Here is a 576,716-nt window from a genome sequence, read left to right on the forward strand (position 1 = left end):
TTGACAAAGAATCACAGACTGCGCATTAGCCCCATTGTTAGCACTGCTTGATCTAGCCTTTCCCTTTGCCTCTGCAAACACTGCTTGCAGGCTTAAAATCTGAACCATCATGAATCTGTGTGTGTGTGAATATTTACAGCTCTTGAAGATGCGTGCACTGAAGCAGGCTGATGTTAATGTAAATATGATAATTATTCCTGGGGAGAGTGGATGCTGAAATATATATCAGCAATATAGTCATTGAAAGAAATTCTAAAGTCAAATCGTTCTGACACCTCCAATGCTGAACTATAATCCCTCACAATATTCTGCTCCCAAACCGGTTGTGTCAGGAAACATTCAATGCTGCCACTGGAACTATCATGACCACGAGCTATCAGAATGCCGAAGCAGCCCACGAAAGCGATTCAGTGGGGCCAAGGTTTGGCTCGGCAGTTTAAGCTCTCCACCTGTGGTCCTGACATGCTATACCCACTCTGGTGCCAGTCATGGTTGTCCTACCTTCAATCTAGCTCCCTCCTAATATGCCTGGGAAAGAGGGTCTCTGTATCCACATGGAAAAACTCCTAGCACTTTACTTTGGACAAGTCCAGCTTTGTGGCAATTTTAGAGAGTGAGAAACAGTGCTCAAAAGAACTCTCTCTCGCTCTTTGCGTCTCCTCCTTTCTCTGTAACTTTTTCAAATAATAAACAAATAAATAAACAAATTAATAAATAAGTGATTTAGTGGCCAGTTTGAGAGTTGTCAAGGAAGAACGTATATATATATATAGTAAATGCCAACTTCACACTGGTATCTCTTCGGTAATACTAAGTTGAAAATCAGAAGGCAACGTGACATTTATGAATATGTGTGACTAATCAGGGCAGCACTGAACGGTGGAACCAGCAGGTCCAGGCTCCTGGGCAGGCTCCGCACACCAAGGTTTCAGTGATGCCAGAAGAAGACTCGAGGGTTTTACAGCTGCATTGTCTGGGATGATTTAAAGAACAGAGTAAACCCCTCTTAATGTCAGGAAGTCCACCAAGGCTTGGGGGTCCAAACAGACCTAGTGTGACCTGGAAGGCAAGCGTCCAGTATTCACACAGCCGAAAGAGAAGGGCAGGATTTGGAAGGCTGGTCCTCCTAGAAGCTGAGGGTCGTCCAGCAGACTTAATTCAGAGTGGAAAGTCCTCATGTTTTACTTTCTCTGCATGTGTTCCTGGCCTCCGCAGACCTTGTGACTGTCTGCTCGTGGCATTTTACAACTAGTCATCAAAGGACTCAAGAAAGAACTCACATAGCTTCCCTTTGGAAGTTGCAGAAGGGGGCATTAGCTTCTGCTAGCGGCTCTAAAACTCAGGCGTGGCATTCTTCCACTGAGCCTGCAATCTGGCTAAGCAAAATCATCATTAAAAAAAATAATAACTTGTGTTTTTTTTTTCTTAACATTGGGTAAATTTCCTGGGTGTATATCACAGCGTGGTAACTGTGCAGTTCATATGACTAGACTTCAGACAGCTCCAGTACCCACTCCTGCACTGTGTGATCCGGTTACGTAATAGCTCTGACTTACTGCATGGCTTAATTTTGCAAGGCATCACAGGCTGCCCCCCAGAGAGTGGTGTGTTTGATCACAACGATGGTGGTGAAGAAACCTGAGGCAGTGTAGATACAGTCAGCCTAGTAGAACATTCTATCAGAAAGAAGCTCTGCCTCCCGCTCCAATGCCCGCAGTAGAAATGTCCCCTCTCACTCATCTCCCACCTGCTTTTGCCCTCTGTCTTGGACTGGAGCACACCTGCTCTCTCCGTGTGCCGTCAGGTGGGTTAGTAGATTACAGAGCTCTAGGTGAGCCACTGAAGGGAAGTTTTGTAAACTAACAACACGGATGCAAGTTACAAGAACCAGGTTCCTGGTGTTCCTGACCTTCTCGATCATGTGCAGAGAACTAGGAATAGCTGGAGTTTAACCTTGAATCAGCACTTTCACTGGACAAGGTCATTCATTATTCTCATACAGATCTGAAGAGTCTTGACCCTGAACCATCCAGGACATCAGATGCGGGAATCAAGGGTATCCAGGGAGATAACCATGACAGTGATTCTTAGGAACCTTCCCTTTCAGAATCTAAAAAGAAAACAACAAAACAAAAAAAATTCCTTCCTCCTATGTAATAATAACAAAAATGTATTTCAGCAATAAATTGATATCAAAAGTAACCACATAATTTGATGATCTTTTCTATTTTTCGATTTCAGTCCTACTCCGAGTCTATATGATAAGTATGTTTAACAGAAAACGGCAAGTATTTAAACTTCGAGAGTATACTAAATTTATTCCCAAATTAAAATTTCATGTAAGGAAACTGGAATCCCTTTCTAATGTATTCTCTAAGGAGCTAGACTTTAACTCAGTTCATCAAAATGTACTTGAAAATATGTGTCTGAAACTCTTAGACGAATGCTCTAGGTCCTGAAGCTTTTATTTTCCTCATTCTGTCATGTCTCCTGCAAAGCCCGACTCCTAGCCACCGGAGATGCAGCTGAAGCTGACAGAGAAAGTGAAAATTCTCTTGCTTCTTGCCCAGAGGAAATGTTTCAGGAGAGATTTCCAAGCTATGCTATCCTCAAAGCTAAATTTAACCTTGTTCTGAAAAAAAAAAAAGGAAAAAAAGCAGCCAGCTCCTTGTCAGGACCAATCATTTTGCAAAATAAAATCCTAGGGAAACAAAAAAAAAGGAAATACAAGGCAGGAGATATGCTTCATTTTGCACTAATAGAGACTTAAAACGATGGCTTCTCGTGTTTTACAGTGATGTTAAAGCTAAATGTCTTGGTTCATGGTCACTCACCTCTCTCTTCATCTCCATTAATATTTGTTCAGTTTTGAAGTACACCTCTTTCCGTCTTTTGCACTGAAATGTAACTGTCATGGAGTTCTAATTGCTTTCTAGTGTGTCGCCCCTGTCGTTATCCGGGTGCTAGATCTAGTCTCTCCAAAACTGGAGACGTTTAAAACAATGCAACGTCTTTTCCTGCTGTTCTTATTTTGTTCATGCACAATTTGAAGGATTGGGTAAAGAAAAAAATGGAAACTGAGCTCAACTGATCATGACAGATTCTCAAACTCTAAACATAACCTATGCTTTATTGATGGTTTTAAATTACAGCACCAAAAATACTTCCAATGAAAGAACCTCAACTGAATTTGAACTGTGGTAATGCAACAAGGTGGAGAAATCCACCATGGGGAGAGGGTTCGGGGAGGGGTGGGGGGAATCCCAGTGCCTATAACACTGTGTCACATAATGCAATGCAATTCATAAAATAAATAAATAAAAATTACAGCACCAAAAATCTGAACGTGTTCATAGAACATTGATACCATTTTATGTCTTCTTAGCTACCATTAGCATTTGCTTAAGAGTTCTATTGCAATTAAGGCTGAGCAAGAAGAGCATTTTACAAAGAAAAGTAGAACATGCTGGATTCTGCCCTGAATAAGCTTTTATTTTTAGCCTGTCCCCCCAAAAAATCATTATCTAGAGGCCTGACATACCTTACACATCATTATATTTGAGTGTGTGGAGGGTCATTTCACAGAGGTCTGCAGGACACTCTTTGATAGCTGATGGGTCAGCTGTCGGAATCACAAAGAAGTTGGTAGGCCAGATTGTCTGTGTCATCTCCTCTCTTCCTTTGTCTTCGAGTGGGCAAGCTGTCTCCGGCAACATGGGCTTTCAACAAATAGCCCTGTACAGTTTTGTCCAGGAAATCACACCCAGGCTTTTCATTGCATTATTATAAAATGTAGTTTCCAAAACTGAAATCTAATCAGGAAGAACAATGTATAGTTCATATTTTTTTTATCTCCATGTGATATATAGTGCCTTGGCTTGAGTATATGTATTCTGAAGGCACTATAGCATGTGAAAAAATACCAAAAGCGAAAGAAAGAGCTAGACATAGATTTTGACTTTGAGATCTGTTCATCTCTTCCCTTTTGGTAAGAATAGGTATTTTCAGAAGAAAATAAATGCATAAGAAAGAACTATCCACTGTGGATCCAAATGGTGGATGTGGTCCATGCACAGTGCTACGCTGTCCAACAAATAACCTGCTTTAATCTGCAAAAATTCCGTACCAAGAGAGAATTCATGATGAGTCATGGATGAGTGAGGGAGTCAGATGTGGCTAATTTTTGATCATTTCCACTTCACAATTTTAGTATCTAAGTGTATGCTATCTCAAAAGTCTGGGATGATGCCAACAGAATACTGTGTTTCGCAGCTGCCACTAAGCCATTTCTCTGTGCCAACGTATGAACAATGTTGAGTGTTCATGACATTCCTAATAATGACCCCCACCATATGTACATCATACTGACACTTCTTCATTCTTTCCCAGTGGGCTGTTGTAGCACAGAAAAAGGGGTGGGTTGGCTTAAATCTACCAACCTCACCAGCAAGAACATCCAAACACACAAGCAATTTGGTAGAAGCTGTTGTCGCAAAGTTTCTGTCCCACTTCACAGGATCATATCCACTATGGCTTGCATGCTCATAGAACCTGAAGATCCTGTATGTCAGACAGTCCTTCTCCTTACTCCCAGGGGCACCCTTATGTCTCTCAGGGCTCTGATTTCATAAATGGGAAATAGATAACACTATCTGACTTTGACCTCTGTGCCCCCTCATCTGCCATGCAGTCATCATTATGGCTGTTCTACCACCCAGAGCTGATCTTTGTGAAAATGACATAAGGATGGTATCAAAATCACACGTTTAGAGAATGGCAATGATAATATTCACAATGTTTTATTCCAGAGCCCACAGTGTTTGTTTTAATAGGCCTCTTTCATGTTTCCCAGCTCTTTCCCATTTTATACACCTGCCCAGTTTCTGCCCACAATTTGTATTTCCTGTTTCAGGCTGTGTTCAACTTACCCAAAGTTCTATTTGACCAATCATTATTGAGCAAGTACTCTGTGCTCATCACTGTGAAAGACAATGACGGCAGGAGAATGAAGAACATACAATCCCTCCTCTCAAAGAGAGGGATGTTCAAGTTTCGTGGGATGTTGTCTTCCAAACACCTGTCACTGAGTCAATCTTCCTGTGAGAGCTGGAGTCCAGACCCACAAAGCAGCAAAGGAGGATGGGGTTCTCTTGCCCAGGGAGACTGATGTATGCTGCTAAGAGAGTGTTTTCATCTGGGAAGGGATTATGAGCTCATGGATGGGTGAAGGGAAAGTGACACGGAGATGTAAAAAGAATCAAATATGACGATGCACATGGATGCGGCACAGCACTTCACAACACTGTGTCAGTATGGAGTACTGTGTAGCATCTCATGGTGTTGTATTATATTACATTTGCTCCCATGATATTATTTGCTATACTTCTATACATAAGGAGCTGGAGTCATGATTTGGAAATCATTTTAATGGATGGTCATTTGTCACTTCCATTTTGATTTTAAAATTTGCTAATTTTAGCCAACTAAGCTTGCCAATTTTCCGGAGTTGTAAATTAGATACTTGATGAATCTAGAGGTCTTAAAGCAACCCTTACCCTTCAATCTCCCTTTCAACTCAGCCTGTTATATGAGGATTCTGATGCAATGTCCTTATTTTGCCTGCATTTCGACTGTCGTTTTCAGGCTCAGCTATCTCTGTCTTCCGCAAGTGGATCTTCTTATCACCCATGCTTGTCCCAGATTCTTGCTCTCTCCTTCGCTCTCTCTCACACAGACACACACACACACACACAGAGATACTGCAAATAATGTTGCAGTCTTCTGTGGTACAAGTGAAGTTTGTAATCCATGAACAGGGCTTCTGCATTATATCCATCTCTCATAAGCCTCTGCAAGGCTCCTTCCCTATGCGTGTTCTAGTCTCCGTTGTAAAATCCGAGCAGACCTTCCACAATGCAAATTCATGTGACAGCTCTGGTCACAATAGTATTTGCTTTAATTTGAAGCTTGTGATCTAAAACCTCAAAAGAGCTATGTTTTTATGTCTGTATGTTGAGGACCAATTACGTGAGAGCAGAAAATCCTAACATTTTCCGAGGCCTGTCATCACACTTTGCTGCATCTCATGGGATTTTATGTGAAATTCACACTGTCAGTTTTTCATAACATTTACCAGACTGCGTGCCAAGTACGATGATGCCTGGAATACTGTGCTTACGAAGTGTTTGTTGAACATAAGGCAAAAACTATGAGAGCACTGAGGGAGTGTACTGTGTTTGGCCTAAGAACAAAGCATTGCATGCACAAAGCTGATCATGGTACAGAATGGTGCTAAGATCCTGTAAGAGTTTAAAGTTTGAAAGCCACCTATTCTGGTAAATTCTAAAGGTGCAGTAAAGTGTATAAGAAGTGTCATTTTCAAAGCCAACGGTTAGAACTGAAAATGATGAACTCCGATTTACAGCGCAGAAAATAATAGGAAATAAAGGTCATGGATGCGGATCTCATCATGTGACCATCACTGGAATAGGTATTTTCTATCACTGTTCTCTTTTTTGCTACTAAAAGGTAGTCCATGATGATAGTAACCACGACCCAAAGCTAAATAACTTCCCCCAAACGTTGAGTGGACAAAAAAGGAGCTGAATTCAGCTTCAAGTAGATTGCAACGTACAGCTGCTTTATAAACATTGCGTTATACACACCCACGTGCACACACACAAAAAGCTGGATTATGCATCCGAAGAACCCATCTTTATATTGCCGGATTCTCATTATTTTCCCATCTACGAAGCTCAATGAAGGTCAATATTTATTGAAATGATCAGCTCACGTCTAACCCATCCACTCCCAGGGGTAGCATGCACTGCCAGCATCGACTCCCCGCCAGCAAGGTGACAGACTCAGGTGAAGCTTATCTTTTCTAATCAGGCATTTTTCTCAAATTGCAATCAGCAAACAGATAGGTCAGTGTGTCTTTCACAAACACTATACTGGGGCCCGGCACAAGAGCCTGATGGCTAAATACTCACCTTGTATGTACCACGATCCCATATGGGTGCCAGATTATATCCTGGCTGTTCCACTTCCCATCCAGGTCCCTGCTTGTGGCCTGGGAAAGCAGTCGAGGATGACTCAAAGCCTCGGGACCCTGCACCCACATGGGAGACCTGGAAGAAGTTTCAGATTGGCTCAGCTCCGGCTCTTGGAATATCTCTCTTTCTGCATCACCTTTTCTCTGCATATCTGCCTTTCCAATACAAATAAATAAATATTAACAAAAGAAAAAGTATGCTGAGACTTAGGCACAATGAGGATGGTTTTACTAATGTGTAGGGTATGATTGAGCTGTACTTAAAGACTGTTTTCATGGGGCCCAGGGCAGTAACCTAGTGCCTAAAGTCCTCGCCTTGAATTTGCCGGGATCCCATTTGGGTGCCGGTTCTAATCCCAGAAGCCCCACTTCCCATCCAGCTCCCTGCTTGTGGCCTGGGAAAGCAGTCGAGGACAGCCCAAAGCCTTGGGACCCTGCACCCGCGTGGGAGATTCAGAAGAGGTTTTGGACTCCTGGGTTCGGATCGGCATAGCATCGGCCGTTGCACTCACTTGGGGAGTGAATCATCTGACAGAATATTTTTCTTTTTGTCTCTCCTCCTGTCTATATATCTGACTTTGCAATAATAATCAACGAATCTTTTTAAAAAAATATTGTTTTCCCAAGTGATCAGAATTTTCAGAATAATTTAGATTGATTGCAGGTAGCATAGGATAGTTATTGAATGTCTGTTCCCATTGTCATAAAGAAAAAAATAGAAATTTCCTGAGGAAAACACATCTCTCAAACTACCAACTCAGATAACGGCTAAACTGACAGGAACAGAACCTTCACAATACACCAGCTGTCACCTTGCCCTAATTTTAATACTTGATGCATAATACTTTGGGTATCATTTCTATTTCTAATTTTAAAACTTTCCTCTTCTCCATTTTTCTCATGTTTCTATCTTACGCTTATACCATCCCACTGTTTTCATACATTTTGCTCTGATGGGAATTGTAATAGATTCTGAAGCCGATTAGCTCTGTACCCTGGTAGAGAGTGTGTATATTTGTGTGTTTGTGGTTGTGGTGTGGGGTGTTGCCATGGAGGGAAGAAGGATAGGCATCGCAACTGTAGGGGAGCTTTTTAAGTAGGCAATATATTTTTCTAAAATGGGAATTTTTCTGTTCAGTCTTTCCTGTTTCCAAGATGTATGTCTTTCCTTGAAGGGGAGAATGACAGAAAGCAAGAGTTAGCTAACGACATCTTCTGTCTGCTAGTCCCCAAACGGTTGTGACAGCTGGGGACGCTCCACGCCAAAGCCAGGACACCTGTGCTCCATCCGGATTTCCTGTAAGAGTGGTAACTCTGCTGGTTACCCGGGAACATGAACAGAGCGCTGGATCAGAAAGGCAGCAGCCAGGAATTGAACTTGCGCCCTGATATCGATGGCGGTTTCTCAGGTGCCATCTTAATCTACTGCACCACAGCAGCCCCCTATTGAAGGTCTTTCATAAATCTCTCTAAAAGCGGTATAGCCATCGCTCCCAACTTCTCATATTGCAGAAATTTCTATATCATTCGTCCGTGAGGTTTACCTTCTCTGTCCTCTGTGATAAACATTGGCATCTTCTCTGACGTTTCCATATCCCAAACCACCATCGGTAGTCCTAAGGAATTGACAATTCACCTTGTTTGGATGGGTAGCTTCTTAGCGTGATGCACGAAAGAGCATTGTCCCCTCAGCTTTCTGATCAAAACTGACACCAGTGGCAGGTTCAAGTCCACTGACCTCTGCCTTTGGTCCTCACTTTTTTTTCACCCTGACCGTCCCATAACATCCAGGCTTAGCTGGGGCCTAACATGTAAAACTAGCTTCCTCTGTTGTCTCACCTCCACAAACCTACTTCCCCAGACCAAGTTTGAAGAAGACATCATTAAAATGTCTTTTTGTAGAAAACACATGGAAAGGTCTTGGGGGGGAAAATGAGTTCATGGGAGTAAGAGCACTGTTATAAATCAACTGGAAAAATTGGCAAAAATTATTATCTAGCATTTTAAAAACCTGAAGTAGACTCAAACTGCAAAAGAGAGGAGAGAAGAACGAAGGCAAATCTGAGGATTTTTAAAGGTAAAATAAATAAATAAAAATAAACAAGATTTTGATTTGCAATCAAAGAATCAGAGGCGGGATGAGAAAGACAGAATCCCATGCACTGAATTAATCTCTCCCCCAGACTCTATCACAATGAGTCAGGCTACAGACCTGCACAGCGGTGGCGAGGTTCCAATGACTGAGTTATCACTGTTGCCTCCCCGGATCCACATTAGCAAGAATGTGTAGCCCAGACAGACCTGGAAGCAGGCATCAAACCCAGGTATTCCTCTAAGGGATGCAGGGACTTCCTTAGCAGGTATCTTAATGAGTAAGGTAAACACCTGCTCGTTTTATGTTTGCTATGGTCCTCTGGTTAGGAACACTTTCCCTCAAGGGCTGACATGGTAGTGTCACCACATGCAACAGCCACATGCCAGACGCTGCTCGTCCGCGTCCTGCCTGCTTGGGAGAAGCAATGGGGAACGGTCCCCATGTTTGGGCCCTTGCCACTCATCTGCTCTCAGGTGAGGCTGGATGAAGCTTCCGGCTTCTGCTCAGCCGTCTCAGCGAAAGTCCTGGCTGTGGCAACCCTTTTTGAAAAAAGGCCCATCCAATCAGACTGCTTGCTTCCATCTCCATTTCAAGTTATAAATGCCTTGCTCTAGTTCCACTACCTGAGACATGATGGTGTGCTAATCATGTGGAGAAAATGAGGGGCCGTGGCAAACAAGGGGGTTGTTCTTCTCACGGTTTTACCCAAGCACCGAGTGTCATGTGTATCACTTCAGCCAATCTAGATCACTCCGCAGTTGCCATCTTGTTGTTGTCCTTTATTCGCTAAATGACAACAGTCCCAGCAAGCCACTTGGAAGCAAAGTTAGTAACCGCAAATCTGTCCTTCAAGCTTGGAACACTTTCAAAATCCTGAGAGAATCCCTTGGTGGAACTGGCCCCTCTCCTGCATTCCTGCAGCCTACTGCCACCTCATCATGACTTCGTTGCCCGCAATGCCATGGGGCCTTGAGTCGCCTGTGGTCATCTGCGCCACTTCTGAGCAACTCCCTGGCATCGCTTAAACTCTAGAGCCTTAGCAGGAAGGTTGACAGGAGGTTCTCAACTAAAGTATGTTGGCGAAACCAATAACGAAGAAGCCTTCCCTTTGGCAGTTGAAATCTGCAACAGTAAGAAAATTCAATCATGGTGCAGGCACAAACACCAGGTCAAGGATTTGCTGCATGTCATAGTACACAAAACGTAAGGAACTTTAAACTACACGCAATTCTATTTTATTATAGACACGCATACATAGGGAGACCCAGATGGAGTTCAAGAATTTTGGCTTTAGCTTGGCACAGCCCCAACCACTGAGATCATGTTGGGATTAAACCAGGAGATGGAAGATTTCTTTGTCCTGTGTCTCTACTTCCGTTTTTGGACCACTGTCTTTCAAATAAATAAATAAATGACAATCTTTTGAAACGCATCAAGTGGTACTTGAGTTTGGAGACAGACCTGAGGTTAGAGTTTTGGCCTTTTCATCTCTTCTTTTGCAGAGTCACTCTTTCAGGATCTGCTCATTATCAAGTGATTTCTTCTCTAGGGTTTCTTCTTTTAGGAGAAGGAAGTTCCGGTCAGATTCCATAGCTACAACATAGTATTTATTTTTTGTTTTTTGGTGGGTGAAATCATAGATAACAAGGTGAAAAACAAATGAAGCTAAAAGCATGAGTTGTCACTTTTACTCGCCACTTTAGACACTTGACAAATGCGTGCTTTACCTACATGCACAAAGCAGGCCATTAAGCGTGCAGTGTTTAAAGGAATTTTATCTCATCTCTAAATACAAGTGAATCTTTTAAGCTCCAAATCCCATCTATAGACAATTTACAGCGGTAATTAAGGCCATGTGCACAAGTTAACTTAAGTACCATCTGTAATTCTCTTGGTATTTTAATAATAATAAATAAAGATATATGCCGGCAACAAAAAAATGTTATTTGAAATACAATCACCTCAAGAGTCAGCAAGAATTTGCAAGAAGCTGCACAAATACCCTATTTCCTGCAAACCTCTTTTGTGTTTTTGCCTTTTTTATTAATGTGAAAGAGGACCTTGAGTACGTAGCTATATAGCTATCCTTAAAGGAAAAATTATCTCCAGTTCTCAGATGGAAAATATCAGGCAAGATGTTTAAACGTTCATGCAAATATTGAGAAAAGGGTGAATGTAGTACTTTTAGTTTTCCTCTTTTACCCTAAAAAGGATTATTTTAGCATCAAAGTGACAAGGAGAGTGAGAGCAAAAGTGAACGAGAGAGAGAGAGAGAAAGATTTTCCATTTTTCATCATCTAGTTGATGCTTCCAAATTCTAGCAAGAAATGTGCTGGGCGAGGCCCAAGCTAGCAACTTGGAATGCCATGCCAACCTCTCATCTGGCTGCCAGGGACCCCGTTACATGAGCCATCATTTGCTGTCCTTGTAGGCACTTTAACAGGAAGCTGCTGTCAAATTGAAGAACCAAACATACGAACTACGTACTCAGACATGGGATGCCAGCCCCTTTTTTCTATCTATTTTTCTTTTCTTGTCTTTTCTTCTTCTTCTTCTTTTGTCTGTTTGACTTCTTATGAAGGCAGAAAGTTGGTAGAAAAGTGTTGAAGGAAGAGATAAGGGAGGCAAGAAGAGTAGAGAAATACAAGTTCTTGGGCCCAGCGCAGTGGCCTAGCAGCTAAGGTCCTCGCCTTGCACATGCCTGGATCCCATATACATGCCTGTTCTAATTGCAGCAGCTCCACTGCCCATCCAGCTCCCTGCTTGTGGCCTGGGAAAGCAGTGAAGGACAGCCCAAAACCTTGGGATTCTGCACTTGCATGGGCGACCCAGATGAAGCTCCAGGCTCCTGGTTTTGGATTGGCTCAGCTCCAGCCGTTGTGTCACTTGGGGAATGAATCAACAGACGGAAGATCTTCCTCTCTGCCTCTCCTCCTCTCTGTATATCTGCCTTTCCAATAAAAAATAAATAAACCTTCAGAAAAAGAAATACAAGTTATTTTAAAGGCCATATATCATTCTTTATTAATATTCTTCAGTTGACAAGCAAATGAAACTAAAGTTCATTGCTGCAGAAAAATAATTCATCAAAGATATTGCCATGAAAAAAAATAAATAAAAACATCTGGCTATCGCCAGCATTATGCAGAGGTGGAAAGCTCCAGCATAGGGCTTGGCAGGGAACAGAAAACAATCCTTGGCTTCGTCAGGCTGCTCCACTAACTGGGCGAATCATTCTGGGGGTTCTTGCCAGGCCCAATCTTCAGGGCCCTCGCTGGTAAAGTGAGAGGCTCAGGTAGGCTGTGGTATATGGCTAAGTCCTTCACAAGCAATACTGAGGCTCTAGGAACAGCTGGTGACTCAAAAAACCCGAGACTGGCCCTACCCAGTGCTATGACATTTTGTGTTTATGGAGTTAAGATGGCATTGGCAATGGCTTTCGGGCCGTCACAGACAACAGTACAAATGGCAGTAAAGTGAAGTGTTGATGACATAAGTAAATCTTTAAAAAAAGAATATAAATAAATCTATGTTCTCCAAAGCTACTTTTAAATGTAAGGGGCTATAAATCACATGTGCATAAGGCATTGCATTGAATAAATACTCTAATTTGTTCTGATTTTTTTTTGCAACTTGTTTTGTAAAAGAACAACAACAAAAAAAAGGCTTGTTAAAACTATATTTTGAAAATATCTCTCCCTACCAAAGCTGCAAAGTTGGCATCGTTCTTAGAAACCGACTTGTAGGGACATGAATGTGGCCTAAGTCAGTTGGGAGTGACTGTGATGGAGCCTTTATTATTCGTGCGTACCCCTCAAACACCTCTGGATGAACCCCGATTCCTCCACTGCTCCTTCCTTCTGCATGAAACACAGATGAACAAACATATACATGTTTGCCAGGACTGAATGATGAACCTGGGGTTCTTACACAACCGGCCAGAGAGCAGATGCTGTAGGTGTCTGAAACACACCAAACGCTCCTGAAGGCCTGTGCGAGCAGGTGCAGCAGCTGCTGCATCCCAGCCTGCCTTCCCAGCGACGCTTGCTACCCAGAGAGAGAGGACTTTTCCCTGCCATCCTCCTTGTTCAGCACGTCTTCTTTCCTACTAAGATCCCCTCTCTTGGTCATCCTGAAGTTCAGGTGGATGGGTGTTGGACTTCAGTGCCAAAGAGCTCTCCAGGACACAGTGTTTGGGCAGGGTTTGAGGCTGAGACGTAAGATCCGCAGAAGTAAAGTTGTTCATTGTGGCGGCGCTCGGTGCTAGCAGCAATAAGCAGCCATTCACATGCTGCTTCCTGTTCTCACGCTGGACTTTATATTTTAAACAGCAAGCTTTTAACAGCTTTTCTCATGCTCTCTTTTAGAGGATTCCATGGATAAATGCTGCAAAGATGGCTTTTTATTCTGCAGACAATGGAAATAGAGTTTAGTACACTTGAATGAATCACCTGAAGTCATTGTGTGAAGAAAAGAAATTAATCTAACATGAGGATCTCCTAGCTCAAGCCCTCTGCATAATTTCCACTCTTCCTGGCTACCCTAAGTTATAAAACAAAGAAGAATAAAGCCAGCTCATATCTTCTCTTCTTAAAGTATCAATGTCATGCCTAAAACATGATGCAGATTGGAGTTTAGAATGGCCAATTTAGCAAAATTGCCCATGACCAGGACAGTGTCCTAAGATTACTTTTAATTGACTTTTAATTTAGGCAGGCTATTCATTTTACAGAGAGATGAGAGTGATCTAATTATCTCTCAAGAGCCTGAGCCATCATTCCTCCTCTCTGATTTGATATCTTCCCATTCTTGCGAGTTGTAGGAACAAGAGAAAGAGGTCAGATGGGTTTTCCAAAGTCACTGTTAAATGCACGGGATCTATAGATGAGACATCTCCAAAGACATCCTCTACCCCTCTCCCAACTTTTTCCCATAAGCATAGGCTGTCCTCAATGGATGTGCGAAGTTCCAAAGTTGAACCACACAGACTGAATTACAAGGCAGGCACTTTCAAGACCTGGGAGCACGCACAACATTTGTGATTCAAGACAAAGGTCATGTGTTCCATCTGCTCCATAAGCTTAGCTTTCACCAAGGCTGGGGCTTAACAGAGGAAGGCAGTACATGGAGCTGGAGAAAACAAAACAATGCAATGATTGACTCATCTGGAAGTCTGGAGGGCTAGGAGCCAGTTTCTGGTTTCAGTGTTGACCTTGGTGGAGAAAAACCTAGTGAAACCACATGCCATATATTTTGTACATTTGGTTGCATTTCCTTCATGGTCTAGGAGTTCCTTGGGATCCTGGAGATCCCAGTCCCCTGTGACTCTTCAAAGCCAAACACAACACAGAGCTTTGTGAATATTTGTTTGAAGGGCCAGCATCGTTGTGCACCACTAGGTTAAGTCTCCATCTGTGTTGTTGGCATTCCACAAGGGTTCAAGTCACAGCTGCTCCGCTGCTATTGAACCTCAGAAAGCAGCAAGCAATGAATCAACTGCTTGGGCCCCTGCATCCATCTGAGGCACCCAGATGAAGCTCCTGGTTTCCACCCACCAAGCTCTTGTTCTTGTGTCCTTTGGGAAGTGAACCAGTGGGTACATTATCTATCTATCTATCTATCTATCTATCTATCTATCTATCTATCTATCTCTCTCTCTATCTATCTGTCTATCTATCTATCTATCTATCTATCTATCTCTCTCAATCTCTCTTTTCCTCTCTCTTTGTAAAACTGCCATACATATATATATTAAAACTATATATATATATACATGTATATATAATTTTCAATTTTTCTCATCAATGGAATTGAAATGTTGAGCTCCCTTCTATTTCGGCTACCCCACAACCATTTTAGTGACTGATATTTTTACCCAGGACTACTATAATCAAAAGATAATAATTTCATCTCAATACTTAAATGATTGACTTGACTTGAAATATCATGTAACAAAACAGCATACATGTCTGGAAAAATAAATTGCTAGCTGCATAATGTGCAGGTTAAGGGGAGAAGACTGGGTGTAATACTCAGAAATATCATCGGTGACACGCAACATAGCTGTCAGGGTGTGATGGGAACGGCCGTGTATTACAGAAGCACCTGGGCAGACCCATGTGGGGCCGTGGAGGGTAAAGTGGTGTGAAGAAGGTTCTATGTCAGGAGTGACCATCACGACCCCTGTGGTTAAAGAGGACCTGGACCTGAGGTCCAGAGGACCTGATAGTCAATGACTGTATGTGTGCTTCGGAGCCTTCTGTGTCCTCCTGAGGGATCCATCCCGGAACAGTCATCAGATGCTCCTTGATAACACAAGAAACATACACAAATGCTAAGCCTGTATTCTGTCTAAATCATCTACCTCCCTCACCCCCCTGCACCAGTAGAGAAGCAAGCCTTTAGAGCACTGCTGTGGAGTGTGGCCAGCCGTCCTTGCACTTGTCTCTGATGTCAGGGCTGAGGTGCCGCTGAGTTCCATTTTGCCATTTGTACCATCACCCTAATTCAGGGTTGCCACTGTTGTGACTGCAGTGGTAGTCCTGTTTTTCTTTTAAGATTTGTTCATTTGTTTTATGAAAGTCAGATTAACAGAGATAGGGAGAGGCAGAGAGAAAGATCTTCCACCCCAAATGGCCACAACAGTTAGAGCTGGAATCAGTCCAAAGCCAAGTGGACAGAGCTCCTTTCCAATCACCCATGTGGGTGCCCGGTCCTAAGTGGGTCAGTCTCCATTGCTTTCCCAGGCCATCAACAAGGAACCGAATCGGAAGAGAGCATCCAGGACAAGAACCAATGTCCATACAGAATGCTGGCATATGCACATGGAGGATTAGTCCATTAAGCCACCACACCAGCCCATGTGCCATTCTTCTTTCACTGAGGGTCTGACTGTGTTACCTGATTGTCAAATACATTAAAATAATTTTTCAAACATTTGCCTTTGGGGAAAACACAAGCTTTACTTTTTCAGTTGACTTTTTAAAAAACGACACTTAGGAAAAAAGAATTTAATCCGGGTCCTTCCTGTGCAGTAACCTAGTGGCTAAAATCCTCATCTTACATGCGCTGGGATCCTATATCGAAACTGGTTCATGTTCGGCTGCTCCGCTTCCCTGCCAGGGCCGAGTATGGTGACCTAGTGGCTGGGGTCTGCACCTTGAACATGCCAGGATCTTATATGGGTGCCTATTTCTGAAGCTCTGTGTCAATTCTGGACGTTAGTACCCTACCAGTTGTGTAGTGTCCAATGATTTCCTCCCATTCTGTTTGTTGCTTCCTCACTTTGCTGACGATTTCCTTTGCTCCAGAGGAGCATTTTAGCTTGATGTAGTCCTACTTATTTATTTTGGCTTTGTCCATGTGTGCTGTTGGTGCCTTTTTCAAGAAGTCTTTCCCCATTTCTATATCACAGAAAATGCTTGCTATGTTTTCCTCTAATAGTTAAATGGATTCTGGGTGTAGATTGAGTCCTGTCATTAGAGCTGATTGTTACAACCTTTTCATAAATAAACTGTTGTAAAAAAATATAGCTGTGTGTTTTACAAACACTTTTCATATAAATATAATATGTTTGTAAAAAAAATAAGGATGACTTGAAAATAGTCCATTTTCCTTTTTTCTTTTTTAAATGTAATTTTTTAAGCATTTTTTTCTTCTTGATGTTTACACAGTTGATTCGTGTGAGGAGGGCTGAGGCCTAGGGGAATATGGATGAAACCATCGTTTTCACATTTAACAGAGCATTATTGATTTATTTTCCTGGAATCTGCAAAGTGTCGCACGTAGGTGCCAATCTGGTAACTTCTTGTGACTTTCTTATTTGTCAAAACGTGAGCAGATGAAGAAGCGACAGAGAGAGGAGGCTCATTCACCAATTTTTTTTTTTTAATTATTAGAGTATAAAAGAACACCTAGAAGACTTCATTCTAACAGCTACTCTCACAGAATCTTGTTATTCTTATTATTTTTAAAGATTTATTTATTTTTATTACAAAGTCGATATACAGAGAGGAGGAGAGATAGAGAGGAAGATCTTCCGTCTGATGATTCACTCCCCAAGTGAGCGCAACGGCCGGTGCTGCGCCAATCCAAAGCCGGGAACCAGGAACCTCCTCCAGGTCTCTCACACAGGTGCAGGGTCCCAAGGCTTTGGGCCGTCCTCGACTGCTTTCCCAGGCCACAGGCAGGGAGCTGGATGCAAAGTGGAGCTGCCGGGATCAGAACTGGCACCCATATGGGATCTTGGAGTGTTCAAGGCGAGGACTTTAGCCACTAGGCCACGCCACCAGGCCCTCACAGAATCTTAGAATCCCTTCCTCCTCATACCATCATAATGGCAAAGCAATTCAGGGTGAGTTTTCAAGAGGTAAAACATTGAATTGCCAGCACAAAAAAAAAAAAAATGTGCAGGATTTCATCCATTTGGAAATGGATCACTCTTGCTTCTTTGTCAAGAATGGCCAGAATCTCTGTCCATATTACCATCCTTCCTCAAATTTAGACCTCATCACAGAAGCCTATGGGACTCATCACATCTAAGGAAGTAGTTAGTAGTTAGTGACAAGAATGCTACATTGACGATTTTTTTTAAAGATTTCTTTTATTTTTATTGGAAAGGAGGATACACAGAGAGAAGGAGAGACAGAGAGGAAGATCTTTTGTCCAATGATTCACTCTCCAGGCGGCCGCAACGGCTGGAGCTGAGCCAATCCAAAGCCAGGAGCCTCTTCTGGGTCTCCCACGCGGGTGCAGGGTCCCAAAGCTTTGGGCCGTCCTCAACTGCTTTCCCAGGCCACAGGCAGGGAGCTGGATGGGAAGCGGGGCTGTCAGGATTAGAACCGGCACCCATATGGGATCCCGGGCATGCAAGGCGAGGACCTTATCCACTGCGCCATTGCACTGGGCCCTACATTGACGATTACACACATTCTGGTACTATTCTCTTGTTTCGTAGAATAGAAATGAGCTACTAGAATAAGTAACATCTTTAAATCCTTTCATACAATTAGGAGTACAATATTATAAACTTTATTATTTGCTAGGCGCAATTATCATGGGAGTCCTTGGGACTGAAGATAGGGGAGTGATTAAACAATGTCCCTCCCTCAGTAACAGTATCCCTTCTCCTAGAGTAAGTTCAATGGCAGTAATTCAGAGCTTTGTTTACACAGTTGGAAAGGAATGAAATGGGTAGCTCTTTTCATTTGAATTAGCAAGCCTGGCAAGAATTCTGGATATGCTGTTCTGTAGTGCTGTTACCTTGGGCAACCAGGTTAGCATTTCTGAGACTCATCTTATCTGTGAAAAGACACTGAATCTGTCCTTCGGGCCACTGTGAAGAGCAAGTGCAATGACACTTGCTCCTTCGTGTTCATATCTGGTGGAGAATGAATGAGACTAGTAGATGTTGTGACTTCTCTTCATTGCTAACACAAGCGGGCCTCTCTTTCTCCCCCTTTGCGTTTTAGACAACTGCGATGACCCTTTAGCAACTCTGCTCTCTCCAATGGCTTTTTCCAGTTCCTCAGATCTCACTGGTACTCCCAGCACAGCACAGCTCAACCGGAGAGTTGGTAAGTAGGGCCATGCAAATCCCTAAGCCAACTGCTGAGAAGTACAGATATTGGCATGTGGAAGAAACAAAGCATTGCCATTGGTCCCTCCAAAACACAGAATTCTTATTTTTAAAAAGTATCTGCTTATTTATTGATGTGTATGAAAGGCAGAAGGATAGCAATGCAAACAGATGAAGAGAGAGAAGAGATATTTTCGTCAGCTGGTTCTTGTACATCAGTTGGTTTGCTCCCCAGATGTATGTAATCTCCAGGATTGAGCTGCATCCAGAGCTTCCCCTCGGGTGAGAGGAATACATTTGATGCAGCCGTTACCTGCTGCCTCTTAGGATGTGCGTTAGCAGGAGTCAGACCTGAGATCCCTGGGTGGGACACAGGCATTCTAATGGATGTCCCAAACACCAGGCAAAATGCCTGCCCTGCCAAACCCTTTTTCCAATATATTAAAGAGACCTTTGTGATCATTACAAATCATTGTTTCCAAATTTTCTATTTCTTCTTGTCTTTTGGGGAAAGGGAGGGATAAAGGAAGAAGCCACACCCAGCTTCCCAAATGTCCCACTACCCAGGAATAGGGAGCAAACACCCAGGATCAACGCAAGGTCCTGATGTGTGTATGTTCCGAGGGTTCTGACCAAATGGTTTGGATAGTTTTTGAAATGTTATCGCTTTTGCCAATCCAAGGATGAGGCAACCCTCCCAATGTCCATTGGCTGACATAGACGACCTCAGGTTTCCATTCATCTAGATTCCGTTGCTGTCCTTGTTTGCTGGGGTAGTTGTCCAATTTGTTCTATTCTCCTTCCTCTGCTACCAAATGGGCTTCCATATTCTCCACATGCATCATAGACTGTGCCCGCCACTCCACCTTTGTCACTCATAGGCAGGCCCAAGTGTCAAGGCCAACACCAGAGCCAAGTGACCCAAGTCCCACCAGATCCCCCACCCCCAGGATCACAAACCCTCCACCCATTTCACAGGCAGGCCAGGAGACTCGGGCCAGGTGACCCAAGCCTCACCAGATTCCCCACACATGGGGGCCCATGAACCTGGCACCCACCTAGCCAGTGTGCTCCAGGACCTGAGCCAAGCAATCCGAGCCCCACTGAAGGGGATGGTTAATATTATAAATACACTTTTCCAGTTTGAGAGACAATGGTATGTGATTTCAGACAATCTATGCACCAGTTAGAGTTTTTCCTAATTACACTTAACCACACCTCCCATTGGTACATTAATCCAGACACATCAGTAGATTTCTCAAAAGTTCTAATTGGTGGTTGTGTTATTCTATTACATTTTTCAAGTACAGACTGAGCTAATTGGGTGGCAATTTATTTTATAATTATGAATCTCTCTTAATAGTAAGATCAATTTGTGATTCTTTGAGATTTTCTTGTTTGCTGTACTGCATCTCACATATTTTCCAGGATAATTCAGTCAGTAGTTTAAAAGTTAACCAAGTGTCCAAGTTTGGTTGCAAATATTGCTTCATTATGTCATTTAAAAGAAAAAGAGCCAATCAAAGACCCAGCAGGAAATTAATAACAATTTTGTATTTCTCATGCCCGTTGCTTAGTAATCTCCTTCAAAGTTGATGCACTTATTCGCAAAGCACAGAAACAGAGCAAGATCTTTGATGTGGGCTATTGCCCGCGAAGTGTCCACAACAGCCAGGAATGGGCTACAGGGACACTGGGATCCGGGGTCTCCATCTAGATCTCCAAACTGGAGCAGGGACTCCAGTGTTTGGGCCATTATCCTCTGCCGCCTGTAGTGCACATTAGCATGAAACTGATCAGAAATACCATCAGGGCTCACTTCCAGGGACTCTCTGGGAAAAGTGACTTCCAAGCAGAAGCTCAACGTAATGAGCCCCAGCTTCTGTGCCACTTTTGCTAAATATTTTACCCCCCCCGCATTTTTATTGGACTTTCACCTTTAGTGCAGCGCTTTGAACTCACAGAACCGTGCTTCCGTAAACATTATCACCTTTCGCCTTCAGATAAGGTCCCTGAAGCATGGAGAAGTTGCAAAATGTGCTGAATAACTAGGAAAAGAAAGTGCTTGGCTTCAACATTAAGTCAGCTGAGTCTAAACGTCATGCTTATAATCAGTGCATTATCAAATATTTTTTTTTTCGCTAGTACAGGCCGAAGAGGGGTAGAGGAAGAGAAGCAACTTGGAATTAATAAAGCAGAGGTAAAATGCCGACTGTAATATTTAGAAGCTCTCTGAGCATTCCACTTGCTTGAACTCAATTTCAGTTTTTCATCAGCAAGGAGTTCAATAACGCCTGCCTTGCAGCATTTGAGACCTCAGCGCACTGAGATCAGGTTTGCATATTTGAGGGATCATTTTCAGTGCCTGCTGGAGAACTGGACTGTAGCTGGCACATTCACCTTGTATTTCAGGGAGAAATGCAGAAATGTTGGCAACATGTTAGTATTACCTGTGCTAGGGCTTCCTTCAATGCAGCTTGAGCTAATGTCATCAAATTGTGTGACTGTAAAAAAGCCACGTGGACCTAGTCACTGCTCAGCTGTGGGTCTAGCCACAGGATAGCTCCTTGCTGTGCGTGGACAGGTGTGGACTGGCGCAATGTCTCTGTTCCAATTTGTGGTTACTGTCCTGCTCATCGGTGTCTGGCCCCCTGAGTTCAAGGTTGGTGAGTTCCCTCCAAGCTTGAGAAAAGCATCCTTAACTGAGTTTCAGCGACGCTCATCTTGCTGAGCGGTGACACACAGACTGAGAAAGAGCTGCTGAACGGAACTGTTGTTGTACCAGTCAAGTTCAGGGCTACCCACCCCACGGGGGAGAGGAAGCACATGGCTAAAGCTCAAGGATCCCACTCCTAACACTGTTATCTCATCTACGCAAGGGATTTGTCAAAGGATGTGTATTCTTCTGCCTCCACACACCATTACGTCTCCCTCCCGTCACAAGCAAAGAAAAAGAAAGAGAACTAATTTCTTTTGGAGAAAAAAAAATAAAATGACAAAATACGTTAAGCCAGGGGTCAGATGGCTATTAACTTGGGCTGCTAAATCAATCTGTAAAATTGTGGCTTAAGAGGGATCTGTCTTTGTCAACTGCGAATTGTTTTTTGTGGCAAGAAAGCTTTAGATCTGGGTATTAGCTTAGCTGGGCTTCGAAGCACTTACCGTCAGCAGGAAGTATAGGAGTTGGTGGCACAGAGTGAAGCCGCTGAGCTGTGGGTTAGACGTTCTGGAAAATGAGGGGAAGGATTTAAATTACTTCCTATGATTAAAAGGCAACTAGGAGAAGATAGTGTTGGTCCCCTGGGAAGAGTGGTTTGTTCTTTTATTTTTCATCCTTTTTTCTTTCACAAGCAATTTGCAGACAATAACATTAACCATTTGCTCCTTGGAATTTTAATTCTTCTCCCTCACTCAATGCATCTTCTTTTTAAGTGGTGAACTGTGGAAGTTGAGATGGTGTGTTTCTGGTATAATGCTGTAGCCCGGGAAGTTTCATTTGTTCTGTCAAGGCACTTCAGCTTCATGAGCTCATGAATGGTCCAAGGGGCTTGAAGTTCCTGCCTCCCCGTTGGCACAGAAATGCCACACATCCCCCACATCATCACACCTTTGGAAACCAAACAGCTTTGGGGGAAGTGGCTTTTCCAGTTCTGTGCCATTGGGCCTTCCATGAGGAGTTGGAAATTGGAAACAGTGCAGGAATCAGAGCTCATGCAATCAGCATGATATCGGCTGTCTACGGATACAACCTAAGAAGCAGTACTCTAATATCGCTCACTAACACAGTACAGTGTCAGAGCAGAGCGACTCATCCAGACATGCTATGAACACTTAATGCTTAAGACAGGGAGACACACAGAAATGATCTCTCCTTGATCACCTTTTGCCTTCTTCCGTCCTTAGTTGCCCCAGGCAGGGCTGATGGCAAGGACTGTTGCTTTTTGCTTTGATGCGCCTCAGAACTCCAGATATGGACACAGGGGACCATTTGAACATCACCCAGGATCTGGCTTCGGTGCAGAGCCGTTGTATCAGAACCTGTGTTTGTACAACTTTGGTGCTTACACATGTGAGATGCTCCGTCCTGGAGCCTCCCAGGTCTCTGATTCTTCTGATTTCAACAGTGAGTCGTTGTCAGTCTGTTTCTCGAGGCTAGGGCAGGTGAGAAGGATATTAAAGGTGTCTGAATCATAATGTGTAAGAAACCATGCTAGAAATTCCAGATGTATATTTTTATCCATATACCAGTACTCTAACCTACTTAAGTGTTTTACCTCTTAAATAAGTGGAGCTAAATACACAGCTCATCTGTGTTGCGTTTGACTCCAAGTCTGCTTAGTCCATGCGTACTGATGTTGTTATTCATGTTGATCTGTGATTCTCATACGAATAAATATGTATTTGGTATAATAGTCACGTTTCCTAAGTACTATCGGCATTTCAAAACGAATTGTTGCTGTCTTCACTATAAAAGACTGGATTTTCAAATCTTATGAGAGAGTGGTTTGCTATCCTCAATATTCCCTAAGTTATACTGCATCTTAATATACCTGTGGCAAAACTGTCTTGACCTCAATCTCAAAATACCCTAACCAAAACTTCGCTTACTAGGACAGTTAGTTACCACCGCACCCTGAGAGATACAGAACGGAATAGCCTCTGCCTTTTAGTAGGAGCTTTGGGGACCTGTTTTAAATGAAGACAAATCCAATGTATTGGTTCCCTCTTCAACTAGACTCACTGCGAAAGAGAGGTGGCGGGGGGTGGGGAGGGATGCGGCAAAATCGCACAGGTGCTTTGGCTTGCTCGGTAATGATATGATGCTCCACAGATCTCAATCATCACCACAGAGCACAACACAGATGCTAAAGCATGCCATGAACTTCAAGCTTTCCTGTTGTTCCTGGGGGCGGGCACCCTTTCAACAGCAAAGCTGAGAACATTTCTTGGTGTCACCCAATAAAACACCAGCTCAGCGCCTCCCCAACAAAATCTCCGTAGAACTTTATAAAAAGACAAGAATTCCTTCAGCTCATCATTCTTGTGGTTAACTTTTAAACCGGCATAGCGTAAGAATGAAATGATGAAACTAAGGGCGGCATTAGCCATGATTGCTATTTGGTTAGTATCTAGCAAGCTACTGAAGTTCTTACCCTGTAAGTCCCATCCAGGAGGAAATAAGACATAGGTGTGCATTGCCTAATAACCGGGATAGGTTCTAAAAAGTGTACGATGAGCCAATTTTTTTCCTGCACACTTCTAGTTCTAGTATACGTGCTGCTGAGATGGGAATCAGACACACTTTCTAGCGTAGACTTAAACACACACTTACATAGTCACTGCACAGTGGCTGCCTGACACAATCAAGGTACACAGTAAACACGAGGTGTGTGAGGCCGCAGTAGGCAGAACGGAGGGCACAAAGCTCACAAGGAACCTTTGAAAGAGTGAAAGGAATATATTCCACAGCAGCAAATTGTTACTGAAGTACAGTGGGGTGCTATATGCTATAACCAGCAGTAATGTATGCATTTGTTACTATGATCAAGCATTATAGCATGTGTCCAAGCATACCTGTGATAGTTATAAACCTTTAATATCGCAGCTTTGCTTAAACCGGTGAATGCGAGGAATGTATTAGTTTACAACCTTTGTACTCCTGGAAATCGAAATTACTTAATTCCACTGTAACGTTATTGGGCCATTGTCCTATATGTGGCCTGTCATTGACTAAAATGTTTCATCTAATTTCACTGTATGGAAATGGTGTGCAGCTTAAATTTTAGTCTCTCTTGAGCCATGCCACCTGTCCTATTGCCATTTTCTTTTCTTTTTTCTTTCTTCTCTCTCTCTCTTTTTTTTTTTTTTTTTTTTTTGGATTATACTGCTCATATTCCTGCCAGAAGAATAACTTCCTATTGTCACAGTGTCCGGATAAGAATACATCTAAAATGAAAGCTTTGGGATAACAAAATTGAACACACTCATCTTCTTCCTTTTTTTTTTTTAGATTTATTTCTTCTTATTTGAAAGCCAGATTTACAGAGAAAAGGAGAGGCAGCGAGAAAGATCTTCTGTCCACTGGTTCGCTCCCCAAGTGGTCAGGAGCCAGGAGTTTCTGCTGGGTCTCCGGTGCGGGTGCAGGATCTCCTTCAGCTTAAATATTCTTTCTTTTAAAGATTTATTTATTTTCTATCGGGAAGTCAGCTTCACAGAGAGAAGCATAGAGAGAGAGAGAGAAAGGACTTCTATTTCCTAGTTCAATCCCCAAATGGCCACCAGAGCTGAGCTGATCTGAATCCAGAAGCCAGGAGCTTCTTCCACGTCTCCCACGTGGGTGCAGGATCCTAAGGCTCTGGCTGTTCAATTGCTTTCCCAGGCCACGAACAGGGAGCTTGATGGGAAGTAGAGTAGCCACGATATAAACTGATGCCCATATAGGATCCCAGCACACGCAAGGCTAGGACATTAGCCACTAGGCTGTTGAACCAGGCTCAAAACACACTCATCTTTGATAATTTGTCTTCTGTAGGTTACATACGGGAGTCTTCAAGTCATTCATGGGAAATGCAGTTGATGTTAAAGTCTACAAATAGATGATATTTTTTACATCAAAATAAGGTCCTGATAACTTATTCTGAAATCATTTTATTTTATTTATTTTTTTTACTGTCACTTTATTTGTAGATGATAGGAATGATAAGGCAAGGATTTGCCAAGAATTTCTAAAGCTACATGAGTTCTGCTGAAATTTTGTTCAATAAACAATCATGATATCTATGGTAAAGCTAGGGTGGAAGAATGGTGAAATCATTAGAGCATTCCCCCCCCAAAAAAATCCATGGATACATTATTCCCAAGAAGGCAGCAGCTTACTAACGGATGTCTCCATTCGACAAGGAGTGAGATGATTCTGAAGATGAGGTCCACAGACCCATACTTTACACATCACTCCTGAGGAATATTAAAGTTCATGCATGGCAGTTGAAGAGTACCAAGAATCAGCATCGCAAACACTGCCAACATTCTAGGCGGATCAATTTGCTGAGCTTACATGGTTCTTGCTGAAAACGTAAAGAGGAGCAAAGATGTTCTTTTTTTTTTTTTAAGATTTATTTATTTATTTGAAAGTCAGATATACAGAGAAGAGGAAAGACAGAGAGGAAAATCTTCTGTCCGATGATTCACTCCCCAAGTGAGCGCAACGGCCGATGCTGTGCCGCTCCAAAGCCAGGAGCCAGGAATTTCTTCCAGGTCTCCTACACGGGTGCAGGGTCCCAAAGCTTTGGGCTGTCTTTGACTGCTTTCCCAGGCCACAAGCAGGGAGCTGGATGGGAAGTGGAGCTGCTGGGATTAGAACCGGTACCCCTATGGCATCCCGGTGCGTTCAAGGTGAGGACTTTAGCTGCTAGGCCACTGCGCCGGGCCCAAAGATGTTTTTTTTGATGGATACCAAAGAACTGCTGGCACACCAGCCACAGACAAAAACAAAGCTTTAAATGGAAACTGTCAACTAGGGGGATCAAGATCCTGCAGCAATTTCCTGAAGAGTTGAAACAGGAGATGTGACACAGGTTTAACCAGTACAGTCCTGAAGATGAAGCCCCAATCTTGAGCTACAAACAGGTGGCTGCAGTCCAATCCAGTCAAAATCAGACAGGTCAACAACCAAGATCGTAAGGAAGACAAGCCACAAGCAAGCTCAGGATTTGCAGGCACTTTGCTTTCCAGAGGGTTAATTCATCCACTTGTTCTAACAGTATTTTAAATAAAGTCAACCAAAGATCTAACAGAAAAACACACTGGGATGCTTCTCCAGAGTCCTCTGCCCAAACGGTACTGATCATCATTCCTTTTGCAAACAAGAAAATCGTTGTGAGGACTTTGATGGGAAAAAGATGGACATCCACCTTACAGTGTTGATTTTGCTCTTTTTGTCTTCTTTGTGTCCACCAACCTTAAAAGATTTAAAGGGCATACTTGTTCCTACAGTTAACTATATAGAAATGACTGTATTGACGTGGATACATTGCCAAGATCCTCTGGCCTTTAGGGATTGACTATTGCAAAAAGTGTTTTATCAGAAACTAGGGTTCTTGCGAGAGAAAAAAAAAAATGAAGTGGTAATATCAACAATATGAGAGAGAGCTTCAAAGGACTTTCAATACTACTTCTTCCATTTTTTCTTTGAAAATCTTGGGAGAGTAAATTTTTTTTTTAAAGATTTATTGGGCCCGGCGCGGTGGCGCAAGTGGTTAAAGGTCCTCGCCTTGCACGCCCGGGATCCCATATGGGCGCCGGTTCTAATCCCGGCAGCCCCGCTTCCCTTCCAGCTCCCTGCCTGTGGCCTGGGAAAGCAGTCGAGGACGGCCCAAAGCTTTGGGACCCTGCAACTTGGACCTGCACTGCTGGGAGACCCGGAAGAGGCTCCTGGCTTCGGATCGGCATAGTATCGGCCCGTTGCGCTCACTTGGGGAGTGAATCATCGGACGGAAGACCTTCCTCTCTGTCTCTCCTCTCTGTATATCCGCCTTTCCAATGAAAAAATAATAAAAATAAATCTTTAAAAAAAAAGATTTATTTTATTTATTTATTTATTTATTTTATTTTATTGGAAAGGCAGATACACAGAGAGGAGGAGAGACAGAGGAAGATCCTCCATCCGATGATTCACTCCCCAAGAGGCCACAACAGCTGGGGCTGAGCCCATCCGAAGCCAGGAGCTTCTTCCGGGTCTTCCATGCAGGTGCAGGGTCCCAAAGCTTTGGGCCGCCCTCAACTGCTTTCCCAGGCCACAGGCAGGGAGCTGGATGGGAAGTGGGGCCGCCGGGATTAGAACCGGCGTCCATATAGGATCCTGGGTGTGCAAGGCGAGGACCTTAACCACTGCGCCATCGTCCTGGGCCTGGGAGAGTAAAAAGCCATCAGATTTGTTGTGTCTCCTCATTTACTTATGATTGGAAGTCCGTAGTTCTATTTCAGTTGCATAAAGAATAATGAATCCATTCTGGTGAATGTTATCATGAAGTAGGTTAACTACACGGGGTTAACTCCGCTGCCTGTGACACCAGTATCTCATATGGATGCCAGTTCATGGCCCAGCAGCTTCACCTTCGGGGCAGCTCCCTGCTACCATGCCTGCACATGGGAGACTCATATGAAGCCCCTGGGTTAGTCTCAACTGCTGTGGCCTTCTTGGGAACGCGCCAGTGGATGGAATAACTCTGTCTTTCCTTCTCTCTCTCTCCAGAATGTTTACAAAGCAAAAGAACAAATCACTAATTCACTGAAGTTCACTGAAAATGTCCTAAGATGGAGCAGCAGGTGGACAGAGTTAGAAACACTGTACATAGAGTATTGCTAAATACGAATCTACAACGTTAAACTAGGGCTGAGTCTTCATCAATTACATAAGACAAAGTCTAGGTCAGTGCTGCCCAATCATTTTGTGGGGAACTGTTGTATAACTGTGCCAGCTGTGGTCGATGTGACTGAATAATAACTCTACATTTAATTTAAGTGTATTTTAGGTTCATTTAAATTCAGATATTCACTACCGTGTTGAACGATCTAAAGGCATCAAGATTTATAGACATGTCTGTTGCACCTAAGTTTCTAAAGATGCCGAAGTGCCGTTGTGCGTACGTGAAGGAACCATCGCTTTGCAGGTGTCAGAACCTCAGGACATCTTGCTTGACACTGAATTTCAAGTCTTCAAGGTGACACCAGCTTTTACTCCATACCCTCCAGTGTGAATCAGGCAAAGCCTTTGCATCAGAGTCTTCACGGCTTCATCCTTTAAAACAGAAGTTACTGGGCCCGGCGCAGTGGCCTAGCGGCTAACGTCCTCGCCTTCAGCACGCCAGGATCCCATAAGGGCACCGGTTCTAATCCCGGCAGCTCCACTTCCCATCCAGCTCCCTGCTTGTGGCCTGGGAAAGCAGTCGAGGACAGCCCAAAGCTTTGGGACCCTGCACCTGCATGGAAGACCTGGAAGAAGCTCCTGGCTCCTGGCTTTGGATCGGCGCAGCTCCAGCCATTGTGGTCACTTGGGGAATGAATCATCGGATGGAAGATCTCCCTCTCTGCCTCTCCTCCTCTCTGTATATCTGACTTTGCAGTAAAAATAAACAAATTAAAAAAAAAAGAGAGGTTACTTAGTAGTACGTATCACAGCAGCACCGAGTAAGGAGCAGTTTTCAAGTGAATCAGGCAGATGGGTGAGTGTCCAGCACACACCATCAAGGGCGACAATGCCTGTATTTCCTATGTCTCATGCCTTCAGTACAGGGCTGACATCTCAGGAGCTGAACTGGGGGCTCTATTGAACCTGAGCTGAGATAGATTCAACTAGGTCTTGTAGTTGAAGTGACTGTTGTCCATGAACTCTGGCGATGCCTGTGGAGAAAGCAAGGTGAAACACGGAAAAGCAGCAAAGGTATGGTTTCTGCTGGTGCCAAGATTCCTTCTGACACACAAGATGTTCCAAATTCTAGATCACAATGCGGTCAAGCATGCCTGGAGACAGTGGAATCTGTCTTAGCAGATTGGAATTTGTTTTAGCAGACCTGGGATGAGATGAGGGTGGGGAGCGGGGATGTGGAGATAGGTTCCCAGGCAAGGCAGCTTCTTCTTGGTCCAGGACGTGTCTCTGGAGGGGGCGGAGTTCTAGTTGTTAGGAGGCACTGGCATCATCTGGGATGTGTATGCACCTGCTGCAAGGGAGCCTTGGGAATATCCCCAGCAGAACCAGACCGAAGCCCAGTGGGAGCCTCACCGGCTCCCTTCCACTACAGTGAGATTCCCTTACGGTGTATCTGACGCTGGTAGAGTTAAGTCTTGTCACAGAAGTCAGAGTTGATAGCGTGCCACGGATTGGCCTTCCACTTCAGCTCCTGAACCTCACTTGCACTAACTGGGGAGCTTGGCTGATGGACCATTGCACTTCAATCTTGACTTTAAAAATAATCTTCAAGTGCCAGCATCCTATAGGGACACCAGCTTGTATCCTGACTGCTGTGCTTCTGATCCAAGCTCTCTGATTGTAGCCTGGGAATGTAGAGGACAAAGGCCTGAAACCTTGGGTCCCTGCTCGCACACGATAGACCCAGAGGAAACTCCTGGCTTCTGATTGGGCCACTGCTGCCATTTGGAAAGTAAGCGAGTGATGAAGATCTTTGTCTCTCCTTTTCTCTGTAGAGTTAGCTTTCCAATAAAATAAAATCTTCAATTAAAAATACATATGTAAATTATCTTCGGGAAACCCAAGCCAATGAAACATATTAGTCTCTGTCATAATTACTGGGTGTGCCTCAGATCCAAACTCTTCCTCCTTACCTAGCAGCCCTGTTCAGTGTCAGGTCAAAGCATTTTCTGCTTTAGCATCTGCTCAAGAGAAACACAAAGATGCCTGAGGCTTCACTCGGCAGCTTCTCTGCTCCAACTTCCCTGCTCGGATACACATCTCCCTAAGCACGGATGCTGGGGACCTAAGGGAGGAGTGGACGTCCCCCTCAGTGCTCCAAACACGTGGTGGCTGTCCTTACTGCTCTTCTGTCCCTTGTGTAATGGAAAATATTTATAACACGTCCTCTCTTGCCTCACTTATTACCATTAGTAGGTAGCTTCGTCCCAGAAAATCTAGAACTTTAGCCTCCAGAGGCATCAACCGTGAAATGAATAAAGATGCCATGAGTCATTCCAGCTGGTGTCCCAGTCATTTTCAAGACTATGCTATGGGTTTATAGGTCCTTATATAAGATGGGGAGCAGGCTGAGTCTAGGGAGTTCACTGCTCATGGGGTTTATTTTTGGTTTGTTGCTATTTTACTGGACAGGCTGTGAGCTTAAAAGGGATTAGGCAGGAGCCCAGCATGATAGCCTAGCGGCTAAAGTCTTTACCTCGAACACGCCAGGATCCCATATGGGCTCTGGTTTGTGTCCTGGTTGCCCCACATCCCATCCAACTCCCTGCTTGTGGCCTGGGAAAGCAGTTGAGGATGGTCCAAAGCCTTGGGACCCTGCACCCGTGTGAGAGACCTGGAAAAGGCTCCTGGCTCCTGGCTTCAGATCGGCTCAGCTCCAGCCATTGCAGCCATTTGGGGAGTGAATCAGTGGACGAAAGATCTTCTCTGTCTCTCCTCTTCTCTGTATATGACTTTCCAATAATAAAAAAAAATCTTCAAAAGTAAGAAAGAAATCAGGTGGGAATGTGCCGTGTATATGCATGTGGGGCTATTTCATCTCTAATAAGTCTTCTTCTAAATGGACTTCTTCTACGTATTTGTTTTGTACGTATTTGAGAGAGGAAAGGTAGAAATTGCCTATCTGCTAATTCAATGGCAAAATGGCCGCCATGACAAGGACTGGGCCAGTTCGAACCCAGGAGCCAGCGGTTTCATTTGTGTCTCCTAGGTGCATGGCAGGGGCCTAGGCACCTGGGCCATCTTCTGCTACCTTGGCAGGTACATTAGCGTAAATCTGGATTGTGGTTCTGGGAGTGGAGCTGCAGTACATGAACTAACGTCTGTTAGGGATACCAGCGATGGACAGCAGTCTAACCTATCACGTTTCTGCATCTGTTAATTAACTCATTAATTCATCACAAACGAATCATAAAACATTCAGTTTATTAACAAAAAGGTATGCTCATTACAGAAGATAAAAATCACAAAAGGATAAAATTACATTTTTACCACACAGGATATCATCGTGTGTATTTACTTTCTAATCACATTTTAATATTAACAAAAGTGACCTTAAACAACCTTGCTTTTAAAAATCATTTACTATTTTTAAAGATTAATTTATTTTTTATTGGAAAGGCAGATTTACAGAGAGAAGAAGGGACAGAAAGATGTTCTGTCTATGGGCTCACTTCCCAGATAACTGCAATGGCTGTAGATGAGTTGATCTGAAGCCAGGAACCAGGAGCTTCCTCTGCGTCCCCTAAGTAGCTGCAGGATCTCCCAGCCTTGGGCCATCCTCTACTGCTATTCTAGGTCAAAAACAGGCAGCAGGATGAAAAATGGAGCCACTGGGACACAAATCGGTACCCAAATGAGATCTGAGCATTTACAAGGCAAGAATTCAGCCACGAGGCTGTCATGCTGGACTCACACTTACACTGTTTTCTTTTTACAGTGAAGGGAGAGTCAGAGAGAGAGAGAAATCGTCCATTTGCTGGTTTCCTTTACAGATGTCCAGGGCTGGGCCTGGCCCAAGCAAGATGCATCAATTCCACTGGGATCTTCCATGTGGGTCACAGAGGCCAAGCGCTTGGACCATCTTCCACTGCTTTCCCAGGGAGGTGGATGGAAAATGGCAGCAGCTGGATGCTAACCTAATAGAAAATGGCTTAACTCACTTTAGCCTCACAATTCTGCCTGTTGTTCAATGCCATAATGTTGTAAATTGTTGTTGATGCTATGTTGGGGCTTTTAATTGATTGGGATGATACTCTGCTGGCTTTACCTTCAGACCAAAGATGGTCTCACCAAGAAATCGTTGAACTCACTGGGATAATAAGATGCTGTATTTTATGCTTGTCAAATACTTCCAATGAAAGAACCTCAACTGAATTTGAACTGTGGTAATGCAACAAGGTGGAGAAATCCACCATGGGGAGAGGGTTCGGGGAGGGGTGGGGGGAATCCCAGTGCCCATAACACTGTGTCACATAATGCAATGCAATCAAAAAAAAAAAAAAAAGAAGAAGAAGAAGAAGAAGTAGAAGAAGAAGTCAGAGTTGGTGTTTGGCACAGTGGTTCAGTTGCTACTTGGGACACCCAAGCACCTGGGTTGAGTCTCTGCTCTCCTGCTCTTGGTAGTAGGCACCCTGCCATACGTGGAGGAGTACCAAACAGAATATAGAAGTTTCATCCATGGAGAACAGGAGAAGTGGAAATGATGAGCAAGTTCAGAACAGCTTTGAATTTCTTGGCATATAGAATCTTCTTAGAGTTAATTCTGAGAAGCCGCTGTGCTGGAGGAGAGTGGGAAGCCTGTTGCATAGGACAGAGCTGATGCAAATAAAACATGGGAATGCACTTCCAGGTCTAATACCTCCGGATTCCTGTTCCAGTGCCTCCTCTCTGTGAGTGCCCCACCCTAACAGCTGGACTTTCAGAAGCTTTATTTTCTATTACATAGTAATTTTAATAGGAAGGAATTGATCTTCAAGTGGTCTACACCTGCTGGTTCTTAGTTCATTCAAGAAAGTAGTGGGGTTAATATTTCCATTGTAAGATATCGCATATGTATTAAACTTAGGCTAGGCGGGAATAACAAATAGGTTGTTGGTTTTATTGACTTAAATAGGATAGGTGTATGGCTCTGAATGATTTCATATGTTAGGGTAGCTACCCCTAAGCAGGGATCCAGAGAATCTTTCCATGCCAAGATTCTGACATCTTCCAGGCTTTGTCATCAGTTCACGGGCTTGGGCAGAACACGTTGATTTGGGCATGGCTCACTGGCTTGGCCATGGCACACTGATTGGGTACAGCACACTGCCTTGGACATGGCTCAGTGGCATGAACATGGCTCACTGGCTTGGGCATAGGGCACTGACTCGGGCATGGCTCACTGGCTTGGGCATGGCTCAGTAGCATGAGCATGGCTCACTGACTTGGGCATAGTGCACTGACTTGGGCAAGGCTCACTGACTTGGGCACAGTGCACTGACTTGAGCCTGGCTCACTGACTTAGGCATGCCTCACTGCCTTGGGCATAGTGCACTGACTTGGGTATAGCACACTGCCTTGGGCATGGCTCAGCGGGTTGAGCATAGTGCACTGACTTGGGCATGGCTCACCGACTTGGGCACAGTGCACTGCCTTGGGCATGGCTCACCGACTTGGGCATGGCTCACTGATGTGGGCATGGCTCACTGCCTTGGGCATGGCTCACTGCCTTAGGCATGGCCCACTAGCTTGGGTATAGGACACTAGCTTGGGCATGGCTCACTGACTTGGGCCCAGTGCACTGGTTTGTGCATGGCTCATTAGCATGGGCATGGTGCACTTCACTCACTCTCAATTCTTGCTGCAGAGCACTTGGCCCTATGGCCACACATAAACCATCGTGGAAAGCTAGGAAATACGCTGAAGCCACAAAGCCACTGCTATCCAATCACCACAGAAGGGATAGAGAAGTGTACTAGAAAGCAACAACAGTATCTCTCACTGAATTCCTGTGTCACAAAAACACTTTAAAAAAAGCCCATTCCCCAGTAGATGCTGAGCTGTTCCCTTTTCCTCCTTTTGTCGAATTTGAATCATTTCAGAGGGAGGAGGAAAGCCTTTATCAAACTGAAGCTGCTAAGGAGCAACTACAGACCAGGGGGAAATCAGCCACTCTGTAGGGTGTGCCTTAGGTCCTCCTCCTCCTCCTGTGTCTACCTTCCCTGCATGGTACAAGATAGACTAAGGTGGGAATAACAACTTAGAAATGGACTCAGTTACCCAGGACCAGCTCCAATGACCCTTTCCAGGAAAGTGAGAAAGTAGACAGGGATATCACCAACGTGACCTGCAATGACACATCTCGGAAGAAAAAAGGAGCTAATTGATTTGCTCTCTAAAGGAAATGTTCAATCCACCCCCAAACTGAAGTCCCAGGCAAGATAGTTCATAAAGGAGCTGCTCTCCCTCTATCTTCATCCGCTGTATAAGACAGTCTGCAACAACCCCAGTTGAAATTCAGTTAACTCTAGGGTCAGAAGCAAACCTTGACCTCTTTATTCTTACATGCAAGTTAAAAAGGAACATCTGGGCCTCAAGTCTTTCGGATAGGCAAGAGTAACATTAACCTTCTGCAAAGTTCAAATCTAACAATGAAATCCTGGAGCAGAGGCCAATTTACATGTTAGGAGGCCGCTGCTGTATGTCAAGGACCCTGAACCACACAGGAGCCAGCATGTCAGTCTGTTTGCTGCAATTTTTAAAATCTTGTTCTCCTCTGCCCCCCTCTGTTTCTTGCTGACTCTCTGGAGTTCTGGAAAGGGCTGTATTTGCTCAGGTGGCCACCCACTATCCTTGCATTTAACAGGCTTCTCAACCACTTTTTGTGATGCTGTGTACACTGTGCTTCCATGGTCACCCATCATTTCCTTTGGCGAAGGTCCCTCAACATCTCGCTACCCATGTGTCTCCCTCTGACGGATACACTTTGTTTCTGGTGCCCAATGTTGAAAGAATGAATGTATGAACAAATGCTATCCCCTAGTTACAGAGTCAGTCTTCTCTCCTTTGTGTGCACAATAAATGCCTGGCCTATGATAGCTCCACAGTACTTATTTGGAGAGACAAGAAAAGCAAAGAAGGGAGAGAGAGATAAGAGAAAACTAAAGAATGAAAGGAAGGGGATAATAGAGAGAAAACATAAGTTTGGTTTTTGTATATGCAATCAAAGCTCAAGTTGTAAAAAAGGAAAAAATAGAAGATGGCCGAAAGGAAGGAAATCAACCCCACTATGAATTTATATGATAGAAGTCAGAGTGGCTAAGGGAGCAAAGAAGAGGTATTATGAGTCTTAAGTTATGGCGGGCATTCCAGTGGATGGAGGAAGAAAAATGAGCAGGAAACTAGCAAGGGCTTAAAGGGTGGGGTGACTGTTTTATTCTCCGACAACTTGAGCCTTTGGTGATGTAAGGCATAACTACCCTTCTCTCTCTGTCTCTGCTCTCACTCAGGACCTGGTGGTTGGTCCCCAGCAGATTCTAATGCCCAACAGTGGCTCCAGATAGACCTGGGCAACCGAGTGGAGATTACAGCAGTGGCCACACAGGGGAGATATGGAAGCTCCGACTGGGTGACAAGCTACAGCCTGATGTTCAGCGACACGGGACATAACTGGATGCAGTACAGGCAAGAAGGCGGCCTCTGGGTAAGACGTCTTCTCTCTCTCTCTGTCAATGCACAAACTGGAGTTGCTCATGGTAACCAGTGAACATTCATGTCATTTGAGGTTGTGCACATTGTCAGTAACATAGCCACTTGTGGAGTGCACCTGCAGAAATAAGCAGACATGGCAAATGCTATCTCCAGCCATGCTCACTCCCCAGGATTCTGGGATGTCTCCTGAGAAATCTGCCTTTTCTTTCCTGGAAATGGGGGTAATTCACAGACCGAGTCTCAGTTCTCTCATCCACACATGGAGGAGTACGCACTTCTATGATACTTTCGGAAGCATGATTGTACACCACTAAGTCTGTTCAAGAGATTGTGTTGCTCTCGGTTGATTTGCTTGTCTGTTTAATTACATGCTGGGTGCTTTAAATACTTTCCTGCAACCCAATCGGCTCGGTTATGTCACTTGCTCAAAGTTTTTCTACTTGGGAAACCTGGGAAGGGAAAGAAAATAATTGAAACGGTTAAAATATTCTGACTCTGTGATGTGGCTTGAAGTCTGGCGTTGCGGTGTCTCCTGCCTTTTATGCTGTTGTTTTTGTTGAAGATTGATTATGTTGTTCATGGTCCTTTGTGTTTCCTTATGAGAAAAATATTGTTATTTTATTGAAATTTTGATTGCCATATTTGGACGGATCTTGCATTGAGTCTCTAAATCCTTTTTGGCAACATGGAGAACTTGATGATATTAATAATTCTAATTCAGGAACAGGGAAGATATTTTTCTATTTCTTTTGTGTCTTCGTCTTTTCCTTTCATTAATGCTTTCCTACTTACAACTTCTTTCTTCGCCGTGATATTGTGTATACAAAATCTCTTGGCTTTCCTTTGGTTGATTTTATATCCTAAAAACTTAGCAAACTCTTAGGAGTTTCAATAGCCTCTTAGAGGAGTCTGGCTTCCCTGTTACCTGAAGGGATCATTTGAGTTCCTCCTTTTCAGTGTGTAATCCTACTGTCTCTTCTGGCTACAGCTTCCAGAATCCTGTTGAGTAACAACGGTAAAAGTGAAAAGTGAAAGTACAAAAATGTGAAATTAATCTGTTCCTGTAAACCATCTTCAGTTTGGGGGTGAAGGACAGGTTTGTTCGTTTGTTACGTTAGACAATAAAACTTTTCTTCTCTAATCCCAAGCCCCCACATTACTAAGGCAGCCTTCTATTTCCGATTAATTTCTATTTGGCCATTGTCTGCCTGCCTGCCTGCTGGGTTTCTAAGAGAACATAAAACTAAACAGAAAGTGAAGAATAATCCGGGCAGACCTATTCGATCTTTAGAACGCAGCACTGTCATCTTTATTCTGTGTTGCTTGTAATATCAGGTCACACTATTCCTTAATTTTCTTCATTGTAAAAATAGACTTTGGAGGGCTGTTCTGGGTTTCTCTCCATCTCAAAGTCCCGTAGAATTGTGGCGGATTTTGGTTTTGGTTTGGTTTTGAGTTTGACATGGGAACTATTTACACCTTCCATTTCGAAGAACAATCTCCAGGTTTTTGTCTCTTTTTAGAGGGTCCAGGTAAAGGTGGGGTTATCTATTTCCCCTGTCACTTTCAGTCTTAGCTGGCGGAGGTCAGCACGTGCTGCGGTTTTGAGTGATTTTGTCTCCAGTCTTTAAGAACCTGCAGTTGCATTTTCTTCAGAGCCAGGTGCCCTGCTTGCAGCCAGCCCTGCGTGCGGGGCTGTGTCTCAGGGCTGCTGCTTCTTTGAGTTCGTAATCAGCTGGCAGAAGATGCTTCCATCCTTGTCCTTGCTACTGCTTTACTTGTCTTCCCCTAGAAATCCCCAACCTCCTAACCAGGGGGTCTCTTACACATTCAGGCAGCCCCTGGGCCTTCTGTAACGCAGCTAATGTGGAAATGGTTATTGAAAGAGCCAATCAAACACCATGGTTCCTGTAAGAATACCCTCCCCTGCTCCTTGCGCTTCCTGTGATCTTGGTTGCCAGGGAGGTGAAAGTTGCACAGAGCCAAAGTTACCAGCCACTGTAGGCAGGTGGACTGGAAGCTGATGAGGTCTACAGGGCTCAGAGGTAGCTTCAGCAGGAGACTGGAGGAGAAGCGAACTGGGGAAGGATCATCAGAACTCTCATTTTGAATGCTAAAATGAGGTGATGTCTTGTGGGAGCATCACGGTGAGTCACGTGTGACCACCCTTTCGGGCAGAGTGATGCTGGGGGCAAACTTACAGCAAATGGACATGTGTCATGTACCACATATGTATGCAAATATCCTTCTAAGTATGTGGGAGAGAGAGACTCTGTAACTCTAAGGATTTGATTGTAACATCATGATTGCGAGATTCAGGTCCACACAGCCCAAAGCAAGTGCCATAATTCAAAGGTATAGTGATTCCAAACTAGGTTTTATTGCAAAGCATCATTTTTCAAATCCTTTGATGCTATTATTTTAAATGTTCAAAGCATGAATTGTTTTTAAGATCTACTCTGTTTTTATTGGAAAGTTAGATATACAGAGAGGAGGAGCAACAAAGAGGAAGATCTTCTGTCTGTTGATTCACTCTCCAAGTGGCCGCAACAGTCAGAACTGTGCCGATCTGAAGCCAAGAGACAGAAGCCCCTTCTGGGTCTCCCAAGTAGGTCCAGGGTCCCAAGGCTTTGGGCCATCGTCAGCTGCTCTCCCAGGCCACAAGCTGGAGGGAAACGGGGCTGCCAGGATTAGAACCGGCGTCCACCTGGGATCCTGGCGTGTTCCAGGTGAGGATTTTAGCCACTAGGCTATCGTGCCAGGCCCCACATTACAAATTTTCACATACACTTCGTCAGATTCAGCTTGTAAAAATATTATTCCCTACTGTTGAACTCCCATGTTATTAAATATAAAAGAAAAAAATAGCAGTAATATCAACGGAACGCATCAGTGTTGTGAAAACACCTAAACACTTTCCAGTTGTGTGGGAGTATTGTCAACGATTCAGGATGTCGTAAAAATATATCAGAGAAAATGTGTAAAAGACGCTTCGCTCCTGTTGCCAGACTTGGCGTTCGATGAGCTCGAACACCTGAGATTTCCTTGTTCATTTTTCTTTTGTATTTCATTTACCTGTAACAATATAAGTTTACTGAGCTTTGAACCTTGTAAGCAAGACGAAGTCGGGGCCAGCATGGTGGCATTTCAGATAAAGCCGCCAGTTGCAGTGCCAACTTTCCATGTGTGCACCGATTCACATCCCAGCTCTTCCACTTCCTGTCTAGCTTCTTGTCGGTATGACCGTGGAAGCAGCAGAGGATGGCCCAAGTGCCCGTGTTGGAGATCTGGAGGAAAGGCAGCGCTCCTGGCCTCAGATCAGCTTTGGGCCCAGCACGGTGGCCTAGCAGCTAAAGTGTTCGTCTCGCATGTGCCAAGCTACCATATGGGCATCAGTCCTAATCCTGGCAGCTCCATCCCACTTCCCATCCAGCTCCATGCTTGTGGCTTGGGAAAGCAGTCGAAATCGACCCAAAGCTTTGGGATCCTGCACAGGAGTGGGAAACCTGAAGGAAGTTCCTGGCTCCTGGCTTCAGATTGGCACAGCTCTGGCTATTGCGCTCACTTGGGGGGGTGAATCATCGGACGGAAGATCTTCCTCTCTGTCTCTCCTCTGTGTATATCTAACTTCCCAATAAAAAATACATATTTAAATAAATAAATATGTCTTGTCAATAGGATGCTGGACATTCTGCCATTGTCTGTTCGTGCAATGACAGGATGCAATTAAATAGCAGAATGATGGACTTATGATAGCTTATGAAGTGCTATATTATCTTAATAATATATGGGAAATCGTGACTATGGGGAGAGAATCTTGGAAAGGGGTAAGGGAAATCCCAGAGCCTATGGAATTGTATCATAAAATTTAAAATAGGTTGAAAACATCTCTTCCTCTACTCTTCCAAATAAAACAAATTTTTTTTCTAATTACTGTATCAAAAGGAATTGGGATTCTCCTGAAAGCATAGTTTCACGCGAGTTATGGATCTTGTGGCAGTTGGGAAGCATCTGAAAATTGCCTTGCCAAGTAAGACACCCCCTTGCTGGGGGTAGAGCATCATTATTTATGCTACTTCAGATTTGTCCTATTTCACTTCTGAAGTATAACCCTATGAGGCCACGTTTCTAATGTATGTTTGCGAATGTTCACGCCCCGTGACGCCAATTTGGAGAGTCTGTGATCTGACACAGAAAGGAATGTTCGTGAACGAGGCCCCTGAGCAGCCACGGGGTGGTGAGCCATGTGTTATGAACAAACCAGGGCTTCACTCAGCCATCAGACAGGAAGGTGCCTCAGCAAGACAGAGCAATGATGTTTGCAATCAAAGCTGATGCAGGTTCGCTTCCTGGGGGTGTGAACACCTGTCAAAACAGGACAGAATTTATGGGGTTCCAACTCGGCATCCAGGGTGGAGTCCGTGCGTGAACAAAGAGGCTCTTGATTCCCACAAGCAGGTGCTCTTCTTAATCACTTATTTGGCGAGATGCAGAGCCACTCAGCAGCCTGTAACCCAGTCCTGCATTGCCTGCATGGTCTCTCTCGTCCTCCTCCAACCACGTCTGCCATAGGAAAGGTGGCGTTCTGCCTCTCTTTCAAGTTCACCAGCACTTCTCCGCTTCCTAGCATTTATCACTTCTAAGTATCAGGGATAACATCCCCGCCCTTTTTTTTTTAACTGCCTGGTATCTTATTTTTTAAATAGCTATGGATTTTTATATTTTGTGAGGGCCCTTCTCCTGTCACTGAAAGGCTTCAGTGTGTTTATATCTGTTTGTTTGTTGTTTTGAGAAACAGCATATGAGAGAGAGAGAGAAGTTCCACACTCTTGTTTATTTACAGGTTTCCCTCAATAGTGAAGGCTTGGCCAGGTTAAAGCTGTAAACATCCATTTCTTTCACTTGTGGCAGGGATTCAAGCATTCAGATCATCACCTGCTACCTTCAAGTGCACAAGCAGAGGGCTGGATGAGAAGCAGGGCAGCCAAGACTTGAGTGCAAGTTCCAGGACCAGGGGGGCTGCATCCCAAACTGTAACTTACTCTCCCAGCTTTCAACCTGGCCCCATCTCTAGCAGCTTTAATGTAAACATCTTCTCTTCCCAAGCTTGCAGTTCTCGTGAACCCATTGTGGTTTTTAAAATCAACTCCTATGTAATGATGAACTGGCCAGCCTAGGGGACAAATGAATGGGCGGGGGTTAGACCTGGTGGGCTCTGTAAGGCAGGCCTTGGAAATCAGCGTCACTCCAACCCTAACATCCTAGGATGGAGCTCTGAGATACTTTTTTTAGGAATTCAAACCTGATCAAAACAAAACCACACTCTGTCCCATAGACTCTAAATTGAATCCACTTGTGTCATCAATATTTCAGATAAGGGCTTGGTGAGACAGCCTAGTGGCTAAAGTCCTCGCCTTGCACTCGCTAGGATCCAATATGGGCGCCAGTTTGTGCCTCTGCGGCCCTGCATCCCATCCAGCTCCCTGCCTCAAGTATTCAAGCGTGGTCCAAAGCCTTGGGACCCTGTCCCTGCATGGGAGACTGGAAGAAGCTCTCGGCTCTTGGTTTTGGATCGGCACAGCTCCAGCCATGGCAGCCACTTGGGGAGTGAATCATCAGATGGAAGATCTTCCTCTCTGTCTCTGCTCCTCTCTGTAGATCTGACTTTTCAATAAAAATAAATAAATCTTTAAAACAATTCTCAGATGACATGCTGGCTCCCACTGCAGCCAATTAGAGGAGTACTATATCACCAAGAAAGTCTCACTAGATCTGAGCATGAACTTTTCTCTTAAAGGTTTATGTACTTATTTGAAAGTGAGAGTTACAGAGAGGAGATGCTGAGAGAGAAACACACACACACACACACACACACAGAGTGAGTGCAAGAGAGTGAGAAAGAGAGAGAGTGCTTTCATCCTCTGGTTCTCTCCCCAGGAGACTGAAGTAGCTGGCACTGGGCCAGACTCAAGTCAGGATCCAGAAGCTTCTTATAGATCTCCTATGTGAATGACAAGGGTCCAAGCTGTTAAATCCTTTTCATTGCCTTCCCATGCCATTAGCAGGGAGCTGGATCACAAGTAGAGCGGACAGGACTCAAACCAGCACCCATATGGGGAGCTGGATTTGCAAGTAATTGCTTTGTTTGTTATGCCGCAATGCCAGCCCCAGTCTTCTCCAATTTAACCAGTGTGTGCCATTGCCTTTAATTTTTCTGGGACTTGGAATCGAGTGCTGGCTGTTGGGCTCCTTGTTTTATGCGTAGCAAGAAGTCACTTTTTTCTTCTACTCCAAAAGTCAGTGATCGGTTTACTAGGAGAATGGATCCAGTTTGGCAACTCTATAGAAATGATGTCAACCAGTTGTCTGAGAAATTCTATATTAAGCCCAGCATTTTCAATCAGTTGGCCTAAGCACCTGCTCTACTGTAATATCTTCGCCATTGTAGTTGGTGTGAGGATTGAGAGAGATGGGTCTTGGTAAAGTGCTAATGACTGTTCCAATGAGGAAGTGGTCTCTGAGCCAAATCCAATATGGAAATTTGGGTCCCATTTGGATGAGGCGACATTGTGAATATCCTGGAGAAAGTGTGACAATCAGATGCCCAGAACCTGTCGGTACCCGTTGAATCCTGGCCAGATCATTTCAGACTTGCTGTAAGTGGCGTGAAGCCAGCGGCATGATCATTAGCATTTCAGAAATAGGTCAGAATTTGTTTCCTGTCCTGTGATGATGGTGCAAAACCAATCATTAAGATGACTTAGGAAATACTAGTGCTGGGAAGCTAAAACCCTGTTTCCAGCATCTAAATATGGATGTTAAAACCATGTATTTCTCTTTAAGAATGATCTTTTAGATCCTGCATGTACTTCATATATTAATCGCTTCCTATAAAGCTGTTTGCCCCTAACAGCGATGTCTCAACATACTTGATGTCTTCATCTGTGTTGAGTTGTTATAATAAAAGTTCAATACCTTACTCTCGCATAGTTTGGAGGATCCAGGGACACAGTGCCTGCCTCTGAGCGACTCTGCGAGGGTCTCATGTCCGATGGCATCACAGCGGTGGAGGCATGTGCAGGAGATGTCTCAAGACTGGAAATCGGGGTTCGCAGATGAGTCAGGGTCGCCCTTGAGAACAGTCCCCTCCTGCAGGAACCGATCCATTCTGCAAGAGCATCATTAATCCTTCAGAGAGCAGAGCTCCCGGGAAATGCTACCTTATAGAGGAGTGTACCACCTCATCATCACACATACCGAGCTCCCAGCATGAGATCCTCTGAAAGACAAACTGCATATACACCACAGCGTACGGCTGTTCCTCCAGGGCCAATGTCCAGCCCTTCTTGCTGTTCATTCCCGTTGAAGAGTTTGTTGTTATTACTATCCAGTATATCATCCTTTTATAAACATCATCTTGGTGCTTCCAAAACCCAGGCACCATTCATTCAGAACCTTTTAGCCTGTGAGATGCAATGTGCCTTATCTTCCTACAGCTTTATGGGGACTCTATTTAATTTTTTAAGTATTTATGCTCATTGGAAAAACAGATTTACAGAGAGAAAAAGAGAAATCTTTTCCACCTATTGGTTCACTCCTTAAATGGCCGCCAAGGCCCAGATCTGATGCGATCAACTCTTTTGTGTCTCCCATGTGGATGCGGAGTCCCAAGGCCTTGGATCATCTTCAGCTGCTTTTCCAGGTCATAAGGAAGCTGGATGGGAATTGGAGTAGCTGGGATGTGAACAGGCACCCATGGAATGCTGGTGCAGGATTAGTCAGTTGAGCTGTTTTGCTGGCCTATGGGAGCTACATTCACACAAGGGACCCTCATTCATTACACGGTGCTTGTTTTGCCAAGAGCTCACTTGAAACAATGAATTGTACATGTTGGTCATCAGTTCCCTGATTTCATCCTTGTGTGACTTCTAACTTTTCTGGAGATGCATTCCTATCCTATCATTTAGACACATTTATTCTGCCAATTTTCCCTCAAAAAAAAAAAAAGCTGGGTATTGATCACTGTTTGACAAATTATATAAGCCTTATAATTTCAGAAACTAATTGGAATCACATTGCCATCAGCATGTATCTTTTAAGACGTTACCATATGCCAGAGCAATGGACTTGCTGCTGGGCATACACAAGGACATCTGCTATGGTCTCCACCTTCCCTTGTGCAAAACCGTGAGGGAGGCAAGCACATGTGTGCGTGTAACCCGGGACACGTACACAGGAGCAGCACTGATGGAAAGGCAGGCACGTGAACCTGTCAGAGAGACCGTGCCAGCAAGTGTATGAGCGGGAGGGACAAGGTGTGCCCAACTGGCAGGGACTATGTTGGAATAACTTTGGCTTGCCATCGGCTACAGAGTGATGGGTGCTTAACACGAACTCAGTAAGCGCAAGAAGGTGGAAGATGGAGCTGGTGTTGTGGCACAGTTTTATATATATTTATAATGATGGCATCTTATGGAGGGGGGCACTCTTTGAGTCATGGCTGCTCTACTTCCTATCCAATTGCTTGCTAATGCACTTGAAACATCCACACAATGTGCCCTGAGTGCTCGGTTGGTCCATGCCTGGCTGTGCTAATCATTAGGAAAGCGAAGCAGGAGATGAAAGCCACCTGTCCCTCTCTTATGCTATCATTCGGCCTCTCAAATATATAAATTTTAAAAAAAACCCTGAAAACAAAGTCTTATTGGGAGATGCATTCCACTGTATTTGGGTACAGATCATTGATAAGTTTGCACACAAGAATTCCTTAATCAGTTGCACAAGAGAAATCAGAAGCGAGAAGCTGACTGGAGAGTAGACAGCCAGCACCCGCACTCCATACCTTCAGCTACAGGATGAAGCGTGCCCATTGGCCTTGGTAGTCACATTGCTTCAACGTTGTATTACTGTTGTTAAATAGCAAAGACTGCATATAGATGCACGTCGGCTATGTTTGCTAGGATTTTGTTACTCGTTCTAAAATTTACTCTCTCACACACATATAATTACAAGCTTTTAATACGTCAATTTTAGTTTCATGGTTGGCTGTGGTTAAAACTCAGTGAAGAACTTAGTATACCCCGGATCTTGCTGGTAATTTAAAAGCAGGATGTTATTATCACAAAAACAAGTGGTTACTTTGGAATTTCGTAGCCGAGGCAAAGTCTAGAAGGTTTTTCAAATAGGGCCACGTTCCAGTTACACTGTTGGTTCCTCATATGGTCTAGATCATGTCACTTAGCCCATTGTGGCAGGCCTTGCTGCCCACCCATGCAATACTCATATGGATATAGAGTTCCCCTTGCTTCTCAAATCAATTACTCCTCATTCTCTGACTCAGAATCTTTGGGTTATAAATTACTGTGTGTAACAGGGGGCAATGCAAAGAAAGAAAGGACAGGCTTCACTGTAAACCCAGCTTAGGACAGTCAAGCTAAAGTCAATCAGAGCTCAACATTCCCCCTGGATCCATCCCAGTGAAGCCGGGCACAGTTCTCCTCCTGACCAGAGATGCTCTACCCTCCAAACTTCTGTAGCAAAGCGGAGAGGGAACAACTGATCGACCAGCTTTGTTGACAGCTGCCTTCCTCCCAGCGTCAGCAGGCTTCGCTGCGGCTCGCTCCACAAAGTTCCTCCCTACTGCCCATCTGCTTTTCCTGATTCACACTAGAATTCCCATTATCACTTCTAGGTCTTCCGGCTAAGATCAAGTGTAGAAATTCCCATTGTGGGGTCTGTTATCTTCAAGGAGTAAACGCTCTTACACATTTGCACATGTGGCATTAAACACATCACAGTCAGTGTGCCGCCTTCAGGACTAATATTCCTAGGATGCTTTCCAGGAGAGAGAGCAGATGTTAGCCCTGCCCCTCGCCGCACTTGCTGTGCTCATAATGGGATAGAATCCAGCAGCTAATATCAAAGTAAGAAGGATGAGCTGCTTAAAATTTAATTCCCATAATCCACTGCTATTAAATTAATCTTATTGTTAAGGTACTTAGTGTTTCTCCAGAAGCTCAACTTGCGATTGTGTTTTCAATATGCATGAACCTGTTGGGTTGGAGAGTCACGCATCTAAGGTTAGGAGTCACCAGAGTTAGCATCTCCACTTAGCCAAGTTCTAGGAGATCTATTGAGCTGTGTTAGCTAAGCATAGTGGCTAAGAAAAGGAGTTGTCTTTCAGTAACCTTTTTTCACTGGATTTGTATCTGCCAAGTACCACTTCTTTGTGTTTCTTTGCTACTGTTGGTTTTTTTTTTTTTTTTTTTTACATAGATGATCAACCTTGATGCCAGACAAACCCTGTGACTCTGATTATTGGCTAAAACCGAAGGAGGTTCAGTCTCCTCCTCTGTACAGTGGGCACAATGAGGGTCCAAAGGGAGAGATGGTCAAAAAATTAGAAGCATACAGCAGATTGCCCCTTGTGGAGGCACTGCACTGCTTGCTTCCTGCAGTGTTTCTGACCCATTTAGCCTAGGTAGATCATACTGGCATTCATTCCCAACAAAATTTCAAGGACTCCTGGGGACGTGCCTTTGAGAAGCATCGCCTCAACTTGGATGGGCCTCATGCGTGGGGGAGCTGAGGTTACCACCCAGGGGCAATGCAGAGGACCCACCTGGTGACAGATCCATGGGACGGTGGCTCTCGTGGATGACAAAGACTTCATTTTGAGCTTCTTGGGAGGCAAACATGAAAGACAAAACAATGCTAACTTGTTTTTAATAAACTGCATGCTAAGCGTAAATAGTGAAGTTTCCTTGTGATTCTAAGTGCAGATAATTTAACTCCAGTGGAAAGGGAGTCATCTTAGGGTCCCTTGAGCAAACCAGCAAAGCTGGAGGAAGATTCTGGGCAGAAAGGGAGAGCTGCAGCCAGAAGTGTTTGCTTGGCTGTAGTTGGGCTATAGGTGGTCCAGCTGCAAGGCAACGAGTTTCTCAAGTATTAACACAGTGGAAGCAGAGCTCCAAGGCAGTCTTCAGGAAGTATGTTTAGCTTACTATTAAGTTATTGCAATTGATATTAAGGAGTGTAACATAACAGCAACCTCAAGCTTCGGTCACTGTTCGTTAGGTCTCCTGGTGGTGTTTGCTGTATGTACTATGAGTTGTAAATAAAGGTAACGGATGCATAGCCAGGTGTCATGCTCATGAAACTGCAGGAATAACCTTGTATTTCACATAACAGACTAATTGCTTTCTCCAAGTGGGAGCCCTCTGCCCCTGAAGTCCAGTGGGGAGTTGAAGGCTGCCACTCCATTTGTCTGGCACTCTAGACTTGACTTGAAAATGAGTCTCAGGCCCAGTGTGATAGCGTAATGGTTAAGGATCCCTGTGAGCACTGGGACTAATAGTGTAAGCTCATGCTTCTTAGACTTGTATGAACATTAAATGGATTTGCAAATTTCAACTTCCTACACACAAAACCGTGTTACATCTCTTGTTAAGAAAATTTGAGTTGGTAGGTTACAAAGGAAAAGTTGGATCAAATGAAAGAACCTTTCACATTCAGTAGCTTAACTAAAGAATTTATATAATGCCCCTCAATAAATAAACTCTTTTTTAAAAAAATTTACTTATTTTTATTGCAAAGGCAGGTATACAGAGAGGAGGAGAGACAGAGAGGAAGATCTTCCATCCCCTGATTCACTCCTCAAGTGAATGGCAATGGCCAAAGCTGAGCCGATCCGAAGCCAGGATCCAGGAGCCTCAACCAGGTATCCCACACGGGTGCAGGGTCCCAAGGCTTTGGGCTGTCCTCGACTGCTTTCCCAGGCCACTTGCAGGGAGCTGGAAGGGATGCAGGGGCTACCGGGATTAGAACTGGCATCCATATGGGATCCTGGGACATTCAACGTAAAGACTTTAGCCACTAGGCTACAGCACAAGTCCCAATAAATAAACTTAAGGGGGGACTTGTACTTTTCTAAAGCCTTAGAAAACAACCTTCAGATGTAATTTCAACCAGCTAATCTAGTTGTTCTATACTTCTTCGTTTCCTGGTTTAGAAACCTTTTATGGAGTTCACTTTTCCTGTACACAACCTGTATACTTCCTTGTGTAACATAATGCAGATGGTTCTTCGAAAAATTTTAGTTCCCCTTTCAAATTTAAATTATTCAAATAGTAGGCATCACAAAAATTAGTATATTTACATTTTTATTAAATCTCTGCAAATTTTCAAGTGGAGATTTTTTTTCATTAGAAAAGTCAATCTTATGCTTAAAATGTAGTTTTTTTTTTTTCATTAATTGCATATGGTAAGAATAACATCAAACCCTTAGTGGTTTACTTCAGGCAGATGACCAGACTACTACCATTTATAAAATGGTTTCATGACCTAGAAAAATATCTTGAAGGCCTTTCACTGCAGAACTGAGTCTACCTCCTAACTAAATGTCTGCTATATCCTGTTCCACCTTTTCCTTTGGGATTACCATCTAAGATTTGAGCAACCAGCAAACTCCACTGCATCACATTGTGAATAAGAATTCATACGAACACTGCTCATCCGTGCAATGGTACTTTGCAAATTTCTGCTTTGTCCGCGAGCAGCAATGTGGCGTTTCCCCACACGTGGTTTTTCATGGTTGTGACGTTAGCGATGCTACGCTTCCGTCTGCATCCTTACGTTACGCTTCAGTCTGCATCCTTCCGTCTGCATCCTTACGTCACAGGACGCTCACTTGTTTCATGCTGGGTTCCAAATAAGCAAATCTCATTGCTGCAGGATCCTTCTTCCACCTCCAGAATTTAAGTCATTTGCACTTTAATTTTTACTAGTGGCAAAATCACGCTTAATGTAATTAATAAGCTGTGAAAAAGAACTTAGCTTCTGTCATCAAGTGACCATATCACACGAGGTCATCAAGGAAACTGACTTTTTACACCTGTGTCATTAAACCCTTTCTGTGGAACTTATGATATTACATTACTCATGATGGCAAATCTTACTGATTTTTGTTTTCTTGATACGTTTTTAAAAGGAAGTGGTAATTAAACCTATACTTTGTGACTATTAGTTGGTGTCATTTTCCAAATATTTTTCCTTTATTGGTCTCCAAATTCATACATAAAGCTGTGCTTGGGCCTGGCGCAATAGCCTGGTGACTTGTTCCTCGACTTGTATGTGCTAGAAGTTTGTATGGGTACAGGTTTCTGTCCCGGCTGTTCCACTTCTGATATGACACCCTGCTTGTGACCTGGAAAAGCAGGGGAGGATGGCCCAGAGCCTTGGGACCCTGAATCCACATGGGAGACCTAGAAGAAGCTCCTGGTTCCTGGCTTCAGCTCAGCTCAGCTCTGGCCATTGAAACCACTTAGGGAGCAAAGCAGCAGATGGAAGTTCTTTCGGTCTCTTTTTGTAAATCTGATTTTCCAATAGGAATAATAAATCATAAAGTTATGCTTTCGCTAATGTATTTTAAATATGGATTTTGTTAAAGGCACAATAAATTATACTAATTGTACTCTGAAGATGCACTTTTAAGACAATTTCAAACAACATGGTGATTACACATGAATAGACATTCGAATGCTCAGTCACGTACATAGTTCAGATCACAAGATGCCGTAAGTTATGACCCTAAAAAACCCAGCAGTGTGTGCAAGATCTGCCTCTGGGAGAACATCTAGGTGAGGTGCTTGGGGAACTCCTTTATCAGGATGCAGTCCCTGTAGGTGAGTGCAAGAATCAAGTCTGAACGCAACCCAGACCAGGCCAGGTTAGGGGACCTACCAGCATCCATGTGGGTCAGGACTGGGGCCAGGCAAGACTTGGACAGGTCATAGCACCCAGCGGCAGATCTGAGAATCCTGGATGCAGAGTAGGCCAAGTCAGGCGACACCATCATGGGCAGGTGTTTGTTGGGGATGGCTTAGTGGTTCTACCTGAAAAGAGATCTGCCCCATTGAATCAGACACCCCTGACATGCTGACTCCTTTGGTTGTGATTTAGAGTTCCCAGCATCTGTGACGCTGGCATGCAGTGAATCAGGAGACCTCACTGCATCGGAAAGTGTGTGGAAAGGCGCACACACTGCAGAAGGTGCGCACATGGACAACGGCAGAGCATGGAGATCCTGACTTGTCCATTGAATGGCTGCTAGGAACTGTATTCCCCGAAGCCATTTTGATTCAGTTTCCTCTTTGTCCTACGTGTCCCCTTAGCACAGGTGACAGCAGGCAATCCATAAGGGGGAGAACGGATGTGCGTGTAGGAAGAATCTGAGTGTAAGTGAGGGACAGGTGCACTGTTCGGCCGTCAACCTATGTTTTTAGGCCAGGCCTTTGGTCCTCTTCCCATCCACGGGCTGTGTGTGCGTAACTCATAGGTGGGAATACTGAAGCTGCTTCTTGCTTTGTCACCTACACATGTACCTGTGGTGAAACACAGGTGGAACTCAGCTCCCTCTGTCTCGCTGAGCCGGACCAGCTTCTCCCTGTGTCATATGAGGAGACACATCTGCCCAACAAGACTCTTAGAGTCATGAAGGTTCCACTCGCAATCCAGGTCCCTTGTCTGGGAAAACAGCAGGAAATGGCTTACCTACTTGGGTCCCTGCACCCAAGAGGGAGATTGGGATGAAGCTTGTATATACGTGCCATATATGAAGCTTATATATACATGTATGCCACATATATATACACACACATATGGTATACATTACATGTATACATGTGTATGTGTGTGATATGAATACATATACATATATATGCATACCACATATATGCTTTGTGTATATGTGTATGTATTTAAATTTCAACCTAAACATATTTCATCATGATCTATTAGTCGATACCAATTTTGATATTTCTTTTTATAACCTTTCTGATTGTAATTAAAGGACCTGTCATATTTTTGTTTCATTCATTCTGTAGTTCAGGGTTGCTATTGCTACAAGTTGCTACACTAATAACGACATATACATTATTTGAAGTCACTCTGAGGCGGCGTTGTTGTTGTCAAAACCCCCCTGGAGTACACAGCAAGCAATGACAGAAGGCAAGGCTTTCTGTGTGTCGTCACGGACGCTAACTGCCTTTGGAGCCCAATGATGCCAGAGCATCGCATAAAGACACAGCCAGATTCAAACATTTGCCCAGGAAGGGACCTCGACCTGATCAGGAAAGGCCAGAAAACTTCATGAGACAATTGCAGCCCACAAAATAATTGCTGTCCAGAAAGGCATGTGGAGTTTGGTCTACCTAATGAATCGCTACCACTGTTTGGCAACATTGCAAACAGATTTTTTATGCTTTGGCTTGCTTTATTTGTTGGAGTTTTTATTTTTGCCCAAATCTCCCTTTGTCACTTTTGAAGTAATAGTACCAGCAATGTTTTTTTTTTTTTTTTTTGAGTGTCTGCTTTAAGCACCCTTTGTGTTGACCCATTCATGAACTCGGTCCTACAAAGGAGAGATTGTCACCATTGAAACAGCAGACAAATAAAGGACCCTTGCAATTAATCACGAATCCAGTTCCACGATGAGAATTGGGTCTGGGATTTAAATGAGAGGCACTGGATCTAAGCCGGTGCTCCCACCACACAAGGTGCATTCATGACCAGCGAAACACAAGCTACTTACAAAGAGTCCAGCTGCTGTAGTTGAAATCCGAGCAGTTGCAATTCTTTGAGGCAAATCTAATTCGTTCCCTGAGCCATATGACCCCTGAGGAAGGGGCACATTAAAGGCTTGCGGAGTGTCCTCAAGTTTGTATCCTTATTTAAAAGAGAAAAAAAAGATGCCAAAAAAATAAAATAATGCATTAAAAAATATCGTTAGCTGTGACTACTTAGAGTGTCTGGTGAATTAACAGTGTTTTATTTGGAACAACCTTTGCTTATCCAGCAATAGCTGCCATTCTGCCCATCAGGCTGTAACTTGAATACCACCCCTTTGAGAAGACGATAGGGGTAGGAGGATTTTTTAATTTAAACTGGATCAGGATTACATTCTTTCATTTAAATATCCTTTAATTTAAATGTACTTAATCAAACTCTCCAGCCGGATTTGGAGCGTGAACTTCGGATTCAGGCAAATCTGAGCTTAAATCCCCGCTGCTTAATGTGTCACCCTCAACAGCATTTTATATCGCTGTGCTCTAGGGTTCACATCTATAAAATATTTAGTAGACCTCCATCAGAGTGAGGTAAGAACTTACTGAGGTGAGCTATGCAGAGTCCCAATGTTCCTGACTGAAATTTCAAACATCTGAGTCATTTTTTTTTTTGAAGAAAATGTAGATGCTGACAAGACTTTGTTAGAATCCCAAAAAGGTGCTTTTCTGCATTTTTTTTCAAGTACCCAGGCACCCAGATGCATTTTCCTAGTCCAGGGGCCATTGCAAGTTCCACAGATCCTGGCATTCAGGTGCCTGTGTAGGAGGAGCGGTCGGGGCCTCGGGCTCTTGAAATCAGCATTTCCCACACTAGGCGATGCTGCTCCCTTTACTCCCAGCACGGATGCAGCACCTGCGCTTCCATCATTGTCTGAGATGACTAAGGGGCATGATGGAGAACACAAGTGGGCCCGGGCACAGTCACCAGCAAGGCTAGAGTCTTAGCTGCAAGCCTATTTTCCGATTCATATATATTATCTCTGTTCCCAGGAAATCTTTGGCATTGGTGTAAAATAAAATCTGGGAATTGGCTGGAGGCTAGAATGCTGGCTTGGGATCTTGCCGGAGGTCCATGCCCTCAGTGACTGCTTATCAACATTTCTCTTTCTTTCAGCAACACTAGGTCACATCAGAGCCATCGGGCCCTTGTTTCAGAATGGACTGGCTACCAGCTCTTACAAGGCAGCCCAGGAAGTGGCAGGGTCTGATTTCCACAGGCATATGCTGGTACCACAATTTGTTTTGCTACTGACATAGATGTGTCAACATCCTTCCGTGAAGAACAGAAATAATCTAGCAAAGCCCCCATGCAAGTTGCTGCTGGATTTGACAAACAGAAGCAGCAGAGAGGTCCCCAAGAAAGGAGCAAAGGTCACCAGCAAAGGGCAGAGGAGTGACCAAGTATAAGATCAGAAAGGACAGCAGAAAAGAGTGAAAGAAAGATTTGGGATGCCTACACACTTACTTCTGAATCGGGCAGAGGTGCTGAGTCTTCCAGGATATTTTGAATAGCAGTACTCCATTGAGTTTAAGTCAGGACTTAGGGCAGGGGATCTATGCCCCAATCTTGATCCTATCCCAAACTATTTGGGAGAGTTTAAAGCCATCATTTCTTTGCGGTGAATGAGCAATCAGTAGATTATAATTTTAGTTCATTGTGATGTCATTCCTAACAAACATGAGCTGAGTATCTGGTGCAAAGAGTCACAAGACTGAGTGCAAACAAAAATCCGTTATGACATCCTGACCTATCCAGAAGATAATAGAAGCACCATGACTTTGACTTAAACACAGAACTTGTGGTGGCTCACAGGTGGTGATACTCAGCTTGTTGATGCTTGTCCTGGATTTTCTCTGGAAAAGTGTTGTACACTTGTTCTGCTGATCTAAATGACATATTAAGATGTCTCTGCTTGGGCCTGGCATAGTAGCCTGGTAACAAAAGTACTCAACCTCGCATGCACAGGAATCCCATAAGGGCTCTGGATCTAATCCCAGCAGCCCTCCTTCCCATCCAGCTCCCTGCTTGTGGCCTGGGAAAACAGTCAAGGATGGCCCAAAGTCTTGGAACCCTGCACTTGCGTGGGAGACCCGGAAGAGGCTCCTGGCTTCAGATTGGCTCAGATCTAGCCATCGAAGCCATTTGGGTAGTAAACCAGCAGACAGAATATCTTTCTCTCTGTCTTTCTCTCTGTATATATAACTTTCCAATAAAAAACAAATAAGTCTTGTTTAAAAAAAAAACAAAGATGTCTCTGCTTAGAGAATAAATTATACGGTCAATGTCTTTCTAAAGGCCACCTCTTCAAAGTCCTCTCATGCTGAGAGGACAACTGAAGAATCAGCATCTTTGAAGCACGTGTGGCTACAGCATCGTGATGGAATGAGTCAATGTTAGACGAACCTCACCAATTCCCAAGAACACGGCCACTGTTTCCCTAGATTTGAAACTGAAGCTTGTTGTGAAGATCTCCACCAGATGTTACAAAGTTAGATTCCCTATCTCTCAGCTGTTTCAGTAAAGAGCTTGTGCAGATCACCAACGAGGTCTTACCGGACTCAATCCATCTTGATTAGATACAGTTATTGTCTGTTTAGGAGAAAGGCGCTCCAGCCAATGTATATGAGCAAATGAATAAAGCACGGTTTCAAACATCAGAGAGACAAAGCCAGTTTTCTGATCTATAGAAGTTTATCAAAGAGGCGGTAAGATTAGGTTCTCCTCTGCTGGGGTCTGGGCTTCTTAACTATACAGGGCAATGTGATCATGTCAGCACACACAGCACATGCTGCCTGAGCAGGTTCAAGCTTCTCTGCCATCACTAGCCTTTGCTCATCATAGACAACTCTTTCACCTTGATTGTTTGCGCAATTCTTCTGGGTCCTTTCATACTCCGTCCTCACGGGTGGAATAACTTCCTCATTTTTTAAATCCAGGTTGACTCTAACCACAGGCTCCATTGAAAGTTTCCCAGAATAAATTTTTTCAGGTGTTTTTTCTTGCACATCTGGGCTCCCTTTGTACCACATTGGGTCACACCTCACAACTCAGATCAATTCTTCCTTATAGGGCATATCATAAAGGGGATGCGGTTTATTTCATTGGAGTTCTCTTTTTATTTGTCTCTTTTCCCAAAACAGAGTGGGCTTTAAAAAGAGCCAGAAACCGTAACTCATGTGAAAACATCCCTAGTTGGTTGCCACTAGTGAGAAGAAGCGAACGCTTAGCCCAATGGCATTTCCATATCCCCTCACCCTGGACCCACACGCCAAGTACATCCGAGCTCTCAGCACCCAGGTGGGAGGCTGTCGGAAGCCTCCTCCCCAAATGATGGCCACCTGATTGCTTCCTGCCACTGCGTGTGCCTCATCATGGAGTGCCTCTGTGTGGGAGGACGAGACAAGATGTTATTTCTGCAGTGACGTTTCCTTCCTTCTCGGCTGCCACCGAGACTGTGTAGGTACCAGTGCTCCCTTAGGCTCTGATAGAAGAGGAAAATGGCTGTTTGTGTAGTTGCAGGGGAGCAGGTTTCATCCAAGCAGGTGCTCCTACTGAATAGGGTCAGGGAGGCAGTGACAGAATGCATAGGTACAGCTTTCAAATTCCCCGTGCTCCTCGGGACAGCTGGGAGTTATTTAAAACCCAGCCTAAAGTGAAATAGCATATCCTTCTAAAGCAACGGGATAGAAAATAACAAAGCAATACAATAGAAAAGTATAAAGTAGATCAAAGTGTGACTAGTATAAAAGGAGAAGCAGCTGTCTACAAATACTATAAATATTATGGGATGCTAATAGAATAGAATGCACTGAAAGCATAGCAGGTTTTCCAAGGACGAGCACCATCTTTGCTAATGTTGATGTTATTTGTAGAATACCAGCATTATTCTGAAAGCAAACCGATACAAAGACCAGTGGTTGTTTATTCTCCAGTCACCATTACTTCGAAGTACAGCTATCAAACTGGATAGATACATTTCAGGTCACTAAGAAGAATCTAGCTTTTTTCTTGTGTTTGTTGCTTTTGACAAGGATAGCTTTAAATCTTCCCAAAGCATTTTGCAAAGCAGCAACAGATGGGGAAATAAATTCTTGAGTTCAGTGAGAGCCTAGAACAAATATTTGGGGAGTTGCAGGTGGATTGCTGTGGGCCATGAAGGATTAAGCCCTGTAACAAGACATTCCAAGCATATAGAAGCTCTTGTTTTAAAAATGCACAGAACGGGACCCAGCGCGGTGGCGCAAGTGGTTAAGTCCTCGCCTTGCACGCAACAGGATCCCATATGGGTGCCGGTTCTAATCCCGGCAGCCCTGCTTCCCTTCCAGCTCCCTGCCCGTGGCCCGGGAAAGCAGCAGAGGACAGCCCAAGGCTTTGGGACCCTGCACCCGTGTGGGAGACCCGAAAGAGTCTCCTGGCTTCGGATCGGCATAGCATCGGCCATTGCGCTCACTTGGGGAGTGAATCATCGGACGGAAGATCTTCCTCTCTGTCTCTCCTCTCTGTATATCTGCCTTTCCAATAAAAAAATAATAAAAATAAATCTTTAACAAAAAATGCACAGAACATGAGCCATATATTTATTTCATTCCCTGTTAGGAGATGTGTGCTTGTCCAAGGGTCTCTATAATAACTGTGCATCAGCCAACTCTATGAAATAGTGAATGAAGCCACCAGCATCCCATATGTGTGTCAGTTTGAGCCCCTGCTGCTTCATTTTTGATCAGCTCCCTGATGCTGTGCCTGGGAAAGCAGCAGAGAACAGTCCTGGGACTTGACTCCTACATCCAAATAGGCTACCAAGAAGAAGCTCGTAGCTGCTATTCCAACTGGTCCAGCTCTGGATGTTGTAATCATTTAGTGAGTGAACCAGTAGATGAAGGACTGCTCTTTGACTTTCTGCCTCCTCCATGTGACCCTGGCTTTTAAACAAATAAACCTTAGAAAAAATGCAAACACTGTCCTTTGTCCACTTACAAAAAAAAAACCCACGAGTGTTGCTGTCTTGTACATGAAGTGCACAGTAATGCCAGAAAGAGCTTGGGAGATTCACGCATGAAACCTTGGCCTTGGGAATCTTGACTTGGAATCAACAACTCCCAATGCCCACCACTGAATTCCCTGTGTCCTTCAGCCAAAATTCTTTCTACGATTTAATAAAAATAGCAAAAAACAAAAACAAAAAAACACCCAGCAGGATCTTTCATGTTGAATTATCAGGCGATTAGAGGCAGAAACAGAATGTTTGTCCTAAAGTAAGTGGTCAACAATGAGACATCTGTGTCTTACACTGACTTAACTTGTGATACACAGGGAGACAATGTTTGCAGTCCTGAGATACCAAACAGCCACTCGCCCTGGGGACTATCTCTAAACTCATCCAAACATGCTGATTAAAAAAAAAATACTGAGTGGCTTAACAAACTGACATTATTCTAATAACATATGCACTTGCACTTGAGCCTGTTCCGATAAATGATGAGGAGTTTATATCTTCCTTTAGAAACAATATGCCCCCCCCCAAAAAAAGTAATATGGCAATACTCTTGTGGCTGCAAATCTTTGACTCAACAAAGTTATGCCCAAATTTCTGTGCGTGACATGAATTTCAAATTCAGAAAACTGGAAGCCTGAGTACCTTTGAGTATAGGCTTAATGATATTCCTCAAATTAGCATGTTGCCCCCTGAGTACAGTTGAATTGAGCCTTATTTTTTGAGGTGGTAAGGATCCAATCAATTGGTTGCCACTGATAGTACTTTTATTTATAATTGAAGAGTCTTGAGGTGTCTTACACTGAGACAGTCCCCACCCCATGCTTGCTACTCTGTTTTCCAGTCTACCCAAATCGAAATGGACATATTTAGAATCCGGACAGACTGTGTAGATGAATTCAAGCACTTGTCACTCATGGATGCACCATCAATTGCCTTGGAGACTTTAAGATTTACTTATTTTTATTGGAATATCAGATTTACAGAGAGGAGGAGAGACTGAGAGAAAGATCTTCTGTCTGGTGATTGATTCCCTAAGTGGGCCAATGGCTGGAGCTAAGCCATTCTGAAGCCAGAAGTTTCTTTCCAGGTCTTCCACCTGAGTGCAGGGTCCTAAGACTTTGGACCATCCTCTAATGCTTTCCCAGGCTACAAGCAGGAAGCTGGATGGGAAGCGGGGCCACAGGGACACGAACTGTTGCCTATGTTGGATCCTGGCTCATGCCAGCTGAGGACTTTAGCCACTAAGCAACCCTACCAGGCCCTGCTTTGCAGACTTTAGAAAGTGATTTGTTCAACTTTGGCATTGAAAGTTAATTTTTACCTCTCCTCCCCTCCTCCACCACCAAAATAGTAGTAGTAGTAATAATAATAATGATGATGATGATGATGTTGGGCAGCCCTTAGAAGCATTTATAAATAGATCTGTGCTGCATACCTTCTCATTTTCTTTGATGTGTTTGTCAAAAAGTTTCCTAACGTGCAACTTGTGTAGGATTTCGTTATCATAACGCTCAAGATGAATATTTTCCCCACGACTTCATCTTGACAAGTCCGGGGATGATCATTTGTGACTGATGTGGTGGCGTTCTTCTTTCTAACTCCTACACTATGAACTGTACAGTATATTTCACTCCCCTACACAGTAATGTTCAAGTCTTCAAGTGCGGATGAAGTGACACCACGAAACTCTGTCAGCCAATCAGGGTTCAGCTGACAAACAGCACTTTTGTCTTTTGTGTGCCAGCCCAGGAATGGTCGAATGACAGCAGCTCATTGGCCTCTCCCTACAGAATAGAAATTGCATCCACTTTTGCCAGCTTAAACAGAATATGGATTTATTATATCGGGAGGATATATGACCATGTTGTGAAGGCTGTAACATTATTTAGGGTTCTCATTGTTTTTTTTTTAAAGATTTATTTTTTATTATTTTTTCATTGGAAAGGTGGATATACAGAGAGGAGAGACAGAGAGGAAGATCTTCCATCCGATGATTCACTCCCCAAGTGAGCGCAACGGGCCGATACTATGCCGATCCGAAGCCAGGAGCCTCTTCCGGGTCTCCCACACGGGTGCAGGGTCCCAAAGCTTTGGGCCGTCCTCGACTGCTTTCCCGGGCCACAGGCAGGGAGCTGGATGGGAAGAAGGGTTGCCGGGATTAGAACCGGCGCCCATCTGGGATCCCAGGCGTGCAAGGCGAGGACCTTAACCACTTGCGCCATCGCGCCGGGCCCACGCTGATTAATTTTCAATCCAAATGGATAACTCATGGGAAACAAATTCAGTAAACACACCCATGTGACCAACAACCCCATGACCTGTTGGCAAAATGAATCAAGCTGTCAGGATTTCTTTGGGACATTGTGGTTCTTCGCATGTATCATTTAATTATGAAGAGTAAATATGCATGTGGTACAACAGGAAGACTGGTTATATTCATCTTCAGGGCTCCAGCTCTTGTTTCTGTATTCATTTATCAACCCTGATGGGATTCAAAGAGAGCATTTTCATGTCAAATAATATCTACAAAGTACCTTTCTAGGAAAATGACTTGCATTGTTTATACAACATAAGTGTGAAGAGAGAAATCTACGTATTTTAACATTTAATATGTTTAATATATATTTTAATGTACAGCTTTGGATAATATAAAATGTTCTGTATACAAGATTATGTCCACAGCTTCATAGAATTTGGAGACACTGCTTTTGGCAAGTTAACAGCTTTTAAGGTTAAAAAAAAAGTAGAAAGCCAGGGACAGGGGGAAAATAAAAAACCATGATGTAACTTCAATTGCTGGAGCTTTAAGTCCTGCACCTGCTAAGCCTGACTTCCTAAGTGGGTGCTCCTGCCAGCCTGTGAAGGGAAGGCGTGCGGATGGCAGTGCAAAGTTCACGGTCCTTTGCAGAGATGGCTGAGCTCGTCACAGCGTGATGTCCATGCGAAGGAATACGCTGAGAAGGGGGCCAGCCTGAGTGTAAGAAAATACACTGAGAAGGGGACCAACTTGCCCTCTCCTGCGTGAGCTGGGAACCCAGGGCACAGCCTGCTGGAAGTTCTCTGCCTTTTGAACCTGGTAGAGATGAACAAACAGAAGAAGAGCCCTGTGTTTTGAGATGGTCCGTGCCGTTTGCCAAACTGTCAAGGCAACGCACTGTGATTTTGTTTTATCTTAAAAAAAAAAAAGTAACATTTTCAAAGTAAATTATATTGACAGGTTTGATGAACCTAATAAATAAAGACTCAACAAAATAAAACATAAAAAGCACATGTATCTCTTTCACTCTGTCATTTTGCCTTTCAAATAAATCAATACATCTTGAACAATAAAAAAAAGAGAGACTAAAAAAAACTTTAAAAATTAAAAATAAAAATAACATATTTTAGCAGGAAAAGCCAGGCAAGGGTTTTAAACAAAATCAAATAAAAATCTGTTTAATTTCCCTCTTCTAAGTAATTTATAAAAGCCACAAAATCACGAATGCTATGGCAACATACAATTCCCATTAATTTATTGGACAGATACAGTTTAACAAAGCAGTGTGCTTTCAAGTGAACAGCTAGGCATGAGATCTGCTTGCCTCCTGCCTTTCAGTTTAGATCACATACATGATGCAGTATTTTTTATATAGGCATGTATGAATTGTACATATTTATGAGGTGCACAATAATGATTTCATGATGATGTCATGGGATAATGACCAAATCAGGGTAAGAAATACATCCATCCACGTAATCTTTTCTCATTCTTTATGGGGAGAGCGTTTCTTAGTCCTCCCTGCTCATTGCTTCGAGACAGTTGGGAATTGCGCAGACCAGGGAGATGCAGAGAGAGGGTTCAAGGTTAGACAGACGGACAGAAGGACCAAGTGTGAGTGTTCTGAGATCTCCTTCAATCAGTGTGAGAACGCGTTAAGGCATTGCCTACGTCAGAACCGCGAGAGTATCATCTTTTCCAAAAGTTCATGAAGAAATGTGTAGCGATTCTAATTGAGACGTGTCACAAGCTGAGTGGCTGGTTTTGTGCATCTTCGTTCGTGCTTTTCTTTCCCTCTAAGTATCAGTCCACAGTGGAAGGTTTGTAATCTTTATTTAGACTCTGTATTTTATGGGTGTGATAGAATTAAAGTCAGATAAAGCATGCTATTAGTTGCATTTTGTACATCAAAGGACTGTGGCTCATAGAGATTAAGGAATCTTCCAGTCACTCAGTAAGACTCTGTGACAATGGTGGAGCCCAGAGAATCGTTCTAAAAGGACAGTGACAATACGGCTGCGCCGAAGAACACGATGTGAAGTGAAATGAGCCGGACAAAGGAAGACAAGCACTCTATGACCCCATCCACCTCTGGGTTCCACTGGAGTTGATCTCACCGGAGAACACTGCGCTGATTAGCAGGTGTTACCAAGACGTGGGGGGCAAAGAGAGGAGAGCCAACACGTGCAAAGTGACAAGGAAAGAGGAAAAAAAAATCAACACTGGGATTTCCTTACACACTGGGGTGATGATGGTTAACGACAGTGTTTCACGTATTCCAAAATAGCTAGAAGCCAGGCTCTTGATGGCTCTAACCACAAGGAAATGCAAAGTGCCTGAGGTTAAACCTAAGACATAATTACCTGATTTGATGATTATGTGTACATATATAGAACCATCGCATTTTAGTCCATGAGGAAGTACAATTATCATGTCAGTTGTGGAAAAAAAAAAAAAACAGCAATAGTTTGAAAATTCTAAGTGGAGACCAGCTAATCCTAAGCCTTCACGGTGTAAATTCTAGCCATCACTCAAACAAAGGGCTAACTAGCTCCTGGTTTTTTTTTTTTTTCTCCTTGATTCTTGATTGACTGATAGACCTTTGCACGCTGTGATGGGCATACGGGCTAGCAAGTAAGATGCCAGTTAAGACACTTGCCTCTCATGTTGCAAAACCTGAGTTTCAGGTCCCATCTCCATTCTCCTGACTCTAGATCCCTGCACATGCCAACCTTGGGAGCCAGTGGTGATACCCTTTGGCACCTGTGGGCCTCCTCCCACACGGTGGAAGACCACATGAAACCTGAGGTTCCTGGCTGCAGGCTGCCCCAGCCCAAGGCCCACAAGGGGCATTTGAGGAGTTGAGTGAGGGATGACAGTGACCTATTCCCTCTATTTCTATCATTCTCCCTCTGAAATTGTATATATATATATGCATATACATTTATATGAGCACACCTATTATGTTGTAAATATGTTATATATTTATTATGTACACAATGTATACACATTATACATACGTAAGAGTACAATATGTATTTTATATATAATATATAACTTAAAAACACATCTATAATGTATGCATGTACATAAATAATATGTATATATTATATAGATGTTACATGCTGTGTATTATATACTATGTATTATATGCACTTATTATACATATGCCCTAGTATAATATTAATCTTTTTATTTCATATAATATTATACTGCACTACACTATACATTTCCTAGATACTATATATCATATTGTGTATTTATAGTCATAATACATAATGTGTCTGTGCATACAATTTTTACAGCAACGTAGATCTAGGATCTAATACATACATTATCTGTGCCCGAACCTCTTCTGGAACCCTAAGCTTTAGCCGTTGACCTGGATCCTCAAGGTCTCAGCTGAGATTTGCCAATTCGACCCACCCCACCCAATGTGCTTGTGCCTTAACCTTACGGTGCCCAACACCGGCCATATGGCCTGGCTCATCTTTCTGGATAGACGTATTCCCAGACGCAGGAAGCACGCTGGGGGCCATCTGGTCGGGATATTCTGAGACGAGGATGCCTGAAACACAGTCTAGACAGGAAGGAGAGGCTACAAGAGCAGACTCCCCTAAGCTGGCCAGCTGCCTGGCCCCACAGAGTGCCCATGGCCAGGAGGTCACTGCTGAGAACAAGGAGTAGGAGCAGGGGCTCTTCCGAGCCAAGAACCCAGGACAGGGGCCGCTTCTTCCCAAAGCTCAGCGAGCAGGAGTCGTCACCCAAGGGAACTGAATTCAAGTCTTTGAAACTCAGGGTCTCCTTCACTTGGCTTATTTTTGCCAGTAAATGCAATGACAACTGCAAATCCACAAGGTCAATCTGACTACCAACTGGTCTCAGTTATCACAGATACAAAACACAAGTTTCCAAGTGTCAGAGTGTAGAGAGCTCAGACTCCCCCTTGCTTTGTGCCCTTCAGGTCCTGAATCAGAATCGAGTTTCCTCCGTTGGCCTGTCCCTGAAGGAGGCCTCATGAGCAACCTGCAGGTGGCATCAGAGAAGGGAGCAGGGTGCTCCGGATTTCCCTGCTGTGCCATCAGCGAGTGACAAAAGCTTTGGGACGCTCCCTGTCCCCTGTTGGAAAGCCCAGGGAAATAGAGGCCTGTTAAACACCAGGGAGAGGATTTTGCTTGACAGGAGTCTGAATACAGACAGCCGTGAGGATGGAAGGCCTCTGCAGGGTCACCCCAAAGCAAATACTAGCTCAAGAAAAGAAAGTCCTCCTGTAGAAAGATAAGGCAGGTGCACAACTGGTAGCTGGTTTGAAGTGTTCACCTCTTCAAGTCATGGACTTTTCCTGTAGCGGACAGTGGAGTCAAGAGAAATAGTTAGTATAGATAATAATTTAAAAGCCTCAAAGTTTCCTCATTAAAATAGGTCCAAATCATTGGCATCGTTTCTAGTCTACTGCCTGAAGTCCTGTCCGTGCCTGAGGACAGGCTAGCGCTGGAGCAGACGAAGTGTTCATTGTTGTTACAGTTTGTAAAAACTTACCCAGGAAACGGTGTGAGTCAGACAACTCCAAAGAATAGTTGCAAAGATTAATGTGTTTGAAGAGCAGTGTGACAGAGATGGGAGGAGAGAAAGAGAGCAAGAGACGGAGAGAGAGGGAGGGACTGAGAGAGAGAGAAAGAGATCTTCCATCTGCTGGTTCACTCTTCAAAAGATCAAAATGGCCAGAACTCAACCAGGTCAAAGCCAGGATCCTGGAGCTCCATCCTGGTCTCCTGTATGAGATGAAGGAGCCCACATGCTTGGACCATCTACTGCTGCTGTCCCAGAGAAATTAGCAGGCAGCTGGATCGGGAGCCCACAGCTGAAATTTGAACTGGCAATCGAACACGGGATGCTGCCATCTCAAGCAGCAGCTTAATCCCACTGGGCTGCGACACTGGCCCCAAAGGGATTTTCAGTGTCTGATTTTGGTCACTCAGTGAGAAGCACGATGGTGGTTCTCTTTGAAGAGCAGACATCCTAGGTCACGGCTACCCACTGTTTGTGAGAATATGGTTGAGCAATGTGTGTAAGACACCATCTGTTTTCCACACAAACCTGGAGCCAGTCCCAAGTCCTGCTGTCCCATCATGCTTCATAGGAGTTCTGTGTTTTGAGGGAAGGAATGGGGCTAGCTAATGGAAGTATGATGCACTCAATCTGAAGCATATAAATTAAATGACTTTAAAACAGTTGAAGTAAAATGCCACCTCATGATAACTCCTTGTCAAAAACAAAACAAGAACAACGTGTAAGTGGTCATGTCAAAACCGCTAAATCATACTGCGATTTCTTCTCTCATCTTCGGATTTCTCTCTGTTGGACTATGTCTATTTATCACACATCAGATCTTCAGCTTTTGGTTCCAGAAGGAAGGTTTTTCAGCCTCATGGAACAACAGCTCCTGAATGTAGGACTGAGACAGGGATTAGATTAGATTTGCACAGAGCCGTTGAATCTGCCATCTCCTGGAGCTGCTGGCCAGGGCCTGACAAGAGTGCATAGTCCTTGCAAATACGGGCAATGCCCTTCTCCAATGTACACAGAGAATCGTTGAGTGTTACCGCTTGAAAACAGCAGAGAAACAGCACCTGGTAGCCTAAGAAAGACGATGAACAGTGCAGGTGTATTGCATTAGAAATCATGTATGGAGGGCCCGGCGCAATGGCGCAGTGGTCAATGTCCTTGCCTTGCACGCCCGGGATCCATATGGGCTCGGTTCTAATCCTGGCAGCCCCGCTTCCCATCCAGCTCCCTGCCTGTGGCCCGGGAAAGCAGTCGAGGATGGCCCAAGGCTTTGGGACCCTGCACCCGTGTGGGAGACCCGGAAGAGGCTCCTGGCTTCGGATTGGCATAGCATGGGCCATTGCGCTCACTTGGGGAGTGAATCATCAGATGGAAGATCTTCCTCTCTGTCTCTCCTCCTCTCTGTATATCTGCCTTTCCAATAAAAATAAAATAAATCTTTTAAAAAAATAAGAAATCATGTGTGGAAAAAGTAGTTTCTGTGTAAGTCTTCTTGAAAGCAATACAGAATCTTAAACTAAGAGGAAGAGGACAGGGTTTCCCAGGATGAGGAAAGATACAGTGAGGACGAGGTAACTAGGAGGGGAGGAGGAAATAGCAGAGGAATTGATGGCTGGAGGGGCACGATCTCACCCTGCGGAGGTAGCGGGAGGGCTCAGTCTGTGGTCTCAGAGGTCCGGGGTTGGGGTGCGGTGCAGGATGAGAGGAGAAGCCAGGAGCAGAGCTGTGACACTCAGGAGACTGAGCTTAGGGACATGCCTCGGTCCACCTCCAACAGGGCTCTCCAAGGAAGTCTCACAGTCAGGGAAACAGATTAAGATCTCTCTAAAGCTGTTGCTTTTCATTTTGGCTTAAAACTCAGCCACGGGAGAAGCCACATCGTTCTTTCCTTCATTTCAAACGGATGTTACGGAGTGCTAACTAATACTGGTGGGTCTCCTGCTTGAAAACCCGGACATTGCTTTTTGTTTTCGGGTTTTAACCGGGTGTGCCAAGGACGTGATTTTTTTTTTTTTTCTTTTCGTCCTCTGTGTCAGAGACCGGGCTATCAATAACTATCATCAAAAATTAAGCAGAGAAGGAACCGATTTCTGAGATATTTTTAGTTTTCCCCAGCCTTGATCTATGCTTGCAGTTTTCATTTATTTTCTTCAGGTCAGATAGGATGAATCGCTTGAGTTTGTGAAGGTGAAATTCCTTTTTGGGCAATAAACTTTACCATTAAATGTTCTACGAATACAAGTTCAAGTGGTATTCTGTAAGAGACGTATATATGGATGCAAGTACAAACATATACCAGGTCCTCTTTTTTTCGCACTGTGCCCATGGAGGAAGGGCTCTACTGCCATGAGAAGTATTCAGTAGCCATCTGCTCTCTTACCCAACCCCCTGGCTCTGCAGCGAAGGCAGAAAAGGAGCAGAGAAACCCTTCCAATGCCGCCACTTTCGAATCAGGAAAGTGCGGCTGTGGCGTTATATTCGCACGTAAGAGGGAGAAGGAGTGAGCGAACGAAGTGCCTTTTAATGCGGTTTTCCCACATTCATGAGCTGGTGGATGGGAGAAGTGGTGGAAAATGGCACAGTTCTCTGGGTGGACATTTCTTCCTCTGTGACCTTCAAGAGCAGTGTTGACTGCCAGAGCGATTCCATGGCGTCTGTCACAGAGAGGCAAAGAGCAGTGCCGGCACAATGGCACAACTGGCTAATCCTGCACCTTCAAGTGCCAGCATCCCTTACGGGCACTGGTTCATGTCCTGGCTGCTCCACTCCCAATCCAGTTTCATGCTTATGGCCTGGGAAAGCACTTTAGGATGGCACCAAGCCTTGGGACTCTATGGCCGCACGCAGTGGAAGAAGCTCCTGGCTTTGAATGGGTTCACTCCAGTCATTGGGGGGGAGGGGGGAAGCAGTTGAGGGGCGGGGGAGTTCTTCTCTCCCTCTCTGCTTCTATCAGTAAATCCACCCTTCTGATAAAAATAAATATTTTTTTAAAAAATCAGTCAAAATGCACTTGTTCAATAAAACGTATCCAGGCACTACAATTTCATGAGCATCCCTATAGACATGAACTTGCACTAGAGCAGAAAAGATGAGTAGGGTCTATGCGGGGACCATAAGGACTTTCATGTGTTAATCTTCTCAAATCCATCTTCCAGGATTAGTGGAGTTAATGCATGGCCTGGTCATTTCCTCACAAATCTTAGCAGAGATGCTCAGCAGAGAGAAGCGCCAAAAAGCAGTGACAGCCTCGGTTCTGATGCTGACCCCCTGCTGAGCCTCAAGGACATCATTTACATGTGGCACCCAGGGAGATCTTTGCGCAGTAAATGATACACAGCCACGTGGCCCAACACAAAACCTCCCACAGTTATGCGCTCAGTGCACCGTCTTGCGCATCTCAGCAGTCATGTCAGAATGCCACCCGGACACGTGTTCTTCCTCCATTCACTTGGGGCCCTGAAGATATAAAGAGTCTTCAATAAAGATCCTGAGAAATGCATTGCTATTTTTTTTTTTATTTGTTTGTTTGGATCGCAATGAGCTCATCTTTGCTTTTTCATGCACTCTCTGAAATACTCTGGTATTCACAGCATGGGCTTAGGTCGTCAGTTCCACAGCACAGAATGGAGCATCTCTCCACACACCTTTGTTGATTTCAACTTGTTAACCATCAAGCTATCCTCTGCCATCCACAACCCCTTCCTCTGGTGAGCATGTCTCTACACTTAACTGCGGACTTTGTATCTGAGGACATTGTCTTTCCCTTGTTTTTTTTTTTTCTCATATGCCATCAGATGACTCAGCCTCGCCCACAGCCTTGACGGGGAGCCCTTGAACTCGTGGCAGTTGCTGCCTGTTCTCTGAGCTTCAGACCCCTGCACCCAGCATCATACAACACTCAGCAGGTGCCTCCTCCACAGCCTCCGAGGGAGACCATCCTTGCACCTGCTCCTGGGGTCTTCTCCTCACTCATACTCACAGCAGCTTTGCCCTGCTTTGCTTCCAATGGAGCTATCTGAAGTCCACCATGTGCCTGTTGTTTTCTTGATCCAAATGATATGAGGTTTCTCGGAAATAATCCTACTGCCTTCCCTTGGCAAATTTCACATCGAAACTTTCTGTACTCCTGGGAAATACTGTGAGAGTGATAAAAGCCACAGGTAAAGAACGGTTTCTTTGACAAGATTTCCCCCATGAATTGGGATCCATCCCATGGAAGAGACTACAGATCTGATATTATTAAGGCCAGAGCAACAGGGAAAGGGGAGAGAAACCGACTCTTCCATGCCGGAGGCAATTCGGAAATGCTTCTGATAGAAAATCGTTTAAGGGTCCGGCGCGATAGCGTAGTGGTTAAAGTCCTCACCTTGAATTCGCCCAGTACCCCATATGGTCGCCGATTCTAATCCCGGCAGCTCCACTTCCCATCCAGGTCCCTGCTTGTGACCTGGGAAAGCAGTGGAGGATGGCCCAAAGCCTTGGGATCCTGCACCCATGTGGGAAACCTGGAAGAAGCTCCTGGCTCCTGGGTTCATATTGGCTCATCTTTGGTCATTGCAGCCACTTGGAGAGTGAACCAGCGGACAAAATATCTTTCTCTCTGTATCTCCTTGTCTCTGTAGACCTGCCTTTCCAGTAAAAATAAATCTTTAAAAAGTAAAACAAAAACAAAACAACAACAACAAAAAAACCTCAGTCAAGAAAAAGTAAATGCGTGAGTCTATCCCTCAGTTTTGACATTTATGTAAAATGCTATTTTGCTTATTTCAATTGTTGCTCCTTACAGTAGATCTCAAAATATCAACCCCCATGTATCAGAAATGTTTGGCTGGCTGACCCAATGTCAGAAAAGAACAGAGGAAGCTCCAAAGCTTCCTCCTGCATTTAGCTGGAAGCTGCCTTTCTTTCTTTCTTTCTTTCTTTTTTAAAGATTTATTTATTTTTATTACAAAGTCAGATATACAGAGAGGAGGAGAGACAGAGAGGAAAATCCTCCGTCCGATGATTCACTCCCCCCCAAGTGGCTGCAATGGCTGGAGCCGAGCCAATCCAAAGCCAGGAGCCTGGAGCCTCCTCCAGATCCCCCACACAGGCACAGGGTCCCAAGGCTTTGGCCATCCTCGACTGCTTTCCCAGGCCACAAGCAGGGAGCTGGATGGGAAGTGGAGCTGCCAGGATTAGAACCGGCGCCCATATGGGATCCCGGGGCGTTCAAGGCGAGGACTTTAGCCGCTAGGCCACGCCACCGGGCCCAGGGAAGCTGCCTTTCTTTTAGGAGAACCTGAATGTTGTCATGAACTCCGAGCCTGATCTTAGGTATGTAAGATGCTGTTTGTATTAGAGTTCATCCAGGAGAGGGCTTTCCCTCTTCTTCCTCTCTGGGTTGGTTAGAGGATGACGTGAATGTAGGCTGTCCCTTTAGGGCATGACGTATTGAAAACATCCTGCGAGTGGGCGTGCACCCAGCAAAAAAAGTGTTGTGGCGATCATCACATACAAACTACAACCACGTGAAAGATGGCGAAGAACACTGCCACGATCAGTCTTCAGGCTGCTGTTTGGGCAGGGCTGGCCGGTGAAGCAGTGCAGATCCCAGGACAAGAGCAAGCAGCCCCCCTAAGAAAGGGGGACTCGGGACTCTGCACCAGGAGATGGTGCCAATGTCAGGTGGGGATTATGGTGGACCTGCCACTCGGGTCTTGATGGCCCAAACAATCCTCCTCACTCACAACTTGTGACATGTGGCTGCAACCCGAGCTTACGGTTTTGAAACATGCCAGAAAATGGGATGTGCCTGTGGGAGTGCATGTGGACCTGGAGGTTTTTTCTGTGTACAACCAGCAGTGCCTCTCACTGTATAAAGGTGTATTCAGCCTCAGTGTGTTAGCAAGCCAGTCTTCCATCTGTAGGGTGGAACGCTCAGGCTCTGCTGGACGTTCAGCTGGGAACTCTGCACTGATTGAGCTTGTTAGGAGTGACCTGCAGCCAAAAGAGAGACATTGTGGGAGTCCTACAAACTGCATATCCTGGTACTACACTTGACATATTTTCAAAGTGAATTCAACAGGCAGGAGATCTGCAGAAACTTAATCAGCCTACGTGTCCATTTCTATCTCAAAAAGAAAAAAAAAAAAAATCCAGCAGGTGTCTTACATATAAATGCTGGATCTGGGACAGGCCAAAACCAGGAAGGAACTGGGTGCTTCATCTGGGTCTCCCACATGGGTTTAGAGGCCTAAGGATTTGGACTAGGTGCGTGTGCTTTCCCATGTGCGTTATTGGGGAGCTGAATAGACAGTGGGGCAGCCAGAACTCAAAATGGAGCCCACATATGATAACAACATTGAAGGTAGCATCCACTTAACCATTACGCCACAAGGTCAGCCCCTCTGAGCCTGGTCTATGAAACACAAAGGTGTCACAAAAATACACGCAAAATAGGACTCAAAGTTTATTGCGATACATTTTTTTTTCTAATTCCTGTTTGTGAGGGGATCTCAATATGTGTTCATGGAGTACAGGCAGGTTGATCACAAGCATTTCAGACCAAAATAAATGTCCTCATGTTCCGCTTTTCAGAGAGTTGTGAATTCATTATTGATTTTCCATATTAGATTGTGTTTATTCAAAAGGCGGCGATCTCCCACCTGCAGCTGTTGAACTTTTTAAATGCCACAACAGCAATGGCTGGGCCAGATCCAAGTCAGGCGTTGGGAACTGAACCTGGGTCTCCCGCAAATACTTCCTGAAGTATTCCCAAGTGTCTCTTTAGCATTGGGCAAAGTAGAAACATAGGAAAGTTTGAGAACCATTCTTTACCCAAAGAGAACCGTTTCTGTTTTGTTGGGTACGTGGAGGCCTTTTACAGATCACCCTTCTTAACAAAGCTAGAATCATCCTACAAATCATCCCCAAGAAAAAACGCGGCTGATTGAAGACCATCATACCGCAAGGGTTCTCCTGGGATCAATTAGGCAAGTGCAGGCAAAGCGAGTTTTGGCTTGCTTTCTACAGCCATGGTTTCGCAAACATTCTGCAGGTTTGCTGCTGGCAAGGTATGGAAGCCAATTGGGGCTTTCTGAGAAACAAAGTGACAGGAGACTTGGCGCTGTCCTTCCCTGGGATCAGGGAAGCTAGCCGCTGTTTCTTCCCTGCTAGTGGCAGGTTCTTCCCTGCTAGTGGCAGGGGATGCCCAGCAGCTCAGAGGCACTATCTGCAGTCAGGTACCATCTCTCCCTCCTGCTTATCCTTTCGTATGTTCCCATGATGAATTGGAAGTCCCCGCCCCACCCCCGCACCCCCCCACGTCGTGCTAACATGCAGAGACCCAAGCCAGTGTGGTTTCGGGATATCAAGACAGATTTGCTTCGACCATGAGCTGTTGAATAGCCAGCAGCGAGGGACCTTATGCATACAACTGATAATCCTACACGTGAACTGTTGACTTGTGGGTAATAGCCAAAATTTGTTAATAGCAAGGACTTCTAAAGACTGGAGTTCGCAGAGGTATCAGAAAGGAGGGTTTGCAACAGATGTAGCTTAGCTCCCAGCAGCAAAAGAGTTGGGTTTCAATCAGTGAAAGATGTGGTCCTCTAGCAGGTACCTCTCCTGGATATATAATCTAAATTTGAGGATTAGGCAGTTTTTGCACCCATTGGCATTCCCAGTTCAACTGCTTCAGTGCCTTTGCCTCGAGTTCCTGAAGCATCTTCACAGGATTCTAGCTGGCTATGGTTTTACATTGGCAGGGTTTCCTATTCATTTTCCTATCTTGCCACACACGGTAGCATGGACACAAGGATGTGTTGGCCACCCGGCTACATTGTCAGGAAGCCAGATTGGATGGGGATGCGACTCTATCCGGGCACTTTGCTGTGAGGTGCAGGTGTCCCAGGCAGCAGCCCTCGCCTGTCCGATCGCTTCTGTAATGTCCCATTCAGGGCCATTTCCAAGAGTTCTCTGGGCAATGACTTCCATGAGTTATGGCTGCGTTGGCAGCCTTCCTTCTTCTTGGACCTCCTGGGAGTTTCTGGAAGACAGCTGAGTTGTCTTTTCCTGTAGTCTTCTAAAGGAATGAAATGAACTGTGTACTTTGTGAAGCATATGTTAAACGGTGGGAAATCCAATTATAGCGTCACTGAAAATTGTTGGCTTTCCTCTCAGCTACCTTCTGTCCTTCCCAGAGGTCACAGGTCAAGTCCAGGGTCTACAGAGCTCATTGAAATTCTCTCAGTGATGCGTGTTTTCAGAACACCGTTTATTGCAGTGGAATTGATTCCTATTCAGACTTCACATTGATACCCTCCTAGGAAGAATAGTATATCATACTCATATTAATGATGAGGAAGAGTAGGATTGAAAGTAACATTATGTTCTTAAAAAATATGTGTATATAATATATATAAAATTGATTCCCTTTTTATAAATAAAATATTGTAAAAATATGATTTATTTCGTCATTCACTGATTCACTTATCATTCACCGATGGGCCCAATCATGCCACAAGGTGATTTAAATGCATAGTTTTTTTTTATTTTATCCACTGCACTGCCAACAGGCATTTGTGTCTTGCTTTTATCCTATAGGGAAACCAAAACCTAAGGGGCCATAGTGTGGTTCTGGGGTGCATCTCAGGTCTGTGCAGCATCATTCAAGGCTTGTTCCCGATAGCAACATCGCTGTCATTCCCCACCCTCCCTTGCCTTCTTGGGGAAGCCTGCTCATGCCAGATCACCCTGATCTTGGAAGCAGGTGTAATGTCATCACAACAGTTCTCCAGTGCTGCGGAGAAATCACAGAGGCAGGGATCCTCTTGCAGATACCCTGATTTAATTGGCCTGGGCTGGAATGTCCAGCAGGATTGTTCATTGTTTTTCCGTAAGTGTATCTGTTAGATGCTTTAGAGCAGTACTCTCAAATGTGATGCGCACGTGAAGTCTTGAGAGTTTGGTCCAGCAGATCCCTACAGCAGTGGAACTGGGATTAGCCTGAATTTGTGCATTTGTCCCCAAGGACACAAATTATTTTATGGGTCCACAAGCCATCCTGTTGCTTAACAAGGCCCTAGAACTCTCCCTTCTCTCCTCATAGCCATCCTCATCTCTTCTAACCTGTAGCTCACTTTTCTTTGCAAAGAAATTCTCCATGCCAAGGGATTGTGTTTCGCTCATCATTTATCTGTTCCCCTTTCTGCAAGTCCCGGGAGTGATGGGAAGTTTGTGTGCTTCATCAAAACCTCTGTTAGCCAGGAGAAATAACAGTGGCTTGCTGTGAATTCTGGGTCACAAGTTCAGAACATGAGTTCAAGGCCCACAGGGACCAGTTAGCTTTTCCCAGCTCAGTGCCCTGCCAACATCTCCAGGCCAGCAGTTGCCCAGAAACACAAGATCGGCTACCTCAAGGGGACACTGCCACTTTATCTATAACACACGGAATACTCACCAGGAAAGAAGTTCAACATCTGAATCACATCCACATAGAGGTATGTTGATAGAAAACAAAAATCCAGAGACTAGCATGGTGGCAAAATGAGTTCTCATGTTGCCTGCAATGTTGTCATCCAATACAGGTGCCAGTTCGAGTCTCAGAGGCTCCATTTCCAATCCAGCTTCTTGATAACGAGTCTGGGAAGGCAGTAGATCATAGCCCAAACCCCTGGGATCCTTCACGCACACGGGGAGCTGGATGAAGCTCCTGTCCCCCGGCTTTGGCCTGGCACAGCCCAGGCTGTCATGGCCACTGGGAAAATGCACCAGTAGGTGAAAGATTTCTCTCTCTCCAGTAATCTCTTCTTTTCTCTCTCTTTCTCTTTCTCCCTTCCCCACGTCTCCTGTCTGTGTACTTTGACTTTCAAAAGGTCTTCTGCAAATAGATTCACTCCCCAAATATCCTCACCAGGCAGGGTTGGGCCATTTCAAAGCCAGAAGCCCAGAATTCATTCCAGGTCTTCCACAGAGGTGAAACACACCGACCTGAGCCACAAACAGCTGTTTTCCAGTCAAGCTGTAAATACGGAAGAGTTACTGGATCTCATCCCAGGTACCTGCTCCATAGCAGCAGCTTAACTCCTGTCCCTACTACTGCCATTTAAAAATATTTGCAAAAGCTTAGTGACCATCTTTTCATTTTTGCTAAATCTGTAAGTACTTTTACTATATTATCATATTCAAGCTTTATGTTCACCAACCCAGTAACAAACCCTAAACACCTAACTTTTATATGCAGACTTAAGAATTTAATTTAATCATGTGCCAGTGCTCTAAGACCTCCCACTATTCCAAAGAACAAAGAAAAAAAATTGCTACCAAACACTGATATAACACTTCCTCATCCCTTAAACTGTTGTCTTGAAATTGATCTCTTAATAAAGGAGGCTTCAATCCCAACCCTGGAGACTCCCGTATCCTCACCAAGGACTATCAGTATGGGCACCAAGGACTACATCCCAACTGCCAAGGAGACCACAGGGAATTGGAGTGCCTTCGGAGGCCAAGTACTCCGAGGTCATACACTCCCAATTGAATCTACCACATGGGATAGAAGAAGCCCAAATCCCTCCTCAGAGGGTCCAATGTCACTGGAACAACAGCCAGGAGCCCTGAGCAGTCCATAGAAACAGAACAATAAACTCCCTCTGGGACTAGGGAGAGGAGCTTTCTCTGGTCCTTATTTAGTTCCAACCATGGATCCCCACCCTCTCTTGCAATGACCATCAGGATCGCTCCGGAGGCCCCCAAAACAAAACAAAACAAACAAACAACAACAACAAAAAATTAGAATAGACACAGAACAACAAGGAAAGCTTAGAACTAGACAGGAAATGACCAGGGGCCTCACACATACCTTACTAGGTAGGACACGAAAATAAATTACTCCTAACTAGGGTATGGAGGATTTCTCTGCACACCCCTCCCAACAGTGTTCTGTGCCTCAATTGGTGACATATGCCTTGTTAAAGCTATAAGCCAGTTTATACTATCCTAAAATCTGCCAAGTTCAATAAAAGTTATGCTTCAACATAATAAACTGCTAAATACTAAAATGAAAATAGACACGAGACAGCTAAATAGTATCCTATAGCCATTTTAAGGTAGACAGAAGCCAGTTGTATACAAACTGAAATTGAAATGTTAATGAAGTAGTCACAGGATGTGGTTAAGAACCTGCATTTTCTAACATATCAGTCACTCAATACAATGTCAATTAACTCCACAATGTTGTAAACTGCTGTTGAGGCTATGTTATGGCTTTTAATTGATCAGAACAATATTCTGCCAGCTATGTCTCCAGACCAGAGTTGGTCTCCCCAAGAAACTGTTGAATTGAGCTGGACAATAAGATGCTGGACTCACTGAAAGAAACAAGACTGGATTTGAACTATAATACTGCAATAAGGTGGAGCAATCCACCATGGGGGGAGGGTATAAGGAGGGGTTGGCGGAACATCAGAGCCTATGAAATGATGTTATAAAATGAAATACAATAAAAAAATGAGCAATAAAAAATAGGCTTAAACAGTGTCATTGTTGTGGGGGTTGTTTATTTTTTGTTGCAAAGTCAGATTTACAAAGACAAGGAGAGACAAAGATTTTCCGTCTGCTGATTCAATCCCAAGTGGCCACAAAGGCCAGAGCTGAGCACATCCAAAAGCAGGAGCCAGGAGCCAGGAGCTTCTTTTTGCCTCTCCCATGCAGGTGCAGGGTCCCAAGGCTTTGGGTCATCCTCTACTGCTTTCCTAGGTCACACACAGGGAGCTGGATAGGAAGTGGAGGAGCCAGGACATGAACCAGCACCCATATGGGATCCTGGTACATGCAAAGCGAGAACTTTAACCACGAGGCTACAGCACTGAGCCCCTACAGAATTCTTAAAATTCCTCTTTTGCAGGCTGTCAGTTTCCAGCACCCTCTTGGGCCTGCTCGTTTGTAAAAGTGCAAAATATGCTTCTGCGAATAAAGAATTTTCCATGCTGAGTCAGAGGAATCGGGGCTAAAGCTGCAGCCCAGCCGATTAAGCCACTACCTGCAATGCCTGCCTATTGATTCGGAGCACTGCTTTGAGATCCAGATGCTCCGTTGCCTATCTAGCTCACTGTTGATGTTCCTGAAAAAGGAGCAGAAAGTGGCCCAGGACCTTTGCCTTGTCGTTGCCTTGGGAAACCAAGATGGAATTCTGGGTCCCTGACTCTGGCCTGGCAGAGTCCCAATCCCTGTGGTCACCTAAGCAATGAACCAGTAGATGAAAGGTCTCTCCTCCTCCTCTTCCTCCTCTTTCTCCTCCTCCTCCTCCTCCTTCTTCTCAACTCCAGTTGCTGAATAAATAAGAACCAAATCAACATATATTTTGAAACATCTTAATGCATTCTAAATAGTAAATGGCATACACAGGTGTTCCCAGCAATGCTCTTAACCCACACTGTGACAAAGATACGCTCAACTGTGTCCGAGTCTGCGCAGTTTTCACAGAGCCAAGCAGGAGTGCCTCAGGGAGCTAGTGATGGATCCAGCCCTGCTGCAGTGCAAAATACACACAGGCTGGAACTCGTGGAAATGAAGTATTTTGTAGATTTTGTCTTCCTTCATTTAAAAAATTCACATTAAAAGTTAAATTGGACACATTTCCCAGCAGCTCTAAAATCCTTCCAAAATGATTCCTTTCATGATATTTAATAAATGTGCGGCCAAAATGTTAGTGTTAGATGCATTAAGACAATTATGATTATTTCAGAAAAAGCTTATACAAAGAGAGATATGTTGAAATTATTTCAGAAATAACAAAATGGTGACGGAACAGATTAAACCATGAAAACATGAGTGTGTAGAAAATTTAATTTTAAAGTCCATAATTGAATGCTGCAAACATATGAATTCTGGGAAGAATGTTTTTATGGGACTTCTGCTTTTAAATAGAAAGAATAGTGGTCCATATTAGAAGTAAATGAAGTTGAGAATGCCCATACTCTCATACAATTCTGAATCTAATGCAACATTCACAAGAGAACTATAGAAGCTATTTGACAAGGTTTATTGTGTTGTAATTTTTTACAGAAAAAAGTTAAAATACTGCACATGTAGAATATTTTGGATAAAAAATGTTTTTTAAACACTATTTACTGAAATACTAGGATTCTGAGTATCTTCCATTTTGACGGTTTGTACTGAATTTTCCAGACACTTCCAGATATATATCAAAGTATATTCAGTATTATAAAAATGTGGCCTAAGGGACTGGCTATTGTGGCATAGCAAGTAAATCTACCACCTATGGCACTAACAGTCCACGTTCTTATCCTCCCCGATCACGTGCCTGGGAGAGCAGCAGAAGATGGTCTAAGTACTTGGGCCCCTGCTATTCACATGTTAGACCATAATGACACTCTCGGCTCCTGGTTTGATCTGCCCTCCTGGCCATTACAACCATTTAAGCAGTGAACCAGCAAATGGAAGAGACTCTCGCTATCTCGCTGCCTCTCTCTTTGTAACTCTTACTTTCCTAAATAAATTTGGGGGCTGGCGTGGTGGCATATCAGGCTAATTCTCTGAGTGTAGTCCCAGCATCCCACTTGGGTATCGGTTTGAGTTCCAGCTGCTCCCCTTCCAATCCAACTCTCTGTTTATGACCTGGGGAAGCAACAGAGAATGCTCTAAGTCCCTGGGCTCCTGCACCCCTGTGGGAGATCTGGAAGAAGTTCTTGGTTCTGGGTTTCAATCCAGCAAAGCCCTGGCAGTAATGGTCATTTGAAGAGTGAGCCAGAAGATGTAAGACCTGTCCCTGTGTGTTGTCCCTCTTTCTTTTTGTAATTCTGACTTTTGCATAAACATAAAGCAATCAGAAACCAGAAAGGATGGAAGGAAAGAAGGAAGGGAGGAAGGAAAGCTCAGCAACTTTATGTTGCACAGATTTATTCCTCAAATTCCCTAGAATGTAATAATATCTTGTGTCATTTATTTGCTTTTTTCTTGCTTCTTTTTTATTCAGAAAGCAGAATGACAGAAAAAATAAGAAAAAGAGACAGAGAAAAAGATAAGTTTATGTGATGGGTTATTCCCTAAATGGGTTCAATATCCAGAACTGGGTGAGGCCAAAGATAAGATCCTGGAACTCCATCCAATCTCCCTTTGCTATGGCAGGGGCCCAAGCACTCGGGCTGTCTCCCATGCTTTCCCAGGCACAAAGCATGAGGTGGGGTTGGAAGTAGAGCAGCTGGACTCAAATAGGCACTGTGCAATGGAATACCAGGATCACAGGCAGAAGATTTGCCACAATGCACGTCTCCATTTGTTTATTTAGAGGCATTTTATGTATTGATTCAATCCTCCAATATGCACAAGGGTTGAGGCTGACCTGGAACCAGAAATGTAAGGCAGTTTCTTATGTTGGAGACAAAACCTCAGTTATTTGAGCCCTGATTTCTGCTTCCTTGCATCTTCATCAGCAGAGAGTTGAGATTGAGATTGTAGGAATCCAGGCCAGGGTGTTGATTTACTCCCCAGGAGAAACACCTGTGTCACGTCATGCCGTTTGGAATGAATTCTCAGTAAAGCCACAGTGAGATAGAACTTGACAGTGTTCTGGGCAGGTGTGCTGTCATCATTGATTCAAGCTGCCCATCACTCTCCTTCAGACCTAAGTGTTCTGTGCGTGATCACGTCCTGCCTTCCACAGAAATCATCTCATTAAGGTCTCACCATTGCTGAGTGCGTATCTCCATCTTCCCACATTCCAATATCGGACTGCAGTTAACACACCCAAGAACCACTAGGCCAAAGCACCACATCCAAGTACCGATTCTTCTTTATTCCTCGCCCTGCTTTTCTTTTTCACAAAAGCACTTCAGTTCAACCTACCAAGTTCTTAGTTCATGATAGCGCTTCTCATGAAAAGCTCGCATCTCAAGTCTGAATGCCGGGTGCATTGCTCAAATCATAGCTGGATGTAACAACTCCTTCCTACTAAAGCTTTTTCTACCTGGAATACTTGGCCGTTAAGATTTCAAAAAGCAGGGTGAAGGGGAAGGCAGTTGGATGTGGCATCTTGGTCCATGAGTAAAACACACCACTTCCTCTGCTTGTTATAACTTAGTGGATCCGTTGTTGGAGAATTTAACCTAACAGGTGCAACATTTTGTGAAGGTTTGGCTTCTGTACCAATATCATAAACAAGTTATCATTTGGAACACCAATTTCACATTCATAATTTAATATTAATCTTTTCTTTAGAAATATTTTTTATTGGGAAGGCAGATTTACAGAGACAGAAAGATCTTCCTTTTGCTGCAACAGCCGAAACTGAGATGATACAAAGCCAGGAGCCAGGAGCTTTATGTGGGTCTCCCATGTGTGTGTAGATTCGCAAGGCTATAGGTCATCTTCCACTGCTTTCCCAGGCCACAAGCAGAGAGCTGAACAGGAAGTGGGGCAGTTGGGGTAAAAACTGGCACCCCTATGGTACCCTGGTACCATACATGGTGCATACAAGGTAAGGATTAAGCACCAGCCTCAATTTAATATTCATTCTGAATGTTTTTACACGTTAGGTAGCAAAATGATGATGATGTATTCCAGCTTTGTGTATGAGAAACACTGGAGTGTGTACACACGCAGATATATGCCTGATGAACAGTGTTGGTGGCTGCCACCCAAGGCAGAATCAGCTCAGCAAGATTAACACAGCATGTCCTTGGGTGGGCGGGGTGCAAGCCACTGAGTCACTTGAATGCAGAAAAGGATGCATGTGGTGGTGAGGATAGAGCAGAAAGGCCTGTACACTCAGAGAAAGAAAGGAACGTGAACACTTAGTGTAATGGAGGGTCATTAGGGCTGCCATGCTGAGTGTCCAGGAGACAGGCAGCAGAGGTAGGGAAAGGGCTAGCAGACTGCAACAAATGTAGAGTTCTTCCTGAACACCTGCAGGCATTGTGCCATGGGTTCACCTTCTTTCAATGTCCTGAAGGTCCCTCGAAGACTTGGACCCAAGGCTTGGCCAAGGACCAACCAGCAGACAGGCTCTCTAGCTGGTTCCTGAGAGGTGACCAGAGGAATAGATGATGTGACTCTCCTGAATTCTCTCTTGGGAAAGCTAGAGGGATGTGCTTACCCAAGAGAAGATGGACTGGCAGGAGCTACAAAATCTAGCCACTCCATGTGTCTCTGCCTTCGAGACAAATATATCCACAATTCCTTTGTATAAGGAACCCGTGAAAAGCAAGTGCGTGAGAGAGAGAAGAAAGCATTGCATCCTCTTAAAATAAGCAGGATAAAGAAAGTGCAGTATTTAAAGGCACAATTGTTATGTAAAGCATTGCATGTTTCCCATAAGGACTCTGGTCTATAGTTAAAACGGCTAACTTTTTACTTTGATGATTGACAATATAACATGTACAAGTAATAATCTTTGGAGCTTCCATCTCAGAGGTGCTGGGCACCCTTGAATCCTGACAGCTGTGCTTCCAAATGAAGTGGAGCATCAGCCTGATTCTTTCACCCCCATGCCTTGGGCAGTTAGTGAGCTTACGTTGCCTTCACATTTTGTCCTTATCCTCCACACTAAGCTCTTGTCATTTCCACACCCTGTCAATTTATGGAAGAAAATCATTGTGGAAGGACTTAATGCCTAATGTGGTATGTGGGATCACCTAGTATTTTCAAATATTATTGGTGTGATTTGACACATGAGCTTGCGTTTATTATGTATGTAAACTACAGTGCTTGCCTTGGCTTTCCACATTTGCTTTTGCCGGGCACTGATACACGCATTGCTCCGAGCACGTACGTCAGTGTTGTGGGATGTGTGAAGTAACAAATGAGAATCCAAGGCCTTTGCTGATGATGATGATGGTGATGATAATGCTGGCCTACAACTTAAGTTTATTTGTATCCAAGAGGATGGAAACCCAAATAAAAGTGGACATTGGCTTATCCATTACCCATGCATTTGTAACTTCTCTGTCTCCCATTCACGGTTGCACACCTCTTTGTTCGGATGTCTTAATGCCACGTGGTGGCTATAGGGATTGATAGAACACTGCACATGCATATGTAGTTACTGATAAGGTTTAACTAACTTCTGTTAATACCGCTAATAGTTCTTCCACACATACACTGAGCTGTACACCATTCAGCAAAGACAAACACCATTGCTCTTTGCTGTCAAGTAGAAACTGAAACTATTACCGACAATGAGGAGAGATAATGGCCTTATTTCAACCCTAGGGTAAATACTGTTTTTTTTTTTTTCTCATTGTAGGAAGGCTCCTGCAGGATCCCCACTCAGCCGATTTTTCCTGGGCTCTCTCACATTTTGCTCATAAGACTTTTCATAAGGGCCCTTTTCCATCTTGCCCCAGATCTCAGTTCCACCTGTGGTCTACTGTGACACTCCTGACTCCTTTGGCTTCTCTTTTATCTTTGGTCTTGTAATGAGTGGATCTACCTGGAGAGTTCTACATGATTAGGAGAAGATCCTCAATGATTGTGGCCAGTAAAGCAGCAATGCCACTGATGTAGACTATTACCAATTGTCCCCTCACCATCCCCAGGATGAAGCTATAATGCCAAGTGGGATTCTGTTTGGAAACAGGATGCTTAAGGACAGGCTAACCTGAGTCATACAGTGAGGCTGGAATCCAATAGGATTGGCATCTGCCTGAGCAGGGAGAGGCACCCCATGGATGCACACACAGAGGAAAGCTCATGGAGGACCCAGCAAGAAGCCTGCCGTCCACAAGCCAGAGAGAGGGAGGCCTCATTTGAGGCTAACACTTCTGGGGCTTTAGTCTTAGACATCTGGCTTGTGGACTGTGATAAAAACAAGTGTGCATTGCTTACACACTGCTTAATGTTGTTGTGGTAGCCTTAGCTGATGGTTACATAAACTATTTGTTATGAAAAATAAGTAAGATAACACACATTTTTTCTGTGGCTTTCTGTTCTAATTACCATAGAAATAGCATTTTCTGTATCTGCAGGTCTGCTTCCGCCTAGTGTCAGCTGGTTCTGGACCTCTGAAGATGAGTGTATTGTCAGGAACATTTGGTTGAGAAAATGCCTAGTGCCATGTCCTGTTCCATTGTCTGGCGTGACTTGTCTCCCAGCTTTGGCCTGGCTCTTGTCTTGCCCTTGCGTAGAGCTTCTTGGTAGAATTCTTGGAATCTTTTCTTGTTCTTTGTCCTGTGTTTTCTTGGGTCAGAGACTGAATCTTCCCTCCTGCAAATCTGCTAATGTCTCGGTGTTCATAGTTTGCTTTCAGCGAATCTGTCTTCTGTTTAAACACAAGTCACCAGGAACTGTTTCCCACGGCTATGAAAAGGCACTCAGATCTCATGAGCATTTGGATGAACAGTATTCCCTTTTCCCTGAGATCTATGGCTTATCTCTATGTGAGGATGAGGGAGGCAGGAACTGAGTATTATGCCTTCAAATTGACTCAGGTAGGACAGGGTTTGTTTGGAAATCTCGCCGGACTCCATTGATGCTATGCATGCCGTTTTATGTCATGACACCGGTTTTCCAAGTGGCAATTTTCAAAGGCACGTGATTCCACCTTGCAAAGTGAGGTGCAGAGGTGTGTAACAAACAGGTGAACCCTTAGCAGCCCACCCATTGCAACACCTGTAGAACTGCCCGACCCTTCTTCAGAGGCTGGAAACGGCTGCCATTGGTATTCACAACTGCAACAGGTGTAAGCTTTACAAAAAACTGTTGTCAAATTACCTGCTTCTTTTCACCATCAATACATTGCTGTAGATTGTAGCTTCCAGCTGGTTTTGAGTAGAAAAAGATCCAAAAACTCTGAAGATGTTTGAAAGAACATCTTCTTTGGGTGCAACAATTTTAATGCAGTGAAGCACAGGGTATCATCTTCATCCTCCTCCCTCTCAATCAACTTCTCCTCATCAAATATATTTGCATCAGTTAATGTTGGGTATGAGCTATAATCAGTGAATGAGATATGTAAGAAAAGCAGACTCTAGTTGTATAAATTTTAAGCTCACAAAAGAGAAATGATTAGGAAACTTCTATGCAAATCTCTGGAAACATAAATAATTGCAGTTCTATGCTAATAGGGTGTGACACTTTGTAATGGGAAGATCCATGACTATAGCACTTGCCCTAGACTCAGGAGCCAAAACAAGGGTTTTTGGTGACAGTGACACGGCATCCATGCCAGCAACTGACATTTCACAAGGAAACTATGCAGGAAGAAATAGAGGAGGGCCAGACTATGTGAGAACATGGAGCAGAGAAGAGCTCATCAGATAGCAGAAGAGGAAGGAGGATGGGCAGAAAGGGGACATGGCCTTCAGATAATGGATAACAGTGGCAACGCCTCGTTTCCTTAGTGTCTCTGGTCACATTGGGTATCTATGAATGGACTGAAAATACAGTGGTCTGCTCAGATCCTCTGGTTAAGGTAGCAATCTGTTGTAGTGTCAGGAACATACTAGAGAGAGACAGAAGCAGTGAGGAGATAACCGGGCATCACTCGGGCCAACCTTCTGCGTGAGACTGGTCAGAGGTTCCCTACCTCGACTTCCCTATTTTCCACGGAAGATGCTCTCAATTGTCTACTTGTTCATTCAGTCTCCATTTCACGCACAGTGAGAAGCTGGAGACACTGGTGACCAGGGAGGAAAGACAAGCCTGGCCTGAGAGAATGGCTCTTATTAACGGTGGGCAATCGTTATCATGCCACGATGGGTATTACTGCAACCCAAGGTCATGATGCACAGGGCATTCAGCCAGAGCCTTGGGAATCCAGAGGTAGTACCATAGTAACATTAAAAAAAATCCACAAAATTGAAGGAATCCTTTTCTGTAAGTGTCACTTTGAAACCTGCAAGAGTTACAGCCTCAAACACTGTTTTTTTTTTAATTATATATTTTTGGGGTGGAAAAAAGACGTGGCTTAAAAAAAAAAGCTATTTACTGATTTTGAAAATCAGAGAGAGAAAGAGAGATCTGTTACTTCACTCGCCAGATAGTCACAGTAGCCAGTGCTGGACTGGATCAGTCTGATGCCAGAATTCAGGAGCTTCATCAAAGTCCCCTAAGTGACAGGGTATCTAACCACTCCCCACATCCCTGCTGTGCCAGTTCACTGGCAGGGAGCTGCATCAAACATGGAGAAGCCAGAACATGAATTTGCACCGGTATGGGCTGCCAGCATTGCAAGTGGTGACACTACCAAGTATGCCACAATGCCAACCAGACCCCCTCCCCAGACAGGTGTAGGCCTAGGTATTGATGCTAGATTCACTATTGCATACCTTGTTAGTTGTGCATATATATCTCTCTGAGTTTTCAAACATCATTTTTGGTCAGCCTTCAGTGATGCTTCCAGAAAGCCATTGCCAATCCTTTCCACCTTTTCCATTTCTTAAACACCCATCTTCTTGGTGCCTTGGTGTGAGATTAAAACTGAGCCAATCTCTACTCAAACGGCTTGGTAAAGAGGGGTTACAGCTGTGTTCTTTGCTTGATGACAACTCTGGGCACAGAATTGAGATATAGATGCTGCTCAGCTTGTGGTGAATTTATGTCACCATAAACCCAATGCATCCTCATAATGGCATCATAAAGATGTAAATAACATCAACTGAAAACAACATTAATACGAATAACCTAGTGAACATCTTAGTTTAGTGGCACAGCACATTGTGGGATATTGTCAAACGGAGTGTGTCAGCGATGACTTATCACTGAGTCTCTCCCTGTCTCCCCGAGTTGTTCTTCCTCTTCAACCTCATCCTCAGTCTCTCTGGTTCCATGTCTGTTTCACTGCTGGGTAGATCTTACCTCATGACGGCAAGCTAGTCCATGCAGTTCTAGGATTACAGCTTAAGCAGCTGTCGAAACGAGGGAAAGCGGTCTTTGCTTTCCCAGCGACTGCACTAAAGTCCAGAATTGAGTTGTGCCTGGTCCCAGCCCTCATCAGAGGGTTAATGAGTGCAGCTGGGTCCAGTCCTCAGCCACACGTGTGCCCCAGCATGGGATGAGGGTGGCACCTGCTACAGAGAGAGGTCATGAAGCTCATGGCAGACGTGGTGCAGCATCTCGAGAGAGGTCTGAAGCAATATGATGAGAATGGGAACAGTGCAGGACACCCCCCACACACACACATCCCAACAGTACACCCGCTCACTCACATCACTGTGTTTGCAAACTTGCTTTTGTTCTTGAGCGAGATATACCTCGTACCTAAAGTCTGTGGGCTCAAGGAGGCTGAGATTTTATTCTGGCTCTTGTTTGTGTGTTGGTTATGTTCTGATACAACATGGGAAGTTCACTATATCCCTGGAGAGCGTAGCTATTTCCTTTTGGATTATTTTAGCGACCCTGGGAAGAGTAACTTGAGGTCCCAGAGGTTAGGAAGACACAGTCTTGCTCTTTGGGCTGAAATCACAAAGACAGAAGGTGCCTAGGTACCTATTGCTGGACCCTGAGTGTATATTTGATGTCTCATACATCTTCAGCAAAGAAGAGTCACTGCTGGAGAAGCCAAATGACTCCTTAGTATCCAAGTTACAGGATTTTTCGTACTTGCTGCTTCATGTCCCAGTTTATCCTTCCTAACTTTGGTAGAGTTTACACTAAATTTCGTGGGAAAACTAGTTGCACAAATGCAAGTATCTGCCTCCTTTCCTACCTTCCAGTGCCAGCTCCCACCCAAAGCCTACTGAATCAGAAACTGCAATGTATAAGAGGCTGTCGGGTGTTGCACAAGACAGTCACTGTTGAAGAAATACCACTATGAAAAATTCAAGTGTGCTGTGCTTCAGCTTATGGACAGAGGCTGAGAGTCAACACATTGTGCTGTACCGTTAATGGAGCATAACTCTTTAGCCAGGCCTTCACACAAGTTATTTCAAGGAAGACATGTCCGGCTCACCTGAATACTCCTTCTCTGTGAAATATCTTGTCCACTGTTAATCTCTTTCTTTTTTTTTTTCTTTAAAGATTTATTTATTTATTTATTGGAAAATCAGATATACAGAGTGGAGAGACAGAGAGGAAGATCTTCCATACCATGATTCACTCCCCAAGTGAGCGCAACAGCCGATGCTATGCCGATCTAAAGCCGGGATCCAGGAACTTCTTCCAGGTCTCCCACGTGGGTGCAGGGTCCCAAGGTGTTGGGCCGTCCTTGACTTCTTTCCCAGGCCACAAGCAGGGAGCTGGATGGGAAGTGGAGCTGCCGGGATTAGAACCGGCGCCCATATGGGATCCTGGGGCGTTCAAGGTGAGGACTTTAGCTGCTAGGTCACGCCACCGGGCCCTGTTAATTTTTTTCTGAGAAAGCCACACTGGTCACTGTTGCCTATGTTCTCTTGCATCTCAGTGTCCAGCCTCGACTGTTTAGCTCTGGCTGTATTTGATGCTTTAAAACCTTTCCCTCCTTTCACCCTGGTTTTTAACTTGATCATTCATCATCTGCTCAGCTAACACATTCATTTATTTCACTTCCATTGCCTTTGGCCCTGAGAAACGATTCCAACATTGCCAATGATAATCAATTCAGATATGCTGAGAATTCCATTGACTATTTTTATGTAACAAGCCAAATTATCACAAGGCTCAAACCAAACTCATCAAAGATTAAAGTATTGGAAATTCAAGCCAGAAACTATTTAAACGGGCTTAAAAGGTTACCAGAGGAAAAGAACTGGATATGTCTGAGCAATACGCATGGAGTTAAGCTGAATCAAAGAGAGAACTCACCACTTGACCTATAGAATCACCTTCTAAATGAAGCGTCAACTGTTCCTCTGGTTTGCAATTAAAAGTGAACTTCTACAGAGATATGTCTAAAAGCTGTGAATTGGCAAACTCTTGTGTGTCATACTGAATAATTATCTTGGAGATCTGTAAAATGTGGAAACAAAGGCTTTTCATAATAGAGGGAGCTCTCTCCTCTGGTGTCTTGCTTCGGTCCCCAGGAATCGTGCGTCTGTTATGACGTATAAAGTTGGGATGCTCCTTGGATAAAAAATGGGGACAGAAGGGCAACAACGAAGGACTTTGGTGCAGATGAAATGAAGCCATTTGTTTAAAGAGTGGACAGCTACAAACATTTTGGTTAAAAATCATTTACAACATGGGGGGGCGGGGAGATGATAAATTGTGTTTGGAACGAGAGCTTGTTAAATGCTAGGGAACAAATATTTATCAAATCCTTTTGAATTGAAAAAAAAAATCGCCACTTAGTTCATAGTTAAGGTTCAGCGCAAGACTCTGGAGTAGGAAAAATCAGATATTGTTCCAGAGCAAGAGATGGAGAGACATGAAGCAAGCACTCTTCATCTGTAGTGGATACTGATTTCTTATATGCTTAAGATGTATTTATTGGAAATATAGAGTGACAGAGAAAAGGGAGAAGTAAGAATGAAAACAAAGAGAGAGAGAGAGAGAGAGAGAGAGAGAGAAATGTCTATCCACTTCTACACACTCCTCAAATAGTCACAACAGCTGGGCTGAGTCAGACTACAGCCTGGACAGTGGAATTCCATCCTTATCACCCACTTGGGTATCAGGGTCCCAAATATCTGTACCATGATTTGCTGTTTTTCCAGATGCATAGACAGGGAGCTGGGTCAGAAGTGGAGCAGCCAGAGACTTGACTAAGCCCTCAGGTGATGCCCAAGTCGCAAGTGGCTGCTCCTTAATGTCACCCCCAAATTTCTTCCTTTTCATAAGCATGAAGTTTAGGTCCTTAAGCAGTTGGTAGATGTTACCGAAATCTAACAAACCCCTAAAGGTGAGTTCATGAATGTGTAGAGCTTCGTTTGCTTTGGAAGCCTCCACATCACCGAGTCCAGGTGGTATCCAAGACACTATGTTGGTGTTAACACTACATGCAGTGGGCCCTGGGCAAGATTCTGTGTGCAAGTGTGGGCTGTGTATGTACATGCCCAAGTGTATGCACACTTGTGTTGTGTATCTGAGCTTGAGTGGGAGGCAGACTTCAAAAGAGGAAGGCACAAAACAAGGAGGAAAAGAAACAAGTGCACGGACATCCCGCCCTGCACCGTTGGGAATTCTTTTCCCATGAGTCAAGGTCAGCAGAGCCCTAACTTCCGTTATAACTGAAGCTCTTCTTCCTGTTGCTGTCCCCTTTTCAGGGCCCAATGCCTCCCTTAATGAGCCCTGGGAGGAACCGAGGAAAGAAAAGAGGCTTCATCAATTTCCCTAATGACTTTTTCTAAAAGCTTTTTTTCTTTCCCCCTCTCATATTTTTAGATCTTTTCAAATAATGTCCCTATTAGAAAGGTGTCAGGAACCCATGGGATTTATGGAAACTTTCATTAAGAAAAATAGGGAGTGATTTCAAGGACAATGTCAAGCATATAAAAAAAAAAGCTACTTTAAAGCTCCCTGGCTAAATAGACAGGCTTGCATTATGTAATTCACCACACTCACACTGTAGGTTAGCCAGGATGTGCTATCAACCGTCATCTTGGTTTTGAATCCTGACACCTGCTCAACCCAAACCCAAATGCTCCTGCGTTGGTGCTCCGGGGCAAGGCCACTCCTGGGCAATTTCTTTGTTGCTCTTTCAACTGTCTTGGTTTAAAACAAGCAGGGTCTCTTTAAGTTGCGCATGCCCATAGTGGTCAAAAAGGTTTTCAATGGCCACTGGATTCCTTTCTGCTGTGACAATGTGAGTGAACTCCCTGTCTGTTCCGTGGCTTTCCTGAACGCCCCTTCAGATCAGCAGGCCCGTTATCTTCAGGTGAGAGGATGAACTTCGATTTCTTCTTGTTCTTTTGTAGCAGGTATCTAGTAACGGTCTGTTTGTTGGTTTGTTTTTGGATGCCTGCATTAGTTAGCTTGAGGCTGTTACAGCAGCACACCACAGATGGGGACTTAAAGAATTGTTTTTGAGTAACCGACATGTTAAAACTAAATGCAAGTTCTTAACCACATGTTATAAATTGTTGCTGATGTCATGTTGGAGCTTTTAACTGATCGGGATGATACTCTGCCATCTCTACCTTCAGACCAGAGAAGGTCTCCCCAAGAGGCCACTGAACTTATCTGGACAATAAGATGCTGGACTCTATGCTTGGTATATGTTTGCAATGAAGGAATCTCAACTGAACTTGCACTGTGGTTATGCAACAAGGTGGAGGAATCCATCATGGGGGGAGGGTTAGGGGAAGGGTGGGGGGTATCCCAGTGCCTATAAAACTGTGTCACATAATGCCATATGTAATTAATTAAATAAAAAAAAAGAATTGTTTCTTCGGGGTTCTGGAGGCTCTGGAATTCTGACATCAAAGTGCTCTTTGCTCCGATTCCTGGTGAGGACCTATTTTTCCAGCTAATAGGTGGTTGTCTCCTCACTCTGTCCTCGCATGCCCTTTTCTAGTCCCTGCCAAGGAGGAGGGGGAAGGAGAAGGAATGGTAGAGGGAGAGAGAGAGAGGAAATCTGTCTCTTCTAATAAGATACCCAGTCCAGCCACAGCCCCATCTATCTGATCCCCAGGGTCAACAGAGATTGTCCCAGTCTATAACATTTCCACAGAAAGAATCAAACCATTCGTGTCAATCAGCTGACTGTCACATGTCAACTCATGCTCTAAAACTGGGTTACTAAACTGCAGTCTGAAGGACTCTGCGTACGACAAGTTTATGGTCTCTGCTCTTTCATAATGTCATCGGGAGGGACAGGCATTTGAAGTGACAACAGGAAAAATGCTACAGATATGATCATAGAGATAGGTTCATGGTACTATGGGGTTCAAAGAGAAAGCCTTTTGTTGGAACTGGAAGTCCAGTAGTCTCCAAGTCATCTCACAAGCGAGGACATGGAAGAAAAGAAACAGCACAGTGCGTGGCAGAGAGCAACCAAATGTCTGAGGTCTCTGGACCGGAAGTAGTTGACCTAGAGAACCAAGACACCAGTTTCAGGTTGGATCATACCTCACTGCATGTGTATTACCAAAGAGAAACTTCTGGAAAATAACCAAATTAATATCTATCAGCAAAGTAAAGGTACCATGTTTGAAAGGACCAAAGTGGATTCTGAAACAGAGTAGCATTTGGCACTAGGGTGGCTGCAGGTCAGGTCTGTAGCTAGCAGCCTATTGGATGACTAGAATTCAAGGATCTGAAGGGGTTGGAAACTAAAATGAGTGGACTTGGAACAATAAGCCAAGCACAGTTTTCGCTGTGTTTCAATTAATCCTGTGTCGTGATCCACACTCAAGAGTCACTCAGAATTGTTCATTCTATTCATGCCTAAAATAGTGTTTGGGTTAACCATTCTCAATTATTATGTAATTAGTCACCAGGTAGGGGTTAGGAGAAAAATTATGTGAAGATATATTCGAATTAAAATCAAGCCCACAAACATGTTTGAAACAGAAGAGACGAAAAGTCTAGAACCTCCTTCACAACTATCTAAAACTATTCAAGGATGCTTTGCCACTTCTAAGGTTATTTAACCTCAGGTTGCTGTATCACCCCAGAGGTCCTTGAAGCAAAGTAGAGAAAAACATATAAAAGGAACCTGGCTTTACAGCGTCAGGGTACAGGGGATGAGGGGAAGGACAAGTGTTGAAGTGTGCTGATATTTTGTGTGGAAGCTTAACCCAGTACAGCACATCAAATCCCAGTTCAAGTACAAGCTGCTCCCAGTTAACATACCTGGAAGATCCGCGGCAGATGGGCCAAACACTTGGGGTCCCACTACCCATGTGGGAGAGTTAGGGGGAGTTCCAGGTATCTGGCTTCAACCTGCCCCCAACCCAGACATTGTGAACATTTGTACAGTAAACTGACAGATGGAATAGCTCTTCCTCCCTGTCACTCTGCCTTTCACACACACACACATATATCTAATATATATATTAGATTTACCTATATATCCAACATATGCATATATATACATATACACTATATATGCATGTATAATAAAAACAAAATCAGCCTTTACAAACTCTATGTTCCCAGAATGACCTTATAACCCAGTGTTCTCTCACACATTTCTTTATGCTTCCATAGGCATTTAATTTTGTCTCTTGACCTGATAAAAACGTAGTGGCAGCCATCTGGCTCCGTTCCCATGACCCTGTGACCTTTGCCCAGTGGTCATGTCTTTGCGCCTGTCTTGCTGTCCGGATCAGTCCACTTGTTGGGAACTCTACACACACCCCATGCAGGCTGACCCTGATGAGAGCTTTCTGAGATCACACAAATCTATGGGGCAGGCAGAGGAAGGGGCACCCATGGGAGGGGAGCCAGAATCCCAAATCCAGATGTCTCCTGTCCTCTATTCAACTGTGAGATACCTGGACACTGAAGTTGCATCTCTGGATGGGCTCACTCACTCCCCACATAATGTCATTTTCTGGGTTAGCGCTGAAATGCAGATTTCAATAGCTTTGCTTAATAACTGAAAACACACCATGCTATTATGTTCCTTGTCCTTCAGTCATTTTTTGATTTGCTGCCCCGATGGATCTTGTCAGCAATCCCGTGCATGGATGACTCTCAGGAACAGTGGTGATGCTGTAATATTTTCTAAGTGGCGGAGTCACCGGGAGCGATGTGATAATGACGCCTTGTTTCTCAAGCTCTCAGCGTTGGAGGCTGGCACTGGCAGCAAGCACTCTCTCTTACTGCTTCATCTGAGTGACGGAAGTGGGGAAGCTCCGTCTGCCCGCGACTCCTGACTTCCATGTTTCACAACCTGTCGTTTCCTGTTTCGAGGCTAAAGGATGCACAGCTCAAGTTAGAAAGGACCTTGCCAAAGCCAATGAGGAAAGCCATTTCTCCTTGGTTTGCAGTGACTCTGAGTTTCTGCAGCGGGCCCTGAGAGACCCCTATTTCGTTAGTGGGAGCGGGTGCAGCACGGACTTGATTCGTGGTTTTCGTTGAGGAGACACCGTGAGGCACCAGAGGAGTAAGTCGTTTTCATGTAGATAACGTACTTAGAGACCTCCACTCAGTCACATTCAATGTCTCCCGCCCTAAGCCCAGGATGTCCGATTCGATTTTTAAGTTCTTAACCTTAGTGAGTTTCCATTTTCACTTACAAAGTAAGGCATGCTCACTTTATAAAACACCGTGTGTGTATACATATATAATACATTTTTATCATTTGAAAAAGAGAGAGCTCTTCCATTCACTAGTTCACTCCCCAAATCACTGCACTGCCTAGTGCCAGGCCAGGCAGAAGGCAGGAAGCAGGATCTTGCTTCAGGTCTTCCTTGTGGATGGCAGGGGCTCAAGCATCTGGGCTATCTTCCACTTCTAGCAGGGAACTAGACAGGATGTGGAAAAGCCAAGACTCAAACCAGCACCGTAGTGCAATTATGCAGTGCCAGTGCCATAGGCAGCAGCTTTACCTACTATGCCACAGAACTGGCCCCAACATAGAACGTATTAAGGAACAGAGAGAGGAAGAAAGAGACAGAGACAGAGAGAGAGAGAGAGAGAGAGAGAGAGCTTTAATTCGGACAGAAATTCTTTTTCTAAGATTTTTTTTTTTTTTTTACTGGAAAGACAGGTTTTCAAAGAGAAGGAGAGACAAAGATCTTCTATCCGTTGGTTTGCTCCCCAAGTGACCACAATAGCCAGAGCTGAGCCAACCCAAAGCCAGGAGGAGCCAGGAGCTTCTTCTAGGTCTCCCACGCAAGTGCAGGGTCCCAAGGCTTCAGGCTGGCCTGGATTGCTTTCCTAGGCTAGCAGCAGGGAGCTGGATGGGAAGTGGGCAGTTGGGATAAGAATTAACGCCCATATGGAATTCCAGTGGATGCAAGGCAAGGATTTTAGGCACTAGGCTGGCATGCTGGGTCTAGTGCGAAGAGCTGTATTAGTCAGGGGAAGGAGGCTGAGGAACCTGGCCCAGGTAAGCACATGAGGCAGATGGCTGCCCGGGATATACAGCCCTGGACTTTCACGCATCTTGGGCAATGGGAGAAGAGAGCAGCTTCTGGGGTTGGGACACTAGTGACCCGGAGCACAGGGTTCTAGTGGTGAGCCAAGACAAGGCCTTGAGTGGTTCCTGTAGGGAATTCCAAACATTCTTGGGGAGAGAAGGCCAGGAGGCTCCCTGGTGGACTCCCTCCTACTCTGCCTTCACCAGCATTCAGCTCTCTGTCTCTCCAGTTGCCATCTTAGTCAGTTGATTATGGATGTCCACAATACCTAACTGACAGCATTGCTAACGCATTTCCACATGTATTATACACTATCTAGAAGGATGCCTTCTCCCCCTTCAAATACATTTTAACATCAAGTGGATGGAGGGGTGGGGAGGTGAGAGGCATGGCTGACTCTTTTACAACCAAAGACGAGTGGACTAGAGTAAAGCTGAACACACTTACACCACCACAATTTTACATGGCCTGAGAGGCTTCAGGAACAAAGAATGAAAATCCAGGAGAAGCAGCAGTGTAAGCAAGTTGAGTGGAGAGACAGCTGAACTGTCTCCTCTGTTTGGTCTCAGGCAGCTTTCCTTGTGCTAGTTTTGGGGCGCAACCTCCGTGGGATGAGGGTCCTCCAGGGAGAAATGTGGTATGCTCTCATGCCTGTAGACCCACCTGGGGACAAAACAGTCTTGTTATCTGTGGCTGACCTTTAGGCTGGGAGAGAAACCAGCTGGAGACAGGAGGCTGTCAGGCCAGAAAAAACATCTTCAGGTCAAACCGTGCAGCTTCTCAAGCATCATGCTTTTGGGTATTGTGTTTGAACCCTGGCTGGCTAAGCCATCACTAATAGTAAGCCAAAACTCATGGCGAAAACATACCATCAGCTGCAAAGAACATCCGTTTAGGGCATCCATTTCCGCCCCAGGCTGTGTGCTAAAATCCTGGCTTTCCTACTCAGTTCTCTCCCCTGCATCAGGACAGGTGCACCTCGCATTCCAGGAAGGGTGCGCAGACTCACGATCGGGAAGTAATGAGATCATTACATTACTCTATGCTCCACTGTCACACCTTATCATTTCTGAAGAATGCCTGAAATCCTGTTCTGTTTATTGGTTGAAGCTATTCATAAACGCAGGGAAGGGTTTGCCCGGCGGTGCTCATCATTTTTGCATTAGTGATTCAGAACCTTCCCCAAGATGAAACAGTTGAAGGATCTTTCTAAAATCCTGGGGCAGAGTATTTGGTGGTGGCTTCCTCCAGTGCTAACTGCTGGCTTCGCCCTGTTCCCTAAACTGACAACCGGGGAGTCAACTTCAGCATTTCCTCCCTCCCCTTCCACTGCCAGTCAGTCTGCTTTCTAACTGTGTCTACCTCCCACTGCCTGCTACTTCTCTGCCATCACTTACAGCACCTGCTGGGCCCTCACTGTGCAACGAGGACCGATGGCTCCCAACTGGGCTTTCTCCTCCAGCAGGGTATGGCAGATGGCTCCACAGCAAAACACCTGCCGGTACTCACCAAGGGAGTGACTAGGTATCCATAGAGGGTTCCTTGCTCAGTTCTTTCATTCCCTAATCTCCATAAGTACTTTTCCCTATTAATTAAAATGCTCATTAATACATGAGGCCAAGGCCAATGGAAATTCTTTGCTCTTATAAATTTTAGCACGTTGATGAAGTAAATGACATCACTGTAAACAGCTTATTTTTTTCATGGTACACCAGGAAGATGGGGACTTTTCTGAACTGATGTGAAAGGCTGTCTTACCAGGATCCTGTCTTCAGGCTGTGTGATGAACATGCAGAGTTGTACAAAGGGGCCTGATGACACACTCCGGTTTGGACCCTTGTCTGAACTTCTTGCATTCATTTAGGTAGTGTTCCAGTGTGGGGCCGACAGAGACCTTGAAAATGACATAGCTGTTTTTGTTTTCCACTCTATTCTTATGTCTCTCGGATATCGCTTTGCTTCCCATCTGGGCACTCTCAGCATTTCTACCAGACAAGTCTTTGCTGTGGCAGTTGGTTGTGTCTTGTAACGTATGCAGAACCTCCCAGGCCTCCAGCCCCCCAAAGTTGGCAGCACCTCCTGCAACAATCACCAGACATCACAACTAGAAATGCTTCCAAAGGCACAAAATGTTCCCCCTGGAGGCCGAGGGGGTTGCATTCATTGGAAAATCACCAACCCAGGGGACTCTTGTCAAAGACCCAATCAACGGCCTTTTCTAACTCATTCCACATTCCTGTGTCCATGTATTGAAATGTGTGCATGGGATTTTAGTCTCTTTTTTGTTTTTAAATTTAAGATCCTAATATAGGCTTTTGTATCCCTTCTGAATCAATGGATTCAACACCAGCTTTTTTGTGTGATTTCCAGAAAGTCTTCTATGGGATCAACAGTAACAGTTGCTGTAGACCCTCCTCCTGCTGTGAACATCCTACTTAGGTCTACTTAGTGTGACCTAAGTATTCATACCTGCCACCCCTTTCATTCTTGCCATCTTCCTTTCCTTAAGCAAGACATCTACACCATTTAAAAGAATAACACATTTATCATAGGCTTTGTTGAAAAATGTAGTGAGATGTATTTTCTTCCAGTAAAATACAAGCGGTCCATCTGTCTTCCTACCCGGCCACCAACGCTAATGATCAAGCCTTTACTGTTTACTAGCCTAGAGGGATGTCCCACGGTCACTGTAATTTGCATTTTTCTGATGGACTTGGAGATGGATGCACTAGTTGAATGGGGTGTCTGAGCAGAAGTGTATGACATTAGGCCCTTGTGGGACCTGCAGCACCCCTCCACCGCTCCCCTGAATGTTAGGGTAACTGTCTTGGGCCCATCTACTTACACACAGACTCACCTCCTCTTTGTTTAGGACGATGTTCTGGGCTATCAAGCATCAACCTGTTCCTCAGGTAAGCTTCTCAGGTGTCCAAGATTTTGAAAGCATTTGGTCACTGTAATTACCCAGAGAGAAAAAAAAAGAACAATACCATGCCCCTAATTAAAATGTTTTGTATGTCGCTGCATTTTATATTGTAAGTCTAGCGGGTATGCATCGCGAGGCCAGAATGCCTGAGACATGCTCGGAGGTACCAAACGAAGGAAGTTCGAGTTTCAGAAATGATTCACACTGCAAAATGAGATCTGTGCTTGAATAAATGGTCCCTAGGTTCAGCTTGATGGGAAATACGATACTCAGTGGGAGCGATGAAACCACTGGTGTCCAGGGCCCAGATGAGAAGGCCTCCTGCAGCTCCTGGGCAGTCTGTCAAGCTGTGATGACCTTAGAACTCCAGTGAGGATGGGCAGGAGAGACAGGCTCACCACGTGGAGAGAATGCAAGGGTAAGCTCCATGATAGAGTCAAAATTAAGGACAGGGTGAGGGTTTCTTTTACCCGCTACCTTTGTCATCTCACAATAGTAATAATAAAAAAAAAGGTGAATTCCCGTTTGAAGTTTTGCAAGATATTTGTTTTTTTTTCCGGTCATTAAAAGAGCATGTGCTCAACGGAGAAAATTTGGAACATGATTTTCAACAAACGTCTCGCAACAGTGGCTTAGTCATTTTGATTTCCACGCAAGGTGATGGGATGTGAAAATATCCCCCTGGGTGCTGGTGCTCAATTGATTGGAAGTCCCGAAACTCAGAATGGGCTTTTGCTGTGTTTCACATCTGTGAAGGTGTAAGCCAGGAGGAAGTTTGCACAGGTTCTATTGCAGCAGCCTAAATTCAAGTCTTTAAATTGGAATCCACGTGCTTTTGTAGTTTATAAGGAATCTTCCCGTTGATCTAATTTCTGAAACGAGTCTGTAAAGAGAAAGAATATTTTCATTGGATACGTGGGAAACTCAGAATTAACCTGGAGCTGGCTTGTACCGTGTGCATGAGTTGTGCACGTTAAATTCTCAGCTCTGTAAAAAGTCAAGCCAAGGCATTCACTACCAAGAATTCCTGTGTTAGAGCCTCAGGAGTCTCTCCCATGCAGATTACATTCCAAGACATTTCATTACCTCCAAAAAGCAGCTAGGATAAGCAAGTCATACAAAGGAATGAAAGAGTAAGAGGGTGAGATTCAAGTTTTGAGAACCTGTGCAAAACAAAATTAACGATCCTCAATCAGGGCCATAAGCATATGCATAGAAGTGTCATTTTTTTTTTTACAGCAAGTTTGACCTTGATTAGGGATTCTGACAAACCGACCAGTAGGTACAGTATGAGAGGAGTTGCCTGTGCAGTCAGATTTTTCCGTGCCATCCATGTCCTCAGAGCAGCCCATAAGTTACCCAAAATTGTTTTGTGATCTAAGACGCACCCCCCTTCACCAAGCCTTGAACGGTAACCCTGAAGTCTAGTCATTTCCCTGTGTTAATTATCGGATGGCAGAAAGTCAGCACTGACCAAGAATCTAACAGGTTTCAGCATTGTGGAAGTAGTGTGGTGCGTTGATATGACACTAAGAGGAAGGAGGCTTCCTGCTGTCTGTGGAGTGGCTCCTGAGCATATGCATATGGATGAAACAGCCCATTTGTGAAGGTTAAGGCAGGTGCAAGGGACAGAAGAGCCAGTTAGCACATATGTCCAGATGGGTGAGGGACACCTTTCCAGAGGAGACACTTAATCTGGGGATGGGGAGCTGCCGGAAATAAGGAATCTGTACAACACAGATCTGGAGTCCTTCCCCTTCAGCGTGGTTTGCTTGCTGACTTGATCCTAAGGCTATCAAGAAGCCTCAATCAAATTTCCACCTTCAATGACTGCAATTGGGAACTGAAGAAAAGAGGGAAAATGGTGTGTGTGTGTGCAAAAGGAGACACAGAGAAAATGGATAACAGATATAATAAGAGAGCTTAGGGTCAGAGAAAGAAGGAAAACATATTTATGTCAAGATCTGGAAGTCCTGTTTTGGAAAAGGGGACAAAATCAGGAAAATAAAATGACAGAGCCAGAAATGAGGACATTCATTAACCTTCAGTCACCTGCTCGCCTCTTATTTTCTTCATCATGGACCATCAACTCCTGAAATGGGCAGTAAAGCTGGAGAAAGGCCCACCTCTCTGATGCACTTCGTCTCCAGGCAACCATAGATTCACAACGAGCTCACAGTCCCTGGGAATCCTGTCGCAGTTCCAGTTCATGCTCGGGGCTTGAGCTAACCTGGACAGGGCTGGAAGGCCAGGACTGTGACTCAGAGAGAGCTCCTTAGACAGGAACGGTTGTGAGGCACAGGACACTAGTAATCGTATCTGCTGTCCCGTAAGTATCCATATGAGACACAACTGGGCCTATGGGAGGCCACATCAAGGCCAGAACATAAAGGATTGGTACAAGGATGACAAAAGAAATTGAGCTGGTTGGAACAGGTGCAAGGAGGCATCAACAAGAATGGCTGGAGTGCTTGCGCTTGGCGGATAATGAGTCTCTGGGAGGTACGGGAGGACAGCACAGCAGGTGGTGAGCCAGTGGACTGTGACCTTGAGCATTTTGACAGTTTAGTAATTTGATATCCCTGATGCAATGTGGTCAGTGTGATGGGGCCGACACTTTGCAATTTGGAACACTGAGTGAACCAAGGGGGCTGACTTAAGGACTTCCTGGAAAGACCCCAGGAGAGAAAAGGGAACCACTCTCGCTTTCACACCAGGGGAAGGCAGTGTTTTGAACATGAAGGATTTTGATAATCTCATGACATAAAAGATTCATTGAAAGATTTTAAGGGAAAATGATAGAAGCACATGATTGGTGAGATACTGTGTTATCCCAGACATACGCAGAGGAATTGAAAGGAAAGGAATGTAACAGAGCCAGCCCTTCAATGAGGTCAGGGCTCTGAATCAAATGCTTGAACAGTCCTCAAGCTTGCAAGTTGAAGTCCTAACCCCTTAAGGAATGCCATTGGGTATAGAAGGAACAGGTCTCAGGCATGGCTACAGTGTCCTGATCAGGTGCTGTGGAACCTACTGTACCTCTGCCTGTGGTGCCAGCATCCATATGGGTGCCAGTTTGAGTAGTAGTAGCTCTGCTTCCACTCGAGCTCTTTCTAATGGTTTGGGAAGGCAGGAGAGGAGGGTCCAAAGCTTTGGACCCCTGTACCAATGCAGGGGACCTGGAACAATCTCTGGCTCCTGGCTTGAGACCAGCCCGACTCCCATTGTCACTAGGGGAATGAATCAGTGGATAGAAGACCTCTCTCTCCCTCTGTCTCTTCTTACTCATCCACCTTTCAATAAAAATACATAAATATTTTTAATGAAAAAATAGAAAACAAATTGATCATTGTAGAAACATCTGAAATTCATTAATAGGTTGCTTCCTATCAAATATATTTTATAAATCTTTTGATTCCTCATATATGTATGGGCTGCAAAACTTTTTGATTCAAAATAAATGTATCTATTAATTCCATGTCCACAAACTCTTTGAAGCATTCTCACGTATATTTCAAAACATAACTGAAATATGTAAATGCAGGTTCAGAGTGTCACTTCTTTCATTCCAATTGCACGCTTTCTATTTTATTTCTTGCTTATTACTCTGGCTGAAATTTCCAGCACGATGTTGAGGACACATGATGAAGATGGATCTCTTTTCTTAATCATGAACTTAGAAAGTCTTCGGTTCCCTTAGGTTTCCACACAAGTGTGTTGTTAGCTGTAGGCCTTTGATAAATGAGCTTCAGTAATTTGAGAAGTTATGAGAAACTTTGAAGGGGTTATTGTGTTAAATTTAGAAAAGGCAGACTAATGCAAAAGTAGTTGAAATCATTCATACTTTTTCTGCCTAAATGAAAATCACCATTAATATGTAGTCTTGTGTAAAACAGGAAGAATATAGGAGATTTCAAAATCTGTACACACATTTCTATTTCTGGATCTGAAGATGCAATTAAAATATTGACGCTAACTGATTTTCCACCAATATGAATTAAGTCTTGGAAAAATATTTCTAGAAATGTTGTTGCAGACTCACAAGAAATAATGTGTGTGTGTGATTGCAATTCATAGAATTTCATTCTTTTTAGTGTCTCAGTAGCATTCCATAGAGTAGATGTACCACAGTTTCTTTATCCAATCCTCTTTCAATTGGGCGTCTATGTTGTTTTTATGATTTTATCATTGTTGGTTGTGCTGCAATGAGTATAGGGATGCAGGCTCCTCTCTCATATGTATGTATCCATTCTTTTGGATCTACTCCCAGGAGTGGGATTGCTGGTTCATATTGTACATGAATTTTTTGTTGCCTGAGTATCTCCATACTGACTTCCATAGTGACTGCAACAGTCCACAATCTTATCAACAGTGAAGTAGGCTTCCTTTTCCCCCACATCCTGGCCAGCAGGTGTTGTTACTAGTTTTCTAGAAGGTAGGCCACTCTCTGTGGAATTGGGTGGAACTTCAATGTATTTTTTATTTATATTTCTCTTATTGCTAGTGAGGTTGGGCATTTTTTTTCCCCATATACCTGCTAGGCGTTTGAATGTATTCCTTTGAAAGATGCTCATTTCCTTTTCTCATTTCTTAACTGGTTTGCTTGTTTTTGTTGTGTCTTTGGAGCTCTTTGTATATCATGGATATTGGTCCCATGTCCATTGTATAGTATGCAAAGATTTTCTCCCACTGTCTTGGTTGCTTCTTCCCTTTGCTGTGCAGAAGCTTCTTAGTTTAATGTAGTCTCACTTGTTTATTTTGGTCTTAACTGCTTGTTGCTTAATGACTATTTTAGGAAGTGCTTACCTATGCCTGTGTCTTGTAGAGCGCTTGCTATATTTTCTTCTGATAGTTTGATGGTTTCTGGGTGTAGAGTTAAGTCCTTTCTTTCATCTTGGTACACAATGAAAGGTAGCAGTCTTGTTTCTTACTGCTGCAGGCTGCTATCCAATTGTTGCAACATTTGTTGAAGGGACCACACTTTTTACCTGGGTTGCTTTCTGTTCTCTTGTTGAAGATTAGTTGGATGTGCATGTGTGGATTCTCTTCTGGAGTTTCTATTCCTGCTGGATTTGCAGAGAGGAGTAAATGGCTCTGTTGTTTAATGCAACCACTCCAAAGACAGAATCAAAAAGAAAACAGAAAGGACATCAAATTGAACCCAGGGAGCATGAGAAATATTCTCAGAAGAGGTGACAGCAGCTGTGATGGTAGATAAATCTCACTCCTCACTTTCGGAAAACACTCCAAGGGTCACCAGGGCCCTTTCATCTTGGATGCACAAGACGGAGAGTTGTACAAGAAAATCATCTAGCACAACAGCCTTGCCTCATTGTCTGAAGCAAACATTGCTGTGAAAATTCATTTGTCTGGGGTCCAAGAAATGATATAATGATCACCATGTTGAGGAAAGCATTACCGAAGACGAAGGAAGGTATCCAGGACAGGTGTTTTGTTAATCCAGTACTGCCTTGCTCCTCCTAGAAAGTCTTCACCCTATGCCAGGGACAACACTGGAGCCCTCTCACACAGGAGGAGCTGAGCCTTAAGAGACTGGCATCTCTGAGGTTCCTAAAGAGGATGAGAGCTGGAGAACTGTGTGGATAAAGTGTTGGTTAGGGCACAGAAAAGTGCCACTCCTGGGCAAGGAGTTCTCCACTTCATGACAGCTGCCACACAGAGCCTTTACCGCACTGAGGAAGCTCCAGGACTCCTCAGGGAGCGTGCATGGTTCCAGGAAGGCAAGGAGAGCAACTCAAAGATGCCACAACCACAATGCTGAGAAGACGTTATTTTCAAAAATAATCTGTGGCAAAAACTGAGATTAGGGAACTGAATTTGTATCTGGAAGTCTAGGCTGTAGAACCAAAATCTGGAGACAAAAAAATACAGAAAAAATGATTGAATTTTGCTTCAAAGTGCGAGAAAGTACAAAGAAAGATGCACATGAGATGTCATTCCATAGTGATCCAGTTCCAGTACTTTCTAAAAGCCTCTTGTGGGGACTGGTTACTAAGGATCCATTCCAGCAGTCCAAGGACCTCCCACTAAGTCACCTGCTGGATGCCCAGTACCTCCCACTAGCACAGTGTTGTGTACCAAGCTTTAAGAGGTGGGCTTTGAGGAACACTGGGCACTCACACAGCTCAGATCTAAGACAGAAGGGAAGAACTGAGACGCCGGTGTTGTGGCACTGTTGGCACCTCGTATCAAGATACTGGTTCAAGTCCCAGCTGCTCTGCTTTTCCACCCAGCTTCCTGGTGATGTACCTGAAAAGATAGCTCGAAGCCCAAAGTACATAGGCACTGGCCAGCCATGCGTGATGCCCAGAGCAAGTTTCAGGCTCTTGACTTTAGCTTGTCCCAGACCTGACCTTTCTTAGCCAGGTATGGAGTGAATCTGTGGGTAGAAGATACCTCTCTGCCTCTTCCTCTCTCCCTGATGCTCTCTCTTTCAAATGAGTGAATGAATGCATGACATCTCCTTAAAGTGGGGGCAAGCGGGGAGTCGCAGGCAGCAGGTCAGACAGAGAGCCCTGGCTGACATCTCACAGTTCTATACGGATTACAGCAGGAAGCTGATGGGGAAGGCACATTTTCAAGGCAGGAGCGCTCCAGTATATGCGGAGGCAGGGAGTGAGAAAGCGCACCCTTCATTCTCAGGTGTCCAGGCTACTGCTGTGACTCTGAACTCAATCTTTGAACTCTTCTGGTTTCTCCCAGCAACAGAGACAGAAAATAAGATCTGAAACTCCTCTAGCATCACAAGCAGAGAGTGTGGCTTCCAGTTGAATGGGATAACCCTGGAGATAGGCTCAAAGACTGCGGCTGAGTCATCAGGGTGTGAAGTGGAACTGTAGATGCACGTGTAATCCTCAATCAACCAATTCAGATGAAGATGAATGGAGACGGGCATGGGTCAGGAACGCAACGTGCCTCTGTGTGAGCTGGTTGCTACGATGGCAACATCCAATATTGCAATACTTGGATTTGATTCAAGTTCTGACTCCTGCTTGCAAACACTCTGCTAACACAGGCCAGGCCTGGGAAGCAACACTGATGACTCAGGTGTTTTTCTCTTCCTTGCGTGGGATATCCAGGCTGAGTTCTCAGCTCCCAGACCACATTATCATAGGCATTTTGATAAGCCAACAAATGGTAGCTTTCTAACTATCTGTCCCTACTTCCTGCGTCACGCTGCCTCTATGAAAAATACGTAGTGGGTTTTGTGGTAATGGAGGTTAAGCCAAAATTTGTGACAGACACAACCCTTATTGAAGTTCCTGGGAAGGAGGCCGCCTCAAATTCAGACTTAAGGTGGCTCTGATACACTTTGGAGGCAGAGGGGCTATGGCCTAAGTATCTAAGGTTCCGCCACCCACATAGGAGACCCAGATGGAATGTCTGCCTCCCAATTGTGGTCTGTTCTTGTCCTGGCCTCTGTGAATCAATATAATATGAGCCTTCTTTTGGCCTGCTCATCCATCACTCATTCTTTCTAATAAACAAGTAGATCTTTAAAAGAAAATAAACATATGAAAGCAAATGCAATGCATATCTAACTGGAAGCCTATCTCTTGTCCTACCGTAAATCTGCTGTCAGGCGTCAGTTGCAGGATTTTAGCGTCTTCCATTTCTGCATCTCCAGAACCTGATGTTTTAAAATTTTTATCTGAATTTATTCACTCCTGAACAATACAGGACAAAACACAGATATTTGTGCAAACTTAGAAAGACAAAAAAGATTCCAGAAATAGCATCAGCAATAGAGGAGCCTACGATTCAGCCTGCAGCTAAGGCTGGGGACCGGAAACCCAGAGCAGGCCCTTCTCAGCAGCTCAGTTTTGCTTGTTCTCCAACTGTGTGTCCCACACAGAGGGGATGACTACAGGGAAATCACTGCACCCGGAGACATGGCGTTGTTGATAGTTTATAGGCCTCAACTCAAACCAGGCTGCCCACTGGGTAGATGAAAATTATCTGCAAATTGAATAGTGGTTCAACAAGGATCCAGAAATACAGCCACATGCAAACACAGTATATGGGGAGAAATACAGGAGTGAAGAGACACTATGTTGACATGAAGTCAGCGTGGCTTTATTACAAGAGATGGAAAAAGACAGTTAAAGAAAACCTAGGCACAATACGTGGTCTCCTGGGCTTAAAGCAACAAAGGATGTAAGTAATCCTCTGGTGTTTCGATGGAAGATGACCTAAGCAAACCAGTTAGAAAGAAAACACCTGTCACTCAAAGAAACCCAAAGGAATCGCATCTTCTAATAGGTGTTTCAGGCTTCTATACACAGTCTTTTTTTTATTATATAAACACATTTCCTATCTACAGTTTTCAGAACATCCTTATTCTTGCCACCCTACTCTGTCTCCCCACTTCGGTCCCACTCTTTCTCCTCCCACTTTTCATAAATATGGACGAATATATAGATACATGTAACGTTTGTGATGATATACTCGCTATGCATTTTGTAGTCGCAAGCTGAATCTTGCTGTGAATAAGAAAACAATTCAACTGGTAGTGAAGTAGAGCAAGTGTTATTCCCCAAAAGTAAGGCTACCTGGACACATGCCCCTTGTTTTTTCTAATTTAAAAGTAAGAATAAATCTTGCCCTTTAGGAGATTTTTCTAGTCATCTTAAGTCATGTAGGCACCTCTTTGATAACCACAATAAGATGAATCTTGAAGTGATGCTATTCCCTGTTATTGTAGCTCAGAAATGGCTTTGCTGTGATTTCTTCCTTCTTAGGAATATTCTTTTTTCTTTAAAGATTTAATTATTTATTGGAAAGTCAGATATACAGAGAGGAGGAGAGACAGAGAGGAAGATCTTCCATCCGATGATTCACTCCCCAAGTGGCCACAACAGCTGGTGCTGAGCCAATCCGGAGCCAGGAGCAAGGAACTTCCTCCAGGCGTCCCACATGAGTGCAGGGTCCCAAAGCTTTGTGCCATCCTCGACTGCTTTCCCAGGCCACAAGCAGGGAGCTGGATGGGAAGTGGAGCTGCCGGGATCAGAACCAGTGCCCATATGGGATCCCATCCCAGCACATTCAAGGCGAGGACTTTAGCCTCTAGGCCACGCCACTGGGCCCGGGACCTTAAATTTCCAGTAACTTCCCAAATATAGATAAAACCTGCTTTCTTACTTTCTCCCAAACCTTAGCACAATCCACCAGCTCTGCCTTCCAAGTGCTATAACCCTTCTATTATGCAAGAGGACTAACTTCCAGAGCTCTGTCCTTTCATGCTTGAGGAAGAATGATGATAGGACCAAGGTACAGTGGTGAGCAAAAACATGTGAAACATCCCAAATCAAAACAAAAACAGCAAGGGGAACTTTGGGAACTGGCAAACATACCCATTGCCCTGATTGTGGTCCTGTTTTTATGGATGCATACACATATCTAACTGTGGCAGATGGTGTACCTTAAAACACGCAGTTTTGCAAGTTTTGTGTGTGTGAATTGTACCTCAATAAAGATGCATACAGAAAGTGGGTCTCCAGGAACCTCATGGAAAAGGTTATGGTGAAAAAAAAATTGCATGAATTTCTAAAGCAATTTTAACCAAACTCAGTGGATCTTCTAGTTCCATTTTTGAAAACTTTTGGATTTCTTTTTACGTATTTTTAAAATTATTCTCATACATACATAGGATTCTTCTAATTTTGATCATCTCCATAATGATCTATTTCGATCCAAGCCATAATCCTTTTCCCATGTGAAGGCTCTGTGTCTCTCACATTCCTAGTGTGAATTCTTAACATGGAAACCAGAGACATAGTCATGCTGTTGAAAGGGGGGTATTTAGTGCAGTGGTTAAGACACGGGTGCCCGAAATGCCATGTTGGTACGCTGAGGTTGAGTTTTGTCTTTGTGTCTGAAGCCAAGGTACTGATGACATGTGCCCTGGGAAGAAGTAGGCAATGGCTTCAGTAGTTGAGTTCATGTCATTCAGTTAGGGGACCTTCACTGAATTCCAGATTTCTGGCTTAGGTTTGGCCCAGGCCTGGCTCTTGTAGACATCTGGGGGTGTGAGTCAGTGGGTGGTTCTCTGACTTTCAAATAATGAATTAACTAGTAAGTGTAAGCAACACCAAAGATCTCTTACTAGGAGCAAGGCAGTGGCTCCCTACTGAATTCAGGGTTCCAAATGGCAGAGCTCTTATTGTGGCCTCAACCTTGGACCTGATGCAGACAGCTTGCCAGGAACTCTCAGACCTCACCTCCCATTGTTCCTTCTCTTTCTTCAAAGAGTCAACTGGTCATTGAATATTTACCCATTCGCCCTTCCTCCTGTCGATTTGTAGTGGGAATCGGAACTCAAGTTTTCAGCATCTTGAGGGAAGTTCTGCATTTCACACGTTCTCTACAAGTTATCTAAACTAAGTGAAGCTGGAGGAGTTCGGTGTTGGGTTTTTGTGCATTTAGACAAAGACTGACATTGGCTAAGGAGGGTCTCTGTTGCCGAGAACAGTGCCCAGAAAGACTCACCAGAAGGCTGTCAGTTGCCATCACCATCACCTGCTGAGCAAAGGGCAACTTCAGTCCTGAAAAGGGGTCAAGGTCACACAGCATGGCACCCACCCAGGTGGAGCTCGTAACCATGTCAGGGCAGAGGAAACTGTCACTGCCAATTCAGTTCAGTTTACACTTCATCCCCATGGAAAATTAGTTCCAGTGAGGGTCTTGTTGCTCAAATAAGTGTATATAACTTAGAAAATGCACAGTGCTCTCGAGGTGGGAGGTCTGTTTTCCTGCTCTAACTGGCTGTGCACGCTGTGACACTATGCAAGTTACCGGTACCTCTGGCCTTCATTTCACCTGTCAAAGCCTCTGTTGGCATAAATTGATTTCCGAGAGCCTGGAGCTTTAAAGTGTATTCTGTCTGAACCACAGAAGTGATTTGGTTCCCTGATGTGATGGAAATTATAAAATTCTCCTACCTTTTTGAAAATGGTAACTCTTTTATTGCGGCTGTTTAATGACCTTCATTGAAAATGCAATTATTTAAGGAAATAAATCAATTTTGGAAGAAATTAACATAATTTCTGAATGTACTAGCTGTTCAGTACGATGTATCTCAACAGATATTTTCTTCCAATGCACTATAATGCACATGAATTATGTGGCACATAGAGGGGCTCCAAGCTAGATACCACATGTTTTCCAGCTGTGTATTTGTTCTTCCATTGAATGGGATGGTGCTTGCCTATTTTCCTTCTAAATCATTTTATTCTTAGTAGCCAAATTCCTAGGCTAGCTCATGTATTAGGTTTTGAATTTGATAGTGTAAGTCTCAGAATTGGTATAAAAGAAATACTTGGAGGGGGTAGCATGGTGGCACAGAGACTTTAGCCACCTCCTGTAGTGCACACATCCCACATTAGCCTGCTGGCTTGAGCCTTAGATACTCCATTTTCAACCCCGTTGCCTCCTCGTGCACCAGAGGAAGCAGAAGGGTGTGGATCAAGGGGCTAGGCCTCTGTCATCCATCAGGGAGACGTTAGTTGAGGGTCCAGTCCCTGTGTGCTCCTTGAAGCAGCCACGGATGTGACATCCATCCGAGGATGAGCCAGAAAATGGAGGATTTCTCTAACTCTTCTCCTCTTTCTCTTTCTTGTCCATCTGCTTTTCAAACAAATGAAAAAAATTTTTTTAAATACAAAAAAAAGGATCTTTAAAATTAGCCTCTAAAATTTGATTATAAAAGAGAATACATAAAATAAAACTACGCTAGAATGATGTGTCTGCTTGTCTGATTGACACGGAGATCATCAAAATAATTTTGGCACACAGGATGAGAGAGTGGATGAGGACAGCCATACGCCCAGATACAAAATTCAGAGTGCAAATAGGTTCAAACTTGAAAGAAATCAGTTAGGCAACTTCTACCAATGACAGTGATGCATACTCTGACCCATGTGGCAATTTAATTTCTAGAAATATATCTTAGAAATATACTTCATATACACAAACTCATGAGCTAGTTTAGGTTACACCCTTGTGTGAGGTATCAAAAGATGGGACACAAATCAAACCTCTCTGTCGATGAGTGAGATGTGGTTGATTACACAAAGACAAAAAGTAGAATGAGGAAATATTACTCATACCAATATAGACAGAATTATGGAATGTTGTGTACCATTGGTTCTGTAGGAAACACCCATATATTTAAGTGGGTATAAAATAGAGGGCACTAAATATTGTGATTTATGGGGAAAGAAATGAATATTTAATGAACATTTAATCTTGCCAGGGAAACCTTTCTGAGTATCCATTTAACATGTTAGACCTGTGAATGCTGTTAGCAAGTTATTTAAAACAAATACTTATCCCCCAAATGGCTTGCCAAACAACAGCTTGAAGGAGGAGTAAAGGAATCAGAATAGAGAAAAGAGCACAGAAAGAAATGAGGATGCAGGGATGCTGCTGGGCCCCTGATTGGACGTGCCCACTGTTGAGCAAGGTGTCCGGACGCTCCCAGTACTGGGAGAACAGTGGAAATGAGAGTGTGTTCTTCATCCGCTCAACTAACTCCTTAGAGCCTCAGACTCAAAACCACCGAGTCTGAAATGCTTTGTGATATTCACAAGGACAAAACCACAGTGCCCGCAGGTCCTAGAGGAGCAGTAGCTTGGGTCATGATCGGAAGACCCGAGAACTAACTTCATAGAATAGTGATGTGGCTTTAGTTGAGTTGTCTAACCTCGTGGTGCTTAACTGGGAGTGCCCATTGGATTCAGCAAGGGAGCATTTCAAATCTATGCCCATGTGATGGTGGGAGGATCACACCCAGCTTCCAACAGCTTCCTAAGGAGACATCTAGGCAATGGCTTCATTGCCTTCCAGTTTCTCAGCTGATTTCCAATCAGACTCACAGTTAAAAGCATTTCCTTGGGCTGGCACGATAGCCTAGAAACTAAAGTCCTCACCTTGAACACACAGGGATCCCGTATAGTTGCCAGTTCTGATCCCAGCAGCCCCACTTCCCATCCAGCTCCCTGCTTGTGGCATGGGAAGGAAGGTGAGGACAGCCCAAAGTCTTGGCACCATGTACCCATGTGAGAGACCCGGAAGAAGCTCTGGGCTCCTGTATTGGGATCGGCATAGCTCCAACTGTTGAGGGAGTGAACCATCAGACAGAAGATCTTCCTCTCGGTCTCTCCTCCTCTCTGCATATCTGCCTTTCCGATAAAAATAAATTTCTTTTTTTTTAAAAGTATTTTCTTTTGGTTTGGTTTCACTTTTATAATGTGTGAGCTTGTGATTTATAAGCCCGTAAAATGGAAAATGACATGTTTTAGCTTCATAAGCTGTTCTACAAATAAAGAGAAAGGCTTTAAGAAACAGGTGCAGTGTCCAAGACCTAAAAAGTGCTGAAACATAGCAAGTGTGTGTGTTTAAGATTGCCACAGAACAACTGTGAAGGAGGACCAACTACACCCCTGGTGATGCTAACGCTGGCATATCAAAACCCAGAAAAAGGGACTGCTTGGACTTATTGGAAAGGCCACAAAACATTTAGGAAGGTATCCATTTAGTTGTTTGAGAGGCAGAGAGAGAGGGAGAAAGAGAGAGAGAGAGAGAATGACATTATGTGGCCCTATCTGTTGGTTTACTTCTAATGGGTCATTCGGCTGGAATTTTGAAGTGTCAACACAGCCCAGTCCTCTCTTACGGATAAATCCAACAATTTGAGCTGTTATCTCCAGCAAACTGGAGTCAGAAAGAGGAGCCAAGTGAATTGCCCACTCCACTTGGAAATGTAAAATTAGTCTTCCTAGCGCCTCACCATGTGTCCCTGAGGACAGTTGTTAAGAATAGGGACAACTCGGGCTCAGGCGTGGTGGTGCAAGAGGTTAAGGTCCTCGCCTTACACGCCCTGGGATCCCCCACTTCCCTTTCAGCTCCCTGCCTGTGGCCTGGGAAAGCATCGAGGACGGCCCAAAGCCTTGGGACCCTGCACCCGCGTGGGAGACCCGGAAGAGGCTCCTGGCTTCGGACCGGCATAGCATCGGCCCGTTGCGCTCACTTGGGGAGTGAATCATCGGACGGAAGATCTTCCTCTCTGTCTCTCCTCTCTGTATATCCGCCTTTCCAATAAAAAAATAATAAAAATAAATCTTTAAAAAAAAAAAGAATAGGGACAACTCAGTTACCCCAGAAAACTTTTGAAATCATCAGTATTCGCCATGCATAAAGATGTTTCATGAATATGTAAACAGTCCTAGAGAGGCTAAAAGAAATGCTCTCCAAACAGCACGTGGAGGATTGAGAAGCAATGGGAGCCAAGCAACTTTGAAGTGGGAACATATTCCAGAAAAAAGGAGAAATTGCATCAAGGAGAAACTGCATCACTCCAGCTGTAGATGCGACTGTGGGGTTCCTGCTGTGTAGGCTGTGCTCTGTGGACAATGAGGGTAGAACTGTTTCGAAATGTTGTGGAGACCTCATTGTCGTGTAACAGATCAAGCTGCTGCCTGCAGAGCCAGCATCCTATTTGGTCTTTGATGTGAGTCCAGCTCTTCCCTCTTTCTAACCGGTTCCTGTCTAATGCACCTGGGAAAACGGAGTAAGATCAACTCCGCGCGCCTTTGGGCTCCTGCACCCATGTGGGAAACCTGGCAAAGGCTCCTGGTTTCTGGCTATAATCAGACACAGTTTAGACATTGCGGTCATTTAGGGAATGGATCTGTGGTTGGAAAATCTTTATCTCTGTTTTTCCTCTCTCTATTTCTGTCTTTCAAATACATAATAAGACACATCTTAAAGAGTTAGGAATGGGAGCGACCTGGGAGGGAAATAGTGGGCTCCTCCCTCGTGGGTCATTACCTTCCACGGGAGGGCATGGGAACTAGGACAGGGGCTGGGGTGGCTAGACAGACACCCAACAATATCCGTTAGGGACGGTAGGAGGAGATGGTTGGATGGAAGTAGGTTGCAACACCTGTTGGCAAGAATATGAACAGAAGGGTATTTGGGACAGACTGGGCTAGTATGCCATACATACTGGCAAGCCAGGGTAGGGGGTGGGCCTGGTCGAGGTTACTGTGGGCCGCCCTGACTGGGCTGCAACTCCTACTGGTATGTGCGAGGGACAAGTGCGTCCAGGGCGGAACCAGGCCGGACTGCAAGAGGACACGGGTGGAGACAGAACCGACCCAGCAACTGCAACCACCAGCTGATCGGGGCAATGGACTGTGCCGGGCCCTATGCTACTAGAACAGCAGGAATCTGGACTGGGAATACCTCAAAATTTCTTCGAGGATCTCCCCATTCGAGACACCGGACTCAGAGTCCTAACCAAGGAAAGACAGGACAAGTCAAGCAACAACCTCAGCCATCTGTTGGCAGCAAAAACTGGGCAAATGGAGACTCTAGAAGGGACTGTGTCAATCAATGGACTCTTCAATGACCACATCATGCTTGGAGTGGCGAGACTGGCAGCGACCCATGAATGGTGAACTATTGGAACCACTTGATCGAGTATCTCAGAGCATGCCCCACATCCGGGACTTAGGGTGGGCGGGAAACTGGGTGGGGCTTCTTCCTCTATATCCCCCTTTAGACCTTGAACCTTTTTTACCCCAATTAAATATGTAAGGATTGTCAAAATTAAATAAAAAAAAAAAAGAGTTAGAAGGGGACCACAGTGAGTGTGGTAGGATAGCTGAGTGGAGGGGGGGCGGTTTGACGCAAGACAAGGCAGCAGCCTCGTTTCTTACCTCACACGCAAGAAGCCTTTTCATCAGGACAATTCCAGTTTGCAAAGCAGGATTTATTTAGGAAAAAAAAACCAGGGAAAAGGGGCTGCTGACACAGCGGCAAGTGGGCGATGGCCCCAGGCTGCCTGGCCGGCCAGACCTAAAGCTATCCCCGCCATGGCCTGAGGCGCATCTTTCAGACCTGCAACAGCGCTAGAAGGTCAAGTGGAGCACAAGCGGATCATGACCTCTGTCGTGACTGGGAGATCTAGGGAAACAGACGTGTCCTACAGCCAATGACAGTGTCCTTGGTGGGCGTGGCGTCTGCCGGAAGCTCCCTCCTGCCCTCCCCTTCCCACCGTAGAGGGGACATTCGTCACCAGCTTGTCACTGGTGCTTCTGGGGGTTGCCAAGGAGGACCGTCTGTCCCCTCACCCTCGGGGACCTCGGGACTCGCTGGCTCCAAAAACAGGGACTCCAAGACCTCAGGACTGCAAAACTTCAGGTAAAATTGGGTGAGGCCCCAGACTTTTGCCTGCTTTAGGGATTTCGCCCCAGTTTGTGGGCCCCGGATTTTCGCCTGGTTTAGGGCTCTCTTTCTCTTTCTCTCTCTCTCTCTCTCTCTCTTTCTGGTCTGTGGGCTCAGGAACCGCAAGGTGTCAGCGAGCCCTGGCTTGCGGGCTCTGGCTTCGTCCGGTGGTGGGCACCCCCAGTTTGGGCTCCTAGATATTCACCCTATGGCTTGGTCTGTGTGTTGGAGGATGTCTGGGTTTTTTTTGTTTTTTTTTTTTTTGTGTTTTGTTTTTTTGTTTTTTTGGTGGAGCTGTTGGCTCAGATACTGTTTACTTGAGGCACAGGAATTCCAGGGTCTTAGAATCCAAAATGCACAGTCCAGCCGCCCATTTTGAATTTGAATGGGAGGAAGGCGAGACCCCAGCCATTGAAGCTCTGCTGGCAATTCTAGGGGTGCTGATTTTTGTCAGCCCGGCTTTCTGTTGCCAACAGCTGGCCGCTTTTAGTCAATCCAGACCTCCATTACCTGACCCGAAAATTTCTGTTGCCCAGCCATTAACTTTTTAAATGGCTTTATAAAATGATTTAAAAAAAAAAAGAAAAGAAAAGAAAAAGTCGGGCTCGGTGGCGTGGCCTAGCACCTAAAGTCCTCACCTTGAATGCTCCCTGGGATCCCATATGGGCGCTGGTTCTAATCCTGGCAGCTCCAATTCCTATCCAGCTCCCTGCTTGTGGCCTGGGAAAGCAGTCGAGGACGGCCCAAAGCCTTGGGACCCTGCACCTGTGTGGGAGACCTGGAGGAAGTTCCTGGCTCCTGGCTTCAGATTGGCGCAGCACTGTCTGTTTTGGTTGCATGAGGAGTGAATCAACAGACAAAGGATCTTCCTCTCTGTATATCTGACTTTCCATTAAAAATAAAAATAAATCTTATTAAAAAAGTCAAGGAAAATTAGAACTATTTGGCAGAATTTGTTCTCTAGGCTTGCAAATTCTACCTTGGAAGGTCTTTTGTTGTTATAAATGTTTAGCAAGTTGGCTTCATATGCATTTCCAGGTCAACTTATGGGAACTTAGAATTCAAAGAAGATATTAGGCTCTTGTAAATCTCGAGGTTTCATTTGTGACATTTCCAAAAATGTGAAATTGATCGGAAATAATCTTATGTAGAACTGAATAAATTCTATATTGATTAAATAAATTGGTATAGAATTGAACTCTACTGCGCTTTATTTCAAGGTATAAGTTCATGTGCTCTTCACTGTCAACAAAGAATTTTCATATTTTTTTTTAAAGATTCATTTATTTATTGGAAAGTCAGATATACAGAGAGGAGGAGAGACAGAGAGGAAGATCTTCCAACCGATGATTCACTCCCCAAGTGAGCGCAACGGCCGATGCTATGCCGATCCAAAGCCAGGATCCAGGAGCTTCTTCCTGGTCTCCCACACGGGTGCAGGGTCCCAAGGCTTTGGTCCATCCTTGACTACTTTCCCAGGCTACAAGCAGGAAGCTTGATGGGAAGTGGAGCTGCTGGGATTAGAACCAGTGCCCATGTGGGATCTCGGGGCGTTCCAGGCGAGGACTTTAGCTGCTAGGCCACGCCACCGCCGGGCCCAGAATTTTCATATATTAAAGTTATTCTTGTGTTTGTGGCTGGTTATCAGATTTCTCACTGCTTTGAATCGGTACAGGTTTTATGTTTGTTTTAGAGGTATCTGAGTGATGATTTCGTGTCAATAACTGAATAATCTATAATGTGTTTTGCTCACAACAGCAAAAAAAAAAAAATCTCGTTTCAGATATTTTTAGCTAACCTTTAAAAAAAAGCATGCAAGAATTCAGAGGTTTCCAATTCTGGGGCTTCCTTTGGTATTCTTCACGAGGGTGGTGGGAGGGGACTCCATGTTTCCGGAGGAAAAAACCCGAGGTGATGGGGTTGGGGGCGGTGTTTTGCATGCACCCTCTCAGGAGAGTTACTCTAAAACAGAAAGAAAGCAAGGAAAAAAAAAATAATGATTCGCAATGACACCTGGTCCAGAGTCAGAGGATCTCAGGTGGGACAGGTGGACCTCCTCCTCGTGGACCTCTTCCTCCCACTCTTAGGACAAGCTGATCACCCAGGCACCCCCTCTTTGACATTGACCCAGAGGTGAGATTAGTGTGGGCCACTTCGGCTTGCAACTGCGTATTTTTGAATATTTCACCAGGGACCAGAAACCCTACCTCCCTACTGTCCTGTCTGCTCACACATGTGCGTGGTCCATGTATGTATTACACGTTTCTCCATAAGGATGTACTCCCTGCATCCGATGACTTGTCACCTTCTTCTCAGAGTCTCCAGGGGACAAAAGACCCATTGAAGGAATCCTGGAGACTTGGGTAGCATACGGTGAGCAAGGGAGACCAATGACCCCCTCGGAGACTCGAGATGGCTCTTTCCTACCTCACCCATCCTGTTGAGAGAGGGAGAATTTCAAAGATTAAATTTGGATCTGAAGTGAAAACTGTCGATCACGCATTTGGTATTTGACGGTGCGGTTTGATTTTCTGCAATTGTGTGGTTTGATTTTCTGCAATTGTGTTCTATGTGCGTAGAGAATGCTTGTTTTCTGGGGTCTGAGTCATCCAAGGTTCAAGATTGACTTCCCCAAGAGGAAAGAGCAAAGTATAGGACAAAAGCATTCTCATCCTATGGTACAGGTGACTCCCTAAGGACCTAAAGACCGGGAGAAGTGGCTGAATCTGGGTGTTTTCATTGTCTAAGCAGTGTCAGAAGTGATGGGCAGCCGTGCACAGATAGCACACGGTGGGAATAGAAACACCCAGTGGTTATAAACTTAGGACTCTGCGTGGCCATAGAACATCCCTTCCTCCAGGCTCCGGCAATGCTATTCTCACACACGAGGTCTTGGTACCCAATTCAGATAAGAATCATGCAGAAAGGAGACAGTGAGCACTCTGTTTCTCTTTCCTTCTCAAACTCCTTCAACTTAAAAATATCCTGGGGCACAGTGTCCTGAAAGCCACCAGCTGCCGTAGCAACACGTTGGCTTGGAAGCCCTCAGTCCTACCTCTGTTTAGTGGTGCTCGCTCTACTTTTCTCTCTAAAGTCTTGCTCAAGCAACATAAAACGCTGTGCTCCACACTGATTCAGGCCCGTTATTGCCACTTCCCTCTTTGTGTAGGGGTCTCCGTAGCACTTGCTATCTGCTTTCCAATTCCTGTTCAGGGGTGCCGCTTGTTCACTGTATGAAAGCAAAAATCATACACGTGGGTGGCTGTATGACTAGTTAGGACCGGAAGTTTATTAACAACATCAGACTTTTAAAGACTGAGCCACAGGTGGGCGTAAGGGAGGAGGGTTTGAAGCAAGGTGTAATTTCCATAGTAACAGCAAGTGCAGGTGGATTTGAGGCTGTGGGAGTCCCCGCCCCCTTACCTAGAAGTTCCTTGGTATTTTGTACTCCAGGCCAGAGGACTGAGCAATTCCTGGCCTGTGCAGTTCCATATCAACTGCTCCTTGAATTTTTTTTTTCTCCACTGGCTTGCAGCTTCGGAATGTCCTCTCTTAACCATTTGTCTTTCTACACAAAAGTGTCAGGCTACAAAACTGGGAATGAGTGATTGGATGGGAGATAATCATTGTCCACCACACAGCTGCTTTTCCATGGGCGGGACTATCACGTCACTGCTCAAGGAGACATTGTGCAAAATGAGACTTCCATAAGCTTGAAAAATGGGATTATATGTATATATAATATGTGTGTATATATATATATAATAGAAGGACATTTGCTTTCAATCAGGATTTTTTTTAAAGATTTTACAAAAGTCAATGTATTTGATTAATACCATCACCCAAGGATTTTGTAGATTTGGGACTTTTGCAACCAAAACAATCTTTGAAAAATGAGGTAGTGGCAGTTCAGAATCAAGTTGAGTAATAGGGTGTGTGGAGGAAGACATGGAAAGTGTTAGGGATTCATATACACAGCATTGTCCTATTACATGCCATTTCTAAGCATAGGGATAAAGAAAGATGATACTGTGTTCATTCAAACATGGATAACTGGGCCCAACATGGTAGCCTAATGGCTAAGGTTCTCGCCTTGCATGGGCCAGGATCCTATATGGGCACCAGTTCATGTCCCAGCGGCCACGCTTCCCATTCCAGCTCCCTGCTTGTGGCCTGGGAAAGCAGTCGAGGACGGCCCAAAGCCTTGGGACCCTGCAGCCGTGTGAGAGACCTAGAAGAAGCTTCTGGCTCCTGACTTCAGGTTGGCTCAGCTCTGGCCATTGCGCTCACTTGGGGAGTAAATCAGTAAATGAAAGATCTTCCTCTCTGTCTCTCCTCCTCTCTGTATATCTGACTTTCTAATGAAAATAAATAAATCTTTAAAATAAGAAGGGGGAATAACTGAATAGTCACAGTTGAAAGGCATTGCTGTGATGAAAGAGCCACGGTGTGCCTTGCATTAGGTCGAAGTCTCAGCCGAGAGGGAAACATCCGATACATATTTTATTTGCCTTTGGGGCAAATTCAAACCCTTGGATGACAAAAGCAAGGAAGAAGAGAACCATGCCTTCTGATCCACACAGGAAATGTTACTTTCTGAGATTGAAGTAACAGAAGGCTCATGTGCGTTGGCTCCCATCTCTATAAAGAATTCTAGTGCACTCATTCAAAGATGACCCAAATCATGAATTTCTTGAAAGCATAAATAGAACGGGAAATATCAAGAACATGAAGAGATGGCTCAGAATAAACCTGTGGATTTAGAAATGACCAGCGGTGAGCGTTTCTCAGGGATCAGTCACTACCACGTGACAGAACTGGAGAAATCCACATGGCAGCAAAGGTCATCCCTTGATACATGTATCTATTAAAAAGATATCTACCCGAAATACAAAACAGGTGTCATTAAAAGTAGATATACAAGGCATGGCACGAGATTTATTTATTTATGAAGTGCGGCTATACAGAGAGGAGAAACAAGAGAGAAAGATCTTCCATCCACTGTTCACTCTCCATGGCTGGAGCTGAGCTGATCTGAAGCCAGGAACCAGGAGCCTGTTCCAGGTCTCCTGCATGGGTGCAGGGTCCCAAGGCCTTGGGTCATCCTCTGCTGCTTTCCCAGGCCACAAGCAAGAAGCTGGATGGTAAGAGGAACAGTCGCTACATGAACCAGCAACCTCATGGGATCCCAGCACAGACAAGGCAAGGATTTAGCTACTAGGTGATTTTACCGGGCCTAGATGACACAGGATTATCAATATTCTATAGATGTCCAACATTTAGAATCATTGAATTTTTAAATATAGTACCAAAACAAGTTAAATAAACTTGAATGATATAAAAATAAGTACAGTTGATTTTTAATTAGAAGCAATATACTTTACAGCTTTTAAAAACTATTTTATGATACAATTCTATAGGCTCTGTGATTTTTCTTCTTCCCTCCCCAATCCCTGCCACACAACTGATTTCCCTTATATTATTACAATAAAATAGTTCTTCATAGACATTCGTAAGTTCATCATTCTGCTATTGAAGTGCATCCCGACATTATGAGCATGGACAGTGGTAGAGAATCCAGCATCCCTTTGTCAAGATAGATTTCACGCTTTCATTGGGAGTCCATTTTGAAAGTAGAGATGCATACTGCATTGTATCCTCACATCTGGATATGCTAGTCTCCATTACACAGTTACTATACATCCCCTTAAATGAAAAGTCACAATGCAAAATCAACAAGAGGAAGAAAAAGAGAAATTTACAACACCACGAAGTTAAATAACATTCTATTACTTGAACCGGAAATGGGAGAAACATTGTACAGAGAATCCAAGGATGAGGGAAACACCAGGTGTCCTAAATAACTTGGTTGCTGGTGGTGCTGATCTTGCCAGAAACTGCTGGCCATCGGGTCTTGCGGGCCACCCAGAGCTATTCTGGGTGGGACCCATAGGATGCCAGAGTCGGTACTGTTTTCCCTGTGGGATTAGGACAAAGCACTGAGCTGGAAGTGGGTTTGCTCCCCGCTTAGCACACGCACTGCTAATCGATGTCCCTCTAGTCCTACAGGCTTTGTCATATTGTACAAAATGGTGCATGATGTGGCACAGGTGGGGGTCTGGATTGTGAAATCCCACCCTGCTCCTGCACTACCTGCATGGGGTCTGCAGCTCTGTCTCTGCTGCTAGTCAGATCGGACAAATCAGCAGGATGGGCAGTTCTTTGCCTGGGTTCACTTCCAGAGTTCCCGGTGAACTCTCCTTCCCAACCAACTGCCGGTGGCACTCTGGCCAACATTGGAGCTCAGATCACCACTCGCTGACTGCCACTGGGGTCTCTGATCATCGCAACACCACTCTGTTTCCACTGCGCTCCCTATGCATCGGTCCCCAGGTGCTCCTCTGCCGTGGGCCTGTCCCATGCTATTTCCTGAAATCTATACTCTGCGTCACCCTGGCTAATGAGTTTCCATTTGTTTAAATGTGTCCTTGCCTGATTCTTTCATCTACACTCTCGAAATTTACTTCAAAAGTTCTCATGTAGCAAATATGCAATTATTTTTCACCATACTATGTATTATAATACATCTTTGAAGGAAGACAGTTAATGAACAATGGAATGATCTGCTATGCCATGATTACAATTATATTGATGAGTACGTTTCTTTATTTGATTTTGTAGAAGATTTGTTTTTATTGGAGAAGTTAGATTTACAGAGAGAAGAGGAGGCAAAGAGAAAGCTCTCCATTGCTGGTTCACTCCCCAAGTGGCTGCAATGGCCAGAGCTGAGCTGATTCAAGGCCAAGAGCCTAGATCCTCCTTCAGGTCTCTCATGCCAATGTGTTGGGCATCCTTTCCTGCTTTCCTAGGGAATGGGACTGTAAGTGGAGCTGCAAAGCAGAACCTGACATGCATGTGGGATCCTTGCAATGCAAGGATTTTTTGCCACTGAGCCATTTTCAACCTATCCCCAAAATACTTTTACATATGAGCTTCTGTTTTGGGAAATATCAAGTGAATATACAAAAGAAACCTCCGTTCTTGTCTCACATTTTCATGAAGATCAAGCAAAGCAAGGTTTATTAAAGGTACCGAAGATGGAAAATTCCTGCCACAGCAGAAGAGGGGTATCTTGAAGAGAGAAAAATCCATGAAAATGTTAAGAGTGGTGTCTTTTGAGGACAATTCTGAGAAAGAAAATGCGAGAACAGCAGCTAGCCATCATAACATAGTTATGATTCTGTCCTGCTAGGTTTTAACAACAACAACAACAACAAATTAGGAAATTGTGACTGGCGGCTTCCTTCTCTTCTCATGATAAGCTGAAGTTGCAGGCACCGTCTTGCTCCCTCATGGTAAAGATTCAGAGAGATGGGTGTTGACACTTTGAATTTGACAAAGATAATTTTCTGGGAGACAGGCCCTTTATAATCCTTGAAAAAGACTTGCTGACCTATTTTTGTTGTTTTGAGACAAAACTGGAAATGCAAGCAAGGGGATTCACATTTCAATAGGATCTGTATCTGGCTATCCAGGTGATTTTAATCAGAGAACCAAAGCAGGAGCCAGGAGGAATTTGTGCGGGTAAAGGATAATTACAGAAAATCAAGATTCTATATTTACAAAGGAAAATCCCACCGGGGATCATGACCCTAAACATCTGTACACTTCTGCTAAGATTCTGCATTAGGGAATCTTCCCTAATATATTACACACTGAGAAGCATGTGGTACAATTTCAATTTTGCATGTAAAGAAACATATGTGCCTGTGGGCCCCGTACAAAGTCATGTTGGGCCAGCCTAGTGACAAAATCCTTGCCTTGTATGTGCCAGGATCCCATATGGGTGCTGATTAGAGTCCCAGCTTCTCCACTTCCATCCAGCTCTCTGTTTGTGGTTTGGGAAAGTAGCAGAGGATAGCCCAAGAGCTTGGGATCCTGCACCTGTATGGGAGACCTGGAAGAAACTCCTGGCTCCTGGCTTCAGATTGTCTCAGCTCTGGCCACTGCAGCCATGTGGAAAGTAAATGGGCACATGGCGGATTTTTCCCTGTGTGTTTTCTTCTCTCTGTAAATCTGACTTTCCAATAAAAATAGGTCTTTTTTTAAGAAATCAAAGTGGCGTTGATCTTTGGTGGTGACATTGTAATGTTTTTCTATTTAGAAGAAAATAGGCTTTGTAAATATAGATAAATAAATAACCTTAAATACATAATAATGTTAGATTCATTAAGAAATAATCATGTCAGAAATAGATTATGTATTCATTTGATGGATAATTTGTTGTGTTTTAAGCTTATTTAGCATGAGAAGTATGTTCCAATGAATGCACAAAGGAAAATAAAAGTTCTGTAGTTTTCTTTTTTTTTTAAAGATTTATTTTTATTATTTTTTTTATTGGAAAGGTGGATATACAGAGAGGAGAGACAGAGAGGAAGATCTTCCGTCCCATGATTCACTCCCCAAGTGAGCGCAACGGACGATGCTATGCCGATCTGAAGCCAGGAGCCTCTTCTGGGTCTCCCACGCGGGTGCAGGGTCCCAAAGCTTTGGGCCGTCCTCAACTGCTTTCCCAGGCCACAGGCAGGGAGCTGGAAGGGAAGTGGGGCTGCCGGGATTAGAACCGGTGCCCATCTGGGATCCCGGGCGTGCAAGGCGAGGACTTAACCACTTGCGCCACCGCGCCGGACCCAAGTTCTGTAGTTTTCTACCAACATCTCTTTCTTCAGTGTGAAAAAGATTGAACCAGCATGTCCAATAGGACATTGAGTTCATTCCAAAAACAGGAAGGTCATAAAAGAGATCCTAGTTGAACTCCATATTTTCTCCTGGTCCTTTTCCCCCAGATAAGTCATCTCTCTTGGATCAGAATATTGTATTAGAAAAAAATCAATCATACATATATTTTTTTTGAAGTTGAAACAAACTCTGCAACCAGTCCAAAACACAAAGATAGTGGAATCCATGGAGCGTGCTCTGTGTAATCAGTGTTTATGCCAGACAAAACTGCAGCATGACTTCAGTTAGTGGACAGTCACATGCACCTGGCCAATGAATAGTACTACTAAGAGGACATCTGAACACATATAGCCCATTGCATTGGGAACGAGCACACCTGGCAGCAAGATCTTGGCTTCTAAACACCATTCTCCAAGGAACAGAGCCGGGGGGATTGGAGAGATGTTGACAGCAGAGCTGGAGCTGGTGCACCCCATGACATCCAGCAGAAAAAAGAATAGTGTGGGGGCTCATCACTAGGACACGGGTGTCAATCTATAGGAGTGCTCAAAGCTGGAACAATTTGGGTCATTTTCCGTTATGATCCACAGAATGTAGTAAATCCTAATGGATCAATGTAATGCAAACAATGAAATAGATAAGCAAATGAAAAGGCAAAGGGAATAGCACTTCAGAACAAAAATAATAATAAGATTAGAGTTAGCAAAATAGAATACTAACAAGAGAGCTCCATGACAATAGAGAGAACCATAAGACTGGTAAATGAGAAAGACAAGGGTGCCCATGCCTGAAAAAAACTGGAAGTAGAAATTGGAGGAGAGATGAGATAATTGCATGAGCTACAAATGTACTTAGTGACCACAAAGTGGGAAATATTATGCAAACCCGTGGACTCTACCACAACAAGTGATGGACATGAACTTCAATCATTTGGAAGACCGTTAACATTCTGAACTCCCAGGATGAGGCACCCTTGAACCAAGGAAACCTCCCCAGCACTCTTGTTTCAATTGCAAAACCTCACTTTCGCCATTGAAAAGTAGAGGCCCCCAAACTTTTGACCAATAGATAAACCTCTGAGGATAATGAAGGATCAAGAACAATGAATAGTCTATCATAGAGACAGGAGGGCATGTGATATTATTACAACGTGGGTTCCTAGTTGAGAAGCTGAAAGAGAAAAGGGCAAATCTCATGGAGAAACAGTTATTTTTTAATAACAACTTTTATTTTTGATGATATTTACATAATCGAGAGGAGGACTGCGGGTCCTTGTGGACCACCAATTAGGATGCGGAAGACGGAGGAAATGGGGAAGTGGATGAAACAGCTGCCTCCAATCTGGGAAAAGTGGAGAGAGCAGGGGAGAGGGCCACCACCAGTTCCCCAACCACATCAATACCCAGGAATGGGGGAAGGGCACCCAGTGTCATCCCAGGATTCCCAGTGTGGGACATTTTCTGAGGATACTGCTTAAGTGATTTGGATAGTCTTGGGATGTTATTGATTTCCTTGCTCCAAGGTTGAGGAAATCTTTCCAAGGTCCATTGACTGACATAGTCCACCTGAGAGTCTCGATTTGCCCAGACACGTGTCTGCCAGAGCTGTGCCATTTGTTTTGCTCTCCATGGTACTAGATGTCCTCTGCAGGCCTGAATGACCTGTTTGTCATGTCCCCATGAGTATCAGAGCATGCTGTCCACTCAACAGGCCTCAGTAACTGTGAAGACTCGGTTGTGACACATGCACTCCATGGTCAGACCACATAGTCTGTGATTTTCACTGTGGTTGGGGCTCTGAGTCCAGTGATCCAGTTGGGGATGGGAGTTCCGTAAAGACATCTTTCCAGAAGTGACCTGAGATTTGCATCTTGTGTGTTCCAGCCAGTGTGGGGTCCTGCTCAGTCCATCACCTATATCAACCTATACATGGTAGTTGCAGCCGCTTTTTTTTTTTTTTTTTTTTTGCTTGTGTTGTATTCTTTTTCTTTTTTTTTTTTCATGCGTTACATTTTTTTTGTTGTTGTTGTTGTTAACATTGTATTATGTGATACAGTTTTATAGGCAGTGGGGATTCCCCCCACCCCTCCCATACCCCTCCCCCCATGGTGGATTCCTCCACCTTGTTGCATAACCACAGTTCAAGTTCAGTTGAGATTCGTTCCTTGCAAACACATATCTAGCATAAAGTCCAGCGTCTTATTGTCCAGATAAGTTCAGTGGCCTCTTGGGGAGACCTTCTCTAGTCTGAAGATAGGGCTAACAGAGTAAAGATCCGGTCAGTTAAAAGCCCCAACAAAACCTTAGTATCAATATACAACATTATGGAATTAATTGACATAGTATTGGGTAAACAATATGTTAAAAATAATGCAGCCGCTTATTAATTCTGTCCCCAGCCCCATCTCATACACAAAGTAATGGATGCTGTAACGCTTTCTACTTCCCATCTCTGCCCACCACAGCCTTGGCCTTCACACACACCAGTAGGAACTGCGCCCCAGTCAAAGAGACCTTCCCATAGGCCTCATTAGACCTGGCCCCAACCCCATGGTTCCTGTGTATGTCAGTATGTTCAGCAGACTGGTTCAATCTGGTCCATATATTTTTTTTTTTTTAGGATTTTCTTATTTTTATTGCAAAGTCAGATATACATAGAGGAGGAGAGACAGAGAAGATCCTTCATCTGATGATTCACTCCCCAAGTGACCACAACAGCCGGTGCTGTGCCAATGCGAAGCCAGGAGCCAGGAACTTCCTCTGGGTCTCCTGCATGGGTGCAGGCTCCCAAGGCTTTGGGCCATCCTTGGCTGCTTTCCCAGGCCACAAGCAGGGAGTTGCATGAGAAGTGAAACTGCTGGGATTAGAGCCAATGCCCATATGGAATCCCAGTGCATCCAAGAAGAGGACTTGAGCCGCTAGGCCACTGTGCCAGGTCCCCATATTGGTTTTTAAAAAATAAATGAAGATTGTAGCAGAATTTATACTATTATGCCAGTCTATTTGCATGATTTTAGTATTTGTATTGTTATGATGAAAGTTTTAACATTATAGGAAGTATAGTGAATATTTCTTTTAAAATGTATTTTATTTTTATTGGAAAATCATATGTAGAGAGAAGGAGAGGCAGAGAGGAAGCTCTTCTGTCTGCTGATTCACCCAAACAGCCACAATGTCCTGAACTGAGTCAGTCCTAAGCCAGGAGCAGGAGCCTCCTCCGGGTCTCCCATACGGGTTTAGGGCCCCAAAGTTTTGGACCTTCTTTGACTGCTTTTCCAGGCCACAAGCAGGGGGCTGGATGGGAAGCAGGTCTGCCAGGATTAGAACCTGCGCCCATATGGGATCCTGGCATGTGCAAGGTGAGGATCTTAGTTGCTAGGTTACCACGTTGGTCTCGGAAAGTGGATTGAATATTACAGAATTCCTTCTCTTCTTTTCTTGTAGTTGGTTTTATAAGCCAAAAATTCCTTGAACATAAATTTTTTAAAAAGTTTTGAAAACATAAGTGATCAGAGTGGGTTCATATTGTATTGGCCACTTCTTTCTTTGCCCTGCTGCTCCACATCCGATCCATGTCATGATGGGTGAAAAACGTGCTCAGCATTCATGGAAAATGAGGTGGAGAAGGAAGAATAATTGGCCCAAGACTGGGAAGGAGGAACCTAGGTGCAAAAACTCACTAGAAGATTTAGGTTGAAAAATTCCCGTTAGGAAATGTAAGGATGTTTGCCTTAAGCTTGAGAGCAGCCGTCACTCCGTAATGGAAGTGGAAAGACACTGCCTGTCATGAATGCAATGTGAGTGATGGGTTGTCATGCATTTAATGTAATTGTACACTCTTATTGAAAATCTTGATGTGCAAATGGAGCTTTGCATATTATTCCCAAGGGCAGAGCAGGCAGAAAAATAGAAGTACTCAGGAGTTAAGTGCATTCTCAGATAAGGAAATGCTTGTAATGAGCCATCTTGACACGAGTATACTAAAGGGGAAGCCTTAATGGGGACTGATTGAGTCTAGATCTACTGCATTTGGGTGTTTTTTTTGGCTTTTTTTTTTTTTAATCCCTATGAGTCTGTCTGAACTAAAACACATAATATTGTGGCTGTAGAGTATGCCTTCTCTCTCTCTTTCTCTCTCCCTCTCCCCCCCTCCTCTCTCTCTCATTACGAAGTTGAATGCTCAAGAAATAAACTGCATTTTTGTGTGCATGGCATTCTATGCTACTCTACAATTTCTCTTATTTTTTAACAAGAAGTTTGTTCTACTGTGAACATCAATACAAGCTTCAGGTGGCCTAACTTTTTTTTTTTTCCCTCCTTGGCTTAGCTGAGTAATGAGGAATGAGTTAGAGTTCTTTGATGAGTCAGGTGTAAGCCCCCAGGGAAGTGCCAGGGAAGGTGTTATTGATCTGTTTCCTTCAACTCATTCCCTGCGTTGAAATGAAAGTAGTACTCCCCGTGAGCAGGTGCCTGTAGAGTTTCTGGAAAGATTTAAGGCTGTGTCTCATGTTTGCATCAAGCTAATATTTGGATTCGATGACATGAAAGTAAGTTGTGTGACGAATGAAAATCAAAGTCCCCAAGGACAGAGAAAGTGGCAAAATCTTTGCTACTAGCCTTCAGGTTGCCTCCGAGGCAGCGACTGCCAAGGTTCGATGAATAAAGTGGCCAAGGGATGATAAAGTGGAAAGTGAAACCCAAGCTCACGAAGAGATAAGTAAACGCATGGTTATTTACGTGATGAATTCCTTCATCCTCTTGAGGAATACACACTTGTTTCAGAGCGAAGATCTCAGCTTTAAGCAATATCCTTCCATGAACCGGAAATGGACGTGTGAGTTCCTCTTGAGAGAAAGAATGAGAAGTGGAGACTAAGTAATAGCTTAATTAGGAGGCAAAAATTGGCAACGAGAAAACGACATAGTCCATCATTGGCCATGTAATGGAATTCACGGCAAAGAAAGAAGAAGCTGACTTAAGGGAATTTTGTAGTTACTTGGCACTGTAGAACCTACAAATTAAGCATTTTTTTTATAGTTCCAGGAAACACTCAAGCTTCTAAGTTTGACTGATGGAAGAAAAAATACTCATATCCACTTTAGGGGTAAATCATAAGTACCAACTTCATTCAAGTGGGTCTCTTGGCTGAACCAATAGACAGACAGCCTTGGGATCAAGCATGCCATTCATAGCAAGTCTAAAAACCATTGATAATTTCTGTACACACCATTTCAGGATTCTTTTTAAGCATGCATCCCCGTTTAACATCACCACATCCCACAACTACCAAGATTTTGTTAAAGAGAAGCAAAGCCTTCTTAGAACATCCACCTCATTCTGGCATGTATATAACAAAACTTTTCCAATCCTTTGAATCAAGGTATAGAACAAAAAGACTTAGAAAGGCCAGATTCACTCTGTGGAATCTATCATACATTGTTTACATAATGAAAAATCGTTCTTGATAAAGATAGCATATAGCATTAGAGAAGAATAGAACAAAATAAGGTTTCTCTTTTCTCCTCCCCTTTCCCTACTTCAACAGCTGGAATTTGTGGGTGATTATATTACTTATTCATGCAGTTGTTTATCCAGAATCTCCTCTAAAAGCCCCAGCATAACCATATACACACCAGTATATATGGATGTATATTTTAAGTAAACCACTGACCTCCACATGTACATGTGCTGGATGGTTTTTCAAGAAGTGACCTTTCCAATCCCATTCGATAGCCTTACTGCTATTTTTTTTTTTTAACAGCCCTTGATTGGCGATATGTTGATCTCATTAGATTTTCATGCTGCAGAACTGGCGCACAGATGGAGTATTGAATTTCACCTGCTGTCCTTGTTGGAGACTCACTGTAGGATCTGTCTGTGGATGTGAGCCCGTGCATTTGTCTCTCCTTGTTGGGGGTGTTCTGTCTTGAGGTATCAATTGCTTCAGCTTTTAGTCACATTTGTAGACATTGTTTTTTTTCTTTTTGCCTCTTAGTACTTGAACAAGGGAAATCACTCTCCATCACCGAATGGCAATGAAACAAGTTTTATTTACATACAAATTTCGTGTAGGATATTAGCTTTCCTTGCTATCCCATGAGGAGTGAGCCAAGCTGATTTTTTCAAATAGACTTTTTCTTAGAACCATTTTCTCACCACAAGAAAAGTAAACAGAACTTAAGGTGGATTGCTGTGTACTCCCAATGCATCCATAGCATCGTATGTCACCATCATTTACCACCAGGGAGGTACATTTGTACAATGGATTGCACTGATACAGTTTCATCACGCGGAATAGTTTGTTTTGCAGTCACTCTTACTGCTGTAGATTTTGTAGATTCAAACACACGAGCAAGTAGGCTGTAAAAACGTAATGGGAAGTTTAGCGTCGTGTCCCGTTTTGTTGTTTCATGAACTATGGGGATGCTGTCCTATACCAACACGCACGCACCTCTTTTGAGTTATGCAAAATAGAATCACTGACTCGATTCCCTGGGATTCACCTTAGTATCTCTCCGTTCCCCGCCCCCTGTCTACCTCTGATCTGTACACGTTGTTCTTTTCCGTACACTTGGGCTCTTGCACTACACTTGTTCTTTTCTAGCAGGTCTTTATTACTTATAAGGATGCATGTATATTTCCTCCACATCTTCTCATGACTTGTGAGCCCATGTGTTGGATGGTACTCCACTGTCTCAGCCAGCCATTCACCACTTACTGAAGGAAGCCTTTAGCGTTTTACAAGTCCTTCCAGTTATGAATAAAGCTGTTCTAAGTTTTACGTGTGTAGGTTTCTTTTTAAAAAGATTCCACTTGCAGTGGTGAAAAGGAGAGAAAGAAAGAGGTCTTTTCCTCTGTTGGTTCATTCCCAATGTAATGCTCTCGTCATCGCCCAATCTTTCATTTGTTGGTACATCCTCCAAATGGCAACGATGGTGAAAAGTTGAGCAAGGCGAAAGCCAGGAGAAAGAGCTCCACTTGAGTCTCCCTTACTGGTGGGAGGGACCCAAGCAGTTGAGGCACCTTCGCAGGAAATTGGACTGGAAGCAGAGAGCAATCAAGTCCTGATGCTAGGTTGCTCTGTGGGATGCAGACATTATTAGGCATCAGTTCAACGCAATATTATGTGTGAATGTGTAACTGCTTTGGGATGATGCTATCTTCAGTTGATGTGGTTAGGTCCTCTTTGCTGAGGTCTGGCTGTGTCTTGGTGCAGATTTTTCCAAGCATGGTGTGCTCCTATTCGAGTCCTACACACAGGCTTGGGATTCTGCTCCTGTTACGGTAACTGTGATTTCCTGAGTAGAGGAGATTTTGAGGGCTAATGGAAATGTATCTTACAGAGCAAAATAACACTTTTCAGCAGCAGATATTGACAGGAACTACAATTTATACACATTATTCTTGACGCCTTGGTTATGGAAACTCCTTTCCCCTCAAGGCCACATGCAAATCGGTGTTCCGCCATCCTGAATACTGCTTTTTCATTTGCTTTGTGGGTCCAGAACTCTTGTCCTATTTACTGATTCCCTATTGGAATTAATGTTGATTGTGTATAACTTTCAATATTTCAAGATGTTCTTCCTGATTTTAATAGCAATCACTAAGTTTAGCCAAGTGGCAAAGGAAGGCGTTTTGGGAAACATTGAATTTGACACTAAATACAACGCTGTTTGCTAAGAAAGCTCCGGAAGGAGAAGGTGAAGAGAAATTGCCAGAGGTGCCACATGGCTGCACTGATTTAAAGCCAGGTTTCTCTCCCAGTGAGGTGTATACTTTGACACAGTAATGTTTGCTGAATTTTTCCTTGGGGAAAACTCTGGGAGATCATGCTTTCGTGTGACAGGAGAGAAAGAGACATAGAATTGCTGCAAGTCTCCAAGATCACAATGGTTGAGACTTGGTCCATTTCTATCACTAGCAGATACACAGATTTCTTGCCGCACCTGCCATTTCCACCATGTACTTCAGCACTGAATTGCATACTCATGACTTCCTCCAACTACAGGTTGATGCCATCTCAGCCCATAATTGTAATAAAGCCGATATCTAAATCACCTGGCCCTATGCGGCAGGTGTAGGAACAGAGTCCATGCCTTCAGGATGTCCCACGTTCTGCTGGAAAGATAAAGAAGGAGCTCAAACTGTGATCAACATGATGGAGAGCCACTTGGGGTGTGGAGGAAGTTTCTGTAGGGAAGAGAGGGCTGCAAGCCCTGTGGAGGTGGCATTTGAAAGGAGACTTGGCTCTTGAGAAACTGAGGAGGGCAGAAGGCACATGGAGAAGGTGAATCTTTTTGTGTGGGAAATAGCTGGGTGTGTTAAGCAGCAGACAAGAGTCTGATGTGACTGGGTGGCTGCAGGTTAAGTGGCACAAGAGGGATAGACAGTAAGGAAGAGGAAGCAGGTCACAAAGCTACCTTGGGCGACCAGGAGTGTCTTTGGAGGTTCTTGTTTGCAGTTTGCTTTTTTTTTTTTAAAAGTGTGTTTTTTTTTTTTTTGATACAGTTTTGTTGGCCCTGGGCTCTCCCTTTCCCCTCCCCCAAGCTCCCTCCCCTCCCCACTCCCCTCCAGTGTCACGTGTGTCTCTCTTGAATCTTGCCAAGTCCATCATGCTGCCGCCGCAGTGTCTCCCACCCATGTAGGAGAGTGTCTGTCATTGCGTTGTGAGTTCATTCTTGTATCCTGGGGCCCAAATGTGGGTACAATGCAGATTAGGTCTTTATTATATATGGGCAGTAACAGGAACAGTGATAAATGGGACGTTGACCATCTTAAGTGATGATGTGTTTTTGTTTTTAGCACTTCTACATGTATCTATATATGTATATTTGCATCTATATTATCTATATCTGTATCTGTATCCACAGATTGTGGCTGGACCAGCATGAAATCAGTAGCCTCTCTGGTCTTCTGTATGTGATTGGGAGGGGGCAAGCACGTGTGTCATCTTCTGTTGACTTGTTTAGGTCCTTAGCCAGGAGCTGGGTCACAAGTGCGATGGGCTGAGGTCAAACTGGTACAGTGATGGGATGCTGCTGTTGCAGGTGATGGCTTTACCCACCACGCTGCAACACTGGCCCTGGTGTGATTGACTTTAAACATGTTTTTAATGTTTCATTGGCTTCTGCCTCTTCTTCTCTGTGTGTGTGTGTGTGACACAACATCTTCCACCTGTTAGTTCACTCCCCAAATGCTCACACCAGAACCTTTGAGACAGAAGCTGAAACTGAAACTGGGAGACAAAACACCATCTGAATCCCTTCCATCAAGGCCAGGGGTCGTGATATGAGGATGCTCAACAGGAAGCTGAATCAGGAGTAGATTAGCCAGGACTTGAACAGGCACTGCTACATCTTCTGATTACTCTAGTCAGCCACAGCTGTCACTATAAAATATGGAATTTATAAGTGATTTTTCAGTTAATGTATTGTCATTCTTCTTATTTTCTTTTTAAAAAGATTTATTTATTTATTTATTTATTTATTTATTTATTTATTTATTTGGTAAATTCAGATATATAGAGAGGAGGAGAGACAGAGAGGAAGATCTTCCATCCATTGGTTCGCTCCACAAGCAGCCGCAACGGCTGGACTGAGCCGATCTGAAGCCAGGAGCCTGGAGCCTCTTCCAGATCTCCCACATGGGTGCAAGGTCCCAAGGCTTTGGTCGGTCCTCATCTGCTTTCCCAGGCCACAAGCAAGGAGCTGGATGTGAAACGGGGTTGTCAGGATTAGAACCAGTGCCCAAGGGACCCTGGTGCATTCAAGGCGAGGACTTTAGTCACTAGGCTACCATGCTGGGCCATATTTTCTTTTTAAATAATAAATTCATTTTATTTTTGATGATGTTTATATACTTGAGAGCATGTCCATGTGGACCACCAATTAGGATTGGGAGGGTAGAAGAATGGAAGGAAATAGATGAAACAGCTGCCTCCAATTTTCATCTTTCTTCTGTTATCTGGGGAAATTGAAGAGGGAAGGGGAGAGGGCTGCTCCCAGTTACCCAGCCATATCAATACCCAGGAATGGGGGAAGGCCCCCAGTGTCATCCCAGGATTCCCAGTGTGGGACATTTCCTGAGGATACTGCTTAAGTGTTTTGGATAGTCTTGGGATGTTATTGATTTCCTTGTTCCAAGGTTGAGGAACTCTTTCCAAGGTCCATTGACTGACATAGTCCACCTGAGAGTCTCGATTTGCCCAGACATGTGTCTGGCAGAGCTGTGCCATTTGTTTTGTTCTCCATGGTACTAGATGTCCTCTGCAGGCCTGAATGACCTGTTTGTCATGTCCCCATGAGTATCAGAGCATGCTGTCCACTCAACAGGCCTCAGTAACTGTGAAGACTCAGTTGTGACACATGCACTCCATGGTCAGACCACATAGTCTGTGATTTTCACTGTGGTTGGGGCACTGAGTCCAGTGATCCAGTTGGGGATGGGGGTCCGTAAAGACATCTTGCCAGAAGTGACCTGAGATTTGCATCTTGTGTGTTCCAGCCAGTGTGGGGTCCTGCTCAGTCCATCACCTATATCAGAGTACACACAAACACTGGTGGTTGCAGCCACTTGTTAATTCTGTCCCCAGCTCCATCTCATACACAAGGTAATGGATGCTGTGGCCCATCCTAACTCTTTCTACCACAGCCTCGGCCTTCACCCACCCGGGGGAGCTGTATTCCAGTTGGGGTGACTCCAATAGCTCCTCTTCCTGTAACAAATTGGTCCAGCCTGTCTCTCGTCCCATTCTGCTCCTGTATACATCAATGGGCATTGGAAACTGGCTGAACCCAACTGATCCCACTAACCATTCCATATTCATGCTGGTGGGTGCCACCTCTCTAGCCAGGCCCGTTCCCACCCCTGCTTTTCAGTGGGATCAGAGGCAATCAGAGGGGTTCCCACAGTTTCCCTAGTAGGCCCATTCCCAGCTCTGGATCTTGCACTTTCCAGCTGGTTCTATTGTCCAGTATGACAGGACTTGTCCCTATTCCTTGCACTTGCCAACTGATGCTGTGGCAGAGCCCAACCAGCCTGTACTTACACTGGCTCATGAATGCAACAGTGGATGTGGTTACCTTACCCAGCATGTCTCTCTGTCTTAACCCAGCTCACATGCATGCATATTGTACTCTGCCTGGTCTGGAATAACCCAGTCTCAGCCCTCATGCTCACCAGCAGAAGCAGTGGCCCAGCTGGGAGTCCAGCAGCTCCCCTACTGGGCTTGCTCCCCATTCTGTGGTATTTTGTGTGTTGGTGGGAGCTGTGACCCAGACTGGCATGGCTCACCTCACCTTGGCATTTAATGGCATGTAGTACAGCCTGGCTCAGCCCAGTCTGTAACCAGTTCCAGCTCATCCCAGTGGGTGCCTATTGTTACATACATTCACTTCCCTCTGTGTTAGTCTCCATGATACAGTTAAGCTTTGAGAATATATGTGTGGCCTTATTCAGCTACCTATCTCTTTTTTTGCATTTTATATGCATGTAGCCTTATATCAGAGAGACCACACACACAGTATCTGTCCTTTTGTGATTGGCTTATTAGATTGAACCTTTCTTATTACTGGGATTGATTTATTATCAAAAGGGAAGATTGCATCCACGTCTATTTTTTTTAAAGGTGAGGAAATGCAAATGAGATGATAATTAAATGTCTTAACACCACCAATCTATTTCTTAGCCATGCTGGAATTTCGGGTGGAATAAAAAACACGCATACTCCTGAACGGAAGTAGGAACATGAATAGGAAGCTCCTGTTAGACTGTGGATTCTTGTCCATCAGCTCTTTACCTGCCAGTCTTGTAATCCCAAGACGGACAGGGAGAGGGGTGATCTCAGAGGCAGGCCCATCCCATCCTTCCAAATCTCCCAGGTTGCTTCCTCTCTCCAACAGCATCTGCACTCCTGACAGGTGAGCTGGCGGACAGCATGAGGAAGTCAGAAGACACAGGTGCCATATGGTCTCAGAGACAGTCCCTGGGTCCTGCTGGCTTGAGCCTTCCCACCAGAGCAAACAGCACTTAGCAGGTGCTCAGAAGTCACTTTGCAAGTGGCAGCTATCCAGCAATGAGCAGGCATCCCTCCGGCTTCACGATCTCTGTTTTGCTTTGCTGTTGCTGTTGTCCTGAGAAACATTTCATCTCAACATCATTGGAAATGTTAATTTGTTTCGTATGGGTCCAAGGGAAGTTTGAAAGGCAGCATGATGGTGGTTATTGTGTTTGCTCTTATGATAGGTGTATTAATTGGAGAATATTATCATAGTTATGAAGAGTCAATAAACCAGTGTATGTATATATCTGTCCATTACTGTCTGGCCAGTGTTCCAGCAATGCGACATCCTTCATTGATCTGGATCCCTGCATCAATCTTGGGGAGCTGTTCTGATCATCCTTGCCACGTGTGGCCCAGAGACACCCCTATATCGCCTGTGCAGATGCAGGCGATGTGTTTTGAATATAGAGAACTGCAATACCAGGATCGAGTCCATCTACATTTAAGGACCTCACGGTTACCTATTCTGTGGATGGAGTCTGTATCTTTCTTTTCATAGCTCCGTCATCTCTGCTTTGCTTCTGACCTGTGCCCATGAGTAAACCCTTCCAACCTATCCTTTACTTTTGGGTAAATGAATCTACCCTTACAGGTGCTGAAGTCAGCTGGAAAGAGGAACAAAGAATACATAGTTGATCACTCACCTGACCACCTTAACAAAACGGAATGCCCTAGTTAAGGAGAGTAAAATGTTCTTTCCCCACAGAGTGTCCTTCAGGGGCACCATGTTCCATATGGGGGCCACAGTGCCCGCCCAATCTCAATTTCCCTCTGCGTCAGACTCTGTGAGAATGGAGTCTTTCTCTCCCATAGTGACAGATCCCTGCTGAGTGTGTCACTCGCCTTGTGTCTCCCAGTGACTGGCACTGACAGCATTGGTGCTTGTTGAATGACTGAATGAGCAAGGGAGGAGTGGATGAGTAAGCCGCTTGGGGTGCCCTTACCAGAGGTGTGCTGTCTGTCGCCTTTGGGCATTGAGTTGTGAATCTTACAGAGTGGCAGATTGCACTGGTCTGTGCTCTTATTCATGTTCTCCTAGAACCCAAGAGCTTGCGTTTGTCCGATAGCTGCTCAGAGCTACCTAAAGCTGAAGAATGGTGTTGCAACTCCTCTCCACTATGTGAAGGTCCCTGGCCAGTAAGGGGAGGAAACCTGGAAGTGGTTGACAGTGCAGGTGTTCTTGAAATGAGCTACTAAATAATTTGGTCAGAAATGGAGAGTTGCACATTCTTACCATTATCAGGGACCCTCAACACTGCCCAACCCGACTCTCTTCCTCTGCTGGCGTTTCCTCGTCCGTCACAGTGCAGTCTCTTCCACTGTTGGACACCCCTCCTCCCCAGAAACACTCTCCTGACAAACCTATTGCACGGAGGCATCTTCCAATTTGTAGAACTTACAATTGTGCAAAAGAAGTTAGTCTCTTCGTAACTGTTGGTGACTCTGACCTTTGTGTTTCTCATCCTGTTTTCCATGTGTGTATGCATCCATATGGGTGCCTTCTTACTTGCACATTTCATGTGCAATTGCTTCAGATTTTCTCCCTGGGCCAGCGTTCTCTCCTGAGTCTCTTTTACGGGCACTTCCCTAAAAATGTGCCACTCCCTTGCAGTAGATCGGGCAGTTGTGCCATCTCCTCGTAACATCATATATTGAAACGCTAATCCCTTGCAGCATTATTTGGACAGAGAATCTATGAGAGATGATTAGGTCAAGGTGGTGGCCCACCAGCTGTCTTGGGATGAGAGATAGGAAAGCAAACTTGTCCCCCGCCCCCATGTGAGTAGAAACGTGTCTGTAAGTTAGGGAGATGCTACCTTCAAGAACTTGATACCATGGACTGCCTCAACTGTGGAACATTAAACGTTGATTCTATTTGGTCACAACAACATGAACTTGTAGTACTGCCCCTGACCCATACCCATCATGTGCATGCAATGAGCCTCACTGTGTCTGCTGAAGAGCAGCACAGAGCCCAGGCTGCACATCTCCTCTGCTCCTGAGACAACACACGTTGAGTGGACTCTCATGGATACTTTTAAAAATAGAATCCACTGTGTTTTTCATTAACTTTTATTTATTTTTGTCATGTTTGAGGGATAGAAGAGCAGACAGATATCCATTGTCTGCTGGCTTATTCCCCTAATGTTTATAAGAGTCAGCACTGGGCCGGGTTCAAACCAGGAGCCAGCAACTGCATTGGGATTCCAGAATGTGGATGGCAGAAATTCAAGTATTGGAGCTGCCTTTCAGAGAGTTTATTTGCAAGAAGCTGGGATTGGGAATAGAATCAAGACTCAATCATACATATTCCAGTATGGGAAGTGAATGTCCTAAACAATGTCATAAACTGAATCCATTATTTCTAATCTCTGAGTTTGTACCCTGATATAGAAACAAGCACAATGGAAAGTGATTTGGAATTCTTCGCCCACATTCCTTCCATTTGAATGGGGATATCCTAGAAAAATCAAGCTTGAGACCAAAGCCTTCCTGGAGAGTGCAATCCCAAGGGAGCAGGTGGAGGCAGAAGGGTAGTGGAATGGGATAGAAAGAGAAAACCATCATAAAGGATGGGATTTAAAGCTGGCTGCAGGTCCTGGAATGCTGCAGAGTTGCCTTTGGAAGCTTCTGTGTCTGCAGAGTGTGGGGCAGGTGGAAAGGGAAGAATTCATCCACTAACTCCACCTTTCACCCCTGCGTGAACTTCCCACACTCTCACTGGAGATCCTGATGCCATGGCTAAAGTCCAGGCAGCTTGCAGGAGTCGAGAGATGCACCTTGCAGAAACCCAGGCAGCTTGGAGGAGTCAGGAGACACACCTTGAGTGTGAGTCAAGGGAATACCAGGTGAATTGGGTGTGAGGGCTCCTGAGGGACAGGTGCTGGGAAAGCACTCTGCTATACAGTGGCAGCAGCCAGAATGGGGGGGGGTCTGGGGGTGCAAAGGGCTGCTGGGTCCCTCTGGCAAGGCAGGCATGCAGGAATCCTTAAATGCGCCATTTATACCTCGTAAGAAGTATTTCCTTTCCAGACGTGACAAAATGTGTGATTTTTAGGAAGCTGAGGAAGCCAGCCCCAGGCGTGCCTCAACTCCTTGAACTTCCACTATAGGCTGGCTTCCAGGACTGTTGAGTTCTCAGAGAGTATATCTGCTACTCCTCCCTCCTTTGCACAGGGATGCACTAATTTAGGGGAATATTGGCCAACATCTGTCCCCAGCCTAAGTTCAAGCTCCAGACATGGGTCTTTATTTGGGGCTTGGAAATCATCCTAGGTATGCACAGAACCCTGGACACAAAAGAAAAGCCCAGAACTCATTCAGTCCTGATCCAAATTCCCTGATCTAAGTGATGGTACCTAGGAGCCAGGAGAAATCCCATACATCATTCCCCTCTCACACACAAACCACTTTATTCAGAACCTGCTAGGTAGATCAAAGGAAATGGAACTAAAAAAAAAAAAAATTACCGGTTCTAACCTGTAATGTTTAGGTCCAGATAAGAGGAACAAATAGAGTTTGAAAATCTAATGGGTTGCTTTACTTAAAAAGAAAGCTATTGCTTCAACTTGCCAGAAAGACGTGTACGGAAAGCTTTAATACAATGCACTATTCTCTTTTCCAAATTCTGCTTTAAAAAATCTGCAAGGTTTTTTTTAAAATATGTTTTTTATGCTGAACAGAAATGAAAATTTAACACATTGTATTTTTACTCTTTGGCACTTCATATGTCTCCTGCTGTGACTAGTTTGCTCATAGATTTTGCCTCCTGCCTTAAAGAAGAACACAGATTCGTTTACTTATTTATTTGATGCAGTGACAGAGGGAGCAATAGATGATGGAAAATAGAAGAAACGAAGAAAGAAAACAGAAAAAAAGAAAAGAAGGAAGGAAGGAGCGAGCCTGGCACAGTAGCCTAGTGGCCAAAGTGCTAACCTTGTATGCTCCGGATCCCATATGGGTGTCAGTCCCTGTCTCCACAGCTCCACTTCCCATCCAGCTCCCATCGAATGCTTGTAGCCTGAAAAGCAGTCGAAGACTGCTGGAAAGCCTTGAGACCCTGCAAGACCTGAAGGAGGCTCCTGGCTTCGGATTGGCTCAGCTCCTGCCTCTGCGGCCACTTGGGGAGTGAACCAGCAGATGGAAGATCTTCCTCTCTGTCTCTCCTCCTCTGTATATCTGACTTTGCAATAAAAATAATTAAATCTTTTTTTTTTTAAAGGAATTCTTTCATCCATCTGATGAGTCACTCCAAATTGCTGCACTAGATAGGGCTGAGCCAGGCTGAAACCTAGAACCTGGAGTTCCATCTGGGTAGCCTACATGGATGATAAAGTAGCAGACACCAAGGTCAGTGGCTGCTGCTTTCCCAGTCGCCTTGACAGGGAGCTGGGCCAGTTGTAAGTGGCCTATAACCCGCAGCAGCCCAACGACAGCCCTCTCTGGTTCTTATCTTTTCCTTGTTTGTCATTGTCATCTTTATTCTGTGCTTACAGAGGACAAAAGGCATATGGATGCATTTGACAATGGACTTCATTATTCACGTAATGAAGCTTTGTCTGTCAGTCCCTTTGAAGTAAGAAAGCCTTCTTGACATTTACAAGTAGACACACAAATCCATTCAGAGAAGGCACTGCCCGTCCTTGGATAAGAGAAGAAAGAGCAGAAACTAAGACATCAAACCGGATTTTGCTATTTTACAAATGTGAAGGTCAATGCAGTCTTGGCCAGCTAAGAATTCAGAGGTAAAAGTGCCTCTGGAGTGTGACTCATCATCATGGCCAAGGGCAGTGGACTCTGCTGCATTTATTCACATCCCACGTTTACTCTCCTTCCCCGAGGGAGGAAGCATCTAGACCCTTCCCAGACTTCCAGTTCCCTTGTGGTTGGGCTTACCATCCTCTTCCTGATCATTCAATGTCTACCCAAGAGCTTCATACTCAACCTTGATGAGTGACTTCTGCCTTTGTACATTTGGTTACATCTGTTCCTCCTGTGCAGAAAGGCTTGCCTTTTAGCACAAAATTATCCACTCACAGCCCTCATAGACCCACATGTTGTTGCTTCCCTTTGATGGGCCACCAGTTGTTGGCCCCAATCATCCTAGGAAGAACATCTACAGAAGAGAAAAAGGTCATTGGGGACAAACTGATGGATGTAGAAGCAGCATCTCACTCGGTGGCAGGTGCCTGTCTGAGCAGTCTAGAACCTTGGGAAAGGCTTGGTCTTCTAGCAAAAGTGGCAACACGATAGATTGCAACAGAATAGATAGGTCATGAACCAATTACTTTTTATAGGGTTACATTCAAAAGGAAAATACTGAAAGTCACAATGAATAATGTCTTAGGCAACGGTTGGTTTCACATGGGGTGCCGTACATTGATGTGACATGAAAATATAGAAATGAGGTTCAACAATATTGTTGCACAGGACTTGAGAAGGCATCTCTGTTCTCTCGAGGACTGGGTTAACACAATTCTACTGAGGCATTTCTGAAGGAGACTTAATAGATGCTTGTGCTGGACACCAGAGAACCATGGCTTCCCATGCTTTTCTTGGTGGTGTAATAGCAGAGACAGACTGAGATTCAAGTTTTGAGGATTCAAACCCTACTTGTGCACATGATCAGTGATATGTCACTGGACATGCTGGCTTTATTACATAAGTGTAAGATTTTACTTTTCTAAAACAATTACATCTGCTTCAAAGAGTATGGCTAAGAAATTATCTAGAGTGATCCATTTTGGCATGTATTTTTAAAATCTGTTACATAACAACATATGTTAAATAAGAAAAATGGCGTGGTGTGAGATATAGATACCAGAACTATTTTTTATTTTAAGTTATTAACCAGTTTCTATACACGAATTGGAATAGAAAAAAATAGCTCAGTTCCAAAAAATTAGGGGAAGTTGAAGTTGAGTGTGGTTTAGCATTGTGACAAATAAGAAAAATGAGGAGAATATATGGAAACTTTGTATTAGTGCCTCGCAACTTTTGCTTTACCAACTTGCAAATATTCTGAAATGGAATGTTAGGAAATAACCATACACATCAAGAAGACAGAGATTGCTCCTGAATGGAACCAGAAGGTCTCCTTGGCAAGTTGGTTCATGACCTGCTCATATCTCTTCTTAGCTGACATAATGTAGGGGATAAAAGTAACAGAAGTCAGCCCCCTTAACCCCCTGTCTTCAGGACACTGCACTTACACTGAGCAGGTGCATAGCTGGGAGTCCATTTCTTTTGTGTCTGGTGTCTTTTGCTTCAACCCCTGTGGAGAAAACTCAGAGGGGCTAGCTATCAGTTCTGGCAATCTAGAATACACTATGTTACAAAATAAATAAATAAATAGATAAAAAGAAGAAGAAGAAAAGAAGGAAAAAGGTGAGAAGGCCAAGGATGACGGATACACAAGACAGACAGCACGTGTCGGATGTCGCTGGGCGAAAGCAAGGTGACCTAAGAGTGTCAATGTGGATGAAGGACTGTGCAAAATGACTTCTCTCCTCTTTGCTCTCTGCTCAAGGCATTTAAATGGAGGCATAAAGATATTTATCATGGGAACCTTCTAAAGGACCAATTAGCATTTACTGTGTACCACGATATGCCAAAATTGCTTACTGTGAAGAAATGTTAGCAGGAATGAAGAACTATAAAAGCAGACGGGGAAAAGGTCAAGCAATCTAAACAGGATAAAATGGTATATACTCAGCAATTACCCTCGATAATGAAAGAAATTATGTAGTTGGCCTGAACAGGGGGAAAGAGTTACAAGATCGCTAATCCTGTAAATCAATTGCCTTTAGAAGTCTCTAGAAACAGGTTGGAGAAATGAATGTCTAAGTAACGGGGTAGCATTGAATTGCTAAGGAGACTGTGTGTTTTACCCAACTGTCAAGGAGAACAGGCACAAGTATGGAAGAGAGAACTGAAGCTTTGCCCCTGCCACCAGTTGCATGGGTACAGCTCCTGGTGGAGTGATGCTGGCTCCATGGGCAGTGTGATCCCACCTCACCGTGTCCTGACACATGGTGTATCAACTGCAGGAGGGAGGAGGTCAAGGCTGACCTTGACAGGTGCATCCATATACAGGGCATACTACATACTATATATGACCACTACCTCTCATCCCTGTTTGGCTTGAGCAGGAAGTTAAGGCACAGAGAGGGAAAATTTTTTTTTTCCTTGTCCCCGGAATGGAAATAGAATAAAGGCTCTCTGGTGTATCTGCAGCCTCTGAGACGAAGCAATTCTGCATGCATAGGAAAGAAAGATCAACAAACTCAAACTGAGATAAAAATGCCATGACACTCTTACCATCTCTTGTTGTCACAGTGGTCTTTTAGAAACTCTTCATGTGTTTTTTGTTGTTGTTGTTGCTGTTACTTCTTAGTTTAATTCATTATTATTTTTTAGTTTTAGTTTTTACTTTTTAAAAAGATTTATGCATTTTTATTGGAAAGGCAGATTTACAGAGAGGAGAAATAAAGATCTTCCGTCTGTTGGCTCACTCCCCAAGTGGCCAGAACAGTCGGAGATGAGCCAATCTAAAGGCAGGAGCCAGGAGCCTCTTCCAGGTCTCCCATGTCGGTACAGGGTCCCAAGGCTGTGAGTCATCCTTGACTGCCTTTCCAGGCCACAAGCAGAGAGCTGGAAGGGAAGTGGAGCAGCCAGCATACAAACCTGCGCCTGTATTGAAATCCCGGTACATGTAAAGTGAGTACTTTAGCCAATAGGCTACCGTGCCATGACCTTGATTTTTTTTTAATTTTATGACACAATTCCATAAGTTCTGGGATTTCCCTTACCCCATCCCAAAACTTTCTCCTTATTTTAACAGTAGTACAGCCCTTCATAAGCAGTCATAAGTCCATGATGGTGTTGTTTAAGTGTATAGTGACGTGGTAGGTGTTGACAGTGGCAGACAGTCCCACATTGTCTATGTACTTTTAATTCAGTGAAATAAGAAATAAAATACTATGGATTTTAGCCTTTGGTGCATCATGGGGAGAAAGAGTCTTTCAATAATTGAATTCACTCGAAGAACAGAGATTCTTACAGAGAAAAGCAAACATGGCAAGTAATGAAGCAAAGGAATGAACAAAGATGGAGGAAGAAGTGCTGGGCTTTAAACAGGTGTTCTACATGGAATTCTAGGCAGAGGCTGCAGGTGGAACAATGGGTGTGTGTCTATAGGTAGATGACAGGTGAGATGAATTGATGAAGGATGGATGGATGGATGGATAGATGATAGATACAATTTCTGCTCTGAAAACTGGTGAAGACTCCAGTCAGTCGTGGGCAGACCTGGGTAATCTGCATGCTCACCCTGGACTTTGAAGTCAGTTTACTGCCTTCTGAAACTCCCAGACACACAGGGCATAATGAGGCGTGATGTGAGAACAGGCATCTAGAGCATTCTCTGCACCCAATCAGTGACCTCCTCTTTTACTTCCCTGAAAAATGGCACTCACTCATTTAAAAGCTCAGCGTTTGACCTAGTTCTAAAGCATAACCGGATTGTCATTCAACCTGTAGAGGGAGCTAACCGTGATGGTAGTTGTCATTCCTACAGATGTTACGCGATGGCAGAGCTTCGTACCTCTGGCTAGAGCCGCTCTAAGCATGACGAACGCAGTGGATGTCACCCTGCATAATTTTTGGGTGATTCTGGTGTAATTCACTAGAATGCTCATTAGTCATCACACCTGCACAGAGTCTTCTCCACCGTCCCTTAAAAAACACACTCTTCTCACCATTGTAAACCGAATCAAGTGTCAGGATGGGAAAAGCTAGATACTTCCCCAGGTTCTCACAGGCAGCCAGGAGTAGGGCAGGAGGGTAAACTGAGACCGCATGCTCCAGTGTCCATCCTCGGCACCGTCTTAGCATGCTGCAAGACACAGCACAAAGATACTCAAGTAAGATTAGAGAACCACATCTTGCCCGTGAGTGCCCTGATTTTTTGAGTTTGTAGTACACGCAGGGACTCTGAGACATAAGACTCATCAAACACACCAGGCTCAGCTTCAGAGACCTAGCACATCAAGGGGAGGCTCAGAACGCCTGGTTAGCTTGACTGAGCCATTATCAACCACGGAGTGTGACCAAGAGTAGGTCTAGTAAGCCGGAGAGCCTGCCAATCACTATTTAAAATTGGAAATGATGTGAAATATGTCTGGAGCCTGAACATCACTCTTCGGCACAGCAGGGAGCACACCCATTTATCTAGCGCTAATCCTCTGTATTCAAAGTGGAACTTGCAGGCCCTGCCGCCATCCGTGCAGAGGGAGCAGCTGGAAGCAGGATTAATGTCGGACAGAGAAGGGTTGCTGCAGACTATTGGAGAAGTCCAATCAATTTACAATCCTCAGGAACCATTTTCTGATATGAAATGCTTTCATAAATATGTTTTTAAAGAAGTGGAGTGAAAGGAGGGCCATACTCAGCAATATTTTCTTTTTAAACAACTTGTCAATTCAAAAACAGCTTACAACCTTAAACATCACGAAAGTCAACGAAATGAATAGAATACACCACATTTCTGAGCTCATTTGATTCACTGGGAATGTGAATTGGGGCTGTTGACAGATCTCTGTATATACAAACTCAGTAAACACGAGGAACTAATGCGTGGAGGTGATTTTTTTTTCGTTATCTCTCTTCCAAGCCCTTGTCCTGTGTCATATAGCCAATGACCTGGTGACATTTGTCAAGGAGATTGAGGAATATAAAGTGAAATGATAAGGCAGGCAGCGTGTTAAAATCCAAAGCATTGTGATGCGATGGGTTAAGTCACCACTTGTGACATCAGCATTCCATATTAGAGTGCAGGTTCTGGCTTCGTTTTGTCCTTCTTCGATCCAACTTTCTGTTAGTGTATCTGGGAAGGCAGCAGATTATGGCCTAAGCACCTGAACCACTGCCCCCCACATTGGAGAACAAACAGGTGCCTGACTCCTAACTTCAACTGTTAGAGTGTGGGTAAAATGTTATTGTTGGGCAGTGTGAGGTTCCTTTGTGTAGAGAAAACTGCTACTTTGTGCTAGGCCAGGAGGCCCTGGACTTTGGGAGGATTCCGCTTTAGTGATAAATCTGTTCTTTGCTGTCCTGCAACTTTGTGAACCCAGGTGTAGGTGGGGCAAGGGCACAATTCTTCTCTGGTCCCAGGAACAGGAAGAAGATAAGGGTGTGAGAATGGGATGAGCCATACAGATAATGGGTATGGGAACAGAACAGGCTGCCTGTGCCTGAAAGCCATAAAAATGAACATGTCTAAAGTTGTTACTTTTGATGTATTTCCCGGCCCCAAAGGGCCTGTATTAGCTTCTGTCTTGGGCTGTTCGGGATCCTACCTGTCTTGGGCTGTTCTGGATCCGACCGCCCCGCTTGGCTGGCCTGCGTGCCCCAAGTGTGATCTGACCCCCCAGCATGCTGGCGCAATAAACCCTGTTTGCTGTTTGCATTACCAGTGAGACTCTTTGTCTTTCTCTGGGGGGTTGACTAGCTTGCACGCTGACATCCGGGGGCTTTAGCCGGACTCTAACACAACTTGGTTCAGTCTAGCTCCAGCGGCTGTCTGTGGAGTGAATCAATAGATTTCCATCTTTCTTTCTCACTTTATAGCTACAACCATAAAATAAATGAATATAAAGAAAGACTTGATTCCCTACGTGGGAATGTGGAAGTCGCAGAATCTTTAAGCGGTGGGGCCTATGCGAGTGTTTGGGTTATTGGAGGTATTGCCCTTGTATAAGACAATCAGTTTGTGTGGGACTCTTTGGTTGATTTTTCCGAAATCACTGTGTGAAATAACAAGAGCTCATGTTGCCTTCCTGAATTGTCCTTTGATTTGCGCCAAGAGTCCATCCATTATGATGCCACATGGCTACCATGTCAGATCTGGCCACCAGAGCCAGATCTGTGTGTTTGGGACTTAAGCCTCTCCAACTCTGAACTGGACCAGCATGTTTTCTTTATAAATCGGCAACCTTCCGTTCAGAAAGTGGACTGACACAGTGCCTGCGACAGAAGAGACTGTGTGGACGAGCAAACGGTGTCCTCAACTTCAGGTGAGCTGCAGTGTTTGAGGGAGCCTCAGGCAGGGGAGACAGCAGAAGGCCACTGTGAGAAGCAGAACCTAGCCGTGTAGAAAGCCATCCAGACAACACTGAACTTGACCCTAACGGTGAAAAATCTCTCCCTTCACATATGGTGATGAGAGACAGAAATTTTGTCTGGAAACTCTTCCATTAACCTAAGAAGGAGATGGTGATGTTGGAGATGGTATCGCTAGAGATGGAGCGAAAGGGATCATGGGCAAGTGCTTAGGTGCTCATTTTCTTAGCGAGGTCATAGGGCGTACAGCAAGTGCATAGATGCACCCGCAATTCATGCCACAGACCTTGATTTGTTTAACAGATGCATTTTCTCTATCTGTTCTTTGTCCCTCCCCTTCCTGTGCATTTCTTCTGATGTCCACCTAAAAGTGTGAATTCCATTTTTCCCATGGAAAGAGAGTTACTCAAGCTGCCTACAATTTGACAGCAAAAAAAAAAAAAAAAAAAAGAAATGAAGTTAGGTCAAAGTTGAAGTGGAGCAAATGAACAAAGAGGAAGAGAGTACCTTGGTGAGCTTGGTCAGATCGGTGGTGTTGCCAAAGGCTTGCTCTACGTTAACCCCTCTTCTGCAGGGAGCTCGCTTGAGATCCAAAACTCAGCAGAATGAATGGAAAAGATCAGGTAGGCAAACCATCTGTTTCTTCCTGCTTCTCTTCCTGGTGAGAATCTGTGTCCCTAAGCTGTTCATTCAGGGAAGATCAATTACTGTTGGAAAATACTGGCAGGTGAGTTGGGGTTCATCTGGTGGTGCAGACATTGACATGTCGATGGGAGATGGAGCTGTTCCAGAGAGGACATAGTGTGACAGGATCAGAGAACCCTAAAGTCATCATTTTGTCTTCCCAAAACCAGGACAAGGCTTAGCTGTTCTCTGAGGAATTAACCAGAAACAACAGCAAGATCCAGACACCATCATCTGTGGGGAGTTTGCGGAGTTAACTAGTCCATCTCTTGAAAAACATAATGTTATTAAGGAAGAAACGTGGATACCATATGTTGTCCACTAAATGTAAAAATAGACATCTATTTATTTTCTTGGTATTTGAGTGAGAGACAGAGTGTCGGGAGCACGGGTGGAGGATGTTAACATTTGCAGATTTCCTCTGCAAATGCCAGCAATAGTCAAGGCTGGGCCAGGACAGGGCCAGGAGCCAATTCCATCACTGATGCCTCCAAGAGTGAAGAGGCGGCAAAGGTACGGATCCCACGAGTGCTGTCTCCCACAGGACACATTAACAGGAGCCGGGATCAGAAGCAGAGAAGTTTGGACTCTGGGATGTGACTATAGCAAGCAGTGAATTCCTCTGTGCCAACCACCTGCCCTCTAATCTTTTTCTTGAAATAATTTTAATTGTTGATTTCCGTCATAGTTGAAGTCCAGAAAAATTAAATCAGAGAGAGAGATCTTCCACCTGCTGCTGGATTTCCCAAATACCTGCGAAAACCATGGCTGAGCCAGGCCAGAAGTTTGGAATTAAATCTGGCACGATGCCAACAACCTGAGCTACCATCGAAGCTAAAATTGAAACTGGAGCCGGAATTGGAAAGCAGGTGCTCCGAGAAAGGATGCATGTGTCCCAAATCTTGGCTGCACCTCACTTCAGCCCCTGTTAACTCACTTGATTACTTCTGCTTCAGATAGATTGTAGCGCTGAGTCTGTGGATCCCTGAACATTGGAACTGCATTTGCATCTTTAAAGTCCTCTAGCCTGGGAACAAAGAGCCCGAAAGTGCATTTAGCAGCTAAATGTGAGAGGGAAATTTAAACTCTAGCATCGTGCTGTTTGTCCCTTGCATAGCACCTTCCGACTGAGAAAATTTCTTAGTGCTGTCATCCTCAGCAAGCGCTGTGAGCAGAAACTTCTCCCTCAAAGTGCTTCCCATGCCCAGCAGGATTTTCTAAGGAAATAAAGGCCATGTGTCATTCCTGAATGGGGGCGGTTGTTTTGTGGACCCCCTCTTCCCCACTATTTCCAATTTCAGGAGCCTGCGCCCTCACACAGCTTTCGGCATGCTGGTGAACAGATCAGTGTGCACATATGTGCTGGCCTTCCAAACTCGTGTGATGCAAAAATTCTTCATGTGTCAAAAGTGTTCTTACAACCAAGTAAAAACTGTTTTCAAAGGTGCATGTTCCATGAAGTTTTGCTTCTGCAGAATGGTCGTCCAGGGTGCAGGCAGTGCAGTGTTAATGAAATCATTTTATATGGCCCTGCCAGGACAGCTGCAGTGGAATCCAGATCCCATCAGGCTACAGAAATATTTCTTCTTAGATTGATATATATATATATATATATAAATCAGCATATATATATATTATATTTACATTTTTATTAGCATAATGAGAACATGTTTCACATATTTTATACAATATTCAGAGGATAACCATACTTTTTCCTGCCTCTTGAGTCTTCCCTTCTTTCTTCCTTTCTTTATAGTTTTTTTTTTAAATTTTGCAAAGATATATTTTCATTGCACTCTGTAACCATTGGCTTCATTCAGTACTGTCCATGAAACTGAACATGTGAACATGAGGAAGACCTCAGTTCCCCGGGAGTGGAAACAAGAATTAAGAATGGTTTCACAAACATGCCTAATGGTCCTTGAGAAGAAAAAGAAATTTTCCTGATCCTGAATAAACTGCGTACCAAGTAAAACTATAAATCTCCAGTCACATAAAACATTAAGGCCTTGTGTGTGGTTTATCTGTTAGTAATATGTAGGAAGAAGCCTGAGGTAGGGAGGAAAAAGCATTCACGTTGACTTGCAAAAGATACAACACACATTGTCGTGTGATGGGATTGCCGTTCATCAGCCTTGAGCTCTTGCTTTTGCATTTTCCTTCTGCACAATGGCCTAGCCTCATGGGCTGAATATCTTAGCAAGGATGGATGTTGCTGTAAAATCCTGCTTTCCCTTCAGGGCCTGCAACAGAACCCCAAGGCTTCCATCCAGTCAACTCCAATATCCCTTTTCCTTATTTCCTTGGAGAGCGAGTTGGATAAGCTTTCTGTTTAGTTTTCAGAAGGACAGGAACACTGTTTCTTTTTGCTGAAGCATGGTGTGAAAAGTCTGATTTGCTAAGATTCTCTCCCAGGCATGCACCAGATGGCCGAGTTTCTGCATGTATTGGTGTTGCAGCTCTCAAAGCAGAGAGGGAAGTGCAGATGTATGGCGCTATTGAGAACAGTCACTTTGTTACTTCTCAAACTTCATACAGCAGAAATCAAACAAAATCCAGAACTTGGCAATGAGTGGCCGAGGAGCTTCGTGTCGTCTCTCTGTACTCGTTTCTCTAGTGGGTATTTCTCGTGACATTCATAAGACCTTCAACTACTGGTCTGGATTTGCATCCCACACGGTGAGCTTCAAAGACTTGTTTCCATTTGCTTTTGAGTTGGTAGATTTGATCACTAGATTATTTGGTCATGCATTTTTTTTTTCATCAATAAGTGACCTATTTATAGTAATGGTCTCAGAGAAGCCAATAGACTGTGTATGCTGAATCTTGCTGGTTCAGGGAGGGTTTTGAGTACCTGTTCCTATGTGTTGACAAGTACATGTGCCTTCTGTGCATTCCGGTGGACATAATGGACACCCCATCACAAAGCAGAAAATGTAGTGAAAAAGGAAGGAAGGAAGGAAGGAAGGGAGAGAGAAAGAAAGAAAGAACGAGAGAAAGAAAGAAAAAGAAAGAAAGAAAGGAAGGAAGGAAGGAAGGAAGGAAGGAAGGAAGAAAGAAAGAAAGAAAGAAAGAAAGAAAGAAAGAAAGAAAGAAAGAAAGAAAGAAAGAAAGAAAGAAAGAAAGAAAGAAAGGAAAAATAAATTCAGGAGGTTAATGCTAATTTCACCAGCTAAGTTCCATCTTTTCAGAACTTTGCTGAGTCATCTTAGTGCCCAGTACGTGACAGCTTCCTCCTCTTCACTCCTGTGAGCACCTTTCTGGAAACCATTTCTTCCTTTACACCAGAATATCCATTTAGGACAATGAACACTGCATGGGTTTATCAGTTTTGGCCGTAACTCTGTGGATTGCATGTTAATTACCCTTCACTAAATGTCTTATCAAGTCAAAAACATGCATCTGTAATGAGCTCTGGGCTTCTAGCCTCTCGGTGGCTTTAGACTGCATTCATTTGGGGGAGAAAGTACTTTGAACATCATTCAGAAATGTATGTTTGGCAAATGTCTTGCTTGGGGATTGAGGGCATTGATAGGTCATTGCTTTGAGATTACTGTCACACGAACATTTTCCTAGGGATTTTCCAGTAGAACTTGCCTTGCCAACCACTCCCTCTACAAATGTGTGGTTCATACTGGTGACATTTCATTAAATGCAATGTCATTCATGTAGGTATCAGATTAAAAAACTTTCCCGAGCATGGTACTTTTTCGTTTTCTAGATGAATCGAATTCGCAACAGTTATCCATGCTTCTTTTTCACTCTTTCACTTAATCCTTCAGCAAGTCTCCAATAGCAATGGGAGCTGTGTGACAGCTTTGTAAATTCACCGATTGTAAAAGAACTCGGCCAATTTGCTCTGGGTGCCTGGGATTCCACAAACTTATAATACAGACTGTTCTGTGTGTATGCACTGGGGCAAACCTCACAGTTTAGAATCCGTTTTAATCTTCATCATGAAGGAAATTCCAGTCCAAGTACCTTTTCGAGGATGGATGAACAAGTCAGCAGGGATGTTACGATTGGCATTGGATGGAAGATCTTCCCCTCTGTCTCTCCTCTCTGTATATCTAACTTTCCAATAAAAATAAATTAAAAAAAATAATTGTAGCTGAATAATGGCTATAACTGAGGAAATGAGTCTCTCCTTTCTTTGTAAGTCATTCTGTGGAGAATGATCCCATTGAAGGCTTAATATCAGACCGAGAGCTAATGTGCATTTTCTGCATTGTTCCAATATCTCAGAGATTGTTCAATATTCCCCAAAATCCACAAGTGTTGTGAAAATGCAAACAAGGCCAAGGCTGGGTTTTGCAAATAAATCCTACCAATGTACAATATCCTTATATTCAGCGTTTCCTTTGCCCGTTGGAGGAAGTGATGGGTCCTCTTTTGACTGCTCTGTGCTGACTGCACATCAGCAACTAGGCTTTCCCTCGGAATAGTCGAGCACGGAAAGAAGGCAAACAATGGCTGTGAATGAAGCCAACCCCCACCTTGAAGATGAGCTATGATTGAGAAGAAGAATACATTTCTTTAAGGTGGAGAGTGACCAGTGGCTGCACAGCATGGAGAATGCGCTTAATGCTATCAGAATACACATTAAAATCTCTCTCAGTAGTAAATCATATTGTATGTGTTTGTTACTCCCATCTAATAAAAAAAGGAAAGATGAGGTGTGGCACTTGGGATTTGATCTGCAAGAAAAATATCCCCCAGTAGTCATTCGTCAAGAGGAGAGACGTAAGGTGGAACATCTTTGGAGCAGATGGTTTAATTCCTGTGTCCCTTTGCTTACTACACCTCCCAAGGGAATGTGCAATCAATATGTTGCTGTTGGGTTCTGCTGTCTGCCCCTAGCAACGAACCATGGGGTGATGGAAGAGTGTAGAACCGTAGAAGGCATGATTTGGGGGCTATGCCAACCTTGGAGTTGAACCTCAGACCAGTTACTAACCAATGGGGTGATTTGTAGACTTTTTGCCCCTTTCATTTTTCAGCATACAGTTCAGTAACAGTACGTTTTTTTTGTTTGTTTGTTTGTTTTCCTTTTAATCTGTGAAATGGTGGTAATGGTAAAAGTGTTTAGCATAGTAACTGGCCTTAATGAATGATAACAATTGCTCCAATTAAATCTTTTCCTTATCAGAAGAAATGTTAGAATTTTGTGGCGTTTACCTTCTTGTGTGCTTTGACGTAGCTTTTTTTTTTTTTTTTTTGACTTCTTAGGATTGCCTTACACATAAAATTTTGGAATGAGATGAGGATCCTTTTAAGAATACTGTATAGTACTTTTGAAAAAAAAAAATGACACGTTTTTAGCCAAGACTTGTTTGGATTTGGAAGCAGTTGGAGAACCAAAAAATCTCTCTTGAAAAAAAAAAAATGAACTTGTTGCTCTAGCGCCCTGGGATTTTCTCCAACGTGCGTTGCTGTCACAGGTCTCAGCTGCCCTCCTTCTCCCTGCAGACCTTTGCCGGGAACGCGAATGCTGACGGCGTGGTGCACCACAAGCTCCTGCACTCCGTGAGAGCCCGCTTCATCCGCTTCGTGCCCTGGCAGTGGAATCCGAGCGGGAAGATCGGCCTGAGAGTGGAGGTCTACGGATGTTCCTACAGTGAGTATTGAACCTGCCCCCTGCGTGCCCGAGTGGCACAGACCGCAGCATGTCAGTAATGTCGTTGAAAGGGACCACTATTGCAAAGTTCTTTCTAGATGTGGATGAACTAGACACGTCCTCTGACAGGTGCAGATCAACAGAGGAGCAGGGCAAAAACAAACCAAAAAAAAAAAAAGCCTGTATCTTTTAGAGCTGAAAGACTTGGATGTGATCATGTGATATATACTCTATAAAAATCTGTATTAAGAGTTTTTGCCATTGAAAAAAGCATTGTGTCCTTTGGAAAGACAGATTTTGAAGCTCAGTTCTTTCTCAGAGGTGGAAATGAGATAGTATGAAATCTGCCCCTCCTGTGGGAACAAATCATATCTTCTGTTCTGGAGAAGGAATATTTCAAATCAGAACTCTCAGAGTTTGTGTCTTAGAATTATGTGTTCTGCTTGCTCATCTGGACCTTGTTTCTTTTGAATGAGAAAGTAGGGCTCTCATGTTGATTGACAACAGGGATAGCATCAGGGATTACGGTAGAATCAGGTCAACATGAGGTAAGAAATCTTCCATCTCTACAGTTCGTTCTCCTGTACTCCAATCTAAAGATCTATCATGAGAGAATTTCTGCCGTAAGTAGTACATTTGTGCTACCTGTATACTAAGACCAGCACTCATGAATAAACACAGATCATCAATACTGATGCCAAGATGAGTTCCTTAGGTCCCTGTGCAGAAATGGTTGCAGAAATGCAGACTGAGGGATGCACCATTTTCTGCAGAGACTAACTGCGTGCCGGCATCAGAAAGAAGAAGTCTCCGTACATATACATTGCGCTAGCTCCATCCCTCATACACACGATGGTGAATTGTGGAAACACAGAGACCCAAGCAACGACTGTTAAGAAGTTCTTCCAATGCACTATGGGCATAGGGTGGCTGCTAAAAATGAGTTTTGCATGGAGATTCATGGGTAAGATGCCTATATTAAGTTTCACAAGGCCTTTTTTGAAAGAATGCATTTTGGAATGCAGTCATCTTCAAAGCACTAGGCCAAGGAAGGCCTGCCCGCTGCTTGCACCCCTGCATCATGAGGCTCACTGCTCACTGCCTGCACCCTTGCATCATGACGCATAGGGCATTTAAAGGGCTTCCTGTCCTTTGACCTGAGCACCCAGCATCTCTTATAACCCTTCCTTGACAGTATGTGACAAGGCCAGTGCCCAGTCTCCTTCTCTTGGCAACCCCAGCTAGGACCCTGCAGGCCTCAGTCCCTCCCCTGGTGCTTTAGTGTTTTGTTCATTGTGGAGGGGGAAGACCCATCCCTCAGATTCAATCTGAAATCATTGTGGTGAAATCACGTTATCATTTTTTTTAAAGTATGTGTTTCCTGTAAAAAAAAAATCTCATTCTAACTGTATCATGACATCGGTAGATGGACAGTGCTTGAAAGTCCAGCATCCCATTGTCAAGATATGAGAATGATGGAGTTTGTTGCCAAAGAACTATACTATTGTAATAATACAGGGGGAAATAGTGGGTAGTGCATAAATGGGAGGGTGGAAGTCAAAATCCCTGCATTTATGAGATTGTACCATGAACAACGAAAAAAAAAGTCTCATTTCTTGCCTCACTGAACAGAATAGCAGTATAACAGAATAACAGTCCCAGCAGAGGTTCATGGGTAATGTGTAGGCTCTAGAGCTTCATGGGAAATACATACTCTGATAAGAACTATACATGGGTTTTAAACTGCTTTGCACCTACTCTATTGCTAATTTCATTTTCTAAGAGCTGTTTGAAGATTCCTCACAGTCCACAGATATTCAACCACACACTAATTAAGAGGGTACTGTGATGTGGCTGATTCTTGCAATCAGCAGATTTTAATGAAAGAAGCTGACCCTGATCTGAGGCTGCCAGATTCAATGGGCGCTAAGGTTTCCAGCGCGAGCTGAAATTTCACAGAGCAAGAAAAAAAGTACGTCTAGGGAGTACAGCTTCCCTGCTTCCCCCTGTGGGCTGCACAACAGATTTCCCACTTGCTTGGCCAGTCCCAGAATTCATGAGGCAACCATGCACGGTAAACCTTTCCATACTTGCAGGGGTCCCACTGGCTCTGTTTTCCATGCAGGAATCTTGGTTTGCAGAGTGCCCCAAATAGAACTGACTTCAGTCACAATGACCTGTATGTAGGCCGATCTCCTCCTCACTACACTGTCCTCATCGCATTTAACCTCTCAGTGGTATTAGTTTCAGATACGTTTTTTTCCATTTATCAAGGATTGCGTTTCTCCTGGTTTGTGGATTAACCTTACTGCTTCCTAAGCCCCGGTCTCAAACCATCTACCACATTCTCTTTATATCCGATACCTTGCTGAATTAGCAGATTTCCATGAACACCACTCCATCCACATGCTGTCTCCAAACCTCCTTATTTTGGCCTGTCCTCTGTAACGGTGCCATTATCCACTAAGTGTCTGAAGTTGAGAGCGTAGTTCGTATTGCAAATCTCACGTAGCAAGAATGAAAGTCTAGTGTTCCTCTATCTTCAACAACCTGTTTATTTTCACATCCCCCCCGACCCTGTCTTGGTAAACAGCCTTACTACTCACGCACTTGCTTCAGCAAATCTCTAGGAAGCAGTCTCGTTCCCTTTTGCACCGCAGCTTCTAATTCTACGTTAACTTACCTCTAAGTCCTGGTAACTCCTAAACCCATGGCCTTGCAGCTTTGGAAATATATGCCCTTGTCAGCATTCACCTGCATGTCAGAGCTTTGGTAATCTACTGGAGCTCCCATCTACATAGCATGGACTTCAAGTAAATTTGTCACACACATCACAGTGAGGTTTTTTTTTTTTAATTAATTATGTTGCATTATGTGACACAGTTTCATAGGCTCTGGGATTCCCCCAACCCCTTTCTGTGCCCTCCCCCCATGGTGGATTCCTCCACCTTGTTGCAGTATTACAGTTCAAGTTCAGTTAGGATTCTTTCATTGCAAGCATAGAGTCCAGAATCTTATTGTCCAGATAAACTCAGTGGTTTCTTGGGGAGACCATCTCTGATCTGAAGGTAGAGCTGGCAGAATATCATCCTGATCAATTGAAAGCCCCAACACAACATCAACAACAATTTACAACATGATGGAATGAATTGACATGGTATTGAGTAACCAATATGTTAAAAAAATGCGGGTTCTTAACCACATCCTGTGACTGACTACTTCATTGACATTTCAATTTTAGTTTATACATAGAACCTGCTGCTATACACCTTAAAATGGCTATAGGGTACTGTTCAGCTGTCTCGTGTCTATTTTCATTTTAGTATTTAGCAGTTTAGAGTGTAGAAGCATAACTTTGCTGAACCTCGCAGATTTTAGGGTAGTCTCAACTGGCTTATAACTCTAACAAGGCGTATGTCAACAGTGAGTTTTGCAACTAAGAAATAGGATTTTGGAGCTGACACCCTGCTTTAGCAGGCGAATCTATTGTCCACAATGCTGATATCCTATACGGGCACCAGATAATGTTCCAGCTGCTCCTCTTCCTATTCAGCTCCCTGCTAATGGTTTAGGAAAGCAGCAGAAGATGGGCCAAGCATTTTAAGGCCTTGCCACCCACGTGAGAGACCCTGATGGAGCTCCGAGGTTTGACCTGTGGTCAGCCTGACTGGTGTGGCCATCCGGGGAATGAACCAGTGGATGGAAGATATCTCCCACCCCTCCTTGGTTTCAAACAAATGAATGGATCATTAGCAAAGGAAAAGAAATAAAATCTCTATCATTCCTTTGCCTTCTTGCCTCAATAAGAAACGTGTGGTTCTTTATGAAAATGAAGATTCCTCATGCAACTCTTCTAGTGCCTTTTACTTCTCTACAACCAAACAGTCTCTCTTTCTATTTCGGAACTTGCCCAAAATCTTTACGCCTCACGGCCTTTGCATATTCTCTCATGTAGGAACATAGTAATCAGTGCTGAAATTCACCTGGTCTGTCCCTCTGCCAATGTCATTCTTATTTCCAACGACACTTGTTCACAGAGGCTCTCTCTGGCCACCTGCCTTGCTTCCGGTGCACCTGCGATTAATCCATGGTTATATGATATGCTTTGATCAGCTCTGTAATGTCTATTGCAAACAGAAATCGTATGCTTTTGTCTACTTGTATTTTGGGTACTTCCAAAAATCTTCGCATTCGAATGTAAGTTCAGTTTTGCTACAGGCATTTGGCACCAAGGCTAAGACAACGCTTGGAAATCCACACACCCCATTGAAATGTTTGGGTTTCAGTCCCAGCTCTGCTTCTGGTTCTGATATCCTGAACATTCACACTCTGGGACACATCAGAGGATGGTTCGAATATTGGAGTCTCTGTTGCCCGCATGGGAAGTACAGATTGGAACACCTGTTCCTGACTTCAGCCTCGGCAAGCTCTGACTCTTGTAGGTCTCTCTTTCTCCCTCTCTCTGTGTATGTTTCATGTCTCAACATCTCCCCAAAATGAAACGAGAAAGCCTGAAATGCTGTAGCATCAGATACCTCTTGTGCTGAGTGACACTTGCAATAGGCAAGTGGAGATGTTCGGTAGAAGTTTGCTGAGTCATGCATGTGCCTGTCACTCCAGCTTCATTCTTTGTGTAGGTGAACAATGTCAGCAGTTGCTCGCTGTCCGCATGTCCACCGTGATGTTCAGGTTACTGGTTTCATGTCAATGTACTTACAAACCTTTCTCTGCAAATTCCATTTCAATATATTGCTAAGGATTGGTAGAAATCTTATATGCGTACAGTTTCTTAAGACATACAGCTTGGCCATTTGGGGAAAGTCATGAGATTCATTTGTTCATTTATTTACTCATGTATTCACTAATTCGCTCGTTCACAGCATTCATTTAGCACTTAAGATACACCAAGCGTCATGCAATGTTCTAGGAATATGAGCTTTGGTTAGTTATGGCAACCTCTCTTTTGTGATCGCATTGCGGCATGCTGGCTCCCTTAGTGAACTCTAGGCTTCCTAATGGTGATAACTCTGCCTGCCCAGATGTGAGGCTCCTGTCAGGGAGCAGAGTATGTGGTGTAAGTGCACTGTGAACTTGTTGCGTGACTGGTATCACTGATAAACTTCAAAGCAGGGAGGTAGTATGCCAAAAAATCCAGAAATCAGAACTCTAGAAAGAGGGGGAAAAAGAAGAGTCGATAAGGCAAGCTGGTTAACACAAGATAACATCATCATCTTCAGCCGAATCTCCAAATACGAATGATCCCTTGGGTGGCATGAAAGTACCCCAGGCAGCAGAAGACGGGCATGCTGGTAAACGGGTGTCAGCCAGGAGGTGATATCATGTTTTTCGTTCAGGAATCCGGAAGGTCCTGAACGTGTGAGATGAAGAAAACTTCTCTCTGCTCAACATATCCCATGTTACCTGTACTCTTCTTTCAGTTGCTTAAAAGTAGTGTTCATCTGGCTGGCTGGAGGAAGACCACTGATGGTAGGAGAGCCTTTACCATTGCCTGCAGTGGGCAGTCCGTGGTCGGTAGGCGATCTCACTGACTCCTTTCTCTTGGGTATCAGTGTCCTGCCGATGCAATCCAGCCCCTTCAGTCTGAAAGGATTCTCTGTTGCTGGAGAAGGCAATGCAAACTGGGAACTTGGGAAGCTTCGATCTCTCTCTCATCTGTCAGCAGTTTGTGGTCAGCTATAAATGCGGGCTTTTGTTTGCTATGTTTTGATTTTTTTTTCTCCCCTCTCTCTCTGACTAATCTGGGTTGTCTTCAGATGACTCTTGCAGTCCCCAGCCATTATTGGGCCCTGCCAATTTCATTCATGTATCCCAGAATCTTCTTTATGCTCGGTGTCTTTAACTTGGGCGTGAGCGCCTTTCTCATTAAATATTGAGTGTATCTGGGATCCCAAAAGGTGACTGGTTGAAGCTTCAGACACTGCTTGACTCCCAAAATTATAGACTATTTTAAAAATAAGATGTACTTGCTTTCCCTAAGTATTATAGCTGAAAATTCATTTTGTCTTCAAAAATCTGCAGACGCCCTGATAGCCAGTTCTGAGGCTTGCTCTTGCTTTGTGACCGAGGGCCATTTGTTGGGGAGTAGATTTCATCAAGTTCAGAGGGAGAAATCCTTTTTGTGAGCTCAGAGGTATTCACTTGATCAGAGGCGTTTGCTCCTACAGAAATAAACCTTCCAGAAAACACGCTTAGCTTCTTTGCTTTATTCTCAACTGTAAATAGCAACGCTCATTACTGAAAGGCAACTCTAGCAATTTAAATTATCGCTCATAAGACATTTAGCATAGTATCTAATAGTGTGTACTCTTTGATAGGCAAGTCTGTGTATTGGTACGTTTTCAGGATATGGGCTTCAAAATCCTCAACCGGCCAGCTTCCTCTCGGACTCATATCTGGGCATGCTCTAGTTCTTACTTCCTTTGTTGTGGGCTCAGAATTCTTAGCTTCCTGCCCCATCTGTGGCTATCCTACACTCGAGAAGGGGACAGAATTCCATCTCCCCTTACATTTTCTAAGCACTTCCTACACAGAGGTGACAAATGCTATGTAAATCAGGAAGATGATGGCTCCATTCTTGCATACAATTATTTGAAAGCAGTCAGGCCCTTCGACTGCTGGATGTCAAGACCATTTTGATTATCACGCATTTTCCATCTGTGACTCTCTGACCTTCATGTTTGCTTGCTACGTATTATTGTTTTTTTCTCATAGGAATCATGGAAGATCACGCCATTCATTTTGTTTATTCATCTGCTGTATCATATTGACTAGTCTTTTTTTTCCCAAACATTTTCAATTGAGTCCAAAAAAATAAATGGAGCGGATATTGATACATCATCTTAATGGGGACAGAATTATGAATATGTGGAATAAAGAAGCCAGTATGTTAATATAGAATACAAGATCTACCTTTCTATCTATGAATCCACTCATGTATGTATATTCCTCTAGAGAAACTGTATGATGTGTGTGATGCATACTGGCAAAACAGGAAGTGAAGAGACATTGCATATGTATCTCTACTCCTGAACAACTCTACTCTTGATAAAAGATGGACTCCCAACAAACCTTAAATATATCTTGACGATAGAATCCTGGGCTTTCTACCATCGTCTATACCTACAGTGTCAGGATACATTTAAATAGCAGAATGATGGACTTATGACTGCTGTTGAAGGGCTACAATATTGTAAGAAGATAGGGAAAGTCCGAGTTGGGGAGAAGGAATGAGGAAGGGATGTGGAAATCTCGAGCCTATCGAACTATATTATTAAATATGTTAGCGCACAGACACACAAAGGAGCAATGCATAATTCTGTAAAGTGATATACTTCTTATGGAGACCCCAAGACAATAGATGGGTTTTGGGGTGGATCATTCTGAATTCTAATTGATGGCATGCTTTCTTGGGGAGAGAACCAGCATCCCTTACATTTTGTTCATTAAATTAGCTACTACCATTGGGAGTGCAGCCATCAGCAACAGCATCCAGCCACTTCCTGTCATTTCCCATGTGTAACTCTGGACCACACACTGTTCATCTGAAACAGGAAGGGGTTATCATTCCTATGAGTTACAGGAACAGAAACTGGAATCTATAAAGGTGACATGGTTTTTTAGCAAATTTAAATATGTTTTAGCCTCAGAGCAAATGTATTTTCTGAGTCCTCTGTGTGTGTGTTCTGTCGCCTGATTGCTAACTCAATTTGGTTATGCTACAAATAGCTCAAATTAAATATATTCCAAAGATGACTATGTCAACTTCTACCATCCACCTGCACCTGGTGCATCTTCCCTTTGCTCTTCACCTTATAAACACTCCCAGCCGCCATGCTGAACTTGAGAGAGGCCTTGATGGAAATGCCCCTCTCCCTTACTTTCCACAGTAAATTCATCAACGCACCCCATTAATATCATTTCCCAATACCAGGACAAATAATACATACACTTCTGTCTTCAGATACATCTTATATTACCTCAAGCTCAACTTCAAGATACATCCTATATTACCTCAGATACGTTTTATATTTTCTCATCTTGTGACCTCATATTGCTTTCTATCTTATAGTAGCTCATCTTATATGACCTCAGACACATCTTAAGCCACCTCAAGTTCAACTTCACCATTTGCTTTCTCTTGTCTCTTTTTTCAGTCCATCATTCAGTTGCAGTCTGCAGAATTGTCATAAAATGGAGTTGAGTCATTGCCTACTAAAACCCTTTCATAGACTTTTGACTACACAGATGGGGGACAGGCAGAACAATCTAGAGTCTTCTATGTGAAACACAGGACCTATAGCATCTATTCTCTTTTCCACTGGCCTCATACAATAAGTTCCAGTCACTACCTGAACTCTAAATGTACCAACTGTCTTCTTTGCCCTCCTGCCTGCCTTTGTATCCAGGTCTTTGTGCAGGTTGCTCTCTTCGTTTGAAATGCATCCTTCCAATCTTCTCGGGATCAGAGATACAGATTGGCAGAGAAGATCTTGTATTTGTTGTTTCACTCCCCAAATACCACAGCAGGATCCTTAGGGCTGATTTGGGCAGAAGCCAGGAGGCAGGAGCGCAATGCATTTCTTTCAAATGGTGGGCAAGGACCAACATACCCAAGCATCATGTGTTCCTTCCCAAGGTGTACATGAACAGGGACATGGAAACAGAAGCAGAGCCAAGATGCAAACCTAAGCACTCCTATTAGGAGACATAGATGTCATAAGCTATCTTCTCCTTTTTTAAAAGATATTTTCATTTGAAGGATAGTTAGAGAGAGAGAGAGTCTTCCAGCAGCTAGTTAAGTTCCCAAATGGCTAGGGCTGGGTCAGGTTGACATGGGCAAGTCTGGGCTTCTCTCCAGAATCCCCATGTGAATGTCATGGGCTCAGACATGTGGGCTACTTTCTGCTGCTTTCCAAGACAGCTGGGATGGAAGCAGAACAGCCAGGACCCAAACCCATATGCTCGCGGAATGTCGGGACCGTGAGTGGTAGCTCAACTTCACAGTTCCAGACTCCAGCACTCTCTCACTTGCTCTGCCACAATCCCCATTCTCAGATCTACTCTTCATCAGCCACATCATCAATGTCATTTTATCAGAGAGGAAAAAAAAAATTCTCAGTGTAGATAAGGCTACCTTGTTTATTTGGCTTGTTGATTTTTCTAGCTTTAAAATACCGTCATTTTATCTCATGGCATTGATGACCAAATATAGATTATTTATCTACCTAAAATATTCATTTCCAAGTGAGTATTCACTATTTCATTGTGAATTATGTGTCTCACCTGCCAGGTTTCATCAGGCAAAGGCAAACACCTACTTAGATACTCAGGAATCAGCACAGAGCAAGGCTTGCTGCAGTCAGTTGTAACTGAAGTCATTGAATGAGTCTCTTCTAAAAAGTCACCCATCAGTGGGTATCTTCAGATTTGGGATTTCAACCAGGTCTGCATGGCTTCCTCGTTTTTACACTCTTTGGTTTCTCATGACAGTGCATTCTGCAGAGCTGTCACCTGACCTTCCTGAGTCACGTGACCTGGAGAGATTTTGCTGGAGCGAAAATATAACCAGCATTGACACTGAAGTGTCCCCCCTGCCCTCCTCTTCTTGCAAAACCAAAATCAGTAATCTACAAACCCCCAGCATACACAGCTAAAGGACTTCTAGAATAAAATTTAGCTACTATTTGGACATAGAGCCCCTGGATTAATACCTCAACTCACATACTTCATCTGTCTTCCCAGACCTAATTCTGCACAAAAACTCCCTGGAGATGTAGCCGTAACAGATCTATTGCATGAGAAGTGTTGTGGTTCTTCTGCCTGTGAAGCCACTGTCTGGGATGCTGGCATCCCAGATGGGTGCAGATTCCACTCCCTACTGCTAGACCTCCAAACCAGTTCCTGTTAATGTGTCCGAAAAGGTAGTGGAAGATCACCAAAATGCTGGCTCCACTGTCGCTTAGATGGGAGGCCAAACCAGAATTCCAGGATCCTGACTTCAGCCTCGTTTAGCCCTGGCTGATTTTGGCATTTGGGAAATAAGCCAGCAAGTGGAAGATCTTTCAGTGTCTCTCCCTTCCTGTCACATTGCCTTTCAAACAAACAAATAGATAAATGTAAAAATAATAATAATAATAAATAATAAATAAATAAAAAAAGACCTACTATGGGACACAATAACACATATGTTACCCTAGGCATAAACATTTTCCTTTTTGTAGCTTGCACATGATAACAGACCAGAACTTAAAACTATTGTTTCAAACTTCCCTTGCTACCTGAATCGGAACATCAGATCATTCCTTGTGATGTTATCTTGCTGATTATTGATCATAAGGGTTTTGAATAAGCCTGATTTTTTTCCTAAGCTGATTAGTACAGTGTTACACACACTGAATCTGTACTCAACTTCAGTTTGTCCTCTACTCTTTGTGTAACTTTGAATAGTCTTAGGTTTTCTGTGGACATCCATTTCTTTTTCTTTCTTTCTTTTTTTCTTTTTTTTTTTAATAAGAAGGGAGAGAGCAAAAGGTAGATGATACGCTGCCTCACGTGTGCGACTGCTTGGGAACGTGCTGGTGGCATGTTCTAACTGTTCAGTGACAGTTCTGTTGATGAAGATATTCATTAGGTAATCTCTGTACTTAGCACCACATCTCTGGTACCTTCAATGAAAGGAGTCAACTTTCTATATATCAAATCCCAAAGGGGTTTCAACACTTTCATCAGGCCACCTGGAGACTTTATGTTATGCAGAATTTTGTTTTGAGTACCTGGATGGATGGGTAGCTGATTATTTTTCAAAAAGCATCCCTAAGTGCTCATCAGGTGGAAGGGTCTTTCAGCCTTCCCTGCCTCATCAAGGATCACACACACCGTTTTCTACCTTGGATTGCCTCCTTTCCACGTGAGGCATTGCACCTGTACTGCCTATCACATGCAATAGCATCGTCCAGAATTTACGAGCCTCAGAGCTGAGACCACGTGCCTTTGCCCAAAGTAACTCGTGAACTCTCAGCTCAGGTGCCCTGTTTGGTGTTATCATCGGGAGTCATTTGTCGTATGTCCTGGAGGCCATCAAGTTGTAACTTTCCACTCTGACTTGTGGCAACTGTCATGCCATGCCAATGTTGTGGAGCTGTTGTGGGTCCCCAGGCCAGCCCTCCAAAGTGAGGCACAGTGGTTAGTGGGAGCTCTGAATCCCACACGGGAGAGCACAGCACTTAAGACCTGGGAAATCCTCCAGGATTACTCATTGTGATATCTTCATAGAACAGATGAGAAAACTAGGTCCCAGAAATGTCTTCAAGCTAAAAAATTAGGTAAATGAGGCCTGTTGATCCTTCTTCTTTTCAAGCTTGAAAAAAAAAATCTCTTATGGAAAGAAAAAAATGGGCATACCTTAGGGTACTGCAAAATGTCTGCAGAAAACTCAATTTTTTTTTTCAGATTTTTCATGAGCTTTTAAAACTTTGTATAAGAAGAACCAAGTTCAAGTACTTCAAAAGTACAATTCTAAGATAGCATGACCATCTTTGCTTCTGTTCCTCAAACCCCCTTATTTCTTCATTTCTGTTTTTTCCTTAATTTTTGTAAAAACATAATGTCAGCTACTTTGCAACAATGGACTTAATACGCCACTAACTACAATAGTCAACAAGTAAAAAGACTACAATTCCATAGCAGTATAAACAAAGCTCAAAAGGAACAGCCGAATCGAAGCATATCTATATTATTTCTATACGTTATTTTTTGTATTCTATACGAGCCACTGATCATAGAAAACACGATCTTTGTCTTTTGTGGATTGTGTTATTTAACAAAATATCTCACACATGTATGATAAAAACTCACAATTTTTATTAAAGAAAAAAAAATGCTCTGTGCTATTCTGTCTCAAATCAATGACTTCTTTATAGAGTTCCTGGCTTGTTGAGTCAAGACATTCCTTGAGCGCTCCGTCAGCCATCTCTGCTAAGCTTTGCAGTTGAAGAAGCGAGTAAGAATTCTTGAACTTTAGGAGCTCCCCTATTTTGGCCACACAAAGCCTTGTGCATGGGGGAAGTTAAATGACCAGGTCTCTTGGGTAACAAATTTTTCCAAATGAATCGATGCCACAGCCCTGGGTGTGATTTAACGGACTATTGCTCGGATGATTTCCATGCTAATGGTGGTGATGTGAAAGCCAGGCATAAAAGGTGAAATGGCCTAATAGCTCAATCAGCCCCTTTATGCAGCCAGTCCATTTACGCACAAATCCCAGGCTCGCTGCCTGACCACTAGCTTTCAATTTGCTGCTTGTTCAAGTGGCCACAGCAAAGGTTCCCTGGTATTCTTGCCGCCTCCTTGCTCCAAGGCCTTGCCTTGCCTGAGAACATGCCCAGGCAGAATCATGAGCAAACACTGTTTGATTTTCTTCGATGCCTAAAATCATGGAAAATCTCTGTATAGAACCCCATGCCATCTACTATCCATGAAAAAAAAAAATAGCATCTCTCTCCTCTGCATCGGACAGTGACTTTTAAACTTTTCGTAGGACACAAACGCCCTTGTAGGCAAAAGTCAGGTGCTGGTGGCAGAAGACCACGATGATCCCGAGGAGTAAAGGGTTAGATGATGATGTTGTTGTATTCTTTTCAAGGGCAACGTTGGCAATTTAACCTGCCTGCCCCTTCCTGGTGGTGACCAATGATTTCTTACTTACTGCCTACTCTGTGGCTTTTACAACGGGTGACCCTACATCCCAGTTGGATATGTACAGATGGGTCCCATGCTTGTTACAGCAATTAAGATATGAACAACATCTCTTTTCATGACCAAGAGCCTTCGTTGTGTAGTAAGCTAACACCTCCCTTTATTCTCTGCCTCTTTCACTCGCTATCTTGTATGTCAGTGCCTGGATTCCGTGAAGAGACTAGTACATTGCCAGGATCTGACAATAAACTTGGAAGTAAAGAGTTAATGGAATAGCTCTTATGAAAGCTTCTTGAAATAAACACATCATTTCGATCTCATAGTCACACTTAGAGTATTTAGCACTCTTTTCATCATCACAACTGAAATCCTGAGTCAGTTAAGTTTGCCAAAAGAAAAGAAAAACGATTGATTGACTCACACTTTGAAAGCTTCAAAGGCACAACACAGTGGCTTCACTGCTCATGGGAGTTGTGGAGAGCAGTGGGGAGGCATGTGGAGAGAGAAAGAGAGAGAGAGAGAGAGAGAGAGAGAGATTGGTGTTTGATTCAGGCTTTCATAGAGATCCTCTTGCAAGAATTACTCTTGGATCTTATATCTACAAAAAACCAAAGACCTGTTTTGGGCCCACCTAATAAGCACTATAATTGGATTAAGTTTTCCAGTCCCTCAGTCATTTTAACATCTGACTTTGGAGTTTAAATATCTATAGCCAAATCATATGCAACCACAGCAGTTAACAACTTATTCAGTGCAGTTACTGATTCTAAGTGTACTCGGAGATGTCTGTGCAGTGAAAACAGCCCAGCAGTGTAGGCATCAGAAGGCTCAGCTGATGGAGTGAGAAGGACACCTGCTGAGGTTAGTGCTGGGATTCAGAATCTCGATCTGGTTTTTGCGCTTTGATTGTTCTTTTTTTCTCGCTGTTTTGCGATTGTCCCCATATTTCACCCGTCATCTTGCACGCGCATGTCAAACTTTGTGTGAACAGCTGTTCTTAGAAGTTATGCTCCGTTGTGGAGAGCCATTCTTGCAGTGTATCTGAGGTCATCAGAGTTTTAGATAAGGCCTGGAAATGTCACCGAACTGTTGAGAGATTCTGTAAATTTGAGCTGACAGTGGAGACCCTTGTGGTTTGTGGATTGCCAGCTGAAAATGACACAGTCTCCAAGGCAAGCACACGGTCTGAATATTTATCATTTTTCTTGTATAATACAGCAGAGTAACCTTCAAGATACAGTTGTATTGGAAATCATGTTTACTTTGAACAGAGGGTCTGAGAGGGACTAATTGCCTCCTAGAGCCCCAGCTTGCCAGGCTGAGGGACAGCCGACTCCTTGCAAGGAGCCCAGCCCTGAGCCCTTGCCAACTTCCTCCAGCATTGGAGCTTGCAATCTTTCATGCACTAGAACCCTTTTTCAAAATGGTTTGTTGACAAGCTAACTGCATCCATCACATATGCCAGAATGCTCCTGCGGAATGCTGTCTTCCTCAGAAAACAAGCTTGGACAGTCAATGAGCAATTGCCAGCCCAGTGGGAAGACAGCATACGCTGGCATCTCAGTAACTCTGGGACTGAGGGCAGCACATGCTGGATTTATCTTGACCTGAAAGAAGTTGTGGGATGACTTGTATTTATCCCGAGGAATCCTGTGTGTATTGGCCTATTTTTCATAGTATCAGGAATTCCGGCAATGCATCATTATCTTAACAAAGCACAGATTGAATTGAAATCAGTTTGCTGTAATAAGATTCTAAAGATCATTTTTCTGTTTTTTTTTAAAGATTCATTTTATTAATTTTTTTTCTATTGGAAAGCCAGATATACAGAGAGGAGGAGAGACAGAGAGAAAGTTCTTCCATCGTTGATTCATTTAACAAGTGGCCACAACGCCTGGAAGTTGAGCCAACTCAAAGCCAGGAGCCTGGAGCCTCTCCTAGGTCTCCTGTGCGGGCGCAGGGTCCCAAGGTTTTGGGCCATCCTCTGCTGCTTTTTCAGGCCACAAGCAGGGAGGTGGATGGGACGCAGGGCCGCCTGGATTAGAACTGACGGCCATATAGGATCTCGGCGTGTGCAAGTCTAGGACTTTAGTCACTAGGCAACACACTGAGCCCAGGAGTAGTGGTTTAATCACTGTGCCATACACCCATCTCCCATTGGCTGTGCTGAAGTTTAATGCTGCATGACATCATTGGGAGGTGGGGCCTCTGTGGGTTGATTTGTTTTCTCACAGCACTGGGCTATTTCTCAAGGAAGGACTAACTGCTCATCCCTGCAAATCTGACCAGGTTGTTATCAGCATGAGTTGTTATAATAAAGCCAAGAGATCTCTCATTCTCTTCCCTTCCACATGCATCCTGCCACTTTATTCCAGGAACTGAAGTAGCAGAGATGCACACTTGCTGACACCTTGGCTTTCAGAACCTTGGGCAAGTTTAGCTTCTCTCCTTTATACATTCCCAGTCTGAGATACTCTGTTATAGCAATGGAAAGCAGCTCTAGTGCAGTGCCTGCACAATCTTTCCTCTTCTTTAATGAGGAGGAGTGTATGACTTTAAGGCCTAGAAATGTATTCTCTTGTGTGTGCCTCTAGCAATATTCATCATTTTGTGTGAGCTTTCTTTTTTCATTTTTCAGCAAATGGGAGAAAACACAGACCTCTCTCAGGGTTGGAAAGTCATTAAATTGGGGAATATGTGTTCATTATTCTATTTTCCCCACCCTAGGGATTGGTTTACTTTACCCAGAGGAAGAAATCTCCTAGAGTCTTGGGGAAATTGTCATGGGTAATATATGGAGAGCACATGAGTTTTGTTGGTTATTTTCTTGGTGCCTTGCAACTCCTTTTGGAGAATCCCGTGCCTCCACATTTGCCATGGCAAACCCAACTCTTATCTTCCGTGCACTTTATAGCACACTTTGTTTCCTTTACTCCTTTTTTGTTTATTTTTTGTTATTTTTTTAAAGAGATTTATTCACTTAAAGTCAGAGTTACAGAAAAAAAAAATGGGAGAGAGAGCCATCTTCCATCTGCTGTGTCACTCCCCATAAGGCTGCAAATGTTCGCAAGAGCTAAGTTGGACATCATCCACGTCTCCCACAAGGTACACAGGACCCAAGTACCCAGGTCATCTCCCACTGCTTTTTCAGGTGCTTCAGCAGGGAGCTGTTTCCAACATGGAATATCTGGGATCCAGGATACTTAGTATCCAGGATACTTAGTATACTTTGCACTTTTCATTCTAAACACACTTTATCTAAGTGCAGTTTGGAGTGCTGTTTCCTTGCATTGGGAGAGGTATTGAGTATTCAGTGGTGGAAGCCTTGAATCCATCCTAAAGCTCCGTCTTTCCATCTGTGAAATGGCTGATACATTCCATGTGTAACTCCATCAGCATCGCAAAGGTTCAGTGTGATTGACTGAGTTTTCTTGCCTGGGCAAACTGCTGTTGTTAAATATCGGGGTATGAAATAAAAGCTTGCACCTGCCCACTAGGCTGTTTCGTGCTCCACAAAGCATCACTCTGCTCTCTGCCCTGTAAGCTAGCATGTGGTTACATGGCCGGGGGCTGAGCTGAGCCTTTGGGGGACACTCGGCCTCATGAAGAGGAGGGCATGTGTCAGAGGGAGCAGCAGAAGTTAAATACAGGAGTCGTGGAAGGTGTCGTTGCTGATTGAACTGCTGCTGCGGAAGCCTACATCACATATCGGAGTGCAGGTTTGAGTTCTGGCTGCCTTGAGTTTCTGATCCTGCAGGAGCAGATCATTGTCCGTGCCAGGCTCCTGGGACATCTGGATGGAATTTTCTCTGTTCTTGCTTCAGCCTGTTGGGGGCATTTGGAGAGTGACTTAGTGGATGGAAAATCTCTCTCTCTCTCTCTCTCTCTGTCTCTCTCTCTCTCCTTCCCTCTTCCACCTCCTGTCTATCATTCTGCTTCTGAGCTAAATATTTTAAAAATTGAACAGGCTAATTTTGAGGCTGTTTTCAGAATATGGAAGGTAGATGATGACTTTGACAATGGAGCTTTGTGTGCCTGATCAACATGACAGGAAGAACACTGAACCAGAAACCCAAACACCGCGTTTTCATGCTGTTTTTGAGCCAGCTTCAGTCCAGCTTTAGAATCTTCACCACTTACTGCTGAATGAAGGGCAATTACTTAATGTCATTTTGTTTCCAAATGGGAAATAATGTGATTCTCCCATCAGCCCTGTAGGGTGGGTTTCTTTGGGCCCCATAATACAGGCAGAAGAGCCAAACTCAAGAGAAATTCAGTGCTATTCATATCTATCTATCTATCTATCTATCTACTAATATGTGTGCATACATGCATATATGAGCTTGAAGCATATGTATGCATGTGTGTGTGTCCTGCATTATCATTTTTTTTTTGTTAATTTACCCCAACTATCTGAGATAAATATCAGGGGAGGGGTACAGTAATTTTGCTTTACACTTCAGAGGTTCATAGTACAAGGTCAGATGGCTCCACTATTCTCACATTGATTATAGTTTGCCAAGACACAGCAGGTACACAGGAAAGATTCAAGATGAGGCAGGAAGCAGAGAGACAAATGAAAATGAGACCATAAGCCAAACTCAAATAATCAACCTTCTCTTCAGAACTGCCTTGGGAGAGCAGCCCTCAATGACCAAGGACTTCCTGTACCCACCGCTCTGATGCCATCATTAAATCAAGTCTCCACACTTCACATTTAAATATCTGCCTGTGTTTGGGGAGCCATGTTCTCTTCTATCCAGTGGCTCAGTTTCCCAACGTGCCAGGGAGCTGAGGTTTCTCGCCTGCAGCAGAGGTCATCCACAGTGAGGTCACTGATGAAGTTGTTCAACTGACCAGACTTTTGAGGGGTTCAAGTGTGGATGATACTTTTGACGGATGAAGAAAGAGGGGATGTGTTTCAGTTACAGCCAAAAGAAATATGTCAACCCAGTACTTGAATGCAAAGAAACCCACCTTTGTGAAGGTGTCCTTGTGGCCAAACCCCACCAAAAGATGAAATCATAAAAGTACTAGAAGAAATAATATCAAAATAAGAAATAGTATTTTTGTGTGTGTTTGTGTGTGTCTATAATATATATATATATATATATAAATCGATGCAATTTTGAGCACAAGCTTTCTTATCACATCTTTCAAAGAGATGTTGCCATGAGTAGAACAGCATGAACCATTTTTCAAGAAAGATTGTAGAGCCCATAGACATGCCTGGTTTAGAGCAGTGGGGGACCTTCTCATGTAGGCTAGCTTTTCCCTTTGCTAAGTGTTACTTCCAAGGAGCTCACAGATGTGTGTATCCTTGTTGTCTCCCATCCGAGGGCCCTGTCTGCCCCACCTCACACACTCATCTGATGCTGGCACCATCTTGCTGTGTCAAGGTGGTAGGGAGAGGTGAATGCGAGGGAGCAAGTTATGCACAGTGACCCCCATCAGGCCACATGATGTGCGAACATGCAGAGATGTGCTCTGTGCTATGGAGCACCAATCTTAAACACTGTCTGCCTAGCGTGCAGGGGCAGATGTGACATGGGATACGTGTAAAATTCAGATTACTATGAAAATGGCAGCTCTTGCACTGTGACTCCAGTCCAAAAGGAAGAACAGCCTTCTGTCCATTCCTTGCTCTATCTTGTTGGCCTTGCTGCCACCTTGCTGTATACCACATCCTCTTGTACTCATGCCATGGGGACATTTAAGACCTGTTTAGCCCTTGCCTCCTCTGCATTCCTCTTTCTAAGCTCTGAGCGACACAGTGTGACCTTGCTGCTCATCGCTGGGTGTGAACTCTCCTTAAAGACACCTACATTGCCGTCCTACATTACTGTCTCAGAGCGAGGCATAGTGGCAGTCGGGTAACCAAGCAAAGAAAACCTGAAAACACATTTCATCCACCCTGCACATGTGGCCCATTTCAGCCCAGATGCAGAATCCAGAATGTAGCCGGGCAGAATATTCAGGGTCAGGTTGGCATCTCCTGTGCGGGAAGCTGTTGGCTCAAAAGTTGAAAAGGCATCCTTTGTTGGAGGCAGGTGGGGGGGCAGAATGACAACCACTGCCTAACTGGTCCGCAAGAGGCTCTGTTTTTTCATCCTAGTCATTGCTGCAACTCCTACTACGTACTGCTGAAGTCATTAGCATAACGTGTCAAGCGCAGCATGATTGTTGTATGTGCTCTTCATTTATCAGCACAGTCTTCCCTAATGCACATAATGATCACCATTTTGTAGTCAAGGGAAACAGCCTTAGTGAGCTAAAGTTGCCCTGGGTGATGAAGGTAGGCTAGTTTAATACTTATGCTCTAATCTACACAACGGTCCTCATTACCACCTGACTAATGGCTGCTGGCTGTCCGTAGCATCCTTAACTCTGATGAAAAAGCCTACGTCAGACAACAAAAGCAGGTGTATGAATGATGTGAGCTGGGGAGTTTCTAAGAAGGGTGAAAATCCTAGTTAGAGAAAAATCTCTCTTTATCCGTAGTTTCTTCTTAGAGCCCAGGCAGTCCTCAGCCCCCTTTATTATTTGAAGTCAGGCTAGTTTGTAGGAATTAGTTGAGAAATTGCCTAACTGCAGGAACGTGTGGTCTCGTGATTCTTTTTGGTTTCAGAAAGAAATTTACAAAAGAGGCTTTTAGATCTTCAGTTTAAAAGGCACTTAGTTATTGTGTATGCTCAAGCTGAGGGCTTTTCGTCGCTTTTTAAATAATACAAAAAAATGTGTTTTCCCAACCACCCCACATACCCATTTACCATCATCACTCCACCGCGGTGAGACACAAAAACACCGATTCTGTTTCAATTTACGGTTCAAGATACAATTAAATAGGCTTAGAATTTAAAAATAAGAAAATGTCATGAAAATAATCTGCAATAGCAGTTCTTACAAAAAGTCCTTTTTGGCTTTTTGGTACAGGATTGTCAAAAATATTTATACCCATCAACACTGTGACCATCTGCCCTTCTCTTTTAATGAATAGACGCCTTAGCACATGAACAATAAAGTGACACATAACACAAACGCAGGGTAAGACAAAGATCAAAGGACACAAGGATATATTGAAAGTCCATAGAAAAATTTAAATTTTTAACTTGAAATTAAGCTGGTTTGGGTGTGAGAAATTTTAATATCATGCTACTTTTTTTTTTTTAACACTATACATCACCCATGAAGGTGATGAAGTTTCTTTGTGTTTTCCCAGTCTGTTCAAACTTTCCTTGCTTAGTTAAAGGAATCTTGCTGGTCCTCAAGTGTCTGGAAGACGGTGCTGTTTGCCAGATAAGGTGTAACAAATATTTTCTAATGATGAGCCTGAGCTGGTAAATGGAGCAGGGCCCAGTTCTCGGATGCAAATGACCAGGATAGCTAAGTGGTGAGCAGGTACTACAAGCGGGCAAGTGACACAGGGAGGCTGGATGGGATCCCTGTGGCATTCTCAGCCTGTGCCCTGCAGCAAAAGCTGGCACAGCACTAACTGGAGCTTTTACCTCTAGGCTATGCTCCGTTGTCTTTGACACAGTATGTGGCGTTGCTTGTCAATAATCCCCCTGAGCCTAATTAGGGTTGGCCGAGCCTCCGCACTTCCAAGTTCAGAGAGGAGGTCCTAGACCTTGGGAACATTCCTGTGAACAGGAGAGCAGCGGGGATGGGAGACAGGAGCAGCGACTGAATGTTCTCTCTCCCCCCACCTGTCTCCACGCGCAGAGTCTGATGTGGCCGACTTTGATGGCCGGAGCTCGCTGCTGTACCGGTTCAGTCAGAAGTTGATGAGCACTCTCAAAGACGTCATCTCCCTCAAGTTCAAGAGCCTGCAAGGAGATGGGGTCCTGTTCCACGGAGAGGGTCAGCGCGGAGACCACATCACCCTGGAGCTGCGGAAGGGAAGGCTGTCCCTGCATCTCAATTTGGGTATGGCTGCTTTCCATCTTCCTATCAATCCGAGGGCATACTTTGCTAGACATACTCCCCTCATCATCACAGGGATAGAGAAGTATCTTGTTTTAATGTGTTTGATCCAGAGATAGTACTCGTTGACACAAGGTAATATAGCTACTTAGGAAGAGCTGCAAGCTAATTGTTCGGTGATAAATTCTCTATCCTAGTTATCCATTCCTCATAGTATCTCAAGCTCTAAAGTACACTTAGGAAATGTATTTATTTTCAGAATTTTCTTTAGTTTTGATACAGAGAGCCAGTATAAATAGACACAGATAGACAAAGAGGGAGAGAGAGAACTAGAACTCCCACCCATTGATTCTCTCCACTAGATGCCTGCAGTGGACAAGGTAGCTGAAGCCGAGAGCTGGGAGCATATCCACGTGTTTCAGATAGATAACAGCAATCCAGTTGCCTAAACTATCATCTGCATCCTCCCATGGTCTTTATTGGTGTGAAGATACAGTCAGGAGTGGAGTCAAGTGCTGAAACCAAGCCCAGAAGAGGTCCTTCTTCATGGGTGCAAGGTCCCAAAGCTCTAGGTTGTCTTCCATTGCTTGCCCAGCCATGTGCAGGGAGCTGGATTGGAAGTGGAGCAGCCGGGACACAAACAGACATTCATAGATTACGCTGACCCTTGAATGTAGAGGATTAGCCGGTTAAGACATCGTACACAGCCAAGATATGGTCGCAATAAGAAAAATGATTAAACTAAAGAAAAAAAAATGTCAGTTTTAGAGAGCTTGGGAAAATAGCAGAAAAATAAATATTGTTTAAAATTCTATACGCTGGTAATCTCCTAACAACTGTGTCACATAATGCAATGTAATAAAATAAATTCACACTACAAGGCCTTGAATGCCAAATGGTACCCCTAGTAAAGACAGAGTCTGGAAAAAAATAACATTTTACATTTCAGACACTCAGCTTGTTTGTTGTAATACCTATTCTCCAAACTGCTTTTTAAAATTAAACAAGAATATGCTTTAAAAAAAAAAAGAATTTTACACATGTGATCTGTGTTACTATAAAAAATAATGACTTAACTTTGAATGATAAACAAACACCTCCCATCAACTCGTTCTGTCCCCAGATGGGCACAACATGCCATGCTAAAGTTAGGAGCTTGTCTGTCCATCCAGGTCTCCTACTGCCTTCCTCCTAGGGTTACATGAACAAGAAGTCATGTCAGAAGCAGGGGTGCTGAACAAACACATTTCAAGCACTGTCTCAACTGATGGGCCAAATGCCTAACCCTATGTAAGCTTAACATGTTATTTTGGATTCATTTTATTTATTATTTATTATTTATTTAATCGCAAAGTCAGATACACATAGAGGAGGAGAGACAGAGAAGATCTTCCATCCATTGATTCACTGCCCAAGTCGGTGCTATGGATGGAGATGAGCTGAGCTGATCTGAAGAGAGGAGCCAGGAGTCTCCTCCAGGTCTCCCAAGTGGTGCAGGGCCCCAAGGCTTTGGGCTGTTCTTGACTTTGGGCTTTCCCAGGCCACAAGCAGAGAGCTGGATGGGAAATGGGCTGCCATGGTAAGAACTGGCACCCATATGGGATTCCGGAGCATTCAAAGCAAGGACTTCAGCCACTAGACTACTGCACTGGGCGACCCAAATGACAGTTTTATGACTCTGATTTCTTATTACCTGGTCACCCTCACTGTGTCTGACTTTGGGCCAATCAATGTTATAATAAGCTTTAACTAAGTGGTTCCTCTGTGCCCATTTTCCTCGGGATATTTTTCTAGCACTGCTAAACAGGAAAATAATTTCTCCTTCCAATCCATAAGGGGTTTAGACAGATTCCATTCTACTTGTTACAAGTCATTCAGATCACCTGTGGCTGTTTATCCTCTGTAGAATTCTGATAGCCTGAACCTACATAGAAGAGTGTACGTTATGCAACCAGGTAGAGTTGTAAGAGCTAAAATGCAGCATTGAGACACCAATAGTAGTACATGCGGGTCACTTATTTTTACGAGAGTTCAGTGCCTTTGAGCAGAGAGAGTGCTTGCATGAGCCGCTGTACGCACAGTTGCAGTGAAGTCAGACTCCTGGAACTCAGACCTCTTCAAAGAAGGATGCTCCTTGCTCAAGGACACAGTGCCGAGTTCGAAGCTCTTGACTGCACCATGAGCTCACCCATCAATGAAACTCCTTTACATTATTCAGTGAAGTGAAAGTTCATTTCAGTTTATTTGATCTTTGGGTATTTTAATAAGTCAATTCATATATTAATGGAATGCCTGCCGTGTTCCCGGAAAGGTGCTAAATATAGAAGTGTGGTGTTTTTGTTTTTTTTTTCTAAATTTCTATCTTTTCAATTTTTATTTATGAGTGTAAGAGGAAAAGGGATTCAAAATGCTGCTTCACCCCTCAAACACCGGAAACCACTGAAACTTGGCTGCAATGGCTGCAGCTAATCCAATGCGAAGCCAGGAGTCAGGAGCTTCTTCCAGGTCTCCCAAGCAGGTGCAGGGTCCCAAGGCTTTGGGCCATCCTCTACTGCTTTTCAAGGCCACAGACAGGGAGCTAAAGGCAAGTGATACATGTGAGACATGACCCAGTGCCCATATGTGATCCCAGCACATGCAAGGTGAGGACTTTAGCCAATAGGCTATCGTCCTAGGCTCAGTGTTACTTCTTACAACTGGAGGTGACACACCAAGTTTACTTTAAAAAAACTCTCATCCAGTTTTTAAAATAGTGAGCTTCTAGCAACTTAGATGCCACTTCAAAATATAAAACAAAAAGAACATACAATTGCTCATTCTAATAATATGAAAAAAGTTTCAAATGAGAGGAAATACAAATAAACTTGGCAGGATCTTTTCATGAACCTTGTGTAGGGAGACACTTTGAAACTCTTATAAAAATCTAGCAGCCTCATTGAAGGTGAAAAAAACTCTTAAGCCTTTGGAAACAAAAATATATGAAGAATGAATTAGAAATTAGAGAAACACAGAAAAGCAACTTCAAAAATTGCTTAATTTATATCAAATTGGACTAAATATAAATTGGCAAGAAAATTGATAGAAAGAAAGCAACAGATGATAAAGCGGTCCACAGCAAAAGAATGGCAAATGAAAAAGCTTTCAACTTCATTCCTAGTAAAAGAATCGCATTAAAAACCCACATTAACACTATATTGAAATTGATTATTTATCCATCAAATAGGCAAAATTACCGCGTTAGATCACATTATGTAGGCTAGCCCGTGATACAAAGCACTCTTGTAATTTGCTAGAGATTCAAAGATTCAGCTCCTATAGATAATTTGGCATTTTCTGCTAAAATTGCCAATGTTTTGAAAATTGCCAAAACTGCAAAAATTGTATCTTTGAATGCCAATTCCTCATCCAAGAGTACATGCTATGAAAATGCACTCTTGCACTCACACAACACATCCACCCTATGCAAGGCATGGCTGTAGTCAAGGAGCTAGACCGTGAAAACGATTGACACCAAATTTCACATATTTCATGAAAGGGAATATGGTGCAGCTATGAAGTCAGTGGTAAAGCTTTTCATATTTTGATGAAGAAATATTCCCAAAATAGCTTCCGTGTAAAGGGAGAAGCTGGGATACATGTGTATTTTGCAATTAAAACTTAAATAAAGAGAACTAAAGGGAAACTTTCTTTGCTGTCCTGTATATCCCTAACAACGTTTTCTGAAAGCATGAGTAAGATCCTAGCACGTGGTTGAACATATGAAGGGAAGATTTTCTATTGTATCCAGAAGTTCAAAAGAAAACATCATCCATTGGATCAACTCACAAATTAGATTTTGGAAGCAGGAGTTCTTATTGTTGGCAAACATGAAACTGTTTAATCATTGTTTGTGTTGACATCAGATCGGTAGACCCTTCAAGCTCGTAATAGCAGGACTTGGAACTAACAAGTGAAGCAAGAAGCTATAGTTTATTTCCTTGATGCTTCTGTCAGTGACATGAAGGGACTTGAGATTTTCAAATGGTTCACCTTTGGGATATATGAATCGGTCAGTGTTCATCTTTTCAGGTGGAAAAAAAATGAGATTCAAATATACAAAGAAAACTCCGATGTTAAATCTTATCTGATTTGCTGCCTGGAACTAACCACACATGAGGCCCATTCAGTTTCCTTGAGGCAGTGTTAACCCCTGGACAAGTTTTCATTTTGTAAATAAAGGCATGTATGCAAGGAGACAGGGATTTCCATTCTCTTTCATCTCAGCTCCAGGTTCTTGGCAATGAATTCTGGTCATTCCAGGGGAAGGAATCCTGAGAGTGAATAAGAGAAAGAAAGTGGTAAAAGAGGAGGAGATGGGTAAAATAAAATTAAAAAAAAAAACCCGACAAACCAAACCAACAAAAGAAAAATGCTGGAATGTAGAGAGGAAAGAAGAAAAACATGTGTTCATTCATTAGCGTAATCCGTCAGAAGTTCAGAAAGCAGTATCTGTGGAATAAATTCACAAACATACAAACAGTCAGCCACTAAATCCTCCAGTTTTGCTTGATGCTCACTCCTGCATCCCCTTGTGAAGCTACAGGTGGCAGGTGGCAGGTGTCAAGCCTGAGTGCCAAGAGAAGGTGGAAGTGGTGGCTGTTGCATCTGCAGCTGCTGTGTGGCACAGGCTGCTGACCCTGTGCTGGGGAGAGGAGAGAAGCCTCCCACCTCAGTCACTTAGGGAACTGAACAAAACTATCCCATAATCAACTCCTCTCCAATGATGGGGAAAGAGCTGACTGTTTACGATTGTACCTAACTGTCCACTTGGCTGATCGCAAGAAGGGAGAGAAAGCTGTGATTTTTATGGGTGGAGGGAGCCCCTGAAGGACTTCCATAAAATTGGAAGTTGGGAGAGAGGCAGAGAGCCAGGAAGGCCTCTTTCAGATCCTGCGGAGGGAGATTTCCAAGCTCTAGTAAGTGTGCGTCTTCAATACCCATGCTGCAATCAGAGGAGAAGGTAATTTGATGGTGGCATGTGTGTGTATCAGTTGCCTTATTTGTAAAATGTACACCATTTTCCCTTAGAGTATTGAAGACGAAGGTTATAAAATCCCTGTCTCAGTTCCACTCATATGTACAAAAGCAGGTGTAGTGGTATCTCCCAACTCCACCTTCATCTGTAATCTTCCATTGCCATCATCTTTTCAACCTTGCTTCCTGTTTGCACGCTTTCCAAGTCAGCTCTCTTTTCTCAAACTCAAAAACTGAGTGCTGCTGCTACAAAGGAAAATTATCTTTGTCCGCTTTTTCACTTATGGCCAGTAGGATATTGTTCTCTATTTCACTGTTCAACTCTTGGAGCAATCATTGGGGCTAGAGGTTTAAACACCACTTGAGATGCCTACAGCCCTCATCAAAGTACCGGGTTTGGGTAATAGTTCCTGACTCCAGTCTCCTCCTCAGCAGACTGTGGGAGGTACTAGGTGATGAGTCCCTGATTGGGTTGTAAACTCAACCTGGCTGTGTAGGCATCTAGGGTGTGGACCGACAGATGCACTAACTCTTGCTCATCTGCCTATTTAATTCATCCTGTTTCTTTCGGTCACTCAAACGAATGTATTTTCATTTATTATTTAAGTGCTGAAAACACACCATTTTTTCTCAAGAAGCAAGTGTAAGCATCAATTAAACTAGGTTGGGGTCCTGGCCACGTGTGCTATACCTCCCAGTGCTTCAAATCTACCAATGCTGTGGACCCAAGTAGATGGTCCTTCATTGTCTACCTTTGGGATAGAGAATGGTGGCATGGAGTGTGTAAACTTCTCCATGTTGGATTTGTTAGAACGTTGTAATATTCACACATATATTTAAGGGTGCAAGTTTCTCAAAAAAAAAAAAAAAAACAAGATCCATTCATCTTTTCTAGACACCTTGTGCCCTTACCCAGAAGGCAATTGGATATAGCATGCCTGCATTTTGAAGGCAACTCAATACATGAGGTCAGATCATGGGTAATTTTCCCCTAGCAGGATTCACATTTGCTTTTGGGGAAAAGAAAAAAAAAAAAAACTCCAATCACTGAAATATTTTGTTTGTGATGTTTCCGATTAAAGGCGGTCTTCCGGCAGCACTCAAACTTTCCCTCTGCCTCTCTCCTCCCCCGCTCACAGATGACAGCAAGGCTCGGCTCAGCAACAGTCTACCCTCAGCCACCCTGGGCAGCTTCCTCGACGACCAACACTGGCACTCGGTCCTGATTGAGCGGGTGGGCAAGCAAGTGAACTTCACCGTGGACAGGTACACTCAGCACTTCCGGTCCGAGGGTGCAGCGGATGCCCTGGACATTGACTATGAGGTGAGTGGATGCTCCCTGCACGTGCCCAGGCTGCTCGCTGGAGAGCTTGTAATGAGTGAGCTCGTACATACCTAAGTCAATAAGTGGTAAACAGATCAGTGGAAGGCAGAGTGGGAGGCCTTGAGGATCTTTGCCCTGGGTCTCATCTCCTCACCCTTAATGCCTCGTAGTCAATCAGGGGTGTGGAGTCCGGCCAGAAACCCAGTAGTGAGGTGGGGGAACAACACAGGAGGTATCAGTCCAGCGACGCTCATGTAACAGTAGCTGGCAGGTCTCCTTTTCATGCCTTGATTCTTTGCTATGTTCTACCTGTGTGCACGCCCAGTCCTTGCCTCCTTAAACAACTATAGTTAGCTGCAATGGGAGATCTCCAGGAATCTAGAATCTGGAGTATGAGCTCTTGTCACGGATTCCCACTCCCAGGCGGTTGTTTGACTCACAGAGACAGAGCTGTTTCTTCCCTGCTCTGCTGTCAAAGTGGCTCCAAGGAAAGCAACAGTGTCCATGCCAAAGCTCTGCAAACAGACAGCCAAGAGTTGCCCAATACTGTGGACATACACAAGTATATATAGTCTGTCCCTACCGTGCGCTGAGCTCTGGGCTAAGACACACTCCACAGAGCTCACTGAGGCCCTCTCCTAGACTCGAGGGAACTTGCAGTTCAGTAGCTGAGGGCAGGCCACAGAGAAGGAAGCTTGCATGCAGGGAACAGGACCTCGGCCCACAAAGATGGCAGAAAGTTTCTAGTAGGCCGTACTGCTACTCTTAATCAGAATATGGATTATCTGGGATCATGATTGCATGCCAGGACATGGACTTAGTCTGGGGTTTAGGGTGTTCAAAAGAGAATTTAGGGGAAAAAAAATCAAAAGCTCTCCGTAAGACTCAATTTGTTACACGGAACATGCAAATAAAGGGATTTTGTGCATGTGGAATTATTATTTGCAAATTGTACAAGATGCACTATCTATATCAGAAAGTGATTCGTATATGTGTGTGTGATCCTGAACAGACTGCTTTTACACATTTACATCATACCGTGCGATGCAGTTAGCAATAGAACAAAATTAGGATGGGGAGACATAGAAACATGTTACAGAACTTGGAATGTGAAGTCAATAGACCACTCAGGAGCTCTTTTTCAGGGTGGTGATGAGGTTGGTTTGATGGTTTAGACCATTGGTTCTAAATGTCTGCTCAGGACCAGTTCAGTGGATATTCTTGGGAAACAAACGAAAGCTTTCTGGTGAGTCAAAGTGGGACAGGGCTCAGCAGTCTGGTCTCTCTCAGAAGACCCCAGGGGACTCAGCTGCTCCCCAGCGTCTGAGAAGCAGGATGGGGAGCAAGAGGCTTGGCAGGTCATGCACAACTGGATTTGAAGGTATATGGAAAGAAGAAAAGAAGGGGTTGCTGAAAGAAAAAAGAAAGAAGACATCTGCCAAGAGAAAAATGTAGTCCCTTGTGTGATAGCTAGCGGGACAATGGTGACGAGTAAGGAATAATGGAAAAATCAGGACTCTGCAGGTTTTGATCACCATTGACGTAAGGAGGATCTGCTCTCTTGAGCTGATCCTTAGTTTAGGATTCTCTAAGACACACGTCGTTCATTAACTTCAAGGGGGCATTTGTCACTCTTTGAGTCAGAGCCCAAGAGAGCAGGTAGCTTTTTTTTTTTTTTTAGCTTCTGAAAACTAGAAGCCTGTGACTACCACTTTGCTCTAGCAACCTCTTGACTTGACTAAAAATAAAATAAAGAGCACATGAAGCATTAGGATGATTTTTAAAACAAAGATTTCTTTGACGAACATGAAGACAGCAAAAAGCATAGAATCATCTTTAAGTCCCCACGTTTCCCCCAAAATATTTTGTAATGACCCGAGGCATGATTCTAAAATTTACCTGCTTGTCTGCTTGTCTGATTTAATACTTACTTCTAAGTTGCCTCTCTGCGGTCTCTTACCTATATAGAATCTATCTGAGATCACAGTTAAGTGACATAAAATGGAATGTCAGCATCAAGGGAAATAGACTCCGGTGATGTCCCAACGGGTGACATTGGAGCTGATGTCTTGAGGGCACATGTCTTGGCGTCTATGAAAGCGTTCCCTTTGAAACAGCCAGCTTGGAGCTTGCCTCTGAGCAACTCTGCTTTAGAGACGTCAAGACTTTGCCATATGGTGTGACCAGCCCTCTCTGATGATCACAGAAGAAGGCAGGTTAACTGTAAAAGCAGCAAGGTAGGTTGGCTGTGCTAGGAGACATGACTTATAGATCAAGAGAAGTCTCCAGCGTGGGAGATCTGCTTTAAAGGATATGTGGGGAGGAAAGAACTTTAGGAGTTGCTGTCCTCGGTTCTACTCACTGCTTTAACATGAATGTTTCATGAATCAACCTGGAAAAAGAAAACCACCCTTACCTTCATCTCACAAGCATACTAGAACCCTTGTTTAGAAATGATGAAACGAAAGCAATTGTGTGAGCCCAAAGCCAACTTTTTCAAAATGGTGCCCATGGATCAGAATCTAGGTTATTGGTTTGCTTTCTGCCATGAACCCATTTGTGCATATAGCCCACCCAGATTCCAGCTCCCAGGAGGGTTCCTGAGGTCACATCCTCGAGTCCTGGGTACCAGCTCCCAGGAGGGTTCCTGAGATCAGACACTTGAGTCCTGGGTACCAGGGGTGATTTCTGAGATCATATCCTTGAGTCCAGGATGGTTTCTGAGGTTAGACACTTGAGTCCTGGGTGCCAGCTCCCAGGAGGGTTCCTGAGGTCAGACACTTGAGTCCTGGGTACCAGCTCCCAGGAGGAGTCCTGAGGTCAGACACTTGAGTCCTGGGTACCAGCTCCCAGGAGGGTTCTTGAGGTCAGACACTTGAGTCCTGGGTACCAGCTCCCAGAGGAGTCCTGAGGTCAGACACTTGAGTCCTGGGTACCAGTTCCCAGGAGGGTTCTTGAGGTCAGACACTTGAGTCCTGTGTACCAGCTCCCAGGGCGATTCCTGAGATCATATCCTTGAGTCCAGGATGGTTTCTGAGGTTACATCTTTGGTGTTCAGTGGCCCAGTCAGAGCATGTCCTACTGCCCTATGCCATACATTAGCCAGTTTTACATCAAGCCTAACTATATTTTGTAAACCTTTAGAAAAAAAAATTAAGGATTTATTTTTATTGGAAAGGCAGATACAGAGAAGGAGATATATAAAGAAAGATCTTCTGTCCACTGGTTCACTCCACGAGTGGCCATAATGGCAGAAGCTGAGCTGATCTGAAGGCGGAAGACAAGAACTCCTCCTAGGTCTCCCGTGTAGTTACAGGGTCGCAAGGCTTTGGGCCGTCCTCGACTGCTTTCCCAGGCCCTAAGCAGGGACCTGAACGGGAAGTGAAGTAGGTGGGACTCTAACTGGCACCCATATGGAATCCCAGTACTTGCAAGTCGAGGATTTGAGCAATTGAAATATTGCACTGGGCCCGCATCGTTTTTTTTTTTTTTAAGTTTGTATTATTTATATGGAGAAAACAGATTAGTGTATATAATCATATACACAATATTGAGGACATAATCATAATTTTTGCCTTCTCTTTTTCCCTCCCATCTTCACCCCCACCCTTCCTTCCTGCTTCTTTTTCTTTCTCTCTTTCTCTTTCTTTCTTTCTTTCTTCCTTCCTTCCTTCCTTTCTTTCTTTCTTTTCTTTTCCTTTCCTTTCTTTCTTTCTTTCGTTCTTTCTTTCCCTTCCTTCTTTCCTTCCTCCCTTCCTTCCTTCCTTCTTCTTTGTAAAAATTGTAATGAACACCTTTAATTCACTTCATAATCACAATCTTACCTCTCCACACATAAAGAATTTGGCAAGCAGTAGTAGAAAAAAAAAAAAAAAACATACTGTTCCTCAGGAGTGCAGGGAAAGGCTTTCAACAAAGTGTTAATTTACCGTCCCTTTCCTTCACCTCACACCGCGTTAGGGACATCGATCCAGCAGAGGGCTGATTCCTATGGTGCAGCTAGTGGACTAGTCACACTGAGGCAGGAGCAGTTGTCAGCTTCTCCTCCCGCCATCCAGGAGGCAGATGCAGGCGACGGCTTCTAGAAACGTCTATCGAAAACACTAGAAGAGTAACCATGCAGATCCTAGACTTCTCATCGGACTCTCTTTTCCAGTGTACATCTCTGCACATCACTGCACATCTGAGCCCTCAGTGCAACAAGGAAGGCTGTTACGAGCCACGCCAGGTTCAGCTCACACCATAGAGCCCCAGGAAAGGGATCGTTTTCATATCCCTGTAATCCCAGGAGTCCTTGCTCTCCATCAACACCCATTGCTTCTGCTCTACCTGGCCCCCGATAAGGATCCCAGTTGCCGAAATGGTGTACATCAAGAACAAAATTTTTAATTTCATTATTCCACAGATGCTGAAAAGGCATGATTTTCAAAATAGAATAAAATAAAATAGTTCAAATAAGTACATTCACATAAAATGATCTATGAAGTAAAATTCAAAGTGTTTGACTAGTAAAAAAAAACTATGTCTATCCAAATATCTGCCAAAACAAATGTTACACGTTTTAATAAATGAGGCATCAGTTTTCCAGCAGAAAAACTCTTAACAAATTATAGAAGCCGTGAAATAAAAGATTCTGTGTGCAGAAAACAGTTCTAAAAACCCACACGATCATCCACATAAAACACGTACATAATAATGTCAACTTTCTGCCAAATTTGAAAGACAGTTTCCCAATGGTGAAAAAAAAAAAAAAACCTGTCCTACACATAACAGGTAGCGCAGTGGAAAAATAGAATGTCAACACTTAGAATGTCTTTTCAGGAGCCTGCATTGTGATGTTGCAGTTTAAGCCTCTGTCTGCAGTTCCAGCACCCTATATGGGTAACGAGTTGAATCCCAGCTGCTCCACCCCTGCCCCAGCTCCCCGCTGGCTTGCAGAAACTGAATTATGTGTTTGCGCCCCTTTACCCATGTGCAAGAAATGAATAAAGCTCTTGGTTGCTGAAATAATCCTGGCCCATACTCAGACTTCGTGGCCGTCTGGGAGGTAATTAGTGGGCCAGAGTTTCTCTCTCTCTCTCTTCCCCTCTCTGTCTCTTTCAAATAAATAAAGCATTGCTTAAGAATAATAAGAATAGGGCCTGGCAGCATGGCCTAGCGGCTAAGGTCCTTGCCTTGAACGCGCCAGGATCCCATATGGGCACCGGTTCTGATCCCAGCGGCTCCACTTCCCATCCAGCTCCCTGCCTGTGGCCTGGGAAAGCAGTCAAGGACAGCCCAAAGCTTTGGGATCCTGCACCCATGTGGGATGCCTGGAAGAAGTTCCTGGCTCCTGGCTTCGGATCAGCATAGCATCGGCCGTTGCGCTCACATGGGGAGTGAATCATCGGACAGAAGATCTTCCTCTCTGTCTCTCCTCCTCTCTGTATATCTGACTTTCCAATAAATAAATCTTTAAAAAAAGAATAATAAGAATAACCGTTCTTATATGTGGATGAAAAGAGTGCCAATATTATTCATTAAGAAAATAATAAGTCATGCTACAGTGAGCTTTAATTCAGCTTTCGTGGGTTTTAGCTCAGGTGGCAAGTACTTTATGATGTTTCTTAAAATATAAAGACAATTATGAAGGAAACAGAACTATTTCTCACCTAGATAGTGGTACTACTTTACAGTATTACAGCTACTGTAGTTTCATTCAAAATTAAAAACAGCTCAGGAGTTATTTCCAGGAGTTTATTCTGTAATTATAAGCAAAGGTATATAATGCAATACACACTAGGGATAATAAAAGAAAAAAAAGTATTGAAAAGTTCATCAAATAAGGCTGATTGAAAAACTTTGGAGAGCCCCACATGGTAGCAGCTCAGCTGCTGTACCCTGGGAACCCTTTATGTATCCACACAGGCCACGGAGCCCAAGGCTGGCACCACAGCTGATCCGAGTCTTGGCTGGTACCTTGAGAGCCCCTGGAGCACAGCAGGGCAGAGGGCTCTGGGGAGCTCTGAGGCTGCACCCCAAGGCAGTCAGCTCCCATCTCCTCCCAGAGGCTGCTGAGGCTTGAGATCATCATGCTCTCTGCAGCCTGCTTACAGCCCGGAGTCGGGCTCTGCTTGATGGCAACAGCAGAGCTCATGTTGCAGTCATCTGACTCCTTTGGATCAAGTGGCATCTCTCTTGGTGTGGGGAGCAGTGCCCATGGGCAGCCGCAGTGTTCGGCTTCTCCTTCCTTGGCCTTCTGTGTCTGAACCTGAAGAGGATTCCTTTATACTTACCAGTCAATGAATCAGCGTTCACTTCGCCTGGGGATATTTGATCACTCCCTAAGTGGGTGAAATGAGCTTATGTAAGAGAATGGCATTTGAGTAAAATGGGCATGAAAAATATGCAACCTCGCTCATCAAGAAAACGCAAATCAAAACCATGACCTCCCTCTAGAAAAATGGTTATTCAAAAGGCGGAAAACAACAACTGTTGGTGAGGATGCAGAAAAAGAAAGCTCTTGCACTCAGTGGGAAAGCAGATGTGTTAGTTCTTTGCCAGTAACAGTTGGGGGGTTTCAGAAACTACAGAACTAACATGTTATTCAGCAATATCTACCACTGGGTATATATCCCGGGGAAATCGGGTCCATCTCTCAAACAGACATTGGCATTGCCGTGGTTATCACAATAAATTCAAGAAAGGGAGACAGCCTGACGTATGCTCATCTATGAAAAGCCAAAGTTGTGTGACAAAAGTGGAACTGGCGGGGTGGTCATTACACTGACTAGTACACGTCAGAACGCAAAAGACAAATATCACACACTCTCATGTGTGCAGATGAAACGTAGATGATTCTGTAGGAATTGAAAATACAGTGCAGATTACCAGAATTTGGGCAGGGAATTGGGGCAGGGGAGAGATGGGAAAAACTTGATGGATGACTACTACATAGTGTTGCCAAATAACACCCCAAAACTTGATGGAGGCATTACTGTAGAAAACCCCAAGCTGGGTCCATTCTCCCAAGGCACAGGAAATTAATCACTGACATCTGGGTGGTGGAAAAATCCAAAGTATTTATTGCAAAAGGCAGAGCAAGGAGTCGGGCATCTATTGTTGCATTCCCAGGCTCCCAGAGGAGCCGTAGTGAAGGGTCCTACAGACAGAAAAATGGACGAGAGGGGCGTGTCCGCAAGGTTCTTGATTGGTCAGTGATACCATGGTCTTTAGGGAATTTTCCATGATCTGGTGGGCTCCAGTGCCTGCCAGGATGCAGGGAAGGGAAAGAGTTTACTGAATGTAAATGTAGAATTTCCTTCTAGACGATACTGCCATCTGACTGTCTACTGGAGAAGCAAGTGACTCCTCAGATCACTCCTTGAAGTCAGTGAACTCCTTTTGATAAAAGGCAGGGTGCTAAGGAAGACAGACAGGGACACCTGAGGTTAGGGAAAGAACATGAGTGTGGGCCGTGCTTTTGTATTAGAAGGGTTTGGTGTCAGTTATACAGTAGTAAAAAATTCTATTACTCTATGGCATAGTCGCGCGATGACAATTTGTTAATATACTGTGTGTTTTTTCTATTTTAAAAACTAGAAAATAGAATTTAAATGTTCTTCCTATTTTAAAAAAAATAAATTTTCTAAAAATGGACATGTAATTACCTTGATTGGTCATCATGTAATTTATACACATACAAAACCATCACATACTGTCAAAAACATACAACCTCATGTCTGTTAAGATTTAAAAGCAAATAACGAAATTTAAAAGATTTTTTTTAAAAAAAGGTGCAAGGATGAGAAAGTGTTTTTGTATTCTGTTATGGAACTATCTCCAATATAAATTGTACACTAAACTACAATGGCAAATAATACCATTTAAAAGAACAGAAAGGAATATATAAATTGGAAAGGAAATAAAAGACATAAACATTTCTGAGAAGACACTAACTTTCTCTGCAAGTAGTTTAGATTTCTGAGCATGGGATTAAAGAAGAAAGGGGTGGGCCTTTAGCTGTATATTCTTTAACCTTTTTGTGCTATAAGCAGAAGTATATTTGTAGAAGAAATGAGTGGACCTGGCACAGTGGCCTAGCACCTAAAGTCCTCGCCTTGAACATGCCAGGATCCCATATGGGCACCGGTCCTAATCTCGACAGCCCTGTTTCCCATCCAGCTCCTTGCTTGTGGCCCGGGAAAGCAGTCGAGGGTGGCCCAAAGCCTTGGGACCCTGCACCTGTGTGTGAGACCTGGAAGAGCTCCTGGCTCCTGGCTTCGGAATGGCTCAGCTCTGTCCATTGCGGTCACTTGGGGAGTGAATTATCGGACGAAAGATCTTCCTCTCTGTCTCTCCTCCTCTCTGTATATCTGACTTTGCAATTTAAAAAGTCTTTAAACAGTGGGCCCGGCGCGGTGGCGCAAGTGGTTAAAGTCCTCGCCTTGCACGCCCGGGATCCCATATGGGCGCCGGTTCTAATTCCGGCAGCCCCGCTTCCCTTCCAGCTTCCTGCCTGTGGCCTGGGAAGGCAGTCAGGACAGCCCAAAGCTTTGGGACCCTGCACCCATGTGGGAGACCCGGAAGAGGCTCCTGGCTTCGGATCGGCATAGCATCGACCGTTGCGTTCACTTGGGGAGTGAATCATCAGACGGAAGATCTTCCTCTCTGTCTCTCCTCTCTGTATATCCGCCTTTCCAATGAAAAAATAATAAAAATAAATCTTTAAAAAAAAAAAGTCTTTAAAAAGAACTGAGCAACAAAAAGAACCTATGATGTGAAAAGCTTCATATTTGTTTATTAAATTGAAAGTTTGTTTTTCTGTTACTCATAGTTTTTAAAGAAAACTCTTATAACTTTATAATTTGTAACTAAATGTGTTCACTTATTTCTTTTTCCCTACTCATTTTAGAACTTAAGTACATGATAAAGGTTGAGACATTTTATCGTTATTTTTGGTTATTTCCGTAGCATCGTATCTGATAAAGCATTGAGAACGAATGTTTATTGTTTAAATGAATTAATTTTCTTTCTGTAAGGTAGAAAAAAATATAGATCAACCCTTGTGTTTCTCCCAATATGAACTAACTGGTTCCCCATGCTCAGAAACCATTCTTTGCCACAGCCTTACTGCTGCCAGTTCTCATCTCATGGCCAGAGTTCTTGCAACTCAGACAGGTTTAAAGAATTGCCCAGGCATCATCCAACTATTTATTAGATGATCTAAATAGCTACAGGTCAGTAGGGAAGCTTGCCTCCCTCCTGTGTTATTGCCACAGATTATTTAAAATAATAATCACTTTTCTCCCATCTTTGGATTCTCAGTAGCAAAGTTAAAGTAGAAGGCTGAGATAGACGAGAATTAATGGAATAAGACAAGGATTTGAAGATGAGTTGATGTAAATATGAAGAACGAAGGAAAAACAGATGAAAAACGAAAGGCTTTCCGTTGTGTGAGGCCTTTTGTGTGACCTATAAAAGTTCCCTCTTGTATGACTTTATCATTTTCTGTATTATGAACACAACCCGCCACACAGAGTGGGTGAGGAACTCCAGGTCTGCATAGCCAGTGGACCAAGGGGCCCTCTGGGGACCAAGCTTTCTCTTGCTGGGAGGAGTCAGTCCCTTGAGGTCTCTGCAGGATCCAGTACTCATCTTGAGCGCTGAGCTCTGGAACTGCTCTGCTTGCACTCTGTGCTTCTCATTTCTGAAGTGGTGACTTTATATTTCCTCAATGTTTAAACAGAGAACTAGGCTACAAATTCTCTTACCTGTGAGTTAAAAGAATGCATTGAACACGATGGAAAGCATCCCCGTGTCATACACAACCAGCTATTGTTTTCCTTAATGTGCACTAAAGGAACAAATGATAATGCATCTTCTTAGTTTATGTAAGTGTTTATGAACAAATGAAAGAGAAGATTACTTTGGTGATGACTAGGCAGGGGTGTTCCCGAAAATCTGTGCGAAATGTATAGTATGAAAAATGTGTTCATGGATTTTTAAAGTTCATTTTGAACAAAACTAAGTCATTGTTTAATTCCACAAATTTTTTGGAGGTACATTCATATTAGCTCTGTGCGGCAGGTGGTGATAGATTTTAATTAGCTTGCTACTTCTCGTGGAAGCCACTAATCAGGAATTTGGGGGAAATTTCAATTGGAGCTACATTTCTGTGACTCTCATTTAAATAATATAGTCACGCACTCTCGAATGGGATATTTGTAGGGCTTGAGACATAAATACAAATGTAGAAGCACATACTGTAAATCCAAATATGTAAAGCGTTGCAAATCAAGCTAAGGAAGGCTTGTATAAAATATGCTCTATTTCCCTAGCTTGATAAATATACTTATAGAAACATACCCTATACATGCAGGCCCTATTCATACTGCAGATAAAGACCACCATCCACTTCTCGGCAAGAAAGGAGAGCTAGAGAACAATGACATTGATCAAGAAAGACCCAGGGCTGTTGAGGCAGCAGACCCTGAAGTGATGTGTGGTATGCTCATGGTCTAATAGCTGGTCACAGTTTTGGTTGTCACGTCACCTCCTCGGAGCTCACGGGTGCCTCTCCCTGCAAGATTCGCAAGCAAGCCATCTGGAACATCTGGAATCAGGCCCAAGGCAGGCAAACACTCTTCTGACTGGTTTCAGTTGAACTCATGGTTTGAGCAGCAAAATAAATGCACATTAAATAAAGTGTTGGCCAAGGTGGCTAAGGTTAAGGGAACACACACACACACACACACTTGATGACTTGGGCCATGCCTTCTCTTGACGGAGAAGAGTTGAAACTGAATCATGATGATAGCTGGTTGATGCCTGTTTACAATTAAGTACATAATGGTGCAGCACAGGTGTCATTGGGGCTGTTTCTTTCTTCCTGGGCAGACTGTCAAAAGAGTGATTCCTGTTCTGTATTGGGAGGTATGTCATTCTCTTGTTTCATGAGACAACATCATATTTGCTGGTTGATCCGGATTTGGGGCAGGGCAATGAAGTGCCAGCTTCTTCAGCCATTGTCTTGAGTGTCTGGCGTAGCCAAAAGCTGTGCAGTGTGGACACCTGGACCCACCTGGGCCTTCAGACACAGCCACCAGTCCTTGGCACGTGTGTGAGAGCTTCAGACCACCACATTTGTGCCTCTGACCTTATGGGTCCAGAATCCCTAAGCACACTGCCCCACACTGTACCCTCAGACCTGCCTCTGTTGCCTCCCTCCAGACACTGCCGATCCATCTCCGCTGTGGCTGCCTTGCTCTGGACTATGTGGAACTTAAGACAGCTCTAATACAGGAATCAGGGTGATAGCGAGTTACCCATGATCGTTTTGTGACTTCTGTCTCCATGCTTCCCACCTTCAGCAAAACACTTGCAGTGAAAAGGGAAATGAATGTGATACAGAACAGTTTGCTTATGAGTTACTATTGGTTGCAAATTGTGTCAGCAGTGTTGACAGGCTGGGTGGGAGCAAACACGGAAAGTTACTTAGAAGTTATGGGATAATAGTTTGTTATCACTTTTGCTGACACTGATTATGATTTTTAATGGGAATACTATTTTAAAAACAAACACGATTAGGAAGGCTCTCCCTACCACCTAGAGAAGCAGGAGTACTTGCATAGTTATATTGGTGTTAACCCTGTTTCCTTCCGTTGCTTTGAAATGTCACTTTCAGCTTGAACTTCAACTATACTCAACTATATGCTCTTTCTCTGTCTCTCTCTCACACACACACACGCACACACATCTACACACTTGAATAAATAGCCTTGTTGAGACGTCCGTAAGATCCCATGATATTGATTTTTTTACTTGTCTTATAAAAATATCATACCAATTCAGATTCTTTCCTGGTTTTTATTTTTATTGATAGTAATTTGTGAGTAATCTTTTGCATTAGTCATTTTGCATCTAATTAGGCTTTATCTGGGTCTCGGCGTCAATGAATAGAATTATGTTTTGTCATCTGCTTGGGATGGCTATACTCTCTCTAGGATGCTTGCAAAGATGTTAAATACAAAGGCATTGATTTTCTTTTCTCTTTCCCCTCCATCTCTAAATTATTATTTTGCCTAGTATCAAGTGGTTAGAAAAGGAAGTAAAAATAGTTTCATAAAATAAGCCCTTAAGGATTATGCAATTACAGATATTTTTTACATACGCTAATCAGTATCCTTTTCAATGCGTAATCAAGTGTCATCTGTAATTATTTGGGTCACTTGGCTCATGCACATGTTTTAATCTATCACATTTGTTTACTTTTCCTGTCTATTTCTTTATGATTAATAACCAAGAACTTTTTTTTTTTTAATTTTCTCCCATAAAGCTTAGTTTTGGAGGAATTCCAGTACCAGGCAAACCTGGGACCTTTCTAAAGAAAAATTTCCATGGATGTATTGAAAACCTTTACTACAATGGCGTAAACATAATTGACCTGGCTAAGAGACGGAAGCATCAGATCTCGACCGTGGTAAGTAGATCTCCCCTTTTTTTTTTACAACTTGATTTCTACCACTTCGGGGTAAGCTTTGTCTCTCGTATTTCCATGTCTGTCTCTCTGGCTCTCTGAGTCTCTGAGAGCGTTCGAGCTGACACAGGGCGGCATGGGCTCCATCTGGGTGCACTCCTGGGAGAAGCCAGCCAACTGGAGAAGCACAGGGAGAATCCAGCTGTTCCAGTTGTGGGTTGTTGCAGCTGTGGCTAGGACCGGCTGTGCACACTGGGGGAACACGGATTTTTGCTTTATCTCTAGGAAACAGCAAGTTATGTTTATTATTGATTTTTAAATAGTTACACAAATGGAATAAATTTCATGTGTGGTTTTACAAGTAAAATGAGGCTTCTGTCCTTCTCCTGTTTCTTCCAACTCATTTCTCATTTTTCTTTCAATTTTTGCAATGAACTACTCTCCGTTTACTTTATAATCAAAAACTGAACTCTCAGTGAAATAAAGAAGTCATAAGAATAAAATGTACTGTTCCTCCGGAGTATTAGAATCAAATCGCCAAATGTCCATTTTACTCATGTTATTACAATAATCAGATTTTAAATTGTCATAGTAACTAATACACAGAGTACCAAAAAAATGTAGTCAAAATGAGCAAAACTTCTCATCTGGGGATTTCATTCTTCTTTATGGCTGAGTGATATTCTCTCATATCTATGTCACAATTTTATCATGCAGTCATCAATTGGTGGGCATCGGTGTTGACTTAAAATCTTAACTATTATTAGTTGAAAAGTAATAAACAATGCCTATACAAATAGCACTTTTATATGCTGTGTTTTGTTTATGTAAAATCCTAGGAGGCTGGATGATATGGTGGACCTGTTCTCAGATTTCTGGCTCCACCATGATTGTATTTGTCTATAATCCCACTAACATTCTTTTATATATTTATATATATATATATTCGCATTATTTATTATGATGATGATGATGATTTTGTGATACAGTTCCATAGGCTCTGGGATTTCCCTTATCCCCTCCCCAATTACCTCCCCCATGACTCAGTTCCCCTGTATCATTACTATAACATAGTTCTTCATACACAGTCATATGTCCATCCTTGCGGGCATGGACAATGGCAGAGTCCAGCATCCTATTGTCAAGATACAGTAAACAGTTTTATGGGAGTCCATCATTATCTGGAAGTAGAGATGCAGACTGCATTGTATCCTCACATCTGGGTATGAGAGTGTCCATTACACAGTTACCATACATCCCGTTAAACGAAAAGCCACAATGCAAGAATACAAGATCAACAACAAGAAGAAAAATAGAAATTTACCATGCCGTGAAGTTAAATAAAATGCTGCTAACATACTAGGAGGATTCCCCTTGCCCCACATTCTCACCAGCTTTGGTTATTGTCCTGATTTCTGATTGGTAACCGTTCTAACAAGGGTGAGGTACAATCCCATTCTGCTTGTATTAGCATTCCCCTAATGCTCACAGACTTTTGGAGTTTCTTTTTAACTTGCATCCTAGATAACTTTTCTATCCCTCTGCAGTTTGCCCCATGGTGTTTAAGTGTTCCCCCACTATTGTGAATACGATTGACCTTACACAATTGTTCATCAGCTAGGACAGTGCTTGTGTACACAAACGTGTTGATTTCTGTGTGTCGGTTTTGGATTCTGCACCTTTGCCTCACTCTCGTAGGAGTTCCAACGATAATTTCTTAGTGGAGTCTTTTAATGCTGCTATGTGAAGGATCATGTTACCTGCGATTTTTCCTTCCTCCTCTCCAATTCGTGTTTCTTTGGTTTCTTTCTTGTGCAAAGCCCTGGCTAAAATTTCCAGCACCATAATGAGTAGCGATGTGGAGTGGGTATCCTTGTCTGCTTCCCGATCTTTGCGAAAATGTCCAGCTGTCTCATTGTTTCGTATGATACTAACTGTAGGTTAGTCATACGTTGATATTCTTGAGCAGTTCCCTTCTATACAAGATTTACTTAAGGGTTTGTTTGTTGTTGTTTATCATGACAGGATGTTGTATTGTATCAAATCGTTCTTCTGTTTTCATTAGGATAATCGTTATCAGTTTTATTATCCAATTATTAATGTTATTTAGCAAATTCCTTATTTTACGTTTTTTATGAACCCTGTCTGTATAACAGAGTGTATCCCACTTGAGTCAGATGCTGTTGGACTTGAGTCGCTAGCATCTTGTTAAGAATTTATCGTCTGCGTTCATCTGGATCGTTGGTCTATAGTTCTTCTTGGGGAGCTGTACCCTTTTTCCTGGCTTTGGATTAAGGTGCTGCTGCCTCGGGGAAAGTGGTTGAAATGACTTTCTCCCTTGCAGTAGCTTTGAATACATTATGGGTAATTAGAATCTGTTCTTTAAAAGCGTAGTAGAATTCAACAGTGGAGTCATCTATCCCTGGAATTTTCTTTGTTGAGAGAGTTCTTATTAGAGTTAATCTCTGCTATAATTATGGGTCTTTTTTTTTTTTTTTACTAGGTCTTCATGACTTTATTTTGGCAACTCTTTTGTGTCAAAAAATCTAGCCTTTCTTTATGGATTTCGCTGTGTCTGGCATATAGCTATTTGTTGTAAGTCTGGATGATTTTTCAAAATTTATTCCTGTAGTATTGGTTGTGACATCTCCTTTTTCATGTATGATTTCGTAATTTTGAATCCCCTCCATTTTTTTTTTTAATTTTGTATTTGGGCCAAGGATGTGCCACTTTGCCCATATTTTTGAGAAACCAGATCTTAATTTCTTTTGCCTTTTGCATATTTCTTTTTTTGTTTCATGTTTGTTGATTTTGTCTGTAACCTTAATTATTTCTTTCCTTAGTACTAAATAGGGGTAGGCTTTGGGGAAACTTAACTGCTGCTAAATGTCTTGCTTTTCTAGGCCATTGAGCTGCCTTGTTCAATCATCCGTTTGATGTTTTTCTGATTTGATGTCAGGGTTAATTTCTATAAATGTCCCTTTTGGGTCCTGGCGTGGTGGCCTAGAGGCTAAAGTCCTCGCCTTGAACGTGCCAGGATCCCATATGGTCGCCAGTTCTAATCCCGGCAGCTCCACTTCCCTTCCAGTTCCCTGCCTGTGGTCTGGGAAAGCAGGAGGGCCCAAGGCCTTGGGACCCTGTACCTGTGTGGGATACCCAGAAGAAGTTCCTGGATCCTAGCTTCGGATTGGCACAGCACTGGCCGTTGTACTCACTTGGGGAGTGAATCATCAGAGGGAAGATCTTCCTCTCTTTCCTTCTTAATCCCATACTCCACAATGCTGTGCCCCATACGTTTTGACATTTCGTTTTATCATCTTCATTAATTTCAAAGGATTGTTTTGTTTCCACTCTGATTTACCCTGAGACCCACCATTCAGTTGGGAGTCTGTTACTCTGTTTCTACGTGTTCACACATTTTTGAGCTTTTTTTGTGGTTTTAAATTGCATCTTTATTCTCTTTTAGAAAAGATGCACAGCTGTTTATGTATGTATATAGGTGTGTGTGTATGTATGTATGTAGGTATGCATGTATGTATGTAGGTGTGTATGTATGTATGTGTATGTATTTATGTAGGCATGTATGTATGTAGGTGTGTATGTAGGTAGGTAGGTAGGTGTGTGTATGCATGTATGTAGGTGTGTAGCTATGTGTGTAGGTGTGTATGTATGTAGGTAGGTGTGTATATGCATGCATGTAGGTGTGTATGTATGTATGTGTGTATGTATGTATGTAGGTGTGTATGTATGTAGCTAGGTGTGTATGTATGTATGTAGGTAGGTAGGTGTGTATGTATGTGTGTAGGTGTGTATGTATTTATGTAGGCGTGTATGTATGTATGTGTGTATGTATGTATGTATGTGTGTATGTATGTATGTATTGTGTAGGTGTGTATGTATGTGTGTAGGTGTGTATATATGTAGCTAGGTGTGTATGTATGTATGTATTGTGTAGGTGTGTATGTATGTGTGTAGGTGTGTATGTATGTGTGTAGGTGTGTATGTATGTGTGTAGGTGTGTATGTATTTATGTAGGTGTGTATGTATGTAGGTGTGTATGTATGTGTGTAGGTGTGTATGTATGTGTGTATGTGTGTATGTGTGTGTGTGTGTAGGTGTGTATGTATGTAGGTGTGTGTATGTAGGTATTGAGTGTTACTGTGTGGACTAGCATGTGGTTCATTTTAGGGAACGTTATCTACTAATCAAATGTATGTGTGTTCTGCAGCTGTGGGAGGAAATGTTCTCTAGACATTAATTAGGTCCATTTGGTAAATAGTGTAGATTTGTTCTGTTGTTTCCTTGTTGGTTTTTGTCTTGCTAATGTATACGGTGTAAAAGTGGGATATGGAAATCATTTATTTTTAGCCTGTTGGAGCTTATGTCAACCTTAAGATCCATTAGCATTTGTTTTGCATAGCTGGGCACCCCACATTGAGTGCATACCCATGTAGAATAGCCACATCTTCCTGGTGAATGGACCCCTTGAATCACTACATCATGTTCTTTCTTGTTTCTTGGCCCAGCAATTCTGTCAAAGAGTGTATTTTTCTCTGATATTAGGATTGCTACTGCTACTTGATTTTGCTTTTTCTTGCCATGGAATATCCTTTGCCATACATTAATTTTTAGTCTTTGTGTATCCTTTTTGGTTCTGGTGTATAGTAAATAAAAGGATCTTTTTTCCTTAATTTATCGCGCTAGGCTGTATCTTTAATTAGCAATGTAGTTCACCTAGATTCAAGGTTATTTTTGATAAGTAATGATTTATTCTTTTTTTTAAGATTTTTTTTTTTTTTGGAAAGTCAGATATACAGAGAGGAGGAGAGGCATAGAGGAAGATCTTCCGTCCAATGATTCACTCCCCAAGTCAGTGCAACGGCCGGTGCTGTGCTGATCTGAAGCCAGGATCCAGGAATTCTTCCAGATCTTCCACACATGGGTGCAGGGTCCCAAAGCTTTGGGCCGTCCTCGACTGCTTTCCCAGGCCACAAGCAGGGAGCTGGATGGGAAGTGGAGCTGCCGGGATTAGAACCGGTGGCCATATGGGATCCCGGCATGCTCAAGGCAAGGACTTTAGGCGCTAGGCCACGGCCCCTGGGCCCATGACTTGTTCTTGATAAATACTCTCAGTGTCCATATTTGTATCCTTTGGGTTCTTACTGTGAGAGGGTTTGTCTTCACATTGTTTCATGATTAGCCCTTTGTCTGCTTCTGCATGGAACACACCCTCAGTTTATTTGTAAAGACCAATGGTTTTGTACTGTTTCTCATCTCCTCCGAATGTCATCAAACCGCGTAGGAGACGCTTCCCTAGTTTTTTGTTTGTTTGTTTGTTTTTCCCATGTTTTATTGTTTCAGTCCAAGCTTCTCAGTGTTGACAACTCCCATCATCTTTTCCGAGAGAATCACCAACCAAAACTTACACAAATCTCTTTGCGGGTTTGACACGTGGGCAGCACTTACCTGGTTGCATAAGACATTGCTACTATCTTGTATTCCTCAGCATTGAATTGACAGGGTTATTAAGGCAAGCACCAAGAATCCGTTTCACCCTAAGACACTTAGAAGATACCCGCCACCCAGAAGATGTTTTACATGTGCCGGTGGATAGCTTTGAGTTTTCAACTTCGGAAGTGAAAAGAAGAAATGCATGTAACCTTTCTTCCTCCTTTTGGCTTTTGTCAAACATCATGTGAGAATGTATGTTAGTAAAGACATACTCTCACATACACACACGTTTGCATGCCAGGCCTATTTGCTAGAAATCTCTTGTGGGAAGGAATGGTTTGCACTGTTCATGACTCAAGTACAGACTCTTTAGGATTGTGGTCCAATTGAGAGGTTCTTCCAAAGATACAGATTCAGCTTAGCTCTGCTTCACTAATCCAGAATAGCAGTAAGTGAGAACTCTGGGGAAGCATGACTTCTGGTCTCTCCTCGGTGCTCAAACTCTCTAGGTTATTGTGTGTTATGAAACTCAAGAGTTTCAAGGTCAAGGGATCAGCTAACCAGGCAACGGGGACGTGATGATGCCCCTAAGAGGCGCAGTGTCATTGCAGGCTCAAGCAAGGAGCATCTCCCGATTTGTGTTAGCAGGCAGCAACAGGCCACATCCTCATTGCAATCTGTCTTCCCTTCCTCATGGGACCCGCATGCCTCCCTGGAGATCCGCATTCCATTTAGTCTTTATAGTTCATTTTGACTACAAGACAGTTCTCTACAACTCAAAATGCTGTAGAACTAACAGCTTAAAGTAGACGTAAAAATACCTTAGTGTTCTTCCTTAAATTCTCCATCCTCTGCTAATAGAGCCCCATATAAGAATCAGAAACCAAACGATCCATGGACGAGTGTGAACAGTCCCTGCAATGTGTATTATTATATGCCCAGAATAAGAAATGAACTGCCCCGGTTGGTTCTTGAATGTGATTAGTTCCATCATTGTAACTCACAAGAAATGATGCCCTTTTTTTTGGGGGGGGGGATGTCTTGGTTGAGTGCTATATCCCCTTTTGCAGAGGCAATAAGAATAACCTGATTTTCTGTGGTCTGCGAGAAACCTCACTCATTTTACTGCAGGTCTTAAAACTATTTTCTTAGAGTGAGAGCGTATTAGAAATGTTCATACCACTTTGCTTTGTCTTCTGCAGAATGAGAGGGAAAAAGCAAATGAGTAAGAACAAAACCCAAGGGGACAGAAATGGCCTTGGTGCTAACAGAGCTTGTCCACTGACTTTGTTACCTTCTTGGCTGAATAACTGAAATCAAGGGATTGAATAGCTGATGGTCCACGTGAGGCATGGGTAATGATCATCCCGGCATTGTGGCTGAAGCTGCCCAACAACCAGAGAATTCTTTTCTGCTCGCTCTGGGCCAGCTGGGTGGACCGGTCCTCTCTTCCCAGCAGCACAAGGCAGCATTATACTGACAGATTGCTTGAGTTTGCAGCCCTAACAGTCACTGCGTTTCAGGAAAGTGGACAGGTTATCAAACATTGGCACCCTCAGTCATACAGTGTGGACGACTCTAGTGCCTTCTGCAAAGGGTTCTTACGCAGCATAAACCTAACTATAACATGTTGATCGCAGTGTGGGAAGCACCCGATACACTGGAGCTATGACTAATGAAATCATCAATTCACTCAGCTGAAACTGATGGACTAGTCAACACTATTTACAGTTTTATATAAATAATGAATAGAGTGACACCTGATTTTTTTAAAAAAATATATATATTTCTTTATTTTTTTATTGGAAAGTCAGCTATACAGAGAAAGGAAAAGAGACAGAAAGGAAGATCATTCGTCTGCTAGTTCAGTCCCCAAATGGTCACCACTGGCAAAGCTGAACTGATCCAAAGCCAGGAGCCAGAAAACTTCTCCGGGTCTCCCACATGAACATGGGATCCCAAGGCTTTGGGCAGTCCTGTACTGCTTTCCCAGGCTACAGACAGGGAGCTGCATGAAAAGTGGAGTAGCTGAGTTAGGAACCAGCACCTATATGGGATCCCAGCTTAAGCAAAGCTGCAAGGCGAGGACATTAGCCACTAAGCTACTCCGCTGGGCTCAAAACCTAGTTTTGTTTATTTGTCTATTTGTTTTTGTTTATTTGTTTTTGTTTATTTGTTTTTAGCAGCCAAAGCAGATTGATGGTAGCTCTGTTTCTGTTGCTATTTCTCTGTTGATAGTAGCCTTAGTTCATGAGTCTGAACTTTATTCTCTAACTGTAAGTCAAGAAGTGGGTTGGGAATAAACGTACCTGTTTTGATTCTTTGTGCATTTCAGTGGCACTCGCTAGTCCAGATTCGATCAAGTAGAATACTTCTTTATTTATATTTTTTAAAAGATTTATTTATTTATTGGAAAGTCAGATATACAGAGAGGAGGAGACACAGAGAGGAAGATCTTCCATCCGGTGATTCACTCCCCAAGTGAGCGCAACGGTCGATGCTATGCCGATCTGAAGCCAGGATCCAGGAACCTCTTCCAGGTCTCACACATGGGTGAGGGTCCCAATGCATTGGGCCGTCCTCGACTGCTTTCCCAGGCCACAGGCAGGGAGCTGGATGGGAAGTGGGGCTGCCGGGATTAGAACCGGTGCCCATATGGGATCCTGGTGTGTTCAAGGCGAGGACTTTAGCCACTAGGTTACCATGCCATTGGGCCCCTTCTTTATATTTAAATGCGACTCTTCGTTCCCTTCCCAGGGAACTTGAATAAAACAGCCATGAAGATAAGCAGTGGGACCCAAGGATGCTCACCATCTTTGTGTGCAAGTCACGGGTGCAGGGTTGCTTAGTCCTTGCAACTCCAGAGGTAAGAATGTGACTCAGAGATGAGGGAATGGGCAGTCGTGAGCGCGCACACACACACACACACACACACACACACACACACACATCTGTGCACACCCACGACAGACTGATCTTTGCCTTACCTTCTTGTGACCTAGAAACTTGTGCAAGGTGCTCGGAGAAAGCTCACCACTGTCTAGTGAAGCCTGTCATCTCTCCAGCCTGTCGTGGGCATTGTGTTTCATCTCTCCGTGTATGCTCAGTGATAAATGATACCCTCACTTGATGGAAGGAATCGCTTGGAAAAGCAGTTAACGGCACATCCCTGCTGTCTTTCACTGCCATCCGACCAATCTGACTTTCACATCACCTGCATCTGAGCCCTGTGCTCCTCTGGCTCTGGGGAAAACAAAATAATAATAAATTTCCCAATTATTAACTTCCGAAGCCGTCATCTTTTTACTTTCTCTAGGAGACCTGAAACTAAGTAGCTTCAAGGTCACATGAAGAATGATCTGACTTAAAGGAAAATGAAAATAAGTAAGAGGGAGGTGGCTGCTGACTCATCCCATTAGAGCTGCCACAACAAAATATCGGTAGCTCCTAAACAGCAGCATGGCCGCCCCTACCCACAGCCTGCTCCACACAGTCCCAGGGTCTGGGGAGTCAGGGACAAGAGTGGCCGCACTTTGAGCCCCAGTGTTGACACTTTATGCAAGGTTGTGGGTGGGAGACTGTTCTCAGAGTCCTCACTTGTTGGGGACAGATCAGCTCCCCTGGGCCTGAGAGCTCGTTTCCTAAGAAACGAGATTCTAAGACCGCATCTCATCACAACATCAGGGATTGGATTTCGGTAGGAATTTGGGGGAGACACAAATATTCAGACTTTAGCCATCATCTTTGCTGAAGTTTTTTTTTTTCCCCTTTAGTTAGGGTGTTAATGTGCCTTTCTATGGTTGACCAGCTTAGGGGGTCATTCACTGGTTTGATAAAATCATTACCTGATTTTTTTTCTTTTTACAAATGTATCAGAATGCGTGAAAATAAGTCTGTGTGGCTCAGGATGAACCTTTAGAATTTACAACATAGAGGACTCACATGTCTGTGGATTTCATTTTCACATTGAATGTATATTTTAAGAAAAAAAATTTTTTTAAGATTTGTTTTATTTTTATTGGAAAGGCGGATATACAGAGAGGAGAGACAGAGAAGAAGATCTTCCGTCCCATGATTCACTCCCCAGGTGAGCGCAATGGCCAATGCTATGCCGATCCGAAGCCAGGAGCCTCTTCCAGGTCTCCCACGCGAGTACAGGGTCCCCGCAGGGAGCTGGAAGGGAAGCGGGGCTGCCGGGATTAGAACCGGCACCCATATGGGATCCCGGGCGTGCAAGGCGAGGACCTTAACCACTGCACCACCACGCCGGGCCCGAAGAAAATGTTATTGATAATGCCGTGCCTTGCATTTTGTGGTAAACATTTTCCTAAAGATTTATTCAATGTGCTTAACTCTTTTATTAGAAGTGTTCTGTCTCTTTATTTACAAAGGTCGTCTAAATATTAATTCACCACTGGCCATTTAAAAGTGTACTATGTTAAAATTTGAAATTTCATGAGGATGGTACGATAGCCTAGTGGATAAAGTACTCTCCTTGCAAGTGCCAGATTCCATCTGGATGTCAGTTCATTTCCTGGCCACCCCACTTCCCATCCAGCTCCCAGCTTGTGGCCTGGGAAAGCAGTCGAGGAGGGCCCAAAGCCTTGGGACCCTGCACCAGCATGGGAGACCCAGAAGAGGCTCTTGGCTCCTCCTGGCTTTGGATTGGCTCAGTCCCTGCTTTTGGGGAGGGGACTTGCAGCCTCTTGGGGAGTGAACCAGCCAATGGAAGATCTTCCTCTTTGTTTCTATTCCTCTCTTGAGTTTCCAGCAGAAATAAATAATAAATCTCTCGTTTAAATTTTTTGATATTTCATTACAAAGAATCATTGAAATTATAGCATGATGCAAATATAACTTTTTGAAATATAAGGTAGCTGACTTGAACTGAAAGGCTCAGGGGCCAAGATCATATATTTTTAACCCGTTCCCCATTTATTGAGGTTGTGCTTAATCCCAAATCTAATACTAAATGTTAATCGATTAGGATTTACATTTACAAATTAGGATTAGCTAATTTGTAATTCCAACGCTTTCCTCACCCTAACCTTAATCAGCATGCCGATGGAGCCTGTCTGTCTTGCTAATTACACCTGTTGCACTGTGGTCATTTCACTGTTTAACCGCTTTCGAAGCAAGCGGAAGTTCACTCTTTAACTGTCTTCTAGACCAATGGAAGTTAAGTGACATCAACTCAGATGCTCTTCTACACAAAAGCCCTGACCAAGGGGAATAGGGTGATGATCTCTTGATGTCCTTCTTGGCAGCTCTGGTAGTGCTTTAATTTCAGGACATCTGTATTTGGTTCATCAACTTCTCCCCAGTGCCCAAGACCCATGGCATGCCCAACCGAGCTGTGGTCAGTTAACGTCCCATCTCCTGAGTCTGGAGACTTGGGGCACCCATCCTTAGCCTGTGCTTACACTGAAAAGACTGCAACCCATCAGTGATTTGCAGTTGGTGACTGTGACACCAACAGGCTTCTTCCCCCTCTCCTAGAACATGCTATTCCCTTGGCTTCATCCATATTTGTTGCGCATGTCCTGTTTCTTGGATCGGTGAATCATTTCCACATCAGGGTGAACAAACATGTCACACCCAGCCAAGCACATCTGTGCCCAGCGCTGCTTCTCTGAGGGTTAAAGCTGGAGAAGCGCTTTAGAAAGTAGCCTTAGGTGGACGTCTTTCTCTCGGGGCAGAATCTTAGCCCTCCATGAGAGAAAAAAGTGACAGCAAAGAGTGGCACATCGACCCCACTCATGCCAGTCTCTGCCTCCACATGGAGTGGTCTTCCTCGTGGGTTTAAGGATGCTTTTGACGCTGCTGCTCGGGAACTGGGGACTGGTTCCAAAATCCACCCTGTATTTCCTGTGTGTCCCCCAGCATGTCCATTTCAGGCTGTATTAACTGGCTCTTCCATTGTGTAGTTCGTTTCTCCTCATTTTCTCACCGGTGCCTCTTCCCTTGCTGCTAGGCTCGGGCTGATGACTGTTCCCAAAATTCACCCTGTATATTTCCTTTAAGCCTTTTATCTTTTGTCCTTCAGACCAGCTGAGCTGACCACTCTTGTTCTGCCCTAACTCAGCCCCAGTTAGCCATCTCTCTCCCAACTTCCCAGTCGGGTCCATGTGCTGAGTCATCAATACCCAAAATATCTACGTCATTGTCAGAAGTAAAGCAGAACGACAGAAACTTGAGGCGGGGTTAACTCTGAGGCACAGTGCAGAGGCCCAAGGAGACTGTAATACAGGCAGGGATCAGGTTCCAGGGAGCCACTTGGGAGTTTGGACCAGTGACCCCATAGCAAATAATATGGGAGTTGGAAATCCTAACTTGAGCCATAATTACAGTGTGTTCCGATGTCGACTTCAGTAGTCCTGTTCTGCCTTGTTAACTCTGGTGGGTGGTCAGCAGCATCCTGAAGCCCAATGCTGAGAATCACCAAGCTGTATCCAGACTCAGTAGGCAACAGTGCTGTGATCCATAAACAGAATTAGCCGGTTCTGAGCACAGGAACTCACGGTAGCTGTGCTGTGTCCACTGACCGTGCCCGTGGACATCCCAACCTCACCTTCCTCTAAGAATCTCCTGCAAACTCCCAGCTCCTCAATGCTTTCCTACCCTGAATCTTACACATGCACAGCATGTCACATCATGGCACTTGAGTGGTTGTCCTCAATCATGAGTTACAGGTGATCGTCTGTGCTTCCAGCCAACAAAACAGCAGCTGCTCCTTGCCCTCAACCACCACACACTGGCACCAAGTCACAAGTTCAGAATGCCAAGTTCAAAGCTGGTTCACTTACCTGGCCTGTCCTGTCACAGCCTTTCATGCTTTGCTGGACAATGTTTAGAGAGCCACTCCTGTTTTCTCATCTAATTTGTCTTTTTTTGATTTCATAAATGCACTTTCTGCCTGTTTCCCATACTGGAGGTCTCTCACTGGATCCCAGTTTGAGGATCTGCTTCTTTATTTTCATCTTACCAAAGCTGCCAACCACATCCCTTGTCACTGTATCCTTTCGGCACATTCAAGGGCATCTTATAAAGTCTGCAGAAAATCGTATCAAAATGCAAGTGTAGAGACAAGGGTTTGGGATAATGATCAGGATGTCACTTGAGGCATGCGCATCCCATCTGGAACTTTCTGGGTTCAGGTACCTGCTGAATTTAGACTCTCCTGTCTGATATTCTGTACCTTCTGGGAAGCTCCAGGGTCAAGGAGTTGGGTCCCTGCCACCTATGCGGGAGACCTGGATTGAGTTCCTAGCTCTGGACTCAAGTAGGCTCCATAGTAGGCATTTGAGGAGTGAACTAAGGTAAGAAGATCTCTCTGCCTGCCTCTCTCTTTCTCTCCTTGCCTCTTACTACAAAGTTTGCTAGTGCCAAAAAAAAAAAAAAAGCCAAGCTTATGCACGGAAAAAGATTCAAGCAGTTCATGCAAACATGAATTTCCATTTTAACAGCAAAATATACAGCTTTTAACACTTACTTTTTTTTCACAATTTTTTTGAAGTGTTTTATAGCTCTCCAGCATGTTTCTCCATAGGCTTTCAATATACTACATCAAGCTTTTAACTTTGTCTGATGGCTGACAAACAAACAGAAACGAGCAAATGAGCAAACGAGCAACCACCCAATCAGTCTGGGTTTCTGCTTATGATTGTCCTCCCAGAGCATAAGGTGGTCATTCCAGGGTTTGGCAGTCAGTGGCGTGTGTGCAGAGTTTTTCTTTCACGACCCAGCTTTCCCTGCTGGGAGGGCTGTGTTTCCCAGGAGAGATCGCACGCAGGCTTAAAGGTCCACGCCCTAGTGTGACTGGCCGGTCAAAATGAGAACCAGCACATCTCTAGAAAACACAACTTGAGTTCCATTAACCAGGGAATTTGGAAAACACGGAAAGTAAGTACAGAGCAAAGCGAGCTGCCTTCTCATAGGAGAGCCATCCTCAGAGTTAGGGAGATGTGGAATCCTCAGTGTGCTTCTTCAAAAGATTGCTTTTTGATGCGATTCCTTTTTTTTTTCTTTGCTAGCTTTATGCACTGTAATGGAAAGAACTTATTAAACATTTAGTGCGTCCCACATGTTCTGCCAACTGATTCCATATTTATCTACTTAATCTTTGAAATGACCCTGTGATGTGAATGACTGTGACTTTACTTAGCGGTTGGGAAAAAATTAAGGCTCACCAATAAGTTTTATTCCATTTGTGGATTTCTATTTTATTTATTTATTTTTTTAAAATTTGACTGCTTTTTATTATTATCATTTTATGATACAGTTCCACAGGCCCTGGGATTTCCCTTATCCCCTCCCCAATTCCCTCCTCCCTCACTCAGTTCCCCTATATCATTACTATAACATAGTTCTTCATGCACAGTCATATGTCCATCCTTGCGGGCATGGACAATGGCAGAGTCCAGCATCCCATTGTCAAGATACAGTAAACAGTTTCATTGGGAGTCCATCTTTGTCTGGAAGTAGAGATGCAGACTGCATTGTATCCTCACATCTGGATATGATACTCTCCGTCTGCTGATTCACTTCCAAATACCTACAACAGCTGCGACTGGGCTAAATGAAAGCCTGAGCTAAACTCTACTTAGGTCTCCAGTATAGGGGACAGGAATCACTCAATCACCATTACATACTAGCAGGAAGCTGAAATTGCCAGCAGAACTGACACATGAAACCAGACACACTGAGAGGGGATGTAGATGCCCTAACCACATCTTTACCATTACCCCGTCTGCCAATGAATTCAACAAAATTCATGTGACTTGCCCAAGATTCCTAACTAACGTATCCTGGCATTTTTTTTTTCTGATCTTTCTGATGCAAATCCGTACTTAATTGTTATGGTATGTTTCTTCGTGTATTTTATATCGTTTTCCAATCACCAAGCTTCTACATTGCAACTAAATAAAACTGCTATGAAGCATTGAAAGTGGAATACACACACACACACACACTGATGTTTGCCTCAAGTCATGAACAGATCCTTGGCCTCCTGAGACTCTGCCCCGCCAGCAAGCAGAGCAGGAAGATGACCCTGGGGGCTTCCATCCATGAGGTACTGCCTCGTTCCTCTGAGTCGTGGAGGCCTTGTTAGAAAGAACGCCTGAGTGACGAGAGGTGGTTCTTCATTCAAGTGGATCGCTAGAAGCCTGGAAAAGTTAACTGTGCCCATTTCACAATCAACTTCTTTATAGGGTGTCTGTGAGTAAGAAACGTGCTCATAGGGGGTCTCTGAAACCTCCCAGGCAGCCATGTCAAAGCATGAAATCCACATGATTGGCTTCATTCATATTCATTTTCTCTGAAAGTTCAAGATGAAGTCATTAGCAGGGTGGCTTCTTTAAAAAAAATATATCTATATTGGAAAGTCAAATTTCTATAGAGAAGGAGAGACAGAAGGAAAGACCATCTGCTGGTTCACTCTCAAAATGGTTGCAATGCTTGAGCTGAGCTGAGCTGAAGCCAGGAGCCAGGAACATCTTCCAGATCTCCTATGTGGGTACAGGGTCCCAAGACCTTGCGGAGGCTGTGCTCAACTGCTTTCCCAGGCCGCAAGCAGGGAGCTGGATGGGAATCAGGGCTGCAGGGATTAAAATAAGCAACCATAGAGGATTCCGGCAGGTGCGAGGTGAGGACTTTAGCTGCTAGGCCACTGCGCTGGATCCCCCAACTATCTTTAATTTCCTAAAACATTAATATGTATAGTTAAAGACGATCAATGTATGTAATCTGTTAGATGTGATCATTCACTGAATAATAATGACCGCAATCAAATTAATTGACACATCCCTCACCATCTGTGGTGTATCAGAACTTGCTCATGTTCAAATGACAAGCTTGAAACCTTTGGTCAACATCCCGTTTTCCCCACAGTGTAATGCGGGCCGACCACTGTTCTACACTTGGTTTCGATGCACTTGAACTTTTTGGGTTTCACATGATTGTCCTTGTGTATGTGACTTTTTATTTCCACTTAGTGTCATGGCTTCCAGATTCATCCGTACTGTCACAAATGGTGTGATTTCCCTTTTTTTTTTCTTTTTCTTTTTCTCCATGGCCTGAGAAACATGCATCCTTAACATTTCTTTACCCATTCATCTGCTGAGGGGTCCGTAGGTAGTTTCGTTTTTTTTTTTTCCTCTTAAGATTTATTTTATTGGACAATTAGATATGCAGAGAGGAGGGGAGACAGAGAAGGAGATCTTCCATCCGATGATTCACTTCTCAAGCAGCTGCAGTGGCCGGAGCTGCAGCAGTTCAAAGCCAGGACCTAGCAGCCTCTTCCAGGTCTCCCACACGGGTACAGGGTCCCAAGGCTTTGGGCTGTCCTCGACTGCTTTCCCAGGCCACAAGCAGGGAGCTGCATGGGAAGTGGGGCTGCTGAAATCAGAACTGGCACCATATGGGATCCTGGCACTTGTAAGCAAGCACTTTAGCCTCTAGGCTACCGTGCCGAGCCCCCTAGCTAGTTTCTATGTGTAGGTTGCTGTGCTAATGTGCAATGAACATAGGTATACACACGTCTCTTTGAGCTACTGACATTCTTTCCTTCTCATATATCTATATCATCTATATCTATATCTATATCTATCTTCAGAAATGCAATTGTGGGATCACATGACCTGCCTATTTTTGAGTACTTTGAGGAACATCTGTTTTCTATCAACTATGTATCAATTTGCATTTTCACTCTTAGGGCTCAGGAACTTCCTTTTTCTACATTTTTCTCAATATTTACCCTCTCTTTTTCTGTTACTCTAGCCTAACAGACCTGGAATGATATTTTATTGTGTTCTTTGAATTCCCCTAATGTTTAACTGTATCAAGTGGCTTTGTTGTTGTTGTTGTTGTTGTTGTTGTTGTAACTTCTGAACATTGAATGGATTCTTTGGAAGAATGTCTTGATCATTTGATAACTTGTGATGCAATTACTTGTTCATTTATTTATTTATTTTGCTTTTGTGTTGATTTCAGCATAGCTTTTTGGTTTTGCTTGGCTACTAGCCTCTTACGAGAAACGCAGTTTGCAAATGTTTTATTTGGTGTCAGCTTGAGAAACGATTCAGATGGGTAGCATTCTGCTTTGTCCATTTTGTTTACTTGTGTTTAATGTCACATGCAAAATCACCGAAAAGACCAGGATTAGGGATCATTTCCCCTGTTCACACCTTACATTTGAGTGTTTTATCTGGTGTGAGTTCATGCTTGTGGTGTATAAAATGAGGGGCCAGCTGCATCTTTTGGCCTGCGGATTTCCTCTTTTTCCTTTGAATTTATTGGAGAGACCACTCCGTGCCCAGGAGGATGCTTATCCCCTGCCTCAAGTATTTGTTCCCCATGGGCACTTGGGTTTACACTGGAGCTGCGGAGTCTAAATGGTTGATCTGTTTGTATATCCGTGCTGTAGTGGTGATGCTGTGTCCATTACATCCTTTCAAAGCAGAAGTGCCTTACTTTCTCGTATTACTTTGATATTTTTATTCTCTTTTGCTTCCATATGCATTTTAGGACTCTCTATCTCTACTTGTATATTTGATAAGGATTGCGTTGAATATCAGGATTTGATAATGTATCAACATTATTTTTTCTGATCCTTCAATGTAGGGTATACTTCCACTTACATGTATCTCTCCCATTTCCTTCATTGATATCTTCTGATTTCATTCATTCATTCCTTTCTTCCTCCCTCTCTTCCTCCCTTCCTTCCTTCACTCCTCTCTTCCTTCCTTCCTTTCTTCCTTCTTCCCTCGCTCCCTCCCTTCCTTTCTTCCCTCCTTTCTTCATTCCATTATTTTCATACCTTATGATTTTCCAGTTAAGGATTTTTCCCCTCTTTGGTTAAACTTATTCCCAATCATGTTACAATAGATGATTTTTTCAGAGTTTACTGTATGAAAATGCCAATGCTTGTTTGCATATTCTTCTTTTTTGCAAGGTGGTGAGTATATGTATCTGCTCTAATACCTTTTTGTGTGTGTGTGTGGATTCTTAGTTTCTCTTTATAAAATGATGTCATCTGGAAACACATTTTACCATTTTCCTTTCTGATTTGGGTACCTTTGCTTTGTTTCTTCTGAGTAATTCATTGTGCTAGGACATAAAATACTACATCAAGTAGAAACAGTGAGAGCGTACCCCTTGCCTTGCGTGTGATCTTAGGGGAGAAGAATTCGCCTTTTCCTGACTGGGTATCTTAGCTATGGGGTGGTCATAGGTGATCTTTGCTGTGTTAAGGTGTAATGTTTCTAAACTGAACACATTCAGGGCTCTTGTCACAAAATGGACTTGACATTTAATACATCCTTTTTCTGCAATTATGTACATGAATATACAGTTTTTGTCCATTCTTTAAGTGCCCCAGACTCACATCATTTAATATAGAAAAAAAAAACAGGAAAATTTGAAAGACATGTTTAGAGAGGATTGGGTGTGTTTCTGCCCATTCCATAAATGCTATGGATCCCACTGAAAAGTTGGCACCTATAGTCATTATGGAGCTGGAAACTCACTTTTTTTCCAGGTCAGATGACAGTAATTCACCACTCTCAAACATCAGCTATTCTTCTTGCCTTTGCTAGAGAACCTAGAAGCCTGCATTGTATTTTCAAAACTACCAGCATGCATGACTTATTAAAATGTCAGACAACTGTGAGTGGAGTGGGAAGCTGTTTTGTTTGTGGTCTGAGAAACATAGAGGAAAGGTACTCCACCACTACAACCCTCCCTGTCACGATGTGCCTTAAACTTACTAAAATGCTTACGGTTCCTTTTAGTCACTTTAGTAGAAGCTTTGTTGACAAGTGCAGTAAAAGAACAAAGCAATTCTAAAATTATACAGAGAATAAACCCAGTTTTTTTTTTTTTTTAAAAAAGTGATCCTTTGGCTTCAGACAAAGCAATTTCTATTTCTTTCTGGATTAACTGCACTTATTGCAGTGTCCTGCCATTCTACACAGTTGCTTTAACTATTACCAACTTTGAATTCTTTTACCCTGAAATCTAGGAAATCAAATCACATTTGGAAAATTTATTCACTAAGGTTTTAATATATTAAATGCATGTGACTTCATTTGAAACCCATTGAAAATGTAAAGTTTTAGCTGCATTGGGGAAAAAAAATCACTATTTCAACACCCAAAGAAGACCACTACCAAGAAAATTAGTCACATTTTACACTTACTTTATTTTATATAGAAGATGTATTTATCTAATTCTTAACGGCTGATCTATATTCAGTCCATCTAAGTTGGTATTATTTTATTTAAATAATCTTCACCCTTTACTATAAACAGTGCTACAGTGTTTAAAGTGGAAAAACAGTATGTTGTATATACTACAATTTAGTTAACTATTCCCATAATTTCAATCTCAGTTTTAATTACTTAGCAAAACTCTCATAATTTTAGACTCAGTTTTCTATTATTACAAATGATGGTACGCAGGATATAAATCTTCGTCAAACATGTGATTAATTCCTGAGAATTTCAATTCTCTGAGTGTCAAAAAGGATTAATATTTTAATAATTAATAACATTGAATAATTCATATTTGTAGCGTCTGATGCATTTTCCAAACAGCTTTACACCAATATACAGTAATAGAAATTGAACAGTGCCTGGGCGAGAGGCGCACTGCTTCCTTCCAGCGTAAAACAAAAAGATTTTCAGTTTAATAATAGGTCTTGTTTTCATTCCCTCCCACTCACCAACTCCCAGGACGGCTCTCTTGAGTTTTTCCTCCAAGTGAAAAGCCATCCTCATTTGCAAAAGCCAGTAACCTGGATAAGAGTGTGTTATTTTAGGGCATGGGGAATAAGCTAAAACCCAGAGACAACAAGAGGCAGGGAACCCAAACTGAATAGAACCCAAAGCTGAAATGAAGAGCTGGTGGTCTTAAGAGAGCAAGAAAAAAAGCAAGTCTACATGGATTCTCTCAGTGAAAAAGCCGTGGGGAAATCCCAGCAGGCTCCTCTCCTCTGGAAGCTTTGGTGGGCACCTGCTGGGAAGCCAGAGGAAGTGGGCCCATGGGAGAACTATCTTTGGGCCTGCCCACATGCTTTGTGCATCAGCAAAGCCTACCTTCCATAGCAACAAAGCCTCTCCCTTGGCTGTCCCTCAAATGAAACTCCAGGGAGCACAGATGCTCTGCAGGAAGGCTTCCTTTAGTAGAAACAAAGTGTTTGTTACCCGCACTGAATGTCAGGTATCTTATTTCCCTAACTTCTCCAAATGCACCCTGGCTTTCTTCCCAGTGTTTGCTTCCTCTCCCTCTACCCAAACTCTTCCTCCAGCTCTATCCCTCCTGCACAACCCACAAGGTCAAATAGATCCTTCATGCATCCCTGGTGCAATGCTACTTCCCACATTCTCCCGACACTGGACTCTGACGCACGACTTCCATCTCACTCTTCAGCCAACCCCCTCCTTAGCTGTGTCCTTGGCTATGGGACCAAGCCTGGCTTACATGGATTCATTAATAGACCTCCATGGATGAAATGCATTAAAAAGCGAAGCTAAAGCAACCTATATCCTCCCCCCCCACACCCTTGGTTTGACACATCCCACTGGCACTGAGTTTGAGAGTTGAGATTAAAAAGCTTCCACAAACAGGACAGTCTTTCCTCTAAGTTGACTAGTTACTTCTGAGAGTTCTCAGACATATCAAATTAGAAATCATTATACTCAACTGAAGAAATCAAGAGCTGGCTTTGGCTTTTTTTTTTCCCTCCTACCCATTAGATTAAATCAAGATTGTTTTCCCAGCTCATAGATACCTGATTGCCTTTGTCTGCCGTCTTGTGATTTAACTCAGTCCTGCACTGTTGGCTGTATGTTAGTCACCAGGGTGTTGTGATGTTTGGATGATGATTAAAATCAAAATCAACACCCACAACGAACATTTTAATAAACAACAGCTCAACGCAGTCAAATAACCCTTGGAAGTGGCACACTGGGGGAATTCCAAAAGCAGTCGGTGTAAGCAGAATTTCAAAGCCGAGTGTTCCATATCCCCAAGGTGATCTGAAAAATGGGATTTGGGGTGTAGGAACTTAACAAAAGGGTGTTGCAGAATTGCCCTGTGACTGGGTTTGAGGTGTCCCAAGAGAGATCATTCTGCTCCTCTTCCTTGCTGACCGATGCCATCCTTTAGTCAGCAGACTCACCATATCTTGCGTCAGCACCTCATCATAGCATGCCCTGGCATAGAACTTCAGGTCATTTTTTTTTTCTCCAACACACTTAGAATTTTCCATTATGGTCATTTTATTCTTCACAGCAGGCTTGAGCCCAGATCTGGGCCTTTGCCAAGCCTTTGTGCAGTAAATAAGGATCATAACCAATCCCACGAGAAGAAACTCAGGAAATGGTGGCCAACAGCCTGATACAGAATGAGCTGAGGACCAGAGGGCATTGACCTAACATGCCCGTCCTACGGATTTTATTTATAGCTTCTTTATTTTCGGATTATGATTTTAAATAGAGCAGATGATAACTTTCTGGAGTGTTCCACAAAATAGCTAAGTGGCTAGCATCCACAATAGAAGGAAATCATGGGTGTCCTTGGGTAGGAACGTGTGTGAATTAGCATGCACATACAGAAGAAGTACCTAAAGTTTGAGTGTAAAGAAAATGCCCACAAATGAAGACTACGCATGAGTGGTTCATCAGGGATGGCTCCTGGGTAGACATGTTCTCCACAGCTAGTGCAAGGTTAGCCAGCACGCGAAATCAGGAAAGTGGGTTCCTGTAAGTGAGACAAGGTGGAAGCAGGAACCCAAGCAGGGAACTCAGACATAGCTAGCTGCCTTTTGCTGCCAGGGTCTGACATTTGTCACTATGCATCAGTGACCTGAAGTGAGATGTGCAAAGGATTGTGTTCAGTTGGGAAGTGTGAGTGGGTTTGAAGCGATCACTTCCTTAAGCAGCCCCCTTCTCATTTGCACGATCCTAGTCAGTGTTGGCATTTCCGCCATGTACTGAGACCTCTGTATCCAGTGAGCATTTAACACATTCTAAGCTCGTGTGACTACTCCTAGGATTTGTAACACGTTCGATAAATTGTAATTGTGTAAAATATCACTTGGATATCACCTGCTTGGATTAAAAACAAAACAAAAAACTGCTTTGTTTTCAAAATTCAAGTACTGATATGTAACAGCGGGCTAAAACCGTTGATATTTCTGTAGCATGGGCTCATCTTTCCAATGAAAGAATTTCTGTTTTTGACTAAATGCTCTGCAACTCAGAGAAGGTACATGGGTGTTCCTTTGCTTTCATTAAGTTCAGTTACTTAAAAAAAAAAATTGCAGTCCATTGTTTTGGATAAATGCTTATGTTTTTTTACTTTGACAGCGGTTTAAACCTCTGACGGTTCTCTTGCATCTAACACTCTAAAACTGAATCCCGAACACTGAGGCCTCCAGCTAAACCCCTGAATCCCACGCAATTGCAAGAGATGGTAACAGCCTCCCGCTCTGCGTTACCTAGGACTAAATCATAAGAAAGCTTCAGGCTGCAGGTGGTACTTCGGACAGTCTCCTCGAGGAAATCGACACTCTACTAGAAATCCTTAGGTCAGCCCTTGCAAGAGTGCCCTGCTGACATCCCCTTTCAACACACAGCAGCCGGAGTGGTCAGAACCACCCCCACCCCACCCTCATATCCATAACAGCATTTCGAGTCCATTCTTCCAGAGGGCAGAGGTGGACGTGATGGAGGGGCTAACAGGTACATGGGGTCATGTCGTTCCTGGAACATGTAAGGTTGTAGAAGTATCTTTTGAGGGCCCGGCAGAGTGGCCTAGCGCCTAAAGTCCTCACCTTGAATGCGCCAGGATCCCATATGGGCACCGGTTCTCAACCCCGGCAGCTCCACTTCCCATCCAGCTCCCTGCTTGTGGCCTGGGAAAGCAGTCGAGGACGGTCCAAAGCTTTGGGACCCTGCACCCGTGTGGGATGCCCGGAAGAAGTTCCTGCATCCTGGCTTCAGATCGGCATAGCACTGGCCGTTGCACTCACTTGGGGTGTGAATCATTGGACGGAAGATCTTCCACTCTGTCTCTCCTCCTCTCTGTATATCTGACTTTCCAATAAGTAAATAAATCTTTAAAAAAATAAAGATGTATTTTTTTAAATATATAGTATGGTTGCTTCTGCCCAGAAGGTGCTGTTAGCCAGATACAAAGTGGCATTTCACTCTTCTGTGTTTCCAGTTTTATCCTGAGAATAGAAGGAAGAAAGATTTCTGCTCACACCCTTTGGATGGCTTTGCATTTCATCCAGGGCGAGTTAGACAGTGTTCGATTTTTGGCTTCTTTCTATGTGTTTTGTCAACACACACTTGTTGATCTCCAACTGCTCATCCAAACCGTACTTAAAAGACACCACATAGAGCGTTTTCTCAGATCTTTGGAAAACTCCCTCCTGGGCACTTAGCTTTGAGATTTCCGATGTAGCCAATCTGGTATGGCTCATTGAAAACAAAGCAAAGCAAACTAAGAATGTCTGACAAACACAGACAACCGACAGCTTTCACATCCTCTCTGTCCTCGACTCCATTCCAGCTCACTATGACGTTTCTTTTCACCCAGTCTGCCAGCAGAGCGACGTCTTTGAAATTTGGTCTTAGTGTACCGGACAAGGGCTAATCCATCCAATTGTGTCTGTCGTCTCGTGCCTAGGGAGGAAGTGTCCCATCATGCCACTCCCAGCCATCAGCCACTAGGGGATCGCAGTTAGCCGTGCTGCCAGTGTAGGATCCTTGCTTCAAAAGACCCTTCCATAGAGGAAAGCTTTGAGCTGCAGGCTTCTACTTGGATTTCGATCAGAGATTGGCACACTTCAGCTGGTGGCAGAATGACCCCGATACATGAAGCAGCCTGCAGCTCAACACCTGCGCTGTCTCTGCTTTCTCCTTGCGTCCGTGGTGTGACCCCTGAACCAGTTACGTGGCTGCACAGAATCCCTTCCATCTTTTCATTGCCAAGAGTTTTACCTACTGTAATGCCAAGCACACTTCATTGTGAAGCTGGTGCTCTGTGAATATTCTATTAGCTATTTTCTGGGAAGTGGCGAGTCAGAAGAAAGGTCATCCCTTGATTGGTTGTTATTCCCTAAAAACTCTAGAGACAACGAGCTGATTGTTTGTATCTCATAGGGTTTCGTCTTCAGCTTACGTATCATTATTTTTTTAAGATGTGTTTATTTTCTCTTGGAAAGTCAGATTTACAGAGTGAAGGAGAGACAGAAAATATTTTGTCTGTTGGTTCAGTCCCAAAGTGTCAGCCAGAGCTGAGCTGATCTGAAGCCAGGAGCTAGGAGTTTTTTCTGGGTCTGCCACACAGATGCAGCATCCCAAGGCTCTGGGGCATTCTCAACCCGGGAAAGCAGTCAAGGATGGCCCAAAGTCTCGGGACCTGCACCCACGTGGGAGACCTGTAGGAACATATTCCTGGCTCCTGACTTCAGATCAGCATAGCACCGGCTGTTGCACTCACTTGGGGATTGAATCATCAGACTGAAGATCTTCCTCTCTGTCTCTCCTCCTCTCTGTATATCTGACTTTCCAGTAAATATATATATTTTCCTGGATAAATATATATATATTACTGGAAATATATATAAATGAGACGGGGGGAAATCAAGCTCAACTGTTCCTTCAAAGTATTTTTTTTTTTTGGAAATCTATGGAGTTAAGGTAAATGTGAAACAGTCTTTTGAGCATGCGCTTGTTCAGATCACGCCTTTACATGACTGAAATTTAGCACTATGGTGAGCCGTAGCGTAACTCTTTGGCTACCTGAATCTCTGGTGAGCAAGTCCAGCATGCACTTTTGTCTCTGAGTAGCTCTTTCTACTTTCATTAAATCCTCTCCTACACGATAGCTCCAACAAAGTGTAGGGCAAGGGACTCAGGACAGAAAGTTCTGCAGCAGACTGTGTAATTCCCATGGGCTACTAAGATGTCAGAGGGCTAATGGAGATATTTTGTTAAGCAAGAAGAGGGATCTTTTATGGTCTCTGGTTTAGGGTGATTGATCTTTTGTCATGCAGAAAAGTGACTGAGTAGGGGAAAAAAAAAGAGAGGAGACAAAAAGCCAGGAACAGTGCCAGCATGTACATCTGTCGTTTGTTCCCAGATTAATCCCACCAGTTCCTCGAACATGGGAAGAAGCAATACGGAGCCGAGAGAAGATTTGGTTTTACCAGAAAATTCATACTAAGAATTTGATTCTGCTTGTGTTTGTTTCGGAGCTTCAGAAAGCAAAGCAAATGAAGTATAGTCACAAATATACCATTACGCAAAAGCTTATGCTCTTTTCAAAAAGTAGCAGCGATTACAAGGCACTTAGAAAAAAAAAAAAAGGAAAAAAACAGCCAATTTTATAGTTGGCTTACACCACTGACAGTCATTGGAGAAAACCATGACATTGTGGAAAATGAAGAGGCACCAGACACCAGTCACTGATCCAGGCTAAGGGAGTATGAGAGTGGAGTACACGGGCCAGCAGAAGAGGTCACTCCTGTTGGAGAGAAGAAGGTAGGCCGTTTTTATTGGGGAACATGCTGCCAAGAACCATTACAAACAATAGGCTGGGGGAGCTTCAGAGTTCTCATTTGTTGCCTGTGATCTTGGTGTGGGTGGTCAGGGAACACTGCTGGGATAAGGAATGTTCTTTGGGCAGCTAGGGCCATCTGTTCCTTCCTGGGTGAAGTCCACTCTGCAAGCAGAGGGCAGTGGGAGCCTTTCTTGACCTGCCTGGGCATTGCTGGATCTGCGCCTCCTTTCTACTGTACCTGCACGTGTCTCTTGGCATCAGCTTACTCGTCTCCCGCTCCCTTTGTTGATCGTTTGCAGCAAGCTTCTCAAGGGGAAACACAACCAGGTGATGCAGGGAACAGTCATACATCATCATGACCCACGTGGGTTTGGAGAGATGGGTCATAACTGTGTGAACGTGTGAAGCCTGTGATGGGTATGGTGGTACTAGGTGGTACACCTTAGGAAACCTCAGTGGCAGATTGGGTTTGACCTTGGCAGAGCCACCTGACTACACACACACACACACACACACACACACACACACACACACACACTTCGTGAGAATAATGAGTGTTGCAGTTGGAAAATTCCAGGCTGAAGCTTGTTTAACTCTCCAAACTAGACACGACCAAGCATTTTCTTAAGTTGGTTGGTTAGGAAAAGTTAGGTTTTTGTTAACACTTCCTAACAGGGAAGATACAAGACAGATTTACATGTGGTTATCAATCCCACACCTTCAGGGTCGGAATGAGTGTAGGGATTATTACCTAGTCTCCCATTTTTGATGCATCTTCTTCCATTTTCAATACGATTGCTGAATGTGTGGTATTTGCAGGCAAGAAAAAGAAGGGGCCCCTTATCACTCTTAGTGCAATGGCCCCAGCAGGTAAAGCTCATTCCTTCATGGGGCATAGGAAGGTCTCTCCTTGGGCTTGATTTGCATATATTGAAATGTCCTGTGACCCAGAAACCTGCTGCAGGATAGTATCTCAGCTGGGCTACACCTTCTCCCTCACTTGCCTCCCATCTCTGTCCTTTGTTTTTTTCCCCCAAGACAAGATGTGGGATAAGAACTCTATGTTTTGAAGATAGTGAAGGAAAGACCAGGGAAGCTGCCCAAAGAATTAATAAAGTTAAAAAGTATGCATGGGAAATATTAACAACAGAAAAGGGACTACAACAATGAAGTGAATAGTAAAAAAAAAAAAAAAAGAGAGAGAGAGAGAGAGAGAGAGAGAGAGAGAGATTGTACACAGCTCTGAACACAACAAAGGTAGGGAGGGATCAAAGCCAGGGGGCTGGCTGGGGATCAGTGGAAGGATGGGAAACTATGTGGAGAAAGGGTAATTCTTTGCCGTGCTAGCCTAGCAGGTGCTTTGCTGAAGGCCATCCCAGGGGATAAGAGACAGGGTGGCCAGACTAAGATGAGGGATTTTTTTCCCCTGTATTGACTCAGCAGAACTTTTGCTAAAACTGGAAAAAAAAGTAGGTCAATATCAGATGTAATCTAAAAGAGGATTTGTAGGTGTCTGGCTGTAGATACTATCTGGGGACTCCCAAGGGACAAATGGCTTCTCCATCTTTTCCAGAATCACCAGTCATCATGTTTTGAGAGAAGAATGGACTTGTATAGGCAAGAAAGAGCAGGCACAAAGAGCTTCCATCGTGGATGGGAACAAGAGAAGCAGAAATAGCGACCCCTGGCAGCTTCAGGCAAAGAGCAGATGCCACCTTCCAACCAGGAAGCAGTGGGTGAGTCAGGAAGTGATACCAGGCAGATACCAGGGAATGAGCCCAAGTTTATTTGCCTGCTGTATTGAAAAGCCAGTAAGTGGAGAGTAAGGCATTGGAAGAACTAAAGCAGGTTCATTCAGAAGTTGGCAAACAGGAGGATAGAGGCAAGTGTGCTAAGGAAGCCATTATAGCTCATGCTTTTTGGTGCTTTTACATGCAAGTGGCAGGAAGAAGGAAGGCTGCAAGTTTATACCACTGCAAGGACCTGGGTATGAGCAAGCAATGAACAAGGCTTGGGAACATCTTCCTTGCCATCTGACTATGCAGATAGGATCCAGTCAAGCAGCTCCCAACAATCCTTAATAAAATAAATACTATCTCTATGGCCATCCCTTTATATCGTCAGAGCAGGCAAGTTCCGGATAAGGGCCCATTTGCAGAAACCTCAACAGCAGACAGAATCCTGCTCCTGACTTCCACGTCCATGAGCAAGGTTGAGCAGAAATGCCTTGATCTGGAAGTAAAGGAAGCAAAGGAGGCAGAAAAAATGTGAAGACAGAAATGCTGAGCTATTTACAACGGTTGTCCTCCAAGGTAGAGTGTCTTTTCTTTTTTAGAGATTTGTTTATCAATTCATTTGAAAGAGAGAGAGAGAGCGATCTCTTGCATCCACTGGGCCAGGTAAAAGGAAGGAATCAGAAATTCCATCCAGATCTTCCACATGGGTGCCACATGCACATCACTTGGGCCACTATTTCCTGCTTTTCCAGATCTAATAGCATGGAGCTAAGTTGGAGGTAGAGCAGCTGGAACTGGAATCAGATACCACACAGGATGCTGACAAGGCCCTATGCGCACTAAGATATGGAGCAAAGGAACCATATCGGACCCTGGCTTTCCTTTATCCACTCTTCCATCCATGAAGCAGCATCAATGACTCTGCCTCTGTGATTCGGCCACAGTGTATCATCCCTTGCCATGGGAAGCTGTGGATTTGTTATGACCTTGACATACGTATGGTGACCACAGAAAGTAGAGAATAGCACTCACATTTGGGCAACTGACTTACCGTCTTTGGCCTAGGACACAGTTACGCGATGTTCGAGAAAAGAAGTGTTGAGACCTTCATGAATCGTATCCAGAGACGAATGGAAGGGCTCTGCAGCAAGGGGCTCTCTCTTGTGGGTGTGAGGGATGAACATTGGAGAAATTGAGGAAAGAAGCACATAACAAGGAAATCTGTAGAATGTGGGCCAAGTCTATGTTGACATAATTTTGAACTTGACTGTCTCCCCAGGTGCTTTTTCTAAATGACAGGGATATTCCATCCAATTGCCATTTGAGAAGAGCTCAGAAGCCACAGGTGGCATAGTTAAAAACAGTCACCTGTCGACTTTTACACAAAGCTGGTATTTTTTCGTCCCCCCCCCCATGGATGGATGGGGTAGGTATTAATGATCTTAACCACCAGGCAACTCATCTGTGGCAAGGAGCACAGCCAGGAATGGAAGGACAAGCTGAACCAACACGCAGCCACCGTGGCACGGGAACTAAGCTGGGAACACATATTCTCCTGGTATGCTGAGTCTGACTTGGAGTGCAAGCAACTTCTCATCCACTCACTCCCCTTCTGCACTGTTCACACTTTTCCTCTTCAGACTTTGGACATAGCTGTACTTCTATCATCATCATACTTGACGATGAACTCTGAAACTAAAAAACAATAACGGTGGGCCTGGTGTCGTAGCTTAGTGGCTGAAGTCCTCACCTTGCATATGCCGGGATCCCCTAGCAGCACCAGTTCTAATCCCAGCTGCTCCACTTCCCATCCAGTTTCTGCTTGTGGCCTGGAAAGGCAGTGGAGGATGACCCAGAGTCTTGGGACCCTGCACCTGCGTGGGAGAGACGGAAGCAACTCTTGGTTCCTGGCTTCAGATGGGCTTGGCTCTGACCACTGTCACCACTTGGGAAGTGAAGTGGATGGAAGATCTTCCTCTCTGTATCTTCTTCTCTCTTCGAATCTAACCTTCCAATAAAAATAAATAAATCTTAAAAAAAAATAATGGTTTCTGCAGTCCCTTTTTGTAGGATCTTGCTCTTCTTTCAAATGGCATGAGTGCCACAATTGATAAGCTGTGAAATTTCATATCATCTGCTAAACATGTAGGGACTTTTGGGGGGCCTTAGAATTGTAATTCATGGAACACAGAGTCCAGGGGGGGTGATCCTTGTGTCATCAAGGATAGATGAAAAGCATTTATATAAATGTCAAAAAGAAGACGGGTGAGTAGGTTACACAGGTTGTTTGTCAAGAAATTTTGAATGGAGGATGAATTTACTATATGACTTGAACCACATCATTGTTATAGGAAAAAAAGAGCTTGGATGTCAAGTTTTGGCAAATAACCTTTGTGGACTGGTTACACGTGGAAGCGTTGATTGGTGATTAAACATGATGGCACACAGGGCGGAGGAGGGAGGTATCAGAGGTGGGTAATGAAACTTGAAAGTTTCTGAGCCAGGCAACTGAGAGGCTGTCTTCGCTCATCACTGTGAGGAAGACCTATGGCTTTTTTAGTCCCCTGCTTTCTCTAAACTCAATTTCTGCACTCTTGAATTGGAACCTTGTACTGGCTGTGCACAATTCATGACATGGAAATGCTGAGCCTGCTGCCTGGCATGGTGGACGGTGTCAATTGTAAGGGATTGCTTCACAGATAGGCAGACACTTCGTGGCATTATTCTCTGATCGATGAGACTTATGCTGCATTCCATGGCCTTCATTTGGCTTCTGTTGCACTCGTATTTGATACCCCCCAGGTCCAGGCTTTTTATCCACTCTCCGCCCCTTCAGTCAATTGCAAGCGTGGTCCGTGATCCTTTAACAGGTCCTAACGTTGAAGGAAAACTGTGTAGTAAGAATCAGAATTTCCATTCACCTTTTTAGCCTTTCCTCTTCCCACGCCCTTCGGGGCCCAATTACAACTTGCAAATAGAAAGGTGCCTTCATTCCTCCAGGAATGCCACTGCGCTAGTTTCCCCAAGCCCTTGTTTGTCCCTTGACCCTTGCTGAACATGGCCGCTGCAGCCTACTCACATCCTTTTCCCTCGGTCAACCTTCCTTGCCAACCTCTTCTCCCAGTTTAGCCTCATCTTCTTCCAGTTTAGCCTCATCTTGTCTGCTTATTGCTTCTGCCAGGCTCCCGTGGGTGCTGTGCTCTAGCTTTCTTGTAGCACATTTCACCATCTAATAAAGTTGTTCCCCATACATCTTTTTTAATAAAAACCATCCCAAGCACTTAGCACATGGCTGACTTGCCATGCACGAATATGCAACAAGTGAGTCCAATAATTGTTGTTACCACTTAAGGTTCCAAAAAAGTGTTCCTGCTCTGTCCTCCCCCCTTGCGGCCGTCTCAGACTACCTTCTTTGTTGTGATCCTTCTACACAGGAAAAGGAAACCCATGTGTATCTCTGAGCAAGGCTAACCATTTTTTTTTCTCCTGTAAGATCTTACAGCCAAATGTGGAATAACCCTGAAATTAAGGTCACCTCAGGCTGTTGTTTATATCGGTTGTCAGAACACAGAATAAAAAATGGCTTTTCTATGTTTGATTTTTTGTTGTTTTCCAGGGCAATGTCACTTTTTCCTGCTCTGAACCACCCATCATTCCCATCACATTTGTCAACTCCAGCGGCAGTTACCTGCTGCTACCCGGCACCCCGCGGATCGACGGGCTCTCCGTAAGCTTCCAGTTCCGGACCTGGAACAAGGATGGGGTGCTTCTGTCCACGGAGCTGTCGGAGGGCTCGGGGACCCTGCTGCTGAGCCTGGAAGGTGGAGTCCTGAGGCTTCTCATCCAGAAGATGAGTGAACGCATCACAGAAGTCCTCACAGGTACCGCATGCTGATGCCTGCCAAGGTGGCTCCTTGTTCACCCAGGTTAAGAAAGAACGCTCTGACCATTACAGGGACCAGTGCTGAGGCCATGGAATGGTCCAGCATCCGTACATGTACTTCCAGTGTGTAGACTCGGCATTTTTATTGTGTATAAGTAAAGAAGTGGATTTCAAATGAGCTGCATAAACTTTAGGTAGTGCCTTAATTTCCTTACCCTTGAGCATCCTCATTATACATAGGGGGAGAAGAATTCCTAGAGAGGAGGAGTTAGTGTCGGCTGAGCCACTGGCAGGGCACCCTGCCACGTGTACCCTCAGCAGACTGCATCCGTATAGGCTGGAACCCTTGGCCTATCACTCCAAGTGTTTTCCACTCTGTCAATGAGGAAGAGAAGATGGGATTGCAATGTGACTATGACCCACTGGCACGTCTGTATTTTCCTGTTGAGTCACTTTACCATTTTTTTTTTAATGTTCAATTCAATTTCAGGGAAAAATTAATGCATTTCAAGAAACATATTTTAGGAGTCTACAAGGAGTTACCCATATGAGCTGTTGAAATCCCAGCAGTTCCACTTCAGCTCTAGCTCTGTGCTGCTGAGTCTGGGAGAGTGGCAAAAGATGGAGAGCTTATATCCCTGCCTCCCACAGAGGATTCAACTCGGTCCTGCCCTGTCCATGGTGGCCATTTGGGGTATAAACAAGCAATTGAAATCTCTTTCCCCCCACCTTGCTGTAATATCAACTTTCAAGTAAGTCCATATATCTTTAAAGAAACATTTAAAAACATACACATTCAAATATATATTTAATAGGTGTGCTTGAGAGAATTAAATAATACCTTATATGAAATCTGAATACAGCAACACCTTTGAAGAAGATGTGCTCATTTGTTAACTTGTTTATTTAAAGAGAGAATGATGGAGGTCTCACATCTGCTGGTTCACTCCCCAAATGGCCACAGGAATCAGGGATGGGTTAGCTGGAATTCAGAAGCAGGACTCCCATGCAAGTTTCCCACATGGATGACATGGACCCAAGCACCGAGGCCTTTTATCAGCCCACAAATCCTTTGAGAACTCTGAGGAATGAGTGTTCCTTGGATCCCCTTCTACTGTGCACCCTGAGCCAACATCCACCACGGGTGACGTGACTGCATGGTCTACCTTTCATCTAAGTACCTCTCCTTGCCTCCTGAAATGTGAGCTTTGTTAAGAAGCAGATGAAAGGAAATTGACATAATAGTGAAGCATGAAACATGGCCTGATACTGAAAGTCTGTTCAGATCCTAGAAGAACCCCAGATATAAATAAAGGAACCTACACAGCGAGCTAGACCCTTGACTCAGACAAGTTTGAAGGTAGACCTGCTTTAACCTTCCAGTTACGATTCATGCAAATAGAAATGTGTTAGTTACCTGTAGCCATGAAGTATGTGACATGAATATTCGTGATTGGAGACCCTTTGCCCCAGTTTCTGCAGGTAGGAATTGCAGTGGCCACTCGGTTGTGTGATTATAGTTTGGAACCTCTAATGAGACCCTTGAGAAGTTGTCCATGAAGCTTCCTGTGGGGGAGATCTGTCTCTGAGATGATTGAGATGACCATGACCCAAGGGTCGTAACTCACTCTTGTGGCCTATCCAAAAGGCAGCCTGGACAAGGTGACGGAGTGCACCTGACTGCCAAACTGCCACATCTTCAATCCATGCAGTTGGAAGAGAGAACCTTGCTGTCAGTTTCCTCATTCTCTGTGCATGATGCAGTCCAGTCTGTATTCATGGGGCCAGGATTTCTACAGGTGTGAACATTCTCAGATGTGGCTCATCAGCTCATCTGAGAGAGTGCCTAGCAGGCAATGAAGCTCAGCTGCGGATAGATGTTTGCTGCTGTGGTTGAGGCTTCATTGGAGGTGCCCACATCCCCTGCTGGCATGCCTGGGTTTGAGGCTGACTCTGCTTCTACCCCTAGATCCCTCTCTCAACATACCTTGGGAGGCAGCAGGTGAAGTCGAAGGAGTTACACCTCTGGCACCCACTTTGGGACATGGATCATCAGTCTGTCTCTCCATCTCCGTGATTCAAATAAGCAGGACAGTGATGGCCTTTAGAAGAGGTTGGAGGTCTGTAAATCTCAATGGTGTCAAACAGCTATTTAGCAAATTCTTTTCCTTCTATGCTGACTTGAGACCTAGAGGTAGAAGCCACTTCAGTCTAAGTCATAAAATCTAGACAGAGAAGTTTTACAAAATTTATTAGGTTTGCAATAATGGAGATGAGTTAATCTCTTAGATTTATAATATCTTTCATGTTTGCAGTTCCAGAAGTTAAACTGAAATCCTCCTTATTTAAAGAAAAATGTGAGCTGGCAATGGGATTTTTTTTTTTTTTCTAATTAGTGGGATATTTGAGCAGAGAACTGTGGGCCTCAGGTTAAAAAAAAAATGCAATTTTAGTATAACACAGTGCCTGGTGGCTCTTTGCTATAAAGACTCCAGGTGCTGCCTGTATCATTAAGCACATGTCAGTTCATTAAAATGCATTTATGACTGAGAGAGAGAGAGAGAGGTTGGTAAGTGCTGCCTCATTTCCCAGCCACAGAAGGGAAAAGAAGTTATCAGTTATTTCATATCTGTCTCTCAAAAACAGGAACTAGCAAATGCAAGATTGAAAAAAAAATGTGTGGCCTGAGTTCTTGACATCAGTCTCGGGGAGTTATCACGTCATTTTCTCCTTCAGGAGAATTTCCTGCATTTTAGGAAGTTGGAAATTTCTTATTTTTTTTTTCACACAAATTAGACAGGGTTTGGCTTCCTTTAGTTAGCAGAAGAAAAGAAAGCAAAAAAAGAAGTGAGGTGATGCCTGTTTTTGTATTTGACAGGCCGAGTGGCAGAGACAGAGCAGGAAAGAGAGAGAGAGAGAGAGAGATTGGGAGAGCTTCCAACCACTGGGTCATTCTCCAAATTATACAACAGCCAGGTCATGGAGTCAGGAACTCTAGCCACGCTGCCCACGGGAAAGGCAGAGGCCCAAGTACTAGGCAGTCTTCTGTTCTTTCCCCAGATGCTGCAGTAGGGAGTTAGACCAGAGACAAAACAACCGTGATTGGAACTGCTGCTTCAGCAATGGATGCCAGGATTTGCATCATAAGGCTAGCTTCAAAGCAAAAACTTTTTTTTTCCTCCTTTACATTTATAAGTGAACATATTTTTAAGACACTTGAAATTGTATTGGCTTTATAAAAGATGGGCTCCCCACGTGAACAATGAGGAAATAATGGCAATACTTAATATGTTTTCACAGTCACTGGGGCTCTTCTGGGTTCACGGTACATCACACAAAATCGAATGGCATTTCATTTTATTCATGGATCAGGGAATGCACATTTTCTAACATACACGTGGGACCAGCTCAGGTATTTCCGACACCTTGGATCCCCAAATTAAGTCAATTCCCGGGGCACGACTTGGTGGCCTAGAGGCTAAAGTCCTTGCTTGCAAGTGTCAGTATCCCAGATGGGCTCAGGTTCTAATCCTGATGGCCCCGCTTCCCATCCAACTTCCTGGGAAAGCAGTCGAGGATGGTCCAAAGCTTTGGGACCCTGCTCCCACGTGGGAGACCTGAAAGAAGCTCCTGGCTCCTGACTTCTGATCAGCTCAGTTCCAGTCGGTGCTGGACATTCAATGGATGGAAGATCTTCCTCTCTGTCTCTCCTCCTCTCTGTATATCTGACTTTGCAATAAAAAGAAATAGATCTTTTAGAAAAAAAGAAAAGTCGATTCCCATGGAAGAGACAGCACGCAGAACCTCCTTCCTTCCCTCTAGATCTTCATACTGTGTGTGTGATGTTTTACAGGTTAGCAAGAGGATATTTAGGGCTTTGTGAGTTGGAGAGCTGAGACATACACAAGCAGTCTTAAAATAGAAGCTATCGGAACCACTTGTTCTAGAGCTGGCATTTCAGAAAAATAAAGAGTTTTTGAACCAAAGGGTGTTCAACCGCATGTTACCCGTTTGAAACTCTCAAATTCTTGAACTTTCCTTTATATCCTGCTGCTACTCTGGCTCATTTTGTATACTGTCAGTTGCTTAAATACCCAGACTTCTCAATAAATATAGGTATAATGCATACCAAAAAGTGAAGATCTACTGCAGTATGCATCTCTACTTCAGAATCGAAGATGGACTCCCAATGAAACTGGTAGATATATTTGGGCTTTGTATCATTGCCTTTACCTACAGTGTCAGGATACACTTAGATAACAGAGTGATGGACTTATAAGTGTTGTTGAGGGACTAAGCCATCACTGTACTATAGGGAAAAACTGGGGGAGGGGAAGTAAAAAGGAGGAGGGGAAGAAAGGAGAATGCCTGCACCTGTCGAGCTATATCATGAAAAAATAATTTCTTAACAAAATGAAAAGAATTTAAAAAAAAATTTAAGGAAACTGTACTTAAGAAGAAAACTCTACAGACAAATGTATAATAGGTTATTAAGGAAAAGAGGCTATGCGAGATCTAAAGTTGAGCATTTTACCTGGAACCTTACCCTCGGATGAGTTCGTTTTTCATCATGGTAGCTGGGTCTCAGACACAGCTGATCAGGAAGCAGGATACTTCAGTTCACGGATATGGAGACCCAGCCCAAGACTGAGCAGTGCCATCAGCTCTGGTGTCTGATGGGCACAGCGCACGGGGAAGCACCTGCAGGGGGAAGTATCTCCTGGAAACCCAGGAAGCCGAGCACTTTGCTGAAAACCTTTCAGCTACGTGTGCACAGTCTCTGTTTAGAAGCCCCCCAAAATCTAACCTTGGTTATACATCATGACAATCTCACTGCTCTACTTGCCTCACCTCCACACACCGTATAATTTCTCTTCCACCATCTCTGAGTCATGTATGACTCTGAGGACTTAACGTGTATATGAGCGAAATCATGTGGACATCACAACATTGGGGGGCATGGTCAGTTTCAGCCAGCATTGTCTTTATCCATCAGTGACTAACATCAGTGTTATAAACACAGAGGTGCCTTGTCTGTGCATATACACCCATAGACTTCAGTCAACTGCAAGTCAGTTTTTTTTTAAAAAAAAATTTCATCTGTATCGAAAACGTACAGGCTTTTTTTGTTGCTACTTTTCCAGAAAGACACACTTTAATGACCGCTTATATATGTTTTGTAATGAATCTGCATTATCAGCAACTATGATACTATTTTGCATAAAGAACTTAAGCATCCATAAAATGTTAGCCTAGGAGTCTGTCAGCATCCTGGAATTATCTCCAAAGAGGGTACGAACAGCTGTGTTTATTGACTGTATTAGCGACTGGTGGAATGAATAAACCAGTGGTGCAGACCTCCAAATCTCTCTGAAGAGCATAATTTTTGACAGTGGAAGTAAAATTTTAAGTTATTTTTGGCAAATGTTGATTTTTTTGACCATCAGGAGCCTTGCGTGTTGCAGAACGTGTCCCAGAGGAAGTCCTCGTCATTTAGAAAGAGCTCTCTCGCATTCATCCTTGCAGTGAGATCTGTATAGGCGCAGCCCTTCAGTTAACGGAGCCGTTCCCCGAGCGCTGGCCTTTCAGTGCAAGTCGCTTGCAGCGACCTGTCATCTTTGCATCCAGGAAACACAATGATTCTTCAGACTCCGTCCTCTGCTTCGATTGGGTTGTCGGTGATGCCTCTGCGGTTCAGCTAATACGATGCTGATGAGAAAATCCCATTACTGAGGACAGATAAATACATTGCCAAGGGGCTATGGCTCTCACTGGCTTTCTGAGCAGGGAGTTTGAGAAGTCAACACTTTGAGGAGGTTTTTCCATTGCCTTCTATTTCATGAGAAACTGAGAAAAGAATGTCCACAAGCTTCACAGTACCGACAACAATTGCAAGTTTAACAAAATGATGTCTTGGGTATCTGGATAATGACAGTGGAGGTATCGCATTTGTTAGGTCACTCTTCTTTCCTTACTCTATACTCCGAAAAAAGGAACTGAGAGAGCTAGGTTTTATTATTATTATTATATTGTTAAAGATTTGATTATTTTTATTGGGAAATCAGATATACAGAGAGGAGGAGAGACAGAGAGGAAGATCTTCCGTCCGATGATTCACTCCCCAAGTGAGTGCAATGGCAGGAGCTGAGCCATTCTGAAGCCAGGAGCTAGGAGCTCTTCCGGGTCTCTCACGTGGGTGCAGAGTCCCGAGGCTTTGGGCCATCCTTGACTGCTTTCCCAGGCCACAAGCAGGGAGCTGGATGGGAAGTGGAGCTCTCAGGATTAGAACCAGTGCCCATCTGAGATCCCGGCACGTACAAGGTGAGAACTTTAGCCTTTAGGCCACCACACCAGGCCCTATTAGTATTAATGTTAGTATTAGTATTAGTATTCGTATTAGTATTACTGTTACTGAATAACCTGCCAGTCATATAATTCATTATTTCTCTTTCTCTTACAATTTCTATTTCACAGCTCTGTTGTGTAACTCACTTTCCTTCTGTTTAGTTCAGGAAGCTTATGAGCCAGCTTCTGTGCCACCCATGTTGTGCTTCATCCCAGGGCTGGGATTACTATCCCCAGGAATTCAGAGGTCCCCTTGAGAGGGACAGTGGAGATTTTAAGGCAGGGGGACATGGTTTCTGAGTGGGAGAGCTTAAAGCAGTATCTGTCCAGTTTGGCTTTGAAAACCAAATAGATTTAGCCAAAGGCAAAGGAAAGAATGTTCCAAGAAGGGAGGAGAAAGAAACGTAAAACAGACTCAGAGCATAAGGCTCCATGGGAGCGTCTGACACCTGGGACACAGGAATCCATAAGGGCTGGGGAAGAACACGTGGCAGCATTTTTATCAGAGACCCTGAGTTCAGAGATGAAGAAATTCAGGCAGCATCTCTCTGAAGCTCTGGGCTCAATTTCAGCACGTGGATGATTGAGACAAGCTTCGAGATTAGAACAGAAAACCATTTCTTTCAGCACCACCTGCACGCATTGCCTATTAGAATTTCATAGATGCCAAAGCCAGATGTGGTTCTGTTTACATGTTGACCGGGTGTCTTCAGAATCCATCCAGGTAACCTTGAACTTGGAGTCCGGCCTTAGCAAGTAGGAAAGGCTTAGCCTGTGATTTATGGCCAAGGCACATGAGAGGGCCTTGAGTTGGCACTTCACAGTGGTGACTCAGCTGATCTGATCCATAAACATCTAGAGAGGTCAAGTTGTTGCCCTGTCAAAGCCAAGGGGAACACCAAAACATGGCACAGACTTGACCCCCAGCAGCTTGTCATCCCACTGGGGAGCGGTGATATAAATGGATAAATTGGTAATTAGTACCATGCACGCCACAGTAAATAATATGACCTAAGTGAATATGTTGGACACAGTTTGCTACAAGAATTTAGAGAAAAGGTTAAAGTGTAGTCTGGTTGAGGAAATTCTGTCTCATTCATTTCCTAATTTATCAACTCATTCACTTGTTCCTTTATTCAATCATTCATCACTTTGACTATGCCATACACTGTGCTAGGGGATTGTGGTAGGGAATATTCATTTCCTGGCCATACAGATTTAGAGAGAATATATTAGGACACAAATTAGGCTTGGAGCGTTGGGAGTGGGGTTTGTGATCTGCGTAAGTGAGGGAACTGGAAGAACAGGCTATACGGAAGCTATAATAAAAGTGCATGTATTTAATGTTTATTCCAGAATCATACATCCAAGGGTTAATGGAACTTAATCTAGTTATGGTCTCCGAAGGTGGAGACTTTGAATGTGACCTCATTGATTGGGTTGCTAGAGCTGCTCTGCTGACTGGATTATGGTAGCCTAATCGGGAGAGACCACACAGAGGCTGGAAGTTGGTGGTGTTCTGCCTCTCTGTTTCCTAGTTTACCACGCAGTCATGTTGCTTCTCATGTTCTTCCCTTGCCAGCCTCTACGCTCAACAGACGACAGAGCCAGAACAACAGGGCTCCTCGGTGTTGGGCAGTGAGCTTCCAAAACTATAAGGTGCAATTAACCTGCCTCGTTGCTGAGTAGTTCCTTTCAGGTGCTACAGTGATGAAAGCTGACTGAGTTAGTTTCAGAGGTTGGGAGTAGGAAACGTGTGAGTTCCTTGGACTTGCTTAGAGCCTGCTGAACAGGGCAGTCTGGTTGGGTGGGAGCCCCGTGTGGGGGCATGGGTTACAGAGAGCAGACAGAGGCTGGACTGAAAGGGATGGATTTTCATGCTAAGTGGTGTGAGTTCTCGATGCTTCACCACCCCCTGGGGGGTGGTATTTGCTGTGAACTTGACAACAGAATTTCTGTTGAGATGCTCTAATGTAACCATGGGTGCTGTATCCGAGAAACATGGAACATTCCGTTTAGTCAGAATTGTTCATTTGTTAAGATATGAGCGCATAGGGTATCATGATTCCATCCTGTTGGGAAGACAGAGACACACAGACAGAGATGGATAGAGAGAAACAGCCTCCATCCCCACTCCCAGGTTCCTCCCCCAAAGCGCGGAATATCAGGTACAATCCAGGTGTCCCCATGGGTGGTAGGGACCCCACCAACACTGCTTTCCAAGGTGTGCATCAGTAAGAAACTAGAATTAGGAGTTGGAGCTGGATATCAGATCCAGGTCGTCCAGTAAGGAATGTGGGCATCTTAATTGATTGATGGCCAAACATGTGGTTAAATATTCATTCCTATCATTTTTAAAAGCTGTATTATATTCCTCTAAATGACTATACTATCTTGATGTGGTAAGCCTGCTATTATTAGAATTAATGATAGTTGTGAATTTTTGCTATTGTACATGCTCTAATGTGTATGTCTTCATTATGAATCTTAGCTGCAACTGTGTTACTGTTTTAGGATTAATTCATTAGAATACAATTCATAGCAACTGACGTGTGGCTGTGTTATGATTCCATACTTACTGATATTGTCATACTGACAGAAAATGACCTGTCTTCTTTGATAGCCAGTTACACTCAGGATGTAAGAGTGGAAAAGCATGACTCCTTCCCATCATACGGGTCACAGCTTGACTTTCTATATCAGAAGACAGGTTAATGAGAGAAAAGCTTAACAAACATCCTTGCCCCAGCTCTTACATGGCATGAGAAAGGTCAAAAATGACGTTCCAAGGATTGAGGGAAAATCGCCTATTGTCGCACTTAAGTTGGGTGAAGAACGGACAGCCATGTAGAATGCGATGGGACAAAGGTTGTAATTTAGTAGTGATAGTGGAAACCCAGCCAGATCTGTAGATCCAGCTGGATTCCCCTTGGCCTCCCTGTGTAGTATCCCTTCTCCCTGCTCTCGGGTCCTAATTCTCCTGGGACTTTAAGGGAGAAGCAAGGACGTGATCCCTGCCGGCATTGGAGAAGGTTTCTCAGGAGAACAGCTCTCATTTCTGTAACTCACTTTGCTGGATGCGTGACTCACCAGGGTAGGAAGAAGGCAGGAAGGCAGCAGAAGGCCACAGTGGTCTTGCTTCCAGGCCCTGCAGTTCCAAGGACTCAGCGCATCGTGGGCCTTGCTTTAGGATCTTGTGTTCTGAGCCTGGATAGATACAATGGGATTCTGTTCTTTGTTGAGCCAAGAATTCACACATCCTCTCTCTTCACCCAGTTCTCTCAGGAGTCCAATCCCACCTTCTGAGCCTCAGTCCCTGAACTCTGCATGTGTGGTCACTTCCCGCTCTTCTGCCCCCTGCAGCTTTTCCTAGGTGTTCCTCATCCCAAAGGTTTCACTTTCCTGTGCTCGGTGCAGAAAAGCTCTGTTCTTTCCCAGCTGTCCATGTGAGAGGAAGCTTGGGAGGAACCAGTCTGGTGCTGTTGGGGTTCCATCATTTGTGAATCTTCAGTAGCATTTGCACCTTGGGTCTTCCTTGTGATCACATTGGGGAGATTCTCTAGGGTTGTTATCCTGGATCCTGCAGAGTAAAGTGGAAGAGAATGGACCCATTGAAAAGACATCATTTTTAGAGGAGTCAGTGCCATTGCCACTTTGTTGACTGTGGAATTCATTCTGGGACCAATTCCTTTAAACTACCAGTATTGTTCCCAGCCACTGCTATTTCTTTTTTTTTTTTTAACTTCTCAACCCTGGCTGCCCATCTCCATCTCTGAGGACCTTGGGACCTTCCAAGGATAAAGGCTAGCCCTCGGAATCTGAGTTAATGATTCTGGCGTAGAACTCAAGGACCTGTGCTGTCAGAATTTCCCTTGGGAGTTTCTGCAGCGAGAAGAGTCTTGAAGTGTCTTCTCTGAAGATCTAAGGTTTGCACTCAATCTACCCTGGTGAACTGGGAGCAGTGCAAGAAAGGGTGCGGGGTCTCCCCCGACAGATTCTTCCAGGTACCTGGTTGTCAAAGGGGGTGAGCCTGCTGCCCACTGTCCAGCTCCTTGCAGTGAGAGACAAACAGATGCCACAGAGGTTCCATTTAACCAGTTCCGGTTTCTTTGGGAAACACACACTCTTTTATGGAAGAGTGAGCAGCCTCAGGCTAGGAATTCTGGGGGGTGGGGTAAGAGCCAATCATCATCAGCGCAACTGAGGAAGCCACCTCCCATAGGCCAGGGACAGGTGAACGAAATGGCCCCTGGCTAGTTAAAGCAATTTGACACCCTGCCTGGTTCACAGCCAGGGCTCTGCCCTTGGCTGCCATCTTGCTCACACAGGTAACCCAGTGACCTTGACTGTTAGTTGCCATCTTGTTGACTTAGTGACCTCTTTGTCCTTGAGTCCCACAAAAGGACCAAATGAAAATCGGAAGGTCAGAAAGATAAGAAGAAAGGAAAGATAACCAACCAATGGATCTCAGTTTAAGAAAACAGAGAGAGGTTCCACCAGTATCAAACACATTCATTGGTGCTGGCACCTCTTCTCCTGGGCTGGCTTCATCCCTAAATGACTAATTGGGATTTCTGATGAGTGGGGTCTCCCTGTGTTGTCTTCCTTGCTGTAGACTGACACCTAGCAGGGTGTGGCCCAAAGAGACTAATTGGTCCCACTATATTCAGCCAGTTACTGATTTCCCTTCCATCCTAAAGAGTCTAAAACATACTTGCCTCCAAGTTCATTTGTTACACAGATTTGTTCAAATTAGCAGGCAAACAAGAGAAGACCTACAACTGGCTGTGTCCCTGAAGGAGATCAAATGTCTACCGGGAGGAAACATCAAAATCTCTAGTTCATTACTAGAGTTCCCACAGCCTGGGCCCAGATGGTGCCTTGCCTGTGGACCGCTGCCCTTGGGAGATGGTGGGGTTGCCTGTCAGAGACATCTGCAGGCTCTGCTTACCAGCTTAGCAGATGTTCAGGGCCACAGGGAGAGATTGACTACGAGAAGTGCTCCTGCTTCTGGGCTGATTAGAGCAGCTGGGGTGCACCCTCCCTGCAGCCAGTGTAGCTGGGCCCAGGCCTGCTGCCCTACTGCCCTGGGCAGCTTCTCCAGCTGTCTGGGGGCTCAGGGGTACCAGCTCTGTATTTGCCCCATGAGAGCCCTCAGACCTGTACTCTGCTTGTCGGTGCCTTTCTCCCAGCTGCCTGCTTCTGGACTCCACCTCCAGGCTGCTCTATTTTGTTTTCCCCACAAACAGTGTTTAATCTCTTCATTTCTGATGATGTGGCGGACAAGCAGTCATCCCTGTCTCCAGGACCTTTGTAGCAAATGTTCCCGCCAGTGCTGTCACTAGCCTGGCTACCTTAAGATCCTATCACTTGCTCTGTGGCCACAGGATTCTTCAAATGTCCATCTCCAGCCAGGTCGTTCCATGCCAAAGAACCCTCTTAACCTCCCATGTAATTAAAGCAAAATCATTTTGAATGGTTTATTTTTATTAGAAAGGGAGATTTACAGTGAGAAGGGAGAGAAAGATAGTGAGAAGGGACAGAAAGAAAAGTATTCTATCTAGTGTTTTATTCCTCAAATGGTGCAGCATCCAGAACTGAGCCAATCTGAAGCCAGGAGCCAGGAAACTTCCAGGTCTTCCACGTGGGTGCAGGATCTCAAAGAGTTTGCCATCTTCCACAGCTTTCTCAGGCCCTAAGTAGGGACCTGGATGGGGAGTGGATCAGCCAGGACACAAGCTGCCATCCATGTGGGATCCTGGTGCTTGAAGCTGGAAGACTAGATATTGAGTCACAGCAGTGGCTCCAGAAGTAAATTCTTTATCCCTAACTGTACATTAGAACACACAAAGCTTCTATTTTTATTTTTTATTTGTTTATTTTTTTAAGATTTATGTATTTATTGGAAAGTCAGGTATACAGAGAGGAGGAGAGACAGAGAGGAAGATCTTCCATCCAATGATTCACTCCCCAAGTGACCACAACGGCCGATACTATGCTGATCTGAAGCCAGGATCCAGGAACCTCCTCTGGGCCTCCCACACGGGTGCAGGGTCCCAAAGCTTTGTGCCGTCCTCGACTGCTTTCCCAGGCCACAGGCAGGGAGCTGGATGGGAAGTGGAGCTGTCGGGATTAGAACCGGCACCCATATGGGATCCTGGTGTGTTCAAGGTGAGGACCTCAGCCGCTAGGCCACGCCGCGGACCCCAAGGCTTCTATTTTTTAGAAATGCAGACACCTAAGATGCCATTCCCAGAGATGTTGTTGAGATTTTCTGGATAAAAAAATGTTTCCCAGCGTTATTTGTTTAAGGAAATGACCGAAATCCATCTGCCATGGGCAACTTCTGGGTGATTGGACCCACTTTCTACTTGTCATTTTTTTTTTTTTTTGCCTGTCCTGTTCAAATTCCTGGCCTTTGGAACACTGTGTAGGCTCCCTGTCTTCTGCAGTTTTTGTCCAATGTGTTGCAAATTCCTGATCATTTTCGAAACATCCCTAATGTAAAACATTCTTGGATTTCTCACGTGGAGTTAGTGAGCTGACCTGCTTTCTCTTCCGCTCACATATGTCTGCTCCATCCAGAATCACAAGAAACCATTGATATCACTGTGAGTTTTATTTTGTTTTTCTTTTTGGCTTTTTCTTCTGCATATATCCATCAACTGATCAATTAATATAGGAGATGCTTTTTAGTAAGTATTACTCTGTAACATGTTATTGTTGTCAGATATATATGTATGTAATATATGCGGATGCTTTTGTGTTTTGCCTTGTTGAGTTTAAAGCAAACATATGAAAAGTGATTTATCCATTGTCAAAAGCATTGAAAAGAAGCATTAAGAGAGAGAAGAGGAAAAGGAAGGAAGGAGGGAAGGAGGGAAGGAGGGAAGGAAGGAAGGAAGGAAGGAAGGAAGGAAGGAAGGAAGGAAGGAAGGAAGGAAGGAAGGAAAAGAAGGAAGGAAGGAAAGAAGGAAGAAAAAAGAAAGAAAGGAAGGAAGAAAGGAAGGAAGGAAAAGAAAGAAAAAGAAGGAAGGAAGGAAAGAAGGAAGAAAAAAGAAAGAAAGGAAGGAAGGAAAAGAAAGAAAAAGAAGGAAGGAAGGAAAGAAGGAAGAAAAAAAGAAAGAAAGGAAGGAAGGAAGGAAGGAAGGAAGGAAGAAAGAAAGAAAGAAAGAAAGAAAGAAAGAAAGAAAGAAAGAAAGAAAGAAAGAAAGAAAGAAAGAAAGAAAGGGAGGCTAATAGAATTGTGAGATGAAGGGATGCGATTCTTGTTAAGTGCTGGGAGCCAAAGGAGGAAGGGTTGGCTCTGAAATGCTTGAGACCACAGCAGGTGGGGATGTTCAGAGCTCCACTCTGCCCGGATCTTTGTCAATCCATCATCCCCACACTCGCCCTTCCTGTGTCTTGTAGGCAGCAACTTGAACGATGGCTTGTGGCATGCGGTCAGCATCAGCGCCAGAAGGAGCCGCATCACTCTCACCCTGGACGATGACGCAGCGTCCCCAGCTCAAGACACCGCGCGGGGACAGATTTATTCTGGAAGCAGTTACTACTTCGGAGGTAAATTCTCCATCCTTTGGGACTGAAAACAAGGGGAGAGGAGGAAGTAGAAATGAGAGAGGAAATTGCTTCCCTCTGATGAATCTCGCTTTGTCAACTAGTTTAGTACACACACACACACACACACACAGAGAGAGAGAGAGAGAGAGAAAATAGTGAGAAGCAAGCTATCTCGCAGTAGTATACATATACAATATGTAGTAGTATGTACATACTACTCTGTCACAGTAGTATACATATACAATGTATACATATATATGTATACTACTGTGACAGAGTGGAGAAAGGGAAGAAGTTCATTTGTAAGAGTTCAGATTACATAATGAAGCCAGAGAAAATGTCTGCAGCTATGCCAGGCTATGTGATTACGCTGGAAAGAGAAATTCAGCTAGTCTAAAAAGTCAGTGCTCAGTGCTTGCAAAGGGGAAGCCGCCTGCTTAGCATCCTGATCCACTTCTCCACTATTTTTTCTTTCCCCACTCCCCCTCCTCCCCTCCTCACTTTCCAGGAAGCAACACCCATGGCTTAGAGCAGCTGGAATGGGAAGGGATCAGGAAGGCCCAGGAACTTGCAGCTCCACAAAGAGAAGCCAGCTTAGATTCTATCCTCACCTATATTAGGGGAATCCTGAGAATCCTTCAAAAGAACCACATCTTGGAGATAATTAGAAAATAAAACATACAATAGTGCTTCAGAAAGTTCATGGCCAATGGAATTACACATTCGTTTGAGTGCGTAAAAAATTGAAATCTATGCATGGCTTGCTCATGATACATACACATTCTGCAATGAAAAGAAAGTTAATGATGTATTTAAAATTACTTTCCCCCATTTTACCTGTTTATTTATTAAAATAAATAAACTTGAAAAGCAGTGTGATACAGACCTAGAGAGAAGTGGAGGGTGGTCTCTCATCTCTCCTTCACTCTCTCAAATGTCTTCAGTAACCGTGGTAGGGCCAGGCCAAATCCAAGAACCTGGAGCTTGTGCCAGCTCTCCCACGAGGGCCTCGGGCACCAAGATGCTTGAGTAGTTACCTGCTTCCTCTTAGAGGACACATTACTAGGAACCTAGAATCAGAACTCCATCCTGGGTTCAGACCCAGGCACCCTGCTCTGGGATGTGGGCGTCTCAAGGGAAATCCAGATGGCTGACCACAGTCCTTTTGAAAGACTTGTGTGTGGCTCAACATCCATTGTTTTTTCATTATCTAGATATACACATGTGTTTTTTATATACATACACATACATATGCCATATACATTCCTTGAAAGACTTTTTAGATTAAAATTAGTATTTCACTTGTTAGTTGTTTGTATCCCACACACTCTTTGAAGAGGAACATTGGATATCTGACCTGGAGTAAGACACTTAAATAACCTTATCTGGGATTAGGTGGGGATAGGTTCCTGTTGGGAGAGGGAATCAAGGTTGAGGTGTAGGGGTCAATGCTGGCCACGTGCAGGCAATGACCGACTGGTACCAGCAATGACCGACCGGTACCAGCAATGACCGACCGGTACCAGCCTTTGGAGATCTGGGCTTGGCTGGAGGTCTGGGCTCCATGACCCATTCTCTCCTTTGAGGAACTGAAAAGCATTATTACAGAAAATGGTTCATTACAGGTTCTCCGATAGACTTTCCCAGTTGTTTTTCATCCCAATCAAAATGTGCATAAGGTTTGGAAATCTGAAAGAGATTCCCTGTAAGTGTGGTACACAAGCCCGCATAGGGCTTTTGGGAAGGCGGCTGTGTGGAGTGACACCTTGATGGTTTAGAGTGAGGGAGAGCCTAGTCCTTCCCCTCCAATCATTTCCACCTGTACGAAACCCACACATCTTTTCAGACACGGATGCAACTCCATTCTCAGCAAAGGTGTCTTGCTTTGTCTAAATCAGGCAACACTTTCGTGCGGTAGGTGCTGTCCCCACTTCTCCCTAGACGGGGTCTGCTGCGATGAAAGCATTTGCACAGGTCCATGGAGCTAGTGAGGGACAGGGGATAAGACATCGTGACAGGATCCGTGTCCTCCATGGCTCAGTGGTGAAAACCGAGAAAGAGGAGCAGGTGTAACGAAACAGCGAGCATGAAAAAGCAACTCTCATGATGTATTTCATAGACTGCGTGATTTCGCCTCTTTGGCCAAAGAAGAGCAATGTTGGATTCCTTTCTGGGGAAGATTTTCTAAATGATTATAGTGCAGAATAAATTTGACCTTTCCAAGGGTGACAACGATCCCCTTCCCCCAGGTGGACTAGTGTTCTTAGAGGTATGTTTTAAGGGACACTGGCTCAGTTGGTGAAGATTTTTTGGGGGGTTTTCGCAGGATGTCTAAACATACACTTCACATATAGACCATAGACTTACAGGAAGGTGAAAAGCAAGTTTCACTCATAATAGTCAACAGGCATAAATTCTCCCACTGCCTCCATGAGAAGTTGTAGCATCTATCTTCATTTGATAGTATGACCGTGTGCTGTTAACCAGCTCCCGGGCTGTGAGTGTCAGTTAGCGATGGTTGAAATGATTCCTGATGATTTCTGGGTTATTGCCATGGTTTCAAGCTTGCATTCCCATGTGCTCTGAACCTGTTACCACCACTGGGGAAGTCTGCAGAGCGAGGGAGCCCTCCTCTCCCAGCCGTGCTCTCTGTCTGCCTTAATGAGTAGTAGAGATACGTGCTGGCTGCCAGCTACGCTGAATCAGTGTCAGGTATTTTTGAAAGAGCACTCTTTGAAAATGAGAGCGTTAACCTTTCATGTACACTGTTACAGCCCTCTAACTTTGTGCACTTAGGTCCTAAGTTCCTTTAACTTGCAGGTGCTGTAGCCATCCGTTCTAAATTCCACTAACGTCCCTGTAGCTCCCTTTCTCAGGAACCAAGCCTATTAATGCTGACGATTAACCAGAGAATTACTCTGCCTCCATCCTGACCTAAAAGCATAATTTTCTTTGAAATTGTCGTTCAGGACTGAATGGTGCATTTAGATATGCGTCTTGAGACAAACTCAGAATTCCCAAGTGGTTTCAACCTGTTGCTTCCTGTGGATGAGTGAAAGACACCAGGGAAGAGTGCCCTCGAGGATAACAACAGTGAAAACCCATGAAAAACAGATAAAGGTTCTAGCATCGGAGTTGCCTTTAACATGCATCTATTTTCTATGCAATGATGGAGCATGGCCCATTCTGCACCAATCCTGTCTCCCTCCCACCCCACCCCCGAGCATGGCAGGATTTATAACAGAAGTGTGTACATTGCTGTGCATAAAAAGCACCAAAATAACGAGTCCCGGAGATCACCCCTCGGTAGGTTGCCAAAGCCATGACTGCTCATCTCAGCATTCTTCATCTTTTCTCTCTGTCCCACAGGGTGCCCCGACCATCTCACCGAGTCCCAATGTCTCAGTCCCGTTAAGGCTTTCCAAGGCTGCATGAGGCTCATCTTCATTGATAACCAGCCCAAGGACCTCATTTCAGTTCAGCAAGGTTCCCTGGGGAATTTTAGTGGTTTACACATTGATCTGTGTAGCATCAAAGACAGGTAATGATCGTCTCTTCTCTGTTCTCTCATCCCCCTTCCCGTTCTCCTGCTCTGCATAGGAGTTTCTTTAAGCACAAATCTAAAACCACTGACACATGAGACACAACTGAGTTAGTTAATAGCAAATGTTTCCGAAAGGATTTCAGGGCCCAGAGAATGATTGGTTTGAATTAGTGGAGTCTTGCTTCGCGTTGACTTGCAGTAAATGAAGTATGCAAAATAAATGAAAATACAAGTTTGAGAAAGGACTAAAATTGTATGCAAAACAGCATTTGATTACTTTGGAGCTAAGAGTGAAGCAGAGGCAGGAATTACTTTCTGCCCAAGTGTTTCACTCTTCACTAACACAAGATGGTAAGCGCCAGGGTTCTGGGGACCTTGCCACACTGGTCCTGGCAGTGCCCCCGGCGGGACACAGCAATCTCCAAGGAGGCTGACCTTTGCTATTTGTACCTTCCAATTCCAGTTGCTTCAGCTTGGGAGACAGATCCTGGAGAGAGAGAATCAGCAAGGCATAGTGCAGACAACCAGAGAACGGATTCTGTACTCACCTCTCTACTTCTTTGTGTTCATTTGCGTGTGCTTGTGTGAATGGATGTATGTGAACCGAGTGCTTTCCTACGTGCTGGAGATGGGGATTTAGGCTCAAGTTTTGTCTAGGTAAAAATTAGATATTACAGCAGAGTGCCATAAGTCACGACAAAGCGTTATACTTCTCTGCAGAAGAAAACACTAAAGTCAAAATAGTTTATTTTAGCATGTAAAATCTCTAACACCTGAATACATGTGACACTTGATAGCATGCTACAGTATCATTGACAATGTTTAGTTCACAGTTAATGGTGCTTAGAGAGCGACAGCTGTTCCTCCGTGCGAAAGTGACAGGAACACAGGGTGATTTGACTACAGATGTGGGTCAAGACCAGTCAGGAAGGGCTTCAAGCAATATTCAGGCAGGGAGGAGATCAGATCCGCCTGGTAGAAAATGTACTCTAAAGCAAAAGAGAAAGAAGCATTGGTAGAGAGCAAAAGCAGAGGAAGAATGGTGGCTGGCCCAGCCCAGGTAGGAGCAGGTGGCTCGACTGAGGGCGTGACGTCAGCTCTCCAGCACATCATTTCCACTAATGTTGAGAATGACTGATATAATCAGGTAGAATTTTGCATAAGTGTTTTCTTTTTCTGTGACTATCACTACATATTAGCCAACCACAAATCACACAGGCTTCTGGGCTCTTCTGCTTTAATTGTGTTTCCTATAAAGCCAGATGGAGAAGTGGTTCATAAAATAAGTGCTTCACTAAAGTGTGCAACTTTGGAAACCTCAGGATTGAAAATCCTGAAAGGAATGGCTGCCAACTTTACAGCGTTTAGTCGCAGCCAATACTTCTTCATCAGCCAACACGGCCTTCTACAAAAGGTGGATCTATAGGGGCTTCTATAATACTTTAATTTCTGCTTCAAGATGCTCTCATGATTTTCCATTACGGAGAAGTCATTGCCATCTAGGTTGCCTCATTACATGTGTGTAAGTGTAGTCTTGTATAATTGTATTGCATACACTTGTGCTTTTAGTTCGTTGGATCATAAGGGATTGTGTTTAGTTTAGAGGGTAGACGCTACATCTCTATTGCTTTGCCAGACACTGTCTCTAGCAGAAGGGAAACATGTGGCAAGAGACACCGTTTGCCTCATTGGTTCCCAAATAAGTACTTGACATTGGTTGAAGAGAGTCAGGGGCTAGCAAAACAGGTGTTTTCTGAGCTGGATGTTTTAATTTTAATATGCAAATCAATGCAAACTTGCTTTCGGCTCAAGTGCCATTGCCTCTAAGGTAGTTGTTCTTTGGTGGTGGTGGCCACGGTGGGAGGGTGGGGCTCGACTTTCTTGAGCGTCCTGCCACAGTTCCTTTGCTGGTCCCTTCCTCAGAGGCTAGAGCGATGCAGTCCCCTTTGCTTGCTGCCACGACCCCTGCCTCTTTCTCAAATAGAGGTGGGATCTAGCCCTTCCAACTTCGTTTTATTCTGGTCACATCCATGACAGATGCGTTTAAAGACTCTTTACTGCTAGCCATTAGAAAAATGTCAGATGAGTGGGCCAAGCGCAAAGGCTTGACCTCAGCTTCTCATTGTATGGGAACTGGTTCGTGTCCTGCCTGCTCCACTTCCCATCTATTCTTGCAGCCTGCAAAGCAATAGAGGATGGCCCAGGGACTTAGGACCCTGCACCTGCATGGGAGATCCGAAGGAACCTTCTGGCTCCTGGTTCTTTGGAACAGCTCAGCTCCAGTCATTGTTTTGACTTGCGAGTGAACCAGAAGATGGAAGATATTTCTCTCTGCCTCTTTTTCCCTCTGTAAATATGCCTTTCCAGTAAAACTAAAACACTTCTTAAAAGAATGTCAGATAAGTGGAATCCAAGTCAGTAGTTACACCAGCATCGCAAATCTCTCCAGATTGAGAAAGATTCCTCCTCCAAGGATCCTTGAAGTGTTCATTTGAGACGAGGCCTGGAATGGCTGCTGTCTTATTTGTGTGTTTTAGAAACCATCTTTAAAAGGCAATATTGAGTAAAAAACTTGTAGGGTCCTTTCTCAGGGGTTAAGAAGCTTTAATCAATTTGCATTATCATTGATGACCAAGGGACAGCATCCTATGGCTTCTGGGAAGGAAGGAGCTGCCACAGTTCAGCAGGTGTATGGAAAAGAAAGCATGGTCTTTAAGCAAACCGTGAGTCCAATGGGAATAAGACCCACTCTTTTTAGATTGCCTTTCTAGAGGTCAGGGATACAGTGAACAGCCACCATAACTCTTCTACTGGCCTGACCACTCTTCTGCTTCCCTGTTCGCCGGCTCCTCTTAGGAACCACATGTGACTCCCCCCCAGGATTGAAAGGAAACAGGATAAGATTGCCTTAGATCATTCAGGGAAAAATCACCTTTACTATTTATTTCTTCCAATAAACAACTGTTGATCACCCTCTCTGGTTCAGGCCCATAGACAGGCAAGGAGCGCCTGTATGTCCCTGAGCTCTCAGGGGCCTGAGAATTCAGAAGCACTATGACGCAGAGAGGTATGCCAGCTTTCAAAAGGGCATACAGAGCTGAAACTGCAGCTGAGAGAGGTGCATATTGCCACTGTTCCCTTCCTCATATGCTCTCCAATACACTGATCAGGACGTTTCAGTTGTGTGTCTGTGGCCCTTTAAATACGGAGCCCCATCTTCTGCTCAACCACGTTGATTTTTCAGGATTAGGCAGTCCGTCACCAGTGTTTTAAACTTCCCATACTCAATATGTTTCCATTAAAAAAAGGAGGAATTGAAAGTGATGTGCAATGTCGGGCAGAATCTGAGTGGGACAAAATGAGTCAGGTGCAAATTCAGAGCCCGCATTAACTGTAATAGCCACGTCGTCTGGCCCTGTGGGGTTGCAGGTCCAGGAAAAGAGAAACTGATCACAGAGTAGTGTCAGCAAAACTGAGCAGGAGATGAAGCCCAAAAAAGCAATTCCAAAATACAGGGACCACCACTCAGAGGCGGACAAAGTTCTGCAAGTGGGAGAACCTGAATTCCAATGCAAATGGCAACTGCTTGGAAAAGCAGTAGAAGACCATTACTTGTGACTTGAAATATGTCACTTGTTATTCCACCTTCTGTTCACATTTCTTCTTTTACCAAACCTGTATCCTAGAAGCAAAGGGTTAAAGATGTGACAAACTAGTGCCTGGTATGCCGTTGAGAACCTTTAGGGTAATTCCCCCAAGTTGCCAACTCTAGCTTCCATAGGGAGAGGGGAAGAGAGGACTTCTTCTAATGTCACCCCAAATGTTACAGGCCTAATGACTCCCCGTAACAGCTGGGAGTGATATGCATGGAACTGTCTCCCATGTGTTCCCACATCACTCAACCCTATGATTTTCCTTGGGTTTGGGGTCTCACTTGTTTGGGGACCCTCCACTTCCAAGTCCAGTCAACATTCACTAGGAAAGGAAAGAGCCAACATTCAGGTGCCAAACTTGGGGTCTTTCAAAGCCAGAAAACCTGAACAAGGCCCATCCCTCCCGCCTCTTGCATGCGCTCACCCTACATTTGCAGGAAACTCTGAGTGAGGGATCCTTGAGACCTGAAAGCAAAAGTGGAACGCATGTATCACCAAAACATCTTGGAAAACACAAATTTCTCTGTCACGCTCCTGTGGTTGGGCTGTTTTAAAGCTTCTAGAAAGTTCAGAATCGGTTAAAGTCTTCGAAAATGACAAAGGTCAGGCAAAGGGAACGGATTCCAGCCATACCTGCACCCAAACTCTTGATTTGCCCGTGGTCGGAATCTCACACAGCTCAGCCTCAAGGTCCCTTTCTTCAAACAGAAATCCAGACCAATCCAAGGCACACTGCAGGGGACCCCTGAGCTCCTTCTCCTCCCTGGAGTCCTTGACCATTGAAGTCCTTGACCACTGTCACTCAGCTCCCACCTACTCCGCAGCCGCAGAAGGGGATGGTGCATTTTTGGGGAGGAGGGGTGATGGTGGAGCAGCAGATGGCTTGACACTAGTTGCAACTGTCTTGTCCTTTTTTTTTTTTTAAAGATTTATTTATTTTTGGAAAATCAGATATACAGAGAGGAGGAGAGGCAGGGAGGAAGATCTTCCGCCTGGTGATTCACTCCCCAAGCGAGCACAATGGCTGATGCTATGCTGCTCCGAAGCCAGGATCCAGGAACTTCTTCCGGGTATCCCACGTGGGTACAGGGTCCCAAGGCTTTGGGCCGTCCTCGACTATTTTCCCGGGCCACAGGCAGGGAGCTGTATGGGAAGTGGAGCGGCTGGGATTAGAACCGGCGCCCATATGGGATCCTGTTGTGTTCAAGGCGAGGACTTTAGCCACTAGGCCACCCCGCCAGGCCCCTGTCTTGTCCTTTTATTATGAAAACAATCTCTGGCTAATCCTCACTGAAACTCACAGCTTGCTCTTTCTTCACAACCTGTACAGTATAGTAGCGACGACTCTGCCCCCGTGAAAAACCATTGTCTACACATCTTTATTAAGATTGATACATACGGGTTTGTGGTCTGCTATTCAGTCACAGGCCTTGCAGGCCATAGTTCCGACACCCTGCATGCTTTCCCTAGACAGTGATGCCATTAGGGAGGGCCCAAGGATGCCATGTGCAGCTCTGGTTTTGCACGGGCAGACATGGAAGTTGCCCAGAAAGAAATAAATCCAAGTATGGCATCAGGGGCTGTGCCCTTATTTTACTTGTGAGTATGCGCTATGGGGCAGACCTTTTGTGCTGATAAGAGCAAACAGTTGGCTTTTTCCAAAGCATGGTCACAGACATAGTAGGGCATGAGTTATGCAGTGTGGCTGTTGCCTCTCTAAGCCCTTCCTTCCCTTGCCATATGTATCTTTTAAGAAAAGCCTCTTGGTTCAAGACTCTCACCTTTTTCCATTTTAGTTTTTGTGTGTTGTAATCACTTAAGAGTGGGCAAGCTGTATGTTGGATCACCTCCCATAAACAGACTTGTGCTAAAAACCTACCCTGTGTGTGGGAGGAATTATATAAAAAAGACTGCACTGTGGGGTAATACATATGTTTTAATTCTTTTGACAAACTTGAAAGTCTTTATGTTGGGTGCCAGAAAAGCCATGGTAAGGGCAATGCCCACACAATCTAAGTTCCTCATGCCAAAATGAGAAATGCTACAATATGGTGTCCTTCCAAAAGTCATGATGGGATGGCCCCAAGTCAAAACAAAATCACTTCCACTTTTTACTTCCCATTTTTAGCTTTCTTAAAAGAAAAAGGTTATGTTTTATGTAACAATGAACAAGACTCTCCAACTATTTTGTTTAATACCAACCACCTCCATTGTCCTGTGAATTCCACAAGGTAATTGTGCGAATATTGCCCTCTTGACCAGTAACACCAACCTGTTATTGAGGCATATGCCCAGGCCCAGTCCCATCCCTACTGGACAATGAATGACAGGGGTCCCACTTGTGATTCAGATGAGCAGTCAAATTTGAGAACCACCGAGTTGTGTCGTTTCTGTCTTTGCTAGATAACAACATTGATGTGTTTCCTATTTGTAGGAGCTGTGATTCTATCTCATTTCCAGAATTCCTTAGTCTACACAAATAGGGCTAAAAAGCAACAGAAAGGGGGCTTGAGTGGTCAGAACTGGGCAAAGGAGGACACTTTTGAAAGACTCACTTTGAAAAGATTTATTCATTTGTTTTTATTTTTAAAATTTTTTTTTAATTGGAAAGGCAGATATACAGAGAGAGGGGGATACAGAAAGAAAGATCTTCCATCTGCTGGTTCACTTCCCAGGTGGCAGCAATGACCACAGCTGTGCTGATCCATAGCCAGGAGCCAGGAGCATCCTTCCAGGTCTCCCACCTGGGTGCAGGGTCCCAAGGCTTTGGGCCATCTTTGACTGCTTTCCCAGGCCACAAGCAGGGAGCTGGATGGGAAGTGGGATTAGAACCGGCACCCATTTGAGATCCTGGTGCGTGCAAGGGGAAGATTTAGCCACTAGGCTACCACGCTGGGACAAAAAAGTCACTTATTTATTAGACAGACAGTGCAATAGTCAGAGAAAGAGAGAGAGAGATCCTTCAATTCTTTGATTCATGCTCCATCTGGCTTCCATAGCCAAGGCTTGGCAGGGCTGAAATCAAGAGCAATTAACTCCATGTAAGTCTCTCATTTGGGTATCAGAGGACCGAATACCTTGGCTATGTGTCATTGTCTCCCAAACTGTATTAGCAGGAGGCCATCTGCACAGTGGGGACAGACGGGACTTGACCCAGCTCTCTGGAATGGGAGGCTGATATTGCAAGCAATGTCTTAACCCATGACATCTCAACAGTCACACTGGATGTGAACATTTTGGAAGCGTCATTTGAGAAGGAACTTGACGCATGAGTGGGTTGGTGGAGTTTACCTGCGGCTGCTCCAGGTTCTCCTAAGTGAAGAGTGTTAGAATGGGACGGAGGGAGGTTCTGGGCATCGGTTTGCTGGATGGGGAGGACTGCCTCAGTGTCACAGGTAAAAGAGAACTGAAGACAGTGTCAGTGGGAACCAAAACAACTTAAAACTTAGGTAGCAACCTTAATACCAGCCAACCGTTAGATAATGCTAACTACAGGGCTAGGCCCTTGTGTAGTGTGTGTGTGTGTGTGTGTGTGTGTGTGTGTGTGTGTGTGTTATTTGGATCTTCACAATGAGGTTATGAAGCTGATAACTTTTTAAAAACACTTAATTCGCTTACTTGAAATTCAGAATTAAGGAAAGAGAGAGGTAGAGAGGAACAGAGGGAGAGAGAGCGAGAGCACACGTGAGACACAAATTCCATCTGATGGCTTCTACAGCCCAGGCTGGGCCAAGCTAATGTCGGGAGCCCGGAGCTCCATCCTCAGTCTCCCACATGGGGGGCAGGGGCCCATAGGGCTAGACCATCTTCTGCTGTATTCCTAGCTCGTCAGTGGGGAACAGGATCAAAATTGAAGCGGCAAGGACAGGACAGGCACACGTAAGCAGTACCAGTGTCTCAGGCGGTGTCTTTAGCAGCTAAACCAGAGCACCAGCCCCTGAAGCAGGTGATATTGGCTCCATTTTACAGATGATGAGGTTGAGACTGGATTGAAAAAGGTTTGGACTGTCCTTGACCTGTCCTGCTTCTAACTCTGCAGTGGGGATTCTGGTTCCATTCTCAACAGGATTGGAAAGGAGAACATGGCAGCTTACACACTGCTGCAAAAAAAAAAAAAAAAAAAAAGCATGACAGGGTCGGGTTGTGTTCAGTCAAGAAGAGGAAGGCTATAGATCCTGGTGTATAGACTGCCTAAGGCACCATGGGTTGTTACTTTTCCTGTTCAGCTCAGTGTTGCTACCTCTGTGTGTGTGTGTGTGTGTGTGTGTGTGTGTGTGTGTGTGTGTGTGTGCAGGGCCGGGGGTGAGGGACCACAAGAAAGGAGACCTTGGGAAGACAGAAAATCCCATATAAAAGTGGAGTTTCCATGAGCTCTTTTGGCTGATTGGGGAGCTGTGGAACTTTTGAAGGAGCTAGAATAAGTATCTTCACAGACTGAATTTTGAACTTCTTTGGCAAAGACCTGCCATCTGGAACTTCGCAGAAAAAAAGTACTACTTCATTGTTTTGTGCTTTCAAAGGAAAACTTATCGCCATCCCTATCTCATTAGGAAGCAGAACTTGGAAAGACCCGAGTCTGATAGAGATAAGTGACCTCGAACCAAGACACAAGTTCTGTTACTAACCTCCTTCCTTTCGCCTATTGGTTTTCACAAGAGAAGCGGGTCGTTACCTTGATGGAATGGTGCTTCTCTGCCAGTGCTTGAGAAGAGGTGCCAAGGAACTTTGATTCAGAGAAAACTGAGAGTGTTGGCCAAACCTAGGCTAGCAGTCCATTCAGCCCTGTCACGGTGTTGTGAGTCCTACTGTCCCTGCCTCCTTCCCCCAACCCCTACATGTCCAAGTGGTTAGCTATAATATTGATTCTAAAAACAGCCAGAGTAATGAGCTGTCGCAACAATGTTCAAGAAAAGGATTCATTCTGAGAACGGCGGGTGTGAGACCAGGGAGCCATGTGCACATCCGGGTAACACTGAGAAAATGTCCATCACTCCCAAGTTGCCCAGAGCATCTTCGTCCAGATACGCTAGAACTAAGAATTTCACCTGCGTTACAAAGAAGAACCCAAAGGAAATGTGTGCTTGTGATAGAAACACAAAGGCATGTTGATGATAAGCGTGTCAAGTCAACACATGTGAGATGAAAACATGCCTAAATTAATATTAGAAGAAAGACACAGCTCCCCCGATTCCTTCATGCAATCTGCATCTCGGAAATTCTTCCTCCAACACTCGGAGGAAGATTTTTCATCATCCGATTTTCACCTGTTAGAGTGCTGCCTTCCATACAGTCAAGGTCACATTCATTATTTTTTCCTGTCCTACATCTGCTTTTTGGTCCTCTAGGCAAAGGCCCTGTAGTCATTTAAAACCACTTTCCTGTGGCACGAAGCATCCATGGGTAGCCACTGTTAGCTCTGTGTATAGACATCGTTGGAAACGGGAAACAAAAAGGAACTGAATATATTTGGAGTTGGAGAAAAAAATAGATCTGATCCGCAACAGAAGGTCACCCATTTTTGCAATGAAACCTAAGTTTAGAAGTAATTCTATTCAGTTTGTATTTTGAATTCAGATCTCTCAGGAAGCTGATAGAACTCAGATCAGGCCTTGTGCTGTTATTATGTCATGGACTTTCAAAAGCAGGGTTGGGTCTGTCTCTTCCTCTATTCTACATCCCATTCATGGTGGCCAGTGTGTGTGTGTGTGTGTACGGTTTAATTTCTCAGTGTTTAACCATTCTATTGACTTCCTTCCTGGCAGATAAGGAACCTGACATTGAGATAAAGTCAGAATATCAGGCTGAATCTTCTCTTTACATTTAGCATATTTTTTTAAAGATTTATTTTATTTTTATCGCAAAGTCAGATATACGGAGAGGAGGAGAGACAGAGAGGAAGATCTTCTGTCCCATGATTCACTCCCCAAGTGGCCACAATGGCCGATGCTATGCTGATCCAAAGCCAGGAGCCAGGAAGATCAAAGCCAGGATCCAGGAACTTCCTCCAGCTCTCCCACATGGGTTGCAGGGTCCCAAGGCTTTGGGCTGTCCTCGACTGCTTTCCCAGGCCACAAGCAGGGAGCTGTATGGAAAGTAGAGCTGTTGGGATTAGAACTAGCACCCATATGGGATCCTGGTGCGTTGAAGGCGAGGACTTTAGCTGCTAGGCCACCCTGCTGGGCCCCCTTTAGCACAATTGTAAGCTCAGCTTTCCTTCAGCTTCTGTACCTCAACTCTTGGTATCCAAATGGGAGTAACACACACAGGTTGTGACTTAAAGTGCTCAACAGCATCAAGGTGATCCTGTTCTCTTTCCCACTTGGAGTTTTGGCAAGGATTGTGAGCAGAAAGATGAAAGTTCTTGGGTTAAAAGTAAGAGAGATAGAATGGATGGGGTTATCTGTAAATCAGGAGGTTAGATCTTTAGAAAAGTCATACACAGGCAGGAAAGGATGACACTTCTTTGAATAATTTACCTACGTGTATAACCTATTTTGTATTGGGGACACATGATTAATGTTTCCACTTGATTCAAGCTACTGATTTGAAGTCCTCCCCTCCAGCTTTAACTTCATCTTAAAAAGGCCTCTTTGACATGATTTACTGGTGCAGTGCAGGCTGCAGTGGTAGCGCTTACACTGCGGGACAAGGCAGCAGTAGGGATTGCAGCACGTGGGGGAAAGCAGAGAGAATAAATGAATGTCACGCAGAGAGCGCAGGGTAAGTGGAATGTCGGGCGTCTCTAAACTCCACCATTCTCTGAACTCAGCTGGCGTTTCAGGACATCCTGAATACCATCTCCTTCATTAGCAGAAAATGATGGAATCTCCCCTCCGCTCCCCTCCCCTCGCCTCCCCTCTCCTCTCTTCTCCTCTCCTAGCCTCTCCTCTCCCCTCCCCTCCCTTCCCCTCTCCCTCCCCCTCTCTTCTTCTCTCCTCTCTCTCTCTCCCTCCCCTCCCCTCCCTCTCTTCTCTCCTCTCTCTCTCTCCCTCCCCTCCCCTCCCTCTCTTCTCTCCTCTCCTCTCCTCTCTTTCTCTCTCTCTCCCTCACCTCCCTTCCCTCTCTTCTCTCCTCTCCTCTCTTTCTCTGCCTCTCCCTTCCCCTCCCTTCTCCTCTCTTCTCTCATCTCCTCCCATCTCCTTTCTTTTCTTTCTTCTTTTCAATTGCCAGGGTGGACCATTCACTTACTTGTCCCTCTCTGTGTTTGCTCATCTCCTTCATGGAGATGCTGGTCTGGCTCTAAGCGTAGAAACAAGCTCTGGACACAGCAGTCCCTGGCAACAGAAGTGGTATGGATGGATGCAGAAGTCCTTTCCAAGGGTTTATTTATCTGGAAAGCAGAGTGACAGATTAAACAGGACAGAGAGACCACCTACCCACTGGTTCACCTCCTGAATAACTGTAGCAGATAGATCTGTGCCAGGCTGAAGCCAGGAGCCTAGAGCTCCACCACTATGATAAGGGCTCAACCACTCAGATCACCTGCCACTGCTTTCCCAGAACTGGATTGCAAGTGAAGCGAGTGGGAACAACTCTCATATGGGATACAAGCATCCCAGATGGTATGGCTTAACGTGCTATACCACAATGCTGAATCCAAAGGCACAGTTTTCAAGTAAATTGCATACATCCCCAAATAGTTGACCAAGTGATGCGAATACTCAAAGACCAGGAGAGAGTCTGCAAAGAATGTGGGCTTATACTGAGGGAGGGGCAGCATACCAGGACAAGAGAAAACCGTATTTTCATATTTTCACCCTTATCTCTTGGCCACTGTGATTTCCTACCAGTATTTCTCAGAGATTTTTACTCCTCCATATTTTCAGCCAGCATTTGGCTGATGACTATCCCCCATGTCCTCTGCTGAAATCTTTGCTTGGAAGTCTACCATTCACACAACTGCTTTTTTCTGCTCCTCACATGGCCCTGCCCGGCCCCAGATGCCTTCAAGCAATTCATTTTTGAATCAACCATGTGCATACTAGATGTGAAATGCAGTACCTAAAATACACACACACACACACACACACACACACACACACACACACACACACACACACACAAAACAGGGTTGCCTATTCAGAATAAATGGCAGCATAAAGGTGGGGATGATATTTGAGCTGGTAATTTGAGCTTGGTAAATCCCAATGAATGTAGAAGTGACAAAAGGAATATGCATTTTAAAGGTCAGTACAATTACCAAGGGGTTAAGCTGCAACTCCAGAGTTGAAGTGAGCAGCCCCACGCTCTGGAGGCTAGTTGGGGGGGGGGGTAAGAACACATGGTTGGCAGAACTTTGAATAATTAACAATGAGAATCACAAAAGCGACTGTTTCCTTTGGTGCCATTGAAGGGTTCGCCAACATCTGAGGCATCTGAGAAGCATAGGAAAGCCATGAAGGAGAAAGGAGTCTGACAGCTCCCTGGGACTCAATGATACGTGTTTTATTCTCTCTTTAAAAAATGAATTATTTATTTACAGAAAGTCAGAGTTAGAGGGAGTATGGTTGGCAGTATAGTAGCCACAGAGGAAGGGAGGAAGGGAGGAAGGGAGAAAGGGAGGAAGGGAGGGAAGGAGGGAGGAGGGAGGGAGGAAGGAAGGAAGGAAGGAAGGAAGGAAGGAAGGAAGGAAGGAAGGAAGGAAGGGATTTCCATCTGTTGCTTCACTTCCCAAATGGCTGTAAAGGCCAGGGTTGGGCAAGGTGTAAGATGGAAGGCAAAAGTTTCACATGTGTCTCTTCCCACTTCAGTAGCAGGGTTCAGCTACTTGGTGCAGCATCTTCTGCTGTCCCAGGGCATGGACAGGGAGCTGGATCAGAAGTGGAGCAGCCAGGAAACAAACCACTGTCCATATGTATTGCAGGTGATAACTTTATCAGTTTTGCAACAAAGCCAGGCCCAGTGAGACACCTTTCTTTAGTTTTTAGAGATCTCTTTATTTTTATCGCAAAGTCAGATATATAGAGAGGAGGAGAGACAGAGAGGAAGATCTTCCGTCTGATGATTCACTCCCCAAAGGGTCACAATGGCTGTTGGTGCTGCACCAATCCGAAGTCAGGAGCCAGGAGTCTCCTCTGGGTCTCCCATGCAGGTGCAGGGTCCCAAGGCTTTGGGCCGTCCTCGACTGCTCTCTCAGGTCACAAGCAAGGAGCTGGATGGGAACTGGAGCTGCCGGGATTAGAACTAGTGCCCATATGGGATCCCGGAGACTTCAAGCTGAGGACTTTAGCCTCTAGGCCACCACGCTGTGCCCGAGACACCTTTCTTGAATGTACACTTGGCACATTGGTATAAGGGACTGTGAGATAAGGCCCAGGAATGAGCTGTTACCTACAATGAACTTTGATTTGCAGCCAAATTGCCCATAGCAATTGATAACCATTCTGATAGAACCATGCAGAGCCACATTTTAGATAAAATAATAAAATCCCTAAGAACCATTCTCTTGCAGAAAATATGGCCGTTTCTCCTTTCCCCAGTATATAAACAAAGGGTCTTCAAGTTCTTGAAAACACATAATATGAAAAAAAAAATATGCACAGATTTCAAGTTGTATTGCATTCAAGTCCAGTTATCTTCACATTCTACGACCTGTTAGTTTCATGCTAGTGTCTATATATTATTACAACTTAAGCTGTTTTGAACATAATAATCTGTCCATGTATCTTAGTTGACTTCTAGCACATTAAGGACCCTGAGACACAAAGCACAAGGACCCAGTTATTTCTGATTCACTTTTTGCAGCATGCCATGGCAAACTCATCTCTACTGTCTATCTGTATTATTGCCTACCCCTTACTGGCCATCTTCTATGTCAGAGACTGTGTTGACAGCGTGTGCCTTACTGGAATCTTTAAGGGTTTTGAACTGAAGCAGCGTTGGTCCCCATAGCTGGGGAGGAGCTGGTCACAAAGCTTAGGAACTCAACACACCTCTTGAAATTGCCTTGAGATATGAGAGAGACTTAATAATCTTTAACAACCTCAGAGACCTCAAACCCTAGAGGCTGGTGTCCAAGATTTAGGATCAAAGCCCTTTGCCCGTTTTTCATCTTGGAAACTTCCCAACATGGCTCATGCCAAATCACACTCTACTGGCATAGCAAGAGTGCCTGATAAAAGCAAGGCTGGTGACAGCTGCCTTGGTTCATGTGGTGTTAAGTGCTCCTTCTATAAGCACTAATGAGCAAGAGTATTTTTGTTTAGCAAGGCTCTCATAAAATTAGACAAGCAATCTGGAGCAATGGGTTTGAGTAGCACAGTCTATAAATAACCCAGTTGAAAGCAGTATCGAAAGCTCTTTATCACTATTACAATTCTGTGCTTTAAGGAGGAGATCGAGGCGGTTTTCCGCAATAGAAGTGGCTGCAGCGCTAGGGAAATAGACACGGTGCCTTTGGTGACCGTTGGAAGGTGTCAGCAGTCTCCTGATGATCAGATTGGCAGAGAGCATGCCCTCTGCACCCAGTGGAGGCTCCCTGGGGAAGCTGGGGAAGCTGGAGCCAAAGGAATGGAAGGAGGAACACCCTCCCTGACAGTGTCTGTGTCCGCTGTCATGGGTGCTGTCTATCTGAAAGCGGAGCTCTTGAGGCATAAAGGTTTCATGCGAGCTCAGAAAGCAGCCGTGCAATCCCCTGCCGTTTGTGCCCTATCACTGTGTTTATTCTTTCTTTTTCCAAAGTGCCTGGCACGGACTTCAATGACATTATTATGATTTATTGGACTATGCCAAACGCTCCACATCTTTTAGTGAAGACAGCTGTTACCAACGTTTGCCAAATGCTTTCTAAAACCTCTTTGGAAAAAAAAAAGATGAAGGATGTAGGGTGTGTGTGTGTGTGTGTGTGTGTGTGTGTGTGTGTGTGTGTTCCTTCCGGCTTGAAATCTTTCCCATTTTTGATTTTTGCATTGCTATCAGACTTAAGTCATTTCGCTTTACTAACATTTTATCTTGAGCCAGGTGCTTTGATAGATTTTTCCTGAACAAATCCCCCCCACCTCATTCTATGAAGTGTTATGTTAACACACATACAAATAAATGATTCTCATTTAATAAAGAAGGCCACTGAGGCTTCCAGGTGCCAGGAAATTTTCCCAACACTGTATAGTTGATAGGCATATTTATGTAGAAATCAATGCCTCCCACCAGTCAGACAACTTTGGAATATTCAAAACAAACAAACAAAACTCAAGATTGTCCTTTGAAAGTAAAGACGAGCATCTGGTAGGTCATGCGATGGAGCATCTGAAGATATTGGGTGGTATCTGAGCATCTCCAGACAGTTCCCGGATCAGTGCTCATCTTGATAAAGGATAGATGTGTTGAGTGAAAGCAGGGTGTTAGCCGGCAAGGGTACAGATCAGAACTGAGGATCATCAAGTCGATAAAGCTAACTGTAGCAGAAGAAGTGCACGAAGGCCTAGGTACCGTCATTGCTCCAGTGCACCCACACTTTATAGATGACAGAAATGGCATTTGGGACAGTTCCTAAACTGGGATTTCAGAGTGGACCACAATGTCACCTCTTAGCAGATGGAGCTTATAGGCAATAAAGGCACATGTTTGCTTCTCTGTTATTCAGGAGCTGGGGTGGAAACAGGCAGTGGGTGATGGTACATTTTCTGCTATTAACAATTGGCCTTTTTATGTTACCTTGTACCTAGTCACCAGGAGGGAGAGAGGGCTTGAGACATAGCTACTGTGACTAAGGAACTAAAATTTACGTTTTATTTCATTTCATTGAATTTTCATGTAGACAGACGTATCGGAAAGCCACCATTATCAGAAAGTTTAGTGGTAGAGACTTTCCTGGGGCCAAGGCTCTTGCCTTTGACATTGTTCTCAGAAGTCCAGGTTCTGAATGGCCATGATTAATATCCCTGTTAGTATTCTTTCCCCAAGATGTTTCTATCAGAGGGGGGGAAAAAAAAAAGAAAGAAAGCCTTTGTGTCAGAGACGTGGTTAACTAGCACCAGTTCTAAATATTAAAAATGCTATTACTGAAGAAGAAACTACTATCGTATCAAGGATTTTTCACTGTTTATCTTGACCAATTCAAGTTACCTTCCAGATGAGGAAACATTTTATAAACAAGTGCGTGTGATAAGTCTACAGGATGTCTTCAGCAAAGTTTTCATGCTGAGTGGTTTTTAAGGAGGCCTTAATTATTAAATGTCATAGTGCATGTTGGATTTACCGATAGAACTCTTCTAAAAACTTTTAGAACTCTTCTAAAAATATAAGTAGTCTGGAGCAAGACATACTCCGTTGGGACAATAAGCATGGGTGAACGTGTGGGATTGTGTCCAGTGGATTAGAGCATCCATCTACCAAGGAATAGTAACATTAAGCTCAGAAATTACATGAGTTCTTGTTTCAAATGTCACGGAAAGACTTCTTATGTTTCCTTGAAGTTCACCTAAAGAAAATAAATTTAGTCATCATTCTCATTAGATACTAAGCTGTTTGAAAATTGTAATTTTCCATGTAAATTTGTGATTTGAGAGTCTAATGCCACTCAGTGTTTTTGTGAGTCACAGTCTCCATGAACCTGGTCCAGGATGTGTGCAGATCGGATGGGGGTTTGTCACCTGAGGTGAAGGTATCCTTATAGGCAGTGCCAGCTACCCAGCTGCACCCCAGCCTTCCTAATAGTCAAATAGAATTTGTTGCACGGAGTGTGCAGGGACAAATTCCAAGTTCTGCTCAATGGTAACAGAATTCTTTGAAAAATGGTTTCTTGGCTCAGATAACTGAGACAAGTTCATGTTCACATGCTAAAGAAGGGACTTCAGCAGAAACAGGTGACATTCTCGTATAGAGACGGGACCCTGACACCATCTTTCCCCCAAACTACTCATCTACGTAAGAAGCAGAAGTTGAGGATGCTGTCCTGAAGTTAATAAGGCAATGTCTGCGCTTCATCCTGGTTGACAGCAGAACACTAACTCAGTGAGGCATCAGAAGTGGGGACAGGAGTCCTCCAGGAGCAGCACGGAGGAGACCTCTAGGGTTGGGAACAAGTATCAGCCTTCTTTGTCCCTTATTCTGTACCAAATATTACGCTGTTAGGTCACGTTGTGTTTCTTCCTGCATGGGTGATTCACACTTTCGGTTTGTACATTCTGGGTTTGCACTTTGTGTTTAACTACCAGGATTGTTTCATTTAGATCTACCTATCTACCTACCTATCTATCTATCTATCTATCTATCTATCTATCTATCTATCTGAAAGGCCGAGTGGCAGACAGAGCTCATTTTCCACCTTATCATCAATTCCTCAAACGGCTGCAACAGCCAAGCCTGGACCAGGCTGAAGTCAGGGATGGGGAGCTCCATCCCCATCTCCGGCTTTGACAGCAAGGGCCCAAGGCTTGCTCTAGCCTGCATCACCTTCCCTGGCAAATTAGAAGGGAGCTGGATCTGAAACAGGGCAACCACGACTGGCGATAGTGCCCCAGTGTGAGATGGATGCCTTTATCAGCAAGCATTGTCTCAACCTCTGCCATACAAATGCCAGCCCCTGCTTCTGGATTTTTTTTTGTTTTGTTTGTTTGTTTACCTCTGGGAGTTTCATTGAGCCTCTTACCCAATAACACCCATTATCCTGGAAATAATAGCGTTTGTTTTCAAAGGTTGTTTTATTGATTGGTTCATTAACCCATGATTGCAACAGCCTACTCCAGAGTTGCTCATGGGGCTTAACGTGGGATGGTCATGATCGTATTATTTTGCATATAGAGATATTTGGAGATAAATGAAACAAGGAAAGGGGAGGTGCAGACCTATCCATGTTTCCGTCTTGCAAAAAGCCCCTAGCGATCACAGCCTGTAAGTGTGTACCAGCCTTGTTGCCAGCGGTACTGCTGGCATGAGTCCACGTTTTCCAAGGATGAGCTTGGGCTCAATGTGGGGCACAAGTGAAGTGGACGAGAGCAGATGCAGTGGAGGAGAGCGAGCATGATGGATGAGAAGAAGTGCCCCAGAAAGAGAAGCATGCATTCGTTTCAACTTTCACCTCCTTAGTGCTACAGGATAAGAGTGAAAATGAAACGGAAAGTGACCCAGGCATCTGAGAGCTGCCCGTTGACATGACGTTCAGTTCCAAATAAGTGCAAACGTATTTGAGGTGCAGTTAAGGACAGCAGCATGTGGTGTGGCTTATTAATTTTGAGGGTGCATTTTTCTTCTTTTGTAATAGAACTTGAGTCTAAAATGACAAGGGGGGTTTTGTTGCCAAGGTGAACTACAAAACAGGCAGGGTGTTGTGGATCTGTGTATTAAAAATGGCAAGTGTGGGAGGTATTTGTGAAACCTTCCATATCTGTGTCTGTCTAGGATTTCCTATGTTTAATTGTTTGGGGACACCCCTTCCCCCCTCACCACATGGTTCCTAGAGTTCTCTCTTGTTACATAGCTCCTCACCTTGGCAAGGGCACACTGTACCACCGAGGCAGGATGCGCTGAGCTCTTCCCAGGGTTTCATCAACTTCGGAATAGAAAGCAAGGTTCAGTGGAAGCCTTAGACTCTGTGTTTTAGCACCTGGCCACAATACACGCTTGCCCAGGGTAAAAGCTGGGAAGCCAAGTGATGGGAGGAAAACCCAGACCGGAGGAAGCAGCCTCTGGTTTACATCTCCATTCCTAGGATCAGCATGTTGGAGGCCCAGCTGCTTCTTGGATCCTGCTGAGTAGAATGGTTCTTGTTCACATTTTCTGAGTTCACAGTTTGTTTTTCTTCCCTCAAGTGGGCTAAATCAGGTTTTAAATATCTTCAACTCAAATGCTCATTAATATAGCTCATTAGACCACATTGTTCACACTGCTGAATAATACCGAAGAATCTCAACACTTTGCAAGGAAAGAGAGTCACCGTGGGGAGGAAGTGTTCAGTGCTCTCCCCTGTTTTGTGTCCTCTGTAGGATCTGTGTGCCAAGATCATAGCATTCAAGCTCCAACTTGGCAGCCAAGTGAACGTTGACCAGCTGTGGCCACCACCATTAGTACCAACCTTGGGCGTGAGCAGTTGGTCACCGGGTGGCACTCATTATTCAGCACGGCTTAGCTTTCTCTCCCAAGTGCAGATCTTGATTGCAATAGGACAGTGGCTGTTCAGGTGGGACAGGACACTTAATGGAGCCAAGATACTGTGGCCATTCTGAGCAGCTCCCCTGGATGGCAGCGGAGAATGGAAATGCAAGATCTGCAAAGACGATCTGAATAACAGGCTGAAATTACTAAGCATCGCACCGGTGAAGTGAGAAATAGCAGATACATCAAAGGAGGGCAGGAAGAGGGGAGTCGAGAGGAAAAAAAGCCATTGTTGCAAATTAGATGCGAATGCAGATGACAGTAATAACGAGAGTCCACCTTCTTTCATATTGTCCAGGAACTCCCCGAAAGTCCACCATGCCCCAGAGTTGTTTTTTCCTTGTTTTTACAAATAACAAAACTGAAGCTTGGAAAGGCATGCATAACTTCAAAGGCTGCATAACTAGAAAGCAGCAAAGCTGGACTTGAGGCTGGCTCTTGGTTCTGAAGACTGGGCCATTTGGATGCACTCTGTCCCCACCTCAACTTGAGTGCAAGCGGACGTTGCATTTCATCACGGCTCTGCCATCGCAGCAGAGCCTGCGTGCTCGGACAGGAGGCCTCGGTCCCGTCTCTCTCTCTCTAGCTCTCACACACCACCAGCTCAGTTGTCATCCTATCCCGTGATGAGAATGAAAGAATGCTGTAGCAGGCCCCAACTAATTAGCAGAGTCATCAGGCTCCCTGGTACATCCTCATGCTATCCTGGGATCTGAAGGTCACACAGTGAGTGACCATCAGAGCAAGGCCAGCCTAGGTATTTACCAGTAAACTTAACCCTGGAATGAACCCAGTGGGACATTGAAGGATCCAGTAGTGATCTATCTCCTTCCTAGTTTGTATTATAGCAGCTATTTCCAATGTTTTCAAGGCACCAAAACGTTTTATTTTGCCAAATAAAATCTTAGGTCCATCCGTAACTAGAGGCAGTATTTGAAGATTAGGCTTTTTAAAAATATGGTCCATGAAAGCAACAAATAGCTTGGTATGGAAGCAGGGAAGTCTCAGTATCTATTTTATTTGGCTGCTTTGTTTGGGTTGTTGGATGTTGAGGAAATCTTGACTCACGCACACACAGCTACTCTCTGATAAAAGCTGAGAACATCTCATCTTGCAATGGTAAATATTTTTAATAAGACTTATATGCAGGAATCCAAAGTAGGTATAGCTGCTTTTTTTTTTCCTTAAAATTTCAAGTTTGAACTTTGTGCATTCCTTAGAAAAGCTAGATCTGTGTGTAGTTGCTGTTGAAATCATTGATGTTTCTTGTGTTGGGTCTTATTTTAATGTCCCTTTCATCATTCTTGTGGCAATATCATGCATCAGAATAGCACGCGGAAACTTGGCTGTCTGTAAGTAAGCCGAGGTTGTGAGGCAGAGGTGCCCTTATTTTATCAGCTCTACCTGTGTGGGTTGTGCAGACCAGAAGAGCTATGCCTGATGCCATGCACGTTACCTCCACTGATAACCACACATGGCCAGCAGTTCCCATGGATGCGCAGGGAAGGCAGGAGAGAGTTTGCATAAAGATCTTCAGAGTTAACCTGCAAGCCAAGACTAATAGATGGCTGGTACATCGTATTATAATCTGATATATGACAGTTCTGAACACTATAACGTTTTCATTTCATATAGCCACAACAAGTAGAAATACTTACAAAAATAGATAAAAATCAAGAAAAGGAATAGACCTCTGCAATTGCAACAGCTCCACACAGCCTTCCTGCAGAGGGGTCCCAGGCTGGAATTTAGACCTGTCTTTGTTATCCCATGTGGTCTGGCAGTGAGCAGCTTGGTCACCATCTGGGGACTTCTTACACACACACAGGGTCACTTCAGACTCTCTGTGCCAGGACTTTCCCTGTAACCAACGTTTCAGGATGGTCCCCATCCCTAGTGGAATTTAATCAGTGTCCTGAAATTTAGCTCTGCTGTGTGTTAGCGCATTACCCCTAACTTCCCAAGCCAGGCAATCCCTCTATGCTGTTAGACACAATCTGATCAGTGCAGAAAACACAAAACCCAGTACCTAACTGTGAGCGAGAGCAAGCAAGACACATTTCTCTCTCTCTCAAAATCCAGAGCCCATCTGTAAACCCTGTGGTATATTCCCATTCTGTCAGAGCTCATATAACATCCTGAAATACCTGCTTAATGAGCTGTGCTCAGTTTTGTCCCTTTTGTCAAAATGCTGGGCACTCCAGCTGAGAGGGAGTCATCTTCCTTTGTGGACTTTTTTCTTTCTTTGCTCCGCAGGGAGCTTAACTGCTATGAGTGCAGTGCGATGGCCTTAGATTGCTAAAATTAACATTGAAATGCATGGAGCTGATCACACTCTCTTGATTCGGAATAACTTGTGCTTTGAAGAGCTGGTCTTTGAAGAGCCCAGAGTTACAGCCCAATCACCTACCCTAGACAGAGGTGTTGCTATGCAAGTCCAGTCCTAGCTCTGCTTGTCCGACACACAGATGATCCACCGGTGATGGTGGAGAAAGGAAGGAGGTCACGGCAAAGAACTGGGCTTAGTTCCCAGGCTCTCCAAAGAATTAGGAGTAAAAGTTCATACAGGATGAAGGTGGGGCTGTGTCTAGGTTCGTGATTGGTCAGAAAGATTCATGATCATGCCTTCGATAGTCAGTGATGGTGATACTGGGCTATTTAGGGATTTTTATTTATTTACTTATTCTGAAGACCAAGGAGGGTTCACTTGATCTGGCCCATACCTGGAATTCGCCTAAATTAACACCTCTGGACAATGCAGGCCAACAGGGTGGTATCCACTAGAGAAGCAAATGACTTCCTGAATCTGGGGATTAGAACCTTAGAAGGTTCTTTCTGATCAAGGACAGAGAAGAACTTCCTGGGCTAAGCGAGAGGCTGAGTTCACGTTATAGAGGTTCAGTCTCATGAGCTAGGGGTTCGCAGTGCAGTTGAGTGAGGTATGTCCTTCTGTTCCATCCAATAGCCATCTGGGATTGGGGGAGATACATAAGCCTAGCCACTCTTTTGGGCCTCAGCAAGATTTTGGGGATCCTTGAGATGCATTGAAAGCTCATTTGGCCATTCTTGCTGATCCCTTAGCTGGGGATCCCCTAGCTATAAGGATCCACAATTGGCTCAAACTTGGGAAAATTTAGGAAACAGCCTTCTGGTATATATATATATGTATGTATATATATATATATATATATATCTATATATATATATTTCTTTTCATCACTCAATTCTGTACTGCCTGAATCACAGGAGCAGGTTCCAAAAGTTTTTAGAAAAGCTATCTGACTAAAGTAAGATCGATGCAGTTGTCTGCTAATTAACACAGACAAAGCAATGCAATCTGGCTGATTTTTTAATATATGAGCTTCATTAAACAGCTTATATTGGCTCACATTTTGAGAACTACTGAAATGCTTTGTCCTTTACTCTCTAAGGAAAGCAGCATGAAAATGGAAAGTGACCTTTCACTTCTGTAAAGAACGGATAAGAATTTTTGAAAGCGGGAGGTAACCAGCAGTCATTTAGGGAGCACCATTCTCCCGCACATTTGAGAATGCCAGAGGCCAGCCAACAGGTACACTGTTCATTTCAATCTCATCTGGGAAATGGACAAGACATGATGTAACTGCTAAGAGGAAAAAAAAAACATCTCCATACTTTATAAAAAGGATTTATGCATTTAAAAGGGAGAATCAGAGAGAGAGAGAAGAAGAGGGAATCGAGAGACAGAGCGGACCGAGTCTGAATTCTCTAATCCATTCTCAAAGCCAAGAACCTAGAACTTCATCTTCCTTTTCCACGGAACTGCAGGAGCCCAAGTGCCTGGGTTCGAGTCCCCTGCTTTCTCAGGTACATTAACAACTAGACAAATGGCTCGACACTCAAACTGGTGCTCCACTGTGTGCTTGAACCTGCCAACGAGCCTGGACCCTGTCCATCTATTTTTTTTTTTTAAATACATGTACTTGGAGTATGCTGTAGTGTTGGTCTGTTGGCAACAACTGAAAATTCTTCAAGTTGAGTTTGTTGTTATTGTTGTTTGTTTTTGTTTGTTTGCTTTCACTCCCTGGAGGTGGTTAGCGTATTTGTCTAAACAACCGCAATAAAATGATAGGCTTATGACACACAGGATACTAACTTTAATAAACAAAGACCCTTTCCTTTAATTTTTGTAAGTGACAGTTACAAGACATAGAGGTGGAAAGAGAGCTGTAATGGATCATGGTGATAAAGAGCATATTAGCATGTGGGCTTCGATCCTAAGGGACAAAGGACTGCCCCACTCAATTGTATTTGTGGAGAGTCATGATGAGGCGTGCCCACCCACGCTGCTCTGGCTAACAAGCCAGAGTCCATTCAGCATCAGGAGCTTTATGTATGACAAGGCGAGTCGACTGCATGCCCCTGTGGGCACCGACACAATCATGTCTAGGCACTACCCTCCAGGGAGGCCTGGCACCTTGTAGGCAGAGCATATGAGCTGTTCTGCCCCAGTCCCAGGCACATAGTCCTAGCCCCATGACTCAGGCCTTTATCCTTCTCCAGCTACTCTCATCCTGAGGCTGAGTTGAAGAGAGGATTCTAGGTCTGAACCAGGAGCCCATTGGGTGCTCTTTTTATTTTTAACATTTAAAAATATTTTCTTTTGTTGTATGCATGCTATAGGTCCACAGGCTCTGGAGTTGCCTGTGCTCCTCCCCAAGGTCCTTCCCCACCCCCACCCCCACTGATTTCCCCTCTTGTTTTACAATGGATGTCCTTCATGAACAGTCACAAGTCCGTCATGTTGTTACTGAAGTCTTTCCAACAATGTAGGCATGGACATTGTCAGGGAGTCCGTCATCTTACTGTTAGGGTGTATTCAGTTCTTTCACTGGGAGTCCATCTATGGTCTGTGTGCATAGAGACATATTGCACCTTGTCTCCATATCTGAACATATCAATCCCAGTTACAATTCTATTATATATCCCCTACAACGCAAAGCCAATAAGCACAGTCAACAACAGGGTGAAAATTATGCATTTTCACCAACATGAAGTTAACAGACGTGCTACAAACATCAAAGTGCATCACAAGAGTGGCGAAAATTGGAATTAAAAACCTTCTTGTAGAATAGATGCTAGTGTGTGACCCTTGTGGTGCTGAAGCAATTACAATTAAAAACTAGGCCTTCATGACCCATGAGCTGTAGTAAGACAGTGTTGAAATGGACATGTATGATCTCAAGTGTTTATAAGCAATTCATCTCTTATGGATGGTTGATTAATGGATCACAAGAACTTATTGGGAGAGATACAAGTAGCTAGAAAGTGCGAAAAGATAAGATTTACAGGGAAAACAATTAGATTTGACACAATGAAACTGCAAATTGAAACAAAAAAGAACCATTTCATAAGAAGGTAAGCAAAACAGCTTACAAAATCTCATTGAACTTCAAAGTCAACCAGGTTTTAACTACCAGGTCTATGTCTTTGAAATGTGTAGGGCACTTTATTTGTGTAGTTGTTGAATATATACCTTCAAATATCTTAAACAATATTGATCGAAGGCTGTGTTTTTTAAGTACGTCACACAACTGAATTAACAAACACAATTATCTCAAATATTTACCAAAATAAATAAATAAATAAAAGAATGTCCAGTGGCTGGTGTTGTGGCTTAGTATATTCAGCCCCTACTTGCAATGCTGGCGTTCTAGATCAGAACAACAGTTCTGGACGCAGCCGCTTGGCTTCTGACCCAGCTCCCTGCGAATGTATTTGGGGAACCAGCAAATGATGCCCCACTTACAAAGAACCTTGACACCCATGTGGAGGACCCGGATGGGGCTACTGGATCCTGGTTTTGGCTTGATCTAACCGTGGTTGTGCAGACCCTTTGGGGAGTGAACCAGTGGATGGAAATATCTGATTCTCTCCATTGCTTCTCTCTTCTGTCTCTGTGATTTTGCCTTTCAAATTAATAAATAAATCTTATCCAAAACTGCAACATGCAAAAAGTGAATATTTAAATTCTTATTATAGAATAAAAAGAAAAAAATCAGTCTAAAGTCTAACTCTCCGATTTCTCACAATTGTTGAAAATTAACTGGTTTGGCTTTTTATGACCATACGTTTTTATTAGACAAGGTAGTGAAAGATTGAGTGTGTCTACTAGGTAATAAGTTCAACAAGTACGAACTCAGAAGACCACCCAGAATAGGCAATAATCAAGCGAAAATATGTTCAATGTCACTGATAAGTTTCAGAATAGACACAAAATCACTAACACTATAGTTGTGTGACAAATATTTAGGATAAAGTTTGACAAGACATTGTATTTGCAGCTGAGCATAATGGAAGCTGGAGTTTATAAGGTCCCTCATCAAATAGATCAAAACCTCTCAAAGTTATGAAAAGAGAAAAAAGCATTACAAAATGAAAGAATTTATTCCAGTTTTTAAGAGGGAAGTCAAAGATTTGCTCTTGACAGGATCCTTTTATAGGAAGAAGAAAATTTCATACTGCTTATTGTAATACAGAAGGAAATAAATATTCAACAAAGTAAAACCCCAAGTAATGATGGTTAGACTTGATAGAGACTCCTTCTGGTCCTGGGAAATCCTCCCCAGGTGATAATGGACCATATTCCTGAGAAATCTACTGCATACATGCACGCACTTTTTTTTTTAAGCTCAGGAAGCCTAATTTCTTCCTAGAAAAAAAAATTGCATTACTAATCAGTCTCTGACTGACAATAACTTTGGGACTTTTTTTTTTTCTATTGCTTCTTCAACACATAATTTAATTTTCTCCAACTATAATTTAATTTAGAAAACTAAATGTGAATCTTTCCTGCACAAAACGCAAAGTGGAGTGGTTAAAGGAAGCATATTAAATGATGAAGATTTGGGTGTGCATCTTGCCGGTGACTAGCCAAGCACGCTGACCCCTTGATGCTCCGTGCAAGTCCCCTAGCCATCCAAAGGGACTGACAGAATGCAAGAAGCAGGGAACTCACACCTACAGGCCAAAGGTGGATGCTTGAAAGTCTTTGCCACCTGCTGAACAGTTACTGAGGTATCCTGCATTATTTTGTGCTCCTGAGATGAAGCAGCTGTTAGGTTTCACTTTGTAATCACACATACGATGGGAGTGGATTAAATGCTTCTGTCTCATTTGCAGTAACCACCTATGAGGTCTTGCTTCCGGAAGTGCAACCTGTAACTTTCCTTATGTCAGTATTAAGAGAAAAGAAGCAAGCATGTTTACACGGCTTGGCATAGAACAGATAGAACAACCTCTGTCATCTGAAACAGGCAGTGCAAGAACTCAGCAAGTGCACTGGCTTTTTTTCTTGCTTGCTCTATTTCAAGGATTTCAAACATGAGTAATGAAGAGGTTTTTAGAATAAAATTGAAACTTTCTTCCTGAAAGATTTCTTTTGATCTCATTAAAATCAACCAAAAGTATATGCAGATTTGTTTTATCAGGAATCCCAGTTATTCCCCAAAAAAGAGTCCTACATGGCATCATGCAAATGTGTTATGCTTCCAACTCCATCTGGGGACAATCATCGTTGTATTTATGTGACACAGTTATCAGTGCCCCGCAATGCAGAACAGCAGCCGTCAGTAATCAAGAGAAAGGCCACTGTTGACTGACACCCCACCACAGTCACTACACACTGTCCATCCTCTTCTCTGATTAGGGGAGCCAGTTCCTCTCCCCATCCACACGTCAATCCTTGCTGTTCTGCATGGAAGTCTATCCTTGCTTGCTTCAGCATTTCCTCACTACTTAGAAAAAAAGCAACAAAAGGGAAGCTCTTGTTTCTCCTCATGTGGCCTTTACTATGCAGCTCAGTGGTCAACAGGTAGAAGGAACCGGAATGCAATCCAGCTAGACAGTGGTTAACTGCAGAGGCAGAGCAAAATGCGTGCTGCTCTGCTGGCTGTTGCTTGCTGCAAACAGCTAGTCAGCCATCCGTGAAGCCACTCAATCAACAACCATTTATTGAATATCTGCCTGCTTTAAAACTTTGAATATGTCTTCCCTTGTGCTGTACAAAAGGCTGTTTTGGCCTCGCCATTTCCAACACGCTCATGAAACTGACATTCGTTGGCAGGGAGACAGGTGCATGAGAGAGATCGCTCTGTTGAAAGTTTGCTTGTCAGGATGCCTCAAAGTGAATTGTAGCTTCAATTCCCAGGTGCATCTGCCCCTAATCTTCCCCCCAAATGATTGGGGAAACCACTCTCCTTTGACAACTAACAATTAGCAATAATAACATTCATTCCTACGGTTGACTGTCTTGTCCCTTCTATTTCTAATGCTTCTGTGCCTTCCTTTTTAAAATCATTTCCATCATGTAAAACAGCTTCCAAGGCAATGAAAGCCTAGCTGGACTCTTGGAGTGATGCTGAAAGCGGCTTATGTCCATGCTAAAAGTATTCATTGTTTAACACTGTGCATGCAAGGAAGCCACTTCTATCCGTTTTCATCTACATGTGTGATACCGTAGTGAACATGTGTGATACTATATGTGAAGTGGACATCTCTTGGCAGCTGGATTCAAAGACCTTCTAGCTGAGACTGTGATGAGCTCTGCATCTGATGAGCTCTTTCTGGGCTCCTATGTTTAAGTGCTAGGTTCATGACAAGTATAGAAAACAAAACACTGGTTAAAATGAACTTAATCAAAGATATTGAAGTTGCAACTTGTGAAATGTTTTTAAGTAAGTAGATTGGCCTTATGAATCTTTTATTTCAAATGCCTACATTACAGATGAAATCTAATCATAATGTGCAGTGAACCAAAATGAACCCAGCTGCAAGGCAGCTCTCCAAGTATTCATTCATTATTTCCCCTCACTCTAGGAACATTAGATATTCTCTTTCCCAGTCTTTCCCCTCCCAGCCAATACATCATCGGCCCGTTGAGTGATAATGGACAAATAGATTTCCTGCCTACATTTTCATTAGTAGATGGAGTTAATTAACACTGTAATGGCCCATGTGATTTTTACTAACGATGCAGTTACAGTTCATAGATATTTCTTACAGCTCCAATCTGTCTCTTCCTTTTGGTCCAACAAAATTTGGAAGCCTTGAGTTGCAAAATCCAAATTATAAGAAACGGATGTGTTTGAATTTCTTTGTGAGAACATGACATGAGCACCAACATGAACTAACCTGAGTGAAATGAGAATTTTCCCGTGAAGAGTTTAGGTTGTCTTTATGAAGGCAACAGAGGTGACATCACCCATTAGCAGGTGCATGGGTGTGGCCTCAGTCAGGTAGGAGCAGGAACAAACTGCAGGCTGGCTCATCAGAATTCATGTTACATCTCCCTTAGGCTTCATACCCATCCCTGACCTCCCTGCCTCATGTATTGGAGACAGATTCTCTGGTCAAAAGCTAAACTAAAGGATACATGAATTTCATAATCAGGAAGAATCAGGGATGCATAACTTACAAGGGTTGGGGACAGATAGAATTTCAGCACAGTGCTCCTTCCTCAGTTATTCCTTCAAGACATGCCCCAAATCGAGCTCCATACTTGAGTTTGGTTAATAAGGAAACTGGTGTTCCATCTCTCCCTCTCTCACACACACACACTACTTGAGTGACACTCCAGTCTCCCTCCTTCTCCACCAAGGCCAGGAGAATGGGTACAAAGCTACAAGAGTAGGGTTTGTAGGAAAGATTCAACATTGTCCTTTGATTTTGGTCGACTGTTATGAATGTGTTCCATAGAACATGTGCTAGTTCCTTCCCTGCTCTTTTGATTTTCATCCTTTAAGCAATACGATGGTGGCACAATAAGTGAAAATTAAATATTATGAAAAAAATTAGGAATAAATTTCATAAATATTCGCAACAAACTAAGTTCATTTTATTCCATTTTCCATGTATATATGTATTTTTTAAGTTTAGATATCAGAGTGTTGTCAAAAAGCTATTGCCAAACAGCACCACTGTTAGCACCATTATATGTTTGCTATGTTGAGTGGAAAATTTCTATTAATATGCAGGAAGAATAGCTTCTGGTTTTTGAAATAATCTTTGCTGGAGGATTTAGAACCTATTTAGGACAAATGAATGAATTCTGCTGGCCTGGGAATTCTGGTTTCTACACACTGAACTCATTGGGTGTACTATAGTTACTACGTTCACTATATTTGCCCATTTGGTAAATATAAATGAGTACAGTGTGCGGTCTTTACCCATTTGGGTACAACACCACTTACCTAACCACCTGCCTTACATCATTTGCCTCTGTAGGTAACAGAATGCTTCCTTTGCACTAAGGCCATTTTAAAGAATGACAATATTTATCGTGGCTTGTACTCTTAATTCTGTGAACACTTAGCAGGTTCTCTCACTGTGGCAGCAGTGAGATTTGGGACAAAGACGTTAGAGGCGCAGGTCATTAGCCAAAGGTTCCAAACTTGATCTGACTGTGCTGGAGTATGAATTCAGATGGATGTATTTGAAAAGGTTCATTGAGAGATTAAGCTAAACATAAATGTATTGTAGTATGTTTTGAAAGCCATGCAGAATTTTTCCCCAGAATACACATTTTTTTTTGTAGCTTTTTAAAATATCCTGGCATTTCCTCCTGAAAAGAAAATAAGATGTCTTATATAGAATACATTGATTTTGCCTTTATTTCTATTAATCTGTGGAATACCTAACATATTCGCATCACACCATATCTGACATTTAAACACTTTAAATTTTTAAAGTGTTCATTTTTTTTCCCGGTCGTACTTAATTTTCTTAAAAATATATTTTGCATTTTTTTCAAAGGAAGATTTTCAAAGAAAGAAAGTGAGGCAGAGAGAGAGAGTAAGGGAGACTGACCTGCTCCTTCGATGGCTTCCAGAGCTGGATCTCGCCAACACCAGGAACTGGGAGCTTCGCTGAGTCTCCCGGATGAGTGCAGGGACACAAACCAGTGCCCATACAGGTTGTCTCAGGCAGTGACTTTACCTGTTAGATGCCAAGGCAGGCCCTTACCCACGCTTTTCTATTAAATTTTCACATAACGCAGGCTGAACCTGCAATATTTTTGATTGACATTTAGTTGTCTCTTAATACTTGTCTTTTTTATATCATACACTTTTCCTAATGTTACGCATCAATTCACTATTAGACATTTCACTGGCGAAAATGCTAATTTGTACATATAGTATTCATAGCTGGAATATTCTATATAAGATGGAGCAATGTCGAGGTGGATGCTGGATAAATCCTATGAATACTTCAGAGTATTTATCATAGTTGTGTAGGGCATATTTTTCAGTGAGTCATACTGTTTTGAGTTTGCATACTAAGATTCTTAATTTAAGAACGGCACTGTGCTTTAAAAAATGATGCAGGTGTTCCAACAGACAAGGGTTTATTCTGTTTGATTTTAATTATTTCCCTCTAGGTGTTTGCCAAACTACTGTGAACATGGAGGAAGCTGCTCCCAGTCCTGGTCCACCTTCCATTGCAACTGCAGCGACACAGGTTACACCGGCGCCACCTGCCACAACTGTGAGTAGATACAACGTAGGCCATCAAGGTCTAGAGTGATGAGCGCTTGATGTTAACTCATTGAGGGTGTATGTTTCCTGACAGGCCGTTTGTGCCAAACACTGGTGGTTAGGAAGGATACAAGGCACAAAACGTGCTTGTGGATTCCAGGCTCGACCAGCAAGGCAGATAGGAAATGAGACAATGGGAACAGAATCGGCCAACTGATGAGAAAGAGGCAGAAGAAGGTACTTCGCGTACACAGCATTTTCAGCCGGTGGTATTGTGTTGATGGGCTGAGTCAGCAAATAGGCAACCTCCTGTCTTAGTAGTCCGTGCCCGTGTTGGACACCTGTCACAAATTGAGGGAGGTCTTTTTGCACAAAGTTTTGATTCTCCGATTGTGACCGACGTCCCATCAACTGGACTGTTGCCACTGTAGGGAGAAGCAAGAGAGCACTGCTAGCTTGTCAAGACTTTTTTTGTAAGATTTTATTTTGTTTGAAAGTCATGTATACAGAGAGGAGGGAGACCTGCTTTCTCAGGTCACAAGCAGGGAGCTGGACGGGAAGTGGGCCTGGCAGGATTAGAACCAGTGCCCATATGGGATCCCAATGCATGCAAATCAAGGACTATGACTTTAGCCGCTAGGCCATTGTGCTGGGTCTGCATTTCAAGACTTCTACCTGAGTATGGCAAACATCACTTCTCCCCACAACCCATTAGATACCTTCACATTCACTTGACGATGGAGTACAATCTTACCATGGAACGTGTGATAATAACACCTGAATACTGGTGAGAAGTATGGGTGACTGCTTATTAACGATGGGGTCACCATGATTAACATATGGAAGACTTGAAATCAAAATGCATCAGGTGAATGGGAAAGGTTCGAGGGAGAAAGAAATACACTTCAGCATAAAGCGTGTCAGTCTTCTGGAAGTAACTGAATCTGCAAGTCGTTCTGCGTGGCTGGTGGGAGCTGAATGAGGAATAAGCAGAGAGCGACACAGCATAACTTGTACAAGAGGTAGCAGGCGCAGAGTAGGAAATAAATGAGTAAGATGAGCCCCGTGTTTAGGATCTTAGAGTCTTTATGTTACCACTGAACAAAGCATGGGGTAGAGGAGAGTAAGGTTTCCGTTAACATCATCGTATGCCAGCTGCCCTGGATGGACTCCGAGTATGACCAACACAGATGCATCTGAAGGTTCTGGTTGTAGTTCTAAGTGATTTCTTGGAAACTGTGAGATTTGAATGGATTAATAAGGTAGTCGATCTGGAGAAGGATATTCTAGAAAGATGAAGCAACCTAGCCAAGAGGAGGAAGGTTATTTTAGTAGTACAGACACCTGCTATGGCCCTTGAATCCGAATTCCTACATGTGCTACCCCTGGAGGGAGGAAGCCGCGATGGCTCACGTAGTTGAGCCCTTGACCATCACGTGCCTGTCGCCTGGTTGCAACCCTATCCCTGCCCCCATCACCGTGGGCATTTGGGGAGTGGATGAGCAGCTGAGACCTGGTGCTATCCTGTGAACTGCAGTGGGGTTCTCACTCGAACAGGGCTCATTGGGTTTTTTTCTCTGTGCTGGGTGTTACTGGGCTGGCATGTGGGGTTCCCGAAAGGCAGTTCCTCTAGGAGCCAGCTTGGCTGTGATCTGACCCAGCTCAGGGATGCACCATGCCGACGCCCTCTCTGGTGAGGGTCTGTCAGTGCACACACAGATTTTCCTGTGTCCTGGGACCCCAGCACACACCAGGGACAGAGAGGGTTTACCACACCAAGAGAAGATGTAGCCTTGTTACCATCACGGGATGGTATCATCGTTTATAGTTGCTTGGGGGAAAGGGGAAAAATACTGCCTGGCTTTCCGATAAAACATCTCATTTAATTTTTTTTTCTATTTAAATATTTGGAAGAGTGAAAAGTCTGGAATGAAAGAAATTGGATCTGAATTTTACTGAGCTCTCCTACTTGAATAAGTACATGATTTTTACCATTTCAGAGCTGTCTATATTTGCAGATCCTGTGAGGGAAAGTTAATGAAGTCTTGTGTGTTCATCTTACGCTAAAATTACATGTTTCTATGAAAGATCCACAACAGATACTAATGCACAAATTTTAAGCCTGCTTCTAGAAATATTATTGCCCGTTAGCTAAGAACAACACCTATTTGCATAGAGGCATAGTTGTAGGACACACACAGCACTTTGCAGATTAATGCCACTGTTTTGCAAGAAGCTCAGAGGGAACCCGGCCATCATTTTAATAGTGTAAGAAGAGAACCTGAAAGAAAATGAAGTAAGGCAACGCAAATTTTAGCTGAATCAAATTGCAGCATTCCTATGACTTCTAAAACTCACTATGTTCGCTTCCTGCAATGGTAATTTAGACTCCTTTGTAAGAGCTGATTCGCACAAACGCTGGCTTTCTTTCATTTACTCCATCCAGCAGGCTAAAAATAGATTTTCTAGCCTTTGGAAAACAAGTATGAAGTTGAAAGTAAGTGGAGAAGAGGTGCTGACTTTTAAAGGAATAATGTCAAGGCTGATGAGTAGGACTTTGACACTTAAAGCCTTAAAATCCCTTACTTTTCAAAAAAAAAAAACTTTTACTGCAAAGTCAGAAATACAGAGAGAAGGAGAGACAGAGAGGAAGATCTTTCATGTGCTAGTTCACTCCCGAAGTAATGGCCGATGCTGTGCTGATCCATAGCCAGGAGCCAGGAACTTCCTCTGGGTCTCCCAGGTGGATGCAGGGTCCTAACGTTTTAGGCCATCCTCCACTGCTTTCCCAGGCCACAAAGAGGGAGCTGGATGGGAAGCAGGGCCTCTGGGATTAGAACCAGTGCCCATATGGGATCCTGGTGCGTTCAAGACGAGGACTTTAGCCGCTAGCCTACTGCACCGGGCCCATGCCTTACTTTTACAGCTTCCCATCCTTTTGTGTAAATTTGCTCAGTGCCTGTCATGCAGTGTGCAATCTGTGGCATACCATCTCCCATGCCGGACCCCCAGCCACAGCAAATCAGAGGTGTAACAGTGTAACAGTGACATGTGCCAAGCACGCCTAAGATGCTTGTGCAATGTAACGATCTGTCTCACTCGTAGCTCATCGCCATCTCTCTCTACTGGGTGAAGACACTTGCCTCGAGTCACTCTGTATTGAGTCCACCAGTTACTGCCAAGTATGCGACCTACTTGCAAATGAAAGCTGTTAAATGCGGTAGATGGTAAATGGGATGTCCCTAGAAACAGCAGGCGCAATGGGTCCCACATCCGTTCTCTGAGATAGTCAGAGTCCACAGCGTGCTTGGTCAGGTGTTATGGAAGCAGCCATGCATAATCAGAATGATACAAGATGAGCATTTCCAATTATTCAGACATTTGTATTTGAAGAGGGACGATTCCTCAATGTTCTCCTAGTTACCTTGAGGTTCTTCTGAATTTCTTTTGCTCTGTTAGTGGTCTCTAGCAAGACTGTCTCAGAGCAAATAGGAATCCCTTCTTTCTGCCTAGACTTTGACAGCACAAGAGACAGCAGGGGAAGGTGGAGATGCAGTGTATTCACGAATGGATGGGAAAACGAGAATTGCCCAAGTATTCCATCATGGCGGGTTTCTGTCTGCAGTTAGGATCTTGGCATTTCGTCTTCATTTGTTTTCTCCTTTCCTGGCGATGCATGAGGAAGACAAGTGTGCAAGTCAGGTCACATTACAAACACGCTATGAAGAAAATAATCCCCCAAAGAGAAAGAGGGGTGGGGAAGTGGACAATTCATATTCTGCAGAGAACATTTTATCCCACCACTTGTCCCATCCAGTCCCAATTGAACACTATTATAACATGTGTTATTCCTGGCTGTGGACAGAAATTTCTCCCTCTGGTTGCTCTTGATTCCATCCAGGAGAAATCAACAGTAGAGCAGTGTTTGCAGTGTCTGTGAAGCCCTGGCAACCTAGTCAGTGTTCAGCAAATTTAAATCACCAGAAAGAATACCATGGTTATTGGCATTATACAATATGTAAGATCAGGAGGTTATGAGGAATGAGTGCAGAGACTATATCATAGTTTTGATTTTTTTTTTTGTCTACATTAAGGTTAGAAAGAAGAGGTTTAGGCTTTAGAAGCTGAGTAAATAGCTACATGATAGAAAGATAGAAGATAGATAGATAGATAGATAGATAGATAGATAGATAGATAGATAGTACCTCATATTGTTTCAATGATATTTGTAGCATGATTTTCATTTTACAGATGAGAATATTGTAACTCAAAGAATTCAGTAACAATTTCAAGGTCAAGTAACCAGTAACTGATACTGTTATGACTTTAGCCAAGAGAATCTGTCTGAAGATGCCAAATGTTTCAGTCTCATCTCTTATTGCTTATCTCCAGCAAGCAGGACATCATCAGACTTCCGCATGTGAACTTGATGATGACAAATCCCTCATGTTGTTTGGGACCCAACAGGACAGTGTAACAGCATGGTTCCAGATAACAGTTCCAGAAAATAGGAAAGTTTCTGTGTTCTAGTTTAATCATAAGAACATTATAGAAGAGGAATTCAAATTGATCAGAACTTCAAGAACAATTCTAATGTTTTTTAAGCCAATCAGGTTTTGAAATAGACACACAAAAAGTATTGAGTCAACAGTAACAGGGAATTGTAAGGAATTTGATGCATACGTCCACCTTGACTTACTAAAATCCCAATTACAATTTAAATTGTAAATTTAAGCTTTGATTACTCTTCTTTAAGACCCTGGTTTCTCTTCCCTACCAGAATTATTTAGTATCATTTATAAAACTACTTGACGTGTCTTTTGAACATTGAAATGAAAAGTGTCATTGTCCCTCATGGTGAGTTTTAGATTACCTAAGTGTTTTCAACAGGTATCTTGTAAAACAGAAGTAAGATTTCCATCTTAGGATTTTATTTTGCCATTCAGGAAATTCCCTTAAAAGCACCTGTTGTGTCTCAGTGATAACTGTCAAGTTGAACCAACTCAATAATCGATACAGACACTTACGTTGCATCCTTTGTGTCCTCATATTGAGTTGGCAACAGCTACTGAGGATCAGAAAAAGCTTGAAAGAAGGGACTGAGTGTAAAAAAGCAGTGCATGCTAAAATGAAGACATGTTGAGCAAAGAAGAGATAAGCGTCATCTTTAGCTTTTTAACTTATAAGGCTTTATGAAGGAAGAATATTGTGTTAAAGACCTCAAGTACAGCTTGACGTGACAACCAAAGTTCATGTCCAGACCCTATAGATAACAAGATCTATGACTCAGCACAGATAGATTGTAATATGAGATGACATAATCACTGACATCATGTCAGATACTGCCAAGACTAAGTAAAAGAGCATCCTGAAAGTAACTGCCACATGCCTGGCAAATGAAAAGCCCCTGGTCTCTGTTAGCTCCTTTTGAGCAGTTAGGAAGATGTAGGTTGAAGAGGTATAGTGGATACTGCCATCATTCAAGCTTGGGGGTCCATGTATTCCTGGAGATGCACTTTCCGTACTGAAGAAGGTAGGCATCTCCAGATTGATGTCCAAGGCAAGATCAGAATCAGTGGATGCCAAGCCTTTTGAGTAGATGAATCAGGTGCATTAGAACAGAAAAGCCTACGCAGTTCACGTTTTAAACACTCTAAAACACAACCAAGAAACAACGGCGAGACCAAAATAAACACCAACAGAATGATAACTAAAGAGAAAGTGGGTGTTTTTGGAACAGAGGTGCTGATGTAGCATCTGCAGGACTTCTCTCTGATCAAAGTAGTTCCCAACTCGTGCACAAATGGATAGAAATTTTAAAAGGAATAGCAGACAGTATGGTCAGAAACAGGAAAAGTGAAGAGGGCTGGGGTGTTTGCTGATTAATTGCTATCTCAGCCATTGTCAGAATCCAGGCAATTCAAACGAAGTTCCTGTTATAAAGAGGATGTCACTGCCCTTAAGAAATGAAAAAAAAAAAAAAAAGCATCTAAGACAGTATGTAATTCAGTGCTCAAAGCTGACTGTTCAGATGTTGCTACTCTGTGGCACACTGCTCACATTGGATTAAACTGAATAGGAAAGACTTCTTGCATGCACAAGTCCTTGTGCATGCAAGGGTCAGAATTGGGAAGACAAAGACGTTATAATGGTAACTATGAAAAAAAAAAAAAGGATCCAGAATAAGTGAGTGTGAAGGATGTTTGGGGTTCACTCCAGGCACGAATCTGAAAGAAGGAGAGACATTGTTGAATGGCTTTTAAAGGTAATGTAATATAACTCGTATTTTTGGTACAGTAATTCCCCTCAACCATAGGGATCATGTTTCAAGATTCCCAAGTGGATGCTTAAAAATGTGGATGACACCCAATCTTAAATATGTGAATATGACAGTTATACCTGTACATATATACCACATATCCGAATAGGATAGCGTTTATAAATTAGGTATAACAAGTGGCTAACAACAATAAGTATCCGAAGAGTTGTAACAATACACTTTGAGATAAAGTTATGAAGTTTTATGCATTGTTTATGTAAGTATCCATTTATTCATGTGTAACTGAGTCAAAGAAAGCAGTCTCAGATAACACAGAGTAATAATATAAACCATGCTGTTTTCTGAAGCCCCCTCTCATTCTTATCCTGGCCTTGTTAGGGCATGGTGGTTTTTCAAACACTTGTGTCTTCCAATACGCAAATCCCAGAGAGACATTACCCCACTGTCATTGCCCCACATGACCTCATGTCAACTCTGGCAAGATTACGTGAATGATTCTTAGCCAATGCACAATGCTGAGCTTGCCACGCTCTCTCTTGTGGCTTTTTTCCTACCACAATGAGTTGTTTGGCTCTTTTGTTTTCCTCGTCTTTCCATGAGCAATAATAGGGGCATATAATAGACAATCAATGGCAACCATTGTTTTAGGGTCAAAAGGCTTGAAGCTGTAAGACTAGGGGAAATGGGGTTCAAACTCAGCTCCAGATGGCTTCAAAGAGCTGCTGCGTCACAGTAAAACATCTCCAAGTGGAAGGAGGAGCACTTCCAAGTGCTTCGTGGACACAAGGCGATTTGCAAGCAAACTAATGTGAAGACATTGAAGATGGAGAGAATGGGAGATGTAACTCACCTTGGATAGATTTGCTTTCTCTTGAAGATCTCAGTGCAGGAAGATCTTCCTACAGCCATCTCTCACATGTGAATTTGCTCTGTGTGGTCTTTCCCTTCTCTTTCGCAGTATCTCCTCGTCAAACTTCTCCTGCCCCCTTATTAATTGAGGCTGCAGTGAAACCTATGTCAAGTCCTGAGATTGCATTGTTAAAGTGGAAGAATGTAATAACAAGTTATGGCTTCTTTCCAAACTCTGAGAAGCAACAAACAGCCTCAAAATATGAGAAAAGATAATGAACTGAAGAATGATCCAATTATTTATATGTTGGTTTTGGAGAATCATTGGTGCTTACTTTCAGCATTGAACAAGAGTAATAAACACTTATTTCTAAAACATTTCAAGTAACAAAAGATGAATAACCAATGAGCCACAGGCTCTAATATGGCCTTGGAGAAAGAAGAAATATAGCAGACACTTACATATTTTTTTTAAGATTTATTTATTTTTATTGGAAAGTTAGATATACAGAGAAGAGGAGAGACAGAGAGGAAGATCTTCCATCCGATGATTCACTCCCCAAGTGAGTGCAATGGCTGGAGCTGAGCCAGTCTGAAGCCAGGAGCCAGGAGCTCTTCTGGGTCTCCACGCGAGTACAGGGTCCCAAAGCCTTGGGCCGTCCTCAACTGCCTTCCCAGGGAGCTGGATGGGAAGCAGGGCTGCTGGGATTAGAACCGGTGACTATATGGGATCCCGGTGCTTTCAAGCCAAGGACTTTAGCCACTATGCTATTGCGCTGGGCCTGACATTTACATATTAAACTCAAAACAAGAAGGAATGCTTTCATCTCTGCTCAAATCTGGAATCCTGATACATCAAGATTATCATAACATTTCCACGTTAGAAAACTTGGCATTTTTTTCAGTCTTAATTGCTTAATAGAAAATAGCAACATTTATACATATTTAATATGCAGATTAGGAGTGAGGCATATGAAACATCTAGCCAAATATTTGTGATACGGAAGAATTTGTGGGAATTTCCCTAGGAATGGATAGTCTTAAGAATTAAGTTTAATAAGGAAAAAGAGAATGAAGAAATGCCACAGCTGCTCAACATGACGGATCTGTTTTTTTTTTTTTTTAATTTATGACTGATCTGACCAGCTAAGTTACAGTGAAATTAAGAAATTCTGCATTTGTTTGATTTGAATCTTACAAACTAATTTTAAGCATGTATTCCAGAAACTCCTTTTTTCTGTTGGAATCCCATAACACAATTATGCTTTGATCTAAGACAAGTGTTCAGCAACTTGGGCAACACCTGTGCCAGATTCAAGAGCAATAGCAGAATCTCGCCCTTAGTGCTCTTAGAATAAGGTTTGGAATCCACAGTGTAATATCTCTCTGTGAAATACAATCATACCCCAGTTCTTCCAGGTGCTTTCTTAGGGATTTATGACATTGTATTCACTGTGCGACCTTGGTGGGGAGAAATTCAAGCATTCTTTCGCGTGATGTAAAAAGGCAAAACATGAACCTCAGAGCCACGGAGCACAATGAGTGCAAGGATGTGCGGTTTGAGGAGCCAGTGGGACCGAAGCCCCAAACACCTTGCAGAGAAGGTCGGTTATTTTAAGTGAAGTTCCAGGATTCGTTTGGAATTTCTTTTGGCTTTGCCTGTTTTCCGAGAGCAGCTTTCATCCCGCCAGTGTCCTCAGATCCTTCTGTGGCTTCCCCTTGTTTTAATCACAAACTACGGAACTTGATCTTTCGGCTCAGGAAATTATGCCCATCAGTATTTGGAGCCCTCACCAGTCACAAACTATTTCCAGTCTGTGTCCACGTGGGGAACGGGTTAGGTTGGGTTTTGATCCACTCTTCGTTCCTCAATCACACTCCCTCTGTTTCACTACTCCCGCCTTTTGAGCTTGCAGTTAGTATTCTCATGATTTGTCTACTCCATCATTCTCTGTACAAATTAGTTTCTGTTGAGTGTTTCTTCCCCGGTTGTTTTCAATTGCTTGAGACCGGGAACTTTGGTTTTTTTCTTGTATGTTTATCAACACCTAGTACCTGGATTGTAGTACTCTGCAGGCAGAAACAAGTACTGGGAGAATGAAGCTGCAGTTTTTACCTTGTGGTCACTATCTTGGGGGAGAGGGTGGATTCCTTAATGCTGTTTCTCCCCCTAACAGAAGACATCTCACCTCATAGGACCTGTACGCTTCTTTGTCATTTGCAAGGTAGAGATGCTTCTCAGGTTAGAAAGACACGTGCTTTTTATTTTTATTTGGAAGTCAGAATTAGAAAAGGGAGACAGAGAGGGAGAAAGATGCTCCCAAGAACTGAAGCCCACTTCTGGTACTTTCCCTGACCAGAAGCAGCGAGCTGAGCCGTACTGGAAGGGAGAACAGTCAGGATTTGAACCGGTGCCCAGAGGAGATGCAGGCACTGCAGGCAGAGACTTACCATACTAGGCCAACTTGCCATTTTTTAATCTTACGAAGAAATGTGCTCCTGTCTTTTAGAAAATATCTGTTTTTCTTCAAGATTTCCCTGTCAAGGTCTGTTAGTGTTCAAACTAGTTTGTAAATTACCCTGTCGTTGGCTTACCCGTCGTGCATCGTTTCAAGACATTCGCATAAATATGAGTTTCAGATAAGGAACTGTAAGCATTAAAAACAATTATCCAGAATGATAACAGAGCTCTTTGCTGATGGCGTTGGTCTGTTCACAGTGAACTTGTCAGTCTTGCAGTCACACGGCCTTCCTGCTGGCAGCTGGAGTGATGGTGGCTACCCTGCCAATCAGTCATCCCTGCTTTGCTGTCTCCCTGCGCTTGTTCCCATCAGGATGACAGGGAGAGGAAGCAAGCGTTTCTGTCGACCACAGGCTGACTTCACAATTGCACGTGGTACCAAACGACATTCTTTAGAGTAACTGTATGAGTCCGGGAAAATGAGAACTGTGGAGCACTGAGACTAAGAGCCATGCTCTCTAGCACTTCAGTCCAGTGAGGTGAGCAGGGGACAGTCATTAGACAAAAAAAAAATCAATTTGTTCTGGTTCTCGAAGATTCTTTCTGGAAAGGAGGCTGCCATGGGGTTACCTTCAGATGCCGGCGATGATTCGGTGAGTGAGTTGGCAGAAGTGACTCAACTTATTGTACTTTTACTTCCTCTTTCCTGAGTATCGGAGCAGTGCTGTCTGCATCAGTCACTTCCCAGTGGTTATGAAGGGGGCAGATTAGAGCATTGGGTTTAGTGTCTACATGGGAGTTAGTTGATGTGCTTTTGCTGTTTCTTTTCTTCTTCAATACCTCTTTACAGTTCTGCATGTATTGGTCTTCTGGGATAACTTTGTGCTACCGCCACATGTGGTTGTCCATGTGTGGGATGTGAATGTGTTTCTTGAATTGTTCCTCAAGTGGATGTTTGGGAAACAGGTTCATCAGTGCTTCTGTTGGCAGGTACTTCAAGTCTACCCTGTCTAACCTTGTGACATCCGGTAGTCGGTTTTATGTTGGTGCTCAGTGAGCCTAAGATGGTGAACCTCCCACTTACCCATCCTACCAGGTTTTGTTGACTCCTCCACTGCACTGTGTTTGGTCTGTTTCAGGATCGTATCTTACTCTCCTATTTGAGGTAGGATGTCAATAGGCTTTATCATCCCTAAACTAGCTGGAATTAGAAATAATCGGAAAAATATCAGAGTAAGAAATTGCTTTGCTTCCATTCATTACTGTATAATATGTTTATCTTCATTATCTTATCATTAAAATGAATTTCTAAATCGATGACTAGGGCTTGCTCCATCCTTGGGCTGCTGTGCTGTTAGATTTTGAAATTTCATCGAGACATTTCCATTCATTTAACATCAATTCTGGAGAATGTCTCCTGTTTTCTTCAGGTTGCTCGGCTGTGTGAGACACACATTGGTTAGTCGAGCATAAATAAGCCTTTACGCTGGGCCTGGGTCACAGAATAAGGCACTCAGTCCCTTTGAGGACCTAGTTTCCAAGGCTAAACTTTTCAAGAAAGGGAGGGTGGCTACAGTGTATTCTCAAAAAAGTAGTACAAATTCATATATGCTCATCAGGCAAATTAAACATAATGAATAGTCACAAAATAGGCATTGAGTAAGGGGAGCAGAAGGATGCAGAAAGAGAGAGAGAGAGAGGATGCCATGTGACTGCATCTCAGCTAGATCTTGAAGTCTGTTATGACCTGAACAGCCAGAGGGAGCAAGGGCGAGAATCTGGGCGGGCGTTAACTTCAGCGATGCCCTCCCCAATTTTCTTATAAAGCTACGCCACAGTTCATTTCATGAATCCCAGCTGATAGGCTTTTACATTTTTTTTTAATCTTAGACAAATAAAGGCCCAGTGTCTAAACTTGAACGTGTGCCATTTTACACAATTGCAAACAAACAAGTGCATGCAGATTAAATTCCTAGAAAAAGGATCGCTGGGTCTAAGGTGAGATGCAGTTTTTTTTCTGTGTATTGCCACAATGGCTTCTAAAGGCACCGAGCCCATTTTCATTCCGGTTTTCAACCCAGGAGTGCTGGTTTCTGTAGAGATTCACTCACAAAGAATGTCGACAAATGTTGGGATTTTTGCCAATCTAATCATAGCTTTGTGAGAAAGCAGAAATAGTGTCCATTAAAAGTCTGGGTGTTAATGACTGATAGGAGAGCTTTGTGAATGGCTGGCCCTCCTCCTCACAGCTTCCAGTGTGATAGGAAATGCTATTTTACTTGGTGATTCATGAAATGGGACTTTTTGATCAATTATCTATCTATCTATCTATCTATCTATCTATCTATCTATCTATCTATCTTTTAGCTATTCACCACCACATACATTGCTATCCATAAATGGTAGCTATGTCTGTGTACATACAAGACCAACGCAAACATGCAAACAATTAGTATAAAATGGGTTTTAGTTACTTCTCAGCTTTTTGGCCAAGATCAAGTGAAAATGGATTTCTAAGAGGAGTTTGTTTATTTTTTGAGGATCCCTATGTGCAGGGATTTACACAGTTTTTGCAGAACAAACTTATCACTTAATTTCATTTCTATTGGCTTTTTAAATTTTTTTTAAGATTTTTTAATTTTTATTACAAAGTCAGATATACAGAGAGGAGGAGAGACAGAGAGGAAGATCTTCCATCCGATGACTCAAGTAAGCACAATAGGGAAGTGGAGCTGCCGGGATTAGAACTGGCGCCCATATGGGATCTCGGCGCATTGAGCCGTTAGGCCACGCCGCCAGGCCTTTATTGGCTTTTGAACCATGTGTGTGTGTGTGAGAGAGAGAGAGAGAACGAAGAGAGAGGAGAGAGAACTTATTTTGCCATTAAGAAGTTGAGAGGAGATAGATCTAAGCATAAAGAATGACTTTTTGCGTAATGTGACCCATGGTTGCTCATTGTTAAAGATTATTTATTTGAAAAGCAGAGTTATGGAGAAAAGAGATAGAGTTATTTAATCTGCTGCCCATAAGTTCCAGCATTCCGTATAGCTGCCAGTTCATGTCCTGGCTGTTCCACTCACCTTCCTCCCACCTGATGACCTGGAAAAGCAGTAGAGGATGGCCTAAACGTCTTGGGACCATGAGCCCTTGGGGGAATCTGCAAGAGGCTGGTTCCCCGCCTCTCACCAGCTCACTCTGGCCATGTTGACTATTTAGAGAGTGAGCGCTGGATGGATGAGCTTTCTCTCTGCCTCTTCTTTTCTCTACAAATCTGCCTTTCCAATAAAAAAGAATCGATCCTTTAAAAAAAAAATGAAATAGGGGGGAGCCTGTAAAAAAAATAGAACTAGAAAAAAAAAAGAGTTCACCGTGGAAGTTTAAATTAAAAAAAGAAAGAAAGAAAAAGATCCAGAGAGAGTTGGAAAATGTGATAGCTCCCACTTACTGCTTCACTACCCAATTAGCCACTACAGCTCTTAGCTGGAAATGGAATTCAGGAACTGGATTATTTGAAAGATACCGCTTATTCCCAGAACATGTATTGTCAGGAATCTGGAGTCAAGATTTAAAGCTGGATATTGCATCAAGCGCACTCCAGTGAGAGATAAGACATCTTCATTCCTACACTGAATGCCTCTCCATTCGTTCACTTTTGTGTTAGCCTTTTTATTCATTATTTTTACTTTTAGTTGCCATACAAAGTGATGCCATCAGAAAGATGGCCCATCCAATAGTTCAAATGCCCAAAGCAAACCAGAGCAAGCGCCAGGGATTCAACCCAGACCTTTCAAAATGGGTGACAAAGAGCCAAGTGCTCAAGCCATTACCAGTGCCTCTCAGGATGTGAGTTAGTAAGGACTCCAAGTTGAGGCATAGCTGGAGCTCAAAGTGGGCAGTCTGATGTGGGCTGTGGGCTCACCAAGCAGAATCTTACACCTCCTGGGCCAAATGTTTGTCCATTTAGAGAATTTTAGTAAAGCCCTCTTGTGCCTACAAAGGACAGGTGCAGAACAAAATGGCACATTCCAAGGTCAGGGTTCATTGCCTATGGGAGAAAAGAAGCATACTCTTATAGAATGCCTGTCATCGCATCAGGTGCAGGGGACATGGGGCACAGTCATCCTTGGAAGCACAAGGAATGCCTGTTTCCCCAAAAAGGCTCTCACAGGAGGGCCCTGGAACACGAGCAGGGAGGTTAGTGAAGAGCCTGCCAGTGGATCATGGAGGGTATGGTGTAGGTTGCACTGCAATGGTTGGACTGGGGTGGAAGGTCTCCCTGGGGAGGCACTGGGCTGCCAGGCATGAAGACAAGAGTGATGTGAGCAAGTAATGTTCTCCGACACATCTTAGGTTTGCAAAATTCTCCTCTGAACAACACACACCTTTTTACTTCTCTATAAGTAAAGCTCATCCCAGGTTCCTTGATCGTAAATTAAAACTGTGCTGAGGTGGGAATAAAAGTGTAGGAAGGGAAGACGCGAGGATTCCCATAATGTCTTGGAATCATCTCTTGTCTCCTCTGCCTTACTGCTTAAAACAATCCTGTGCTCTAATTACAAACTGAAAAAAAAAAAAGCAAGTACCTGGAGTCTCTTATTTGATTCCTCTACCAAGAAATCAAATCTCTTTCATTTTCAATTTTCTAGCATCAAAACATGAAGCAATCATATTAAGGACTTTGTTGAATATGGGTACAGGTTAGGCAGTATGATGGAGGAAACCTGTTTGAGAGTTTGAGCCAAAAAAAAAAAAAAAAGGATAGGTCCAAATTTAACTTCGATTAGTCTTCAAGTTTCCAAATGCTTGGAAGTGAGCACGAAGCAAAAGCACGCAGGCATCCCTCGAGCAAGACACACTCTCTCAAACCTGGATAATGGCAGGTGCAAAGGATCATGCCAGGGCCCTACAGTGCAAGTCTAACAAGCAGAAATGTGACGCGTTGCCTAACCAGGTCCCAGCCTGCGGAGAAAGAGGAGATTCTGTTATGTATGCACATAATAGACCTTGACAAAGAGAAAAGACAGCTTTCATTGTGATGGAGGCCAGCTTACCTAAAGGTGACAGTCATGTTGGCAATATAAATAGCACTCCAGGAAATCTGTTCCTAGGCTGGGGCTCCATTGCACACAAGAAAGCATGGACTGAAATGGCAGTTTTTTTTTTCTCTACAGGATTGCGAGGTAATGATCTGGAAAGGCATATTAAGGGAAGATGCTGAGTAAATATTGTGACATCGTCAGTGTCACAGTTTGACATGACCGCTCACCACAAGACTGCTCCTTTTGGGGTCCTGAAGGCACTGGTGTGTCTGTCTTTCCCCTACTAGGTTTGTGCTTAGAGAGAAGACAAGTTTGTGCTTAGAGAGAAGGAAGCAGTTTCTTAGGACAGTATCCCAAAACCTTACCTGGTTTGGCCTGCTCTGGGAACCAACATTTAATGATATGTAGCAGGCTGGGTTACCCTGTCCAACCATCCATGTAGAAATATTCTCCAAGGGAGTTTTAACTCAAAATTTCCTTCAGAGACAAAGGAAAAATTAAAGCATGTATCCACAGTACGGGAGCCAAAAGTCAGGATAAGGATTCCTGAACCCCAAACAAACTGAGTTGAAAGTCCTGAGAATTGTGGGCTTCCAGTTCTTTTTAAAAACTGATTGATTTTTTTTTTTTTGAAGATTTACTGAAAAGGTAGATTCACAGAGAATCGATATTGCATCTGCTGGTTCATTCCCCAGATGGCTGTCATGGTCAGAGCTGAGCCAATCCTGACCAAAGGCAGCAGCCAGGATCCTCCGCCAGGTCTCCCACGAAGATTCAGGATCCTGAGGCCCTGGGACATCCTCTGCTGTTGTCCCAGGCCATTAGCATGGAGCTCGAGTGGAAGTGGAGCAGCTGGGATACGAACCAGCATCCATATGGGATGCAGTTGCCTGGAGGTGGAGGATTAGCCAGTTGAGCTAACACAACGCTCCCCACCACCACCCCTGCCCTATTACCTTTACTGTAGAGCCACCTGTAGTCCAGAAGATTGTCCCAGTTCCTTCCCTGGAGATGGTGTTGCTTTGGGAGACAATCAATATTCTTTGATAAGGAAAAGAAATTGTAAGCCATTATCTGCTAGGAAGAACTATAACATTTTGAAATGAACCGGAAATGCCTACCTGGTTGCACTCCCAACTCATGCCTGCAGGGTAGATTGACCAAAGCAGGGAGTTAAATTTCCCACCTATTTATCTTTTACGAAATATTGAAGCCTGGCTTCTCCTTGAGGACCCTGAGCTGCAGTCATCTCACAGTGCTGTGTGTTGCTGGGACTTAACTGGGTTTATCTGGCTGCATGTTCATCCACTCTCCCCCTGCTCCAGCTTTGCCAACTTCTTGGTGATGATCCGCTTTCAAATCCACTTTAATTTTACATCAAGTTTACTTTCGCATACGAGAGGACATTCAGCATGTCTCAGCTTTGGCTTCTTTCATTCTTATTACAGTGAATGTATTTCCAATCTCAGAGCTTCATTCCTTTTCATGGTCAAGTACTATTCTATTGTGTGAACATTCCACATTTTCTCTATCTACTCACCCATTGGCGGAAACCCGGGTCTATTCCCTCTGTTTACTGTTTTGAACAGGGCTGCAGCAGATACGGTTGCAGATCGAGTGTTTATACTGCTGTCATTTCCTTCAGACGTGCACCTCAAAGTGGGACAGCTAAGTCATGTAATAGATCCGTTTGTAATTTTTGCGAGAACCTTCCTACTGTCCTGCAGAATGGCCGTGCAACTTCACATTCTCACCAAAGGTTTCTCTTTTTAAGATTTATTTCTTTTTATCGGAAAATCAGATATACAGAGAGGAGGAGAGACAGAGAGGAAGATCTTCCCTCTGTTGATTCACTCCCCATGTGGCCACAATGGCTGGAACTGAGCCAATCCAAAGCCAGGAGCCAGGGGCTTCTTCTGGGTCTCTCACGTGGGTGCAGGGTCCCAAGCCTTTAGGCCGTCCTTGACTGCTTTCCCAGGCCAACAAGCAGGGAGCTGGATGGGAAGCAGAGCCGCCAGGACTAGAGCAGTGCCCATATGGGATGCCAGTGTGTACAAGGCAAGGACTTTAGCCACTAGTCTACCACACCAGGCCCTCCCCAAAAGTTTTGTAAAGCATTTGCTATTTTTTTCTTTCTGGTAGTAGCAGTCATTCCAACTGGAGTGAGATGACACTTCATTGGGACTTTGATTTTTTTCATTTCCCTGATGGATAATATCATCTACCACCTTTCCGTATATTTTCTGGCTATTTTTATTTCTTCCTGTGACAAATATATGTCCCTATGTTTGGCCCGTGTGTTAACCAGTTGTTTATTTCTTGTGTTGGTATAAATCCCTTTGTGTCAAGTAGCACATAAACTGTACAAGTTTAAAGACACAGATTTTTTTTTTATCACAGAGTACCTTTCTGTCAGCTGAGAAAAACCAAAGAACAATCATGTAGAAATGCATATTCTTTTTTTTTAAAGATTTATTTATTTATTGGGAAGTCAGATTTACAGAGAGGAGGAGAGACAGAGAGGAACATCTTCCATCCAATGCTTCACTCCCCAAGTGAGCGCAACGGCCGATGGATGCTATGCCAATCCGAAGCCAGGATCCAGGAACTTCTTCCGGGTCTCCCACGTGGGTGCAGGGTTCCAAGGCTTTGGGCTGTCATTGACTGCTTTCCCAGGCCACAAGCAGGGAGCTGGATGGGAAGTAGGGCTGCCGGGATTAGAACTGGCTCCCACATGGGATCTCGGGGCGTTCAAGGCGAGGACTTTAGCCACTGAGCCACGCCGCCGGGCCCAAGAAATGCATAGTCTTAATGAAATGCTAATGCGAAAATATTTAGGGCTGTTACCATCATGGCTTCTACGCAAAGGCTTCTGATCTGATGGATGCTGGTGATAAAGCATAGACAGATGAATGCTGTGTAATCGTCTCCATGGATACCTTCTTCAGGGGATTTTCATTGGCCTTATCTTTATTATTCTGCTGAGTTGAGGACCAGTTTGGAACCATGTGAGCACTCTGTTGCTGTTGTATGAGATTTTGCTTTCAGCATTTGCACGGCAGAGGTAGCACTTGACAGCCAGACGTGCAGCACCTGCTTCACTGACAACACGGCTTTCCAGCTGCAGGCGCTCTGGACCGGACGCTTGGAGTCTCGGCGGTGATCTGCCAGGAGTCTATAGGAATGTGCGTTATCTGCCTTTGCCCTCAGAAACCTCCTGCTCCGTCAACCAGTGTTTAAGGAGCAATAGTATTGGACAACGTAGGGTACCTGGCGTAGCAGCCCGAGACCTAAGAGACTCACCAACTGCAAGTTCCTTCTTGCTCATTTCACATTGAACTGGGGTCCATCCGTGCAGGTGCACAAAGCCAGTCACTCTCAGCTCCCACATTGCCTTTCCCAACCAGGGCCTCCGGAATCTGTCTTCCTGGAGTAGAAGAGAAGAGGATGACAGTCCCACGTGGGTCATCTCTCAGACCCGTGCGGGGAAGTGAGCACGTGCCCTCTTCTGCTTCTGCGTGAGAAACGCCCGACTATTGCTAGCCATCTGCATGCACCGTGCTCTCCATCCCCTGAGCTTTACGGTCAGTGGCCACTTCTGCCAAGAAGGCTGCCGGGTGGCTCAGCAGCCTGAAACACTCCTCCCTAGCTTTTCAATCTCAGTCCAAACCCCATGCAAGCCAAGCCTTGTACAGACCTGGCTGTTCTTATCAGCAGAGGTAGACGATGCTTTCTGTATGGTTTTGTCATACACCAGGCCATGTGACAAGGTCAGTGCTTGCATGTCCATTTCTTCCTTATTTGTAGGAAATGAAAAATTTCGGTTGTTTTTCAGAATGTTAGTTTTTAAATGACAGTATAGGGGCCCAGCACAATAGCCTAGCAGCTAATGTCCTCCCCTTACATGTGCCAAGATCCCATAGGGGGACTGATTGTGTCGCAGCAGCCGTGCTTCTCATCCATCTCCCTGGAAAAGCAGTGGAGGATGGCCCAAAGCCTTAGGACCCTGCACTCATGTGAGAGACCTGGAAGGGACTTTAGGCTCCTGGCTACGGATGGGCTCAGCTCCAGCCACTGTGGCCACTTGGGGAGTGAACGATTGGGCAGAAGATAGTCTCTGTCTCTTTTCCTCTCTGTATATCTGACTTTCCGATAAAACAAACAATAAATCCTTTTTAAAAAGGCAATGTAGTTACCAGTAGTTGCAAACACCTATGATGTGCAGGATGGTCCAGGAATGGCCGAGGAAGGATCTTCACTATTCAGAGATGCCCACACCATCACAGCACTTGCTGGATGTAAACTGATGCTGGCAGACTCCGAGTTCTGGCTGCCTGTTTTCCAGGCTGCAGTGTCTCTCACACATTCTCTGAAGGCATGTGAACTTTTGTACATAGGAAAAAAACATTTTTTTTTCCTAAAGTAAGAGCAGAGGATGTGTAAACAGTTACTCTGCATCCATGCGGAAAACCGCTGCCAAGTTCTTGATGTGCGTTTACACACTAACAAGTACAGCAGATGTAGTTTATATGAACGTGGGCAGAGGTTTCAATGAGGTCTCCTCCTCTTGACATCACCATTTGATTGTGAAGTCAAGATTCCTGCCTTGGAGACAAGGTGTTACCATGGCAAAAACCATGGGCCCTGCTCCTGAATTGGCAGCCACACCAGGGCTTTCAAGGGAAAGCGGGGATGGAGTCTGTGGTCTAGAATGAGCCTCTGAGGACAGAATGTTGTGGGTTTGTCCTCTATTCGATGCCAGGAGAAAAAGAAGTCAGGGATTCTCCCGTAGATCCCCACTTACCTGGTGTGGATTCCGATAAAAGTCAAGACGAGCTCGGGGTGCTATGCCATCGTATCAAGGGAGCTTTGTGTCCAGTGCATTTGCATCAATCCTCTCTGCTTGTAACTTCCAGACCTCACATTGTAGTACAAGTTTGTTTTGTTTTGTTCTTTTCCATAGGAGCTGATAAAGACATCCTAGCTCACCAGTCACTGAGTGAGCCTCGAGAGATGGCAGCTAACCCATGATCTCTGAGCTGGTCACAGGCTTTGGCTTACCTGCAGGGCACGTGGTTTGGCTGCTTTCACTCTTCACTGTTTGGTTTTGGGGTGTATGACAGGGGAATGGGGTGATATCCTTACCTGAAGGTCTCCTGAAAAGATGTTTTAATTTAGCTTCTTTATCTCTTGCTCTGGCAGAGGTAACATGATAGGATTGAGTCAGAATGCCCAGGGAAATGCAAAAACAAATAACCTTGACCATGGAGGATGCTTGGCCAGACGTCCGTAGCCTAGGAGCAGGTGCCAAGAGCTCTCTATCTCGTATCAGTGCTGGCTGTAGTCTTGATAGCCTTTTTTTCCAATCCATCTTAACTCGTTTTGCGCTGGGCCCAAGTGATGAGCCTCCTGCATTCCGCAAGGAAGACCAGCATGGTGTACAAGGATACTTGCCCAGCTCTAGCTCAGTCCTGGATGGGAAAGCATTCTAGACTCCAGGGAAAAGTCCACTCCAAGTGGGTGCTGTGAATTTTGGCTGCTTCGCCATTCTCAACAGGGAACACTGCAGTTTAGGGTATGACAGAAAAAAAAAAAAGGAAAGCACTTTTTGGTCTCCAGAGGTCTGAACCTGTGGGAAGGCCAACATGTGGGGAGAAAGTGATGGAGCAAGGCTGGGTTGTGAGATCTCTAGTGCCATGTCTGAGTTCATGAAATCATGTCTATGGTGATTCCCTTCTAGTGTCGGAGATGGGAGGCAACACCTTGGATTCGGAACTTTGACCCTGTACATAATCCTGTCTTGAAAGAAATCGAGTAGAAAAATGTTGAGAGAATCAACCATGATAGGGTTATTTAGTCAGTGAATTGTGAAACCTCCTTGGCTTTTACAGTTACAGAGGATTATTTTTGCCAAAAAGAAGTTAAAGATCAACAGGAAAAACAAAACAAAAACTACAGACAGCAGTGTGGGAAATGTTGAAGTCATTGGTTTGGGAATATGCCAATACATAGCAGTGGCTGAGCTTTCAGCAAATGAGATGCAAACGTGAATACATCCATTTATCTGTCATCATTCAGTAAATGACTTTACAAAGCTACAGAGCTTCTTTTTTTTTTTTTTCCATAGCCCAAGGCTTCTCAAATTTTACCTTGCAGAGAAAAGTATACCAGGATGATAGGGTAAAAATTTCTGGAGCCTTCTCTCTGGAGATTCAGAGGCAGCAGGTCAGGAGAGGTCCCTGATCGTGTGTGTGCAACTGCTATGTTCAGCTGCACCCGATGGCTGTGTATCATCTCCGTGGAAGAGTCATAGCTTTATGGGACATGTGTGCCATTGAGGCTCACACCAGCCCTTGCCTCAGCATCCCCGTGACTTAACCCTCACAGACCAGAGTACAGGAAAGAATCATATAAACATATCTCAATGTCTATAGCTCCTTTCTACGAAGTTTCTGTACATTCCCGATGCCAAAGGCTTAAGAGGACATGGGTGTCACAGGAATATTGGAAAGTACCAACTAGTGTTGGTAGTTAGCAACTCTTGATGCACATTTTATCTTTGATGAAATACACAGGCAAAGAGAATTACCATTCAGTTGTCCCCGTCTCAGATGCATGTAGCAGGCAGGACTCAGCAGGGGTGAAGCTTGTAGCTGGGGATCTCGGCTGGATCGCAGGAAGTGAATGATGGGCGATCCCCACTACTTCCCTGGTTCCGTTGGAGTGGGGATATTCAGTCTGAAGCCAGAGATGACACTTGATCTCACGCCCTGTGGTGCAGTACATAAACATCCTAACCGCTCAGCCAAATACTTGCTGTACTCCAACCTCCTTATGCAAGTGTGTGTTCAGTCATTTATAGTAAGTTGCTGAGAAAAGCAGAGCGCCTGCCTGCCTGTCATGAAGCTTCGCCCACAGGAAACCTCTTAGATCATGGTCATACGACATGAAAAAGAACACGAGACTGGCACACCACCCAAAGCTTTTTCAGATTCTGCGGTCTTAATAATAACCCAGTGGCATGCATGTTTAGCTCTGTGCAGTTGACTCGCAGGTGCAGGTTTGTTTGAGCAACACCATAACAAACATAATTAATGACAGCTGTCACACTATCCCTGTGATGCCACATCCACCCCCTCTCTTTACCATCCCTCCCACCCTTTCTAATTTGGGTTCATCTCCATGATCCTCCCTCTAAATAAAGCAAATGCTACAGAACCTATGTCTATTTTTAGCCTGCTCCAGCTATCTGCAAAAAGGGACAGCAAAAGATGTGTTCTCTACTTGAATCGCCTGCCATATTTTAGAACTCATTTCAGCAATCTCATTAATTTTAACATACTCCCCGCCCTTTCTTCACTGACAACAGGCCAAGGCAAAGCCCCCGAAAGAAATTACGTGAGGGATTTGATAAGCTTAATTAAATGCATAGACACTCAAGTGCTTCACAAACATTTACTTAATCACTAGAATTATTTTGACCCTATTTATGTCTTTAGACCCCGTATGTAGATCTATAGCTAAATACACATTTGCGTTGCAGCTATTATTTTTGCCGGTAATACAAACAAGGAGGAAAAAAAAAATAGAAGTAAACCATTTCCAAGTCCTTAAAAAAATATGTGCTGGGTAAGTTTCTCGTCTGCTTCTGTGGTTTTAAAATAGGAATTAAATAATGGGGCAGGAAGGACTGCAGCTCTGACCTTGATATTTGAAAAGGTGAGCTCTAAATAAAACTATTTTGCTGTCTGAATACTATCGTTATGTTTAATGGGAGTGGGCATTACAAGGTCATCTCAAGTTGTCCGTTAGGCCATAAATTAGCTGTCTGAACTATATTCAGACTGTTTTTCACTGTTCAGATGTGAAAACACGGATCCCTCTGCTCGGTGCTGCTCTATTGTGCACCTGCTCACCTGAATGTAAAGCATATTCTGAGGTGGCAATTTGTGTCCTGTTCTGGAACAGCACGCGTCTCATACCCCTAATGTTAGCTTGTCACATTGAACATCAGGGTGGGTGACTGTTTGCTATTTCAATACCTATCTTACATATGAAATTTCTTCTGCTTTTTCTGGATGCTTCTATCTTCTTCCCGAAGTCATGATGGTTTGCCCAGGGAAGCCTTCCGGGGAACAATGGACAACTTGTATAAGACAGAGCAAGCAACTCGAGGCATACACAGTGGGAGATGCTCCTCCTCCCTGGCTTGAGTGCTACTGGAACATTCAGAGAACAGATTGCCCTGGACTCTTCCAGTTTCATTCATTCAATGTTTAGGAATAATTGGGAACAAAAAAAAAAGGAATATTCATTAAATATTTCCTTTCTGATTTAGGGGAAAATCCCTGCACGGTAGACATGTGTGGTCTCTCAGGGAAAACCAGGAGGTGAGCCCAATGATTGTCAGTCTTAAGGGGACAGAAGGGAAGATCGCCTGAGAGACAGGGTAGGGGTACCAGGCCCCCAGTTCTAGAGAACCTAATAGGCCTATGAGCATGCTTAAGCTCTGCCTGTGTTCAGACATATCCGTTCTGTAGCCAGAGTGAGCAGCTAGTTGGCTTCTAAATTTGGCATGAATGTGTCATGTTTCTTTTAGCTTTGCAAAGAAGAATTATACATTTATAAGCAGATAAAATGCATACCATCAGAGTAAAAATAGTCAAGACAGGCATATTCAAGCAAATTTGATTTACTTTCCTTCAGTTTCCTTTGTTCTCATAATCATATATTTTGGAGCTTTATCTGCAAAATAATTTTTTTTTTTGCTTTCAAAGAAGATTATACAATATTGTATGTTTAGATTTTTGATTCCTGTGCAATTGCATATGAAGAAATTAAGGATGTGTGTGTAAGGAGTTATTCGAATATCCCATCCTGGACCCGGCGCCATTTCACCTTCCTCACAGCTCACCAATTTGCGCCAGTCCAGCCGTCCACCAATTGGGCATCTCACCTGAGAATCCCATCCCCCGTCTCCCTGCCCCTTCCCCAACTCTGCCCACTTACCAATCATTCTTAGGCAATCACCTGTAACAGTGTCAGGCACCATTCCCAGGGACCTGCCCTCACTCCCCCGCAGGCCCCGCCCCCACACCTTGCAGGCTCACCTGAATGACAAAAAGGCCCCCAGGTGCACCTCTCTCTCTCTCTCTCTCCCCCTCTCTCTCCTTCCAGTTTCTCCCCTCCCCTTTCTCCTAGCCTTCCCACCCCGCTGGAATAAACCTCCTAAGATACCTCGTTGCGTCTGATGTTTTCGGCTCATGGTAAAGAACCAGGTTGAGGGAATTAGCTCTGGGTAATAACGTAAAACTCGAATTTTTACAATAACGAGCAGTGTGGCTTCCCAGTCCTCCCAGCAGCACTCCGTACCGGTGCATACAGCTCATGAGTCATTCCCCACGTGCTGCACGCATACTTGACATCCAGCTCTTTTGCTCTCAGGTTTCTGTCCTTGTTGACTGAATGCACAAATTGAGGCCCAACTAGCAGAGCTGGCGCCGCTGTTTCCGGTGTTTCTTGCAGTCTCCAGGCTGCTCGTTCGCTCTTGCAAATGAGCTTTCTAGCCAGTTTTCTCCAAAAATAAACAAATATCACACTAAGATTATGCTGAATTTAAAAAAAAAATGGTGTGAAATGCATACATGAACTGTGGGGAAATTTTTGTGGGGAGCGCCAGATTTATTTGTGTTCTTACTCATATGTCGCAGTTTTCTCATTTTAGATTTTTGGACATTTCTTTTTATTTTTATTCTTAGAAAGGTGTTTTTTTTTTTTTCCATCTTCAGACTCTTTCTATGTATCGAGCTTGGCAGATAAAACAGAATGCATGACGTGTCTATGTTAACGTAATTTGCTAACTCTGACATGAAGTTTTACAGTAACTTTTGAAAATCCTTGCCAGAATATTGCCAGCCTAGCAATCTGATTTCTACCCATCATGTGACCTCTCCTGCTCTCGTTCATGTGCCTCTAACTCTTCTTTTCCACCTGCTTGCTAATATGCTTGAAAAAAAAATAATGAGCGGCGAAATAGCCTAGAGTCGATAAAGATATGTATTTTCCTATATTTTCTGATCTTCATAAAAATCTTAACTGTAATTTTAACATTTACATATTTTAAGCAGAGAATAATGGCCTTTTTCTGTTATCTTCATGGTGTTTGAAGGTTAGCCCGGTATTAATTTCATGTAAAAAATTTGGAAAATTGATGCCATTTGACTATAAGTAGCCTTAAGAAATTTTAACTGCATTTTAAATTTCTTTTTGAGAAATTAGTTCATTTAATTCTGTATGTGTATTGGGCTCAGTTTTCAGGCTAATTTAAGATTGTCAGTGTGGTTCTAAGAAGTATTTTCTCTCTCTGCTTAATTTTCTTAGAACCCAATGCTGAGTTGATAAAAAAAAAATACATGGAGTGTGTGTGAATCCATATGGCGTGTTTGTTATGTGTAATGTGGCAGGCAAGCAGGTGGAATAGAGAATTCCCTAAACAAAAGCCTGCGAGTGCTTCCTGGAAGAGCCCTTTCCAATGAGCAGGTGTTCGCCAGCTTCTGAAACCCACATCATAATGGCACTTTTTGGTTTTGTTTTTTCATGGCTCTGCTAGTAGCCGACCTGAGAAGCACCTTACCTCTTATCACTTCCGTATCTGAAGAGGCACAGCGGTCATGATGCGGTGGTCCTAAGAGGTTTCAAAACACGCTCCCCCTGGAGTGAGGAAGACTGAAGGCGAGACAGCCCATCTGCAGTAGCTGCCTCAGCAGAGGCTGCCCAGCCAGCATCCCATTGCACAAGACAGGCAGTAATGTGTGTGGCTAACGGAGCCACCTCAGCGCCTACGCTGACCTCACAAACCTAAAATTAATTTGCGTGCTCTGTCTCTCTAATTCCCAAATCTAGCTGGCAAATAATCCTCTCTGAGGTTTTCTACCCTGAACTTCTGCAGAGAACAAAATCTCCTGAAATACTCTGTGTTTCACTTAAAGTTCACAACTTAATTCCTCCATAATGTCATGAGCACAAAATGACAGCATAGATGATAGATAGATAAATAGATAGATAGATAGATAGATAGATAGATAGATAGATAGATAGCTATAAAACAAATACTATATTTTGAAATCAAGTCTGTATGACAAGTGTCAACATTTGGGCATCTAGTGCTTACTCGTTTACCACTGGGAGGGAGGCCTGAATATTCTCCTTTTGAAGAAACAAGACTGTAGCAAAAAAGATGTGTGCTGGAAGAGAGTGGTACACAACATGGTGACGGCAGGAAAATAGAAACGGAGGACTCATGCCCAGCCTTTCCATCCTACTCAGCTGCCAGATGTCCAGAAGAAAATCATAGTCCTCTGATTCAAAGAATCCAACAAGGCCAGGAAAGGGGCCCCTGAAAGCCACAGATTTGGCCCCAGCACAATAGCATAGTGGTTAAAGTCCTTGCCTTGCATGTGCCAGGATCCCATATGGTCACCGGTTTTAATCCCAGCTGCCCTGCTTCCCATCCAGCTCCCTGCTTGTGGCCTGAGAAAGCTGTTGAGGACGTCCCAAAGCCTTGGGACCCTGCACCCACATGGGAGACCCAGTAGAGCTCCTGACTCCTGGCTTCGGATTGGCTCAGCCCCAGCCATTGTGGTCACTTGGGGAGTGAACTATTGGACGGAAGATCTTCCTCTCTGTCTCTTCTCCTCTCTGTGTATCCACCCTTCCAATAAATATAAATAAATCTTTTTTTAAAAAAAAAAAACACAGACTTGAGGATTTCCACCAAGTGGTCAAGTCAGATGACCGTATCCTAAAATCCTTTGCAGCCAGTCCACATATAATGGCTGAGTCATCAACCAGTGTTGTGGGGGACCACTGCTAAGTGCAAGGGGGCAAGTAGTATTCTTATTGTCTCAGAAAGGAAGACCACAACAACTAAAATAAATGTAAGAATTCAATAACCACATGCATACAGTGTGAAGGGAATTGCCTAGCCAGAGAGAGAGAAGCGATGAAGAAACTCTAACCTAATTAACAGTCCCACACGTATTTTTGACTAAGTTTGACAGCTCTTCAAACATCTTTTCCACAGGCTTTGAAGCTGCTCTTAAATGCAGTCCTTATGGGGAAGACAGGGGTTGATTTGCACTTTGCAACTTTCCTGAGTTTTTTTCTCTATCTACTTCCAAAACTGAACAATTGTTGTAGCAGAAGGACTGATGACAGAGCGGGATGGGTGCTAGGTTGTAAATAGATAGAAACAAGTCGATTATATACTTCTTAGCCATTTGGCATGATAGCAATCATTCGCCATTTTCTTGGTTTTTCTTTTTTTCAGACAAAACATAGCGTTCCTGTCTCAGCCTGTACTATTACGTTCTGAACATTTCAATAAAGCCATTCTTCTTTTTAAGTGGAAAATTGTACTCAGAGGCCATTCTCTGTGGGCTACTCCTAGTTCTTTCAATGATCCAAATGTGAAAATCACATTTCAAAAAAAAAAAAATATCCAGGAATCCAGAAGTATGAATTTGTGATAACTTTGCTAAAGTCAAAGTTGCAGAATTTCATGTATTTTGAATTCAGAACTTACTTTTTAATATTGGGAGGGGGGAACCTTCTCTTCACAGTGACTTAATGGGTTATCTGTTTTTCTTGGTACACGTAATAGTTTGATGATTAAATAGCAATATTACTCAAAACTGTATTCAGTTGCCATTCTTGTTTCTTTTCAAATCAGGTAAAGCATACCCTAGTCAAAATAATGTTTTAGCTTCCAACTGATTTAAATCTGAGTTCATAGTAATACTGAAAATTTAGACACTCTAGTATATTAATGAATTAAAGGGAAATTCGTCAAACATGTGTGTTGTTTTCAGCCTTAGAGGTTAAGGAAATCAGAGAAGTGTCTCATTTTGATCAAGTGTCCCCAGTCAGAAACCAGGCATGAATGATAACATTAGATGAAGCACTTAAGCCCTGGCCTGTCTTTGCACAGCGTACTTATGCTGTATGAGCTCATCTATATTTTTCATAAATACAATTGCCAATCATCAGGTTTTCCCCTCCAATACTGCCCAGTCGCTGAGGCAAAGCTTAAGCAACACGTATATTCTGCTCCATAGCCATACTATCACATGTGTGACACAGAACCAAATGTGTCATTAGGTTTGTGCAAAATTAAATATGATCGTTAATACGCTCCGCCTGTATAGTACGGGCTGTGACACTCCCAGATACCTACTGCTTCTGAAACTACATGAGGATTCAAGAGAGAATCCCGCAGGCCAAGCATAACCTTGACTTTGCTCTAATTTATAAAAAGTCAGAATCCCTCAGAGTTTGGAACGGCACTGGTAGTGAATTATCTGAGGCACCCCTCACACTTGATCTTGACAAAGCACGCCTTCCTAAGCCTAGGGATGAAGCATTAGTCACAGAAGCAGAAGTTTGCTAGGAGGAGGGGACCGCACTTCATCTTCCGAGCTGGTGGGAGCTGCTCAAGTGTGTTAACCCTGCAGAGGTGCCTTCCTCGGATGTGCACCTGCTGCTGTGATGTAAAGCATTCCTTAGGACGGAACTCCCTCTCGGACACGAGCAGGCAGATGCCTCCTCTGTGTTCCTCTGAATCCACTGGTGCCAGTGTAACACAATTGGCTTCTTTGCCCTACCCACATAGATTGGTTAAAGACCCGGATCTCAGCTGCGCAAACAGCTCAATCGCTGCCAAACAGGTCATAAAGTACCTGGAGAACAGATTGCCTCAGATTGCGGTACCTCTGCCTTCCGCAGGCAGCCGCACTATTGACACTTATTAGGCATCCAGCAAATGCATGTTAAGTCACATTGGGCTGCACTGGGTTGTGAAGCTGTTATATATCAGCTATCGTATTGCACTCTGGTATGTGGAAACAAGGGTTCTTTCACTGTGCAGTGGAGGAGATGCAGCTGAACAAATGCATGTGTAGTTATTTGCTAGTTTGAGAGGTAGAGTCACAGAGAAAAAGGTGAAGACAGAAAGATTTTTATGGTAAATGGTTTACTCCTCAAATGACCACAAGAGCCAAGGCTTGACCAGGCCAAATGCAGGAACTAGGGTTTCCATTTTGGATGCTCATATGGGTGAGAGAAACTTAAATATTGGAGCCACCAGCCATTGTTTCTCAGTAGCATGAACAGGGAGCCTGGACCTGGTACGGTGTAGCTGGGACTCAAAAGGGGCATCCAAACCACCGACTTCCTTACTCTACTGTGCAACACAAGCCCTGTAGAGGCTATATAAACACACACACACACACACACACACACACACGCGCGCGCGCGCGCTATAGCCCCATAGAGGCTATATAAACACACACACACACATACACTATAACCCCATAGAGGCTATATAAACACACACACACATATATATTCTGTATTGTAGATATGATAACCTTTGATCAATATGCCATGGGATATAGGGAAGGAACATCTAATTTTGCAAAGAGGAGGGCCATGGAAGTGGTAACAGACTTGAGGGGAGTGTGATCTGTGAGCTGAGTTTAGAAGAGTGAATGAAGGAGGAGAAGTGGTAAACACATCTCTGTCCTTACTTACTCGAGGATGTTGGGCAGTGACGACTCGGGAAGGAAGTCCAACATAGAGAAGGGAAAGAAGTGCATGTGGGAAGTAAGGAGAAGGAGGAGGTACCGAACCCTGCGGGGAGTAAGCAGAGCCAAGCCGAATCTCCTCTCCCCTGACTTTGTGTCTTTGCAGCCGTCTATGAGCAGTCCTGCGAGGTGTACAGGCATCAAGGGAACACAGCCGGCTTCTTCTACATTGATGCAGATGGCAGTGGGCCCCTGGCGCCCCTCCAGGTGTACTGCAATATCACGGGTAAGGATGCACATCCCCTCGCACACATACCCTCGCCTCATGATGGTGTGAAACAAAATGCAATCTCTGGCAAGAAGACGCGATGTGACTAAAATGTTCCAAGACTAATTTCCTTGGGAATTCAAGCTATAGAATTCCCCCAGGAACAAGAAAAAGAAAAAAACTATGACCTTGATCTTGACACTGTTTCAATGAACCAATATTCAGTTGTTACACATTTCTCTGTAAGGCTTGCCGTGGATGTTCCTCTCTTAAAAATGACAAACAGAAACAAAAAGTAAAAAACAATCAACCAAACAAAAAGAAACAAAACAAAATAAGATGAAAGATGAACGAGGAGCTCTGCCTTTGGAAACCAGAACCCTTGAATCATGTTGCATACTGAGGGCTGTGTGTGTGTTGCTCATCAGAGAAATGGGAAGAATTGGTGCCAGTCCCTGGAATGGTGAGGATGAAATGTTAGCAGTTTTGTTTTTGAACAGCCAGCCTGGCTAGCTCATCAGAAAACACATCACAGAAATTGAGGGTGTTGCCCTCTTCCCTGGGAAACTCATCACAGAAGGACATAGCAAGAGGAAGTCACTGCATTGACTTGAGAACGTGCTTGTAGCCACATACGTACTCTGCAGCAGCTTTCCACAAAGCAGAGTCTGATCTCTTGGATATTTCAAAATCCAGTTGTGCGAGCAGTTCTAGCGCCGCAAACATCATGAATTGGCGTGTTTGTGTGTGTTGCAAGTGCTGGTCTTCAGAGATGCCAGCTGCACTGCGTAATTAAGCAAGAAAACGGGGCCTCCCAAAGTTCGAGGTCCCGTAGCTCAGATTCTCTGCATCACATTACTCGGGCACTGCCCTGGACCCTGCATGGGCACAGAGAAATAAGACTTGGTTTCAGAGGCAGTAAAAGCAGGGACACACACGGCCACGCCAAAAGCATGGGCAATAATGCAAGCAGATCATTACAGGAAGCAGTGATGAATCACTGGAAATGTAGCATTCAATTGCCCATCATCCTTAAAAAAGAGGGCTACATTTCATGTGCGGAAAGGGCCAGTTTCTGGAAATGCAATTCATTTCACTGCGTTTCCACAATTAAAAATCCTGCTACTGTTTTCATTTTTCATGGTTGCGGTCCAAAGTCCAAGCCTTCTATATCACTGAAATACATATTTCGAAAGTAAAATGCGTGCATTCAAGTTAAAAAATCTGAGGCTGCCAAAGAGGATGCAATCGCAGAGCCGCAGAGGATACTGTTGACCTCCAGGTCAACCTGTCCCTTTATCACATGAACCATCTGCCTCTGCGAAGGCTTCTCTCGGGCTGCGCCTTCGTTCCACCATGTGTCTAAAACAGCTGAGTGAAGGTGGGCAGGTGCAGGTTGCAGAGTGCCTGATGTGATCCTTCAGCCAGCAGAGGCTCTCCTCGCGTCCTGCCTTAACAGGTTCAAGGTTCTCTAGCCAGCAGAGGCTCTCCTCGCATCCTGCCTTAACAGGCTCAAGGTTCTCCAGCCAACAGAGCCTCTCCTTGTGCTCTGCCTTAACAGGCTCAAGGTTCTCTAGCCAGCAGAGCCTCTCCTTGCATCCTGCCTTAACAGGCTCAAGGTTCTCTAGCCAGCAGAGGCTCTCCTCGCGTCCTGCCTTAACAGGCTCAAGGTTCTCTAGCCAGCAGAGACTCTCCGCAGGTGCTACCTTAGCGGGCTCAAAGTGTGTGTCTGGGCGTTTCTTTGGAACATGACTTTTTGGTTATACACAGTTGCAAGATACGGATGATTTTGTGTTTGCTTCCCCTGAAACATCCATAAAAATGAAAATCAAGTTTCTTGTAGGCTGAACTCTACACATCTCCTGTTGAATGGGCAGTGTTCTGACACATAAGTGTAGTGATGATATATGCATATATATGTTTACATGTATATGGGTATGTATGCAAATACATATATGCATCATATTCACATGATGTATAATATCTTTATCTTTGGAATTTTTACATCCAATTATTTACTGATTTTTTTTGAGAAGTTCATTTACATCGCAAAGATTTAATGTCTCCACCAAACAAAAATTAACTTAAAAACATGCAATCATAGTCCAGCAAGATGTGGAAACAGCAATCAAATGGAAGCTATTCAAGTTTTAGAATAGACACAAAATCACGAACACTATGGTAGCACACACGTTCTGTCAATTTCAGTGTTTGACAGAGATTTAAAATGGTGTTCTGACAAAACTCTGTATTTGCAGTAAAAACAGGTATACATGGCATCTCTTTGAACATCTCTTCTCTCTCTCTCATTTTAATTCACTTTATATAAAGGAGAACATATGTCCTTCATCTCTCTGTGCTTGGTTTATTTCACTCAACGTGATATCCTTCAACTCAAATGTCCAGCGTTGGTAAACGTGAGTGAGGGGTGACATGATGAAAAGTATGCTACAGTTGTCCAGGCAAGGGCATGAAGAGATTGAGGGGGAGGTGGGAAAAGATTGGGAGAAGGGTCATGTTGTATTGAAGCAGGTGAATCTGTAGGAACCGGGCAGCCCCTCGCTGAGTGCCCACTTGTGATCTGTTGCTGCTGATATGCCAGAGAACAAAGCTGAGGCTAGTGCGGGTACTTGATCCTGCGCCATCCGTGTGGGAAGCCCAGGTGGAGTTGTGCGCCTGCCTAGCTTTGGCCTGGCCTTGACTTGGCTGCTGTGGCTGCTTGGTGAGTGGAGCAGTGAATGCAAGATCTCTTTTCCTCCGTGTCTTCCTCTGACACTTTCAAATAAATAATAAATCTTTGGAAGAAAAAGAGGAGAATTGGGAAAGAAAGGTTGTTGTGTCTTAAACTTGTGTTTCTGAAAACCCAGGGCTGCTCTCTGCATTTCTCAGGAGCATCTCTGGTGGCTGGGGGAGTCCCATAGAGAGTGACAGCAAGGCAGGCAGGCAGGCGAGGGGCATGGACTTTCTTTGCGTTCCTTCTGAAGTTCAGCTGAGGGCTTCGGACCCTGTTCCACATCTCTACGATGAGTTTCAGGGCCAGGTGGGTGCACAGCAGCGTGCTCATGTAGGATTCACTGCGAGTTTCAAAAGAATGTTTCCCCGAAGTAGCTCGCCAGACACTCACAGGTGTGTGTCTGAATCCCACCGACCCCTTGGCACACTGCCTCTTGGAGAACACTAGCTCCGCTCTCCATCTGAGAGGTGGTTCCTCAGCTGTCCCAAGTGTCGTCACGCCTGTGCCTATCAACTGCCTGCCACACTGTTCTGGGACAGCCATGCCTGTGCATCTCAGTGACACGCAGGCTAAACTTGAAGAGCAAGATGCTGAGCCATGGCCCTACATGATGTGAAGTAGCAGCTCCCTTGTGAGAGGAACACAGGCCACTTTATTAGAGCAGTTAAGCTTGTTGACAAAACAGAAGGTACGCCACTACAAACTTGATCATGCACACCTCTCTCTCTCTCTCTCGTGCGTGCACATACACAAACACACACACATAAACACACACACACACACACTCTTCATTCTTTAGGTTGCAGTTTTCTGAAGAATCCTGACATTTTGGGGTGTACTTATGCTGGGGTGTACACCCCACTCTCTTCTTCTGTAGATGCTATCATGACACTGATCACATTAATGCATCTACTTTTATACACTTACTGAGTGAAGCTAAATGCAAATCTACCTCTGAGACATAACTGCCGAAGTGAAGATCCATTTCTACATTTCTACATTTTAAAAATTTTTCCATTCTCCATGATTTATCTTAGATTCAGGAGTGACATCAAGTAACAGCAGGAAATCGCCCTTAAGGTTTAATGAAGTTAGACTTGAGTCATTCGCACCAGTTGCATGGTCATCTGTGATTGCAGGTGCAACACAGGTCCACCTGCTCCTCCCTGACTTCATGACTGCCTGGCTGCCTGGCCTCTTCTCCTCGCATTAAAATACTTGGGGAGGAGAACAAAAGAAAACTTCAGAAATGTTGTGTAGCAATAAAACTAAGGATATGCTTGTTTTATTGCCAATGTTTTTTCATGCTGCATATCTTCTATATATTTTACGATGCCATTATGTACGTATTTTTTAAAAATGTGTTCAGCCTGGTTTTGGTAGCAAGGTAAGCTTTGCCTGTGCTCCAGCATCCAACATGGGTGCCAGCATGCATGCCGGCTGTTCCACTTCCAATCTAACTTCCTTGCTTATAGCCTGCAAAAGCAGCAGAGGCTGGCCCAAGTCCTTGGAACTATGCACCCGTGTGGTGAATGTGGAGAGAAATCCTGGCTCCTCATTTCAACTGGCCCACCTCCAGCCATTGCAGCCATCTAGGGACTAAACCAGTAGATAGAAAATCTCTCTGTTTCACGTTCTTTCTCTATATCTTTCCCTTTCTAATAAAAGTAAGTACATCTTTTTTTTTTAATTAAAAGTGAATGTTATTTTAAAAGCAGCATGGACTTGGAAAATGTCATTTGACACCAGATAACGCTGCTACTTGGCAAATCCACATCTCATATCTGAATGGCCGGTTTAGGCTGAGATATTTTGTGTCCAATCCTGAGCTTGCTAAAATACCATAAACATAAAGATGCGCTCTCTCTTCCTGGCTTCTGTATGGCCTAACGTTGGCTGTTAGGGAGCATTTCAAGAGGAAGTTAACTAGTGGACAGAAGTTCTGCCCACTTCCGCTAATCCCATCCCATTGCTTTTCAAATAAGCCAATGAGCCTTTAAAATAAAATTTTACACCCAAATAAACTCATCTTAATTCTATTTCCCATGGACTTTTCAAGTCTCTCTCATAATCATCCTAGCCATAAAAGACAGCTACCTTCTATCATCAACGGTGAAATTCTCCCCATTTCTGCAGCTGCTGTGGGATTTGAGGCTCTGGGGGCCTGCAACGTTTCTCAGGAGAAACTTCTCACACACATAGAGAAGAATTCAATGGAAAAAGCTGCCTGACAAGCTCTTCCTTAGAACTTGACACATACACCCATTCTCTTCAGTTTCCATTCCTAATGTTAACGGGACACCTGGTCAACATGCAACACTGTATTTCCCAGATGCACGCTGATTGCATATCGATATTAAAACAAAATGGCCTATCTACGAATACTAGCAAAATACATTTTTTTCTCAGCTGGAGGGATGCAATGCCAATTTCACAGGCAGACCCATAAAATTGGCATTGGATCCCTCTAGCTAGAAAAATCACCTAGGATTGTAAAGAATTTGCAAGGAACATTTGACCAGATGCCTAAGACAGAACATGTGTTTTTATTCTCAAACAGCTCATAATCCTTTTGCACACCGCCTTACTTATCACACTAGCTATTAGGATGTTGTTTCTCACCCTAGGCCGACGTCTCTGTTGTCATCAAAACCCGTCGAAGCTTGCATCATGCAGGGGTTGAGAAGGTGTAATTGAAGTCTGCCCCAAATTCCTGCACATAATTGTGCAGCGTAATTACAGATAGTATATTATCTTCCCAGCTATTGACAGAAAGGAAGAGTCCATGCAGTTCTCATATCGAGAGCAGTGGTGGTGGATTGCCTCTGGGGTGCAGATACAACTACCAGAGCAAGGGAGTGTGAGTCATTGAGGACACTGGACGGGGCCACTCGGTTGATCGTTTGTTTCTCCCTGGACAGCTAATGTTTGGAGAATGTACTGCCTGTGTTTTTGTGATGAAAGTCCAGCCTGCTGTTTGCCTGTTCTGTAGCAAGCCCATGTTCAGCACCTTCCTTCCCCACGCTACGGCTCACGAAAGAACAAGCTGTGCTCACATGCTCACTTTCATTGGTTATTGACATTTGAGTAGCCATCAGCCGTAGAAGTAACATGGTGAAAATGCGTCACATGATCACAGGCTGTGATAAAATCATGTTCATAATTCATAGGATATCAAGCCAGTGCGACATGCTTCACTGTGAACTAGCTGAAATGACTGATGCATTAGGAAGGCTAATAAGTTATAGAAACAAGCTAACAAATTATAGCACTGTATGTCGAAGGCTCTGGTTTGTACATAGCGCCTCTTATCAGAGTTGTAAGGTAAACTTAGGGGCCAAAGACAGACCACTCTTTAGTATTTTCACTGATTTGCATCAACCATCCCTGTGACCAGGCACTGGAAGTATTGAAATGGTGCTGATACAATCTCTGCACTTCACAGACTTCGTCATCATGTGCCTTTGCACGCCAACTCATCATTCAGACCACAGATACAGGGATCCTGTGCAACTGTGGATCCCACCTGAATTCATGCAAGTACTTTACCCTTAGATTCCAAGTTTTGAAGTGCATGGTGCAGACTGATGAGTTGATTTGAATCAAAATGCTTAGAGCAACACTTGGGCATATCGCAGTCTCTGAATAGTATACTGTTTGTCATGGTGATTATAATGGAGCCTTGGACAGGACTCTCAGTCTTCATACCTTGGTGTTTGCCAATAGAGAGTGAGGATAATGGCTTTAGGGAGTTGTGTGTTCTCAGTGAGTGAGCACAAGTAGTGTATGGAGAGCAGCTGCCACACAGCGGACAGAAAGGGACTAAGGTCCTTTCCTGGGAATTCTTGTCCTCTCCTAGGACACCTGTCTCCTGGTACCCGAGGAGAGGGGCTCAGCAGCTGTGCCTCTTTCCCGGTGGAGACTCTTGCCTCTGTGGCTCATGAGTGCTTGAAACCATTGCCGCTGTAACGTGTATTGTCCTTTGCACTTGAAGGGGCTAGCTTGCTTTCTGTAAATAAACTCCATTCCTGGGGATTGCAAGAGCAATTGGATGCTTCAGGGAAAGACGGTTCTTGGCTAAGTGCCTATCTCCATGTGTGATACGTTTTGCTGTTGATCAAAGTGTGACAACCACAAGGGGTTCTCAGGAAGCTAATCTCCTGGGGGGTGGGGGAGTTTGGAGGAGGATGGGCTTATGTTGAAGGCGTGAGCTTGAAGAATTCTCTCTGGCGTAGGATTGATCTCCTGTTGCAATGGGCCATTAAGTAAAACTGCTAAGTCATAAAGCGACAGCATTACCCTGAAATTAAAGCATTGTCATGTGTGAATTGCCAAGAATGACAACGGCCACTTAAAGAAATTCCTTTCACACACTCATTCAGTGGAGCTGGTTGACTCCAATGCATGAGGGTGATAACACAAAGCTCCGGAAGTGAAAATGGGATTTCCATTCCCATAGCTTCCCTTGATTCATTCACTCGCTGACTTCCTGAAATCCCTGTTCCTCTTTCTTCACTTGTCACTTCTCTGGTCACCTCACTCATTCATCCAATCAGCTGTTCAGAAAGTAAGCCACTGAGGGCCCAGTGCCGTGGCCTAGCGGCTCAAGTCCTCGCCTTGAATGCCCTGAGATCCCATGTGGGAGCCAGTTCTAATCCCGGCAGCCCCACTTCCCATCCAGCTCCCTGCTTGTGGCCTGGGAAAGCAGTCGAGGACAGCCCAAAGCCTTGGGACCCTGCACCCGTGTGGGAGACCCGGAAAGAAGTTCCTGGATCCTGGCTTCGGATTGGCATAGCATCCATCGGCCGTTGCGCTCACTTGGGGAGTGAAGCATTGGACAGAAGATCTTCCTCTCTGTCTCTCCTCCTCTCTGTATATCTGACTTCCCAATAAATAAATAAATCTTTAAAAAAAAAAAAAAAAAGAAAGTAAGCCATTGAGATGAGCTTTCTAGCAGTGGACTGGGGTGGATACAGAGGTTACCAACTGAATCAGTTCCCTCAAGGAACAGGGTTCACAGGAGGACCCATACGATGGTATCCATGGCGTAGGAGAATGAGTTGACAGATGGTGTGGGAACAGTACAGAGGGGTTCGGTTAAGGCAAGTTTCTGAGCCTGGGCGTTGGTTGGAAAAGCTGCCCTCCACACTGAATTTCAACATCAATAACATACATTTAGCAACGACTAGCATGAGGAAACAGGCATGATATCCTGCATTCATGCCACTATGCAGTTTTACTAGAGACCCTGGAGAGAAAGCCGCACTCTCTCTATTTTGCAAGACAAAGCACTGAATTCTTCTTTGTTGTTTCAAGATGTACCTATCTTATTGGAAAGGAATTTACAGATTGACAGAGATACAGAGAGAAAGCTCTTCCACCCACTAGTTCACTCTTCAAGTCGCTGCAACGGTCAGAACTGAGATAATATGGCACCAAGAGCTTCTTCCAGGTCTCCCACGTGAGTATAAGGGCCCCAGGCTTTGAGCCATTCTCTACTGCTTTCCCTGGTCATGAGAGCTGGATGGGAAGTGGAGCAGCTGGGACACAAACCAGTACCCATATAGAATCCTAGCATGCAAGGCAAAGATTCACTCATTAAGCCATTGCACCAGTCTTAAGCAGTGAAGTTTTGACCACTAAGTCTCACAAGGAGGCAAAGAGTGGATGTAAAGGCCCTGGGGTAGTAGCCCAGTGGCTAAACCCTTGCCATTGCAACCACTGGAGATTCCATATGGGTACCGGTTCATATCCAGGCAGCTCCACTTCTCATTCAGCTCCCTGATTGTAGCCTGGGAAAGCAGTAGAGGACAACCCAAAGCCTTAGGACACTGTACCCGCATGGGAGAGCTAAAAGAAGCTCCAGGTTCCTGGCTTTGGGTCAGCTTTATCGTTGGCCATTGTGGCCACTTGTTGAATGAACCAGCAGGTGGAAGATCTTTCTCTGTCTCTCCTTTTCTCTGTTCATCTGCCTTTCCAAGAAAATAAATAAATAAACAAATCTTCTAAAACAACAACAACAACAACAAAAAGACAATGGCTGCAGGAATTGAGGCTGCAATTCTCAAACCTGGGCACCCGGACAGTAAGTTCCTGAGGTAGAAGAAAAGGTTCCCGTAGCCAGACACAATCCCTTGATGGGTTGTGCTGCCATGTTTGTTGGTCGTTTCCCCCTCAGTCGATGCCCTAGAAGAAAGCTCATTGATCAGGTGCAAAGATGGGAGCTCTGTCGTGCTCGCAGGCCTTCTTAACCATGACGTTCTTAGGGGCCAATCTCTGCCTGCCACAAGGGTAGCAGGAAGGAAGCAAGAGGGAGGAGCAGGACTCGGGTACTCTGATTCAGGGCGCAGGCATTGTAACAGGTGTCCTCGGTACAGGCCAAACACCTGACCCCTTTCCACATTTTTTTTTACCAGCAAGGCTTCCACCTTGGCCACTTCTTTGTTTCTAAACATTGGCTGGTTAGTTTTCTTTTTTTTTTTTTAAAGAAAAAGATTTATTTTATTTTTATTGGAAAGTCAGATATACAGAGAGGAGAGACAGAGAGGAAGATCTTCCATCCGATGCTTCACTCCCCAAGTGAGTGCAACGGCCGATGCTATGCCGATCTGAAGCCGGGATCCAGGAACTTCTTCTGGGTATTCCACACAGGTGCAGGGTCCCAAAGCTTTGGGCCGTCCTTGATTGCTTTCCTGGGCCACAGGCAGGGAGCTGGATGGGAAGCAGGGCTGCCGGGATTAGAATCGGCGCCCATATGGGATCCCAGCGCGTTCAAGGCGAGGACTTGAGCCGCTAGGGCCACGCCGCCAGGCCCTGGCTGGTTAGTTTTCATGCTTTTGAAAGCCCCATGGGTTATGTCTTCCTCTCCCTTCCAAGCACTGGTAACCTCAGGACATTGGTCTGTCCCAGGACTGGCTTTGCTCAGCGGCCGCGATTGACTGGAGAGGTTCTGCCACATCTTTGTGCTGAGTAGGTGACCTGAAGTGCTGAGTGTTGACATTGTGAATATGCATTCTTCCATATTTCCTCCCAGTTTGCTAATAGTCTCAAAATTTGCACTGTTTTGATATTTTTTGTCTTATTTCTCCAGTTCTGCGTTTTTCTACACTGTACCTGCCAGTTATCCTTCTCAACAAAAGAGCTCTTTCTCGCTCTGTCTCCACTTTCCTTTCTGCCACCAGACTCAAAAAACATATACTTTTTTTAAAAAAAAAGATTTATATATTTTTATTGGAAAGGCAGATAATACAGAGAAGAGGAGAGACAGAGAGGAAGACCTTCCATCCAATGATTCACTCCCCAAGTGACTGCATCAGCCAGAGCTGAGCCAATCCGAAGCTAGAAGCCAGGAGCCAGGAGCCTCCTCCGGGTCTCCCACGCAGGTGCAGGATCCCAAGGCTTTGGGCCACCCTCGACTGCTTTCCTAGGCCACCAGCAGGGAGCTTGATGGGAAGCAGAGCCACTGGGATTAGAACCAGCACCTAAATGGGATCCCGGTGCGCTCAAGCCTAGGACTTCAGCCGCTAGGCCACGGTGCTGGGCCCAGCACTTGATTTTCAAATGTTAATGCTTTTGTATCATTCTGGTTTTCTATTGAGGTAATCCCTCTAATAGCTTTTCGTTGTCCATTCAATTCTGCTTTCCTCTGGTTGTCATGGGATTCCATCAATCCTGCAGCATGCCACTGCTTTCTATCAACAGGTGTTTGTCAATGTCACCTGAAATTTTCATGCACTAGACTCAGCTGTTTTTTGTAAAGAGAACTTGTTCCTTCCTGAAGCTTGGCTATTTTCTATTTGTAAATCAAGGTCTAGGTAAGTTTTGCTTTTTTTTCCCCCCAGTGAATAGAGGTGGTGCCCGTGTGATAGCTAAGTTATGAACTCGTCGTGTCTTTTCTGCTTAACTGCATTGTTATCCAATATCGCCCGATCATTCTCCCTTCTACATTCATCTTATTGTAAGAACTTGCTCTGGCAGTACCAAAATATTTATTAACAGAATGATTTTAGAACCACAATCACTAGTGTCGGGTGCAAATAGCAAATACAATTGGAGAATCCTCCAAGTTTTGAAGTTTTGTTCATAGAAAATATTTGACCGGCGTGTACACTCAGCTAGAAAAAGAAATTTTGAAGTTATTGCAAATATTATTTCCCCCTTTTCTGGTTGTCTTCCTAACTTAATGCATATTTAAACTTTTGTCTCTGCTTAGCATTTAACTTCATACTCTCAAATCATTATACTATTCTAATAATCATTATAAGTATTTTAATTACATCTTGACTGAAATATTTATACTTTACGAAAATTAGTTCAGCATACTCTTACGCAACCACTAGTTGACCAGAAATGTTATTATTATTATTTTTTTGCTTCTATTACTTCCTTCCACTGCACACACCTCCTCTGGATAACCAATGCACATTCATTTGTGCCTTCCTTTTCTGCTTTTATATTACATGGCCTGTCACATACACTTTGATGCATCAACACCCTTATCTTGTCATCTTGCAACACAGTAAAAATCACCACCATCAGTTCATGGGCACCTTATATACTGTCTACTGTGATTGCATTGTGCTTCGGCGTCAGTTACCTGCCACTTGTACTATCAGACACCTATTGAGATGGGTCTTTGTTTCCAGTGTTCTGTTTTGTGCAATAGATAACTATGGCAGCCCAGCGGAGTTGCAAGTACACAGCTTAACACCCTTCCCTAGCCTTTCTCACTTTCCTGATCATTTCGCAAGCTTTCCCTGTGCAGGAGTAAAAGTCCTGGTGGTCTGTTGAGTTAGTTTAGCTGAGTACTAAGCGCGAATCTGCTGTTGCAGGTGTTAGGCACCCAGGGCATGTAAGAGACAGACTCTTCATTGGACTTGCATTACAGACGGTGTCTCTGTAATGGATTTACTGGGCTAGCACTTGAGTGAGACAGGCACAGGACACTGGTAAGTTAGGAAGGCTGTGCCCTGATGGGACAGTAGTGCTCTGTCAATGGCATCTGTAACGGGAGGAGCTCCAGAGTGGGGATATCAACAGAAATGAAGATGAGTAATTCTGCTCTTGTGGGCTTTTTGGCCAACATCCTCCCCCCAAAAAAAAGAATGTAAGCTCCCAGCAAGTAGAGTAAAAGAAACTGACCCAGTCACGCACAGGGAAGGCAGGAGGAACAAATGATGATGGTAACCATGTTGACCCTGGTCTGGAACAAAGGCCCTTGGAGGTCACGGTCTTCTGAATTCTGCAGGGCTCCTTCAATCCTCTTAACAACAGGATATCAACTGTTACCCAGGCCCCTGCATCCCAGGTCCTGGGTGACACACTCCTCCAGCTTGTCCCCTTTAGTCTACACCCTAAGACACGCGACATTTACATTTGGAGATCACAGAGGAGGGAAAGCAAGAAGTAGCCTCTTCCGCACCACCCAGCAAGTAAAAAGCGCTTCCAGCGGTTGACATTGGATCTGCTTTCATCCTCACCCCTTGCTTCAGAATGAATGAAACCCAGGGTGGACATTCTGGTGAGTAGGTTAAGCTGCCACCTAAAGTGAGCTGACCATCCCATATCAGCACTGGGCCAGTGCCACCAACGTGGGAGACCAAGATGGAGCTCCAGGCTCCCAATTTCTGACTGACTTAGTCCCAGCTCCAGCCCCAGCAGTTATAGCCATTTGGGCAGAGAACCGTCTATTCCAATTCTGGGAATATAGCCAAAAGAAATGAAATCTGCACGTGAGAAATGGATGTGTAATCCTATATTTGCAGCAGCACAATCTGCAGTAGCAAAGACACGGAAACGACTCAGATACATGTAAAAGAGAGGAGGATAAAACAAACTGTGCTACATCTATTCTATGGAATACTACTCAGCCAGTAAAAAAGAATGAAATTCTGTTATTGGCAACTAAAGAGTCCCAAATAGAGACCCTTAGGCTCAATGAAATAGGCCAATCTCAAAAGAACAAATACCATATACTTTCTTTAACATTAAGCAACCTTCATACAAAATACAAATACAATGGCTCTTTCAATATTGTTTGTGCTGTATCTCGGGGGGTTGCATATTTTTGTTTTTATTTTCGCTCATTCAAAACACTTTTGTTTTATTAATTTCCTCACTGACTCACAGCTCACCTAATAGCATCATTTGCTTCAGGAAGGTGTTTAGTTTTTGTTTTCATTTCTTCAGCAACACATTGCTGAAGTACAGCATGTTATTTAACTTCATTTTGCTGTAAATTTTGTTTTTCCTCTCTGTTGTTTGATTTTGTCTTATGGCTTTTCATTAAGAATCTATGTAGTAACTGTTTAGTAGAGACTGTCATATCCAGATGTGAGGATACAGTGCAGTGGGCATCTCTACTTCCAGACAAAGGTGGACTCTCAGTGGAACCGTTGAATGTGTCTTGATGATAGGATGTTGGACTCTGCCATTCATTCTCCATGCCTACTATGTCAGGTACACTTAAGTAGCAGAATGATGGACTTGTGACTGATTGTCAAGGTTATACTATTGCAATGACAAGGGGACCATCATTTGGTGGGGTGTGATTTGGGGAGAAGAAAAGGAAAATCCCAGAACCTGTGGGAACTGTGTCATAGAATAATAAAATAAATACATTTTGAAATAGAAGATTGGAAGATTCTCTCTCTCTTTCTCTTTCTCTCTCTCTCTCTTTCTCTCCCTCTCTCTCTTTCTTCTTCAGTTAGTTAAAGGGATCCCAAATGCATAGAATCATGTACAAAGTACCACGCTTTCCTCCAAAACGATAGAACATTCGGCAGGTCACTAAACCTGTCATCAATTTGGAAGCAAAGCAAAAATGAGAATGAGAAATACCCACCTGACATGGCATACTAACAAGTAAGGGCTGTAGGGGAGGGGGGTGGTCAGCATAAATCAGGGTCACGTGCGATGCCTGGAAGTCGGCGGGCTGTGGGTGGTAATGGCTGCCACGAGCGTAGGGTGGGGACGTACCGCTGTGCACTGGACGCTCCCTGAGAGCCTTGCAGACTGCCTGGCAGGGATGTGTGGTCAGGGAAATGGTCCCCACGGGGACTCTGGGCCTTTTATAGGTGTTGGAAATAGCTTTACTCTAGTTGTCTCCCATCCTTTTAAAGGTGTGGGGAAGGAAGAGGAGGAAGTGGGATGGACCTCCACCCTCCCCAGCACAGCTTCCCAGAAGCGTGTCTATTCCTGAAATGGTGTCTTCAAAAGCTCCCTAGATGAATACAACTGGAGGACATGGGACGGCTATGTGGACCAAGCGTTGCCCGGAGCTGGCCTCTCAGCCCCGAGTTTGCATTATTTACTTTCATTCAGCTGAAAGACAGAGACCCCGGGACGTCTTTCATCTACTGATTCTCTACCCCTAATGTCTGCAGTAGCTAACGCCAGGCTGGGTCAGGTGCCAGGAACATAGTTTTTGTCTTTTGCCCAAGCTGAGTAAGAGAAAATCACAACTTTTTTGTTTCGTTTTGCCTCTGCCATATCCTGAAGCAGAGATACTTCTGTGACCCGTTTTCTACTCTTTGTTTGTTCTTTCTTCTGGGAGGTGATCCCCATGGCAACCGATGAAAGAATTTGCAGCATCTCTAATTATAATTAATAAAAATAATGATCACAATGATAACACCAATCAGATGTAATGAGAGAAAGAAAATTGAGCTGTGGGTCTGTATATAAACAGATTCCAGCTTTGGAAATATGAGCTGGAGGATCTGCGTGGGTCACCTGGGGACCCAGGGCCAAGCCTGGGAGATGTGCTATCTCCTGGAGTGACAACCGGGGTGGGTTCACCTTTGGGGTGGGGGAGAGATACAGAATACTCCAGAATTCACTGACCGAGCTAGTCTGCCTTTATTTTATAATGCTGTTGTTGCTGTGTGCTTGAGCCTTGATCTTAGCATTTGGGATTTCTTCATTGAATTTTGGATCATGACATAACCCATACATAGAGGATATGTTTTGGAAATAGCAAAACTAAAACACTTGTAAGAATACAAAAGGTAGATGAGTGAATCATGTATCCTGATGAGGTATTCTGGATGCCCTAAGGTACTCAGTGCCAGACTAGGATCTGGCAGGCATAAGGTAATCAGCTCTGTATGTCTCATGTGAAATAGGGCCTGCCTCTGGTATGCCTGACTCCAGTAGACTCTGGTAGCTCCTCCTTCCTTGTCTGGAATTCCCACAACATTTATAAGACACTTGCCACTCTGGGGTACACAACTTTATCTACAAAACCATGGCAAGTTGTTGGGCAGTGTGTTTTTCTCCTAAGTGTGTGTAGAGTTAGTGGTCACACGTTTAAGCACACATTTTTTTTTTATCCTTGAACATCTCATAGCTTTGGAGAAATAGGCTTGAAATCAAGACATCATAATGTAATCTGGGGAGGAAATACTGATATACATTTAGATCTTCATCATGTCTGTGATCTGAACAACCCACAGCTTCTGTCTCCTTGCTGAGAGCTGGGGTGGATCCGAGTTGTGAGAGCATTCAGCCTCATTCTTACTCACTGAGCTGAATTCAACGTTTTAAAGCAAATACTTAAGCATAGAACTGTAACTTTAACTAACCAGGAGATTTAGTGAAGTGGCCCTATTTCCCCCGCTAAATTAACGATGAGCAGGTCACAGCCTAATCAAAATTCTGCAAAGGCAGCGCTCTCTTAAGCACAGACATTTGGTCATGGGTTAATCCATAGCTTTGAGCAGGTAGAGAAATGAGATTGTTCTCATCAAGGAAACAAAAGATGGGGTTCAGCAGAAAAAAAAATAAATAGGATGACCTGAATTTTTTTAAAAAAGCAGTTTTAAGTGGTGACCTTTTATCCAAGTTTCAGGGTCCACAGGTATTAAAAGAAAAATCTGTTGAAAATATTTTCAGGCAATTTCCATGCACAGAGGAGGTTTTCCAAACTGAGAACTGAGCAAGATGCTAATAGTTTACTGTTGACTGCAGCAGGTGCGTTAAAAGACATTGCCATGTACCATGCATTCTTCAAAGGATGCATTTAGGGAACACTACATAGAGGGAGGGAGAGACAGAGAGATCTTGCATCCACTGCTTCACTCCTGAAATGGCTGTATCAGTTGGAGCTGGGCTGATCTGAAACCAGGAGCTTTCTTCACGTTTCCCTCATGGATCCAGGGCGCCAAGAGCTTGAAGCATCCTCTGCTACATTTCCAGGCACATTAGGCAGGAGCTGGATTAGAAGTAGAGCAGCCAGGAATCAAACTGGTGTCCACATGGGAAGTCAGCATCACAGGTGGCAGCATTACCCATCACATGACAGCACCTGTCCACTGTATTTTTTAACTTTTCAAAATGTACTCCCTCATTACCCCCAAAGTCTCCAAAGAATGATATTCTCAGATTATCATTTGTTTTTAAGATATATGTATTTGAAATGTAGATTTTTCAGAGAGAAAAAGAGAATGAATGAGAAAGAGAGAGAGCCTTCATCTGCCAATTCACTCTCCAGATGGCTGCCACAGTCTGGATTGAGTAAATACAGAGTCAAGTGCCAGCACTTAATTCAGAGCTCTCAAATGAATAGCAGGGTCCCAAGTACTTGAATCATCTGCTTTTTTTCAAGTGCACCTGCAGGGTGCTGGATCAGAAGTGGAGCATCCAGTCCTTGAACTGGGGCACCCCTAGAAGATGCCAACACTGAAGAACATAAGTTTTACCCACTGCATCACCATTCCATCTCACCAGGTTGTCTTTCTAATAATACAATAAAGATCTAAGTCATATCTTCTTTTTCAATGTTTATTTATTCACTTATTTATTTCTTTATATAATCTGGAAGAGAGCAATAGCTTTTATCCATAGGCTTCCTCCCCAAGATGATGATGGCAGTCAGAGCCACAACAGGTTGGAACTGGAAGTGAGGAATTCCATATGAGCCTGCCTGTTAGGATTCATGAAAAGCAAGCTGCTTTAGAAGCAGAGTAGCTGGGACTGAAGCAACACTCTGATACAGCTTCCAAAATGACAGCTTAACCTATTGGCCATCATGCCTATCTGTCCATCAATGCATGTATTCTTAACTCATTTGACTGACAACTTGCTACGTGTCCCTATGAAACCCAACGATCCTAGTCATATGTTCGTGAATGAACATATCACTGATATTAGTATAGCTACTACTCAAGGATGCTACGTAACTTGCATATAGTTTTGCTGCTGACATGGAACAAGATACAGATGCCAAAATCAGACTGCTTTTTCTCAAAATCAGACTGTCATTTCTCACATTGTCAAAGGCACTAACATCATTACTACTATTCTGATACTACAGATGAGGAAAATTGGCTTTAGAGAGGCAATGATTGTACCAAAGTTGCTGAGCCCCTAAGTGCTGGCCAGGCACACAAATTAAACTCTTGGTTCCAGACCCAAGACGCGTCCATTAATAGCCACTGTCCACAGACTAAATTACCATTATGACCATTTAGCTTGCTGGGTCTGATTGTATTTGGCCACTTTTAGATACATGTTTTGGTCCACTTGGGACTAACTCTCCATCTCTCCCATATTCACCTACAAGGATGTTCAAAATGTGCATTATTGTTTCGAAAGCTTCAACACAGGTTGAAGGTTGAACAATCTTCAACCTTCTCCAGCCGAAACTGCCCACTTCACCCCACACCAGGCCTCAGGAGCATCAGCCACCGAGACTACCTTGAAATGAAAATTGACTAAGCAGTTCCAGGTTTCCGGATATCATTTTCCCCTCTATCCATCATCCTGTGTCAGGACTTGCAATGTTATCATTTATAAGGATGAATTATGGTCAGATGTTCCATGTATTGAAGGAAATATATGTTAATTTTCCTAGTACGGACCCTTAGCTTAGCATTTGTCATTAGGGACTCGAGAAAACAATTTTCCTTTTCTCCTTATTAATTATTATGGGCATTTAAAAACTCTCAATTTCCTCCTTTATCATATTTCATTATTTTGCCATAACTTTCTTTTGGTTGATAGTATCCACCTTTGTTCTGAGTGAATGTAGAAGTCCTATCTTCTTGATTTTTTTTAAGGTAAAACTTCACCACATTTTTCTTTCAAATATACTTTATAGAAAATGTAGTCCTGACTGACTGCAAATTTGGGGACGTGCAGGTCACTTAGGGAGCAAAGGTTGGGAACAGGCTCCAGTTGAATCAGAATGTCTGACGCATGACACCTGTATGCTGCCCCGCGCATCTCCCCGATTGAGAGCAGGGGAATCCTTCCGAGGTAATGAACAGCCAAATCTCTTGCTTCTGCTGCTAATTCGTTAAAAAAGAGGTGTTGGAGTATCTTTTGCCCAAGTTCCCAAGCACTAGTAATAGATAGATAGGAATGCAAGACATCTCTGTGGTCACTTCTTCCTTTACAGCTAAGCCATGTCAACATTGAGGAATGCTAACTAATAGATTACATTCCACACTTGTAAATGGATGTTAATTAGTAATGGTTGCCTTCTGGACAGGTGCTCAACTTTCCCGTCTCTTAGATATGCCTCGAGTCATTTCTCTCCCCTTTGGGCCTCCGTTTCTCTATCACTAGCAGCATGGGAAATGGAGGAAACCACGTGGAGGTCTACGTTAGATTCCTTTCAGGTCTACGAGCCTATAATGAGTAATGATGCAATGATGTGGGCAAGATTCTTAGATGACAAAAACTTTTCCGGTCTTCACATGGCCTCTTCCGCTTTCTTTGAAGTTCAGAATTAAACCGTATGTCCAATTTCAATAAAAACCTTATTTATCACAGATTATTTTTAGAGCATGTCTGATACATCCCAAACAATGCCTTGGGTCTTCATTGTCTTCGTTTTCTACGTTAGCTGCCCTGCCATGATATTCGTGGTATGACTATCCTGTTTTTGTTGTCACTGCTGTTGTATTTTTAACTGAGCTTTAAAAAAGTGAAGTGACTTAAACAAGTTTATTGTTGGCTGGAATAGGTTTCAAGAACAGACTCTCAAGTCTTATGCACATGTTCTCCTCTCTTCTTGCCTTTTAAGGATAAATCATGTCCTTCCATCTAACTTAGAGGTCTTCTGGCTTTCACGATTCTCATATAATCCTTAATGCATTTGCTTTCCCGATGGGAAGCGATCATTGGGAGAATAAATCATTTTCACAGCTGCTGTTAACTGCATTTCCAATACAGCATGGATTGTGCAATTATAACCTTGGCAATGATTCAACTTGTGCAGATGCGTTCTGTGTGTATCATGTTGTATTCAACATGATACCTATGGTTCTCTGAGAAAACCAATCGCATCGATGAGAAATTGTGCCAGTAGCTAGACGCAACCAACTGCCTCGACTTAACCTCTTTCTTGGGTTCCTCAGTGATTGCCTGACCTTGGATGAGATGCTTCGTGCTCATGCATATTTCCCTCGTTTTAATGTGACAATGTTGATGCCCTATGTTGTCTATAGCTCTACACCCAAGGATTCAACCAAGCTAGGATTGAAAGTATTTTAGAAAACAAACAGAAACAAAAACAAACCTTGTGGCTGTGTTGAACATGTTAGGACAATTTTTTGTTATTCCCTGAAGCAATCCAAGAATAGTTTTCCTAGCGCTTACATTGGACCAAGCATCATAAACAATTTAATAATGATTTACAGTATATAAGAAGATGTATGCAGGTTGTACACAAGCACGACATCATTACTTGTAAGGAACGTGAGCTTCTGCAGAGTGGGACACCCACTGTGGTCCTGGAAGTAAGCCCCCACCCTTAAAGATACCTGGGGAGAAGTGTGTTGTCTCTTTTGAATGAGACAATGATTAAATTTTCAGTGCGGTCATGGACATTGCGTGTTTAGCATAAAATTGTGGAATAAGAATTCTCACCCTTGTTATTAGCTCTCATACTAATTCCAAGAGGAATGGAATTTCTGGAGTCCTCCTCTTTGTATAAAGGAGGCACTGGAGAAGTGCCTAGCAGTCCTACCCGCTGAGTGAGCAATCACACTGCTGCCACGCTCCTCCACCTGCCTCCCTATTAAACTCTCTTGCTTGGTCTTGTGCTGTCTGTGCAGAGGACAAGATCTGGACATCCGTGCAACACAACAACACGGAGCTGACACGTGTGCAGGGTACAAGCCCTGAGAAGTCCCACACCATAGCCTTGGACTACGGCAGCAGCACAGAGCAACTGGAGGCCCTGATCGACAGCTCAGAGCACTGCGAGCAGGAGGTGTCTTATCACTGTAGGAGGTCTCGCCTGGTCAACACAGCAGGTAAGGCTTGGCCTGGCCGTGATGTTCCATAAAGATCCTGCGCTCCGAACCATCACAGTCAGGTGCTTGGCACAAAGGGGATCGCGTGACAGTTGCTCACTGTGCAGTGCAAACACAGGCAGCAGGAAGCCGGGTGTGTTTAGTGCTGGCTCTTCTGTTGAATTCTACATCCCCTGAAGACAGAATCATGACATTGGCCGTCCTTGCCTCCTTCTTAAACAGGGAGCTCTGAACCAAAAATGTAGCATTTTCTTGATGATTCAAGATCATCATTGTGGAAAACAGCCAACATCCTCTCCTTGGATTCATTTTTTTTAATATTTATTTATTTATTTTTATTGGAAAGTCAGAAATACAGAGAAGAGCAGAGACAGAGAGAAAGATCTTCTGTCCGATGATTCACTCCCCAAGCAGCCACAATGGCCAGGGCTGAGTCGATCTAAAGCCAAAAGCCAGGACCTCTTCTGGCTCTCTCACTCGGGTGCAGCATCCCAAGGCTTTGGGCTGTCATTGACAACTTTTCCAAGCTTTCAGCAGGGAGTTGGATGGGAAACAGGGCCACCACAATTAGTGCCAGTGCCCATATGGGATCCCGGTACTTGAAAGGCCAGGACTTTAGCCACTAGGCTACCGTGCCGTGCCCTCTTCTTGGATTCAGCCATGCTCAAAGGACTGGTTAGATCAGAGGGAATTATCAGTGTTTCTTTCCCCCCAAATTCCATGCACCATTCAATATGTGAGTTACTCAGCTCTCCCTGCTCCCAGGCTGTCAAGCCTCCTCATGCTACTCTCGGTGCTCTTCTCACGGTATCTGTCTCCAGAAGCTGCCCTTCCATGCTTCATCAAATTACTTCTAGCTTTCTTTTCCCCCCCTAAAATCCTAGCTTGCTTCCCCCTCCCCCAAAGATCTGCTGTTTAGAAGGAAAAATTGGGGGTGAGGGAAAGAGAGAGAGCGAGCTCTTCGATCCAGTGGTTTATTTTCCAAATGGCCCCACAGTTGATCCTAGTCCAGGTCCAAAGCAAGAGCCAGGATCTCTTTGGATCTCTCACGTTAGTGGTAGCGATCCAAGGATTTTGGCTACTGCTTTCCCAGGCCCCTTAGCTGGAAGCTGGGTTGGAAGTGGAGCAGCAGGGCAAGAAGTGACGTACTGATATCAGATACTGGCATTGCAAATGGCTGCTTAGCTCACTGAGTTACAACTCTGGCTTCATTGATTATATATAGATCCTATGAACTGAAGTTTGGTGTCAGATGGAATATGTTAAACTCCATGAGATTTACTTTAGAATATGTATCCTGTGATATTAATTTTATTACTTTTTTTCTCTCTACATACGTGTTTTTTTTTTCCCACAGCAGTTGTCCTAAATTCCCTGAGCAAGCTTTTTACAGATTTATTTATTTATTTTGAAAATATTATGGAGACAGAGGGGGGAAAAGGGAGATTTTCAATTCACTGGTTCGCTCCTCAGATTGTTGCAAGAGAAAGCTTTGGGCCAGGCTCAAGCCAGGAGCCAGGAGTGTCATCTGTTGGTCTCGCATTGTTGGTGGCAGGGACCAAAAAGCTTGGGCCATTTTCCATTGCTTTTTCCTAAACGCATCTGTTGGGAGTTAGATTGGAAGTTGAGCTGTGGGGACAGAAACTAGAACCCCTATGAAATGCACTGCAGGCAAATATTTAAGAGCAAGAGAAGCCAAAGAGAGAGAAAAGAGAAAAAGAGAACGAGGGAGCACCTGCTTAATGATTCATGCCCCCAGTGCTGGCAATGGATGAGTTTGGGGGAAAAGCCAAGTCCTGTGTGAGTGGCAGTGCCTCATGTACTTGCTTGTCATCAACAGAAGGAAGAGGAAGGGAACTGGAGAGGAGGCAAGGGAAACAAGGAGGGAAAATAGTACAGGCAGGTTCCGGTACTCAAGATTCTTCTGTCCCAGCAATCAGCTGGTATGTAACACACTCCTATCAAGCATGGTGGCTTAACATGACGGTAACGTTTAAATTACATATCAATCTGCAGTTGGGGAATTATCTGGCCATTGTCCTCCGTGCCAGCTGGGAGGGACACCTTGAGGATGATAAGAGGGGTCATCGGAAGTCTCCTTCACTCAGAGTTTAGGAATTGTTGTTGCTAATTCGCAGAAGCCTCAGTTGGCCGGCGGTTGGAATTAATTTATGTGGAAGAACCACAGAGAGAGTAGGAGGGGACAGAAATCTTTCACGCACAAGCTCACTCCCCAAATACCTTCAACAGTTAAGAACAAGTGAGGCTAAGTCAGGAGTCAGCCAGAAACTATCCCAGTTGCTTTATGGGCATCTGGAACCCAACTACATGGAGCATCGTCCTCTGCCTTCCAGATGCACTGGGAGGAAGCATTAGAGCTGGACTCGAACCAGAGACTCAGATGTCTGATGACAATGTCCCATGAAACAGCTTCATATACTCTGCTTCCTTTAATCAGTAAGTTTGATGTGTATGTGAAGTATAGAGAGGAGGGAGTCACCAAGAAAGAGACATCACATGTGCTGGTTAACCTCCCAGATAGCCTTCAGTAACCGAAGAAGTGAGGTCAAGGCCAGGTTTCAGACACTCAGTTTAGGTTGCCCATATAGGTAGCAGGGACTGAAGTACCAGAATCGTCACTGCTGCTTCCCAGGGTGTGCAAAACCAGGATGTTGGAATCGGGCAGAGCTGCAACTCAGACCCAGGCATGTTTACATGCGATGCAGGTCTCTCGAGCAAGAGCTGATCACAGCACCAACCTCACATTCATCCAGCTGGCTTGTGGGCACAGTGACTTCTCACACTCAGGGTACCTTTATATAGATGTGGTGTTTACCCAACACCTCGTATTGTGGAGAGTGTGAATGTCAGAGCTGCATTTTGTTCCCACTTTAGCAAACCACCCAGATCTGTTTCTTCTTGTAACCTTTTCTGCCAGAGTCCAATTCCAGCTGAGTTTGGAGCTGGGTTCTATCCTTGGCACCGCCTGTGACAACCAGACCCTTACCTTGAGTTATGTATGGGTTAGTAAGTCCGGGGCCTTGATTTATGGGGGTTGGGGGCCTTTGGTGCTGAAGGTCACGCTGGCCATTAGGCCTGCAAGCTCACATAGTTTGTTAGCTAAACAGGTAAAGCAAGAGTTATAACAGCGAAAAGAATTGCAGTTAGCAATGAGCCATATTTACTCCATTTTGGTTTCAACTCTACAATGGACAAGGACCCCTATGTGTTTCCAAAGATAATTCTGCGAATTGTTTCGTTATCCATTCTGACGTTGCAGCCAAGAATTTCTCAGTAGACAACACATCTTAATCAGTAATATATTCCCACTACAATTCTCATTCTACAATGTATCCATCACTTAATGGGAGAAATACATCAAAAGAGAAAAAAAAACATAAAGATCTAAGACAAAAAGTTTCAAACACTAAATCCCTCTATAACTGCAGGTTCTACAACCTCATAAACGATCAAACAATAATCAAAAGTATATCTTTATGATGTTAGTAAAATCACCCTATATTTCCTCTAGTTAAAAAATTTTGAAAGCAGCCAAAACAACTATGTTTTAAAGAGTTGCAAGGACAGGCTAACCTTTAAGGTCACAGTAACTATATTTTTTGCCATAGCAGGATAGCCTTTAGGGTCCCAGTAGCTATATTTTTTGTCATAGCAGTTTTGGCCCATACTCCCATCACTTCCACTAGTTTGTGAAATTCCTTTCAAGCCCTTTCCCAGAAGGCATGCTATATATCTGGGCCAGATTTCAGGGCAATGTGTAGGCACACAATACAGTGTCCAGAAATGGCATGGGTTTAATTGTACTCCTGAGTGCACTTAAAGGCCCACTCAACAAGACATTATCAATAACATTAACTGTCAAGCTCATGTTGGTTGCAAAAGCCATCTCACGGGGCAAACAATGCCTCAGTGGGTTACAAAAGTCTTAGTGGGGTGGTTGAGTGTCCGTGCAAAAAGGGGGTGAGACTGTGTCAAGATGGTCAGAGAGAAATCTGCCGGGCCCAACAGCTGGAAGCTCCCCGGGTTCCTGCCAAGCAAGGGGAGCTGTTCCCTTCACAACTTCATGTTATTTACACCTACTGCATGGACCCAGCACTTTTCATTTCAGTACATGGGATGCTCATCTACTGCTTTCCATTCTTTCTATTTTTTTAAACTATTTATTTCTTTGTTTATTTAAAAGCCAGATACACAGAAAGGAGGAGAGGCAGAGAAGATCTTCCTTCTGCTGATTTACCAAAATGATCAGAGCTGAGCCCTTCCAAAGTCAGGAGCCAGGAACCTCTTCTGGGTCTCCCATGCGGGTGCAGGGTCCCAAGGCTTTGGGCTGTCTCAACTGCTTTCCCAGGCCACAAGCAGGGAGCTGGATGGGAAGCAGGGCTGCTGGGATTAGAACCAGTGTCCATGTGGAATAGCAGCTACCCTCATTCCATCCTCATTATATCAGGCTATTCTTCTATGACCCAATGCCCTGTTACTGTGCTTAGGCACCACTGGTGGATGACTCGGTTTCTTGACTTTCTGACACCCACACGAGATCCAGATGAAGCTCCTGGCTCCTGGCCTGGGAACTGAACAAAGCAAACTGGGGTACACTCTCTTTTCTCTTTTTCTCTGTGTTTGTTGATTCCTTGATCATTCTGCTTTTCAAATAAATAAATATTAAGAATTTTTTTTAATCTTTATGCTACCATTATTTTTGCTTTAACTGCTTCTGTGAACTCTTGAAGTAGTTTGGTATATATATATATACTCCTGTCTTTTTCTTAGATATACTTGAGAGGTACATCAGCAGAGGCAGAGGGAGAAGTGTGCTAAAATATCCTCCATCCATCAGTTCACTGTCCAGATGGCTGCGGCAGTTAGAGTTAGATAAGCCAAAGCTAGAAACATGAAGTTCCATTCTGGTCTCCCTATGGGTGACAGGGAACAGACACTTGCGACCTTGTCCATGGCTTTTCCAGTAGTGTGCAAGGCAAGAACTTTAGCTGCTAGGCTACTGCGCTGGGTCTTAGAGTTAGTCTTTCCTTATCTGCAGCTCAAGATATCCGTGGCTGACACTGGCTAGCATCTATTCAATGTAAATTTCCACAGGTGAACAATTCGACATTTGTTAACTGCTCGGGATCCTGAGTCACACGATGCAGTCTCTTGCAGGGCTGCCACATCCTGTCCACAGCGTGGACCATTGCTTGCCAGTGTTGTGCACACCACCTGCCTGTTGGTCCCTCAGAAAGTGTGCTGTTATCCCATCATACAGCGCCTGTGTTCAAGGAGCCTTTGTTTCCCATCACCACCATCCCCAACCACCAGACACGTGATACTGGCAGTTCAGACCCACCAAGCAGAAGGTGTGAATAGCTTCCTTCTTTTGTGAAAAGGTGGAAGTTCTCAACTTCAGAACAGAAGGAAAAAAACTACAGAGATAATGGAGATTCATTGTAAATCTTCTGTCGTAGGCTTATGAAAAAGGAGAAAGGAACTCCTGTTCGTTTGGTCTTACACTGCAGTTACAGCCCCGGTATGCCCTGTGCGTTCAATGAAAATGAAAAACATACATGAATTGATAAGTTTTGACATTACTCATGACGTCAGCATCTGATCGGAGTCTTGGAAGTGTTAGATTTGCTGACCACCCATGAAAAGAAAGCATCAACCGGTTTGTAGAAAAGATGTACAGAGACTTTGACTTGAGATTCGCTCTCGGGCCCTCTCTCTGTGCTAGAGAAAGGAGAGCGAGGTGCAGAGAAAAGGCAGGCAAAATGGTATGGGTAAGGGTTTTATACCCCTTCTGACGTGGGTGCTAGCATAGACTCTGCTTGAGTCCTAACAAAGTAAGGAATATTTGCCCCAATCTGTCTTTGGTCCATTTGTGGTCTGGCTGCCTCCGGGGTGTGCCATGTTCCTGACTGAGGTCAGTGTGATTGACAGTCCTGAAGCAAACTCCACCCACCTCCAGGAACCACGGTAACCATCAGGAAGGTAGAGCTCCTCAGAGGTGGAAAAGTACAGTGTAGCCACAAACACAGCGTGTCCTTCCTCATAGATGGAGAACTGCAGCCTGAGTAAAACCACAAGGCAGCCCTCCAAAGAAGATGGAGAACTACAGTGTAACTACCATCGTAAGGTGTCCCTGCTCACAGACAGAAAACTACACAGTAACTAAAATCACCTTCATAGTGATGGCTTCATGGCCATTTGCTAATAGCTTGACACTGGCCAAGCACCCCTGTCTGAGACATGCACACAGATTGTGTGTGTGTGTGTGTGTGTGTGTGTGTGTGTGTGTGTGTGTGTGTTACCCGCATGCAACATGACATGTTTACAGCCACTATCAGCTGTGTTGTTACCAAACAAACTCCGTAGATGAAGAAATGGAGACTTGTAGATCAAATAACTTGTAGGTAAAATAACAATGCGTCATGTCTTACCGGAAAGTCAATGTCACGATAGGCCTCAACTCTTTAAAGTCAGGCGTCTATCAAGAGAGGATTCAAGGAAAGTGGGTCAGAACGGAGCCTCTGAGTCCAGAAGCCCATGCTCTGTAGAAACAGAGGGGGTGTGTCTTCTGGGTATGGCAAACGCACTTGGTTATGTCGATGGTCTTCAGAATTTTCATGGCCAGTTCTATTATCCCACAACAGCACCCTCCCATGTTACATCCATGCACATGTGAAAATAGGCCTTCTTGTGGGGCCAGCATCGTCGGTGAGTGACTTAAGCCACTACCTACGACACTGGAATCCTGACTGAGTGCCAGTTGAAGTCCTAGTTGCTCCATTTGCATTCCAGCTTTTTCATAGCGAACCTGAGGACAGCAGTAGGAGACAGCTCAACTGCTCGGGCCTCTGCCACTCATGTCAGAGACTAGCATGCAGTTCTGTGTTGCTGGCGTTAACCTAGATGGGCCCAGGGTTGTTAAGACCTTTTCTGCAGTGCTGTCGGCAGCATCTCAGAACTGCTCAATGACACATCAACAGAACCCTCAGAAACTACTCCATAATGCGGAACCTGGGATGGCATCGGATGACAGTTCCCCATCCCCTGGTAATGCAGCGGTTGAGGGGCTGGGCATGGATTCCCCTCTTGTATCCTCCTCTCCCCCAGATACAGAAAGAAGAAGAAAATGTGTAAGCAGTAGTCTCACCCACTAGCCCCTGATCCTTGACCCTTCCCACCCTGATCAACTATGTGTAAACATCATCGCTAACAAGATGTTTTTAAAAAGTAAATTTTAAAAAGACCATTTATGCAGTGAACCAGAGGATGGGTAGCATTCTCTTTCTCTCTCTCTCTCTCTTTAACTGTGCCATTCAAGTTAATAAAATAAACCTTAAAAAATTAAGCTCTCACTTATGTCTAGAAGGATGTGTTTTAAAACATATTCTAAGTGGTGGATTTTCCATCGCAACTTCCTAAATAACGCCAATTCGGGAAACATTTAAAATAAGGGAAAAGGAAGAGAAAAGCTTTTAATAGTTGCTAAGGCTTTCTGCTAAATATTTTCAGTTCCTAGCACAGACAAGACAGGAAACCATCTCAATTAGTTCCAACAGTCCAAGAGTTAAAGATTCTTTTTTTTTTTTTATCAATAACCTGAGATTCAAAGAAGTTAGATCAAGTTACAGCCATGGACCTTCTCCATTCTATCAAATGACTGCCAGGCACAAACATTGCTCACTTGATTCTGCCAGACTGCCAGATTTTTCCAGCTACCCAGCAGCCAGTTACACATGTTATATTGAACTGAATCAGGAGTAGACTGGCTTTTTATCTAATAAATCAGTCTAAATAAATTCAGAATGCACTAAAAATCTATATGGGTAAGCATTGCATAAAGTGCCCCCAATAATAGAAAACTAGTTCTTTCTATGGCTATGTCATTGTTGGGGACAGAGTGGAAGATACAGAGAAAAGCAGAAATGAAGCTGTTGATACAGTCACAATGCAAAATTTGGGGATTAGACTTGAGAAAGGGTAAGATGTGAAAAAACTGTAGTCATGGCAGAGATCACTTGGGGAAACGTGAGAGAGAGAGAAAGAGCAAAGGGGAGAAGAGGAGTTGGAAAGGTGGGGAGAGTGTTGGACAGAGCGGGAGGGAGCAGAGGGGGGAGAGAAAGCAGGTGAAGGAGCAAAGCCCCTTTGGTGGGCTGTCTCTGAGAATCCTCATCCTTGTTACTTTTCTATCTGGAGTACAGTTGAACAGGTTGTCAATATGGAGACATCCTCGTGAGCATTGGTTACCCTGTGATATTTTTCACAAGGGACTCTGGTCTTGGAAAACCAAGAGTCAGATGGCAGTGAACTCAGTTCTTCCAGAAGACACTACCCAGCAATAAGCTTCCTGGAGAAAGACAGGCCTCCAGCAGCCACACAGGCTCAGGGTGGGAAGAGGTATTCCCTAGGAAGGCACAGACTTTGTACTGAAACTGAAACAACAATTCCCTTTGCAACTCAGACTTTCCCAACTTTACGCACTCTTCAACAGCAGCAACTGGGAAATACAAAGGGCTTACAAAAACCCAGATAAAATTCCTAAGATGGACAAATCATCCCTGAATTTCAGAAGTGTTTTGTTTTCTATTTTTTTGTGTTTTTTTTCTTCACCAGAAAAACCTAAGAATTGTATGTTCTACACAAATTTGGAAGCTTTTCAAGTCCGCTGTATTGTTGCCTGAACATCTTTAGGGTTACCTTAGCACTGACATCAAAGCAGATGTTCACCAAAGGAAATCTTGTATATGAAAAATCCTGAGTGGGGATCCAGTGGGCTCAGCTGCTGCTGCTGGGAACACTAGACTCCCATACCAGAGTGCCTGGTTCGAGTCCCAGGTACCACTGTACTTGCAATTCAGCTTCCTGCTACTGTCTCTAAGAGACAACAGATGATGGCCCAAATATCTGGGCTCTTGCTGCCTGTATGGGAAACCCAGACAGAGTTCTTGGCTCCTGACTTTGCCCTGTCCCAACCCAGGCCATTAGGGCTACTTGCAACAGATGCAATAGATAAAAATAGCTATTTCTGCTTTTAAAGTAAATGTCTGTTTAAAAAAATGAATCAAAGTTCTATGAAATACGATAAAAGAGTACAAAAAAATTGTAACTGCATTCCTGGTGCAGACAAGATAAACTAAATTATGCAAGACGTGAAAGGGGAGTAAAATGTTAAAACCAAAGCAAATAAAAAGGGAGTAACTCTTTCCAAGTTTCACTGCTGGAAGAGCTCTGGTCACTGTGCCGGACTGTCGGGGGGCTCTCTTCCACGTGTTCATCCCTCACCCAGGATTCTTCCTTCAGGCATTACCCATGCCAGTGAAGAGGAGCAGAAGGCCCAGCACCTGCTCTACATAATTCACCTCCTTTCTGCTTGCGACGAACTCTGGTTTGGGATGAACTGTGAGAGGACTGGGGAATATCTGACCTTGAGCCTGACCGTGAAAAGACAGAAATAACTGGCGAATCGTCTGTAGGCCCAGCAGCCAAATGAGAGAGGAAAAACAAAGCAAAACAAAACACAAACGATAAACTGAAGTATAGTAAGAATAGACATAAAAGAACAGTGGTGACTAACAGCCCCTGCTCACTCTGAATGTAGGGCAAAGCAAAGACAAATGCATCAGATCTCTCCGTATCAACAGCAATGGTTAAGCTTTGCAGTCTATTCTTAGAACCCCAAGTAGGCATGCATATGTACAGCCTGAATTTTAGTTTTAACTGCACTCCAACATTTGGCTAATTGCAAAATTAGCGTTACTATTAGGTGATATTATAAATTCAGTGTTAGTTCATGCAAATGTCAATATTAACTGGAGAGCTAATATTTGTGAAGTGTTATTTTACTCATCAGGATGGTTGGAAAAGCACATAAATTTGTAGCGCGTCGCAAAACCCCAACATACATTTGGATAATCGCGCCTGCATATGCATGTGTTTATTTGTTGACTGGCTGCTCAGGAATACACACTTTGAAATTCAAATAGTCGACGGCATTTCTATAAGTCTGTCTCTGAGCAGTGTACATTTGCACATATGCTTCTTTATATGCACAAAGCAGCATGCCACAGCGTACAGCTGACATATGTTCGTTCTTGCTCTGAATGCTGTCAACACGGCAAGACTTCTGACAAGGTGCCTAGGCTCTTGAGCTCCATCGGCTACCTGGCACTAAATGCACTAAATGCTTTAAATGCAGGTGCGTTTCTGCATCTTGGGACATTGCCACAGCTGCCTATTTTATTTGCTTATTTAAATAAGATTTATTCCTTTAAAATCAAAACAACAGTGAGTAGGGTCAAGGGTTAGGGAGAGGGTTGGAGGGTGAGAGAGGGCGGCAGGGGGTAGAGAAGGGGGTGACGAGTTCTTTAATCTTCAGGTTCATTCCTCAAATGTCTATAATGATTATGACTACCAGGTCTGGCTAGGCTGATACCAGGAGCCAAGAATTTTATCCTGGTCTCCAACATAGGTGGCCGGGTCCCAAGCAATTTGGCCATCATCTGCTACCTTGCCAGGTGCATTAGCAGGGAGCTGAATTAGATAGATAGATAGATACATAGATACATAGATACATAGATACATAAATAGATATAGATAGATAGATACATAGATAGATAGAAAAAGAATCCAAAAAGGAAGCAGTGGAGCCTGGACTTAAACCAATCACTCTTGACATGGGATGCAGGAATTGCAAGTGGTGGTTTTACCTAAGGGCTTAAAACAATGTCAACCCCCCATCAGGGTCTTTTACCACAGCATGTCTTATGTTTGGAGAGAATCTTTTGGCTGCTCAAGGTTTCCAGAGGAATTAAAGTTGACAGAGACAAATTTTGTAAATGTTGGAATACAAATCATTTCAAGACCCAGTGGGTACCTGGAATTGCATAAATAACTGAACCCTACGTATACTACGCTTTATTTTTGATTCAGACATACCTACCATAAAGCTCAACCTAATTAGGCACGGTGTTAGAATTTGCAGCATTTTTGTTTTAAAGAACAATTAGGGCCCGGCCTGCGGCTAAAGTCCTCACCTTGCACACACTGGGATCCCCTATCAGCACCTGTTCTAATCCCGGCAGCCCCACTTCCCATCCAGTTCCCCCTGCTTGTGACCTGGAAAACCACTCCAGGATCACCCAAAATTTGGGGATCCTGCAGCTGTGTGGAAGACTTGGAAGAAACTCCTGGCTCCTAGATTAGGATGAGGTCAGCTCAGGCCATTGTGGTCACTTGGAGAGTGAATCAGCAGATGGAAAATCTTCATCTCTGTCTCTCCTCCTCTCTGTATATCTGTCTTTCCAACAAAAATTAAACATAAAGAACAATTATGCCAAGACACACATACCATACCCATGGGTTTGGAAACTCAAGTGGCTAATATTTGTGAAGGGTGGCCCAAGCCTTTGAAGGAGCTCCCGGGGCTCATGTGTGTATGCACTCTCTGGCTCCTCCTAGTGGTGGGGCAATCTCCTAAACCATCAAGCACATGCTCAATGAGGAAATAAGCCATTGCAAGTAGGCTTCTTGGACTGGCACACATACTACAATCCCTCACTCGCAGGCATAAGACATCACTGACCCTCACCAGGGAAGAACTGCATCCACGGGTATGTCCTTCAAACTGGAGTCCATGTCGCAACAGGAGTCAGCCCCCACCTGTCCAGTTTGTCTGCTCCTTCCTTGCAATGTGTTTTATAGTTCCAGCTCTGCTCATTCCATCTGTTTTTTTTTTTTTTTTACCACCTGCAGTGCCAACCTCACTCAGATGTATAGAGGTGATTCATGGACATGTATCACAGGGATATTTTTTTTATCTATATATATCTCATGGATATGTTATGAGCTGTTTATTTCTGGAACTTCCTTTCAACATTTTCAGGTGACAGTTCATTGTGAGTAAGCAGAACTGGGTCCAAGAGTCAGGGAGGAATGTTGTCTGCTAAAAGATGGAGGTCGCAGATGAGGTTGGGACGAGTCTTTTGACACAATGAAGAGCTTTAACCTTTTTGGCACCTGGAGATGAACTCAGGAGTGAAAGGAAAGAAGAAGACAAGATGGCCTGGGTGGTTTCTGACTGCAGGGGATCTGAAGGCAGCTGGGTAGGACCTGCTAACACTCCAGTCTGATGGAGGAGCACCAGAAAAGTGGTCCTTCCTCCTGTTGAGTGGAGGGCGCCTGTTGCGTGCTGTCTTCAAGGATGCTTTACCACTCATATGCGTGCTTTAGAGTCCAGCCTTGACTCGACAACCTTGACGCCTGCTGTCTTAGGCAAACTGCACATAACACAGTTGAAGCAGGAAAGTGTGCTTGGCAGAGAGTGACAGTATTCATCTGTGGAGCCCTGACGATTCCCACCTGCTCTGTGATGCTGTTTTGGTCAAGCTAAGCACAATGACTCCCATGGCCTTCCTCGGAAACATTGGCTCTTCGGAGAGAATGACCTGTCATGTCTTAGGGAGGTACTGATTTTATTTCTCATCCTCTACTGAGTCTGAATACATAGTTTACCTAAAGGTGAATAATTATTCTAATTAAGAGGCCGGAGCAGCTCCACTACATTAATATTAATAGTGCATGGAAAGCACTCCCCATGGCTTCATTTGTGAAACTGTGGTCATTTCCATGTCCATTCTCCTTGCTGCAACACGTAATGAGAATTAGATGGTAGCAGCGGTCTCTACGATGATGGAAAAGGACAAGGGATCATCATTCCTGCTGTCCTTTTCCCCTTTTCCCTACTGAGCATCTCTAAAGGCAGCAGCATTCCTGAGAAGATTCATTTTGCTGGTCAGTGTCATTGCTTGGGAGAAGAGGCCCAGCGGATGCGCAGTTCTCTAAGAAAGACTCAGCCACAGACACATCCGATGGAACTCATTCATCAAATGATCAAACGTGAACTTTTCCTTCTTCCTGGAATTGAAAGGCCATTACAGCACAGAGTAGATATTGGAAAGGTTAAACACAAGTGAATGATGGTGATGCTAAGTGATCCCCCTGGTCCTGTAACTCTGCTGTGAGGCTCTTGCATCCCGCTTCCATTTATACAGCACAGTTAGGGCCTCCTGTCTATCCCGTAAGGCGTGTTGTCCTCATCTCAGGCTCCCACCATGAGCCACAGTTCTCACTTCTGACCTTGCTCAGGCAGGGGCAAGGGTGCCAGTGCTTAAGCACTTAAGCGCCAAGAGATCTTTAGCAGCTAATTGAAAGGCTGGGAGCAGCTGCTTAGCACGATACACATTCAGCAGGGATTGAGGGCCAAGGAGCAAATTGAGCATATGTTGACTCATTACGAGAATGAAAGAAATTACCCAGGACACTGAGTGTTGTGGAGTGAGGCCTTCATAAATGCTTTATTTACCAAGACTTAGAAACTCCAGCTGGTCTTTCATCTTGCTTCCGTCCGATGTTCTCTCCTTCCAGTGATTTTCAAGGTGTGGAAACAGAGGAAGCATCTGTGTGGTGCATGGATGGGTATCTAAAGAGTATTTCAAGAACGCTTGAAAACTCCGATTTTTGAAGGTATAATGATATCCATTTGAGAGTAGCCGTGCATTTAGAGGTCAGCACACGTGCCCTAGTAAACTAGGGGTGCACTCAGAAGGATTAAGGCAAAGAGAAGTTTTAAATCCAAGAAATGAGGGATCAGCCTTTGGCACAGTGGTTACAATTCTGCTTCTGCGTTTCACATTGTATGTCTGAGTGTCTTTGTTTTCAGTCCTGGCTCCATTTTGATTTCTAGCTTTCTACTTTATGCACAACCTAGAAAACAGTACGAGGTGGCTGCTGAAGTCACTGGGTCCCTGACGCCCATATCTGATTCTCAGTGCCTTTTTTTGTACAAGTCATTGTATGTATCCTTCTCCGCCTCCCTTGACTTCAGTCATCATTGGAATGATTATTGATATAACGATCAGAATATCATCAATATTTAGAAACATACTACTTTTTGATGGTAGTGAGCTAAGTATAGTTCTCCAAGAAAACATGTGGGATTTTCCAGGATCATGTTAATTTGAAAATAAGTCTGTTAGATCATATAATCAGACCAAACTTTGGTCTCACGTATACATAGGCATGGTAAATAACAGCTGGTTCTTACTGCTTATCAGCTGAGTGACCTTGCCTTAGTGTCTTGGTCTAGAAAATAAGATTGTGAGAATTAAAGAAGATAACTTTCCCAGGAGGACCTTCACAATGTAAACTAATTGTTTAATTTCATCTGCTAGTATACACCTGACACAATATGTTTAAATTTAGAAGAGCCAGGCCAATGTTGTGGTGTAGCAAGTTAAGTTGTCATATGCAATTCCAACATTCCGTATCAGAGTGCTGAAGTCCTGGCTATTCCGCCGACGATGCAGTTTCTTGCTAATGAACTTGGAAAGGCATTTTGCCTGGGAAGGCAATGAAAGATGGCCTGACTCGACCACTGCCACTCAGGTGGGTGATTGGAATGGGAGTTCCTGGCTTCTGGCTTAGGCTTCACCCAACCCTGACCCCTGTGACCATTTGAGAAGTGAATTCATGGAGGGGGAAAATTCCTGCCTCCCTCTCCTGCTGTCCCTTTAGCCTTCAAAGAAGTAAATCAGGCTTTCTGTCGAGATTGCTATTTTTAGCCTTTGTGAGCTGATTAAGAACAAATGTTGATTTCGTTTGAGAGTTGCAACACTCTCATAACATCAAAAATTAGCACATATTGAAAAAAATGATATGTTCTCAGAAAGTGTCTTCCTAATGCATTCAACTTTATGTTGATGGCATTCATGATGATGATTAAGATTAAAAAAATATCAAGTTAAAAATCTACAGGTGCTGGTAGGGCAGAAGCAGTAGAGCATCATACACAATGTCCGGGTATTCGTGGATTAGCTTTCTTGGCTCTCAATATGAATTCCTAAATATTCTAGCCATTTGTGTTTCTTGAAGTCATCAGACATGAAAATGCACATTAGCATTATACTTGGTTCATTGGACTCAACTCAAGTGCCCCACAAAAAACCCTACAAGACAATTAAAAGGGATACCCATGAACTGGACCTCTATTTTGTGGCAAAAAATGCAGAATAATACAATCTTCAAATGTACTTTTATCCCCCTGATTTTCACAGAGTAGCACCAGGGATGCCCGAAGAACTAGTTAATTTTTTAACCATGCAGCTGGAAAGGGAAAAAGAAAGAGGGAGGGGAGGGGATCATTAAACTAATTTCTTTAAATTTTAAAACACGATCACAGTAGAGCGCTGATTTCTAATAGTTTTATTAAGATCCATTTCATATTCTGTAAAACGTATTCTCTGAGATGTTTGATTCAGTGGTATTTGGTACGTCTGAAGAGTTGCAAGGATCGCCGCGATCTAACTAGAGCATCTGTAACAACCCCACATCACTTCAGTCCTCCCCCATTCCTGAGCCCGCTGTGCCTTCCCCACAGGGACCCCACCCTGGCGTTGTCGTCTTTCATGTCCGAGTATGGCATATTTCGTAATCTCTCTTGTTTCTTGCTCAGTTTAGTGAAACTTTGTCAAACTTATTCACATTTTCAAGTAATCAACTTCTAATTGTATTGATCTTCCTCTGCTATCTCGCCATTACTCTGACTTCTGATCCTTTCCTTCCTTCTGCATGACTTTGGTTTAGTCTCTTCTTTATTCTAGTTTCTTAGGCTGAAGGTAAGACTTTGGCTCTTAGAAAATCTCTCTCTCTCTCCCCCTCTCTTTCCCTCTCTCCCTCTCTCTCTCTCTTCTGCTTTCTCTCTCCCCCCCCCTCTTCTGCTTTCTCTCTCTCTCTCTCCTTCTCTCTTTCTCTGTATTTAAAAGCAGACATGAACAGTTGTAGATGTCCCTCTGGGCCTGATTCTAGTTCAGAAGTTTTAACATTTCTCAAAGTTCTTCAAATTCAGCTATCTTTGATGAATTCATTACTTAGGCATATGCAGGTTCATTTCTATTTATTTGTGACTTTCTGAAGTTGTGCTATTGACCTTTAAATTCAGGGATTTGGAAGACACATTATTTTTTTATGATTTCAATTAATTCAAATTTATTGAGACTTGCTTGATCTCCTATCCTATGGTCAATTCTGGATGATGTCCTGCTTGCTATTATTAGAATACTCTTCTGTTGTTATGTTGCATGTTCTGTGAACATCTGTGGGTTCTTGTTGACGTACATAGTAATGTAATCAGGTCTGCTGTGTTCTTCATCTTCTGTCTCATTCTTCGTAGGATGATGGTGATGGTGATGATGAACAGCAGGCTATTTGGTTTCTCTACCTGTTGAAAACCCACTTACTTGAAAGCCAGAGTTATAGAGGGAGACAGAAATATGGTGAGAGAGACAGAGAGAGAGAGAGAGAGAAAGGAGAGAGAGATGGAAGGAGATTCTCTAACAGCTGATTCATTCCTTAAATGTCCACAGTAGCCAAATCTGGGCCGATTTGAAGCTAACAGCCAGGTTTTCCATCCAGGGCTCCTGAATAAGCTTCAGAGCTCCAAGACCTTGAGCCGTCTTCTGTTCTCTGAGCATTAAAAGGGAATTGGATTGGAAACAGAAGGCTAGCGAATGGATCAGCCTTTTCCATGGGATACCACCATCCCATGCAGCGATCTAAAAAGTTTGCTTCCATGCTGACACCAATTCTTATTCTTTTTGCTTTGTTTTGCTTTTCGAACGTGGTATCCTCTTTGGATCAGTGTGATTGAAATGAGTAGTTGATCGGAGGATTATTTTGCATGCCTTGCTTCTGTATCTCTTACCCTTTTGCAGAGAGTCTCAGTAAAATGGTCCAGTTTTGAAGCTGAAGCATCTGAGAAGTCGACGCGAGCTCCCCCTTCCCACTTGTGCAGTCCTCAAGGGCCCCTTGTTGGGAGTGACAGGTGCAGTCTCCTTTCCAAACTCCATTCTGTGATGCACGCGTTCTGCCACGTGCGTGTGGCCTTTGAGGTCACCAGGACTGTGCAGGAGGAGTTCAAAGCCTCTATGATCTTCTGTTCCGTTTCTTCCAAACACCCCATCACATTGCATAGCAAGCTTTTATCGTGCTCCAAGTAAAAGCACACGCTGGGGAACTGGAGCATTTGTCTGTAGATGCTATGGCTTCATCTATGCCCTTCCTGTTTCTCTACCCAATAGAGATTAAAGAACTATGACACTGAGAATAGCTACTTGCCAGGACATCATAGTTTGAACATGTTGACTGTGTTTGGATGATGGCGTTTTTAATGATGCCTCTTTTCACCAACATTTTTGTTTGTTTGTGTGTCTTGAGAGATGGAGTGAGGGTGGGGAGGGCATAGAGAGAGGATGCACTGAGCACTCGGCAGTTTTGGAGGAGATATTCGTTTTATTGTGCTCCATTTTGAAATGCTGATAATGCTTGGGATGAATTACAGGTTCTTGTGAGCCACAGAAAAGCATGCTGACTAATGCAAGCAATCATAGAGATTGTCATGAACATTTCTATCCATTGAGGCTTATCCTTTAGGTCTTTGTTATTTTGGCTAGGTATTGGCTGTGTGTGTGTGTGTGTGTGTGTGTGTGTGTGTGTGTGTGCCTGCACGCACGCTTGCACTATACTCACTTGAACTGTAGAACACTTTATTACAGTACAACCATCTACTTTCCAAACCTGAATAAAGCTACTCTGGGTGTTTCCTCTGGTTCATCTTGATTATTGTGAGTCCATGTAAAGATCTGCTGTTGAACTACTATTCTTTTCTCTACCCCTTGTAGGTCTACGCTTTAGACAGCTTGGTTGATCCACTGCTCTTTTAGTTAGGACTTGCTTATCTGAAAGGTGGAGAGACAAAAAGGTCTTCTGTTGAATGGTTCACTACCCACAAGGCCCCATGAAGCCAGGAGTCTGAAACCACATCCTGGTCTCAGGGCCATTTTCCACTGCCTTCAGGGGATCTGGATTAGAAGCAGAGCAACTGAGAATTGAACAGTGCCCTGGAATGGGATTCTAGCACCATCACTCATGATAACTTAACTCTCTGAGTCGCCAATGCCAGTCGCATAGAAATCCACGAGGCATCTCCCACTAATGTCACTGACATTGGTTATCTAAATATCATTCAACATCATGAGCCAGGGGTTATTTGTGGCTTGCTTATGTCAAATGCTGCCTGTTGTTGACATCTGGACACACTAGAATACATAGGTACTGCACTAATTTATTTTTTTATCACTTTCATAACAGAAAAGGGGAAAAAAATTTTCTTGTCTATCTTGCAAAATGTTACACAACTAACATTTACTAACTGCCTAATCACCTTACCTTATTGAGTGAGTAATTGCTTGATCTATGTAAAGACACTGTGGAATTAGCTGCTGGGAAATGCCACCTCGAACCATTCATTTTCTTTCTCTGTACCAGACCCGGAGTACCTTCGAGCCAGGTTGTACTGAAGAATGTCATAAAACTTAAAGATAATGTTTATCTTTCCATGAAACAGACCACTTGCAAAATGAATTATCAGTGTGTAACAGCCCATTAGGCCCGCTGTCACGGCTCTGAATCCGGCTTAGGGGCAGGAAGCCAACACTAAATGTGTCCACCGAAGTTCCCTGAAATGGCAGGAACCATCAGTCTGCATTGGAGAGTTGTGGCCACTCAGAGGAAACCAGTAAAGTGCTCTTAACCTGTGGTCCTGCAGTGTGGAAAAACACATTCACCAGAGCGATTCATGGACTCTGAGACCAGAGCTAGCAATCTCAGCCACACGTGTAGTATTGCTGCAAAAATGCCAGAGTCAATAGCTGCTAACCATTTCCTCTCTTACGCAGAAACATTTGTAGTGCGTACTCCTTGTGCTGAAAATTGAATTCCTTTGACTCTACGCCAAGGCTCTGGGTGTGGCCGTTATTGTCACTTGCAAAGCTAGTTCTCTAGGTGCCCTGGAAACAGCTGCCTTCCTAGCCTGAAGGTTGCTGGCCTTAGCAAGAAGAAGAGCTCTGCAATCAAATAGACCTCAACGAGTGTCAGGTTTCCTTCCCGGGGAAGTGATGTGAGTGGTGCCAGCATTGTAGTACCACAGGTGATCTGCAGTTTACAAACCAGTCCTCCCAAGCTAGAGTACTGCTTCCAGGCCGGGCTGCTCTGCTTCCAATCCAGCGTCTTGCTGACATGCCTAGGAACTTAACAAAAGACAACTCAAGTACTTGGACCCTTGCCACCTGTGTGAGAGACAAGGATGCTGCTCCTGGCTCCTCTGTGACCGGTCCAGACCCTGCCATTATGGCCATTTGGGGAGTGAACCAGAAGAGACCTGTCTCTCTCTCTCTCTCTCTCTCTCTCTTTCTCTGTCTGTCTTGCGCGCGCTCTCTCTCGCTCTCACTCTCGCTCTCGTTTTCTCTCTCGCTCTTGTTTTCTCTCTCGCTATTCCTCTGTCTCTACACTAAATGGCTGTCTTTACAGTAAATGAATACATTTTCTTTCTGTTTCTAATGAACTCATTTACTTATTTATTTAATCTATGATGCAGTTCCATAGGCTCTTGGATTTCTCCTCCCTGCCTCCACAAGCCCCCACTCCTATTTCCACTATATTATTAAATTAGAGTCCTTCAAAAACAGTCTGAGGTCCATAATTGTGCGATTTAAGTGTGTCCAGACATTGTGAGTTTGGATAATGGTAGAGAATTACACTGTTCCTCTAGGTGACTATATGTCCATGCGTGTTTGTGTGTGGTTCTGAACCCCGGTGAGTTGATTTTAATGCCGAAAATTATATAAGAAAAGCTTTGGAATAGCACTGAATCCTTAACATGCTGAGAGGTTGCTTTGCAGAACATCGCTTCATTCTCAAAATGAACCTGTCGAATAGGAAATTGATGTACATTTTTCATTCACATAAAGTGATGTTTAAAAGTTCAAACGTGGAGTCAGAGACATTCAACTCGGGCACGGTAGATGCGGATTTCCCCTCAGACACCTGACCCAGTGCCTCGACCAAGTCCATGGCCAACCAGTACTACCTTTGCTGACAGTGACCCTTCCGTTGCCAGGGGACTTCCTAGACTGTTATCACCCTTTTACACCCCCCCTACACCCCATATTTGCTCTGGGGAACCAAACTCTATTTGAGTACTTTTCTAGCTAATCTCTGAGGCACGCACTCTTCAGGTTGGTTAATAAAGCCCTTTGATTTTCAAAACTTAAATGACTTGAGGGCCAAGGTTCTCCCTGGGTGAAAAGCCCATGCGATACTTCATTTAATTCTAACTGCCAACGTGGAGCGGGTTCATTTCCCTTTTGCCTCTCATATAAATTAAAAATGACACAGCATTTCCATCCTCCTGTCTTAGGGCTGGCCTTCTATACTATATCGGAGGATATGCAGAATAAATATTGTAAAATGGCTCCTTTCTGCTTACGCCTTAATTCTCACTGCCCCCATTGATCATCTCAATCACCTATAGAAATATGTGTCAAAGGCTAAGGCAGCTGATACAATTTTTTCCAGGTAGATTCTGCAGCTGAGTACCACAGCCTCTCTGTGCTGGAAGAAAAATAGTTATACTCAGTGTGTGTGACAATGACTTGAAGTGGCAGCAATATTTTTGCTGCCAACAAAAGCAGTGTTATGGCATTCAGCCCTGAATCACTAAAATCTGGATTTTTCAGTGGTGCGAATTGTTTTGCATAACAACCAAGGTCTTTTTAACATGAGGGTAATTTATGATCCAACCACACTTCATTGGCAGGATGGCCTAGGTAATGAATCCCAACTCATGAAGTACATGTATGAGTGTGTCTGTATGTGTGTGTGTGTGTGTTTGTGTTTTCTCTTTATTTACATGGAAAACCAACAGAAATGATCTGATAGGTCATTCCCCCCAAATCATCACAGTGTTTGGATTTGAACCAAGTTGAAACCAGGAACCAGGAGTTGAACGGAGGCATCCAAGATGAATGGCAAGGCTGTAGGTTCATAAGCCACAACCTGCTAGCAAGTACTTTTTCTTCTTTTCTAAAGCGTTCATGCGTTTATTCATTTTGTATTTATTCATATATACTCTATCTATTAGAGAGTCAGACACAGAGAGAGGAGGAGACAGAGAGGAAGATCTTCCATCCGCTCATTTCATTCCCTGAGTGGCCATGACGGCTGAAGCTGAGCTCCATCTGAAGCCATGTGGTTGGCAGGGACAGGTGTGTGGCAGGGACTCAAGTATTGAGGCCATTATTTGCTGATCCTCAAGGTATATATCAGAATCAGAGAGAGAGAGAAAAAAAGAGAGAGAGATCAGCTGCTTCACTCCCCGAGTGGCCACAATGGCAGGAACTGGGCCGCTCCATAGCAAGGGTCCAGGAGTTCCTTTTAGATCTCCCACATGGATGCAGGGGGCCAAAGGATGTCTTCGCTGATTTCTCAAGCTCTAAGCAGGGAGCTGGATCTGAAGTGGAGCATCCGGGATAGGAGCTGATACCCGTATGGGATGTCAATGGTGTGGGAAATGGAGGTGTAATCTGAAATATCACCATGCTGACCCCCAGCTCTCCAGCTTTTAGGGGGCCCGAGCATGCTCCCGTATGTCAGATCCTGGCTGATAAGGCTGCAGGTGCAATTCGTGCCACAGTAGTGAACCTATACCCAGCAGGCAGTCCGACGTGGCGGAGCTGCAGCCTGCCATGGAAAGAAGATGTTTTTCCGTACAGCAAACGTCTCCTCTGCGAATCTCTTGACTCTCATAAATACAGAGGAATCATTTGTAATTGTTATGAACTATGCACACACAATTAGCAGACCACAATGCTGGGAAATGCTGTGTTGTCCTGGTAGACAAGCGTTGCCCAATTTTGTTTTACGGAAACAGACATTCACTTACGGGAACAACTTTAACATTGAAAAATTTGTCCAAATACATTTTTTGCTGACATTCATTCTGAACTGATGTAATCCCAATTTCTGGAATTGCTGTGTTCGTGAGAAGCATGGATGGATGCCTGGGATCACCACTTCTAGAATTTTCTTTTATTTTTTTTTTTTCTCACAGATACTGGAGGACATATTGCTGTTTGAAAAATATTCTTCATTGATATGATCCCATAAATCTCAACTCATCCTATAACTAAGCTACCAGTTGCCAAAACACAGGGCAACAAGATTCTCAAATCAATTTCTTTTTCACTGAAATGAGACCACAACGGAATTGTGTGTCCGTAATGTTTATGGAGCTTCTGGTGCCATTTGCTTTTATGCAGGTGAAATCATTGGAGAGGCATTTGGAATGCCTCAAACAGCACAATATGAGGGGGTGTTGTGTGTCTGAAAGCTCTTGCTTTGCTAGCAGCAGTTGGCAGGATGGGTAAGAGAAGTTTATATCCTGGTGCCTCAATCAGAGACAGAAGTACTGAGTCTGACCCAGGCCTTGTCAATAACCGAGGTGGAGGAGATGGAAATTTCCAAGGGGCAGCAAAAAAAATCCAGTGAGCATTGGAGAAGGAGAAGAGTTTATGAAATGAAGAATTCGGCGGCTGTCGTTGTAGCACAGCAGCTTAAGTCTCCAACCACGACAGTGACGTCTCTTATCAGACTGCCACTTCTCAACTCCGCTGCTCCACTTCCAATCTGGGTACCTGCTAATGTGCCTGGGAGGGCAGCAGCCGATGGGGCCAGGCACGTTGGGTCTTATCACCAATGTGAAAGATCAGAATGGAGCTCCAGGGTCATAGATTCAGCATGGGGAATAAACTCGCAGATGGAAATCCCATCTCTGCATTCCATCACATCCAGTTTAGCAGCTAGCTGTCAAGCACTGGCTTTTGACTGAGTCTGTGCCAATTCCTGGGGATAGATTGGCGCATGGGATCACAGCTCTGTTCCTCCGGAGCTCAGTCTAAGCTAGGAGCTAATCAGGGTACAAATGGTTGTAAATAAAGCAGAGTTGTTCGGACAGAATTCTGGTGGCCCTCCAAGTATATTCTTGATGGCCGAGTGGGAACTAGCCAGACTGAAATGAACACAGAGCTGGGGCCAGCCCGGACCTTCAAACAACATTACTTACACGTGTTTGTGTACATGTCCAACTGTGTTTGTATGCGTGTACCGTGTGTATAGATGAATTCGCATGATTTCATGTATATGTACATTGTATGGGTGTGTTCATGTGCCTTGCATCTGTTGATGCGTGTGAACAAATGTTCATATGTATGCGCCCTATAGACACTGTATTTCCGTGGCTCTGTATACATGTATGTCTGTGTGATTTTGATTAGATGCATGGATGTATTGAAGTATTTACGTGTGTGTGTGTGTGTGTGTGTTGCAGGGGAAGCGGGCATGGAAACAGATGTCCAGTATGTCCAGAATGTGGCCAAAAGCAATGTAATTCACAATTCACAACTACCATTGCTTCTCTCTTCTTCATTCCCCTGACTTCTTTCTCTGATGACTTCAACAGAGACTTCTTAGAGCAGCAAACTTAGCATTCTTTTCCATTCCATTTTGTCTGCTCGTGCCCAAGGAAGGACAATGAATCTCCACATTTGTGTGATGTGAAACAAAGGGGCTGTGTGGCTGGAAAACACAGGGCAGACTGACCAGGAAGCTCTGATTTTAGCCCTGGACACTCCCTCATTGCGCCTCTGTTTCTTCTTCACTGTCTGGAAGAACTGCCGATGATGAGGACACACTGCTTGTAAAATCTGAGATCAAATAAGAGATGCTTTAAAAAAAAAAAAACCTTACATGAGCACCACTATGAGCTTTTGTTCGGGTAGAAAAGCAAAGACCAGAAGCATTTGTATTGGTTAAAAATTAAGCGTCAGAGCAAGGTGTAGTTTAGAAATTTAAAACTATTCGACTCGCGAAGGTCAAGTTAATGCTTCAGATTGGCTCCAACGTTGTCGGAGTCAAGCGTTCCAACAGCAAGTCAACATGCTTTGTATTAGTTATTTCTTCGAGAATTTCTCCTCGGGCATTGTTCTTCCTCTGAAGCAAAGACTCCCAAAGCACCTTCCTCCCTCTCTAGGTAGCATAAATAAACACAAAATGTTGAAATGTGTATTTTCCCCAAGTTGCTGTAAATTCTTCATAACAGTGCTGCAATAGCTTTCTTACAAATATCTTTTTCTCTGCTTTCTTGATTCATAATCGCTGTTCTGCAAGGTAGCATTAATTCTTGCCATTCTGGATCCCTGAACAAGATTACTTCTCAGTGCCAGTTAAGCATTCTTTACTGGTCGTTCCGAATCCTCTGTGACCCAGTGGACACTGGACTCTCTCCATGCTCACTCCTGCCATTTGTCCACAGTTGCCCTCACCAGCCTAGCTGTTTGTAGCACTCCACGTTTCCACACTTTTCTCTCTGCCTAATTAGTATGTGTCTGATCCATTTAACCCCTCTTTATCCCTTAACACTTTGTTACGATGGGATCTGTTTCTCAAAGCCTTTCTCAGCATCCTCAGACTGAACCCCTTCAAGGTACTCCTGCACTTCTTTGTTATTCAATTTCTGGTCTAGAATTTACAATGTTGCTGAAATTTTTTTCATCCGGGCAGATCTACTCCATAACATTTTGTGAGCTGTAAGGGAGCTTTGTCTGCTTATATTTATAACCCTGACATTCAGACACAGTTGCTGGTCCCTATTTAAAACTCGATCCATATTAGGGGGCTGCATCACACCTCCCACGCTCTCAGGGATCCCACTAGTGTTCCTTAGACTATGAATCCCTGTGATCACAGATCTTGGGACTCTACCACACTGATGTGCAATATTTCCCTACTTTGTCCCTAGAACTTTGTTTGACCCTGTAATCTTGTCATTATTTTTTCCCATCTAATTGATGATGATGCTCATGCTGTTTACAGCCATGGGATGAAGCACAGCTAAACTCTTGAGTGCTAAGAGGTCACATGGATTTAGAAAGGACCAGAAAGTCTCAAGTCTTCCAACCACCCCTTTTGAGAAGGAAACCACTGGGATCTTTCATGGATCCCACATGAATGTGGTAACACCAATATTGCATAACTTTTGCAAAAGTTAAGCAGAAAGTTCAACCAGTGTTCAGCAAACAAGAGTCCGTGAGTCTCACAATTTATTTTTGTAAACAGAGGTCTATTGAACTACGCACTGTTTACTCATTAAAACCCAGTGCAAGCTTCTTAGTGAATTTCTTTGCAGCTCCCAAGCTCCGGGAATGATTCTACTCAGCATTGTCTATTTTGTTAACCAAATACATTTAGTTTCACTTTATTTATTTTTTTTTAATTCCCGTAATCTTTGATTCCTTGAAGAAATGGTGAGTGAGTGAGTCACCTGTCTACTACCATGGCTTGCAGGTAGCAAGGTTGAGATGACACCCCATGGGTCTGGCTAGGTTTGACACTGTACTGTCACCTCTGGTCACCTGCTTATACTCAAACACTGGACACTCAGTTCTGCAGGTCAAGGGACATTGACAGACTGAGATGACCTTCAGAATTTCATGGTTTGTTAGGAAAATTGCTAAAATCTGGAGTGATGAGAAAAATGAAAATCGTTCACTATACTGCATGTTAGAAACATAGCTACAGTTTTTGGTTGTCTTTGATCGTTTAGTGATACATGGCTAACTGCTCACTCTTCCAAACGTATAAATGTGTTTACATAAAACTTTATTATCAATTTACTCTTATACAAGATCTACAGTGCAGTCTACATTTGACATGTTACTCCTTGTGAATGCTGCATAGCCATTTTCAATTATTTTTGAAAAGTTTAATTCATCAATCTGTTTTTATTTGCAATAAATAGACAAAGAGGCAAAGACAGAGTTTGAGACCTTTAATCTGGTGCTTTTCTCCCCCAAAATGTCCGGAACAGATAAGATCGGGCCGTGCTGAAGCCCAAACCCTGGAATGTAGTGTCTCCCGTGGGTGGCAGATGTTACATTGCTCGAGCAGCCTGTCACCTGCCAGCTCCCAGGACGCACACTGATAGGGAGATGGTAGCAGGAGAAAAGCTGGGATTTGAACTCAGGCATTGTAAAACGGGTCACGGTCATCCTCAAATGGTGTTTTTAACAAGATGAAAATGCCCCACTCCCATCCCCCTCCCAAAAGCCACTTTTGCTCTCCCGAGGTCTTTCTTTATTTTGACGAATTCTGACATCCCTGATCACATTCTTCTCTCTGAACCGGCATTTTACTACTTTAAGTCACTGCCCAAGAAAAACGACTGGGAAAAGCAAAGGTCTGTCTCGGTTTGCGGTTTGGAGATCATGGTTCAGAATGAGGCAGCTGGGTTTGTAGTATCCTCACGTTTCCATTGGGGTCCGGCAGAGGGCGCGCATGGGAAGTCGTAAGAGTAATTACGTGGCATGCTAGGAAGCAGGGGGAACAGCTGGGCAATCCGAAGGCAAATAGTCCTCTTGGGAGACCCAACCTCCACGGGTGTGAAGCCGCTTACCTGATGCCCTTCCCCTAGACCCATCTCTCAGGTGCTACCATGAGATCAAATCCCTACCAGTAACCCACAACCCCTCAACGTGAAGATAACAGGATTTGCACGTTCTGCAGGATTTGGGATGTGTGTGTGTGTGGCAGATGTATTGAGCTGTAACCACAACACAATCTACAATTATAACTGACAGAGCAGTACAAGTATAATAAAAATACCGGCTGATATTTTCATCTACCTTGATGGATCAGACAAAGGAAAACAATGTAAGGTACATGGAAAGTCCACTTGCTTAATCAACTGCTCTGGACAGTTCGATAGTGTCAAGTCCAGTAGTGCATACCTCGAATGTTTTCTGTGTGTGACTTGCAGTTTAATGGATGCGTCGTGACATAACTCTTGATTTAATACGCATAGGTAGAGATCTTTCATCATCTTCTGAAGCTTAGAAAAAAATTTTTTTTAATTTGTTTCATTTGATTTATTGGAAAGGAAGATATACAGAGGAAGAGAGACAGAGAGGAAGATCTTCCGCCCAATGGTTCACTCCCCATGTGGCCACAACGGACGGTGCTGAACCAATCCGGAGCCTGGAGCCAGGAGCTTCTTCCGGGTCTTCCATGCAGATGCAGGGTCCCAAGACTTTGGGCCGTCCTCGACTGCTTTCCCAGGCCACAAGCAGGGAGCTGAATGGGAAGCAGGTCACCGGGATTAGAACTGGTGCCCATATGGGATCTTGGCGCATTCAAGGTGAGCACTTTAACCACTATGATATCGTGCCAGGCCCAAAGCTTAGAAAATGAATGCGACACCAACTCAAGTGCTGTTTTGTGATGCTTCTTGCCTTGTGTGGTGTGAGTGCTCTGAGCCCGGCGTGTCTTCTCAGAGTTCGCTGTGGGGAGGAGTTTGTAGAAGCACTGCGTTCTGTAATATTTTTACTCTGCCACACACTGGAAAAGTCATCACACTGAATAGTAACCTCTGAAGCACAGGCAGCTGCACAGTGGCCGAAAAATCCACCAAAGGGATGAATTTTGTGTCTTTTTTTCATTTTGAGCTATGAATCCTAATTTTAATTTTTAATTATGATGCAATTTGAAAACCAGCTGACAACATCGCTGATACACATGGCTTGGCTTCTGTGAGCTGACTGCAGAATACCATTGGGCCAGACCTAAAGTAGTTGTGTGTGGGAAAAATGCAATGATTCATGCTAAGCTTTACAAATATGCATCATCATCATCATCATCCTCAAGTCATCCACAGGGCATCAAGCAATCCATAGGCCAAAGTCAGACGCAAATGATGCATTCATGTATCTTGAGAAAAATTACATGACTCCAACGTAAGCTGACCAGTCTTAGAAGAATCCGATAATTCTGGGTAGACAGAATCGAAATGTCCCTATTTCCAAATGTCTAGATAACAGTGTTGTTCCCATTTTTTAAACAAACGAAGAAAGTAAAGGTCACAGGTGTCATGGTGCATAAGGGTAAGACCCTGCTTGCGATCCCTCTACACTGTATCAGAATGCCTGGCCTAGTCCCAGCTTCTCCACATCCCACTTGATTTCCTGCTCATGCGCACGAGAGGTAGTGGGTGATGATGGCTCAAGCACATGTATTCCTGCTACCCACTGGGGAGACCCAGGTGGCCTCCCAGGTGGCGATCCAGGCTCCCAGCTTCGGCCTGGCCAGCCCCAGCTTTCAGACGTGCAAACAACACTTGTAAAAGCCATTTATTATAAGAGGGCAAGCCAGAAAATAAATATGGAGAAAACTGCAAAAAAAAAAAAATTCATTGTGAAGGTTAAGGTAAATTAAAAGAAAAATTACGCATATCGCAAGTGATCCAGAGAGAGATGGCTGGAGAAGCTGATAATAAAAGTGAGCAGAAGTCATCTGTGCAAACCTTGGTGTGTTGGGAAACATCTAGACGTTTGGCCTGAGAAATAAAGCTTTGCAGGGTTCCCAGGTTCCTTTATCTGATAATAATTGCTTTCCAACCAAGTCAATGAGGCGTGAAATGATGGATTCTGAGCCCTGATTTCACCTTTTTGCCGCACTTTTTTATTCTAGCTAAGCATTGTGGCTGCTGTCAGATAAGAAGCCCTGGGAGTTACGATATCATGGCGAAGCATCCCCTTAGCATCCGTTCTCATTTCAGGCTCACTTTCTGCTTTTATCAGTCCTGCCTCGCTCCGAAAAGCCGTCTTAACAAAGCACATTGTGATGCGCCAACTTTGTCCTCCCCATCTCAAAGATTCTCAGCAGAAGTTCCTGCAACAGTTAGAATTTCACTGAGAGATGGATGTTTCGTTGATTCAAATTCATGGAATTTCAGGTTGCTGCCCCAAAACAGCAGCATTTGAGTCTTTCCGGTTGTTTTGGGGCCATGAGCAAATGGTTCCTCTGCAAGGTTAGTGCAGGTAGGCTGAGCCACACCTCCGTGGAACCACTCAACAGTGTCTCCTTACACAGCCCAGGGGCCCTGCTGCCTCATGCTGTTGATAGCTTTGGAAATGACTTAGGGGGGCCTTCATTGCAAAACCGAGGCAGTAACACAAAGAATTCCCTAAGAATTCCCTAAGAATTCTCATTAACACCTGTGCTACTCCTGCTGCAGTTACTGTAGTGAAGGGAATCTATTGGTTCGCTCGTATTAATTTGATCCTCTTGTTTTTTTCCCTATTTCTTTTCCCCTTCCTGGACTCTGTCCAGGAGAGCACGCTGCACTTACTTGTCCTGTCTCCTCACCAGGCTCTTGCTGACCATGGCAGTTTCTTACCTTCCTTGATCTTGATGACCTTGGCAATTTGGAAGCGTATTAGTCGGGTATTTTTTTCTAGGAGAAAATCCTTGATTTTTCATCTTTTGTGTAATGTCACCTTTCCCATGATTCACTATTAAGATGCTTCCACCTTGACACAATCAACATGGCCTGTTTCATGTGAGCTAGGTTATTGAGTAAATGAATGGATACCTTTAGAAGGCCACCCTTTAATTTAAAAATAAATCATGAAGACGAAGTCATGCCCTTTCAGAGAAGGAGTAGGCCCTGCACCTGCCAACGCCTGTGACCTAATCTGGGAGCGTAAAACAGGGTGGTCCTGTCTCATGCGTAACCTGTCATCATTACTTTCCTAAGTCTCTCACAGCAGTGACTGTGTCAGCCAAGTATTGCATTCTGTTCCATACATTTGTGTTCATCAGCTATTCCAACAACTTCCTGAGAAAGGCTGTTTCCAGTGATGAAGGCCAAAGCCTCAGCCTCTGCGGAAGTGAGGAGGGGAGGGGGTGTGGCCATCCTTGGCCCACCAGGAGCAATTTCTTCATCAGTAAACCTGCAGGAAAGACCCTCTCTGTCCCTTCCCCTCGCAGAACCTCTCTGTTGCCCTCACCTTTTCTTTCTCCGTCACTCCTAATTCTGTGTCCAAAGAAGTTTCGAAGAAGATGGACCTGCTCCAATCTTTGCTGCCTGGTATCACAGTGGCTCACCACAAGTTGCCACTGATCGCTTGAAATACGGTCAGTGAACACTTAATCGTGTTTAGCTTCTTCAATACAAGTTTAGTCTCAATAGTCTCTTCAGTAGAGTGGAAGAGAGAGGGAAGTCAGGAAGACAATGGTTTGATACAGGGTATATTTTCTGGCTTGAAGTGCAAATCATTCCCTGCAACTGGCAGTACACGGTCCAGGTTATTGTTTCAACCTGAGAAGGAAAGATGCAGGAGTGTTTGTATCAATCCATCATCTGGACACACAGGTGTGATCACCCATGCTTATATGATTTGGGTGCAGTCTCTGTTTCTGGATAGGATGGAGAGGATCAGATGTGTCACCGGTGCAGTGGTGGAAAGCTCCCTATAGGATGTAAGCTACCCTGCTCACCCATCCCGCAGATCATTCTAGGGCATCCTGGCTGGAGTGGCAGAAGTTCGGGTCACACAGAGCTGAGCTGGCTCGGTGTCAGCCTCATGGCTGTTGGTGCTGTGCCAGGACAATGTGTGGTGGTCCCCCTGTGCCGGCCACTCGCATGAGAATGCTCACTTCTTCAGCATGTCCTTACAAAGCAGGTTCACCGTGCACCACCTGCACAGAGGCAGAAGGCGAGTCGGTTGCGTTGGCCAAGGCCAAGATTTACTCGGTCGTGCCTGTAAAGCCACTCTCATCCTGTGTACCCAGTTCTGTTCTAGATTCCTGGACTTTTCTCCCTCGCTCTCTTTCTCTCTCACTTTGTTCCTTCCGTTCATTGCGAGCTCATGTATATGCCATAAAATCCATCACTACATATTTGCTGTTTTTTGTTTATTTATTTTTGGTTTACACCTAGAAGTAGAATGGCTGGGTCATATAGTCATTTCATTCACATATTTTAAAGGAATTGACAAACTGTTTTTCATAAAGGATGTGCCACTGCCATTTTTATCAGAAATTTTTGAGAAATTGATTTCCCACATCCTTGCCAATGTTTTTTTACTTTTTAAATGACTAGTACATTCTTACCAGATGTGACATGTTCTATCCTATGTCGTTGTTAATAATTTTTCTAATAACCAGTGACATTAAGTGCATTTTTGTGATAATATACCATTTTCGTAATTCAGTTACTTTTTTATATTCTCGAGCGACACGTATTCTTCTTATATTTTTGGCACTGGATTCTTGTCTACCATTTGAAAAATATCTTTTTTCTCCAAGTTTTTCTTATTTTTCTTAAGTATCTTTCAAAATATTCAATCTTTGGAGAATGACACTCCACGTGCAGATCGCTATAGATTAGAATTGTGGCATAGTGGGTTAAGCTGACAATGGTGATGCTGGCATCTAGGACCATGGTAGCGGTTTGGATCCCAACCACTCTGTGTATGATCTGGCTTCCTGCTCATGTGTAGGGGAAGGCAATGCGGAAGGGCCCAAGCATTTGGGTTCCTGCAACCCATGCAGTAAACAAGGATTGCGTTCATAGCTTCGGCCTGCCCCAGATAGAGATGGTGAGATTGTTTGGGGTGTAAAATAATAGCTCTCTCTTTCTGTCATTTCAGAAGTGAAATAGTCATTGAGATGCTCTCTCTCCCTTTCAGATAAAGAAATACATAAAACTTTGGAAAAACATGAACTACAGTGAAGCAAATTAGCATAGTGTGTGCATGATAAAAGCAACTCATACATAACTCATTTAATATACACAATTCAGTAGGGTTACCCATAGGAGCCCTACAGGATGTGAGCTCTCTCTGAACACATCCAAGGGATTTCTGTCCAGTTTCTGATCTCCATTTCCCCTGCCCTTGGATCTGATTATCTCTATTCTCTACTTTTGATTGTTTTAAATTGCACAAGTCAGTGTGGCCATGCTGTATCTTTCTTTCCTTTTCCGTCATACTTAGCATATTCTGCCGGCTCAGCCATGCTGTAATAAATGGAAACGTCTCATTCCTTCTTTAGGGGTAGCTATTACTTCATTTTTAACTCTCTACCGCAATTAATTCATCTACTCGTCTGTCAGTAGGCATGTCTTAGCTATTGTGAATGGTCCTCAGATGCTCAGGAGAGTCCGGACATCTTTAGGAGAAGTTGAATTCCTTTCCTTTGAGAATACATCTGGGAGAGAGATGGGGTTGGGAGGACCATGTGTTTGCTCTATTCCTAATTTCTTCAGAAACCTCCATACAGTTTCCCATTGGTCTGTACCAATCTACATACTCACTTACTATATGTAAAACTTTCCTTTTCTCCACACTTTGGCCAATTGTGACTTTTTTTTGTGATGGCTATCCTCAGCATTGGATATGATCTTTTACTGTGCCTTGATTTGCGTGCCCCTGAGAAGGTACATTTTTTATGCAGTTCTGGGCCCTTCTCATATTTTCTGTAGAGAAATCTCCATTCAGGTTGTCCATTCAAAGCTAGGGTCATTTATATTCCTTTGTCACTTTCTCATATGATTGATTCAAGCGCATTGTATGGGTCCTATTTTTTCCCTACCACTGTATGGTAGAATTATCAGGGCCCAGCGCGGTGGCACAGTGGTTAAGGTCCTCGCCTTGCACACCTGGGATCCCATATGGGTGCCAGTTCTAGTCCCAGCAGCCCCGCTTCCCATCCAGCTCTCTGCCTGTGGCCCGGGAAAGCAGTCGAGGACAGCCCAAAGCTTTGGGACCCTGCACCCGCGTGGGAGACCCGGAAGAGGCTCCTGGCTTTGGATCAGCATAGCATGGGCCGTTGCGCTCACTTGGGGAGTGAATTATCGGACAGAAGATCTTCCTCTCTGTCTCTCCTCTCTGTATATCTGCCTTTCCAATAAAAATAAAATGAATCTTTAAAAAAAAAAAGAATTATCAGATAGATCTGTGTGTTATTTCTGAAGGATGAGGATACATTCTGAGACATGTACAGCTGGAGGGTGTGTTTCTGTGCAGACATCAAATAATATTCTTAAAGAAACCAGGATTGTGAGCAACCACTTAAACGTCAGCCCTGAAGATGGAGAAGAACCCTTGTGGACTCTGTACCATTTACCGAGCAACCCTCTCCACCACCAGTCTGCTCTAACTGCATAACCCTGTTCCGACCAATCCACTGTAACCTCATGGCCCTGTACCTGACAGTCCTATCCACCAATCGCTTCCAGCCCCTCCTCCTAGTATCCACCAATCGCTTCCAGCCCCTCCTCCTAGTACCTGCCTACCACTCCATCTACCCATCCCTCATACCTGGTGATGGCTGCCTCTGACTCTAAACACTCCCGCATGCCTGTCGACCCTTCTTCTTGCTCTCTTTTCCTTTTTGCTCTCTATCCTCACCCCACCCCCTGTTACCACCACCCCTGTCATGCACTCTGTTTCGCTGCTCCCACTTGCCCTCTGTCCAGTCCTGTCTCCGCTGCCTGAATAAAGGACCGCGTGTGCGGCTCACTGTGGTGGCACGTGTCTTTGATTTGTAGAGAAAATAGCTAACAATGATTGCACAGCATCTTTACACTACTTGTGCACTTGAAGACATTCATTACTTTAAATTTGGCTTCCAGGTCCATCATTTGGTGTGATTTCTTTGTTGGCAACACTGGCAGAATGTGCTGTATATTTAGGGGCCACCAGGAACATAACAAGATGAGTCTAAATCAACAAACACAGAAGTAGATAATCAAGAAATGCAGTAAGCACAGATGTCTGGGGCTGTTCAAGGCACATCCTCTATTGTTTTACAATAAAGCTTATTTTTGTGCACCAAAGGAATATGATGGAAAAAAAATAGAAAGTCCAGTATAACAAAGACCTAAGTCAGTAGCATGGTTGTTTATTATGGTTATTGAAGACCACATACCGGACTTATGAGCAGTATTGTTAAGTTTGTACCAGCATCTCCAGAAACATGCAAGTAATGCTTCGCACCAGGGTACTTAGATGGCTACAAAGCCACTGGTGGACAGATCTGTTTCAACTCCATAATCATGTTTTTGGATTTCCATCATCTCTAGGGTCTAGCCTTTTCTTTATTTTTAAAATTTTTTTAATTTAGTTTTTTAAATTATTGGTTATATTGTATTATGAGACACAGTTCCATAGGTACTGGGATTCCCCCCACCCTCCCTCCATGGTGGACTCCTCCACCTTGTTGTGAGACCACAGTTCAAGTTCAGTTGAGACACCTTCTTTGTAAGCATATACCAAGCATAGAGTCCAGCATCTTATAATCCAGATAAGTTCATCTACTTCTTGGGGAGACCTTCTCTGGTCAGATTAGAAATGGCCGGACCCCGGGTCTAGCCTTTTCTAAAAGAGACAAATGTGTATATAAAAAGCTTGAACTGTACAATGAACTCCTATATCCTTATTACTCTGACTGTATAATCAATGCTTATCATATTCAGATCTACGCATTGTTATTTTCCCTCAGTCTTTCTGAGCACTCACCACACATCATTCCTCCTCCTTTGTCCTAACAGTGTGTGTGCTTTTTTTTTTTCAATTTTTCTCAACATCTGGCAAGATGTTATGCCATTCACAGCTAGGAAGACTATAGGAATAACAACAATCCTAAATTGTTCTTTTCCAAATGGAACATCAAGCCATTACATTGAACAGGAGTGTTGAGTCATGCAAATAGCTTGGGATTCAGAATCACCATGGCCTTCGTTCAGCATATTAGCTCTTCCCCTTTTATCCTGGGGACCTACAGGCTTTATGTAAGAATTTTTGGGGCATGAAAAGGCACCCTCGCTAGCCCCTTATTTTATGTCCTTCAATTTAATAATGCCAGCAGGGCGGTTCTTGCATCCACCTGCCTTATTTGCACTAAAACAGAAGTTCCTCCGAATTCCATAGAGTCCAGAGAGCTGCATATTAAACAGCGTCTGCCCACTCTTGCTTTCAGCCCTGGGAGAAGATCATTGAAACAGAATTTACCATTTACGTAAAAGCCGCAATTAGAAAGATGTGTCTGAATTTAAGAGCTGGCAAAGGAATGGAATACAATATTAAGGGGGTTAGGAGCATGGCCGAAGGATTTATTTTATCTATTTCCCATTCTGTCTCACTGGTTTTACCCTTGGCTTCTGTGCTTTTAGAAAGCATAGGGAATTTTGGGATATTACCATTCATGATGCTTTCTTTCCACCCATGAACCTGAACAGCTGTTTGCATTGTAACGTTAAACGTGCCAGCTGCTCTTATGTCAGCATAAGCATCTATGCATTTTATTTAAAAGTAAAACAAAGCTTTTGCACCTCTTTGTCAGCCAGCATCCATATGAATGAAGTTTACCTCTTTCTTTCCCCACTTTTCCCTCCGTTCTTGTCTCTTTCGTTTCTGCCTTTTGAAAGGAGTAAGGGGGAAATGTCATTGCTATTTGTGGATGTATTGTAAAAGGGTGAGTGCCCCTTGGCACCAGCCAAGCGAGTGAATGACGTATTATCAACCGTGAACATAAGATCAAATGGACTTTTTTTTTAAGATTTATTTTTATTATTTTTTTTCATTGGAAAGGCGGATATACAGAGAGGAGAGACAGAGAGGAAGATCTTCCATCCGATGATTCACTCCCCAAGTGAGCGCAAAGGGCTGATACTATGCCGATCCGAAGCCAGGAGCCTCTTCCGGGTCTCCCACCTGGGTGCAGGTTCCCAAAGCTTTGGGCCGTCCTCTACTGCTTTCCCAGGCCACAGGCAGGGAGCTGGAAGGGAAGCGGGGCTGCCGGGGAAGCGGGCCCCAAATGGAGTTTTAAACTCCGTTCTTTAAGAACTTTTTTCAGAGTTAGGTTTGTGCGTTAAACTTTAAGTCCACAGCTGTGAATGGCTGCTGACCCTCCTGCAGGCATTTCCCATAAATGGTGGTGGCTGTGAACTTAAGAACAGCACTGTCTGTTAGACAGCTTTCCCTGACTGCTGGACAAAACAAACAGAACATGAAAAAAATTCTCAGATTAAACAGGCTTAAGGATTTAGGACCTGGCTGCCTGAATTGCATTGCAAACCACTGACCTGGGAAGTGGGACAGTTGCCCTGGGACTTGGTTAGGTCATTCCTGACACAGCTGTTCCCTGGGGAGTCCCTGGAGGAGTCTTCCACCTGCACAGGTAAATCAGCTTCAGGCAGGTCACTGATGCCTCATGAAGTATTTTATCTTGATGGCCTCAGAATGATTATCCAAACACAATAAGAGAACGTACAAACATGCAGGGTCTAATCCGTTGTGTTACTTTTCCAGGAACAAAGCTCTGTCTGTTTTGTTCAACCTGTGCAAGGGAAACAGAATGTTTGTGCAGACCTGGGATGTGTTGATGCAGAACCAGTTAGAGAAGCAGGAAGTGGTTTTAAAATAGCATTTCCTGAGAGGACAGGCACTTCTTATATGCTTAATATTCTATCCACACATTTAAATGTTTCCCTAATGCAAATGTAGAACACAAATAAGTCAGGAAGCAAAGGTCCAGTGTTCACAGGCAGCTCCTGCTTGCTGTCCTTTGCAGTGGACTGCAAATCCCTACAAGGTCCAGCTGCCTCTCTCCCGGGTCAACAACTACCAGCTCCATTTCCCATCCCATCCCCAACCAAAGCCGCAGGTTTTCTAGCCCCAAAGACCCCCAGGGTAGCATCTTTACCACCTCAGACACTCTCCCTGCATGCGGCTGCCTGGTAGACTGCCTAATATTCAACTTCTGCTCAGCATCAGTATCACTTTTTCAAAAACATCTGGTCTCAGAGGGATCGTTCAAGCCCTGCCACTTCTCCCCATACTAGTGTCTTCCACTTTTGCTTTTTTATTTCTCTTTGTCTTCAGTATTTTCTCTTTAATAAGATATTACATAACCATGCTATGCAACACAGGATGGTATCTATTTATACATAGTATATCATATAGATGTGTGTATAATCATGAATGGCACCAGGGTACTTACGAGAGATTGTGGACAATAGAATTAAAACTGAAATTCATTCTCCTGTAGAAATTGGAAACGTGTGCCTGCTCAGTGGTGTGTTATGAACATGCGTACATGTCTAATTTTTAGACAAGAATTTTCTGAAGAACCCTTGAGGATGCATAGTTGTATCTTATAGAGTGGTGTGTGTGTGTGTGTGTGTGTGTTTATGCTTTTTCTGCAAGCACAAGTTGTGTTAGTCATTTTGAAGCCTAGTATTCCTGGCAAACACTTGGTGCTGTCTGCATGGTGATTGAACAAAGATTGGAATCGAGTCATGCAGTTTGCTAAGGTCCTTTTTTTCAAAAAACATTTTATCTATTTTTATTGGAAAGGCAAAGTTACAGAGAGGGAAGGAGAAACAGAGAGAATTTTCTACCCTTTCATTCACTCTCCAAATGTCTGCAGTAGCCAAATCTGAGCTGATGGAAGGTCCGGAGCCAGGAGCCAGGTCATATGCAGGGAGCTGGACAGAATTGAAAAAGTGGGCACTTACACTGCACCCAGATGGCATTCTGGCACTGGAGGTCCACCTTCAATTTCTAAACATATGCTGACTGGCTCCTGAAACACCTGTGACAGCTATAGCTGTACCTGGCATAGTCCAGAAGCTTCTAACTCAATGCGTGAGGATAGCCAAAACCCAAGTCATTGAGTCCTCATCACTGCCTCTCAAATTACCTTCCCAGGCATGCAATGTACCAGGCACCAACCCCCCACCACTTCCGACTAAAACAAACAAACAAAAAGCCCGCATATCTTTAAAAGTGAGAAAGAGACTGGGATGAGAGATTTTTTTTTCCCAATGATCTTACCAAACCAAGTGGAATTTTAGCAGGCCGTTCTGCCCCACTTACCTGCTCCCTCTTACCTGCCTCACACCTGCAAACCCAGAAGTCAAAATTGGGTCTTTGTAGGCTTTGCCTTGAACTAAGAGAATTAGCAAGTGGTGACCCTCATTCTAGGTTGCTGTTCCACATAGTTTGCAATTGAAGCACCAGTAGCCCAGGAAGTTACCAACAAAGCAGAAGTTCCCTTCCCGTATGTCAGCATTAATAGGCTTTGTGTGGTTTGGAAAGAGAAGAAAAGACAGAGTGGAAAGCTTTCTGTAGAGTCAACCTTTTCTTCTCTCTGGGTCACAGTTAACAACGCAGTCCAATGACTAATTTTAGGATGATTTTATTTCGGGAGAAATTTACCATTTTGTGAAAATGAGATAATACACATTTTCTGCAAAAGCATCATCTGTGTGTTCTTTTCACATTGTCTTGATTTCTTTGGCCTTCTAAGTATCCCAACAGGACCAGAACTCAGAATCACTCACTGATATGGAGGAAAGAGGGTGACAGGCTCTGCCTAGGGTGATACCCAGGCAGGTCAGGAACATAAAGCTTGGGGAAAAGGCTTGGTTGTCTTACAAACTTGTCATCCAAATTTTCAATATGAGATGAACATCTGCCATTTTGTAAAGTGAGTGGAAATAAAAACACTAATGTAAAGGTTGGTACGTTTGTTCAGCTGCACCATATTATTTGTTCTCTAAATGAATGCGGGTTTATCATAATTTGGGGGAAAAAAAAATCCCAACTCCCTCCATCTACCCCAATGATGCTATGGGCAACAATGTCACAGATAAAAGAGGCACATTTCTGCCATGTCTAAGAACTGCTCACATAATGGGTCACCCAAGAGAACAACAGGAAGGGTCATGGAATTCCAGGGCTCAATCATACACTGAACTAACACTCTGCTGGTTTCTTTAAGCTGGCCATCTTCTTGTTGAAAAACAGCCACTCCCCCAAACCACTTGGAGGAGTTACCATGGAACCCCCGAATCTATATTACATCCCTGAGACTGGGGAGTTGGAAGAAAGCAGGTGTTTATTTCTAAAATGCAGAAAAAGGCACTGGGCTGCTACCATTTATTCCCTGAGGTCCCTGAAGAGTTGAAGGTTAGGGTTCTTGTGGATGGAAATCGTGGGGGAGAGATGTATGCTCACCTTTGAGTCCAAGGCCCCGGTTGATCAGGGGTGCCCATGACCTCCCTCTGATTAGTTAGCAACACTGTGCTACTTGGAGAGTGTTGACAGTGGCCAGGTGTGTGTTCCTGATGTTGCATGTAGGTGATAGCTACTTCTTGCTCTAGCGTGGGGATTCTCCTAAACAAATCGGTAAGGACCATACTGGCCAGTTGAATTTTATCTAATGGAGAAGCCAATGGCTTCTTGAGTCCAATGACTGAAACTTGTTATGACCAGCTATGCCATGTCCTCAATTGAGTGAATTTGTTTCACTCAGTGATTAATTCTTGATTAATCATTAATTCTTGATTAATCATTAATCCTTGATTAAAAGACAAGCTCAGATATCTCAGGCAAAGGGGAATAAATGAGATCCCGATGCCTTGTCTGTCAGATGCATTTGTCTAGCCATTGTGTCTCGTCCTCTTTTATCTGTGTGAAGTTACCCTAATGAATTGTCTGATGAGTAGGATGCCAGTTGGCATACCTGTGTCCCATATCAGAGAATCTAGATCTGATTTCTGCATCTAATTTGTCACTCCGGCTTCCTGGTGGAAGCTGGTGCCCACAGTAAGGGCTCAAATAAGTGGGGGACCCATAGCTCACGCCGTGGGGGACCTGGAATATCTTCCTGGCTTCTAGCTTCATGTCTTTTTCTACCATTTCAGAACTGAAACAGTGATCACGAGTCTCTTTCAATCTGTCTATGTCTTTCTCCTGCTATAATAAATAAAATGAATTTAAAATGCTGTTGATCTTATACCGGTTTAGAGTAAGGGCTGGGAAGACAAGTGGGTAGGGGGAGATGGCAGAAGGTTGATTAATGATTATTTTTTAATAAGTTTTTAAAGATTTATTTATTTATTTTTATTGGAAAGTCAGATATACAGAAGGGAGAAGACACAGAGAGGAAGATCTTATGTCCGTTGATTCACTCCCCAAGTGACACAGCCAGAGCTGAGCTGATCTGAAGCCAGGAGCCAAGAACATCCTTCAGGTATCCCACACGGGTGCAGGGTCCCAAGGTTTTGGACCGTCCTCGACAGCTTTCCCAGGTCACAAGCAGGGAGCTGGATGGGAAGTGGAGCTGCCGGGATTAGAACCGGCGTCCATGTGGGATGGCGGAGCATGCCAAGTGATGACTTCAAGCACTAGGCTACTGTGCCAGGCCCGATTAATAATTATTAACAAGAATAAGGAAAGAGTAAGAATGTCTGGGATTCTACTTAATAGTAAGATCGTTACAGATAATGATGTCATACTGTACTTTCTTTTCAAAAAATGAAGGAAGAAACGAGTTTGATTTTTTCCACCAAATAGGAATAATAAATGTTTGAGCCATTGTTGACTCAAATTTGGATATAAAAAATGTGTACATGATTTAAGACACCTTATGGTGTCCTGTACATGTGCCTCGTTTTTGTGTTAGTCAACCTTCTATGCTACAAATTTCTACAAATGAAGTTTCTCATCAACTTCAAATCTCATTCGTTTTCTTTTAATGCAATAAAACTAGAATAAAGTGACCATCATTCCAACTGGGCATTTTCAGGTATCGAGGACAATAAACTTTCATGTACTGTGATGATAAAACTACATCAATGGTGTAATAGAAAACACTTAAATGACCGAAGGGAATTAATTTGTCAAATAAATGGTAGGGCCCAAGTGATGTTTTAATTGTTGTTTATGTTTTTAGAAAAACTGGAATATTTATAACTGCACTTAATAGGTTGTGTGAATTTATAATTACTCAGTTAAAAAAATTAGATGAGCTCTTTATTGCACATATATTACTATTCTATGAACTAGATTTTTTAACTCAGTCAAATTGAGATGGATTTAATGAAGAAACTGCCAGGGGAGTTGTATAGATAGCAGATATTGAATGAAGGTGGCTGGGCACTGGCAAAAGTGAGTGGTCAACCCTCAGCCTGGCACTGCCGGACAGGAAACTAGATTGGAGCTGCCAATGATCCTGTTAGAGGCAACCGGAGGCAGTGAGTGCCTGGGAGAAAGCCAGAGAGAAGTGTCTCAGAGTTTCTCTCTCCTCCGCTTCACGCTGACCCCTCCATGGGTCAGAGGACACCAGAACGCAAGAAGGAGGAAGGAGGAGGGGAAGGAGGAATATGCCCAGCATTGTGGTATGCCAAGTTAAGTAGCCGGCTGCAATGCTGGCATCCCATGTTGGCCCCCGTCCAAGTTGTTCTGCCTCTGGTATAGCCTTTTGCTAACGTGTCTGGGAAAGCAGCAGGTCAGGACTGACGCAGGTGCTTGTGCCCCAGCCAGCCCAGGGAGACCCAGATAGAGTTCTATACGCCTGGTTTCAGCCTGACCCAACCTCAGCTGTTGCAGCCATTTTTACAGTGAACCAACAGCTCTTTTTTTTTTTTCTTTTCCTGTCTCTACCTTTCTCTATCACTTTCGTTATCAAACAAGTAAAATGATTTTTAAGTAGTAGTAATAAAAATAACAGTTACAGTGACAGCAAATATGAGCATGCCAGATGCTGTTCTAAGCACTTACTTGCTTTATCACACTTTAATCCTCACAGCTCTATCAGCACTTCATTATACAGGTGAAAAATAAAGCCTTTGAAGCTAAAACATTTCGACCAAAGATAACAGCTACCAGAGTTTCTACCAAGCTGAAGGGTTCCAGGATTCTAGACTTTCATGGACATTCTACCCAGAAGTGGACTTATTAGTTTGAAAGAAGTTTGGGGAAATGTCTTAGTTTATTTGAATGGTTAAAATAAGATAGCACATATAACAGCCATTGATTTCTTACCATCCTGGAGGCTGAAGAATCCAGGACAAAGCCAATTTCATGTCTGATGAGGATCTGCTTTCTGGATCACAGAAGACACGTGGAGGAAAGACTGAGGGCTCTCTCTCTCTCTCTCTCTCTCACACCTCTTAAACGGATATTAATCTGAGAGCTGTGCTCTCAAAGGCTTCACTTCCCCATGTCGTCACATTGTGGATGAAATGTCGGCCTCTGATAAGAGTGGGAGAGGACACACATGTTCAGACCACAGTAGTTCTGCTGTTGTGACACCAACCACCTGCCCCTGTTTACAGGTTTGTGACTCCTCCCTTCATCTCCGTTCATACTGTCCCTGAAGGAAGAGCCCTCTGTAAAACACAGATATGATCAGTCACTGCTTTGATGTAGCCCCTGTCAGCATGTCACCATCCCCTTGTTGGGGAGCTCATCCTCTGTGTCAGGGCACATCAGGCTCATTGCACTCAAATGCCTCCTTCATCCACCCCAAAACATCTTTTATTGCACTTGACAAATGACAGCTCTCAGACCATAGCGCATCGTCTCACTCCCCTAATTTTCTTTTATTCTGTCATTATTTTGCCAGATATATCTTTGGACGTTTCCAAGCTTAATTGCCCACTTGTGCCAGGGTTCTTTTTCCCACTGTCCTTCTGAGTTTGAAGAGCTTCATTTCTGCTCCTGAGCCTTCACAGACCATGTAGCATCTTTTTCATCTTTGTCTTGTCGTGGTAGTGTAAGTTCCCGGAGGGTGGCGATTGCTCATTGTCCACTGTCCACAGGACATCTTAGTGTAGAGTAAACCCTACTCAATTTGTACTTCCACTGACCAGTTGCACAGGATGACCCATCCCCAGGAGCTCAGACATGAACAGGGTGACTCAGACTTTGGAAATTGGGTGTTTATATAGTGCAAGAATTGCTGTGGCAGCCCCTTGGCTTAAAAACAAAAGACCGCACCACAGCTGAATCCAATCATATCATTTAACTTGCCTCTAATAATCTAGATCCATTTGGCTTGATGAGGTGTCACATGCCCTATGTAAAAAGTGCATGCTCCTCCAAGAACGAGAGATGGGAGAGAAGATTCATTTCTCAGTTTATTTAAAGAGCCTCGGTTAATCAAAGCCGTGTTCTTATCATGGTGTCTCCCTTCGTCCAGGACCATGGAGGAAAAAGAAAATAAAAACAGTCCTGGGGTATATCAGCAGCATCTACATAGGGCGGTACAGGTGCCTAGGAAAACAGTCTCCAGTCGATCTGGGGAATAAGACGGGGAGGGCTTCATGATGGTAAATGGTTATGGATTACCAATCAGGACAGGTGATCTAGGAAGAGGACAGGGGTGTGGGTCAACTTGCCTCCTTTTACTCCACCACTTACATCTCCTCTATGCCATGGATGCTCACAGGCCCACACTAAGAGTGCAGCTCGGCAGCTCTCAGCATTTTTTAGCTCTTGTCAACCTAGGAAGTTAATCAGCCTTTTGGGTTCTGACAGTTGCTATTTCCTCCTTAAATAAATTATGCCCATTGATTTCATACTGGCAGGCTTTCTGCTTTCCACATTCAGCATTCCAGCATTTTACTTTCTGAGTATATGTGAGTTGTACTGTGTTTGGGGTCTAAGACAAGTAACAAGGCTTTTGTTAATCACTGCAAATACAGAATTTAAGTCCACGGGCTCCACCAAGCAGTCTTAGTTGGTTCCAAACATGTGTGCGTGTGCAACTGAGTAGAGAAGAACATTCTCAAGTATATGTAAGTTGCTTTGTCCTGTTCCCACATCTCCTTTAATGGACACTAAGAGTGAAGGATGCTTCTCCATGGGCATGAATGGTGGTGATGCTATGGTTTCTCTTTTTCATGTTAGAACTTGGAGAAATCTATTCAAACTTAACACTGGTTTGAATAACTGTGCTGAATCTATTAGCGTTATAGATTTTTAAAACAATTTTTCTGCCTCAAGATTTTGATTCATCACATTCCATTTATAAGCTTCAAAAGCATGGGCCGTGAGAGAATCGTTGAATAAAATGTGAATTTTGTCTCCTTAGAAACTTAGTTAAATAGCCTTAAATAATTCAATATTCATTTAATGATCTGGTAGACTACATTTGCTTAAGGAGAGTGAAACTCTTCAAGAATGAATTTGATGTAACACCCATGGTCATTGACACCTATCCTCAGCCCAGCCCCACAGCCCAAACGCTGCCCAAAGGGAGGTAGCACATGTGGTCCGGTCCATCACTCAGATCCCTTCTCTTGCCATCAACCTCAAGTGTCGCTTCTCTTCAGCATGTGCTTGAGCACTTCCAAGTCCTTCCTTCATCTCAGGCCAAGTTAAGGGCTGATGTGGCTATGGATTAGGGACGGACATCTGCTAGCAGACCCAGCCTGTATTACGCACTGTCATGAGCTTCAGATGAGAGCCTGTGTCAGAACTGACCATCTTTCAAGGTCAAAGAAATGACCTTCAAGTACTTGTCCCAAAACTTCCAAGCCCCGATGTTTAGGAATAGCTCTTGTCTCTTCAAAGAAAGCTAGGAAGAACTGCTGACTTAGGGAATAGCAAGTGCAGCTCTACACCACTTGATGGAGAGATACACTCTGAGATACCTCTGTTGGGTGATTCTCTTGCAAATATCATTGAGTGTATTAACCAAGCTCAGATGGCTTGATGTCACTAGACGACATAACCGTAGGTGTCAACTTTGTGTGGTTGATCGTTGGCTCTAATATCAAGCAAAACACATTTGCGAAAAGTTTTGTTTGTAAAGGAGAGAAAGATGCCTTTCTCTGTCTTCTGGTGTTCTAGCAGAGTAACCAAGACTGGATTTTCAAACGAAGACACTTAATTAGTATCTTTATTTTTTCTATTCCATCAGCTTAGATACTGGTGGCACTTGCTCTGCAGAGCATTGTTCTGTTTCTGTATCTGTCTTTTCACAAGGTTAGTATACCCCTTGCTGGGTGGGAAGGACTAATGGTTACAAGGAGGAAGACAGTACACCGTCACACTCATCCTCCCATCCAAGGCTGGTGATGGGAAGTGTTCACAGCGCTCAGAACTCTCAGACAGATCTCCACTCGATTCACCCCAAAGAAATAACTGTGAGGTATTGGAAGCAGATCTATCCGCCAGTCATATTAACAACAAACAAACAAATGAACGGAGACTCCAAAGTCAAAAGCTTTTCAAACCAATCAGGGCAACTAAAACTGCGTTGCTGTATTTTCACAGAGGTTGTTGTTTCTCTTCCTATGTAAGGAAAATGAGAAGTTTCCTTCTTAGTGCTAATAATCCTAAAACTAAGAAATTCTAAAAACTAAAGGGGAAACCTTGACGGCACTGCTTTAGTTTCCTAGAGCTGCCATGGCAGGGTAAGCAGGTGATCGAGATGGACTTTCCATCGGTTCCTGAGGACAGCAGTCCGTGAACTGGCAGAATCATGTTCCTTCTGCTGTCCTTCTCTTTAGTGCTGTGTGAATACCCTGGTGTCGCTTCTGAGGAAGCAGCTGCATGAGACACCTGTCAAACTGGATTAGAGCATCACACAAACAGCCCTTTTTAACTTATTTTTTTCCCTTTATATCCCTTGTCTCCAAACACAAATAGCCCTTAACTTACAGTATGCTGACATAGTTAGGAGCATGAAAGCAAAGCACATTCAGAAGCCGGGCTTGGAATGTTGATCATTTGCTGTGCTAGCGATGCGCAGTCTGAGTCTTTCCTGCAACACTGGGCAGTTCCAGATCATTCTATAATGGATTTGACTGTTAAGCTATGGTCTTTAAGAGGTTTTGTGTATTCAGTATTGCTGTGCCAGTGATGTGCAGTCTGAGTTTTTTTTGCAACACTGGGCAGTTCCACAGCATTCTACAAAGGATCCCACCATTAAGCTAGCATCTTTAGGAGGTTTTGTGTATTCAATAGATTTCCCATTTATGACCCAAATCAAATGGAATGAGTCTATTGGGATGTGTGCAACTTCACTGTAATTTGAAGAGTAACTTGCAGAGACGCTGTACAGTTCATGAATTTAGATATGGATTTGGGAAGGACACAGCTCAGGCCATCCTGCTACTCCAAAAGTATTAACCTATTATAATATCACTTCAATGTACTAAACCTGATTTCAATGTAATTTCTACATAAGTAAAGCATGGATGAGATTTTAGGTGTAATTCATCTTACCACAGAATTCTCATGCAGGTGTGAGTGTGGGAAACAAGTTAGTTAAAGCCTTCTAAAACATGGTATAAACACAGAATAAACATTCAGATTTCAAAAGGAAGAAATTATAAGGCTGGCAGAGATCATGGGCTCCAAGCGAGTATAAACCTAGTTTGGCAAATTCCTTTAGGTTTTAAGGCAGCAGAGAAATTCTTCTTGGCTTCATGTTCTTGGTCCACCAGAGTGGTAGGTAGCTCAGTGTCGGGGCATTAAGTCATGACATTATTTCTGATGCCCTTGGTGACAGCCCCATCTCAGAGTCCTTGGGTAGTGACAACCAAAGCCACTGATTGTAAAGTGGTGATGCCCACCAGTGAAAATGAATCGGAGATAGTCTTGATCCCGGGCCCTGTGGCCAGCGGTAGCAATAGCAGCTTTAACAAACTGCAAGCCAACTGCGGGACCCTTCTTACCCCTTCTTGAAGGATAAGAGATGTTTCTAGCCAGCGTACTCTGTTTTCAGACTTCTGAACTGTAGGACACTTAAACATGAGGAGATTCCTTCATTTCCTTTCTCCTCTGTCCCCTTTGTCCCATGTGCACCTGTTTCTTCCAGACACTGATTTCTATTCTTCTGGGTGTAATTCCAGAGATGAGAGTGCTGGATCATAGGACACTCGTGTCTGCAGTGTGAATGAGTTCTGGTATCTCCACCTCCACACCAGCACGGGTTGATTTTGAGTTTTTTGATAGTAGCCGTGCAAACAGGTTTTGAAGGGATATGGCATTGTGGGTTTTAGTACATCCTCTTGATGATTGCTGATGCTTTTCATAGACTTATTAGCCAGTGGTGTGTATCCTTCCTTAAAAATGTACTCAGGTCCTTTGTCTCCACTTAATCTGGATTATTTATGTCTTATTTGCTCTTGGAATGCTTGAGGCCCATGTCTGTTTTGGGTATTAATGTATTATCAGATGTACGGTTTACCAATATTTCTTTCTTTCCTTAAGTTTTCCCTATACTCTTATGATTCTCTCTCTCTCTCTCTCTCTCTCTCTCTCTCTCTTTCTGAGAAGCAGACAGACAGAGAGACTGTCCATGTGTTATTCACTTGTCCAAAACACTACAATACGCAAGACTGGGGATGAGAAAATAAAGATAATAGAAACCCAGTCCAGGTGTCCCACATGAGTGGAGGGGATTCAAATATGTGTGTTGTGGAACACAGGCCCCAAGAATAGCTTATCCCGGGTTCTTCCCTGGGATAAAAAAAAAAATGATTATGCAGATAAGTAGGATTTATTTAAAGGCACAGGAAAAGCACATTCTCAATAAGTAAACATGGACAAGGTCCAAAGAAAGAAGAAACAAAAAGACACCAATAAGGTTTCTGCTGTTCTTTACATCATCAGGAAGCACGGAGGGTGATGTCTGACTGTTCAGAGATGAGTAAGCTTTGCCATGGGACTTGGGTATCACCAATTTCTGTGCCCCTGCCCTTTTTTAGAAGCATCAGAAATGTAATGGTATCAGACGTCTGGTAAGAACAGAAATGCATCCCATTATGATTATGTCATAGTGACATTATAAAGACCTTAAATGTCATAATGGGTAGACATTCTTCAGGCATTTTGGAAGTTTCCAGCACCAGCTGGTGCTGGCTTGGTGCTTGATACACTGCAGAAATCATGGTTTGTACTCAAGGGAAGGCTGAGGATGAGAGTGTGGTGGTGCACAAGAGGAGGGACTGTTAGCAGAAAGAGGGTGTGAGTGGAACAGGATGGAGCGTCCTTCAGGCCAGGTCACACTGTCTGTTGCCATACTGTGGGAGTTCTTGCTGCATGTGTTGGCTGGACTTCTCCAATCTCATCCTACATCAGTTAAGCCAGTTCTTGCTGCGTGTCTTGGCTGGAGCTCTCCAATCTCATCCCACGTCAATGAAGCCAGTTCTTGCTGTCTCTCAGGATCTACATTCCAGCCCCAGCACTCTGAGATGGAAAGCAGGCTTCCGGAACAGAGCCCGAATCACTGAGCCACTGATTTCCTCTTCTGCTGTGCCCAGGTTTTGATATCCTCTCATTTGTAATTTTGGTACCTCTGCTCTTGGGTCAATATCTAAAAAATATGGCCCAGATTATGCCAAGTAGCCTACATCCAATCTTTTCTTCTGGGAGATTTATGAACACGAGGCCTACGTGTAGGTATGGAACCCACTTTGAATGAATTTCTCTGAGTGATGTGCAGTAATAATCTATGGTCATTCTCCTACATATACACATCCAATTTTACAGCATCTGTTATTCCACTGCAGTGTCACCCCTTCCTCACCAAGCTGCTGGCATTCTTTCTGAAAACCATTTGACCGTCTGCATTCAGTCTGCACTCAGTAGTCTGTGTCTTTCCTCTGTGTGTCTGCTTTTGAATTAATATTGTAGTACTTTGTTTACAATAGCTTTGTATTTCAAAGCAGGATTTGTGACATATCCAGTTTTGTTTTTCTTATTGAAGCTTGATTTGGCAATTTGTGCTCTTTTATGATTCCCTATGAATTTTAAATCATTTTCTCTGTGAAAAATGTCAGAAATTGTTGACAGTAATGGTGTTGAATCTGTAGACAAACTTGGGTAGGGTGGCTATTTCAACAACAAGGATTTTTCCATCCCATAGACACAGGACTGCCTCCTATTTATGTTTGACATTGAAAATGTCTGTTATTGGGAAAATGAACATGGGGGGACACTGGGGAAGGGCACAGGCAACCCCAGAACCTTTGGAACTATATTGTAAAATGAAATAAAATATGTTTTTAAAAATCTGTCATTGACATTTTGGGTAACAGATATTTCATTTGCTTAGTTCCATTCATTCCCTAAGCATTTGCTTATGCTACTGTAATTGGGGCTTTCTTTCTCTTTTTTTTTTTCAGGCAATTATTATATAGAAAAACTATGACTCTTTGCATGTTAATTTGGTATCCTATATTTACTTTTTTTAAATCTGATAGGATTTTCTGCTAGTCTTTAGAATTTTCTATACAATGATGTCTTCAGCAAATATAATTTTATTCATTTCTAAGCTGGATACTTTTTATCTCCTTATTTTTCTTCTGGTCATTCCACGTCAGACATCCAGTGGTAAACTGAATAGAGGTGAGCAGGTGCGCACTGCTAATCTTGGTCTTTGTGTAGAGAAAAAGCTTTAAATTTTTCCCAGTTGAGCACAACATTAGAGACAGGTTTGTTGCATATGACCTTCATTGAGTTGAGGCACATTCCTTCTGTGTTTTTCAACATAAAAGTTTGCTTTTTGTCAGATGCTTTTTGTGTATCTGTTGAGATGATTGTATGCTGTGATTCTTCATTCTATTACTGTGGTGTGTCGTGTTTATTGCTTTATATATGTTGAACCATCCTCACAAACAGGGAAGGAATCTCACTTGACCATGTTGCATGATTTCATAAGTAGGTTACAGAATTCACTCTCAGTATTTTTGTGGAAGGTTTTTTCATCTGTCTCCATGCTGAATGTTAGTCTATATGTTGCTTGGTCTTTTTCTTTGGTTTCAGATTTACCTCATAGGATATGTTAGGAAATACTACATCATCCATAAATTTTTGGAAGGGTTTGAGAAGAATTGCTATTAATCCTTTTCAAAATATTTTATGCTGTCCAAGACTTCTTTGTTGTTAGATTTGATTGCTAAATCAGTTCTATTACTCATTTGTGGTATATTCACACTCTTATAAAATATCATAATAATTCAAATAAATGAGTGGATATCAGTAAAATTGTTCCTTTTTAAAAGCAATGTATCTCATAATGTATATTTGTATTACATACACATTTTTGAAATTAAATCCCAAACAAGTGATAGCAGAGGGTAAGCCAGTAAAAGGAAGACTTATTAAAGAGGCAACATTTAAAATTGAGGTACTGACACATTGGATTAAAAACTCTAAAATGTTTCCAAGTCCCTTCATCTCTTTCGAATGATCCCATTTCATATTCTCATACCAGAAAAAAATGATCTTAATGAATTTTCATGAACCAAAATGAGGTTCAAGAACAATTTGGAACCAATATGCAAGTTCAATATTGCATGTGGGCTAGTGTTGAAATCCAAGTATCCTTAGAGTCCTGAGATGGCGTCCTCATTTGATTAGCTCATATGCAAGAGGAGAACTTTTGAAACTGCTAGGAAACATTGAAATTGTCCTAAATTCACAATCCATGAACAACAGGACTTGACCAGTCTTTTCTGTACCTCCATGAGAAGCCACACTGTGCCGTATTCATCCCATCAACTATAGCATCATTAGCTCCTCTGTATCTACTTTGAAGAGCTTCAGATAATTTCAAGGCCCTTCAAAATCAGTGCACACGTACGTGTTTTTGGTTGAGAACTCTACCTAGTCTTCCTTTTTTATTTTTTTATGAAATGCTTATTTAAATCTTTGACTAAAAAAATAGAAGTGCTCAACTAACAGAAACGAATAGAATCCCGATGTCTTTAATGTGATCCCTTCCTTTCGTATACGTTGTTAGAGGAGAGGCAGGAAATGAGAACAAGAGAAAGGGCAGGAGTAAAAACCAAGAATGAACCAGGAGTAAAAACCAAGACCTAACAGCCAGGAGTCTCACTGAGGTCATTCATGTGAGTGCAGGGGTTCAAGTTCTTAGATCATCTTCCACTGCCTTTCATAGCCATTAAGCCAGGAGCTGGATCAGAATTGGAAAAGCCAGGACATAAATCAGTGCCCATAGAGATGTCCGTGATGCAGGTGGCAGCTTAACATGTTGAGCCATATACCAGCCACAGCATTATCCTTCGTTGTTGTTACAAGTACAACAAAGAGCCAACCAATATTAGACCATTTCCTGGCTTGTCCGTATATTCCGTTCTCCATTTTCTGCTATGGCTTCAAATGTGCTTCGCAGGAGCCAGTGGGTTACCATGTCTTCTATGTACATCATGGCCTGGAGTCCAGCACTCTATCCTTCACACTGAGGAAGACCAGTTCTCTTGGGTTGGCTCATGGACCTCAGCCAGGCAACTTAAGCCCCTCCACCCACCCCTGGGGCTGTCAGACCCAGCACCCACCATGCAGGCAGGCACAGGGATCTGGACCAGGAGGCTTAGGCGCTTCCATACCCCCCAACCCTGGGTCTCACAGATCTAGCACCCACTGCACAGGTGGGCTAAAGGACCTGGACCAGGTGACCCAGGACCCACCTGGCTTGATTTTTAAAAGGCAATTCATGAAAGTAAAATGAATGGCGAGCTTTTTAACTACTTATCAGTATTTCAAAAGAGTTGGAACGAATTTCATCTAGGATTTTTAATATCGCTGAAATTGCAAGGAATATTCCAGCCAATAGCATATCCTTGTTGGGCTGATCAGTGTATCTTCCATAGTCAGGCCAAAAATTATGATAGAACTTGCTAAGAAAAAATGTCAACTATTGTATTGGGTGGAATATGATCATTATTCACCATTTCAGAAACAAAAATATAGCTAGGATAAAACAGTCCCTTCCCTCTGGAGACATTTTCCACAGAGTTGGAAATGAATCCCATTACTTGATCACACTGTCCTAGAAACCTATGAACACACAGAGGCGTTCCGTGTTCATGTGGTGTTTCCATTGTGCAGTGTGCTCATTTCTCTAATTTGATTCTGGAGCATCCAAGAGTGCATTAGCTGTCTGTGTCCGTTGGAGGACTTTTTAATTGACTTGTTCCTGTTGACTGAGATCCCACGCAGCAGCCTTGGTTAGTAGTTCACTCTACTGGGAAGAAAGAAACAGGTTTGCTAGAGTCACTCAGAGTCGAGTGATAATGCAGCATACTATGGTATAGTCAATCACTTAGTTGTTTTTTTTTTTCCCCTTGGGATTACAGTAAAGCAACTCCTTGGAGAATGGAGGTCTAAAAATCTACATGCCTGGCTTTGAGACGCAGAGCTACATATGTTTTTGAAGGAGAAGGCCCCTTGGTATAAACTGCTCATGTCCTCATTGAGAGTGTTTGTATCCTTGCAACATTCAAAGAGGACAGGGCTTTGGTGCAGGGAGATTTGTGCGTGTGTGCAAATGCACGCTTAATAGGTACAACCAACCATGCAAGTAATTGCTGCGATCTTAATACAGGTTGAATGTATGCTGTCTGCTGATCGTCTTTAAGTGGATCGCTTTTACCTACTCGACTTCTCTCTGCCTCTCGGTATCTAAGATTTCTCGCTACATTTCCTTCTGTCTGCCACCTGTGTGATGTGTAAACATCAACTAGTACTTGTAACTCTAAGTAAATACTAGCTAATATTTTGTGATTTTTTTTTTTTAGAAATTACTCCCTACTATACATGGAATTAATCAGTTACATCAATTGGCCATCTAATCTGATTTTTACTATGTAAACTGTTGTTTTAAATGGAGAAGTTTGGCACAAAAAAAAATCAAAACAACCGCTCTCATGTGTTTTCTGAATGTAGAATATTTTTCAGAATAATTAAATGACCTTTGTGGGTTATCAGGGAACAGAAAATCCTTGCAGGCAGGAAGTCTAGCCTTGCCTGATTTTTTACTTACATAGCCTAGGAATAAGCATAAAGAGGAGGGCGGGTCATGCATGCTATTCAGATTGGGAATGTGAGGTAGGCGATACAGCACAAAATCCTGTTTTTATTGCTATCATGATGCTGATGATGCTCTGGCCACTTCTCTCTGGTTGGATAATCGCGAAGTCCTTCATATTTTATTCATTAGGAAAGCTACTCTAGCCCATACTTATGTGGCTGCCTTGCCCCATTTCCAGCCTTCCCTAATGGGTGCTGTGGGCTACACCCCCTTTCTGTCGGCAGCTCGCCTGGGCCTCTAACAAATGTCAGGCTTGCAATCAGCATTTCTGCTTCAAGAACAGCACTGAACGAACAGAGCATTTTTGTTTGTCTACTGGGCACTGTGAAAGCCAGACTCACTTTATTTTCTTTATTGCTTCTTTAATGTGCCTGCCCATCTCTTACAATTGATTTCGAGTGGATCTTGATTCATGCAGTATTGTAGAAAGGGGTTTTGGCTGAATTCTTTGATTTCTTCCTTCCTTCCTTCCTTCCCTTCCCACTCTCCCTCTTCTTCATCGTTCCTTTCTTTCTCCCAGAATAATGGCTATTAGGTGTCAGCCGAAGACTGTGTATGTATAGAACCGGGACATGTCTTCGCGGAAGGCACTGACATGGTTGGAGGAAGGTGCGAGAAAGGCATGTTAGCGGGAAATGGGGGTCAAGAAAGGTAAACACCATTTGGGGACACGGAGCGAAGGAATCTCAGGAAGGAAGAGGCAGAAGTAGAGATGAAACCACAGAGGAAAGGGTAGCCCAGAAAAAGGGAGAGCGCAGTGTGTGTGTGTGTGTGTGTGTGTGTGACTCTCACCTTGGGAGTAGATGAAAACAAATGAATAAATAATCAGATCAATAAATCAAAGGAATACGACGCTGAGATAAACTCAAATAAGAAACGTGTGTGTGTGTGTGTGTAAGAAATAACCAAGGAAAACAATGCAAGTACATAACCCAGAATGTACATCTTCCCTAAATCTTAAGTTTCTCTGTTCAATATTTGGGTGAAAACCTATGTTTCTGTTCTGGACAAGTTTAGTATCACATCTCAGTGAATTGAACTGAAAACAAAACAACAAAAAATAAACGAAACACAAAAGAATGCAAGCAACAGCCTCTCAAAGGTTATCGGGTGTTTGACTGGAAGAATGACTTTTAAGAAATGAATCAGCTTTAGGAAAATTGTTGATAAAGAGTAGTTCAAATCTCAGTGGAAACTGATAATGTCTTAGTTGCTCAACTTACTTTACTTCCTGCTTTGTGTCTCATCTGTGCATGTGTTTCCAGTAAATAATGTTTTATCTAATTGCTGTTGAATCTGTATCGTTTTGTTCCCATGAAATCCATGTTGCTGAACCGAGTCACTGATGTGATGAGATCGGGAGAAGGAATGGTGTGCATGGGGTGGGGCAGATACATCACGAGGCTGGTGCCTTCATGAATGAATATGCTTATGAAGGATATTCCAGCAAGTTCTTTGCCTCTTCTCCCCGCAGCCACAGTGAATTTGCTTTGTTAATTCGACTTTCCAGTTTCTGTCACTGTGAAGAGAATCTGCTTTTTATAAGCCACTAGGCTTCAATATGCTGTTCTAAAAGCACAAAATTATCTGTTATAAGAATGTGTTAAGTTTAGTGTTTTCAGCTAAAATCATTTATTTAAAACGTTCTACAATGTACTAGGTGGCTATACACTAGCTGATCAAAATATAAGGAATATTGAAAATCTGGCGTAAATATCCTCACCTCGTGCATTTTAAAACAATTTTCTTGAAGGACAGAGGGGCACACACATACAGACAGTAAGCTCCAAGTTGTGGTTTCACTACCCCAGTGCTTACAATAGCTATGTCTGGGCCAGGCCAAAGGGACTCGGAACCCAAGCCAGCTGTCCCATGTACGTGCAGGCACCCAAGCTCTTGTGCCTTTGATGGCTGGCCTCCCATAGTGGCAAGCCGGGATGAGGAGCAGAGCCTGGACTTGAACCAGGCACTCCAGTACTGGATGCAGAGTCTCCTGTGGTGTCATGGACAGAAGCCGCAACGCTGGGTTCTGTCACCTACTTTCACAACAAGAAATGTGTAATCTGGCCGAAAGAATCATCATACCCACCATATTGATTGTTAATTCCCATCTTTGATAGATGATACAGATCCCTTGGGAGTGGGCCTATGGCACAAGACGACAGAGGCGTTCTGATTAGGGATGCGACGTTTAGTCACTTTAAATGCAACATCTGATCACTTTATTCAAGATACAAGTATGGAGTTTGTGAATCCTTTGATTGTAGAAAGATCAGATGTTCCAGGAATGTGAAATTAACGTGTGTGCACACATGGGGGGCCTCAACAAGTTCGTGGAAAATGCATGACAATAAGTATGGTTTGGTGCAAAACATTTAGACATAAGATTTTTTTTAAACATTTATTTTTATTATGTTTTTATTGGAAAGGCAGATATACAGAGAGGAGAGACAGAGAGGAAGATCTTCCGTCTGATGATTCATTCCCCAAGTGAGCGCAACGGCCGATGCTATGCCGATCCGAAGCCAGGAGACTCTTCCGGGTCTCCCACACGGGTACAGGGTCCCAAAGCTTTGGGCCATCCTCGACTGCCTTCCCGGGCCACAGGCAGGGAGCTGGAAGGGAAGCGGGGCTGCCGGGATTAGAACCGGCGCCCATATGGGATCCCAGGCGTGCAAGGCAAGGACCTTAACCACTGCGCCACCGCGCCGGGCCCGATATAAGATTTTAAAATGAAATGAACTCTAAAGTGGATCATGTACTTTAAAATAGTAGTCTACGCTAGTAAAAATTTTTTAAATGATCCATATACGTTTGGGGGATTTTTCATAGTACAATGGGTGATAAATATTCTTTAGATTCATAAAAAACTAATGGGAAGATGAAATTTATACACAAAGTTAGCACTTCAGATTTTATTAGGAAATTAGAATTTCTGTCTGGTAGATCTTGTACTGTTGGTGTTTCAACAGGAGGCTTCTGTTAAATCCCTGTACTTCACCATGGGACCCGAGGGTCTTTGCTGTGAGCTCCACTGGTGTGCCCAATTTCCATCCCTCTTTTTCTATTTCTACAAAATCTTTCCAGATCATCTTAATTCACCTGCTGCTTATGCAGCCTCTGGAAGCAGCAGGGACAGCTCAAGCACTGGATTCCCTGCTTTCTACTGCCTGACTCATCAGCTCTTGGCTTGGATTTGGCACAGTCATGATCACTGTCAACATCTGGGGAGTAAAACAGCACATGGAAGCTCTCTCTCTCTCTTTCCATCTCTCTACCTCTCAGTTGAATTACGTGGGAAATGTGGGAAATGAAAGGAACTGCCTCAGGAAGGGCCCCAAAGGAGAGGACCTGTAGACTAGGCCGTGTCAGAATACACAAGGTAGAAGCCAAGCATTGCTGGAGGAAGGAATTGGGTCGGCAGGGAACCAACCACACATAACAAAACAAGTTCTTTTCTTTGCAAGTGAAGCAAAACTCAGCATGACTAAAGAAGAACGCGTGTCTGGGAGGATCAGCAGCCCAAAACAGTAACTTGGGCCTGAGGAGTGGAGGCTCTTTCTCTCACAATTTGAAGGTTCGTTTTTTAAAAATCCATTGACCCGGAAGAGGCTCCTGGCTTCGGATCGGCATAGTATCGGCCCGTTGCGCTCACTTGGGGAGTGCATCGGACGGAAGATCTTCCTCTCTGTCTCTCCTCTCTGTATATCCGCCTTTCCAATGAAAAAATAATAAAAATAAATCTTTAAAAAAAAAAAAATCCATTGGAAATTGAGATGCTCTAGACGGTTTGGCCAGTAGACAATATCGAGCAAGAGTGTTAATTGAGGAAAACAAGCTGAGTGTCTACAGTCAGGCTGGGCTGGTATGGTGTGCAAGGATGACATGGCGATTGTGAACAGAAGCTTCAGGAAGAAAGGGCTTTTACTGGTGAGACGTTGCTAACCAGAACCCTGGCCAGCTTTGCTGTCCTGGTGGTCAGGATGCTTGCACTCGCTGACCATGACATGACACTACTCAGCTTAGAAACTTAGAAAAGAATGAAAAGCCCAAAAGACATAGTGGGGCAGGGGAAGCAGGAGATAGGATGCAGCACATTGTTTTGAGGGCACAAGAGGGATTGTAGAGCTTAAGTCTCTCAAACAATTCATGGAGGAATGTTGCAGAATTCGGATCCTGCAAGCATTTGGGTGTGAGAAACGGACGTCTGTTTCTTTAAAATAGCCTTCTTCAGGACTGATGTTATAGCAGTGACACTAGATCAACACATCAACAGAGCTTGTACATCTGCTGTGCAAAGCTCGCCACCGAAGGGTTGCAGTGTTAGGGAAGCCTGTTAGGTACCTGAGCCATATTCTGCTGCCTTTCCAGGCTCATCAGCAGGAAGCTGGTTGGATTGCAGAATAGCTGAGATCTAAACAGGTCTTACGCTAGGGGATATCACCATTGCAGCTTCATTAACTGCAGCACAAAGCTGGTCCATTGGGCGCCAGTTGTTGAGGTTTAAAGAATCCGAGGGAGACTCCAAGGCGAGCGAAATGATTTTAATGTGTAGTCCAGGTGCAACCTCCTGCCATAAGCAAGAAGCACCCTGAATGAAATAACAAAATAAGTGTGGGTTTTTTACAGGAACTATCTATCAGAGAATCAAAAGCTACGGGACAGTAAGCAAGTACATGATTAGGGGGGGTAAGAGTGACACAAAACAGAAAACATGCAATAGGAATTTACAATGTATAGGTTGGGGGTTCTGATCACATCACTTCAATGCAGGCAGTAATAAGACAGCATGCTTCACAGGTAGCTGTCTTTCCCATAAATCTAAAAACTCCAAGATTCTCCCTATTTCCTGTCTGCCTCCTGTTGTTTCAGGAAGCAGGAGCTTTTTCCTGTAACAGGATGCAGGTGTCTCTTTGGAGATTCCAGACTTCCAGGAGCAAGGTCACCTTTACAATTACCCTTTCTACATGTTACTCAGTGGCAAGTTCATTTTCAGTCTGTTTCATCTCCTCCTATCATAACTGTTCTAAATTGGAACAAATATAACAGTATACACGTTAACATAACAGAATTAAGTCTAAAACTAAATAGATGTCTAGTGCTTAAAAATCTATTGTTGGGCCCGGAGCAATGGCCTAGTAGCTAGAGTCCTCACATGGCATGCACTGGGATCCCATGGGGGTGCCAGTTCATGTCCTGACTACTCCACTTCCCATCCTGTTCCTTGCTTGTGGCCTGGGATGACAGTCAAAGATGGCCCAAAACCTTGGGATCCTGCACCCATGTGGGAGACCCAGAAGATGCTCATGGCTCCTGGCTTTGGATCGGCTCAGCTGCAGCCATTGCAGCCACATGGAAAGTGAAGCAGCAGACGGAAAATCTTTTTCTCCATCTCTCCTTTCTCTAAATCCAATGTTCCAATAAAATAGATAAAAGATTCTTTTAAAAGAGAAGAAGTCTATAATTAAAAGTGATATGAAGGGCAGCACAGATGCCCAGATGACTAATCCTCCAACTGCAAGCATTGGGATCCCATATAGCTACTGGTTCATGACCCTGTTGCTCCACTTACTATCCACCTCCTTGCTTATGGCCTGGCAAAACAGTGACGCATGACCTAAAGCCTTTTGACTCTGCCTTCACATGGGAAACCAGAATGAAGTTCCTGGTTCCTGAGTTCAGATCAGCTCAGCTTTGGACATTGAGGCATTTGGGATGTGAACCAGTGTATGGCGAGTCTTTCTCTGTCTCTCCTCAGTGCAAATCTGCCTTTCCAATAAAAATAACGACTATTGAACTATCATCTATGCATCTATCTAGAGAACTCAAAAGGCAGGATTCAGGAACTGCTATCGAATAATCTACATTGCTTATCCCTCCCCCCAGCTCCCTGCAACACGTTCTCCAGAATACTCAGAATACATACTCAATAGAGATGACACAGTTTTATCAATGGATTGACCATTTGGTACATAATCTTGCAGTGTTGCCCCAAGAAACCTTGCTGTGGAAACACGTGATGCACGTTTCTTTCCATCTGTATCAGGACCAGGGTTCCCATGATACAGTAAAAACAACACCGTGGTTTGGAGTTCTACAATCAAATCCAAGTTTTCCTTTTGTGTGTGTGTATTGCTGAAGACTTATCCTGATGTTAATTTTGTTTTTCTTTATGAAATGTGCATCAACATTTTCAAAATTGTTAGGAAAGCAGAGTGAGATAATTTTGGCAGGTCTTGATTTGCACGCGCATATTAGAAAAGAAATCCTATTCTTTTGATTTTCCAACCAGAGAAGTGTTTGGACGCTGACAATACTGCATGCCATGTTGCTAAATGCATGAATTTGCGATGTGCAAACCTTTACATAAGGTGACCTCCAACACCAGGCTGACAATAAGCACTTGTTCAAAGACTTGCCAATTTGGGGATTCAGAAGAATGATATCCAAATATGGGCTTTTTGACTAGAATCCTGAATGATGTCTAAAGAAAAACGCAAGCTTTAATTCTATTTTCGTTGCGCTTCCCATCAGTAGTAGGGGAAGTCTCTCTGTGGGATCACCCTATATTCCAACAAATTTGCAAAAGGAAGCAGAGTTTCCTGCCAGCCTCACCCTGACACTCTGTGGGGTTTTGTTTTGTTTTTCTGTCTTAGAAAAGACTACGACCTGGAATTGTATCTGGCCCGGTTTTCACTGCAGTTTGATGTCTGTCTCTTGGCCCCATTCAGATTTTAAGGAGATCTTCTCTGGGGAAAAAATCGTTTCCCCCATCTCCATCCCAAGCTCTCAAGAATGTTTCCATTCTCTCCCACTGCTTATACGAAGGGCATATTTGTTCCTGAATAATGTTAAGCTGTGTGGAAAATCACCCATGTGAGTCTTCCTGATGCTGGGAGTAACTCTGCTTTGGATGTTAATACATGTATATGACTTTTCTCCTAGGAAATCTTGGTTAGGAACCCTTACAGGATGAGGGGGAAACTTCCCTTCTCCTGCACTGTCACCTGGGCCTATTACTCAAATGTCTAAAACCTTTAGTGCCTATGATAAAAAATGATAAATTAAATGTTCATTAAATGAAATCAAAAGATGAAGTTTTAAAACATGTTAAATATGCATTCAGTATTAAAATAGAAATGGATATGAGAGCTCTTACAAAAGTCTGTGGAAAACACATATTAAAAAATGTTACACAAATGATTTTTAAGTTTTTTGCATAAAAAAATAAGCATCTAAATAGGTTTAATTTACCACCAACTTTGTGAGTTGTGTGTATAAGAGAGGAAACAATACGTGAGTAAGTTTAGGATTTGATGCTGTCTTAACTTCAGGCTTTCACGGGGCATTCTGACACATATCTCCCAATTATAATGTGGACTAACCAGGGGTTCTTGTCTCCCTTGAATGCCCAGTGGAGATAGGAAAGTAATTGAAGCCCAATCAGAAGGTAAAAGCCATGGGTTGCACAAGCCAGGAGTGAGGCAAACCCAGGAAGCAATGAGCTGTCCGTGTGTGATTCTAGTTATTGACTACCTGCTGTGGGGAGTCCAGGACCTGGCTGCCACTTCTCTGCAGGATCCTTACCACAGCTGCAGCCGGGAGGAGGGCGTTCACCTGCAGTGTGTGTCTTCCGCGAATCAGAGGTGCCTCCTGCACCTGCCAGGACACCTAGCTGACTTATTTTGAAGTCAGTTAGAGCTAACGGTCGGTGATTTCCTTTGGGGGTAGTTGACACAGTGATGAGGAAGACTCTAGATGTATAATATCGTACGCTTCTATAAAAGGTTACATTTTTTTGTTATGTCGTGTTTAACGTCACCTGTGGACCATTCTAGTCTGATGCTTCTTTTCCTTGAAATGAATCTGTTGATTCACTTAGCAGCTGTATTTATTGCCAGCTGCAAAGCAATCCCATTGCCCGTCAGTGAGACTCACATGATCTCAGAATGTTCTCAGCACATTAGAACATAGGATGGTCCATAGGTTTTTGTGAACATGGATGTTCAGGACAAGAATAAGTCTCAGGGGGCCAGAACATTTTTTTTTAATATTGATTTGGTTTCTTAGCAAAGGCAGATTTTCAGAGAGAAGAAGAAGCAGAGAAAGATCTTCTGTCTGCTGGCTCACTCCCCAAGTAGCCACAAAGGCTGAGACTGAGCCAATCCGAAGCTAGGGGCCAGAGCCTCTTCCAGGTCTCTCTCATGGGTGCAGGGTCCCAAGGCTTTGGGCCGTCCTCCTCTGCTCTCCCAGCTACATGCAGGGAGCTGGAAGGGAAGTGGAGCAGCTGGGACGTGAACCAGTGCCATTATCAGATTCTGACACCTGCTAGGCAAGAATGTAGCCACTGAACCTGAGGTTTGTGTTCAGCTTCCTTGTTACTTACTATGTAAGCTTTGATTTAATTTATTAAAAATTTGTTTTATGTATTTGAAAAGCAGAGCAACAAGGAGAATGAATGAGTACAGAGAGGGAGGGACAAACCAAGGCAGAGAGATTTCCTGTCTTCTAATGGCTGTCTTCCCCCAAGCCATGGCTGGTTCAGACTGAAACCAGGAGCTAGGAGATGCTTTTGTGTTTCCTACAACAATGGAAGGGGTCCAAAACCCTGGGTCATCACCTGCCACTGCCCAGGGTGCACATTAGAAAAATGCTGGAACAGAAAGGGAGACCAGATTCCATCCCAGGCACTCCGCTATGGGAGACCGTGTTCCAAGTGGTGGTTTAATCCACTCCAAGTTTCCAGCGGCCCCTTATTGAGTGACTATGAACATAGCATGTTAGTGTCACTTTGTTTTATTCACTGTGACACTTTAGAAAAAGAGATATGTGTATGCATGTACACATATATATATTCGAATGAAATGCAATATTCTCCCACAAAACCTTGAACAATTCACATAGTGTCGTTTGAAGTAAACCGCTCTGTCTCCTGTGTCTAACAAGGAAAGATCCACAAGGCCCATTCTCAGAGCTTTGTCCTCAACAGCTTTCACTGGCCTCATCCAAGTGCTTCTCATTTACAGAAGGACTGTTGATTGCTTTCTCTTTCACCTTGCTTCAATCCATAAGCAGAGAGAAGGGAATGCAGAGCAACACTATAAAACTTTGAATTCGCGGACCCGGTGCAGTAGTCTAATGCCTAAAGTCCTCTCCTTGAATGTGCTGGGATCCCATATGGGCACCGGTTCTAATCCCAGTGACCCTGCTTCCCATCCAGCTCCCTGCTTGTGGTCTGGAAAAGCAATCGAGGACAGCCCAAAGTCTTGGGACCCTGCAGCCATGTGGGAGACCTAAAAGAAGCGTCTGGCTCCTGGTTTCGGATTAGCTCAGCTCCGGCCGTTGCAGCCACTTGGGGAGTGAATCATCAGATGGAAGATCTTCCTCTCTGTCTCTCCTCCTCTCTTATATCCACCTTTCCAACAAAAATAAATAAATCTTTAAAAAAATAAAGGACGTGAATTCTGCCACCAAGAAGGGAGACTTGGATGAAATTCTTGACTTCAAACTTCATCCTAACTCATTCCCTCCTGCTGCAGGAAATTGAGAAGTGAAACAGTGAGTGAAAGGCTTCTCTTTCTGGCTCTCACTCCATCACTCAGATAAATAAATGTCTCCAAAAGGAGAGGACAGTATCAGGAAGCTGGAGTGGGAAGCAGAGCCATACCCTCACAAGGTGATGATTTAATTGCCCTGGATATAATCTTAACGGTGACCCAAATCCTTGGGAAGTGAGGACCACCACCTTACTCTGCACACTTATTCTTTCCAGAAACTAAGGACATGAGTTGATCTTACCCCTGGAGTTGCTGCTTCGCATTCGATGATTTTAAAAAAGGAAATTGAGTTGCTAAAAATGCATGTTTTTGCTTGGTGCTTATGTAAAAGCTAGTCCCGTGTACAAGGCCTGATGTAAAAATTTGAGTTTGTTACCTTGGCCCCAAGCATTTTCAGTAATACACATTTGACTATTCAGTAACATTTCAGAAAATCCAAGTTTCAGAAAGTTTCAGCAAAGCTCAAAAGGTGGAAGACACAGTTTGGAAAGCCTACATTATACATCAGAGTGCTTGGTTGCCAGTTCCACCTATCCTGATTCGAGCTTCCAGCTCCTCTGTATGATGAGGGATGGTAAGAAAGATCTGGATTGAGCCCAAGCGCCTCACTTCAGCCTGACCAAGTCCCAACTGCTGATAATAGTCAAAGCTTGAACCAGGGGAAATCTTTCTACAGTCCGTTCTCTCTCTCTTTGACTTTCAAACAAATAAAAGATAACACAAAAACGACCATGGGAAGTTAAATTGAAATGGAAGTTTATTTTGGTGAAAACATTTTTTTAATTCGCTCCTCTAGGACACTTCAAAAATTATGAAAAAGCTATGGACGGATGTAAAAATCTATTTGGACTAAAATGAATTCTGCCCTTCGTTCCATTCTTATGAATTTTTGGAAGAGTATCTGTTATAAAAAGCTCTGATGAAAACACTGCTAATGTACTTTTTGGTTTACATAAACATGTATCTTTGTCCTCAGTCTCTGTGATACGCTGACTTGGGAAGTCTCTTTTTTTTCCAGACAGAACACCATACATCTGGTCCATCGGACGGTCCAAGGAGAGGTACCCGTACTGGGGAGGCTCCCCTCCTGGGTTCCAGCAGTGTGAATGTGGCCTGGACAAGAGTTGCCTGGACTTTCCAGACATTTGCAACTGTGACACAGACAAGGATGAGTGGTAAGAGGAACTGTGAACTGTCTGCACATGGTGAGGACGCACATGCCCAGATCTGTAAGATTTCCCCAAAGAGAGGAGGATGTAGATGAGAAATGCAAATGAATGATGGCTCCTTCATGGTTGGGATGGTTTTTGATATTAAAATTGGCCAATTCGAATGTTCTGCGTGCTGTGACTGAGCAGTTACCAAAAGACACGTAATCACTTCATCCCCTCTACATAGATTCTGACTTTTCTGCTCCAAAGGAGGAGAATGGAGTACTAATTGACTCTGAAGTTCAGTTAGTGGTTGTATAGCAGATGGAATACAGAGCTGCAGAGAGAGGTAGAGACAAGCAGTTGCAATTACAGACATTTCCCCAGTTCTCCCACTCATGTTCTGGTTACCAACCATTGCTCTCTTCTTTGCAAATTAAATGTATTTGAAAGACACATGCACTTTTGGGAAGGGGGAGCGGGAGGGAAGGGGAAAAAAAAAACAAAAGAAAAAAAGGAGAGGGAAAGAGAGAGAGAGAGAGATGGTTCACTCCTAAAATGCCTGAGTCAGGCTGGAAGCCAGGATCCTGGAGCTCAATCCGAATCCTCCATGCAGGTGCCAGGCATCCTGAAAAAAATCATTTTTGAAGAGAAATTATCATGAAATAATGGCATCCACAAGCTTGAGAGATGGGCAGGTGTGAAAGCATCAAATGATTGTATTTACAGTAAAATAATTGCTCACTCATGTCTTTGATTCTCAAGTTCATCTTCACTGTATGTAATACTAGACACTCTGCAGATATGCAAGCTCGAAGACGGCAGCTCTGTTCTGTGGTGTGTAGCTAGAGAAGCTGACAGTGGAGGTTCGATATGAGATGGGACATTACTGAGAATGGGGAATGTTGGTCATGCACAGCCTCACATTTGACTTCCCTCTTAGCTGAACACTTGCTCTTCTGTTTTTTTTTTCTCTGATGGAGCTACTTCTTTATGTAGTGGTTGCCTACTAAGCACCACCTCAGCCTGGCCTTCACTTGCTGTCCACAGAGAGGCAGTAAGGAATCCATTCTCTGGAACTGTCCATGGCTAATCCATTCTGTCATTTCAGCCTTTCGCTCTTCTGGTATTCTCACAAGTTCCAATACCCTCTGAACACAAAGCCTCTACGTTTTTGTAAGATATGCTTTATTTGAGAAAAAGAGAAAGAAAGAGAGAGAGAGAGAGTGTGTGTGTCTGTGTGTGTCTTTCATCTTCTGATGCACTCCCCAAATAACCACAGGTCAGGAGCCTGGAGATCCAATCAATTTTCCATGTGGGTGCCAGACACCCAGGTATCTGGACCACCACGTGCATGCGTGGAGGAGCCAGACTTTAACTGGCACTCTGATATGGGATGGTGGCATTGTCGGCAGTAGCTTAGCCCATTGAATCACATCAGCTTCTAGCTGAGCAGGGTCCAGGTGAGAAGAATCAGAAAAGTCCTCCTGTTACTTCCATGTGGGAGCAGAAGCTGAGTTTCTCATTCAGTGTTTCCAGTGCCATCCATTGTCACAACAGAGGTCCCAGGCTATGATAAGCACCTATAGGAAATCATTTGTTTTAGAATTATCCATGTACAATTCTCCATCTGACCTTGGGGCATTTATTGCTTATTTGATGAGTATATGCTCAAGTAAAGAGCAGTACATGTTACAGTGAAGTTCAGGCTCATCACAACACTCATCCTAAGGGAATCCACAGGAAAAAAAAACAAGTTCACCGAAAGTATATGTTGGGTAGGAGCAAACATGTGTGTGATGAATTAAACCACAGAGATGACTTTGGTGTGGCAGCATGCCAAAAAAAAAAAGAGTGGAAACTTAAGAGTTCCAACTGGCAATGAAGGGGCAGAAAACACCAAGAGGAGAAAATAAGTTAGCATAACAGAGGAATGTGGGCTGGGGCATGGAGGGTTGATATAGAGTTCACTGCTTCCCCAAAACACAAATGCACTGCTTGTTCTAGTGCTCTACTGTGGAGCATGTATAGGAGATGAGGCAAGGAGGAAGGTGGAATCCAGCTCCTGCAGCTTATAAAATAGTAATGAGCTAGCTGTTATCCCTGCAAGGATTGTGGGCCCAAAGCACGCACGCAGACACGAGGTCTGCAGAACTCCAGAGGAAGGCATGTATTATATATTCATCCATCTGTACCATTCACCATAGAAAGCCCAAGCATAAAAATGGCCCAGGAAGAGGCTCTGCTCTGTGCAAGCCTAATGCTTGCTAACATCTGGACCAGCTGGATTTTCACAAAATGCCAGTTTTCTGTTAGAGATCAACATGACCCCATGTAGCATAACGTGTTGAGCAGGCTCCAAAACATCAGAAAATAAACCAAACACCGTATCTTTTGTTGCACAATTCTCTCAAATTTCTGCTTTCAGATGAAGTTAATCAATGAGCCGACTAAGGCTGGCACATCATTTAATAGATAACGACTCTTACACAATATTATCACTCCAAATCTGCGACCTATCGATCTGAGGTATACCTTTCACTTTGTGTGCCATGACTCAGATGCCTTACACGTCAGTATGCTTGAGGTGGGATGTTTGTCTCCTGGCTTCAGCAATGGAAACAGAGGCTCTGAGATGGTTAGGGTCTGGGTTAAGGACACCTGTTGGAGTGTGAACTTGAAAGCTCAGTAGAATCCAAGCGCACACGACCTGACTACACTGATGCTGCTGCTGCTAATGTTGGCTTTTCGAGCCCCGACCAGTCAGTGAGGACACTGGAGAGACCTCTGCAGCCATCTGTCAGATCGCATAATCACAGCATACATATTCTTTTGTGCTAATGTCAGGGACCTCTCCCTCTCTCCTCTTTCATCCCCCGAAGCCAGGCACCTTCCAAGGTGTTGATTATTGATGACACGTTACTTTGTTCTGTTTAATGAATGCCAGGGACTGACATGCTGTCATACAAATCGATGTGACCTAAATATGTAGTGTGAACGAGTATCTCTTAAGAGTGCTAAGCTGTTCATAGCTTAGAAGATGGAGGTGGGGAAGAAAGGAGAAGTCTCTCCGTGAATAACACAAGCACACTGCCTCCTTTCAGCAAAAGAAACAGCCAAGAAGCATCTGAATTCAACAGGAAGGAAGTAAGAGAGGAATGCAATGTGAACAAATAATACTCTCATGGTTAAAGGAGCAAAGGAGCTACCCTTCAATGGAATCACCCAATCTACAGGGATTCTAGCAGCTGGGTGTCTCGTCAGCAGCTGCTTTAGATTGAAGAGCTGTGAAGACAGAGCAGAGGAGTGGGTCAGGGTTTGTGGGTTATATGAATGCAGCACAAAGATGTTAGGGTGCCAGGGTCAGGGTTGTAGTATCATGTTGTAAGTCATCACCTGTGACACTGGCATCATAGCAAAGCATTGTTCAAGTCCTGGCTGCCAGAATTCTGATCCAATGACCTGCTAATGAGCATGAGAAACAGCAAAAGATGGCCCAAGTCCTTAGGCCCCTTCAATTCACCTGGGAGACCTAGAAAAAGTCCCTGGCTTCAGCTTGGCCCAGCCCTGGCCATGCGGGGAGTGAACTAGCAGTTGGAAGACCTCTCCCTAGCACTCTGTGTGTGTGTGTGTGTGTGTGTGTGTGTGTGTGTGTGTGTGTGTGTAATTCTGCATTTCAAATAAATAAGAAGCTTAAATAAAGGATATCAGGATACCAGATTAGGGAAGTAAGGAAACCTGCCAGCTATGCCTCTTCATCGTGGCCCAAGATCTTAACCATGCTGACTAGTGGGAATCTCTCCTTTTTGAACAATAAAAGTTTCTTTAAATTATTTCAGAATTAAGTGCAAAAGTTTTTTTCCCTCCCAAACACTTCCTATTTCTTTTCTCCATTTCTGGGGGGAAGGGAGAGAAAGGGGCAAAGCCATACTCCGCGTCCCAACCGCCCCAGTACCCGGGAATGGGGAACTGCCACCCAATATCAACCCAGGGTCCCAGTGTAGCACAGGTTCCAAAGGTTCTGCCCTGGTGGATGCTGACACGCTCACTGAGTAGTTTTTTATTGGATTTTTTTTTTAGTAACTTTGTTATCTGGCTCTGGCTTTTACCCTCAGTATATCCTTGGATGAAGTTATGTGGCAAAAGAATAGGAGAGAATGATGTAGAGATTAAATGATGGTCATCTCATAATCCCATAAAGGTAGCATGGTGTTACTTTCTGTAAAGAACAGAATATTTTTAGGCAATGTTATATTTTTAGCTACGCAGTGCTGAAGTTTCAGGTCCCTTTTTAGCCATTCTCTGCTGCAGAGAAATTATTTAATAAATGTTGCTCAACTCATGAGTGAGCGGAGGCTGAATGGTTTCTGTTGGTGATAACTTTACCATGCTGTCCTTGGTGGGGAAGGTCATGGCCATTCTAAGGATCACTGTTATTTGCTTTACATCTAAGCATGACCTTTCTTTGTGTTGATAATTATTTAGTAAGTTGCTACTGAAGATAAGGTAAGACTAGACATCTTGTTCTGTAATTCAACTGTTTTCCAAATAAAATGTGCCTTGTAAGTATTTATCCTCCACTCTCATACATAAATTAGAACTGAATGTACCTTGTCAATTTTATTTTTTTTTATTTTTTTTTATTGTTGCTTACATTGTATTATGTAGTACAGTTTTATAGGCGCTGGGGATTCCCCCCACCCCTCCCATACCCCTCCCCCCATGGTGGATTCCTCCACCTTGTTGCATAACCATAGTTCAAGTTCAGTTGAGATTCATTCCTTGCAAACTTTAAAAGCTGCACAGAATCCCAAAATGTTTATATCATTGCTTATGCATCACCCTTCTATGTTGCAGACTTTAATTGTGACTTGGACGATTAGAAATAATCAAGGGAACCTTGAATGCAATTTATACCTTTATCCATGTTTCTATGGGTTTTTTTTTTTTTGCAGAAAAGAATCGATCTTTAAAATTTTTTTTTATTTTATTGACTTCATTTGTTGGAAAAGACTACAGACAGAGAAAGAGAGCAAGACAGTGAAAGAGAAGAAGAGAAAAAGAATCTTCCATGCATTCTCTCACTCCTCAAATGCCCCCAATGGCTTGGGCTCTGACAGTTTACATTCACAAATTGAGAATCCAGTCTGGGTGTCTCCTATGGGTGGCAGGGACACAAGTACACAAGGCCTCCCCCCCCGATACCTGCCGTTGTGTGCACTGGCAGGCAATTTGACTATTGACTAGAGACAGGATCCGGGATTTGAACTCGGGCATTTTGATATGGTGTCTGAGGTGTTCCAAATGGCATTTTGGCCAATAAGTCAGACACTAGCTTCCATTTTTCAATGATTCCTGTTGAACAGAATCAGCTTAGAATTGCCAGGTGTTGTTTTTGCATGTTTGTTTTGTTTTACTTCTGAGAGAGGCAGTCAACTTGCTGAAGAGTTTTCCTAGCGATGCTAGGTGATCACGTTGGAGTGATTAATCCAGACCCTGCGGGGCACAACCACACTCACACTGCGCAGGTCAGAGCACAGTCACACGGGCAGACGCTCATGGCCAGCTGGTTTCACTGGGCAGCACCTTCCGCACAGTGTGACTGCAGGGCACGCTGCTGGGCATGCTGGACTCATCAGGGCCTGTTTGCCTTGCTCCAGTCTCTGTTGTCCCCGGTGAGCTGCTATCACTGTCTGTGCCAATGAGGTAGACTAACTACACATGAATCCCTGTCCACACATCTGCCTTGGAAGTTTGCTGTGCAAATGCCGTGTGTTAATCCATGGGATGCACTTAGGACACACACAATTACAGCTAGTTCTGCTGACAGCACCATCTTTTTTCTGGATGTAAAAGCTAATGAATCTCTAAGTAACATTTTCTTATATAATGGGATGCTCAGATCCTGGAATAGTCACTTATTAAGTGCATGGCCTAAATCATTTTGCCTCTCTGAATTACATGTTCCTGTTTTAATTTTAAAAGGGGAAATAGCTGTCTCTAAGGAGTGTTGGCTGGGTTAGCACTCATCTGTATGTCTAGCAGAGGTGTCATGTAGATATCAAACTTACATTATCTTGTTTTCTATTTTCCAAATTACGTAAGTAAACCGTGACAGGCAATACTGATTTGTAGACATTAAACCAACGTTGAGGAAAGGTTAAGCATATGCAATGAAATAAATGATGTAACAGAAGGAATGGGATGCCCATGTTGTCAAATGCCATTCAACCAGCCTCAGAATTCTGGGTAATTGAGGCTCCATTCCTCCCAACATGGGGAGATGGCTCATCAAAGATGCTCAGTCTGTGCATGAAGCAAAAAGAAACCAAGAGATTGTTTTGGTACTATATAACTGAGGAGTGCTTGGGCTGCCAGAACCCTGTGAAGGTGACCCCAGTGAGTCTTGAGGAATGTGAGGATGGAAGATGACTGAAAATTAACAAACTGAAACCTAATCAATTGTACCACACCTTGCGTGGAACAAGACTGTGTGAATGGAATGGGAATGGCCAGCATGAGACTGACCAAGGGCAACTCAAGGATGTGAGGCATGGCACTGCTGGTTCAGTACAGTTAAGAAGATGAAAACCAGGCATGAGAAAACAACAGACTGCACTCTACTCTGGGTCTGGAAGCACAGAACAACAAGGGTTTATAGGTAAACGCGTGGCCAACTCAAAATGCACTCTAGAGTTTGCCACCCCTCAGGGCCTCAGTTCCCTACACTCCAAGGGACTATTGCAGCAAGTTCACAGAATTGATCTCAGTATTAAATGCAGTTGTTTTTAAAACTGTATGTTAACACCTTAATGACCGAAACAGAGGAGGAGGCAGTGGCCACATTCATGCTCAAAGATGTGGAGGCTGAGATAAAAGAAAGGAAGCAGAAAATCATGCGGGCGGGGAGGGGCACTTTGAATCTACTCAGGAAAAAAGAAAGAGTGAAAAAACAATTATGAGAAGGGGGAGTTGAAGCTCAAAGCATGCTATCCAAAGGAGCCAGAGCGGCCCAGAACCTGCCAACATGACCATTTGGGCGGTAAACCAGTGGATGGAGAGACTCCTCTTAACTCCGTCTTTCGAATGAATTGATTCATTCATCTTTTAAATGATTCATTTGTTTATGTAGTAGGGAAGACGAGAAGCTACGAAAGAAACACATGCAGATGGAGGCAGGCAGAGAACATTCTCCCTGCAGTGGCAGCAATGGCTGGAGCTGGCCAGGTTAAAGCGAGGAGCCAGGAAGTCAATCTAATCCGACTCTTTCCATCAGCACCTGTTGCTTCTCGGGTGGCTCTTTAATAACAGGTCAAAATTGGCAACAGAACTGACATTTGAACCCACATACTCAATCAATGATTTAACCACAAGATTGAAGACCCTCCTCAGATAGTCTAACTTTTCAGGTTGTCTTTGCTTACCTCAGGCTGATGTTGAGCTTGCTGTCTGCATAATGTACTTCCATTTTCCAATTGTGCAAGGGAAGATTTATACGTACTGATGTCAGGACATGGATAAATATCCAAAAATGATATACAAAAGTAAACTCGTAAACCACGAGAATGGAGGATGTAAAATATTTGGGGACCTGTGGAGAGAAAAAGTCACTTTGACTTTCAGGACAAAAAAGGGAGGATTTCAGATGATGACCGCGTGATTGATTCCATGGAGTGAGAACTATGTAGTTAGTTGAGCTACTGTTGAGTCTCAAGCATGAACTATGCCATGGAATAGTGTTGATGGCTACACTTTGTGAATAAGGCTGATCCGTGCTAGGAAGGTACATATTCATAGCACAACTGACTCATTCCTTACATGCCTAAACATGCGCAATCCGTGGCTGTGTTTCTATCACAAGACCAGATTTTGTTTTCGCATCTCTATTTGTGAAGAGTCCTTTTGTTTCAAATTTCTGGAGTGTTCTTTTAAAAAATAGTTTCTGAAAACTATAACTGTAACTTGAATTTGTTTTTCCTCATTGTCTCATTTCTTAAGCCAGGAACTGAAAACACACATTTAGATATGGTTGGGTTTTCAGGCTGCACAGCGGGATGCATATCTCTTGTGGTGTGTAGTTGATCATAGTCAATTTGCTCCATTTACTGTTAATGGCAGCAAAGTGACTCCTTCGCTCCTTTGGAGAATTTTTGTCACCTCATCCCCTTAGTCTTTCTTGTCTTTTTTTTTTAAGCAGGAAATCTTTAAGAATGAAGGGGGGAAAGATAGTAATTGCACAATTGCATCTTAAAATTAAGAAGATCCCTGGGAAGCTTCAACACAGCAGTTTTTACTTGCGAGTATCCTAGGGGACACTCCTTGTTTGCAGCCACAGGAAGTACAGGCATTCTGTAATCCACTCAAAGGGTATTGTGAGTCTTCCCCACTTCTAAGGAAACTGAGATGTTCGGTTCTTCCTATGATTTTCTAGTTTGTCTCTCATATGCACCATATGCTAATTATTTGAGTTCTGGACAAGGAGAGTGGCTATAAGGGAGAAAATGCATTATCTCTCCAAAAAGACTCAGTCACACAACAATTTACAAAGTAGCAGTTTTTTGTTTTGTTTTGTTTTGTTTTGTTTTTTAAAGATTTAGCAGTTAGCCAAAATCGGCCGGTTGGTGGACATATATCCTAGCAGCGGACATGTTATCTGTTTTTACTTTGAGGATGTAGCCGAAAAGCTGGAGTCCTTGCATTCTCTGTGTGTGTCCTTTTGTATCCATTAAGATTCCAACACTAAAATAGCTAGCTAATCTGAGATGACGTTAATGTTTTATCAGACCTCTCCTTGGGAGAATTCTTGAATTTTTTGTCTTGTACACATGATTTTTGGTTTTTGATGTCAGCATTTTCTTCTTTATTAATGCACACAAATTATCATATTCATGAGTACCAAATATTTCAATACCTGTCTATAATGCACAAGAATCACCATAGAGTAATTAGCAACCCCATAGCCTTAAATATTTATCATTTCTTTGTTTTGGAAATAGCCTGCATTCTCTCTCGTAGCTTTTTGAGATGAAATTGCTTTCCATCAGTTACCTTACTATGTTCTAGAACATGGGAAGTTGCTCTTCCCATCCAGCTGCACCTTGCGCCCATTTGCCATGCTCTGTTCCCTCCTCCATGCTTCCCTTTAGTGATCATGAATTCCTCATTATTTAGCTCCTAATTATCACTACTGTGCTCTGCACATCTAGGAAACTAATGTTTCAGGCCTTCCTATGTAGGTGGAAATGTGCGGCGATTGTCTGTCCGTGCCTGACTTACTTCACCCAACACAATGTCTTCCAGCCTCCTTCAGGCTAGTGCAGGTGACATGATTGTGGCTGCAATTGCCATTGTGCATAGATAAGAGCATTTTCTGTATCCATTCATCCAGCAAGGGAACATCTAGGTAGAGTCCGTGTTGTGTCTATCATGAGTAGTGTTTCAGGAAGCATTTCCTTGGTGTATTGAAGCCCTTCTTGTTTCTAGAGGATTTCACATGTATTTCTTGTCCCTTCATGATCCTATCACCTGCAAACTGGCTGACCTCATCATTCAGTGTATCAGATTTATTTTATTATCTTCTTTCAACAACAATCCTCGGGCCCGGCACGGTGGCGCAAGTGGTTAAAGGTCCTCGCCTCGCACACCCGGGATCCCATATGGGCGCCGGTTCTAATCCCGGCAGCCCCGCTTCCCTTCCAGCTCCCTGCCTGTGGCCTGGGAAAGCAGTCGAGGACGGCCCAAAGCTTTGGGACCCTGCACCCGCGTGGGAGACCCGGAAGAGGCTCCTGGCTTCGGATCGGCATAGTATCGGCCCGTTGCGCTCACTTGGGCAGTGAATCATCGGACGGAAGATCTTCCTCTCTGTCTCTCCTCTCTGTATATCTGCCTTTCCAATGAAAAAATAATAAAAATAAATCTAAAAAAAAAAAAAACAATCCTTACAATTTTTATTTCAGATTTTAGTATTTCGTTAGCTTCTTATTGAGTCTCTACTATGCACTAGTTAATGCAGTAGCTACTAAACATAATAGTGATTTTGGCTATGAGCTACTCATCTTGGTACATATGGTAACATCAATAAATAATTTTGTCACATATTGGATTAAATCAAATCTTTTCAGTATAATCCCATGAGCATAAATAAATATGCAGGTTTCCCATAATATCCAATTGCTTATCAGCTGAACACAGCGCTTATGTGGGGTTTGTTGCCCACTAGGTTGGTTCCCATCATGCTTCATTGACTTAACTAAGAATTTAAAATCTGTTTCCAAGATCTGAGATTTCAAAATGTGGTTGCGTTAAGATTCTGTATTGATGAGTGATTTAATTCTATCCTATCAGTGGCCACCTCTGTCTTACTTAGGCAGCAGTATCTACCCATCTCCGTTCCTTCAAACACACACACACACACACACAGATAATGAAAGTGTGTGTTAGACTTCATTGATTGACAATGCAAACTGGCTGAACTCATTTGTATTATCTGCCTGGCCCCAGTAAACATAAGAGTTTGTTTCTCCTTTTGTTGTATTAAACAACATTAAAAAGTAAAATTTTTTGCTGACATATTCAGGTAAAAAATATTCTTGGCCATGTGCATTGAATCATCAATCTCAATATGATTTTGTTCAGTGTTATTTTTATTCCTTGAGTGCTATTTGTGTATCTCAGCACTTTGATAGCAGAATATCAGATTGACATAGACAAGACGCCACAGCCCATAAAGGATGCAGCAGTTGGCATTGAATGGCAGGCATCAGAGTCTACCATTTTCACCCTGAAACAAAAAAAAAAGAGAAAAAAGCAAATGCAATAGCATTTCAAAGTTAGGATGGGGGAGAAGCTGGGACTGGTCTTCATTCCACCGTGGCTCTGTTTGAAAAGATATTAGGACACTCCCAAAATGGATCCAATGCCAGGAGCCAGGAATTTCTTCCAGATCTCCCACACAGGTGCAGGGTCCCAAGGCTTTGGGCCATCCTCCACTGCTTTCCCAGGCCACAAGCAGGGAGCTGGATGGAAAGTGGAGCAGCCAGGACACGAACCAGTTCTCATATGGGATGCAGGTGCTTGCAGGCCAAGGATTAGTCAGTGGAGCCCTTGCACCAGCTGCTCGCCCGTCTGTTGAAGGGAAAGAGAGGAGGTGTTTAATGTCACTTTAGCACTGCATCCAGCAATTGAGATGCTCTTAGTCATCAGGAATGCCAGCCGCCTTTGTAAAGTGTGCTTTCACAAACACATTTAGGCAGGTGTGAAACCCACTTGTGCTTGGAAACCAAGCCATGAATTTTGTAAATGGCATTCCAGCCTTTTACACACATTGGTGAGGCGTGAAAGACCTTCTGTTACCCTTCCCAAATGATCACCCTGCTGCAGCGAGCAAAAATCATTTCTCAAAAGAATGACCTTAGCAGAGAAACCCCCTGGATCCCACATTTTGCACTCTTATTACTTAATTAATTCTCCTTAACTTTGTGTCTTGCAGGACAAACTATACTGGCTTCCTCTCCTTCAAAGACCACTTGCCTGTCACTCAGATCGTCATCACCGATACCAACAGATCCAACTCCGAAGCCGCTTGGAGAATTGGGCCCTTGCGTTGCTATGGTGACCGTGAGTACCACACTGAAGCAAGCTTTCACCCTTCATCACATGAGCCCAAGATGGTTCTCCTTCCCTTTTCCCTGCTCCTCCCATGCCCACCGTGTGTCCTATTCTTAAAACCGATCCATATGCCCCACACATGCTACACCCCGTGAAAAAAGGATGATCCATGCTGAAGGTTTCTTTTTTCATTTGCAGGACACTTCTGGAATGCTGTCACATTTGACACAGAAGCCTCGTACCTCCACTTTCCTACTTTCCATGCGGAATTCAGTATGGATATGTCGTTCTTTTTTAAAACCACGGCTTTATCTGGTGTTTTCCTGGAAAACCTTGGCATGAAAGACTTCATTCGACTTGAAATAAGTTGTAAGAACCCTCCTTTACAAACCTAACATTATCTGTCATCAGATTGTGATATACATGTCTATATATCATATATATGATTTATTTCCATTTATATTTGTATTTTTTCCATTTATTTTCATTGGAGAGGCAGACCAGATTTACTGAGAGAAAGGAACAGAGAGAAGGGTCCTCCATCTGCTGGTTTCATTCCTCCTTCCGCCAACCACTAACACTTGTATGTACTGTCAAATCACTTTCACTGGAGTTTAGTCAAACTTGCAATGATAATCGCACGTTCATCTGAGGCCGGGGCACTCAGGCACACTTAAGAGAGACTCGGAGTCCTGGAAAGAACTTCATAATAATCTGGAAAGAGCCTGACATGACCACTTCTGCCTGGCACGTTGACCATGTGAGGGAAATGGCTGTCCAGTTTATAAGATCCTGGGATTTTATGTGCCTGCGCACGAGGGGTGGGGGAATGAGGTAGAGAAGAGGCTTTCTGCTCTGTGCATGCTCCAGGGATGTTCTGCGCATGTCCCGAGGGTGTATTTGGAGTCTGCCTATGGCGTGTAGCATCGCGTACTCGTTAGGTCAGGTGGAGGCAGGGTCCAGGTGGTGATGTTCTCCAAGGGGTGAGGTAGGAGTCATCCATCACGGGCTCATCCCCACGCCACTTCAGGCAGATATTCTACCTGGCCCCACCTAGCATTTAAAATCTACTATGTATATTCCAAAAATACCCAAGGATTCTTATTACGGTGCCTGATTTCTACATGCAACCACAATCATGACACAAAATGAAAAAGACATAAAATGAAATATTATTGAATATTTAATGTGTAATGCAAGTGTGTGTGTGTATACAAAAAGTAAAGTATATTGCCCTATAAACTTTTTGTAGCAAGGGAGAACATGGCTACCTGTTGGTATGATGCAGTGACAACCTGAGAATGTCCGCCTCTGGGACTTTTCTCATGCTGATCCGTGTTTGATTGCATGAGTCAATTTCCATGCGTATTCATGTTCCAATGAGAGTACAGAGTACTGTCTTCATTTATCCGTCTTCTCTCTTAATGACCAAAAACTATGGTCTCTTCATTGCAAAGTAGAACATTTTCCACGTGAAGGAATGCAAATAAGGACTCTAAATGCAAAGTTATGTTTGGTAAAGATTCCCAAAAATGCCATTTTAAGTCAATTCCGAAAATGATATATTGCCTCAGCACTTTTTTGTGATTTACCTTAAGTAAAACTTCCAAACATCTATGCAATCAAAAATACATATTTTCAACAGAAAGCTTTCCATAAATTTCTTGTCTAATAGGTAAAAGCCTAAAACTTCCTAAGGGATTAGAATTGCTGGAACGCTCTTAGTACACCACTGGTGTCACACCACGCGTGTCATTCACATTCACTCCTTAACAGTAGACACAGTGTTAACAATGGCAGCTCAGAAACAGGCAAGCGTGAACATCAGATCCTAAGGTTTTATCCTTGAAAACAAACATATACGTGTGATTTTACACTGCCAAAAGCAAATGATATATAGAGAGTGTTGTTGGTGTTAATATTCCCCCCCAAATATAATTTTTAACTTGTAAATAATAAAACATGTGATTGTATGAGTTTTTTTTAACGTATCAGTAAACATAAACAATTACTTACACATCTGTTTAAGCAGAGCAAGAAAAGGTTTTGTTGTTTTAGAGAAAGAATACATTATCATTGACACTGCTTAGAACTTGCCATGTGTGATGGTTACAAATACAGATGAGGTTTTCGTTACTGCTGTTATTGTTATAGGTTCTCTGCCCTCAGCATTACCCCTCACTGTTGGATACAGGGTGGACCATCCCATAACTCTTATGCTTGTTGCTAGATGTCCCCTGTCTCTGGGTATAAATGGATGTTTTCTGTGTTTGGATTGTGCTCACTGAATCCGAGGCCAATGCTGCAAGTGTAAGAAATGACCTTGAAAATAGGATCTGAGCAGCAAACATTAGAAATGTGAGACTTCCAGAGAAGGAAACAAGAGCTCAGAGCAGAAGAGGGGGTGGAGATATTTGTGTAAGTCAGCAACAATCCAGCACGCAGCTGGGGCCTTCTTTTGCAGTAGTAGCACTGTTGAGTCCATGGAAGGATGTCTTCTCCATAGTTGGTCTCACTTCTCCTTTCACTCTAAGGATACAGGCTGTTCATGGGCGGAAGCTCTTGTGGCTTTGTAATTAGCAACTTTCAGAACTTCCCCTTTCACTCTAAGGATACAGGCTGTTAATGGGTGGAAGCTCTTGTGGCTTTGTAATTAGCAACCTTCAGAACTGTCTTGCCCAGGCTCTGCAACTGCAGAGTTCAGTGCCAACTATTTCGTAATAGCCTCAATGTAAATTTAACAGAAATTAGGTCCCACGGCTTTTTGATTCATGAAAGCAGTGGCAAATGTCAAGATACATCACCACAGGGCAGTGAGGGATGCTTCAGTGTTAATTACATATCAACGTCCAGTGTGTCTGTACTGTGTCATGCGGCATGACTTGTACCAAATAAATTAAGGTGCTTTTGACGTAAGCTGGTATTAAATGAAACTAAAAGCCACAGATGCCGTTGTTTGCTGTATTATTCGTGAATTAACTGGTGCAGATGACTTCCCAAATCAACTAGATTTTGTAGCCAGACTTCATATTTCCCAATTTTATTACTCTTGTTTGAAAGGGAAGAAGCCCATGTTTGTTGAAAAGCTTACACTTCGGAAATATACCTACATTAATATTCATAATTTAGGCCAATTAAAAAAGGCATTCATAGCAAGAAATCACTCTAGCTATTTAGCGAGAGAATGGCCTTTTGACAGATGCGGTGGCTCTGAATAGATTTTAGTATCATCCCCAATGGTGCGCCTGGGCAGCAGCTTTAAATGTGCATTTATCCAAATTGCTGGAAAAGAGGCAGCAGGCTCTCTTGAAGTTTCCATTCTGTTTCCTTCTGGGTCACTTTGTGAGGATGACATTTGAGTTGTGTCACTTTGCGATTAGGCAGTGGTCTATGAGGAGGCAATATAGGCCCAAGGTCCCAGTGAATGTTTCAGATGGGACTGTGAAAAAACAAAGGGACTGTTTGGGCAAAGGCAGTAGAGTCACTGGTTTCTGCAAGTCAGTATGACACAGTAGGAATAGCCACAGTGACGTGTGGAACCCCCCACGGATCCTGTCCCCTCTTCCTTAAATGGATTTGTGAGACCACCTACGTATCTTTCCGGTACCCATTCGTGCATTACTGAGTGGTCATAGCCAGATGTCAATCTGATATATTTGAACACTGTTAATAGACAATCCTACCTGAACTGACTTAACATGTTGATGCTGGAACGCGAGGCTCAATTCAGATGTCACAGAGCTGGTTGGACTTGGCAGCTGAACAGCGTATTTGGTGATGTGTTTTCTCTTTCTATTCTGACATCTGATAAGCAATTCTAATCCTAAACCATCCCTGGCTGTGGGAGAGATACAGCCCACAGATAAGGAGCTGCCTCTTTTTTATTTGGTTTCCCATTCAACCCTGTGATGTACAAATCATTGGAGCCCCTGTGGGAAAAAAATGACTTTGGCCAGGACAGTAAAGATCGCAGATGGTTGCACACAGGGAAACCTCTGTGCTTGGGAATGGGGCCAGTTTTGTCTAAAACCTAATGAGGAGTTAAGATTGGTAACTTTCCAAAGTAGATCTTGGATATTGTCAGAAAAAATGGTGGCAGTCATGAGGAATCCGTTGCAATTTCCTGAAGTGAATTTCAAGGTTGAAATGTATAATTTGTAAGAAACACCTGGAAAGATATAAGGAATGAATAAGTAACTACTCTTTTTCTCAGTGTACGAAAATTGTTATTTTTAGGTACAGTTGTAATCCTGGTACTGTTTGGGAGCTAATGCAGGGTATATCGTTTTCTTTTTCTCTAAGTGATCAAACTTAATTTTTTTTTCATTTCTTATTGCAATGATCTGACTGCTTCCTAATGTAAGTTCAAAGGGGTTCTTTAATCCGTTTGCATCTGAGTTAGTGGAGAGAGATTTAATTTTTAATTTTCAGAGATATCCTACTAAGGATATTAGCAAATGTGATATTAACCTGAAGACACTACAGCCAGATCCTCAGAGAATAATAACAATGAGTGCTAATTATAATCATAGTCTCTGAGTTACGTGGCTACTCTGATTAGACACTAAACTAAATGCCTAACAATCATTTTTCTCACTTTGTTTTCCAACAACCCAGTAGCTGTCCTAGATGCACTATGATTTTTGGTGCTTGACTCATCTTTCAGTGCAGGTAGGGACGATGAACCCAGAGAGGGCAAGTACAAGCATCAAGGTCACTGGCTTCAGGAGGGCCGGAATCTCAATCCAGCCAGACCTCGCTGCTTTCTGGAACAACCTCAGGAATTAAGATTGAGAGGGCTGGAGAGGACAGAGTACCACTCTACCAGAAGCTAAGGCCGAAGACATCCAGGAACATCTGGCAGTTTTGTTCAGGACTGATGTTTAATTAGATACTTTCATGTATTTATTTTTATTCTGGAGATACAAACTATGATTGCCATCTTATTCTCAAGGAATCCATGTCCCATGCAAGGATGTTTTACTTACTGGGTGTTGCTCATTTAAGAGATGAATACATGGAAGGCCAGAAGAATAACTGGCTAGTCTGTGACTCTTCATTTGCATTGTTTGAAGAACAGAGGACAGAGATAGAGACACAAATGTCACAGATCTTCTATTCATCAACTCTCTCTCCAAATGAGCACGAGAGCCAAAACAGGTCCAGGCCAAAAGCAGGAGGTTGGGACTGAATTTGAATCTACCATGTGGACAGCAGGGACTCGAACACTGGGGACTTCGCTTCTGCATCCCAGGGTGAAATCAGAAGCAGCAACGCTCAAACCCAGGCACATCCCTGGGAGATGTTAGGAAATCTCAATGACATCTTAACTGCTGAGCCAAATCCTTCCCCCAAACCTTGCAGCTCTTTCTTCCATGCATGGGCCCTGAGTTTTCTCCCCGTGGCCTAGAGTGGTGGTTGAGAACTCAGAAGTGGAGGTTGGCATGTTTTTGGTGACACTCAGGCCAAGTACCTGAGTACTGGGAGAAGTGCTGAGCAGGCGTGGACAGACTTCCCCAGTAGGCACTGCGATCTTGCCTGGGTCATGAGAAAGTTATTCTGGAACTTCTCTACAAGGTTGCTTCTGCCCTCCAAGTTATGTTTGGTGGATAGTCTATCAACAGTGTAACATTTAGCATTCCTCCTTTGGTCAGTCTTCCCAAGCTGAGAGCTTGTCTCCATGCATCATCTCTGGATGCTTAGAGTCCAGAGTATGCTTGGTTTTAATCTATTAACATCCGTTAATTAACCATAAATAACAATAATTAAAAAAAAAACCTGAAGAGTTAGGGTTAGGTGACTCCTTACCTTCATTTTGATCTATGAAGTATTTGCTGTCTCAAAGGACTTTATCAGACATTTCCTGGAAGGAGAGACCAAACAGTAAGGGGATCATGGATCTGATGCTTTCCCAGGGCCTGCTTCCCCTTGTCCAGGATGCAGGACCACTGGGCCAAGTTTGCCTTTCCAGCTGTGAGTATTGGCTTATACTTGCCTTAAGTCCACCATAAAGTCAACAGCCCATGCAGAGTGCATGAGTCTGTATCTCAGCTTTTCATCTCAGTAGTTCCCAGACACATCTGTTAATATATGTTATCTTTTCCAGTAAAACTTGTGTCAATTTCAAGAACTTGTCCTAGGAAAAGCTTAGCTTTGGGGGTGGGTGGTTGGCCTTAGTGGCTGTTACCGTACCCACATCCTCCAGCAGACTGTCTAAGGTGTGAGAGTCCTATTCCCTTCCCGATTGCACCTGTCTACTCATGCACAGCCTGGAAACTGAAGCTGATTGACTGAATGGTCCCTGCCACCCACCTGGGAGACCTGCTTGATATTCCTGTCTCTGGCCTGCCACAGTTGTTGATATGGGTTCTTGGACTAGGAATTGGTGAATGGGGGCCCTCTGTCTCTCACAGAAATAAATACATTTGAAATAAGAAATGACTCTGCATTACAAAACAATTGTAAGTGTGCTCTGGAGACACAGCATTTGGGTTTAAATCCAGACTCTGAGTCTGACTCCATGGGAGCTTATTTGGGTTCCTCCACCTGACTTCTTATGTTGCATCCAACCCGAGTCTCTCCCTGAGAAGTGTAGCCCTGACAACTCTGCAAAGCAGCAGTTTATTGAGCAGGTGGGTAAACAAACTGGGGTCAGCTTTCCTTCAGAGTGACCTTGGGATGACGGTTATAAAGGGTTTTTTTTTAGAATGGATGAGTTAGGCTGCCATGGGAACCAGGTAAGTTGGGCATCCATGGGACACAACCATGAGAACAATGGGTGAGTTGGGCAGCCGTGAGAGGCAGCCACAGGAACCAGGATGTAGCAAAACATACAATATTAGTTCCTGGAACTGAGTCACTGCACTTTGTGCTTTGGCCCCCAAATCAGAAGCTAGCGAAGCATTTTGTACAGAAGCATAAAGAGCAGGTTAGCAAACGTGTGCAGACCTGAGCCAAAGTGACTCCATTCTGTGCCTGGGTTCCACACATCTCTGTAACGTAGCACCTGTCTCATGAACCTGTAATGAGGCGGCCGCAAGTTGATTCACAGAAAAGCTTTGTGTTCATTCACAAAAAGTGTATGTTTCATGATAAAGTACTCAATATCTATGAGGTGTTTGAGATCTCCAAAAGCTCATAGAAAATTTATATTACAAAAAAAACCTGACTTTAAATTCATTTGCATAAAAATAAATGAAATGTATCTGTTAATTCTGTTCTATGAAGATCTTGAAGAGACTTTGTCCTGTTGTATTTTCGCTGACTCCTCTTCAGTTCTAGGAAGAAGGCAAAAAACACTAAACTTTAAAGTCTCTAATACTGATCTGAATCCAGTTAAATAGTACCTAAAAAGACTTTCCACCTAAGCTAATATCTTGGTCTATATCTAAAAAGTCTAAAGCAAATTACACTGCCACAGTTTGTAGATGCGATATGACAATTCTTTAATGAACATAAGCTTGACTGAGAGCTTTCCGTAAGGAAGGGGGAGAGCTGTTGTTTGTACACTGAATGAGGTTGTTTGCATCGAGTTTGCAGACGAATGGGGCAGGGGAGAGTCACTGAAGAGATGGTCACACACCAGGGTGTCCGTGCTGGGTGGACCTTGCACACACCAGGGTGTCCGTGCTGGGTGGACCTTGCACGCCATAGGAACAACTGTGCAGAAAGATGTCTACCACGACCTGCAGTGTGCCTCTCTTAGACTCTAGTTGGTCTGTGCTCAACACAATGGTTCATTGGCTAGATCCTCACTTTGCCTGCACCGGGATCCCATATGGGCGCCGGTTCTAATCCCGGCTGCTCCACTTCCCTTCCAGCTCCCTGCTTGTGACCTGGGAAAACAGTAGAGCATGCTCTAAGACCTTGGGACCCTGCACCCACGTGGGAGACCTGGAAAAAGCTCCTGGCTTCAGATTTGCTCAGTCTTGGCTGTTGTAGCAACTTGGGGAGCGAAACAGCAGATGGCAGATCTTTCTCTCCTTCTCTCTATAAATCTGTCTTTCCAATAAAAATAATAAATACATCTAAAAGAGAAAAAAAAGAATCCAACTGATCTTTTCCAGTGTTCTGCAAAGATAAATAAATCTGGGGTCAGTCATGCTGTGTGTGGGGCTGGATGTTTTTGTTGGTGGTCTGAATTCGAAACAGGACTGCTTTGGTTTATATCTGGTTATTTAATTGTTTGCCACCCAATGCGTTTCCTTTCATGCTGGGATTTGTAAGCTTAAACCAGTGTACCTGGGTGGGCAGCCTAATGTCACATGGGAATAGTAATAGCTACTATTTATTGAGCATATACTTCCAGATAGAGTTTTAAAAACTTTTTCAGAATTTGTGTACAAACAACCTGACAATGAAGCACTATTTTTTTCCCCCAGTTTATAGATAAGAAAACTCAGGCAGAGTGAGGTTTGGTTTTGTGTCGTTTGTTTAACGAGCCTTACGTTTCAGAGGCTTCCAAACTCACGTTTATTTCGTCCGCCTTCTCGTGACCTCTCCTTAAGCAGAAGGCTCAGCTGCGAGAGAAGTGATTGAAGCTCATAGAGTTAGCAACTTGGCTTTTGAAGTTTCCTTGCCTGAGACTGGCTTTCCGTTAGGATACAAAGGTTTGTGAGTGGAAGAGACCAGGAGAACAGGATGGGGTTTGTCTTTGATGCCTGTAATAAACTAGATCATATATTTCATGACTCAGTAACCCCTCCCCCACTTTGCTTTTTTTTTTTTTTTTTTTGTCTGAAGGATAGAGAAGCTTGGGCAATTGCAAGGTGCTTAGCAGGAAAGGATGGTCTGGCATGTGGAAGTCCTGAACACCCACAGGGATGGATGCTCCAGCCCTTGTTGATGTTTAACTTATGAATTCCATGCCATGGGCACCACCATCATTACTAGTGCCACTGTCCCTGCCACCACTGCCACAACCTCACCACCACCACCACTATTTCCATCCCTGAACCATCATCACTGTTCCCTCATGATCACTGTTATTATACCTGTCCACCTGGGTTCTGTGATGTATAAGCTACTATTGAAAAGCAGAGTCAGTTATGATAGGAGACCAGGGTGAAAACAAGATTGGATCCGATCTTGTTTACTGCTTTTTCATTGATAAGCAGCTATACTTCTGAGCTTGCTTTTTCACTCCCTCTCTTCATGGGAATGGCACAAATGTTTCTAACAGGCGTGTTTCTGAAAGATCACAGAGGATATCCCAGCACCTCTCAGGTCTTGAGCTTCTAAGTTGCAGGAAAGGAGCTGTCTAGCTGGCCTCAGAATTATAGATAACCAGAATCCAGTGGAAGGAGGAGGAGACCCCAAAACACCAGGACTCAACACTCCTGTCTCAAGTCTGTAGCCCAATTCCTAAATTTGAAGAGTAAGAATCAATCACACGCACACACATACTCTCACACCCTTAATATTTGATGTTTGCCACTGCCAGTGGTGACTCCAATCCTGGCGAGGTTTTGCAAGAAGCGCTCTCCACCATGATGTGGACTTCACAGTCATTCCCCTCTGTGCGCTAGTCACTCCCTTCAACCCTCTTCCTTTCTCCTTCAGCTCCTTCTGAGATCACCTTTGCCATGGATGTCGGAAATGGCCCGGTGGAGCTCATCGTCCAGTCTCCGTCTCCCCTGAATGACAACCAGTGGCACCACGTCCGGGCTGAGAGGAACCTCAAGGAGACCTCACTGCAGGTGGACAACCTCCCCAGGAGCACCAGAGAGACCACGGAGGAGGGCCATTTCCGACTGCAGCTCAACAGCCAGTTGCTTGTAGGTAGGAGGCATCTTAAGGCATCCGTTGTGTGAGTGACCATTCAAGACCACAGTGTGGGTGCAAGAAAGATGCTCCTCTAAGTTAGGCCTGGGGAGTGATGGCAGGATGTCATAATGCTCTTAGCATCACAAATATAGTTCTGCAGATCATTTCATGGATCACAGCTATAAAAAGGTTATGCTCACCATCCACCAATTTTATGCGATCTCAGGCTCTTTTGCTGTCTTTCTGGACAACTGTCTTCAGATGTTCAGGGGCTGTTATTATGTTTGCATTTTTATCAACATAATCAATAGCTGCTCTTAGGAACTGACTTTCTGCTGCAGGAAGTACAGGACTCAAGTCGGAGGGCTGCCTTTGCCAGTGATTCCTGACTAATGAAAGACAGAGGAAGGTCTTCAGCCATCTCAGAGGGGCTTTAGTGATTCTAATACGGTTAAAGCAAGAGCTATTGTGTTTTGAAGTCAGGAAAGCTGCTTGATAGGTTGTAGACTTAGCAACACAATACATGGCCACCAATTATTCCACTGTCTGCTTCCCACTCCCTCCAGGAAACTGAAAGTCAGCCCATGACACCATGTTCATCAGCTAGGCAGCCACTGCTGGCCGTGAAACTGCAAGGATCTGGAAGTGACCATGAGTTCTCTCTCGTTCCATAAGTGGTCAGTGAACTGCTAGCCAGTCAGCACCATGATGGATGGGGAGTATGGATAGGTGGATTCAGAATAAGAGAGACTCAAAGAAAGCAGGAGTTTGAAAGAAGTGTTCTTTCCACGGTGCTTGACCCTTCCCTCTATGAAAATTGACACCAGTTTTCCTTTCTCATAATGTATTTGTTTTGGAAAGCATGAGAGACAGAGAGAGGAAAAGAATTTGTTTACCTCAGTCCAGGTAATTTCCCAGATATCCTTTGAGGGGACCACAAAGATCCCATGGAAACTAGAATTGAATTCTTTTAAAGGCATGTTTCTCATGAGCGTCTCATAAAGCTTTGGTCCCGTGACTGCAATCGAGCGGATTTCTTTAAGGTGGGGACAAAGGGCTTTTTGCGATTTAAACACGTGACAGAGCTTTAAAGTCAGAGATGCTGTAGCCATCAGAGTATCCTCTTGTCTATAAAAGGTGAAGCTGAGATCCATGGCGCCTAATGTAAATGCCACTAATGTAAATGAGTACAGTGCATCAATTTACCTGGATTTAACTGTCTTTATCTGTGCATCTACTGCCTTACCCATTTCTATTGCCTTACCCATCTCTGCACTACAAGTGGTTCCATCACCACTTGTAAAATGCCATCATGCTCAATGGGCATTTCCTCTTCCTTTAAAGTTCTTATTTTAATTAAAAGAGGCACCGGATGGTGGATAGACAGAGGCAGACCTCCCATATTCAAGTTCACATGAGCTATGTAATGAGTGCTTAGTTGCTGTGTAATGAACCTCACGTGCAAGAGCCACTCTGTGAGTGCTGTTTCCACAAGGATGAATGATGCAGAACCACCTGATCCCCCCTGTGTTTTCCATCCTTCACCTCAGTGCTCTGAGAAATCAGATCCTTATCCCTCCACACGGTTGGAGAGATCATGGCTCCTTCCTCTTATGTCATCAGCGACAAAATCAACCACTCAGCAAAATCGCGCCTCTGCCTTGAGAAGTTGAGAGTTGGATGCCTTTAATCCATCCCCATAGTCCCTTTTAGTATTCTCTACTGTCCCCTAATGTTTAAGCAGCTTTTGAAATGTTTATTACAACCGCTTCCACTCCAGTTGAAGCTCATTTCATCACACAGTGGTCTCCATGGAGATGATAATGGGTGATTGCTTGGGTATTTTTCCTATTGGCATAACACATCAGGGTATAGCCTTGCAATTTTCGAAAGACGTGTATGTTTAGTAATTTGAAAGGCAGAGAGAGAGGGGAAGAGAAAAAGAGATCTCCTATGCTCTGCTCCATCTCCCAAATTTCTGCAAAACTGGGACAGTTCCAGGCCCCAGTCAGTAGCCCCAAACACCATGCTGGTCTCTCACAGGGCGGATAGCAGCCTAAGCACATAGGTCTTGTTCAGTTACTTTCCCAGGCACATTATCAGGGTCCTGAATTGGAAATAGATATGGCATCACAATTGACTGTCGTTATAGATCTTATTACTAAACTTGACTGAAGCACCATCAATTGTATCATAAATATTCTTATAGTACAGTCCTAAATCTTTAATTAAAGTAATGATTTTAATTGATATTGTCACATATATTAAAATCTCCAGAACACGTAAAACCATGGGTCTCAGGCCAGTAGAAAATAAACTCATGTAATGGATTTTATGTAATTCATTCATGGAAGAGGAAGCATGTAAGATGTCATGATCTGAGAATACCTGAAAGTAGAAAGTTTTATATACAGTTTAACAAGAAGGAGAAGTTTGGATAAAAAAGTTGTTGGGTTGAATATAAACTGTTTAATGCCCAACAGACCATTTTTTAAAATCATCTGTCACGCTGGAAAATAATTGAATAAAAACTCTTTGCATCTCACTGGGAACATATTGCCAAAGCTTTTTGTACTATGAGTTCTAGTTGATTAGATTTTTGACAGCAGAATTGCCTCATACATTTGATGACATGTTCATCATCAACTTGGTGCCATCCCCTTCCACAAAGGAGGCTCGAACAAGACAGAGTCCCAAAGTGATTATTGTGTAAAGGAAGTGTCAATGTCTGAAACGTGAGAAGGGCTTGACCCTTACGTGCTACTGACCCCGTCCTTCCTGTGGTTCATAGGCTGTAACAGGCTTCTGGCTTGATTCATACCATCATTCTGGGTCAGCTGAAACTACAAGTAAGGGAGAATTCTAGCAATGCATAACCAGAGTTTTATTTCATCTGTTTATCCCTTTGAATGAGCCTATGGTACAGTTCTGAGGGGTATCAGTTCTGGGCAGACCTGGTGGTCTCTGCTGGAGCATGACTGATGCTATGTGCCTTCGTGTTGGTCACAGTGTATGTTCAACCTACTGCCACCTTAGCATTGGCACTGCAGATATTGAATGCACTCAGTTGGCTGTTGACTTGAGGCAAACATAGTTCAACAAACTACTCCATTGTACATTAAGGGAAGAAAAAGGAGGAAGGAAGGAGGGAAGGAAAGAAGGAAAAATGAAAGGATGGAGGGAGTGAGGAAAAGAGAAAGGGAGAAAGAGAAAAGAAAGAAGGAGGAAAGAAAAGCAAAACAAGGCAGAAGGGAAGCAGAGATGGAGGGGGAGAAAGAGACACAGAAATGGGCATAAAAGAGAAGAGAAGAAAGAGTAGATGAAAGAAGAAGGTAGTACTGAATTCAGAGATGCAATCCAATTTTTTAACCTTGAAAAGTTGATTTGTTTGATTTATTTGAAGCGCAGACAGGAAACCAGTCGTTTTACTTCCACAATGGCCTCAACAGGACAAAGCCAGGAGCTGGAAAGTTTGCCTGGTCTCTCCCATAGGTGAGGGCACTAACTTTTTGAGCAACCTCCTCCCAGGGTGTATATTAGCAGGAAGTTGTAATTGGAAATTGGTCTGGGATTCTAATCCAAGTACTGTAATAGGAGATGCAGGTGTCCCAAGCAGTATTTGAATTGCTAGCCTGTTTCAGGAATTTCCTTAGCACTGTGTTTGAATTTTGTTTTGTCTTGTTTTTGAGAATGTGCGTGAAAAAGCAGACACGCAGGAGAGAGACTTGGAAGCTGTTGTGCTTTGCTCAAGGAAGGTTCAATGTACTGAGATGCTTCTCTGCAAGTAATGAATATTTGTCAATATTCATGTCAACACATGGAGCTTTTCTTGGACAGGCTTAGAAGGATGCCAGAAACACTTTTAAGAGTGGATTCATGCACAGTCTGAGGAAACACCATGATAACGGACCCATTTGATGCCAGTGGCCAGCTTAGGAGTCTCACTCAAAGTTGCTTCCAGTCAGAGTCGTCAAGAATGATATGCAGGGCCCGGCGCGATGCTGTAGTGGTTAAGGTCCTCGTCTTGCATGCACTGAGATCCTATATGGGCACCAGTTCTAATCCAAGCAGCCTCGCTTCCCATCCAGTTCCCTGCCTGTGGCCCAGGAAAGCAGTCGAAGACAGCCTAAAGCCTTGTGACCCTGCACCCTTGTGGGAGACCTGGAAGAGGTACCTGGCTCCTGGCTTTGGATTGGCTCAGTTCCAGCTGTTGCGGCTGGGTGGGGAGTGAATCATTGAGTGGAAGATCTTCCTCTCTGTCTCTCCTCTCTGTATATCCGCCTTTCCAATAAAAATTTAAAAAATAAATCCTTAAAAAATGATATGTAAGTCAAGAGGATAAGTGAATTTCTGTTTATTGAATTGTCAAAGAAGCCAAGAGGGCAGATTTCAGGAAAGAGGTGTGCACAGCTCCACGGAAAGGGGAGATTGATGGATCAGGGAAGCAGTGGAGACAACAGAGTGGTGTTGCGATGATCAGATACCCCAGTGGCTGTCAGTGAGTGGCAGTCTGAATTCCATGAGCAGCAAGAACTCCAGCGGCAGCCAGGTGGGAAGAGGAATGCACAAGAAGCTCAGGAGGGGAGTGTAGGAGAAGAACTGCTTGTCCTGCTGATTTTTTTGATTCAACCAACAGCAGAGAGAACAGTCAGCTCCAAACAGGTGGTACAGGAACAGGGTGGACCTCACAGCCCAGACCCCCAACCAGTGCCACATTGGGTACCACACTGTGTAGTGAAGCAAAGGTGTTGGGACTATAAGGACACTGCGCTAAGGACACTGCTCATGCGCTAAGCTGGAGCTAACCCATTTCTGGCTCAGGGTGTGGCACTGTCCCATACCAAAGAGGTACCAATATGGCATCCTACAGGTCCCCCCCAAATCAGGTCCAGGTAGCCCCAAGACCTAATGGCCAAGAGGTACAGAGCTCCATCAATGCCATGTCAGGCACCATTTTGTACAGGCTGTGGGACTGAAGGAACGACCTGCACATGTGCCAAGCTGGGAGCAAACTCCCTTCCAGCTCAGTGCATTACCTGGGTCACACAGGGAAAATAGTACGAACTTCAGCAAACTATGGATCCTACCCAAAATAGGTCAGAGTGGCCCTCAGACCGAATAGCCAGCATCTTCTGGCAAGATCAGCATCACCAACAACCCAATTATTTAAGACACCTGGCATCTCCCTAATCCTGGGAACTGCTCAAACCAGAAATGAAAGAGAGGTAATACAGGCAATGGTGCAGGCACAGCATGGGATCACGGGAGGTGGAGGGCGGTGAGCCAGGAGCTGGGGCTGTGGAGACTGTGGTGGAAGTCTAACACAAAAGCCCAAGCCTGAAACTTGAAGGAGAGAATTTGGAGAGGAGGTAAGGAAAATACCAGAGCCTGTGAAACTGTATCATAAAATATATATTTTTTTAAGAAGTGAAAAAAAGGAGAGCATTGGAACACACACATTGTGGACGATGGCATGCCAGTTAAACCTAAGACTTGTGAAGATGTACACTTTATATAGAGATCCTTTGATGGTGGGCAGCTAGGAGTGATTCAGCATGCGTGGACCACTGAATTCACGGTGGAGAGTGTGCAAGGAGGAAGTCGCTGAGAAACGGGTGGTGGCGTATATCATCTCAATTGTGCTAGAAATTTGATTTGGTTCTAGAACGGTGATTACTGCCCGAAGGGCATCAAAACGGTATAACAGAAACAGACTTTGGGAATGGTACCCATTCTGCCTGCAAGGTGGTGACTGGAAGGCAAAAGTGGGAGCTAAACGTAGAGTGGCATTGCAAGGGTTCAGGTGAAGGTGAGGGACCCTCTGCTAAGAATATGGCTCTGGGTGCAGAGAAAAGCATTTAAGTGCAGAGAGAAGTGGCAGCACAAATACACAGAACCAGAAGGGGTGGGAAGGGCTATGAGTGAGGCAAGCAGAGGGAGAGATTGGAACTACACTTGTGTACAGTATCGAAGTTTCACAATGAATTTTCACAGCAGGATTTGTGAAGTGCCAGATTCCAAGGAAAGTATAGGCTCTCTCCGTTTGGGGGCAGAGGTGCCTGGAGACATATGCATTTTCCCAAGCACTTTGGTTTTCTAAATCTCAGCAAAGCTTTAGTGGAAAAATTCAACACAACCTGTCAACAGAGCGATGTGTCATGTTGCTAAAATGGATGTTACACCTAAAAGCAATAGCTCCTAGATACTGAAACTTAATTGTCTATTTTCTCACGCTTAGGAGGAACATCATCAAGACAGAAGGGTTTCCTAGGATGTATCCGTTCCTTACGCTTGAATGGACAGAAACTGAATCTTGAAGAGAGAGCTAAGACCACCTCTGGAGTCAGGCCCGGCTGCCCTGGCCACTGCAGCAGCTATGGGAGCATCTGTCACAATGGGGGCAAGTGTGTGGAGAAGCACAATGGCTACCTGTGTGACTGCACCAACTCACCGTACGAAGGACCTTTTTGCAAAAAAGGTATGCCAGGGGCAGTTACAGAGAGAGGGGGCAGAAGCAGAGAAATAAAAGCAGTGTACAACTTGCTGGCTGATTGGCTAAACGGCCCCCATGGCACAGTCTGTACCAGACCAAATCTAGGAGCCTGGGATTCTACATGGGTCAACCATGGGAGTAAAAGGGGCTCAAGTAGTTTGACCATCTCTTGCTGCCTCCATAGGCCTATTAGCAGGGAGCTGGATCAGGAAAAAAAAAAAGGTGCAAATGGGACTTGAATCAGCTCTCCCTATGGGACACGAGCATTGCTGGCAGAGCGTTAATGTGCTGCTCCACAGTGCTGGTATCAGGCACTTGTGCAAGGTTTTAACCCACTCAGACTGAGGGCAGGCCATGTGATCTCCACAGCCCCGGAAAGCCCTCATCATATACTCCCATTCAGTCTCCCTTGGTTTGAACCCCATGTCTTTATCCTCACGCAGTTGAACCGGCTGTACAATTACAGTACAGCACACCATTGCTGGTCGGGAAGGCAACGGATGAATGGAGGTAGTGGACTCTCAAGTTCATGGTATTGTAAGTGACAGACAGAGTGATATTTTCTATTTGCTCCTCAGTCTACAATATTCTCCAAGGATCATAGAATTTAACCCTGGAGGAATCTTAGAAACGCTTCATCCTCCCAATTTTGTTTCTTTTTCTGCAAGAAAGAGAACAACAGGTATGTTACTCAGAACAACACCCATAATCCAGCAAAATCTCTCCATTTTCCAGATGTCACCCAGGAAGTATTGAAGTGATTAGGAATTTTAAGTTCTTCCTTTACTTGCTTTTTTTATTATCAGAAAGCAGAACAGCAAGGAGAGTGGAGTAACAGCCACCGTGTGCTGATTCAGTTGTCACATGCCTGAGGCTGTGGCCGTTGGTAGGAGTCAGGAGTCAAGGTGGCCGTCACACACGCATGTGGCCCACACTGCTGGGACCTGTCCAGGCACAAAGAATAGAACCTGCACTCCCTGTGTTTCCATTATCAGGAAACTTGGATCAAGAAAGGAACCAGGTGCTAACTTAGGCTTTGTAATATTGGACAAAGGCGCGTTAACTACCAGGCCAATCTCACCCATCCTAAAACTCTGGGTTCCTGTTTCATTCCCGAGCTGTCTGAGTGTGGTACACAAGTCACACTTTTTTGCCCTGGTGCTCCTTCCCCACTTCTTTTTTTTTTTAATTCATTATGTTGCTCATGGTTGTCTTGATGAATATCCTTCTTGCATAAGGAATGATTCTACCGATACGAATTCTCCAGAAAAGCTCAAAGGAACCAAAGAATCCTTTAAAATCTCATTACCCAGTGTAGATAGGTACTTCAGGTAGTCCATGGAGAAACCACATTATGAAAATTCAGCACATGGATTTAAAACATTGCTTGCAATCAAGGTAAGCTTCTCTCTTCCTTCTTTTTTTTTCATGAACATTTTAAAGTGTCTTTATAGACACTCGGTGATTCCCAAACAGGACAAAACAGGATGCATAAGATTTTTTAGCAGTTCTAAAGCTCACGATTAGAAGGAAAAGATTTGCCTTAGTGAAGAATGTAAACAATATTTCAAGATCTATTTAAAAAAAATGTTTTGGTCATGAAACGACTTGATTTGCACTCAACTATAGCAATTGTGAATATTTCTCATTAATTCATGAAAACCCATGATACTTCTACCAGATAATGCTTTATCCAGTCCAATTTACTGTTGGAATGTAAAGACAAATGAAACGTGTGCAGTGTTTTATTTGAAAACCTCGATCATAAATTCCATTCTTTCATCAGACTCTCTGATTATTTGAAAATATTTGCTTCTGTTTTTGTTGGGAATCATGCTCTCTACTCTGTTGGAGAAAAGAGAATGACAATCATTTTAGGATCAACCATGGCTGTGTTTGCATGGGACCAGGCAGCAATGCTAACCTCACCCTGTAGATTTGCAATCAGGTGAGCTGGACCTACTGGGTTTTCACAGAGTGTTCCTTGAATAGCTTCCAGAATTTCGAATACCTCCCGTAGAGCATCGTCACATGCGAAATAAAGCGAATGTGAAGTTCACGTTCCTAGGCCCAGTTGCTCAGGTCAGCCTCTGTCAAAAAGGCTTCTGTTTAGACCCTCTCTACCCTTCTCCAGGGATGTTCGTCAACTGTTTTCACCAGTGATCTGGCTGTAAATTTAGTCTAACGTCTATTGTGGCTGCTGTTGATGCCCCTCTGTCCGTCATATTACATGTTGGAACATTCTCTGTGTAGCTTCCCATCTTGCTTTGTTTTTTTTAAATTTTCGATCCATAAGTTAAACATATTTTGTGTAGCCTTTTTTTTAGCATGCCTCCTATTTCCTGGTTTGCAAACTGTTTCTACTTTCTGACAACTCTCAGGAAATGACTCATCCTATATTCAGGAATCTCAGAGTACACAGATGGGCTTTTATATGAAATGATTTAGCAGTGTCAACTGCCTCCTGGAGTGGTGACTTGAAATTAATATGGTAAATCATGAGCATAGAGAGTCTCTGTGGTTCTTCCTTGGGGCTTGGAGATGATGGATATCATATCATGGTGTGACAAACAACCATCAGGTTGTGCCAAAGAATTTCTATGAAAAACGACACGTACGCTTTGATTATCTTCAACTATTGCCAAAATCACCTTAAAGATCACTTAATTTGGGGGGGCTAGCTCTGTGGTTCAGACAAGTTAAACTGCTTCCTGTCATTCGAGCATCCAGTATGGGTGCCAGTTTGAGCCCTGGCTGCTCTGCTCCCTATCCAGTTCCCTGCTAATGCGCCTTAAACAGCAGAAGCCAGATGAAGCACCTGGTCCTTGACTTCAGTGCGGCCCTGCACCTGCAGATGTAGCCATCTGGGCCGTGAACTAATGGATTCTCTGTCTCCCCTCTGTAACTCTTGTTTTTCACATACGTAAGTCAACCTTTAAAAATTTTATTAATATTTGCTTTCTAGCCAAACACCTAAGTCTTTTTCCTACTTCTTCCTGTGAACATGCATGGCAACTGAGGGTAAAGGCTAAGAACCGCCATGCTTGCATCACTTCATTTCCATAATTACCAAGTTGTGATCATGTGGTCACCTCCTGTCCTTGTCCTTTGCAATGTTGAGCAATTTTCATACATAATGTCACTTAATCCATAAATATCGTACCATGTATTGCTCAAAGAAATGGACTCATTAAAAACGCATCTCCACACCATCATCATCAAGCAATTACGTAACAATAATAGTGTGTTGATGTATTTTAATGCTATGAAATAGTCAATCCATAGTCAAGTTTCTAATCATTTCATTAATTTTGAATTAATTTTTTGTAAGTTAATTACACATTCACTAATCTCACATTAACCACTAGCCTACTCATTATCCAAGACTGAGCTTCATCATGCCCTCATTCGAAATATAATTTCACAACTGTGATTGAGGCCAGCTATCACTGATGGGAAGACCTGTGTGCTCTGTGGTTTTAGATTTTACCCTTTAATCCTTCCATCATGCCACGATTGACCTCCCCTCCATTCATGCTGCATGTACAAAGGCTGAGTATGGTCTAGAAGAGCTGAGATGGACAGAACAGGTTTCCCCTTGAGCCAATCTGGTTTTCTCCTTGGACCATACTAACTCTTAGCCATCCTCAGAGTCCACACTTCAAGGGTCAATCATGGCTGCTCCTACTTCAGGTTTGTCCCAGGCTGCCCTGGACCTCAGGTCATCACACTCTGCAAACCATTGTCCTCTCTCCTCAGATACCAAAATGTAGGCTAACTTCTGAATGGGTTATGTAATGGACAATTCATCTTTTTTTTTTTTAATTTATCTGCAAACTTGCAGATTTGTTGTTGGGACAAAAATCCTGTAATAACAGATTTAACAGAGGAAAAAAAAACTTGTTGCGTGTATTTAGATGTGTAGTGGATGTTAAACAATTGAAAAGTTAATCAAAGTTGGTGGCGTAGGGTATGACCTTAAACAGTATTTCAATAAGGAACAATGACATCTGAAGAGGAGACAAAGCAAAAGATGTAGAGTTTCAGATTCCAGAGGCAGGGAGACTGTGGGAACTTCTCCCAGTTGCCCACTGTGTCCATGTTTCTAAGCAGTGGGCATTTCCATCTCAGTTTGGGTGAAAAAGGAGAGCAGGGGTAAAGAGACCTGCACCTTCATGATTCTCTGTGGAGCTTTGAGACAGAAGGGAGAAGACAGAGGTCCCCTGCCTTTGGAGTTCCTTTAGTATAAACATAACCGCATCGAAGAGAATTGATGCTGACACATTCTGCTTTCTTCACCTTCATTGGGACCCTTTAGTTAAGGGCCTGTCTTACCACCGCAGAATGCAATTTATTTATTTCTCACTGCAAGTAAGCACTCAAATATTGATGCTAATGTGAGTATCATGGCCTGGGGTAGAGTAGAATTCACTGGTAGTCAACTTGAAACTCTTCTTCCATTTATCCCATTGGTTGTGGCTGTTCAGATCACTCAATGAATTTCATCAGAAAGCTTAGAATAACAGCAGAAGAAGCTGAAAGAATCATGGTATAGATGAATTACTGAATCCAGTTTTTTGTATGCAGATAGACAGTATCGAAGCATTATCAATTACTAGAACTGGGCCTATGGAGGGTGCTGATGGAGTGTGGTTTGGGATTTCTCACCGTATTTTTTCATTTTAATTTATATCCTAAGTATACCAAAAAATGTTTCATAGACAGGATACTGTTGTTCAGAAGAGAATTCTATGAATTTGAGCTTGCCATCTGTCTAAGCACACGCAACACATCAGAGTCCTTTATTCTGGTACATAGGAGGTGATAGTTCAAAATGCAGTGAGAAGTCCGTAACAAAGTTCACTGAAGGAAAATGCTTGAATCAAGCTGATGCTTGACCACAACCGTTACTGTCACGTTGCCCGAGCCACGTATTTACATTCAAAAATACCACTGTTAAAACACGCACACAAAATGCAGATGGTTTTCTCTGAATCTTTAGTAAAATAGAAATAGTATTCTCAGGCAATATGCATAAATATGCAATGTTAATTTTTTTGGTCAGGACTATTACCTTTACACAATTTTCACAAAGTGAATCGAATCTGCAATAGAAGTGGGAAGCAAAAGCCAGGTTTGATTGCATTCTAGAGGCCACTTATTCAAACAGAGACTATCACGGGAAATTGAGTACATTCCACATGTCACTCAGGGTAAAGGGGCATTACATCATGAAATTCCTGATTTCTGTTTATTTTTACGGGTGAGGTTAACTGCCATATGCAAGCAGTGTTGCTCTGTGGAGGAGCCTTCCGCTCCCACGCTGATACTGCAGAGACAGTATGTAAAGTAGGGTTTAGGGCAGCCTTCATCCGAGGAGGACCAACATGCCAGGATTTAGATGGCTGTGTGGTCTACATTCTGGCATTAGCTGAAGGTCACGTCTGCTTCCAACGAGTGGAATCTCAGTTCAAGACACACTGACAATCCTCTGACGTCATACAGTGTCTTGTTTATTCACAGGTAGCAACAGAGGTGGATGTCATGACTCCTGCTCACCGGAGGAATGTAATCTCTACAGGATGTCTTAGCTTTACTCGGGCCCACATAGTCAACATGAGGCAGAGCAGGGATTTACACTGCCCTAAACCAAAATACTGGTAGTTGGCATGGGAGAGCTCTATAAAGATGGTCAGATAAATTACAGTTGCATGAATCATATCAATTTATAGAAGTCCCGTTTCTCCATGATGGGGGCTGAGTGTCTCGGTGCACTGTGCCTTAGAGACTGTTTCTCCTAGCAAAGCTACTATCCAAACCTTTACTAACTGTGCTTACTGAATATCAATACCTAGACATCTAAGAAGAAAGGGAATTCAGGAATTGAATCCAGTATTTATTTCTATGCTCTCTACTAATTCTTTGTTATTTCTGAGGGTCCTTACCCTTTATTAAAACCCATACAGGATGATTACTGTCCCACTCAGTGACTTAGGATCCATTCATTATCTTCCAGAGACATCAGAAGAACCCAACTATGAGCATCACAAATTTGCAAGGAACGTGATGTCAGCAGACCCCATTTTGCATTATGCTGGGAGCAGGGCATTGCATCTTTGCTGTTGGAAATACTTGTCTGGCATGTGGTAGCCATCTTGCCAATTGTATGTGAACTGAACTAAAATATTAAAAGGAAAGGCTGGGCTCCTCTAAGGGCTGTGTAGCCTTGTTCAACCTCTGTAATACTCTATTTTTTTTTTCATTTATAGACACAAAGAAGGCATCTTGCCTTTTCAAAAATAGTGGGGGAAGCATACTGAGTGACCAACTAAAATACCTCCCATAGTACCTGATGCCTAGCAAATAGTAAGGCACTACTGATCTATTGAGGGTGTTTTTCTTTTTCCTCTTATATTTTGCAGAGGTTTCTGCTGTTTTTGAGGCTGGGACATCAGTTACTTACACATTTCAAGAACCATATCCCGTATCCAAGGACCTCAGTCTGTCATCGTCAGCTATTTATGCAGATGCAGCGCCATCCAAGGAGAACATCGCAATGAGCTTCATGACCGGTTGGGTACCCAGCCTCTTGCTCTTCATTAATTATTCTTCTCAGGACTTCCTGGCTGTTCTACTCTGCAAGAATGGTGAGTGCCGGTTTCTGGGAGCCTCATGGGAGTGTCCGCTTGAGCTGGAGGGATCGTCGCTCCCCTCCAGAACTCAGCATCAGTTCAGGCTCATGTATAGGTCCCACCTGAGTAGCTCATTTTCAGACTTCCAGCCCAAACCTGGGTTATCCTGAGTTGCAATTGGTTTTTAGGGCCACTGTCAATTCCCCACTGAATACTCACACGCATTGACTTAATATGCCTCCACTGTGTAGTGACAATTATTACTTACTTTGTGTTGGAATCCCCTAAGTGTAGCGGAGGAGATCGTGCACATATCTAAATTTTAACGGGACACTTGCCATTTAGATCCTGCCTTCTTTGCCTCGGGTTTCATTAATAAGGGCTGTTAAAACACCTAACAGAAATGCAAGCTGTGTGAATAAATGTCAGTTGTCTATATCTTGAGACGTGGCATAGGAGACTCATAAAAACAAAGAATAGATTACTTTGGAGATTATATATACGTAGATAGATAGACATATAGATAATACATATGTAAATATATAAAATATATAAAATACATATGTAAATTATGTATGACAATTTGCCACTGCAATTCCAGACAGGAAACTTGAAAAAATTGTATCTGGCAAACTGTAACACCGTTGTTTTATAAGTGAAAATTTTTATCATTTCCTTTCCCCTTATAATAGCGTCCACTTGATGTGAAAATCACAAATAAAACAAATTCAGGGCATTTATTCCCTTCTGACAAATAAATAGACTCAATTATTTTTTTTCCAAGGAATACAATTCATTATTATTTAAACTTCTGGGTAGTGATATGTTCAATTTCGCAGTATTTTAAGAACTCAATTTCTCATTTTGGACTCTCTACTAGAGCCTAAGTCCTTGAGATTAAAGTGTCCATTATCAGTTTATGAAAAAGGTAGCTCCGAATTTGGAAAGAATGTAGACAAAATGGAGCAGGAGGAGTGGGCATGAGGAAGCAGCAGAGCTCTCCTGTTACAGGGAGCGCTGAGGACCACTGTGTAGGACAGCAGTTAGAAAGCACAGCTACTCCTGTCCTCGTTGGCTCCACACTGCAAAAGTGGAGATTTGAGATATCATCCACGGTCAAGGACACCACGAAATGAGATGCTGCCAGAGAGACCATTGCTTGACGAGGCACGGAGGATAAAAGCAAGGATACCCTTACTGTACAATCTCAGTGGATACTGCTAAGCCACCGTAAGAGAGAAACCTAAGGGATGCAAAGCCAATGGAGCATTTTGCTTAGCTATCTATTTTAAAGATAACAAATATATTTGAAAGACAAGGTGACACACAATGAGGGAGAGATGGAGAGAAAAAGACATCTTTCGAGCCACTATTTCACTCTCCTATGTGACCACAAGATCTGAGACGGGGCTGGGTCAAGCCCCAATAAGGAATCAGGAACTCCACCCAAGTTTTCCACATGGATGACAGGGTTCCAGTCACCCGAGCCATCTTCTGCTCCCCAAGTACATTGTCAGGTTGGAATCTGAGCAAGTAGGACTCCAGTGGACATTCAAACAATGAGAAGCAGGGGATGAAAGCTGTACCAATTGCCAATCAGGGGATGAAAGTTGAGGTTTAACTTGCTGTGCCATAAAACCAACACATGGATCCCTTTTTAGACTTAGAGAAAACTGTATGTCACCTCTGTGCTCTGTTTTTGTTTCCGTTTGCTGCGTCTTAGTTTACAGCATTTACGCAACATCAAACATAAAGAACATCTGTGATTGTAAAATAAAGACCCAAACTGAGGAGCCTCTGGGTTGGATCAGGCCAGAAGTACAATAATATCAATCATCCATTCAATGTAGTAGTTCTTGCTCACTCCCTGCAAGCTGGGGGTGGCAGGGAGGGGGAAAAAAAAGGAGAGAAAGGCCAAGATACTCAGACGCTCACTGCCTTGAAAAAGCCTGCAAGAGAGAGTGAGGCATTGTGATGTAGTAGACGTTCTGTTTGCCTGTATTAACATTCCCTGGTTAAGGTTAAACCTATGATAGCACTGTGTTTTCCCCGTGATGGCCCTCGAGGTTGTGAATACAGGTTGAGCATACCATGACATGGGGCATTCAAGCAAGCTAATGTGGACTATACAGCTGATTCATGACACAACTGGAGCCAAAACCATCTCCCGTGCATCGGTCTCTCAATCTCCATGCTTATCCAGATTGCTCTCTTATAATGTGGTTAGACTATAGCAGAATGCACATGAAGCCCTAGGATGTTGGGTTGCATTCAGTGCATCTTTGGTATATGGTTTCACAAGAGCATTTGTACACATCAGGTCATGTGTATTGATGGTGCACAATGGAGATACCTATATATATAATTATAAATATACATATTAAATACTCTTCTAGATCTGTGTAAGGATTTCAACTATGTTTTCCATGAAGAAAAATATAATTTGATATAAGTGCATGTTGATACAAAAATATTGTGAAATCTGCATATGGCTTTTTAAAAAACAAACCATTTCCATGAATTTCAGAAGACCTCATATTTTCTCACAACCCTGAGCCTTTGAAAGCTCTGTTTGATGCACAAGCATTGAATTCTCTTTTATTACATTTATTTTACTTATTTGAAAAGTAGAGTGACAAAGTGAGGGAAGAGAGAGAGGAGAGAAAGAGAGTGGGGAAAAAGAGAGAGGGAAAGAGAGATTGCTGTAATGGCTCGTGCTAGGCCAAAATGAAATCAAGAGCCCAGAACTTTATTCAAATCTCCCATGTGGATAGAAGGTTCCCAAATGTAGGAGTCCTCTTAACACTGCTTTGCTCTCCCAGGTACACGCACAGGGAGCTGGATGGGAAATGTAGCATCTGGGATGCAAGCTAACGTTCGTGTGGGGTGCTAGCATTGCAACTGGCTGCTAAAGGTCCCAGAAGCTGCATTTTCTGAAACCCTTCATAACTGCAAGAAACAAGGCAACATCGTGCCTGATTTGGTTGCGTTTTGTTTTTCACTCTTATGTCTCTGGATCAATATGAACACTTAAGTGTGAGTCCCAGTGCATCAGGCGACCCTGAACGGGCGGATGTTTAAGCTAGACTAATCCGTTCAGACTCCACCACACTAAACTCCTGTGAGCTCTTTCATAGGACACAGTCATCAGGGACGCAGTGAGTCAGAATCCAGGCTCTCTGCAGCCAGCTCCTTGTATCAGAGATACAAATCAGATGGCCACTCCTTCATTCATTCTTCTGTTACCTCTCTAGGTAATTATTCATCCAACTTCTTGGTGTCAAGGACCATGGAGAACAGTGAGATAAGTAGGACATGCTACTGTCTCAAGGTGAAAAGGATTGGAGAGATTTGCGAAAATATGACCTCGAAAAAAAAAGAGTGGGTCGCATCACCCAGATGTGAGCACCTGTGAGGATGAATCTTCTCCCAGTTCAGGACTTGTAACAGTAGAATAAAATCCCTTGAGTGATAGAGAATTTCCTGTCATTGGAGATTTTTGGATAACAATCATATGACTGTTGGTTGGAGAAGTCATACTTATCCCAGTAATGGATGAGGGAGAAGATTAATAATCTCTGAACTTCTTTACCAAGTCTTAGGCTGTATGATTCTTTCCTCCCTGTCTCGCTATTCAGACTTGAAAGGCTGCTTTGAGGAATTGAGAGTTGCTATTCTCGCAGCTTATTCCCAGTATACTGATGATATTAAAGCCTTGACCTAATTACCAGTGAGTCATAGGGGAGGTGAGACTGTGGCATCAAGAGCTAAGAATATTCAGAGCTTGACTTTGATGTGTTACAGTGAAGGGGATTCCTCTGAACATGCTATAGGAAATCAGGAACACCTGCGGTAGAAAATCAAACAAAAGAGAGGACAGAATTAACTGTAGAGGTTTTTCATTAAAGTTACTGAGATAATACTCAACCCAACATTCTCACATGGAATTAAGAGTCTACTGTGCCTACAGATGTCTAATAGAATCTGTGAGTACGGATGTGAAGGACAGTCTAGTGGAAATCAAGAGGGTTGTTCACACTCTCAGAAGATTTATTCATTTATGTGAAAGGCAGTGTTATAGAGAAAATGGGGGAAAGAAAGCATTTCCATTTTGTATGTGATGGTTCACTCTCTAAATGGTTGAAATGCTAAGCAAAGGCAGGGCCAGGGACTTCATCGGGGTCTCTCATAGGGTGTCAAGGACCCAAGGACTTGGGCCATCCTCCGTCTCTTTCCTAGGTACATGCCAAGGTAGGCCAGAAATGAAGCATCCAGGACTTTGACCAGCATCCATAGAGTGTTCTGGTGGTCTCAGATGATCACTCAACCCACTGGGCAACATGCAGGCCTTACAGCAGCGACTCTTGCATGCAGTCTTTCCTGTCTTCCCCAGGAGGAAGCAAATGGCCGCACCTGAGTTCTCTCTCAGCAACATGGCTCATTTGCAGCAGTCTTGGTTGAAAGACCAGGGTGGAGTTAAGTAACTCATTTGCGTCTACCCTGAGCAGAATCTCCAGGTTGAATTCAGGACTAGAAGGGAGCCATCAGTTTGATGCAAAGTCATGCTCTCAAGGCTCTCCTTGGACAGAACTTGATTTGGCAAATTTGGAATTCTTTGCTCTCTTTATCACTGTTCTGGGAATTTTTCCAACTGGAAATTGATTCAGGGAAAGCTGTTGCCAATTTTTGTTTTTTTCCCCAAGTAGAGGAAAAGATTTAAGCTTTCGGGTTGAAGGAAGATATTTGGAAGCTGGGAGTCCTTAGGAAAGACAAGGCAGTTTGCAGTTCTGTCACCTTGGGTGTGGCGGACAGAGGCACTGTCTTAAGAGACTTGGTAACATAGGGAGACGGTGTCTTCCCAGAAGAATGCTTCATGTCCACGTGTGCTTCACAGCTGTTGAACTGTGTCCCTGTGCGTATTGCAAGGAGACCACAGGTCACTAGGCTGTAGATTCCATCTGTAGGAAGAAAGAAGAAGAAGAGACGACCCACATATGTCTGGAACCATAAGAAAAGCTTCCTGGGAAGGATGGCCTTTGAGAAGGGGCATAAAAAGATTTTTTTTTTCCAAGCAGACATCCTATTATTTTGTTTGTTTCAGATTTAATTACTTGAAAGGCATAGTGACAGAAAGTGTAGGAGAAAGACAAGGAGAGAAAGAAAGAGAGAGAAAGAGAGAAACAGAGAGAGATCTGCTGTGTCGCTATTAAAATGGCCCATCATCTGGGCCTTGTTTACAGAGAAGCAGATACAAAGAAAAAGATGTTCTATCTGCTGGTTCACTCCCCAAGAGGCCACAACAATAGCCTGAGCTGAGCCAATCCAAAGCCAGGAGACAAGAGCTTCTGGGTCTCCCATGTGGGTGCAGGGTCCCAAGGCTTTGGGCCATCCTTGACTGCTTTCCCAAGCCACAGGCAGGGAGCTGGATGGGAAGTAGAGCAGCTGGGATATGGACCGGCACATGCAATGCAAGGACTTTAGCCACTAGATGACTGCACCGGGCCAGAGTCCAAGCTTTTGAATCTTCAGCAGCTGGTGGCCTGCCCAGGCACATTAGCAGTGAGCTGGACTGAAACTGCAGTAGTCAAGACTCAAACTGCCACTTTCTATGGAATCCTGGTGATCACAACTGATGGCTTGACCCTCAGCCATCCAAGACATCCTATTCTTTAATAAAAGTCTCTCTGTTGCTGTTCCTCATTTTCTCCACTTCACTCTCACTGCAAAAGATGAATAATTTCTCAATAACTTTCTGCTCATTCATCTGTCCTTTAAAACTCCTTGATGTAGAAATAAAGTCAGATTTGGAATATGTGCTAAGCAGAGAGCCTTCCATTTACAGTGAAAGCTTTTGGGTACAACGTTAAACAGGGCTCCAAGATCACCTCCCCTGGGTGTCTGATCAGAAACCCACCAGCACCAAATGGCCTATCTGACTTTGCTTCCACATTTTCTTTTCATCTGCCTTTTTAAATACATGAATTCTTAGGACTCACTGGCTGCCTTTGTGATTGCGTAGACCTTGAAGGAGCAATGATGAAGTCAGGTGCCTTTTGTTTTGAACAGGTGCACACAAGGGAGTAGAGAGAGAAGAGAAATCCAATCTAGTGCTGGCTTCAAGATAGAGAACTCCCCAGCTGATGTCCGGGGCTCCATTGACCTCAGAATCCCCACTGCTCCTTTAGCTGGGAAACCCTTGCAGGTTCACCATCACCTCCTGTGAACTCCTCTCTAACTGCACCGTATGCTTGAGTTCCTGCGGACAGGAGGTTTCCTGCTAAGCAGGCTAGACATGAATGCGAAGGTTTCTTTCCTCGGCATCCAAAGCTCTGACCACTTCAGGTTGCTGGCTTGTGTCATGCAGTTTGCTGCAAGTTGTGAAATTAATATTTGTTTGACTCTCTTGGTATCTCCCAGGGTTTGTTTTGGTTGTTGGGTTTCATGCGTTTCTGAGCTTTCCAACCATCTTTTGCTACTCTTCCAGCACTTGTTTCATTATATTGAGGGTGTGACAAGCCATGACCTCCAGGGGTGGCTCGGAGGCCTCCTGGTTGCTTTTGCCTTCTGAAGAGGAAGGACAGGAGCAGATGGGGTAAGCGCGTGCTGCATAATTGGTCAGCGCTAGGCCTGAATAGGCAAAAAGGCTTGGATTGGGTCAAGGTCACCTTTCTTGTTTCCCTTCTCTCTGTACTTTATTTATCTGAAATCAAATTTTGTTGATTTGGTCATTGTTGTTTTTTTTTTTAAATTTGTTTCTTTATAAAGGTGAATGCATTTCATAAATTTCGTGTGTATAGATTTAATAGCATGATAATACATTGCTTTATTTAGTGCTGCGCTTGTATGGCTCTGAAGGTTGACCCGAGTGCCCTCACAACACACACACACACACACATACACACACACACGCCATCTCAGACATCCACCAACACACATTCACACTCAGAACCACCAACCCACTCACATATAAGCACACACATAGAAACTCGAATTTCACTCACACTGTTTCTTTCTCACACACATATGCAATTTGCTTCATAGGTTGCAGGCCCTGTTGCATGGCATAAAGCAGTGATCAAGTTAAAGGAAGTGAGAAGGAAAGTTGAAGCTATGATGTGATGGAATTAGCATCTCTGTGCAAAGAGACAGCAGAGGGATCTCACTCAATGGCGCGAAAGAGGCAACCAGCTATCTAAGCCAGGAGACCCCTCACCAGAGATGACAGTGACCGGCTCATTTAAAATCTCAATCTATTTGTTTGTTTATTTAAAGTCAGAGTTACACAGACTGATTTTTACATCTGCTTGTTCACTTTTCCAGTAGCTTCAAGGGTCAGGGGTGAGATCAGAAAGCATGAGTTTCCGCTGTGTCTCCCATGCGGGTGGCAGAGACCCAAGCACTTGGGCCATCTTCTCCTGCCTTCCCAGGTTAAATAGTTAGGAGCTGGGTCGGAACAGGAGCAGTCAGGTCGTGAACTGGCACCCATATGACATACCACCATTTCAGGTGGTGGCCTAACCGCCCATGTCACAATGCCAGCCCCTTTACTGGCTTCTGGATCTTCAACTTTCACCCTCCAGAACAGTCAGAAAATACATTTTAGTCACTCCATTTCTGATATTTTTCTGTAGCCGACTAAGTGTTCTAAGAGAAAGATTTAATGAAATAATGCAAATAGAGGTACTTAGTGGAGTAAGAGCAAAGCACATTTTGTTTTCTTGTTGATTGTGGTAATGATATGGGTTACCCATGTTCAAATTATGAGAACCCGTGAAGGCCAGGGTTCAGGAGAGTGGGAGGAGATGAAATCACTTAGTATGCGAAGATAGAGCAGCTCCTGGGCAGGACATTACCCTGAAAAGGAGAATAAGCAGGTGCCGAGTTACCCCCATGTCCGCTTCTGGTCACCACGCCCACACAGCAGGTTGTAGTACAGAAAGCATGAAAATGAAGACTTGTGAGGATGACTTTCTGAAATGCCTTTCAACGAGGATGTGTTGTTTCTAAAAGAAAGATGGTCTGTGGTTTGTGTATATATCAAGAAACTGCTATAAATATCAGAAAGCACAATAGGAGAGGAGTGTAAAATGTTATGATAAAGCAGAATTAATAGGTAATGTGCATTTTCCATGATGCAGTATAAGCCCCATCCTGTATGTATAGGACCTGGGAAGATTCTGATTGCAAAGTCAGGTCCTGTGACATACTGTTAAACTGTTACACTTCAAGAAGTCTCAGGGAAAGAACATCAACAGTGAAGGTTATTCCTCACCAAAATATCCATATTACTGAAAGAAATATGGATTCAGTACACTCCAAATCATAATCCCAACAATATTTTCAGAAAGAGAAGAGATGATTTTTTAAAAAATCATTTGGAAACACAAAGCTATCTGGAGGACGAAAGTCAAGCTGGAGGAATCACAATTCCAGACCTCAAGACAAACTACAAAGCAGTAGCCAACAAGTAGTCTTTGTTGGTGCAGAAACAGAGAAGCAGAAGAAGATCAATGGAACAGAATAGAAACCCCGGAAGGGAGCCCACAGTTGTACAGCCGACTAATCTTCGACAAGAGAAATGAAAATAATCTAGGAAAAAATTTCAGTTGAGACAATTGGATGACAACCTGCAAAAGTAAGAAGGAAGACCTCCATCTTTCATGTTATGCAAAAATCAGTTCTAAATGGGTCAAAGACCTGATTCTGCAGCCAGAAATCATCAAACTGTTAGAGGAAAACATTGCAAGCATTCTACAAGATTCAGACATTGGTAAGGACTTCTTTAAAAAGTCACCACAAGCTCAGACAGTTAAAGGCAGAATAAACAAGTTGGACTACACCAAACTAAGAATCTTCTGTACTGCAAAGCGGATGATCAGCAAAGCGAAAAAACAACCAACAGAATGCTGTACAATCTTTGTACACTAGACATCCAATAGGGAATTATTATCCAGGATTTACAAAGAGCTTTAGGAATCCATGACAGTAAAACAAACCATGCTGTGAAGAAACTGGGCAAGGAAATAAAATGAACAAACTTTTTTTTAAAAAAAAAAAAGATTCAAATTGGAAATATACATATGACAAAAAGCTCAGGCTCCCTAGCTGTCAGGGAAATACAAATAAAAACCACACTTAGTTTCCACCAAACTCTGATGAGATTGGCCTACGTTCATTAACAACACCTGCTGGCATGGATGTAGGAAGAAGGGTACCCTCCTTCACTGTTGGCAGGAGTGTAGGCTAGTATAGCCAGTATGGTAGTCATTATGGAGAGTCTTAAGAAAAGCGAAAATCAATCTTAACATATGACCCAACTAACCCACTCCTGGGAATATCTCCAAAGGAAGTAAAATTTGCATATGAGAAAATAACCTGTAATCCTATATATACAGCAGCACGATCTATCAAAGTAAATATGGAAACAACCCAGATGCCCATCAAAACAAAAATGGATTAATAAGCTGGTGCATCTGCTCCATGGAATATGACTCAGCCATTAAAAAGAATGAAATTCTATGATTCGCAACGAAGTGGTCCTTAACTGGAGACCATTGTGCTTAGTGAAATAAACCAATCACAAAAGGGCAAATATCTTATGTCCGATAGAAGGCAATCTTCGTGTAAAATATGAAACAAGTAGATGCATAGGTAAGCATTATATATATGCATTCTCCTAGAGGAATTCTCTAATGGAGACCAGCACATCGAGACGTGAAGATATGTTTCAGTATGCATCTCTACTCTTGAATAATCAGAGGATGTTGGCATATCATATCTACTATTTCCTAGACCTACAGTGTCACCATGCACGTTTATTGCTGAATGATGGAGTTGTGACTCTTGATGAGGTACAATAGTATTGTAATATTATGGGGTAAAACACTGAGTGGAGGATGGAAGGGGGCTCTAAGGGAAATGCCTGTGCTTATACAAATGTATCATGAAAAATTAAAAAAAAAAAATAGATGAGGACCCGTGAATTTGGATAAATTACCTGGGCCAGTGGTCATTTGGCAATGTGCAAGTCAATAGGCTTTACTAGGAGGGGATTTCTTCTGCTTGAATGTAGCTAAATAGGAGGAGAAAATCAACAAGTTTTGAGTTCATTCTGTCCTTCATGCACCTGCAATGATTGAACCCACAGCTCAACAAGTGCTCTTTTGTCTGACGCCCTAGAAGCTCACTGTCCATGGGGAGACTGACCCAAGGCCATAGCCACTGCCATCTCGAAGGATGAGTTGATGAATGGGACACTATCATTTCATCCAACGGAGAAGAAACCGATCACACAATACAATTTTAAAGTATTGTCCTCTGAGGACTGTCACAGAGCCAGTGAGCTCTCTGTACCTCCTACCACTGCCTTCAATAAGGGCTCAGTGCCATCTCTCCAGACTGCCTGCCTGGTGGCCTCCGGTCTCTCCTGCTTCTGTTCAGCTTCCATATCGGCTCCCGTGAGATCCTTCTAAAATCCCAAGCCCTTGCATGGCTATAAGGGCACTCATGTATATGAGGCTCAGCCTCTGGGTACCTGCTCAACACCAACATCCATGCCTGGGAACTAGGGGCATCATTTGACCGCACATTCTCAGAAACCTTTGGGAGAGCCGAGACTAGAACCAGCACTTTGATTTGAGCTGCACATGTGAGAGGCAATGGCTAGGCCACCCCTAAACTGGGCATGTAAGGTCCAGTTTTTCTGAGCTTCACAGTGAGTCTAGAGTGGATTTGGGGGCTTTCATTTCTGAATATCAAAAGGTCAAAACACTTATTGAAGCAGAAATCCATCTTCCATGATCTTGACCTTTGCCGCAGCTGAGGCAACTTAGACCTGCCAAGGTTAATTGAGTTAGCTAAAGATAGGGCAAAGAGTCAGTGGAGCTGGACATCAAAATGCTGTTTCACCTTTTAGCTTGTCAACTCTTCTACTCTCTGGCATCTGGTATGGTGTGAACCTAAGTGGACTTATATGTAGGTGAGTTGGACTCCTTACAGCACTAAAATGTGATGTAGTCCCTTTACCTACCAGTCTCTAGAACATTCAACGTCCCAGGATGCCCCAATGTCTCCCTTGAGACCAAGAAGGAAGAGATGTCATGATAAAAATATAGAAGCTTTGCCTAGCACAGTAATCTAGTGGCTAAAGTCCTCGCCTTGCACACGCTGGGATCCCATATGGGTGCTGATTCTAATCCCGGCAGCCCCGTTTCCCAGCCAGCTCCCTGCTTATGGCCTGGGAAAGCAGTTGGTTGAAGATGGCCCAAAGCCTTGGGACCCTGCACCCATGTGGGAGACCCGGAAGAAGCTCCTGGCTTCGAATTGGTGCAGCTCCAGCTGTTGCAGCTGCTTAGGAAGTGAATCAACAGACTGAAGATCTTCCTCTCTGTCTCTTCTCTTTGTGTATCTGACTTTCTAATAACAATAAAATAAATCTTAAAGAAAGAAAAAGAAAAGTAGACAAAGGAAGGATACATATATATATGTATATATGTATATACATATATATGTTATATATATATACGTATATACATATATATATATATATATATATATATAGAGAGAGAGAGAGAGAGAGAGAGAGAGAGTTAAACCCCACTTGGGAATACCATGAAAATCCCAGATGGCGTCATGCCAGCGAAGACTCCTCACTGTATATTTATTCAAATAAGAAACTATCCCCCACTTCATGAAAAGGATTGAGCCTGTTGCCTGTTGGGGGGACGGGGGTCTCTCTTTTTGCCCCGACCACGGTTGTGGGTGATATCCAATTTGATCCTTCTCTCTCCCTCTCTCTGCTTCACTCATGATGGCTATCTGGGGTTGGGAGCCTCAAGCCACTCATGCCTGAATGTATGTGCATCACCTCCCATGTAAGTAAACTCTGCTCTCACCCGTGTATGTTACTCTTGCCTCTGCTTAGAATTCATAGTGCTGGATTAGAAGAAGTGACGGTGTCAGACTCATTTCAGTTGCACTGGGGCGGCTTCTCTCGCACACACCTGCCCGTCTCTGCCGGCTGTTTGAGCCTCCGTAGAGGCTCAGTGCTCTGTCAGACATCCCTGCTTCGCTTCTGTGGCCGCCCACGGAGCCAGCGGAATTATTTGAGAGATATTGTCAACTGAAAGGGTCAAGTGCAACTGCATGTGGGGGAGTGCTTCTTACTCAGAGCATGTGGTTTGAAAATCATTGCTAGTTTGACAGCAAGGATTGGCCTCCTTCCCTGCCCATCGTGTGGACACAGGAGAAGAAAAGAGAAAACGAAAGATTTGTCCCACTTACCCTCTTCCGCACCCGAATCAGAGACTACAGAGACATCCATCCCTCTCACCTTCGCAAACCATGCTAAAAATAATTAAAGTAAATTAAAACATGATTGATAGGACTCACTAGAATTCTTGTGCTTGGAGAAAAAAAATCCTGTGTAATAAATGAGTGTTGTTGCTTAAGCATAAGCTGACTGGACACATTTATCAGCTTCTTGCCACCCTTCCACTTTTAAATATTTATTTATTTTTATTGTAAAGTCATATATAGAGAGAGAGGAGGGAGACAGAGAGGAAGATCTTCTGTCTGATGATTCATTCCCCAAGTGAGCGCAACAGCTGCAGCTGAGCTGGTCTGAAGCCAGGAGCCAGGAGTCTCTTCCAGGTTTCCAAAATGGGTGCAGGGACCCAAGGCTTTGGGCCATCCTCAACTGCTCTCCCAGGCCACAAGCAGGGAGCTAGATGGGAAGCGAGGCTGCCAGGATTAGAACCAGCACCCGTATGGGATCCCGGCGTGTTCAAGGCTTTAACCACTAGGCCACGACACTGGGCCCTGAAATTGCTTAAGCATGTCATTTAACATCATGGAACATTTGTTCATTCCATGCAAAGCTCCTTCTTACAAGCAACTTCCAGTGTTCCATACTTAGAAGAGTTCAGTGTCATGCGTTTGCAGTACTTTAAAGCACAGTCAAGAAAGGTGAAGAAATGAACTACAATAACAGCTTTACTTAAGAAGCATGAAGTTGCATGAAAGACACTCCCCAGAAACTGCAGACACTAATAAAAGATGTCTTATTCTCATGCTCTTCTTTCTAATTTTTATAGGGTATGTTTTCCTGCCAAATTATGTCAAAAGCATAAGGATAAATCTCTTCCAGGGAGGCACTTTAAAAGAGATAAAATACTTCCTTTTTAAAAGGATAAAGAGAAATTGGAGCAAGTCGTCAACCCCTTAATGGTAGAATCGCCGGCTCACAGGTGCTCACATGGTCCTCTTTTACTGAAAAGATCAGGGAGATTAAAGTTGAAATATTTGGGGTTTAGTCGAGGAAAAGCCCATGAGTAAACATCAGGGAAGCAGCTCAGGCCGTTCCCTCTTTTGAGGTTCTGATTTTCAGCTCTCCATCACAATAACTGAAGCGACTCGGGTGTCCTATCACACAGACCATCAGCATCTGTCAGGATTTTTCATAAACTGTCAATGAAAGTGTAAATCCATGGGAGATGGAAACACGCAGCTGAAGGCAAGGGAGCAATGAGCATTGGTGTTGTAGCTGAATTATCTTTTTGATAAAGTAATAATCCCCTCTAATCTCTCCGCAGTCATTCTGCAGGCAGTTTAATTTTTGCTGGCTGCCCTTGTCTTACAAATACACTTAGTGGAGTCTTGGATCTTGTTCTGTGCTGACAGCTGAAGCCTCTGCCATAGGAACGCTGGGCAACGGTGATACATCAGGGATGGAGGGAAAAGGAATAGAAATGGACAATCAGAAAGTTATTTCCCCAGAGCAGCCCAACGTTTTCTTGTGCCAGCAGGTGCATTGCCTTAGGTGTGTCTTCTTGCTCAGTGCCTCTGTTGGGAGGGTATTGAATCATAGCCACATCTCACCCTGGCTGGCATGGCTCCAAAGTGTTTCATGTGTGACTGTGGAAAATGGGCTGAAAATAGCATCAGGAAGATATACAACACTGCCTTTCTTTCTTGTACTTCCTGTTTCTTCCTGTGAGATCATTCTTTCTAAGAAATCGTTTTTCTGAGCTGCCCGCACTCGGCTTCTTTACCTCGCCTCTTCATCAATTCACAATTGTGTGTGTAAGAGATTAGTGTGTATTTAAAATAATCAGACCGGTACCCATCTTCCAAGTGACCTACATTTGTGAAGTTCTATGCTATTGAGAATGGACGGTAGAGGAACAAAAGGAGCGGGCGTTGTGTCTAGTATGTGTGTTTTTAACACTTGCAATGGGAGTAAAAGAGTCTGTGCTATGGAGTAGGATCTTTCCATTGCTTTCCCCCTACTGAGAATGCTTCCCCACAAAAGTTTCAGCTTGAGCCGTTGTGCAGAGGTATTGTGTGAGGTATCACAGTTTCCAAGGCTCAGGTGACTAAGCAGTACCTGTGGGTACCCAGTTCCGGGTCTCATCACCTGCGGTCAAGCCATGAGCAGCTGGGCTGAAGTCGCACCTGAGCCCCAATGAGCAAAGACTGCTCCAAGCCTGTCGGGTTCATTGACAGAACTCAGGTCCTTCTCGGTTCATAATGAAAATCATCAGGTTACCACTGCAAGCTGCCCCACGCCCCCTCAATCCCACATCTACTCAGTCGTTGCCACCTCCTCGCAGGACTCCTCCGCTTTGCCCCTCACCCTTACCCGTTCTCCTTGTAACACCCAAAGGTGCTCATCCTTTCACACAACGAAGGTGACCGGGAGATTCCCCTGCTCATATCTGCAGTGATTTCTCTGGTCATCCAGAAGGAAACACGAGCTTCTCCTTGGATTCAACAGGTTGCAGCATGATCTGCTCCTGATGGCAACCCCAGGTTTTCCCAGCAGCTCTCACAGGTCAGCCACCGCCCACTTTCCCATCCTTCTCAGGCCGGGTCCGTTGCATTGCTGACCTACGCTTTGCACAACCTGTCCTCTGTCTGCTCCTTTCTCTGTCTGGAAGCCACGTGGTTCAGTTGGATTGTGACCCTTGTGAATGCCCTCTTGCCTGGCACTGATGCCCTAGAGCCACGATGTAGGGATTTGAGAGGTGGAGCTGGCTAAGTAAGGGTACCCGTGTCAGTTCCTGCCCTTCGCTCTGTGCCTTTTGCCCTCAAGGGCATTTCTGCCTCATTTTTGTACCTGCAGCGATGTTCTCCATTTATTTGTCCGTGGCTTAGCATCAGAACTGGACTGTCGACTCCAGCAGATACACATTTTTGTTTCAGTGCCTTGTAGGTGTTCACTGAATTATTCGCTGATGGAATGCTTGAAAGTTCAATGTAATTTTTATACTAGCTGTCTCCCTATGTCACGCTGGCAACGTTCTCTCAACTAATGAAATGACAGGAAAGAACAATTTAACCTTATGATCTGAGATTTATTGGGAAGTTTTTAATCATCCATTACCAGAGTTTTATCATAATTTTATTTCTTGAAAAACAATCAGTGAACAGCTGACAGCGGTGATGACAGAACCCACCTCTGGGCACAGCAGCCAACCTAGTATGGAATTGAATTTACCTGTAGAGTAACAATTGGTTGGGCAGGTTGGAGGGGTTTGATGGGACTAGATTTGTTTGGGTTCTGCACTCAGCTGTTTCAGGGCAAAATTTAAGAACAAGATTTGACAATTCATGAATAAAAGTTGATAAAGAAGAACTCACTGGAAGCCAGAAGAGCAAAACTTTAAGAAACAGCTGAAGAGCAGCAGGAAGGTGCAGGAGCGGATGATAGAAAGCATCTAGCTTTTTCTTTAAGTACAGATTTTTACAAAATGCTTCAGACCAATAGTGCAACATTTAAAATGAGTTCTGGGCAAATTCTGAGTCATTTCATTCCAAATCTCTAATGTTCCATAGGAAACACATATGTAATGTTTATACACTTCGGAGCACTCACTAAAAATGTTGGCTTGCATGGAAATGTGTCCTCGGATATTGTATTTGACTGATTATTTTGCCAGCTGTGACAAATTTTTTTTTAAAGAGTTATTTTTATTATTTTTTTATTGGAAAGGCGGATATACAGAGAGGAGAGACAGAGAGGAAGATCTTCCGTCCGATGATTCACTCCCCAAGTGAGCGCAGCAGCCAATGCTATGCCAGTCCGAAGCCAGGAGCCTCTTCTGGGTCTCCCACGCGGGTGCAGGGTCCCAAAGCTTTGGGCCGTCCTCGACTGCTTTCCCGGGCCACAGGCAGGGAGCTGGAAAGGAAGCGGGGCTGCCGGGATTAGAACCGGCGCCCGTATGGGATCCTGGGGCGTGCAAGGCGAGGACCTTTAACCACTTGCGCCACCGTGCCGGGCCCCAGCTGTGACAAATTTTAAACACATCAAAAGACAAACAGATTAGATCTTGGGTAAATATGGAGGTTGACGCATGTTAGGTGACCACATCAAAAGTGTGGTCTTTAGGAACCAGTTACTATTTGTTGCGCTCTTACTGTACATGTGTGTTTGGACTGAGGACAGAGAATCACCTTGGGTATACGTCTTATTCTCAAAGAGCCCACGATCTTATAAAAAGAACACAGAATACCTGATGCTTAATACACAGAGAACAAAGATATAGACTTGATAAGGGAGGTTATCATATTGGGAAACGATGCATGTGTGCTGTACTTTACCCCTGAGTTATAGCAGGATTTCCATTTTTTAATTAGACTTTTGTGTTACACTATTTTCTTCCTCCCCCCATACTAACCATGTTGCGATACATTTGTATATCATAAAGTGTAGCTCGCAATGGTGATTCAGTAATTATGTGATTGTAATAACACAAGGAAGATAGCAGGAGGGGGTTATAGGGAGCAAGACAGGAGAGGTGGAGGGGGGACCTCCTGATGCTTCTAAATCCACATCATGAAAAACAAATTTAAAAAGCCATACATTTTAAAGGAAGGCCACACATCACAGGAAACTTTAAAAATTTGGAAATATTAAGTCATCCATGCTATAATCAGTACAAGCAATAATTCATTCCCAGAGCTGTGAGCTAACTGTGTCGGGAGGTGCTTGGGGGGCTGTTCCTGGCGCTTTTTGCTACAGTTAAAAGCACAGCTGTGGGGCAGGCTCAGGGATACCTTCTCCTGGAGGGATGGTCCCTGCGAGGGTTCCTGAACAGCAGGTCCAGGCCTGAAGGGATTAGCCCATTTCCTTGCCAGTAGACTTTGGAGACCACTCACGATAAACTTAGCACTTGAAATCCCCTTCCACAGCCACTCACTATGGAATGTTCAGTGTTTCCGAGCCACCAGTGACATCTTCTGTCTTGGCAGAGACCATCGCCCCACTAACTCCCTGCAGTGCAAGTGCAACTGGAGAGAGTTATACACAAAACATTTGTGATTTTACATTGACTTAACTGCAAGCTGTTCATGCAACTTCCTGCGCATCAGCAAACTCCCAGAATGAGATCATCGGCGTTACTGTCCATTGATGCCCCCGTCATTCTGCAGAGTGCTCTGTCAGACCACCGATAAGTCACCATTCTGACTCTTGTTAGCTAGGAGACCTTGGACATGTCCCCAAACACCTTGAACCATGGATTCCTTGTTCATAAAAGCAGCAGAGATGCAAAGCCCTCGTGTTGCTTTAGTGCAGTCCTTATGTAGAGACTGATGGCATACCCACTGAAGAGCCTATTTCCATAAAAAGTTAACAATTGGCTATCGTTCTTATTACTGATAGGGTTTCTGACGGCAGTTTGGGTTGGGAATGAGTGACAGTTATATTTTTCTTTTAGACAAGAGTCCATTGCCTCTATCCAGAGCCATCTGTGAGGCGTCATTGCTTGTTGCTCATTTCTGTGTGTTATTTTCAATTTTCTTGCTGAAAGGCCAGACACAGTCTATTGCTCATTTTCCTGCTGCGTTTCCAAACAGGAAGTAGCATGTTTGCTGGCAGGTGCAGCCTGCTTGAATAGAAAAATGAACAAACACAAATCTGTGATGACACAGTTTTCTGCAATGTCTCCTCTGTCGTGCACGGTGGAAGATGGTTCATTAGTTAGAAACTCACTCTGAAGGATGCTCAAGGCAGTGTGGTCGGAGGAGACACTGCTCAGTAATAGCATCTGGTGAGCGTTGGCATGAGAAAACTGCATCTTGGCGCTTGTTTATCTTGCGCAAGACACAGTGATGCCCGTGGCAAGTCTATTGGATTAGTTATGGTCACGCTGGGAACATGTCTGCAGCAAGGTCTGGCCCTGCTGGTAAGGAAGGCTTGATGACGGGTGGTGGGACAGGGAGTGCATGGCAGCCTTGAGTTCCTGTCCTACAGCCCCATTGCCTGGATTCTGCCTGTTCACACACCCACAACGCAGGCAAAAAGATCTTTCACTCTATCCCCCGTCTTATTTGTTTCTCAATGATTCTCACATTCTTGGATGAAATATACTTTCACAAGATATCAGAGATGCAATCATGTATCTTGTCCTAGGTGTGTCAGACCATGAACATTAAGGCTTACTTCATGCTATGTGATAAGGCACTGCACAAAGCCACTGAGTGCTCTGGTCAATGTCCCATAGCCTTTCTTTCTTTCTTTCTTTCTTTTTTAAGATTTTTAAATTGGCAAGTCAGATACACAGAGAGAAGGAAAGACAGAGAGGAAGATGTTCCGTCAGTTAATTCACACTATGTTTGTTCTGTAATGGTCGGAGCTGAGCCAATCCCAAGAGCCACGAGCCTCTCCCAGGTCTCCCATGAGGTTGCAGGGTCCCAAGGCTTTTGATTGATTTCCCAGGCCACAAACAGGGAGCTGGATTGGAAGTGGGACCTCCGGAATTAGAACTAGCACCCACATGGGGTCCTGGCACATGCAAAGCAAGGACATTAGCTGCTAGGCTACCATGCTGGGCCCATTCCATAGCCTTTGTTTTGCCTCCCTTGCTGACTGTGGTCTCAGTCCATAGAATGAGGGACCCTTTTACTTGAGGCCTGGTTGAACCAGGAAAGCCAATGGTCTCTTTATCAGCTCCACATTGCTGTCTCTCCATAAGCCATAACCTAGGATGTTATCCTCGAGTGACACCTGAGGTCATCCCTGACACAAGCTTGCAGGAGTTAATTCGCTTCTTTGAGGCCATGCCATAAAGTCTGATGATAATGTCTGTATCTCTGAAACAGTTTTGCGGTGTAAAAAAGAAAGGATATATAAAGTCCCCAAGTCACTTTATAGGTTTACAAATGCAAGGTACTTTTAACCATTGTTTGAATAGATGGATTTGTCTGATAAATAGCTTCTTCTCTACCAGCATTGTGTGAGCATCAGTCTGAGAGATTTCTCAAAATACCGTTTCTTCACTGTCAGCTAACTTGAATGGGGTGAGGGGCAAGAGGGGCAGGACTCACTGTAAGGAGCCCCTGGAGCAGATCCCTTGCATTCAATGAACCTCAGTGATGGGCCAAGATGTAGGAGGAGTGGGGTACAGAACCTCCTTTTCTGTACCGTCAGTGAAGCCAGCAAGAGGGTGCTAGCTGTCAACTGATTAAACCTCATCACACTGAGCTGATCTGAAGCCAGGAACCAGGATCTCCTTCCAGGTCTCCCCTATGGGCGCAGGGTCCCAAGGCTTTGAGCCATCCTCTACTGCTTTCCTAGGACACAAGCAGGGAGCTGGAGTAGGTGAGGCATTAGCCAGCATTCATGAGATTGTGCTGCTTGCAAGGTGAGGATTTAGCCATTGAGCCATTGCACCACGCTGCATTGTGACTATCTTAAGAGCGTGTGTGCTGATGTGTAAATACATTGTTACCAGAAAGAGCCATGATTCCCACTGAAGGGTTATTCATTGTGCACATACCTTATAATCTGCATTGCAGCGCTCCCCAGAGTGCTCACATCAGTTTGCATGTATGAATTACAAACAGTAAATGATGCTTCTGATTTCTGTGCCACCCAGCTCTAAGGATTTCTGTCTGTGATGCTCAGCATTCTAACAGGAGCGAAACTTTCATAATACAAGTGTCAGAGTGAGACTTTGTCAAATTTCCCTACAAGAGGGGATTCTGCAATGCTGACACAACAGTGTTGACCTGGACAGATGCAGGAATTACCTTGGAACTGGGACATAAAGACCAAAAGAAGCCTCTAGAACTGAGTTCTACAAAGAAAATCACGCCTGTCAAATGACCGGGGGCCATTGGAACTTATCAGGGAAGAAGCGGGGATTTATTGAAGACACTGAGTGCCATTTTCTAATTCTGAGTTCATTAACTTGCTCTGAAGCATCCTGGGCTAAAGAAGTCATCTCAATTCCTTCTGCAGGGAGTTGTCCCGGTAACATGTGGCATGTCAGATGGGCGTTTTTGCTCCATTGTTGGCTCTGTTTTTATTCTCTCCCTTGATTCAAGGAAAGCAATAGGGAGCTATTCAAGTCATTCCTCACTCAAACACTGAACTCAGCTGCAACTCAATGTTTATCTAGCAATTGTAATGTTTTCAACATAACTGTGTTTACAAAACAGTGTATCAACGGGAACCACAGCTCTCTTTCTGTGTAAACTGACTTCTCCCAGGAAGTGGTCTGCTCCAGTAAGTTGTCTTTCACTAGGAAGAATTTTGAACTCGAGATGAGGATTAATTCTTTCCGTGCCTGTCTGGCGGTTGGTACACAATTAATTGATATCAAATGGTAATGAGCCTAGCTTGCCAGGGGACTATTCAGTGTTCAACACTGCACTTGCTTCTTTCCAATGCCTTGTTGTGTAAATCGGTTCTTTGTAGAATCAGTTTAAAAACAAAACAAAAACTAAGGCAGCCAGCAATGCTGTTGTTCCTGCCATAACCTTCTTTATCCTGATTCCTGAAAGGCCCTCCTGAGCCTGCAGCTCAGGAGAGAATACATGCTAACTAATTAGCATCCGATCTGTGGGTTGAATTGGCAGTTATGAATGTCATCTGCCAGACGCTCTGAAAGAGCCTAATAGGGCTTCAGCCCTCACAGTTTCTCGAAGACTATTATCTTTATATCCATTAGCACACAAGAAAAGGAGAACTATGGAAGTCAGATGCTTTGCCTGGGGGGTCTCACAGGGACTATCCGGAAGAGAACGGAATCAGAACCAGTGAGACTGGCTCTGAATCACCACCCTACCTATGTCTCAGGAAGCACAATGACAGTGCAGGCTCGTGTTTAAACTGAGGCACTGCATTAGACAGCCTCTCACGAGTGTAATGAGACACTTGACACTGGCTACTTAGGGAGAAAGTGAGCTCATACTTACGGCAATGCGCAGTCTGAGATTAGGTGACCCTGCTGTGAAGGGGAAGGGATTCTGTGTCCCCGTGTCTGTATCCATGCCATAACACCATCAGGGTTAAGGACCACTTCCATCCCCCCCACCTCCCACAGGCCCAGCTTCAGGCGCTCTGAAGTTGCCTCCTTCTTAACATCAGTGACGTAAGACTTTGAGGACAAAAGCCTTTTTGTGAAAATTTACTTATTTTATGTGAAAGTCAGAGTTACCGATGGAAGAGAGACAAAGAGACGAGAGAGGGAAATGTCTTTCTTCGGCTGGTTCGCCCCTCCCATGGCTGCAGCAGCCAGTACTGGATCAGGCTACAGCCAGGAGCCTCATCTGGATCTCCCACACGGGTGATAGGAGCCCAAACACCTGACATCTTTTGTCAGCTTTTCTCAGAAAACTGGATCAGAAATGGAGCAACTGGAGCATGGAAATAGCACCCATATCGGATGCTGGCATCCTAGGTGATGGTGTAACCTGCTATGCCATAATACTGGCCCTAAGGATTAACTCTTTGTTATATGGGCTTTTGGAGGAAAAGTACTGAACATCCTAATATCCAAACCTTCACCATCCCTGTCAGGGAACTCTAGCATGATTCTGTTATCGAAGAGGCAATTTGGAGTAACAAGAAACAACATGGATTTTATTCTATTAGTTAATCACCAAGCTCTCAGTTGCATGGTTGGGAAGAAATATCTTGTAAAAATGACATTCTCAACTGACTTGAGCAGATTATGAACAGAAGATGGATTTAGCCTAACAAACATCCTATTCATTACTCTGAAATCTCCATTTACAGTCTACTGTCACTTCAAAAGTCCAGGTCCTCTTTTCTTGTTGTTGGCTTGCCATCTTTAACTAATAATATTCCATGCAAAACTTAGTGGGTGCAAGCCTTTGTTTTTTGTTATAACGTCTGTCTTTCCCTCCCCTCCTTTACTGTCTCAGTGCTGTCAATCCCTTCTTTCCTTCACTGGGCACAAACGCATTAATTACCACATGCCAGTCATTTTAGATTAATGCTGAAGGTGCAGAGATGAGCTGAACAGATAGAATCTCTTCTTTGCTGGAGTTTGCCTTTTTCCAGACGAGTTTAATATGAATACATTATCTGTAGCAGTAGAAATACAGTGAGGAATTGTGAGATCATGCAGCATACCATGAGAGTTGCCATTCCAAGGAGAGTAGTGGAAACGACAACAACAACAACAAAAGCCTTATGGAAGGGAGAGTCCTTGGTGCTGAGAGCTGAGGGTGGGCTAAGTCAGGCAGACTGGGGGAGGCTGACTCCAGCAGAAGCGATGGCTTTTACAGAGGGTGGCATGTGAAAGAACTGAATGAGGACCCAGCTAGTCATACAGAAAGAGGTTGAGTGATGTGGGAAGCGGACACCCAGCAGGCTGGTGCACATCCCCTGGTCCTCCGAAATGACCTTTCCTCTTTTCTCACCCAGACTTGGCTAATCTCTTCCATTCGCTTAGCTGATTTGTCCTCCCTCTCCGGACCACCCGTGTACATCCTTTCTTGGAAGGCTAACATTCTCCTTCCTGAGTTTTCTTAGATGGATATTTGAATACGTTCCCCACAAGAGGCTTGGCAGCTTCTGCCATCTCTTGTCATGTGTCTAGACTCAGTGATGCACTTTCAAGCCCTCTGGAGAATTGCAGTTCCTGTAGCTCGGTGTTCTTCTTAACCACTTTTCTCTGAAAAAAAAACAATGCATGACCACTTAGGAAGTACCACTTCTGAAAGTTCTAGAAATCTTTGTTAAATGCCAGGGAAAATCTGGATGCATTTATGGATGCATTTGATTTTTCCTTCATGGAAAGTATGTTTTCTTTTTCTCAATATTTCCATAAGTGAACCAATACCATGCGTCTTCTTTGTTTGTGTTTTCTTTCATTTGGCACATATGCAGACAGAACTTAACGAAGTACAAGGAATCATGGGTGGCTGATGGTAAAACTTGCAAAGATGTGAGTCTTGTACATGGGGCAGAATGTGCTAGGGTAGGATTCCTGTAGATCTAGCTGACAGAGAGGTTGTGACAAGATTAGAGGTTGAGGCCAGGTGCTATCCTTCACAACAATGACATGCAGTGGTGTAGAAAAATGGGCAGGGTACAGGAAAGCAAATGTGTTGACATGGAAGAGGGTGCTGAGAAAGAGAAGTGGATGGGAAGACCAGGTCAAACTCAGGCATTAGGAAAATTGACAGGGATCCCTTCAAACAAGCTGCCCCCCGGAATTGCATGCTCCCACAGAGCAGGACGTTTTGCTAGTCTGTAGAAGCATGTGTACTTCCTGGCTTTCCTGGTGGGAGTGAGCTTGTTGGCAACAGGATGCTTGACTCTGGAGTCTCAGCCCTCAGCATTGGAAAGGTCCGTAGTGGGCACCCAGGGAGCAACTGCTGGTCAACCTTTGTGGAATCACATTGGATAGCTCTACCTCATTATCATGGTGGCATTCATGGCTCCTGACCTCATGTTTCATCTTGAACATTTTCACCTATAGCAATGTGGACCACATGTTCAGGATGGATTAAGAAGAAAAACCAAAAACTATCATCAAATGCTATTACAAGATCTCTCAGTTCTATCTCAGGTCCATAGGTGGACATTGTTAGCTTTGCCGACCAGCCGAAAAAGAACATTCCAGCCGAGTATAAACAGACCTTTATTAAGCAAAGAGAAGTTCATTCCTGGGCCTTTCCCTGTGGAATGGAAGAATGAACCGAAGTGGAGAGGACCACAAATGGGAAAGACAAGCCGAGTAGTGGACACAAAGGTTTTAGACCCCTTCTGTCGTGGGTGCTGGTATTGGCTCTGCTTGGGCCCTGGTAGGGCAAGGAATGTTGGCCTTTGTCCACCATTGGCCAGATCTCTGGCTGAGGTCACTGTGGTGTCCGCCCACTTCCTGTAGCTGCACTAACCATCGGACACCCTCTTCTGGTGTTTCTTGCTCTTATTGAGAACACAGGCACATTTTTTTTTCAGCTTCTGTCTGGTTCAATTTTGAAATCTGTAAGAGAAAACCATCATAACCATCATGACTATCATGAATGATTACCAGGCTATGACGCTGAGCAAGGAAGCAGTGGGGTCCTCTTTGTGAGGAGAATAGGATGCTCGTAGTTGGTCTTGGGAGGAACAAGGGACAAAACGTGAAGTTACGGATGGGGACTGGTCCTCACAAGCCTCCCTGCCCATCACTGCCCATCTCTTTCTAGAAGAAAATGTCACAGATAAATACCTAGAAATCTTGCACTCAATGCTTGGCACAGACTGGGCACTCACTAAATCATGCTTCCTGCATCTTCTTTGTGCACTGCTTCCGGATTCAAGTCTGCGTTTCCACTTTTGAAGGTTAATGTCAGAAAGAAAGAGTGAGGGATCAGGAAAGGCTCTCCTCACCTGTGAACAAGTGAGACTCCCCGGAGCACCCACACTCAGGAAAGTACCCCCTCTCCTTGTTTTCAAGCCAGTAAGCTAGATTCTGTTCTTCTGTCTTGGTGACTTTTTGCGTTGTGAAAAGTTTTTCATGAACTAGCTACACTGCAGGTGGATGATTTTAAAGGTCCTTTTGGGAAATCAGCTTTCATTAACTGTCATTTATGTTTTCATTTATGGAACGGCCTGAATCTAGCAGCAGCTGCTTTTGTCTCTGTAGTTGGTAGGCTTTCAAGGATCTGACAGGGCCGGGGAAAGCATGCGTGCTAACAGACTCATCTGCTTGCTTCTTACACAGTTTTGAATGCTAGACATCACCATTATGAAATGCAAAGACATTGTTTTTGAATGCTCATTCATTGGTGCACACAGAGTGAGAAGCTGAAGTTTAGCTTTATTAAGTGCCATGTGCTCAGTTACCTGCTGCGTGGGATTATCTGTACTGTGGGGATAAACACTGTCCAAGCATTTCCTGGGCTGGCATCCTTGGGGCATCTCAGAGTTTCTGTCGACAGCAGTGCTGCCTCTAAAAGTTTCCTCACTAGGTGGTGGATTTCAATATGTCATTCCTGGAGAAAGGTAATGAGCCCATTAAAGAGTAGACATCCACTCCCTCTTCCAAATGGTTCGGCAAATACTGCTTTGTGGTCCTTGTCCCCTCTGCCTACAAACCAGCTTCAGATGTGCGTCCCTTTCTTGTCTCCATCCCTTTCACTTTGGGATGCTCTTTGTAACAGCCTACACGTTGGTTTTCCCCATAGCTAATGAAAGAATATACATTTCTTTGTGTTAGAGGCAAGTAGATGAAAGGAGAGACGGAGAGAAAGAGAGAGACAGAGAAAGATCACCCATCAATGACTGGGGTAAGAGCTGGCACCAGGAAGCTCAGTTCAGGTTTCCCGCACTGGTGGGAGGAAGCCGGCTACTTGAATCCTCTCCCGTCGTCTCCCAGATACTCATTAACAGAACACTGAAACAGAAAGATGGATCCAGGAGACAGAACATGGGTGTTGGTGTGGGGTCGCAGATGCCCTTCCCGGTGGTCAACTTCCACCTCTTCACCGCTGACTCTTATGTGGCTTTTCAATTCCCAGTTTAGGTTTATCTCCTTGGCATGCTTTCTGTGAGTTCCTTGTCTTTATCCCCGTATGCATCCCTTCCAAGTGTTTCTCTGCACCGAAGGAAGGATTCGCGGCTTGTGATACACGTCTCTTGCTAACTATGGGTATCCTGAGAGACAGCCCGTGCCTTTCGTCTCTACCCACGGCTTGGAACACTGTCCCCTAATGTGTGTCGACATTCAGTGTGCTGTGGGCTGATGGGAGATCTGCTAAGGCTCAGCCCTACGAAGAACACTACAGACAGGCAAGGATCTGAGCACAGGATTCCTGGGAGGGAGGCGTTTAGCCGGGCACACCCGTATATTTCAGCATATTTGCATCACTTTAGATTGTCAACGTCCATGGTCCTCAAAATATTAGTGCCTATAACTGTATCACATAGTACAATGTTAATAACAATTAAAACAAATAAATAAAACTTAAAAAAAGGTTAATGTTCCAACACACGCATGCAACTAACATCAGTTCCAAATATTATAAAACGGTTAAGTGTCACAATCAAGAGCATCTACATTCAAAATCATCTGGATCATAAAAAGCGAGCATAAAGTTGACAAAGTGGCCTTATTCGGCGTTCTTTAATGACTAATTGCTGCGTGAAATCTTAATGACTATCGCTTTCAACCCCCGTCAATCATACCCAAAGAAGAGGGGAGGGTGTGTAAGTGGGTGTAAATTCTAGTTGGGTCGCAAAAGAAGGGAGAACAGATCCTTAGTAGTTCAACGAAATCTACCAGCACAGAAAGCACTGACAAACCTCTCCATGGAGTTTTGTGGACTCAACCTTTATACAGGTTCTAAAGACTGAGTTCGGAAGCAGGTGCAAAGATCCTCTTGGTCTCATCGATATGTTATATCAAATGAAAACCAAAATGAAAGAAATCTCTATTTCAGAATTCAACACTTTTTTTGTTTGTTTGTTGTGCTTTATTGAAAGAAGACGTTCCATTTCATGAAGCACGCCACTGGAAAAATGGGTCAGACCAGAGCAACAAGGGAGCAGCTGGTCTACCTTCATCCCCAGTAAAGAGATCTTTTCTGTGCAAAGGCTGTTAAGGGTTACGGATGAGGCAGGTTTGGGGATATTTTGTAAAAATGGAAACAGAAGCACTGAAATAGAAGAAGGTCATCTTTCCTTGCTGATGGGCTTAGGATAGGGTGAGACAAAGTAAGCCAGAAGCTATCGCTGAATAAGCTGAAGAGCTTGGTACCTGCTTGTCACTTCCTCTAAGAGCTTCCAAGGCTGTTTTTCTTTGCATAAGAAATAACTGAGCCCTAGAAAAGCATCAGGATGGAGCGGCTCTGGGAATGCCTAGTGCCTGGCAGTTGCTGACGCATGAGACATTCACAAAGAGCTGGACGTATTTTCTTGAGGGTAACTGATTCTTTTCAGTGGCCATTTGGGGAGTGAATCAGTGGACGGACGATCTTCCTCTCTGTCTCTCCTCTCTGTATATCTGACTTTCCAAAAACAAACAAACAAATAAATAAAGCTTTTTAAAAACCTGACACATAGGGTACAAAAAAATGTCATCTATATGAGTGACGTTGACCTTAGGAGACTTAATTAAGGTTGAATGGCTTTGTCTATACTCTTTTTTTAAAAAAAGATTTATTTTATTTTTATTGGAAAGGCAGATATACAGAGAGAAGGAGAGACAGTGAGGAAGATATTCCATCCGATGATTCACTGCCCAGGTGAGCGCAACGTCGATGCTACGCCGATCTGAAGCCAGGAGCCTCTTCCGGGTCTCCCACACGGGTGCAGGGTCCCAAGGCTTTGGGCCATCCTTGACTGCTTTCCCGGGTCACAGGCAGGGAGCTGGAAGGGAAGCAGGGCCACTGGGCTTAGAACCGGCACCCATATGGGATCCTGGGGCATGCAAGGTGAGGACCTTAACCACTACGCCACCGCGCCGGGCCCTGTCTATACTCTTAAGGAATAGTGGGGTTATGCTTTGAGATCTTTACCTAGTGTGATAGTAAGCCTGTTGTTACTGCACGGTGAAATGAAAGTATGACATTGTAACCAGGAAGAAGGAGGAGGCATAGGAGAAAAGAAAAGGAAGGAAAGAAGGTGAAGAGTGAGAAGGGAGCTTGGGTAGAAGAGAGAGTAGAGTGAGAAATATCAATATGATCCTAAATTTGTTTTGCGAAATGCATGAAATGACTTCACGTCAGATAGATAAAATGAGTTACAGAAAAGAAAAAGAAAATGGTGTTAAAATTTGAGATTGCTAAATCCATACATCTGTGAATTTTAAAGGCGCTGTTGATACTTCCAAAGCAGCATGTTCAATCCAATTCATAAACATGAGATATTTTTCCAATTTTTATATTTGATATGACTATCTCAGTACGGTATTAAGCTGTGTAATTGAACGCTTGAGAACAAGCCTTGGACAGCCAAGCTCTGTACCTTAAGTTCTTTGTTTTAAATTGTTTTTTTTTTAATTCAAATATGTACTTATTTATCTGAAAAGCAGATAGATATAAAGAGACGTGAAGATACAGAGAGAAAGTTATCCTCCTGCTTATGGTTAATTCCTCAGATGGCCACATCAGCTGGGGCAGGAACACCTGAGGTCAGGAATCAGCAACTGTATCCGTGAATCTTACTTGGGTGACAGGTACCCAGCAAGTTGGAATGTCATCTGCTCCTTTCTCAGGCACACCAACAGAGAAACGGATCGGATACAGCACATCACGGGTTCAAACCGACCCTTTGGTGTGAGATGCCAGCATCATAGGCAGTGGCTTAGCCTACTGTGCCACAGCACCAACCCTCTTTCTGAATTCTAAGTGAAATGATTTCATGTTTTGATCTACAGGTAGTGTTCTTCAATGATTCGTATTTGTACAGTAGGTGCTGATTCAGGGATCCCAAATATGGATCCTCAACTTCAATTAGGTTTAGGAAAAAGTCAAATTGGATCAAAGAAGGTCTGAAATGGCTAATCTTGAAATATCTAACTAGGTGAGATAAATGGCTCATTTTTATAAAACTAATGTCAAATAGTAATGTGTACAGATTCTTTAAAAAAAAATACTCATTTCTTTCTACTGGAAAGTGAGATATACTAAGAGGAGAAGGGACAGAGAGGAAGATCTTCCATCTGCTGGTTCATACCCCAAATGGTTGCAGTGGCAGGAGCTGAACCGATCCGAAGCCAGGAGCCAAGAGCCTCTTCCAGGTCTCCCACACGGGTGCAGGGTCCCAAGGCTTTGGGCTGTCCTCCACTGCTTTCCCGGACCACAAGCATGGAGCTGGATGGGAAGTGGGGCCACTATGACATGAACCATTGCCCACATATGATGCCAGCACCTGAAGGGGGAGGATTAGTCCATTAAGCCATTAAGTCATTAGTCAATTAAACCATTACGCTAGGTCCAGATCCCAATATTCTAAAATGAACAACCAGTGGAAAGTGGTACCAATGAGTGAGGTGGAGATGAGGGGAAGGGTTGGTTGGGTCAGAGAGGATAAGAGACAGTGAAAGGATGGGGGAGAGATGCCTCAGTGCCTTGGCCTGCCTTTATCCTTGTGGCCACAAGCTGTGACACTGCCACTCAGTACTGATGCCTTCCCTGTACATCTCAGGGACGACACTTAGACCCCAGTGACACCAGAATAGGCATGAGTGGATTAGACACACAGTGCCCCCTCATACTGTCAGCTCCACTGCCATCTGACAGTGATGTCAGAAGTGAAGAGGGGAACATTGCTGAGGGAGATTACCACCAACCCCATGTGGTGATGGAGTTGCCTGTGGAGCAATTCTTTCCTATGGAAAGTCTTTCACACTTTGGTAAAAATTTGACCCACAGAAAAGTGCCCATTGTATGATCTAACACATACCCTCTTTTATTCTCTCTCTCTCTCTCTCTCTTACACACACACACACACACACACACACACACACACACACACTACATTTGTGGTTTGTTTTTTCTCTCGGGATTCTCAGATTCCCTTTTCAGTTCTGTTCCATTTTGTAAGAAATGCTGATTGAGACCCCGAAAATTGATCACCACCTATCTGGAGAGCACTTTCCAGTGAAAGGTGAGTGTCCCACTGGGCCGCTGAGGGTTCAAGTGAGTTGCTATGCCCTGACCACACTGCACACTAATCAGTAGCCTTGGTTTCCTTGGGTGAGGACAGCAGCTGGTTCTCCACATCTTCCTGGAGGGGCAGCTGGACAGAGTTACAGAAAGTGCTGGGAAATGAAGAGGGAGTGAAGATAACCTCACCTCTACCTTCGTCAACTTGGAACATCATGGTTGCAAAAGAGGCTTTGTGTTGTGTCGTTTTCAACAGTGACCTTTTGCTTTGTGAGCATGTGAACACACACACACACACACACACACACACACACACACACACCCTCGCTTTCATTTTGTAGCAGTATTAAAATTTCCTGTTGGGGCCCTGATGAAATTGCAGAATTTATGTTAAACATGTGATGGACATGGGCCCAGTGCGATGGTGCAGTGGGTAAGGTCCTCGCCTTGAACGCCCAGGATCCCATATGGGTGCCGGTTCAAATCCCGGCCGCTCCACTTCCCATGCAGCACCCTGCCTATGGCCCGGGAAAGCAGTCGAGGACGGCCCAAAGCTTGGGACCCTGTACCCATGTGGGAGACCCGGAAGAGGTCGTGGCTTTGGATTGGCTCAGCTCCAGCCGTTGTGGCCGCCTAGGGAGTGAATCATCAGATGGAAGCTCTTCCTCTCTGTCTCTCCTCTATGTATATCCGCCTTTCCAATAAAAATAAAATAAATCTTTTTTTTAAAATGTGATGGAGCAAAGGACAAAAAAAGTGAGTCCTGGGCACAAAGTAACAATTAACTAAAAGACAATTTGATTACACCTTTATATTTTATGGGAACTATGTTTAATACTAGTTTTTACCATTTTTCTTTCAAGGAAGCTTGCAGGTTCGCTATCAGTTGAGCAAGGAAGACACCCACGTATTCACCATTGACGTAGAGAATTTTGCTAACAGGAGGATGCATCACTTGAAGATAAACCGAGAGGGGAGAGAGCTTACCATGCAGGTACCTCACTTCCCTTTGTCTCACTCAGCCGACGGGCCTGGCCTCATCAGTCAAGGTGTTCTGAGCTTCTACCCAAACCCAAAGCAATATGCAGGCATTACACACACAGCCATCAACCACACACGGCCCAACCTTGGGAGAACTAGAGTACTGGTTACCACGTTATATTCCCTCCTCCTTCCAGTACCCATAGAACCTTCCACTTTACTAGAAATGCAGATTCTTGGGCCACGCATCAGATATACTTAGCCAGGAAGGGAGGGAGAGGAGCAAACAAGAGGTACTTTCACTATCTGGTTGCGTGAGTAACACTCAGGCCAGATCACTGTGACAGATACACACAGGTTCAGTGGAAGTCCCAGCAGAATTTTGCAATGGCCATAGGGAAGGGTGAGCTGGTGACACAGAGCAGTGAAGGGGACCAGGGTATCCTCTGGTCTTTGATCCTTAGGTCCTAAAGTTGGGACTCCACTGGATTTGAAAGCGCACCTGTAGTGCCATGCATTCTGTGAAGTCCTGGTGATCTCTGTTATAAAGGACAGACGACAGACAGCCACGGGTCTCAAGGGAGATGAGCGAGACACCAGATCCCGAGCCGTCACCCCATGTTGGTTCTCCTGCCCTCCGTCCTCTCCTCTTAACCATGACAGCACCGTCTTCATTCTCAGGGGTTGACTCTGCTTTCAGAGGGGCATACATGCTCGTCTCTCAGCAGCCCTTCACCCACCCTCCTGCGTTGCCGTCCTGCCACGCCCTCTCCATTCTCTTGAAGGACACGCAGAGACCATGGTTCCAGCTGAGGCTTAGTCTTCTGTCTCTGGGTTAGATGTCCTCCACATCAACAATGCAACTCTCCCTTGCTACCATGTTTCTGTGCTTCAAAAACATAAAAGGTGTCATTATTACATGCACAAAAACGTAAGTGGAAGGCCTTTGGCACAGTGATGAAGTTCAGTCACCTGCCCCAGACCAACTCTTCCTTCCACCTCTCACACAGGTGAGAGCTCCCATAAACAGGTGCTTGCCAACCCCATGTGATACCTAGGCTCAGTTCCTGACTCCTGACATGGACCTGTCCCAGTCCTAGCTGTGTGGCCATTTGGGAAGTGAGTCGTTGGAGGAGGGATCCCTTTCCAATGAACCTTTACCCTGTGCTCCCTTTAAAGAAAAGTATAAATGAATCAATATTAAAGACAGAAGTGGCAAGCAAAAATCTCACAGGAGGGCAAGCAATCCTACCTAGACTAATTTGCTATTTCATCTTCTCTCATATTATAATCCCCAAATCCTTGTGAATGATAGGATTATACAAAAATACTTAGTCTCCAAAGTTCATTTTTTTCTTTTTTAACCACACAGATTAAGTTTCTTTTATTTTTTTCACCCTCTGAGCCACAGTGGAATAATACTTCTCCAAGCATCCAGGGCTGCCTCTTGCAAACTGCAATATTCCTATCACCACCACATTGTCCCTGTATTTCTTTTTGGTCACGGGCGGGGGCGGGGGGCTCTCTACCTTAAGCCTTGGTTTAGTTCTCATTTGCTTGCAGGATGCCACTGTCACCTGCTGTTCCTCCTGCTTGTGTACGCTGCTCGTTCCTCTCTACTGAGGGTCCTCCTCTTATCTCTGAGCTCTACCCACTGGGGAGCCAACCGATTCCTCAGCTTTCTCTCTGTACTCACTCCTCGACACATCTCATTCAACATCACATTTGCAAATGCCTGCACACGTTTACATGCATTATATACATTGTCTGTCATCTATCTATCTGTCTATCAAATCCTTTCGCAGAATTGCCAATCTCCATATCTAGTGGCCTACTGGCTATTTCATTTGGAAGTCTGTTGGGTGCCTTGAATGCAACACATTTAAAATGAAATTCTGATAATTCTCTTTAAACATCTCCTCAGTTCTCCCATAACGTTCCATGTCTCTGTTACTAGCAGTTCCATTCTCCTAGTATCTCACGCTCTCTCTCTGTATAACACACAATATGTCATTGATCAAAAGCTTCTGCTTTGTCCCAGGTCACTCCCATCGCTCTCTTGTGAAGCTTGTGGCTACAGTTGGCTCTGAGTTAACAAATCCTTTCCCTTTCTCTTTCCTTGCAGCCTATTCTTGACACAGTGGAGAGTGGGAATACTACTAAAAGTAGAATAATATCAAAATGCTTTAATATAAAAATCTCATAAATGGTTTTCCTTCTCCAAGCAAAATCATAGGACATGGTACTATCTTATGAGGATCTTGAAAAGCTCATTCCTACCTGTAGCACAATGACTCGATAGCTAAATTTTCACCTTGTAAATTCTAGGATCCCATATGGGTGCTGGTTTGCATCCTTCTGCTCCACTTCCTATCCAGCTCCCTGTTTGTGTTCTGGGAGGGCAGTAGAGAATGGCCTAAAGCCTTGGGACCCAGCACCCAACTGGGGAACCAGGAAGAAGTTCCTGACTCCTGGCTCCTGACTTTGAATCAGTTCAGTTCTGGCCCCATGGAGAATGAACCAGTGGATGGATAATCTTTCTGTCTCTTCTCTCTGTAAATCTGATCTGCCTTTCCAATAAAAATAAATAAATCTTTAAAAAAAATCCCATTTGTGCTCCCTTCTCGTGGTTACCTCCCTAATTCATCTAATAACTTCCCCTTTATGAGTTCAGACACCTTGTAAGGTACAGAGTTCCTGTTCTGAATATGATCTTAGCCTAAAAGTCTGTTCATTGTATGTCTGCAGGCTTGGTTCCTTTAGAACTTAACCAGCTTTGAAAGTCACGGAACATCTCTGATGCCCTCCCTTGACACAGCAGCCTGTTCCCTTGACTTCAACTCCACGTCCAGTTGCCCCCATCAGGTTTATTTTATTCTGTTAGCATTTAGCCCTCACAGACAACATTTTCATTAAATTTTCCATCACACTTCCCTCTTATAGAGTGTAAATTTTATACAATGATTCTAATTTTTATCGCTCAAAAATTTTTAAATTTTTTAAATTAAAAAAAAAATTCAAGTGCCATCTGTTATACAACAGATTCAATAACTATTTGAGAATGCAATTGTTGATGCTTTTGGTCAAGGCTTGCGATGTTGCCACGGAGCACACTGGCTTTCAGTCAGGAGAGGAACATGGCTAGATTTTCACTGTCATAGAATGATGCGTTTGGGAGAGGCAAGACACGAAGTAGAGATTCGGATGCTCCCAGGGATAGCAGAGAGACAGCCATGGAGAAGAGATAGGGGAAGGTGTGGCAGGAGCAGAACCCAAGTGTTGGCTAAACTTTGGTATCCAAGATGCCGAAGAACTCAGGACTGGATCTCCTTTATCTCATTTGGATTCAAGTTAAGGACTGACTGTCAAGTTTCAACTGCAAGCAGCAAATCACAACTGAGCAGAATTTGTCTCCAGTGTTTACTCCTGAAATACGTGGAGGAGAAGTCTTCTGTGCAAGTAGAGTTTAATATCTGAGTGGAGGGGAGGAAGAAATGACAATCCTGGCGTGCTATTGAGCTGTCTTTGCTGAGGAGTTGACGGCACGAGGATGAGTGTCCCAGGGGACATTTGTATCTGTAACTCGTTTTCCTTCATTCTTGATATTCTCTGCTTTGTCTACTATGAATTGAAGATACAAATGGGAACATTAGGGCGCGGCGCAGAGGCTAGCGGCAAATGTCCTCGCCAGAAATGCACCAGGATCTCATATGGGTGCTAGTTCTTATCCTGGTGGCCCTGCTTCTCATCCAACTTCTTGCCTGTGACCTAGGAAAGCAGTCATTGATGGCCCAAAGCCTTGCGACCCTGCACCTGCACAGAACACCCAGAGGAAGCTCCTGGCTCCTGGCTTCAGATCAGCTCAGCTCCGGCCATTGTGGTCACTTGGGGAGTGAATCAGCAGATGCAGGATCTTCCTTTCTGTCTCTCCTCTTCTCTCTATATCTGACTTTGCAATAAAAATAAATAAATCTCTAAATGAAAACAAAAGGAAACATTAAGGGCAGTAATAGGTGTTGCTTTCCACTTCCGTTTAAATAATTTACATATCATTTACCATCAACAATGAAAACCCATTTATTAACAACAGACTATCTGCAAAATGCTGAAGAGAGCAGGACAAAACCACAGTAGCGGAAGAATCTGTCTGCCTTCTCGCTTAAGATCAGTTCAATGGCAAGGTGGCAATATAGAATTATTTTTCTTACACGCCCAACTCCTCAGACAGTCTGCGTCTCTTCCTCTCCTTCCTGGAATGAGATGAGGAAGAGTGGTCTGCTCTGCACCAATCCCTAACCGAGGCCCTGCTGGGAACCATTAGAGAGGATGGACCAGTGTCCCTGAATTCACCAGCAGAGCACAGCTGCTAGAAATCCATCTTCTCGCAGACCCCAACTGCAGCTCCCGTGCCTCCTCCCCTGGACTCAGGAAGGGCCACTTGGAGCCTGGACCTTCCTTCAGAAACAAGAACTCTGGGATATTGGCAGTTATTTGAAGGCTCGGATGCCCGCCCCCCTCCCAATTGAATAGTGGTGAAGGTGAACTTCAGAGCCCTTCTATAAAGAGAATCAATCAATTAAACCAATTAAACCAGGCTAACCAAATGTTAGTACAACACAAAGATGCAAAGTAGGAAGAATCAGCCTTTAAAAAACAACAACAACAACAACTAGATAACTGTATTTTTGGAGGGGGAGGGTGATGAATATCCCAAGACTAAGAGGGGGCATCCTTAAAAGGAGACACATTACTGTGAATTCATGCTCCATCACTTTTGCTGTGTGATCCCAGACAAGCTTCCATTCTGAGCTGCTTCGATGTCTTTGTCTACAATTCTGTCTACCTGACTGCCTGTCAATGATCCGCCTATCTAACAGGTAGAAGTATGAAGCAAACCCTCGAAAGCTAGTGATTAAGACGCCGGTGTCTCACATTTGAGTGCCGGCTTTCATTGCCCTGCTCTAGATCCTGGTCCTAGCTTCCTTGTTATTTCGACTCTGGGCGGTAGCAATGCCAGCTGAAGTGACTGAGCTCTTGCACACACGTAGGAGACCCGAACAGTGTTCTTGCCTCAGAGCTTTTGCTCTACCTTGACCCTGGCCATTTCAAAACAAACAAAGAAACAAACAAAAGGACAGATAAAACTAAGATCATTCATTTTCTATAAACTTTACGGAAAGGAACATAGCTCAGGAGTGAAGCATGAAGCCCAGCATCTAGGGCATCACCTCAAACACTCTATCTCATTTTCCTCCCTTTCCTCATCCCATTTAAGGCTGGACAGAGTCATTGGGCATCCTAGGTTCTGAGCTGAGCTAAGATTCCCTAGTTCAGATTGCAAACTTCAGATATTCCAAACGTTTGAAGAGTCATGGCGCTTTATCCTTAGACAAGCCGCCAATTATAAGTAGAAATAAAACAAATACTGGGCACAAACCAGTCTAACCAAATAATGGCCCTCACACTAACTGCTTTGATTATTGTGTGCCCCAAACCATAGATCGACATCCGAAGGAATACTTGTAGTATCTCATCTCCCCCGTGTTTGGTTGCTTTACACAACACATTACTTCGTTTTTCAACTTGGTAACCCTGCCATTGAGCAATAATCTATGTGCCACTGCTTTCCCTCTTCTCCGACTTCCTTCTTTCCTTTGTTAAAGAGACAAGGAGCAGGCAAGTGCCCCCAAAATATTACAGCAGGGCAGGAATGCAAGCACTCGGGATGTGGGCACTCAGCCATTTTGTGTGTGATCTTTTTGGGTTCAGATCTCTGATGTTCAACGAAGCAGTTGCAGATGGAATTTGGCCTTCTGGGTAAGATGAGAATGGATGAAGCCAAGAGAATCTATCTCAACCCTCAAGCCTAGTGGTCCCATCATTCATAGTGTTCCCCCTCGGGTGGATAATGCATCCTTCCAGAGCAACAGAACTGCAGAGGGGAGCTCTGTTGCCTATATGGGAGGGACAGTTGCAAAGAGAGCTCATCTGTGGTTCAAGAAGAAAACTCATGTCAAGGAATGAACCTGCAGCCATGATCATCAAGCAGCTGGTGGGACTGCGATCAAGAGTAGCATTTCATCATACGCCCATTTCATCATATTCTAAGGAGGAATAGGTTTGAGTGACATATTAGAATTTTGTCTTATGCACACCAGTTGTTCAATGTATAGTAGCCATTATAAATAGCAAGCATGTCATCACATACCACAGGTCATAACCAAAGGTTCTTCCCTAGAACAATTCTACATAGTTCCAGAAGGTTCTCTGAGGGACACTTACCCAGGGCACAAGAGTGCAGAGGGAACAGCCTTGCTCCAGAGAACATAACAAAGCAGGAAATGAGTGCTTGCTTCCCATGGAACTATGCTGGTCCCCGAGCAGATTTCATTTGTTTGCTTGTTTTCATCCAAGAACTTGGCTAGGAAATCTCAGCAGGGATATAAACACCTTCCAAAAGCCGCATAGATTTTTCCCCAGGCAAAGACTTGTGTGAAAGCACATATTTCACTAAGAAGAATTAAATGGGTATTTTGTGTGTATTATGGGAGAATTAGTGAGACATTTCTTTTTTTAAAAAATTAGTTCTATTTTGAATGGTTTTTACATAGTTGATTAAGGTGATCAGGGTCAAGGGCTACAGGAAGGTGGGTGAGATCACCATTTCCACATTCTCTTTTTTTTTTTTTCACCTTCTTGTATCTGGGGGAAGGCAGGAGATAAGGGGGGAGGCCACACCCCCAGCCTCCCTGCCATCCCAGGGTCCCCAAAGTGGGGCATGCTCCGAGGGTCCTGCTTAAGAGGTTTCGATAGTTCAAGAGTTCTGAATTGCTGCCTGTCCTCGCCCCTCCAAGCACAATGAAATCTCTCCAGAATCCACTGGTTCACATAGTCCACCTTAGACTCAGTGAGACATTTCCAATCTCTCCAGAGACAAAATCCTGCTCTGCGTGTTTTCTTCCAGCTATTTCTGTATGAGAGTGTTTTAAGTGCCCTCCATCTGTAAGCTTCATCTCAACAGCTCTCTCTTCTGTTTTGTGGCAGGTGGACCAACAACTCCGGCTCAGCTATAACTTCTCGCCAGAAGCTGAACTCAGGCCTGCAAGGTCCTTGACCCTGGGCAAAGTCACAGGTCTGTTCTTTCTCATCACACCTTTTCAATGGGCTTAGTTAACAGAAACAAACCAATGGAATAATTGTCAAGGGGGCGATTCCAATCCGGAGCTTTAAGCTCCATCCGAGATCTGTCATGAAGACTGTTGTAGGAAATGCTGAGCTGTGTCCGTGGTAAGAATGGGACTGGTTTTTATGTTATTTTATACTAGTCGAAAGAGGTACATTCATAAGGGAATTAAGTAAAATTATTCAGGTTTGCTTAATTGTAACTTTGATTTATTGTTTAACATGTTGCTTATTTTACTTATATATATATTTACATATATTTATAGCATATATTTACATATTTCACATACATTTAATATAAGTCAAGTTGTCCAAAGATTTGCACAGCTATCAACTGGTTAAAACCCATAGTAGTTATAGAAGGATTGAAATTTCCCGTTGCCATAATGGACTTTTTTTGACTGAAAGTGCTGTGGTGTTTACCTTTCTACAGTTTGACATCATTTTAGATGAGTTCAAGAGTTAAGCTTTTATATATCCTGACAAATTAAGTGATCTTTTTTCTGCTTTACTAATATACATATGTATATATTTAGATCTTTTTAAAAATAATGTAGCATTGATGTTTTGCTTTGCCTGGCACTTGCCTACTTTTTCCTAATAGTTTTGCTTTGAAACTTTTTTTTTCCCTGAATCCTTATACAAAGCACTGTAAAGAATATACAACTTTTTTTTTTAAGATTTATTTTATTTTTGTTGGAAAGTCAGATATACAGAGAGGAGAGACAGAGAGGAAGATCTTCCGTCCGATGATTCACTGCCCAGGTGAGTGCAACGGCCAATGCTATGCCGATCTGAAGCCAGGAGCCTCTTCCGGGTCTCCCACGCGGGTGCAGGGACCCAAAGCTTTGGGCTGTCCTTAAATGCTTTCCCAGGCCACAGGCAGGGAGCTGGATGGGAAGCGGGGCTGCCGGGATTAGAACCGGCGCCCATATGGGATCCCGGGCGTGCAAGGCGAGGACCTTAACCACTGCACCATTGCGCCAGGCCCAAAGAATTTGCAACTTTAAAAAAATTATTTTGATACTCAATCTGGCAATCTCTGCTTTAGAATTGTCTTCTTTTCTATGTTACTTTTTTCATTTTAATTTTTTTATGATACAGTTCCATAGGCTCAGGAATTTCCCCTTCCTCCTTCCCCATTATTACAAAGCATACTCCTTCAACAAGGCACAAGTCCATCATTCTGTTACTGAAGCGTATCCTGACATGGTAGGTGTAGACAATGGCAGAACATCCAGCATCCTATTATCGAGATACACTGAACACTTTCTTTGGGAATTTCGAAGATGCATGTCCTCTTCCTTTGGGGGATTATATGTGGGGTTTGTTTTGTCTTTGTGTTTTCATTGCTCCGAGATTTCTTGAGATTTGTGTTAAGTTCTATCTTACGGGTCTCCAGGCAAAGTGGAAAAAATTCTGTCCGTATTTTAACCCATGATTTGGGTCATTGTGAGAGCTCTTTGAGACGACCTGTGGGGCGCTCTGGTATACCACTACTCTCAAAGCATCACAACCAGTTCTCCCAGGAGGTTGGAGAAGATCACTGCGGGTGACAGAGTCTTTTGTGTACCATGGCGTAGCTTCGTGGAGAAGTTGGACAGGCAGGACCCTGATGCTTCCCTCACCGATCCTCAGGATTCGTGCAGGGGTGTAACTCCCAAGCCAGAACAAGAATCCGGAAACCTGACTGCATAGGATTCTGAAAAGTCTTGCCCTGCTGTTTCTCAAGTGGTATTTGAGTGAGCCAATCCATGTGCAAGGATGTCTGGATTGAATTGTGTTTATTGCCTATTCCATCTCCTCTCTGGTTAATAATAAGACTTTCTGGGAACACTGCTCGCTTTGACTACTGTACACAGAAGTTTGTTTATCCCTTTCTTCTGTCTTGGATGTTTCATCTTTCCACCAGATTCCGGCAGCTTTCGTAAACCCTTGATATGAAAAGAAAATGTTTTTCTTCTTTCATTTTGATTCCTGGAGGGTAATTTTTGTAGACACGTGGTTTGGTATGGAAGGAGAGCTGGTCTCAGATGTTGAGATGCTGTGCTGTGACAGGGCAGGTGGGCACTAACTCGGCTGAAGCGGTTGCCTACCGCCACGTGTCCCCCGGCTCTGCATTCAGAGATGCAATGACAGCAGCCTGCAGTTTGTCCAGGTCGGGAGCTGACACATGCAGATGGCGAGCGCTACTGCCCGGCACTGCTCACCCCTGCCTCTGAGGGTGCTGCTCTAAAACTTTCTCAGGGCATCACGGACTTTAGGCTTCAGTGGTTCAAAAATATTCTGCTGTTGATCTGTCCTAATTTTGTTTTAATTAAAAATTTTAAATTGACAAACTCACAATTATATCATGCATCTTCTCAGACCATCATGGAGTGAAACCAGAGACCAATAAGTCAAAATAACTCAGATGACAGGCAAAGGCCTGGAGAGTAAATAATGTGCTACTAAATGAACAGTGAGTTATAGAAGAATTTTTTAAAAATTGCTTGAAGCAAATGAAGGCACCAATACAACATATCAAAACTTATAGGACATAATCAAGACAGTGCTAAGAAGAAAGCCCATCTCAATTAACGCTTCTGCCAAGAAATTAGAAAAGCACCAAGTAAATGAGCTAATCACACATTTGAAAGCGCTAGGAAAACAACAGCAAAGCCATCCCAAACTTAGCAGGAAATAGAAATAACAAAAAAGGGTGGAAATAAACTAAAGAGACCAAAAGAACAGCGCATAAGATCAATGAACCAAAGAGCTGGTTCTTTGAGAAAATCAACAAAATAGACACTCCACTAGCCTGTCTAATCAAAAAAAAAAAAAAGTAAGGAGGGAGAAGATACAAATCAATAGGATCAGAAATGAGAAAGGAAATATAGCAGCAGATACCTCAGACATACACAGAATTATTAAGAACTATTACAAGCAATTATATGCCAATGAATTTGAAAAAAATTACAGTACCAAGGATTTATGTATTTATTTATTTTTTAAAGCACTTTAATATTTTTTTAAGATTTATTTTTGTTGGAAAGGCGGATATACAGAGAGGAGAGACAGAGGAAGATCTTCCATCCGATGGTTCACTCCCTAAGTGACTGCAAGAAACAGTGTTGAGCCAATCCGAAGCCAGGAGCCAGGAGCTCTTCCGGGTCTCCCACTCGGGTGCAGGGTCCCAAGGCTTTGGGGCTGTCCTTTACTGCTTTCCCAGGCCATAAGCAGGGAGCTGGATGGGAAGCGGGGTCACTGGGATTAGAATCATATCAGAACCATATGGGATCCCAGCTATTGCAAGGTGAGGACTTTAACCACTACACTATTGCACCGGTCCCAGTACCAAGGATTTAGATAACATGAATAATGTGTCGATGGAGAGATGAAAAAGACAAAGAACAAACACAAAAGCTTCTTGGAGAAAACCAATATTTAGGATTGATATATTTCAATCAATAATGATCTCTAGTTGGGTCAATTTGGTTGCAAATGGTAGAATTTCTTTTTTGTTGTTTGTTTTGTTTCATGGCTGAGTAGTGTTCCACGGAGCAGATGTACCACAGTTTCTTTGACCACTCCTCTTTGGATGGGCACCTGGGTTGTTTCCATGTCTTTGTTATTGTAATTATGCTGCTAGAAATATAGGATTTCAGATCCCTTTCTCACGTGCAGTTTTCATTTCCTGTGGATACATTTCTAGGAGTGGGATAGTTGGGTCATATGGCCGGTTTATTTGGAGGTCTCTAAACAGGGAAACAGAATCATCTACGCTAAGTTCGCATTTTTGATTCTCCAGGAATATTGCTGGTCATTGATAATTCATTGGATCTTTTTGCTAATTTTACTCTTTTGTTTACTGACACGTCCTGACTTTTCAAGGATGGTACTTAGTTCCGGACTATTGGATTGTCAGGTTCAAAAGAAAATAACATGACACACAAATGTACAATGCTATGTATACATGAGAGAGAAAAAGCAAATTGTGGCTTGGCTTTCCTCAGATTCACAGAGGGTGAGTTAACCAGGATTAGCCAGGCACAGTCACAGCAACATGGACTGGTGGACTGATATATAATTGCAGCAACATCTTGCAACTTTTAAAAGAAGCTACCATTTGGGCCCGGCACGGTGGCGCAGTGGTTAAGGTCCTCGCCTTGCACACCCCAGGATCCCATATAGGCGCCGGTTCTAATCCCGGCAGCCCCGCTTCCCATCCAGCTCCCTGCCTGTGGCCCGGGAAAGCAGTCCAGGATGGCCCAAAGCTTTGGGAACCTGTACCCGCGCAGGAGACCTGGAAGAGGCTCCTGGCTTCGGATTGGCATCGCATGGGCCGTGGCGCTCACTTGGGGAGTGAATCATCGGACGGAAGATCTTCCTCTCTGTCTCTCCTCTCTGTATATCTGCCTTTGCAATAAAAATAAAATAAATCTTAAAAAAGAAGCTACCATTTCCTCTCTTTTTAAATTTTTTTTTTCTGATCCTTGTTTCTGCTACTTCATTTTGCCAATATGCATGATAAGATTTGACTTCCACATTTCAGAAATGTTCTTTTTTTTTTTTCATGGAATTTCAAATTCAAGAATTATTTTAACTTTCCTGAGAGGAGATTCCTTTCAAATTTAGAAGTGTTACCTTTTAAATACAGAAATATACTTTCATGTTTCAGCGGAAAGAACTGTAGCCAGATTCTGAACAGACATTAAAACAGGTTTTTCACTCAGGCAGTGTTGGCAGCCAGTGTTTGTTAATCCCCTGCCTGCTTGCCAGCGTCTTAGACCCAGGCTTAGACCTGGCAGCAACGTTGTTTTCCTGCTCCGCTATCTGATCGCCATGGAGCAGCAAAAGTTCATTTGGCCCAAAAAGCCTTCTGCAAATTGGAGGCGAGACTTCTTAAGCTGCACAAAACCAGCTATTTGTAGATGGCCTATGCACCCTTGTCTGTTTGTTTTTTTTTTTTTTTTATCCCTTAAGTTAGAGTTGGTCCTGGCTGTGTCTACAGAATGAGGTCCTTTGGTGCTTGTCAAACTCTCAAGACACAATCTGGAAGCTTCTATCTCTGGGTCAACAGTACTGTGCTGTTGGGTGTTTCTGCAAGCTGTTTTTCAGGGGTGAATTACGGCTGCCATTTTTAGAAGGCACAGCAGAATGCATGCATCTAAATCAGAGGGGCATACTAAAAGCACCTGTTCTAGAAAACTTGACTCCCGTTTCTTTCCTTTTCTTATGTAATATTGAACAAAGATTGGGCCTGTCTAAAAGTTCCAATTTATTCCGTTAGTATTCCCTTGGGGAAGAAACTCTAGAGTGTAAAATCTTAGTTTTAAAGACAAATCGGCTCTCTGTATATCTCTTTCCTCTAATTAATTATTGGATGATTTCTGTGAACACATCCAGTCTGTTTGTAGTTCCTCAGTAGAATGAAGACAATGATAATCTTTAACTCATTTAATTCGTAGAATTGTATAAAGATTCCATGAAACACTAGATACAAAGTACTTGATATTTTGCAAACACTCAATGTTGGTCTAACTTTTTGTTATATTTTTTTATGTATCAATTTCTTTAAAAACATATATTTGAAAAACAGAGTGACTGAGAGAGACGGGGAAGAATTCTAGCAGTTGCTGATTGAGTCCACAAGTGCCCACCCTGGTCGTGGCTGGACCAGGACAAAGCCTGGGGTTGGAAATTTGATCTGGTCCTGTTGCATGCTGGAAGGGACCTGAGTAAGTTGGGCCCCTTCTGTCGCTTTCCTATGAACATGAACAGGATGCTGGTCGGTAGCGGAATAGTGGGCTAGCACTCCAGTGTGGAATACTGGCTTCGCAATGGGCAGTTTAACATCTGGCCCATTTGTGATTGTTAAAGATCGTAGAACACAGAGAATTGGTTGGTTTTAAACAGGTCTGGGATGGTGGCCCTAGGGTAAGTGTTCTTTTACAGGAGGATGGGGTAAGCTGTAAATGTTCTGTAGAGAAGCACTTGTAAACCATGCTGAGTAGTGAACCAGTGAGCATGGTTGAAGACTGTTGAGTGTTGTTTTAAGAGTAGGTTGAATTCGGTGCAAACAACAGCAGCTGCACTTGGTCTTGGCCAAAAAAGGCAGGAAGCGATGACAAGGACACCTGAAAAGAACATCAGGGTTGGTGGAAGTGAGAAGTTCCAATGCAGGATCCACTGGATTCAGAAGTTCAAATATTATCATGCTTTCTTCTTGGTCCATCTGTTTCTCACTTCCTCTGTGGTTCCATCAACTCTTAGTAGGGCCAATCAGGCATGATCACGGTGGTAATGAAGGTGAAGTTAGCAACAAGGCATCATCTCAGGACAAGAGATAGTGTTGTTTTAAAGCTTGATTTGTTTATTTTTATTAGAAAGGCAGATTTACAGAAAGGAGGAGAGACAGAAAGATCTTCCACCTGCTGGTTCATTCCCTACATGACCATTACAGTTGGAACTAAACCTGCACAAAGCTAGGAGCCAGAAGCTAGGAGCTTCTCCCAGGACCCCCACATGCATGCAGGGTCCCGAAGTCCTGAGCCATCCTCTGCTACCTTCCCAAGAGATGAGCAGGTAGCCGACTGGGACGTGGAGCAATTGGAACATGAACAAGCACCAGAATGCTGGTGCTTGCAGGCAGAAGATCAGCCATTTGAGCCACTGTACCAGCCCTGATATACTTTCTTTAAAAAGTGTCAGAAGAAGTTCCAGGATTCAGTTCAGATCCATTTGTGACAGCCAATTGAGTCCAAGCAATGGGAATTCTCCGAGGAGTCTGCTGTATGTTAAGTAAGTGTGTTGACAATGGGAAAAGGCTATTTCTAAAAATGAAGTTGGGTTGCTTTCAACAGAGTGAAGTGAGATGCGCTGTGGAGGAATCGACTGATGCGAAGACATGACTTCACACCTTTGGGTTCTTCTCGTTATCCTTCAAGCAGGATGGAAAGGAATGCAGGAACAAGGATAAACTCTAGATTGTGCACAAGCCTTGGCAAATGGACTGTGCCGGTGCCCATCAACAAACCTTCAACAGGGGAGAAAAACAAACCCTTGAGAGATGGCTCTTTTAGGAAATGGATGTCCCCTTCTTTTGGACAAAGATGTAGTTGAACTTATTCATTTCAATCACACAGGTTTCTTAAGTAGAATGAATCGTTCTTTAAGACCCTACTGAATACTAATTACAATGATCCTCGGAGTGGATGTCTGGCCTAGCAGCTAAGATCTGGCGTTCCGCTTAAGTGCGCGTGACTGAGGGTCCTGACTTCAACTTCCTTTTCATGCACATTTGGAGACAGCAGGTGCAGGCTCCTGGAGATGAATCCCTTCCACTCCTGGGGGAGTTCTGGATTGAGTTCTGATTCCCCAGCCGCAGTCCTGGTTCTGTCCAGTTGCCATTGGGGAGCAAACCAGAGGATGGGAACTCTGTCCCTCTCTGCCTTGCCCTCTCTCCCTTTCTGCCTTTCTCTCTCTCTCTCTCTCACTCTCACTCTCACTCTCTCTTTCTCTTTCTTTTTTCTCTCTGCCTCTCAAAAAAGAAAAAAAAAATCCCACACTATAGCCGTCCTTGCCTCATATTATATTATTCTGTGTAATTTTCCTGTATTATGTCTAGATAGTTCTTGGTTCTGTGTCCCTGAGTAATAAAAAGCTTCACATTTGTTCATTTAACCAAACTTTGCATATCATGAAGTGGCACACTATGCATTGCATCCTAAAATCTCAGATTTTGGTGGTCATCTTGATTTCCCGGATAGATTGACGTTGTGTTTTCCACTTAGTAGATAATCAATTATGAATTGCAATTAAGTTACATGGGATTTTCTGCTGTTGTCTATTTTAAAAAGATGAACTGTATTCCCTCCTTGGATAAATTCAATAGACAGTCTAATTTCTCATCGTACCACGGGATTGTGGGTTAACTTCTGATTTAAAATGCAATTTCATGTCTGCATCTTCATCTCTCCATGATGGGAGTGCAGGCCTGATTGGTGCTTTGTGTTTGCTCTGAGCTGTGTAACTCCTCTTTCTGTGGGAGCAAATGAGCTCTTCAACACAGAGCCTGGAGTGGCTCACGTACATGCAACACTTGTCTGCCTCGTGGACTAGCAGGCCGGAATGAATGACGCCAAAGAGAGTGAATGAGCAGCCCAGACTTTGAGAATAGAAGGTGTCGTTAGCTTGGAGGGGCTGCTTCTCCTCTGTAAGACGGGCGGTGTTGCAAGGAAACATTGGACTTGACACCCCTCGGCCTGGAGGTTTTGTGCCTTCAACCCGACGCCATGTGAGCTGATGGACACTGATGGGATGCTCACACCTGTTAATTCAAATAAGGATCATCACCCATTAACAGATACTGTGCGTGTATTGAAAAAAAAAAAAAGCAAAATTCCTAACATCCTGCCTAATGTAAAAATTGCTTTAAAAGAAAGATTTCCAGAGAGTGAGGGTGAAAAATATTAAAGTTTTACAAGTTAGGGATGTTTCTTGTGAGATATGATTAAACACTAGGCTTTACTCACTGTAACCAAATAATAATAACACAGTGTAAAATTCATAACATTAAAAGCTAACAGTTAATGCTTGTGCTGCTATTTAATGAGAACTTTCTAAACCCTTTGTTATGGTAACTCACTTGCTTTTCTTACAGTGTGATTCAGAAATAAATAGTAGGAAGATTAAGTCATAGGTTGTGTAAATTGTTTTGTATCACAAAGCCCGTAGGGCAAATACCATGACTACGGAATCAAGACTTCCAGTTCAAACTTTGCATTATTTTTTATTTTTATTTTTTAATTTTTTAAAGATTGATTTTATTATTATTATTTTTTTTAATCACGAAGTCAGATATACAGAGAGAGACAGAGAGGAAGATCTTCCATCCGATGATTCGCTCCCCAAACAGCCGCAATAGACAGTGATGACCCAATCAGTAAGATCAGATATGTCATTTCCTGTTAGCAGGAAGTTGGAACTGGAAAACAAAGGCTTGCACTCACGTGGAGGTGGGTACCATGGTCACTGACCTAAATGACTGCTCCCTGCATTTTCTCAAAGCATAGTAAGACTCCTTCCAAAGTAAGACATTCTGGTTTTTATCGTTTTGCTTTCTTTTGTTTTTCTGCTGAAACATACTACACCAAAGACTACACTCAGAGGTGGAGGACTTAAAAAATAAAGTTCCATCAGGAGAAGAATATAGTACATTGTGTATGGGTTAATGTGGAATGAGCCTTTTTGGGGAATCCTAACTATACCACTGACTCATGTGACCTAGGTAAATTATTTACCTCACTGGATTTTAGTTCTCTTAATGAGAGGACAACGTATATTTTTAAATCATTTGCTTTGATCAACTAGCCAATAACCCAGATGTGATGACTTCCATGATGTGGGACAGCCAACATATATTTTACTAACAGTAATGGCACAATGTGCATAGCACGCCAACTCGTTTAACTCGGCTCTTGCAACTTGACAATGGCATTGGGCTGGTTTGCCTTCCACAAATGAACGGGGTTTCCAGACAGGTGATGGCTGCCCACTCCTTGCACGATACCGCTCGAGTCTCCCTTGTCTGTTCTGTCCTGTGCAGGTGGAGGGGGTGATTGTTGTGGGGTGTCTGCCACTGGTAAAGTCAGAGGAACGGGCAATATTAACTTCATAATGGAATCATAGCTGAAAGACTAAGCCCGAACCAAGCAGACATCATTCAAACTTGTACTTTTGGGAGGAAAGCTGCATGTGACGGATGATAAATGTGTGACACTTAGTGAGTCAACCAAGCCTAGAATTATAGAATCCATTCTGATAATTGTGGATTGTAACTACTATCCCTCTGCCCTGTGTAGCATGGGGTTGATCGTAAGGTCCCCAGTACAGAACCTGAGTCTTATAGGCTTCTGTCCTTCTTGCTGACGTATCAGAGCTCCCAAATATATGATGAAGGGTATGCGAATACGTACTTGTGTAGCCAAACCACAGTGAAGGAGCTGGTGGGCTTTCGTGTTATATTTGATTTTATGCAATGCCACTAGCATCTGGCGCCCTGAACTGTTTGGGTTTGTGGAAACTTCTGATTATGAGAATGTTCAATTAGTTATATATGATTTATTTAAATTTTCCCGTAAGAATATAGGTATGCTAAATTGATCACATTTAAGCAGCTACTGGTGGGGAAGGGTAAAATGGGAGCAAGGATTAGAAATCTCATTGTTAAAGAATATAAAATTTAAAATGTTTCCCTCCACATTTCTATCATGTTTGCCTTAAGTTTGCCAAAATAATGCATGCTTAGAGATTAATGGAGGGGTTCTCTGATCATTCATGAATCAAAATAAAATTATAGTCCACCTGGAAGATAGAAACATCCCTCCCCTTTCCAGAAAATAAGTAGATTAGAGTAATAAAATTATAGTTTGAACCATCTAGATCCATTTAAAACATTACATGTTTAAGAAAAAAAAAATAAACCTCACTATTCATCGCCTGCCATTTTATCTATTTGCATCACATCAATTTGCCCGAATGGCCCACATTAAGAGAAGGAAATGAGACACCAAGTGATCTTCTACAAACCTCGAAGAAAATGACATATCTGATCTCACTGTGAATCACAAATGATGCATGCGATTTTTTACAGTGATTCAAAAATTCTTTGGGAGGCTTATTGCTAGCAGAGAGAATCCATGCTCATCAAACAGTGCAGTGGACATAACCAAGCAGGTAGAAGTCTGTGTGGAAGGGAGTATCGAAAAGTGGCTTTTACAGTGAAACTGCTTCGTATCAGGGAAAATTCTTTTCGCTTCTAATTCTCTCTCTCTCTGTCTATCTCTAGCTATATAATCTTTTAACCTCTTGCAGTATTTTTGTAGCCTAACATTGTAATGAGAGCCAGAGTAGGCTTAGTTATCTCAATCATCCATAAATAAATGATGACGGAATAATGATACGAATTCTATGGAACTCTTGGAGTATAGGATGGACTATACATGCCCTTGTTGCAGTTCATTAAATGCATAAATGAAAATTTTGATGTTTCAAACAATTTTATGTCAAAGCATAGATGGGCCTCAAATTATTTTTTAATGAAATGTGGTGAATATATTGATGGGCTTGGTGGAAATTGCCTTGGGATGGGAAATGAAAAGAGATGAATTTTCATTAAAGAGTAATCTGTAATTTTATATATTGTTGAGTGTGTGCACTATAAACTTTTTTAAAAGACCTCCAATTGGTTTTTATGTTTCAGAGAGCCCTGGCTTGGATTCTGAAGTTGCTAAGGCCAACACTTTGGGCTTCGTCGGATGCCTGTCTTCAGTCCAGTATAACCACATAGCACCATTGAAGGCAGCCCTGCATCATGCCACCACTGCTCCTGTGACAGTCCAAGGGACCTTGGCAGAAGCCAGCTGTGGCTCCCTGGTGGATTCCAATGTCAACACAGTGACCACTGAGCACTCTTCATCAGGTACCTTCCAGACGGTGCCCCATGGGGATTACCTTATTAACATGCTTTTTGGCATCAAGAAGTTTCTAGTCTGAAGAATTGGCTGATCCTACTGAATTCCTTAGTTATATCTGGTTTAAGATCATAATTGCCCTCTGGGAAAAATAGGAAAATCTCAGAGCATCACTATTCATAAACCTCGTGCTGCACCACTGCTAAAATGCCTTTCCTATCTGTTTTGGTCACCGCCATCATCTGTGGCTTCCCATACATCCGGGATTTCAGTCTAGTATGATGCCAGTCATGTGGACAATGGTCTTTGATCCATGAGTTTTGCCAATGGCTCCCAAGGAATGAGGATACCCTGTGGCTCTCAAAGCCACACGAGCAGACCTTGGGTTGGTCAGGATACAGAAGGAAAGGGGTAAATATGATTTGGTTGTGGTTTGTATGTGAAGGAATGGGAGACACAGGGGAGAACTTGAATCTTAGAATTGGAAATTTAAATTGTTGGGTCAAGATCTGGCTGTAAGGGTGGTCTTCATTTGTCCAACACTCTGCTCTGCAGAGTTGGGCAGCAGTGGAAATATATGCTTGGTAGATTTGATTTCAGCAAAAGATTGGTTTGGAATATAGCTTTTGGATTGATTGTTGACATAGACACGATATTCATAGAAACCAGACCGTTTTTAAGACACAAAAGTCCACTAAGTTAAAATTGAGGAATAGGAGCTGACACAGTGCTACAGTGTGCTAGCCCTCCACCTGTGACGCAGGGATTCCACACGGGTGCTGGTTCTTGCCAACATTACTCCTGGCTTCTGCCTTTGGATCATTTCAGCTCCAGCCCTTGCAGCCATCTCTCTGTCACTCATCCTCTCTCTGTAAAATGCACCTTGACATAAAAATAAATAAATCTTTAAAATAAAAAAGGCAGATAGCTAGGAGACAGATCTGTAGTTAGGTGGATGAACAGATAAATGATAACTACATTTCTAGATAAGACATGTAGCAATAAATAGGGTTCTTTATTTAAATTAAGTCCTGAAATTTCTGTGTGTAAGTGAAGGGTCTTTCCATTTTCTTTGGCGCTTTTCATTAAAAGTAGACGTGTGTGTGTGTGTGTGTGTGTGTGTGTGTGTGTGTGTGTGTGTGTGTGTGTGTTACTTGAAAGTCAGAATTACAGAGAAAGATGGGGAGACAGAAAGATCTTCTTTTCTGCTGACTCACTCCATCAGAATCTGTGGATTCTAACCATCTCCAACGTCTGATCCGGCCAGAGATGACTGGTCTGAAGCTGGGAGCCAGGAGCTTCCTCTGAGTCTCCCACGTGAGTGCAGGGGCCCCAAAACTTGAGCCGTCCTCCCCTTTTTCTCAGGCCATCAGTAGTGAGCTGGATCGGAAATGGAGCAGCCAGGAAAGGAGTCAACATCCACATGGGATTCTGGTGCCACTGGTGGAGGATTAGCATGCTACACCACCACGCCTGCCCCATCGAAACACAGAGAATACATAGGCTGTTCAAACTGTACTGAAAGTACTGATGTTTGCTACGGAGTTTTTCAGATAGCTTTGGTGAGGGGGAAAGTCTGAGACTTTTGATAAACTTCCCAAGCCACTGTGATATTGTCTGCCATACACACATTATGGACAATGGCAAGTAGAGGATAAAAGACTGTTGTTATGGGTCAATTTGTGTAGACAAGTATTTAGAGAGAATCCTTCTTGCTAAGAAAAGGGGACTGAAAACCAACAGGTGCTTTCCAGTTGTTTAACACGATTTGTGCTCATGGGGAAGACAGAGACACCCCTGGAAGGAGTGTATCACTCCCCTTGAAGTCACCATTCAATAGGTCTTCCTCAAGACGATGACAGGTATGACATTTCTCTAAAGATTTATTTATTTTTATTTGAAAAGCGGATTTACAGACAGCAGTAGAGCCAGGGTGAGATCTTGCACCTACTGGCCCATTCCTCAGGTGGCTGTGATGGCTGTAGCTCAACTGATCTGAAGCCAGGAGCACCATATGCGTGCATGGGCCCAAGGACTTGAGCCATCCTCTGCTGTTCTGCTTGGAGCTGTATCAGAAGTGCAGCAGCTGAGACACAAACTGGTACCCCTATGGGATGCCAGCACTCATAGGTGCAGGATTAACATGTTGAGACAATGTTCTGGCTCCCAAGCATAAAATTTTTCACAGGTTTGCATGAATGTTATTGATGCTTTCATTGTCTCAGATGCAAGTCATTTATTTTCAGCTTTAGTAAATATTAATGTTAGAATAAATCAGCTGAGATTATACACATTAATGTAGTATCATCAAAATATTCTGGCTACTTAGCGATCTGGGCCAAATCAAGTCTTTCTTGGATTTTAAACTTAAAAGGACTTTTTTTTTTTTTGGATTAGCACTGATGATTTAAGAAAAAGGGAATGAGCTGAATTGTAGAGTGTGGTTAAGATTTGAAATAGCAAGGGATGTCCAAGAGGGATGTTGACATGCAAGATGACTAAGTTTTATGGGATGGTAAACTATGGGAATTTGCACAAATGCTTTTAGAGTCTTTCTCTCTCTGTCTGCCTCCCATTTTAACCATATTCCTTCTCTCTTATTTTCTTCTCTTGTAATTTCACATTTCCACCTAGCCTTTGCATCCCTGATGCCAGATACTTTTACACTTACACATATACACAATTGTATCACTATCATCCCATTCTTGTCCACGTGTGTGCGTGTGTACATGCTTACCCATAAATCATGCAATCATCTTTGTATACCTATACAGACCCAGTCTTTTCTGAAGAGCCACGATGCCACAATCCAGAACTCTTGCCTGTGGCCAGCCCCTCTACAACATTGTCCTCTCCCTTTGATCCCATCAATCTCTCTCTCCCAGGTGGGCCTAAAAGTACTATTATAACACCTTACAAGCCAGAGACTCTGAGTCTTCCCATTTAATACTACATGGCGTCACTTATGATGTCAAGAAACAGTGCAGTATCCATCGCCATGTAAGTTAGTCACCATAGCCAAGAAAGAGGTTGTGTTCTACTGCCAGTTTTCTTTAATTCCATTGCCTTCCTGGAGGTGGTGAAGTGGAATATATTAATCCTGCATATGGCAGTTGAGCACCAAGAATGAATGGTACAGCCTCAGACAAGTTACTTACTAATTTCTAACAAGATTCCTTATCTTTAGGAGGAAACAGAAGACTCGGGAAATCATTTGCTGGAGATTAAATATTATAGTAATAATATAGGGAATGTATATTAAATGCATAATCCTTCAATATGCACAATCCTTGAAATTTTACATCTATTGTATATAAACCTGTGCATAAGCATAACTACCTGCTTCAACTACAGCCTCAAATTATTTTTTTTCCTCCAAAATATATTTGGAGGCAGTTATTGTGAAACAATGTGTTAAGCCATTGCTCGGGATGCCTGCACCTTAGAGTGTCAGCTGGAGTTCTGGCTACTCTGCTTCCATGGAATTTCCTTCTAATGCATCCTGGGTTACAGCACTTGATAAGTTGAGTGCTTGGTCTCCTGCTCACATGTGACTTCCGGTTTCCTAGTTTGGCCTTGACCCAGCCCTGGTTGTTGCTGGTGTTTGGAGTGTGAACAAGTGGATGGAAGATCATTGTTTCTGTGTTGTTCTGCCTTTCAGATAGATAAAAATAAATACATGAACATTTAGAAAAAGACCTTGCTTAGCGTCATCAGATTGTTCAGAGCTGGATCTGGGTGCCTGTGGGCTACATGCTTCCTTTTCCCGCACCACACCAGGTGGAATACACATAGGACAGCTGTACCATACGAGTCACTGCACCTGCAGTGCGCTCCCTCTTTCAGGATGGTGACTCCTGAAGATGTTGCTTCTCCAGGATTAGTGCCCATCCTTTTGTGGCTTTTATGCTGGAGCTAAGAAGCTGTTGTAGTGCATGGTCGCCATTCAGGAATAAAAAAAGGGACCCAAGGGCATACAGACAAGGCACTACCATTTTCTGACTCAATAACTTATAGACTACATAGAATTTAATATGCTTTGGAACTATGGGATGTAGCAGTGTGCAATGCTTTTTTTTTTTTTTGTCATCTGTGTTTGTTTTAGTTCCCACCAAGATGTCAACACAACTGTTTGAGAGCATCACGTGTAATCCACAGATTTGTCACATCCTCCCTTCTCAGGGCCTTGACTGAAGAGTGAAGTTTGATGTCTCTTCCTCATTTTAGATCCCTTTGGGAAGGCAGATGAACGAGAACCACTCACCAATGAAGTTCAAAGTGATTCAGCAATAATTGGAGGTAAACTGTTCATTGTCACCCAAAGCAGAAAGCATAAAGTCCTCAGCTCTGGGGAAAGTTAGCCAAGGCTGCCTGCACAAGGAACTCTACCCGGGCAGCAGCACAAAGAACCTTCCTCCAGCAGGACACCTGTGCCTGGGTCACCGATATCTGCTCTCAAAGGCCTACAAGGCCCCATGGGTCATGCCGTCACCGGTCCATCAGACAGATGAACAGCAGTCAACGGCTGAAGCATTCATGTACAGACAAGCCTACATCCTGTTCCATCTCATCTAGTTATCACTTTTCCTAAAGCACAAACAAAAGAAGCCAATAAAGCTACATATGGGGAAGAAACCACGTCAGAGCAGACAGATGGGGAAGCTGCAGTCCTGGGGGGCTTTCTCCACCAGGCGACTTGGGTCAGGTCTAATCAGCAGGGAGACTCCCCCACAGCAGTGGGTTTCCAATCCAGCTGCACATAAGGTTACTGATGCAGAGCATGTCTGCTCTGCTGTGTGCACAGCCGCGCCCCCTGCCACACTCTTCCATCTTCTCATTGCATGTTACCCTTTAGCCATTTGGGTTCTGCCTTGACTCAGCCGCTGTCTGCAGTAACTTTTTATTTCCCCATCAGAGGAACTCCTGGTCCTTCATGACTGTTGGATGTCTTTGAGACATTAGCTCCGTCTCCATCCGAGAACAGTGATCCCAGTGGGTGCTCTGCTCAGTGCCTTCAAGCTGCCTTGACCAACCCCATACGGAGTTCTTTTAAAAACAGGCAGTATTTGTTCTTCTGACTTCAGGTCAGCCCTGTGTTCAGTAGAAGTGTAGGAATAAAAGACCCCCAGCCCAACTCTCCCAGGCTAGCTGCGGAGGTTAATAATCAACAGACAAATGGAAGAGGGGATTTGGCTGTGGGGACACAAAAGTGCACCCTGACAGTGTAACTGTAAGCAGCGAGAACCATCACTTTCCCTTTTGGGGTTTCCCAAAACCCAAGCTGCAGCTCTGCTTCAGCCAGGAAGGTCCAGCCTGATTTTTGCTAGGCATTAATCAAATGTGAGGGAGGGAGAACTTTGCTCTGCATCTCCTTCCTATTAGTTCTCATTTGGCAAATGGAGAAAAGCTCACTTTTTTCGCACATTGACCTGGTTATGCGAATCTCTTTAAAGAGCAAGTCACCCCACCCCAGAGGAAATGTTCTAGAAGCCTGTGCAGCCACTAACTCTGAACACCCCAGGCGTTGAAGAAGTGGAAAGCTATTGTCTGTTTCATTTCTTCTTAAATCTGACAGTCACTCATGAGAGTCACTCAGAAGCACCCATTTCACTCATAGATTTGTTAACTTTCGTACTTTCACTTTACCATGTCCATATAATAGTTGGAGAACATTGCTGTTTAAATATGATGTGTAAATAACATTGAGTGTATAAACATGTATTTATACTACATAAGCGTGTGGTATTTAAAATGTGCAGATGTAATTATATTCTGGAATATCACACAATCTTAATCACAGTCTCAGCTATGAAAAAAAAAATGTGGAAAACATCCAATCAAAATATTGAATCCTTCAATGACTGTGCACATCATTATGCAGAGTTTGCAAAGGCAGCTTCCCAAAGTAGACATTTTATCAATATTTACACCACTTGGGAAGAAACACAAAGTAGCAATATTGGTCAGTCATTAGGATCAAAGAGATTGTTGCTTATCAGGAACATCTTCAACAGTTCTAGCTCTGAGGCATCTGTATTTGTGTTGAGACACATTGTCCCATGCCCACATTCTCACCAGCCCTTTCCTGTCCCAAGGGACTCCGTGGAAGAACTAGGAGTGAGATATTGGCTTCAGCAGGAACAACTTGCAACATAGAGCAGACAGATTTGCATAGCATCGAAAGAAGGGAAAATTTGATTGGACTGGGCTGAAGCCTGGCATGTGCATTGGCTCTGCCTCTCCGTGCGCTAGCCTGTAACCAGCAGGGTGTGTTGTATCGTAAAAATACCTTAAAGCTTTCATGAAACTTTCATTATCAATGATGGTCTTTAAGGAAAATAAATGTAAGACATAATGCAAATTTACATGCAGATAGCATGCACTTGGATGCTTGAGTTTAAATATTCTTCGCAGGATGTTAAGAGATCTTCAGCTATTCTGTTGGTAGATGGTAAAGTGTGCTGATTCCAAATTATGAAAAGCACTTTGCTCAGAACAGACTGAAAAAAAAAAGAGAAATATCTTATTGTCGCCATCTCTTAATTACAGGATGCCATTCTTAGGCAACTAAATATGGACAACTCTACATTATTTAAACAGCCTTCCAGACTGGTTAGTCTGAAAGAGACTTTGCTACAATGAAGGTTGGAGGCCTTGACATGGGTCTTTCTGATTGTGCCTGCTTTGCTGTTTTGTCTTATTCTCTCCCCCACTGCCTCCCTCTGCACACACTAGCCAGAAAAGCCGGCAACGTTGCCCTTCTCACGTCTAGCCTCTGTCCCCTCACCCTCTCTGTCTCTGCAGGGGTCATAGCACTGGTGATCTTCGTCATCGTGTGCAGCGTTGGCGTCATGAGCCGCTTCCTGTACCACAAGCAGTCCCATCGCACAAGCCAGATGAAGAAGGAATACCCTGAAAATTTGGACAGCGCCTTCAGAAATGAGATTGACATGCACAACACAGTGAATGAGTGTAAACAGGAGTATTTCATCTGAAAATCTGCAGGGTCGCCCTCTACTCTTTTTATTTTATTTTTTTTTGTAGTTCTTGTTATTCTTTTTTCCCCTGCCACTCTTTATTCGGGATGTTCTCTTGGGTCATTTCTTTCTCTGAATTGCTCACCATCGGGTTTTTGGAACCTACCGGGATACACCACAGCACTGAATCCTTGGACCCAGCTTAGCAGACAAGGCAATTGCAGCTATGGCCTTCCACTCTGACACCTGTCCTGGTGAACATGACCTCTCAGGAGACTGACGTTATCGCTCTCAACAAGGAAGCGGCACACGTGTGCACACAAGCATATGCGGTTTTGTGTTCCTCCGTTTTATAACCATTCTGTCTGGCATACTTCCTTTGAATTTGAGATCTGTGACTTCACATTCACACGCCAATCCCTAACTTCCTCCCCTCTCCTAAGTCCATTCATATCAGGACATTTGGCACGGAGTAAGAAAAGCATACGTGTGCTCATGTAAATGTCCTTGGCAGGGGTACCCCCTGGCCTTAACTCATCACACATAACCTCAATGACTCCGATTCCCTGGGTATTTTCACATGTAGAATTGCTACTCCTTATGAGCAATGGCTTGCTTGTTGCTGACCTCTGTCTCTGGGAGCTACCACTTTAGAACAACACTCAATAGCATAAGCCTAGGGGAAGCATGGCACGAACAGCTTGACTCTATGAGGTGAACGATTAAGGTGCCCAGAAGTAGATGCTTCATAACTTCAAAACTGCCTCCTCCACTCTTGTAAGAAATGCTAGCTACATTATTTTTGGATTCTGATATTGAGGTAAAATATGTATACATATATAGATAGCTATAAGTTGCTGCAGCATAAAGAAGTTCAGAGTCTAAAATAGAATCTGGCTCCATGAAAATGCTAAGACTTCCTAACTCAATTTTAAATTAAAAAAAAAAAAAGCCTGCATGAAAGAAAAGAAACACCAAACAGCATCCTCCCCTTTCACTCATAAATTACATAGTGGTTCACAAAGTGAGCGCAGGTTTATAAACACCACAACTTAGAATGGAGGAAGTGACTCCACATCCATCCACGTGCTGTTTTCTGAGCAATGCTGAATGCAATGGAAAGTATGACATCCTAGCCACCTCTACTGATACACAACTTGATTTCCACAAAGCCCCTTGGCTCCGCAGTGCACTACAATTTCAGATATTCTACCCACCAGCAGGACGAGGCTCTTCTCTCCACACACAGCTGTTTTCAAGGCCTCCACTCCTAAGCAGCGTAGTGCAAGACATTAGGCCTCCTGGTCTCTTGTGGTGACAAAGCAGCAAGAAGAGCCCTTCAAGAAGCACCTTGTTTTGAGACAAAAAAGGAGAGTTCAGATGATTTTTTTTGCTGCTGATTGAATTTTTGCTACCCTGGCCCTTCCTGGAGAAAACAGACGAAGCAAAGCAGAATGCTACAGGGACGCGTGGTTGTGGGGAATGCATGTTCCCACCTTACGAGGCACATTTGATCTTACAGCCTGCTCTTGGCCTGCATTGGTGGTTAGCAGACATTCTGTCTGCTTCCTCTGCTCTTCATTAGAACACTCACTGGTTCCGTCCAGTTGCCCGTCTGTGGCTTTGCTCTCTGTAACAGAGCTTATTGGATACAGGGTTAGTTTGGGAGCCCAATATTTGTCAACTTTCTGCATACACATTCTCTTCTCAAATTTTCCTACAAATTCTTGCTTTATCGCTTCCTATTTTCTTTAGGTCCTTTTGAAGGATGTTCTAGTAAATGCATCTAAAAATAATTCTTCTAAAGGTTTATTTGTTTTTCTTGGAAAAATCAGATCTATAGAGAGAAGGAGAGACAGAGACAAAGATCTCCCACCCACTGATTCATTCCCCAAGTGTCCGCAACAATTGGAGTCAAGCAGATTCAAAGCCAGGAGCCAGGAACCTCCTCCGTGTCTCCCACTCAGGTGCAGGGTTCCAAGGCTTTGGGGCGTCCTCTACTGCTCTCCCAGGCCACAGACAGGGAGCTGGATGGGAAGGAGAGCAGCCAGTAGAGAAACATCCCCGTATGGGATCCCAGCGCATGCAGTGTGAGGACTGAAGTCCCTAGGCTATCAATAATTTCAGTAAGGATGCCTTTCCCCTTTTTAGCTTTAATAAGATGAACAATCTTTTAATAAGATAGAAGGTGGTGAAATATCATCTCCCCTTGCCCTTTCTTCCTCTTTCTCCAATTTTCACTTTTGCATTTTTCCATTTCTATTAAAAAGTCTGTATAAATCAGGGTTCGGAATGGCTGCATATTCCATTGCTCTCTGAAATAAAAGCCACCATGAAGTGCAGTGAGGTTAGCCTGCAGCATCTCCAGTAATGAAACGGAAGGGAACGGAAGGTGTAAGTCATAAAGCTGGACTTCTCTATAATCCAAGCCTCTGAGAAGCAAGGGCTGTAATTCACTGACTTGTGCTCGTAGGAAAGATGGAGGATTAGTAAAGACCAACTCAGAGTGCTTGATGTTCTCCTTCGCGGATGAAGGTTTGTGGGTAGCTGTCCATAGAGAAGAATTTGTGAATCTCTACCCTAAGCACGCCTGCAGCCCCAAATACACTGGCGCCCTCTCTGCGCATGTGGAGCATGGGCGCAAGCGCAGTACAGCTTGCGCGCCAAAAGGTTCATTACAGAGCAGTCCAGCCTTTGCCTCTCTGTGTACCTTCTGCCGCCGGGTTTAGTAGAATTCCCTTTCCGGGGTTGTACTCTTTTATAACCTCAAGGAACCATGGCACTTCCACTGGATAAAAGAAATTGAGCTGCACCCTGCAAGGAAAACCACAAATTCCACTTTTAAACAAGTATTAATTCCACCTGTCTTTCCTCTGCGGCACCAAGATGCACTGGGTCTTACGCAGTGATTCAATTGCCTGTTTCCAACTTCGAGCTACTACACATTTCTAGTCGGTGGCAGCATTGCAGTCCTCCTTAACCCTCTTAATATATTTTAAGTACTTATTTTTATTTATTTGACGGGGGGAGGGGGAGCAAAAGGGGAAGAGAGAGGGAGATAGAGGGAGAATCTTCACCTGCTGATTCATTCCCCCCCCAAAGGATCACAAATGCTAAAGCTGCACCAGGCTGAATCTAGGAGCCAGGAACTCCATTTGAGGACCCCAAGTGTTGGGACCACCCTCCCCTGCTTTTCTAGGCACGTGAGCAAGGAACAGGATTAGAAGCAGAGCAGCCAAAACTCAAACTAGTGTTCCCATATGGGATGCTGATGTTATATTGGTAGTAGCATAACCCACTACAACACAACACCGACCCCTCATTACACATTATTATAGTCTTCATGTTTCCTGGCCTCAGGTTCTAGACAAGTAGGTGTTCATAGTCTCCTCACTTTAACCCCCAGTCTGCAAAAAGACATCAAGGAATATCGTCACTTCAGAGGGACATAGAAGGCAACTATGTCATTGGTGTTATTTTCACTAAACATCTATATTTCTGCAAGCAGCAGTATATTCACTTATCCTAAAATACATATAACACTTCACTGCATTACTCACTGGGTGGAAAGATTAGATTGCCATGGCTTCTATGAGAATTCCTCTAGAGAATTGACATTTATCATTTATTTGAATACATGGTTATGAATAGCATGGCCTCTTTTAGTCATTTTCAGGTGCATATAGGAGATTATTTTAAGGATGTTGGGGTTATTTTTATGAGAAAGTTTGTTCTCTTTAGTAATAAGAGATGTGCCAACCTGACTTCTAGCTATTGTCAGGCTCACATCATCAGAGTATAGTATAGGGGGCAGAATCAGAATCAACAAATGGATTTCTCTCTTTTCTCTGTATTTATTTACGAGGTGTTTATTGAATAGCCAGTACTCCAGGGCTTGTGCTAGGCATTGGGAGTCCAAATATAAATTAAACTTCACTTTTGGGTTGGGGAGCTCAGCCAGGCAAGGGAGGCAAACACAGATAAGGGGGAATTGTGCACACCATGCCAGAGGAGGCAGAAAAAAAAAAGCCTTGCTCAATTATTTCTTAAGTGAGTACTTCCAAGACACTTAAAAAAAAATGGATGTTTCTGGGAAATTCTTGTAATGACTTACACCTTCAATAAGCGACTTATTTCTTCTCAAAGCAAATCTCCATCAAGTAAGATCAACTTCTGGAGGAAGAGTCTTTGGGAATGTCTCTGACTTTGAAGGTAGCTCAGCATTCTCTTCACATTGGTTTTTTCACTTTAGTCATCAGAGTCCAACGCTCTGTCTTCCCACATACTTTCCTGTTACTGCAGATGACAAAGGTGGTTCATGTCAGGAAGGGAGAGTTCTAAAGCACTCGGGGGCTGAGTGCTGTCTCATGTCTCTCGTGCAGTTTGAAATGCTTTCTTCACAAGGACACGTGGTGCAATTGAATTACTTCTGCAGTTTCTTTTGGGCATTTTCTTCACTTCCATCCCCACACTTTCGCTTGTTTTCTTCCTCGTGAAACCCTCACTTTTGCAAATGTTGTTACACCTCGTTCTCAGAATTACCTTCGCCGATTACACTCAGCTTGAAAACTTTTGAAAAGGAAAGGTGTTACGCACATTCACGCATGTACACATTTTTTGTAAAAATGGGGCTATTATGCAAGCTTTTCCACAGGAAGTTCTCTGTATGTATCTTCCGTTAGGGAGAGAAAAACATCCCCCCACTGTGTTGACAATTAAGTGAACCCTTCGTGTGAGATTTAAACACTGAACCCTCTTGATCCCTTAAGGTAATTTTTCTCCTATTTTACACTGAGGTATTCGGAGGAAGAACATAAAAGCACAATTTCTAGTGAAATTCTATACATTGTAAGCTAGTTGGCTTTTGTAATGTCTACAAAATGGTTGCATAAACTATAAGCAAAGGGTTAGGACAAATGTTGGTTGGAGGTTTTTTTTTTTATCATCCTTGCAGGGGATACATTTAGGAGAAAGGGGGTTTCATGGCAGCAATGGGTGGAAGGTCATTGGCTCCACTGTGAGTCAGGGGTGGTGATTTTCCATCATTCTGGCTTCTCACTGCAGAGTCCCTAGTGTGTTTGTCTCATGGTCTAACACACGGGGGAAGGAGACACTATCATGGGCTTTGAGGAATTCTCAATTCCCTTTGGCATGCCGTTTTTTGATCCTTCCTAGCCTGACTCCAATCTCTTTTATTTTTCCCCCAAAGGTTTTAAATAACTTTTTCAGAATGGTCGCAGGGTGTGTTAGAGTGATTGTGACAGTTACCTAACCTGCTCAGGTTATACACCAGACGCAGCTATAAGGAAACGAAATGGACTGAAAGCTCCAGGTCCTCTTGGCTGAACAAAATCCTTCTCTACCCCAAGAAGAAATCCTAAGGTTCTGGAAATTGTCGGAGCAGTCATCCCAGGCATCATTGATCCAGCCACCCAGAGAGACATGTGGCAAGCATAAGAATGAGCAGCTCTCCTGCTTTCGGACAAAATACACACTGTCAGATCGTGCTGTTCCCCTCTGTTCTCCTGAATGCGGACACAGAAGCCACCATAGCTTAGCAGGGCAGAGCCAGAGCGGCATCAGTGACGGGGCCTTCTTTTCACTAGGGTCATGTTCTCTCTCACTTCAGATGCCAGCAGTAGCCTTGGAGGGTATAAAATAAGGTACTGGACATGCAACCAGGCATCTGCCAGGGTGACACTTGCAGTGAAATTTGAAGGGGCAAGAGGGGGGGGGGCATTTACCTAGTCACAGTTCCCACTCACACTCAACCCATAACTCAGTATCAGTTTATAGAACCTTGTCCTGCCTTAAACCCTCTTGCAAAAAAAAACAACCAAACCATGTTAAGAGCAACATGCTTTTACTGAGAAACTTGAGTGAGAACCCAGATCAAGAGTCTTGTTTTTTTGGGTTCCCCCCCCCCGAAACTATGTGTTTTACTGAGCTGACACTTCCATTAGTTGACTAGACCATGTCAGGAATGCAGCCATCTGCAAACAAAATATATATGGTCAGGGGTCAATAAAACTCTATGAAAAAGCAAGTAACAGGTTAAGTCTGATCCACAGGGCTAAAGTCTACCAGTCTCTCAAAGATAGCATCATCATCAGATGGGAAGTTAGTCTTCCTCAGCATGCCTGGGACCTCTTACGGAATGAGAAAGTAGTGCTGCTACTTCTAAAAGTAGTACTGCTTTTAGCCAGTAAAAAACAAACAAACAAACAAACATGTAAAACAACTTCTGCTCTGATGCACAGGTAAAGATGTTAGGCTGTTTGTCAGGATCAAAGCACAAAACAGACTATCCCCTTCACTGATCTGCTGGAGTCTGATTCCTTTCGATTTTCTGCTTTTTGTTCCTCAAACAGGATCCCTAGTGATGTGGCTCATCCCAAGTCACTTTTGTAGACCACACGACACGTCTCAGTCCGACGTATGATGATAATAAAAGTTAGCCTTAGATTGTTTTTTTCCTATGGTTGTTGTTGTACAGCAGAAAGACTTAAACTGTAAATAATGTATGTTTAATAAAGAAAGATTTTTGTATGCCTTTCTGTGAAAGAGTTTCTTGCTGTGTGCTCTTCAATTCCTAAAGGACAGCACAATGAATGCCTGAGCTCCCAGCCTCATCCCCTAGACCACACACTCCCAGACTGCAGGACCGTAAGGCTTGCTAGAGAAATCTGAAGCTCATGTTATCAATTTCAAAAAAGCCTAAAGTACAGTCATGTACTTTCTCTTCGCTCAGCTGGGTTAGCCTGGACTGCACTTCCAATTCCAATGTGAATGAGAACAAGCTCATTTATTTGTTCATAAGTCAGAATCAAGTCTGGCACCACCCTGGTTTCAGTGCCACCAGCTAGCAAAAGTGTGGACTGGGTAGCGGGGCTGTTGAGATTGAATTAGGCTTCGGTGGACATGTGTGACAGCTGAATGAGATGTTGGACAGACTGGTCCAGTCTGCTGTACATACTGGAACGCACGGTAGCCAGGGCAGAGGGTGGGCCTGGTGGGGGTTATTAGAGATTGCTCTGACTGTGCTGCAGCTCCCACTGGTTTGTATGAGGGCCGGTAGTGTGGTGGACACTGTTGGGATGTGCTGGAGACCATCTCTGTTTGACTTGAGAGCTTGCAAAGGATGCATGGATCAGCGAGAAGACAGACGAGGAGAAATGTGGACCACTACGGCATGACGCTCATGATGGACAACTCAAAAACTGCTTGCTTTATTTAGACAGAAGTCATCACAAGCTTTTGCACAATATCCAATTGTTTCATTTTTACTTCGTGATTAAGAGAATACAAAAACAATCCTAAAAAACAGTATCATTATTTTATTTCAAAGAAAACATGTTCAGCAAACCATTACTCATTCAAACCTGCAGTGACCTGGCTGAAGCCAGGAACTCCATGATCAGCAGGTCATGTGGTTACATAGTGACAGGTGGTTTACTTATATCCAAAATCGATATTACTTAAATATTACTAATGTTACTTAAATATTACTGATACTACTTAAAATATCAAGAGTACAGAATTTGAAAGAAAGCTCATAAATGAAAGGATTTTATAAAGACATATATCATAAATTCCTTACTAAATCTTGCAAGTAGTCATATACCAACTACCATCACCTTCACCTAGCACTGATTGAATTATTCTTTGTTCTTTTGTTAAAGGGCAGTGAAAAGGATCAGGGCAACTCAGCCTTTCTATGAACAGAGGACCTTTACAAAAAACAAAACCTTCTTTTTATCTTTTCAAACTATTTTTTTCCCTAAATATAGGTGCCAACAATAAGGTAGAAGTTTTCATCCATTTCATCCATTTGCCTCCCTTTAGAAGATGCCCCATATACTTTCTGCTTTATGTGGTGAGAAACCAAAATGTATCATTCCATGTGTTGTAGCAACTCAAAGCTGCACAGTAAGCAAACTCTTTGTACTTCCATGGTTGCCATCTGTTCTAAGAGATTATCAAGCCATTTGTTATGGAGAATACCATGTATCTTACAGTTCCAGATCAAACATGGGCATACAATAAGACATTTGGGAACAATATAGGCTCAGTTGTGCTACTGTATGCTTTTAGCTGAGATCTGAAGAGACACCTGAGTGATACATGTATGTGTGGATAAGAATATGTGTGTATAGGTTTAGATGTACACATGGGTATGATACATGACTGTGGAAACAGAGAAAGGGCTCTTTAAGGCATGAGTGTAAACAGGAAGTAGGCCTGAAAACATGTAAGAGAAAACACCGAAGAAATGCCAATGGCTCAATCGGAAGCGAGAAAACAGGAAGAGAAAGTTGGAGTCCAAAACTCAAAGGCTTTTCTCAAGAGGAAGTATGTTACCGGCAGATTGAGTCAGATGGGGATGGACGAATGCCTAAGCTTTGCATAGCTTAAAGCTCTGGTGACCACTTTCAGATCTGCTTGAAGAATTGGAAAGGAAACGTGGCATGGAGCCAAACCAGAACGGTAAAGCTTCTGTTGGGGCACAATGTAAGGAGTTATTCCAATATCCCACCCTGGACCTGGCACCATTTCCTCTTCCTCACAGCTCACGGTCTAGCCATCCACCAGTCAGATGTAACCTGGCATTCCACCTGAGAATCCCACCCCCAATCTTCCAGCCCCTTCCTCAACCCCGCCCACTCACCAATCATCCCCAGGCATTCACCTGCCAGCACCAATCCCCTGGGGCCTGCCCTCAATCCCTCCCAATCCCCCCCCCACACACACACACACCTTGCAGACACAAAGGGCCCCCAGGGGCGACTCTCTCTCTCTCTCTCTCTCTCTCTCTCTCTCTCTCTCTCTCTTCTTCCGGCCTCCTTTCCCCTCTTCCCCTTCCCCTTCCCCATTTCTGATCTCCACTACCTCCACCCTGTTCCTGCCCCGCTGGAATAAACCTCCTAAGATTCCTCGTTGCGTCTGGTGTTTTCAGCTCATGGTAAAGAACCAGGTTGTGGGAATTAGCTACGTGTAATAATATCGTCGTACCCTAAGAACTGGAACTCTACCCTTTTTAAAGAACTAACACACAAAAATCACAGAGGGGAGCCAAGAGACTTGGGCCAGGCAACCAGGCCTCAAATCCAGTAAAATCCCATTCACTAACATTCTGCCTTGAGATGAACTGGTTATTGTAACCCTTTATTTTGTTCGTTTTTCAGACAAAACTTAAGAATCAAAACAAAGAAAGTTTAACTGATGCAACAACTTCCGCACGGTGACGAATTTTTTTTTCAATCCCCAGCTTTTCATGTCATTGTTGACCATCACCTAGGAATGAGTCTACCCTTCTTCAACCTACAGCTCATCTTGCTAGCTAACATTGGTCGGAGTAGTCGATCCTCTAGGTTTGAGAGTCATTTTTTTCCTGTTTTGCTAAAGCTCCTATAATGGAGAAGGAAGAAAATCAAATCATGTTCTTCCCACTCACTGGGTATAAAGACTGTTTTCTTTAATTCCCTCATCTTTGTCAAAGGTTAAATGTTTTCTAAAAACATAAAATGCTTCTATTTTCATCTTTTGATCACATACACAAGCTGATGATAAGCGAGATGAAATCAAGGGTTACTCCATTGGAGGTCAGAATTTCAACCCAATGACCAAGGGTTAAAAGAAGGATTCGAGAACACCATCTTGAGGTGAATTGAAGCCTTGTGCCCATCATGAGCCTTCAGGAAGTCTTCTGCCTTGGTCACATCCAGAGTCAAAGCTGCCAATCTCAGTGTCTGAACACAAAGACAGCCCATTCTGATCCTCACAATTATATCCAAAGGATACCTAATGGTTTCGTTAGCCCCTGCATCTTTTGGGTAGCAAGAAATTCCTCACAGGATGCTTTGAGATAAGTTCACAGCTCACTCAGAAAGTGTGAACAAGAAGGAAATGACAGACCAGGAAAGCAGACCCTAGGGGAAAGTGGGAGGATTTGCATTGTTCCAGCTGAAAATGCACAGGGGTTTAGGAAGCTAATGTTTTCTCCCAGGTGCAGAAATTTTCATTGGACGCGCTAAAGTGATAACAGTTAGAGGAGTGGTTTTAAGGACTATACTTCTGAACAGCTCTGTGGAAAATGGAAGTAGCTACCCAATTCAGTCAGTGTTTCTGTTGTCTGCAAGATGAATCGGGGAGATTGGAGGGCATCTCTGCTTGGATTCTGGATGAAAGCTTGGTAGAGAGAGGAGGGACAAGAAGCACCACATTGTCAGGGGCCATTTCCCACATTTGAATAACCACAAGTATCACAAATATCATCAGAGAATATATAAAAGTCAGTCCAGGAACAGGCAAAAAAAAAAAATGATTCTTGAGACACCTGTAAAGTCCCTGTGTTGGACTGCATTCTTCTTGTGATGAGCTAGGTGGATGTGGGCAATTGTTTTGCCAATGTGGGACTTGGTTCTTTACTAGCAAAATGAAAGGAACTGTCTTATATGAACAAAGCTGGTAGGACGTATTATGAGCTTTCTCATTACATTTGTGATTTTGAGAGAAATAGAAAGCCATTGAGATAATAAAGATTAATTACTCTCCTGCAATATAACAATTAATGAAGTAGATCTGTATGCTTACGATAATCAAGTTCTGCAGTGAAAGAATGATCAGCTTAATCATTTCTTTAAAAATGATTTCTTTATTTTATTTAAAAGGCAGAGTTACAGAGAGAAAGAAAGAGGGAGAGAGAGAGAGGGAGAGAGAGAGAGAGAGAATCAAGATGCTCCAATCCATTGGTTGACTCCCCCAAATGGTCAAACAGAGATGCTGGGTGGCAGGGCTTCTTGCGGGTTCCTTACAGGGGTGCAGGGGTCCAAGATATATTGACCATCCTCCACTATTGTCTCAGGCCATTACCATGGGACTGGATCAAAGGTTGAGTATGGAGCAGCCAAGACATGAACGGGTGCCAATATTGGGCTCCAGTGCAGCAGACAGAGGTTTAGCATACTAGACCACCACACTGACCGCAGGTTAATTGTTTCCCCTAACTTAAGCAGCAGTGGCAGCATCGAGAGCTCCCTCGGTTGAGCTCAGGTTCTTGGCACTGCAGTCCATACTTCATCCTCAATCTCACAGCTAGGTGGTTCCGGAATGTCCCATGGAGAAGAAGAGGGAATTTAGTCTTCAGAAGATCTCTTCACTCCTCCTATCACTGTTCTTTTAACTGTTGCTGAGGACAGAGGGATGAGATATGGGGTGAATGGATTTCAAGTGCTTTGTTCTTCAATGTAAGCAACAGCATTCAGAAAAAAAATGCTATCGTGTCAAGGCATAACAGTGGTCACAGCCAACACTCCAGTAACAAAAGATAGCTCAAAAGTAAAGAAATAGGGCCTGGCGGCCTGGCCTAGCAGCTAAAGTCCTCGCCTTGAACGCGCCGGGATCCCATATAGGTGCTAGTTCTAAACCCGGCAGCTCCACTTCCCATCCAGCTCCCTGCTTGTGACCTGGGAAAGCAGTCGAGGTTGGCCCAAAGCCTTGGGACCCTGCACCCATGTGGGATACCCGGAAGAAGTTCCTGGATCCTGGGTTTGGATCGGCATAACATCGGCCATTGCGCTCACTTGGGGAGTGAATCACCAGATGGAAGATCTTCCTCTCTGTCTCTCTTCCTCTCTGTATATCTGACTTTCCAATAAATAAATAAAATCTTTAAGAAAAAAAAGTAAAGAAATACAGCAATAGTCCTGTGGGCAGCAGAGGTTAAAAATTGGCCCAACTGGGCAACATAATTTAATACTGGTCCTTGGAAAAAAGAATCAACTAATCAGAGTTTCAATGACCAAGAGCAAAAGGCATAGCAGAGGCCCAATGAATATTACTGATATTTCCCCTGCTGAGAAACAAAAACCTGACAACCCCAGACAACCTCAGTAATCTGTGCTGGGGGATAAAGAATTTATAAAAACTTGTTATAAAGCTTCTTAACAGCACTAAGCAATCAAAGGAATCTAAGGAAATTTAAAACTATTAGATTTTACATTGCAACAAAATTTAGCCAAATCATTGAAAATGAAGAGCACAATGCAGCAAATTAAAAATTCAGCAGAAAACATCAGTCATAGAATGAGTGAGGTAGAAGAAAAATATCTCAGAACTGGAGGACAGCTCCTGCAGTAACAATGAAATAGTCAAAAAGCGAGAAGACAAAGAGTGAAACGAAGAAAAGCATTTAGGACTTGAGGTTCAGCATCAAACAAAAATATGAGTTATGGCAGCTCTAGAGGCGCAGAAAAAGAATCACGAGTCAAGATGTAATCAACAAAATCATAACTGAGAACTTCACTAATATAAAGAAAGAATTGGGAAATGAAATACTGAAGGGACATAGAACTCCCAGCAGGTTCAACCAAAAGTGATCTTCTCCATGACACAACATAATCAATCTCTCTTTAGGCGAACATGAGGAAAAGATCCTTGAACACGCACCTGAAAAAATCAATTAACCTACAGAGAAACCCCAATTAGACTCACAGCAGACCTCTCAGAGGAAGCAGTCCAGTACCACATCATTGAGTGTCATCTTCCTCCCCCTTGTCATTCCCTTGCACCCACTATGAAGGCAACCAGTATTCTAACGTTGATATGTAACGTTATGAACAATGTCTTGTGCACACACAATTTATGCCTGTGGTCTCTAAAACATGTTTTACAAGGAGGTATTGGTTTAAACACATATACGGACATTAGCCAAATGCATACTATTTGCGTTTAAGTATACTTCACTACATTCTTAGGAATTCAAATTAAGTTTGTGGTATAAAAAGTTGCAAAGTCCTTGCATATTGTGTCTTTCAAAAATTCATGGAAAATGTGTACCGTGAAAAACCATGAATCATTATTAGCCTTTTTGCACTGAATAAAGTTGCTTTCATTCTATTTTCCATGAATTTTTTTCATGTACATTTTAATGTGTGGTTAAATTTCTTCACAATTAAATGGAACTTAATAATACAGAGTTCCATAAGCACTTTTTTAATATACCACTAAGTTTCATTTAAATATACTTAAATCATTTAAATATATTTAAATGTGTACTTAAATCAATACTAATCTGGTAGTATGTTGATGCAAGAGTTTGTGTGAAGCATTTTGATTTATTTGCTATATTTTATTTATTCTTCCAGTGATGGAAATCTTCCAAATCATGGTGAACTTTCAGACAACTTCAGTGCATGAAAGTACTTCTCTAGGTCATCATCCGATATTTTAAACTCCAGCATCATCTTGGTGTTGCAGCTTGCATTCTTTGCTACCCTATCACTGACAAGTTTATTTGTGGCAGTGAGCTCCCACAGCTGGCTTTGTTTCTAACCTCTCTGTGATATTTCCCCAAAGTCATTGGATGAAGACAGCTGCGCCCTTGAGCCAACACCTAATGGCGTCAGCAGGTTGAAAACAAGTTATCACACGGATGCAAGGTAGCACATGCGTGAGTCCTAAGGCACACGCTGCACAAGCAGAGCATTCAACTGTGTCAGCAAAATGGAAGATGCACTCAAAAAGTCAGAGGGACAACAGGTGAAAGTTGACACATTTCCCTCCATAAGAGCAACTGAGAGATAATCGTCATGTCAGGCAAAAACATCCATGTCTAATCTAAGAAATGCCATATCGACAGAAACTTTGTCTTTTGTCTTGAAACTTTACTGTTGTTAGATGTTGGGGGCTGACTGAGAAGAGGATGCAGTTTTCTTAGTGGTTATACTGTCCCAGCTCTCTGTTCTTGCATAACCAATCACTCCATACTAGTAACTTGAAACATTCGCGATGGTCTCTTCACACACGGCACGCCTACTGTCAATGACAGGCAAGATCATTCTGACTTGGAGATATTTTTTGTTTTAAGATTTTATTATTTTTATTGAAAAGTCAGATATACAGAGAGGAGAAGAGACAGAGAGGGAGATCTTCCCTGTGGTAATTCAGTCCCCAAGTGGCCTCAATGGCCAGAGCTGCATCAATCTGAAGCCAGGAGCCCGGTACCTCCTCTAGGTCTCCCATGCAGGTGCAGGTTCCCAAGGTTTTGGGCCGTGCTCTTCTGCTTTCCCAGGCCACAAGCTGGGAACTGGATGGGCAGCAGGGCTGCTAAGACTAGAACCGTGCTCATATGGGATCCTGGCGTCATGTGTAAGGCGAGGACTTTAGCCGCTAGGCTCATGTGCTGGGCCCTGACTTGGTGTTTCTATATTCAATGGTGGCCCAGGCTAGAGCCACCATCAGACTTCAGCCCTCCCATTCCTGTCTCAGCTGAGGATTCGTCAAGTGGGTTCAGAATCTAGAGGACCTGAATGCCAGTGTTTTCTTGAGATCTTCACAGGGTCATTTCAGCATGGCCACTTGAAGAGAGTGAACCACCTTGGAGGTGGACAGGGCTCTTAGGGCAAGTGTTCCATGAGATTTTACCAGAACCTCTATGTCCCTTCTAACGGCCCTGAGAGTCATACCTTGTTGTTTTCCCCCATTCCCTATTTGCTGAAGTTATCTCAAGGAACGCAAAAAATTGAGGATGTTACTCAATGTTTGGATGGCCACCGTCTCTAAGAATTCTCAAATATGCTTTGAAATCACAATACACTAAATCATTATCACATGTCACAGCGTTGTTTCTACATTTAAGCTATTTCTCTTGGAGACACTTTAATTTCAGGATTCCTACTTGATATTCAACAATAATGACTTCCAAAAATCATATTAAAAGCCTTTGGGAAAAAAAGTGTTTTGTTTTGTTTTGTTTTTTTACTGTGCAACTTGTCTACCCAAAGATAATCATGAAGATCATTATCATTTTTTGTTCCACATCATTTGACTGCCAGACTTTTATCCCAATTTGTTTTTAAAAAGAAGAAAATAGGAGAACTCTGCATTTCAAGACTACATGCTCTAAAACGCATTTTGGGGATAAAACAATTTCAGGAAAGACAAAAAAAAAATCCAATTTTTAGAGTGGTTCATAGTCTACTGAAAATGTAAGTCTACATACATGTAGACTCTTAAGTCTGAAAATTCCCGCTGTTCAAACCTTCTGAAAAGAGCAGCTCAAGACATTAGATCAATTTTTAAAGTTTCTTTAATCCTCAAGGCATGGAGGAGATGTCAAAGATACAATAGATTCTGGCACAGATTATCTATTCTTAAAGCATTGGTGGGGCCCGGCAGAGTGGCCTAGCGGCTAAAGTCCTCGCCTTGAACGTGCCAGGATCCCATACTGGCGCTGTTCTAATCCTGGCAGCTCCACTTCCCATCCAGCTCCCTGCTTGTGGCCTGGGAAAGCAGTCGAGGACGGTCCAAAGCCTTGGGACCCTGCACCTGTGTGGGAGACCGGGAAGAGGCACCCGGCTTCGGATCGGTACAGCACCGGCCGTTGCGGCTCACTTGGGGAGTGAATCATCGGACGGAAGATCTTCCTCTCTGTCTTTCCTCCTCCCTGTATATCTGACTTTGTAATAAAAATAAATCTTAAAAAAAAAAAAGAATTGGTGGTTTTCTGAAGCGGCATTGCATGCTGAAAACTGTCCACTAGTGATAATTAGACACTCATCATTACGGTCGCAGCTTCCAAAATGTTGGATGCAGACTAACCGCAGCTACAATTACACCTGTTCAGGGTACCTATCTCTGCCTAGATTTCTGATGTGTGGGATTTATATTTCTGTTGACATTAAGACAAAATGAAGACGGTGGTCACAAGTTAAATTCATATGCAATCGTTGAACTGAGCTAAGTTCCACACCGTATGCCATGCATGTTAAGGGTAGGGTATAAATGATTGACAAGGACTTTCAATTTCATCTCATTTAGGAGATGGAAAACACAACCTTCACCTTTGAAGTATTGGGAAAATATGAAGAGCAAAAAAAAAAAATTGCGTTTGAACTTGACCTTTGAAAGATGATGGAGTGTGACTCAGATAAATAATAGAGAAGCAAATGCTTTTGTCATGAATACATGTTGATAGCAATATAGAGCAAAACGTTTAAGAAAGTGATTTTCTATATACCGTGTAGCTAAAAGATCATTTAGAGAGAAATGTAATAAAAAACATTGTCTAGCATTACATATGAGAAATGCTTTATTGTATATGTCATTCAAGTAAAAAGAGTTTACACATTCTTTATAGATTCTTTATGGATTTTGAATTTATTTACAAGTGCATGAAATGAAAACTGATATTTTTTTGTGGAAGAAAAACTTTGACATCCAAGTAGAGAAAACATCCAAGTTGCAGTATGAGTAGAGCTCCCACGGCTAGAGTTGTGGACACAGAAAAGACAGTTTTTATCCTTTCCGGTCAACCAGAGCTGGAAAGATGCAATTCCCAGTGTGTTGCAAGCAGCCAGCAGTCTGCCATGAAAAGAAACATGTAGAAGAGAAGAGAGTGGGGGAAAAGCCAGAAGAAGGAAGAAAACCAGATTCACGCAGTTTCCGATCACGGGTGTGAATATCTGAAGTAAGACTGGACACCTCATCTGGCATCCTTCGTTTAAGCCAATGTGGATCCGTTCTGCGGTTTCTGAACATCTCCATGAGTCCTAAAGGACACATATCACAAGATGTGACAACAGAAATCACTGTTGATTGTGAAGCAGTCTGGCAGAAACACATCCTGCCCCTGTGGATTTGAAAATTCTCTTACAACTTTTCATTCCTTCCTGAAAAAAAAATATATATGTTTTGCATATTATATGGACATGGGTCCCTCAAAAACCTCATTGGAAAAGGGAGGGATGTGAAGATTATTTTGGTGCAAAAAGATCTGAAATTTGGACCCATCACGAAAGCCTAGTAAAGGTGAGGACCTTGCATGCCATGCTCAAAAACCGATGTGGGTGTCAGTTCACGTTCCTGCTGCTCCACTTCCCATCTTCCCATCCTTCTCCCTACTTGTTTGCCTGGGAAAGCAGAGGCGGATGGTTCAAAGCCTTGGGCCACTGCACCCTCAAAGGGGACCTGGAGGAAACTCCTGGCGTCTGATGATTTTTCCATCATATATCAGACTTTAAGAATCTGTATTAAAGGGTCATACAGTGTGGAGATTTTCAGTCAAGTCTCTTTTCTTTGGCATAATATTTTTGAGACATACCATGGTACCGCATGTAAGACTTCTCTATGTGCTGCTGAATAGCATCTTTTGTCTGGAGCAGGTGTTTAAAATTCCGCTTTCCCTTAGGATACACCTGACTGTGTTCAATACCATCTCCAGTCCATGATTCCAGCATCCTGTTAGGGCAGACCCTGTGACGCGGTGCTGGTGGTTCAAGAATATCAGTTCCTCACTTCTGGTTTCTGTAATATCTGTGATTATGTGGTATAAGTAATCTCTAATATAATGGTAATTATATATTTAGATATAATAATATTAGCTCATTTCTTTTGTCAAACTTTTATCCACACCCCAGATATTTTATATGAACACAATTATGAACAATCAGAAAAAAATTTCCACCCTCCCACAGGTGTAGGGAGGCAGATAAGGAAGAGAAAGTTGTGAGTGTTGGGGAAGACGATTATATATAAGGACTCAACCAAATTCATATTTAGACAGAAGTTATAATAAAAAAATTATCTGGCATATCTTATGCTGGCCCAATCAGTCAGTCTATTCCAAGTGCATTCAATTCCTTTTACTCTGCTTTATTCATGCTATATTGGGGGGGCAGCATTGTGAATTGAGAGATTAAGTCACGACCATTGACACCAGCATGCTATGTATGCCAGTCCAACTCCTGGCACCTCGACTTTTGATCCAGCTGCCTCTATTGTGCCTGGGAAGGTCCTTGTACTTGGGTCCCTGTCATCCAATTGAGAGACACGAATGAAGTTTCTGAGTCCTGGCTTCAGTTTGGCGCAGCCCTGGCTTTTGTGGCCATTCGAAGAGTGAGTTAGCACAAGGAAGATTCTCTCATCCCTGATGTCTTTCTCTGCACCTCTACTTTTTTAGTAAATGAAACAACATCGTGTTAAAAACTATCTCCTTAGAAAAGTTGAATATTGTAATCTCTCATTGTAAAAAAAAAATTAAGAATAGAAAACAAAGATCAGGAATAAAGAGGTAAAACATGAAAGGAGACTGTGGCTAGATAATTGACGTACCTATGTCTTGTCAGACACCTGAGTTCTTAGCATTATGGAACAATAAGGAGGCAGTTTTCCAACAACAACAAAATTGTGTTTGTGTATGAGAAAGATAGATATTTGTAGAGAGGTAGATAGAAGGATGTAATCTTATGCATACCCTACAGTATCAAAAACACTGTAGATGTTTCCATAATGACAGTTTGGGATAAGCTTAAAGTGATGCGCTCTGGGTGAGGCAGGTAACTCCACTGGTATTTGGACTGTAATTACTCATCTGTGAGCCAGGGCAGAGCAAGGACTGATGCTCTTAAGCAAGACCCCCTGCCAGCTGACCACACCAAATACTGGCTGTTAGCTGCCACAGCGGCACATCCCCAAGTCTTCATCCAGCTGGTCAGTCCTGCAGTTTTTGGACTTGTTAGCTCTCATATGTGTGTGGTACAATTATTGTAAGTTCCATCCGTTTGTGTATCTGTATTTGCTCCTGACTCTGTTTCTCTGAAGAAACCTAATCCCACATATGTGTATGCGCAGTCATGCACGTTGAGACTCACGGTATATGGCTAAACTTGGTCATTTTCTTATGTCACTGCCTCTCTGGTGATGGACAGATGAGTCACCTCAGTGACCTCACAATGACCTGAGCACCATCCCAAACACAGTCTCAAATAGAAACTGGAGCTGTGGCTTTTGGGTATACTAGGGCAACTGAAAACACACATCCAATTTCATTCTCTCTTGCAATATCACAAACTGTAACACTAGACTTGACTTGTTGCTATTGTTCTTTGATTCTGTAGGTGGGAAGAAGCTAGGAAGAGAGGGATGGAAAAAATCATGATACACTTTAAACAGTAGAAATGACAGTCCCAGCGCGATAGCGTAGCGGCTAAAGTCCTCGCCTTCCATATAGGATCTGGTTTATGTCCCAAATACTCCACTTCTCATCCAGCTCCCTGCTTGTGGCCTGGGAAAGCAGTCGAGGACGGCCCAAAGCCTTGGGATCCTGCACCTGCTAGGGAGACCTGGAAGAAGTTCCTGGCTCCTGGCTTCGGATCGGCATAGCATCGGCCGTTGCGCTCACTTGGGGAGTGAATCATCGGACGGAAGATCTTCCACTCTGTCTCTCCTACTCTCCGTATACCTGGCTTTGCAATAAAATAAATAAATCTTTAAGAAAAACTAGAAATGAAAAAAATAGGAAATCTGTTCCCTTTCTATACTTTTTCAAAAGAAAGAAAAGCAAACACAAATAAAAGGAATGGAGTAAAGCCACAGCAGTCACATTTCTGGAGGCTGTAAAAAAACAGTAATACAACTCAGTAGTTTAGTGCCAACGGGTGGGTGTGTGGCAAGTCTGAGGGGTGTAAATTCTGGGAAAGAACATGCTTGTGTTCTGTGAGAGTCTCAGGGAGTCATAAACTGCACCCCCTTGAGAGCAGTCCCCGAGAAGCTAAGTGACAAAACTGATGACAGTGGCTCTCATTTGTTGAAACTCATCCTCCCCTCCTCCCTATTCCAGTTGCAGAACTCCGGAAGCTGCTCCTCACGAAGGGTAAAATACAACGTCTCAAGCCAACAGGAGGCCAAGGCGTTGAGGGCAGGAGTTGTGCTGCGGTCCCAGCCCCCGACTGGTTGCCATGAAGCCTGCACTCTGTCTCCACTCGGGCTCCAGAAAGCAAGCAGCCAGGCCATAGGCTGCCATCCCGAACCTAGAGGGGCTTGTCTAGGAGCCTCAAGCAGCAAGCACAGCATCCAGATCCAGGAAGGCAGGGCACAGTGTACATTCGTTTTCTTAAAAATATAGATATACATGTATGTATATTTTTAAACTAGAGTTGCAAAGAGAGAGACAGAAAGAGATAACCCATCCATTTCTCCACTTTTCAGGTGAAAACAGCTATTGCTGGCACAGGCTGAAGCCAGAAGCCAGGTTGAAATCAGATCTCCGACATGGGCGATGTGGGACCAACAGCTGGACCATCGTCCACTGCTTTTCCCCAGCTAGTAGCAGGAAAATGGATTGAGAATAGAGAAAACTGGACTCCAACTGGTGCCCCGTTGATGTGAGCTCAAAGATTTAGTTTCACTTTGAATTATGAATCAGTAGCCTCCAGCATGAGAGAGTGAGACAGTAAACGTGGGTTAGAACAACTTTGTCAAAAGAAACAACACTTCAAATACCAAGAAGCAGCTTTAGAGAAATATGCAAAAGTGATAAATAGGTAAGCAAACTTTGAAATCATGAGACAGCAGAAGGAACTCTGAACAGGAGTATTCAAAGCACAAAAGATTTCAGATTGGGCACAAAAAGAACTCAATAGAAGGTTAAAAGACACAATTTTGTGCCAATCAGGAGCAGGAATTTTTCAGTAATTTAAAGAAAACAGGCAAATATCAGTAAAATAAAGATTCTTTAAAAGTGACAAATGATCCAGACATTAAAATTAGTGCCTTACACCACGTTTCACAATGCTTAAGAATTGGTAGAATATATTCACACATATATATTAATATATACATATCTAAGAGAATATACACATACACATTTATGTACATAGCTATGAGGATAGTCTGGTACCAATAGCAGACCTAAGAGAGCATAGAGTCTGAGCATGCCCGGTGCCCTGGGTGAAAACAGATTAATGACAAGGTGTCCCACGAGAAAACAGATGAATGCTATTAAGAAAAGAAAGACACTAGACAAGCAAAAACAGTGTACAGAGGTCATACCAAAAAAAAAAAAAAATCAGGAGTCAGTCTGAATGGCTTGAGACTATGCCAACAAAAGGAGCAAGAGGACAACAAACTTAGGGGGAAAAAAAATCAATTCTATACTATAATTCTGTGGCAGATTAAATTATCCATCAAGTTACAAGGTATCACAGAGGCTTTTACAAGATGTGATAGCTTAAAGCTGCACCTGTCACACTCCGCAAAGGTCCTGCAAGTACACATCCCACTGGAAGGAAAGGAGGCACTGACAAACGAGAGACAGGTGCACCAAAAACATAGGGTCCATACAAAGACTCCGTTAGCTGGTGAGGAAAGAACACTCAGGGAAGCCTTGGGCTGCACCACAGGGATTCAGTCTGTCCATTCCCATACTGACCAGAGGCTTCAGGAGATGCTTTCCCAAAGAGATGACATTGTTACACACTGATATCCATCGATGTCCTAAGAGAGTCTGGGGTGAAATTACTAACTACTCAAAGGGAAAAATAATAACAAGTAGAAGAAATTCACAACAAGCAAACCATAATTACCCATTCTAGGAGACATCAAAAATCGATATAAGGCGAGAGCCATGTAATAGTAAACTATGCAATTCGGTCATAAAAAGCATTGGAATTGTAAGTATCATGTAAAACTTGGTGACTAAATTAACCCAGCACCACAGCTGTGTGGTATTGGAATGGTGATGGAGGCATGTAAGAGAGGCTGGTAGATCTGTTTCAAGATTAAAGACAGGTTCTCTTTTGTTGTGGAAACTGAATAGCTAGTCCTTAGAAGAAAAACTTGGGTAGTAATGCAACAACCTGTTATTTGGAGATATTCTAGAAGAAAGGGAAGGAAGGAAAGAAGGAAGGAAGGAAGGAAGGAAGGAAGGAAGGAAGGAAGGAAGGAAGGAAGGAAAGAAGGAAGGAAGGAGACTGTGTTCCACTCAAAAGAAAAGGAGGAGAGTGGAAGCAATGGAAAGCTACTTTTCAACATCAAATGATAAACTCTGTGAAATAAAGCATGAATTCATATAAGAGTGTGTGGGGTCAGCATTGTGGCTTGGCAGGTAAAGCCAGGACCTATAACAGCAGCATCCCAAGTGAACAGCAGTTTAGAGTACTTGGTGCTTGATTTCCAATCCAGCTCCCTACTAATGCACCCAGGAAGGCAGCTGTGAAGATGAGGCTGCCACTACACTTTCAGTGATCTATACTTCTGCGGGGATGCAGACTACTTAGGATATTACTTGTCTGAAAGATTTTGAAGCAGGAGAAAAAGAAAGAGATATCACACCAGAAAGCACGCACCATTCCCATACTGTTAAGTGTTTTTGCTAAAGCAGAGCTGCATAACTGAATATTTGGCTTAGTACTCTGGGGAGCAAACTCTCAGCTTTGACAGAAGTGATGCATTAAAGCAACTACTGATATCTAAGAATATAAAGATGCTTAGCACCTTAGGTGCCAGGTCTTCTTCTGGAGTGAAAGGAGAAAGGGAATGAGCAAGAACAGAACCACGGCTGCACATAAGTGGGCTCATCACACTGCTCATTGGTGTGTGTGTGTGTGTGTGTGTTTGTGTGTGGTAATGGGGCAGAGAGAGATAGGCAAACAGAGAGACAGAGAGAGGGAGGGAGAGAGAAAGAGACACACACAGAGAAAGAAAGAGGTGGGAGGGTCAAAGAGAGGCAGAAGGAGAGAGACAGAGAGAGAGAAGCGGGAGCAAAGAGAGAGAGACAGAGGAGGCAGAGAGAGTCAACAAATCAAAACGTCTAAGGAAAAATCATTTAGTTGACTTTCAACCAAATAGCAAAAAAAAAAAATCCATTTCTGGGGCTGGCACAATAGCCTAGTGGCTAAAATCCTTACCTTGTACCCGTTAGGATCCCATATGGGTGTCAGTTCCAATCCCGGCAGCCCTGCTTCCCATCCAGCTCCCTGCTTGTGGTCTGGGAAAGCAGTTGAGGACAGCCACCTTGGGACACTGCACCCATGTGGGAGACCTGAAAGAGGCTCTGGGCTCCTGGCTTCAGATCAGGTCAGCTCTAGCCATTGTGGTCACTTGGGGAGTGAATCAGCTGACAGAAGATCTTCCTTTCTGTCCCTCCACCTCTCTGTATATCTGACTTGACAAGAAAAATAAATGCTAAAAAAAATAAAAGAATATCCAGTTCTGGAGTGCTATTCTCTCTTCCAATGACAGGCTTTGCATGGGGTACAGTACGTGTGTCTTCAATTTAACTCTGTTTCTTTGTATTGGCGCTATAATTGCCCTAGAACTGAGAACAAATAAATGTAGAATACTCCACAATTTATATCCTATCCATGGAGCAGTTTAAGATTGTTCCTTATGACATCGGAAGTTTAAAATATTACAACTTACATTTCATTTGTGGAAATACAATAGTGCTAGCAATTCTCTTTGCATAAAGCAGAGTTGTTCTGATGATAACATATATATTCTCCAGGTGCCCATAATTACAAATATATAATTTCTCTTGGTGGCAAAAAATATTTCCTCCATTTAAGTCTCAAACCCCCTTACAGGTAATTATCTGTGTACAATTCTTATTTTCTTTTGCATATATAGAAAAAAAAAGTACAAATATGCTATGGAAACTATTAACTACAGTAAGTCACTTGGTTAACCAGCTTAAATACCTTGCAACTAAGAAGCAGTGTTTCCACTGTCCACTGTTTTATCTTCTGATAAAACACTCATTCAAAGTAAAATGCCAACCTACCCATTTGGCAGAATTCAAACTCCATGTGTCTTTTTCATTTTGTTCATTTATTTGAAATATGGGCAGAAAAAGAGAAAAAGTGAGAGAATTCCCATGTACCGGTTCACTCACCGAACGCTCACAGCAACCAAGGCTGGGACAGCACCGAAAGTAGGAACTTAGGTCCAGTTTCCCATGTGGCTCCATCACTTGCACTGTCACCTGTTCTCTCCCAGGATGCTCAGCATCAACTGGAATTTCAAGTGGAGCCGGGACTGGAATCCAGCCATTCAACTAAGTAAAAGTTGTGCCCTATCTGGCATTTTTAACTGCTAAGCCCAACCTCTTCTCTGGGTCTAGTTTCTCTTTGTTTTGTTTTATTTTTGGTGATGCTTACATAGTTAACTAGGATGGAATGGGTGGAGGATTAGTGGAAAGTAGATGAGAAAGTTGTTTCCAGATTTTCTTTCTCTTCTTCCTGTGTCTGGGGGAAAGGGGAGATTAAGGGAGAAGCGGCACTTAGCCTCCCAACTCCCTCTGTACCCCAGGATAGGGAATGGTCATCCACTGTCACCCCAGGGTCCCCAGTGTGGAGCATGCTCAAAGGGTTATGCTCAAGTGGTTTTGATGGTTATGAAATGCTGTCACTCTCACCAATCCAAGGATGAGGAAATCCTTTCAAGGTCCATCGACTGACAGAGTCTCCATTTGCCCAGCTATTTGTTGCCAACACTTGGCTGGGGTAGTTGACTAATTTGTTCTGCCCTCCTTCCTCTGCTATGGTATCAGATGTCCTCTGCAGGCCGCAGTGGACTGCATATCCTCCATGTGCATCTAGGCACGCCATCCGCTGTTCCATCCGAGTCACTGAGGAGGCCCAGTTTTGACACATGCACTTCACATTTAGACCACAGATTCTTCAATGAGTCAGGTAATTTAATTGGTGGGGATCCCCAAAGAAACCTTGTCTGAGGTGATCCCAGACCTGACTCTTGTGCACGCTTGCCATTCCAGAGTCCAATTCTGTCCGTCACCCACATCAGCCTATGCACACTCTGGTAGTTTTGAACTGCTGTGTCAGTTCTCTCTCTAGCCCTATCTCTTCAATAAACAAATGGGTACTGTGGTCCAGCCCAATCCTGCCCACCACCACACTTGCCCCTCACATACACTGGCAGGAGCTGGAGCCAAGCTTTAATAGCATATGAATGTAATGATGTACACGATGGAATTATGTGAAGGTAGAAAAACAAAGAGACTGCTTTTTTTTTTAACAATGCTCTACGTCACTATCAGAAACACGAACCTCACATGAATTTCTTCATTTTTCTTTACATTCTTAAGAACATAAGACAATTGCAAGTGTATGAAATATACATACGTGTGGGCTAAAGAAGTTGAGTCACCTAAAATGTCTTAAGTGTGAATAGGAGCAAAGAAAGGAGAGTCTCTGACGGCTCCCTTATTTGCACAGGCAGGAAGTGTCTCCACTTGAGCTTAGGCTGTTCCCCACCCCGCAACCCACCTGTCTTTTCAGACTCCAGGCAGCATGCTTGAGTGCCTGAGGCTGCTTGTTCCAAGGCTGAGCATGCTCAGGACTAAGCTACTGCCATCACAGCAAATGCAGGGAGGCCCCCAAGGTAGGGCAGGGGGTTGTCCAGCTGAGAACTCAGTGCCAATTGCTCTGAATTCAGTCTAGGATCTCATGCAGATTTTCCAAGAATAGCATTCATTCACTGTCCATGCTGATGTTCCCCCTGACATGTTTGCCTTGCTTTCTCCTTTTTTATTTTCTCCTCCTTTATTCTCTCTAAGCTCTTTTCCTACAAGGACTCTCATTTTTCACATACAACTCATGAGATTCTCGTCTCTCCCAGTTCTGGTCCTGAAATCCATCCAAAGCCCAGGATTCCCCCTTTCAGTCCAATTGTTCATGGATCCAGACATGGAGCACAGTCGTCAATCCGAGCAAACACTCCCACGCCCTTTCCTGAGGTCCAAGCTGCAATAGTTACTATGCCTACTGAGAAAGAAAAGCTGTTGCAATGTTCTCAGGCCTCCTGGAAAGAAGGGTTAAACCAGTTAAAGGCAAATCCTGGAAAGACTTAAGACCCTGCAGGGAAAATGGAGTGGTAGCATTTTTTGTTTCCCTCTCCTTTATCTTAAGAAATCCTCAAAATTTTTGGAAATGTCAGCTTTCCCCAGACCTGAATTAGCCAAAGCTGACTGGCTTTTTTCAAAGACAGACCCTAAATAATCAACTTCAGGAACTGAACCTGAGCCTTGCTTCCCCATCGAACCCTTTGTCATCCCGTCCGCCATCAGATCAGGCAGACAAATGCTCAGGCAGATAAAATGTTCCATTTCTTTTTACTGTGTGGTCTTTGGGAAATTGCGCCATATTATTTTAGCAGTTGATCTACAGGTAATGAATGCAGCATTTAAGAAACTCACAGGAAGTCCAGTCATCTTTCATTTTTTTGTGCACTTCTTAAGACAAGCTTTCCTTGCCTGCAGAATTCCAGGAACACAAAGGGAGGGTACACATGCTGGCTTTACTTTCAGGTTTCAACTATATGGGAATGTCAGCTGAACTACGTTGGGCATGAGCAAAATCAGTCTTTCCTCAGCTTGCCAGCCACAGTTCAGAATTTAGATAAAAGAAAATACGCATTTGCTTTCTTCTTCTATGTAGAGGTGCCTTACATGGGAATCATGCATGTGCATCTCCTGGGAAAATTTCAGATATTTCATATCAGATATTTCATATCATATCACTCAGTCTTCTATCAAAGGACTATACATCAGATGGAATAGAAGGTATTCAGGACCAGCGTGTGAGGACAGCTGTGTCTCCACTGATGCCACAGATCTGCTATTTATCTATTCACCGACTTACATTTCAAATCACGGGACACTTACATTGGCCAAGTGCAGGTGTACTTCTGTGTAATTCTACATTCACAGCAATTGGGGTGGATGCTGATATTTATACACAACGCCATCATTAAACTTCTAAAAATTCTTGTTGTCAAGTGGTTACTTTAGGAAGCTGTAAGGATAAAATCCAGATTCCAACATTTTTAAGGCTCTTTGTAGAATTCTAAAGGGCAGGTAAATGTGAGAAATACTGTGGAAGGGAATTTAAGGCATCCCTGTTGCCTGTTGAGGTGTTGGGAAGAGATAAAGAACATTTGCCAATATAACTACAATTGCAGTATCTCAAACAGGAGATAGCGTACTTATAAACAAGTCTGTGTATTTTCCTTTAAGGGAGCTGGACCTACTCTTTCCAATCCAAGTCTTTCTCCCATTGGGTTTATTTTTTAAGATTTATTTTATTTTTATTGGAAAGGCAGATACACTTAGAGCAGAGGAGACAGAGAGGAAGATCTTTCATCTGGTCATTCACTCCCCAGGCAGTAGCAATGGCTGGAGCTGAGCCAATCCGAATCCAGGAGGCAGGAACTTCTTCCAGGTCTCCCACACAGGTGCAGGGTCCCAAGGCTGTTTTCCAGGTCCACAGGAAGGAAGCTGGACGGGAAGTGGGGCAATCAGGATTAGAACCAGTGTCTATATTGGATCCCAGCGTGTTCAAGGTGAGGACATTAGCCAGTAGGTTTTCTTTTGCTTGACACTTAAATGGAGCTGATTTGAAGTATCTAAAATTTTCTAAGGACGTGCACAGACCTCATTCCCATGCAAAGCACCCCTTCATGGAGAGATGACAAAAACAAATACCTCAACAATTCAGAGTATCAACCTGGTCTTTCTAGACCAGAAGCCAGACTTCCATGATGAGTACTCGGTGGTATGAATGAGAGGTTAGTTGCTGATAATGTTAGAGTCCGGGCTAAAGCCCCCGGACGTCAGGGTGTGAGCTAGTCAACCCCCAGAGCATGACAAAAAGTCTCACTGATAATGATCAAAGCTGGACCAGATAGAAGCTGGGAGCCGGGAACATTATCTTTGTCTCCCACATGGGTACAGTGGCCCATGAACTTGAGCCATCTTCCTCTGGTTTGCCAGGTATATTAACAGGGAGCTGGATTGGTAATGCAGCTGGAACAAGTGCTGACACCCATAAGGAATAGTGGGAGTTGCTGGAGGTGGCTTAATGCACTGTGGCAGAATGTTCTTCCCTTCTTTCTCTTCCTAAAATGATACCAGTTACTAGTTGTATAAGGTTCACCCTAAACCCACCATAACTTCTTGTTAATGTCTTATGCCCACGAAGCCCCTACTTTTGAATCTGGCAGGGAGACATTCTTGGATGCTGGTATAATGGTACGATCTTGGAAGTGCTTTGAGATCAGTGGAAGTGTGGCCACCCTTCACCCAGACATTTCTGTTGACTGAGATGAGTCCATGGCACATTCAGTCGAATCCCTTTAATTAAACAGAGATGTAACTTGGGAATAAGATGTAACTTGGGAATAAGAGAAAAAAGCGGGTTCATTTCTACTTGTGACTAGGAGGAGAAATTAGAAATATGTGATCCAGGGAAATTAAGTGTTAAAAACAGAAAAATGTGAAGAATAGTCTCTGAGATTAAAAAAAAAAAAAAAGGAAACATATGTAGCATAAAGCACCTAGGAAACGGCACCGATTGTTTTCCACTGGAACAGAAGCTAATGAGATGATGATGTAAACAATTTTCCTTTTTACTTCTGTTTCTTTCCATACTCAATCTCCTTCACATGTATGTACATTTCTTCACTTTTGCCCTGACCCTGTGAATAGAGCGTGAATTTCACACTTACAGTCACAGCCATTTTGCTATATCCCATTGCCGATGTCTTCCAATGGTGTGGATACCCTGCCGTTTCTCCCTCTCCTAGGATTGAAATGATCAAACCGAAAGCTATAAGGAAAACCAAGTATAATTCCGTTTGTTCTGGAGACCTATTCCTTAGTATGTGCCATCCAACTGTGTTGATGTTTGAGTTATGATATATCTACGAGGTATTCTTTCATGATAATGCTTTTCTGATGTCCGACTCAGCTGGTTAGTCTTTCAATGTCTTCTACCATCTTGTTGAACTCTGAGGGCTCGTTTAGTGTTCATTGATTGACAGTCAAGGAGGTGGAAGACACGTGGGTCGTAAGCATGAGAACTTAATCACGGAGCCTTACTAAGTGAGATGTTCATGAACAGCAGAAACTGTAGATGCCTTTCTGTGGCTTGTGGTTTCTTTGGGACATACATCACGATAAGAAGCAGTGGTAATTCGTCTGCTAAGAAGCAGCAGTTACTATCTAGCGTCAAAGGTAAATCTTGTAGGAGCATACTTAGCAAAAAAAAATGTTTCATTTAATTTTCACAGTGATCTTGAGGTTAAGCAGTATAAGCAGAGACGATGAAGCTGAATTCAAATTAGCGGAGGCTTTTGCTCAAAGCAAGCAAGGCCACCAAAGGATCACAGGGCATGAAGTTTGTTCTTGACTGATAGTCAATGCTTTCATACGGAGGTTGGTGTGCTGATAGTCAATGCTTTCCTACGGAGGTTGGTGTGAATGATGTCCTGAAACCCTTCCCAAGCATCTCAGCTTTTTTACCCTGGTGTGTTAGCTGACACCACACAGCAGACTGGTTTCAGTATTTTTTTCTGCTGAAAGCTGGCAATGGACACAATCTAGTTTTTGAAAGTATTTGTTGAAGAATAGGAGTGGAAGGGATGAAGGCAGGAAGAAGAGGGAGCCAGAGAGAAGGAGACAGGCTCACTTTCCAGGTCGCTGGGCTGGAAAAGGCTGCATCCGGAGACCTCAGTCTCATCTGTTATAGGAATGGCAGGGATTTAGATACTTGACTCATGGCCTGTCCTGTCCCATATCGGGCAGTGCCATCACTTGCAATGCCAGCATCCATACGGAAACCATTAGTTGCCCAGCCTGCTCTGTTTCCATCCAGATTCCTGCTAACAGCCCGAGGAAAGCAGTGGAAGATATCCCAAGTGTTTGGGAATGTGCACTCATGTGCAAAGCCCAGATGAAGGACGCAGCTGAAGGTTCAGTTCCCTGAGTCTGACCTGGCCCTTGCTGGCCATTGCAGCCATCTGGGGAGTGAACAGGCAGATGGTTGATTTCTTTCTCTTTCTCCTTGTCCTTCCATCTAAAACTCTGGATTGCAAGATAAATTCAAGATTTATTTATTTTTATTTGAAAATCAGAAACACAGAGAGGAAGATCTTCCGTCTACCGATTGAATCCCCATGTGACCACAACTGCTGGAGCTGAGCTGATCTGAAGCCAGGTCTGAAGCTTCTTCCAGATCCCCTATGTGGGAGCAGGGTCCCAAAGCTTTGAGCCGTCCTCCACTGCTTTCATGGAGCTGGATGGGAAGTGGAGAGACGGGGAAAATCTTACATTCACTATTTCATTCTCCAAATAGTCACAATGTTCCAGGTTTGGGCAGCTGAAAACAGGAGCCCAAAAGCCCATCCAACTCTTCCACATAGGTGACAGAGTCTGAAAATTCAAGACATCTTGTTGTGTTTTCCCAGGCACGTGAATAGGGAGATGAATGGAACATGGAGTATCCAGGGCTCCAGTAGGTTATGCCGATGTTGCAAGTGGAGACTCAAACTCCTGCAGCTCAAGCTCAGCCCTGAGAGTCTACTTTTCTTATCCCTGTCTTTCTCAAATTAACTGACCCCTCTACTATAGCATGTCGTCCCTGCTATTTTGTCCCCAGCCCCTGCTGTCTTCTGGCTTCTCTTTGCAAGGATCTCCACATCTTCGTTTGAATTTCCTCTGCCTTGTCTCTGCTTCTGACAAGCACCTAAGAGCAGTTTTGCTGACTAATGCCTATACTATCTACCAAGACTCGAATATACCACATTTGATGTTGTGTAGCTTGTGGAGGTTCTGACTTCCTAAGTGCTTGGCCAGTTGAGAGTGTGTAGGCATTTCCCTCCTATCCATTTGTCATGAGTGAAAGATATTGTAGCTGAGGCCAGAGGGAGCCTATGTCCCCAGATAAACACAAGGAAACATATTCTGTCTGGGAGCCACAGTGCTTTTCATCCATTCTCCAGAGTAGCTGCCTGCTCTGTGCCGGGCCAAGGTCAATTCTGCACACCCACATCAATGCAGAACTCGTCTCCCTGGGACATCTCCATTACCCACAAAGCAATCTGGCTTAATTCTTAAATAATACCAGTGGCCTTTCTGTGTAGAGATTCTTAGAAAAAGGCAAGAAATTGCACAAAGAATTCTTGCAGAACATTGCAAAGGGTAGAAGAAATACAAGGGCTGTAAGCAAAGAGCAGAGCAATTTGGGTGACGCTAAGCTGACTTCTCTTCATTGCCTGTAAGGTCACATTTAAGACTCTCTTTGCATTTGGATAGCTCACAGAGGCTGTGAGTGGTTATTCTCACGGCTCCTCCGTGAGACAGCATCACAGTGGTGACTGACAATAATGGAGGTGACTGCAGAACCACAGAGGCTTTTCTCCCTTGTGCAGCTCAGCCTGTGGCAGATTGCTATGATGAGGGGAAATCTCAATTCCAGGGAGATGAGCAGCCTGTCTGCTCCCTCTCCCTCAATCGCTATCCGATCCCACACCTGCCTTTGCAGAAGAGCCGTATACTGGAAAATTTAGCTCGGAGTGAGCCATATTTTTGCAGATGTGAAAAAGCTGATCAGGTACCGTGAGAGGGTTTGTGCTGTAGCAGTTGGCAAAGGGAAATCACTCTCCTATTGGTTTTCATCATGCTTTCTCTGCTCAGGCTTTGCACGTAGTCTCTTACAAGGGGATATTAGGATTTTTTTTTTCCATCTGCCAGTCATCCAAGAGCTGATCTGTCAGAAAGGGGGCTGATGTCTCAGGAGAAGCGACAATTTTCCCGAGCACGTAGTGCATATTATTGTTTGGTTTTCGTCTGAGTCTCCTCTGAAGTCTCACAGGTTAAAACCCAGTCCCCGAGTTGTGTGTCAATGATTCATCGATTACTATTAGCGGTTAATGGGTCAAAGTGGGAACTTAATCTAATAATGGCATCTGAAGTGGAGCCTTTGGGAAATATCCAGATTCGATTGGGTTATGGGAGTGGGCCCCACAGCAGTTTTATGAGAGACCATTTAGACGTAAATGATGTGTGATCCCAGTCCACGTCCTGATTGACCATGAGCGCCCTGCTCTGCACCTGTCCCTTGCTCCCTCTTGCCATGTTGCATTCTGTGGTGCTTTTGTATTTTGCCCACAGAGCGTCCTCCCAGACGCCAAGCAAAAGAAACAGTGCCTTTTAAAAGCGTTTTGACTGAAAGGAACACATTTCATGTGTCTCATGGATACATTCTTTTTTTTATTATTATTAATAAAATTTATTTTGACATTCTTTACATACTTAGTTAGAGTAAGAAGGTTCAAGGGCTACAGGAAAGTGGATAATACTAGTATGTTTTCCATATTGTTACCTTCATGTTTAAAAGGGGGGTATTAAGGGAGAAGGCCCACCCAATTTCCCACCCTCCCCAAGTCCCGGGTGTAGGGCATGCTCTGAGGTTCTTGCTCAAGTGGTTTTGATATTGCAACAGTTATGAATCACTGTCAATCTTGCCACTCCAAGCACTATGAGGTCTTTGAAAAATCCACTGATTGACATAGTCCATCATAGCTGAGATGGTTGGTTGACCCGTTCTGTCTTCTCTCTTTTCTTCGTTAGGGTTCTGAGTCCAGCATTTAGATTAGGAAGATCTCCAAAGAAACTTCTTGTATGTGCTAACAAGTACAGGGCCTGGCACCGTCCATCGCTCCAATCAGCTGGTGGTTGTAATTGCTGGGTTGGTTCTGTTTTCGATTTATTTATTTTTATAGGAAAGACAGGTAAGATTTACGGAGAGACAAAGAGAAAGATGTTCTTTGTGCTTGATAACTCTCCAAATGGCTGCAGCAACTGGAGCTGACCCAATCCAAGGAGCTTCTTCTGGGTCAGCCATATGGGTGCAGGATCCTCCTCTACTGCTTTCCCAGGCCACAGCTGCGACCTAGCAGAGACATGAGATGGGACCCATATGGTATCCTGGTGCTTATGATGGGAAGATGAGGCAACTGAGTCATCACAGCAGTCCCCATAGATACAGTCTTAAGGGAATATTTCCCACCCCATCTTTCCTCCCTCCTTGACTCCCAACCCTGCTTCCTCCTTCCTTTTTAAAATTTTTTTTTTAACTTGTAGTACAATGACTCACTTTCAATACATTTTATAATCAAAGCTTGATGGTTTGTTTTTTTTTTTTTTCAAAAACATTTACTCTTATCCTGATAGTATGGTATACTAGAAACTGGAGTGACATAGAGCATGAATTTATGAACTGAGGTGGCTTGCAGCACAAGCATTCCTTCCAAGGAAAAACTGAATAGACTCAAGGCTGGATGGGGCTGTCAGTCCAGGCAGAACTGCTCAACGTACAAAGCGATGATGGTGACATAATTGACACATGTCTTCTACTTTTGCTTCCTGAATCCTATTGCATTCACACTTCTGCTCCTGCAGCCCTAGTCAGAGCTCTCCTGCCTAGAGAAGCAGGTCTCCATTCCTGCCTTTATGGGCTCAGACTCTTAACTCGTGACAGGGCATGTCAGTGTATATACAGGATTTACAACCAACACCTACTCCAGGTCCACCTACTCCTGGTCTAGCTGATGCAAAGCACAAGTCAGAGAAACTCTGACCTCCCTCACATTGCTTCTCATGCTAAAGACACACGTTCTGTGATACACTCCAGACAAATCCACGAGGAACAGAATTGAGAGGGTTGTGATGCCAGGAGAAGTGAATGGTTGTACAAAGCGGAAGCTGTCCACAGTGTGTACAGTAGCAGGGCAGAGACGTGTTCCAGTGGACAAATCGGAAGGCATCCATGCTGATACAGAGGGCTGTTCTGAGCAGACACTGACTCACAGGGAATCAAATGACTCTACTTTTGACTAAACTAGAATCTCAGAGTTTGAGCACTAACAGGGACAAATCATGGTGGGAGTCGCACTGCAAGGTACTTCGAGTTTTGTGCCAATTGCTCTTGGCATATGATTCATTGCATCCTTACAGCCATCCCACGAAATAGGGAACTGATTCTTCCTTGTTGAGGTGACAGGAGACTACACGATGTAGTGACTCGGCACAGCTCATTCACAAGTTTCTGACAAACGTGTGTGTTCAAGTTCCTGACTTCAACACAGCACAGCATAGGCATACGCCAATAAAGACAACCAATTAAGAGCTTTCACTGGAAAGCATTGCTTTCCTTTTAAAGAAGGAAAACCTTTTAGAAGCTAGAACTCTAACCCGAGTAAGCCTTATCCCAACTCCAGGAAGGCCATATCCTCCACTCCCGGTTAGTCATCTCAGTTCCATTAAATATTTGCAGCTGAATGTGAAACTCAGCAGCAGAGGTAATGTGAGCAGGTGCACACTTGCGAGTCTGAGCCACCAGTTTCAAGCAATGTGTCCCTGCACGAGGTATTTCTCAGCTTTAGCGATCTCTCTATACCATGAGAAATGTTTGAAATATAAATATTGAGCACCGAAGGAGAAAGCCTACACAGGCTTTCGGAAACACAAATACATTAATTTTTCCTAGTGCGTTGTGATCAGTGGGACAAGTGGACATTTTGCATTTCCAATGTCCTTCCTCCAGGACATTCCACATGCAAAACTGCTACAGCAGAGGGGACTGACACAGACAGGCAGAAGACTGTATGACCTCGAAGCAATGACAGGATCTCAGGGCTCCATCTCCATCCAGTGGGAGTAGCCTGACTCTGTCACTCCTCAAGAATTCTGCTGTGGGTGTTGCATTTTATTCTTCTCTGTGTCTCCATTCAGGCCACCTTCCCTGGTTCCTAAGTTGCTGGTGAAAGAAAATTAGCAAGTTTTCATGTGGAAAGTGCATGATGCTATTGAAAACGACTGCATGGATTTCAAAATATTTGTGTACCAAAACAAACCTAATTTTTAATTCCGATCCCACAAACATTTTGTTGAATATTCTAATTTGATCTGTGTTTAAGGAGGACTCGTTCTGTTGAGTAAACACTCCTGAATTTCATCCTGGAATCAGACGGAGCATCACTTATCCTCTCTGGAATTACCATTTCAGACTTCCGAAGAATTTTTCTGTGCAAGGCATCAGGTCCTCTAGCTTTCTTTAGCATATCTCTTCTGCCCTTCTGTCTATGGAGGAGCAGAGCAACCCACACACATGGCCAGCTCTCTCACGCACAAAGTTCAATATGAAATGAATAGTGTCATCCATACAAAAATTCCCAGGCACACCTCATGTGAATACATATGCATAGGGTTACTTGCACCAAAAAAAAAAAAAAAAAAGATTACTTGCACCAAGTTCCATGTAAGTTTAGTGCAGAATATGAAATTTCAAATATTTATGCACTTGCATTGAATTGTTTGTGGTTAATCACGAGAGTGCTGAATATATATTCAATGATTTCTGGTTTCCAGGGCATTTTAGATAGAAATTTTTTTGGTGGGGGTACTGTAAATAGTTATTTAGTTGCAAGGCAGAGAGACAAATCTAAAGAAAGAACTACATCTTCCACTTGTTTGTTCACTCCCTGAATGGTCACAACAAACCAAGTCTGGGTCACACCCAAGCCAGGATCCAGGAATTCCATCAGAGTCACTTTGGTGGCAGGATCTCAAGAGCTTGAGCAATTTTCCACCGGTTTTCCTGAGGCATGAGCTGGATTAGCAGCTGAGACTCAAACGAGCACTCAGATACCAGAGGCTCGTGCTGCTAGCTGTAGCTTAACACGCCGTGCTACAGTGCTGGCCCCTAAGTCAGCTTGAGAAGACTAGGGCACACACTTAAGTTAGAGGCTCAGGTTGATAGGGAATGGAAATTTCTTGCCGTGCTTTCAGTTTCTAACTGTACTCTTGGAAAGTTACTTGAACAAATCAATGAAACTGAACTGTAACCATCCAGTGTATGAATTTTGTTCTGTGCTTGCCAATCGATTCCTATCCACTCCCCCATCTGGGTTCATGTCTGCTCTGCCCTGCCTTACTTCTGGAAGCCTGACTTTGGAAACTACATCCCAGGAGATGATGTGGAAACATTATCCATGTCCTTTTTGAAGTCCACAGGTCCTTAGTGTAAGCGAATCATCATGACTGGCCTTGGCTCAGATGAACTTGGGAATCCTGGGATGGTTATTAGCCCTGGCGTCCCTGCGTCACATCCTGTGCTCATTATCTTCATCAATTTCTTCCTGGCATACTCTTACTGTTCATGAGTGTCCAGTCCCACTGTGCCTTAGACAAGGGTGGGAGGTGGAAGTAATTAAAGCAGAGGTCTTTTAAAAGTTCACAGTAAAAAATGGGATGGAAAGCTAATTTTATTTACCAAATACATTTGATGTCCATGCATTTTGTTTGATATTTTTTTCAGGGAATGTTTGACAAGCCCTCATATGCATGGATTTAAAAACTTTCTATACCAAGTGCACTTATCTTTTCAGTGGTATACGTGTGCCTGGAGCCCTAGTTTCCCCAACCTTCCTTGCATATCACTTTTTAAAAATGAAATAAGCAACTGAACTGGCATGCTGGCATAGTTAAACAAACTCAACGTTAACCAGGCCCAGAGTTCCTGCCACCTATTGGCTGCTTCTTTCCCGCTCAGTGTAATACTTGCCTAAATACAGAACTACCTAAGGCAGTTGCCTACAGCTTGGGGAGGTCCATGATTTGGAAAAGGCCCAGATGTTTCCCATATGGCTCAGGAGTCAGAACATCTGACTCCAAGTTCAGTTCAGGAACAGAGAACTCTACAGTTCTAATGCTGAGATCTGGGGTCTTCACGGAGAGACAGCAGGTAAGCCGTAGAGTTGGGCTGACACCAGAAAGCACAAGGTTAAGAATACTAGATTCCATAGGAACTCTAATATTTTTTGACACTGCAGCCATACACCTTGAAGTGTCAGGAAGCTCAGACAGAACCCGGCAGGACAGTTGTTTGTTCTGCTGGTTGACATTCAGATTTAGTTGCCTGTCCTGCTGTTAAGTTTCATTTGTTCACACCATCCTAAGCATCTTGGCATGCCCTTTCCAATGCCTACTGTTCTCTGTAACTCATAAAGATATTTGGATTCTTCATTGTTAACTGTAACACTGATTTTACTACCTAAAGAATGTGACGGTTTGGCTGGATTTAAGTGACGTTGAAGTACTGTAAGGATGAGTGCCACACTAGCTGAATGCTGGGGAGTATCAATCTTCACCTCATTGAATGAGGCTAATGGGCTTTCTCTGAATGGGTGACTTGCAGCACACACTCCCCAGCTCCTCCTGGGATAGCAGAACGGAATACGACATGGGAGAGAGAATCAGAGACGTCAAGGAATGTACTTTCTGGGGATGTAGATAATTGTAGCAATAAAACAAAGACACACAAAGTGCAAGGGAGTAAAGGAAATGACAAGGGTCTTGCATGCTTATCCTAACGAGTAAGATTGGAGTCTGGAGTTCAGGCTTTAGGGGAACAAATGGCAGGGTAAAAGATGAATCTCAAGATAGAGTTTGGAGATAGTATAACGCACTCTGTGAGTTAAAACAATGCCAAAACAATCATGTTGTTAAAAGTACCAAGAATATGTACGATGACCTAGAAACCTGGAAACAAATATGTTTAGTGAAGGAACCTAGCAGCCTGAAAATAACAGTGGTAGTGGCAGATCTAATAGCTAAGAAGAAAACGCTGCTGGGGTTCTTGTTTAAGTCAAGGATTACTGCCTGGTTTCCATCTTAGCCACTTGCGGTGTCAACCGTAACACTGGAAAGTGAATTTTCCAGAGGAGGATGAGGGTTTGCTGATGTAATTTTGACCCAGAGGGCTTGCACATCATACATAGCAGCTGATCACATGTAAGATGATCATACAAGGACCTGAAAATCAACTGCTCATGGAGACTGGAAGGGCTCCCTCGACAAAGCTGCAGCTCTGCTGTTAGACATAAACTAAATACAGCCGCAGGAGCGAGGCAGGTGAGGCCAACAGGCCAGTGCTGGTAATTATGGTGACATGTTTCCTTGGGAACCCTCACAGTTTCATTTTAAGAATATGTTCATTGCTTCCTACCACAACAAAAAGTTATCATTTCCTAATATGAATAGAATGTGCTCAAAGTTATACATTTCCATGATTGAATACAGTATAAGGGGAGTGACTTCCTGCTATCTTGATATGGAAAAGCCCAAGCATGAATGACAATGGAAGACGAGATTAATATCAGAACAGTTTAAAAGCCAGAACAATCCTGGTGTTATGAATTCTAATTCTGCTTCTTCATTTCTATTGGCATTTAAGACTCCAACCACTAGCTCTCCTAAAGTTCAATTATGTTGTCTTATTGATATGATCTTACTGATGGTTTCTTACACTGTATGGAGTTTTGTGTTTGTAAAAGTTATTATTATCATGACTTGTCACAATGCAATGCACCATCTGGGTGGCTGGAATGTGCCTTTCATCATGTGGCATACCTTAGAAAAGGCAGAATTAGGAAGCCATTCTTTTTCTAGTCATTGAATATCATAAGGCACAAACATTTATAAGGAAGTACCATTTTCTTTCACAGGTGAGGATGCTCACAGCCTGGTTGTTGGACAGGTACTGAGGTCAACGTCAAAAAATGCACACAATGCTTCAATACAGATCTTCCAAATTAAGTCCCTTAAAATCTTCTTGACTTGGGAGAGAAAGCATAAAATGTATGAGATCATTAAAATAACTACAAACTTTTCCCATTTTTCTCATTATTTTTCAACTTGAGTCTGAAACAGAGAGGAAGAGAGAGAGCGAGAAAGAAGCAAGGAGACTGAGAGATCTCTCAGTTGGTGGTCAATTTCTCAGACGCTATACATGGCTATAGCTGGGTATGCGAGGATGAATCCAGTTCCTTCACATTGGCATCAAAGATGCAATCACCTGATTCATTGTTGCTTCCCCAGGTGCACTTGAGCAGGAGGCTTCAGTGGGTAGTGGAGGCAGGACTCAAATGTAGGCATCCAATGTAGAATGTGGGCTTCCCAACCAGCATCTTTCACTAAGCTGACTGCCGTCTTCCTCATTTGTCTGCTCCATAGGCTTGTAGTGGTTCTGCGATTATAGCTCTCTCTTCTCCAAACATGTAAGGTGGAGGCTCACTCTTTCTTCAGCGTGAGCTTTGGAGGACATAGAAACAATGTCCAGGTCACTCGCCTCAAGACAACAAAGTGGTAGCCAGTAACCAAAACACGAAATATTGCATTAAAGAGAGAAGGAGAGACAAAGAGAAAGATGTTCCATCTGCTGATTCACTCCCCAGATGACCGCAACACCCGGAGCTGACTCAATCCAAAGCCAGGAACCAGGAGCTTTTTCCAGGTCTCCCGCGTGGTGGATGCAAAATCCCAAGGCTTTGGGCCATCCTTGACTGCTTTGCCAGATCACAAACAGGGAGCTGGATGAGAAAAGGGGCCACCAGGACATGAATTGGCACCCATATGGGATCCAGGGGTGTGCAAAGCGAGGACTTCAACCACTTGGCTACCATGCCAGGCCCAAGTCTGTGATTTATTTTAAGCATCAACTACAATAATTCCAAATATGTTTTCCTTAGTAAAATAAATGAAATTCTTAATTATCAAGGGGAATTCACTGTCTTAAGCTGAACAAGCCTAATAAAATTGGGTCATTTGGTGGATAATGGTCTCTTGGTCAATCTTGTACAATATATGCAACAATGATCCCATAAGATTATAATGAGGCTGAAAATGTTCCATCACCTAGTAATTTCCCAGCTGTTGTAATATTCTTTCATAATGTGTCACTCGTGTGTTTGTGGTGAAGTTGGTGGAAACAAACCTAGCGCAGTGCCAGCCTTGTCAAAGTGTGGCACATACACATAACACATAGTAACGTGGCAGTCGTACAAGCAATGATGCTACTGGTTTATACACTTACCCTTTCATATTTTTGAGCATCATTTTAGAGTGGGTGGCCTCTTGGTACAAACACAAAAGCTCATTGTTATACCCAGGGGCAGTGCCATGCACCTTTTTCTTGCCACCTCTCTGGATTGCATTAATGGAGCATGCTGGATGTTTGATCTACATGCTATTGAGTTCCTTGCAATTATACGCTTTGATGTCCATACAACAAAGACATCTCCTAACAAAGCAATTTCTATATCTCCCACTTTTTTTTGCCTTTTTTATTCCCCTTCTTTTTCTTAAATGTATCACAGTCAGTGGACAGATATACTAACGAGCACGTGCTGACCAGGTCCTCTGACTGGTGCTCAAAACCATCAGGGACACTGAGTTCTTGTTCCTCAGCTGCAAGGAAGCAGAGAGATACTGACCCGCCTGCTTTTCCGGAATGAGTCCCTTCCCTCAAGAATGCTGAGCAACCTTTGAAGGGTCTTTATGTGCCCACCTACACAAATGAGCAAATGTGTTTGATTTTCATGTGCATAGTATGTAACAGCTTTGTTAAGAGAAAACCGAAAGGATTAAGATCTGCATCTGAATAATCTCCCAGGCACCCTGTTAATCCACTACACTGATGGCATAGCGTTAATAGGATCTGATGGTAGCAGGTATTCCAAACACTCCGGTAAGATTTAAGTGTGTCTGAAGGAGGCAGACAAGTTGCTCAAGAATTTGGAGAATCGCACATCTATTGCAGATTCAGTTGTTTCTGGAAGCTATGGCATATAGCTATTGTTGGATAGAAGACAATTTGTTGGCTCTCGAAGCATCAAGGAAACACAACACATGATGGATGTCTTTGGGTTTTATGGTCAGTATTTCATATAGTTGAGGATTAGGCTAGACCCTACTCATCTCGTGACTTGAGAGGACAGAAGTTTGGAGAGACTTCGATCAGGAATAGGAATTGTGCAAGCTGCCGTCTTACCAGGCTTTATGACCACAGATCTAGTAGAGCTGTAAGCACATAGTCGGCCTACTGTATACCAGCTCTCTAAGCCCAATAGATGAAACAATCTTAATCTAGTACACTACGCACTACACTGCCCAAGACCAGAGTGTTAAGATGGCAGAGAGGTTCAATTCTTCTTCCTAACAGCATGTTCCTGGCTAATATTAGTCTCCTAATCCTCCCTGTATTTTTAGCTATAGCATTTATAACCCAAGTTGAACATTGAAAGCATTGAGAAGTGGCTCCTACAATGACACCAGCCATCCTGGAGACACCTGTTGACGTGGTCTATCCAGTGACTGAGCATTCTGAGATGTTGAGTTTTAGATGGGGAATGGTATATTGATGTTTTAGAAAAGGTACCAATCCAAGAGCAATTAGCCTGGTGCAACTGTCCTCCCAAACTTAAGTGCTGAATAAATAGATCTCCATGCTATGTCCCCAAACATTAGAATTTAAAAGAGGGGTGGAAACAAGATGTGTCTCTCATCAGCATTCAACAAAGTGCTGATGATTTTTGTTCTCCTTTTCCTTATAATCCTGACTTTTTATGTCATGCAGTCTTGTTTCTGGGACAGAGTTAGGGATAAACTCTAAGCCGAAAGAAACATCCCAAAGTGCTTGCATCTATGTGGCCACTTTGTGCTCCTTATAACAGTGAACAGGAAGGCGAGGGATGGCTAAGTGCACTTGGCCATGCTGGTTATTATGTGGCTTTGCTGCTTCATAAGCTACATTGTGATCAGTGATTCACAATGCCAGAGATCCTCAAATGTGACTCCTAAGGCTTCCATGGATGTGGCGACAATACATGGGTTATGGTAATAATCTCAGTCAGTAAGAATGACATAGAGTACTTGAGGATAAAAGTTTGAGTCGTTCCATCAGGAAAGCAAATCAGCCTGCATAAGAGACTGTAGAATTTGGGGTAAAGGAAGAAGACAAGAATTGAGTATTGTTTCAGATGCAGGTGCAGCATTTGGGATACTAGCTTATTCGATGCAATGTTTTACATGGAGTATTTGCAAAGATTTGTTTAGCTTTGTACTTAAGGGAGATTCTATGAGCTGGTAAACTCAGTCTAAGTGGCAAGCAGGGCTTACCAGATGATGGGGTGGGCTCCAGCTCCTCTTAACAATACATGCTATTCTCTAAACCCCATTTCTTCTTCTCACCAATGTTACTGTTACAACTTCCTCATAAATGCTCAGTTACATAGGTGTGACCTGCTGATCCCTTACCTCAGGCCTTGTTCCATGGTTGGGTAAGTCCAAGAGAACTTGTTGGCCACTCACTTAGTTTGAGATCTTAGTAGGAAAAGTTAGCTCTCCTCCAGTCACCTTGACCACCAGGGAACTTGGGAAAGGGGCCAAGGCAAAGAAGCAAACTGTTCTTCTCTTAATCCCTTAAGCAGCTGGTTGCTTGTTAAATGCCAGCACTGATGGATAACTCACTAAGGAAGTATTTGGCTTTTTAATTCTCCACCTGTCTGTCATGCCTGCTACCTGGAATTATTTGGAAATATTATTTAAAACACTTATTCAATTACCTGACAAAGACAATTTCAATGTTGGTGTTGGAAGCAGGTGAAATACAGCTAATTTTGTTGTTATGGCATAAATTAATCAGTCTTAAGTGTGGCTCTAGGATGGATGCAGGTGAGGCCTTTGGAAGTAATCACTTGAACTCTAAGATCCTCTTTTTCCTCCTCACTAAGTGGAAGACTTTGGGCTGCTCTCTGGGGTAACTTAAGAAGCAAAATTCTAGGGGAATCTCATTTCCCCACACGAACCAGTCAAAGATAAGGAAAAAAAAAAAACTCAGAATCTGGTACAGAAGGAAAAAATACCATATTATAACACTTGTTGTTGTTTACCATGCATGCATCCAAGTGAAGAAAAGAAAGCTAAATGCACATTTTAGGCAGCCCTGGTGTTTGCGGTGTTACAGCGTATTCCCCATGTGAGGCCCAGAAGTGGAGACTCCATTATTCTCCTTCAATCACTATTTGCAACTTTCTGCCTTGAGCCCAGGTATTAACACCATTTGGGGCGTGACCAGGAGATGAAAGTTTCCTCTCTCTTTCTCCTGCTTTTCCACCTTGAAACTTTCAAATAGACAAAATTTTTTTTTAAAGAGACAAACAGGTTTAAATACAGTGCAACAAAATCAGACCATTCAAAAAAAAATGTATCCTAAAATTAAAACAAAAAAATTATAAGGAAGATTTAAAGTAATATATTTGAGCCCTATATGATAGCTCAGTGTTTAAATTCTCACCTTGCAAGCATTGCAGTTCTGTGTGAGTGCCAATCCATGTCCCTGCAGCTCCACTTCCCATCCAGCTCTCTACTTATGGCTGAGAAAGAAGTAGTGGATGCTCCAAGCCTAGGGATCCTGCACCTATGTTAGAGACCCAGAAGAAGCTCCTGCCTCCTGGTTTCAGACTGGCTCATTTCCAGCCATTGAAGCCACTTGGGGAGTGAACCAGAGGATAGAAGATCTTTAAAGTAATATATTCCTCTAATATGTACCAGGAGGATCAATTAGACAAATTTTTTGCTAGCCACATTTGACAAGAGAGTTCTGTACCTGGATTGATTCCTGTGATGTGTGGCCAAACACAAAGTAGCTGAGCACAGTGATTTGGACCTCATTCTTGACTGATTTCTAGCAAAAGCTACCCAGCCATGTGAGACATGCAGAGTGATGAAGAGCAGTGGTAGTTAGGCAAATGGTGACACCATACCTCACAGCTGGATTCACCAGCATTGTACATCCAAAGAAGATGCTTTCAAGGTCAGGGGTGAGTGGAGCGTTGTGATATAAAGGAGAAACAGCAATACTATGCATCAACAGCTGCCTTTGTTCTGCTATTTTCAATGATATTTTGGGGCATCATGTCCTCCAAAAACTACTCCAATTCAAATATGGTAGTAGGAGACCACTGTTTATTCCAAACTACAACCTTCCTTCCCCTTATCTCCCTGAAGCTCTCAACGGGGACTTGGCATCAGTGATAGGAAACTGGGGGAAAGAAGGTAAATAAAGAAGTCCTCATGGACCCAGAACTTCTAGCAGAGAAGACGGAAGAGTTCTATTACTTCATTGGAGTCATAGAAAGTGCAACCTGCACCTCGCTGAACTGAGAGCTGAGAAAGCAGGGATTCTTGGCTCAAACATCCCCTATTCTCCACTTTGCTTGATTAGGTATTTGGTAGCTTCTTTCAGTTCATAGCAATTTTAGTGTCCCTACTTTAAAAATTTTTCACTGAGAACAAGTCAGTAGAGTTTCTCAATGTTTTCATGCCTGAAATTAATCACCTGCTAAATTATTAATATCACTTGAAGCATGTGACCCATTTCACCACCAACACCTTCCTTATGTTCATACGCCAGAAAATTTGCTCATCTAGATGAAAACTGACTTGATTCATGTCCTGAATTAAATTCTCAACGCAGAAATCCCTTCTACTCAGTTCTAGGACTCCCGATCACCTTTTGAGTTTCTCAGTCACTTTTGGTTGAGAAGTCTATCTTAAAGATAACTTATTTTTCCTTTACTCCGATAATTAATTTAGCTTGTAGAGTCTTTCTGAGAGTGGTTGAAGGGAGCGAAGTGTGTGCCATGGAAACTACATATATATGCAGTACCCTGAAATGTTCACATTTGTTTGATCCTCAGGTTTTTGGACACATACAATCTACCAAAACTAAATCATGAGGAAATAAGCAATCCAAATAGCTGTATAACCAGGGCAGAGATTGAATCAGTAATTAAATCCATCACAAGAAAGAAGCACCTTGGACTGGATGGTTACACTACTGAATTCTGTCAAATACGTTAAAGCAAAAGTAACCTGAATCCTCCACAAACTATTCAAAATGATCCAAAGAGAGGCAATCCATCCCAACTCCTGCTAAGAAGCCAATATCATCTCAATACCAAAGCCAAATAGAAACACAACAGAAGGAAAAGAAATCCCAATGAATATAAATGCTAAAATCCTCAATAAAATACTACCAAACATGGTCTGACAACACATCAGACAGACCATTCACCCAGATCAGGTAGGATTTATCCCTGGGATGCAGGCACAGTTACACATATGCAAATAAATTTCATGCGACACAACACAGCAATAAATAGACAAATAAAAGCTAAATGCTCATTTCAACAAATACGAAGAGTGCATTTGATAAAATATAGCACCACTTCATGCTGAAAACCTCTCTTGAGCGTGCAAGGAACAAAAGGGGGTAGATTGTTTCTACAGGCTAAGGCTCCTGGTGTGAGGGACTCCGATTATAGCCACTGATACACCCACCTGTCTTTCAAATCAGGATCCAGTGATGTCACTTGGTAGCTTGAAATGGTTGATGGTAAACACAGTTATAGATATTTGCATTGTGGAAATCAGGGAAGCCATTGATTCAGGCTTTGCTCCCTAGATTTCCGGTGATCATCACAGACCTGAATCCTTGTATACTATTATTTGAGATAAAGAGATGGTGTTACGTGTAACACTGAAATGGGAACTCCTCTTAGTTTCTACCCATGTGACCTTGTTCTGTGGATAGTATAAACACATGGTGACCTGGGCGTCTGGAGCTGATTGCACATCCTGCTCTGCTTTGTCTGCCACCTGGCCATATACGACATTACCCGTTCTGAATTCTGCATGATGTGTCAGGGAATGAAGGCACCGCACTGCTTGATTTCCAGTGCTGCTTATTATGAGTTTAGTTTCAGAATAAAAAATATAGAGATTAGAAAATACTTCCCTAATGATATCCATAAATTTATTAATGAGCAAGATGAAAAATTTTTAAAGAACAAATATTAGGTTACATTAATACCAGCATACTTCTTTTTAGAAGACCCAATTATCTGTACAGGCAAGAAACTTTTCATTCCTAGAATATTTATTTGAGATTCAATATTTTACCAGTCTTTTATCTAAGATTATTATAATGCCTTTGAAATCATTTTGATATTCACACCCTTCTTCTCTTTACATGTGTCCTCTTAGACGGCCTCAATCCATTGATCTGCGCAGCAATTAAAGGAGCGAATCACCGCTGACTCTCAAAGCCTCATTATCTCCATTTTATTATTCTTCTTAATTTCTTTTCTTATTTCTCCATTTGTCCACTTGTGTAAAGACTTTGCTGAAAATTGGAAGCACTTCATTTGTTTTACTTTCCCACTGATGTTTAGAAATTCCTTCCTTGTTGAGAATGGGCCAAAAGACTGGCCCAGGACAGAGTGGCAGAGTAGGTGAAGCTTGTATCTATCATGCCTCCTTCCACTTCCGTCTCTAATAATGACCATAATGAAAGCAATCAATCGTCACTAGGCATCGAGTAGTTATTGTGCACAGGACATTGTACCATGATGATATGACAGCAGTGGCCCGTTCACGCCAACAGTGGGAGATGCATTCTGACACAGCTATCCATTCTCCTGATCCTTTACCTTTACCCCATGCAAGGAGTGATTGTTCTTGTTGCTAATAATCCAGCTCCACTCTGGTTTAGGTTCCTAATCCCTCAAACACCTATTCTTTCCATTCTAACCTTCCAATGCCAGGGCTACTCACATGAAAAAAAAAAAAATGTAAGATAGAGTTTCCAGCCATCACCAAGGCTTTAATTTTAGCCATCTTAGTCATTTAGGAAGATGGAGTAAAACAGAAGACAAAAACAGTACACATTGACCATCGGCCCCTCAAAAATCCAAAATCTACATACTCCAACATGCAAAACCTTTTGAGTAACAAATGGTGCCGCAAGTGGAGAATATCACACTGTGGAATTTTGCTTTATATTCAAACTGTGTGTGTGTGCAAAGTTGTCCTTAGATATGTGTGTAAGATTCAGATGAAACATAAGTGCATTTTAATTTAGGCATGTTCCGTCCCCAAGAAGTCTCATTATGTATACCCAAAGGAAACCAAGTCCCACAGCAAAATTAATTCACAGAATGGAAGGATTCTCCTCATGGGATCCAAGACATTGTATGGTCCTCCATTAGATGGAATCCTCATGTAAAGTTGGTCTTAAAGGAATTTTTTCCCAAGAACTCTTTAACCCTTCAGTGAGCCCAGGGATTAGGGATAACAGCCCAAATGATTGTCCTGTACCCTGTAACAAATATGTCCTTTCTCCATCATGGGGACTCTATAGCAATGCTTTTAACACATTCTGGAATCTTTCTGTGTCAGAAATACCCCAATATATTAGAAGAAGAAGAAGAAGAATTCTAAAAACCAAAACACTTGCCCCAAGTATCTCAGAGATAAGATTCCGAATCTGTTAGATGTGCTTTTTCCTACAGAATATCACAGAGCTAAAAGACAGTCGTTCACCTGCTCCAGGTCACAGGTTGAACAGTGTAGCAACAGACACGGACTTAGGTGTGGAGATTCCCAATCAAACCAACGGAAACTGGATTGCATAATGGCTGAGTTGCTGCACTCTGCCGCACTGGGCTGCATCTTGATAACTTACTAGCTTAATAGCCACAAGTAAGCCTTCTCAGAAAATGCATGTCCACACGTGAGGCTGCGTGCTGCAGGTGACCTAGAACCTAGATGCTCTCTAGCGATGGCACCTGTACAGCTGAGCAGCATACCTTCGGCAAATGGGGATTCGTGCAGTTTATCCCATGCTGCTCACACCCATATGATAAACGAGAAAAAAAAAAAAGGAAAAAGTTGAAACCATTTTCCTTGAGAAAGTTATGACCCATTCAGTCTTTGGAAGACTTAACTCTGAGCGTTTGAGTGTTTGTGTTCCTTATCCAGGATCTGATACACCTGCAGGGCATCAGGTCCTTCATTCAGCTCTCATTGTAAGTTTACAAAGGGCTTTAAAACTGATATACTTCTTGCTAGTAACTGTTACTACCTACCTGCCTAATTTGAGTCCATTTGCTTGATGTGCAGACAGCTGAACACTAACATTGAAGTATCGGAAGAAAAGAGGCATTTTTTTTTAATATTTACTTACTTTTATAAGAAGAGCAGATTTACAGAGATGGAAATGCAGAAAGAAAGATCTTGCATCAACTGGTTCACTCCCCATATGGCTGCCATGGCCAGAGCTGAGCTGATCCAAAGCCAGAAGCCTTTTCTAGGTCCCCCACATGGATGTGCAGGGTCCTAAGAACTTGGGAGTCTCTTCTGCTGTTTTCCTAGGCAGTAAGCAGAGAGCTGAATGGGAAGTGGAGCAGTCAGGATATGAACCAGCACCCATTTTACATGATGGTGTCTTAAGGTGGCAGATTAGCAGGTTGAGCAAGGTACCTGTACTAGAAAGGAGGTGTCCATTATACAATGCAGCCAAGGAGTAAGGAAGGTATGTTTTTATTTTTGGTTTTTTTTTTTTTTATTGGAAAGGCGGATATACCGAGAGGAGAGACAGAGAGGAAGATCTTCCGTCCGATGACTCACTCCCCAAGTGAGCACAACGACCGATGCTATGCTGATTCGAAGCCAGGAGCCTCTCATACCACCCTGAACGCGCCCAATCTCGTCTGATCTCGGAAGGTATGTTTTAATTCCCAGGCTCACTGAGAAGAGTGAGTGTGACGGTTGTTAAACTAAAGTTGGATTTGAGAGGCACATGTTGGTTCTGTGTCCTGCTTTCCAGCTGCTCAGCATCACTTGCGTTTTTTTTTGAATGGTAGATAACATCATGTTCTTCTGAGAACTTTTATAATGGGACCAACTCAAAGGTATTATTACTTTTTGTTCTATGCCTGGAGTACTTGGAGAGAAAGAATTTCTCATGACAAGATTAAATATCACAATGTTATCTATAGGGAAAGCAAATGACCTGGTGAGTTCTGAGAGTAGCGACCCTATAGGACTGCCTGCACCAATCCATCAATTCAGTTGGCTAATGTTAATAAGAAGTTGATTTACAATCATAAACTCAGGGAGTGGAAACATGCTTTAGGTGGACAGACTGCGAGATGGACAACAGGAAACAAGACACTGACAAGCACCTGAAAGTGAGGCTCTGTATAGGGGCACAATTTCACATATGACATATCCCTCTGTTTGCTTGCATAGTTAAAACCCAACTCAAGCTTACCATGTCCCCCACTACCACAAAAAAAAAAAAAAAATTCTTAGCTCATTAAACTTTAGAATTTCCTCCTTCTCCACTTTTCCCCAGATGTGTCAGTAGGTAAGGCATTCAGCCAGTCTTTCAAGCAAAACAAATAACAAGGTAAAGCAGAAATGAGTTATGTTACATTTTCTCATTTCAATAGGTCTGGTAAATTCTTCTAATGTAGTCCCTGCAGGGTTTCAGTCAGAGACCAGGAGCTAAAGATAGCCAACGCCCTAGACACGAGCATTGCTCAAATCCCATCATGTTCCATGCTGAACTAGCATGACTGGAGCGCACATGCGTATTCCTGCTCATGCAACCAAGCCTTGATTTCCATCAGAAACTGACATACTGGCAGGGAGGTGACCTGGTGCACATGCGCATTCCTGTTCATGGAGCCAAGCCTTGATTTCCATCAGAAATCAACACACTCAGGGAGGTGACCTCGTGCACATACGCATTCCTGTTCATGGAGCCAAGCCTTGATTTCCATCAGAAATCAACACACTCAGGGAGGTGACCTCGTGCACATACGCATTCCTGCTCATGCAACCAAGCCTTGATTTCCATCAGAAACCAACACACTGGCAGGGAGGTGACCTGGTGCACATGCGCATTCCTGCTCATGGAGCCAAGCCTTGATTTCCATCAGAAACCAACACGCTGGCAGGCAGATGACCTTGTGCACTGTGGAATCTTCTGTGTGACTACTCCAGCCCCTGCCCTTATCCTATCAAAATGGTAACTGCAGCTTGCATAGGAGTTATCAGATACAAGTCTGAGAGTGTAACAGTCCTTTCACTTTTATAGCTCCCTCTTGAATCTGGCCTAAGTCTTCCTTGAGGAAAAATCCTTTGAGGATTCCATAAGCATCTCTGAGCTGTCTGCATCTCTCCACTCCACTGCAGTTTTCTTTGCAACAACATTGTGTCTTGCCTAGAGAGCTTCTGATTGCGTTCACTTCTTCTACTCCTTTCTACTATTTTCCCATTACGAATTATAAACTATCCAGAGGTTTAACCTGCACTTAAAACACAAGCCTTGGAAACCCATATTGCACATTTAGCACAAAGATGAAGTTAAATGCAATATAGATCTAAAGATAAATCCATTCGATTTTGAAATGACGCATCAAAAACGTGAGAAGGCAGCACATAGGACAGAAAGTCATATTTACAACTTATATGTCTAATAAGAAGCTACTATCTAGATTACAAAATAAGCACTTAGTGAAATAATAGATAAATTTGCCAATTAAAATGTGAAAATGGTTTGAATAGAGATTTCATTTAAAAAGGAAGTACAAACGGCCAATAATTACATGAAAATATGTTGAACATCAATAGTATTGTAGCAATTCAAACCAAAGAAAATTCACTCTATATTGGATCCTAAAACAAATATCAATGAATTTGAAAATTCTCTGTTGATACAATTCTACAGCCAGAAATAATTACGCTACAAATAAACAACTAAATGGTTGCCTGAAAGTTTATGTCTCTGAAAATAGAGAACAGAAAATGAGCATGTGTCTTTCTTGTGTAACAGTATGCATAAGAAATCTTTACCCCCAGCTAGTCAAGGAGCCTAGTAACTACACAACAGCTGCCTGGGTGGCTGGCTCTGCACCTGCCATAAATATCTGCTTTCTTCCACCACCCCAAGGTCAGTGAATGCCATTCTGCGTATCAGGGGAGGAGATCCACATTGAGGGTTCTACAGCAATGCCTCCAACCAGTTTGGGTGTTGCCCAACAATGTAAGACTGACTGGAGTATCAGCCAAGAACATTTATTTGTAATTATTAATGAAATGTTACATATACATGTATGTGTTTCCTTTGATGCATTGTTCTTCACACCAGGATATTTGAAATAAAGGAACATTTAAAGCTCACGAAGTAGCACTTGCTGTCTACCCTGACTGTAATAAAACAGAAACCATTGCAGTGTTGTTCAGCCTATGAAGAAGTTGGTGTATCACTGTACCTTACAGGCAGAAACAAACAGTTTGCCGTTTGGGAAGCGATCTAGGTGTGCCTCAAAAGTAAAAACAGTCCTCAAAATAATGTTTTTATTTATTTATTTATTTAGTTAGTTAGTTAGTTATGTCTGGAATTCAAAGTCCTGGGGCTTCCACAGCAACAGCAAATTGCACTACTGGTTTTAAAAGCTGGAATCATTGTGGGGAGCTCTTGGTTGTTCTTGTTTCCAAATAACCCAGAGAGTGATGTGCACTTGGAAATCTGCAGGAGTAATTGGAAGCTACACTTCTAATGACTGTGCACACACTTGCTGGTTTCCATTATCTGGACAGGAACCATTTCTTTAATACAGGGAAACTTTATTCTTCAAACCCCACCATCCCTTTAACCTTCTCAACATCATTTTAAATCTTTTTTTTTTAAAATTCTTTTAAACAATGTCAAAATAGTTTAGAGGGTTTTACCCCCACATGGACCTCTGATTAGCATGGGGAGGGTCAAATATGCAGAAATTTGGATGGAACAAATCTTTCAGATTTTTTTTTCTGTGTCCATAGGGGATGAGCGGAAGGAGGCTGCTCCTTGCTGTTGACATACATCGGCTCCCAGAGAGCCCCGTGTGGAGACGAGTGTTCCAAGAATGTTGCCTGAGTGGTTTTGATAATGCTCAGAAGATATTGACTCATTGCTCAAGGGCAGAAAAACAATTCTCCAAGTCCTATCGGTTGACAAAGTCCATCTTGGTGTATCCACAGACCCAGGAACATGCTGCAAAGTTTGGCCAGGAAGATTGTTCAACCTATTCTGCATTCCATCCTTCTGATGTAGCAGTTGACTTCACCTGCTGGCCTAAATGAGCTGTTCGTCATGTCCTGCATAAACATATGGGTATACTGTCCAACGCACAGGCATCAGCAGCTAAGCAGACCTAGTCCCAATATATTCACGCCAGCTTCCTTCGGAGTCCAGCAGTCTATCAGGGACTCCCCCAAGAAACCTCAGCTGAGCTGACATCACACTTAAAGCTTGTGTGTGACAGCCAGTAAAGGGTCAGGTTTGGTCTGTCACCTGCACCAGCAACACACATACTGGATGAGGCTGCTTCCTGGTCAGTTCTGCCCCAGCCCCATAACATGCAAACAGACAGGTGCTGTGGCTCAGGCCAAACCTAATCCTTACTCATACCACTAGGTGCTGTGGCCTAGTCACAGTGACTCCCGGTCACACCCATCAAGCCTGCCCCCAGACCTGGCACTCATTGATACGTACTGTGGGATAGCTGAATTGACTGTACCCAGTCTGGCTCTCGTCGAGGGGAGCTACAGCATAGCCCAGCTTGGCTCACCTTAAGACCTGACTCTCCTATGACTAGATGACTGCCATGGCCTCGTGCCGCCTGTCCCACACCTGTTCAATGCCAACTCCACCCCAATGGGTGCCACAAGCTTGCCTAAACTGGCCTGCCAGCCTGGTCTGTGTATAGCCCTGACTCTTTGAATCACCAGTGGGAGCTGCAATCCAGCGGATGAGTTGCCAGAGTTGACCTAACAGACTCGGTCTCAGCCCCAGGCCTTGTGCATGCTGCTGGGTGCTTCAGCCCTCCTGGTATGGACTGTCCTCAGTCTCAGCTCTTGCTGGTGGGTGCTGCAGCCTCGCCTCGCCTGGTATGGAACCTATGTCTTGGTTCTCAAGCATGCCAGTGGATGCTGTGTCCTGCCCCAGTTCAGTCAATCCCTAAACCTGATTATATAAATGCCGAGGAGTGTTGCTGCCCTGCCTGACCTGATTTGCCCCCAGGCCAGGCTCTTATGCTCCCCAGTGGGACCTGCAGCCTAGTAGACGAGTTTACCAAGTTCCCCTACCAGGCCTGCTCCAGCCTTAGGTCTCATGCATACCAGCAGGGCTTCTTAGCATGGTCTGTCTTTCAGCCCAGATTTGGCATGTGCCGGCAGGTGTCAGCCTGACCCCACCTCCTCCTAGTTCCAGTAATCATGAGTGGAAGGTGAGTTCTGTGGTCCAGCCAGATTCAACCCATCACCACTGCCAGTTCTCTGCATGAACCAGTTACTGCTGCAATCCTGCAGAGGTGAACTCACAAGACCACAACAGAATCTGCTCCTAGATCCAATTCTCTTGTATTCTTGTGGGTGCTGCAGCTCAGCATGACATGGCCCAGCCCTTCTCTGATATTCAGTCTGATCCTGTGCCTAGCCTAGCCAGGCATCCCCAGCTCTAGCTTGTGCCTGTACCAATGAGCAATGGGTTATATTATCTAGCTATATATCCTTATCCCATGTCTTCCACATAGGCAGGGACTTTGGTCTGACCCAGACATGCCTTCCAGCTGAATTATTTCTCAGCTCTCTTGCCTACCTATCAGTGCATTGACCAGGTTTACGGATGACCCAGAATTCATTCCTCCCCTGACAAACATGTGCTCAGCCACTGCCAGTCCAGTAAGTCCTCAGACCCCCTTATACAGCCCATCTGCAGTTCCCCTGCTGGGATGTACCTACAAGCAGGTGTTAAGCATGAGAACCAGATCTGATGTCATGCCAGGCTGGACAAGGAAAGGCATCTGTCAGCATATGTGGGGGGGGGGGGGGGGCAGGTCTCAGGGCAAGTCAGGCTGCGATAAGCCACAAAGCCCACAGGTGTGGAGGAGAACTGGATGGGATATGATTAAGGTGACACTTGCCTATCATCACCCAGAAACCTGAAAGGGGCGGTACTGCAGTGTGGTGTAACCACTCCCCTCTCAAGCCCCCATAAAAGCCCATGCTAGGGAGGGACTCGCTCTCTTGGTAATATGCTTCCATCACTCTGGTGCTCTGCCTCTTGGCCTCCCCAATAGCTGCTTGCTCTCTGGCGTCTTGCACACAGGGTCTGAGTGTTGCAGAGAATTTGATGCCAAAGAGGACAGCTATCTCGTTTCTTGTCTCATGGGACAGAATGTTCATGCTGACAGCTTCATGGTGCAAGATAAGATTTACTTAATGAGAAAGAAAGCCCCTGATATAGTGACAGGAGGCATCAAGGGAGGAAAAAGACACAAGTGTTTGTGTGGGTTTAAGGTTTTATGCACCATCCCTGGGAGAGAAATAAATGAGTCACTGGAAAGACAGGGGGAAAAATAAATTCATTTGACAATGTCTGACACTTTGCTCAGGACAGAATGGACATCTTACCGGTGCATCTGATGGCTTCCTGCTTCTGTCCTGATACTCTGAAATGTCAGGCATTCTGACAGTAACTCAGAAATGGGGGTCACTTCAGGCCATCTCCTTGGTTTTGTCAAGGCAACCACTCTAAGAGATAGGCGTTGATGTGGTGGAGAACTCGAACCCAATGCGAAGCACGGCCGCAATCTCATTTCTTGCTTCACATGAAAGAAAAATTTTCATGCACACAACTCTAGTTTTTCGAGCAGGATTTACTTAGGAAAAAGGGGGAGAGGGGCTCCTGCCATGGTGGCAGGAGGGGGTTCCAATGATGGAAAAGTCCTGAGGGAAAAAGAAAAACCAAGATAATGGTGGAAATGGTGTCTTTTTTGCACCATATCAGGGGAGTCACTCGAAAGACCAGAGAGGGAGAGATCACATTCACAGTGGGCAGCAATGTCTATCATCTGGTCCAGAATCAAAGAGTGAGGCTAGGGGCTTCTTCCTCTCATTCTGATGGCAAACTGAGTACCCAGGCACCATCCCTTTGACAGTGACCCAGAGATAAGATTAGCCTGACCCATGTCGCCTTACTCTTCTTATGACAACTCTAAGAGATGGGGAATCCCATCTGCCCCAGCTGTCCACTATCCCATGTGACTCCCCACACTCTATGTTGATCCTGTCTCTTGTTCTCCCTCAAGGGGATAGGTAAGATGAAGCTAGGGAAGATGTGTTATTGAAAGGGTATGCAATGGGAGGAAGCAAGGTTTTATATTTTGCAAAGGTGACTTCACCAGGGACAAGAGACCCTAACTGCCTATTATCCCATCTGACTCCTCACACACGGAGTGAGGTAGCACCCGAACATGGCCCCTATATGTCTGTACACCTCACCCTCTGCTGCTTGGCCAAGTCAGTGAAGAGGCAAATGTTAAGATGATTTGTATTTCTAATTTGTATACTTCCAAGAGTTCCAGGAGAGGTGAGACCTAGCAGTAGTGGAATGTGCACAGAGAAGCCAGGGAAAGGTGAATGTCTGCAGCTTTGGAAGTGTGTCCAGGTTGTTCGCTGCATGTCTCTTAGGACAACATCTATTACTGGGAAAGTTGAAACATACTCTTCTTTATTTCTGCAGGGAAGGTAGCCACGGGACAGGGGAAAACTGGGAGCTGAGAGAGACAAAGACAGAACGCAGAACAAAGGAAGATGGGAAAGCAGAGAAGAGGGCAGAGAGTAGAGCCCAGCAGATTGAGGCAGAGAGCAGAGCGGATGAGGAGAGAAGAAAAGAGAGAGGCAGAGAACACCTTTATAGCTTCCAGGTTGGTGTGGGGAGTGGGGGGTTGGGGATTAGCAGACGCTCCTGTAGGTGGACACCAGGGATAAACGCCTCAGGGGATTGGAAGAGCACACAGTTCAAACTTGAACCTCACTAAGCTAATGTAGGCAAGTGGACCTTAAGGGGTGGAGATGTAGATTTACCCTAGTACTGGGGAAACAGTCCAGTATCCTGGGGTCGGCCTCAGGGTGGCTGTTCCAGTCACTGTACAATGACCATGTTTTTCCTCTCAGGGTTTGTAGTCACACAGGACAGCCATCATGAGTTTTCATTTGCTCATTTTTCGTGGTCACTAATATTGCCACGCTTGGTTTATAGATCCCCTAATACTTCCTAACCTTATCTGATCTCTCTCGCACCCCGCCACAGTCCAGTTAGATGACACCTCCTGTTTGACTTCCAGCAGGCACACAATTTAAGAACTTTCAAATCTACAGTACACAACCGAAGACTTATTCTTAAGCTTCTGTCAAAGAGTGCTTAAGAATTTCTATTTGTTTTGCTATTTGAGGTGGATATGTGTGTTTTACAGGTGAATTTGCCCAAATCGCAACTCCATGCAGAATTTACACCAGCATGAGCAAGGCTCACTTACACAAACAACAAGCCAACAGTCATCATGCCTGCCCTTTAAAACTAGCTTTCTCTCTTCTTCTTCCAGCTTGTTACAATCATGTCTCCCATAAATGTGACCTTGAAATCTAGAATTGCGGGGACACGGAAGATTCTGTAACCGAGATATCACCTTTGCACTCATCCACTGCTGTCTGCACCTTGCTTGCTCTGTAACTGTGGGCGCTGAATTTGCCAGGAAGGACAGAGCGATGCTGACTTTGCAGGTCAGCACAGGGGCATCCATCACAAACGTCCAATCCCCAGTGCTCGCAGGGAGAGTCCCCTCTGACATGGAAGTGCTGTTCCCAGTAGTTAACTCTTTCCTTTGAACAGATTCTGCTTGTTTGTTTTAGATAAGCTCCCTATCAATAGGAGGCTTAACGCCCTGGAGGGAAAAAAAAAAAAGAAAGGAAAAGCACAGCCTCAGGGGACACATTTGCAAGTGAAAGCTACCCTCTTAAAGTAAAGTTAACCCACTTAAGAAGCATAAAGATTCAGTACTGATGTGGGGATTGATTTAGACAGTGACTGATGCCATTACGTCTAAGACTGATTGGGGAGAGTATGATAAAATTTGGCATATATTAAGCATCTATTGCAAGTTTATTGTGTAGTTGTACTATGGGGATGTGAATCCCCCACATGCATTTATTCCAAGGTTCTTGGCTCTTCATAGGAGATGAACTTGAAGCACACACACACACACACACACACACGCAAGAAAGGGAAAACACTGGACAGAGACGGAAGGAGGTTGTGTGAACTCCGAAGTGAACGCAGGCATCCTTATGAGGAGAATCTGCACCCCCAGAATGGTCAACTGGTCACCTCATTGTCAGTCTATATGGTGATTTCTGGCCTTGTCCGCATGGGGCTCTGTCTACAAGTGCTCCTGCTCATGCCTTCCTCATAGTGGAAGGGGCTCAATTGCATCGCAGAAAAGTGGACGTGGTGAATCAGGATGGCAGGGGTGGGGTTTCCACTGATGTAGACCTGAGGCACAATGACTGCAGTGTGCCTTTCAGCTTCTCTAGCTCTGCGTGCACTATGTGTGACTCATCCCCGCCATCACAGTCTTATTAATATCCTGTGTACTTGGACCGGAAATAGTGGCCTCTCACCTGCTGTATTTGTGCAAAAACTGTCTTCACCGAACACACACTGTTCGGTGGCTGTTTATTTTTCTTTTTGCCTTGGTTTCACAGTCACATGTGGTATTTCCACTGATTGCCCACAGTTTACATAATGATAAGATAGCAACAATTTAAGTGTTGGTCACTATTTTCAAAATAGCGTCTCTGTGTGTGACACTCAACTCAATTGTTCATTATGTGGAGGATGGTAGCATAACCCACATTGCAGCATCTTTTCTAGATTAAATGCCAGCAATCTTCAAACTGGAAATGTAAACTTGAAAAGCAAATGCACAAACTAGGAAACTGAGGTTCGTGGATGTTAGAAGCATTGCCCAAAGTTGCACAGTTAGTAAGTTTAGGAGCTTTGAACCAAACTCTTGTGGGACCCACACTACTTTTATTCCAACTCCACTGCATATGGAGGGTGTTAGGTTTTAATGTTAGGTTTAAGTATTTTGAGGTCCAAAAAAAAAGGAGAGGAGGCAGTATGTTAGAGTGGAGAAGGCGATTTTAGAGAGGGCTTTATTTCAGAGAGGGATCTAGTAAGGGGATAGGGGAGGAGCATGGAGCCTGGCATGACAAAAGGCAGAGGGTTTGAAACTGGGCTGCACTCCTTTTGAGCTGCAGGCAGAGTCCCATCATCAGAGACTTGCTGGGGTAGGTGCAGAGCACCACAGGGTTCCTGGTGAGGTGAATGCAAAAAGGGTCTTCGGTGAAGGTTACAGTGCATTGAATTAACAGTTAGGAATATCCACAGGTGCTGGGCTTTCCTAACCAGTAAGTAGCATTCCACTAGCCTTCAGATGAATTCTCTGTATCGGTTTCATCAGGCCTGGGGAGCCAAGCCCGGTGTCTCTGGATGTGCATATGGGTGTGTGGGCAAGCACATAAAAGACTTACTCCGGGTATCCAGTAGTACAGACCTGGGATAAGAGATCCTGACAAAAGATTTGTAAACTCGCATCGGGCCTTTCAAGACCTAAGAAAAGTTACACACTATTTTGAGCTAAAGAGTCCTCAGAAATTATTTGCTCAAATTAGTTCAAGTGAAGGATTTGATCTGGTCTTAAAAAAAATCGCGTTTGAACCTTTCTTTTTTAAGAAAAGACTTTTTTTTTTTTTTTAAATCTGTTTAATGTATGGGAAAAGAGCAGCAAAGTTCAGCAGTCAAGAAGCGAACAATGCTACCAATTTGTATGTAAATAAGCCAAACAGAATCGAAAAGGCAAACTCGGGGTTACCCACAAAGTAGCCAAGTGAATGGGAACTAGTGTCAGAATTAAAATAAAAAAGAGAACGGGCCCCAGTGCCCTCCTCACTACCTTTTTGTTTAGTGGGCTCAGATGGAACTAGCAATTTATTATTTCTGGTTGATATGCCTATGATGATTATGCAAGTAGCATTTAGCTCAGTCACACTCATTACCACTTCCCATCCTTTCTAAATTGTGGGAAGAGGGCACCTCAACGGAAGGATTTAAGAAAGCAAATCAGGGCCCAGCGCGGTGGCGCAAGTGGTTAAAGGTCCTCGCCTTGCACGCCCGGGATCCCATATGGGTGCCGGTTCTAATCCCAGCAGCCCCGCTTCCCTTCCAGCTCCCTGCCTGTGGCCTGGGAAAGCAGTTGAGGATGGCCCAAAGCTTTGGGAACCTGCACCCACGTGGGAGACCCGGAAGAGGCTCCTGGCTTTGGACCGGCATAGCATTGGCCCGTTGCGCTCACTTGGGGAGTGAATCATCGGACGGAAGATCTTCCTCTCTGTCTCTCCTCTCTGTATATCCGCCTTTCCAATGAAAAAATAATAAAAATAAATCTTTAAAAAAAAAAAAAGAAAGCAAATCAGTAACTTGATTCCTCATGGCCTGCGTGTGATGTAACATTAAGGGATTTTCATTTTGCTGATTTCCACCAGCTTGGGCCTCTGGAAAATTTCAGATTCCATACCACGAGTTATCGTTCTGTGGCAGTACAATTCCAACATGCTTTTCTAGCCAGAGATTTTCTGATTTCATCTCACTATAATATCTGCTACCATCTCATTGCCCAATCCCTAAAGACTTGGCTGAGTGTGTTATTCTAAATCATTGTTCTAGAATGTTGTAAAACAATCTTTCTCAAAAATGTGTCATTCTTGTCCTTTTGGTCAGTTTTCTTCTATCAAATATCAAATCTGCCTCCCACGAGGCTTCTGTTTGAGTGTAATCCATAGTTATAAATAACCATTCCAGATATGCCTGCAGGATTCCCAAGGGAAAGAAAGAAATGTACTGTCAGAGTTTCCATCTGCCTCACTCTTTCACTAGTTCTCCCATCTCCTAGGCGTGGAGTAGCAGCCTTCCTTATTATGATCATTGAGTGACTCATTCCCAGGTTGGCACTTCCACTGTTAGTCATTTAGCATCACAGAGAAAACACTTTAAGAAATCATTCAGCAGGACCCAGCACAATGGCTAAATGACTAAATCCTCACCTTACACACACTAGTATCACGTATGGGTGCCAGTTCATGTCCCAGGTGCTCCACTTCCCATTCAGTCCCCTGCTTGTGGCCTGGGAGAGCAGTAGAGGATGGACCAAAACACTGGGACCCTGCTCCCACATGGGAGACCCAGAGGAGGCCTCTGGCTCCTGGCTCTGGATGGCCTCAGCTCCAGCTGAGTAGTCACTTGAGTAGTGAATCCTTGGAGCTTTCTCTCTGTATTTCCTTCTCTCTGTAAATCTGCAATTCCAAATATATATGTATATTTATATACATATATATGTATATGTATATAATATGTATATATGTATACATTATATAATAATTATATACATACATATAATACATATAATAATTATATGTATAGAATATGTATATATGTATACATTATACATTTTATATATATATATATGGGTCTTAAAATTGCTCAGCAGGAACGGGAGACACAGTGGCAAGGAGCTGGGGAGGGTGGAGATGCTAGCAGACATGACGGATCTGGGACAACTCTGCAGGAAGATTAGGTAGGGACAGTTGAGTGGGGCATTTTCTCACAATTTCTTCAAGGCTCCACATTGTCACATCATGCCTTGCCCAGCAATCCAACACCCGTACTTCCCCCATCATGCACCAGGATCAGAAAGACGGCCTCCTGGAAGTTAAACTCCGTGTAGAGATTGTTGCGAGCTTACCAAATCTATCCCACAACTGAGTTAGAGGCAGACACTTAGAGGCTCATGAATCTGTTCACAGGCTGGTGCTGATCAGTGGGCTGCCCCATACTCCTGCAGGCAGAAGGGGGAGAAGCCCCATTCAGCCATGTTCAGGGATTTTTAAGCATCAGTTATCCAATCAAATAAGAAAGCAGGAGCTTGTGATCTGAGTCCTTCAATGAACCAACTTATGTCAGTGCACAATACAAATTATCCAGTCAACTACAGTGGTGTGAAACACTGACATGAGTCAGTTTAAGCTTCATGTACTTTTATTCGGTCACTAAGGGCTGCATCCCACCTATTACCAAATAACTGAGCCAGGCAACCCAGTCCTTTCAATTCCATGCATAGAAACCAATCAACTTACCACTTGAGCTGTAAAAAAAAAAGCAAGATCTAATTCTGAAATGAGATACTTTCTTGTGATATAGAATTTTACTACCCTTTTGGGACTTTCTAAGAACCTAAGATTACAGACCTATATTGGAAATCTAGCCTTAATGTTGCCATTTTTTAAAAAGATTTAATTATTTCTTTATAAAGTCAGATTTACAGAGAAGGAGAGACAGAGAAAGATCTTCCATCTGCTGAATCACCCCCCGAGTAGAAACAATGGCCATAGCCAAGCTGAGCCCAAGCCAGGTGCCAGAGCCTTCCCTAGCAGGGTCCCAAGACCTTAGGCCATCCTCTACCACCCTCCCAGGACACAAGCAAGCACTAGAAGGGAAGTGGAGCAGCCAGGATACAAATCGGTGCCCATATGGGTTCCTGGAGCATGCAAGATGAGGACTTCAGCCACGAGGCTACTGTTCTGGGCCCCTGTTGCCATTTTTTATTGTCTGGGCTGTCACAGAGATGTGATCACTCACAGACACTGTTTCTGAAGTCAGTTCTGCTGTCACACACTATATTTAGGCATCTGCTTTGAGTTCCAGTCTCTGTGGCAGCAAGAATTTAAAATAAAAATTAAGAGTCAGAGTTCTAATCCTAGATGAGACCTCAGTTAAGAGCAATTAAAGTTGTTATAGGGTCAAGTTTACACCCAAAGTGTTTTATAAACCAATCTTAGGTATTAAAAAGAAGTGGATGTGCTATGTACAAATTTACAGCTTGGACTAGTCAAATTGACTCATTATTGCAGTGCATTATCCTATCTAATCCTCATTTTAAACTTTTGAACAAGGTGCCAAAATAATGTTCATGTAATAAAGAAAGAAATAAAAGATCAGAAAAATTTTGTGATTATTTTCCATTCAGATAGTGAGTAGGTAAATGAAAACTTTTTCAAAGCCAGATCTGTCTTTTTTTTTTTTCCCTGAAAATGACGTTAATGTTTCAACACAATTTTCTTAGGATAAACTTTTGGAAAACACTAAGAATGAGCAAAGTATGCTATTTTCTTTTCTTTTTTTTTCTTTTTTTCTTTTTCTTTTTTTTTTTTTTGGTTACAGATGTACATTCTCCTTACCCACTTCCTACTTTATACAAAATCATTTATTTTCTATATTTCTCACATGCTTGGCCAATAATGTAATAACTGGCATTAATGTCTTATCGTTGGCATTAAATCTTTGTTTGCTCACCACCGAGGGAGTGAGCAGTAAGAAACGACACTTTCGGGGACCGGCGCGGTGGCGCAAGTGGTTAAGGTCCTCGCCTTGCACGCCCAGGATCCCATATGGCCGCCGGTTCTAATCCCGGCAGCCTCACTTCCCTTCCAGCTCCCTGCCTGTGGCCCAGGAAAGCAATGTGGCCCAGGAAAGCAATCGAGGACGGCCCAAAGCCTTGGGACCCTGCACCCGCGTGGGAGACCTGCGCTCACTTGGGGAGTAAATCATCGGATGGAAGATCTTCCTCTCTGTCTCATCGGATGGAAGATCTTCCTCTCTGTCTCTCTTCTCTGTATATCTGCCTTTCAATAAAAATAAATCTTAAAAATAAAAAAAAAAGAAATGACACTTTCCCCTGATGATTCTGAAGTAAAGAAAGATGGTGGGAACAGGAGAGAATAGGAGGGGCCGGGGTTATCCCCTGTTGGTGAATGACAATCAACTAAGCAAGCTTTCTTAGTTACTAGAGGGGCAGAGCAGCTAGTGGTGTCTTGGCAATAGAACAAACTCAGGGTTCAACATCAGATGGTGACTGTGCCATTTTGTTTCACGCTAATGGCTTTATAGCTCAGAGTTTGAGCACATTAAAAGTTTGAGGACAGATCTCTAAAACACCAAGAGAAACTGAACACCAAGAGGTGATGAGAAGTCAAAAAGTCAGTAGATATGCAATTGATGACATAAAGAAAAAGTGTTCAATGTGTGACATTGACCTAGACTGACTTGATGGCCATCTTCATACAATAGTGGCCCGTATTATGAGAAATTGTTGAACCTCTTTTATTGTTTGTTTATTTTGTAGTCCTAGAGAAAAGAGCTAAGGCCTCAGAGAACAAATTATTAAGAGCGGGATTTTGGCTTAATGGAAGGAAGGATTTTCAGTTCGTTGTATTTGTCTTGAAATGGGATGGATGGCATTGTGAGGCAGGGAATTCACCATTACTGCAAGTGCTCAGTAAGAGGTTACACTGCCACTTATTTGAAATGTGTGCATCTAGTTGGAGGGTTAACATAAATGGCCTAATCCCCCGTCCTCTTCTGAAAGCCTGTGATGCGATGGTTAACTTTGTGTTTTCCTGGGAGTGTTTTAAAGCAATTACCGTGGCAGAGCCAACATAATCTTGAGAACGTATAGCCAACTTTACAGCCTCTTGAAATTTTAGTTTCTTTTTTTTTTTAAGTTGTTACGTACCTGGTTGAAGTCCATTTCAGCAGAATTCAGTAATGTGGCTCTCTTAAGATGATTGGTGGCTCCGGTTCTAGCCAGCTCCCTCTTCCCACAGAGTCATAACGTGTGTTCAGCTGAGGCCTGATCAGCAGTCGGAAGAACATTTCAAGCTTTGATCTATATTTTGTTCTATTTTAATATTTTTTCCTGTTCTATTCAGAATTTGTGAAGGCACCAACATTGATTTTTTAGACCCAAGAGTTGAAAGAGGCCTATGACCACACAGAAAAGATTCTGAACACTTTGTCTAAGGTTGTGGATTCTGGGAATTGTCCACTTGCATGTGGTCCATCAGCCTCCGTTTCTAAAATCAGAAATGCAGAATTAATCGAAGTCAGAACGCTCTGCCTCTTCACTTCTAACGAGGCACAGCAGCAGCTTCTATGCAAAGTCCAGAGAAATGAAGTTACGATGCTGAATTTTCTGTACGGAGCTGCCTTTCGTTTATGTCATACTTCCAAAAGAAATTTCACTAAGAATGTATGTATTTTCGCATAAGTAAACATTTAAAATAAGCATTAATACACTAAATCACCATTGAAATTGTGATGAACTACAACAAAGGTTAGATAAATAGAATCTTAAGTGATCCCGAGGCACCTGAACATATTAAAGCCACATATGTGATATATGCTGAAACGTTACTTTATTCCATTTATGTACTATATTATGCAATATATTAATTGATGTATTGATTTTTTTTTTAGGTATGCTTCGTTTGATTTGAACAGTGTTTGGTCGTTTTAGTCAAGTTTGCTTTGGGGCCATCATTGTATTGCATTAGCATGCAACACTCCAGGCTCCTGTAGCCTGTTCATTTATCTCGTGTTTATCCTCTTCTCCATACCATTAATAACAATGGCAAATTATACAGAAGCCTGCTCTCCTCCCTGCAGCATCTCCATGGAAAGCCCCCTGCTTGAATGAGCTTCTATTTATCATCTGGCATTAGATGGAGCCCATTGGTCATTCTTCATTCCACGGAGCTGTGTTTCAAGCACAAACCAAGCTGAAGTTTGTAATTTCCAGTTATCTAACAGAATCTGGATATTCTCAATCTTTGGTCGCTTGTTCAGTTTGATCATAAGAGATCAGTCATGAGCAATTCATTCTGAACTAATCTGCATGTTTCTTCAGCGCGGATGCATTATATACTTGAATCAAGCGCATGGGTGTTTAGATTATTTCCTGTGAATGGTTCTAGTGGTTTGTAGAAAATAGTATAGAAAGTTATTGTTAACATCAGGTATTAGTTCTACAAGATAAATTAAAGAACTCCAGTTTAAACAGTGGAGATGCGCTGACATGAGTACAGTGGTTTAAGGGATAAATGCATCCAGGGTCACAGGCTTCAGGCGCACGGATGTTCTTGTCTCAGCCAGCACCCTAGGAGTCTCTTGTCTGAAAGGGGCAGGATTTTTGATCACAGAGCCTTTAGATAGAGGGGAAGTAGTATCTCCCTCCTGATATGGAGCATCAATCTCGTAAGAGAGGACTGGAAGCATCGCCCTTGCCAATTCTTCTTATTACCTGTGACAAGGTACAGCCTGAAATAGAATTTAACATAATGCTGTGACTGAATGTGGAAGGCAATGTCGCATTGCTTATGGGCTGGTTTAACTGAGGAGTATGGGAAATCAGTACAGAGCTCATGCTTAAAACAATTTATCAAAAAGCAAAGGACAGGAGCAGCGCCATAGCCTAGTAGCTAAAGTCCTCTTCTTTCATGTGCCAGGTTTATATCGTGGCGGCCCTGCTTTCCATCCAGCTCCCTGCTTGTGACCTGGGAAGCAGTTGAGGTTGGCCCAAAGTCTTGGGATCCTGCACCCTTGTGGGCAACCTGGAAGAAGCTCCTGGCTTCTGGCATCACATTGGCTTAACTCCAGCTGTTGTGCCTGCTTGGGGAGTGAATCAGTGGACAGAAGATCTTCCTCTCTTGTCTGTCCTCCTCTCTGTATATCTGACTTTGCAATAAAAAAAAATAAATATATATTTTTAAAAGCAAAGGACTTAAAACTCTAGTTTTCAATTCTAATGATCAAAAAAAGAATCAGCATTGTGGTACAGAGTATTAAGTCTCCATGTGTGATAATGACATTCCACATTAAGGTGTTGGTTCTAAATCCAGCAACTTCCTCATGCTCTTGGGGAAGTGGTAGAAGATAGCCCAAGAGTATGAATCCCTGTTATTTATGTGAGAGACTCAGATGGGGTTCCAGGATTCTGCATTCAGTCTGGACCATTGAAGCCATTTTGGAGAACTAAAGATGGACCAGCTCTCTATGAGTATAGTAGTACATCACTGTGGAAAACAGTATGAGGATTTCTCAGAAATCTAAAGATAGGTATATCATAGAACCTAGCGGTTCCAATTCTGGAAATGTATACAAAGAAAATGAAATCAGCCTACAAAATCGATACATCTTAAAACTTTTCTCAGATGTGATCACAAATTCTTCACATATTCACTTGAAAATTAACTTTGCGATATGAATAGTAAGCATAGGAAGTGAAGAAAGGCGATCTTGATATTTAGGCACCTGCTGTATAATGTGTTGGGTGCTTCTTCAATGCTATTAATCTTTACAGTAGAATTGATACATATCTCAAAGCTTGTTTTTCATGCGTAAAACTACATCCAAATCTGAGAACTTCCTGTGTTTTTTATGATTTTAATATTCATTTGAAAGGCATCGTTACAGAAAGATAGGAGAAACAGAGATTTCCATCTTCTGGTGACCTTCCCAGAGCTGAGTTGGGTTGAACTGAGGGACCAAGAGCTTAAGCTCAGATTTCCATGTATAGGACCAGAGACAGACAAACAACTTGGGTCATCCTTTGCTGATTCCCCCCAGGCACCTTCACAGGAAGCTGGCTTGGAAGTGGGACAGCCAGCTAAAGCATGAGCACAAACATGGAATTCCAGCACCACAGGCAACGGCTTACCCTGAGGTAATGTTGGCGCTTCACCAGTAATTGAGTTTTACGGATTTATACAGAGAAAGTAAATTGCTGAAAAAGATTCTTCCAGCTATAGATGGGCCATACTAAATGACTGACTTCCAAACTCAAAGGTATCTTCATTTTTAAAGTTGTTTCAATTATTTGAAAGGCAAACATACACATATAATTGGAAAGAGAAAGAGAGAGAGACAGAGGGACAGAGATGAGGTTCCCTCTACTTGTTCACTCCCAGATAGCCCCAACAATTGAGGCTGGGTCAGACTCCATCTAGGAAACTCCATTTAGGCCTCCTGTATGGATGATAGAGAACCAACTGCTTGAGCAATCATCTGTTCCTTCCCTTCTATTCGAGACTGAAATCAAGGGTGGTCTTAGAACTTGAACCCTGGCACTGTCACCTGGGATATGAATGTCCCCCAAGATGTCTTAGCTACTACATCAAATGCTTTCTCTTTATGCCTTGTTAAATAAACGTAATGGCGATTTTTCATTGTTGTAGTGGTAAGACTTCCGTTATAGTCATCTTATTGATGCGGCATTGATGCTTTACATCTTCAATTACTGTATCAGCGTTAGAGATAGAAGCCAATGGTTCTTGGATCTCACTCCTTCCCGTATCTCTTGTGCAAAAGGCACTGCCAGCCTTTATAGCTGACTGTCACATCAAGGGAGCTCAGATAATGAACAGGCTTTAATGAAGAAGACAGTGGCTCCCTTCTGCGAAGATCAAAGGTTAATTTACTGTCTGATGTAATGGCACTTGTGCTTCCCTCCCTGGCAAATGTTTGGCAGGTTTCCTTTCTTCCCATTATTAGAAGCATCAGATTTTCCTAAACTAAAGAGCTTGCAGGTGTGGCACAGAACTGCTGTATGCGCAACATTCTTCTAAATCTCTCTGCTGCATCCCTGTGTAGCTGAGATGGGGTAAAACAGAAAATCAACATTGACATGAAGGTCATTCCATCTGCAGGGTCATGAGGAAACATCCTTTGTCCCTCAGTCAAGACTATTGCTACTTTGCTTCAAATGGACAGAACTATAACAGGGCAACCTGAAACTGACACACGGGGTAATGTCTCTGACCCATCATGGCTTTACAGTGTAAGCTCAAAAGATGCTTTCCATTTGTCGAGAACTGTTTCAATGCATTTCACATCTGCATTTTCAGTTGTTAAATATCCAACATTTTAAAGGGAAATTGAGGTCGTATTTTCAGCAAACTTTTTTTTTTCTTTTGCAATCGACTAGAAGTAAGCTCAGGAAAATAAGAGACATAAAGGAGACTGGCCATCAAACATGGATGGATCCATTATTCTTTCCTATTACAATAACGAAGGCGGCTTGTCTGTAGGAAACGGGTGGACCCATAGACAGAAACAAACTTTCTTGAAAGTTTATTTATTCATTTCTGCTCTATTTTTAGCAAATAGAGACTCTTCTGTTTAATCCATAAGCAATGATCAAATCAGAGATGTAAATTCCTCACTGACGAATATGTATGGTCTATAATTTTGGTCAGGAATGAAGGAGAAGTATCCTCATGTTTAAATGTAGGTTGCAGAAGATTGTAATTGTCAAAACTGCTCACCTCGGAGTTGTAGCTTACTCTTTAGAGTAATATTAACAGATGCACTACTATGCTGTTATGTACTTTAATCTACATTACAAAACATCAATTACACATATAAATTCATAGAAAAGGCACGCTGGGAGAAAATTATGCTTGAATTTCATTTTTTTTTAATTGGCACTGAAGTTAACTGATTTACTGACTTTAATTTTTCCATGAACTCTTTGAAGGACCACCTGCAAAGCTCACCTGTAATTGTCCTGGTTCAGACAACAGAGAAGAGGACATTTGCAGGACAAAGGCCTGTGTGACCATTTTTAGGTTGTTACAGCAGTTAAACAAACTTGCACTCCTGTGAGCTGCAGGTCAGGCACATAAGACAGAGAACAGGTGTATGGAGATGATGGTGTTAACTCTGCCTTTATTACTTCACTACAGTCAGAAAAATGATGTCTGCACCCTTGCTAGGCAACACTTGCATCTTGTCACTGCCAGTCAAGTCACAAGTGTAGAACTCTACGATCTATTGTGAGCCACAGAAATCCTCACTTTCACAGGGGCATTCAGACCTTGTGTATAATATTACAGCTTGAGACCCCCTGGAATAACTAACAGGGGTGGATTCTTCTCTCCTTGACCTCTCTTCATTTCCCCAAATCTGCTGAGGGCAGAGGTTTTCAAAGTGGTCAATCCGATCGCAAACATTTGTCATGACGCTCTGTTATCAGATAAATGTCAAGCTCTGGGATCCATGACGGTCTATGGGAAATAATCTAAGATTGAGCTTTTGCCCTCCTATTTCTTCTCCAGCTCACACAGGACTTGTGTCTTCTTAGCATTACCACCACAGAAGGGCGCTCTCTCTCTCTCTCTCACACACACATACACACACACACACACACACATTTACAGAGTCAGTTTCCTTGCCACTGTGGCCCTGCTGTCTTCACATAGGCTATTCCCCCTTTATGATGAGACTTAGCATCTGGTCCTGCCATCCTCTCCATTCTTCCTCTGTTTCTTCCAGTCACTCCCATCTAGCCTCATCTTCTTGAAGACCTGTCTGCTTATTCCTGTGTGGCCACATTCTGTCTCCAATCATTTCTTAAACCAACCAGTTTTCCATTTTTTTCTTGCAACCATTCTTGCAGGTTAAGAACAAAGGTCTGTCTGGAAGCTCTGATTGACTTAGCGTCTTGAGAGTGACATACTTGTGCCTGTCTGTGTGCTCTGATTCTTTCGTTAGTATCATCTTCCTACCATTCTTTCCCCAAATCAGACTCACATCAAACTCATCCAATTGGCCAGTTTCCTTCCCACATGTAGGAATCAGACCCTCCATTTTCTGTAGAGCTGAGTCCTACTCATTTTTTTAGAAGATCAAACAAAATTGTCTTTTCCATATTTTGAGTATTTCTTAAATATATTAACCCCACAAAAATGATACCTTTTGTCCTGTGTTGATCATAGGACAGTATGACAGGGCAAGATCATTTATATTTCCCTGATACATGCCTGATACATTACCTGATACATGCCTATACACAAACACACTTTTTTTTTTACTTGTTAGAGGTTAAAGCAATTTGGTAATGCTCATGGAAACCACATTCAGGGATATATTTTTTCCTTACATGCTTTTGCTAGATCTTTTATGCTTTTCTTGTTAAAATTTTATTAATTTTTAAAAATTTTACTAAAAGTTTTAAAATTTTACTTAAAAATATTTATTCAGTTAAAAAGCAGAGCCACATTCTAGCAGAGAGAATTTTCATCCATTGGTTCATCTCCAAATGGCCTCAGCAGCTGGAGCTAGCCTAGCCTGAACCGAGAAGATAGGAACTATTCCCAAGTCTCTCACGGGGAGTGCAGGGACCCAAGCACCCAGGCCATCCTCTGCTTCTTTCCCAGGCACATTGACAGGGGGCTCGATGTCAACTGGATCAAGCAGACTTGAACTGGAATCCGATGAGGCTGCCTGCTCTGCTGATGGTAGCCTTATCCACTATGTCACAGCCCTAGTCCCTTTGCTTTATATGTATTTCTTAGTGATAATGAAAACAGCTCACATTTATTGCATCAAACTGTAGTTTCCATTTGGAATGCCTGAATCAAGCTGATGATTCCATCAGCTCACACGTGTGGCTTGGGTTGGTCACAGTTGCTATGCATCTGTCTTATCATTTTATTCATCTCCTCTGCCTCTCCCTGCACAAGTCGTTGCTTCTTCCTTGTATGATCAAAGTGACTTAATCATTTACCCTGTAGCTTCTGATCGCCAAACCTTTCTTCTGAACTGGCCTTTTTATTTGCTTGTGTCAAATCCTGTAGGTTTCAGTGTGACGTGACTCACGGGCTGTTTCCAGGGACTGTCTTCTCTATCGAGGCACCATCTCAATCGTACTGTACTTGGACTTTCACAGTAACAAAGTCATCTTGTTTTTAAAAGATTTCTCTCTAGTCATACATTCTCTCTCTTCTCGAATAAGTATTGTCATTTTCCCCTCAGCTCTTTTTCTTGGTTCTCCTTTAAGACGCAGTTGAATACAAATAATGCCCCTACTTTGTAAGAAGCCTATTGTCCATGATCATAACATGATGATTGATTGTACGCTACTTGTCACCATTTGTCAGTACACGGGCTGTAAACCCTAGGCAGCCAAGAATTATGTTTCAATCATCATAAACTCAGATGACCCCACACATTTGCTAAATGAATCAGTGACTGAGTTGAAGAAGAGGTTATTTTTAATTGTCTTGGGTTTGTCTCACCTTGAATACAACATTGAGCATTGTGAGTTCCATGTGTAGAATCTTTCATTCACCGTGGGGCTAAGGAGTGCTGCATTTTTCTTCTTCTTGAATCAGCCAGTTGAACCGATGCCTTATCTTAACCATCTCACAAAGGCAGGGATCAATTTCCGTGTACTATGCCAACTCTCCTCCTTGTTCTCTCTTTATCTTTTACAAGTAGGCAGTCTGTTGTTACGTTAGGGATAAGCTAGTTGTACTGACTCTCCCTGACATGATGCTGGAACACTGTTGGATGGGATGCCTCTTTCTCAGTATGAAAGTCCACTCCGTAATGCCCACAGCTCTGCTTGGGGGGTGGATGAAGAGAGAGAGACAATGCCTCTGCTGTATCTACTCCTTCCTATCCCTGATCTACTTTCTCTGTCCCTGCCCTGTAAAACCATCCCAACTCCCGTCAACTTTCATGGCTGAGTTCTTGGCATCATTGTTCGACCTTTGTGGCTTCCAAAATATTAAAAAAAAAAATGCCTGTTTTTTTTCCCTCTCCTCCTTCCTGTTACCTACTTATTTCTTTGTGTATTATTCATTATATCACTAAATCTTGAGAAAAATCTAAGTGTATGTGGCAAGTAGTTAGACTCTTGTAGAAAGAGTAGAAAGGAAATATATCACGCTCCACACCAGTCATACAAACTAGAACATGTGATGGTAGTTCAACAGATACTATTTAGGTTGGTTCTGATTGATTGATGTCCCTGGTGTTAAGCAGGCTCAGGCCTGGGGACGTGCTAAGAATGATCTGTTGCAGAGAAGGGATCAGGCAAGACTTTGCAAACTACTTACGTAACTTTTTTTTAAAAGATACATTTATTTTTATTGCAAAGTCAGATATACAGAGAGGAGAGATCTTATACCCTTTGATTTATTCCCCAAGCAGCCACAAAGCCCAGAGTTGACCCAATCTGAAGCCAAAAGCCCAGAGTCTCTTCTAGGTCTCCCACGTGGGTGCAGGGTCCCAAGGCTTTGGGCCGTCCTCGACTGCTTTCCCAAGGCCACAAGCAGGGAACTGGATGGGAAGCAGGACCGTTGGGATTAGAATCAATGCCGTATGGGATCCCGGTGTGTTCCAGGCAAGGAATTTAGCTTCTAGGCTACCACGCCAGGTCCTTTATATCACTTTTGAAATGTAACTTAGCTTCTGCTTGAGAACATTGTAATTGGTTTTATAATGCATGACAAACACACACAGGAAAAGGCAACAGAAAAGAGAAAGTTAGGGAAAAGATAGTAGGAATTTTCTCATACTATCACCATTTTGAATGCAGGGGGTTTTCCACCCCTTTTTATTGAAACAGAGACAGAGACAGAGACAGAGACAGAGAGGGAGATACAAGAAGAAAGGTTTCCATCTGCTGGTTCACTTCCCATGTGGCCTCAATGACCAGAACCAAGCTGATCTGAAGCCAGGAACCAGGAGCTTCTTCAGGGTCTCCAACATGGATTCAGGGTCCCAAGGAATTGAACCATTCTCTAATGTTTTTCCAGGCCAGAAGAAGGTATCTGGGTAGAGAGCAGCCAGGGCATGATCTGATGCCCATATGGGATCCTGGGCATGCAAGCAGAGGACTTTAGGTACTAGCCTACCGCACCAGGCCCACGAGTGTAGGTTGCATAGTATGTGTGCTGGGTCTAAACTATACATGTTTCTTATATAGCTAAGATTTGTCATTTGCCCTCACTCACCAAATAGTAAGATGACTTACCAGAGTCAATCATATGACTTTCTTTTCTCCTCTTTATAATTGGGTAATTTATCTCTGGTTTTGACTATGTATCAAAGGGTGACTGTCCTGTCCAGGTAGATTTTAACAATTCTGTTTTGAATATGGAAATTCGCAAAAAAAAAGATCTCTTGAAATCAAAAGACTCAAAGGGATTCCAGGGTCACTGCAGCAAACATAAAATGCAACTTAAGGAAAATATTTGATTAGGAGTCATAAGAACCTGTTCTGGGTCATATACACGGAGGGGCACAGTCAACACACTCTCCCTTCAACTTTTATGTCTTCAGCAGACTCATTTTCTCAGGTGTTAATAGGAAGAGCTGTAAATAGCTCAGGAACTACTTTCGGAAACATAAGCTATAAAATTAATGATATCTGTCAAAGCTCCTATCATTTCTCATCACGATAAACAAATTAGACATAAACCAGCCAGGCTTGATGTGCATGAATATGTGGAGATTTTGTGGGGGGGGGGGGATAGTGGGAAGTTCAATCACCTTTATTAAGGAAAGGGGAGAGGGAAAGGAAATTTAAAAAAATCAGCTCTATAAATTACATTGATGTGAAATTGACGGCTGTTTACTCAAATACCTGAAAGGCAAAAGCCAAGCAATCAAACGTGTGGCTTCTGAGAAATGTGGATATCCAAGGTCTAATTTGAAAAAAATCATCCCACGGGCAAGGTAAAAGCAAGACAAGAAGAGATGGGAGGCTGGGAACCTGTCAACTTAGAGATACTCACTCACTGAGGATGAGGTCTCTGCCAGGTGGGCACATTTATAATTTACTTCTCCTCTTTGTCATCTCCCATCTGCACAGAAGGAGCGGGCACGTTAGAATGATAGAGGTTCCACCAGAGACAAGATAAGGACAGAACTTTTGCTACTACGAAAATAAGTAGAGATGCAAGAACATGACTTTTCTTCCCTGGCCAAAAAGAAAAAGAGAGATCAAAGTTACCTGGTTCCTAATCACCTTTGTTGAAATATATTGTAGTCGGAGGGAGTACGCGGGGCAAGGGAATGTTCCAAGGTGGAATTCGAAAACACATTCTAAAATACAGTCATGTATAAAATGTCTATTTTCACATGCAATTTAACCCAGCAAATATATTTATTTCTACATAGAATTCTCTCATTTCATATAGGAAAGTCACCTATAAAGCATATTAGACCAGTCATCATTACTTAAGGGATTATATTTAATCAGAGATGTGTGTGACTTTCCCCGCGATGGTGATAAATATCTTGGAAAAAGATATTTAAAAGGGAACAAATGCTAAACAATTTTCTAGGAATGATGTGTGTCTGAAAAAGATATGAATCTTTGTTGGGAAGAGCTATGACTTATTCACACATCCAAAGAATCAGAGCTCCATTTAGTGTGCATCGTGCCCCAGACATAAGTAAGCATCTTACACACACTAACCAACCATCCATAATAGACTCACAAAATGGGCATAACAGCTGATATATTTTTAAATGCTTAACAATGAAAGATAAAGGTCCTTAATTTTTCCCAAGTCCTTCAGTTATCAACTAGACTTACCATTTTATTTTTACAGTTCAAAAATAATTCTGTTTTTCATGTAATGAATAGTGGATTCACCATTTCTGAGTCTACTATAGAGAATTAGAACTATATGAGAATTGGAACTACTCTGGCAACATGACTCAATTTAGTCTAGGTAATGTAATCTAAGTGTCCTAAAATATTTTTTTTTAAGTAAAAAATCTCTGAGGAAAATTAAGTTTGTCAACTCTAGATAGTGTTCCTATAAAAGGTGTACAAAAATTAGATCTAGGGCCCAGCGCAGTGGCGCAGTGGTTAAGGTCCTCGCCTTGCACGCCCGGGATCCCATATGGGCGCCGATTCTATCCTGGCAGCCCCTCTTCCCTTCCAGCTCCCTGCCTGTGGCCCGGGAAAGCAGTTGAGGACGGCCCAAAGCTTTGGGACCCTGCACCCGTGTGGGAGACCCGGAAGAGTCTCCTGGCTTCGGATCGGCATAGTATCGGCCATTGCACTCACTTGGGGAGTGAATCATCGGACGGAAGATCTTCCTCTCTGTATATCCGCCTTTCCAATAAAAAATAATAAAAAATAAATCTTTAAAAAAAAATTAGATCTACTTGGGTTGACACAGATATACACATTTATAAATGTATATATATGTGTGTGTGTGTATATATATATAAATGTGTGTGTGTGTGTAGAGAGAGAGAGAGAGATAAAGAGAGAGCATTTGATCTAGCAGTTCACTCTCCAAATGCCTGTGGACTACATCAGACTGAAACCGAGATCAAGAGTTTCATCCATAGCTCCCATGTAGGAATGAAAACACAAATGCTAGAACCATCATCTGTGCTACCCAGGGTTCTCCCCAGCAGGCATATGAACAGGAAGTTGAATGGAAGCCGACTAGACTTGACTCCAGGGCCTCGACTATGGGATGTCGATGTCCTTGTTGGGCTGTACCGTGTTGCCCGGCTACCTCCCAATCATTCGATTATAATCTGAGAAAATGAAGCAGAGCCAACAGGTTTTGTACATGGCCATTGCTAACTGAAGTGTGAAGACCTGGCTTTCTGATCGCTCATAAGGAAGAACCAACGTGCTCACCTACACCTCCTCCAAAGCTTATGGAAAATGCTTATTGCAAAAGAGAACCAATCCTTCCATAGCTGTCTTTAGTTCTTGAATCTATGACTGGCCCATGGCATCAATAAATTATACTGACTTAGGAAGAAAGAGCCTGCCGTGGCAGAGTCGCGATGCCTGGTTACAAAGAAAAGTCATCCTGAAAGGGTTAGAGCACATTGAAAGGGAACTATAAAAACAGACTATTCCCAAAGTCAGAATAGCGAACTGGACAAATGGCCATGCCTGGCAGGGGTCAGGGGGCGTGGGTAAGCCCCAGTGGAAATGCAACGAGTCCGTGGTGACTATGAGCCTTGCTCCAGATAACAAGGAAATAATGCCATGTACAGATTCCTCTCCCTCTGTGTCTGCCTCTCTCTATCTTTCACACACACACACACACACACACACACACACACACACACACACACACTCGCGTGCGCACGCCAACTGTGTGGGCGTCAAAACACCAAATGGCAAGAAAAGCTGGCTATCTACTTGCTTAAAATAGTTCCCTGCTGCTCCCTCCCCACTCCTCAGGAGACCATGACCTTTTCTTTTCTTAAGGGCAGTACAATAAAAGCAGCACAGCCTGTGAGTTCAGCACAGACAGCGATATATTTTAAAAGCAAAAGAAGAAAACAAAGACAGGAAAGACGGCACGTTGAGAACTATTTTTGGGATGATTTCAAAAGTGGATTTGCACTTTAAGAAGTAAGGGATTGAATTAATTTAGAACAATGTCCAAAATCAGAAGCAATACTAGTACACATCGCCTCAACACATTTAAAGTACAGGTCTTTATCATCATCTTCATAGGTAAAGAAAAACTTTTAAAACAATGTTTTTAAAAGATTTTAATTCGGGCCCGGCGCAATAGCATAGTGGTTAAAATCCTCATCTTGCACGCCCCAGGATCCCATATGGGGGCCGGTTCTAATCCCGGCAGCTCCACTTGCCATCCAGCTCCCTGCCTGTGGCCTGCGAAAGCAGTAGAGGATGGCCCAAAGCCTTGGGACCCTGCACCTGCGTGTGGAAGAAGTTCCTGGATCCTGGCTTCGGATCGGCATAGCATCGGCCGTTGCGCTCACTTGGGGAGTGAATCATCGGACGGAAGATCTTCCTCTCTGTCTCTCCTCCTCTCTGTATATCTGACTTTCCAATAAATAAATAAATCTTTAAAATGTCAAAACTAAAACAATGCTAAAGTACAATGACAGCATTCATAATTCTTGAGAAAATTTAGACAGTTACATGAACTGTGAAGGGGTGAGATTAATTTACTGTGGATGGAACTGAGAAAATACAGGAAAAAATTATAATTATTTATGTGAAAATGTAAAACTCACTTGTAGTTGTGAAAATATCGGCCAAGCCAACATCCTAAATCTGCATTTTGAATGAACTATTCCCAGCCTACACTCTAAAGGATGTATATGTGTATCATTAATTATAAAATTTGATCCTAAAATGTATGATAAGACAAAGTGCAACTAGAAACATTGTCATGTTGTGAGTACACAACCCAAAAAAAAGAAAAATTTGAATTATCCATGCTCATTTATCCTTTGCATGGCCACTGAGAAATCTCTGCTTTCCCCTCCATGTCATGCAGTAGACTGGTTGACTTTCCTAATGTATGTTTTTTTAAGATTTATTTATTTATTGGAAAGTCAGATATACAGAGAGGAGGAGAGACAGAGAGGAAGATCTTCCATCCGACGATTCACTCGGAGCCAGGAGCTTTCCCGGGTCTCCCATGTAGGTGCAGGGTCCCAAGGCTTTGGGCCGTCCTCGACTGCTTTCCCAGGCCACAAGCAGAGACCTGGATGGGAAGTGGAGCTGCCGGGATTAGAACTGGCGCCCATATGGGATCCTGGGGCGTTTAAAGCGAGGACTTTAGCCTCTAGGCCACGGCCGCTGGGCCTGATTTCCCTAATATTTTTAAAGGAGCCTGTCGATATCGGTTAAAACTGAAAGTGAAAGGAGCCTCTGACGTAGTAATCTCACTTACGGGACTCTCTATGTAAACACTCGTGTTCAAGTGGACTTCGCACAATTAAGTTTAGTACAGAATTCTTTCTCTGGCTGCAAAGCAAGCCAGCGACCAACCAAACCACAGAGCAGGCTGGGTTGGAGTGCCCATCATAAAAAGGATACATCTGTTGAATTTCTATTATGCAATGGCAGTTTATACCACTCTCAGTCTCTCCTTTCTGTTAAGATTTGCCTTTCAAACAAAAATAAATCTTCAAAAAGAAAAGAAGAAGAATGTTACAGTGTGCTAAGAAATTAGATGCAAACTGCACATGCAGAATTTTTATTAGGAGAAAAATTAACTTATTTATATTTACATCTCAGAAAATAGCAATAAACTAAAACCCTGGCAAGAAAAAAGAAACTCACACTCAACCACGTAGAAAGAATTCATGTAAATAAATACTCCAAGTGTTTTTATAGTCTTCTTACCTACATATTCACAGTTAACGTCATGATATATAAACAAATTTTCACCCTTCAGACTAAATATTTCCATCTGGCATGTTTTGAATGCATACATTATGTTTTATTAAAAATATTTATTTATATATCAGTCTTTCTGTTTATTTGTCTAAGACAGTGCATCAGGGCCTGGTGCGACAGTCTGGGGGCTAGAGCCCTTGACTTGTCTGCCCTGCCTAGGTCCCATATGGCAGCTCCACTTCCCATCCAGCTCCCTGCTTGTGGCCTGGGAAAGCAGCTGAGGATGGTCCAAAGCCTTGGAACCCTGCATCTGTGGTGGACGACCTGGAGGAAACCTCTGGCTTTAGAACAGCTTAGCTCCTGTCATTGCAGCCACTTGGGGGGTGAATCAATAGACAGAAGACATTTGTTTCTGTATCTCCTTCTTTCTAAATATCTGCCTTTCCAATACAAATAAATAAATCTTTAAAAGAAAAGACACTATAACACAAAGAGAGAAAGTGTTGGGGTGAGAAAAAGATCTTTCATCCTTTCCCGTATGACTAAAGCACAAATAAGAGCTGCATCTGGATCTCTCATGTCACCAGGGCGTAAACATTTGGCCCGTCTTTTACTTCCTTCCTGTCAGCATGAGCTCTGAGCTTGCTCAGAAGCAGAGCAACTGGGACTCAAACCCAAGTTCCGACATCGCACGCACCTGACATGACCCTCCGCATGATACCGATGTCTGAGAAGCGTATTGTTCTATAAAATGAAGGGAAACGAGCAAACTGTGCCTAGATTTTTAAAAGAAGGCTAGGACATGGCTGAATACGTCTTGTAAGTTTTGAACATTAGCCACAGGTTGGAGTTCCAGCTCTTGTTTCTGGAACCATTTAATTTCGGAACCATTTTATGGACTGTTTCATGGACAGACATGAGGGTATGTGTCCTATACATTTTTAAGTAAAGTCCCATTCAAAACCTAGAAACTGTGTGATCTCAGACACATCTGTCAAGATTCAAGTTTGTAGGAAGTTTTGGGGGTATTTCTGACGTTGGGTTTAGGGACATGTCAATCTGATGGTTCAGGACTAACCCAAGGACGAATATCCACACATTGAAATGAATAAACATGGAGGAGAAGAAATATGGAACACCTGTTCATTGGTTTATTCACTGGTGGGAATAAGAGAAGAGAATGAGGGCTAAAACCATCAGCCCTGGTTTGAAAAGGTGGCAGTTTTAAACGAAGAGGGGAATTATAGTGTAACGGTTCATTCCCTGAACAGGAAGGCTCAGATTCTTTTCCTGATGGGAGTTTTTTGTTTGTTTTCATTCTGCAAATAAAAAGCAATTGCTTTGGAATCTCTCCCCTCCCTTTCACATTCTCCTCGTCCTCGGTTGCTATAATCAAAATGCTGAATAAACAAAGAAAGAAGAGAGTCACAATTCACAAGTTCATTTTTCGAGGGTGAATTGAATTGATTACAAAATAAACATCATTGTTCTTGAGAAAACTTTGTATCTCATAAAATCTTTACGTACTTGGCAGAAAAAGGGTCCTGCCCCGGGGAGATGCCCTGTTGGGGAGATGGTGTGAGAGAAAGGCAGGGAATAAAGAAATCATGCTTCATTTTCACAATGAGCAAAGGGCTAATCCCATCACTGCCCCCATCATTTCTCACGCGACCAAGCGTTTCTCCCCAAGCCAAGCCTTGCTTGCCTGCTTTCCTCCTGTTCTCCCTGTGCTATTCGCTACCTGTTTTTTAATGAGGTGCTCTCTCCAGCTGACGAAAATGGAGCAAAACCTGCCTCAGCAGCTGCAGTGGGGTTCTTTCGGCACGGTAATGACCTTTGGGTAGGAATCCTTAGGCAGGCAAGAAGGGCTGCTTATTTTCACATCCTCGGGAAGCTGTTCTTTGTTATAAGATGTTGACATTTGACTGAAGGTGCAAAGCTGTGTTTTCCCACTGACAGATCCGGTCTCTTCTTAAATCATCGGATAACGGGCTTTTGCAGGCAAGGGACAGCTCAAGATGTCTCGACAATTGTGTTTTTCTTTCCCTCTGTTATTAAATATTAAGGATATCTATTATGCACCTGAGTCCGAATAATCAAAGATTAGCAGGAAACCTTTGTGAGAGCTTATGTTATCATTATTAATATTAATCTTGTGTGCTGCATCGTTTTTTCTACTTGACAAACTCAAATGCCAACAGAATAAGCAAACCATACCTTATTTCTGGTGTTTCAAACAATAAAGAGCAGGTGTGGGGAGCCAAGCTTTTCCCTGTTGTCCTGCTAAAGAGAATTTGGCAGTTGAGAAAGCTTGAAGCTTGAGAGGTAGAAAAGATTTCCCAAGGTGGAACTGATCTGAAGCGGAAGCTAAGACGTTTCTGGGCCCCAGTCCTCTCCTTTTTAGAGTCTTGAGAAAAGATAAGGAGGTGTGTCGTGACTCCGGTCCGGTTCAGCTCTGCAATTCCAGGAGCCACCGACAAGCATTATTTGACTCTGAATTCAGACCTTGGGGATGTCGCTTGTGTAGAAGCTCTTCAGCTTGTCACTATTCTCACATATTTTCACCGTGGCATCTGCTAATGGTATGCGGAAAGAATGAGCGGAAGTCCTGGTCTGTTGTGGGAGCCCCAGGCTGGCTCTACTGCAGCATAGCACAAGACACTCTGTCACACCCTGGAGGCCTCTCTGAACAGGATGTCCTAATTTTTCACTTTCCTTTCCACATGACTGTGCAGACACAATGCATTGCAATCTCATGTACCTGCATAGGCTAGGTCTTTGTCTTGTAGGGACTTTGCTTTTCTGACTATTCTTCAAGAGTGTGGCCCATCCCCTCATCACACCTGAGTTCACAGCTTATATTGTGGCTGCTTCAAGAAGGTGTAAACATGCAAAGAAGAGAAAGGGTGCTTTCATTGTCTGGTTCAGTCATCAAATCTCTGGCACTGGGACAGACTGGAGCTAGGAGATGGAGACTTGATCTGTGTCTTCTAAACTTGGCCTCAGAGCTGCCAAATTCACAGAAGAGCCAGAACTCAGAACTAGACATCCAGAAATGGTGTGTAGGTGTCCCAAGTGGTGATTTAACTGCTAGTCATAATCATAGTCATAATCACTTCAAAATTATTTGATCCATAAACTACTTGAAAATAGGAAATATTTATCCGTCTTTTGCTCCAAACAGCTAGTAGAATCTAGTTTCCTCCTATGTACCAAAAAACTTTAGACTAAATGAATTTTTTTTTTCAGATGCAACTACAGAAGAAAGTAGTAAGTCAGACATTTTAACTCACCCCATTTCACATTGTGCGTCGAGACAGAAAAGATACAATCTTTGGCAAAGCATCGAAAGGCTGACTTTCACCAGCATTGTGGCATAAACCTGCTATATAACCAATAGAAACTTTTCCATTAAAAAAAGAGAGAGAACATTTATTTGGAAATTTAGTTATACACACAGAGAGATCTTCTAGATCCTTTATCTGTTGGTTCACTCCACAGTAACCGCCAGAGCTGGAAATGGAAGCCAGAAGCCAGGAGTTTCATTGGAGGCTCCTAAGTGGGTGCAAGAGTCCAGGTACTTTCCTGGGCATTATTTCAGGGAGCTGGATCAGAAGTGGAGCAGGCTGGACAGAAATTGAGGTTCCTATGGTAGACCAAAGCCACGAGTGGTGACCCAAAACGCTACACTAAGATGGTGATTCAAATTTTCTTCCTGGTCAGCAAAATGTGAATTATAAGAACACTCTGAGGGAGTTAAAGGAAAGATGAAATGGAATAATGGTTTCAGCTTCCCAGGCTCAGAAACTGCTCTATATGTATTAGCAATTGTGTTGGTATTTCTTTTGTTTATTCCTTAATTATTGATGACCTTTCTCTGCATAAGAATAGTTCAGAACTTCATCTATGACATGTTCATCAGGACCACCTCGGATGCTTTTCTCAATTACATGACTGTGTTGACACATTCCCCTTGGATGCCCCGAAAGAATTCAAATTCTTTCAGGTGATACACCTAGAGGCTTTGTTGCATGCAGTGTAAATATTCCTGTGTCCCTGCGCAAATATTCATGTGTTATTCCAGAGTGCCACGCTAGAATAGGATGTGTATGTGCTATGATAAATGAAATATGCTTCTTGCATTCAACTATGTGCCTTGAGTTTTGAGAAGGCATTGTGTACTCAGAACTTGTTAAATTAATTATTATAGGGTTTAAATTAACGCAGGTGAAAAAAGTAGAGCTATCGGCATATTATGAAAAATTTAAATGCTTTATCCTGATATCCAAAATTGTATGCTTCCTCAAATGTTTATCTCAGGCATCCCTTACCTCAGATTTGAGCACTTCTGTCTTTGTTATCTCCCAGTCCATCACAAGTAGGTGGCCATTGTTCCAGATTCCCAAACTTCATCCTAGCATCATAGAATCAATAGACTACGGATCCTCAATGAGTGTCTATTCAATACTTGTTTGAACTGCTGTTTATTTGAGAGGCAGAAAGAGAGAGATGCAAAAGAGAGAATTCATCTGCTGGTTCACTCTCCAAATGCTTGTAACACGTAGCTGGGAGACAAGAAACCAACCCGATTGTTTCCATGTGAGTGACAGGAACTCAATTGCTTGAACCATCATTGCTGCAGGTAGAGCAGTGGGGACTTGAACTAGCACCCATATGGGATGCTGACGTTACAAGTCACGTGTTTCCTTTCTATGCTACGTGTCAGTTCCAGAATGCCTTTTTATCTAGCTAAACTACAAGGCATTTTTCTTTCAGTACATACGATCCCTTTATATTTCTTTGTATCTGAAACATTTCCTTGTATTGAATTTCACAGTTCTTTTAGCCCACCCCTATTTCTGAGCCACTAGGTTTAGTCTGTTGCTTTTACCAATAGAAAATTCATTGAACAGTTGAACCTCCTTTGATAAAATGTGAGCGCAGGCAAAACAATAGCTATAAAATGACTTCCTGGGAAGTGAAACTTTGGTATTAAAAGATAAATGCAACTTCAAATTCAGATTTACACTTCTAAGTTGTCTTACAAATGTTTCGTAATATTGTGTTTTAATGCAGTCCTTGAAATACTGATTTACCTAACTCATCAAAATTTGGTATTTTGCAAGGTGAGCTTCTGGTGCTGTGATGGCACATGGCATCCCCGGAAGGGATCCCTGCCATCCTTGTGCCAGGCTCATGGACTTCTGGCTCATGCCTTTGGCCTACTCCAGCCCTAGCTGACAGCAGCACCTGAGGCATGAACCAGCATTTGGAAGATCTCTTTTCTCTTTAGATCTCTCTGTTCTGTCTACCTTTTAAATAAAATGAAAATACATAAATAATGATTTCAGATTTAAGAAAAAAGTTATAAACAAGTTGTGTTTCAAAATACTGCTTTTTGATCAGTGTAGTTGGTAAAACAAAACTTTTTTTAAGATTTATTTTTTATTAGAAAATCAGACATACAGAGAGGAGAGATAGAAAGGAAGATGTTTTGTCTGTTGATGCATACCCCAAGCGGCCACAATGGCCAGAGCTGTGCCAATTTGAAGCCAGGAGCCAGGAGCTTCTTCAGGGTCTCCCACATGAATGCAGGGTCCCAAGGCTTTGGGCTGTTCTCGACTGCTTTCGCAGGCTGCAAGCAGGGAGCTGGATAGGAAATGTGGCTGCCAGGATTAGAACCAGTGCCTATATGGGATCTCAACATATTCAAGGTGAGTACTTTGGTGGTTAGGCTGCTGTGCCAGGTCCAAAATGCTGGTTTTTGATGAGTCTAGTTGGTAAAACAGATGTAAAGATTATCTTGCATTCTTATCAGGAATACAACACAGGTCTAGTCATATTTTATTTGAGTTTTTAATGAACTAATTTGTAGTGAGCTATTGATTTACTAATCTAATTATAATTTAATTAATTTGAAATGTCATATCACATAAACTTCAGCTTTACATTTTGACGCTTTTCAGTTTTGTTCATGAGTTTTGGGTGGAGATCTTATCTGTTTGCATTGTGCCTTCCATCTGAGGTTTCTATTTTGCAATCAGAAAATCTCATTTTCATTAACTCCATATAGAAGTTTCCCATTTCCAATTTTGGTGTTTTTACAATACTATAAAAATGTAAACCATTGATCTATATATAATTTAATTTGTATTGAGATTAAAATTTAATATGTAATATTTTCAAAATAATGACTAAATATTTTATTTCTCCTCTAATTATTCTCATTTTTCTATAATATAGCCTGGGTATTGTGACAAGAGCTAAACTAGCATGATGTTTCAATAAAATCTAGCGGATATATATTCTCAACAATTCTCAGACCATTACCAACACCTGAGAGATGAGAGCTACATTCTGTTTGCTCAAAAGATCCAACCTCACTCCAGCTAAAAGATTTTAAAGGAATATAAAAGGCATAATAATTCTAAGTGGCACTGAGAAGTGCAAGGGGTAATTATTGTCCCCAAACCACATTAAAGAAGGCGACACTTAAAGAATTTCTGTCTGTGGAGTGTGACAATCCAGGCAATAGAACACGATGATAATGAGGCACGACCTCCTGAAACATTTCTGGGACATGTCTGTAACCTGGTCTTTGCCACAACCTGAGATTCTCTTCAAGTCCCAGAAATTTGACAACCTAGACAACAAAGCACAGGTGGTAAAACTCATGACAGTAAAGCCAGATATCCTCAAACATTCCTGGCAAGTATCTATAACCTTTTGGTTCTCAAAGTCTGAAAAGGGGAGTGAAGGTACCTATTGCAATGAGCTATCTTTTTCTGGGGTGAAATCTTGCTTTTCTTTTATAGTTCACATGGTAAGCTGATTGCCCCAAACTGACTTGTGTCCATGGATTTGAAGGTCCTGTGTGCCTGGTTTGTGGTTTGCTGCTAGACAGGACACAGCTCTTACTGATGGGATGATGTACATGCTGCTTAAACAGTTTGGGCATCTGTGTTTTACACCGCTACAGTTGATTAGGCTATTTGTATTGTGCACTGATGCATGCCTGGTTGATGAAATGATTCGTATCATGTACCAGTGCTCTCTTAGTTGACTGGATGATCATTGCTTTAAAATCCCTGAGCACATCTGGTCAGAGCTGCTCCCCTCTTCAACATGTGGCAGAATGGGACATTCTGACAGCTGGCTAATAAAGACCCTTGAGCTTGTCAGAGTCTGCCTCCAACTCATTTCTGGAATACATTCAGTCAACTCGCAACACGGAGCATACACTTGCAAGCGTATGAGTACATCAAAATGAACCACAAAATTAACTAGGTATTTCAATTGGTTAATAAGGGTAGAAAAATAAATTTCCAGAAAAGTTAAGAAAAAGGAAAACAAAATGATTCTTCCAAATATACTATTTCTGGCCATTCTGAGGCACCTTTAGTCTGTGTATGTCTTATACGTTTCCAATATTCATGTGCATGTGGTCTGATGAACATTAGTGATAGTCAAATAGACAAACCTCACTGCATTCTAACAGACTGCAGAAGGTGACTTCAGAGTTGGATGATCCTAGATAAACTCCATCTCTCCACCGCATCAGTGAATTTTTCATCTGTAAAATAGTGGAACCTCCCACATGGACAGTTGGATGTGTTCTATGAGACAGTGCCTGTGCAATGCTTAACTCAAGGCCTGATATGCACCTGCTGAGCAGTGCTATAGGTGAAATTTACTATGAGTTGGCTAGTGTTCTCCCCACAAGTGATATTGTGGCAGTTTGTCTTTGACGCAATTACACTGAGATGGTGCAACCTTTAAGAGATGGAGATTGGTCAAAGATGATTAGGCCACTGGGGGCATAGTTTTTGGAGAAACTCAATGTGGCTTTCAAGAAATCAGCTAATTTGAATGAGTTGCCAGAAAGTCTGATATTTCCCTTGAACCCCTCTTTGGCATGTGGCTGTTCTCCTGTTATGTCAATATATTGTGAGACAGACAGACAGTTTGACCCTATGGTCACCAAAAGCATATGCTGAAGATGCCATTTAACTTTGTAAAAGTGTCCAGCTGCAGGTATTCTGTTTCTGCTATTAAAAAGGAACAGATTAATTTTGCATTCTTACTACAAATTACTTTCATGTTTTCCAATACCAAGCTTGCAGCAGGGAATGTTGTATTACTATGTTTAGGTTTGCTTAACCTTGCACAACAGTGCTAACAGCATCAACCGGTGATATGTCTGTGATGAGAGCTCCCGTCTTCACTGTGTTACACTCAGGGAGTCAGCCATCCACCTCCTTAGTCCACCAAGTGCAAGACAGGAAATTGGGAAGAACTTACATCTCAGACTCGGTCGGTGGTCACTATTTCTTCTTCTGTTGGTGCCAAACTTCTTGACCTTCTTTGATTTTATCTGACTCAAAACTCGAACTTACAATCCAAGACCAAGTTTCTCTAGTCCTGCACAGAGAAGGTATTACACAGATCTTAAACAGAAAATGCCAACACAAGTGCAGAGAACAACAAAAAAAAATCATGCCTTTATCCACACATTCAGTATAGCAAAATCACTACATCTGAGAATAATAAAGTTGAAATTGTTAGTCTGTGCATGTATATACCAATGTGTGCATATGAAATCTTTTCTGATACTCCTTAAACAAATTAAAGTGTTTGAACAATTCTTGCTTTTTGACCTCTGTGTGAGTTGAACACTGTTTGGGAATTGAAGCTGGAAATGGTAAAAACATTAAGATAAAAAGAAATCCCATTCATCACTCTGACAGGTGTTTCACTTTATCTGTGTGTAAATTTCCAGTACGAGAATAGGCCGCCTCTTCTTCAGCCAGCACCCAATACTTGAACTGAACCAAAGTTCTTGTTGTTGCTGGTTTTTAATCAGTTTTCAAAGGGGCACATTGCTATTCAAGTTGTTGAGATAAGATATATGAATTTCCAGAACTGCAACCCAACTGCAACAACAACAACAACAAAATAGCACCAAAGTAGACTTAGCTTCCATTCATTTCATTGCCAACCATCTAGAATCTTACTGTTATTATTTAAATCATCTTGGTACTTAGATGCTGGTGACTACCTTTAAGAAAATAAGTATTTAATTCTTTAAGGCAATGTTGACCAATAGAACTTACAGCGCTAATGAAAAATGTTTTATCCAATATGGTAGCCACCAGACACATATAGCTACCGAGCATTGAAATGTGATGACGGTGACACAAGAACTGCATTTTAGAGCTTATGAAATGAATCAGTTTCAATTTGACTAGCTATGTGTCACAAGAAGATGCTCTGTTACTTGTTTTCCACAGAAATCCTGAATTCCTTTGACCTTGAACGTACACATCCGGAAGTGGCCACCCTCTTTGGATTTATTTAATTATTTCTAATAAACATTAGCTGACTATGAATTCACTCATGTTTCTGTGTTCTGTGTCTCTTTCCTAACAATGTCTACTTTCTAAGAAGATGCACATGAACATAATTTTCCATTGCTGAGAACTGATAAAAAGTGGGGGGAAGAATGGGACAGCTTCTTGGCCAGAGCTCTCAAGAACACTTCTGATAGCTTATGTTGGACCCCAAAGTACTTTTGGTTAAAGTTGAGGGCATAGAATTTTATTCTGGCATCTTAGGGGAACTAACAGATATTTTGAACCGGTAAATGGGATAGTTCTGCCATCAGTGCCCAAAAATGTGATCTCAGAATGAATGAGCAGAGCTCGAGACAACTTTCATAAGCATTATAGAAAAAAATGATGACAAGTCTGTGAGTGGAAAAATAGATGTTAAATATGACTGCAGTGAGGTTTCAAAAGGAAATGAAAAGTTGAGCAAAGGTAGTGAGAGAATAAATATACCATCAGGAGCAGGATGCTGAGACACATGAAGGTTCAAACAGTTTTTCCTGTAAAGCCAGAATACCAGTGTTGGGAGAAAGGCAATCTTTGCTAGGAAGTGTCAAAAAAAAATAATAATAATAACTGCATTATCTTTCAATGACAATGAACTGAAAAGGAGAACTTCAAACGATTATTTCAAAATGCAAATCAAGGGACTTAGCCGATGAAAATTGGTTGCAAGACTGAAAATGTGTTTGCTGTGGGGGGAACGTTATGAAAGAAAAAGAATTTTAGATAAAGAAGGAGTGTTGTTGGTAACATATTTTGTCCTACAGGAGAATGGCTACGTTAACCTAGACTGGAAAGGGAAGGATAGCATCAAGTACTTAAAGGGTTAAATATGTTGGGGGAGGGGAGAAAGAGGGAGGGACGTTTATGTGTGAAAAAATTGACTATAGTTCTTGGAGTATTGTTACATATTGTCTAAAAATTTAGCATTTAATATCAGGCATTGTCTAAAAATTTAGCATTATTACCTAATGTAAACTGATATCAAATTGGAATCTAATCCTCTATCCAATCAGGTATTTGAAACGCACATATGTTGATATGCTAGTAAATATCTGAACTATAGGTTTCTAATTTTGAAATTTATTTGCAAAAATGGTTTTGAAATGCATATACGTAGTATGCTACTAAAATCTAAAAACAGTAGGTCCCTAGTACAGCCTCCGCCTTGCATTCACAGTGATCCTGTATTTGCGCAGTTTGGTGTCCCAGCCGCTCCACATCCCATCCAACTCCTGGCTTGTAGACTGGGAAAACAATAGAGGAAGATTCAAAACCTTGGGACCTTGCACTTGCATGGGAGTTTCAAAGGAGGCACCTGGCTTCAGATTGGCCCAGCTTCAGCCACTGCAGCCACTAGGGAAGTGAACCAGTAGCCGGAAGATCTTTCTCACTTTCTCTCTCTCTCTTTTTAAATCTTATTTCCAGAGAAAAACAAATCTTAAAAAAAAACTGAAATGACTTCTTTTGATGGCTTTATTTAATTGGTGACTTTCAATTTTCCATACAGCTTCCTTAAATTGTTTGTGTCCCTACTAACGAATTTATTAACTTCTTTAATTTTATGAGATGATATAATGTTCTAATTCTTCTGCTTAATGTTCTTAGTTCCCTTTTGGTGACTAAGAAGATACACCCTTTGCATTTTAGTAAGGTAACTTCTTGTACAATTCAGAATATTTGAAAGGAGCTGAGTTTTGAAAGAGCTAATGGTATTTAGGATTTCCAGATGGGCCCACAGTCAGAGGATGCTATAAAGGGCTTACTGTTTTACTGTTAGAGGTACTAAGCAATTTGGCTCTTTGGATTCCATGAAAAGTACTACCAAAATGTAAAATTATATTTTAAGTTAGCAGATATGCTATTAATACAAAGTCCTAAAAATTTATGAAAGGAAAATCAAATTGTCCCGTTGTGTCACTCTAACTCATGATGGTTTCCTTGATAAAACAAAAGCCCGGAGGCTTAAGCAGGACAGGTTCCATAAAGTCCTTCAGGTGATGTCAAAACGCTATATGGGATGAGCACCAAAGGTTTTCCTTGCCAGTCAATGAGCTTTACAATTTTAACCATAGTGATTGAAACTCTGTTGTTCAAGGTTTTGTGTTCTTCAGACATATTTCAGTCAGATTTATGCTATCAACCCCAAACCAAATTAATTAAAGACAAGAGGTTATCATATGGTTGTTGGTAGTAAATGTCACCAAACAGCTATGCTAGAACTATACTGTCTAGATAGGGCTCCCATTTCAGAAGAGAACAGCTAATACTATTTTGTAATTTTCGGTATTCATGCTAGAATCTACGCAGTGAGGGGTTGAGAAAGATCTTTTGATCTATGTTACCTGATAAGTAAGGATTGGAACTGAGCAGACTGACTCAAAATAGGAAAGAAAACAAATAAATCTTGTGGTAAGATTAGGACATGGCCAGCTAAAATCCACTGATGTGTTTGAGAACCTCTGCTTGTGGTGAGAGTTCATTCCTAGGCAATCCAATAGTTCCTAGGCATCCAGATTGCTGTGCACTGCCACTTCTGAAGGATAAGGCAGAAACCTGGCTCACCACTGCCAATGTGGAAGATGCTAAACCAGAGTATTTAAGGAAATGACATCATCTTACTCTATCCACCTTGCACCCGTCCCCCTGGGGAACCTGTATATGAGTGATTATATATTATTAAACAAGTTTGTTCTAGCAGGCTAGATTTAACTGATGTTGACATTAGATATATAAAACATTTATGGGCAGAAAGAGCTACATGGATCAGAAAAACTGAGGGTTCAGCATGCAGTGGTTACTCCCTAGAAACAATAGCATTGGCCCCACGTATCTCATATCAGAAGGAGGAATTCAAAGTCCTTACCTTGCCATATGCCTTAAAAGAGATGAGGGTTAAAAGCCAAAATCAACAGCGTGGCGCAGTCCTCACCTTGCATGTGCCAAGTTCCCTTATCGGGCACCGGTTCTAATCACAGCAGCCTCGCTTCCCATTCAACTCCCTGTTTGTGGCCTGGAAAAGCAGTAGAGGCCGGCCCAAAGCCTTGGGATCTTGGACCCATGTAGGAGACCCAGCAGAGGCTCCTGGCTCCTGGCTTTGGATCAGTGTAGCTCCGGCTGTTGCAGGCACTTGGGGAGTGAATCAACAGATGGAAGATTTTTCTGTCTCTCCTTCTCTCTTTATACCTGACTTTCTAATGAAAAATAACACACACACATGCATACACCAATGAATTAGCAAAACAAAACAAAGCAAAACTGGCTTTCTGTAAGGAGAAAATGTTGGTCTTGCCCAGATACAGAAAAATAAGAGTTACCTTGGTCTCCTTTATATTCAAGAAAGATGAAAAATAGGTACTGTCCGCCAATTTGCTAAATGTGCTATACAGTCAAATCAGGTCTGTCTTCCATTAGTGAGATACTGGCAAATAATATTCAACTTGTATTAAAATGGTAGTGTTACACAGTAAGTCTGAACCCATGTTTCTAATGCAGAGTCAAGATTGAAAGTTTCCACTGGGAGAAGTTGCTAACTCATCTGGTTGTCATTATCGGGTTAGGGATGCTACCATGGTGTTGCCATTTTTGCTGCTTCGGAATGGTGAAACACAAACAAGATCAGGCTGCAGAGAAACTGGCTGGGCCAAATGCTGTCTCGAGGTGCAGCATTTCCACAGCTGAACCTGGAGCTAGGGAGTTTCTTACCAACGTGTCCTCCTCTAGTTCTGAAAATGCCCGTCCCCACATCACCCCATAAACAGAATGATGCCAAGTGGTCATCATCCTGTGTCCTCAGGATTGAGGAGTAATGAGAAATAAAGGGCACCGGAAGTGAACCCTAACAATGGAAAAGCAGAACCCAGCCTGCCTTGTATCTCCCTCAGCACAAGGTTCCTTTGCCCACTGTTTATCTCACCGGGTGATGCATGCCTATGGAGTTGGGTCATCTCACGTTGCTTTCCCAGACTTCCTTGTTAGGGAAGAAGATCAGAAGTGGACCAGCCATAAGATACCAGTGTCCGCATGGGATGCAAGCAATACAGCAGGAGGATTGCCACACCACACCAGAACCATGGCCCAACTAAATTGTATATACAGTAAGAACAACAACAACAAAAAAATCAAATGGGCATCACTGACCCTTCACGTTGATGTGAATGAAAACTTTAGTCAAACATTTTTTTTCCGATCTAGTTGTAATATACAGAAGTATTAGAAAGGAACTGAAAGCCATTACAGACAAATATGATTTCCCTCCCAGAAGTTGTTCATGGTTACTCTGTGTTTAATGACAGCGGGAAATATGGACCTACAGAAAGCTCTGACGTAGTAGGGTTCCTAGTTGCAATAAAGTTTTGCAAACGTAACTGTAAAGAATCAAAACAAAGAATGAAGGAATCCTTGTCTGAAATTTTACGTTTATTCTGCTGAACCATTCATTGGTTCCATGAAAATAAAATTTACTTTTAATGCCAACTTCCATCAGGTTGAAAGCTTTAAGACTTGAACAAAATGATTAATTCCTGATTTCTAACACATATTATGGGTGATTTCTCAAGGAATCTTAATTTTTTTCAGAAGTATATGTTTTTTCAATATTTTAAACCTGAGAGTCAATAGGTAGTTTTATTTAAATGTTTATTGTGTGCCCCTTAAGAAACTATTAACTGGTAAATGATAATATACATATTAAAAATATGGTTTAAACACTTAATGGTGATTCTAACACTATTGTATTATGACAAATATACTAAACTGTTTTAGCATATTTAGTAGATTAGTATATGACAAATATACTAAACTGAACACATCCAACTGTCAGGAGCCGTGTACTGTAGCCACACTGAAGCCATTTTGAATATAGAACTGTGGGCCAGTGGAAAACTCCCATCTAGCTAGATTTTTGGGAAAGAAGTTATGAAATTAATCACACGCTTAGCTTCAATTGTTTTTAGCAACTGTTTCAGAATGTGATTTATGCTGTACCTGCCAACATCTTGTTACTGATTACCTATGCTATTGTTGATATGCTGGTTACTATTGTGGATATGGTAGCTGCTCAAGAACAATCGGTCTGGAGATCATGGCTTGCGTCCTAGTTTCTCCTTTCCTCCCTGAGCCTTAGTTACTGAAGAGTATAAAAACCCTCAATTAAAATCAATAAACTGACAGCTTGATCAGACATCCTGTCTTGCTGTCCATTCTTCGTGTCTCTTGTCCCCCAATCTCTCCTAGGTGGTTGCGACCCCCATTGACTGTCCTGCTGGACGGGACATCCAACAAGATAAACTGGAGTGACAGATGCAAGCTTGGGAACCTGTTGAGAGGCTCCAGGAAGAGGAGGCGAAGGACCCCTCACCCCACATGCATGCTGCCCCCACTGACTCCTTGGAAGTGTCCTCCTGCTCTTCTTAATCACAGGCAAATGTCTGTGCTCTGTCTGGTCCACCAAGAAAGGCAGCCCGTACTCCTTATCCCGTCCCCATTTCAATAGTGCTTTGTTCAAAGTGCCTTGTTAGCTTTCCTTGAACTCTGTGCTCACAAACGTGACCTCAGTCTGATTTGTGTTTGAACTACTGTTTTACTAAGTGTATAAGAACTGTAACTCTGGAAATAAACTTTTGCAGTTGCCCAAGAAGCACTATCTTTCCATTTATTTTTTCTGTCTCATCTCCTCCCCAGGAACCCACAAGGTGAACTGCACTAAACAGATTCAGGAGTTGCTTTAAAGTGGCTTTAAAATTGAAAACTATCCCCCACTGTCAGCTATAATTCTGTTTTGTTTTTTTTTTTTTTTTGCCTCACACTAAATGTAAAGCTGAGAATGTAGAACATTTATTATGCATTACTTTATATAAAGAGCATATTTTAAAATATTTGAAGTTCTTCAGAGGTCATGGAAAATATATGTTATTAAAAATACATTGATAGCATCATGTTTTGCACCAACTTTATGTTTTGATGTCATTTTCCCACTATTTGAAGTATGTACATCATCTTGGTATATGATTCTACATTTTTTTTCTAGCTAATCTCAAATATTTGTTCAAAAACAATGCATAGAGTTTCTTGTTAGATTCTGTAAAACTTAAGCCACAATGTCAGGGCACACTTAAATAACAGGCTGATGGACTTACAACTGCTCATGGAGGAATACACTATTGTAAATACATAGAGAAACTCAGTTGGGGAATGGGGATTTGGAAGGGGTGGGAAAGTCCAGACCCTATGGGATTGTACCATAAATTTTAAGGAAAAAAAAAAGTAACATGCAAAAAAAAAAGTGTGTGTGGAGGATTCCCAATATCTACAAAACCGTATCATGGAAAATTAAAACAATAATAATACTCTAAAAACAATTGGGAAAATGGGATAATGACTCTGAGCCCCTACTGGAATGGAAACTTGCCTGAATTCCTAGTTTTATCAGAAAATAGCAAGGAAGTAAGGAAGCCACTCTGAAAGAATGTAAAGGGCCTTCCAAAGGCTGTCTTTGACAGGACCAAGATGTCAACCCCCATCTCTGAGCAAGCAAGGAGACAGGACCATAGATTTCAGCATACCTTGGCACTTGGAGGAGGGGTCTGCCAATGATGCCCTTCTGATGGCTTTTCTCTTTGGAGCAACGAGCCAGACAAGACTAGAGCCTTGGGGCCCAGCGCAGTGGCACAAGTGGTTAAGGTCCTCGCCTTGTATGCTTCAGGATCCCATATGGGCACCGGTTCTATCCTGGCGGCCCCGCTTCCCATCCAGCTCCCTGCCTGTGGCCTGGGAAAGCAGTCAAGGACGGCCCAAAGCTTGGGGACCCTGCACCCGTGTGGGAGACCCGGAAGAGGCTCCTGGCTTCGGATTGGCATAGCATCAGCTGTTGTGCTCACTTGGGGAGTGAATCATTGGACGGAAGATCTTCCTCTCTGTCTCTCCTCTGTGTATATCCTGCCTTTCCAATAAAAATAATAATAAAAAAAAAGACTAGAGCCTCCTGTTGTGTTTCTTCTCCCTTGATCCATTTTTCCACCCTCTTTCAAAATTTTTCTTACAAGACACCATTTCCACGCTTGGCTTGCCTCTTTCCTATCTCGGCACCTTCTCCTGTTGTGGTAGTGGGATATCTCCATCTGTAATATTCTTAACTAAATTTTGCTTTGATCACTGAAATTATCTTCACTAAATATTCTGTGTGAGACAAAAATCAAGGTCGTCTTCACCTTCTTACATGAAATTTCTCATAACTTCTCTTGTGATCTAGAGAGTACTTGTGGGGAGTCCATTGCATGACCCTCAAAATGCAGGTGGTTTGTCAGCCATCTATTTGAAGAAATGAAATTGTATGAGTGGCAACGTTTTAGGAAGCCTGTTTGATGAGGTCTCTTGGAAAATTTTCAAGGTGATCTGCGTATAAATGATGATTTGTTAATCAAAAAGCCAAGCTTTTTTAAAAATACAAATTCTTAACTGAGATCCCAAGTTTATTTTTTCAACATCTAAAGCTACAGAGGAGCTTTTGAGATTTTTGCTTTTGTTCTTTTTTAAATTATGAGTGTTGAGGCAGGAGGCTGACAGGTGGTTGCGTCATCATTGGGATGTCTGTATCGCATGGTCAGGTGCCTTTTATGAGACCAGCTACTTACTTCCAGGATTGCATTCTAATAGCTTACAACCTGATCGACAGCAGAGGATGGGCCAAGTACCAGGCCCCTGCCTCCCATGTGGACCAGTCTAATGAAGACCAAACCTGCCCTAGTTGTGTCTCTTGCAGCAATGGAGGTAAGATCCCTTTGTGTCTGTCTGCCCTCAGTCCCGGTTTTTCAAATAAAGTGAAAATAAAGAAATCAAACATTGAAAAAGCATAAGCCTGAAGCACAGGCAGCAGAATTTTCCATGCTTAAATAATCTTACCCGCCATTTTATCTCAACCGTATCTCAATTATCTTTATCAATTATTTGCAAGATGTATGTCTTATAGTTAAATAAAAGACCCGTTTTCATATTTACACTGATTCAATTACATAGTAGTTATTAGTAGTATTATTAGATTAGCACTTAATTGGGATAAATAGGTCTTGGAGTAAAAATTGTTTTTTTCTAAAATGCTTATTACTGTAAATTTATGTTGAAATTTCTTTAAAAACATTTGCTTGAAAAGCATAATTATAGAATGAGTGAGAGAGAGACACGCACACGGAGAGAGAACTTCCATTCCCTGATTTACCCCACAAACAGTCGCAATGACTAGAAGTAGGCTGATCCAGAGGCAGGAGCATTGAGTGCAACGGCCCAAGCAGTTGTGTCATCTTCCACTGCTTTCCCAGGAACACTAGTGGGTAGCTGGATTAGAAGTGGAGCATCTGGAACTCAGACTTGCATCTGTATGGCATACTGGTGCCCATAGGCAGCGGCTTCACCCATGACACCACAGTGCCATCCCCTTAAGCTGTGATAAGCTGTGATAAACGCAAAGCATAAGTAATGAAGATACTAACTCAAGAGCACCCAGGGTTGTATGCCATGAGTCTGTGCTAGTGGATTCTGCAGAAGTCACAAAAGCAGTTGGTTCTTTTGCACCACTGAGTAAAATGAATATACCTGGAATGCACTTGTACGACATGAATGAAAAACAATCACGCCAATGCTAAGAATTAAATGAGTTCCTGTGTTACACCTGAAACCACCGAGAGGAAATCTTCCTTGCTCTTAAGGTTTTCTTGAACACTGTAAGATAATTTACATCATGGTGCCCAAAACAATCAGTCCTTCTGCTACAAAAAGGTGGGGAGGCTTGAATACTTTCTTAAAACAATAACACATAAGAATGGTACATAACTGAAATGTGATGTCACTTATACTGCCATAGCAAGGAATTCTGTTCTCAATGCCATAGAAACCTCTTTTTTTTTTTTTACCAGAGTTACCCCACAAATTCTGCGCATGTCCAATAAAAACCTAAAAGAGTATTTTATGTGGCGGATCCTACGATTTACATGAAAACTAAAATGAGAAAGGTAAAGTTAAATATAAAAAAATGATGGTAAGCAACCAAGGTGCCTTCAAGACTTATTTCAAAGCTGGAAAAATTCAAGCAATATTTTATTGGAATTAGGACAGATTAGTAATTCAATAGGTTTAGATAAATCAGAAAGGAGCTTTTATGGGAAATTCTCACATAAAATACATAAATGATGTGACAAAATAGCAAAAATGGTTCAGTACTATGGTGGAACAAGAGGTACTACTCCAAAAGAGAAACATTTTAATCCTAAATATTCTTGTCTTTCCACTCGGTGTCACAGCTTTGAACATTTAAACACTCAAATATTCATGTCCTGATCCTAAGGAAATAAAAGACTCAAATGAAAAGAAACAAACAAACAAACAAAAAAAACCCTTAGGAGGCAAATTTAGTAGCAAATAATTATAGCTTCATGCTGGAAAATATTTATTAAAGGTACAGAATAGGGCCCGGCGCGGTGGCACAGTGGTTAAGGTCCTCGCCTTGCACGCCCCAGGATCCCATATGGGCGCCGGTTCTATCCCGGCGGCCCTGCTTCCCTTCCAGCTCCCTACCTGTGGCCTGGGAAAGCAGTGGAGGACGGCCCAAAGCCTTGGGACCCTGCACCCGCGTGGGAGACCTGGAAGAGGCTCCTGGCTTCGGATTGGCATAACATCGGCCATTGCGCTCACTTGGGGAGTGAATCATCGATGGAAGATCTTCCTCTCTGTCTCTCCTCTCTGTATATCCTGCCTTTCCAATAAAAAATTAATAAAAATAAATCTTTTTAAAAAAAGGTACAGAATAAACACACCTATATTTTTAAATTTCACTGAAATTAAAACCTGCATCAATGGAAAAATAAAATGACAACCCACAGCCTGAGTGAGAGATATTTGCAGTGAATATTACTCTATTTTTAAAAAAGATTTATTTATTGTATTGCAAAGTCAGATATACAGAAGGGAGGAGAGACAGAGAGAAAAAAATCTTCTGTCCGATGATTCACTCCCCAAATGACCGCAACGGCCGGTGTTGCGCCGATTCAAAGCTAGGAGCCAGGAGCTCTCCTGGGTCTCTCATGCGGGTGCAGGATCCCAAAGCTTTGGGCCATCAATGACTGCTTTCCTAGGCCACAAGCAGGGAGCTAGATGGGAAACAGAGCTGCCGGAATTAGAACTGGAGCCCATATGGGATCCCGGTGCATGCAAGGCAAGGATTTTAGCTGCTGGGCCATGGCGCTGGGCCCACATATTACTCTTAGTGGTTCAGCACATAGGTAAGGAAGTCTTAAACATTGGGAAAGACATGCAATCTAATAGAAAAATTGGCAATGACTTAAGGAAACAGTCTAGAAATGAGGAAACCTTAGCAGCCAATAGGCATTTGAAAAAGATGTTGAACATCAGTAGTATTAGGTAAGCATCTAATAAAAGCATAATGAGAGGTCTTTCCATATCCCTTATATTGGCAAGATTCCAGACATCGAGCAACAACAGCAATGAGAAAGTCAAGGAATTGTCAATCTTGTGGGACTATGAATGTATGCAATTTGGAAATACAAAGTAAAATGGAATGCATGCATCCACTTTGACCAATTATTCATCTGCAGGTACAAACTACCAAGCCTTGCTCATATATCTTGGAATTCATTTATTTAAAAGACAATATTGAAAAAGTGAGAGACTCAAAGAGAAACCTTGTCACTGTAAAGGGTGCCTCTTGTCTGCCATCTCTGTTTTTGTCTCCTTTTCCAACTGGAGTGCTGCACATGCGACCAGTTCCACACAAACTGGAACCTCGAGTTTCCATCTTGATCCCTTATCGAACAGTCTTGTTTCCTGGCCTTTGTACTATTTCAAGAAGTGCTACGTTTAAGAACTCACTCAGTACCCTTGAGTTAAGCCCTGGGATGTAGATTTTGACGACATGGGAACTAGAGGCTCCAAAAAGACTCTTGCATGACTTACAATCCACGTCCAGGCAATAAGGTAAACCAATGATGCATAGTGATTGTGAAGTCCTTGTATTAATCCTCACCTTGAATTTCTTCCTCACTCAACTCTAGCTACTTGAAAAACTTCCCAGTGCAAAAAGCCTACATTTTAGGTTATTCTTTCTGGGGAACCCAGGCCAAAACAGAAACATGCATTAGGTAAAATTAGATGCAAAATCTACAATATAGTAGCCAAAACTATGGTGTCATAGGTTAAGGCTCCGCCTGCGTGATGGGATCCCAGCTGGGTCCAGGGTCATGTCTTGGCTGCTCTATTTCCAATGCAGCTGCCTGTTTATCACTTGCTAGGGCAGTTAAGGATGGCTCAAGTCCTCAGGACTCTGAACCTGTGTGCGAGACCCAGAGGCGGCTCCTAGGTCCTGACTCCAGATCAGCTCAGCTCCAGTGGTCGTGACCATTTGTGGGAGTGAACCAGTGGATGGAAGATCTCTCTTTGTCTCTCTGTCTCTCCTGCTCTCTGTGACTCTGCCTTTCAAATACATTTGAAAATATCTGCAGTATACTATACACATATGTACATATATAAATTTGTGTATAATGTATGTATTATATATGTGTACATAGATATGTAACTTTGTGTATTTATATGCATATATATTACATATAATAAAAATGTGTATATATACACACATATAAAATTATCCAGAGAAAATTTTAATTCTTATTCATAGCAAGGCTATGAAACCTACAGAGTGTGGAAAGGATTTGTGAAGCAATTTCTTTGGTGGAGGCTGCTTCCTGGATCCGCTAATGTGAGAGTTTGAGAAAAATGCAACCTTCTAACCTGAAAGATTAGCCTTGAGATTTTAGACTTAAACGTGGCCCCTGGGAGATCCTGTTAATAGCCTTTCCTCCATATTGTGAGACTAGCTTGACCCAAGTCTAACCCAGAGAAATCGGAAACATGCAAGAGCCACGGTTTGCTCACAGCATTGGCAGTAAAGCTGGAAGAGACCATTTGCTCTGAGGTATGGTTGTGCTTTAAGGAATTTTGTTGGATTAAGGATGCAGGAATCTCCCCAGGTCCCCAAAGGCATGTTACATGAGAGACTGCACACAGAGATACAGAGAGTGCATCAGCACTGGGCACACAAGAAAAAAAGAAAATACCATCAGAAGAGAAAGGCGAGAAAAGCTTCCATACGCAGAATCATTTGTAAAGTTCTCCCAAGGGCTAAGATTATTAAAGTAGCTTATTAAGGTATACGTTCAAAGAGGAACATTGCGCCTCTGCAGTCTTTCCTCCTTCCCACAGCTAACCTCAAGTCCCTAAATGGTATTGGTTCAGCGAAAGCAGAGTCCCTACTAGAATTGTTGCTACCTAGAAACCCGATGAAATAACTAAGAATGATGAAGAAAGCTGCCGTTGTGGGTTCTGAGGTTGCTTTTATTCAAGTATGCTTCCACCAGGCAGAATGCAAAAGCAAAAGTGTGAAAATAAAAACTACAGGTAGTGTAAGCGGCATGCACATACTTGCCCACTCAAACAAGAGGATATTGTGCAAACTCTTTTTTTTTTCTTAGATTTATTTTTATTTTTTATTGGAAAGTTAGATTTACAGCAAGAAGATGAGCAGAGCAAGATCATCCATCCACTGGTTCACTCCCCAACTGGCCACAACAGCCAGAACTGAGCCAACCCTAACCAGGAGTTTCTTGTGAGTCTCCCATGTGGGTGCAGGATCCCAAGGCTTTGGGCCATTCTCTACTGCTTACCCCAGCCACAAACAGGGTGCTCAATGGGAACTGGAACTGCCGAGATGGGATCCCAATGCATGCAAGGCAAGGACTTTAGCCACTGGACTACCATGCCAGGCCCAAACTCTTGCTTCTCAATGCTCTCATTTAAGTGTTCTAAGAGTGGGCTTTTGGTGTAGCAGTTTAAAACCATGGCTAGGATACACACATCTCTCCACGGACTTCCCAAGTTTGTTCTCTGCACTGGATTCTGCTTCCTGCCAGTGCAAACACTGCCAGGCAACTGCGGTAGCTCAAGCGACTGCGACTCTGCCATTTGGAAGGAGTGGACTCAGCTCATGTTTTTTGTATTTTCACACCCCTCAGATGTCACTGGGAGCACTTGGAGTGAGCTAACAATGGGGGTTTCCTCCCTACACCTCCAGTATGTATACGCTCTGTGTGTGTGCGTGTGTGTGTGTACAGACACACACATATATATACGTCTACCCAAATGTCTTCCCCAGTTTTAGGGAGTTTAGGTCTGTCTCATTTTGGTTTCACATAGTCATTCAAGAGAAATGTATTACTTCAGAACTTTCTCAAATAAAATGTATTGGAAGTAGCCAACCTTGACTTTAGAGTTGTTTCTTCTTCGGGATAATATTATTTGTTTTGCACATATCCTAGCAAAGAAATGCATGGCTTATCTTTAGCCAAATTTTATTGTATTTTATTTGTTAGAAGTGAAATTCTTTTCAGATAAATATGTCTGTGGATATTCTACACCTGTGATTACATAATTGTAGTGCTGCTGTAATATGAATGCTTCTTGATTAGCTAATTTTTATAACTATTCATTTTACTATAAAGTGTTAGCTTTATATCAAGGTGCCACACCCACCATAGCTCACGCTGATGTTCAATATATTTAATGTTCTGAGCGATACCTTTGGCTAAGGCAAATTTTGTTATATTACTTTGCAGTTTCCAATTTGGGTGATTTTACTGTCTCTCAAACCAAACCTTGCTTTGTACCCCAAATTCTAACCCACGTACAGAAATTCTGAGAGTTTCTTTCTTTTTGTCATCAAAAATGTCATATAAGATAAGCTTAGTGAAGGTTTATGGTCTTAAGAATTCATCACAAACAACATGAAAATACATTGAATAATACAGTCACAAGTGATGAATGTCAAAAGATTATAGGATTATGTGATCAAGGATTTCTTGGGAGGTAGAGGAGTTTTTTTCATTTAATTAAATTTAGTATCTTTCTTACTCTATCATATTCCACTGTGTCTACTTATTGGTGAATTGGCAGGTTAGATTATATTGCTTTCTTGCTTTTTGTCACTTTAACACTATATTTTTGTGCCCTTTTCTCTGCTATTTAAACACCCAGGGCACTTGTAGCTCATGAAAGCTCACATATTAGTTTGACATTTGCAGCTTATGCTAGTTTAGTGAATTCAGGGGTATGGGGAGTTTATCTTGGGAAATCAAGGAATTGGAAAGATCAATGTAAGGAAACCTCTGTTCATTGTCAAATGTAAACTTGTTGTTTTATCAAAATAACGGGTTGTCCTCTACTACTTTCTCAGACCATAAGCAGTCAGCTGGATGGGAAGCACAGCAGCCAGGACACGAATCAGAGCCAATATGGGATCCCAGCACTTGCAAGGTAAGATTGAGCCATTGAGTCATCATACCAGTTCCAGAATTTGCGCTTTGGTCTGGGGTGTGGCTCCATTTCGCTGTTATTTCAAATTGACCGTCCTTTGCTGTGCCTTCTCTGATGGACGTGGTTCATTCATTTTGCAAATGGTCGATCCTTGAATGATGATCAGGAGTTGGTCATGTTCCTGAATGCCCAGGATACGTTGAACAAAGTGTTTAAGTCACTATTATCACAGCGCTTGTATGTTAATGATAGAGCAGAAGACCAGCTCCCAATAAATATATTTTCCACACTAGGTTGTCATTGCGTGAATAGAAATTCCAAGCTCTACCAGTGAATTCTGTAGGGTCATTTACTCTCTTCTTACAACAGTTCGGCCGACTCGTCGCCCACAGAATGTTAATTTAAATAGAGTTGTTTACTCTTTCTAAATCCATACCCTTTGATTAGATGTCATGAGACAATTGGACTGGAACACCTGAACTAATCAACATGTCTAAAGTGTACCCTTGACTTAGCTAAAGTAATTAAAGCTCACTAAAGGTAGGTGTGCCAGACAAATCCTCCCTGGCTTTTATATACCTAGGTTGTGAGAAAAATTGGGAAGCTACACGAATAATATCCACAAGACAATTATGTCATTAAGCTAAGAGTCTCTCAAGATGCCCAAATTAATAGATAGAGAATTAATTTTATTCTTTTAAACCCCTGTTAGGTATTCCATGCTTGCAATAATGATGGCTTATTTTTCTCTTCTTCATAGGTGATCAACTGACTTGTCTTCATGGTGCTGCTAGAATATTTTCTGCAACGATTACTTTTTGCATAGTAATTATACTAATAGTCACAGTCAAGAGTTCCTTCCGGCATATGACTGAATCTATTGCTATACACTTTTTCTGTGTTGGACAGCACAGCCAAACTGCTCCACAATATTTCTCTGCAGATTAATATTCCTCTTAGGATAGGCAATCGATAATAGTAGTTAACATGCTGTCTTGGATGCTGTCTATCCTATTTTGGAGTACCCAGGTTTGAATCCCACTCATGGCCCAGCTCCTGATTAGCATACAAGCTGAGAGGCCATCAGTAACATACTTACCTCTCTGAAACCTAAATGCGTTTGAAAATTCCTAGATCCAGCTTGGCCCAGCCCTGTATGTTTTAGGCATTTGAGGAATGAAATACCATTTGGAAAATCTCTCTGCCAAACAGTCTGTCTCTTTTCTTCTTTTACTCATTCCCTTTGAGTAAAAATAAATCAGTCAAAAATGTGTAAAAACTCAAATTCCTATTCCCTAGCACCGTTCAGATCCTACCGCAACATTTGTCTCCATGACTAAATAGCCATCAGTCGAATGATTTAAGAAGGCTCCATAGGATTATCATTGTTGCCCAGTGGGCTAAACTACTGCCTGCGATGCCAAGATGCCTTATGAGCACCGATTCAAGTTCTGATTTCTCCTTGACTGATCCAAGTTTGTGTCCTGGCAGGTGGTGGAGGAAGCATCAAGTGTGTGGGTCACTGCCTCCCATATGGGAGACCCATATAGGGTTTATGGGCTCCAGGCTTCAGCATGATACAGACCTGGCTTTTATGGACATTTGCTAAGTGAACCAACTTTGAGTGGGTTGATGGGCTCCTGACTACAGCTGGGTTAAGTTATAGCCTTTGGAGTCATTTGGGAGTGAACCAATGAATGGACGATACCTTTCCTTTTCCAGTCTGCCCTCTCTCTCTCTCTTTTTTCCTGATCTATAACTCTGGTTTTCAGATCAATGAAACAAAGAGTTTGAAAATGGTAGAGCATGATTTGTTTTTTACTGAACTTACTATTGGTTAGTACTCTGCATTCCCTAAACCACTACTGACACTCAATGTCATTTCATGAATTATTGACAATTAGTGCTTCCTTCGCACATTGCTTCTTTGTATAACTCATGAATGATTTTTCTTATTTCTCTAAAATTAGACACTTTTGTTTGCTCTTGTTTTCAGTTTTGTCTAAAGATTAAGCTGCAAATTTTAAATCATTCTCTTGTTTTGCCTCTGTGTTTTTTTATCATATTTTTACATCTAGTACACCTTTCCTATTACTTAGGCGATATGATGCTTTGTCTTAGTATATTGAATCTGTTTATCTCACATTCAATATTCTCTCTTTTTTAAAAGATTTATTTATTTTTATTGCAAAATCGCCTAAACAGAGAGGAAGAGAGACAGAGAGGAAGATCTTCCATCCAATGATTCACTCCCCAAGTGACTGTAATGGCCGGAGCTGAGCTGATCTGAAGCCAGGAGCCCGGAGCTTCTTCCGGATCCCCCACACGGGTGCAGGGTCCCAAGGCTTTGGGCCATCCTCAACTGCTTTCCCAGGCCACAAACAGAGAGCTGGATAGGAAGCAGGGCTGCCAGGATTAGAACCAGTACCCATATGGGATCCCGGCGTGTTCAAGGTGAGGACTTTAACTTCTAGGGTATCACACTGGCACCTATTCTGCTTTAAAGGCTTCTTCCACATTCATATTTTAAACAAAGTATTAGGTAACACAGTATGGCACAGCAGCTTAAGCTATGGCCTGCCATTAGGGTCTCCAGTGTTTGAGGACCCCTTCTGGGCCTAGCTGCGCCAATTCTGACCCAGCTCCCTGTCAATGAACCTAAGAAAACAGAAGATGGTGGCTCAAATTCTTCCTCCTTGACACCCATGAGGGTGACCAGATTGAGACTGTGGCTCCTGGCTGCAGCCTGGTCCAGTCCTGGAAACTGAGACCATTTGGGGAGTGAACCAGTAGATGGAAGATCTTCTCCTTTCTGTGCCTCCCTCTTTCTATCCCTCTCTTTCAAATAAAAGCAATAAGCTAAGCCTTAGTTATTTGATAAAAGAATATTTTATATTTTCCTTAAACATACTAAGGGGTTATTTTTTTATGTGCTTTATTGATGCGGGGTGAAGGTGTGTTAGTATTTCTGGATGAATAAGTAAACACGTCACCTGAGGGATTGGATTTCTTTCCGCAAAAATTACACATTTCACTGCATTGTGGAATAGCTCTTTATTTTCCTACTGGTTGAATTATCATGATTAAAGTAAGTAATATGATCATAGATTCAAGAATATGTTTCTGGATGATCTATTAAAATGTTTCTCTTTTTTGCATTAATTTTACATAGTCTAATTATTGTGCCTTACAATTTGGGATTTTTTTTTTTTTTGCTTTTGCATGTGTATGTTTAGTATTTCTTAAATTTAAAAGTTAGTATAGTGTAAGTTTTTTTTAAATCTGTTCATATTTATGACTCCTACGTTTGACTTAGCATTAAGAAAGTTTCCCATACATTCCATTTCTAATTTGGCAATATTTTTCATTTTTAAGTTTTTTATGATACTGAAAAATTTATATACCATATAATCCAGCTATCCCGCTTTTGGGACTCTATCCAAAGGAAATGAAATCTAGAAATGAGAAAGTAATGTGTAATAGTATATTTATAACAGCACAATCAATCTGCAATAGCAAAGACATGGAAACTATCCCGATAGCAGTCCAAAGAGGAATGGATAAAGATGTGTACGTCTACTCTATGGAATGGTGCTCAGCCTTAAAACAGAATGAAATTCAACTGTTTGCAACAAAATGGTCCTCCAATTGGAAGCCATTATGCTCAGTGAAATAAGCCAATCCCCAAAGGACAAATATCATATGGTCTCTCTGAAATAAAGCAACTTTCATGCAAAATAAAAGATTTACATTTATGTTTATAGGTTAAACGTGTATTGGGCACATATATCCCTCTACAGCAACCGTGTGATGGTGGCTAGCACAAACAGAAGGGAACATACATTGCAGCGTGCGTCTCTACTTCCAAATAATAGGTGGGCTTTGTACTTTGTTCTTTGGTTACATCTTTCATGATCGTTCCCAAAATAGCCCGTGGCAGGATTGGCATCGTAGCACAGCACCTTAATTTGATGGCTCCAACATCAGCAAACCACATCAGAGCACTGGTTCATCTCAGGTTTTCAGTTCCCGTCTGTCTGTCTCGATGCGCCTGGGAAAGCAATGGAAGCTGGCAGGAGTGCGTGGCCCCTGAAGCCATTTAGTAGACCTCAACAGGTTGGCTGCTGGGCTCCGGACTTCAGCCACAGCAAGCCACGCACAGTCTATGTGGCCATTTTTGAGTAAACCAGAGGATGGAAAATGTCTTTCTCTTTTCCTATTTATTCATCTCTCACTGTGTCGGTGCCTTTCAAATAGATTAAGTAAACCTCTGACAAAATACTGTGTACCTTTTTCTTAAGCATTGTTGAAAAAAAAATATTGAATTTCATCTATTATCTAACTGTGGCTTTGATTATAAACACATGGAATTAGAGGTTTGACATTGCTGTATTTTGTTTTTAAAGATTTGTTTATGTTTATTGAAAAGGCAATTCAGTATTATAGAGAGGAGACAGAGAGATCTTCCATCCTCTGTTCACCCCCCAAATGGCTGCCATGGCCAGAGCGGAGCCAATATGAAGTCAGAAGCCTCGAGCTTTTTCTGATCTCCCACACAGGTGCAGAATCTCAAGGATTTGGAACATCCTCTACTGCTTTCCCAGGTTACAAGCTGGATTGGATATAGAGCAGCAGGAATACAAACCGGTGCCAAGATAGGATCCCAGCACTTGCAAGGTAAGGATTTAGCCATTGAGCCATTGCACCGGGTCTGAGCTGTTCTATTTTTTCACCCAGTAATATGAAATATTTCTGTATTTATTGGAATTTACTTATAGACCTTTAAATCTGAAACGTTTCTTTAAAAGAATGTTAACGTTCTCTTGATGTATGGGAAGGATTGGGATGGTTTGTCTTAAATCATTGTGGGTGCTCCTCCTCTGATGAACTAAGCTTGGGCCAGCCCTTTCAAACTCACTGCTGTTGCTCATAGGACTGAAGACATGACTGCAGAGTATATGAAGCCCCCTGTTTGGTGCTGAACAATGTATGAAAAGCTGAGGAAAACCAAAGAAGCTTGCCGTATTGATTAGTGATTCCAAGACACATGGGCACAGGGCAGTTGAAGCACTGTATGATACCCTACCACAAGGAGACACATTTCCACAGACAAACACAGAGCGACAGGTAACTGGAAGTATTTTTTGAAAGTCCAGATCTTTGACAAACTGAAAACAGGATTACTTTTTTTTTTTAGTTTTAT

General features: G+C 43.4%; 1 protein-coding gene and 2 long non-coding RNA genes across 3 annotated transcripts; 1 reads left to right on the forward strand and 2 right to left on the reverse strand.

Annotated features, from left to right (window-relative positions):
* The first annotated feature begins 8,387 nt into the window (after positions 1–8,387).
* On the forward strand, positions 8,388–470,737 carry LOC121171848 (contactin-associated protein-like 5). Its single transcript, XM_041003565.1, has 24 exons — positions 8,388–8,463; positions 18,620–18,724; positions 35,419–35,612; positions 149,197–149,344; positions 169,781–169,984; positions 176,134–176,318; positions 188,635–188,775; positions 219,154–219,418; positions 233,176–233,325; positions 236,695–236,866; positions 267,029–267,135; positions 296,503–296,622; positions 316,402–316,602; positions 379,624–379,780; positions 391,245–391,372; positions 391,562–391,732; positions 400,925–401,143; positions 407,367–407,606; positions 414,044–414,268; positions 444,976–445,106; positions 452,138–452,225; positions 463,521–463,739; positions 467,959–468,030; positions 470,536–470,737. Exons 1-24 carry the CDS (start codon positions 8,388–8,390, stop codon positions 470,724–470,726), a joined length of 3,909 nt encoding a protein of 1,302 aa, XP_040859499.1. The 3' UTR covers positions 470,727–470,737.
* Positions 281,382–286,307, reverse strand: LOC121171908. Its single transcript, XR_005886176.1, has 3 exons — positions 285,951–286,307; positions 282,120–282,231; positions 281,382–281,674 (listed from the first exon to the last, which is right to left on the reverse strand). It is a non-coding gene; the product is annotated as an uncharacterized LOC121171908 (long non-coding RNA).
* LOC121171909 lies at positions 367,787–373,952 on the reverse strand. The gene is made up of 3 exons (XR_005886177.1): positions 373,847–373,952; positions 368,615–368,618; positions 367,787–367,797 (listed from the first exon to the last, which is right to left on the reverse strand). It is a non-coding gene; the product is annotated as an uncharacterized LOC121171909 (long non-coding RNA).
* Positions 470,738–576,716: the final 105,979 nt, after the last annotated feature.

Source organism: Ochotona curzoniae, unplaced genomic scaffold, assembly GCF_017591425.1.
Source record: "Ochotona curzoniae isolate NIBS_2020 unplaced genomic scaffold, NIBS_Ocur_1.0 scaffold_274, whole genome shotgun sequence".
Classification (NCBI taxonomy): Eukaryota; Metazoa; Chordata; class Mammalia; order Lagomorpha; family Ochotonidae; genus Ochotona; species Ochotona curzoniae.

Coding starts and splice junctions, on each gene's coding strand:
- LOC121171848 (XM_041003565.1), top strand. CDS start 8,388: ATGAACAGAGCGCTGGATCAGAAAGGCAGCAGCCAGGAATTGAACTTG. Junction 379,781..391,244: donor GACACAGACAAGGATGAGTG/GTAAGAGGAACT, acceptor TGTGTCTTGCAG/GACAAACTATACTGGCTTCC. Junction 452,226..463,520: donor GACCCTGGGCAAAGTCACAG/GTCTGTTCTTTC, acceptor TTTATGTTTCAG/AGAGCCCTGGCTTGGATTCT.